Genomic DNA, 466,828 nt, shown 5'->3' with positions numbered 1-466,828 from the left:
ATTTTACTATTGTTATTTGACAAAGTTGCTGTGATAGTCTGAGTTCTTTTACAGTTACATCACATTTTTCCCTGTCCACATTTGTGGCCACATGGTTAATTACTGATGTAGTTGTTGTAGTAATCCTTGTTGGACTATTTACCAATAGGGACATAACAAAACTTTGAAGGATATTTATGAAGGCTGGCCAGTGTGGCCGAGCGGTTCTAGGCGTTTCAGTCTGGAACCACGAAATTGCTACGGTCGCAGGTTCGAATCCTGCCTCAGGCATGGATGTGTGTGATGTCCTTAGGTTAGTTAGGTTTAAGTAGTTCTAAGTTCTAGGGGTCTGATGACCTCAGATATGTAGTCCCATAGTGCCAGAGCCATTTGAAACATTTTTTCTTAATGGAGGTGCTGTTGGATTTATTTATGATATTAGTATTGATGCTAATGTACCCACACAGAGTTATGTTGACCTTTGTACTTGAGACTTTATCTAGAACTTCTGTTGACGTATTGAAAAAAGTGTCTACACTACCACTGGGAGATCTACACACACACAAAATGATAATTTCTTGGTGATATCAAGCCCTGTTAATTCAATAGCTGATATTTCAAAGTGATTGTCTTCACTTACTGTACTGAGGGCGTGTCTTGATTTGAAGTGTGTTCCTTTTCTAATGTAAATGCATGATCATCCACCCCTTGAAGTAGTTCTGCAGTAATAGTTTGCCTTTTCATACAGTGATAATACTACATGTTGGATTTCTGTGTTTCTACACCAGTGCTCAGTAACACAAACTACTGTGCAGTTCAAAGACAGTAGCTCAACTTCTAATAGTTGTATTTTATTTTTTATTGATTGCATGTTTTGATGGAGGATAATTCTGTGAAATGCCCCATGTTACTCTTTCCAATGGTTTGTTTTTCTTTGTGACATCTGGTATGTGTGATATTTGAAGTGTTAAAATCTGTCTTGTGAGTGATTGTTTCAGTATTTTTTAAAGTTCTGGAGATACTCTTTAGGCAAGGTAACCTGTTGTCTGAATTTATCCTAAAAAAGACCTACTTTTCCTAACTATGACAACAGGTATCTGATCATGTGTCGTCTGAGATCCACCCCCTATACTTTCATGAATCAGTTGTACCAATCTTCCCTTCCCAGTTCTGCTTAGGTGTAGGCCATGCCTAGTGAAACCCCATCTGTTGATAGTCCCGACGGTCACCAGAGATACGTGGACAAAGTTGGCTGTCCTCAGAGCAATCCCTAACCCCACATTGATTCACCTCACAGCTCCATCAAGGTGTGGTCGATTATGACGCCGGAACAGCTCAACCAGGTGTACATTGGTGCCATGAGTCTGGAAAGCTATCTTTTCCAAGTCACCACCTACGTCATATGCCCCATCCCTGTCAAAACTGTTTCCGACCCCACCCATTATCACTACATTTTCCTCTTTTGTAAAGTCCTTATATACAGACCCTAGGTCCTCTATCACATGACTTAGCCCTGCATTTGGCTTGAAGATACTAGTAGCCTGGTACGTTGCCCTTAAACCTCCCTGTAACTTAGGGCTTACATCTCGTTCATGGCTACTACCTAGCAGTGGCACTTTCTTTTTCCTAAGACTCTGTACATTCCTAGGCTTCTTGGCCTCGGTTGAATTGTGCTGCACATTTCCTGCTCCTCGTTCTACCTGAGGCTCTTCTCCACTTAACTCTGGCAGTGGTAGATACGTGTTTCTGGTATTGATGTTAAAACTGTCAGATCGCATTCTCTTTCTTCCTATCCTCCTACCAGCTGCCAGTTCCCAACCACCCTCCTCCCCCTGTCTCCCTTGGTCCTTATCAGTTTCTTCCTCGCTTCCTCCAACTTTGCCTGAAGGGCACAGATTTTCCTTTCCTGTTCCCCAATCAAAAAGTTCCTACTGCATACTCCGCAGTTCCAGGAAAGAGCCCTTCTGTTCTCCCAACATTCTCCCCACTCCATCCCCCCCCCCCCCCCCCAGTGAAAATATTTCCTACAAGATTGGCAACAAATCCCTCTATTCACTACCCTGTAACAGCTCCCACATTTCTCACTCATGGTCAGTTTCGAAAGAATAATTAAGTTTAAAGAATGTTTTAAATTTGTCAAGGACATGAGATTGGCTGTGTGCAAACAAATAACGACACAAAGGTCTTATAATCGGTGGTTGTTATTTTTGTACTAATTGAGAGATACAATGACAGAAGAATGAATTTGTAATTAATGTCCTTTTAGAGAATTTACGTTATAGGGCGTGATTGGTCAGGTTTTTAAACGTTTAGAACTCGGAAAATTTAGGCCTAGATCGCGTCTATCTAACTAGTAAAGAATACGAAATGTATTAGTTAAATATGATTTAGAAACGTTTCATTACACTTTTATTGCGACGATAGACACTAATGAAACTAGTAGCTGTCTTTTTTAAACGAATTTTGCACTATCAAGAAATCTCGAATAGAATTTTTTGTGTTTATGTCTTGCGCCACTACTTTCCATTAATGACGTCTACTGCAAAAAGGCGGAAACAACTTGGTAGACCTAACACAATGCCTGAGATTATCTCTACGTTTTTTTTCAGCATGAACGCTCCCCATAGACATCAGTTTTAACAAATTCTAAAAGCGCCACAAGCAATACTATATTAACATGGCAGTGAACCGCGCGTTGTTAAATAATTAGAGCTCAGAGAACTATTTTACGAAAGTATAGATTCCGATCCCCATAAGTGCTCTGTTCACACTCTTGCCGGGCATAAGCATCAGTAAAGTTAGGTGGTAAGATCTTCTTACACTCTTTTCGTCACATTCGTTGTGTACACTGTAAGTATACATGAAATGGTGTCCGGACTGGGGCGGTAGCGGCACCAATGGCGCCCAACGTGGGGCCCGACTACATAAATGTTGCTGTTCGGTATCCAACTTACAGGTCAGAAATATTGCTGTAGTGAGTACAATATTGTTGAAAAATTAATAGTACCAGATTATGTTTATGTATGTATAATAACAATTTTGTACTGTTTGTAATTCTGTAAATGTCTGGGTCCATGTACTTATAACAACTACAATCCATTACTGAGCGCGGAAAATAAATAACTCAACCTGCTGGACAGGGACAGACTACAGCTGCCATAAGATTATTGAACAAAATAGACGTTGGAACCTTGTTGTGGAGCGACGAGTAACATAGATTGCTTATCAAGGTACTGATATGACTGCATGAGCTCCCAAGTTTATTATTAGAATCATTGGGTAACTGGGGGCCATGTAGAGTGCTTACTGATTTAATAAAGTGTGATCTTCAGTACTTAGATTAGTGCAACCGGCTACATAAGTTTAAAAAAGGTGTTTGATTATAGTGCTAAAAGTTCAAGTGTAGCCGCATTTTTTCAGTTGACATAGACATTTTGTGTGATAAGCTACACAATCAGCTTTGTGGCTACAGATCGTTTAAATGTTGCATTCAAGAGTAATTTCAATTTTTCTTGCCAAGGTGCTACGACTGAGATTTGCAGTGTGAGTTGGTTAGGATATAGTGTATTATTGTGTGTATAGCGTATTTGTTTGTGTTAGACTAAGTGGTGTATTTTTGTGTTGTTGGGGGTAACAGTGTTAATACAAGTATGGTTAAGAACCGCAAAGAGAGAAAACTAGGCATGGATGACACAACAGAGATCGATGACGAATCTGTTTCAGCAGTCTATAATTTGGAAACTGAACAGAGCAATGTAGAGGAAATATTGCCTGTTGCTAGCGGTCAACAGCTGGAACAGCAGACAGGCGTAGCTCAGCTGACGACTCAAACAAAACAACATCAGTTGTAGACACAGCTGACGTGCTGCCTCAGCCAGCATTGATGAATGATTTTCTAGTCGTGTTGCTGCCAAATCTCGAGTTGAGAGAAAAGGAAAGAGAGAAACGCGAAAGAGAGGAACGTTTAGAAAGAGAGAAACGCGAAAAACGGGAGCGTCTCGAAAGAGTAAAGGTTCTAGTAGCTCAAGTGAAGGGGATATTAGAAGCAGAACGCTTAGAGATGGAGGAAAGAGAGAAAGCAGAACTTTTGGAAAGGCAAGGGAAAGAAGTGGAACGTGACGAACGTTTAGTTGGTCGACTATACCAGATTTTAGATGAGCGAGATAGAAGTCGTCATCTCAGATCTTAAGGGAGAAATAGCTGGTCTGCGGGAACTAGTTTCCTGATTGGTAGTACAAAGCAAAGGTATTGCAACGAAAGTTGAGAAACTTGACGAGAAGATGACTACACTCGAAAGAGCGCAACAAGCGCTGGGGCGTGTGGTGAAATCGCTAACTAAAAATCTAGATCAAACAGTTGACAGTGTAGAAACAAAAATAGAACAAGATGTAACGAATGCGTTGCAGAGATTAAATATAGATGTTGAGTGAGAGAGCCAGGACTCGAACATGCAATTAACACCTGAACTAAGTGAGATGCAGCAGCGCTCTTTTGCTTTAGAAAGGGAAAGTGGTTGTAGGGGACATAATAGTCCACCACACATTAGTACTCGGTACGGAAACATACCTGCGAATATGTCAAACGGTGAGCAGTTGGCTTGCAATAATGCCAAACAGTATAGCCCGTGCAGTTATGGGAGTGTTGCGACAGATGTGGGTGCAGTGCGAACTGTTCCTCAGGTAAAACATGAGGAGTCGCTCATTAACCACAGGCAGTTCCAAATATTCACTGACGAGCTAAAGTCAATCCACCCAGTTATATTTGTCAAGAGTTTTAGAAATGTTTTACCTCTTTTGTGGATGGAGAAACAGAAAATACAATTTGTGATTTCTTTTATAAGCGGAGATGCAGCTCTCTGGGCAACGAAGGCTGCAGAGAATTGTCGGGTATACTCAGACTCTCAGATGTTTTTAGCTCGCTTCTGGTCGTCCCATGTACAAGAACGACTCAGTAAGCAGGTATATAACCCTGAGCCTTTTAATCCCCGGCAAGGTAATCTTCGCAAATACTTCGAAAGGTATTTAAGCAAGACACGATACTGTGATGAACCCATGCTTCCAAGAGGTGTATTGCGTAAATTATAGGACAAGTTACCAATTTCAAATTAAGGAAAAGCTTGTTCATGTGCCCAATATGGACCTCGAACAATTTATGGCCATCATGTATTCACCAGATTTAACACAATAAGACGCCAAACAAAACGAATTTGGCAGTGGTGGGCCAGGATCGAACAGTCTCAGAAAATGTGGACAGAATAGAGAAAGTGATTACCACGCCGACCGCAGTAGCAACAAACAAAATAGTCACAGTGGTTTGGCTGGCTACCAAAACAATGAAAGTACGGTAATAACTGTTCCCTGAATAAAAACGAAAACGGAGATTTTAATAGCAAACGGAGGAACGAAAGAAGTTTTAATAGTTCTTTTGCTAATAAAAATATGCAAACTGTAAATGAGTAGTGGCACAAATCTGGCCCTGCAAATTGGCAGACACAGCATGCTTCCGATGACTGGAACGTGCCAGTAAATAACATAAATGTTATACCAATGCCGCCGCCGCCGCCTAGCAGCAGCATTGAACACCACAAACGCAATATGTGCCAAAGCAGCAACAACAGAAACAAAGTGACACAGTACACATTGTGGAAGTGGTTGAAGAGCCGCAACGCGGATGTTTGGAAGTGGTAAACTCCAACCGACCTATGTAAGCCTACCACATAGGATCAGTATAGTACAGGGCGAAGGCAGGCAAAGCGTGTTGAGATGTAATGAAGGTGGAAACCTCAGGGAGGAATTAATTGCTGAACCAAGACAGACACAGCAACAAAAGGTTGAGTTAGTATACAAGCTGCTTTTAAGGCTCAGATAAACAAAATACCCGTAACTGTCATAACTGATACAGGGGCAAGTGCTTCAGTTATGGATCATGAATTTTATAAATGCATAGACCAGGTTAAGAGGCTGACAATTTCACCAGTGCAAAACTGTAAAATTGTGGGGGCCACACGTGACCAGGTTGCAGATCATTAAAAATCAGGTACAGGCCGTCCTAGGCATATAAAAAGAAGCGATGAAATGTTCATTCTTGGTCGTTAGGAACTTGGCGGTATCCTGTTTTTGGATACGTTGCGTGAGAGGAACACAAAGACAGACCTCTCTTGTCCGACATGCACCTTGAAAAACCAGGATAGGGTTATTGAAGTAGCACCGATAAAGACTGCTGACACATATAACAATTACTGTAGGCAGGTTCAGGTGCATATCTCTGACCAAAAGGTACTGCCTCTAGAAAATGTCTGCTGCAGGGGGACTTACAATAAGATAGTCCATGATACCGAATCTGAAACAAAAGAAATAAGACAAGGTATTGAAATAAAGGTGTCGGAATCGAGTTACCTCGACCATAACCAAAAGAATGAACTGACTCACCAGCTAAACAAGTACAGTCAGGTATTCTCCGAGAAACCTGGTATAATAAAAGGATACACTTATGAAATGCAAATTAAACTGCATGATAAATTTTGCCACACCATGTACTCAGTGCCACAGGCTAAAAAGTAAGCCATAGCTAAAGAGATTCAACAATTGCTTAAATGGCAAATAATAGAACATTGATTGCCAACATACAGCAGCCCTCCGCTTGCAGTCGCGAAAGCAGATGGAAGTATGCAGTTAGTGCTAGATGCCCAAGACAATAACAAAATCATTATACCTGTAAGAACCCGACCTAAAAACCTCAAAGAACAAATTCAAAAGTTCCAAGGAGTTAAATTACTTACTAGTCTTGATCTTAAGCCGTCCTATTGGCAGGTGTTGCTAATAGAGGCCTCGCGAAAATACACAGCCTTTATATTTGCCATTCGTAGTTACCAATTTCGAGTGCTGCCCTTTGGGCTTAATGTAAGTGTGAGAGTCTTTATTGAGGCAGTTGACACTGTACTCGGACCAGACTTTCTGGAAAAGGTAACCTTGTATGTAGACGATATATTAATTGCCACGAGAATGGGAAGAGCATCTAGAGCTATTAGACCGGGTGTTAGCTAGGTTCACAAAAACAGGAATTACTGCCAACTTAAAGAAATCAAAATTTGGCCAGTCTGAGATAAAATTTTTAGGACAAATAGTGTCACCAATAGGTATAATGCACGACCCAGGCATGCTGGAAGCTATCCAACATTTGCTGTATCTCTCTATGAAGAAACAATTTAAGGCCTTTTTGGGAATGGCGTCATTCTTTAGGCATTTTGTGGCTGCGCAGCTGCTTAATAATGAGGCACTGCTACGATTGTTAGGTAAAAACAGACCGTGGGTGTTCACAGAGGAATGTAGAAAGGCTTTTGACAAAATAAGAAATGCAGTGTTGGAATCAAATCCTTCACCACCCAGATATGTCAAAGGACTTCTATCTGGCAGCAGATTCTTCCTTCTGTGGGCTCAGAGCTTGCTTATTACAACTAGGAGAAAATGAGGGACAACAAGAAGTCAGAATAATTGGTTTCGTGAGCCTTGTACTAACAGCATGTGAGTGTGCATACTCAGCTACTGAGATAGTAGCCTTGGCTGCAGCGTGGGCACTAAGGAAGTATCAGTGCTACGTTTATGGAGAGAGGGTAGTTATCTTCTGCGATCATCAGGCTCTAAGTTACCTACTTTCATGCCGATTACTTCACACACGTTTAACAAGGTGGGTGCTTGCATTACAAGACTACGATTTCCAAATTAGGCATGTCAAAGGTAGTGACAACCTAATTGGGGATGCATTATCTCTGTTAGCAAAAGGTTTGCCAGAATTCACAGAATTGGTGGAACGATCAGTAGAGTATAAGATCTTGCTGATAAAAGACACAAGCGGTAGACAGGCATTCTTATGCATGTGCAATAATATGGAAATCCAACAGCAGGCAGACCCTGTATGGAAGACAATAAAGACTTCACTTGAAGAAAACCCGACCAGGAGCTTACACAAAAATTATAAAGTATGTGATGGGCTCTTGTTTCATAGAAAACAAGAGGGATCGGAACAGTGGTGGATATGTATTCCTGCAGATGCAGTCGACAATGTAATTTTATACACGCATCGATGTTGGGGTCATTTGGGATTAGAAAATGTTCAGAGAAAATTGCAACATATTGCTACTTCCCGAACTTGAGCCAGCATGTCGGAAAACTGGTATGCTCATGTGTAATTTGTCAGAAGACAAATCCTATAAATATGAGCACTCATAACGAGTTACATTCGGTCATCCCAACAAAACCACTCCAGATAACATCAGTCGATGTCACAGGACCCTTACTGGTGGGTAGAGGTGAAGCCAGGTACATCATAGCCGCCTATGACTTATTTTCGAAATATATCAAAATGTATCTGACAAGAAACTCCACATTGTCCACCATAGTAAGAAAACTGATCAATGACTACAGTCCGCTTGTGGGAAAACCTGTGACTGTGCTCTCGGATAACGCGGCCTATTTTAAAAGTAAAAAATAGAAACAGTTTCTGCAAGAGGCAGACATCAAACACATGTTAGTGTCCTGTTTTAGACCGAGTAGCAATCCCGTGGGGCGATGTTTTCGTGAGCTTTATAACAACATCAGCGTACAAAATGGGTAGATCTTTTGTAAATGTTTATAATAACCTACCACTTGAAGCGACAGTTTATACACCAGCCGAAATCATAACATCAACCATTATGCCAGATGAATGGGTAAAACCACTCCCTAGAACACCCAAACATTTGTCGCAGGAGGAAAGATTACAACAAGTCTGGGTGATGCTGAAAAAACAAGCTGACCTAAGACAGCAGAAACACAAGAAACAGTTAAACAAGGTACACAAGTACCACGTGGGAGATTCAGTATTACTGAGGACCCATCCAAAAGCCTCAAGTATGAAAATGGTTAACAAAAAGTAGCAACTGTTATATACAGGTTCACATCGGATTTTTAACATACCACATGAGGGATGTTATGTTTTGGGAAATCCTGAGACACAAAAGGAGCATGGTCTCTACCCACAAAAAGACTTGAAACCCTTTGTGTCAAAGGAATGAATAAAATTATTCATTGTAAAATGGAGATCACAAAACAAAAGTAGTTGCAGTAGTGTAAGGTTATTGCATTAATTTTACGTTCATTCTGCTGTTTTTCTGGTGTGTGTATTGTAAATGTGTGTCTAAATGTTTATGTATAAATACATTTATGTGTCTGTGTATGAAAACAGCATGTCCGCATGAATGCATGAAAGGGCAGGTGGACAATGGCAGCAAAAAGTGAATTACTAATGAGGATGGTACACTTAGTGGGAATTTCATAAAATCATAATGTAAGTAAGGAAATGTAGGCAATTTGCATGGTCCCTAGGTGACTAATGTGCACCTGTACATCATAGACCAATATCAAAGAATTTTAGAATACCCATAATGACAGAATTGTCGAACTTAAGTATTGATATTAAAGTTCTATCATGGTGGAAGGTATAAATCCTTCACACATTAGATACTTGGGAGCAATGTGCTCGGATTCTGTTGTCAGAAAGCAAAGTAAACACTACAGGACGGCCGGCCGAAGTGGCCGTGCGGTTAAAGGCGCTGCAGTCTGGAACCGCAAGACCGCTACGGTCGCAGGTTCGAATCCTGCCTCGGGCATGGATATTTGTGATGTCCTTAGGTTAGTTAGGTTTAACTAGTTCTAAGTTCTAGGGGACTAATGACCTCAGCAGTTGAGTCCCATAGTGCTCAGAGCCATTTGAACCATTTGAACTACAGGACGAATCAGTGTTGAGAGCAACTATGATGGTTAAACATACTGAACTGAATAATCCAGGACACCAATTGGTCGGATTTTCTGCATGAGGGGACACTGGCTACATGAATACTACCGAAATATAAAGCACTTTCATTATAAAATATGTACAATGTGTGCTACATAATGAAAAAGTGAAAGTGCTTATAATGGATTCTTTACACGTACAATGTACAAACTGTGAGTGAAAAGTGCATTTTAAGTGTCGAACAACATGGACGTTAAAGTAGCGACAGTGAAAGGTCAAAAACTTTAAACAAACAAAAGACAAATTTACGAACTGTGTAGGTGGAAAAAGTGGTGAGCACAACCACAGCAGGTAATAACTGTGACACCCAGAAAAGACTGTGAATCTGTAAATAACATGTAAATTTATGCCCAAAGTCCATAGCATATGGAAATGTCTATGTATTAATATGAAGTTTCATGTACAAAATAATTATATACAGTGTACAAAACTGTTGAAATATCACATGCATAAAAGTGTTAGATGTATTGTCAAATTGCAGAATTTGCATACGGCAGTGAATAATGAGAAAACGCTGAACATCTGAATGCTTCAAGTGACAGGTGGACCAACATACAACAGAAAATCCTAACAAATCACGATGACTGTATGGACGCTCTAGGAAGAAGAAATGCAGTTTGTGTGACAAGAAGTGTTGACAAGCTATGAGCTGTGCATTTTATTAACCAGTGAGATAGTAGAAGCCTAATCCTAAATGTTGTAAAGTGCTGGGCTAGTGACATTCAAAACAAAATACATACACAAACAACAAGACAGTGACACGTTTGGCTGAAAAGTGATTGTGAATTAACCAAAACACTTTTTCAGCTTATATGTGCATACACTTTCATGATAAGAAAGCTAATGCGTGGTCAACTTGTTTCATGCTTGCTTTGGGGAGGTGCATTGACGGAGCCGGCTTGCCGTCCAACAGCTGATCAGCGAGCAGTCGGCAGGACCTGCTACTACGACAATGATGTGCAGCTGTCCAGCATTCAGCAATCGGCGGCAGGAGGCGAGTTCCCGATCGTTTGCCCAGCATTCCAGCGGCACTGAAAACAACAAAGTCAGACCAGCCGACGAAAGCATCATCGTCATTTCTTATGAAAACTATGTAAAGTTCTGTAACTCCAAATTATTGATATAATTTGGAATACTGACTGTGAGCTAAATGAATGAAAAGGTTTTTGTGCTATATGTACTTCCTAAAAACTATGCTACATATGTAAAGTCGGCGTATATTGAAACTTGATGTACTAGAAAAGTGAACAAAATTAGTAAAATTAACCATCAACTGCATATTTTCATACTGTATGCCAGATGAAATGAATCCGATATGTAAATTGTAAATATTGTGTAAAACTGCTTACTGTAAAAACGGTCGCCTGCTGATCATGGTAATCAAATAATGACATCATTCACCATCAATACTTGATAATAATGGGAGTGTGAACACTTTGAAGACTCCAGGCGGGGTTTTTTAACCTAGTCTTTTCCCGTCGCCCATAACCTAAATAGGGGAGTAAAGTTATTGTTTACCAGGATTGTTCAATCATATCAAGCTGTTCTCACTCGTCATGTGAGTGTAAGGCCGAAACATAGAGCAATGCCCACAGTCGAAATAGATGAAACCTCGTAAAAAGGGAAAATGTTCTTTGTAACAAAATGAATGTAAATTACCAACAACTGTAAAGTGATATATACCATATATATACACATATGTGTAAAAAACAAAAGAGATTTAAAGTGACATGTATCTAAAAAAAATACATGTGAGAAGTAACGTGTTATTATAAAGGTGGTACGGCTGTTGGCAAACTACATGTTTTTTTGGCCTAGTCATACTAGGGGGCCCTTGTGCCAATACGTGGCACAAAATATTAAATCGTGTGACAACAAGTCAGACACAAAACAAAGTACAATGAAAATTGTAAAACTCTGAAAATGGGCATGCAGTTAGCTGTCGTAACAATAATGTGTAATGAAATGAAATAATAATGGTACAAACAGACTCTATAAGATAACTGTATAGAATCTTTGTGTCAATTAATTGTTCTTTTACTTGATGGCCCAAGAAATCAAACAGACCAGCGTTATTACTCACTCTCCGTTCTAGTTTAGAAGATAATACGCGCTACAGCGACCATTTCGCATTGTAAGTTCTGAGATTTAAGTAATATATGGTAATTTATGCTGATTGTGCATTTTTCTTTCATATGCTTAGTGACCTTCATGCAGAAGTAAAAATATTATTTGTAAGGTTTTCAGCACACTGGATAAACAACAAGAATGGTTGAACAATCAACTGTTCTTGGCAGACACCTTACATAGGAATAATTTCATCATAATTTCATTGTGTTCTGTCATCAACGGACACTTTAAAAGACTCACACCATAATTATTAAGGAAAAGAAAGTGAATATATTAATTTATGTTGTATTAATGTAAAAACTATCAACATTCAGTTCAGTTCAGACATGGCCACTTCTCGACAAAGCAAAGATTATTGTATTTAAAAAGGAAAATACTTTCTATAATTCAAAGGTTCCTTATAATTAAATTTAGCTACAATAAAAATATCCTGCAGCAATATCTTAATGTGATAACACGAAATACAATCCCTGAGATTATGTCTACGTTTTTTGTCAGTATGAACACTCCATATAGACATCAGTTTTAACAAATTCTAAAACCTCCTCAAGTAATCCTATATTAACAAGGCGGTAAACCACACGCTGTTAAATAATTAAAGCTCAGAGAACTATTTTACGGAAGTATAGATTCCAGTTCCCTATATTACCACGCTTCTTTCTTGTGTCTGCTCTGTCAAATAAATGCTCTATTCACGCTCTTGCTGGGCGTAAATATCAGTAAAGTTACGCAGTAGATCTTCTTACACTCTTTTCGTCACATTCATTGTGTATACCATAAGTATACTTGAGATGGTATCCAGACTGGGATGGAAGCGATACACAGAGTTCGCTTCTACAGTGTTCACGGCGACCTTATCGGCCCCTTCCCTCATTTGGAGCGGTTCAAATACCCCCTGTCAGTTATAGGCAGTCTCACAGTGGGTAGAAGCAGTACCACTCAAAGACACCACAGTGAAGTCTACCATCCATGCCTTCGTAGAGATTTGGATTGCAAGATTTGCCAATCCAGATACGATTACCACAGACTAAGGCCGCTGGTTTGGATCAACAATCTTCACCTCTCTGTGCATCCTCTGTGGTATCAGGTGTAACTGCACCACAACAAGCTCATAATAATGACAGGCACTCTCAAGAGCATTACTTAATCAAATACCAAAATGTCACTGCATGAAGTGCAGAACTAAATTTGGACACAACAGGCTTCTATCTTGCCTGACATGAAAAACGCCAATAAAGATTAATAAAATCATAAATACACTGTTTAAGCTCCTCTACAGATAGCAGTTATCCTTAGCAACAGTAGTAGTTGAATTTTTTCTTAATAGGTGGAGAATATGATGGGAACCCATAAACTGGTATAGTTTCACTAGTCAAAGCTCTTTGATTATTACAATATTGAAGACAAACTCTAAAAGGTAATCACTGACTTAAATTACTTTGCAAGACAATAAAATACATCACTGGCCTCAATTAACTTAAAAAAAGGAACCTTTCATGATGAGTACCAAAACTACACCTTCTTTGAAAATATGTATAATATTACTTCTAACAGAACAACCGTAAATCTGTTCATTAAAGATTTATGTGTACTTGAACTTTAATTACCTGTGAAGCAGGTATTCTTTGCAATATTTACACAATCTTGCACTGTAATCCTACAAAACTATATGTTATAAACTAAGGATACTTCAGCAAAAGCCTATCCAACTTCACTTTTAATTGATCTTTGAATTTTTGTACTTAAACTTCCTATCTTAACAATTTTACTTGGAGTAGTTCATTAACAAAGTATCCAAATGTTACTCTTGCTTTAACTTTTGCTACTCCTTTTACTTTAGACAAAAAATCACTTTTGAACACATGAATGCAAGAATTGTTCATTTAAATAAGAATACTCGGTTTTAGTAGCACTTAGGTTCGTGATCAGGACTGAAAATATGGTTCTGGACACGAATTTAGGTTTATGTGATTATTATTTAAACAACGCACAGAGTAACTGGTCCATGCCCGTATCCATTACTTGGCTAAATGTATGAAGTTTGTGAAGCAGTGGCGAAGATTGGTGGCAGGTTCAATGGCGACTAACTCTACTCATGGTTCTTGATGTGTGAATGCTCTATAAATTCTCTTCTTGGCGCCAGATTTTCTAGATATTAGAGCCATTCTATTAGTCTGTGAATACTAAATAATAGTGAGATCCACATCTGAGGCAAATCCCTTCTAATCCAGCTTCCAATTGCCTCTCTTAGCACTGTTGAGGTGTACCACGCTAATGCTAGCCACATACTGCGTGTCGTTCACACAAAGGAGCTGCTCAGTTCGACTGCCAAACCAACCTTTTACATCGTACCATGTCACTTTCGTTGCGGAGGGACTTCCCTACAGCGTTTACATGCTACAAATACAAGTGCCCTAAGCATGGATCAGCTTTTAACAAACATACACTTTTTTATAAACATATTCATATTATAATAATTTAAAATTTCAATATATCCTTTTGCTTTTTTCATATAAACATTACGAAACTCTAATTTTTTCCCACACATCAAGGAGTTTAAACAACCCAGAATACACACTTCATAAATTGCAGATACACAGTTACCTGAAATAAACCTACTCCTAATCGAAATAAGTTTTACAAGATGACCTTTCTCACGTCCCTACACACACCCATAGACACGCCACCAGTATCCAGATACACACAACTTGGCTCTCAGAAACGGTTCAGCTGTGCCCTGGAGTGCAACCAACCACAAAGCAGCTGGTCACGAACACATATGCACGTTGGCTCACTCAAATGATGATGCAGTGCACACCTCCCACCTAGTGCTTCGCATTACAAGAGGGAGGCTCTGTAGAAATATCGATAGCAATGTGCATCACTAACAGTTGAAGGAAGATTTATCTTTGGACTAAGCAAAGACTTTAATGCTTTCTGTGTCATGACTGAAAGTGGATATGTCGTTGTGTCGGATTTTGTAAATAAATATTTCGTGAAACTAATTGTGTCGACTATATTATTCTATATCTACACTTACATCTACATGGCTACTCGGCAAATTGTGTTTCAGTGCCTGGCAGAGGTTTAATTCAACCATCTTCACACTAATTCTCTATTATATCACTCTCGAAAAGTGGGCAGAAAAACAAACATCAATATCTTTCCGTGAACCTCTGATTTCCACTTTTTTTCTATGATGATCCTTTCTTCCTATATGGTCCAGACTATATTATTCTATATCTACACTTACATCTACATGGCTACTCGGCAAATTGTGTTTCAGTGCCTGGCAGAGGTTTAATTCAACCATCTTCACACTAATTCTCTATTATATCACTCTCGAAAAGTGGGCAGAAAAACAAACATCAATATCTTTCCGTGAACCTCTGATTTCCACTTTTTTTCTATGATGATCCTTTCTTCCTATATGGTCCAGAATCGGCACAATATTTTTGCATTTGGAGGAGAGAGCTGGTGATTGAAATTTAGTGAGAAGATCCTGCTGCAATGAAAAACGCCTTTGTTTTAATGATTTCCATCCCAAATCCTGAGCATGTCTATGACACTCTCTCCACTATTTCTCGATAATACAAAAAGTGCTGACCTTCTTTGAACTTTCTCAGTGTTCTCCATTAATCCTATGTGGTAAAGTTCCTACACTGTGCAGCAGTACTCCAAAAGAGAATCATTAAAACAGCCTGATTTACAGACTCATACGTATTGCTTTTTAATTTTGTGTTGAAAATGTATCCACTTTGTGAAGTGGCTCAGACCATGTGCATGTACAAAAAAGAGTGGCAATATTGCTATGAAGAATATTTGAGTACTATAATAGTGATAATGATTTCGAAATGGGACTCATTAAAATTTGAAGAAAATTTATAGATTAGGGTAATATGTGCAGTGCTCATGCAAGTTGTAGTTCGTGGGCTGATAATTAAAGTAAGAGTGCTACTCTGTGGGTAGGTAGTGGGACAGTTGATGAAGAGAAGTCTCAAATCTGTATCTCAGACACTATTTGAGAGAAGGCTGAAACCACGTGAAAGAAAAGCAAAGCAAATCCGTGCCTCTCTGCCCGCAGGCGGGTCAATCAGGACTGACTGATCACCGTGTCATCCTCAGTCACTAGCATGATTAAAAATACAGTGTGCAGAGGCATATGGTCAGCACACCGCTCTCCCAGCCGTTGCCAGATATGCAGACTTTGGAACTGCTATTACTCATTCTAGTAAAACTTTAACATTTTAAAGAATTTCAGTGATTATGTATAAATACAGATGGCCTCCATAGCTAAGTGGTCAGCATGTCCAATTGCTACATAAGGAAAGTAGGTTCAGCCCTCAGTACTACTAGTGAGAAATGGAATGGGATATACACAGCCTTGTGGTGCCAGTTGAGGAGATACTTGAATGATAAGAAGCAGCTCCAGGATCTGGGGAACTGAAAAAGGTCAGAAGGAAGGGGTTCTGACCCTGTGATCCTCCATACAACACAAGAAAAAGGCCATTGGCAGAGGATGCCATTCCAGCCATCAGGGCTAGTCCGTAGAGTTGCCATGTGCAAATACAAGCAGCATTTCTGAACTGTATACTGCCACATACATTAGAAATATTATTATAATTGTGATGCAATAAAGATAACTAAATTTACACATAGAAAATGTAAAGGAGCTACTTCTACTTCTGGAATTACTCAGACTTTTGTTTAAAGTCGATATCGTTGACTCGTCTCCTCAAAAGTATCAGCTCTATAGCAGATCACACTTCGGTTTTGGATATTATTTTTAGTTACTGTTTATTTTTGATGGAATCTCGCACTGGAGTGTTGGGTGTATTTGCTAGTTGAAAGATGCTATTTAACCTGGAATGGGTGATAGTTCTGTTCAATATAATACATTTATTTATTCGAATAACCCTTTTAGAGGCCACAATTAATTAATTTTTGGTTGCCTCTTTCTGTTTAATTTTCGTTGTCCTCGAGACTTCCTTCATTCTTCGAGAGTGTCATTCCTTTTCTTCCTGGATCCACTCTCTTCCTTTTGCAGACCTCTTTCTTTTCTGAAATCCTGTTGCTTCTCTGGAAATTATTCTGTTATCTATTATGTCTATTCTAATTCCTCTCTTTTTCATTTGTTTGTCTATTTTGTGAAACCTATGGGTTTGAATTTGTAGCTGTTTAGTAAGTAGAAAATTTACTTCGTTAGTTTATTACCATTCATTCGATGTATGGCCCGATAAAAGTGTAGTCTTCTTTTCCTCATAAGATCAGTTCGCTTTTCCATTTTCAAATAGAGCTCTCTGTTTGTATTCAACATTACTATTACTTCTAGGTCCCAGTATTTTCCTTAGAATTCTTCTTTCAGCTTTTTCCACTGTTTCAAGATCTCCAAATCCTGTTAGGTTAAGTTTCTTTGCTGCTTACAGTGTTTCAGGCCTTACCACTTGTTGATTGTCTTAGTTTTGTATTCCAGGACAATCTTTTTTCGTGATATATGTTTTTTTGTCATTTGGAATGCCATTACCATTTTACATACTCTATTTTCTATGGCTCTGTTCTGTCTTGCTTGTCATTTATTCTACTATGTATTAAAATAGTTTTAGATATTGCGTTGTTACGAATTTGAAAATTTTGTCTCATTATTTTGTAAACTAGGCGACGTAAGACGAACTTTCACTGTAGAAGATTCTTAGTGTTTTTGTCCTAATTTCTCGAGGTTGAAAGGAAATGAACTCACGCAGTACAGAAGTAATTGATCATCGTTTATACGTAATTGTTACCATATAATTGTACATTTGATGTGTTAGCAAATTACCAAAGATACATGTAAATGTATGTGAAACCAGCCAAATTGCAGTGATTCAGTGACAGAAGCTATAATTTATGCATGAAGAAATACTTTCGAATATATATGTATTTGTAACTAAGTCCACAGAAAGCAAGAGAATATAAACATATATTCTATGCTTGTGAAGCCTATATTTCTGTTGTCTGTTTTTATTATGACAGACACTTTAATTGACACTTAAACATTTTTATGGAATGTAATGATTCGCCTATTCTTACACTTCTCTTGGTTTTCTAACACAAAAATAATTTTGTATATATAATTAAATTTGCTTCAAAAGCGAATGTGTTAAACATTAGTGCCGTTTGTGTCTCAAATGTAGCAACGGCAGTGGAACTGATCTTTCCTGTGTTGGGCACAGTTTTCTTGCTTTTGACGATTTATTATCAAGTCCGTGTCGTTTTCTCTTAAGCTACTGCTGTGGTGCCTTATTTCGTATATTAAATAATGTGCTTTACATTCTGTATAGGTTTTTCTTCTCTCCATATTCACTGATTTCGCTGAAACTCTAGCGAAAAGAACTCCACTTTGTTGGGAAGTTATGCATCTTTCTACAAACGACAGGTCTTCTTGTGTTTACTAGCAATTTTTTGTTACTAAAGGTCGGTAAATAACTGTACGTTAACAGATAATCGTATATAAACTGTCCTGTAATATACCGTTTCTTACCTCCCAGGGCTCTTAGGAAACTAAAAACTGACAAATGTGGTTTCATTTTGCAGTTATTGTTGACTTTCATTGCTCTACATAGACTCACTATTGTAAAAACTATGTTACAAATCAATATAAACGTTAGTATTCGCGCTCGTCCGAAATCGTATTCGGAAGTGTTGCTTGCTGGCTGCTTGGGGCGCTCTATCGCCGTGAGTAGCAAAAACGAGACGGAGTGTCGCGACTGTGTTTTAATAGAGTCGAATGGCTATCGAATACCACAAATCGAGTTACAGCTGTTCATCTGTGATTCCGCATCGTTTTTGTTGACATGTATGCTATGGTCTTTGTATTGTTTGGATTGAATGACTGACACAATGAAATAGTAAATACGTGTTGTTATCAGTGTTAATTTTCGTTGTTAATAATGGCAGCATTCCATCCACCAAGTAACGGTGACATTGTTCATCTAAATGTAGGAGGAACAAGGTATTATTATGTGTAACAATTTTTTGAAACTTAAATTCAAACACACGAAATATTGTCGATATTTTTCTCGTATTTCTGCTTTACAGGTTTTCAACTTCCCGGCAAACGTTAATGTGGGTGCCAGATTCTTTCTTTACAGCCCTTCTTAGCGGACGAATATCAAGCCTGCGAGATGAAACAGGCGCTATATTCATCGACAGAGATCCGAAATTGTTTGCAACAATTTTGAACTATTTGCGGACGAGAGATATTGATTTAAGTGTGGACTTACGTGCTTTCCGACATGAAGCTGAGTATTATGCCATTGCTCCCTTAGTGAAGAGGTTAATGTTGTGCGAAGATCTCACTCAGTCCTCCTGTGGAGATGTCCTGTTCTATGGCTATCTTCCTCCACCTTGTGAGTACAGTCACTGTATTTTTGGCGTTAGTCAATGTTAAGCGTTATCTTAGTTTAAAAACAAATAATGTTTCTTCATTAGTGGTTTCTTAAGTATGATAAGCCATGGTAACCATTATATTTCATTATGATCCTTAATTTGATTCAGGTCCACCAAATGCTGTCATTTTTAAATAGAATAATTCCGTGCCACGTGGCCTAGTTTTAGGCATAATCACCGCTCTACCAACTCAATTTTGCTCAGATTTGGTGTACATAGCCATTAAGTGACCAAAGGGAGATTTAGCCAACAAATTACTCTCTCTCAGATTTTAATAGTTTTTGAGTAGGGGCCTCTTAAGCGAAGGGTACGCAAATATGTCTGGGAAATTTCAGAATTTTTAGCCATGTCCAAAGTGCGCTAATTTAGCGGATAATTGTGGTAGAGCCGCAATATTTGGCAACGTAGTTGAATAATTTGCATTGTACATATTCTGTAAGTGTCATGTCATTTTGCTCACTATTTTTGTTCCAAGTGGCACTCAAAGTTATCAGTAAATTTTATCGTAATAAAATTTCCGCCAAGTTTGTATGGCTTGATCCCTTCATGTAGCGGATTTAGAAAATTCTGCGTTTCTGAGTCTTATTACCTGATACTGGGATTACAGAAGCGTCCGATTCCACCCGTTTGCTTTAACCCATGACGTCACCAATATGGTGGAAACGACCATTCTCAGTGTCTCCAATATGGCGCCTATGACGTCATTACATAAACACGATAACAAACACATCTCGCCCCAAAAATATAATCAAACTAACGAGATCAGCGCGGGAAATTGGTGGTTTTTGGATGGGAACGAACTAAATATAAACACACAAAGAAACGCAACGACCCCAAACCACACAATACGACGACAGAAAAACAACACAAAATTCCCACATTCTGCTACGCTCACAGTATTCACGGGAATGTCACTTCCCTTCACCTACATAGCTTAACCGCAATTGTTGATACCGCAAAATAAAAATCAGCACCCAAAAATACTAAAAAGACCGCAAATATTGATACCACAAAAAAAAAAAAAAAAAAAAAAAAAAAAAAAAAAAAAAATAAAAATGGAATCTGACACTATGTAGGTCAACTACAACTGACTATACCAAAACACATTGAGCTACGACACATTGGAATCGGACACTTCATTTGACTGGTATAGTTCTATTACAACTGACTATACCAAAAGACACGGAGCTAAGATGACACATTGGAATCTGACACTTCCCTTGACCTATATAGGTCAATTACAACTAACAATACCAAAATGCATACGCCTACCACACCATACATTGGCATCGGCCACTTCCCTTGACCTACAAGTAAAAAGTTTGAATCGCATACTTCCCTTAAGTTAAATGAATCTACTACAAGTGACGATACCAAAACATCAAACTCCTACGCCTGCGATAAACAACACCAAATCAGAATACATAAAAAAAAACCTCACAAAACATCACAACAATAGACCCAAAAAACGACTACTTATCACGAAAAAATTCCGGCGCTAAACACTAGGTCAGCTACACCAATCAAATACAGCCACAGCCCCCTCCCCCCCCCCCCCACACACACACACAAAGAAACACAATAAACTCAACCAAAAAAGATCTCCCAACCCAGCCACAACCCCAACCCCCTCCCCCTCCGAACCTTCACCCTCCCCCCAAAATCCCAAAAATAAAAATAAAAAGATAAATGAAACTCAGTCACAAGGAAGGAAAAGAAAAGGGTCAGTTGCAACAAAACAGATCCTCCGCAACATAATCATAAAACAACCCCCCCCCCCTCCCATCCAACCCACCTAAATCCACAATTACCAACAATGTGTCCACCCCCCCCCCTCCCCCCCGCCACATATAAAAACCCCCACAACTAACCACCCTTGGCCTATACATTTTACTAACAGCCCTAAAAAAAAAAAGCGCGCGCGCCACACACACACACACACACACACACACACACACACACACACACACACACACAATACAATACTCCCCATGGACTCACTTCAGCCAGCAATACTCATCTAAATGAGATTGCAGGTTAGAAGAGCGCCTCTTTCCCCCTCCCTATGACCGATTTAACCGTCCCCTAAATTCCCTCTATTGTATTAGTACATGCTCCGGTCTCTTGAACTCTAAACCATGATTGACAACTAAATGATCATAACCCCTCTTCCCCAACCCCGATAAGATGAAAAAATATCTGAAACTACCATACTCCCCTCCTCTATATACTCTTCAATTAACCCCACCAATTCCCTCTTTGTATGCTCCTCCAAAACCCTGAAAACACAATCTGCATACCCAACCCCCAAAATAATCCCCCCCTCCCCCCCACACCCTAAACCAACTGGAGACTTACCTCTCCTCTATTTTCTCTTCCCAAACTGCAACTCATCTATCTTGGCCACCAACCCTGGCCCACCCAACTTACCCCTATACTTAACACATTCTGAACAAACTTCTCCACAAAAAGAAAACCAATCTAAAATCGTCCTCTCACGCACATCAGTCTCATGCGCGCAAAAACTTATGGAGGATCTATAATAAAAATAATAAGTCATCAAACCTATCTCTCTCATGGCCAACCAAGACTTCTCGAACCAGGTACCATGTCTTATGGAGCGCCAAAGGTTATCCCTTCGGCACCGCCACATGTAATAATCCCTGGTCCGAGATGCCAGAACTCTGGCCAACCGCATATTCTCTCTACAGACACTGCACTTGACTATTTTGGCCAGGAGTCCAAACATCTGCAAAATTTTTATGAGGGACATTATGTTGTCCACCATCTCAGCACACAACCGCGAAACTGTTAAATTTCACTGTCATATCCATACCTAACAAAAGGAGCCACAAAATAAATTAAACATCTTAAACATGACAAACAGCCAATAACACCAATTGGCAAGGAAAAAAAAAAAAAAAAAAAATTGCTAACTCATTGAAACCAATTTCCGTGTTTCAATCACAGTCAATACAAATTAATTCACACTGTGACCAACGACACTCAGATGAACCCAATACACCACATAACACGTGGACCATACACACACCACCAGAGGACACCACCAACTGCAACAAGAAGACATTTGCAAACACAACAAACTCAAACTAAACTCTGTGCCGTAATACAACAAGACGACATCTACAGACACAACCAAACTCTGTGCCATAATACAACAAGATGACATCTACAAACACAACCAACTCATAAACTAAACTCCACGCCGTCATGACATCACACACCATGACACCCTTATGTCACGGGTCAAAGCTGACGGGTGGGATTGGATGCCTCTGTTGACCCCTGGTATCATGTTAACAAAATCTACAAATACATCACATTTGGGTTCATAGTTTTTGAGGTAAGCAGGGATGAAATTGCCGAAATCCAAATTTGCTTCTAAAGCAAGTGATTTTTGAACCCTTGTGCCTCAGAAGGGATGCCTGATCTACACTTGGTGTAGCTAGCATTTAAAAGATCTTTTTTTGGAAATACGGAAGCGTCCGATCCCGCCCGTCTGCTTTGACCCATGACGTCACAAATATGGCGGAAACAAAAACAAACACACACACTTTCCACAAGAAGCCTAATGACACTAACGGGACAAGCGCAGGAAATGGGGTGATTTGGGTGGAGGGGGGCAAACTAAATATAAACAAATTTAGACGCCTTGCGTAGCTACAACGTGTAAGTGAAGACAGCCATGCATGAATACCCACCCACCTCCCCAGGGGTCGTAACCCCTGCAACCCATAGAAGATAAAGATGCTTCAGTAGCTGATTAGTGTTTTTTGTCTTTTTTTAAAAAAAATATCACGGGATAGAACAAACAGATCAGAAAGATAAATATAATAAACTAAAACAGAAATTGGAGGAAACATAATTAAAATAAGTAATAAGCGTTTTTAAATTAAAAAAAAAATCTCACGAGATAGAACGAACAGATCAGAAAAGTAAATAAAATAAGATAAAACAGAACTGGAGACAGCCATGCTCAAACCAAACTCCGCGCCGTCATGACGTCACACACAACACCCTTACGTCACGGGTCAAAGTCGACGCGTGGGATCGGACGCTTCTGTCGACCCCTTTTTTTTCTTTGCAAAACATCAAATTTTTGTGAAAGCTTTTTTCGTTGAAGGCCTACAGTTATCCACTAAAGTTTTTCATGCAGATCAGTATTTTGGAGTATGAGAAAACATAGCCTTTTTTAAGCAGCAGCTGTATCATGTCTTAGGCTGGCCCTAATCACGTAAAGATTTGCGTTGTATTTGATCATTTTTGAACAAAATAGACAATAGTGAGATGCATAGTAGCTTTACTGTTTTTCTACCGATAACATTGGACAGTGCCTACACAACAGTGCAATAAGAACCTGCAAAATATAACGGAGCAGTTACATCACCAAGCTTACGGTTTTGTTTCACAGTTTTGGTATATTGTATTTTACTTTTAGGAAAAAAGTGTTGATTGGTCAGGTCTGAGATTTTTGTTATCTTTCTGATAAAATCGTCTACCGGCAGTTGCTTAGTTTCAAATGATGCTTGATCTGTTTGGATACACAGTTTGTACTCCACAATTTCTTCAGGATCAGTGTCCTTGTACATATCAGTAAGTTGTATTTAAAATGCATGTCCTGCAAGGCAAGTCTTGCAGGATGTAACATACAAGCTTTTGATTCAGTACTGCAAGCTGACAAACCCAATAAATATGTATAGTCTATGATGAATTTGACAACATTCTGTCTCCCACTGCACACACATGAGAGAGAGAGAGAGAGAGGCAGAGGTGGGGATAGAGTGACAACATTTCGGCCTGAGTTCATAGAATTTTGAAAAGGAAGTTTCTGGCATGATAAACAATAACATTCCTTCCAGGCTGTTTAGCAACAGTTGCTTTTATTCCTGAACTTTTGTGCCATCAATTCTGACACAGAAACATAATTTTCATGCTAGGGCAGAGCTTGCTGAATGCATCTACATAATTTGGAGCACTTGATTCTTTACTCCATCAGACAAGTCTCTGCCTGCATTTTCCTTGGTGCTACTAGCACACTCTTTTAACTTTCCTACTTCCTGGCTGTCTGAATTACTCATTCTGAGACACAAAATTCTGTAGAGATTTTTTTAAATGTACCAACTCCCTGAAGTTAATGTGAGAACCTGAATTTTGAAAGCTTGAGTAGAGTTTTGCTGCAAGTCTGACAACAGCTGCATATTATCGGAACAACTTATGCATTTCTTTGTACCTGAACATGCTAACTAATTTTGCAGTTCTTTGGGGTGGACACTTCTAGCAGATGTCGCTTGCGTACCTATTAAGCTTTGTGCCTGATTAACATTGCATTTGATGTAGCATTTTAAATCATATTTATTTAATCCTGTGGATATTAAAAGGGGAAGCCTTGAGAGAATTTAAACTGCTATGAACTGTATTACAGGCTTCCACCTGCATATAATTGTAGTGCAACACTGCAGCCTAAAAACAACTGTTGCCCATCTGAACCATGCTTATTAAAATTGTTCAGATGCTTTGACAGGGTTTCATTAAGCTGTACTAAATTTTTCCAGTTATGATGATTTTTCATTGGAAAAGCATGATTTTTGCAAAAGTTCAAAGTTTGTCAATGAAATGGCATTATAATGAAGAGAAATTGTACAATTATCACTGAAGCTCTGACCAGAATGGTTCAACAACAGTTCCTTTTCTTCAGGAGAAAATTCTATAGTATTTAACAGCTTTTTGCTGGAATTGGATGTCAGCAAATGGCAATTCGAAGCAGTATAGTTACCAAAAGAATACTTTGCAAGTCTTCACTTGCTGAAAGCATCAGTTATTCTGATCACTGGTATTATGTCACCTACAAAAATAAGGAAGATTAAATTTGTGATGCTGAATACATTTTTTTTTGGCTCAGTAGAAATTAAGTAACCAGATTTTGGAGTTGTGTGTGTTCATGGCATTGAGCACTTCGTATGAACTATAAATGTCAAGTGATATTTGTGGTGCAGAGCAGGTTTTTGAGTTGTGGTTTGGTTTTGTAGTGTTGAGAGAGTTTGAACTGTATGGGTCAAGTGAAATTTGTGAAATTGTGTGTGGATTGCCAATATCGTGGTCTTCGTTTAAACTGTACAGGTCACATGAAATTTACTTTTCCAGTCGTTTTCCGTTTTTATATTTTTTAGTTGTGTTCAATGTTTAGAATTTCATATACTTGATTTTTGGGTTAATATTTGTTTCGTAATGGTGTCCTTATTCTTATTGTCATGTATTTGGCTTGGTTCCACATGGACTTCTCATGACTGGCCCGTTAGTTTCGAGCTATTGCTTGAGTAAAATATTTCACATCTTATTTATTTTTGTTTGTCGTCTAATGAGTGATGTCGTCATTGCTGTATTGTATATGCTTGATGTCTACCATCTTCATGATGTCATGGTTTGAAGCAGATGGTGATGTCATGGGTCAAAGCAGATGGGTGGAATCACAACTTTTGGTTTTGTCCTTTTTTCTTGTTTAATATGGTTCTAAAAATTTGAAAACTTACAACTTGCAACCCTAATATATCATAAATATTCATAGTTTTCATGGTACTTGTGGGACATTACATACTAGAAAGTTGAATTTAAATTAAAAAAAAAAAATAGTTGTCCACCTGAGAGAACATTTAGTGCTTCACATATTGTTGCAATAGCTTATAGTTGATTGCTGCATCACCTTCCTCCTCAAACACAGGGGTGGTCTGGAATCATGGCTAAAGAAGTGCGAGCATTTCTACAACTTTTTGTTGAACTCTGTAGCTCATCTTCACCAAGCTACTCTGCAGGACATCTTCCAGTGTGTGGCGAAGGGTTTTTTTGTGTACTGCTGCCCCTTTCCCCTTTTTCTGTTCTATTCATGAATGCTTCACAAGAACAACAATTGCTGGTAAGCCTACATGTTAGCTTAAACCTCTCTAATTTTAACTGCATGTTTTTTTCATGAGACATATGTAGGAGGAAGCAATATATCAATTGACTCTTCTAGAAATGTACACTCCCCAAACTTTTAACAGTAAGGTACACTGCGATGGAGAATGCAGCTCTTGCAGTGTCTGCCACTGGAGTTGGCGGGACATCTCTGTGATACTTTCGTGCTTTCTAAATGAACCTGTATGAAATGTGTTGCTATTCTTTGGATCTCTTCCATTTCCTCTCTCAATCCTGTCTGGTATGGATCCCAGACTGACAAGCAATATTCAAGTACTGGTCAAATGAGGGTTTTGCAAGCAATTTCTTTTGAGGCTGGATTACATTTCCTGAGGATTCTTGCAATGAATCTCAGTCTGACATCCATGTTATGGATGATTAGTTTTATTTGGTCATTGCACTTCGTCACTTTGTAGGCATACTTTTAGATATTTTATGAATGTGACTGCTTTCAGTCATGGCACTGCAATTGTGTATCATACAGTAATGAGACTTTGTTCCTATTTATACACAATATGGTACATTCGAAGGTCAGTTGCAAATCCCAACACCAAGCTTGGATTCTCTGCATGTCTCCTTGCATTTCGCTACAATTTTCCACTGTTACATCGTCTGTGTATGCAACAGCATCATGCATGAAAAGCCTGTTGGAACGTCCATCATTATGCACTATCCAAAAAATTATTTTTCTGTGATAAATGTAGCTATAGCAAAACAATAAAATGTAAAGCTTTAGTGTCAATTTGGCATTAGAGAGGACTAAGTTTAGTAAAAGTTGATTTTTTATCTTTATTTCCACATTTCATTGGAATGACCCAATTGTCATTTACATGAGATCTTTGCTGGATAATTTCATTGCAATTTTATGTATATTAGAGAAAAAGATACTCTTTTGAAGTGATAGCTAACTTGAGTATTGGTCAGGTGACCCATCTGAGATACAAAGAATCAAAAATCACTTACTTGGGCAGCAAATTTGGTTTTGGGTAACTTCATTCCTGTCTGTCTCAAGAACTGATCCCAAAAGTGCTAACACTTGTAGGTTTTATAAACAAACTTCTGGGCAACAAAGTTTGCAAAATGCAAGGCTCCTAATCCAGCTACATAAAGAGATCAACTGACATGAACTTCGGAGAAACATTTTTGTGACCAAATTTATCAGTAACTTAACTGCGTGCCACTTCGATCAAAAACAGTAAACCAAATTGCAAATTGCTTACATCTACATCTGTTTTCTGCAAACCAATGTGAGATGCATGGCAGAAGGTACTTCACATTGTGCCACTTATTAGGGCTTCTTCCTTTTCCATTCACTTATGGAGCGTGGGAAGAATGATTGTTTGAATGTCTATGTGCATGCAGTAATTATTCTAATCTTCTCCTTGCGTTCTCTGTGTGTTAATAGACTTTCTTAGAATAGTTTACATCTGTCTTCGAGAGTCTACCATTTCAGTTTTCTCAGTATCTTTGTGATACTTTCCAACAGATTAAACAAACCTGTGACCATTCATGGTGCCCTTCTCTGTATATGATCAACATCCCCTGTTAGTACGGTACAGATCCCGCATAGTTGAGCAATATTGTAGGATGGGTCACATGAGTGATTTGTAAGCACTCTCTTTTTGTAGACTGATTGCAGTTCTCCCGTATTCTACCAATAAACCGAAGTCTGCCACCTGCTTGACCGATGACTGAACATATGTGGGCATTCCATTTCGTATCCGTACAGTGTGTTACACCCAGGTATTTGTATGAGTTGGCCGATTCTAACAGTGACTCATTGATATTATAGCCATAGGATATACATTTCTTGTTTTGTGAAGTGGAAAGTGTTACATTTCTGAACATTCAGATCAAGTTGCCAGTCTCTGCACCATATTGAAATCTTAACAAGATCTGACTGAATATTTATGCAGCTTATCTCAGATAGTACTTTGTTGTAGATAACAGCATCATCTGCAGAAAGCTTGATTTTATTATTGATGTTGTCTGCAAGGTCATTAATATACAACATGAACAGCAAGGGTCTCAGCTCACTTCCCTGGGACACACCCAAAATTACTTTTACATCTGATGATTACTCTCCATCCAAAATAACATGCTGTGTCCCCTCTACCAAAAAGTCCTCAATCCAGTCACAAATTTCACTTGATTCCCCTTATGATCATACTTTTGACAATAAGCGTAGGTGTGGTACTGAGTCAAATGCTTTTCGGAAATCAGAAAACACTGCATCTACTTGGTTGCCTTGATGTGGGAGAAGTGTGAGTTGGGTTCACATGATCGATGTTTTCAAAAACCGTGCTGATTGGCATTGAGGATGTTATTCTGTTCAGAATAACTCACTGTTTTTGAGCTCAGAATGTGTTGTAAAATTCTACAACAAATTGATGTCAAGGATAATGGATAGTAGTTTTGTGGATCACTTCTACTACCCTTTTTGTAGAGGGGTGTGACCTGTGCCATTTTCCAAGAACTGGGCATGGATTTTTGTTCAAGGCATCTGCACTAGATTATAGTGAGAAGAGGGCTAACTCGGCCACAAATTTAGTATAGAATCTGAGAGGGATGTGATCAGGGCCTGGAGCTTTGTTCAACTTTAATGGTTTTAGCTGTTTCCCAACATCAGCTGACACTAATACTTATTTCATTCATCTTTTCAGTGGTACGGGGATTAAATTGGGGCAATGTTCTTGGGTTTTCCTTTTCAAAGGAACATATGAAAATGGAGTTAAGCGTTTCAGCTTTTGCTTTAGTACCCTCAATTTCAGTTCCTGTCTCATTCGCGAGGGACTGGACACTAACTATGGTGCTTCTAACAGATTTACACATGACCAGAATTTCATTGGATTTTGTGGAATGTCATTTGACAATATTCTGTTACTTTTGTCATTGAATGCATCACACATTGCTCTCTTGATAGCCAAATGTGTTTCATTCAACATCTCTCTATCTGTAGCTGTACAGTTTGTTTTACACCTACTATGCAATATTATCTGTTTCTTTAGAAGTTTCTTTACAATGACTGTATACCAGGGGGTTCCCTCCCACTATGAACTGTTCTACTGGGTACATATCTATCCAGTGCATGGTCAACTATTCTTTTAAACTTGAGCCAGAGTTCCTCTACATGCTCCTAACCTGTGCTGAAAGTTTCAAGTTCCTCGTGGAGATATGACATTACTGATTTTTTATCTAGTTAACATATACGGAGTCCAGGAGAAAAACTATACACTCTTTATTAGGCTCTGTCGAGATATCAATATTGACGTTTGATTTGCGTTATGAGTGTGTTGTAGTATGGTCTTTGGCTCAACAGATGTTAGTACTTTCATATAAGTATTGAGAAAACTAGATGGCTGAAGCATGCTTGACATTCGAGCAACAAAAATGTATTGTGAAGTGGTTTTTCAAGTTTAATAATGCCGTTGAAGTGCAACATTAGTGAAGGTGGGAGTTTGAAACAGAACTGCCAACCCGCCTAACAGTTAAACGCATCATTGACAAGTTTGAATTTCAAGGAACGATTTTTGATATTCGCAAAGGAAGATCAGGAAGGCAGCGTACAACTACAAGTCCTGCTTCGTCGGTTATCGTGTTGGAAACATTTGTTAATTCCCCACAGAAGTCTGCTACACAATGTGCATGTGAAGTGGGGGTTAGCAGTACAAGTGTACGAAGAATTCTGAAACTGCAAAGTGTAAAGTTTACATTTCACGATTACTGCATGCGATTAATGACGACGATCCTGATCACTGAGTGCAATTTTGCGAATCGTATCAACAAATGGTAACTGATGATGAACAATTTGTGACAAGGCACAATTTAAACTTAATGGAACCATGAATCGGCCTAACAGTGTGTACTGGACACCAGAAAACCCGCATGTTTATTTGGATAAAGCAGTCAATCTACCAGGGGCTCATGTGTGGTGTGGACTATCATCTAGGGGCTTAGTGGGACCATTTTTCTTTGATGCTACTGCCACTGGAGGAATGTACCTGGAAATGTTATGCACATCAATTTTGCCGGGTATATGTGCACTTTATCGAGCTGATGAAGAGGTCCTCTACCAATAGGATGGGGCGCAACCACACTGCCACCTAGCAGTATGGGATTTCCTGGATAACAATTTTCCAGGGCATTGGATTGGATGAAGAGGACCCATTGAGTTCCCTCAATGGTCACCAGGTCTAACACCTATGAACTTTTACTTGTGGGAACTGTGAAAGATAACGTCTATTGATGTAGTCCACGCACACTGGAGGAACTTCGCCAGGAGATTACAGCAACATGTGCAGCAATCTCTACTGTAACATTGATTGACGTAGTCGCTGTGACCACTCATCGTTCTGCCATGTGTATAGCCGCCAACGGTGAACATTTTGAACATTTAAAGTAACCATGTGCTAAACTGGAGGTTGTACAACATGTGTGATCAATTATTAAATGTAAAATAAACATATAAGTAATTCTTTTCATTCCTTAAAGTGTGTATACATTTTTCTGGTGGACTCTGTATATATCTTTCTGCTTGTTTTACTTTTCCTTTGTACTGTTGTAATCATTGTTGCCACAAGCACATCATGGTCACTGATACCACTTTCAATGTGGACATCCTCTTTGAGGTCAGATCTATTTGTTGCCATTAGATCCAATGTACTTCCATCATCAGTAGGGTTTCTAACTATCTGTTCTAGGTAGTTTTCAGAGAAGGCATTTAGTAAAGTTTTGCAGGATATCTAATCATGCCCATACTAACAGAACTATAATTTTCCCAGTTAATTGTCTCCACCAGTGATAACAGTATGATTGGAGAACTTCGTACAAGTGAGCTGAGATTGTCTCTCAAGTTTTTGGTTACATCAGGAGATGAGTGTGGTAGGCAATTGAAGGATCCAATAATCAGTTTATGCCCATCCCTGATACTGAGTCTTGCCCAAAATTTCTCACATCCAGCTTCAATTCTTATCTTGGTGGATTTGAGTTTCTAATCTATTGCAATAAATGCACCATTTCCATTTCCCATTTGCCTATCCTTCTGACATACACTTAAAATTTCCCCAAAAAGTCTCACTGCTATCAATTTCAGGTTTCAACCAGATTTCTGTGCGTATTCTTATGTGAGCTTCACTGCTTTTCATGAGTGCTTCAAAGTCTGGCACTTTGTTGCAAATGCGTCGACAGTTCATCATTAGGATTTTATTACTCTCACCTGTGGGAGGCATCCTTTCAATCTTACGCTGATACTTCTGAGTTTCCTACAGTTATCGTTATCTGTATTGGATGGAGAGTCACCTAACTAAAAAACTCTTGTGTACACAGTCAGGTACCTGAGTAGCAGCCTGTTATGTGTTGCATGTCTGACCCATTTAGCAGGGCGCTACAGTTCTCAAACCTATGGCGCAAGTCCAGGAATTTGAAACGTAGCATGGCACAGAACTTTCAAAGTCTCTGGTTCAGTCCTTCCACTTGTCTCAGAACTAAAGGGCCACAATCATTTCTTTGGACAATGCTACAAATTGTGAGCTTTGTTGAAACTCCATGCGCAAAGCTGGTCTTCTCAACTTTCTCTGCCAGTCGCTGGAATGACCCAAGAATGACTTTGGAGCCCAGATGACAGGCATTTGTTCCAACTTGTGTCACAATCTGCAGTTGGTTGCATCCTGTTCCCCCAGTGGCTGGGTATAGCCTCTTCAGCATGTTGAATGAGGCCCCCAGGCATACACACTGGGTGCACCTATTGTTCTTTCCTGTCCTTTGCTGCCATTTCCCTAAGGGGTACCATCATTCCCCATACATTTGAACTTCTGACAATTAACAGACCCCTACCCTTTTGCATTTGCCTCTTCCTGATGCTGGACAAAACAGGTTTCCCCATGACAAGTGAAGTGAATCCCACTGGGTCAGTTTCAGTGAAAGACAGCAACTTGGGTGTGTTGGTTGGAGGATCGGTACAACACCCTGAGTCCTCTCTGGTCCCTGTTCATCCTGTACAGGATACATAGACCTACCATTGACACACCACTCACAGTGAAGTGGATGGGTAATCAGCACCTTGAATTTGTTGGTTAGGGTGTTGGTACAACAGTCTGAGTCCTCCCTGGTCCCCGTCCACCCTGTACAGTAAGCCTAGACCTGCCATTGACACGCCACTCACTGTCAAGTGAATGGCCAATGACAGATCCGGAACTTTCTGCAGAGAAGACAAGATCCACAGGGGAGGATAGTACTTGAGGTACCTCTGGTACAGGTATCACAGGCACACGACTCTCGGAAGCTCTTCCAACACACCGATTTGCAGCAGCTGTCAATCGTTTGACAGTAGTCTGGTCGATTTCCAGGTGCTTATGAATGTCAAACAACTCATCCCGTGTTTGAGAACAGCATTCACAGTAAAGTGCACAGTATAAACTGTTCAACAATCTTGCCAAGTTTCCAGATGTACCACAATCATTTGCTGAATTACAGGTCTTTGAATATATGGCTAATATTTTTGAAATGTCTCATTGACATTTGTGCACCTTTCAGTTAATAGCCCCCTACTGGGGAAACTAGAAATTTGTAAATATTCCTATAGTCATTTAGCAAATCTACAGACCAAAGTAGAACAAGATCAGGGATAGCTGAATGGGACCCCCTAGCGCACTTGACAGGAAATCACCCAGGTAACATTAACACAAGAAATCTTGAATGTTGCCCAGTTGCTCTTTGTTATTGCATTCTTTGTGGAAGTTTCATTGTTGCTAGCATTTGTTCTTAATTGAAGTATTATTGTTTTTAGTTGTGCCTTCATTTCATTATTTCAGTTTGCTGCTACATTGTACTGGGATTGTTTTTCTTACTAGCATTCATAGCACTAAAGAAGAAAGCATTTTCTTCCTTCATAAAACAGATTATAGATAGGGACAGAAAAAATTGGTGTTATTTTATGGCCAAAATTGGTGTTATTTTTTGCACATTTTGGTGTTATTTATCAGTGTTATTTTCTGGCAAGCTTTTTCTATTATCAGTTATTTATTTTTGTCATATTTAACCATTTTTCAGTGCGGTGTTGGAATTGGAACTATTCCTAAGACAGGGTGGGCTAAACACAAGACAAGTGTAGAGAAAAATTATTTTAACAAAAAATTTTGACACAAATAATTATTTTAAACAAATACCAAAGTTAAAAATGAAAATAACAGTATGTTGCAGATATATTATTGATGAAATGTTTCGCACTTCTTCATATCATTCTTCAGCTGTGTAGACCACAGAAGCTGGTCTCCGCGGCTCAAGAATGAGCTGAAAATGCGCTAGAAGCATGAAAGGCGTCATCAATGAAATATCTGCAACAGAGACTATTATTTCAATTCTTAACATTTGTATACTGCTGGTGCACTTGGCCAGAATGGTGTGGAGTGACACATATATTTTAAATACTGTGAAACAAATTATTTATCAATGATGTACCCAGCAGATTAAAAAATATACAGAACTCCCCTTTTTTCAGGTCTGCAATCTACTTTCGACACTTGACAATTTTTCTCACCAACTTAAATATTTATGTTAAATGGTTGAAATTTTTTACGGAATAGCAATAATTAAACTTGGAAGATAATCTTTTGATGTAAAGAAAAATCTTTTCTTTTGCAGTGCTGTTGTTAATAAATAAAATCTCTTGGCTGCATTCCCAAGAGATTTTTCTGTGTGAATATCACCAAGAAAGCTTGAAGGTTATTTAGGTATCCCTAAATAACAATATATTTATAAACATTTACAAAAGGTATTTAACTTGGGTTAAAAATAAGGCATGATTGAATTTTCTTAATTTTTTTAGTGTTCCCTCACATGTTTCTTGGAAACAAAGCTTATAATATGTTTCAGTACAAGTTTTAAATTCTATTTCCCATCAGTAACACAGTCTTTTAATACAAAATAATTTCTTTTAATGTATTCTCATTATTATTATTATTATTATTATTATTATTAGACACATGTTTACAACTGGTAGGACTCCTCATTTATGTACTGCATTTTCTGCAGTTTTTATCAAGATCTGGACAAATGGGGTAAAACCATAGAAAACAGAAATCCATCCTTAAATGAAAGAAACATAGTTCATCCTTATTTCAGAGAAGTAAAAATTAGTAAACATTTGAGAAAGTGAGAATATACAAGTTTTTTTTACGAAGAATAGGGCAATGAGTTTACAAAGATAGATCTACAGTAACACTAAAGCAAGTACATTTTCACTCTGTAGACAGTTTTTTGAATGACAGCATTGTCATTATTTCAGTGTTGTCTTCAGAGAGACTGTGCCGTCTATCTGTCAATACTTGGCTATAGTTTGAAAACAGCCTCTCGCTGTCAATATTGGAACCAAACAGCTTTCAATGCTACAGCTGCAGATTTCTGATTGTCAACTGCAGTTTCAACGAAATTTTGAAAACAATCATGTTGATATTAATTAAAATTTTCACAAGTTAATACACACAGCCTTGAATACCACAGTGCTATTGCTATTGCGCGCAATGTTGTTTATTCACAACGGTTGGCAGCGTGCATACTTAAACAGTTGTCCTCCCAATGAATGGTCTCTGTAAACTTGAGTAATGGCTTAAACACAGGCATGGACAATATTAATGTGTTTTGAATGCTATCATGGAGTACACATTTTTCTTTGTTTGGATGATTTGAGAATGGGTACTGATCCTGAAACTGGTCATCAGTTAAACAAATGTAACTGTATTTTGCAACTTTGGCTGTTTTCTACATAAAACTGGTTCTGTTATTAATCCAGCATGCTGGAAATCCAAAAAGACGAATTTTGTAGCTGCTCATTTCCGTCGCAGAAATTAATGCTGTCCTGTAATATAGCTGCCTCACCAACGTTTCAGAACTCATCACATATTCAGAAATAAACACCCAAATATTTATTTCCTTTTTTGATCTCTAATGAAATGGAAATGTTATCATCATTTATTGCAGAACGTATTACACTTTCGGATTTTTTCTTTTACTTTTACTGTAAAAAGTGGTAGAGTCTATAATTCATAGAGCTTGTATAATTCTAATATAGTCTTTTCTTCCTGGGTCATCTACTTCAGATTTAACATTTATCATCTCACATCACGCACCCATTATGCTTATGCTGTTGTCCATTAAAAGGAATTTTAAGAATGAGTAAATGCGACAGTAACCATAATGTAACATATATTCTTTTATTCGTGCTCATTCCCCACTAACCTCCCCTATTTTATTATTTTTTTTATCTAAGAAAAACCAGTTTACTGGGCTACCACAGTTGTTACTCTTTTGCTTATTTGTTTCTGTCTCATACTGTCTTTTTTCATTTGACTTTTAAAATGTTTTTCATCTCTATTCATTAAGTTCATTAATTTTTATTTGCTGCTGAGTTCATTTCCAGCCAGTTATATTTGAAGAGTGATTTATGCTCAGCTCTTACTTATCCTATTTGTTCACTACTTGTCTTGTCTTTTTCCTACTGTCATTGTCAAATTTACCTTCAGCTGTTTTTTATTGCTGTCACCTCCCACAAAATTGTTGTAGATGACTGTTTAAATGAACAGACATTTTTATATCTGTAGTTTATTATTGAAACTTGAGGATAGAATGTGAAATTTTACTTAAGTATGATTTTTGGACCTTCTTTAAATAAGGATTCAACAGATGATTTATTCAGTCTTATTGTGCAGGTAAATCACATTTGCTATATTTTTGTTTCTATATTGTTTGTGTTCATTAATAATATGTCATTTAGTTAATGTGAGTGGCACTTTAGATTGTACTAGATCTATAAAGGACTGGTTGACGTGGCAACTGTACTGACAATTATGATATTGCTGTTCTGCTTTGCACCTTTGTTTAATGACAGCTGTAGTCTCAGACTGAACTGTGGTATAGCCTGAGGTCTAAGTTAGATTGGAATGTGATAGATCGGTTGTGAGTTGGTACAGCCAACAAATGTCACAAGATAATTTTTCTCCCCATTACAGATTGTGGTGATACGACTGGTCTGTGTAGCCCAAGGCTTAGGTTAGTTTGGGAGGTAACCAGAGATGCTGGTTTTGCTAATTTCACTTAACATGTGTAACACCTTTTACAAGTATAACACACTGAATAACTTTCCTGGTATCAACATAGCGTGAGAGAGTGTCACTTCAAGCCACATACTTGCTTTGAAATGCTAAAAAGAACTCACTGATACCCACCAATCAGATCCATACATAACAAGCCATCTGCGGGATAGAACTGGTAATGTTATTTGCACTTATCCTACACAGCTAAAATGATCTTCACAATACTGATTAACTTGCCTGATTTCAAACCTTCTTCATTTCAAAAAGTTGTTTTTGTGCTGTAGAATTTCTATGGCCTCTCTGACAACTCTAGCATATTAATGATTAGATCCTGATAAAACTACAGTATTAGTGAAACGAACTTGATGGTTTTCCTGCATGTTGTAAGTGCAGACTCCCGTATGTCCCTCATCTATTTTTGTGAGATGTGATTGGTGAAAATGGGCCCAAATGTCAGCAATACCACAGTGATTTCTGTGCTTCAAATATAACTTCTGATTGTTGTTTGTGCTCCCCTTATTGAAATACAGAGATACGTAAACAGGCAGAATACCTTGCTATGGTCGGCGATGCCTGTGTAAGACAACCGACAAACAAATATGGATGCACGATTTTAATGTACATTAAAAATGATTAAACTTTTAAATGAAGTGTGATTTTGTATCTGTTACTGTATCAATGGTATTCATTCAGAAATGTTAAACTCATTTTTTTTTCAAAGATGTGGTTCACCACCTTACCGGCAATGTAAGCACATATAAAAAAAATATGTGCATGTTATTTTACTCCAAACAATAACATATTCAGAGCCAATCAAAATCAAAGTATATTTATTGAGTAGGGTATATCCCTGCTGGGTATTACTTATAAAACTTTTTCCAAGGTTCTGTATTTCAGAATTCATGAACAGCTTGATGGTGAACTAGGTGAATATCAAGGAGGCTTTCATCCAGGATGCAGCTGTCCTGTTGAAATTATTAGCCTCAGATCGATAATGAAACATCAAAGGGTCAGGAACAAGAAACTAGCGATCACCTTTGTCGATTTTAAAGAGACCCACAATAGTATCCATTGCAAGTCTCTACTGTCAATTCTTAAAGAATTTGGTTTACATCAGAAACTTTTCAACCTCATTGCAGTCATCCTTTGAAATACCAAAGCTAGAGTAAGGTTCAGAAATGAATTCTCTGAACTTTTTGAGATTCATACTGGTCTTCAACAAGGTGAAGGATTGTCTCCATTATTGTTCAATTGTGTGCTGGAGAAAATCATGTGTGGATGGAACAAGATATGCCCACCATCTGTTAAGACTGGAAGAAAGATTCCACTTAATTGCCTTGAATTTGCAGGTGATTTGGCACTGTTAGCAAACAATATTGATAAAGCAAAGGTTCAGATAGAACAACTAGAACCATTAGCGGCAAAGGTTTGATTGCAAATTTCGTTTGCGAAAACAGAAATGATGCCCATCTTCCCAGTTGACACATCCCGTATCATACTCCGTAATGATCAAAAAATTAAAGTAGTAAAAAAGTTTAAATATCTTCGTGAGATTATTACCTGGAATGCTAATGAAAGAGCATCAATAGACAGTAGAACATTAAAACTACAGTGAGCACAGAGAACCACGCGGACAACCTACAAAAAACGCTCTCTCTCAATAAATGCTAAATTTCGACATTACTCCTCCGTCATTAAACCGGAAGCAACGTATGTAAGTCAAACACTATTCAGACTAAATACTCAAGCAACAACTGACAAATTGCAGAAAGTTGATAGAAGAATACTCCGAACAATTGTCAGGAAAAAAAATCAAGTTAATGAGCATGGAGACTTTTGCCCAATTCAGTAGTGTATAAAGAAAGTGAATCCATTATCGATACAATGCGGAAAAGAGGGATTGCATTTTTCGGCCACGTATCTCGCCTACCAAATACTAGAACCCTGAAGCAACTTTTTGACTACTTCTGGAACAGTAAAACCAAAAACATTTGGTTTAAAGAAGTACAAAATGATCTGGATGAATTGAACATCATCACACACCAAATTCAACACAGAGAAGAGAAACTGCTTCTGAAGAACAAATACACATGGCTGACATTCAGACCATCAGAACAGAAGAAGTAAGCCATATCTGCAAAAGAACGAGCAGCCAGATCACAGCGAATGAAGAAATTTTGGGAAACGAAGAAATTGCTGACTGCAAAGACCTAAACTTAATCATTGTAGACTCTGCTGTATTATGTTTGATTTTAGTGCTCCAATGTAGGTGTAAACTATGTAAATAAATAAATAAATTGGGTAAGTTTACACGTAAGAGGCTTAGTCTCTTGTGATCTCTTGCGCGTCTTTCTGAAGGCATCATTCATGTTAGAAAGAACGGCAACATTTTCTCTACTATTGAAATGGTTAGTATTTGGGAAGGGCTTATCATTAAGTTTTAATACGCTGAAGGTGGAATATATTTCCCAACTTCCTGAAGTGTTATGAGTAGTTGTTCTGGGTTTTTGAGGAAATGCAGCTAACATGTAACTGACATTCCAGCTCTTCCAGAAAGTATTTAATGAATTTGAGATCGGGGATTTTTTTGAAACACTATGTAATGGCCATAGATTTAAGAACAGCAACATTATTGTACTGCTACAGAAAAAAGTGATTCCTAACTATTAACACTTTTATCTTTCCAGGAACATCTTGAATCAGTTAATCATTGAGCCAAATAAAAATTAGAATTTAATATCCTATCATTGATCCAAATCCAAACCAGGAAATAAGGCACAGACCATCTTTGAACCTCCACTGAATTTTGCCTTTGCTACAACTCATCAGTGTAAATGCCATTTGTTAGGAATTTCTTAAGATTTCCCTTGAGTGACAATAGAAATCTCTGCAACAAAATCGAGAGAGATGATTTATTTGTGCAATACACTTTAGCATTCAGTCCTCTGGAGAAACTAAGTACTTGGCAAGATTAAAAAAATGGAAAAATGATGATTGGGTTCAGTGCTTTTCTGATCAAAGACGTACATTCACTCTGCCTTTGAATCCGAGCAATTCATCTGTTTGATTCAAACTGATAAAATGTACACAAAGTTTCTACATAGTACCTGTACTTATGTACCCTCAGATGCCTGTACTTACGTACCCTCAGATCGCAACAGAAGTGGTTCTGCAGTGTGTCCAGAGAGTTATGCACGTTTAGTATGGGTAGGGCTCTAGTAAAAGTAGCAGTTTCGGAGTTTCACCTGTACAAAGGACATATAATAGTTTCGGAGTTTCACCTGTACAAAGGACAATAATGTGGTTCAAAAATACTTTCATAATATAACCAGCCTCAGTTGAGAATATAATAGTGGTAGCTATATTTAACCACCAGCTCATGCACACCATAAACTTTCCTTTTTACCATATACAGCTGCATAATATTCTGCAGTGACACATGGTGTATTTCCTGTTTCTTTTACTCATATCACAGCCTTGAAGGTGATTCTTAGACTGTGTCATGTGTATGTGTATGTCTTTTGTGCTGATTTTCCTTATGCTATGTTTACAGGTATACCTCTTCAGGAACCGAGTACAAGTACTTCGGCACCTTCTGGGCAGCCAGATATATTGGCAGCGGCACATGTTGCTCGGCCTGGTTCTATTGTTCGTGTTCCACCGGAGGCACCACCAAATGGTGCCACTGCAGCAGCTGCTTCTACTCCTCCCAGTGCACCTCCAATGGCTTCACTCTCTGCTGGAGTCACAACTGCACCTGTACCACAGGCAACATTACCTGCACCTCACACGCATTCTCAGAGGCCATCTCCTGCAGGTGGTCATTCTCGCAATTCCTCTCTGGATCTCAGAGTCTCATCGTCAAATGCTGCTTCGAGAAGTTCTGCTGACTTGCGGGCGATTGCAAGTCGCTCAGCTGTCGGTCACTCACGTGCTGCATCACTCGACCTGAGGCACACAAGGAACTCCTCTGCAGATCTCAACAAATTGTTTCGCAATGATGTGGGACTTGTGTTTGGACCTCATCAAGGTATTAATCTCCTTTCATTTGCAGAATAATCATTAATATATTTGCAAGAGACTCCTGTGATCATATTACAAATTTTTCTTACAAAATGTGTACAAGACATTTGCTTGGTTTCAAAATCCTGAATTACCAGTCAAACTTCAGTGGCATGCTTTTCATAGGAGTTGGACATTTTACTTGATACAATAATGAAATTCCTGGGTAGAAACACCAACCAAAATCTAAGCAAGGCAACCACCTTGCTGCAGACAAAAGATTGTAACAGACACCCCCCCTCCCCCTCAGCCACACACACACACACACACACACACACACACACACACACACACACACACACACACACCAGCATCTGTAGCTGTTGCAACATTGATTTTTTACAAAGAAGTGTGCAAGTAAATGGGTGTAATGGAAGAAAAGGAAAGGATAGGCTGGGGCAGTCAAAATGGGATGATATGTGGTCTGCATAGGTTTTGGGAGGCCAAATTCAGGTGACAGTGACAGCGGGAGGAGGGAGTGGTGATGTATTTTGGAAAGCAGGTTATCCACAGAGTCAGCATTAAAATGTGGATTAAAGCTGATACCAGTGACTTAAGGCCAATGGCCTTGCCACATTGATAACACCAGTTCCTGTTCAGTCACCATGTTAAGCAACTTTGGGCGTGGCTAGTACTTGGATAGGTGACCGTTCGACGAAAACTGGATGCCATTGGTTATAAGGACATGCAAGTCACTGAAATGGCATCCAATCAACAGTGTGGTGCCAGGCCTTGGTGCCACATGACATTTGTTTATTTAGTGACAGAAAGGGGGGAGTACAAAAAGCGGAGCATAATGTTGAAGCAGGATAGAAATGATGAAGAAGCTGGTAAGGGAGTGGACAGAGGATGGTGCCTAGTGGTGGTTTAGGTGGGAGGATTGCAGGGACAAAGCCTGTACTGGAGGGATATTTCCTATCTGTGCAGTTCAGAAGAAGTGGCTGTTGGGGGGGGGGGGGGGGGGAGAAAACAGTTGGTGAAGTGTTTAATATTTATGTGTGCAATGTGTTAAGACAGTTGGCAGAGCTGGTGGTAGAGTTTACGATTAATCACAGGTAATGGTAGCCATTCATCTAAGTAGACTGCTGGTTATTTCTCATACCCATATAGAATGTTGTACAGTAATGACAATTAAGCTGGTATGTGACATTGTTGCTTTAAGGAGGATTGAGAGTAGGAGTTGTATAGGAGTGAACTAGGATATTATGTTGTTTGAATCAGGTTTGGAGGTATGACAGCTACTGACAGTGAGAGGATGAGTTTTCCAAGGCATTAGAGTACTGGGTGATAAGGGAGTTGCAGTCAGTAACAAATTCTTTTCTTTATGGTAATGGCTTTATGTGTACTTTTGGAAGAAATGAGGCACATTGTCTATTTTCTGACCAGAAACTGCGTGTTTACTTATACTGGAAAAAGTGCATACCGTAGCTTCAGAACTAGTTTAGTTTTCTGATCTGTTATTCATGTTTTTGCCTCACTTGTAAATTATCTGCAGCTGAGTGGTTATATTTCCTAATTATTGTTTGTTATTTTACATGTAACATTTTTCTTGCTGTTGGTTGAATGTAGTTGGGGAAGATTTTGCACAGCACCTGAAAATGTGTACTAGCTATGGATGAGGAGGGATTTGAGATATGCTATTTGATACTAGAAATTTCATTTACTGTCTAAACATCAATTCCTGTTTTCCTGCATATTCTAAGTGCAATCTTCTGTATGTCCCTCATCTATTTTTGTGAAATGTGATTGGTGAAAATGGGCCCAAATTTCAACAGTACCACAGCCATTTCTGTGCTGCAAGTATAACTTCTGATTGTTGTTGTGCTCCCCGTATTTGAATACAGAGATATGTAAACAGGCAGAATGTGACATTGTGTTCGCCTACACCTATGTAAGACAACAAGTGTCTGGTGCAGTTAGATCGGTTACTGCTGCTACAATGGCGGGTTATCAAGGTTTAAGTGAGTCTGAACATGGTGTTATAGTTGGCGCACGGGCGATGGGACACAGCGTCTACAAGGTGGCGATGAAGTGGGGATTTCCCCATACAATCTGTTCATGAGTGTACCATGAATATCAGGAATGTGGTGAAACATCACATCTCTGACATCGCTGCAGCCTGAAAAAGATCCTGCAACAACGGGACCGACAATGACTGAACAGAATCATTCAATGTGACAGAAGTTCGACCCTTCCACAAATTGTTTCAGATTTCAGTGCTGGGCCATCAACAAGTGTCAGCATGCAAACCATTCAATGAAACATCATTGATATGAGCTTTTGGAGCCAAAGACCCACCCATGCATCCTTGGTGACTGCACAACACAAAGCTTTATGCCTCACCTGGCCCTGTCAACACCGACATTGGACTATTGATGACTGGAAACATATTGCCTGGTTGGACAAGTCTCATTTCAAATTGTATCGAGCAGATGGACGTGTACGAGTATGGAGACAACCTCATGAATCCATGGACCGTGCATGTCAGCAGGGGACTGTTCAAGCTGGTGGAGGCTGTGTAATGGTGTTGGGCGTGTGCAGTTGGAGTGATATGGGACACCTGATATGTCTAGATATGCCTCAAACAGGTGACACATACGTAAGCATCCTGTCTGATCACCTGCATCCATTCATGTCCATTGTACATTCGAACAGACTTCGGCAATTTGAGCAGGACAATGCGACATCCCGCACGTCCAGAATTGCTACAGAGTGGCTCCAGGAACACTCTTCTGAGTTTAAACACTTCCGTTGGCCACCAAACTCCCCAAACATGAACATTATTGAGCATATCTGGTATGCCTTGCAGTGTGCTGTTAAGAAGAGATCTCCACCCCCTCCTACTCTTACAGATTTATGGACAGCCCTGCAGGATTCATGGTCTCAAATCCCCCCAGCACTACTTCAGACATTAATCAAGTCCATGCCACTGCATGTTGCAGCATGTCTGTCTGCTCACGGGGGCCCTACTCGGTATTAGGCAGGTGTACCAGTTTCTTTGGCTCTTCAGTGTATATATATGAAAAGGGGAGTCAACCCCAAAGAGTGTTACATGGATGGGTAATGAAGCAAAAACATCATTAGCAATCTTCCTTCTGTATATCATTTATGTGAGGCTTAGGTATCCACTCCATGCTCAGCCTGGATAGATTGTACAGGTCCTTAGCTGTTCATGGGATCAAAGTGGTCCTCAGGCTTGAAACTAAAAACACACATAGCCAGAGGGTTGTACCATCAGTGAGTATAAACACCCAAACACAGGCTAGATAGGTAGTCTTTCTCATCGAGCTTCCTTACAGATGACATGTATTATTGTACAGAACATTTTGATACTAATAAATTGTGAAGGAAACTAAAGTACCAATATTACGAGAAGGAAAGTTGCTACTCACCATATAATGGAGATGCTGAGTCGCAGATAGACACAACAAAAAGATTTTCACACGTAAAGCTTTTGGCCAATGGCCTTTGTCAACAATAGACATACATATGCACACACACATACTCAAGCAAACACAGCTCACAGACACGACTGCAGCCTCAGGCAACTGAAAGTGAAACTGTGGTTTCAGTTGCCTGATAATGCAGTCGTGTGTGTGAGTTGCATTTGCATGAATGTGTGTGTGCGCGCTTATGTATGTCTATTGTTGACAAAGGCCATTGGCTGAAAGCTTTAAGTGTGAAGATCTTTTTGTTGTGCCTATCTGCGACTCAGCTTCTGTGCTGTATGGTGAGTAGCAAATTTCCTTCTCATAATATTTTTACATTCCATCCTGAATTTTCCAAATTAAAGTATCATCATTATATATAAGCAAAGATTTAAGGGCTTTGGCTAATGGACTTAGTATATTCCTTGATTTAGGGGTCATCAACCTTATAGTCTCTGCAGGCCACAATGTCAACAGCTGAATATTTTTTGGGTCCACAAGTTAATATTACATTAACATTTTAAAGCTGTTGAATTAATAGTAAATTAAAATTCAACATCTTTTTCATTTTGCTAGTAACATTGTTAGAAACTAGCTTAAATGAAATATGAATGGCAGTCAGTGAAAAATAAAAAAACCCACAATTAATATTTCTAACACACAGTATGGTGTAAGAAGAAAATAAATTAATAACAATATACATAGTCATATACAGGGTGTTCGGAAATTCCTCTTACAAACTTCTAGAACTTGTTGAGCAGAGTGAGTACACAATATTTTGAATAGGAACCTATGTTTGGAAATATATTGTTTCCGTTCTGTGACAATTCAGATATTGAATTAGGTGTGATGCTGTACAATTATTAGGCAACAGTCCGAAAGAAACATAATGAAACATCCATTTGTCACTTAAGCACATCTGTTTGTATTAACATTGAAACAATACGTGTTTACATTATTCCAAAACAAAAAATAACTCAGTATACTGTACATACAGAACAGTACTGATGCATTACAACAGTGGCTTGATGTGGCGACCACCAACATTATTACAGACATTGTACCTATGAAGCATGTTCTGGTACATGCTCTACATTCCACCTTGTGTCTCTTAAGTTTCTAGTGCAGTGGCTAGAAGTCATGCCATCAGATATTCCTCTGTCTCTGCAATTGTTGCTCATGCAGAATGTCCCAAATGTGATTAACACCCATTGCATGTGAAATTGTTCGTGTCTTGTTACACGTGATGCAGTACATCATCTTCAAATTCAGGCATGTGGCATTGCTGTGGAGCACCACAGTTCTGCCTCCTCATGGTGAATGTAGCTGTTTCTTGGAGCTGCTGTGTAACTTGGGCAAAAAGTTTGTGTGATAGCGTGCTATGTTGTGGAAAATATTCGTGATGCAGACAACTAGCAGCTCTTCTGTTATTTCGAACATACTGTACATGAGAAGCATGCCTGTGTATTCTGAAAACGTGCACTGAACTGTGTTTTACTGTATCGGGCACACACAGGAATTGAATAGGTCTTGCAGCAAGGCAGACGTTAAGTGACATCAGGTGAGTGACTGACGTAGTACTCATCATCCTGTCTACCCTATTGCTTACCCTGTCCCTCAGCAGACGTGGATGCGTAACACACCTGAATTGAAACCATCTTATAATGGAGACGGTACATTCCTGGACATGGGTTCCTATTCAAAATATTATCTACTCACTCTTGTCTGCATGTCCTGGAGGTTTGTAACCGAAATTTATGAACACCCTATGTATTTATGCTGGAGTGAGAATGAACATGAACAAGTCAGTATTATTGCAGTTTAAGAAATAAATGCAACTTGAAAGATTGGATTTTACATTTCCATGTCAGGACACAAAGTCTTTTACCCCAAAATTGGACTGTGTCCAATGCTTCCGTACTTCCCTGTTGTAATTCATCAAGGATACATTTAGAGAGACAGTGAGGATAGATTGGGACAAATTCCCTACGCTGATGATTGACACTCTTCCACCTGTCGTTAAATTCATTTATGAGCTCTCACTTGATCAGGTTTGCTTTCACTGGTGGTACGACTATTCCCATGCAGTTTGGGCTTCTCCAAATCTTCCATCTCAAGTTCTCACCACTGGGCATCTCCTGTAGTTGTTTGGGAGTTTAGTAAGTTCTTTATTCAACAATCCGTTGCAGGATTAAAGTCTTCCATGGAAAGTAAGTGCCAAATAAGGTGTTAAGTTCATTGAAGTTATGCTTGAGCTGCTCAGTGTGTTCATGACGGGCTCTTTGGGAGTTTGGGTCTGTAAATCAGGCCACTTTGTGTAGTTTATTGAGGGACATGGGTATCATGCAACCATTGTTAGTCATCATCTCTCATTTAAGATTAAATTGATCCTTTTGCCATGTACAGATCTGGGCAATAATGGCAAGCATATTCTGCTGTGAAAAACTCCGCTGCAGAGTGAAAATCTCATTCTGGATGTTCTGCTGTGGTTCTCAGCACCTTTGATCGAGCTCCCGTTAGCCAAATTCCTCAGTGTGTTGTTCCTTGCAGTGACATTATGATTGGTCTTCCTGCAGTGATGTTTATATGGCAGGAACTGGTCCAATACAGCACTCAGGTTTATCTGTTTGTTTCAGGGTGATGCCATTCAAAACTGTGTTCAGCTTTCAGTTCGACTGTTTTGGGTGAAGATGAAGATGTAAGGTGCTGACTTGTGTCTGAGCTGTGTGGGTTAAGGGAATTTTCCTGGTAGCATTCTGGCATAGAGCTTAGGTTGCATCTCAGGTTTTGTTCTATATGCTCAAAACTGTTTCCTTGAGCTGTGATTATCAGATCGTTGGTATAATTGAATCGGGTCATGTAATTTTGTGTTGGTTGGTCATTGTTATACAGGTTTGACAGGAGGGACAGGCAGGGCATTGTCCTGGCAGAACTCTTTTTCTTGTTTTTACCATTGGCTCAATCTGCCCTCCAGTGTAATGTAGAACATTCTGTTTTGCTGCAGTAATTTAGTAACTTTTACAAGCTACTAATCTTTAAGTGTGTCATACAGTTTTGCCAGGAGCAACCTGTGTTTCACTCTGTCATATGCAGGGCTCTGGTCAACAAAGACTGGTCATTTTATTGATTTATTTTCATATCCTTCATCTATACATTCAGTAAGGGACAAGATTTGGCTGTTGCAATATTTTCATGATCTGAAACTGGCCTGTTGGGAATGAGCCTTGGGTTATACAGTGTGTATAAGCAACATAAGAGCAGTGTTGAGTGATAGTTCTTTGGGGAATCTGGATATTTTCCAGCCTTTAATAATGCTGTTACCTTTGCTTCTCTCCACATCTTTGGGCTCTTGCTTGTCTTGAGACAGTGATTGATAAGCTCCAGTATCCATTGTTTGTTTCCAAGGCAAAAGTGTTTGCTTTATTGAACACAAAAGTTGTCCACTAGGGCTATTTTTTCATTTATCACCGAGTTTAATTGTAGTTTGAGTTCTTTCTAGGCAAACAGCTCAATGAAGTTATTTGATTATTGCTGTGGGCATCTATTGATTTTAGACGTCTGACTTCTTTTGTTGGATTTTCTGTTTAGGAGGATTTAGTGGGCAGCTCGGTTGGGTGTTACTTTGAGTGGTTTAACTACCTCAGGGTCACAGTTGAGTGTTTTCTCTAAGTTCCAGGCAATTATGCTGCTGTGGGTCATACCCATTCCTTTCATGGTTTCAGTCCACCTCTTCTGTCTTTTCTCATTCAGCATTTTCATTAGTGCAGTTCCTAATTATATAGACTCTTAAGTAAGATGGTCCTGCTTGTATAGTGTTTTGTATTTGTTGAGGATGTCCATTGATTCATCTGCGAGACGTGGGATCAGATATTACCTGCAGCCTCACGGAATATGTCTTGTAGGAGTTTTTTTGAAGAATCTGTACGAAGTTTTTTTTGTTTGCCAGTATTGGAGTGTGTTTCTTTATTTCTGTCACAAAATATTCAGCATGCTTTTATTCATTTGACCTTTCTACAAGTAAACCTTCTGAGATATTGAATTTTTGTTATTCTAACAGAGCAAGTCTGGTTTCCAACTGTCCTGTCTTGTGCATCACAAACTTCAGCATACTCTATTGGCCTGATGGAGAATGGAATTTCTGTTGTTTTAACAAAAGTGTATGTGTGGCTTCCAATTTCCCTGTCCTGTGTTGCATTTTAAGAGTGGGCTTGTGTCTGTTTTCAGGCACTGAATTTGCACGTTTGCTCTGATGAAGCAGCTGTCAGGGTTGCAATTGCACTTCCATATTTTGTCATTAAAAGAGAAAGGTAATTTTGGGTACTGTAATAATGATAATTTATATGCTTCATCCCATTGCTTTGTAGAGGTTAGGAGTGGTTGATCTCTATAGTGATCGGTAAAATTGGGTTTTCAGTGGTCAGAAAGCCAATGGTTTGCCACCTTTTGATTACATATAAATGAGCAAACCTGGCAGTGCTTTGCAAGTGCTAAATACACTATGCGATCAAAATAATCCGGACACCTAGCTGAAAATTACTTACAAGTTCAAGGCGCCCTCCATTGGTAATGCTGGAATTCAATATGATGTTGGCCCATCCTTAGCCTTGATGACAGCTTCCACTCTCGCAGGCATACATTCAGTCAGGTGCTGGAAGGTTTCTTGGGGAATGACAGCCCATTCCTAATGGAGTGCTGCACTGAGGAGAGCTATTGATGTCAGTCAATGAGGCCTGGCATGAAGTCGGTGTTCCAAAATATCCCAAAGGTGTTCTATATGATTCAGGACAGGACTCTGTGCAGGCCAGTCCATTACAGGGATGTTATTGTCATGTAATCACTCTGCCACAGGCTGTGCATTATGAAGAGGTACTCGATCGTGTTGAAAGATGCAATCGCCATCCTCGAATTGCTCTTCAACAGTGGGAAGCAAGAAGGTGCTTAAAACATCAATGTAGGCCTGTACTGTGATAGTGCCACACAAAACAACAATGGGTGCAAGCCACCTCCATGAAAAACATGACCATGCCATAACGCCACCGCCTCTGAATTTTATTGTTGGCACTGCACACGCTGGCAGATGATGTTTACTGGGCTTTCGCCATACCCACACTCTGCCGTTGGATCGCCACATTGTGTACCGTGATTCGTCACGCCACACAGCATTTTTCCACTGTACAGTCGTTCAGTGTTTACGCTCCTTACACCAAGCAATGTTTATGAGCAGTCACTCGATCATGAAATCCAAGTTTTCTCACTTCTACCTAACTGTCATAGTACTTGCAGTGGATCCTGATGCAGTTTGGAATTCTTGTGTGATGGTCTGGATAGATGTCTGCCTATTACACATTATGACCCTCTTCAGCTGTCGGCGGTCTCTGTCAGTCAACAGATGAGGTCGGCCTGTATGCTTTTGTGCTGTACAAGTCCCTTCACGTTTCCACTTAACTATCATATTGGAAACAGTGGACCAAGGGATGTGTAGGAGCGTGGAAATCTCGCATACAGATGTATGACACAAGTGACACTCAATCACCTGGCCATGTTCGAAGTCTGTGAGTTCCTCTGAGCGCCCATTTCTGCTCTCTCACAATGTCTAATGACTACTGAGGTCGCTGATATGGAGTAGCTGGCAGTTAGTGGCAGCACAATGCATGTAATATGAAAAACATATGTTTTGGGGGGTGTCCGGATACTTTTGATCACCTAGTGTATGTATGAGACTTGGATATGTGTCCTAATCTCCGTCTCCCCCCTCTCTGTCCATCATCTCCTACACACCTCCCATTGTCCATCTCCTCCTCCTCCCCCCTATCTCTGTCTATCACCTTTGCCCTTCTCCCTGTACATCTCTTCCCAAACTCTCTATATCCGTCTCCTCCTCCCTCATCTCTCTGTCCATAGCCTCCTTACCCCTTCTTTGTATCCATTTCTTCCCCTCCCCTCTCCTCCCCCCCCCAACCTTATTTATTGTTATTGCAAATGGAACCTTGATTTGGAATAGAAGTCAAAATGAATGGGTAAATTGGTTGGAATCAGTAGTACATGAAGTATGAGAGAGACCTTTCCAGCTGTTGGATCTGTGAGGATAGTATTTTGTATGGTTTTAATATACAAACAGGAATGATTATAAAGTTAGCCATAAACGCAATTTTCCTGTTTTCTGTTAAAAATGACTGAGAAAAAGAAAACAAAACCACACATTTTCACATCACAGCTTAGCAGGTTCTTTCTCGTTGCAGTTTAGCAAAAAGTTTTTATTGTATGACACGTCAGTATCTTCAGTGGTTTAGGCTGTACATTGTCTGTTAGTCAGTCAGTGAGATGTGAGCTCTAACTGGGTGAGTCGAACTTTACTGCACCCATCGTTGTCTGTCTCATTGACTCAACGATAATGCGGGTGGCCTGTGTTGAGCGTGAGTGTATACCCACTGATATTTTGCTACCTCACTGGCGCCATTTTTTGCAAAGAAATAAACCACGAGCTTAATTCAATTAATGTTTGCAACACACCAAATTATCACAAACTGATATCAGCTCAATCTTTGCAACAGCCCAAAGATATGATCATCACCAATAATACATTTAAATATCACTTTCAATTGTATTTAGTTTCATAAAATATCAATATTCAGTGAAGAATTTTTTGTTGCTATAAAAGCTTGTGACAGCAGATGTGTGAAACTGAATGTCACTTTTCTTTTTAATACAATGAAAATGTGATAGTAGAACTGTCAACTGACTGTCACATTTCTTTCATTGAGATTTTCATTCAGAAGTACCATCTAGATTTATAACTTTTCTGGTGGATCTTCCAAAAAATTTTTTATACAAGTCTTGTCCTGACAGTCATTTACACACACACACACACACACACACACACACACACACACACACACACACACACAAAATCAGTTGAGCCGTTATCAAGTGATGATCTTTCATACATGTGGAAATTGATTTTTATTTATATAGATACCCGTCAGTGGTCATATGCCACTTTACCAGTTGTATTTACATCACATGCACTTTATACAGGGTGATTTTGTTAAAGGGGCAGACTGCAGGAAGCGACCCCTAAGAGGATTTGGAGTAAAAAAATGTCATGTGAACATCTGGCAGGAAATGCATTCTAAGGGAGGTACAAGCACATGAGGGTGGAGGGAAAAGATTGTTGACACTGTAAGTTTCAGTGGCTGGAAGCACACATGAGAACACACCAGAGAAGTGAGTTCCGTGTGTAATAGTGTTTTATTGGCATGGTGGCAGTGAACCAGCAGCACCGGTTCATCCTCAGTCCTCCCACAATGACTCATAAGCCAGGCATACATGCATTTCCTGCAGATGACCCTGCCTCCCCTTTCTGGAAGATGTGCCTTTGCTGCTGCAAAGGATAATGTGGCTACTAAATGATGGTATTCCAGCGCACTTCCACCTTTCTGTATGGAGACATCTCGACAATGTCTACCCCGACCACACATTGAGTCTGAACAGGTGCTGATGGTTCACTGCCCTCATACCACTAAAATACTAATACAAACAGAACATCCCCACTTGCCTGGCGTATTCTCATGTGTGCTTCCAACCATTGAAATCTACTCTGTCAAAACTCTTTGATCTCCACTTTTAAGTGTTTTTTTTTTTATCTCTTGGCGCACATTACCAGCTATATCTCCATCTGACCTTAATTACTTCTTATCCTCTCAAGGATCATTTCCTGCAGTTTGCCCTCATTGAACCAAATCACCTCATATTAAATTGAACTAAACAAAGATAGCATATTAGAAATTAACAAGTGCAAAGAACAAATGAAATGATAATGCTGCCAACAGTGACAATTTTGTAGAATGTTTAAAATTATTATTATTATTATTATTATTATTATCATCATCATCATCATCATTATCATCATCTTCACAGGAAATCATCAATGTCCCTATATGCAAAGGCATTAACATATCTTGTACTGCCGACTACAAGATTGGGCATGAATTACCTTATAGTAACACAAGAAACCCGTTACGCTATATGTGTGTATGCAAAATTCAGTGCTTGGACTTTGACTATTTCTGCATAGACCATTTGACCTCAGTTCTATGAATCCAACTTAAAAGCAAGAAACTACAACCTTAAAAAAAAGTTGATACTAAAAGGCCACGTTCACAACAGTATCATCTCTGGTGCTGGCTTTCATCACCAGTATTTGTATCCATGCTGGTTTTTGTGGGCTGCAGGCTGTGATCCAAGGCAAATTTCTTTGCCCAACATTTAATCTCTCAGTGCTAGACACATCGCCAGAGGCTATAAAGACTCAGAAAGCAGTATCAAACTTAAGCAAACTCGGAAAGTTGAATTAAACATTCCACATGGGAAAAATGTATCTAAAAACAAAGATGCTGTAACTTACCAAACGAAAGCGTTGGTATATTGATAAGAGACAATAAAAACACACACACACACACACACACACACACACACACACACACACAAATTTCAAGCTTTCTCAACCCAAGGTTGCTTCATCAGGAAAGAGGGAAGGAGAGGGAAAGATGAAAGGATGTGGATTTTAAGGGAGAGGGTAAGGAGTCATTATAATCCCGGGAGTGGAAAGACTTACCTTAGGGCGAAAAAAGGACAGGTATATACTCGCACACACACACATATCCATCCGCACATATACAGAGACAGGCAGACATGTGTAAATGCAAAGAGGTTGGGCAGAGATGTCTGCCTGTGTCTGTATGTGTGCGGATGGATATGTGTGTGTGTGTGTGTGTGTGTGTGTGTGTGTGTGTGTGTGCGTGTATACCTGTCCTTTTTTCTCCCTAAGGTAAGTCTTTCCACTCCTGGGATTGGAATGACTCCTTACCCTCTCCCTTAAAACCCACATCCTTTCGTCTTTCCCTCTCCTTCCCTCTTTACTGATGAAGCAACCGTGGGGTGCGAAAGCTTGAATTTTGTGTGTGTGTGTGTGTGTGTGTGTGTGTGTGTGTGTTTGTGTTTGTTATTGTCTCCATCAACGTACCAACGCTTTCATTTGGTAAGTTACAGAATCTTTGTTTGTAGATATATTTTTCCCACGTGGAATGTTTCCCTATATATATAATATGCAGCGGTAATTCCATCCAAAGCCTGCTGCTTATCACAGCGGGAGTGTATAATGTCCCTTGCACATGCAGCCGAATGCACATAGGAACTGCAAAAAGAAGAATCGATGCCCGACTTAATGAAAATGAGCAGCTGTCATCTGGGAAACATGGATAAATAAGCAGTAACAGATGATCCGACATGGACCAGGGAACCAACAAATTTGTTTCTTTGGCTCTATGGTTTGCTCTGATTGTTGCCAGCATCATATTTAAAGTACCAGGGAAGCAGGTTGCTAGCCTTACTTTCCCCGAGTCCCATTGCTGGAAAACCATTCTGAAGTGTAATTATCAGTCTTCGAAAGGGAGGTAAGAAGGAAATGACAAGTATTTTGGACTGGTCAGGAAAACTGCTGGTGAATCCTGTGGAGCCTTGGGCAGATGGAGGGAATATTTTGAAGAGTTGCTCAATGTAGGTGAAAATGCGATCAGTAATGTTTCAGATTTTGAGGTAGAATAGGACAGGAATGATGATGGAAATAGGATCACATTTGAGGAAGTGGAGAAAATGGTCAATAGATTGCAGTGCAATAAAGCAGCTGGGGTGGATGAAATTAAGTCGGAACTCATCAAGTACAGTGGAATGTCAGGTCTTAAATGGCTACACAGGATAATTGAAATGGCCTGGCAGTCGGGACAGGTTCTATCAGACTGGACAAAAGCAGTAATCACACCAATCTTTAAACATGGAAACAGAAAAGATTGTAACAACTACAGAGGTATCTCTTTAGTCAGCGTTGTGGGTAAAATCTTCTCAGGTATTGTTGAAAGGAAAGTGCGAGTATTAGTTGAGGACAAATTGGATGAAAATCAGTGTGGGTTTAGGCCTCTTAGAGGTTGTCAGGACCAGATCTTTAGCTTACGACAAATAATGGAGAAGTGTTATGAGTGGAACAGGGAATTGTATCTATGCTTTACAGATCTAGAAAAGGCATATGACCGGGTTCCTAGGAGGAAGTTATTGTCTGTTCTACGAGATTATGGAATAGGAGGCAAACTTTTGCAAGCAATTAAAGGTCTTTACATGGATAGTCAGGCAGCAGTTAGAGTTGACGGTAAACTGAGTTCATGGTTCAGAGTAGTTTCAGGGGTAAGACAAGGCTGCAACCTGTCTCCACTGTTGTTCATATTATTTATGGGTCATATGTTGAAAACAATAGACTGGCTGGGTGAGATTAAGATATGTGAACACAAAATAAGCAGTCTTGCATATGCGGATGACTTAGTTGTGATGGCAGATTCGATTGAAAGTTTGCAAAGTAATATTTCAGAGCTAGATCAGAAATGTAAGGACTATGGTATGAAGATTAGCATCTCCAAAACGAAAGTAATGTCAGTGGGAAAGAAATGTAAACCGGTTGAGTGCCAAATAGGGGGAACAAAGTTAGAACAGGTGGACGGTTTCAAGTACTTAGGATGCATATTCTCACAGGATAGCAACATAGTGAAAGAACTGGAAGCGAGGTGTAGCAAAGCTAATGCAGTGAGCGCTCAGCTATGATCTACTCTCTTCTGCAAGAAGGAAGTCAGTACCAAGACTAAGTTATCTGTGCAGCGTTCAATCTTTCGACCAACTTTGTTGTATGGGAGCGAAAGCTGGGTGGATTCCGGTTACCTTATCAACGAGGTTGAGGGTACGGATATGAAAGTAGCTAGGATGATTGCAGGTACTAGTAGATGGGAACAATGGCAGGAGGGTGTCCACAATGAGGAAATCAAAGAAAAACTGGGAATGAACTCTATAGATGTAGCAGTCAGGGCGAACAGGCTTAGATGGTGGGGTCATGTTACACACATGGGAGAAGCAAGGTTACCCAAGAGACTCATGGGTTCAGCAGTAGAGGGTAGGAGGAGTCGGGGCAGACCAAGGAGAAGGTACCTGGATTCGGTTAAGAATGATTTTGAAGTAATAGGTTTAACATCAGAAGAAGCACCAATGTTAGCACTGAACGGGGGATCATGGAGGAATTTTATAAGGGGGGCTATGCTCCAGACTGAACGCTGAAAGGCATAATCAGTCTTAAATGATGATGATGATGGCTCTAGGGTTTTATAAAGATCTAGTCATTACTATCCTAGGATGGACAGAGAAACCATAGAAATTCAAAGAACAAAGGAGGACTGAAATTGGACAATTTGTAGTCATTAGTGCTAAATAAAACAAACAGCACTGACTCTTTCACCACTGTAGAATCTCCATACCATACTTCGGCACAGATCCACTTTCTTAGGCAGTGATCTGACAGCATCACAAACCAACTTTTTAGTGGATATGTATAAAAATTTCTGTTTGCTGAGACTTTTTAAGTTTGACACTGCTTTCTGACTGTACAGCATCTGATGATGTCTCTAGAGATGAAATGTTAAGCTGAAGAAGCCTTAGGCCACAGTCTAAGGCCCACAAAACAAAAATCACCAATTATCTCAGTTTTTAACAGCAGCCTAGACTATTAAATACATGCAAACGCCCGCGCGCGCGCCCATACACACACACACACACACACACACACACACACACACACACACACACACACACACACACAAAATATCTCCCCCTTTCATATTTATCTGAGTAATTGGGTAAGCATATTATGAAAAGTAAAGTTACCACATACCATATAGCGGAGATGCTGAGTTGCACATAGGCACAACAAAAAGACTGTCACAGATAAAAAAAACCAGTAAGGCCTTTGCCAAAAACAGGTGACAGACACACACACTCACGCAGATGCATCTCACACACATGACTGCAGTCTCAGGCAAATGAAACCACTCTGTGCATAATGGGAGTGGCAATTGGGTGGGGATGAGGAGGAGGCTGGGGTGGGGAGGGGGAGGCACAGTATGGTACGGGTGGCGGACAGTGTAGTGCTACAGGTTAGATGGAGGGCAGAGAGATGTGGAGATAGGGGCAGGGGGGGGGGGGTAGTGGAAAAGGAGAGAAATAAAAAGACTGGGTGTGATGGTGGAATGACGGCTGTTTAGTGCTGGAATGGGTGCAGGGAAGGGGCTGGATGGCTGAGGACATTGGCTAACGAAGGTTGAGGCCAGGAGGGTTCCAGGAACGTAGGATGTATTGCAGGGAAAGTTCCCACGTGCACAATTCAGAAAAGCTGGTGTTGGTGGGAAGGATCCATATGGCACAAGCTGTGAAGCAGTCATTGAAATGAAGGTGTCATGTTTGGCAGTGTGCTCTGCAACAGGGTGGTCCACTTGTTTCTTGACCAGAGTTTGTCAGTGGCCATTAATGCGGACAGATAACTAGTTGATTGTCATGCCCACATAGAATGCAGCACATTGGTTGCAGCTTAGCTTGCACATTACATGTAGCCCTGCCTTTGTCAGGATAGGTGATGTTTGTGACCAGACTGAAGTAGTTGGTGATGGGAGGATGTATGGGACAGGTCTTGCATCTAGGTCTATTACAGGGATATGAGGCTTGAGGTAGGGGTTGGAAGTAGGGGTTGTGTAAGGATGGACGAGTATATTGCGTGGGTTTGGTGGATGGCGGAATACCACTTGGGAGGGGTGGGAACGATAGTGGGCAGGACATTTCTCACTTCAGGGCACGATGAGAGGTAGTGGAAACCCTGGTGGAGAATGCAATACAGTTGCTCCAGGCCTGAGTGTTACTGAGTTACAGGGGGAATGCTCCTCTGTGGCCAGACGGTGGGGCTTCGGGAGGTGGTGGGAGACTGGGGAGATAAGACATGGGAGATTTGGTTTTGTACTAGGTTGGGAGGATAATTACGGTCAGTGAAGGCTTCAGTGAATCCTTCGTTATATTTCGAGAGGGACCACTCATCACTGCAAATACGATGACTACGGGTGGCTAGGCTGTATGGAAGGGACTTCTTGGTACGGAAATGGTGGCAGCTGTCAAAATGGAGGTATTGCTGGTGGTTAGTAGGTTTGATATGGACAGAGGTGCTGATGAAGCCATCTTTGAGGTGGAGGTCAACATCTAGGAGGGTGGCTTTTTGGGTTGAGTAGGACCATGTGAAGCAAATGGAGGAGAAGTTGTTGAGGTTCTGGAGGAATGTGGATAGGGTGTTTTCACCCTTGATCCAGATTACAAATTTGTCATCAATGAATCTGAACCACATGTGGGGCTTAGGATTCTGAGTGTTTAGGAAGGATTCCTTTAGATGGCTCAAGAAAAGGTTGGCACAGGATTATGCCATAGTGGTGCCCATATCCGTACCCCGGATTTGTTTGTAGGTAATGCCTTCAAAGAAGAAGTAATTGTGGGTGAGGATATAGTTGGTCATCGTGACTAGGAGGGAGGTTGTTGTTTTGGAATCCGTCAGGCATTGGGAAAGGTAGTGTTCAATAGCGGTAAGGCCTTGGGCCTTAGGGATTTTAGTGTACATGGAGATGGCATCAATAGTGATGAGCAGGGCACTGTGTGGTAAAGGTACAGCAATTGTGGAGAGCTGGTGGAGGAAATAGTTGGTATCTTTTATATAGAAGGATAGGTTCCGGGTAATAGGTTGAAGGTCTATGAGAGCAGAGATTCTCTCAGTGGGGGTGCAGTAACCAGCCACCATGGGGTGTCCTGGGTGGTTAGGTTTTTAGACTTTAGGAAGCATGTAGAAAGTAGGAGTGTGGGGAGTGGTGGGGGTGAGCAGAGAAAAGTACTCTGGGGAGGGGTCCTGGGATGGGCCTAAGGATTTGAGGAGTGACCGGAGATCCTGCTGGACTTCTGGAATGGGGAATCTAGAGGAATCCTTCCTGAACACCCAGAATCCTAAACCATCACCTGGTTCAGATTCATTGATGACATCTTTGTGATCTGGATTGAGGGTGAGGACACCCTATCCACATTTATCCAGAACCTCAACAACTTCTCCCCCATTTACTTCACCTGGTCCTACTCAACCGAAAGAGCCACCTTCTTTGTTGTTGACCTCCACCTCAAAGATGACTACATTAGTACCTCTGCCCATATCAAACCTACTAACCACGAGCAATACCTCCATTCTGACAGCTGCCACCCGTTCCATACCAAGAAGTCCCCTCTATACAGTCTAGTAACCCGAGGTCGTCGCATCTGCAGTGATGTTCGGTCCCTCTCAAAATATAACGAGGGTTTCACTGAAGCCTTCACAGACCGTAATTATCCTCCCAACCTTGTACAAAACCAAATCTCCCGTGTCTTATCTTTCCAGTCTCCCACCACCTCCCAAAGTCCCACCGTCTGGCCACAGAGGAGCATTCCCCTTGTAACTCAGTACCACTCAGGACTGGAGCAACTGTATTACCTTCTCCACCAGGGTTTTGACCACCTCTTGTTGTGCCCTGAAATAAGAAAATCCTGCCCACTATCCTTTCCACCCCTCCCACAGTGGTATTCCACCATCCACAAAATCTACGCAATACACTTGTCCATCCTTACACTAACCCTGCTCCCAACCCCTTACCTCATGGCTCATACCCCTGTAATAGACCTAGATGCAAGACCTGTCCCATACATCCTCCCACCACCACCTACTCCAGTCTGCTCACAAACATCACCTATCCCATCAAAGGCAGGGCTACCTGTGATACCAGGTCTGTCCTCATGAATGGCAACCGACAAACTCTGGCCAAGAAACAAATGGACCACCCTGTTGCTAAGCACACTGACAAGCATGACACTCTTCATTTCAGTGACTGCTTCACAGCTTGTGCCATATGGATCCTTCCCACCATCACCAGCTTTTCTGAATTGCGCATGTGGCAACTTTCCCTGCAATACATCGTATGTTCCTGGAACCCTCCTGGCCTCAAACTTCGTTAGCCACTATCCTCACCCATCCAGCTCCTTCCCTGCTTCTATTCTGGCACTACACAGCTGTAATTCTCCCCTTTTCCGCTACTCCCCTGTCCCCTCTCCACCTCTCCTCAGCCCTCTGTCTAACCTGCAGTACTACACTGTCCGCCATCCCTTGCCATACAATCTCTACAATCCCTACCCCTCCCCCTCCCCACCCCAGCCTCCTCCTTACCCCCACCCAGTTGCCACTCTCATCATGCACTGGAGCTGCTTTTCTCAGTGTGGTTTTGGTTGCCTGAGACTGCAGTCATGTGCATGAGTTGTGTTTGCGCACGCACACATGTGCGCCCTTTGTGTTTGTGTGTGTGTGTGTGTGTGTGTGTGTAATCTATTTGTGATGAAGGCATTACTGGACAAAAGCTTTATTTATTTGTGACAGTCTTTTTGTTGTGCCTAACTGTGACACAGCATCTACACTATATGGTGAGTGTCAACTATCCTTTTCGTAATATTGTTACAGTCCATCTTGGATTTTCCATTGTTTAGTTAGATAATTAGTTATTTGCTTGTTCCATGGTTGTTTCTAAATAATCAATTGTCTGGTGTGACTCATAAAACCCTCAGGATCCACCTACACACCAAAGGTTCATACTGCATGTCAATTTAAGTGCATATATATCTGGTTAGTTGTGCTTCAGTGCTGGCATGATGTTAGCTGTGCAGATCTCACATGTTTCTTAGTCATGCAACACCATAAAAAATATGTGTAAATACACCCACTAACTGGTATCTAGACCACTAACTTCAGCACAACTACTAAATACATCTCCACAGCAGCTACTTCATGACTAGGATCAACTCATCCCTCGTTGAGTATATGAACGCAAATATATATCAAAATTGAAAATTGTTCCAAAAATGCCATCACAATTAAGAAATAATTGAATTGTACACTTAACAAGCCACAGCTGTGTTGTAATCAAACTGTTCTCTCTCTCTCTCTCTCTCTCTCTCTCTCTCTCTCTCTCTCTCTCAACAAAAAATCCACACAGTAGTACAGACTAGCCCAAAATGTACGCATTTAAAATCAAAAATGATTATAAGCTTTTGACTTAAAACTCTGTGTGTGTGTGTGTGTGTGTGTGTGTGTGTTTGTGTTTGTTTGTAGAGTGACTACTGTAATTTATTGGTGTGAAAATTATAGTCCCTCAAAACACTTCATGTTTTAAAATGCATTACGTATAGAACAAAGCCAGTATTGATTATGGCTTCACAGTTTACAGATCTACCTGTGTATCATTCCTGAATGTATTGGATACATGCACCATGAGGGGAAATGGGCTAGCCACTGTAGCATTTTGAACCAGCCCTTTTCAAGCCACTGCTCTGAGGTTGACAATCTGTCACTTTACATTAGGTGGCAAATTCTCACCATGTGACGCATGTATAAAATATATTCCATACCTCAGCAATCTGCGTAGCATAATTTTGCTTGCCCACCCATAGAGTGATGTGCCTTTAACAGTCTCTGTATATTGATATCCTTTGGCATTCATGCCAAAGTTGTGTTTGAGAAATAAATCTTTTGAAAATTAAGATTTAACATCATGATTGAAGTAAATCACAATCTTGGCTTCTTAAAGAGGCCCAGAAATAGATGAATTTGAGAAAAGGAACCACTCAAAATATGATTGTACTTTGATCTTTGACTTACAAGGTTCTAGACAAGCACTGCAATTTTAACATTTTGTTTACAGACAAATCACACTAGTGTCACTCTGTTGGTTGGCACATTGATTTACCCTGATAGTCTCTTTGGGTTACATTTGTCAGATACCTTCACTGTGTGCGATCCTCAAGGCACTGAACCAGATGAAGCTTTACTGAAGTAATTGGTTTCTCATCAGCTCTGTTTTTCTTAACCCCCTCCAAATGTATCCAGCTAAGAAATGGCCTGTAGCAGAAAAAAACTGCCACAACAGCCAGAGCAGGATATTACTTTTTGTTGGGTTTCGTGGCACCTGGAAATAGGGTGAAATGGGAAAGCTATTACAACATCCTGTAGGGGAGATAAAATTGAACTTTTTATCTACATCATCATCTATAGTCCACCTTGTGTATTAGATGGTACATATGGTCCCACTATCTGTCTGTCCCCCCTCCCCATCTAGTTCCATTTATGAATGGTGCACAGGAAGAATGGTTGTCGGTAAACATCCATATTAGCTTTAATCTCTTGGGTTTTCTCATTGTGATCATTTTGTGAGATGTATATGAGAGGGAGTAGTATGTTGCCCAACTCGTCCTGGAACATATTTGCTCAGAATTTCAAAAGTAAACCACTCCATGTTGCACAATGACTCTCTTGTAGTGTCTGCCACTGGTGTTTGTTGATCATCTCCATAACACTGCATGTGAGCTAAACGATCCTGTGGTGAAACACACTTCTCTTTCCAGGATTTTGTTTCTCTCTTCTATTAATCAAACCTGGTAAGAGCCCAAAACTGATAAACAATTGGTCAAGCGATTGTTTTGTAAGCCACTTCTTGCATGGATAGATTGCATTTTTCTTAAGATTCTTCCACATCTACATCTGCATCTACATCTACACCCATACTCCACAAGCCACCCGATGGTGTGTGACGGAGGATACCTTGAGTTCCTCTATCGGTTCTCCCTTCTGTTCCAGTCTCGTATTGTTCGTGGAAAGAAAGATTGTCGGTATGCCTCTGTGTGGGCTCTAATCTCTCTGATTTTATCCTCATGGTCACTTCGCGAGATATACGTAGGAGGGAGCAATATATTGCTTGACTCCTCGGTGAAGGTTGGTGTTGTTGTTGTGGTCTTCAGTCCTGAGACTGGTTTGATGCATCTCTCCATGCTACTCTATCCTGTGCAAGCTACTTCATCTCCCAGTACGTACTGCAGCCTACATCCTTCTGAATCTGCTTAGTGTATTCATCTCTTGGTCTCCCTCTACGATTTTTACCCTCCACGCTGCTCTCCAATACTAAATTGGTGATCCCTTGATGCCTCAGAACATGTCCTACCAACCGATCCCTTCTTCTAGTCAAGTTGTGCCACAAATTCCTCTTCTCCCCAATCCTATTCAGTACCTCCTCATTAGTTATGTGATCTACCCATCTAATCTTCAGCATTCTTCTGTAGCACCACATTTCGAAAGCTTTTATTCTCTTCTTGTACAAACTATTTATCGTCCATGTTGTTTCACTTCCATACATCGCTACACTCCATACAAATACTTTCAGAAACGACTTCCTGACACTTAAATCTATACTCGATGTTAACAAATTTCTCTTCTTCAGAAACGCTTTCCTTGCCATTGCCAGTCCTCATTTTATATCCTGTCTACTTCGACCATCATCAGTTATTTTGCTCCCCAAATAGCAAAACTCCTTTACTACTTTAAGTGCCTCATTTCCTAATCTAATTCCCTCAGCATCACCCGACTTAATTCGACTACATTCCATTATCCTAGTTGACATATAAACTTGTACTACTGTGGTAGGTGTGGGCTTTGTGTCTATCTTGGCCACAACAATGTGTTCGATGTGCTGTTTGTAGTAGCTTACCCGCATTCCTATCGTTTTATTCATTATTAAACCTACTCCTGCATTACCCCTATTTGATTTTGTATTTATAACCCTGTATTCACCTGACCAAAAGTCTTGTTCCTTCCGCCACCGAACTTCACTAGTTCCCACTATATCCGACTTTAACCTATCCATTTCTCTTTTTAAATTTTCTAACCTACCTGCCTGATTAAGGGATCTGACATTCCATGCTCCGATCTGTAGAACACCAGTTTTCTTTCTCCTGATAACGACGTCCTCCTGAGTAGTCCCCACCCGGAGATCCGAATGGGGGACTATTTTACCTCCAGAATATTCTACCCAAGAGGACGTCATCATCATTTATTCATACAGTAAAGCTGCATGCCCTCGGGAAAAATTACCGCCATAGTTTCCCCTTGCTTTCAGCCGTTCGCAGTACCAGCACAGCAAGGCCGTTTTGGTTAGTGTTACAAGGCCAGATCAGTCAATCATCCAGATTGTTGCCCCTGCAACAACTGAAAAGGCTGCTGCCTCTCTTCAGGAACCATCCGTTTGTCTGGTCTCTCAACAGATACCCCTCCATTGTGGTTGCACCTACGGTATGGCTATCTGTATCGCTGAGGCACGCAAGCCTCCCCACCAACGGCAAGGTCTATGGTTCATGGGCGGGGCGTGAGGGGGGGGGGGTGAGGGGGGGGGGGGGGGTTCGGTGAAGGTATGTTCTCGAAACTTCAACAAAAGCCCGTACCGAGCTATTGAGTGTTTCTCTTGCAGAGTCTTCCACAGGAGTTTATCTATCATCTCGGTAATGCTTTCGCGATTACTAAATGATCCTATAACGAGGCGCGCTGCTCTCCGTTGGATCTTCTCTAGGTTAGATTAGATTAGATTTACTTTCATTACAATTGATCCGTAGTGAGGAGGTCCTCCAGGATGTAGAACATGTCAGAAAAACAACAATACATGACAAATATTTACAAATAAAACAAATAAACTAATGTACCATTCCACAGGTCCCAAGTGGAATGATCGTCATTTTTTAATGAACACTATATGAAAGAGTCATTTTACAAATACTAAGTCACTGAATTTAAAATAAAAAAGTTTTTTTTATTTGTTCATAAGGTAATAAACGTGCAATACAACTACTATAATACTTATTTACAATGAACACATTACTGCACTGAAATGGTGCAGAAGTTATATTGTACTTACACACACACACACACACACACACACACACACATACACACATTTACAATGAACACATTACTGCACTGAAGTTGTACAGAAGTTATATTGTACTTTTATATACACCAATCAGTTGGTTTTACTGAGAAATTCATCAATGGAGTAGAAGGAGTTGGCCACCAATAAATCCTTTAGGCTTCTCTTAAATTGAATTTCATTGGTTTGTTAAGCTTTTTATGGCTGCTGGCAAGTTATTGAAAATGTGTGTTCCTGAATAATGCACACCTTTTTGTACAAGACTAAGTGACTTTAAATCCTTGTAAAGATTATTCTTATTTCTAGTATTGATTCCATGAATTGAGCTGTTGTTTTGAAAAAGTGATATATTTTTAATAGTAAATTTAATTAAAGAATAAATATATTCGGAAGCAGTATTTAGTATCCCTTGCGGTGGCCTGGTGTAATGTTAAGTGTTTTCGTGGACTTACTTGTTGAAGAATGCTGGTTCTGCTTTCTTGCAGCGCCGATGTCTTCTGCTAGAACCGGACGCTTCTCCGAAGATTTCACTGCTAGGAAGGGGAAATTTTCACTCTCTTGTTCTCTCTCTCTCTCTCTCTTCTTATTCAAAAATACGCTACTCTTGGAATATCATTCAATGCACCAGAACATATTTATTTCCACTTTGTACAAAAAACCAACTAAACTTTATGACGTAAGCCCACACATTACCGGGCACCCAAGATCAGTTAATTACACATGTTTGAACACAATTAATACATAAGCTTTTATCTTGACTGACTATCCATGTCCAGTCCACGTACTCTCAACAGCGGTTCAACATCTACTAAACAGTCACTATCTTGAGTCACTCCATTTGTTTTTCAACAATACAAAGCTACATTACTCTTTGCAGCCGGCCACGGAGCTTCCGGGCCGTATGTGTTTGTTCTTCGCAGGTCGCGCTGAACACTTGCCAGTGCCGACAAACTATCTCCCTTCCAGTTTTGCCTGCACAAACAATAAATGGGTGCAGTATCCCATGCTCATCCTTACGCCCTGCTTTAAAATAATGCGTGTTCGAAATGCTGGAACACAAGTGTCTCCAGACTTTTGTAAAATTCTGGGGGCACTACATATCCCTCCCCTTAGCTCAAACACTTGTTATTTTGCACACAACATATATTTTAATAATTTTTTTCTTATCACTTTTGTTGTTACTTTGTACTACATAAAAACATTATGTACAAAAACTCTCTTCCATCTCCATTATTTCATTAAGCTGTTGGTAATATCTTTCATAGACATAGTAGTAAGATAAACTAATAGTACAACAAGTATCAGCTATTTCCAATAGACTTATCTACTCTTGCTTCCATGATTGAGCCAGAATAAATCCCTCCCCTTAGCCAATTTCAAAGTTCAGGTGTTATTCTGAGTCGAGTCTTTACTTTTTTTTCTGTTTTCTATCTCCTCGTGCAGGACTCGTCTTTTCTATTTAAAAAGTTTTAGAATTCAAATTTACCAGGAGAAACTTTCCACTACAATCTCAGGTCACTATATCACCCTTTCCCTTTGGGTTCCAATCTAGGTAATGGTTGATACTATGGAAACATCTTCTTCCTCACCCTTGGGTAGGTACGCCCCTTCCATTTATACTAAACTATGGTACAGGTCAATCCCCTTTTTGGTGCCCCAGCCGCCTCTGGGTCTGCATACCTGCCTCTCTTTCTCTCATTTCATCTATATCAGATGCCCCCCCCCCCCCCCCCCCCAACCTTCTCTAACAATGATTCATAGTGTTGCCTCTTTTGTACTCCTCTGCACACTGTTTTATTTAAAATTTCCTGGTAAAATTTCTATCTACCTCTCCTTTCCTCCTCCTGAGTCCTTCAGCCCACCCACTTAAATTCTTCGTTTGTTCATTGCTTATAGCTCACTTATATAGCCTTAATAACTAAATATGTTTCGTCCATGGTTGTAACTTTATTTCTTTTCATCAGGCTATTCGGTCTGCACAATCCTATTATTCATCAGAAACTTATTTGACTCGATACCTCCGGCTTAATATATGTACTACTATAGCTATGAACACAGGTGGATATACACTTCGTCCCACCTTGTTCCTTTAGCTTAAGCTTACTATACCATTTCACTTGATATGTGCAACTGTCATTACTTAGTGCATGTGCTCGAGCCCTTCCTGAGCACTACCAAACGGAGTCTCGTCCTTAATCTTAAATTTGCAAACATAATCACTAACGGTACCCGGATTCTCTGAAAATACTGAATGGTATTTAGACAAAATTCTCACTAAATCTGTTTGCTGTTCAATATTTAACACTTCAGATTCACTTACCTTTTTGTGAAATTCGTCTTGTGGACATGCAGTATTAGTTAACTCTATCCCTGGAGACAACTGAGCTGACACGGTTAATTGTAATCTTTGGTGTTCAGATGTTTGTTTATACACATCGCTGTCCGTCACAAACTTAATGCAATGTTTATTCTTGGGTTCCCCCACATATACAGTTCTCTTCGAAATTTAGTATAACATTAAAATCGGTTAACCAGTCTAAACCAAACAATACGTTTCTATTTATGTCTTCCACTAGTAGCAAAGGTTGTCGAAACGTCGTATCACTTATGCGGCAGCGTGCCAAGGTTTCGTATTTAACAACCTTACTCTTCTTTCCAGTTATACCAACTATGTATACCCCAGTTACTGGTAAAACAGGTAAATTACTTTTAGTTTTTAATGTATTAAAGTAGTCCTTAGAAATAAGTGATACTTCACTGCCAGAATCGATGAATGTGTCTACTTTGTGGTTTTTCTATCTCTCCTGTTATAATGTTACCTTGTTAGTTTTATCTCATGCTTAGAGGCTACTGTTTATTGTGACTCCTTAAATTAGTCATAATCATGTAGTCATAATTGGTCTCTTTTAATACTAATATGATAGGATAGCTTAAGGGCTATAAATAGATTACAGGATAGTCAAAAGATTTGAAGGGAGTATGGTGCAGGAAAACTAATGTAGAAGTAACACCGAACCCAACTCGGGAACCGGCAGACGTCCCTCCGCCCGTTGACACAGAATGCCAATGTCCCTGGGGGTTTTGTACGTATCGTTGTATATCCTTAACATTACACATTCCCTTTTCTTCTCCTGTCACAGGATCTACTAAATATAGGGTTTTTTGGTGTACTATTGATTGAATACGATAAGGTCCTACGTATTTCAGAAAAAATTTGTGTGTTTCTTTTTTCAGGGCTGAACTTTGAGGGTGTTGTTTTACTAATACTAAGCTAAATCGTTTTAAGAAATGGGTGGGGTGCACCTCCCCACCTGGTTTGAATTTAGGAAACTGTCTCGACAAGTGTGAATTTGATCCCCATTGCAAATCAGTTATCATGTCCTTATTTAATATAATATTTTGGGAAACTGTGCCTTTCTCTAGTTTCTCCTGCATAAGCTTGAATTCTTTCCTCAAAGTTTCTAAGTCTTTCTTGGTGTTATCTAAATCAGAAGTTACTAGAGGCGAAGAGATGTCAACACTTAGTTTCTCTTCAACCTTTCATCCTATTAATTCTTCTACTTGTTCTTCCAAGCCATTCAAATTTATAAGCTCTGCAGTCGTTAACCTTTCTTTGAAGTTCTGTTCTATGGTTTCCACCCGTGATTTGATCCCTGAAATTTGCACCTGTACTAGGGGGAGCAACTTATCTTGTTTCTGGACATTGGTTTTTAGCGTAGTTAATTCTTGTTCGACCACATCAAATGTAACATTACATACATTTTTCAAAGAATCGTATTTTTTGTTACATTGTGTTTCCAAATTACTGCATTTACAGTCTAAATCATATTCTAATTTTTGAACTATTTTGTTTCATTTCTGTGTTCTAAATCCTTAAATAAAATATTTGTCTGTTCACTCAGGGAATCGGACAATTCTTTTTTCAATTCTTTTTACCATTCTTGCATCTGATTACTTTGGATATTAATTTGAGCCTCTAGTTTTGTGTTTTGTGATTCAAACTGCACTTTGATAAACCTCATTAATTCGCCTGAATCTGGCCCCTGTTTTTCAATTCCCATAGCCCCAACAGACTCTACGGATTGATGTTCCTGTTCCATTGTGTTTTGTTTTGCCTTTAATCTACTTATCATTAAAAGTACACTTGCTTATTTCCACAACACCCCACACTTCACAAACATTCAAAGGTCAGTAGTAGCTCATCCGGCATCGGTGGAAGGCGGCGTCGGCACTGGTGTACGGCGGTGTCAGCGCCGATGGACGGCGGCGTCGGCGTAGGTGGGCGATGGTGTCGGCTTTTGTGGATGGCTGTGTTGGCGTTGGTGTGATGCGACGTCGGCGTTGGTGTACGGCAGCGTCGGCGTTGGTGTGCGGTGGCGTCAGTGTTTGTAGGCGGCGGTGGCGGCGAGTTGAGACTAACTGCAGCGTTGTGCTATTTTCTTGATTCCCTTAATCATTTCACCATTTATCAACACAATATTTCTGGATAAGCATCATGGAATCGTTCTTCAGCTTCGCTGTTATCAGTTGCTATGGCAACTCCCAACTGATTTCCCCTTCTTTCTCAGGTCCTTTCTTTATGGTCGCCACGTTCTTGTGGTGGCCTGGTGTAATGTTAAGCTTTTTCGTGGACTTACTTGTTGAAGAATGCTGGTTCTGCTTTCTTGCCGCACCGATGTCTTCTGCTAGCACCGGACGCTTCTCCGAAGATTTCCCTGCTAGGAAGAGGAAATTTTCACTCTCTTGTTCTCTCTCTCTCTTCTTATTCAAAAATACGCTACTCTTGGAGTATCATTCGATGCACCAGAACATATTTGTTTCCACTTTGTACAAAAAAACAACTAAACTTTATGACATAAGCCCACACATTACCGGGCACCCAAGATCAATTAATTACACAATTTTGAACACAATTAATACATAAGCTTTTATCGTGACTGACTATCCACGTCCAGTCCACGTACTCTCAACAGCAGTTCAACGTCTACTAAACAGTCACTATCTCGAGTCATTCTATTTGTGTTTCAACAATACAAAGCTACATTACTCTTTGCAGTCGGCCACGGAGCTTCCAGGCCGTATGTGTTTATTCTTCACAGGTCGCGCTGGACACTTGCCAGCCCCAACAAACTATCTCCCTTCCAGTTTTGCCTGCACAAACAATAAATGGGTGCAGTATCCCATGCTCATCCTTACGCCCTGCTTTAAAATAACGCGTGTTCGAAATGGCTGGAACACAAGTGTCTCCAGACTTTCGTAAAATTCTGGGGGCACTACACCCTAGTTCCCTAAACAGGCTTCTGCAGGATGTTCTTGAGTTCACACCACATATAACTCTTACTGCATGTTTTTGTGCCTGGAAAACTTTAGCTTGGCTTGATGAATTACCCCAAAAAATAATCCCATATGACATTATGGAATGAAAGTAAGCTTAGTATGCCATCTTTTTCATTTTTATATCCCCTATGTCTGACACAATTTGAATTGAAAATAGAGATTTGTTAAGACGCTTCAGCAGTTTTGTGGTGTGCTCCTCCCAGTTGAATTTATTATCAAGCTGTAATCCCAAGAATTTGACACTGTCCGCTTCTTCTATCTGCTTGTCATCGTATGTTAGGCATATACTCGTGGGACATCCCTTACAAGCTCTGAACTGCATGTAGTGTGTTTTTTCAAGGTTTAGTCACAAAGAAGTGGCTAGGAACCAGTGATTAATGTCCACAAATATTTTATTAGCTGATCTTTCTAAGACTACACTTCATTTGCTATTTATTGCAATGTTTGTATCATCGGCAATCGTAACGAACTTGGTATCTGGTAATGTTACTGATGAAAGGTCATTGATGTATATGAGAAAAGGTAAGGGCCCAAAATGGAACCTTGTGGGACCCCACATGTAATTAATTCCCAGTTGGATGATGCCTGATAGCTTGATACATGTCTCTTTCCTAATAACACCCTTTGTTTCCTGCCAGAGATGTAAGATTTAAACCATTTTGCAGCATTTCCTGTTACACTATACTATTCTAATTTATTTAAAAGGATGTTGTGGTTTACATAGTCAAATGCCTTTGACAGATCACAAAATATACCAGTTGCCTGCAATTTTTTGTCTTATGAATTAAGCACATTTTCACTGTTAAGTGAAATCAATATCAGAACCCTTTAGAAATCCAAACTGTGACTTTGACAGTATGTTATTTGAGATAAGATGATTGTAAAGCTGCTTGCACATTACTTTTTCTAAAATATTTGAGAATGCTGACAACAGTGAAATTGGATGGAAATTTGATGCTATTTCTTTATCTCCCTTCTTAAACGGTGGCTTAACTTCAGCATATTTCAACCATTCAGGAAATATTCCACTGATAAACAACTGGTTACACAGATAGCTTAATATGTTACTTAGCTCAGAATCACATTCTTTAATTAACTTTGTTGATATTTCATCATACCCACTAGATGTTTTTGATTTTAAAGATTTTATGATGGACATTATTTCTGCTGGGGTAGTGAGGGTCAAATTCATATCATGGAAGTTACTTAAAATGTCTGGCCTGAGGTATTCCATAGCAGCATCTACTGAACCTGACAATCCCATCTTTTCAGTAACAGTTATAAAGTGTTTGTTAAAAAGTTGTGCAACACTATACACATCTGTCACCAATGTATCATTTACTCTTAATGCTATTTGTTCCTCTTCATGTCTGGTTCTACCGGTCTCCTCCTTCACAATATCCCATATTGTCTTTATTTTGTTATCTGATATGACTAACTTTTCCTTGTAATATATTTGCTTTGATGTCCGTATTACAGTCTTTAATATTTTGCAGTATTTCTTGTATGTGCTATAGCATCAACATTTTAATATTTTGCAGTATTTCTTGTATGTGCTATAGCATCAACATCAGAACTGTTTTGACCGCAGGACTGCTACGGTCGCAGGTTCGAATCCTGCCTCGGGCATGGATGTGTGTGATGTCCTTAGGTTAGTTAGGTTTAAGTAGTTCTAAGTTCTAGGGGACTTATGACCTAAGATGTTGAGTCCCATAGTGCTCAGAGCCATTTTTCAGAACTGTTTTGGATTTACAGATACAGTTTTCTTTTTGTTTTACAAGATACCCCTATTCCTTGAGTAATCCATGTCTTCTTTGTAGACTTTGCTCTAACCTTGGTAAGTTTTGGGGGAAAACAGTGTTCAAATAAGGTAAGCACTTTATTAGCAAAAGTGTTATATTTTTCATTCATGCCATGAGCACTGTAAACATCAGTCCAGTGAATGTCTCTGAGAAGTGTCCTAAAATAATCAATTTTTGGCTTATTGATAACCCTCTTGAGCTCAGATTTAACAGATTTTACATCCTGTTCAGTATTAACATTTAACAGAAGGAACTGCATGTCATGGTCTGAGAGGCCATTGACTATTGGTTCTGTAATATAATCTCTCTCTTCTATCAACCCCATCTGGTACGGATCCCACACTGGTGAGCAGTATTCAAGCAGTGTACTGTAACCTATTTCCTTTGTTTTCGGACTGCATTTCCTTAGGATTCTTCCAGTGAATCTCAGTCTGGCATCTACTTTACCGACGATTAATTTTATGTGGTCATTCCATTTTAAATCCCTCCTAATGCCTACTCCCAGATAATTTATGAAATTAACTGCTTCCACTTGCTGGCCTGCTATGTTGTAGCTAAATGATAAAGGATCTTTCTTTCTATGTATTCGCAGCACATTACACTTGTCTACATTGAGATTCAATTGCCATTCCCTGCACCATGCGTCAATTCGCTGCAGATCCTTCTGCATTTCAGTACAATTTTTCATTGTTACAAACTCTCGATATACTACAGCATCATCCGCAAAAAGCCTCAGTGAACTTCCGATGTTATCCACAAGGTAATTTATATATGTTGTGAATAGCAACGGTCCTACGGCACTCCCCTGCGGCACATCTGAAATCACTCTTATTCAGAAGACTTCTCTCCATTGAGAATGACATGCTGCGTTCTATTATCTAAGAACTCTTCAATCCAATCACACAATTGGTCTGATAGTCCATATGCTCTTACTTTGTTCATCAAACGACTGTGAGTAACTGTATCAAATGCCTTGCAGAAGTCAAGAAACACGGCATCTACCTGGGAACCCGTGTCTATGGCCCTCTGGGTTTCACATGATCGTCTTTTTCGAAACCCATGCTGATTCCTACAGAGTAGGTTTCTAGTCTCCAGAAAAGTCATTATACTTGAACATAACACGTGTTCCAAAATTCTACAACTGATCGACGTTAGAGATATAGGTCTATAGTTCTGCACATCTGTTCGACATCCCTTCTTGAAAATGGGGATGATCTGTGCCCTTTTCCAATCCTTTGGAACGCTATGCTCTTCTACAGACCTACGGTACACGACTGCAAGAAGGGGGGCAAGTTCCTTCTTTGAGTGAATCTCAGCCTGTCATGTGCTTTTTTCACGATTTATTATATGGTTGTTCCATTTTATATCACTTAGCGTGGTTATTCATAGATGTTTTAAATTAGTTACAGTTTCCTGTGGTTTTTTGCCATTATAATCGTATAGTAATGGATTTATTTGCCAGTTTATGCACAGTATGTTACATTTATTTGCATTCAGGGTCAACTGCCAGTTCTGTACCAGTTATCTATCCTCTGCAGGCCTTCCTGCAGTTCGCTACAGTGTGCTGACATTGCTAACTTCTTATAGCCAACTGTATTGTTTGCGAACACCCTTACAGTGATTTTGATGTTCTTCATTAGATTATTTATGTATGTTGTAAACAGTAACAATCCGTACCGCACTTTCCTGGAATACTCCTGAAGTTAACTTTACACTGTCAGTTTTGTTCTCTAAAGAGTGACATGTTGATTTATATCTGCAAGGAAGTCCTGAATCCAGTCACAAATCTGACATTTGGTAAGTTCTTATTGTTTTCACTAAACAACACTGAGCTGATTTCTAAAGCACATTGGATCTCGTGAACAAACAGAGTGAGCTCAGTTTCGCTGGATCTCGGTTTGCGGAATCCGTGTTGATTTTTATGAGGAGATTTTTGTTCTCTAAAAATGTCACAGTGCTTGAGGATGAAACATGGTACAAAATTCTACAGTAGATTGGAATCAGCAGTGTAGGCCTATAAATATGTCCATTCGACCTTTGACCTTTCTTGAAAATTAGAATGACAATCACTTTTTTCTAGTCTCTAGGTATACTTTGTTACTCCAGTGACAAGCAATAAACTAATGTCAGAAGGGGAGCAAGTTTTTTTCTTCATAATCTCTGTAGAACCTGGCGGATGTGTCATCAGATTCAGATGTCTTTCCTCAATTAAGCAACTGTTACTTTCTGCTCCACAATCAATATGTGCCTTTTCAGTGTTAGTGCAAGGGTTGGACCAAAGAACCATATTGTGATGTTTCTTGACGAAACAGTTTCGGAAGGTGCATTCAAAAGTTTGGCCTTCTCTAGATTTTCCATTTTGGTGCCATTATGATTGCTGAGCAGCTAAATAGGTGATTTTGGTCTGCTAACTGACACTTCAGAGTGGCTTCAGTTGCCAGAGACTGCAGTTGTGTGTTGTGAGTTGCTTTTGTGGGAGGGTGTGTGTGTGTGGGGGGGCATCGCTTATTTTTGACGAAGGTCATACTGGCCGAAAGCTTATTTGTGACAGTCTTTTTGTTGTGCCTATCTGCGACTCAGCATCTCATTGCATATACCCTAGTTAACAGAAGTGCTAAAGACCCCAATGTCAAATACTCTGAATATTACCATCCCACAGACACGTGTATGGGAAACATTACATGCGGAAAACCTGTACCCATTTTACATACAGTGTGTCCAAAATCTCCACGTTGGCGACAATGTCCAACGACTTCAGTTCTGTCACTGGGTAATTGAGAATAGTCATTTGCTTCCATACATACTATTCACTGACGGAAGCCCAGTTTTCATGACATGAAATAAACAACACACACAGTAATCATCGATGGTCACGGGATAATACACATGCTTCAGTGGATAGCAATTTCCACGTTCGTTTTGCCATAAATGTTTGGTACAGCATGATCGGTAACCTTTTGATAGGTCCATATATTGTCATTCAACAATTGAAGGGAGAGAGGTAACTGCATTTTTTGGAAAATTCATTTGTGGAACTATTGGAAGACATTCAAGCGAACTGGAATGTATTTTCAAAATGACGGTGCCCCTCTACAAGTTACTTTACGTGTGAGGGACCATCTCAACTGCACCTACCCTAATCGCTGGATTGGCCGTGGCGGTGCTATTAACTGGCCTCGAAGATCACCTGACCTTACACTTTTAGATTTCTGTTTATGGTGTTGGAAGAAATCAGAGGCGCACAAAGTGAAGGTAAATACACGAGATGAACTGTTTTGTTGCATCATGGACACTGCTAAATTGATTAGGAACCAACCACAGGCAATTGAACAAGCAACACAACATGTTATCGCTAGAGCGCAAAAGTGCATTGACGTTCATGGTGGGATATTCGCACCTGTTCTGTGAACTGTACAATACCTGCACGATAAGTGTTAAAGCCGTTTGTAAAAGATGTGGTATGTCTTTTTCAACTGAATACACGTAACATGCATGTTGTAATGTATTATGTACTAAATGCAAAGTGAATAAACATTGTGTAAAAATGTGTAACGTAACTGTATGTCTCTGTAACATTGTTTTTAAAAATGTGTAACATAACTGTATGTTTCTGTAACATTGTTTCCAAGAAAATCACGTTACGGTCCAGTTGTATTGCGTATACGTTCATGTTGTGCACATCAGTTTTGCAGAATTAAAGTTCTTTTCAATACCCATACCTCCCTAATGAAGCATTTGTGGACCTATGTTCATACAACATTTTTTGTTCAGAATTACTTATACTATCACTGTGTAAAATATTGACCTTTCCTCCCCAAACACCCCATATAAGTTGAGATTGGATATAAAATTAATAAAAGCAGTTGATTTTAAAAATTATCATACAGTGTTTGTTAACAAATTTCAGGTTCAAACTGGATGGATCCTTTACGTGTTCAAATAGTGAAGGCTCATCACAACTGGATTGTTGTTGCATATGCTCACTTTGTTGCATGCTACAGGTTGGTATACTGAGCTTTGGAATCATAGTATATTAGAGTGCATGTAACTGTGTATTAAAACTTGAACAGTGGCTCATCAGTTCATATACAAAAATGCTTTATCTGATCAGATATGTTTTATCTTTAATAACAATTGTAATAATAATAAAAATAATAATAATAAATAGTAATAGTAATTGCATTTTGTAAGTGAAGACAAGATCATCTATTTTATTCATTATTCTACTTAGTGCGGTGTTAGACACTACAGTTGTATTCCTAGATGTCTCACTATGTTCTTCCAAAGTGGCACATGTAAAATTCAACCTCTTTGGTGTTACAATGTTTCATACCTTTTTATGTGAACACTTGTTATGTCTGTATGTGTGAATGAAAGATGGCATCAGAAATCAATGGATTCCATTATTAAAAAGTGGGGAAAGAGAAGAGGTCTATTAGATTTTATGTTTTCATATGAGTAGATGACTTAGAAAGTGGAGTATTATAGAATCATTAAGAATTTAACTATGGATTGCAACAAATGTGGCTTGAACATCTGTTTTACATAGAAGGCTAGAGAACATTCCAGTTGTGTTGAATTATAATGAAGGGGTGGGCCTAAGACTATCTTTATACAGGGTGTACTTAAAGTTCAGGAACACTTTAAATTATTTACAGATGTCATACATATTGCATTTTGAAGAGATACTCTGAAAGGTCTTTTTTTTTACAAGCATTCGATGTGCGAACCATGAAGGACCTGGCAGACGTCAATACGGTAATTGAATTCTTGCCACATGTGTCCCAGTATGGCCTCTTCGATTGTGGCAGTCGCTTCCCTTATTCTCTCCTGGAGCTCTGCTACATCACGTGGTAGAGGCAGTACATACACCAGATCTTTAATGTGTCCCCACAGAAAAAAGTTTCACAGAGTGAGATCTGGTGATCGGGGAGGCCAATTCATGAAACAGCTGTCCCCTTCTGTAGCACGGCCGATCCATCAATGCGGCAGCTCCATGTTCAGGTACCCACAAACTTCACAATGAAAATGGGGTGGAGCCCCATCCTGCTGAAAGATGAATGGAGAGTCTGATTGCATTTGAGGCATCAGACATTGCTGCAACATTTCTGGGTAGGAATATCGAGTGACAGTGCTCTCGGTGAAGGAGAATGGCCTGTACAGTTTTCGATGTGATAAGGCACATAAAACATTTACCTTTGGGAAATCGCTCTCAAATTCAATGCATTCTTATGGATGCTTTGTACCACAGATTCGACAATTATGCCTGTTCACTTTCCCATTGGTGTGAAAAGTGGCTTCATTGCTAAAAATTAAGCTATCAACAGTGCCATCCCCATCCTCATTTAATTGTTGCAACTGTGAACAAAACTAAAAACGCTTGTCTTTGTCATCGTCATGGTTTCATAGACAGCTTCTGTTGCAGGACTTTCCACACTGTTATTGGAGCCATTTCGAGTTCATGGGATGCACAGCACACTGATTTCTTTGGACTCCTTATGAATGTCTCTAGTACGCACTCCACATTCACTTCACTCACACTGGGACATCCACTTCTCTTTGCCGGGCATAAGCAACCTGTCATAAGGAATTTATTGTGCCAGTGGTAAATGGCATTTCTTGTTGGTGGCTTCTTACTGTACTTGGTTCTAAACATCCATTGAATAGCTGTAGCACACTTGTTTTTGTTGAACTCCAACACACAGGAAGCTCACTCTGCACGTGAACTCACCATGTTTGCAACTAGCTCTGGCTATCAGCAAATTACCAAACTACGCTGTGGCGGTATACATAAAAAACTGTCAGGGGTTCTCTTCAAAATGACATATGTATGACATCTGTACAGTGTTTGGTTCTTGTGCAACAAATAATTGAAAGTGTTCCTGGACTTTATGTACACCCTATATAATGGTAAACTTGTGCACTTTTCATGTTATTTCCATGTGTTACGAACATATTGTTGTGTTTAATAGTTTATAAAAGTACTGTGATGATAAAAATTACGGGATGGAAACAACAAAACATAAATAAAAATTGGAAACATCTCACTTGTAGTTCATTGGGAGTGACACACAGATGCATGTGTAACATCACGTCATTACTGACATCGTCATTACCGTCGTCATCATCATCACCATCATCATCATCATCATCATCATGAGTTCCTTCCATGAAGCCAGGTACAATGTATTTGAGTGATTTGCGTCCATCTATTTCTGTCCTGTAGATTTCCCCCTGCAGAACAACATCCAGTGAATCTCTTTTCCTTTCAAGGTATTCTTTAATTTAGCATAGCCATTTCCATCTGGAATGTCCAACTGGTCTTCAACCTTGCACATTTGTTTCCAAGTTCTGATGGGGAATTCAGTTAGGCTGAATCTATTTCACACGATCAAACAATTTCAGTCTCACTATATTTGGTCCTTCCTCCATGGTCACTTCCACTTGTATGTCTCTCCTTATGTACTTATTTGGAAATCCATTTCACAAGCTTTCAGTTGACTTACTTGTCTTTTGGTTATGTGACTCATTTCCATACTGTAGGACATGTTTGGCTGAAGGAAAGTTTTGAATATGGTCTCTCTTACTGTAAGAACAACATTCTTATCCCTGGAAGTCGTCATACTGGGTGGAAGAATTTGGAGTCTATGTACTCATTTGCATTGCCTCTGACTTGTTTTTGCTTGTAGTTAACCTTAACTCTTCAAACTTAGTGTTCCATAGATCCAGTTTCTGCTTCACCTCCATATAGATTTCACAGCAAATGGGAACTCATTTGCATACGCAGAAGCATTTATAGGGGAAAGGGAACTGCCCCATCTATCTTTGTTCTAAACCACTTTTTACTTTCCATCTCCCATTTGTACATTGTTCTCACAATTATCATACAGCATCTGAATTTATGTAATTAGAGCATTGGGGCCATTCTATATTTCCTATATTTTATATCTGTTGTGTGTGTTCTCCAGTTTCAGGAGTACTATTATCAGGTCTTTTCTTTTCTCTTAACATTCTTCCATCATTTGTATGACAGATTTTCATGTTTTTTATATTTATGGTGTGTGAAGTTCAGAACTCAAATATCACTCACACGAAGTAGTTTGATGGAACTCTCAAAAATTCTTGAGAAATTTGAGTTTGAAGTTTTCCGAGCATCTTTAACGCCATAGAGTGGAGACAGGATATCAGCAGGCAGTGTGGCTCTGTGGTAGAATGCCTGCCTGCCAAGTGGTTGGCCTGGATTTGATACCTCGCCAATGCTAATTTTTAAACAAAGGTGCATGTTCTGCTATCATTTCTGTGAAGAGTAAAATACTTACACATAAAAAAATAATTTGTTATGTTTCTACATAATATAGATGATCTTTGTTAACAATCTTTTATAACAGATCGGTAATTAAGAATTTATATTTGCAAAGAAACTGGATTTTCATGTGTGATGTGTAATCAGAAATAATAATATATGCACCTTTCATAAAAATAATGATTAGATATGTATTAATTAGCATCTATTTGATGAATTTTATATTTAAATGATGTAGGTATTTGAACCGAATGGAAAAAAATGGGTGCTACCAATATTTTTTACTTCTTTACGCTTCACAGATATGCTTGTAGAATGAGTACCTTTATTTAAAAATTTGCGTTGGCTGGGAATTGAATCCAGACTGCCCACTTGGTAAGCAAGCATTCAATTGCAGTCACACTGTTTGTAGAAAATTCAACATTGTTTTAAGGTATCAAAGACACTCAGAAAATTTCAAAGTCGATTTTCTTGAGAATTGTTGCGAGTTGCATCGAACTTCTTTGTGTGATTGATTTTTGAGTTCTGAACGTCACATGCCATAAAAACAAAAAATTACAAAAATCCAATTGTTGTGTGGTCTTCTTGGGAGTTCAAAAATAAGGTCAGTTATTCCCCTGTTAGTCCTAAATCTTCGCTGCTGTTCTTCAAATTGAGGTTCTTGGATACCTCTTTTCCAAAAATTTTAGACATTGTGATAATAAGGAGATCCCTCTATAGTTAGTGCACTTTTTCCTATTTTGTGTTTTTAATATCTGTATTAATTTTTTGATACTGTCACCAGGTACCGCATTTTTCACTCCATACTTCTCCCAGGATTCAGTACAACTATTGTAGCCATGCTTCACTTATACACAATGGACTTCAGTAGAAAGTATAGGACAAAACTTGCTCTATAGCTGTCCACATGGAAATGACTTGTAGTTTGCAGAATGTGGAATAGGGTTGACAGAAGGATGGACTTAGTATGACATAATTTTCATGGATAAGTGTAGGATACCCTTCAATATGATGAGGTAGTTGAAACAATGGTGACTGATGTGATTGAGTTTTTTGAACCAAGGGTGGTAATGGGTGATAAAGGGAAATTCTGATTGATTGGCAACTCAGCCCTTGTATTGTATCATCCAAAGAAATAGTGTGCGAAATTGGTTTCTGAACTAGCTTGATGGGGAAATCATCTTTCCTTGAAATCACTGGCAGAGTTACCGTCCATGTGTGTCATGTGTGTAGGGGAGGGATTTTTTGTTATTCAGTAGATGACAGTCAGACTGTAGTTACCGTTGGTGGGTGGTGCATTTGATATGATTTCAATAGAGCCTGGGCATATACAGATAAGTGTCAAAGATGGGGGTTCATTGAGTTGAAAAAGACTGGGTAAAATGTATTTGGAAGACTGGCTGAGCTTCTAAAAGGAGCAGAAAGCTTCTAAAAGAAGCAGAAGCTATGCTTGCCATGGATGCAGATCATGCAGCTGCTGTCATTGAATCTGAATTAGACAAAAGGTTGGAGGTGTTTAGTGGATAGGGTGGAGTGCTCTATATGGGGAAGAAAATTGTGCATGATCTTCACAAGAGAAATGTCCTGCTCTTTGCCTTAAGCTGTTTAGGGACAACCTACACTATGTGATCAAAAGTATCCGGACACCTGGCTGAAAATGACATACAGTTCATGGCGTCCTCCATTGATAATGCTGGAATTCAATATGGTGTTGGCCCACCCTTGGCCTTGATGACAGCTTCCACTCTCACAGGCATACACACAATCAGGTGTTGGGAGGTTTCTTGGGGAATGGCAGCTCATTCTTCACAGAGTGCTGCACTGAGGATAGGTATCAATGTCTTTAGGTGAGGCCTGGCAAAAAGTCGGCGTTCCAAAATATCCCAAAGGCGTTCTGTAGGAATCAGGTCAGGACTCTGTGCAGGCTAGTCCATTGCAGAGATGTTATTGCCGTGTAACCACTCTTCCACAAGCCGTGCATTATGAACAGGTGCTTGATCATGTTGAAAGATGCAGTCGCCATCCCTAAATTGCTCTTCAACAGTGGGAAGCAAGAAGGTGCTTAAGACATTAATGTAGGACTGTGCTGTGATAGTGCCATGCAAAACATCAGGCTGGCAGAAGACGTTCACCGGGCATTCGCCATACCCACAATCTGCCATCGGATCACCACATTGTGTACTGTGATTTGTCACTCCACACAATGTTTTTCCACTGTTCAATCGTCCATTGTTCACGCTCCTTACACCAAGTGAGGTGTCATTTGGCATTTACCAGTGTGATGTGTGGCTTATGAACAGCCACTCGACCATGAAACCCAAGTTTTCTCACCTAGCGCCTGACTGTCATAGTACTTGCAGTGGATCCTGATGCAGTTTAGAATTTCTGTGTGATGGTCTGGATAGATGTCTGCCTATTACACATTATGACCCTCTTCAACTGTTGGCGGTCTCTGTCAGTCAGTAGATGAGGTCAGCCTGTACACGTTTTTGCTGTATGTGTCCCTTCAGATTTCCACTTCACTATCACATCAGAAACAGTGGACCTAGGGATGTTCAGGGATGTGGAAATCTCGTGTACAGATGTATGACACAAGTGACATCCAATCACCTGACCACGTTCAAAGTTCGCGAGTTCCACTGAGTGCCCCATTCTGCTCTCTCATGATGTCTAATGAGTTCTGTGGTCGCTAATATGGTGTACCTGGCAGTATGTGGCAGCACAATGCACCTAACATGAAAAACATATGTTTTTGGGGGTGTCCGGATACTTTTGATCACATAGTGTAAATCCTAATTGCTGGAGAGACATTTGAATCCCACACCTAGTTTGAATGCAATGCTTTACTACTGCACCACCATGCAGAGTGAGTTGGTTTCAGGGGAAGGGTTGTGTCGTGAACAAGATGTTTTGAGAAGCTGTTGCATGCCATGGTGAGCTTATGGGATAGAGTAAGAAGGTTTGTAATTGGAAGTGTTTGAAAGCTGGCAGAGACTCACAGCCAGATAACCACTGTTGCTCATAATCACACTGATGTAGCTTTTATCAAGGGAAAGAATGAATAAATAATCATTCCTCAGTTGTTGCGATATTCTCATTGCTCATCGTGAAATGAATTGGGGAAGGAAAATGAAATTGATTTTGTGGTGAAGAATTCTAGGGAGGTATCCAGGGAGAAGATGAGTGAAAGGAACGACAATTGTGGTTGAAGCAGGATGAAATTGTTTAACTTTGGGATCATTGGGGTGGCTATCGAGGAAATGATTCATCTGAAAGGAACAAGTAAGTGGAAAACAGGTCTTTGATAAGTCCCTGGCTTTAGGGCTGAGACCTTTTGAAGGAACTAGGATTTCTGCAGGATCTGGTTTTCAGAAGATAACTTGATGACAATGTTTTAAGTTTTTGTCCGGAAGAGAGGGGGGGGGGGGGTGATGACTGTGTTAGAAATTTTGGAAGAAGGGTGTTTTTTTCCCAGAATAGTGTGTTTTATGGATGGCTAACAAAGTTTATAGGTGTGTCAGAGGCACAGTATCATGTTCGACAATGCTGGACCTACCCTTATATGGCAAGAAATGGGTGCATGTCACTTTTCTAGTGTGCACTTGGCACTAACTTCACTGTTATGGATGACATTGATGACCACAATAAATTGCACAGGTGGAGGAGCTCTTGGAATGGGAGAATATTTGGCAAGTGGACGGGCCTACCCATTCCCCCATCTTAGATCCGTCAAGCATCTGTGGGATGCATTGGGGAAATGTATTTCAGCACACCCAAATGCATAAGCAAGCATCCAGAACTGTCAACTGCACTGGTGGAGGAATGGAAAACCCTACTATGAGACCACATTACCAATCTTGTGTCGAGCATGGGAGCATGCTGCAGGGGCATACATTGCCATCTATGGTGATCACGGTGATCACATATCCTATTAAGAACATGTCCTACCTTTTATAACAAGCGAAGGACCATCATAAATCACAGTGACTTCAGTGTAATTATTATCTTTGAATAAAATTGTTATTGCATATTTTTTCCATCATCTGCTGTAATATATTGTAGCAGTTCTTTCTATGTATGATTCCAGTTTCATCAGCCTGTGTTACTCAGCATCAACACATCATGCAAAAGATACTTTTGTCCCTACATTTTGCACGCTAGTGTATTATGGTAGTCCTTGAAGCATTAAAAGGTAGTGAAACTCACTTGAATTTCTGTTCAATAGCTTTGTAAGGTGTTCCCATGTTAAATAATCATTTATCCATATTCCTGAACATTTTGTGTAAGATCTCTGTTCAGTGCTCTCAGCTTGTTATTCAAACATTGTAATGGTTCTGGATTTATTTTTATTTCTCTAAAGCTGATCATTTACAATCACACATTTGTCTCTAATTTATACTTCTGCTTCTTCTGGTGCGGACACTTTTTGCTGTAAATGAGAGTCACACATTAATGAATAAACAGGGTGCAGGACGATGCCAGAAATCAATGATAAGCATACACATAGAAAATGTGCTATAGACTCAGCATCTTCAGGATGCAGGAAGTGTCTGTTCTGGATCAATATCTTGTTCTAACTGAGATAGAATGAGCAGTCAATCTTGGTCTTCCACAGTTTTCCTGTGTTTTGGATTGTTTTGTCTTATTTTTAACTTGTTTAAATAATGGAAATAGTAAAAGGTTGAAACTAACCATGTAGTTGATATGCCAAGTCATGGACAGGCACGTCAGCAAGACTGAGAATGACAACCAAGTCCTTCTTCCGAGATACCAGAATATCTAACTCACAAATATGCCTGTATGGTTACATTGGCCTGACAGGTTATGTTGTATTGTCACTTCAGCTCATCCAGAGTGAGTTTCATCAAGTGTGCAAACAAAGGTAGGAAGCATGTAGCAGGAGGGAGGATTTGAGGTAAGGGTGGCTGACACCTAGCAGGTAGACGTAGTGAGTGCACAAAAGGACAGGAATGTGGCAGTGGTGAGCTCACTCTGTCACAAGCTGGTTAATTGCATGTGACATAAAGTTCCATGGAGAATTCACTGGCAGGGTGCTATACAACAGAGGAAAAAGGTGACGGCAAAGAGGAGGACAAGCGTTAAGAATCAGTGAATGACTGCGGAGAGGAGGGTGAGCTTTTAGATTGAGTGAATGACCTTGGGAGAGGGGAAGGATAGGTGGCATTCAGGAACTAGCGAGCATTGAGGCTTGAGGCTTGGAGGATGAAGGAATCAAAGTGTATATTGTAATGACTATTTACATGTAAATGATTCAGATTAGCTGGAATCAGGGGTGATGACCATTCGGTCGGACGGATAGTGGTTTGGTAGTCATGCCCACATAAAAGACTGTGCAAAAATTACAGCAGAGCTGTTAAATGATATGGTTGCTTTCACAAGATATACTTGTGATGGATCTGGAATAGGAAATGGTAGCTGAGTGGATCTGACAGGTCTTGGAATTGGGTCTTTCTCAGGGGGATGACCCATGTGGCAAGGGAAATGAGAAACATCTTCCTACAATCCTTTTCACTCCTCTGAAAATGGTATCCTGACACCCATCTAATCGACAAAATATCTTATTCTGTCCTTACCCTGCACATACTCCCAACCTCTTGACACATAATGGAGCATGCTACTCTGAACATAACCTTCTCAACTTCAATGGCTGCTTCATAACTTGCATCACTGGCTCCTTCCATCCTCCCTGCAGTCTCCTGCCACTATACACCTTTTGCTCTCACAATTATCTCGGCCTCAGATCTTTGCTAGTTTCTCTAACACATCGACATCCACCTCCCCCTACCTCCCCCTCCCCCCACATGATCTCTCTCTCTCTCTCTCTCTCTCTCTCTCTCTCTCTCTCTCTCCCTCCCTCCCCCTCCCCCTCCCCCTCTCCCTCTCCCTCTCCCTCTCCCTCTCCCTCTCCCTCTTTCTCCCCCTCCCTCTCCCTCTTTCTCCCCCTCCCTCTCCCTCTTTCTCCCCCTCCCTCTCCCTCTTTCTCCCCCTCCCTCTCCCTCTTTCTACCTCTCCCTCTTTCTACCTCTCCCTCTTTCTCCCCCACCCCCTCTCCCTCTCTCCCCTGCCATTTGTCAGCCAACCTTCCCTCCGACCCTCCCTCCTGCTACCCATTCCTTTCTCCCCTCACTTCGTTTCTGTCCTTGCCTCCTTTCTCCCCTTACCTACTCCACCCATTACAGTAGTTCATTTCAGTTGAGCTTCAGTGCTGGTACTGTGTAGTTGGACAGAACATTGTAGCCGTGTACGGTATTTGTGTCTACGTATTTGAGTTCCATCAGATTCTGATGAAGATACAAATGGTCTTTGAAGGGCAGAAGTAAAGGTTTATACTATTTGCTACTGTTTTCCGCTAAACTCTCTCCTGTTAAATGAAGAGGCCTTTGAATCCCAGACAGGACAAATCTTGAGATAATGAAAAATAAGATGGCTAATGAAAAATCATGATTAAGATGGTTATTAGATACACGTATGTAAATAATTCAATTCTGTTGTTCATTTTGGGGACACTGTTAATTAACTTGCTCTTATGCTTTGATGACTGAAATACAGGATGTTTCAAAAATGACCGGTATATTTGAAACGGCAATAAAAACTAAACGAGCAGCGATAGAAATACACCGTTTGTTGAAATATGCTTGGGACAACAGTACATTTTCAGGCGGACAAACTTTTGAAATTACAGTAGTTACAATTTTCAACAACAGATGGCGCTGCAAGTGATGTGAAAGATATAGAAGACAACGCAGTCTGTGGGTGCGCCATTCTGTACGTCGTCTTTCTGCTGTAAGCGTGTGCTGTTCACAACGTGCAAGTGTGCTGTAGACAACATGGTTTATTCCTTAGAACAGAGGATTTTTCTGGTGTTGGAATTCCACCGCCTAGAACACAGTGTTGTTGCAACAAGACGAAGTTTTCAACGGAGGTTTAATGTAACCAAAGGACCGAAAAGCGATACAATAAAGGATCTGTTTGAAAAATTTCAACGGACTGGGAACGTGACGGATGAACATGCTGGAAAGGTAAGGCGACCGCGTACGGCAACCACAGAGGGCAACGCGCAGCTAGTGCAGCAGGTGATCCAACAGCGGCCTCGGGTTTCCGTTCGCCGTGTTGCAGCTGCGGTCCAAATGACGCCAACGTCCACGTATCGTCTCATGCGCCAGAGTTTACACCTCTATCCATACAAAATTCAAACGCGGCAACCCCTCAGCGCCGCTACCATTGCTGCACGAGAGACATTTGCTAACGATGTAGTGCACAGGATTGATGACGGCGATATGCATGTGGGCAGCATTTGGTTTACTGACGAAGCTTATTTTTACCTTTACGGCTTCGTCAATAAACAGAACTGGCGCATATGGGGAACCGAAAAGCCCCATGTTGCAGTCCCATCGTCCCTGCATCCTCAAAAAGTACTGGTCTGGGCCGCCATTTCTTCCAAAGGAATCATTGGCCCATTTTTCAGATCCGAAACGATTACTGCATCACGCTATCTGGACATTCTTCGTGAATTTGTGGCGGTACAAACTGCCTTAGACGACACTGCGAACACCTCTTGGTTTATGCAAGATGGTGCCCGGCCACATCGCACGGCCGACGTCTTTAATTTCCTGAATGAATATTTTGATGATCGTGTGATTGCTTTGGGCTATCCGAAACATACAGGAGGCGGCGTGGATTGGCCTCCCTATTCGCCAGACATGAACCCCTGTGACTTCTTTCTGTGGGGACACTTGAAAGACCAGGTGTACCGCCAGAATCCAGAAACAATTGAACAGCTGAAGCAGTACATCTCATCTGCATGTGAAGCCATTCCGCCAGACACGTTGTCAAAGGTTTCGGGTAATTTCATTCAGAAACTACGCCATATTATTGCTACGCATGGTGGATATGTGGAAAATATCGTACTATAGAGTTTCCCAGACCGCAGCGCCATCTGTTGTTGAAAATTGTAACTACTGTAATTTCGAAAGTTTGTCTGCCTGAAAATGTACTGTTGTCCCAAGCATATTGCAACAAACGGTGTATTTCTATCGCTGCTCATTTAGTTTTTATTGCCGTTTCAAATATACCGGTCATTTTTGAAACACCCTGTATGTAACTTAATGTTGGTGCTTTGGGCATGATTTTTCCAGCCTTTCTCAAGTAATGTTTATCATCAGTTTGAGAAATGGAATCACATCAGACACAAGTATAAAAGAAAAGAATTTCTTGACTATTGCTTCGGAGGGAGAATGATAAAGGGGAAGATCTGTAAAAAAAAAAAAAAAAAAATCAAGGCATGTTTTATGTAACTCAAGAAAAATGTAATGGAATGTTATTAGAGCAGGAGGAACAGATCAAATTTGTAAGGCGGGTCAACAGTGATAGTGTGGACAACCAGATCTTATGAGCAAGGAAAGAAGGAACACATAGTGAAGGTAAAAAGAGAACCCTTTGAGTCCTTACCCCTCTCCTCAACCCATTTTATTTGCCTTGTAACTCGTACCCCGTTAGATGTCCTTTCACAGCTTATTTTGTCAAATGAGGTACTGATAGTTAGATGACTGTCAACTCTGTCAGTCGTAAAAAGCCTTAAATTAGAAGTAAAAGTAAATGAACTGGAACAGACAGTCAGTATCCTCTCCTGCATACTTTACCAGACACGTAACCAGATCTATTCTCCCTGTACTGTTAGAACTACTGAGATGGAAAATTCTGCAGCAGATTGTTAATTATGTAAAACTTACCTTCCTTGTTGTCATCTACCTCATAATTGACCCTTACATTCTATTGTTTTTGTCACCTGCCGTAGTAACCCCCTTCCAACTTTTTATATTTATTTTCCCCTGTTTCTTCCTGTCTCTATTCCTTTTTACATTTACTTTTCTTTACCTTTTTTCTCTTTCATGTTTGTTTTGCCTGTCTGTCTTACTATTTACTGTTCAGAGAGTATATGAAGGGATTTAAACAATGCAAATGTCATCCATCTAAGGAACATATTATAGCATTTAAGAGATTTCAAGTGAAGGCACGGAAAACGGGAGTGTTGGGAACAGCATGTATCAATTGTGAGGTTCCACACCCCATTGTCTCAGGTATGGATTAAACTCTGCCATATTTACCATCACCAACTGTCCACAGTGGTCCCTGACATCTACCTTAGTTGTGACATCTGTACTCTTCCCGCTGTCACTGCTGAATGTTTCGCCGCAAACTTCACTGAAGTGTTAATTTTCTGACCCATAAATGCCGGGTGGAGCAAAATATTTATGCTTCTGTGTGCAGCTCCTCAAGTTATACGGTGCTTCATGTAAAACAGAAGTTCTGGAGCACTCCAGCAGAATGACAAAACACAGCCCTAGGACTTGTAAAATCCACATTCAAATGCTGAAACACATTAGCAATGACAGCTTAAAACACTTCCTCTGGTTTTTCAATTGTATTTGGCTAGAAGGAGAATTTCCCTCCCAATGGTGGTTGGGTATTATGTATGTATGTATTTATTTATTTAAATTGTTTAGACCCATAGAGGATCACACAAAGTGAGCTACGATCTGTGGTTGCTATTTTTTTTGTCCTTCCAGAATTGTTTCATCCTCTTGCTATGTTTAGCTTGATGTTCTTCCCTCCTTTTCTCTTTAGATCTTCTTGGTTTTCCTTCTGGTGCAACTTCCCAGCAGGGGATCTTCTGTCTGAATATTTTTTGATCTGCAATGTCTGTAGATGTGATGTTGGCCTTTTTGAGATCAGTTTGAACTTGTTTGATCCAGACTGTTGTCGTTTTTAGTTTCTGTGAGTACATAGAATTTTCCTTGTTAGTCTGTTGTCATCCAGTCTCGTGATGTGTCCATAGAACTTCAGTCGCCATTTGCGGAAATCTGTTTCAGTGTTGGAGTATTTTTCTGTTGTCGTGTTTGAATGTAGCTGATCCTTCATCTGTGACCTTTAGACTCAGGATTTTGCGAATGATTTTCCTTTCAACTTTTTTGATGTTGTCAAGATCCCTTTTCTAATTGAGGTTTAGGGTCTCACTTGCATACAGTGTTTTGGGTTTGATGACTAGTTGCATAGTGTCGAATTTTTGTCTTGATGTTCCTGCACCTTTTGTTGTAGATGTTCCCAATTTTCCCATGTGCTTTTCACATTTTGACTTCACGTGCTTTTGGGCTAATCTTTCTGTTCCTGTGGGTTCGATGATGTCACCCCAAGTATTTAAAGTGATTGACTCTGTTTATTGTGCCGTGTTCTGTGATCAAATTTCCTGTTTTTACTTGTTTTGTGGATATAAATTCAGTTTTTATGAAAGAGATTTGGAGCCCAACTTTTTCGGCACATTCTTTGAGTACTTCGATCTGACAAATTGCTGTTTGTTGATCCTCCGAGAGGATCACAAGAGTGTCAACGAAGGCTAAACATGTGACATTGATGTTATTCCACTTTTTTCCTAGCAGGACGAGTCTCCAGCTGTTTTGTTTTCATTTCCTTTTCCCATTCTTTGATGACCTTGTCGAGAATGATGTTGAAGAGTAGTGGAGAGAGTCCGTCACCCTGTCGGACGCCGGTTTTGATGAGGAAAGGTTGGGAGATTTCCTCGCTGAACTTGACTTTGGAAGTTGTGTCAGTTTGGGTTTGTTGAATGAGTCGTCGTGTTTTCGGGTCAAGATTGCTTTCTTTGAGTATATTAAAGAGGGATTGTCGATCGATGGGTTCGTAGGCTTTCTTGAAATCAATGAATATGCAGATGGTTGGGAGATTTTGTGTGGCTCGAAATTTTAATGTGGATTTCAGGTTGAAAATTTGTTCAGTGCATGTTGTCTAAACCGTGTCTGGTATTCACTAATTAGCGGTTTGAGCTGTTCTTGTGCACATTGTAGGAAGGTGGACAGGGAGGAGGGAAATTCCTCTGTAGTTATTTACGTCGGTTTTGTTTCCTTTTTTGTGGAGTGGGTGGATGAGTGCACATTTCCAGTCGTCTGGCAGTTTTTCACTTTGCCATATTTCTTGGATGATCTGTGTGATTTCCTGAAGTGATCATGGCCCCAGATTTTCCAGCAATTCTGTGATGATTCCATCTTCTCCTGATGCCTTTCCATTTTTCAGTTTCTTGATGTGGTGATGGATTTCTTCTTATGTTGGTGGGTCTGCATTGGGTTTTGTTTGCTCTGCGACTGGGTGTTGGATACATTCGTGTGGTTTGGGGCAGTTGAGGAGGTCGGAAAAGTACCGTGCCAGTTCTTCACAGTTTTCTTGGTTGGTAATGCAAGTTTTCCATCTCGTTTCCTGAAAGTCAGATTTTGCGGCAAGTAACCTTTAATTTTGATCGCAAGAGTCTCGCTGTTGAAGTTCCTGAAGTTATCCTGTATTGATTTGAGTTGTTCAGTGATGTAGTTGCATTTTGTTCTCCTGATGGTTCTGTTTGTCTGCTGTGGGTGTTGAGGAAGTGCTGTTCTGTTTTTACTGCTGTGGGTGTTGAAGAAGTGCTGTTCTGTTTGTCTGCTTGTGGGTGTTGAGGAAGTGCTGTAGTTTCTGGTGATTTGTGATGAGTCGGCAGTTAATGATGGCTTGATCACAGTCAGTATTCCAATGGAGGTGTTTTACCTTCTTTAGCCGTGGGATCACTTCTTTGCCTTTTCTTATTATTTTGTTGTGAAAGTCAGTCCAATTATTCACGAGTTCTTTCTCCCATTCTTCTGCGATTTTTGTTTCTTGAATTTTTGATACATCAAACTTTTGGATGTGGCCATTTTTGAGGTGAACTCTCTTTGGGGAAAGTTTTACTTTGATTTGTGTAAGATAGAGGTGTGAATTGATGTTTGTACCCTATCGGACTTGGACATCGTGGATGGTTCTGTAGTGGGTGTGGGAGATGCCTACGTGATCGATCTGGTATTTATCAAGTTGTTGGATTGGTGATCGCCACGTTTTCTGTTTGTGTGCGGGTTTTCTGAAGTGGGTAGACATAACCTTGAGATCAAATTTTTGGCAGACGTCAACCAGCCACATGCCGTTCGTGTTTGTGTTTTGGTGTGCAGAATTCTTGCCAATAATTTTTTGATAGATATTTTCTTTGCCAAGATGAACATTCAAGTCTCCCGTCAAGATTTTCATGTCATCTTGATGAATTTTAGTCACCGTCTTTTCAAGTTGGTTCCAGGATTTTTCGATGGTTTCGGTGTTGTTCTTATTGGTGAAGTTGATGGGGACATGCACATTGATAAGGGTGTACTTTTTGTTGGTGCACGTTGTCATAAGTCGATTGTTGATGGGTAAGATTTCCATGGGTACTATTATTTCTTTCCTTTCTCAGACATCATGTCTGGTTAAAAATGGAAAGTGGCGTGGACCTTGATCAACCGTGACTTCCTTTTAACTGTGTGGTATATGCTACATTGCATTTAGGAACTTTCGGGTAATTGAACATGTATCAGTAATTACAGATTTCTGTAGTTGTATATATACGTTTGGATGTAGCTGTATTGCATTGATGTACTGTGTGGTATGACTCCTGTAGTTGATAGTATAATTGGTATAATGTTAACTTTATCCTGATGGCACATGTCCTTGACTTCCTCAGCCAGTTGGATGTGTTTTTCAATTTTTTCTCCTGTTTTCTTCTGTATATTTGTTGTATTGGGTATGGATATTTCAATTAGTTGTGTTAATTTCTTCTTTTTATTGGTGAGTAGGATGTCAGGTTTGTTATGTGTTGTTGTTTTATCTGTTAAAATGGTTCTGTTCCAGTATAATTTGTATTCATCATTCTCCAGTACATTTTGTGGTGCATACTTGTATGTGGGAACATGTTGTTTTATTAGTTTATGTTGTATGGCAAGTTGTTGATGTATTATTTTTGCTACATTGTCATGTCTTCTGATGTATTCTGTATTTGCTAGTATTGTACATCCGCTTGTGATGTGATCTACTGTTTCTATTTGTTGTTTGCAAAGTCTGCATTTATCTGTTGTGGTATTGGGATCTTTAATAATATGCTTGCTGTAATGTCTGGTGTTTATTGTTTGATCCTGTATTGCAATCATGAATCCTTCCATCTCACTGTATATATTGCCTTTTCTTAGCCATTTGTTGGATGCGTCTTGATCGATGTGTGGCTGTGTTAGATGATACGGGTGCTTGCCATGTAGTGTTTTCTTTTTCCAATTTACTTTCTTCTCATCTGTTGATGTTATGTGATCTAAAGGGTTGTAGAAGTGGTTATGAAATTGCAATGGTGTAGCCGATGTATTTATATGAGTGATTGCTTTGTGTCTTTTGCTAGTTTCTGCTCGTTCTATAAAGAATTTTCTTAAATTATCTACCTGTCCATAATGTAGGTTTTTTTTATGTCGATAAATCCCCTTCCTCCTTCCTTTCTGCTTAATGTGAATCTTTCAGTTGCTGAATGTATGTGATCTATTCTATATTTGGGGCATTGTGATCGTGTAAGTGAATTGAGTGCTAGTAGGTCAATATTGCCATCACGGAAACATTTTGATTGGTAACATCCAAGCTCCAGGAACGCCCTAACTGACACTTAGCCATGTGGGCATTAAGGGAAATTAAATTGCTGACAAATCAGTTACAGAAGCAATCATGAGACAAACTTGACTTGGAGTACCATGCACAGATTTATGATTACTACTGGGCCACCAAATTTTGAAACTGGGCTATGGAATGGCAGGATACAGCAACCCTCGATATGCTGAGGGCAATCTAGAGGACCACTAAGATGTGGCATACTTCTTTCAAAGCTTCTTGGAAAGATACCATCAGACTGTGCTGATTATGTTTCAGCCACATCAGAGTTACCCACAAGTTCCCTTTACATTTTCAGCCTTCAAGGTCCAGGCAATCGCAGAGGGTGGGCTTATTGGTAGTTGGGAGCTCCAATGTTAGGCGCGTAATGGGGCCCCTTAGGGATATGGCGGCTAAGGAGGGGAAGAAATCCAGTGTGCACTCCGTGTGCATTCCAGGTGGAGTCAGTCTTGATGTGGAAAGGGCCCTTCCAGATGCCATGAAGAGCACAGGGTGCAGCCAGCTGCAGGTGGTGGCACATGTCGGCACTAATGACGTGTGTCGCTTTGGATCTGAGGAAATTCTCTCTGGATTCCAGCGGCTATCTGATTTGGTGAAGGCTGCCGGCCTTCCTTACGAGATGAAGGCGGAGCTCACCATCTGCAGCTTCGTTGACAGAACCAACTGTGGACCTTTGGTGCAGAGCCGGGTGGAGGGTCTGAATCAGAAGCTCAGACGGTTTTGCGACCGTGTTGGCTGCAGATTCCTTGACTTGCACCATAGGGTGGTGGGGTTTCGGGTTCCGCTGAATAGGTCAGGAGTTCACTACACTCAGCTGGCGGCTACACGGGTAGCGGAGGCTGTATGGTGTGGACTGGGCGGTTTTTTAGGTTAGAAGGCCTCGGGAAAGTACGGGGTGGGCTGCAATCTCAAAGGGTGCATGGCAAATACAGGACATGCTTGGATCAAGGAACAGTAGTTGTAAATTGTTGTAGTTGTGCTGGGAAAGTCCCTGAGCTTCAAGCGCTAATAGAAAGCGCAGAAGCTGAAATCATTATAGGTACAGAAAGCTGGCTAAAGCCAGAAATAAGTTCTGCAGAAATTTTTATGAAGTCTCAGACGGTGTTCAGGAAATATAGATTAGGCAGAATTGGTGGTGGAGTGTTTGTGTCTGTCAGCAGTGGTTTATCTTGTAGTGAAGTCGAAGTAGATACTCCGTGCGAATTGGTATGGGTGGAGGTTATACTTAACAGCCGAACTAAGTTAATAATTGGCTCCTTCTACCGACCCCCAGACTCCGATGATACAGTTGCTGAACAGTTCAGAGAAAATTTGAGTCTCGTAACAAATAAATACCCCACTCATATGGTTATAGTTGTGGGGACTTCAACCTTCCCTCGATATTTTGGCAAAAATACTTGTTCAAAACCGGTGGTAGGCAGAAAACATCTTCCGAGATTGTCCTAAATGCTTTCTCCAAAAATTATTTTGAGCAGTTAGTCCACTAACCCACGCGAATTGTAAATGGTTGCGAAAACACACTTGACCTCTTAGCCACAAACAATCCAGAGCTAATAGAGAGCATCATGACTGATACAGGGATTAGTGATCACAAGGTCATTGTAGCTAGGCTCAATACCGTTTCTTCCAAATCCACCAGAAACAAACGCAAAATAATTTTATTTAAAAAAGCGGATAAAGTGTCATAGAAGCCTTCCTAAGAGACAATCTCCATTCCTTCCGAACCGACTATGCAAATGTAGACGAGATGTGGCTCAAATTCAAAGATATAGAAGCAACAGCAATTGAGAGATTCATACCTCATAAATTGGTAAGAGATGGAACTGATCCCCCATGGTACACAAAACAGACTGAATGCTGTTGCAGAGGCGACGGAAAAAGCATGCGAAGTTCAGAAGAACGTGTAATCCCGAAGATTGGCTAAAATTTACAGATGCACGAAATTTTGCATGGACTTCAATGCGAGATGCCTTTAATAGGTTCCACAACGAAACATTGTCTCGAAATTTGGCAGAAAATCCGAAGAAATTCTGGTCTTATGTAAAGTACACAAGCGGCAAGACACAGTCAATACCTTCGCTGCGCAGTGCCGATGGTACTGTTACTGACGACTGTGCCGCGAAAGTGGAGTTATTGAACGCAGTTTTCCGAAATTGCTTCACCAGGGAAGACGAATGGAATATTCCAGAATTTGAAACACGAACAGCTGCTAGCATGAGTTTCTTAGAAGTAGATACCTTAGGGGTTGCGAAGCAACTCAAATCACTTGATACGGGCAAGTCTTCAGGTCCAGATTGTATACCGATTAGGTTCCTTTTAGATTATGTTGATATAATAGCTCCCTACTTAGCAATCATATACAACCGCTCGCTCACCGATAGATCTGTACCTACAGATTGGAAAATTGCGCAGATTGCACCAGTGTTTAAGAAGGGTAGTAGGAGTAATCCATCGATCTACAGACCTATATCATTGACGTCGGTTTGCAGTAGGTTTTTGGAGCATATACTGTATTCAAACATTATGAATCACCTAGAAGGAACGATCTATTGATACGCAGTCAGCATGGTTTTAGAAAACATCGTTCTTCTGCAACGCAGCTAGCTCTTTATTCGCACGAAGTAATGGCCGCTATCGACTGGGGATCTCAAGTTGATTCCATATTTCTAGATTTCCGGAAAGCTTTTGACACCGTTCCTCACAAGCGACTTCTAATCAAGCAGCGGGCCTTTAGGGTATCGTCTCAGTTGTGCGACTGGATTCTTGATTTCCTGTCAGGAAGGTCGCAGTTCGTAGTAATAGACGGCAAATCATCGAGTAAAACTGAAGTGATATCAGGTGTTCCTCAGGGAAGCGTCCTGGGGCCTCTGCTGTTCCTGATCTATATAAATGACCTGGGTGACAATCTGAGCAGTTCTCTTAGGTTGTTCGCAGATCATGCTGTAATTTACCGTCTAGTAAGGTCATCCGAAGACCAGTATCAGTTGCAAAGCGATTTAGAAAAGATTGCTGTATGGTGTGGCAGGTGGCAGTTGACGCTAAATAACAATAAGTGTGAGGTGATCCACATGAGTTCCAAAAGAAATCCGTTAGAATTTGATTACTCAATAAATAGTACAATTCTCAAGGCTGTCAATTCAACTAAGTACCTGGGTGTTAAAATTACGAACAACTTCAGTCGGAAAGACCACATAGATAATATTGTAGGGAAGGCAAGCCAAAGGTTGCATTTCATTGGCAGGACACTTAGAAGATGCAACAAGTCCACTAAAGAGACAGCTTACACTATACTCGTTCGTCCTCTGTTAGAATATTGCTGCGCAGTGTGGGTTCCTTACCAGGTGGGATTGACGGAGGACATCGAAAGGGTGCTCGTTTTGTATTATCACGTAATAGGGGAGTGAGTGTGGCAGATATGATATGCGAGTTGGGTTGGAAATCATTAGAGCAAAGACGTTTTTCGTCGTGGCGAGAGCTATTTACGAAATTTCAGTCACCAACTTTCTCTTCCAAATGCGAAAATATTTTGTTGAGCCCAACCTACATAGGTAGGAATGATCAGAAATCAGAGCTTGAACAGAAAGGTTTAGGTGTTCGTTTTTCCCGCGCGCTGTTCGGGAGTGGAATGGTAGAGAGATAGTATGATTGTGGTTCGATGAACCCTCTGCCAACCACTTAAATGTGAATTTCAGAGTAATCATTTAGATGTAGATGTAGATGTAGATGTAGAAGAAGACTTCCCTCCCCTCCCACCCCCCACCCTACCCCCACCCCTCACTCCCCATTGCGTCTTTGGTAGTTACCTCATGACAGCCCATATCTTCACAGTGTGTGTCCTGCTGGCTGATCTGAGACAAGCCATCAACCTGTCTACCTACCTTCTCCAGATACTGGTGGATGATGGATAGCAGATAACAGATTCATATGTATCCTGAAGGAAAGCAGATTTTGTAGCAATATTTATTGCACCTTAATGTTCGTTGTCAGGGGTGGATGTTAGGAGTGTAGTTCTCACAGTGGTGTATGCTCCGAGTAGTCTTAAGCCCCTTTCTCCCTCTGTACTGGTATACATAGATTTTTTTTACATATTTTATTTATCTAACTGTTGAAGCTAATTAGCTCCATAATCTGTACAGTCATCATTTTCTCACTCCATTTTAGTCATACTGATTATGATGACCATTCTTGGTGTATCCTTCAGTGTTGTTGGAATGAGACAGGAGCGAAGTGTGCCCTTCGTACCACAGATACGTGGCATGGTGAGCACCAGCAGCAGCCAATTACTCTCCTGCATCGGTATCCGTTTCAACCAGGATGACAGGGTCACAGACTGTGGAGCTAACCACTCTCATTTCCTCATTTCATAACAATTTATTTGGATTTCCAGTGAAACAAGGTGCTTGCGACCAAGATGTTTGGTCCCTTTAAACCCATAATTTTTGTCCATTGCCCCAGAGTTGCAAATAACTTCCAAGTTGCAAATAATTTGCAAGTTGCAAATAATGTCCAAGTTGCAACCAACTTCCTGCAAAATCTGTGCTTTTCTGTCTACTCTTTTTTTCTGCCTCTTTTTCTTTTGTTGTTAGTTGGGGAAAAAACCTGATGCCAGATGCTTACGTTTCTTCTGTCATCTACATCTGACTGTCAGTTTGCATAAGGAGCATGTACTTATTTTAATCGGTCATTTCCTGCAGAAGTGAATTATAATTTATTTATCTCTGATATTTCACATTTTTTACCGTGTGTGTCTGGTAACTGTTACCCACAAAGTTGACTTATCCAATAGCAGATTTTTACCTTGAGTGACTAATTGAATGTCTTCTGTGTAAATTTGAAAAACTGTTGTTTTTATTTGCTCAAAACTGTGTCAGTTAGAGTGAATGTGTATTGATTTAAATAAATATCTCAGGTAAATTAAATGTATTTCAAATATGTTCAACATGAATCTTCTCCTACAGATTTACTCAGAATTTTTAGTTTCTCTGTTATTTTTAGCATTTAAAAGATAATAACTTTCCATTTCTTCAGGTTGAAGGACTCAAGTGGGTGGCAGCATGCTTTTACCAGCCCTCATATTGAGAGTTGTATTGAACGCATAGCCATTAATGCAAAAATGAATCAGAGTGGTAGTGGTGAATCTTCTTCAAAAATGGTAGCTATTTCCTACGGCAGCCAAGTTCGTCTTTGGGGAGTCTCAGAAGATGGAACTAGAACTAACATTGGTAAGTTGCATGTCACCCAGATACTTCTTGTTTATTAATGCAAATAAATGCTGTGCTCCATTCTAGCAGCTCTGTCGAATTAGGCACTGCCACTTCACAATTCTGACATTTATGTCTTATATAAAGGTATAGAGAAAAAATACACACACAGTAATTTAATTATGTGGCAGATAACCAGTAAACTGAATATAAATGACAGACTTTTCCATTTGATCAACTAACATTTTCATTTATGTACAGTGAAGTTCATTTTGTTACTGTAAAGGAGACCCGTATGGGATACTGGTGTAACCCATTTGTTGAGTCCTGTTCAAGTGTTTGGGATCCACACCAGGTCAAATTAAAGGAAGACATTGAAAAAATTCAGAGGCATGATGCTAGATTTACCACCAATATGTTCAACCAACATGCAAGTATTACAGAGATGCTTCGGGAGCTCAGATGGAGTCGCTGGAGGGAAGTAGACATTGTTTTCGAGGAGCACTATTGAGAAAATTTACAGAACCAGCATTTGATGCTGATTGCAGAACAATTCTACTGCTGCTAACTTACAATTTGCATAAGGATCAGGAAGATAAGGTTAGAGAGATTAGGGCTCATAGAGAGGCATATAGACATTTGTTTTTCCCTCACTCTTTTTGCAAGTGGAGCAAGAAAGGAGTTGACTAGTAGTGGAGCAAGGTACCCTCTGCCATGCACCATACAATCGCTTGTGGAGTATGTTTGTAGATGCACTTTCACAGGTGTAGTAAAATGTACACGGAGGTGACAAAAGTCATGGGATACATCCTAATATTGTGTCAGATCTCCTTTTGCCCTCAGTGCAGTGTAGCAACTTGATTTGGCATCGATTCAACAAGTCGTTGAAAGTAACCTGCAGAAATATTGGGCCACGCTACCTCTATAGCGATCCATAATTGTGGAAGTGTTGCCGGTGCAGGATTTTGTGCACGAACTGACCTCTTGACTATGTCCCATAAATGTTTGTTGGTATTCATGTCAGATGATCTGGGTGGCCAAATCATTCACTCAAACTGTCCAGAATATTCTTCAAACCAGTCATGAATAATTGTGGCCCAGTGACATGGCACATTGTCATCCATAAAAATTTTATTGTTATTTGGGAACATGATGTTCATGAATGGCTGCAAATCGTCTCCCAAGTAGCCCAACATCCAAAATTCATTCCATGTAACACAGCCCACACCATTATGAGCCACCACCAGCTTGCACATTGCCCTGTTGAGAACTTGGCTCTATGGCCTCATGCGGTCTGCACTACACTTGAATCCTACCGTGAGCTCTTACCAACTGAAATCAGGTCTCATATGACCAGACCACAGTTTTCCAGTTGTCTAGGGTTCAACCGAAGTGGTCACAAGCCCAGGAGAGGCACTGCAGTGAAGTCGTGCTGTAAACAAGGACACTTACGTCAATCATCTGGTACTGTAGCACATGAAATCCCAATTTTTCCACACCATCTTAATTGATATGCTCGCCAAACATTCCACATTGATTTCTGTGATTATTTGATGCAGTGTTGCTTGTCTGTTAGCACTGACAGCTCTACACAAATGCCGATGCTCTCTGTCATTAAGTGAAGGCTGCTGGCCACTGCGTTGTCTGTGGTGGGAGGTTATGCCTGGGATGTGATATTCTCAGTGCATTCTTGACACTGTGAATTGTGGAACATTGAATTCCCTTACAATTTCCAAAGTAGAATGTCCCATGCGTTTAGCTCCAACTATCATTTCATGTTTAAAGTCTGTTAATTCCCATCGAGTGGCCATAATATTGTCGGAAGCGTATTCACCTGAGTAGATTTGACAGCTCTGCCAATACACTGTCCTTTTGTACCTTGTGTACGCAATACTACCACCATCCGTATACGCACATATCGCTATCCCATGACTTTTATTAATTCAGTGTATGTTTTGTTTTAAAAGTCATTCTTTACATACTTACTTAGTTACTTATTTATTAGTTACCTATCCCGTGGTTACGGGCTCTGTAGAGCATGCACTGCATCTACAATCAGTCTCCAGTGTATTATTTCTGTTGCTGTTTTCGCCCAATTGACTACATTCAGAGCTTCTGCATCTTTCTTTACAATGTCTTCCCATCTGTTTTATGATCTACGCAGGGGTCTTTTGTTGTAATGTGGGCAATGAATGTTTGCATAGTTAGTTGGGTCTCTGGCATATGGGTTATGTGACCTTTTGATTGGATTTGTCTACTCTTTTGATATTGTAAAATGTTGGGCTGGTTAATAATCTTATTTATTTAGTTATTCTTGCTTGGTCCTCAAGTAACTCTGTCTCTTGCCAGGCCCCAGATTCTTCTCATCATCTCTCGTTCAAATGTTAGAAGTTTTTGGGTCTTCCTTTTAGTTAGTTTACAGCTTTCTGAACTGTACATTAGCATTGTAGATCTCGATTTTTGCAGACTTTAGTTTATCTCTTAGGACTTTTTTTATGAATAGTCGTGCTTTACATGCTTCTGTAGTGAGCTTTTTATACATCTCCCCAAGATCTTGTTGGCTCTTGCCCACTAACACCATGTCATCTGCATAAGCAAAAAATTGATACTGCCACCTTCCATTCACAGCCCATTACACCCTTCAACTTTGCTCTTTATGACTCTTTCCAGGGTGAGGTTAAATAGTACGGATGATGGTGCATCTCTTTGTCTTAATCAAGTTCTTATGGGGAAAGGTTGTGAATATGCCCCTCCAGTTCTGTCTGACCCACACATATTGTAGTCATTTTAGGGTATTGTAGAGGCTATCACGATTAATACTGTCATAAGTTCTTTGAAAATCTATGAACAATACTTGGACTTCTCTATCTCTTTCTCAATATTTCTCAAGAATTTACCTAAGAGCAAACATATTGTTAGTAGTTGAATAGTTTGTAAGGAATCCAGTCTGATATTCTCACATGATATTTTCTGCAAATGGTTTCAGATTTTCTAAAATAATTGTAGAAAGGAATTTGTGTGTCATGTTAAGTAAACTGATTCCTTGGGAGTTAGAGCAATTCACCTTCTGTCCTTTCTTCTATACTGGACAAATGACTACTCTCTTCCAAATGTCCAATAATGCCTTGGTCTTCCAAATGAGCTGAAAGACATTACACAGCTTTATCTGTAGTCCGCTTCCTCCGTACTTCAACATTTCTGCTTAGACTATATCCTCTCTTGGCACTTTATTTCTTTTCATCTTCCGTGTGGCTTTCACTATGTCCCCCACCACAATGTCAATCTCTGTCTCATTTCTTTCTTATCCATTTTCACTGAAACATAACAATGAGTTAGGGCTGTTGAATAGGTAGCTGAAATATTGTTTCCATCGCTCTAAGACTGATTCAGTATCCATAATCTTGTTTCCATTTTTGTTATTGATGCACAACTTTATGTACTGAACCCATTTCTTGTCGTATCATATGTTGAAAGACTCTCCTACTGCCCAGGTTTTAGCAATTCAGTTCCACATTTTGAAGAATTTTTGTTAGGTATTTTTTCTCTTTTCACTTCTCAGTACTCTTGATGTTTCTGTGTGCACTTCTGGGTATGTTTCCATCAGTATTTTATTATCTGCATCCTGTAGCCACAACTCTTGTGCTTTCTTCCTTAACTACATCTTCACATTTCTCTTTAAACCATCTTATTTTTCCCTGTTTTTCATTTCTTTCTACCCAGCACTTTACTCGCAGCATCTGTTATGGCTGTCTTCACAGTGTGGCACACTTTCTGTGTGTCTTCTTCGCCATCTGCATTTCAAAATTGTTATTTATTTCTATCTCAAATTCTTTACATTTTTCCTCACTTTTTACTTTTACCATGTCAAACCTGAACTGTTGTAGGTCTAGTTTCGCCTGTCCCTAGAGATGGCCAGTCCCATACTCCATTCCTCGGAGGGCTATGTCATCTATTGATCTAGTTGGTTGACTGTTTTTCCATCCAGTGAGTACTATCTTTCTAGATAAATTTTCTTATGTGGGAATGCTGTTGAGCTGATAACCAAATTCTGTGATTAGGTTTATGGACTTGAGGAAGCATGTAGAAGGTAGGTGTGTGGGGATTGGTAGGGGTGAGCAGAGATGGACTCCGGGGAGAGGTTCTGAGATGGGCCTAAGGCAGGCTCGTCCAGACTGTGCCCCTGGGGCACCAGTGCCCACGGTCACTTGCGGCCAGCGCCCCGGGCGAATTCGTGTGTTGTCGCAGTGGCTGAGCCGTGTCGCTCAGCTGGCCGTGCGGACCGCCCACCGCACCTCGCCATGCCCCTGTACATGCCAGCAGCAGTCAAAAGCGACACAAAGCCGTTAGGCAACAGATGTAAGGCTACAGTGGATCGAGATGGATGGTCAACAGCAGCAGACAAAAAGAAAGAAGAGCGGCGTGTCAGCATTATGTAAACCTGAGTGGGAAATTAATTTCCTTTGTACTGCTGTCGAAAATCATGCCAAATGTTTAGTATGACATCGGAACCTCATGTAGTTAAAAGAGTACTCGTTTGAACGACACTTTAATACCTGTCACAAATATCGGCTCAAAAATTTGTTGCAAGAAGAATGCCAGTCAAAGCTTGAAGAACTGAAAGAAAATTTCAAGCAGCTGTACAGTGAAGTAAGTGTTTCCAATCGTATGACTCTTTATAATCTATAAAGGTGATAGATAAAACTAAATTTTATAATCTGATATGTCACTTAGCAATGTGCCAGTTATCGAATATCGGATTGTCAGCAACAAGGAACATTTCTTTTCGGTTAATTTTTATATTTGGGTTGCATTAAATCGTGTCATGCAGACATAAGAAAAAGTTTCAGGTGCGTTATTTTTTGCCACTTTCTGAAAAGCCATCACAAACGCTCTCTCGGGCAGAAAAGTGTCATTAAGAGTCATTCTTTGTATTTATATATTTGTGTGTTTATGCATGGGAAAACACATGTTGTAGTTTGATCTATGTTTTAAATTAATTAAAATGCAGATATTCCAATAGATAAAAATTTATTTTGCGACCACATTTCGCCGTCCTGGATAGTGTCTAAGGCCGCTTTTCGGAGGAACTGGGGGAAAACGCTCCTAAAACCAATATTTTTTTGTTAGCGTTTTAATTTGACTTTCAATGAATGAAACAATTACAATGAAATGAACACCCATAGCTGCTTACAGGCGTTGACATACGTCAACGGGGACAGATGAAATGTGTGCCCCGACCGGAACTCGAACCCGGGATCTCCTGCTTACAAGGCAGACGCTCTATCCATCTGAGCCCCCAAGGACACAGAGGATAGTGCGACTGCAGGGATTTATCTCTGGCATGCCTCCCGCGAAACCCACATTCTCAACGTATTGTCCCGCACTACATTCGTAGTGGCCCCGCCCATTATACTCATTACTTGCAGTGCATAGCTGATTCCCGTAAGAGTTCGGGCCTTGTTTGTGCATTCTCACAGAAGAAGAAGATGGTCAAGTGGCTGGTGAGCCTTAACTCACCGGTGGGCCTTAACTTCTTTCGTCATGGTTACAACATTTTGGCGAAGAGGTAAACGGTAGTAGTTGTTAGCATGGAGGCTAAGTTGGTCTGTCTTCTGGAACAATAACAGCAGCAGCTCATGCAGCAGCAGCAGCAGCTCCAGTTAGACATCTCACAAAAGTTGATGTGGTTGCTAATGGACAAAGTCAATGCCCAGTACGCATTACCACAACAGTTTCCGAGTCCTTGGGTGTCCAATGCTTTCCCACGTCCATCGTCTTTCCTACATTTTAATGACACTTAAGAAGGCTGGGAAACATACTTACATTGGCTGGAACAACATTTCACAGGTTTTCAAGTCATGGATGACCCCTTGCAGCGGTCATTGTTTATGTCTTGGGCCTCCCCAGACACATTCTTTCTTCTCTGCAAGTTGGCACCCTTTTCCGATCTTGTGGCTCTCTTGTTCCAGGAGATAGCCTTTTGCTTACAAACTATTATTCAGAGCACTACCATGTGATCGCCTTTCAGCTGGAGTTCCACCAGTGCCATAAACAGCCTGGTGAATCATGTCATTCCTAGGTCATGGACTTGCAGGGTCTCAGCCGTCGATGTGATTTTACATGCCCCTTGGTTGTGGTGGCTGATGTGTTGGCATGCGGCATTGGGGCAGTCCTTGCACATCGGAATACCGATGGCTCAGAACAGCCCATTGCTTAAGCATCTAAGAACAGCCCATTGCTTATGCATCTAAGACGTTAACCCCAGTACAACGGAACTACTCCCAGATTGAAAAGGAGGCCCTGGCGATTGTGTTCACCGTCCAAAAATTTCACATCTATCTCTTTGGTACAAAGTTCACCCTCCTGATGAGCCATAAACCCTTGTTTATGCTTTTTGGGCCCCACTCTCGCCTTGTAGAGAGGGTGGCTCAATGTCTCCAGCACTGGATGTTATTTTTACAGTATTACACTTACACCATCTAGTACAAGCCCACTGCCCACCATGCTAATGCGGAAGCTTTGTCACATCCCCCAGCAGCTCCCGATCGTGCGTTTGACCAACAGGAGGTCCTCTGCTTTCACATTTGATTCTGCCCACTGGGAGGCGCTGGACAGTCTGCCTCTTATGACTGCTCACATTGCCATGGCTACATGCCGAGACCCTATCTTGGGGCAGGTTCTCCGCTACATGGCCCACGGTTGGCCCTCCTACATTACTTGTCGGATGCGGACCGACTTCTGCCCCTGGCGCCGCCTGTCCCAAAGGGTCCCCTTGGTCAATGATGTCCTTCTGTTGGCCCCAGAGTCGGATGCCCATTGGGTGGTTGTACCTTTGGATTTTCGACATCACATGCTCAGTTCATTACACCCTGGGCACTGGGGTATATCCCACATGAAACTTTTGGCTCACCGACATGCGTATTGGGCCAGCATTGATGGTGATATTGGCCATCTGGTCCGCGGGTGCACTGTGTGTGCGCGTCGCCAAGCAAGTACCCCTCAGTCATTCACACTGTGGCCTGTGGCTCGACGGCCCTCGGATCGCATCCATCTCGCTTCTGCGGGCCCGTTTTTGGGGTCCATGTGGTTACTTATCGTTGATGCCTACTCCAAATACCCATATGTCATCTGCATAGAATCCACCACCACAGAGGCCACATTCACGGCCCTGGCTCAGGCTCTCACCATTGAGGGCCTGCCTCACATATTGGTCTCTGAAAATGGCCCCTAATTCACGGCATCCTCCTTCCAAGACTTCTGTCAGGCCAACGGTATCAAACATATCCATAGCCGCCTTTCCACCCTTCCTCCAATGGCGCAGTGGAGAGGCTTGTCCGCACATTTAAGCAACAATTGTCAAAGGTGGTTGAAACATCTCCAACCACTTTGGCCCTCACCCTGTTCTTGAGCACATATCGCAACCCCCCCCCCCCCCCCCCCTTCCAATTGATGGACATAGTCTGGCAGAGCTCCTCCATGGGCAACAGCCGAGGACCTTCCTCCATCTGCTGATGCTGTCATCCTCCCACCCCTGTTCCCGGCCCTCTCAGCGTTACACCCCCGGGGTGGCCACGTGAGCCCGTGTGTATGGGAGCAAGGCGGGTTTGACTCCCACTATGGTCATCGCGGCCCATGGGCGGCATGTGACGTCAGTGTAGACGTTGAAAGGGTTCGAGTGCCACCATCATAACCAGCTCTGCCCATGCAACCCCAAGGGACTCCTGCCGCCGCTTCCTCCTACACTACCTTCTTCAGGTACAGACATGGTCCTCGAGTCACTACCACTGCCCTCGATTGCTGCCTCCCCGCGAGCCTGCCGCCAGCGCTCCCCACCCCTAGGTCGATCAGAGGCACCCTCCGATGCCCTGGCTTCTTGGTCAGCCATCATGGACACATTGGGCATCCATTCCTCCCCAACAACAGCAGTTGACAAGCCCGGGTCTTCTCCCATCTGCTGACCATCGCGGCACCGTCCAGTGCGTTTTTGCCCCTACGCGCAGGTTTCAGGGGGAGAGATCTGGTACAGAGTGCCGCGGCATCAGACGGCATGGAACTCAATGACCACTAGAGGTCTCTGCAGCAGTCACGCCATAAACCGTGGCTGGGCACACTCCTGGGCCAAGTCTAACGTGATGGCACCACTGTGGTGCACGTGGTCCTAGTGGCCAATAACGACATACCCTGTTGTGTATTTAGGCAGCTGCCTCTCACTCAGCAAGGCAGTCTAGTATTCGCGTTGAGTCGGTTGATATCTTGCTTACAGACATCGTGTATACGTTGCCTGTGCTTACTTCCTGTTTATGAGTGGACATTGTTTTGATTTCATTAGGTTATCTCTTGCGACCCAATTGGTTAATACTTTGTTGTTGATCTTGGTGTTATGCTCAGTTGTCTGTCATTGTGCTTGTCGTTACATTCACATTCGTCTGTCTTGTTTGTTCGCGGGCCGCTCCCGTTTGGTCCTGCCACATTTTCGTTAGCGGCAACCCCGTGACCGTTCCTGTCGCGGTTACAGCAGTTTCATCATTGGTGCCAATGTAATCTCCGCTAGCAATGGGCACTACTACACGAGTACTTCTTTCGCAGCCAATTGCTTTCCTGATGAGTTGGTGGGGAGGCTCGCGTGCCTCAGCGATACATATAGCCGTACCGTAAGTGCAACCACAATGGAGGGGTATCTGCTGAGAGGCCAGACAAATGTGTGGTTCCTGGAGAGGGGCAGCAGCCTGGATGATTGACTGATCTGGCGTTGTAACATTAACCGAAACAGCCTTGCTGTGCTAGTACTGAAAACAGTTGAAAGCAAGGGGAAACTACAGCCATAATTTTTCCCAAGGGCATGCAGCTTTACTGTATGGTTAAATGATGATTGCGTCCTCGTGGGTAAAATATTCTGGAGGTAAAATAGTCCCCCATTCGGATCTCTGGGCAGGGACTAGTCAGGAGCACATCCTTATCAGGAGAAACAAAAGTGGAATTCTACAGATCAGTTCGTGGAATGTCAGATCCGTTAATCAGACAGATAGGTTAGAAAATTTAATTAGGGAAATGGATAGTTTAAAGTTAGATTTATTGGGAATTAGTGAAGTTCGGTGGCAGGAGGAACAAGACTTCTGGTCAGGTGAATACAGAGTTATAAACAAAATTAAATAGGTGTAATGCAGGATTAGGTTTAATAAGGAATAAAAAAATAGAGGCACGAGTAAGTTACTGTGAACAGCATAGTGAATGCATTATTGTAGCCAAGATAGACACGAAGCCCACGCCTACCATAGTAGCACTAGTTTATATGCCAACTAGCTCTGCAGATGATGAAGAGATTGAAGAAATGGATGACTAGATAGACGAAATTATTCAGATAGTGAAGGGAGACGAAAATTTAATAGTCATTGGGGAATGGAATAGGAAGAGAAGGAAAAGTAGTAGGTGAATATGGAATGTGGGTAACGAATGAAAGAGGAAGCCACCTGTAGAATTTTGCGCAGGGAATAATTTAATCAAAGCTAGCACTTGGTTTAAGAAGGTGTGGCAGGGGGCGAAAGACATTCTGGAGGGCTGAACAGAAGGCCTCTCCAGTTTATCTGACGAACTGGTTTCAGGCTCTGTCTCAGGCTGATACTGATCTTCGGCCAGACATGGCTGCTTGTCCTGTTCCAGAGGTTGCCCCTCAGTCTGCAAGATCCGGGCGGTCGCAGAGGGTGGGCTTACTGGTAGTTGGGAGCTCCAACGTCAGGCACGTAATGGGACCCCTTAGGGATATGGCAGCAAGAGAGGGGAAGAAAACCAATGTGCACTCCGTGTGCATACCGGGGGGAGTCATTCCAGATGTGGAAAGGGTCCTTCCGGATGCCATGAAGGGTACAGGTGGTTGCTCATGTCAGCACCAATGATGTGTGTCGCTATGGATCGGAGGAAATCCTCTCTGGCTTCCGGCGGCTATCTGATTTGGTGAAGACTGCCAGTCTCGCTAGTGGGATGAAAGCAGAGCTCACCATCTGCAGCATCGTCGACAGGACTGACTGCGGACCTTTGGTACAGAGCCGAGTGGAGGGTCTGAATCAGAGGCTGAGATGGTTCTGCGACCGTGTGGGCTGCAGATTCCTCGACTTGTGCCATAGGGTGGTGGGGTTTCGGGTTCTGCTGGATAGGTCAGGAGTCCACTACACGCAGCAAGCGGCTACTCGGGTAGCAGGGGTTGTGTGGCGTGGTCTGGGCGGTTTTTTAGGTTAGATGGCCTCGGGCAAGTACAGAAAGGGCAACAGCCTCAAAGGGTGCGGGGCAAAGTCAGGACATGCGGGGACCAAGCAGCAATTGGTATTGTAATTGTAAACTGTCGAAGCTGTATTGGTAAAGTACCGGAACTTCAAGCGCTGATAGAAAGCACCGAAGCTGAAATCGTTATAAGTACAGAAAGCTGGCTGAAGCCAGAGATAAATTCAGCCGAAATTTTTACTAAGGCACAGATGGTGTTTAGAAAGGATAGATTGCATGCAACCGGTGGTGGTGTGTTTGTCGCTGTTAGTAGTAGTTTATCCTGTAGTGAAGTAGAAGTGGATAGTTCCTGTGAATTATTATGGGTGGAGATTACACTCAACAACTGAGCTAGGTTAATAATTGGCTCCTTTTACCGACCTCCCGACTCAGCAGCATTAGTGGCAGAACAAGTGAGAGAAAATTTGGAATACATTTCACATAAATTTTCTCAGCGTGTTATAGTCTTAGGTGGAGATTTCAATTTACCAGATATAGACTGGGACACTCAGATGTTTAGGATGGGTGGTAGAGACAGAGCATCGAGTGACATTATACTGAGTGCACTATCCGAAAATTACCTCGAGCAATTAAACAGAGAACCGACTCGTGGAGATAACATCTTGGACCTACTGATAACAAACAGACCCGAACTTTTCGACTCTGTATGTGCAGAACAGGGAATCAGTGATCATAAGGCCGTTGCAGCATCCCTGAATATGGAAGTTAATAGGAATATAAAAAAAGGGAGGAAGGTTTATCTGTTTAGCAAGAGTAATAGAAGGCAGATTTCAGTCTACGTAACAGATCAAAACGAAAATTTCTGTTCTGACACTGACATTGTTGAGTGTTTATCGAAAAAGTTTAAGGCAATCGTAAAATGCATTTTAGACAGGTACATGCCGAGTAAACCTGTGAGGGACGGGAAAAACCCACCGTGGTTCAACAACAAAGTTAGGAAACTACTGCGAAAGCAAAGAGAGCTTCACTCCAAGTTTAAATGCAGCCAAAACCTCTCAGACAAACAGAAGCTAAACGATGACAAAGTTAGCGTAAGGGGGGCTATGCGTGAAGCGTTCAGTGAATTTGAAAGTAAAATTCTATGTACCGACTTGACAGAAAATCCTAGGAAGTTCTGGTCTTATGTTAAATCAGTAAGTGGCTCGAAACAGCATATCCAGACACTCCGGGATGATGATGGCATTGAAACAGAGGATAACACGCGTAAAGCTGAAATACTAAACACCTTTTTCCAAAGCTGTTTCACAGAGGAAGACCACACTGCAGTTCCTTCTCTAAATCCTCGCACAAACGAAAAAATGGCTGATATCGAAATAAGTGTCCAAGGAGTAGAAAAGCAACTGGAATCACTCAACAGAGGAAAGTCCACTGGACCTGACGGGATACCAGTTTGATTCTATACAGAGTACGCGAAAGAACTTGCCCCCCTTCTAACAGCCGTGTACCGTAAGTCTCTAGAGGAACGGAAGGTTCCAAATGATTGTAAAAGAGCACAGGTAGTCCCAGTCCTCCAGAAGGGTCGTCGAGCAGATGCGCAAAACTATAGACCTATATCTTTGACGTTGATCTGTTGTAGAATTTTAGAACATGTTTTTTGCTCGAGTATCATGTCGTTTTTGGAAACCCAAAATCTACTCTGTAGGAATCAACATGGATTCCGGAAACAGCAATCGTGTGAGACCCAACTCGCTTCATGAGGCCCAGAAAATATTAGATACAGGCTCCAGGTAGATGCCATTTTCCTTGACTTCCGGAAGGCATTCGATACAGTTCCGCACTGTCGCCTGATAAACAAAGTAAGAGCCTACGGAATATCAGACCAGCTGTGTGGCTGGATTGAAGAGTTTTTAGCAAACAGAACACAGCATGTTGTTATTAATGGAAAGACGTCTACAGACGTTAAAGTAACCTCTGATGTGCCACAGGGGAGTGTTATGGGACCATTGCTTTTCACAATATATAAAAATGACCTAGTAGATAGTGTCGGAAGTTCCATGCGGCTTTTCACGAATGATGCTGTAGTATACAGAGAAGTTGCAACTTTAGAAAATTGTAGCGAAATGCAGGAAGATCTGCAGTGGATAGGCACTTGGTGCAGGGAGTGGCAACTGACCCTTAACATAGACAAATGTAATGTATTGCGAATACATAGAAAGAAGGATCCTTTATTGTATGATTATATGATAGCGGAACAAACACTGGTAGCAGTTACTTCTGTAAAATATCTGGGAGCATGCCTGCGGAACGATTTGAAGTGGAATGATCATATAAAATTAATTGTTGGTAAGGCGGGTACCAGGTTGAGGTTCATTGGGAGAGTCCTTAGAAAATGTAGTCCATCAACAAAGGAGGTGGCTTACAAAACACTCGTTCGACCTATACTTGAGTATTGCTCACCAGTGTGGGATCCGTACCAGATCGGGTTGACGGAGGAGATAGAGAAGATCCAAAGAAGAGCGGCACGTTTCGTCACAGGGTTATTTGGTAACCGTGATAGCGTTACAGAGATGTTTAGCAAACTCAAGTGGCAGACTCTGCAAGAGAGGCGCTCTGCATCGCGGTGTAGCTTCCTCGCCAGGTTTCGAGAGGGTGCGTTTCTGGATGAGGTATCGAATATATTGCTTCCCCCTACCTATATCTCCCGAGGAGATCACGAATGTAAAATTAGAGAGATTCGAGCGCGCACGGAGGCTTTCAGACAGTCGTTCTTCCCACGAACGGAACAGAAAAGGGTGGTAATGACAGTGGCACGTAAAGTGCCCTCCGCCACACACCGTTGGGTGGCTTATGGAGTATAAATGTAGATGTAGAATCATGAAAGAACGTTCTACATCTACATCTACATGGATACTCTGCAAATCACATGTAAGTGCCTGGCAGAGGGTTCATCGAACCACCTTCACAGTTCTCTTATTATTCCAATCTCAGATAGCGTATGGAAAGAAGGAACACCTATATCTTTTTAATACAAGCTCTGACTTCCCTTGTTTTATTGTGGCGATCATTTCTCCCTATGTTGGTTGGTGTCAACAAAATATTTTCACATTCAGAAGAGACATTTGGTAATTGGAATTTTGTGAGAAGGTTCCGTCGCAATGAAAAACGCCTTTCTTTTAATGATGTCCAGCCCAAATCCTGTATCATTTCAGTGACACACTCTCCAAAATTGCGCGATAATACAAAACATGCTGCCCTTCTTTGAACTTTTTCAGTGTACTCTGTCAGTCCTATCTGGTAAGGATCCCACACCGCACAGCAGTTTTCTAAAAGAGGATGGAGAAGTGTAGTGTAGGCAGTCTCATTAGTAGATTTGTTACATTTTCTAAGTGTCCTGCCAATAAAACACAGTCTTTGGTTAGCCTTCCCCACAACTTTTTCTGTGTGTTCCTTCCAATTTAAGTTGTTCGTAATTGTAATTCCTAGGTATTTACTTGAATTTACGTCCTTTATATTTCTATGATTTATTGTGTAACCGAAGTTTAACAGATTCCTTTTAGCACTCATGTGGATGACATCTCACTTTTCATTATTTAGGATGAACCGCCAATTTTTGCACCATTCAGATATCTTTTCTAAATCATTTTCCAATTTGTTTTGATCTTCTGATGTCTTTACTAGTTGATAAATGACAGTGTCATCTGCGAACAACCAAAGACGGCTGGTCAGGTTGTCTCCCAAATCTGCCAGGGAGTTTCATATCAGCGCACACTCCGCTGCAGAGTGAAAATCTCATTTTGTCTCCCAAATCGTTTATATAGGTAAGGAACAGCAAAGGGCCTAAAACACTACCTTGGGGAATTCCAGAAATCACTTCTGTTTTCCCCAATGACTTTCCGTCAATTACTACGAACTGTGACTTATGACAGGAAGTCACAAATCCAGTCTCATAACTGAGACAATATTCCATTAGCACGCAATTTCACTATAAGCTGCTTGTGTGGTACAGTGTCAAAAGCCTTCTGGAAATCCAGAAATTCGGAATAGATCTGAAATTCCTTATCAATAGCACTCAACACTCATGCGAATAAACAGCTAGTTGTGTTTCACAAGAACGTTCTAAACCCATTTTGACTGTGTGTCAATAGACTGTTTTCTCCGAGATAATTCATAATGTTCAAACACAATAAATGTTCCAGAATCCTGCTGCATATTGACGTTAATGATATGGGCTTGTAATTAAGTGGATTACTCCTACTACCTTTCTGTGCAACTTTCATCGAGCGAATGATTGTGTATGATTGTCAAGTATGGAGCTAATGCATCAGCGTGCTGTGAAAGCATACCTATTTGGTATACAGTTTGGACCAGACGACTTACTTTTATTAAGTGATTTAAGTTGCTTCACTACTCTGAGGATATGTACTTCTACGTTAATCATGTTGGCAGCTGTTCTTGATTAGAATTCTGGAATATTTACTTTGTCTTCTTTTGTGAAGGCATTTCAGAAGGCTGCGTTTAATAACTCTGCTTTGTTAGCACTGTCTTCGATAGTATCTCCATTGCTATCGTACAGAAAATGCATTGATTATTTCTTGCCGCTAACATACTTCACATATGACCAGAATCTCTTTGCATTTTCTGCCAAGTTTTGAGACAAAGTTTCGTTGTGGAAACTGTTATAAGTATTTTGCTTTGAAGTCCGCACTAAATTTCAAGCTTATGTAAAAATCGCCAATCTTGGGGATTTTGATTCTGTTTAAATTTGGCATGTTTGTTTCGTTGTTTGGCAACAGTGTTCTGACCCATTTTGTGTACCAAGGAGGATCAGCTCCATCGTTTGTTAATTTATTTGGTATAAATCTTTGAATTGCTGTCAATATTATTTCCCTGAATTCAAGCCACATCTGGTCTACACTTATATCATTAATTTGGAAGGAGTGGAGATTGTTTCTCAGGAAGGTATCAAGTGAATTTTTTATAGGTATATTTTTCGTTTATTTTTGGAAGATTTGTGGGTTACAATATTCAGTCTCACTGTGACAACCCTGTGTTCACTAGTCCCTGTATCTGTTTTGATGCTGGTTACTAACTCAGGATTATTTGTTGCTAAGAGGTCAAGTGTGTATTCACGAGCGTTTTCTATTCCCATGGGCTCATGAACTAACTGCCTGAAATAATTTTCAGAGAGTGCGTTTAGCACAATTTTGGATAATGTTTTATGCACACCTCCTGAATTAAACATGTAGTATTTTTGCCAACACATCGAGGATAAATTAAAGACACCACCAACTATAATTGTATGAGTCTGGTACATGTTTGAAATTAAACTCAAGTTTTCTTTGAACCTTTCGGCAACTGTATCATCTGAATTGAGAGGTCGATAAAAGGATCCAGTTATTATTTTATTCCAGTTGCCTACAATGACCTCTGCTCATACTAACTCACAGGAACTATATACTTCAATTTCGCGACAAGATAAGCTACTTCTAACAGCAACAAATATGCCACCGCCAACTGTGTTTAGCCTCCTTTCGGAACACTGTTAGGTTCTTCACAAAAATTTCAGCTGAGCTTATCTCCAGCTTTAGGCAGCTTTCAGTGCCTATAATGATTTGAGCATAAGTGCTTTCTATTAGCACTTGGAGCTCTGGTACTTTCCCAACACAGCTACGACATTTTACAACTATTACACTGATGGTTCCTGTATCTACGTTCTTCCTGTGTAGTATACTTGGAAGATGCCTGGAGACACTGGAAGCTTTCAGATAGATTATATAACGGTAAGACAGAGATTTAGGAAGCAGATTTTAAATTGTAAGATATTTCCAGGGGCAGATGTGTACTCTGACCACAATCTACCGTATTTACTCGAATCTAAGCCGCACTTCTTTTCCGGTTTTTGTAATCCAACAAACCGCCTGCAGCTTAGAATGGAGTGCAAAGTAAGCGCTAGTTCTGAAAAATGTTGGTAGGTGTCGCCACAACTAACTTCTGCCGTCAAATATATGTCGCGCTACACAGGTATGCTTTGGAGGCACAAAGATAAATACTGGCGTCAAAACCTCTGCGGCAGTAAATAAATTAAAAGGTAAAAGAATGTAAACATTATGCCATGTAGTCTTTCATGTTTGCTGCTATTTCATTTAAATCCTGTCTGCCTAATAAACTACGAAACTAGAACAGCAAACGCGGAAGAATATACATATCCTGTCATGTTTATATTCGTATTATTCTTATGCTGAATAGTGATACAGTCAGAAACTAAACACGGCAACTGACTAGATTTTTAAATCTAAGATGACCCAAATTTCTGGGCAGAATGTAACGTACTAAAGAGTCGTCTGCAAAGATTTTCAAATGGAGAAAAATTTTCGCTAAACTCTCGTTCAGAACATCATCTATCATACGCAGTCTATTATTTGGTTCTTGCTGATCATTATCAAAGAAAGCAGCAGTTTAAGCAACAACAAATAGCAGACTCTCGCCATTGTTTCGCTTATGAGACAGTTCCTCTCTTTTTTTTTTCTTTTTTTAATTGTAAGCCACGGTAGCGCGCACAAAAGCAAGTCTTGCCGTGAGCGGCGACAGGTCGTAAACACGCATTATCAGAATGTAACAAACAATGCATGACACAGTACAATAATGCATTTTCAGCTTAGAGTGACATAAACACCTATAACAAAGAGAATGGCACTTATCAGATCAAAGCAAAATAAGCAATCGATTCAAACCAGACGAATCACGCGAAAAAGGAAGGGTACCCGTATAAATACGGACGGAGCGCCTGACACATAACAATGGCTACCTGGTAAAGCTTAACTGTTAAGCTTACGACTTGAACCAAACTACTGTAGCTGTATCTTCATCTATTCGACCTCGATTGTTTTTTATGTTACAATGGACCAACTGTTTTTCGATTTGGAGGGGCGGTCTAAAACTTTTCTCTCACCTTGAATTTCGAGTCTCAAATTTCAGGAGCGGCTTAGATACGGGAAAAATTTTTTTACTTGATTTCGAGTCTCATTTTTCGGGTGCGGCTTAGATTCGAGTGCGGCTTAGATTTGAGTAAATACGGTATTGGTTATGAACTGTAGATTAAAACTGAAGAAACTGTAAAAAGGTGGGAATTTAAGGAGATGGGACCTGAATAAACTGAGAGAACCAGAGACGTTTCAGAGAGAGCATTAGGGAATGATTGACAAGGACAGGGGAAAGAAATATGGTAGAAGAAGAATGGGTAGCTCTGAGAGATGAAATAGTGAAGGCAGCAGTTGGTAGAAAGATGAGGGCTTGTAGAAATCCTTGGGCAACAGAAGAGATATTGAAATTAATTGATGAAAGGAGAAAATATAAAAATGCCGTAAATGAAGTAGGCAAAATGGAATACAAACGTCTCAAAAATGAGATCAACAGGAAGTGCAAAGTGGCTAAGCAGGGATGGCTAGAGGACAAATGTAGGGATGTAGAGGCATATATCACTAGTAGTAAGTTAGATACTGCCTACAGGAAAATTAAAGAGACCTTTGGAAAAAAGAGAACCACCTATATGAATATTAAGAGCTCAGATTGAAAACGAGTTCTAAGCAAAGAAGGGAAATCAGAAAGGTGGAAGGAGTATATAGAGGGTCTATATGAGGGCGATGTGCTTGAGGGCAATATTATGGAAATGGAAGAGCACATAGATGAAGATGAAATGGGAGATGTGATATTGCGTGAAGAGCTTGACAGAGCACTGAATGAAATAAGTCAAAACAAGGCCCCGGGAGTAGACAACATTCCATTAGAATTACTGATAGCCTTGGGATAGACAGCCATGACAAAACTCTACCATCTGGTGAACAAGATGAATGAGACAGGCAAAATACCCTCAGACTTCAAGAAGAAAGTAATAATTCAAATCCCAAAGAAAGCAGGTGCCGACAGGTGTGAAAATTACCGAAGTATCAGTTTTAATAAATCATGGCTGCAAAATACTAAAACAAATTCTTTACAGACGAATGGAAAAAGTGGTAGAAGCCGACCATGGCGGAGATCCGTTTGGATTCCATAGGAATGTTGAAACACGTGAGGCAATGCTGACCTTACAGCTTATCTTAGAAGGTAGGTTAGGAAAGACAAAACTACATTTATAGTATTTGTCGACTTAAGGAAACCTTTTGACAGTGCTGACGGGATTACTCTCTTTCAAATTCTGAAGGTGGCAGGGGTAAAATACAGCAAGCAAAAGGCTATTTACAATTTGTACAGAAACTGGATGGCCGTTATAAGAGTCGAGGGGCACGAAAGAGAAGCAGTGGTTGAGATAGGAGTAAGACAGGGTTGTAGCCTATCCCGATATTATTCAATATGTACATTGAGCAAGCAGCAAAGGAAACAAGAAAAATTTGGAGTAGGAATTAAAATCCAGGGAGAAGAAATAAAAACCTTGTCAGAGACAGCAAAGGACCTGGAAGAGCAGTTGAATGGAATGGACAGTGTCTTGAAAGGAGGATATAAGATGAACACCAACAAAAGCAAAACGAGGATAATGGAATGTAGTTGAATTAAATCGGGTGATGCTCTGGGAATTAGATTAGGAAATGGGACACTAAAAGTAGTAGATGAGTTTTGCTATTTGGGAAGCAAAATAAGTGATGATGGCAGAAATAGAGGGGGTATAAAATGTAGACTGGAAATGGCAAGGAAAGCGTTTCTGAGGAAGAGAAATTTTTTAAAATCGAGTGTAGATTTGTGTGTCAGGAAGTCTTTTCTGGAAGTATTTGAATGGAGCCTATCCATGTCTGGAAGTGAAACATGGACAATAAGGAGTTTAGACAAGAACAAATAAAAATTTTCATAATGTGGTGCTACAGAAGAATGCGGAAGATTTGATGGGTAGATCACCTAACTAATGAGGAGGTACTGAATAGAATTGGGGAGAAGGGGAATATGTGGCACAACTTGACAAGAAGAAGGGATCAGTTGGTGGGACATGTTCTCAGGCATAAATGACTTGAGTTGTGAATAAGACAATCTCCCTCTCTCTCTCTCTCTCTCTCTCTCTCTCTCTCTCTCTCTCTCTCTCTCTGTCTCTCTCTCTCTCTCTCTCTCTTTAAGTGTTCATTCCTTATTTCTTCACCACAAGAATTATTAATGTGTATTTTTTATTATGCTTCTGAAATGTTTTTACCATTTAGGTATCAAAGCAAGCTACTTGAAAATTAGTATGTGGATAACTATCAGTCATTTAAAATACAGTAAGTTTTATGTATTTCTTGCCAAATTTAGTCCTTGGAGAACAACATCCAAAGTCACTGAATCAGGTTGTATCAGAATAATTTTAGAATTTTGCCCCTCCCTGGAAAAAAATCTGTGGATGCCCATGCTGTGTGATAAGGTATTTGGAGAAAGTTTTCATTTTTTGTAGAAACTGTAATGAAAATGTGGGGCTCTGTTCAGTTGAACTTTCCAGTACAACCTGCTTCAGTCTCCATTGTCACCTCTGGTATGTAGTCAAAATCTTACTCTCACTGGTATGATCTCTTGAACAGGTCCAAAGTGCCTTGTTGATAATCCGAGTATCAGGTGTTACTAACTGAGAATGTGACAGAATTTAAAACTTAGTAAATGGATCTTTCTTTAACCATACCAGATGAGGAAAGTTGCTACTTACCATATATCAGAGATGCTGAGTCTCGATAGGCACAATAAAAAGATTCACACACTCATAGCTTAAAAAGATTCACACACTCATAGCTTAAAAAGATTCACACACTCATAGCTTTCGGCCATTAAGCCTTCATCACCAGTAGACACGCACGCACACACACACACACACACACACACACACACACACACACACACGCACACTCACACACACACACACACACACACACACACACACAACTTGCACACACGTCTGCAGTCTCATACACTGCGAGAAGCAGCACCAGGGCATGATGGGAGTGGCGACTGGCTGTGGGGGAGGGGGAGGGATAGTATGCTGGGAGTGGCGGACAGTGAAGTGTTGCAGTTTAGATGGAGAGCAGGAGAGAAGGTGTATATTTTCGTTCACTTATAATGTATAGTATTACATTTTGGCGTAACTGTTCCTATTCTGAAAGAGTATTTGTGGCTCAGAAATGGGTGGTTCCATAAAAAATTTCATTAGTTACAATATAAAATATGAGAGATGATACTAGAAACATAAATTCATCAGATTTTTTGATGCCTGTACTATCTTACTGTTCATTACACATATGCTGCGGTGCATTTGTTGCAGGTATATTCAACCTACATGTAAGAGTTGAGTATTTGTTCTTCATTGGAAGTCAGTTGGTAGCACTTTCACCAACAGGAAAAATTGGTGTGTGGCATGCAATGACACAGCACTGGCAGATTCAGGATGTAGTGCCAATATCGTCCTTTGATACTGCTGGATCATTTCTGCTGCTGGGGTGCAACAATGGTTCTATCTATTACATAGGTAAGTATCAAATGCCATCTGAAATATTAGTTGTAACATTGAATGAGACTTATTCTACTTGAATTTAATACTTACTTTGCATCTACAATACTAAGTGAGTTCTTGTGCTTTACTACAGAATCTAAAGAAGCACCTTTGCATACTTTTGACCCAGTGAAATGTTTATGTAGCCCTCCTCAGTAGCCACAACTTGACATCATTACCCATTTGTAGTAGATTCACTTTCCAAAATATCTTTGTGGGAATTAGTCATTGAGTTATATCGGCTGGTATACCAAGAATCAACATTGAGAAAAAAATATGTATTTGTGTAGAGTCAAATATAAAGGGCAAATCCAAAAATTGAAAAGTGTCTCTGCATTCGAAACTTCCTGGCAGATTAAAACTGTGTGCCCGACCGAGACTCGAACTCGGGACCTTTGCCTTTCGCGGGCAAGTGCTCTACCAACTGAGCTACCGAAGCACGACTCACGTCCGGTACCCACAGCTTTACTTCTGCCAGTATCTCGTCTCCTACCTTCCAAACTTTACAGAAGCTCTTCTGCGAACCATGCAGAACTAGCACTCCTGAAAGAAAGGATATAGCGGAGACATGGCTTAGCCACAGCCTGGGGGATGTTTCCAGAATGAGATTTTCACTCTGCAGCGGAGTGTGCGCTGATATGAAACTTCCTGGCAGATTAAAACTGTGTGCCCGACCGAGACTCGAACTCGGGACCTTTGCCTTTCGCGGGCAAGTGCTCTACCAACTGAGCTACCGAAGCACGACTCACGTCCGGTACCCACAGCTTTACTTCTGCCAGTATCTCGTCTCCTACCTTCCAAACTTTACAGAAGCTCTTCTGCGAACCATGCAGAACTAGCACTCCTGAAAGAAAGGATATAGCGGAGACATGGCTTAGCCACAGCCTGGGGGATGTTTCCAGAATGAGATTTTCACTCTGCAGCGGAGTGTGCGCTGATATGAAACTTCCTGGCAGATTAAAACTGTGTGCCCGACCGAGACTCGAACTCGGGACCTTTGCCTTTCGCGGGCAAGTGCTCTACCAACTGAGCTACCGAAGCACGACTCACGTCCGGTACCCACAGCTTTACTTCTGCCAGTATCTCGTCTCCTACCTTCCAAACTTTACAGAAGCACTTCTGCGAACCATGCAGAACTAGCACTCCTGAAAGAAAGGATATAGCGGAGACATGGCTTAGCCACAGCCTGGGGGATGTTTCCAGAATGAGATTTTCACTCTGCAGCGGAGTGTGCGCTGATATGAAACTTCCTGGCAGATTAAAACTGTGTGCCCGACCGAGACTCGAACTCGGGACCTTTGCCTTTCGCGGGCAAGTGCTCTACCAACTGAGCTACCGAAGCACGACTCACGTCCGGTACCCACAGCTTTACTTCTGCCAGTATCTCGTCTCCTACCTTCCAAACTTTACAGAAGCTCTTCTGCGAACCATGCAGAACTAGCACTCCTGAAAGAAAGGATATAGCGGAGACATGGCTTAGCCACAGCCTGGGGGATGTTTCCAGAATGAGATTTTCACTCTGCAGCGGAGTGTGCGCTGATATGAAACTTCCTGGCAGATTAAAACTGTGTGCCCGACCGAGACTCGAACTCGGGACCTTTGCCTTTCGCGGGCAAGTGCTCTACCAACTGAGCTACCGAAGCACGACTCACGTCCGGTACCCACAGCTTTACTTCTGCCAGTATCTCGTCTCCTACCTTCCAAACTTTACAGAAGCTCTTCTGCGAACCATGCAGAACTAGCACTCCTGAAAGAAAGGATATAGCGGAGACATGGCTTAGCCACAGCCTGGGGGATGTTTCCAGAATGAGATTTTCACTCTGCAGCGGAGTGTGCGCTGATATGAAACTTCCTGGCAGATTAAAACTGTGTGCCCGACCGAGACTCGAACTCGGGACCTTTGCCTTTCGCGGGCAAGTGCTCTACCAACTGAGCTACCGAAGCACGACTCACGTCCGGTACCCACAGCTTTACTTCTGCCAGTATCTCGTCTCCTACCTTCCAAACTTTACAGAAGCTCTTCTGCGAACCATGCAGAACTAGCACTCCTGAAAGAAAGGATATAGCGGAGACATGGCTTAGCCACAGCCTGGGGGATGTTTCCAGAATGAGATATTCACTCTGCAGCGGAGTGTGCGCTGATATGAAACTTCCTGGCAGATTAAAACTGTGTGCCCGACCGAGACTCGAACTCGGGACCTTTGCCTTTCGCGGGCAAGTGCTCTACCAACTGAGCTACCGAAGCACGACTCACGTCCGGTACCCACAGCTTTACTTCTGCCAGTATCTCGTCTCCTACCTTCCAAACTTTACAGAAGCTCTTCTGCGAACCATGCAGAACTAGCACTCCTGAAAGAAAGGATATAGCGGAGACATGGCTTAGCCACAGCCTGGGGGATGTTTCCAGAATGAGATTTTCACTCTGCAGCGGAGTGTGCGCTGATATGAAACTTCCTGGCAGATTAAAACTGTGTGCCCGACCGAGACTCGAACTCGGGACCTTTGCCTTTCGCGGGCAAGTGCTCTACCAACTGAGCTACCGAAGCACGACTCACGTCCGGTACCCACAGCTTTACTTCTGCCAGTATCTCGTCTCCTACCTTCCAAACTTTACAGAAGCTCTTCTGCGAACCATGCAGAACTAGCACTCCTGAAAGAAAGGATATAGCGGAGACATGGCTTAGCCACAGCCTGGGGGATGTTTCCAGAATGAGATTTTCACTCTGCAGCGGAGTGTGCGCTGATATGAAACTTCCTGGCAGATTAAAACTGTGTGCCCGACCGAGACTCGAACTCGGGACCTTTGCCTTTCGCGGGCAAGTGCTCTACCAACTGAGCTACCGAAGCACGACTCACGTCCGGTACCCACAGCTTTACTTCTGCCAGTATCTCGTCTCCTACCTTCCAAACTTTACAGAAGCTCTTCTGCGAACCATGCAGAACTAGCACTCCTGAAAGAAAGGATATAGCGGAGACATGGCTTAGCCACAGCCTGGGGGATGTTTCCAGAATGAGATTTTCACTCTGCAGCGGAGTGTGCGCTGATATGAAACTTCCTGGCAGATTAAAACTGTGTGCCCGACCGAGACTCGAACTCGGGACCTTTGCCTTTCGCGGGCAAGTGCTCTACCAACTGAGCTACCGAAGCACGACTCACGTCCGGTACCCACAGCTTTACTTCTGCCAGTATCTCGTCTCCTACCTTCCAAACTTTACAGAAGCTCTTCTGCGAACCATGCAGAACTAGCACTCCTGAAAGAAAGGATATAGCGGAGACATGGCTTAGCCACAGCCTGGGGGATGTTTCCAGAATGAGATTTTCACTCTGCAGCGGAGTGTGCGCTGATATGAAACTTCCTGGCAGATTAAAACTGTGTGCCCGACCGAGACTCGAACTCGGGACCTTTGCCTTTCGCGGGCAAGTGCTCTACCAACTGAGCTACCGAAGCACGACTCACGTCCGGTACCCACAGCTTTACTTCTGCCAGTATCTCGTCTCCTACCTTCCAAACTTTACAGAAGCTCTTCTGCGAACCATGCAGAACTAGCACTCCTGAAAGAAAGGATATAGCGGAGACATGGGTTAGCCACAGCCTGGGGGATGTTTCCAGAATGAGATTTTCACTCTGCAGCGGAGTGTGCGCTGATATGAAACTTCCTGGCAGATTAAAACTGTGTGCCCGACCGAGACTCGAACTCGGGACCTTTGCCTTTCGCGGGCAAGTGCTCTACCAACTGAGCTACCGAAGCACGACTCACGTCCGGTACCCACAGCTTTACTTCTGCCAGTATCTCGTCTCCTACCTTCCAAACTTTACAGAAGCTCTTCTGCGAACCATGCAGAACTAGCACTCCTGAAAGAAAGGATATAGCGGAGACATGGCTTAGCCACAGCCTGGGGGATGTTTCCAGAATGAGATTTTCACGCTGCAGCGGAGTGTGCGCTGATATGAAACTTCCTGGCAGATTAAAACTGTGTGCCCGACCGAGACTCGAACTCGGGACCTTTGCCTTTCGCGGGCAAGTGCTCTACCAACTGAGCTACCGAAGCACGACTCACGTCCGGTACCCACAGCTTTACTTCTGCCAGTATCTCGTCTCCTACCTTCCAAACTTTACAGAAGCACTTCTGCGAACCATGCAGAACTAGCACTCCTGAAAGAAAGGATATAGCGGAGACATGGCTTAGCCACAGCCTGGGGGATGTTTCCAGAATGAGATTTTCACTCTGCAGCGGAGTGTGCGCTGATATGAAACTTCCTGGCAGATTAAAACTGTGTGCCCGACCGAGACTCGAACTCGGGACCTTTGCCTTTCGCGGGCAAGTGCTCTACCAACTGAGCTACCGAAGCACGACTCACGTCCGGTACCCACAGCTTTACTTCTGCCAGTATCTCGTCTCCTACCTTCCAAACTTTACAGAAGCTCTTCTGCGAACCATGCAGAACTAGCACTCCTGAAAGAAAGGATATAGCGGAGACATGGCTTAGCCACAGCCTGGGGGATGTTTCCAGAATGAGATTTTCACTCTGCAGCGGAGTGTGCGCTGATATGAAACTTCCTGGCAGATTAAAACTGTGTGCCCGACCGAGACTCGAACTCGGGACCTTTGCCTTTCGCGGGCAAGTGCTCTACCAACTGAGCTACCGAAGCACGACTCACGTCCGGTACCCACAGCTTTACTTCTGCCAGTATCTCGTCTCCTACCTTCCAAACTTTACAGAAGCTCTTCTGCGAACCATGCAGAACTAGCACTCCTGAAAGAAAGGATATAGCGGAGACATGGCTTAGCCACAGCCTGGGGGATGTTTCCAGAATGAGATTTTCACGCTGCAGCGGAGTGTGCGCTGATATGAAACTTCCTGGCAGATTAAAACTGTGTGCCCGACCGAGACTCGAACTCGGGACCTTTGCCTTTCGCGGGCAAGTGCTCTACCAACTGAGCTACCGAAGCACGACTCACGTCCGGTACCCACAGCTTTACTTCTGCCAGTATCTCGTCTCCTACCTTCCAAACTTTACAGAAGCACTTCTGCGAACCATGCAGAACTAGCACTCCTGAAAGAAAGGATATAGCGGAGACATGGCTTAGCCACAGCCTGGGGGATGTTTCCAGAATGAGATTTTCACTCTGCAGCGGAGTGTGCGCTGATATGAAACTTCCTGGCAGATTAAAACTGTGTGCCCGACCGAGACTCGAACTCGGGACCTTTGCCTTTCGCGGGCAAGTGCTCTACCAACTGAGCTACCGAAGCACGACTCACGTCCGGTACCCACAGCTTTACTTCTGCCAGTATCTCGTCTCCTACCTTCCAAACTTTACAGAAGCTCTTCTGCGAACCATGCAGAACTAGCACTCCTGAAAGAAAGGATATAGCGGAGACATGGCTTAGCCACAGCCTGGGGGATGTTTCCAGAATGAGATTTTCACTCTGCAGCGGAGTGTGCGCTGATATGAAACTTCCTGGCAGATTAAAACTGTGTGCCCGACCGAGACTCGAACTCGGGACCTTTGCCTTTCGCGGGCAAGTGCTCTACCAACTGAGCTACCGAAGCACGACTCACGTCCGGTACCCACAGCTTTACTTCTGCCAGTATCTCGTCTCCTACCTTCCAAACTTTACAGAAGCTCTTCTGCGAACCATGCAGAACTAGCACTCCTGAAAGAAAGGATATAGCGGAGACATGGCTTAGCCACAGCCTGGGGGATGTTTCCAGAATGAGATTTTCACTCTGCAGGGGAGTGTGCGCTGATATGAAACTTCCTGGCAGATTAAAACTGTGTGCCCGACCGAGACTCGAACTCGGGACCTTTGCCTTTCGCGGGCAAGTGCTCTACCAACTGAGCTACCGAAGCACGACTCACGTCCGGTACCCACAGCTTTACTTCTGCCAGTATCTCGTCTCCTACCTTCCAAACTTTACAGAAGCTCTTCTGCGAACCATGCAGAACTAGCACTCCTGAAAAAAAGGATATAGCGGAGACATGGCTTAGCCACAGCCTGGGGGATGTTTCCAGAATGAGATTTTCACTCTGCAGCGGAGTGTGCGCTGATATGAAACTTCCTGGCAGATTAAAACTGTGTGCCCGACCGAGACTCGAACTCGGGACCTTTGCCTTTCGCGGGCAAGTGCTCTACCAACTGAGCTACCGAAGCACGACTCACGTCCGGTACCCACAGCTTTACTTCTGCCAGTATCTCGTCTCCTACCTTCCAAACTTTACAGAAGCTCTTCTGCGAACCATGCAGAACTAGCACTCCTGAAAGAAAGGATATAGCGGAGACATGGCTTAGCCACAGCCTGGGGGATGTTTCCAGAATGAGATTTTCACTCTGCAGCGGAGTGTGCGCTGATATGAAACTTCCTGGCAGATTAAAACTGTGTGCCCGACCGAGACTCGAACTCGGGACCTTTGCCTTTCGCGGGCAAGTGCTCTACCAACTGAGCTACCGAAGCACGACTCACGTCCGGTACCCACAGCTTTACTTCTGCCAGTATCTCGTCTCCTACCTTCCAAACTTTACAGAAGCTCTTCTGCGAACCATGCAGAACTAGCACTCCTGAAAGAAAGGATATAGCGGAGACATGGCTTAGCCACAGCCTGGGGGATGTTTCCAGAATGAGATTTTCACTCTGCAGCGGAGTGTGCGCTGATATGAAACTTCCTGGCAGATTAAAACTGTGTGCCCGACCGAGACTCGAACTCGGGACCTTTGCCTTTCGCGGGCAAGTGCTCTACCAACTGAGCTACCGAAGCACGACTCACGTCCGGTACCCACAGCTTTACTTCTGCCAGTATCTCGTCTCCTACCTTCCAAACTTTACAGAAGCTCTTCTGCGAACCATGCAGAACTAGCACTCCTGAAAGAAAGGATATAGCGGAGACATGGCTAAGCCACAGCCTGGGGGATGTTTCCAGAATGAGATTTTCACTCTGCAGCGGAGTGTGCGCTGATATGAAACTTCCTGGCAGATTAAAACTGTGTGCCCGACCGAGACTCGAACTCGGGACCTTTGCCTTTCGCGGGCAAGTGCTCTACCAACTGAGCTACCGAAGCACGACTCACGTCCGGTACCCACAGCTTTACTTCTGCCAGTATCTCGTCTCCTACCTTCCAAACTTTACAGAAGCTCTTCTGCGAACCATGCAGAACTAGCACTCCTGAAAGAAAGGATATAGCGGAGACATGGCTTAGCCACAGCCTGGGGGATGTTTCCAGAATGAGATTTTCACTCTGCAGCGGAGTGTGCGCTGATATGAAACTTCCTGGCAGATTAAAACTGTGTGCCCGACCGAGACTCGAACTCGGGACCTTTGCCTTTCGCGGGCAAGTGCTCTACCGACTGAGCTACCGAAGCACGACTCACGTCCGGTACCCACAGCTTTACTTCTGCCAGTATCTCGTCTCCTACCTTCCAAACTTTACAGAAGCTCTTCTGCGAACCATGCAGAACTAGCACTCCTGAAAGAAAGGATATAGCGGAGACATGGCTTAGCCACAGCCTGGGGGATGTTTCCAGAATGAGATTTTCACTCTGCAGCGGAGTGTGCGCTGATATGAAACTTCCTGGCAGATTAAAACTGTGTGCCCGACCGAGACTCGAACTCGGGACCTTTGCCTTTCGCGGGCAAGTGCTCTACCAACTGAGCTACCGAAGCACGACTCACGTCCGGTACCCACAGCTTTACTTCTGCCAGTATCTCGTCTCCTACCTTCCAAACTTTACAGAAGCTCTTCTGCGAACCATGCAGAACTAGCACTCCTGAAAGAAAGGATATAGCGGAGACATGGCTTAGCCACAGCCTGGGGGATGTTTCCAGAATGAGATTTTCACTCTGCAGCGGAGTGTGCGCTGATATGAAACTTCCTGGCAGATTAAAACTGTGTGCCCGACCGAGAATCGAACTCGGGACCTTTGCCTTTCGCGGGCAAGTGCTCTACCAACTGAGCTACCGAAGCACGACTCACGTCCGGTACCCACAGCTTTACTTCTGCCAGTATCTCGTCTCCTACCTTCCAAACTTTACAGAAGCTCTTCTGCGAACCATATCAGCGCACACTCCGCTGCAGAGTGAAAATCTCATTCTGGAAACATCCCCCAGGCTGTGGCTAAGCCATGTCTCCGCTATATCCTTTCTTTCAGGAGTGCTAGTTCTGCATGGTTCGCAGAAGAGCTTCTGTAAAGTTTGGAAGGTAGGAGACGAGATACTGGCAGAAGTAAAGCTGTGGGTACCGGACGTGAGTCGTGCTTCGGTAGCTCAGTTGGTAGAGCACTTGCCCGCGAAAGGCAAAGGTCCCGAGTTCGAGTCTCGGTCGGGCACACAGTTTTAATCTGCCAGGAAGTTTCATATCAGCGCACACTCCGCTGCAGAGTGTAAATCTCATTCTGGAAACATCCCCCAGGCTGTGGCTAAGCCATGTCTCCGCTATATCCTTTCTTTCAGGAGTGCTAGTTCTGCATGGTTCGCAGAAGAGCTTCTGTAAAGTTTGGAAGGTAGGAGACGAGATACTGGCAGAAGTAAAGCTGTGGGTACCGGACGTGAGTCGTGCTTCGGTAGCTCAGTTGGTAGAGCACTTGCCCGCGAAAGGCAAAGGTCCCGAGTTCGAGTCTCGGTCGGGCACACAGTTTTAATCTGCCAGGAAGTTTCATATCAGCGCACACTCCGCTGCAGAGTGAAAATCTCATTCTGGAAACATCCCCCAGGCTGTGGCTAAGCCATGTCTCCGCTATATCCTTTCTTTCAGGAGTGCTAGTTCTGCATGGTTCGCAGAAGAGCTTCTGTAAAGTTTGGAAGGTAGGAGACGAGATACTGGCAGAAGTAAAGCTGTGGGTACCGGACGTGAGTCGTGCTTCGGTAGCTCAGTTGGTAGAGCACTTGCCCGCGAAAAGCAAAGGTCCCGAGTTCGAGTCTCGGTCGGGCACACAGTTTTAATCTGCCAGGAAGTTTCATATCAGCGCACACTCCGCTGCAGAGTGAAAATCTCATTCTGGAAACATCCCCCAGGCTGTGGCTAAGCCATGTCTCCGCTATATCCTTTCTTTCAGGAGTGCTAGTTCTGCATGGTTCGCAGAAGAGCTTCTGTAAAGTTTGGAAGGTAGGAGACGAGATACTGGCAGAAGTAAAGCTGTGGGTACCGGACGTGAGTCGTGCTTCGGTAGCTCAGTTGGTAGAGCACTTGCCCGCGAAAGGCAAAGGTCCCGAGTTCGAGTCTCGGTCGGGCACACAGTTTTAATCTGCCAGGAAGTTTCATATCAGCGCACACTCCGCTGCAGAGTGAAAATCTCATTCTGGAAACATCCCCCAGGCTGTGGCTAAGCCATGTCTCCGCTATATCCTTTCTTTCAGGAGTGCTAGTTCTGCATGGTTCGCAGAAGAGCTTCTGTAAAGTTTGGAAGGTAGGAGACGAGATACTGGCAGAAGTAAAGCTGTGGGTACCGGACGTGAGTCGTGCTTCGGTAGCTCAGTTGGTAGAGCACTTGCCCGCGAAAGGCAAAGGTCCCGAGTTCGAGTCTCGGTCGGGCACACAGTTTTAATCTGCCAGGAAGTTTCATATCAGCGCACACTCCGCTGCAGAGTGAAAATCTCATTCTGGAAACATCCCCCAGGCTGTGGCTAAGCCATGTCTCCGCTATATCCTTTCTTTCAGGAGTGCTAGTTCTGCATGGTTCGCAGAAGAGCTTCTGTAAAGTTTGGAAGGTAGGAGACGAGATACTGGCAGAAGTAAAGCTGTGGGTACCGGACGTGAGTCGTGCTTCGGTAGCTCAGTTGGTAGAGCACTTGCCCGCGAAAGGCAAAGGTCCCGAGTTCGAGTCTCGGTCGGGCACACAGTTTTAATCTGCCAGGAAGTTTCATATCAGCGCACACTCCGCTGCAGAGTGAAAATCTCATTCTGGAAACATCCCCCAGGCTGTGGCTAAGCCATGTCTCCGCTATATCCTTTCTTTCAGGAGTGCTAGTTCTGCATGGTTCGCAGAAGAGCTTCTGTAAAGTTTGGAAGGTAGGAGACGAGATACTGGCAGAAGTAAAGCTGTGGGTACCGGACGTGAGTCGTGCTTCGGTAGCTCAGTTGGTAGAGCACTTGCCCGCGAAAGGCAAAGGTCCCGAGTTCGAGTCTCGGTCGGGCACACAGTTTTAATCTGCCAGGAAGTTTCATATCAGCGCACACTCCGCTGCAGAGTGAAAATCTCATTCTGGAAACATCCCCCAGGCTGTGGCTAAGCCATGTCTCCGCTATATCCTTTCTTTCAGGAGTGCTAGTTCTGCATGGTTCGCAGAAGAGCTTCTGTAAAGTTTGGAAGGTAGGAGACGAGATACTGGCAGAAGTAAAGCTGTGGGTACCGGACGTGAGTCGTGCTTCGGTAGCTCAGTTGGTAGAGCACTTGCCCGCGAAAGGCAAAGGTCCCGAGTTCGAGTCTCGGTCGGGCACACAGTTTTAATCTGCCAGGAAGTTTCATATCAGCGCACACTCCGCTGCAGAGTGAAAATCTCATTCTGGAAACATCCCCCAGGCTGTGGCTAAGCCATGTCTCCGCTATATCCTTTCTTTCAGGAGTGCTAGTTCTGCATGGTTCGCAGAAGAGCTTCTGTAAAGTTTGGAAGGTAGGAGACGAGATACTGGCAGAAGTAAAGCTGTGGGTACCGGACGTGAGTCGTGCTTCGGTAGCTCAGTTGGTAGAGCACTTGCCCGCGAAAGGCAAAGGTCCCGAGTTCGAGTCTCGGTCGGGCACACAGTTTTAATCTGCCAGGAAGTTTCATATCAGCGCACACTCCGCTGCAGAGTGAAAATCTCATTCTGGAAACATCCCCCAGGCTGTGGCTAAGCCATGTCTCCGCTATATCCTTTCTTTCAGGAGTGCTAGTTCTGCATGGTTCGCAGAAGAGCTTCTGTAAAGTTTGGAAGGTAGGAGACGAGATACTGGCAGAAGTAAAGCTGTGGGTACCGGACGTGAGTCGTGCTTCGGTAGCTCAGTTGGTAGAGCACTTGCCCGCGAAAGGCAAAGGTCCCGAGTTCGAGTCTCGGTCGGGCACACAGTTTTAATCTGCCAGGAAGTTTCATATCAGCGCACACTCCGCTGCAGAGTGAAAATCTCATTCTGGAAACATCCCCCAGGCTGTGGCTAAGCCATGTCTCCGCTATATCCTTTCTTTCAGGAGTGCTAGTTCTGCATGGTTCGCAGAAGAGCTTCTGTAAAGTTTGGAAGGTAGGAGACGAGATACTGGCAGAAGTAAAGCTGTGGGTACCGGACGTGAGTCGTGCTTCGGTAGCTCAGTTGGTAGAGCACTTGCCCGCGAAAGGCAAAGGTCCCGAGTTCGAGTCTCGGTCGGGCACACAGTTTTAATCTGCCAGGAAGTTTCATATCAGCGCACACTCCGCTGCAGAGTGAAAATCTCATTCTGGAAACATCCCCCAGGCTGTGGCTAAGCCATGTCTCCGCTATATCCTTTCTTTCAGGAGTGCTAGTTCTGCATGGTTCGCAGAAGAGCTTCTGTAAAGTTTGGAAGGTAGGAGACGAGATACTGGCAGAAGTAAAGCTGTGGGTACCGGACGTGAGTCGTGCTTCGGTAGCTCAGTTGGTAGAGCACTTGCCCGCGAAAGGCAAAGGTCCCGAGTTCGAGTCTCGGTCGGGCACACAGTTTTAATCTGCCAGGAAGTTTCATATCAGCGCACACTCCGCTGCAGAGTGAAAATCTCATTCTGGAAACATCCCCCAGGCTGTGGCTAAGCCATGTCTCCGCTATATCCTTTCTTTCAGGAGTGCTAGTTCTGCATGGTTCGCAGAAGAGCTTCTGTAAAGTTTGGAAGGTAGGAGACGAGATACTGGCAGAAGTAAAGCTGTGGGTACCGGACGTGAGTCGTGCTTCGGTAGCTCAGTTGGTAGAGCACTTGCCCGCGAAAGGCAAAGGTCCCGAGTTCGAGTCTCGGTCGGGCACACAGTTTTAATCTGCCAGGAAGTTTCATATCAGCGCACACTCCGCTGCAGAGTGAAAATCTCATTCTGGAAACATCCCCCAGGCTGTGGCTAAGCCATGTCTCCGCTATATCCTTTCTTTCAGGAGTGCTAGTTCTGCATGGTTCGCAGAAGAGCTTCTGTAAAGTTTGGAAGGTAGGAGACGAGATACTGGCAGAAGTAAAGCTGTGGGTACCGGACGTGAGTCGTGCTTCGGTAGCTCAGTTGGTAGAGCACTTGCCCGCGAAAGGCAAAGGTCCCGAGTTCGAGTCTCGGTCGGGCACACAGTTTTAATCTGCCAGGAAGTTTCATATCAGCGCACACTCCGCTGCAGAGTGAAAATCTCATTCTGGAAACATCCCCCAGGCTGTGGCTAAGCCATGTCTCCGCTATATCCTTTCTTTCAGGAGTGCTAGTTCTGCATGGTTCGCAGAAGAGCTTCTGTAAAGTTTGGAAGGTAGGAGACGAGATACTGGCAGAAGTAAAGCTGTGGGTACCGGACGTGAGTCGTGCTTCGGTAGCTCAGTTGGTAGAGCACTTGCCCGCGAAAGGCAAAGGTCCCGAGTTCGAGTCTCGGTCGGGCACACAGTTTTAATCTGCCAGGAAGTTTCATATCAGCGCACACTCCGCTGCAGAGTGAAAATCTCATTCTGGAAACATCCCCCAGGCTGTGGCTAAGCCATGTCTCCGCTATATCCTTTCTTTCAGGAGTGCTAGTTCTGCATGGTTCGCAGAAGAGCTTCTGTAAAGTTTGGAAGGTAGGAGACGAGATACTGGCAGAAGTAAAGCTGTGGGTACCGGACGTGAGTCGTGCTTCGGTAGCTCAGTTGGTAGAGCACTTGCCCGCGAAAGGCAAAGGTCCCGAGTTCGAGTCTCGGTCGGGCACACAGTTTTAATCTGCCAGGAAGTTTCATATCAGCGCACACTCCGCTGCAGAGTGAAAATCTCATTCTGGAAACATCCCCCAGGCTGTGGCTAAGCCATGTCTCCGCTATATCCTTTCTTTCAGGAGTGCTAGTTCTGCATGGTTCGCAGAAGAGCTTCTGTAAAGTTTGGAAGGTAGGAGACGAGATACTGGCAGAAGTAAAGCTGTGGGTACCGGACGTGAGTCGTGCTTCGGTAGCTCAGTTGGTAGAGCACTTGCCCGCGAAAGGCAAAGGTCCTGAGTTCGAGTCTCGGTCGGGCACACAGTTTTAATCTGCCAGGAAGTTTCATATCAGCGCACACTCCGCTGCAGAGTGAAAATCTCATTCTGGAAACATCCCCCAGGCTGTGGCTAAGCCATGTCTCCGCTATATCCTTTCTTTCAGGAGTGCTAGTTCTGCATGGTTCGCAGAAGAGCTTCTGTAAAGTTTGGAAGGTAGGAGACGAGATACTGGCAGAAGTAAAGCTGTGGGTACCGGACGTGAGTCGTGCTTCGGTAGCTCAGTTGGTAGAGCACTTGCCCGCGAAAGGCAAAGGTCCCGAGTTCGAGTCTCGGTCGGGCACACAGTTTTAATCTGCCAGGAAGTTTCATATCAGCGCACACTCCGCTGCAGAGTGAAAATCTCATTCTGGAAACATCCCCCAGGCTGTGGCTAAGCCATGTCTCCGCTATATCCTTTCTTTCAGGAGTGCTAGTTCTGCATGGTTCGCAGAAGAGCTTCTGTAAAGTTTGGAAGGTAGGAGACGAGATACTGGCAGAAGTAAAGCTGTGGGTACCGGACGTGAGTCGTGCTTCGGTGGCTCAGTTGGTAGAGCACTTGCCCGCGAAAGGCAAAGGTCCCGAGTTCGAGTCTCGGTCGGGCACACAGTTTTAATCTGCCAGGAAGTTTCATATCAGCGCACACTCCGCTGCAGAGTGAAAATCTCATTCTGTCTCTGCATTCCTTATTGGTGGTGTCATCACACTAGGCTATTCATATTTTTTAAGGCCAGTAGTGAAGCAGCTGACACAAACGTGGGTTACAATAAATAAAATGCAGCAAAGAAATGGTAGCAGGTAGAGGTAAGTATGGCTTTAGTGCAAGAATTAGTTAGTTACATTGTATCTAGTTAGATCTGATGTTAGTAGCAGTGGCAGTAGATACATTTTAAATGGTTATAGGTATGTACCACTTAATATGTTACACTTAATACAATATTTCTATATAGAAAACATTATGTACCATGTTAAAAGTGTAATACCATAAAATGCTTGAGATCATTGTGCAAGCTCCATCCCTAACAATGAGCACAGTGATTCATTGTGCTGTTTGCCCTTATAACATTTGTTATTTCAGTTTCAGTAGCAAATAAGAAAGTATCCTTGCAGGCAGCCACTGGATAAAGGTCTCCTCTTTCCTCTTGTTTGCCCCTTGCAATATAATCTTCAGCTGTACCGGTACACATCCATGTTGCTTCTTCGTGTCTTCTCATGCCATCTATGCACCTTTTATAAGGTTGCTATCTTGCTTGTTTGTTACCTCTTAATTTTCAACATAACACTTGCTTGTTCCACATACCATCCAATTGCCTGGATATGTATCGCAATCACCTCCATTTCATTACGCTCATAATTATGACTTCCATTCCAGTTAATCTAATAATAATAATAAAATCTAATGATCCTGATTTCGGGTGGGGGGTGGGGGGGGGGGGGGGGGGGGGTGGGAGACCATCACATCCATCACATGGTTTTTGGTCCAGCAGGCCATTGAAGAATAGGAGTATCATATAGGGGATATTTTCAGTTGAACAGCATTGATGTTCAGCATCAAGATGATTGCTGATGTATGAGTGTAAGCTAGGTAGGACATCATGTTGCAAAATTAATCATCATTGCCTTCCTGCACATGTGACGTGCTACTTTTGAAACATGATTAGGCTCACAATATCGGTAACAGTCCTCTTCAGAAAGATAATTATTCCATAGACTTTTAAAAATAACATTGTTTAAATTACATTGTTCCTGTGTCACATGAAAATTATCTGATAAATATGTAGTAACAAATCTCTGCTGAACTATCACAGTATGATTAATTTTTGTTTAGAAAACACAAACAACGGGACATATCAAAAGAATAAAGCATAAATATATCAGCACACAGTATATTGACTTTAAAACCATAGTTCATTGAGGAATACAAATGTACTTTGTTCTGAGTTGGCATTTGTTATTGTCCGTGACTGTGTGAGGCACATATGGTGGAAACAATGTGTTAGTGTGTTATTCCCCTTAAAGTGTACAGCTGGAACTACACATTTGCTGCTGTTAAGGCTGTGTTCTCTTGATTAGTGAAACACTTGCTTCTAGATAGCAGTAGTACTCCGAGGTGACAGAAGTCATGAGATAATTCCTAATATCATGTTGGACCTCCCTTATCCAGCTAGTGCAACAACTCAATGTAGCATGGACTCAACAATTGTCGGGAGTCCTGTGCAGAAATGTTTAGTCATGCTGCCTCTATAGCCATCTATAATTGTGAAAGTGTTGCTGGTGCAGGATTTTGTGTACGAACTGATTTCTTGACTATGTCCCATAAACATTTAATGGGTCGCCGTATAGTTCACTCAAATTATCCAGAATATTCTTCAGACAAATCACAAACAATTGTGGCTCAGTGACATAGCACATAGTCATCCATGAAAATTCCATCATTGCTCGGGAACACAAAGTGCCTGAATGGCTGCAAATGGTCTTCACATAGCTGAATACAACCATTTTCAGTCAATTATTAGGCCGGTTGGATCAGAGGACTCAGTCCATTCCATTCCATGTAAACACAGCCCACACCATTATGGAGCCACCACCGGATTGCACAGTGTCTTGGGTCCATGGCTTCGTGGGGTCTGTGCCACACTTGAACTCGACCATCAGCTCTTACCGTGTGACATTGGGACTCACTTGAGTAGGTCAGAGTTTTCCAGTCATTTAGGGTCCAGTCGATATGGTCACGAGCCTAGGAGAGGGGCTGCAGGTGATGTCATACTGTTAGCAATGGCACTAGCTTACTATCATCTGCTGCAATAGCCTGTTATTGCCATATTCCACCACTCTGTCCTAGCAGATATATTCATCATATGCCCCACGTTAATTTATGTGGTTCTTTCATGCAGTGTTGCTTGTCTGTTAGCACTGACATCTCTAAGCGAACACCATGGCTCTCGGCCATTAAGTGAAGGCTGATGGCCACTGCATTGTCAGTGGTGGAAGGTAATGCCTGAAATTTGGTATTCTCAGCACATTCTTGACACTGGAGATTTCAGAATATTTAATTCCCTAATGATTTCCAAAATGGAATATCCCCTGCATCTAGCTCTGACTACCATTCCGGTTCAAAGTGTATTAATTTATGTCATTCAGCTGTAACAGCATTGGACACCTTTTCACATGAATCACCAAAGTACAAATGACAGCTCTGCCAGTGCACTGCCATTTTATCTCATTTATGAGATACTACCACCATCTGCAATCTCATGACGTTTGTTGCCTCAGAGTATTCAGACATGATCATTTACAATTTGAAGTAAAATAACACTATTTACCCCCAAGAAGATTTACGTTTGTGTAAATGTAAATTGAAAGTTTTTTTATTTCTTTGTGCACAGTGGCACCTTTCCTGCGAAGCACGAGTGTTGTGTCATAAGTGTATCTGTCCAAAGTAGGTGACCGTAATAGGTGCACATCCAGTGTAGTGTCATGCTTGTGTTGTTGACAGGGGTGAGAGAAAGAAGAGAGTTTCAATTCTTGTGCTGGCATATAGTTTGCTTCTTTCGAATAACACCAAGGGGTCTACCAAGGTAAAAGTTCATTTCTGATGGATGGATAACCTTTAACAGTGTGTCAGCACTGCTCAGTTTCTAGGCTGGAACTAGCATGTGCCATCACGCCTCATGTGAATTCAGCACTACAGATTATGTTTCTGTTCAGTAAAACAAGAATACATAGGGTACTTAGTTTTGTTCTAGATCATCTTGCAGAAGTCAAATTTGTGTATGTAGTTTCTCCAGGCTTGCAGAAGTCAAATTTGTGTACGTAGTTTATCCAGGCTCGCAGTCTCAGCTTTACAGCAACTTGTATAATTATAGTGGATTTGATAAAAAAAAAAAAAGTTTGTCAAAATCATGACTGACTGACTTATCATGGCTCAGCCTAGACTGCTAAGAATAAAAACTTGAAATTTTGAGACACTGTAGATCTTATATTGTAGGCATCATTGAAGAAGGGATTTTTTGAAATATCAATTCTGAAGGGGTGAAACGGGATGAATGAGTGTTTTTTTTAAGTCACTATTAAGGCAATTTTGAAACTAGACCTACAAGAATTTGTACTTGGTTTCTCAATTAGAAATGAAGAAATAAGTGCCAGAATGAGGTTTTCACTATGCAGCAGAGTGTGCACTGATATGAAACTTCCTGACAGATTAAAACAGTGTGTTGCACCGAGACTCAAACTCTGGACCTTTGCCTTTCGCGGGCAAGTGCTCTACCAACTGAGCTACCCAAGCATGACTCACGACCTGTCCTCAGAGCTTCAGTTCTGCCAGTACCTCGTATCCTACCTTCCAAACTTCACAGAAGCTCTTCTGCGAACCTGGTAGAGCACTTCCTACGAAAGGCAAAGGTCCCGAGTCCGAGCCTCGATCGAGCACAGTTTTAATCTGTCAGGAAGTTTCATATCAGTGCACACTCCACTGCAGAGTGAAAACCTCATTCTGGAAATATCCCCCAGGCTGTGGCTAAGCCATGTCTTCGCAATATCCTTTATTTCAGGGGTGCTAGTTCTGCCAGATTCGCAGAACTTCTGTGAAGTTTGGAAGGTAGGAGATGAGGTACTGGCAGAATTGAAGCTTGGAGGACGGGTCTTGAGTCATGCTTGGGTAGCTCAGTTGGTAGAGCAATTGTCCGCAAAAGGCAAAGGTCCCGAGTTCAAGTCTTGGTATGGCACTCAGTTTTAATCTGTCAGGAAGTTTCAAGAAATAAGTGTTTCAACATTTTTGAAAGTCTAACCCTGAGGGTGGGGGGTAAAATAGTGTGTACAAGCTCTTTTTTTGAAAGTATATCATTATTAAAAAACTACTAAAGTATTTTTAAAGCTACGTCTATGAACATTGGTATTTAACTTCTTGGTTACAAATAAAAAAAATACATGTTTCAGTGTTTTTGGAAATTGGACACCTAAGGGGTGAAATAGGGGATGAGATTTTTTATGAAAATATTTTATCATGATACCATTTTTAAAGCTTCTCAGTTAGAAAAAAAAAATGTTTCACTGTTTTTGGAAATTCAACCCGTAAGGGGTTGAAATATGGTCAGGCTGATTCACTGACTCATCATCGCCCAGCCCAGACTATTACTGATAGAAACTTGAAGTTTGGAGAGGGTGTGAATCTTGTACTGTAGGCATTGTTTAAAAAGGGATTGTCCAAAATTCCACTCCTAATGAAGTGAAGTAGGGTATGAAAGGCTTATAGAAAGTACATCACTATCAAGGCGATTTTGAAACGAGAGCCACGAAAACTGATATTTGGTTTCGGTGTCAGAAAATAAAAAATGTGTGTTTCAGCATTCCTGGAAATTCAACCACTAAGGGGGTAAAATAGTGGGTGAAAGGTTTTTTTGAAAATAAATAATTACTAAAGAACTACTAAAGTATTTTTAAGGGTACCTCTATGACAATTGGTATTTGCTTTCTTGGTTAGAAATATATATAAAAAAAAAAAGTGTTTCAGTGTTTGTGGAAATTCAACCCCTAAAGGTGTGCAGTAGGAATGGAACGTCTTAAGAAAACATTTTGTTACATTAAAAAATTTTGAAGCTAAATTTATGAAAATTGGTATTTCACTTCTCAGTTAGTTGTAAAGAAGTATTTGTTAGGGGATGGAAGTTGCTATGGAAATATCTCCACAAGAACACAGAAGGCATGACTAACAAAAACTTTGGACTCCAGCTACCAGAATTGCTTCTTGGTCAGAAGTACATTTGGAGAAGAACTTGTTTGTATGGCCTTAATTAGTGTGAAAAGCTTAGAAGGTGTTGCAATTTGTGAACAACATAAAAAATTGCTTAAATAAAAACAGCAAAATCTCTGATGACCATACACTCTACTTGAGCAAAGCAGTGGGTGCTAAACTGGTCGTAATATAAGTAGGGTTTACACAAAATTTCTGTCTCCTAACATATCTTTCCAGTGTCTCTCCCACCTGAATTTCAGTACTAAACTTGATAACCTTGGTTCAAAGTCAGTACGGCTTTAACCTTTTAGCCTCTTAATGTGAACCACTAATACTTATCATTTAAATTTATGCTAAATATTAAACACATGTTGATAATTCTCACTTAGTATATCTGGTTCTTCATAATGATCGATAACTATAAAATTATATTTTAGCATTCCTGTTTATAACAGGTCAAGGATCTTGACCTCAGTGGTTGTGTTGATACTCGCCAAACCAAAATGATAGTTTAATGCTACCTTTTCTCATTTTTTATGTTTAATACTTGGATTTTATTCCAACACAACAGTTTTGATATAGTCTAAAATGCATTGTGTGTGTTCCATTCTCCAAGCTTTGAGGTGTAAATTATCAAAAGGTAATGACTTTTCAAAAATATGTTAATTTTGAAGCTAACCGTTTTGTTAGATTGTGTGTCAGATGGAACCTTTAGTAGTTGGAATGGCTTATTCTCTCCCTCTTTTTTTTTCTTTTTTTTAAACGCCAAACAAAGGATTTTGTCATTGTCAAAGTGAATCGGGTATTATCCACTGTTAAATAGCTTCTACAGATATCTTCATATATGTATGTGTCAGAAACATGCCCATAATTACTGTTTGTCAGGAACCTTTATTTTCTGAATTAATCTGCGATTATATAAACTGAACATTATAAAATTATATAAGTGTAAATATTTAAGATAGTGTTTAAGTGTGAAGTAGATGCACATTCAGAGACTATGCATTGATGTCAGCTGTTTGCGACACATGAAAATTTGTACTGGATTTGAAACCACATGTACTTCTTACTGTGAGCAGTTGCCTTAATGATTTCAGCTATTGGAGCACTCTTCTGGAACCAATCCAAACTTCCTTATGTCACATAGTCACAACCCTTATGCTTGCACAATTTGTTATTCCCACACTGTGAGACAACTATTATATAATTATTTTAGCTCATTGAGGCAGGGATACATCATTGATGGTTACAATGTCTGTGTTTATACAGTGTCTCTATCTTTACAGTACAATGTCACACTGTCACTGATGATTACAGCTCTGGTAAACATTATGAAATAGATTAGCACTCTGCAACTGTGAATTAACATCAGCTTTTTGTGACACACACATTGTGTGAGTATAGAATTTCGACTATGTGACATGGAAGTTTGGTCAGTCCTGGAGACATTCTTGGATTGCCAAACTGGTTAAAGGTACTGCTCGTGATTAGCGAGAACAATGGGTTCGAGCTGGTCTGACACGAATTTTCATGTGCCATAAACAGCTGACGTCAATGCATAGTCGCAGAATGCGAATCTATTTCGTAATGTTTCCCTCAGTTGTAACTGGCAGTGACAGTGACCGTTCCTTCAGACATGCATGCTTGTCTGAAGGACATTGTATTGTCAAGATACAGATACTGGGTTAACACAGACATTGTAACCATTAATGATGTTCCGAAATATATATCATTATTTGTGGGTTTTATTTGCCAATACTTGTATGTACTACAAAGTTCGATTGTAGCACCCAGTACATGACTACCAGTATTTTATTATCTGATTCACAGCCTAATTCAGTGCTTTATTATCTGACACACTGTCTAAAATGTTATAAGTGTCATATGCCCACACTCCAGGCGGCACTGCAGAAAGGTTTGGAATTCAACTCAGGACATAGGTGCAAAGCCTGGTGATTAGGTATTGTATGCCACAACTCCTCTCCCCTTGTGGGCCAGATACTGGTGGGGGAAATTTATTTCGCCATCAGGACTTGAACTGCCTACCTCTGAGTCGAGTGGCGTTGCCCAAGTGTGTGCTGTCAACCTCCACTTGGCAGTGGATACTCACATTAACTTTCCTAATCCTAATATTACCATATTTAATGTTTGAGCCATGACTGTTGATACTGGATCTGCTGCCGCCTGCACTGAATGTCAATGTTCTGCTGCCTCTAACTCCCAGCATTAATTTGATATTCACACTGTCTACATTGCTAAATGTGTAGTGCATTTTCAAAAATCTGAGGACATTCAGTAAAATATTTTAGCCAGCTATGTAAAAGTAAAAGAGCTTAAAAATTGTAATATCTTTCTGTTTTTTAGAGTTTGAGGGAGTTCTGAATGTTTACAACATATTTCTAATTATGACTGAGCTTTAGAAATAGATAATTTACTGTATTGTCGAGTACTTAATGGCTATAATTACAGTGCAGCTACATACAGAGCTCCAGTGTCGGCGGTAATTATTGTGTGACAGTGATACTTGGTCGATATTCTAATGTGTTATTGTGGAACTGATTTGCACTGGAAAAAACTAGTTCCAATCTTGGTCACCAAGTGCAAATCTGGTGATGTGGATGCTAGACATACATATAGAAATATTTCCGTATGTAATGGATTAGAAATGTGTTGTGGGCAGAAAAGGTCAAACAAGTGAGAAAGGCATAATGTTGATCTTATTATTAATTGCCTCTTGTTCAATACAAACATTGGAAACGTCAATGAGATGGTGTACAGTGCCAGATTTGCACGTGGTGGCCAAAATTGGAATTAAGTTTTTTTCAATGTAAATCAGTTCTGCAGTAACACATTAGCATATCTGTGAAGTTTCACTGCTATACTATAATTACAGCCGACGCTGGACCTCCACGAGTAGCTGCATAGTAATTATAACCTCTCAGAACATGGTAAATATGAAGATTTGAAAAACACAAGCTTTCATGTGTAGACAGAGATAGAAAAGACACAATGTCTTGCAATTGAAATTTGGCAAAATTTTAACAGGAACAAAGAATAAAAGTCATTGAAATCATTCAAATGATTGATATGCCACTCTTCAGAAATAACTAGAAAAAATGGTGATTTGTCGTACAGCTTTGCATAAGGAAACCACTAAAAGGTCTGTGTTCCTAGCTAATAGTGGTGTCACTTGATCTCCAGGATTTCAAGTGGAGACAGTGAAATGATTATCAATGTTTTTTCTGGAAAAAATATTTGTAATTGTTTCAGCTTTTCAACCACTTATGGCTGCAATCTGAGAACAGCTGAAGGCACAGTAGTTGCTCAATTCCAGTAAGAGTGTCCATCAACATATATAAAAATGGGACTTCGATGTCATATCAGATGGATCCTTTTGTCTCTGCTGCCATCATCTGCTTCAGATCCGTGCACATCATTTATTGATGCTCTCATCAGCTCAGTGAATTTGTTTTCCTGTGATACACACGTAATAGATAAGCCACATATGAGATGGAGGACTCAGTACTCCCTTCTGGATTTTTGTACATCTCACAGCTGTTTTAATGAGATCTGGTTGTGGAACATATTTCAGTAAAATATATTGCTGCTAATGGCCACTATGCAGGGTATTCCCATTTTAAAATTCAGGAGGAAAACTTGAACCATTATAAAAAAGAGAGAAGTTTCTAGAGTTATAAATTTTATTACAGAATTTTCCAAAAATGGGACATGATCAGTAGGAGCTAATGATTGAAGCTGAATGGGAATGCTATAAATGTGTTGAATGAAATAGGTTTGATGGTTGAAGAAGATTTTCATGAAATTTGCAGAAGTAGAGACATAAACATTGATATTTTGCAGGATGAGCTAATGCAGAAATAGGAAAGACCTCTTTAAAATTATAGAAACATCTAGTGAGAGATAGAGATTGAAGAACATATTAGCAAAAGTTTGTGCAGCTAAAATGAAAAGAAATGTAAGGCTCTGTTATAGTGTAGCCTGAAGGAGGACGTAAAATAAGATATGTGTTATATAGAATAGCTGAATCTGTTGTAGTATATTTTGACGCTTGTGATGTAGATGGTATTATATTGTTAAAAACACAGAGTTCAGTTTTACTATGAAGAAAGCATTACTTAAGAATAAGGTCTTTTGGCCAAAATCTCATTTTGCCTGTCTGCGACCCAACATCTCCAGTATAGTTTAGATGATGTACACAACATCTTTAACTGGAAAATTAATCAATTATTGAAGACGAACAAACCTTCAAACGTGTAGAGTGAGTCAAGGTGGGCAAGGAGAAAGGGAAGTGGTTGTTAGAAACTGAATTAATAATTAATTTTTTCAAACTGTTCTAAACTACTTGTGCTTGCTTGGTCTACATTTAACAAAGAAAAATTAGCAGTTTGTGTATAGCTCAACAGTGTCAGGATCATTTGGCTCTCAGTTCATATCTCAAGTTCAGCCACAAAGAATCTCAAGTTCTGTGTTGCCGTATTAAAAAATTAGGTCCCAAGTAATTAGATACAATCAAATGTTAGTATCAGATTCTATCACTTGAGATTCCATTTCAAATAACTGAAAGCTGATTAGACATGTAACTGATGTCACATTTCAAATAAAGTATTCATTGATGATGTAGTCTGGGGCAATAAATGGTGTGAAACATTAGTGTGTGGCATTCAGTTTCATCATTTTTTTATATATTTTTTATTTCCATATATAGTTATTAATGTGAACATGTTTTACAGATATGCAGAAATTTCCATTGCGAATGAAGGATAATGATTTACTAGTAACAGAGCTGTATCACGATCCGTCAAATGATCCGATTACAGCTATATCTGTTTACCTCACCCCAAAAACAAGTAAGTATAATATTTCTCCATTATATTGAATAAACGTGTATATAAACTTTGTTCAAGTAAAATTTGTTATGGCGGTGTCAGTTCATGCTTGTTTCCTTCCTTCCTTTCTTCGTTTCTTTCCATTCCATCACCCCAGTTTTCTCAACTCTTCCCTAAAAAGAATAAGAAAAAGAGAAATAGAAAATTTTGCGCTTGGTATACTGAGTTAGTATTCTGTTATCATTATAAGTTTTGCATTGTGTTATGTGTTCACAAACAACTTTTGCTAAACAGTGCAAAGCAACCATTAAGATGACTTCCATTCAAACTCTAAAAGTAAGAGTATTACAAATACTATACTAAGTATGATGAATAAAAAAACTCCACATTTATGGATTGCGAGAACTGTAGATATTGATATACAAGGTCTGTTCAAAAAATTCCGGAACATTGTCCACAGAATTTTTCTATGCTTACCTTTTAGTTATTGTACATGGTCTCCTTCGAAATACTCTGCTCCACAATTGATACACTGCTCCCAAGGCCCTTTCCACTTCTGGAAGGAGTCTTGATATGCTGCTTGCTGGATCATGTGAAGGGCCATCCGAGAATTTTCTTTTACCTCACCTATCGTTGCAAATATTTGTTCTTTCAACGGGGTTTTCAACTTTGGAAATAAAAAAAAAAGTTCACAGGGCCAGGTCTGGAGAGCACAGAGGATAAGACAGCACAATGATTTCATTTTTGTGCAATAGTCAGGCAACAACAGGGATGAATGTGCGGTTGCGTTATCATGATGCAAGTGCCATGAATTGTCTCTCCACATTTCAGGCCATTAACTTCTCACAGGCATCACAGTACTTCCCAATGGTACAATCGTATAACGGTTTGTCTGTGTGGCACAGATTCATGATGAACTAATCCTTCAATGTTAAAGAAAACTATCAGCATGACTTCGACATTTGACCTGACCTAATGAGCTTGTTTTGGTCTTGGGGAACATTTCCCAACCCATTGTGAAGATTGAACCTTGGTCTCAACATTGTAACTGTAGACCAACATCTCATCACCAGTTGTTGTTGTCGTCGTTATGGTCTTCAGTCCTGAGACTGGTTTGATGCAGCTCTCCATGCTACTCTCTCCTGTGCAAGCTGCTTCATCTCCCAGTACGTACTGCAGCCTACATCCTTCTGAATCTGCTTAGTGTATTCATCTCTTGGCCTCCCTCTACGATTTTTACCCTCCACGCTGCCCCCCAATACTAAATTGGTGATCCCTTGATGCCTCAGAACATGTCCTACCAACCGATCCCTTCTTCTAGTCAAGTTGTGCCACAAACTCCTCTTCTCCCCATTTCTATTCAGTACCTCCTCATTAGTTATGTGATCTACCCATCTAATCTTCAGCATTTTTCTGTAGCACTAAATTCTCTTCTTGTCTAAATTACTTATCGTCCATGTTTCACTTCCATACATGGCTACACTCCATACAAATACTTTCAGAAACGACTTCCTGACACTTAAATCTATACTCGATGTTAACAAATTTCTCTTATTCAGAAACTCTTTCCTTGCCATTGCCAGTCTACGTTTTATATCCTCTCTACTTCGACCATAATCAGTTATTTTGCTCCCCAAATAGCAAAACTCCTTTACTAGTTTAAGTGTCTCATTTCCTAATTCCTTCAGCATCACCCGAGTTAACTCGACTACATTCCATTATCCTCATTTTGCTGTCCCTTAAGGCAAATCTCATTCTCCTTCACGCTATCCAAATGCTCTGCACAGATTGTGAGGCGAAGGCCTTTCTGGTCTTGACTCATGAGCCATGGGATGAACTTGGCAGCAACATGATGCATTCCAAGATGCTGTGTCAGGATTTCATGACATGATCCAACTGAAATGTTACTCTCTTCTGCAATCTCTTGGACAGTCAGTCTTCGATTGCCATGCACAATTTTGTTGCCGTTCGTGGAATGAGCATTGTTGGTAGACGTCGAAGAACGTCCTGAATGATGGTCATCTTTAACTTCTTCCAGCCATTTTTAAACCATGTGAAATATTCGTAACACCGAGCACGGCTTAAGCACTCATTACCATAGGCTTCCTGCATCATTTGGTGTGTCTCTGTAAAGGTTTCCTTGAGTTTCACACAAAATTTCATGCAGAAGCAATGCTCCTCTAACTCTGCCATCTCAAAATCTGGAAACTGTATGACACAGTGTTCTACTACTCAGTATAGCACTGAACAGTGGTAACAGTCATACAAGGAAACTTCTGGAAGTTACACATTAAATACAGACCTGAGCAGGGACGCCAATCACATTTCACTCCATCACACCTTGTGGTGTGAAATTACGAGTGTTCCAGAATTTTTTGAACAGACCTCGTAAGCTTACAGCTGTGAAAACACTTAGGCATGCACACTTTATCAGTTTTAACTGGAATTATCTGTGACAGTTAGTTAAAATTTTGTGGACAGCAGCTGTACAAGAAAGGTGGCGGCGATACTGTCACGCCTACCTAAGACTGTACATTTCCACTTTTCTGTCGTCCGTCTCTGACACTGTATTGGTATGATTGCTCCCTTTTGTAACTGAATGTTGCTACCATCTTTTGCAAACATAAGGAACTACTTCCATTTTCATAAGGCTATATATATGTTCAATCTGTGGGAACTAAATTCGATACTCGCACTTGTGTTTTCTTGTTTGGTGAGAATGACACATTTGTAAGGTTTGAATGGTGAGGATATTAGTGAAATCCTACTAAATGAAGACTCAGCTGCAGAATCTGAATAGTGATTTTGAAGACCGCAAAGATTGTGAGGTATTACCAAGAGAAAGTGAATATTTATCAAGTAAATTTGAAAGTATTCATGAAGTGGGTCCTTCACAGGTGAAAAAAGAAGTGAAAGCTCAGAAATAGTGTGCACAGATGGCTGACAGGAGATGTGTTTGTACCTCAGAATTGTGCTTTAAGTAATGATAATTCGATAGTGAAACCACATTAGGGACTAAGTGAGGAGCCTAGTGAAAGTGAATTTTTTGAGCTTGTGACAGGAAAAAATAAAAAAAAAAAAAATCTCAATACCAAGAGGGAATTATGCAACATAACGAAAGTTGTTAGGTGTGTTTCTATGTGTGAAATATGATGTCTCTTTAGATTTTGCACCAGTCGTATAAGAGAGGCGTGAGTAGCACCACTATGAGGATGTGTATCAGGTTTGTTTCAAATACCACTGTAAAGGTCATTAGCATTGGTTGCATTTAAGATTGGATGTGGTGACCTTTGAGATGGATGTGGTGAGTTGATGTTAGTCAAGAATGCCTTTAAGGTGATAAAGATGCCATTATTAGCACCTCACTAAGTTTGAATGAGATTGTGTAATAGGACTATGAGAAACTGGAGGCTCTTTATGTGATATTTGGCTCTGGCTCATGCTACTGCATCTGCAACAGCAATTTGAGCAGCAGTTGGCATCAAAGTGACACAACAAACTGTTACAAATTGGTTACTTCCGAGCCAGACTCTCAGTAGCATGCATTCCACTGACTCCAAACCACTGCCATTTGTAACTTCAGTGGTGTTAAGCGAGATCTCATTAGAGGCCATGTTGAAGGACTGCTGTGTTTTCTGATGAAAGCTGGCTCTGCCTCAGTGCCAGTGATGGCTGTGTATTGGTTAGGAGGAGACCAGGTGAGCCCCTGCAACAAACATGTTTGCAGCCTAGACACTCAGGACCTGCATCTGGAGTTATGGTCTAGGGCGCGATTTCATGTGACTGGAAGAGCACTCTCATGGTCATCCCTCAACCCTGACTACAAATTTGTGCATCAGTCTCATTTGACCTGCAATTCATGAACAGCATTCCAGAGGGTGTTTTCCAACAGGGTAACACTCATTCACATACCACTGTTGTAACCCAACAAGCTGTACAGTGTTGCCATGTTACCTTGGCCTATTCAATTACTAGATCTGTCTCCAGTCGAGCACGTATGGGACATCATGGATGACAACTCCAGCGTCATCCACAACCAACATTAACCATCCCTGTGTTGACCGACCAAGTGCAACAGGCATGCAACTCCATCCCATAACCTAACATCCGGCACCAGTACAACACAATACATGCATGTTTGCATGCTTGCATTCAACATTGTCAAGATACACTTATTATTAATGTACCACCAGTTCACGTATGCAGTGGTTTATCTCATGCTTACATTAACCTGTGATCTTGCAATGTTAAACATTTAAATATGTTGCCTAGCCAAACGTTTTCCTGAAATTTCATTACTCTACATTAATTATTTTTTGGTGTTGCAATTTTTTTTCCATCATTATATTTGACAGGAAATTGATGGGATACATTGCCAGTGAAACTAACAGCTTTACAATGTAGTGAATGAATGATGTCACAGAGCTTTTAGGGGAATACAATGGACAGATGCAAGACAAACTGCATCAACTTTTAGCAGTCTGCATGCTGATGACTGACATAAAAGAGGCTGAAATATCTTTCTTCTTGAAAGTAATGACTAGGGACAAATTTATGACAGTTCTTTGAATATTTCATTTTAGTGATACATACGTTTTATGAGATGCTGAGAGGCCAAATAGGCTTTATAAAATGAAGTATATTGTGAATTTTTTAACTATGAAATTCAAATCAATTCTGAATCCATTCAGAGGTTTGTGCATTGTCGAGTCTCTAATGCTGTGGAAAGGCAGACTTGTTTTCAAACAGTATGTACCAAGAAAGGGCATAGATTTGGAATAAAGCTATTTATACTGTGCAGTTAAAATCTACTCATCAAGTGGCGGCAGGAGTAAATGCATACAGAAGTTAAGGAATGACATGGGTGCCAGTTTCACCACACGTGCCACCTGGATTCTTCCCCCGACACCAATTTCTCAGAACTTCGCAGGTAGGAGCTGGTGTTACATGTCCTTGGTTCTTGCCATTCACCTGGCCATAATTTGTGTTAATTTCTTCAGATTCAGAATTTCTTGTCAGTAACTATTCCTTTCTTGACTCCCTTTTAGTTTTCTGTATCTTTTATTTTCTAATCTCTCTCTTTTTCCCTGCCACCAACCTCTAGCATGTAGAATATACTTAGCTTTCCACTCTTATTAACTCTTGCTTGATATTCGATCAGTAATCTCCGTCTTATTACCCTATCTTCCACCTTTGAGCTCTTAGGTTTTCAAATCTCGTCCAGTGCTGTCCCCAGCAATCAGTCTTTCCTTCTCATCCTGTCTTTTAAGTCTCCCCTGACCTGGGATGTGGGTGACTTTTCCATAATTCTCCCAATTTCGTATATCTTGCTAGTCCTTTTCCTTCATTCTTGGTCCTTTCCCTTCAATCCTTCTGCCGAAAGAAAGAGCCACTGCCTCTGAAAGCTTGCACATTTCCTTAACTTCTGTATGTGTTTATTCTTGCCATCACTTGGTGAGTAGATTTTTTTCCATCCAATTATATTGTATTTACATCTTTGATGTTGAAACTAGATTTATATTAGATATTGTAACATACACAGGAAGAGGAACAGAAATTGAAGATACTTGTGGCCTTGTTGTTTCTGGTGCTGTTGTAACTGCTCCATTGAAACCTTAACTTAATGAAGGTCACAGTCTTTTTTTGTGATAATTGGTAATAGGCCCTAAAGTGTTTTCCTTTCCACACAAAAATGGAATTAGTGCCTGTGGGACAGTTAAGCGAAAAAGACAAGATGCCAACTGATTTGTCTTCAAAACTATAGAAAGGACAAATTACATCATGCTGTTCTGATTGTAAGTTAGCAGTAAAGTTTATGGACAAGGGAGAAGTGCACATGCTTGGAGCAGTTTGTACAGAGACAATTGTCGAAACAGAGAAAAACAACAGAGAAACAGGCAAGAAAATCAGGAAACACAGCACTGCCAGGAGATAAAACTGACATGCAGGTCAGCTCTATTGAATGTGCGGGAAAGTCAACATTCAGGAGGTACAAAAAGTTTTTCTTTCACCTCTTGGACTTGTCTGTGCTGAATGTGCATGTTCTTTACCAAATGGACACTGGTGAAAAACCACAGCTACTAGACATACACTTGGAGCTCATGAGACAATTTCTTGAAAAGTCTGCAAAGGAAGGAAGACCAACATTGCACGAGACACTGCTGCGTCTCACACAGTGACATTTTGAGTGCATCACAAGGGTCCAGGACCCAAAGAAAGTGCCAAGTATGCAGTCATATGACACAAAAAAAGAAAAGACACTATTTTTGTATGTGTAAAGCGCAATATCTATTTATGTGTAAATCCGTGTTTTTAAGAGTACCACACCTTGAAAAATTTTAAAGTAATTTTACACTTCCATGTAATACTTATCAAGTAATTATATTGTAATAGGATAGACAAAAAATCTATTCACCAAGTTGCGGCAGGACACACACAAAAAAGAAGGAGGTTATAATTAGGCAAGCTTTTGGAGCCAGTGGCTCCTTCAGGCAGAAGGGTTGAAGGGTTAGGAAGAGGGGTGAAGGAAGAGGACTGGAGAGGTCGAGGAAAAGGGTAGATTCTGGAAAAGTCACCCAGAACCTTGGGTCAGAGGAGACTTGCCGGACAGGATGAAATTCCTTCACCCCTCTTCCTTCCCCTGCAACCCTTCTGCCTGAAGAAGGGACCACTGGCTCCTAAAGCTTGCCTAATTATAATCTTCTTTTATGTGTGTGTTCTGCAGCCACTTGGTGAGTAGATTTTTTATCTATCCAATTACGTTATATTGTCAGACATTGATTGTTTTCATTGCTATCAAGTAATTAAATACAATACAATGAATTGATGAGCAAATTGCAAACCAATGGCTTGTTTTATTTCAAAAACCTGTGTAAATCAACAATCTCAAAATAACTCAGTTGAGAAGAGGAGCCAAGTGCATAAAAACTTAGTCTTCAAAAGGTTAAAGAACAGAGGAAATTATGTAGGAAACCAACAGAGTGAAAAGTAACAACTAGGATGCATATAAGAAATACAAAAAATAAAAGTGCACTGCAAAATCAAAATTGCAGTTCTCATAAAGTCCCTGAGTGCACTGGCGCTGGTTTCAAAGGGTGACAACTATGAACAAAAGTATTCTACTATCCCCACATTTTCTCCTCTGTTTTTGGGGATATTAATGATGAGAGCATAGGTAGCAAACCTCATCCACAATGATGGTGCTGCTAAAAGCAGGAACAAGATACTAGCTCTTTTTCCTTTTTGTCATCAGAAGTGTATCTCTAGATCTGGAGATCTCTTATCTTATTGGGATGCAGTTCTGCTGTGCATTTAAAATATTGTGTGCTGCCTGAAGCAGATGGGCACAGTATCCACATGAGTTATGTGATACCAATTATTGATCTAGAACTAAACAAAAAGATTTTGAAGCTACACCTGGAGTACATAACTGTGCAGAAGTGAATAAAACATGGGAAAACCAAGAGGGCTGGGGGAGAGAGAAAGAAAACACATCTATATCGTCAGATGACCAACCTGGTGCAGGGAAATCTAGTTCCAGTTGTAGGTAGCCTATGTAACCATAATCTACTCATTAAGAGGTATAACCTTATGTTAAAGGTTTCTAAAACAAATATTAGAGTTAGAAACTGTGTATATGTCTCGAGCCAGTGTAATTCACTGCGCACAAATACTGAAATTACACTCATGCTCATAAAGTAAGGATAATGCTGATACATGGTGAAACAATGCTCTGGTGGGCGATTTTTGGGTTTAAATCACCTCGGGGTATGACTATGCGGTGCATTTGACGTGCGGTCATCGCACAGTGGCACTGGCAGCAGTCCACATATGCAGAGGTGTGTTGGTGCATGTAAGAGTATGGTGCAGCGAGTAAGTGTGCAGACATTTTCAGACATGCTGATTGTGACTGTGTGTTGAAAATGGCTCAAAGAACACATATTGATGACGTTTGAGGGGTAGAATACTAGGACGACTGGAGGCTGGTCAAACACAGCAGGTCATAGCACGGGCTCTCCATGTGCCACAAAGTATTATTTCAAGATTGATTCCAGCAGACAGGAAACGAGTCTAGGTACTACAGTACGGGACGTCCACAGTGAACAGCCCCACAAGAAGACCGATGTCTCACCGTCAGTGCACGCAGATGGCCATGGAGTACTACAGGTAGCCTTGCTCGGGACCTTACCACAGCCACTCAGATGACTAAACAGACATGGTTTATTTGCCCAGAGACCTGCAAGGTGCATTCCACTGACCCCTGGTCACAGGAGAGCCCGTAAAGCCTGGTGTCAAGGACACAGTACATGTTCATTGGAACAGTGGCCCCAGGTTATGTTCACTGATGAGCCCAGGTATAGTCTGAACAGTGATTCTCACCAGGTTTTCATCTGGCATGAACCAGGAACCAGATACCAACCCCTTAATGTCCTTGAAAGGGACCTGTATGGAGGTTGTGGTTTGATGGTGTGTGGTGGGATTATGATTGGCGCACGTACACCCCTGCATGTCTTTGACAGAGGAACTGTAACAGGTCAGGTGTATCGGGACATCATTTTGCACCAGTATGTCTGACTTTTCAGGGGTGCAGTGGGTCCCACCTTCCTCCTGATGCATGATAACGCACGGCCCCACTGAGCTGCCATCGTGGAGGAGTACCTTGAAACAGAAGATATTAGGTGAATGGAGTGGCCTGCCTGTTCTCCAGATCTAAACCCCATCGAGCATGTCTGGAATGCTCTCGGTCGACATATCGCTGCACATCTTCAAACCCCTAGGACACTTCAGGAGCTCTGACGGGCACTGGTGCAAGAAAGGGAGGCTATACCCCAGCAGCTGCTCGACCACCTGATCCAGAGTATGCCAACCCATTGTGCGGCTTGTGTATGTGTGCATGGTGATCATATCCCATATTAATGTTGGGGTACATGCGCAGTAAACAGTGGCGTTTTGTAGCACATGTGTTTTGAGGTGGTTTTCTCAACTTATCACCAATACAGTGGACTTACAGATCTGTGTGTTGTGTATTCCCTATGTGCCTATGCTATTAGCGCCAGTTTTGTGTAGTGCCGTGTTGTGTGGCACCAGATTCTGCAATTATCCATAATTTATGAGAATGAGTGTATATTCATACACTACTTGAGAATGATATCAGTTAGGACTTGCAACAAACTTTGTACGTATTTTCAAACCTTTATGAAACTTTTTCTCACTGATACCACCACCTCCTCCACCACCCCACCTAACCTCAATAAGGAGGGGGAGGGGAGAAGATGACATGAGAAAAGTTTTTTGCTTACTATATTTTGCCTGTTTGATGGCCTTTTTCTCCCTGATACTCCTCCACCCCAAAAACTGTGGCATCTGGCATGATGTTTTGATTTATTACTTATTTACTACTTACTCTATTCACATTTTGCAGACATTACACAAATATACCACTGACTGTACCTTCAAAATTATATCATTGTATAACACAATTCAGAAAACATAATGTCATAAGCACTGAGATGCGTGAAAGACTTGCAATTGCCTAATTGGAGTGCAAATTTTTCAGACTGTAATCATCCAATGTTCGATAACGAGAGCACGTATTGACTCTCAACATAATGTCAAATGTTTTACACATCTGTAAAGTAACCAGGAGTTTAAGCTGTTTTATATGTTGGAGTTCGACTCTGTACAGAATTGAAGGTTTACTGTTGTAATTCTATTGGAGACCACTAAAGATTAGATTTACAAGAAAGTACAGGAGGAAGAGGCACTAGAAAGGATAGACAACGGAACAAATACATGGAGAAAACCGTTCCTGAAAGGGAGACAGGTTAGTGGAACATGTGCTAATGGGCCCAGGCGAGGGAAGGGGGAAAAAAGTTGGGGCAGATAAAATATAGAAGATTATCTGTAATGGAAACTCTTAACAGATTAAAACTGTGTGCAGGACCAGATCTTGAACCTGGAATTTCACATATTGTGGACAACGCTGTTATCAACTGAGATTTCCCTCACAGCTATATGAGTACCTATCCTGCTTTCCAAATTTCACAGAAGTTCTGCTGCACATCTTGTGGGAGCAGCACTCCTGTAAGAAAAAGTTGCGTAACAACAGAATAGAGGATTGTTTTCAGAATGAATCTTATACCCTTCAGCAGAGTGTGTACTGTTATGACTCTTCCTGGCAGATTAAAGCTGTGAGTTGAATGGAGATTTGAACCCAGAAAGAATCCCCTTGCCTGTGGCTAAGCCATTTCTCTGCTATATTCTTTTTTTCCAGGAAAGCTAGCCCCACACAATATGCAAGAAAACTTCTGTGGAGTCGGAACAGCAGGACAGCTGTACTGGCGGAAGTAAAATTTTGAAGGCAAGTCGTAAGTCATGTCTGGATAGATCAGTTGGTAAGAACACTGTCAGCAAGAGGCAAGGTTCTTTTAATGCACCAGGAAATTTCATAATGCTTTGCTCTGTAGCAAAAGATTCAATCTGGAAGATATCCGAGATGGTTGAGTATAGTAATATCATGGTGGTGATTCTTCTGGAATGCTTGGAAAACCTGGAATTCTCAGGGAATTGCATTTTACCTGGAAAAATCAGGAAATCTTAGGGGATTTCTGTAATTCTAAAATCTCAGGCAATTCTATGTTTTTAACCTAACTTTGGAATTTAATTTTATTGAGTTCTATAAATCTTAAATTTCAAAACAAATAATATTTAAAAGTGTTTTAATTATAAGAAATTACATATGCTTAAGAGAAAAGCTGTTACTGTGAGATGCTCATCTCCCCTCAACATTATCTTATCAAGTACTACTTATGACACCATAGTGCTCCCCATACATGGAATTCTCAGGGATTTTTATTTTTCCACCCTGAGTATGCGTAGATGAAAAGATTATCACTTGGTAAGAAGGTACAGAGGACAGCAGCAAACTGGTTGAAGGATATTGGCTGTTTAAATGGAGAGGGTTGTCTGTACTGTTATATTGCGTGACGACAGACTTGTACATTTTCAGTCATTAATCTTTGTTTTATATCTTGACTCAATTTACAATTTGAATCTCTCTCACTCCCTCTCTCTCTCTCTCTCTCTCTCTCTCTCTCTCTCTCTCTGTGTGTGTGTGTGTGTGTGTGTGTGTGTGTGTGTGTGTGTGTGTGTGTCTGTAAGTCACTTGGTTTTTAAAGATGAGTTCAGGTCAACATCCATAACTGTTTGAATTGTGTTTACCACACTTGTATTGTTAAGCTCCTGAATAGTCCATCAGTACAATCGTTGGCCACTGGAAATCATATAGTAATAATAATATTGGTAATAATAAACAATGATGTTCATTGCTACATAAAATACATGTGATGGACAATGGCTGGGTCACAAATAATACAAGCAAATGTATTGCATGGTTTTTGGTGACAAATACTGATAAAATTCTCTCGAGCTTCCAGCCGTGTCAAGTGGTTTAAAAACAGCTCAGGGATTTTAAACTGCTGGACATGGCTGGAAGTCCGGTAGAATTTTATAAACCAAATATATTGTTTAAAACTTCATTGTAAATTAAAAGAGAATTGAGCTGGTACTCAATAACATGAATCTTTAAATTTCATGGATAGTGCTTTATTACCTGCTCCATTTCAGTGAACTTTCTGCTGTAGAAAGTAGATGTCCATTTTCAGTGTAATTATTTTTGTACTGAACTACAACTAAGTATCTCTGCTTGCAGTGTTTGTTGAACTTTCACCTTGTTTCAGATATTTTAGAAATGATGCACTAACTTGTTACTGTTGTTTGTGGGCATTGCATTGAGTGTACAGTATTTTGAAGGCACTCTGGAAAGTTGTCTTCAGGCAGTGGAGAGCAAAAATACAATTTTAAAATAGTCATGTGGTGCAATGGGTGTCAGCTTCGTCCCCTGATAACTAAGTATCTCATTTAGATGATGACAGACATAGGCTGAACTGTAGACTGTTGAATTTTGAGGCACTATGTAATTGCCTTATTGTTCCTCTTGTAGTGTTCCTCTTGTAGTGTTCCTCTAGTCGAGTCATCAGGAGATACTTGCTGGAAAGTTTTGAGAAAATTGATTTTATTTTATCACTCTATGTTTTTTTCGTGATGCTTGCCACAAAAAACGTGATGGAACACTGAAAAACCACAAGTGAAAGTGAAAAAAAAATCACATTTTTGTCAGTTTTTGGCACCTATCTCCAAAAATAGGCACTTATTTTTGAAATCCGCCTGATATAAAGATAAAAAAGATCAAATTTCGTAAAAGTTACTTCACTATGATTTTTTTGTCAGACAAATAGTGTGGGCATTAATGTGAAGTGAAAATTTAAGTCTTTGTCAAGCACAATCACCCATAAATGCAAAACTGATGCGTGTTCATGACAGAATCCAATTTAATATTAGGAAATACGTTGAGTGTACACTGCACCTAATATGTATAGTCTACTAGGTGTCTGCTGTATGCTATTTTCAGATTTTTTAAAAAATCAGTTATAATAATATTTTATGTAAAAATGTCTGTGGGTGGGTGTTTTTTGTGGAGAGCTAATACCTTTATTAATACCAAACTTACAGCATTTACTCTTTCAAAACGTCAAATGGACAGCTCCAAAAATTCCAACACCTCATTTTGATAGTATCTGTTTTTGTTGGGAAATATAGTAATGAAGAGCCGTTACACTTCATGGAATGATACATACTATGCCACTCACTGCATGAAAAGTATTGTTTCCATCAATTGTCTGAACATTAAAATCAGCATTGTCGAACACTAATTGAGAAAATGTGGATAACCATGATTTTTAGCTCTTGTAAAAGTACTGCTTCTGTGTAAGATGAACAAAATTTTAGGTATGATAACACTTCAGTTAGTCTCCATAAGCTATGCTTTTTGTACAGAAATGCTGCTAAATCAATCTGGACTGATGAAAGAGATGATGTTGCCTCACAGCTGCTATTATATTATGTGCAAGTGCTGTAGATTTATTTTTACTTATTATCATGGTCTTCAAGTTATTTTAATGTAGTATCACTGTATCTGTGAATACACAAAGAGTTTCAGGAATGACTACCACACTTTCTTATGTGAAGTGATCATGTTGATTCATATACCCAGCAGTCCTCCCCGGTAGCTGAGTGGTCAGCGTGGCAGACTGTCAATCCTAAGGGCCCGGGTTCCATTCCCGGCTGGGTCGGAGATTTTCTCCGCTCAGGGACTGGGTGTTGTGTTGTCCTAATCATCATCATTTCATCCCCATTGACGCACAGGTCGCCGAAGTGGCGTCAAATCGAAAGACCTGCACCAGGTAGCCACACGACATTTCCATTTCCATATACCCAGCACTGTGTCTCTTCAACAATTTATAGCAGTTGCTGTCTCAATAATGCACCATGTTTCTTCTTGAGACAGCAACATCCTTATATATTAGCTATCAGGTAAAATTCATGTTACATTGAATATTACAACATGCTGTTTGTTGTTTGTAGTAACTGTTATAATTATATCACTTATAATTATATCACTTATAATTATATCGCTTCCATATTTCTTGAGAAAATGAAATTTTATTTTATTGTCAGGATGAGAATCGCCTTTGATCTGGTCCATTAACTCATCCAGCGAAAAACTCATCCATTTGGCCCATTCTTCTTCATTGTTTTCGAGAAGAGAATAAACATCTTGCTTTGCTATTTCAATCTCAACTAGTAAATTGAATGTGTGATTTTTCTCAGATTGTTTGGATGATAGTAAAGTTTTCTCATATACAAATTATGGATATTGACCATCACCGGTCATGGCCGACAAGTCGCTAACTTTAAAATATGTTCTGTTATGGCTTGTCCAAAGTTGTCACCATTCTCTTCAACGTGTTTTGGAACAATTTGTTCATCCTTTGTAACTCTAACCCAACATTTTGATCGATGTTGTTCTTTTTTTGTTCCTCTGTAAATTCAGGCAGTGTAGAATGTCCACACCAAAAGCTTTGAGTTTTGAAACGGAAAGGTACATCACAAGAATCTATTGTTGATTGTGGTCAACCTGCTCAGCCCTTTTGAGAAGGGCAACAAAAAAACATTTTAGATGAATATGTTTATTGTTCTTCCTCTTCTTGCTTGACTCTTTCTCCATTCCCACTTCCCCACTGTGTTCACTATTTTCATTCCGTTGTGCAGCACTTCACAACAAATAAAACACACATTCACAGACATAATGAAATCATTACAGATTATAAGGCCTCTTGAACAAAACCAAACTGCACCCGTTGATGGCCAAGCAGGTGGCAAGGCAGGGAGATGGGAAATCCCCAACATTTAAGAATGAATGATGCAGTGAAATGGGTGAAGTCTTCCCAAGGATGATAGAAGATAAAAGTCTTGCATTCTTTGACTGCTTGCTGTGCCTGAACTACTTGTCTGGCAAAAAAGTCATAGGTTTCTGTAAATTTAAGGCACCCTATTTTTGTACCGCGCTATTTACGTGATAACAACTTACGTTTTGAAGTATAAACCAAAAACGGACAAGAATGTTGGTTTTTCTTTTTCCTTGCCTTTTCTTTTTAATATTCTGCCACTTTTTTTTATGGAAAACCTCAAATTCCCCTTCTGTACACCAATAATGTAGAGGAATAAAATAAAAATAAATAAATACTCTCCCTAAACTTTCTGGCAGTGTTGACTTATCAGAGTACCAGACGAGTAGACTATTTGTAGTCAGTATGATTTCAACAAAGCCAATACTAGATCCCATAAGTTTGTGAGATGGTATCTGATGTTCTGATTGTTTAAATTAGCAGCTGCATGAATGATCTGAGAACTCTGTCCCAAAGAGAGATGCTTGATGAGAATCTTTCTGTTTTTGAAGTCTATTCTTTATTCAGAAAGTGATAGCAGCCAGTGGGTTTGTTGCAGAATGAATTCTCACTCTGCAGATAGCAGATTAAACTTTATGCTGGACAGTGACGCAAACCTGGGATCTTGCCATTTCATAGACAAGTGCTCTACCGAATGAGCTATCGAAGCCCATGAAACGCATAGCTCCCAAATTCAAGCCTCAGTTCGCACACAGTTTTATCTGCTAGGAGGCTTCAGATCAATGCACACAACGCTGCAGAGTGAAAATTCATTCTGGAAACAATATCTCAGTGTGGCTAGCCATTTCCCGAGAATATCCTTTCATCCAAGAGTGTTAGTCCTGGAAGGTATGTAGGAGAACTTCTCTGACGCTTGGAAGGTAGGAAATGAGGTGTTGGCAAAGGTTAAGCTGTGGAGCAGGTCATGAATCATGGTTGAATAGCTCAGTCGCTAGAGCACTTTCCTGAGAAAGGCAAAGGCCTCAGTTTCAAGTCCTGGTCTGGTACACATTTTTAATGTACCGAGAAGTTTCACCAAGAAACAGAAGGAAAGACTAAGGGTATTAGAACCTAAGAAATAAAGAAGGAAAGAAGGTAGACCTCAAAGTTTGATAGCCATCTCACCCCCCACCCCACATGTTCCACCCTGGGAGAGTCTTCACTGATGGGGTGGAGAATGAAGATCTGTGCCATTTCCATACCATGACCTCCATTGGCTTCTTCTCGTCAGGCCCCAAAAAGTGGTTCTAACTCCTGCTATTTGATACCTGCTGGAGAGGGTAGCAACATGACACAATAATCACCTTTCCATCACTAAACTCAACAGTCAAATTAAACCAGTTCCATGGACTAAGGTTTCCATAAAAACTTTTCCTGTAAATCCCAACCATGTCACTTAACACCTCTCATAAAAACTATAGATATTCCACAAATACAATTTTAGCGAGCTAAATTCCCACTCCCATTTTGGAAGAGTATACAAAACTCTACAAAACTTACAAAGCTATAATGGCTTGTTGTCCTATGTAAGTTGTTACAGGAAACATAACATCCATTGTTATGAAGCTGGTTTCCTCATCAGATACTCATCATGTGCATTAGAGCATATAGAAGTAAGTAATGCTTTCTATATATATGAGACTACTACCAAACCAGAGAAGTTACATGCCTTGAACAATAAATAACCCTTTGTTGCCAGATAGTCTATAATCAATTATTTGTTGCCTCAATCATGAAAAAAAGCATACAGAACTCAAGACACTTGCGTCTTAATTATTCCACCTTTAAATCAGTGTATGGAAAAGATGAACAAACTCAAGTATGTTCGTCTGCTTTCCTGCTTTGGAGGAACCTCAAAACTAATTATGCCTACGTCTGTAGTAACTCTCAAGATACACTTCTTTCTCCAGAAAGATTATCTGTACACATTCATTTAATTCTCCACAACAGTAGTGTCCCTATTTATGTATTGTCCTTTTTCTCTCAGTTGTAGATTATCCTTTTCCTCTATAGTTGAGTCAGCATAAGTTGATCCTCAACATTTGCAACAGTCTGGGTGCAGCAGCTTCCTGCACCTATCTCAACCAAGAACATAACATCCCCTTGTATAACTCACAATGACAATGAGTCAGTGTAGTCACAGCTCTATAGACAGCCATTGTTTTCACCTGCAGCCGTTTACGCTTTGCAGCTGAAAGCTCGCAAGAGTGCTGCAAACTGTCATGGATCTTCTTGCACCATCTCAACTACAGATTGTTTCTCTCTCTCTCTCTCTCTCTCTCTCTCTCTCTCTCTCTCTCTCTCACACACACACACACACACACACACCACACACACACACACACACACACACACACACACTCATTACGGTCCAGTATTGTGTTAATATCATCTACGTCTCTGTCTTCTCCTTCTGTAGATGTATACTGAGGTAACATTCTCCTATTGTATCCTGAATTCCTACCATGTTTCTAATCTACCTTCTGTGCTGAATTCATTGTACTCCTTTGTACATAATCACTTCAATATAACCTATATGCTACTGTAACTCTGAATGTCTTCCTATTATACATTTCAGCAATCATATTTCGATGTTAACCTGCCATATTTACACTTTATAGCCAAGGGCATATCCCCCTTAACTCCCCTGGTGCTAACAGCTAGTACCACATGAAGAAATAACTCATCTAGTTTTTGTAGCCCATTTGCTTGTCCAAAGTACGAGTGTAACCATATGTCACTCTTTATGTAGAATTCTCTAATAGTGTATATATTGTTAGGTATAATATAGTTAAAAGTAATTACAGTTTTACTAAAGTTAGGGAAAAGGGTAAGAAACTGTCACTTGTAAATATAATGCTGGAGAAAAATAGCAGGCAACTCGGTACCTACTGGGCATCAATCCACTATATTCACAAACAATGTGAATTTATCTCAGGCGTATTTCGTAGGACACCTATCTTTTGATCATATCTATGCTACACACACCTTTTTATTTACCACTCAAAGGCTCTATTAAGAAAACAGCCTTTGGTTATTGAATTTGTATAATTTTTTGTTGACTTTCATAGCAGTTGAAAACTTCCTCTTTTCTTTATTTAATTGCGAACTGGGATGAAAAGCTTTTTCTAGTACCTTGGCATTCAGTTTAAAATTTGCAGCACTTGTTTTAAAATTTTGTTCTCACACTCAACACTGTGCTTGTCGTTTTTAATTCCACTCTTCCTTTTCTTGTAAATCATTATTACTTACCTCCTTTATTTGTGGCCAAGAAAAGAACTTTGACAACTGCTCTCCACTGAATTTTTGTTCAGCACATCTACTGGGGAAAATACAGTTGACAAATGAGGCAACTCATTAAGGATAACCTGAAATTTTGGGATCATCTGTGCCCAGGTCATGCACCTCATAGAGCAATACATACAACGCAATCATCCTATCTCATTCATTATTTTTCAGATGGTTTGGACTGTGGATGGTATTTCGAAATAAGCTTGTTTCATAGTTTCCCACACTAAAAACTCTTTGAAAGTATTACCTGTAAATTTAGTTCTATTACTGGTGAGTAAGCAATTTGATTTGCTCACATCTACAAAGTAATCTCTTAGACAATTGATTACGGTAGCTGTATTTGCTAATTTTATGGGCTGTAGCTTTATATATTTTGACCAACATTCCACTTAAACTAAAATTTAAGAAACACCATCCCTGCCTTTTAGCAAAAGGCCAAAGAAGATCTGTGCTGTTCAGTCATGTAATGATTTAGGAATTACTGGCTGTAATGAATAAGTTATTTGTCTACTGTTTTTTTTAACCCTCTGACAGAGATCATAACATCTTGATATTATTTTGATTTCCCTACTTAGATGTTTAAAATAGGATAACTTTGTCATATGTGGGATGCACTTTATTCCATTTACTAACATGCCCAAGATGAACCAAATTAGATCCTCTACTACTATTTTAGGTATACATAACTTCCAATTATATGACTTTTCCTGCTGTCTTCAAAGTAATGCATCACCTTTAAAAAACCATTTCTTCTTATCCTCCTCTGCTAAAATACCTTCTGTACGAGATCTACTAAAAAAGTTCCAGAACATTTATAATTTCACGCCAGTGGTATGTTGGAGCGAAATGCACTTGGCATCCCTGCAAACACCTGTGTTCAATGTGTAACTGCTGAAGGTTTTATTGTTGTATGTCTCTTAGTTGTTGTTCAGTGCTGTATTGGGTAGAATATTGTGTCGCATAGTTTGCAAATTTCAAAATGGCAGAGCTAGAGGAGCAAAGCATTTGCATTAAATTTTGTGTGAAACTCAAGAAAACCTTTACAGTGACGCACCAGATGATGCAGGAAGACTATGGTGATGAGTGCTTAAGCCTTAGTTGGTGTTACGAATGGTTCACATGGTTGGTTTAAAAATGGCTGGACAGAAGTTAAAGATGGCCCTCATTCAGGATGCCCTTCAACATCTACCTATGATGCTCATGTCAGCAATGTCAATGAAATTGTGTGTGTCAATTGAAGACTGACTGTCAGAGAGATTGCAGAAGAGAGTAACATTTCAGGTGGATCATGTCAAGAAATCCTGACACAGCATCTTGGAATGCATCATGTTGCCACCAGGTTGGTGCCATGGCTCATGAGTAGTCAAGGCCAGAAAGACCTTTGCCTCTCAATCTGTGAAGAGCTTGTGGATCCCACATACGAGAGCAAGATGTTTTTTAAGAGAATCATAACTGGTGATGAAATGTGGGTCTGTGGTTATGATGTTGAGACCAAGATTCTATCTTCACCATGGGTTGGGAAACGTTCTCCAAGACCAAAACGAGCTCATCAGGTCAGGTCAACTGTCAAAGCCACACTGGTAGTTTTCTGTGACTTAGAAGGATTTGTTCATCATGAATTCATGCCATGGGACAAATTGTTAATCAATTTTACTGTTGGGACATGTTGCGACGCCCTTGAGAAAATGTGAGAAGGGAAGCGGCTTGAGATGTGGTGAGATTATTTATGGCTCTTGCATCACAAGAACGCACCCGCACATTCACGCCTGTTGATGCATGACTATTGCACGAAAAATGAAATCACTGGGCTGCCTCATCCTCTGTACACTCCATACCCAGTCCCTGTGGACCTTTTTTTATTTTGAAAGTTGAAAACCCTGTTGAAAGGATAAAGATTTACAATGATGGATGAGATAAAAGAAAATTCTCAAATTCTCACACGACCCTTCACGCGATTCAGCAAGAGGTGTATCAAGACCGTTTCCTGAGTTGGAAATGACCTTGGGAGTGATGAATTAGTCAATTCTTCCCAAATTTTTTACAGTTGTGGCAGTGCTACAGATGATTCCGTCTTTTCACATGCTTTATGGTCGACTAAATCAACTGTATTGCTCCTCCATGACAGAAAATGTAAGAGTCTAAAATAGCAGCCACATCCAAGCCTTTGCATTGTTCCAATGCTCTCTACCTTACTTGTATGCCTGGGATTTGTTCTTGTGCTGCATTTCAGCTGTCTATTTTCCAAACTTACTTTATTTGGCTACTGGTTTCGGCAATTTACTATGCCATCTCCAGGCCCCTGACCAACATGTAGTAAGATTCCACCTCAGTTCTGATCAAAACAGGGGCCAGCAATACTGGTATTAGTAGATTTCTGCTTGCTGTAATGATACCTTCAACCAGATCAGAACTGAGGTGGACTCTTCCTACACGTCAGTCAGGAGCCTGAAGATAGCGTAGTTAATTGCCGAAACGGATAGCCAAATAAAATAAGTCTGTAAACGAGATGGCTGAAAGGTGTTTAATTTGACATCCTGTATCAGACAGCTGAGTCCCACAACCATCTCTGAAAAGGTGGACATACAGAGTTTTAAGTTATTGTTTAAGTTTCTAAATTGCTCATTCACTTCATTATGAACTGAATCACACTATGTAATTAACTCCTCTGTTAAGGTGGAAATTGTTGTCTGCAGTCGTGATATTTTAGTTGAATTTTGTGTTTTTCTTGACATGAACTGTTGATGTGCCGCTCGAGTGTGGTATTTGTTTGTTTGAGTGTGGTATTTGTTGTTTTTATTTCACTTCTTAATTCTGAAATTTGCTCTTGGAAACTAGAGTTTAAATTGGCCTTACTTTACTTTAACTCAGTCTGTAGAGCTTTTGCACAGGGTATTGCAAAATGAATTTCCAGGTTTTAACACTTTGTTGCATTTATTACAGTCAACTTACAATTATAAATAATACATCAAATGAAAGAGGAACTCAGACAGTTTCATCTGCATATCTGTGTGCATGCACTGTTTCTTCTTTCTTCTGTTAGAAAGCGCTAGTAGCAAAGTGAACAAATGACAGAGTTTTTCATACGTAGCTCCAAGAAGCCAGTTCAGAAAACTAGTCATGAATTATCAATTCCAGTGGAGACTTAAGCAGCCGCTTAAAACTATGTCCCTATGGTTTGCAGTTTTTACAAGCTCTAAAGCATACAGAGCACAGTTTATGTGCTAACTTTGAAAATAAATGTTGCATGATGATGAAGATTTTCTGCATCGTGTCATCTTCAGTGATGAAATCACATTTAACCTAAGTTGAAATGTGAACACACACAATTTTCACAACTGGGGGGTTTGAATATCCCTATGAGGTGATACAGTATGAATGAGACTGTTCTAAATTGAATGTTTCTTGTGCACACCATGGCGGAAAGTTTATGGACTGGTGTTTATTATTTTGAGTGCCAGAATTATGGCTCTTTCCTCAACTGGAAGGAGCTGAAATACACATTATTTGGCAGCAAGATAGTGCACCGCTTCACTGGCATAACTCCTTGCTTTTTGACTCAACTGACGTATAGTATAATCAACTTGGATTTTATACGGCTCACCATGCCAATATGCTGACGGTAGTTTGATTGATGTGTTGGTCAGACTGCATTGTCAAAAGTGAGAAAATGAGTTTGGCCTTTGAAATGGCGAAGTGTAGCATAGTGGGTGTAGTGCTCCTCGCTCATCCAGTATTAGAAGCATCCCTCTTGCTGGTAGTTGATTCGAGTCAAATAGTGATTGTGGCCACTTTAGAACAGTTTTGTGAGGGTACTTGGCAACCTTTGGCCTTCTACTTCCATAAGTTGACGTCATCTCAGCAAAGTGGAGCACTAACAATTAGGAACTCCTCGCAATAAGTGAGACGATAAAAATTTTCTCCCACAACTGGAAGCAAGGGACTTCACAGTTTTTACAGACCACAGTCCATTGACATATGAATTCTGGCAGAACAATAACAACTTATCTCCTCATAAGCATAACCAACTTGTTTTCATAGCTTAATTCAGTGCATGTATCAGGTATGTATCGGGCATTGACAATTTGGTGGCCAATTGCCTGTCTTGTATCTATGGAATTTCAAACAGCTCAAGCACTATGATTTCAGCTGATTTGCCAAGGCACAAAAATGTGACCTAAAGCTTCAAAACTACCTTAACAATCCATTGGCAGAGTTGGAATTCAGGTTAGTTGATATGTGCGGTGCCAACGCCAAAATATTCTCTGACTTCTTGATTGAAAAACCAAGACAATTCTTGCTGCTAGTGTTCCATACACCCGCCCTTTGACAACCTGCACAACTTAAGTCAACCTGGTGTCAGGTCAATATTTTGCATAGTCTCCTAATGCGTTGTGTGGCCAAGAATATAAAAAGACTGCCGTGAATGGATCTGCATGTGTAACAAATTCCAATGGAGCAAAATCATCCATTATGGACGTTCACCACTTGTGAACTTCCTGATTACTAACATGTGCTTTGCACACATCCATGTCCATATTGTGGATCTACTACCTCCTTCCAGTGGTAAACTATATACCCTTAACATAATCTATTGTCTTACATGCCGGCATGAAGTGACGCTGGCATGAAGTGGATAACATATCCATGGAAACACTTGTGTCTGCCTCTACATCAAGTTGGATTTCTCGCTTTGGTTGACTGCCACACCTAATGGCAGATTGCGGCCACCAATTCAAGTCAGACCTGTCTTCCAACTGACAAAGTTCTGTGTGCCATGCAGCATAGGATCACCACTTACCAGTTGGCCAGTAATGGCATTGCTCACTCAAAGCAGCAATCATGAGCCTAGATTCAGTTTGGATGACGATATTACCAATGGTATTACTAGACCTCCAGACAACATATAAATCTTAGATGCATCACCAGCAGAACTTGTTTATGGTGAAACCCTGCACCTACATGGAGAGTTTGTTGAAGCGCAACCATTACTGTTACCTGGCCTCAATCATAGCAACTTCGTACGTCAACTGATGGAACATTTTGCCTGACTTTGCCCACACCTGACTTCAAAGCAAGGCATCCTTGCTACCTACATGCATCGAGACCTACCTACCTGCACTCATGTCATGCTCCGCACAGTACTAAGTCTCCATAAACAGAGCAAAACCAGCATACGTTTCTCATGAGGTTCGACGACCCAGTGGCCCACGACCACACCTGCCACTATCAGTACCACCACTGGCATCAACACCATCACCCCCAATCACAGAACCACTGTTGACATGCACAGTACTATCGGAACACCTCCCTTCCCAGTGTACTATTGGGATGGCGCTCCACTTCCCCTGAGGGGTCAGATGTAACAACCAAGCTTTACGCTTTGTAGTGCTATGCTGTGTCGAATTGTGTTTTGTGTGTGCCAATGTATAAGTATATGTAAAAGTGTCATTACAGTGCAGTTGTCAGGTGACTTTCTGTGTCAGATACCAGGGTCACGTGTATCGATAGGGATTTATTCCAAGTTGTCACAGAGTTTTTATGATTTTTATATGTATTCTTGTGTTGTTCTTTTTCATAGTGACAAGAAATAGTTTTAGTGTAGGTACATTTTATCTGTACTAAGGTTGTATTTCCTCAAGGCATGAGCTCGGTATTTCCTTGTAAAGAGTTTAACTCCTTAGGTGAATGCAATAAAGATATGATTGGTATACACAGCCATAAGTCATTTCACACACCTACAGGCTAGATGATGAATCAATCACCAACAAGACTAGCAGTACAACCAGAAGCTCTTAGAACTTTCTAGGACTTGTCGATCTAGAAAAAGCATTTGACAGTGTAAAATTGTACAACATGTTCCAATTCTTGAATAAAATAGATGTGAATTATAGGAAATGGTTAATATATGATATGTACAAGAACCAAGAATAAAAAAAAGGCATTGGAAACTAAGAATGAAGTGCTTACATTTAAAAGCGAGTAAAACAGGGATGCTGTCTTTTGTCCCAACTTTTCAACCTATACATGGAAGAAGCAGTGATGGAAAGAAAAGAAAGTTTCTGGAGTGGGATGAGAAATATGGAGAATTAATTTACATAATTCAAAAACATAGTACAATACACCTTAGAGGAGTATCCACAGAGCAATGTTGTGAGTGATAGGAAAGACCCAATGCAATTGAACAGCCATGTGAGAAAGTTCTACAAAAGCAGAGAGAGCTATCAGTGTAGTTGACAAACAAGAGCTGAATGAAGCCAAAATGAGAAGCATTTAGTGTATTCGAAAGTGAAATTTTGGCAACCGATCTCACTAAAAATCCTAAGTAGTTTTGGTCACATGTAAATTCAATAAGGAGATTGAAATTATTTATTCAGTCACTCAGTAACGATACCAGCACAAAAATAGAAGATGACAGTGAGAATGCTGAAATACTGAATTTGGACTTGCCCATGTGAAAATCAGATTGCAGTGGTAGCGTCATCACAGCTGCCTGTGGTGTCAGTGATAGCAGATCTAGGGGATTGCTTGACTGATGACCCAGAAAGTCTTGGGAGGCTGCCAGCATTAGGAGAGCCATTGTATGAATGTTGAAAAATTCTATTACCCATTTCTTGCTGGCAGTTTCTTTCGTGGCCTATGTCATCTGTTGCTTAAAGACGCTGAGCTTCCCTTCAGTTTCTCCATTGGCTGAAAACTTTACAGTGCTCCAGGCGTGTTAAATCATTCTGAAGGCAGAAGTCTTTAAATAAGTCTGATGAGAATTGAGGACTATTGTTGATTACTATTGAGTGGGAAAGGCCCATGAGTGCTAAGATTTTCTTTAGGGCTTATAATCTGGTCTCTGTGGTGGTGAGTTGCACATTCATCATATGTACAGATAACTGAATAAAGCACCCACCGCATATGTTTCTCAGGAAGAGCCTAGAAAAGTCAAGGTGCATTTTGTCTCATTGCCAGCAAGATTGTGGCCACAGGGCAGAATGAGTGACGTGGCACAGTGGTTAGCATACTGGACTTGCATTTGGGAGGACGACGGTTCAAACCTGTGTCCGACCATCCTGATTTAGGTTTTCCGTGAGATCCCTAAATCGCTTCAGGCAAATGCCGGAATGGTTCCTTTGAAAGGGCATGGCCGACTTCCCTCACCGTTCTACTCTAATCTGATGAGACTGAATACCTTAATTAGTGTTTGGTCCCTTCCCCCAAATCAACCGACCAACCAATCAACCGTGGGGCAGCAGTCTGAAAGGGATCATATTGATTGTCATTACATTATGTGCATGTTGGGATCTGTCTTCTTAATGTTGCTACTTATTTGTGGCCAATATGCTTGCCAGTAAATCAGTTTTCTTTTGCAGAACGTATCCCAGATACCCCAATGTATGAGTGTGTCCTTAGCAACCAGGGAATGAATATACAGAAATGAATGCGACTAGCAGAATCACCTTGTCGATAACTCGATAAGTGGAATGCTGCATTTCTGGGAGAAAAATGTCAGAATTAGGGTTTAGTGGAACCTGTAATTTAGTGAACCATCCCTAAACTTGTTGGACAGTAGGGTCCTTTTCTATAGTGATCATGAACTGTACTACTTTTAGATAAACAAATAAATCACTGAAACTTCCTGGCAGATTAAAACTGTGTACTTGGCCGAGACTCGAACTTGGGACCTTTGCCTTTTGCGGGCAAGTGCTCTACCAACTGAGCTACCCAAGCACAACTCATGCCCTGTCCTCACAGCCTTAGTTCCATTCTGGAAACATCCCTCAGGCTGTGGCTAAGCCATGTCTCCGCATATCCTTCCTTTCAGGAGTGCTAGTTCTGCAAGGTTCACAGGAGAGCTTCTGTAAAGTTTGGAAGGTAGGAGACGAGATACTGGCAGAACTAAGGCTGTGAGGACGGGGCGTGAGTCGTGCTTGGGTAGCTCAGTTGGTAGAGCACTTGCCCTCGAAAGGCAAAGGTCCCAAGTTTGAGTCTCGGTCCGGCACACAATTTTAATCTGCCAGGAAGTTTCATATCAGCGCACACTCTGCTGCAGAGTGAAAATCTCATTCTGTAAATAAATCACTAACTGTGTGAGCAAAACTGTACTTGGACGTCTGGTAAATGTGTCTGATATCACTGTGTATCTTTTGACCACTGGCCTCGTAAGGGAGTCACACTGAGTACTTGCTGTCCTCATTTACTTGTGACCAAATGCTGTGTGGAATACTGCTCATATAATTATATCTTTCATGCAAATGAAATAACAATTTGTTGATAATGTCATCTGTTAAGTTAACTTTGCATTGACAAAATGATAACACTGCATTATCTAAATAATATTAGTTTCTTATACAAAACCCATCTCAGTATTGGATATCTGAATACATAATAATTCTTTCTTTTTGTAATTCAGTACAAGTCAAATTTAAATGGCGGTCAGCTGCGTACTTTTAAACCTCATAGGATTACATTACTGTTGATTCACTTCATAAAACTTATCAATCCACAGACTAAGTGCTCACAAAGTCCTTCACCATTAAAGTAATGCTCTTCAGTTAGGCAAGTCCAGTAATTTTATTCCAAGGTTTGTACTACAATTCAAGGTTAAATATTTTCATTTAAAGAGTACAAATACTTTCTTTAAAATAAATGGTGAACACAACTACACATCATGATATAACCTTGCCACACAGACTATTGATAATCTCTTTCTTTACTATTATAGAATATTTTGTAGCGTTAGCTGTTGAAAATCTTATTTCTTTTTAATAATGCTCAAAATATTCCCTTTCTTTCTTTCAGAATTATTTCATATTTCTCTTCAGACTCTTATTTTTAAATTAGTTCTTTTCATAAATAACAATCACTTCTTAATACCTTTGTTTATTCCACAACCTTAAAAAAACTCCTGACTCTTTTGGCAAACTGCTCTGATTTCTTTACATATTTTTCTTTCTCAAAATTGTTGCTTTCTTTATGTAATATTTCCTTTCTTAAAATTCTTGCTTTCTTTATGTAATATTTCCTTTCTTAAAATTCTTGCTTTCTTTAATCATCTATTTCCTTTTCCTTGTATTGATAAGCAGTAGGTGATTTCAATTTATTAATAAGTTGGGATATACTTTTTTCCTTAAACAACAATGCTTTATTTTTCCTTCACAATACAGTTGTATGTTAAGAGGCCTGGCAACTCCCTGGTGAGTGGACTGAATATTAATAAATTAAATAAAAATAAACCACTAAGTGCCACCACCATTTAAACTCCGATATTTGACAGCTTTGGCTTGAGGTGCTTCAGGTATTGGACCAGTATGTCATGAAAATGAAAGATGTTAATTGAAACCGCTCATAACTTTCTATTTGAAGTGGGTGGGCCAGCTGTATTTGCTCAGTCACATAGTTCCATCGTTACTTATTCAATTCCAGTAAGGACAAAATTAAACCTTGAACTTTAAGTCGCAGAATCAAATCAATCACCAATTGTTATTACCATATAATGTTCCACCCACGTGTACGTAGTGTCTGTCAAAAAATGACTTAACCATGCAATGGAGCTACACTCTAACACATTGCCCACAAATCCACATTACAACAATATACACAAAAGTTGTGACTCAACCAACGTTGAGGAAGCTAAACACCTGCATTATTTTTCTTACTTTGGAACAGTTGGATCTCTAACCCAAACAAAATATGACCAAACAAGTCAATTTAACCTCGTCCAGCAAACAAAAGACCAACAGCAGTTGCAATGCATTAACTAGTACTGAATTAAATCACATAGAATTACTCTTGAGTTAAACCTTAGTGGACTCAGATCTTGACATTCAAACTTCCGATACATGTCACTAATCTCTCTCATGGAAAACCATTAGTACTGCCCTATACTGATAGGCTGAAGCTTGAAGTCTTAACCAATCAGTCAGATACGTGTCCAACATGACCTGCTGGATGACGAATGCTGATTTCAATAGTGCTGGTAGGCTGAAACTTTAACTTTTAACCGATCAGTCAGTCACGTATCCCACATGACCTACTGCATGACCAATGCTGACTTCAATAGGTCATTGGCGTACTGTCACAATTCCTGCGGCCAACTCCCAACTGCCCATTACTACTTCCGAATGATTGACTCTCAAGCCAAAACTGAAATGCACATCTCTCAATCTAAAATCATACTGAACATAAGCCCTATGTTAATTTTATTCAGAACCATTTTCCAGGCAAATGAGCAGCATTCTCTTCCACCTTTAACAATCGATTATGTGTAGATCTGCTGTTATGCTGGGTAGGTCACATGAAAAGTGATACGGCAGGTGAAGAATGACTTTATTGATCACTACTGTATGACATATTAAGCGACCTAACCAGCTTTACGACAGATCTATGGATAAGTACTAGAATGGTCGCTAGCCTCCTAAGTGACAATGTTACTTCTTTATTATTTAACATTTAAGTTGTTGTTTGTGGCTGTCCACTGACGCTTGGGTGGGCAGCTGCGCGGTTGTTTATTCATTGCTGGAATATAAGAAACATACAACACATGGACTGATCAACATTATCTCATTTCACTTATTAGACTTTATTTCACCAACAGTTGACTACCTATGCAATTGAGGTGACCAACTGGATTAAAATTGCTGTTGAAAATTTTGGAGCCTTATAATCACCTAATATCAGTTTGCCAAAAGAGTCAGAAGTTTTTAAGCTTGTGGAATAAACAAAGATATTAAGAAAGGAAAGTTTGTAATGATGCAAGATATGACACTCAGATATGTTTTTTTTTATAAGCCTCGTTGAATACCACAATCCATTTGCCCTGCACTTTTTCTCCCATAAGTATTTTAGGGGGTGAGATATAGATGCTATGTGGGGAATAAATATCCTAAAAGTAATTTATCTTTTCCACAAAAGATTGTAATTCCACATTCGTAGGCACTCAGAGTTGGTCAGTTCCTGCTCAGCATGCAAGGTCCCTCTTTGTGTGTTTTTTTCCCTTCTTCTTTTAAAAAAGAAAAAAAAAAACACAGAGCACCTTGCAGACTGTCACACAAACAATTATTCTCTAGCTCCTTGTCAGGACAACCAACTACAGAATAGTATTAGAACTAAGGTTGGGCAACATACATCATGCTCAGTGGCCATGAAAATGATGTGAGAACAACAAAACAATATTCATAGTACTAGTAGATTTACATTTCCGTTTATTTAGATAAGGCTATGTAATTATTCACTGACTCTTTTCCTTCAATGTAGCAACCAGGTTTGTATTGCTAATAACTTTTAGTAATGTTGTGAGACCCCAACACTAAGATTTTAAATTTTTGCCTTGGCTCTAGGACAGTGTGTCTTAGATGTCACAGTTGAGTTACAGAACATTTTATCTCTGTATGAACATGTTCTCATGTGCACCTTTAGCCAATAACATGAAAAGAATATTAATAAAAAGATTGTATACCTTCGTTTTTTGCCAATGAAGAGGTTTACTGCTTTTAAATCAGTGCTCAGGGATGCCACAAGTTCTGGAAATCAGGGAATATCAGTAATTTCAAACATGTAAGGGAAATCAGGAAAATGTGAAAAAAACACTGGAAAAATCTTTTTTTTTTTTTTTTTTTTTTTTTTTTTTTTTTTGTCTCAGCGGATGAAATGGTTTGTTTACTGAGATGTGTCATGCATTGTCATTGGCTGAGCGCAGCTGAGTACGTGTGCTGCTTCCCTATTCCCTCGTTCTTACTGCTTCTCCCCTTCCTACCACTCTCTTCAGCTTGCAGTCAGTGCAGGTATGAGGAATGGTTTGTTTGGATCTGATTCTCAGAGATTGTTGACACAGTGGCTGTTTGCAGATGACGCTGTCGTTTATCGACTAATAAAGTCATCAGAAGATTAAAACAAACTTCAAAACAATTTAGAAGAAATATTGGAATGGTGCGAAAAGTGGCAGTTGACCTTAAATAATGAAAAGTGTGAGGTCATCCACATGAGTACTAAAAGGAACGCGTTAAACTTCAGTTACACGATAAATCGGTCTAATCTAAAAGCCGTAAATTCAACTAAATACCTAGGTATTACAATTACAAACAATTTAAATTGGAAGAAACACATAGAAAATGTTGTGGGAAAGGCTAACCAAAGACTGCGTTTCATTGGCAGGACACTTAGAAAATGTAACAGACCTACTAAGGAGACTGCCTACACTATGCTTGTCCATCCTCTTTTAGAATTCTGTTGCATGTTGTGGGATCCTTACCAGATAGGACTGACTGAGTACATCAAAAAAGTTCAAAGAAAGGCAGCATGTTTTGTATTATCATGAAATGTGAGAGAGAGTATCACAGAAATGATACAGGATTTGGGATGGACATCATTAAAAGAAAGGTGTTTTTCATTGCGACAGAATCTTCTCACAAAATTCCAATCACCAACTTTCTCCTCCAAATGCGAAAATATTTTGTTGACACCGACTTACATAGTGAGGAACGATCACAAAGATAAAATAAGGAAAATCAGAGCTTGTGCGGAAAGATATAGGTGTTCATTCTTCCCGCACGCTATACAAGATTGGAATAATAGAGAATTGTGAAGGTGGTTCGATGAACCCTCTGCCAGGCACTTAAATGTGATTTGCAGAGTATCCATGTAGATGTAGATGTAGACATTGGTCATGTGTGCATGAGTTGTGTCTGAGTGATTGTGTGAATGTGTGTGTGCTCTCATTTTCTGATAAGGGCTATGGCCGAAAATTCAGTTGTGAGAGTGTGACTGTATTTTCTATGAGCCTGTCTGCAGCTCAGCAATCATCTTTAAGGTGAGTTGCTACCTATCCTCATTAGTATTGATTCTCAGAGGTCTTGTGCAGGTTATCTGTAGCATGGATTGATCAACACTGTCTCATTTCATCAACGTGGTATCTGTGACACATAAATAGCTGGCCACATGACTGGATTTCCATGATGGGCTGAATCTGCAGGCCATTTCTGCGGGTATCACTAACGGTTTGGGTCTGCCAATCTGAAGCCCATTGTTTCCCACTAATGTGCAAGCCCTGCCCATGGGATCTAGTCTTATCAATCTGCCCGCAGGCCAGATCTGTTTGTGTGCGGCATAATGTGGCAGAATTTTGTGGTTTATCCATGGACTCGCAACTGCTGCTCCTCGGCAGGCCAGAGGCCATGGGCGATGGATTTCAGGAGTTGCGACTGTCTCACCACAATTACATTGTACAGTGCAGTGTTTTATAGACATTTTATGTACTCTAGTAAATTTTGGCACTTTGAAAGTAGTTTATATATTAGAAAGTATGGACTATAAGAAAAAGAAAATTGTGGCAGTTTGTAGCGGTTTGTCCGGTATGAGCTCATATATTTCCTGAAAGAAAAATCACACAGTACCTGTAAAATAATAGACCTAACACAGTGCATAATAACTGACAATAAAGAACATAGTAGAACCAACATTTTATTGGTGATCACCTATTGTGTTGGTTTGCGCAACTCGTCCCTTCCTGACACACATCTTTTTCTGGTGTTATTTCTGAAATCAGTGAAGGTATTTTAAATCTTTCTTGCAGCTCAAAGGAAATATGTATTTTTGTCACCAAATGTGTCTCGTTTTAGTGAAATAAAATAACAACAGTGGTCGTAATGAAACAGATATACCATTTGGCTTGCCCAGTTCATTACAAAAGATGTTGATGTTAGTACTAAAGATTTTTGCTCACACAAGCAAGAAATACAGAACTCTTGCATTTTTTTGTCAGCTTATGTCTTTCTTTACCCTTAAGATCGATTAATTTGCCAGGGAAAAATGCTAAAAAACTTGTCTAGGGTCAGGGAAATATCAGGGACTTTCACTTAGGGAAACTTGCGGTACCTCTGATACTTTACCACCAGTGTGCATTGTGGAAAGTTCATTAATTAACATTTTTGTGTTATTTGCTACTAAAGTATTAAGCTGTCACTTACACAAGAAAGTTAGACTGATCTCTAGGCTGTTCACTGCTGTTGTGTGATACTGTCAGAATCAAATTTTTATTTTTCTGACTAGCATGTAATGGATATTATTTTTCAGTCTTGAAAGAATGATAAAAAAAGTCACAAAAATGCATCATGCTTGGAATGAAAAACAAGTCTAGCTTCACCTTTCCATGTATCATCACACTCCTGCACTGAACACCAGTAGAAAACCAGATTTTGTAAGGAAGGAGTATGTTTGATTTAAACACAACAATTCTCACTTTTATATTTCCTTTAAAACAATGACATGCACCTCAACTGTATCCATGTCATATAGTTCAAATACAAGATACAATTTAATTTTATATAATGACCAAAAATAACAGCCAGGGCCCTAATTCACTTGTCCTCACTCAAAAATAATTGCAATCTCTTTTTTTATACAATTACCACAAATAATTACATACTTACTTCCTAACATAAGACCAATGTGAGAATGAAACTTTTATATTGTTCATTCTACATTAACAACATCAAAGATTCATTTTTGCAGCCTGTGTCCACTAAATACTTTATTCTTTGAACATTAGTGTATTCTTTTAGTTGTAACATACACTTTGGTGAATTTTGCATTGTGTATTTTGCATTGAGCCAACATATGCAGCCTTCTGTCAGTCTGTGATAATACTCTGCCCAGTCTGCTTCCACTGGAAATTCCCATTTTGGCCAACACAAGGCACTGCAGCAGTGTCCCTTTCCAAAATGTGGAGCACGAATCATGAAAATAAATTACTCACATGTCAGAACCGAGTCTCATTACATTTTCTTGCACACAACCAAATAAATTAAATGTAAATGTACTATAAAATTGTTTTAAACATTTTGGGCTTGTGTGGCGGGGAGGGGGTTCAAGTATGCAAGTGTAAGGAAATGTAGAGAGAGAGAGAGAGAGAGAGAGAGAGAGAGAGAGAGAGAGAGAGAAAATACATATGTGCTAATTATACTGGTCTCTCGCAAGTGTGACAGACATGACTACTGTTAACATGACCTAATTACTCTACTTCTGCTTGTTCTTGATGGTCAGAACCCATAACAATAATGTTAAAGTCATTGACATATGGCAGTAATGAGTGCAGTGTGCTGCGATTCCAATATCCAAATGCTTGCAATGTGAGATGACAAATGGGCTACTGACCACAGCTACTTTCTGTGATCCTAAATCCAGGAATGTTTGTTAACTGGGGGTTAAGCAAGTGAAATGCTTGTGAAGGAATACAGGTAGGAGCTCACAGTGACATGGTTGAAGAAGAAGAAGAAGAAGAAGAAAAGGAGGAGGGCACTGCAACAAGTTTTGTTGCTTCTGTGTAAGGGGTTGACACTGTCAGGAATTTCTTGTCCTCTTGTAACCAATCTGAGTTGTGGATGTAAGGAGGAGGCTGGGATGGGGAAGGGGTGGAAGACGGTAAATTGCTGCTTGTGGAACCATAAAGGGAGATGTTGGAGACAGGGTAGGGCAGCTAGGTGCAGTTGGGAGGTTAGAAAGAGCATGGAGGGGGGGGGGGGGTCATGGGGGAGGGGGCAGAAAAAGAGAGAAGTAAAAAGATTGTGGGTGCATTGGTGGAATAAAAGGCTGTGTAGCACTGGAGTGGGAGCAGGGATGGGGATAGGTTGGTGAAGAACGAAGACTAAGGAAGGTTGTGGCTGGCGGCTGGGGGGGGGGGGGGGGGGGGGTTTATGGGAACATAGGATATAGTGCAGGGAGAGTTCCCATGTACACAGTTTAGAAAAGGTAGTGTGGATAGGAAGAACACAGCACAGTGGTTGCAACTTTGCTGGTACAAATGTGACAACTGACAAGCTGTCTGTCTGCATGAATGGCCACTGACAGACTGTGGCAAAGAGACAGCTAGACTATCCATTGATGAACACGCTGCCCAACAAAACGTTCTTCACTCCAGTGACTGCTTCACAACCTGCATCATCCAGATCCTTCCTACCAACACCAGCATTTGTGAACTGTGCAGGTGGGAACTCTCTGCAATATATCCTTTGTTCCCATAAATCCCCCTGGCTTCAACCTACACTAGTCCCTGTCTTTCACTTACCTGTCCCCTTCCTTGCTCCCACACCAGCACCTACACAGCCCTTCTTTTCCACCAGTGCACCCACAGTCTTTTTATTTCTGTCCTTTTCCCCTTCCTTCCCCCCTCCCCAGCCCCCACCCCCACACCCCTTCCCTGCTCCCACTCCAGCACTGTGCAGCCCTTCCATTCCACTGGTGCACACACAGTCTTTTTACTTCTGTCCTTTTCCCCTCCCTTCCCCCCTCCCCTACCCCACCCCAATCTAACTCCCTGACTGCACCTAGCTGCCCTACCCTGTCCCCACCACATCCCTGTATGCTCCCACAAGCAGCATCTCAACGATCCCCATCTCTACCCTGCCATCCTTTCCACTGCCTGCCTCAGTCTCCTCCTCACCCCCACCATCCAGATTGCTTCTCCCATTCCCATCATGCACTGTTGCTCGCAGTCTAGCCTTGGCAGCCAGAGACTGTGGTCTTGTGTGTGTGTGTGTGTGTGTGTGTGTGTGTGTGTGTGTGTGTGTGTGTGTGTGTTGTTAAGTCTTTTTGTCGTGACTGTTGTGACTGTTTTCATTATTTCATCCTGGATTTTCCATTGTTCGATTTTCCTCTTTTCATGTAGATGCATCAATTCTAACTTATGTCATACAGCTGGAACAACAACTTCTTTCACTACAATATGCTAGAGGGACAAAATAAACAAGATTTATTGATTAAAAAATTAAGGATGTGTTCTGTGAAAAGTATAAGAATATTCTGCATTTACATTCGTAGCACAGGATGTTGTTAATTTTGTAATTAAATAGCACTTTTGTCGTCTAAACATACTTGGTTTATGATTCTGGGTCTGGAAAAACAGTCATTTAAGGAATATTTAAGGAAAAAATATTTGGAGCCCCAGAGATGTGTTAGAAAGGGGTTTTACTACAATTCTGTTTAGTGAGATTTGGTGATTCCCATGTACTACTGTATTCTGCGAAGATTGTGAAGTTTCCAGGGAACACAAACACTAATAAATGCCAAGGTTAATCACTCTGGCTCTTACAGGGAGTCTGAGAAGATATGAATCAGTGGAGTGGAGCAGGGGTTCCATTGGTAATCTGTGTGTCTTCAGTTGATGTGGTCTAATACTGTTGACATCCATAGGCCCTTACAAGTGGTTGATAGCTGAGAATGTGAATGAGTTTGTTGACAAACATCAGTGTGATGGTCTTGATATTCACACTTTACGCATGTTTTTTCGTAGTGTGGGCAGATGAATTTGTGATGTAATTTAAAGGTCTTTGCAAAACAAAAATGACACAGGGCTTCGGCTTCCATGTCATTTGTTGTAGATGATCACATCATGCAAGAGGATGGTTGATGTCAATGCCATGATTTGATCTTAGCTACTTCTGTCAAGGATAGCTTGAATAGGATGTTAGCGTCACACATTTGATATACAACACATCTTACAGTTTTAAGATTCAGTGTTTCAGTATTTTCCAAGAGTCCTGGTCATCCGGTGAGAATTATATCACTGTATCGTGAATGAAAATATTGACACATGATTTCTTGAATGTTGGATTTTCACTAAAGAATTTGGATTTTTTTGCTAAAATCGTGAAGGTTAGCGACAAACATGGCATGTGGTGCATCGGATAACTTTTCATATTGATTAAAAGTGAGATGAATTGACATAAAGGCTTTTTAAATATTATAGGGCTCTAACAAATTGCACAATTCCTCAAAAGACAAGATAAAAGGACCTGTCAATGGTAACAGCTTATGCAACAAAGTGAATAGTTTGGACTTGGCCCAAGATATAAGGGAAGCTTGTTCAACCACAGAGTCCGATGTCTTGAAACGGGGAAGTGTTGATGCAGGTGACAAAGACATGCATTCCAGTTCTGTTTTGTCTCACCAAGTGTCTGTTTTTGCCTATCTGAATGTCCGGAATGACAGTGGTGATGGTTAGGCCACCAGAAAACTGCAACTGCAGTTGGATCTGCCATCGCAGTTGCCGATAAAACTTTCCGTATAGTAATTATATATGCTGTTCTGCCATCAGCTGCTGCTGAGATGTTGTTTTTATAGTTGTTATTCAAGTAATATAACTAGTGCTGAGTCTATAATGCTTGAAAATACATACTCCTACAGATATTTTATACCTCATCGCCACTTTTCTACCTGAGTTAGCTGACGTATTGATATGTGCAGAGTAGTGATACAGGTGAGGTCACACAGTACCTGCTTTCTAATACTCCACACTGCCAGTTGTCATAGGGAAATTAGGGACATTCGAAAGTGGAAACTATGAGTAACACCCTTACATTTTTTTTGCCCATCTCTGCTATTTTTTCTGCAGATCCCTCTCTGTTGTTGTTGTCCTGCTCTTATACTAGGTCTGTGTTTATATCCACTTCATCTAGGTGTGGTACTAGACAATCAACAATGCATAACATTACGACACTCAAGCCAAGCACTTCTTCTCTGAAGCTGTAAAATCTCAGATTACCTGCTACAGAAAGATGATCCCACTAACTTAAGATATGGATGACCTCCACATACACTCCACAATTAAAAGTTTTCAAAATAGTTTACTTCCCCACAAAAAAATGAAACCCCAGTGCAAATGTATTGATGAATCCAAGAAAAACAACCAACCCAGAAAACCCCGAAGTGAACCCATATGTATGTGTCCTCCTACTCAAGTCACGCAGATGTGATTGCATTAAAGTCTCATATCAAAGCACTGTTACACTGCATTCATTCTAATTACATATGCATCTACATATGTTAATTAATTTTCACAATGCAAATGAAAAGTCTAAGAAAGACAATCATTAAATATACCTGTAAATATATTTTTTGAATAAAATGTTTATTACATCTTGTTTATCCAGCTATCAAAGTTGGCGGGAAAAAATTTCAAATATGCAATGGGCACAGATGTATGCACTGAACATTCTCTTTAGTAAAAAAATTAATTAGAATTTTTAAAAAAGACAGAAATATTTATAATCTTGGCATTTTTATTTGCATAATGTGTACCAATTCACAAGAAATTCATCTAAAAATCTTATGGGTAAGTTATTGACCAAATATAACCAGGTTGTACAAAAGTCATTAAATAAAAATGTGTAAGGCAAGCAATTAAGCAAAAAGGAAACAGGTAGAAGCACATTTAAAAAAATTGCCTGTCAGCCTTTATGTCATCAACAGTCCTACGTAAAACTATATTCAAAAGTAAACAAACAATGGAAAATCCTGGATGGAGTGAAACAATATTATGAGAAGGAAAATTGCTACTCACCATATAGTGGAGATGCTGAGTCGCAGATAGGCACAGCAAAGAGATTCTCACAATTATAGCTTTCTGCTGATAAAGCCTTCGTCAACACACACACACACACACACACACACACACGCACACGCACACGCACACGCACACACGCGCGCGCGCGGGCGCATGCAAATGCAACTCATGCAAATGCAACTCACGCAACTTGGCTGGAAACTGCAGTCGTGTGTGCGAGTTGCATTTGTGTGTGTGTGTGTGTGTGTGTGTGTGTGTGTGTGTGTGTGTGTGTGTGTATTGATGACGAAGGCCTTAACAGCCAAAAGCTATAAATGTGTGAGTCTTTTTTTTGTGCCTATCTGCAACTCAGCATCTCCGCTATATGGTGAGTAGCAACTTTCCTTCTCATAATATTGTTATATTGAAAAGTAATAAGATAAAATCTTTTGAAGAGCGTGTAGCAAATATTTACAGAAGTTCATATCAGATGCGCGTAGAAATTGTTTTGTGACTGCTCAGGCAGTTGTAATGTTAAAGCTAGCAAATTTACAGTCGTATACATTTTGCTACTGAAAATTGTGGTATTGTATTGTTAGATGATGATATGCACCTGCTGTTTATAGGGTACTTTTAAAAAGACAATGTGCTAGAAAAATATTGATCATTTTCATAAAGCCCTGACTCGACAGTGATGACTGCAATCACTTTGTTCAATTTATTGTTATAAATTGCCTTCAGGAAAGATTTTTTGGATTTTGTGGTGACTGTTTTTCTGTCAGTAATGAATTTCATGAAAGTCAACTGAAACTGATTGTTGTTCCAAAAATATACTGTTTCTGTGTTTGGCGTGTATGTGGGGGGGAAGGTTGTGCGTTGTTAATCAGGGCACATTAATAAATGACTTTAATGTGATGGTGACATCTTTAGGTATGTCAAAGACTGCAGTAAATTCGCTTTTGTATGATGATTAGCTAGTGAAAGGATCTGTTCCAGGCGGATTCCCCACAATTTCACCAAAACTCGAAAACACTTTATTTTCTGTTGGTGGAAGGAAATTTTCAAAACATTTAATGGAAAAAATGCAAGATCTGTATACATTATCATAGCGAGAGATGAAACTCAGATATATTCTCACAAGCTGGAAACTAAGAAGCAATCATCTATATGATTGTTGCAAAAGGAACATTTATGAATCCCTTTCGAGAAAATAGCCCTTGTGAAAAATTGATGTGAGGTCTTTTTTTTGTGAAAGGGTTGAGGCTGTTAGGCTGGGCAACATTAGTAACTAGAGCCACTACCCCCTTTTCCTCCTCTAACTTTACCTTTACTGTAGACAGTTAGGGACGAGGAAGGTTGTGTAGAGGGAAAGGTGTGTGTGTGTGTGTGTGTGTGTGTGTGTGTGTGTGTGTGTGTGTGGTTGCATACATGTGCAGGGTGTAGATGATATGTGATGAGTGTGTAATCTTATGTTTTTATTGTACAGTTACTTGTCATAAACAGTTATTCAAAAATTGTAAATGTGGTGCAATATTTCATTACCTCTATTGAAAATACCTTTTAGTGTACAAATGAGTTTTGTGTTCCTTACCCACTGCTGCCACCACCACCACCACCACCGCCACCACTTGATCCTTGATTTTTCAGTTGTAAAGTACACATAACAGTGACTGTTCTTTATTTGATAACTGTTTCTACTTTTCCTTCTCTGTCAGTTTATCCTTAGACGTGAACCATTCTCCTATTTCCTCATAATGCTCCTGCACCCCTACCACCCTCCCTTCCTGTCATGATGTACATTTCATCCTTAATGACATCATCCCATAACTGCAGTATACAATATTTATTCTTAAGTGTATATGTTAGGTATACAAGCTTTGTTTCTTTGCCATCTAGGTTTCATTTCTAATCTATGTCAAGACTTGCATGTTTCATAGATTTGATGTAAATCTGGCTTCTGCAGACCTAATTTTTTTCCCTATTGATGCATTTTGTCTCATTCAGTTGTTTAATCAACATTCATTATAAGTACAAATATGTTGTGTAGAGAGTTCTTTTTACACTCTCTTTTTTATTGCACTTAATACAGTTTTCGAGATATTTTTGAATAAGAAATGGTACTACTTGATGAAAAACTTTCAGATTTGTGAATGTAATTAGCTCATTTAAACAGAACTGCTACATTTTTGGGTGACCGAAAATAATTCATCCAAGAACTGGGTGGCAATGTTATATGTGCACGATATTCCAATAGTTGAAACACATATACAATCACCAGACAGTTTTGATGAATAAATGATTGTTTTTTGATAGCTGAATGTCTGGAATTCACTGTATTTATGTTTTTATGCCTATAGAAATTGATAAAGATGTCCAAAAATTTTGCTGTTAATAATTATATGTATATTTAAAAAAATGATGATGTATGGTGATTGTAAATATTGTAAAAGATTTGTTGCTGTGTATGCCATAACTTGAAAAAGTACATTTAATTTTTCAAATTCTTTGTATATGTATTTGGGATGTAGAAAAAAACAAGTCATGATGTGTATTAATGGAGAAATACTTGAAATACAAAATGTAGTATCATAAGAGAGGCATTTCACAGAATTTACTTGTGTTTCATGCCAGCACCAGAGAGGGGGAGGGAAGGTATGAACTACATAATAATACTGACACAATTAAAAAATGGAAATACACAATGCTTTGAACATAATGCATACACAGCTTCAATATATTATGCACTCATACACTTGATACTATTTTTAAAAAAATCATTTTGAAAATATTTGTACAATGTGAGGCTTAAAGCACTGCATTAAAATGTATACATTTTAGTTGTATAAAATGCTTTTATGAAGGGAGGTAAAATTATAATATTGCGTAGTAAATTAGCTTTTTAATTTGATGACCTCTGTTTTCATCTGTTTGAACTTTCTCTCATTGAAGAAATATCTGCTTAGAGATTAAATGCTGTTTATGACCTTCAGTTTCCTGTTTGAGATACAAATAAGAAGAAATAAGAATACATGAAGTTGTCAGGGATATAACTCAATTATAGCTTATTGAGCTAGGTGGTACAATGTTAAGGCACTGAACTGTCATTCAATATGTGCTGCAATGTCTGTCCACTCATCTGTACTTAGATTTGTTGTGGTCCCCTAAATTGATTAAGGATAGAACCTTTGAAAAGAATGTAAGAATTTGCCAGATTTTCTTCCGTGCCCTAGTCCACTCTAGCTTGTGCCCCATATTGAATTGTATCTTTGCAATGGGAGATTGTCTGCTAATACTCCCTTAATATAGTCACCATGTGTGAATAGTTTCCATTCAAATAGTGTTTTCTTTGGTAGATAATATAATATAGAAGAGCTGAGACTGAATGATCAACACTTTTATAAAGAGGTGTATTGTCTGTGCACCTGTAAGGAAGCCTGGTATGTCTTGCATCAGGGGGGGGGAGCAAAATGGTAAAAGTCTATTAATTGTCATTAGTTTGAGCATAAGACAAATAATGGTATCCCCTCAGGAAAATAGCAGCACTCAGTTTGTGTGTTTGGAGGCATCATTCTGCATGATGAAGAGGCTGTTCCAGCAGCCTTTGAGGCTACAGGGAGCAACCATCCTAAAACCCAGAATTGACTGAATTGAGAATTTTTGGGTGGATCTAAGTATATATTGAAAGCGCAAAAATTCAAGTACACTGAGAGATAAATTGACGCTGCATTTTTTAGGAGTTTTTGGGTGAGAGTCAGTATCAAGCAGGCACAAAGTTATAATTGAGCCCTTCTATCAACAACCAGGCTCGCCCCTAGATGTGATCAAAAACCTTAGAGAAACCCTCATCTTGATAGTACATATGTTGCTGAGTCACACTGCTATCATTGTAGGATATTTCAATCATCCAACAGTCAATTGATATAATTCTGGTTATGCAAGAGATAGAAGTGACAAGACATCCTGAAACATTACTATTGGAATAACATCCTGAAACATTACTAAATGGTTTCTCTGAAAACTACATTGAAGAGAGACATTGAAGCCCATTAGAGATGAAAATACAGTAAATCTAATGACAGTAAATAGGACCAAGCAGAGGAACTGAGGCTTTAATTTAGACTGATGAAACGTGTACTGGATAGATAGGTGCCTAGTAGAACAGGTTTGTGATGAGAAGAACACTCCATGGTACACAGCTTCTATAAAGAACCTTCTAATCAAATAGCTTAGGAATATAGACAGAGTTATGCTAAATGAGACGTATGTGGTGGGCAATGCATGAGGTCTTCAGTGACTGCTGTGAAAGAATCTTTCTTATAGAAACATCTCCCAAAAAACCCTTTAAGTAAAGGATGTCAGCAGCAACAAAGTTAATATCTTTACACTCAAGGAGACACAGAACTGAAATTGTGGATAGCAAAGTGAACGCAAGCATTCTTAACTCTATTTTTTAATGTTCCTTTGTGAAGGAAAAACCAAGAGTACTGTCTTAGTTTAATTCATATCACGCATTGTACTGAGAAATAGCTGAAATCACTAAAATTAATCATGGCTCCAGGGTCTGATGGAAACCCTGGAAGTGGCTATACACAGAATTTGCTGGTGAATTAGCTCCCCTTTTAACCATAATGTACTGTAGATCATGCAAAATAAAAACTGTGAACAGTAGTTGGAATGTTGCATAGGTCACACCTGTCTACTAGAAGGGAAACAGAAGTGCTCCACAAAGCTATCATTCAGCATTACTGACACTTGTCTGTTGTAGAAGCTTAGAAGATACTTTGGAGCCAAAATCTGATGTGGTATCTTGAACAGAATGACGTACTCCATGCCAACTACTATGTATACTGGAAACATTGGTTATGTGAGATCTAGCACACACTCTTTACAGTTGGCTTCCTGGAAGCTGTGGATCAAGGTAGATGCAGTATTTATTGCCTTCCATCAAAGATTTGACTGAGTACCACACTATCACTTATAAAGAAAACATGATCATATGGAGGTACCAAACAAAAGTTTTGGCTGGATTGAGAATTTCGTGATATAGAGGACACACCATGTTATCTCAGATGGAGAGCCATCAAGAGATACAGAAGTAGCTTCAGGCACATCCAGGGAAGTCTGTATGAATCGTTGTTGTTGTTGTTGTTGTTGTTGGTGTTGGTGTGTATTAATGACCTAGCAGCCAATATTAATAGTGACCTTAGACTTTATGCACATGCTGCAGTTAGTTACAGTACGGTATTGTCTGAAAAAATCTGCACAAATATTCACCCACATCTTGATAAGTTATAGGAAGTTATAATTGAATTAATTCAGCCCAAATACCAACTTTAGCAGAAAACTTGTTTACTGCTATAGTTGATTAAAAAAGGTGGCAGGTTGCAGGCTAGTATTATCACATTATAAACTTGCCAGGTAGGGTGCACTACATCTACATCTACATACATACTACACAAGCTAATATATGGTGCATGGCAGAGTTTACCTTGTACCACTGTAGTAGTCTTTCCTTTGCAGTTTGATTCGAAAATAGAGTGAGGGAAAAACCACTGCCTGCATATGAGCCATAATTTCTCTTATATTTGTTGTCCTTACATGAGATGTATGTTGGCAATAATAGCTGCAGTCAGCTTCAATGGCAGTTCTTTGTATTTTCTGTTTAGCATGCCATAAAAAGAACATCGTCTTCCCCCAGGGACTCCCATTTGACTTCATGAAGCATCTCTGTAATACTCGCTTGTTGAGTGAACATGTTGATAACAAATGTAGCAGCCTGCCTCTGAATTGCTTCAGTATCTTTCCTTAATCTGACCTAGAGGGGACTCGAAACAATCAAGCAGTATTCAAGAATGGGTCACAATAGTGTCCTATACACAACTTCCTTAACAGATGAAGCACACTTTCCAAACTCTTCCCGATAAACCGAAGTTGACTATCCCCCTTCCCTACTATTGTCGGTACATGCTTGTTCCATTTCATGTATTTTGCATGGTTATGCTTCGGTCTTTAATCGGCATTACATGTCAGGCAGTATACTACTAATACTGTATTGGAACATTAGGGGATTTTTTTTTTTTCCTACTCACCTGCATTAACTTACATTTTTGTAAATTTAAAGCAAGCTGCCATTCACCACACCAGATTGGAAATGTGGCAATACAGTAAGAAATAACCAGTAACATTTATTAAGTGTAACTTAAATAACAAAACTTTGCTTAACTTTGGCAACAGTTTGATGTGTAGTACTTGATGTCCTGTACCAAATACAGTGAAATCAAATAACTTTGTTTTCCCTTGGTCATGTATGATATTGTCTCTGTTGCTAACAGTAATTATGCATACACTCATGATTGAGTGCCTGTGACTCTGTAACCAGTGACTGCTTTATTGGGGTGTGGTATTCAGAATGGAAGTTGTAGAACTGTACCCCGTAGTGTAATTGCGGGAACTGTACTGAGGTGACTCCAGGCACTGAACTGTACTGACTGACTGCAGGATAGGAACTGAGAGTATGTCACACATCTCAGCCTGTTCTAGACAGAAGCAAACTAGACTCCTGCTGAAAGCACCCTTTTTAGATAGTGGCTGGCAATTCAAGGGTGGGCGAATACAATGCACTCGTGGGGGTGGCACAGAAGCGAAAAGTGGTCCTGATTTGTGAGCACTAGCTGGAGGCTGTTGCGCGGGATTGTTCCTGTGTTGTGGTGGCCCCTTACGGAATATATTGTGTATCTCTTAAGCCTGGGATACAGCATGCCTCCACTGGGGGCATGGAAAGAGGGGGAAGGGAGGGGGGCAGCTGATGAAACCAGCTGGCTCCATTAATGTCCTGCTTCGTCGCTTGTTGGGGTGTGTAATTGATAGGCGCACTTCTGTTGCTCTCCCTGGTTTTCACCTGCAGCATGGTGGGGAAACCCTCTCGAAACCACAGTGAGGGGCAGCTGGTCAAGCATTTGCCATTTCAGTATCTGTAGGCATGCCCACTTCCATCAGTTCACCGCTGGCTGGATGCAGCTATGCCCACTGCTGTAGTCACTGAATGAGGCAGCTGCTGGCAGCATCAGAAGGACCCTCAGATGGCTGGCTGCATACAGGTCTTCTGATTCTGTAAAAGAAAACAGCCTAGGAGTCCTGCCTGTATGCATGTGAGCATGGTATGGCCTGAGCTGATTTTTGTGGCCTATTGCGACTCTATGTGAGCATTTAACATTACATTACATTAATCCTTGTTCCATAGATCGTGAATACGACATTTCATAATGATGTGGAATGTGTCACTTTAATGTAAGTTTTCTTTATACATAGTAATTAATTAATTTTTTTTACAGTTACTACTTCATATCTAAGAATTCATCTATTGAATAGAAGGAGTTGTCATTCAGAAATTCTTTTAATTTGCTTTTAAATGTTGGTTGGCTATCTGTCAGACTTTTAACGCTATTTGGCAAATGACCAAAGATTTTTTTGGCAGCATAATTCACCCCTTTCTATGCCAAAGTGAGATTTAATCCAGAATAGTGTATATCATCCTTTCTTCTAGTGTTGTAGCTATGCACTTTGGTGTTGACAAATTTCGTAAGCAAATATATGTATTGTGAAGGTACTGTGGATATCACGAGTTCCTAAATAAATGTCTGCAAGGTGATCTTGGATGGGCTCCAGCTAGTATCCTGATTACATGCTTTTGTGCAATGAGTACTTTCTCTCGTAATGATGAATCGCCCCAAAATATGATGTCCTATGAAAGCAGTGAATGAAAATAGATATAGTAGGCTAATTTACTGATATGTTTATCCCCAAAATTTGCAATAACCCTAATAGCAAAAGTAGCTGAACTTAACCGTTTCAGCAGATCATCGATGTGATTCTTCCAATTCAATTTCTCATCAATGCATGTGCCCAGAAATTTTGAGTATTCTGCCTTAGCAAAACATTTCTGTTCATAGTCTGTATTTATCAATGGTGTTATGCCATTTACTGTGCAGAATGGTATAAACTGTGTTTTCTAAAAATTAAGTGAGAGTCCATTTGCAGAGAACCACTTAATAATTTTCTAAAAGACATTATTTACAATTTCCTCAGCTGATTCTTGTATGTTGGGAGTGATTACTATACTTGTATCATTAGCAAATAGAACTAGCTTTGCATCTTCATGAGCATAGAGTGGCAGGTTGTTAATATATATTAAGAACAATAAGGGACCCAAGATTGAACCCCGTGGGACCCCATTCTTGATACCTCCCCAGTTAGAGGACTCTGCTGATTTTTGCAGACTATCTGTACTGTTAATTTCAACCTTCTGCATTCTTCCAGTTAAGTATGAATCAAACCATCTGTCCATCGTACCCACTCATTCCACAATATGCTTATCTAGAAGAATTTCATGGTTTACACAATCAAAAGCTTTTGAGAGATCACAAAATATCCCAATGGGTGATGTTTGGTTATTCAGTGCATTTAATATTTGATCAGTGAAAGCATGTATAGCATTTTCCGTTGAAAAGCCTTTCTGAAAACCAAATTGACATTTTGTTAATACTTCATTTTTGCAGATATGTGATGCTTCTCTTGAATGCATTACTTTTTCAAGAATTTTGGATAAAGCTGTCAGAAGTGAGATTGGGTGGTAGTTGTTAGCATCAGACCTATCCCCTTTTTTATGCAATGGTCTAACAATAGTGTATTTCAATCTGTCTGGAAAAATGCCCTGTTCCAGTGTGCTACTACTTATGTGGCTGAGAAGCCTACTTATTTGTTGGGAACAAGCTTTTAGTACTGTGGAAACGCCATCGATTCCATGTGAGCTTTTACTTTTGAGTGAATTTATTATTTTCCTAATTTCAGTAGGAGAGGTGAGTTGAATTTCAATTTTATCAAATTGCATAGGTAATGCCTCTTCCATATACTGCCTTGCATTTTCTGATTAATAGCTGGATCCTATTTTCTCTATAACACTTAAAAAATTATTATTAAAAATGTTTTCCACTTCTGACTTCTTGTTAACAAACTTTTCATAGAGTTTGATTGAAAAACAATCTTCCTGTGCTCTCCGTTGCCCTGTTTCCCTTTTAACATTATTCCAAATTATTTTAGTTTTATTATCAGACGTGCTAATCTCGTACATAATGCACATCTCTGGACTTTTTAATAACTTTTCTTAGTACAGTGCAGTAGTTTTTATAATGAAACTTCCTGGCAGATTAAAACTGTGTGCCCGACCGAGACTCGAACTCGGGACCTTTGCCTTTCGCGGGCAAGTGCTCTACCAACTGAGCTACCGAAGCACGACTCACGCCCGGTACTCGCAGCTTTACTTCTGCCAGTACCTCGTCTCCTACCTTCCAAACTTTACAGAAGCTCTCCTGCGAACCTTGCAGAACTAGCACTCCTGAAAGAAAGGATATTGCGGAGACATGGCTTAGCCACAGCCTGGGGGATGTTTCCAGAATGAGATTTTCACTCTGCAGCGGAGTGTGCGCTGATATGAAACTTCCTGGCAGATTAAAACTGTGTGCCCGACCGAGACTCGAACTCGGGACCTTTGCCTTTCGCGGGCAAGTGCTCTACCAACTGAGCTACCGAAGCACGACTCACGCCCGGTACTCGCAGCTTTACTTCTGCCAGTACCTCGTCTCCTACCTTCCAAACTTTACAGAAGCTCTCCTGCGAACCTTGCAGAACTAGCACTCCTGAAAGAAAGGATATTGCGGAGACATGGCTTAGCCACAGCCTGGGGGATGTTTCCAGAATGAGATTTTCACTCTGCAGCGGAGTGTGCGCTGATATGAAACTTCCTGGCAGATTAAAACTGTGTGCCCGACCGAGACTCGAACTCGGGACCTTTGCCTTTCGCGGGCAAGTGCTCTACCATCTGAGCTACCAAAGCACGACTCACGCCCGGCAAAGGTCCCGAGTTCGAGTCTCGGTCGGGCACACAGTTTTAATCTGCCAGGAAGTTTCATATCAGCGCACACTTCGCTGCAGAGTGAAAATCTCATTCTGGAGTTTTTATAATGTTTCACTGTTTCGAGATCATTACTCCTCCTAGCTATAAGATACTCTTCCCTTTTCTGTTTACAAGATATTTTTATCCCTCTAGTAAGCCATGGCTTTTTACATGGTTTCTTACAATTGTATTTCACTGTTTTCTTAGGGAAACTGTTTTCAAATATACTCACAAAGGTATAATTAAATAGGTTAAATTTTAAATTAGCATCATGTTCCCTGTACACCTCATTCCAGTCTTATTACAAGCTTTCCCTAAAATTTTGAACTGTTAAATTGTTAATTGAATGCACTATTTTGGAGGACTGATTGGCATTACTGTATCTATCATACACTGTAACTAGCTGTGCATCATGATCAGACAGACCATTCTTAACAGGAAAAGTTTTTATTTGATTAAATTTATCTTGGTCTATGAAAACATTATCTATCAGTGTGCTGCTATCCTGTACCACCCAAGTAGGAAAATCAATAACTGATGTCAGATTGAAAGAACCAAGTAATACTCCAAGGTCAAGCTTCTATCGAACTCATTCAGAAAATCTACATGGAAATCCCCACAAACAATAATTTGCTTTTCCTCTGTCTGACAGGTAGCTCAACAAAGAATCCAAGTTTTTCAAAAATAGTTGAAAATTTCCCGATGGGTACCTATACATGGCTACCTATACATGGCTACAATTATAAAAGTGCCATTATTTAGTTTAAGCTCACACACACATGCTTTTGTATGTTGCTCTACGCAAAAATTTTTAGTTTCCTTATTTTTCACACTATGACAGACTTTTAACATACATGGCAACTCCTCTCCATAGTGTCTCTAGTTACATGTTCTGGATGCTTATATCCACCTACATTTATCCTTTCCATACCTATGACTTTATGATATTCAGACAGGCACAGTACATCTATTCCGCCCTCAGTTTCTAAATCTTTTAAACAAACTAGAAGCTCGTCTACTTTGTTTTTTAAACCCCTGATATTCTGATGCAGTATAGTAACAATATTTTTCACTTTGCTTTTATGTGAATCTTGTGCCATACTAACATTATTTTTAACTGTACTTTTATGAGAATCTTGTGATATTTTAACATCTCTACTACCTGCCTGTCCAAACTTCTCATTAAGCTTAATTTCAAGCAATGTTGGATGATTGGACACTGATTTTAGCCTAAAAAAAGTACTCCCCTGAGTTTCAGTGCCCCCTTAAAGATTTTGCTATCCTCCCAGCCAGTTTACCCTTCCCTTTCCTATTGAGATGCAGGCCATCTCTAGTGAAGTCCCACCTACCAATACCATCAACAGGAATCAAACCTATGCCTGACAAAGTAGCTGCCTGAAGCAGCTGATCTAGCTCCATATTGACCCTCCTGACAGAGTGTTCAATTGGGGCCTATCGTACCGCATGAAAGCAGGAACCAAGCCAACATTCTTAGCTCATTGCAGATGCTATTTTTACCTGGTCACACTCAATATTGTAGACCTGATCCCTATCAATATTGTTTCCCACTCCACCCACTACCAAAACATGATATCCAGCTTTGTAAAACCCTTGCACAATGATCCTACATCTTCTATCACTTGGCTAAGACATGCACTGGGCTTGAAAATACTTGTGACCTGGCACCTTATACATTATACTGCTGAGCTGCTCTATGACTAAGTGTGGTATTCATGTCTTTTTCCAATACTTTTACACTGAAATGAGCACCAGATCATTCAGTTTAAAAAAAAAAAAAAAAAAAAAAAAACGTTTCTTTTGACTGTTGTTAAACCTTGGCTTTTGGATGCACAAGCGGCTTTAAAATTGACATCAATGTTTGAGGTGGTCTTCTGTGAGGTTTTTCAGCTGGAGTCATATGGAGTGGCTCTGTACTAAACATTGTCTTTATTGCAGTGTTAAATCAGCTTCGTCATATGTTACCTAAAAGTTTGCACAAATCTTTTAGTGAGTTCATTGGCCTCAGGTAAAATGATGCAGTTCTGAAGTGTGAAATGCCGTTGGTTTCACAAAATAGTTTTAATTCCTCAGAAGAAAATTGTGTACCGTTTTCAGTGACAATAGATTTCAGCAGTCCTTCAATAGAGAAGACCTTTGACAAATCTGAATAGTCTTTGTTGAAGATATCAATGACATCTGTATCACAAATGGAATTTTAAAAAAATGCAACAAACCTTATTAGCATTCCATATCTTTAATCTTCATGTCTACATATTTATTTCTCAGCATAGTCATATTTCTCCCAATGAGAGACCAGTTTGTTGATACCATCACTGCAGAATGTATGATTTTGTTGATGGATCAACAATCTCATCTCTGCTTGCACTGCTTTGTCACTATCAAAGTGAAGTCCTACAAGATGTTCTCTTAAGTTTTGCAAACAGGTGAAAATCGGATGGAGCCAAGTTGGGACTCTGGAGGATGATCAACGACAATGAGCCCAAGGTGACGGATTGCTGCAGATGTGACGGTGCTTGTGTGTGGCCTGACATTGTCATGCTGAAGGAGAGAGTGCTCCTTGTGAGGACGAACTCTCTGAATTTGAAACTGGATTACAGCAAGCAATTTCTCATACACAGACGTAATTACATTACACACCACCACATTACACACTGTAATTTGGAGCCCTCTTGCAGCAGAAGGCTGCAGGTGTGTAGACATGAAGAATAAATGGTGTAGGATGTTAGTAACATTTGTTTTATTTAAAAAGCTTTAAGAGTTTTCACATGGAGCTGATGGGTATTTTTGATGTAAGTGGCATTTAGCCAGCATCATTTCAATGTCTTTGTCAATATTTTTCCAGTAGGAAGGCTCCCTGGCAATGCTTTTGGTGCGAACTATGCCCCAATGTCATTGATGTAGCATCTGTAGTACCTTAGATTTAAGCAATGAAGGCATATCCGCTTGTATCTTGCCCGATTCTGGATGTACCAGAATGACACCTTTGTACACCATAAGGGCATGCCTCATATTCCAATAGGATTGAATCTGTAGTTGGTTTAGTAATGTCTTATCACTAGGCCACTCCATTTGACTAAACTGCTTGGTCTTGGACGAAACAGGATCTGTAGGCACAAGGTTGGCAGTTGGAGTTTACTGGGAAATTTTCCATAGTGTCTTGACTATTGATTGCTATTAAAAAACAATCATCAGCTTTTGAGTCATTTTGTTTGTCTTGTCCTATTGGCAGACATGAAAGCAGGTGTATGGTCACACATTGTGCTGTGGACCAGAATATAATTACAAAGTGATAATTCAACAAAACAAGTGTTCATTGGTGCAAATGTTGAGCTGTGTGTGTGTGCGGCAATAGTATTGGTTGTCAAACTATAGCCACTAAAGGTTTGTTGTTTGTGAGGAGAATAAATTCAAGGTTTGAAATGTAATCAAGAAATTTCTTGACAGCAAATATAATAGTAAACACAATGGGTCATTCGATGGGACAGAACAGTGCCTATAGCATTGCCTGAAGCATATGCAGCAATTGTGAGCATTTTCCTCTGATCATTTGCTGTAAGGCATTTGGTGTCAAGTAAACATTGTTTTAATTTAGTAAATGCACATTGGCTTCACTGTTCCAGTTCCATGTTGGGACTGTACGTAACAACTTGTGCAGTGGTTCACCAATGGAAGCTGCAAAAGCGGGAAACTTCTGATAAGAGTTTATTTGTCCAAATAAGGAATGTAATTGCTTGAATCACATCAGTATGTTGAGTCACTGGCTAGAAAATTTGTGCAGACAGTGTGTGTCCCAAGTATTGCACTTCATGTTGAAAGAAGATGCACTTGTCTTTTTTGCATTTCAAATTTGCCACCTGTAGAATTTTGAAAACATATTCGGAATTCAGTTAGAGTGCCTGAGGAGCTATGCCTTAGATAATTACATTCGTAAGATAGTTCACAGTGTTCAAAGCTTGTTGAATTAATTGTTCTAAATTCCACTGAAAAAACTTGGTGTACTGGCTATTCAGAAGGGTAACCTTTTGTAACAATATGAACTATCATATGGAGTATTTATTGTCAACAATCTCTGTGTGTCTTCATACAAAAGGGATGTGCAAATATACATTTTTAAGATCCAATTTGGCACAGTACACATCACCAGCTAATTTTAATGTTATTTCTTCAAGCTTGGGAATAGTATATGAATCAGTAATAGATTGAACATTAACTGCAGCTTTGAAATATTCAGAGATGCTTAGTGAGCCATTCAGTTTCTGTACAACTATAACTGGCATAGTGCATTAGCTACTGGTTATAGTTTCCATAACCTCATTCTGTTGAAGATAGTTGAGTTACTGCTGTATGTTATCTTTTAAAGGAAAAGGAATGTTGCATACTTTGCGAAATTTTGGCATTGCATTTGGGTGTAGCATAATACTGCTTCAGGAAAAAATGAACAGTGAAGCCCAAAGCATTGGAGAGATACAGTCCTAGTAAATTACTTGCTTTATTTGAATTTACAGTTATGAATGTAGCCTGTTTTGCAGACTGTTTGTACATAACATCTGTTGAAAATGGTCGTTTTAGTTGTATTGAAAATCGTCCTTTTACTGGTGTCTCCAGATTGCTTTAATTGAATAGTGAACTTGGAAAATCTGTTAAATTTGACAATCCTAATTTTCGATATGCCTGCAGATTAATAATTGAAATTAATAACACTGCTTCAGTTTGAAAACTGATTGCCTCTTTTTTAACTCAAAGGGTTACAGATAATGTCTCGTTGTTGACAGAAAAGATGTCGTTTGCTTTCCTTTTTTACTGTGAAAGTGCTTGAATTTGCACATTTTCAGTAGGAATGTTATTTGACTTTTAGTAACAACCATTGTAGTATGTTTGAGTGTCTAACTTTTTTTGTCATTTGTGCTTCATTTTGCATACTTCAGCTCCATGTCTGGTCTTTTTACAGTAATTGCAGTGTACATTCTGATTTTGTGGTTTATGCCACAGCATGAACAAGATTGTAATTTAGTATTTCTAAACTTGTTGATGGCTGTATGATTCATGTAGTGTGCACGCCCTGTGTTTCCTGAGTCTGGTTCTGCCAGTAGTTTGGCCATGTCACCTTCTAGATATTTAGTGAATAGAATGAGATTTTCACTCTGCAGCAGAGTGTGCACTGATAAGAAATTTCCTGGCAGATTAAAACTGTGTGCCGGACCGAGACTCGAACTCAGGACCTTTCAGCAGACATATGCATTTGGTTGTATGATGAAATCAGTGGCAACCAGTGGATTTGTTAGTCTAAGCATCTCGTCATCTAATTTATTGTCAGGGCAGTGCATGATAAGCATATCACAAATTAGTGACTCTGCATGAAGCTTATTATAGTGGTCATTTTCACAATTAAATTTACATTCCCCAGTCAGGCTCTGTAATTGAATAATCCAATCATTATAGCTTTGATATGACTTCTGGAAACATTGAAAAAATCTGTATCTGGCAGCAGCAACATGGACTTGTGAGTCGAAATGTTTCTTTCAAAAATGGTTCAAATGGCTCTGAGCACTGTGGGACTCAACTGCTGTGGTCATCAGTCCCCTAGAACTTAGAACTACTTAAACCTAACTAACCTAACGACATCACACACATCCATGCCCGAGGCAGGATTCAACCTGCGACCGTAGCAGCAGCGCGGCTCCGGACTGGAGCGCCTAGAACCGCACGGCCACCGCGGCCGGCTGAAATGTTTCTTTAATGTCATAATAGGAGAGAGTCACTGGTTCACAAGTAGGTGACAATTTCTGAAGAAACTGACTTACAGTGGGGCTGCACATATTAGTAAAAAGGGTTTTTGTTCCACATCTCATGATAGGGTTGCTCCAGATGCTGTACATAGTTGCTCCAGGTCTCAGCTTTCTGATGGAATGCTGTAAAGGCTTTCAGCAGCATCTTGAATTGCAGCACTTGTTTTTGGTCTTTGTCCCTGCTTTCTTCAAGTCTTACCAAGTGCACCATCATGAGTTTCTGGCTTGTTGAAAATTGTAGTAAATGTATTGTGGACTTCAGTGTGTTGAGTTCCAGTTGGGCCATGTTTCAAAGATGTGCTCAGGCTATTTTACAAAATACATGAAAATTTTCTTGGAGAGAAAATGGGTTGTCAGTCCTACACTCTATTATGTAAGCTAAGCAGTGTTGACATGAAGTCAAAGTAATAAATGAACTTAAAAGAAGGATTGAAAATAAAATTTCTGCTTAGTCCATTGTTTCTGTTCGCACATTACTCATGTTGATGAGAATTATACTGTCTCATTGGCACTGTTGCGAACTAACGAAAATATTGGTCGAAATTCTTCAGCAGTCTGTGAACTTTGACCTCATCACCAATGTTGAGATGTTGTAACTGAGTGCAGCTATTAATTCAGCCCAAATATCCGTGGTAGCAGAAAACTTGTTTATTGCTGTAGTTCATTAAAATAAATGGTGGGTTGCATGCTAGTACTGTCAGATTATAAACTTGGTTGACTGGTTGGCACTAGAATAGAAATGCGACAACACAGTAATAAATAACAAATAACTTTTATTGAGAGTATGTTACAAAACTTACAATATCATAAGAAGGAAAGTTGCTACTCACCATATAGCGGAAATGCTGAGTCACAGATAGACACAACAAAAAGACTCACAAATATATCTTTCGCGGCCATCAAGGCCTTTGTCAGCAATAGACACCCCCCCCCCCCCCCACACACACACACACACACAAATGCAACTCTCACATACGATTGCAGTCTCAGACAACTGAAATTCTTGAGACTGCTGTTTTGTGTGTGTGTGTGTGTGTGTGTGTGTGTGTGTGTGTGTGTGTGTGTGTGTGTGTATTGTTGACAAAGGCCTTAACGGCTGAAAGCTATAATTGTGAGAGTCTTTTTGTTGCGCCTATCTGCGACTCAGCATCTCCACTATATGGTGAGTAGCAACTTTACTTCTCGTAATATTGTTACACAACTTACTTTACTGTGGCAACAGTTTGGTAATTAGCACTTGATGTCTGATACCTAATACAGTGAAATCCAAATAATGTTTCTGTTTTCTGTTAGTCTGTGACATTGTCACTATGACTGAAAGTAATTAAGCAGATACTTATAATTGACTTCCCTATTACCCCTTAAAAAGCGACCGCTACATCAGAAGGTTGTCTTCAGAAAATAACTCTTAGAACTGTGCTCCATAGCAAAATTGTGGGAACTGTAGGCAGAGGCAAAATTGTCCCAGGTTGACCTCTCTCTTTGGCAGCTGGCAACATTTAAAAGTGCAGTGCACTGATGGGTGTGGTGCAGAAGCAGAAAGTGACCACCATATGTGAGCACCCTCTGGAGGCTGCTGCTCGGAACTGAGAGGCGCCAAGCGAATGGTTGTGCCTTTGTGGTGGTGGGCTCTTAAGCATGGTACACAGCAGTAATATTTCAAAGTGTTGTAAAGATTGCCAACTTTTCTTAAATGTTCAGAAATATGAATTTAAAAACATAGTGTCATATGACTACAATGTCAGTGGAACTAGTCAGCTCATCCTGGGTGTAATTATTAGTAGTGATATGAAACTGAATGAAACTTCCTGGCAGATTAAACCTGTGCGCTGGACTGAGACACAAACTTGGCACCTTTGCGTTTCGCGGGCAAATGCTCCACCGACTGAGCCACCCAAGCATGACTCATGACTCGTCCCCACACTTTCACTTCCACCAATACCTCATCACCTACCTTCCAAACTTCAGAAAAGTTCTCCTGCAAAGCTTTTGTTGTAGTACTCCTGGAAGAACAGATGTTAGTGAGATGTGGCTTAGCCACAGCCTGGAGGACATTTTAAGTACGAAAGTTCCTCACAGATTAAAACTGTGTGCTGGACCAAGACTCTAACTTGGGACATTTGCCTTTCACAGGCAAGTGTTCCATCGACTGAGTTTTGCAGCAGAACTTACGTGAAGTTTGGTAGGTAGGAGATAAGTTACTGGCAGAAGTAAAGCTGTGAGGAAAGGTCATTAGTCATTCTTGGGTGGCTCAGTTGGTGAGAATTTGCCTTTGAAAAGGAAAGTCTCCTGAGTTCGAGTCTTGGTCTGGCATGCAGTTTTAATCTGCCAAAAGATTCATATCGGTGCACTGTCTGCTGCAGAGTGGAAATTGCATTATGAAGTTGAATATTCTCTTTGAGTCAGGTGGCAGACTGTGATTTACTTATAGAGTACTTGGAAAACGCAGTCTGCAATGGAGAGATCGTACAAAACATTCGTCCGACCAATGCTAAAATATTGCTTAAGTATGCTAGTCATTCCTCTCGTGCTGCCTTTCAGTTCACAGTGGTATGCATATTATAGATGTAGATAGATAAAACAAATCATCACATTTGCTTTTTAGGAAACCCAAATTAGCTTTAGATGCAACAATTGGAAAGCGAGGAGAGAAAGTACTTGTAAAAGTATTGCTCTATAATTTTTTAGTCAGCTGGTGGCCTAATCAGTGCCCCTCTTTGCTGCTCTATGTTTCTGCAGTCATTCCTTCAGTGTTGGCCTGGCTTCACACTGTTATTGTTGTTGTGGTCTTCAGTCCTGAGACTGGTTTGATGCAGCTCTCCATGCTACTCTATCCTGTGCAAGCTTCTTCATCTCCCAGTACGTACTGCAGCCTACATCCTTCTGAATCTGCTTAGTGTATTCATCTCTTCGTCTCCCTCTACGATTTTTACACTCCACGATGCCCTCCAGTACTAAATTGGTGATCCCTTGATGCCTCAGAACATGTCCTACCAACCGATCCCTTCTTCTTGTCAAGTTGTGCCACAAACTCCTCTTCTGCCCAATTCTATTCAATACCTCCTCATTAGTTATGAGATCTACCCATCTAATCTTCAGCATTCTTCTGTAGCGCCACATTTCGAAAGCTTCTATTCTCTTCTTGTCTAAACTATTTATCGTCCATGTTTCACTTCCATACATGGCTACACTCCATACAAATACTTTCAGGAATGACTTCCTGAAACTTAAATCAATACTCGATGTTAACAAATTTCTCTTCTTCAGAAACGCTTTCCTTGCCATTGCCAGTCTACATTTTATATCCTCTCTACTTCAACCATCATCAGTTATTTTGCTCCCCAAATAGCAAAACTCCTTTACTACTGTAAGTGTCTCATTTCCTAATCTAATACCCTCAACATCACCCGAACTAATTTGACTACATTCCATTATCCTCATTTTGCTTTTGTTGATGTTCATCTTATACCCTCCTTTCAAGACAATGTCCATTCCATTCAACTGCTCTTGCAAGTCCTTTGCTGTCTCTGACAGAATTACAGTGTCATCGGCGAACCTCAAAGTTTTTATTTCTTCTCCATGGATTTTAATGCCTACTCCAAACTTTTCTTTTGTTTCCTTTACTGCTTGCTCAATATACAAATTGAATAGCATTGTGGAGAGGCTACATCCCTGTCTCACTCCCTTCCCAACCACTGCTTCCCTTTCATACCCTCTACTCTTATAACTGCCATCTAATTTCTGTACAAATTGTAAATAGCCTTTCGCTCTCTGTATTTTACCCCTGCCACCTTCAGAATTTGAAAGAGAGGATTCCAGTCAACATTGTCAAAAGCTTTCTCTAAGTCTGCAATTGCTAGAAACATAAGTTTGCCTTTCCTTAATCTTTCTTCTAAGATAAGTCATAGGGTCAGTATTGCCTCACGAGTTCCAACATTTCTACGGAATCCAAAGTGATCTTGCCCGAGGTCGGCTTCTACCAGTTTTTCCATTTGTCTGTAAAGAATTCGCGTTAATATTTTGCAGCTGTGACTTATTAGACTGATAGTTCGGTAATTTTCACATCTGTCAACACCTGCTTTCTTTGGGATGGGAATTATTATATTCTTCTTAAAGTCTGAGGGAATTTCGCCTGTTTCATACATCTTGCTCACCAGATGGTAGAGTTTTGTCAGGACTGGCTCTCCAAAGGCTGTCAGCAGTTCTAATGGAATGTTGTCTACTCTAGGGGCCTTGTTTCGACTTTGGTCTTTCAGTGCTCTGTCAAACTCTTCACGCAGTATCATATCTCCCATTTCATCTTCATCTACATCCTTTTCCATTTCGATAATATTGTCCTCAAGAACATCACCCCTGTATAGACCCTCTATATACTCCTTCCACCTTTCTTCTTTCCCTTCTATGCTTAGAACTGGGTTTCAATCTGAGCTCTTGATATTCATGCAAGTGGTTCTCTTTTCTCCAAAGGTCTCTTTTTGAGACTTTTGTATTCCTTTTTGCCTGCTTCATTTACTGCATTTTTGTATTTTCTCCTTTCATCAATTAAATTCAGTATCTCTTCTGTTACCCAAGGATTTCTGCTAGCCCTCATCTTTTTACCTACTGGATCCTCTGCTGCCTTCACTATTTCATCCCTCAAAGCTACCCATTCTTCTTCTACTGTATTTCTTTCCCCCATTCCTGTCAATTGTTCCCTTATGCTCTCTCTGAAACTCTCTACAACCTCTGGTTTAGTCAGTTTATCTAGGTCCCATCTCCTTAAATTCCCACCTTTTAGCAGGTTCTTCAGTTTTAGTCTACAGTTCATAACCAATAGATTGTGGTCAGAGTCCACATCTGCCTCTGGAAATGTCTTAAAATTTAAAACCTGGTTCCTAAATCTCTGTCTTACCATTATATAATCTATCTGATACCTTCTAGTATCTCCAGGGTTCTTCCATATATACAACCTTCTTTCATGATTCTTGAACCAAGTGTTAGCTATGATTAAGTTATGCTCTGTTAAAAATTCTACCAGGCAGCTTCCTCTTTCATTTCTTAGCCCTAATCCACAATTTCCTACTATGTTTCCTTCTCTTCCTTTTCCTACTGTTCAATTCTAGTCACCCTTGACTATTAAATTTTCGTCTCCCTTCACTACCTGAATAATTTCTTTTATCTCATCATACATTTCATCAATTTCTTCATCATCTGCAGAGCTGGTTGGCATATAAACTTGTACTACTGTAGTAGACGTGGGCTTTGTGTCTATCTTGGCCACAATAATGCGTTCACTATGCTGTTGGTAGTAGCTTACCCGCACTCCTATATTTTTATTCATTATTTAACCTACTCTTGCATTACCCCTATTTGATTTTGTATTTATAACCCTGTATTCACCTGACCAAAAGTCTTGTTCCTCCTTCCACCGAACTTCACTAATTCCCACTATATCTAACTTTAACCTATCCATTTCCCTTTTTAAATTTTCTAACCTACCTCCCCGATTTAGGGATCTGACATTCCACGCTCCGATCCGTAGAATGCCAGTTTTCTTTCTCCTGATAACGACGTCCTCCTGAGAGTCCCCACCTGGAGATACGAATGGGGGACTATTTTACCTCCGGAATATTTTACCCAAGAGTACGCCATCATCATTTAACCATACAGTAAAGCTGCATGCTCTCGGGAAAAATTACGGCTTTAGTTTCCCCTTACTTTCAGCCATTCGCAGTACCAGCACAGCAAGGCCGTTTTGGTGAGTGTTACAAGGCCAGATCAGTCAATCATCCAGACTGTTGCCCTTGCAACTACTGAAAAGGCTGCTGCCCCTCTTCAGGAACCACACGTTTGTCTGGCCTCTCAACAGATACCCCTCCGTTGTGGTTACACCTACGGTACGGCAATCTGTATCGTTGAGGCACCTCTCTGTTCTTTTCTCAGCTCTTTGTTCTTGACAGGTAACTTTTCCTACTTATACATATCCAAGCATACTCTGTTAATTGTAGGAACTCGTTTAATCATACCTTCATTACCAGCGTCTATATGTTATGCTGAATGTAAATGTTTGTTTGCTGGAAGTGAAACTATTTTGTCTATCCTGTATTTCTGCTGTGTAGGTAAGTATTTCTTTAAATCCTGTGCACTGTATAAGTCTTCCATTCTTCCTGAATTTGGATGGGCCAATACTACCACTTTAGAATAAAGGGCTCTTACTATTATAGAGAAAGCACACACCATCAAAATAAAAAGCAGTATTATTGTCGAAAACCTGTTAAAAATGGAAAGAATTTCTTGTTTCATTTCTGAGAATGCTACCGTTAATGCCCTTCTTGTCTTCATACCTAGCTTTATCAGTTGCTGCCTGTCAACTGTTAAAAGTTGCATTATTTGATGTGATTCTCTTAACTTTACCCTCAGTACTAATATCCATTACTCCTCCCTTAAGGTAAAGTACTATTCCTTTAGACACCAACAGGCGAAGACCCAATAAAATTATCAGATTCAAATCTACTACCGTTAACTGGTTTGCTGGAAGTACATACCATCAATGTTGAATCTAAGTAAAATTTCCTCCTCAGTCTTCCTTTTGGAACCTGTGACCCTTGTAAAATGGACATTGTTTGCTGGAAGGGAAGGACACTTTGTTTTTTTGTGATTTTCCTCCCAAAATCCTTTGGATTTAAAGTAGCTCGACTCCCAGTATCCATATCAATATCCACTCTTTTCTTTATGACTGTTCCTGTCACACATAAATTAATTACTGTGGGGGGGGGGGGTTTCTCTCTCCACCAATTACAGCAACTCGTTATCAGGAGAAAGAAAACTGGCGTTCTACGGATCGGAGCGTGGAATGTCAGATCCCTTAATCGGGCAGGTAGGTTAGAAAATTTAAAAAGGGAAATGGATAGATTGAAGTTAGATATAGTGGGAATTAGTGAAGTTCGGTGGCATGAGGAACAAGACTTCTGGTCAGGTGACTACAGGGTTATAAACACAAAATCAAATAGGGGTAATGCAGGAGTAGGTTTAATAATGAATAGGAAAATAGGAATGCGGGTAAGCTACTACAAACAGCATAGTGAACGCGTTATTGTGGCCAAGATAGACACGAAGCCCACACCTACTACAGTAGTACAAGTTTATATGCCAACTAGCTCTGCAGATGACGAAGAAATTGAAGAAATGTATGATGAAATAAAAGAAATTATTCAGATTGTGAAGGGAGACGAAAATTTAATAGTCATGGGTGACTGGAATTCGAGTGTAGGAAAAGGGAGAGAAGGAAACATAGTAGGTGAATATGGATTGGGGGACAGAAATGAAAGACGAAGCCGCCTGGTAGAATTTTGCACAGAGCACAACATAATCATAACTAACACTTGGTTTAAGAATCATGAAAGAAGGTTGTATACATGGAAGAACCCTGGAGATACTAAAAGGTATCAGATAGATTATATAATGGTAAGACAGAGATTTAGGAACCAGGTTTTAAATTGTAAGACATTTCCAGGGGCAGATGTGGACTCTGACCACAATCTATTGGTTATGACCTGTAGATTAAAACTGAAGAAGCTGAAAAAAAGTGGGAATTTAAGGAGATGGGACCTGGATAAACTAAAAGAACCAGAGGTTGTACAGAGATTCAGGGAGAGCATAAGGGAGCAATTGACAGGAATGGGGGAAATAAATACAGTAGAAGAAGAATGGGTAGCTTTGAGGGATGAAGTAGTGAAGGCAGCAGAGGATCAAGTAGGTAAAAAGACGAGGGCTAGTAGAAATCCTTGGGTAACAGAAGAGATATTGAATTTAATTGATGAAAGGAGAAAATATAAAAATGCAGTAAGTGAAACAGGCAAAAAGGAATACAAACGTCTCAAAAATGAGATCGACAGGAAGTGCAAAATGGCTAAGCAGGGATGGCTAGAGGACAAATGTAAGGATGTAGAGGCCTATCTCACTAGGGGTAAGATAGATACCGCCTACAGGAAAATTAGAGAGACCTTTGGAGATAAGAGAACGACTTGTATGAATATCAAGAGCTCAGATGGAAACCCAGTTCTAAGCAAAGAAGGGAAAGCAGAAAGGTGGAAGGAGTATATAGAGGGTCTATACAAGGGCGATGTACTTGAGGACAATATTATGGAAATGGAAGAGGATATAGATGAAGATGAAATGGGAGATACGATACTGCGTGAAGAGTTTGACAGAGCACTGAAAGACCTGAGTCGAAACAAGGCCGCCGGAGTAGACAATATTCCATTGGAACTACTGACGGCCGTGGGAGAGCCAGTCCTGACAAAACTCTACCATCTGGTGAGCAAGATGTATGAAACAGGCGAAATACCCTCAGACTTCAAGAAGAATATAATAATTCCAATCCCAAAGAAAGCAGGTGTTGACAGATGTGAAAATTACCGAACTATCAGCTTAATAAGTCACAGCTGCAAAATACTAACACGAATGCTTTACAGACGAATGGAAAAACTAGTAGAAGCCAACCTCGGGGAAGATCAGTTTGGATTCCGTAGAAACACTGGAACACGTGAGGCAATACTGACCTTACGACTTATCTTAGAAGAAAGATTAAGGAAAGGCAAACCTACGCTTCTAGCATTTGTAGACTTAGAGAAAGCTTTTGACAATGTTGACTGGAATACTCTCTTTCAAATTCTAAAGGTGGCAGGGGTAAAATACAGGGAGCGAAAGGCTATTTACAATTTGTACAGAAAGCAGATGGCAGTTATAAGAGTCGAGGGACATGAAAGGGAAGCAGTGGTTGGGAAGGGAGTAAGACAGGGTTGTAGCCTCTCCCCTATGTTGTTCAATCTGTATATTGAGCAAGCAGTAAAGGAAACAAAAGAAAAATTCGGGGTAGGTATTAAAATTCATGGAGAAGAAATAAAAACTTTGAGGTTCGCCGATGACATTGTAATTCTGTCAGAGACAGCAAAGGACTTGGAAGAGCAGTTGAATGGAATGGACAGTGTCTTGAAAGGAGGATATAAGATGAACATCAACAAAAGCAAAACAAGGATAATGGAATGTAGTCTAATTAAGTCGGGTGATGCTGAGGGAATTAGATTAGGAAATGAGGCACTTAAAGTAGTAAAAGAGTTTTGCTATTTGGGGAGCAAAATAACTGATGATGGTCGAAGTAGAGAGGATATAAAATGTAGGCTGGCAATGGCAAGGAAAGCGTTTCTGAAGAAGAGAAATCTGTTAACATCCAGTATTGATTTAAGTGTCAGGAAGTCATTTCTGAAAGTATCCGTATGGAGTGTAGCCATGTATGGAAGTGAAACATGGACGATAAATAGTTTGGACAAGAAGAGAATAGAAGCTTTCGAAATGTGGTGCTACAGAAGAATGCTGAAGATTAGATGGATAGATCACATAACTAATGAGGAGGTATTGAATAGGATTGGGGAGGAGAGAAGTTTGTGGCACAACTTGACCAGAAGAAGGGATTGGTTGGTAGGACATGTTCTGAGGCATCAAGGGATCACCAATTTAGTATTGGAGGGCAGCGTGGAGGGTAAAAATCGTAGAGGGAGACCAAGAGATGAATACACTAAGCAGATTCAGAAGGATGTAGGTTGCAGTAGGTACTGGGAGATGAAAAAGCTTGCACAGGATAGAGTAGCATGGAGAGCTGCATCAAACCAGTCTCAGGACTGAAGACCACAACATCCTTTTAACATTTTTTTTTCTGGAATCTTATTAACGCTGTTTTATGTGACTGGTTGACATTTGAAGTACTTGGCTGGCACAACTAATTTTGCTGTCATCCCTCTTCTTTAATTTATGTTATTTGTGGTGCATATTATTGTTGGTAACTATAGTTCTGCCTGTTTGTATACCTATTGTTGTTCCATTTGTTGAAATTATTATGATACCCCTTCACTCTCTTAGATAACTGACTGGTGAGTATTTTTATTAAATGGGTTTCGTTAACCAGTTCATCTAAATGCTTTGCTTCATTCAGACTGTATTCTACAAAATGGGGGTGAACATTCATTCCTTCTCTATATGGCTTCAGGCTAAACGGTTCAAAGCATAAGTGTCTTTGTACTCCTTCCTATCAATACCTATATTTGAATCTTTGTGAAAACTAAAAGCTGTTCAAATGAGGTAAAACTCTCTAAGTTTTCTTACCCTGTTGGGCATTGCCCTCCTCAAGGTGATTCACCATAAATCAGTAACTTTTCTGAATGCTCCAAGATTTCAGTATTACACTATGAAAAGAATCTTAAGAATGCAATGGGACAGAAATCACAATTTGGTTTAAATGTGGAAAATTGTATATACCTCCCGTCTTTATTTCATATTTAATCTCATGTAAAACATCAGTTTTGTCTGTACTAACTTCATTTCCCTCCAAAATGCTGTTCACCATTGGAAGATTAGCGTGAGACTGGTTTCTACCAGCTTCTTGCCTTCAACAGGATAAGGCTCTTTAAAATCCCTATGTTCTTCATAAGGAGAAGAGGATAAAAATACTGAACCACCCACTACTGGCAAGCTCATAGGTTCATCTCTCTGAGTCATACCAAACACAGTCAAGGGTATTATTTTTTGATTATAACTTATGTAAGACCACCTCTGAGTCTTGGCAATTTTGCCATCAACACAATCTTCGAATTGCTTAACATGTGTTATGACTCGTTGTTCTCTTTCATTGATGTTATCTGTCTGTTTTGCCGCTGATTTAATCCAGACAGAATTCTGATCTCTCTGATGCTCTGTCACTGCTACTTCTTTGGCAATCCTGCCTGTCTCACCTCCAACTGAAAAATTCTCTGATTCAATTCATTTAAATATTTACTGTTCCTGTGCTGTCCTCAACATCCACGCCTTATATTACCATAAAATTGCCAGTAATATCACTATTGTTTCTTATATCCTGACAGGTACATTGTCACTTTATCCAACACCATAACTTGGGGTGAATTGGAACAGAAAATGAAGTTTTTTTTTATTGAAAATTGAAGTCTAAATACTGCACTATAACTGTGAAATTTAAGTGTAGCTTCTCTATGTCTTCTTACAACAGTCTTTTGCAAGAATGGTAGTCATCTACTAGAACCCCTTTTTAATCTTTTAATTTAAATTGTGTTCCAAATCACTCCATGAAAACTGTGTTTATATTAATTCAGATGAATACAATTAGTGCCAATTACCATTTTTTGTATTATGAACAGGCTGTGTTAAACATTTTGCCCCTCAGCTTAGAAATGATGTTGCAAACAACAAACCACAACATTCATGACTTACTACCTAACATTAGTTGAGTCTTGCCGTGACCACGGGAATGTGCATTTGGGTGTCTCTGTGGTTGTGAGTGTGTGAATATGTGTACTAGCTAGAAAAAGCCCGAGTGCTTGAAAGCTAGTGTAAATGCTGTTTTCTGTTATGTGATACTGTGCTCCATGCATTGATGCACTATACTTGAGTGCTTGCATTTCCCGTATTTTGCCTGTATATAGTTTTGAACAGTTAGTGCCTTTATCAAATGACTGAACCAAAACGGAATCATTTTCGGTCAGTGTTGTTACAGCAGTCTCAGAAATTCAAGCTCCCTATTGGTAGTTTCATGTATTACAGTTTCTTGCTCCCAAACTTGAGCATCATCTCCTTCCTCACCGGTTTTCCAGTATTGTCTGGAATTTCTGTCTGTGACATGACACTTTTGCCAGGTGGAACATCAAGTTTTCTACCACAGCGTTTTTGAATTGGAAATTTACAGAACATTAACAAACTACTTTCAGGTGTTCCACAAAGTTGTGCAGCAGAGTCCTGGATGATATTCTCAGTTCGAATATAACAAATTTCCTTGAGAGGGAAAAGTTTCTGTCCACAAATCAGCACAGTTTAAGATAGCGCCTCCCATGTGATACTCAGCTTGCTCTTGTCTCACATGATATCCTGTGAACTATGAATGAAGGGCAACAGGTGATTTCCATATTGCTAGGTTTCTGTAAAGCATTTGACATGGTGCCACGCTGTTGATTGTTAACTAAGGTACAAGCATATGGAATAGGTTCCCAGACAGGTGAGTGGCTTGAAGACTTCTTAATTAATAGAATCCAGTATGTTGTCCTTGATGGTGAGTGTTTATCAGAGACAAGGGTATTGAAATCGTGCAACAATTTTGTCTTAGAATTGTCTCACAATCATTTCCAAATGTCGATTTCAACATCTTAGGTAAATTACATTTTGGAAGAACACCCCTACTGCCTTTCATCCAATCAGTCAATGCTTTCCACCAAACTATCTTCACTGAAGAAAAGAAAGCCACGTCTAGAGACTGGCATATGTTTGTTGCAATGGGAAAGGGGGGGGGGGGGGGGGGGAGGAACTAGATAAATTTAATATTTTTCTCCTCACATTGGGGAACTAGAGACATGGGAATGTGGTTTGAGAGATTGTCCCCCTGTCAGAACTTGAACTTCCTCAAGCAGTCTAAGACATGGCAAATCTACTGTCTGAAGCCAGTCTCCTAAATATAGTGTGGTCATATCGTACACTCTGGTTTCTGTTGTAGGCTCCACCATTGACTCCACTTTCTGTCCACATTTTGTGTGTGTGTGTGTGTGTGTGTGTGTGTGTGTGTGTGTGTGTTTTGCTCCAGTTCTTTAAGTGAGCTTGTGATTCTGTGTGGATGTCTACATCCCTTCCTGACCAGCACTATGTGACTAGGCAGGGCATCTATCACAGTCTCCTCTAACTTTTAAAAATAGTGTACTGTAACTTCTCTAGCCACTTGAGCTCTAGCTCTCTCCGTATTTTCGCTAAAACATATGGTAACATCCTTATTACGTGAGAGCAAATTATTCACCTACTCATATCCAGGCCAATTGTCTTGAAATCTCATTTGTGCTCTTGCACTTCAGTCCAAGTAGCACTTTGCACTATCCCTAACTTCATTTGCTGTAACTGACTGGCCACATCCTGCACTTTTAAATAAACCACTGATTAAAATCTTCTCCTCTTCTACTGTAAAGATAGTCTGTTCAATTATTTTCAAAGGATTTTTTTTTGTTTAACTTCCTTGAGAGTGTACTAGCAGAGCATTCCAGAGAGAGATTTCACTTGCCCTTACTTCATTAACAGCTCTCTAGAGGCTTGTATCACTGCATTTTTATAACCATCTGGTCCAATCATCTCAATCTTCTTTTCATCATTCATGGCATGTTCCAATTCATCCTGAAATAATGACTTTGAACATTTGTGCCTGTAACAAAAAACTGACAGAAACAAACTTTTCGTACAGCTTGACTGATAGATGTCGTTAACATACCAGTGGCAGAGAAACCTTTTTACCATTCTAGCTATGCAAAAGTTTGTTTTTCGAGTTTAAGGAAACAGGGAATTTTACACTAAAAATATTCTTTCTTTAAAGAAAAAATCGCAAACCTCTTTGACACGCACAATCGTTATATATCTGTAACGACTAATATCTCTGTTGACCATGGTAAGTGGTTTCCATTAATAACAATAAATTATCATTCTACAGTAACGATGACTTGTTGGAATGGACGAAGTGTTACCATTGACCACAATAGTTCCAAGTAACACCAAATTATGGTAGCATAGTTTTCTTTTATTTCTGACTACTTAAAAATAGCTGTGGCAACAAAAGCCAAATATGTCGCATGATCTAACAATAATTTTGGCCCTGTATGACTTTAAGCAGTGATATCCAATACCCCTGTGGGGGGGGGGGGGGTTATAATTATAGTCAGATCAGTATAATTTTATTAAAAGAATCTTCATGATTGATGTTATTGGAACACGGTACCTTGAACCACAAATACACTTGTTTCATCGAAAGACAGACATTGAACAGTATAATATTGAGTAAGAAGCATCTGATTATCAACTACTTGTTTACTAATCCAATCTAAGCTTACTCATCAAAAAATGAAAGAAAAAAGAGTTTTTCCTTTTTCCTCTTCAGGTGGTTCCACTTAACAATCATCTCCCAGTATGATACTATTCAATATTCCTCCATTCATACTCAAACACCATGTCTAAGCTGAGAATTAAAATACACCCCCTTAAATATCTTCCCGCATATTAACATAGTTGGATGCAATCTTCTACATCACCAAATGTCTGAGTCTCCAACTTCCTACACAAGGTAAAACTTAAATAGATCTGGCCACCTCTCACTGAGGCATTGTACAACATACACTCCTGGAAATTGAAATAAGAACACCGTGAATTCATTGTCCCAGGAAGGGGAAACTTTATTGACACATTCCTGGGGTCAGATACATCACATGATCACACTGACAGAACCACAGGCACATAGACACAGGCAACAGAGCATGCACAATGTTGGCACTAGTACAGTGTATATCCACCTTTCGCAGCAATGCAGGCTGCTATTCTCCCATGGAGACGATCGTAGAGATGCTGGATGTAGTCCTGTGGAACGGCTTGCCATGCCATTTCCACCTGGCGCCTCAGTTGGACCAGCGTTCGTGCTGGACGTGCAGACCGCGTGAGACGACGCTTCATCCAGTCCCAAACATGCTCAATGGGGGACAGATCCGGAGATCTTGCTGGCCAGGGTAGTTGACTTACACCTTCTAGAGCATGTTGGGTGGCACGGGATACATGCGGACGTGCATTGTCCTGTTGGAACAGCAAGTTCCCTTGCCGGTCTAGGAATGGTAGAACGATGGGTTCGATGACGGTTTGGATGTACCGTGCACTATTCAGTGTCCCCTCGACGATCACCAGTGGTGTACGGCCAGTGTAGGAGATCGCTCCCCACACCATGATGCCGGGTGTTGGCCCTGTGTGCCTCGGTCGTATGCAGTCCTGATTGTGGCGCTCACCTGCACGGCGCCAAACACGCATACGACCATCATTGGCACCAAGGCAGAAGCGACTCTCATCGCTGAAGACGACACGTCTCCATTCGTCCCTCCATTCACGCCTGTTGCGACAACACTGGAGGCGGGCTGCACGATGTTGGGGCGTGAGCGGAAGACGGCCTAACGGTGTGCGGGACCATAGCCCAGCTTCATGGAGACGGTTGCGAATGGTCCTCGCCGATACCCCAAGAGCAACAGTGTCCCTAATTTGCTGGGAAGTGGCGGTGCGGTCCCCTACGGCACTGCGTAGGATCCTACGGTCTTGGCGTGCATCCGTGCGTCGCTGCGGTCCGGTCGACGGGCACGTGCACCTTCCGCCGACCACTGGCGACAACATCGATGTACTGTGGAGGCCTCACGCCCCACGTGTTGAGCAATTCGGCGGTACGGCCACCCGGCCTCCCGCATGCCCACTATACGCCCTCGCTCAAAGTCCGTCAACTGCACATACGGTTCACGTCCACGCTGTCGTGGCATGCTACCAGTGTTAAAGACTGCGATGGAGCTCCGTATGCCACGGCAAACTGGCTGACACTGACGGTGGCGGTGCACAAATGCTGCGCAGCTAGCGCCATTCGACGGCCAACACCGCGGTTCCTGGTGTGTCCGCTGTGCCGTGCGTGTGATCATTGCTTGTACAGCCCTCTCGCAGTGTCCGGAGCAAGTATGGTGGGTCTGACACACCGGTGTCAATGTGTTCTTTTTTCCATTTCCAGGAGTGTAATTACAGCTACAATTAAGGTATGAGATGAGTTACAGGCAGTAGTAAAGTTGTGAGGGCGGGTTGTGGATTATGCTTGGTTAGCTCAGTAAGTAAAGCACTTGCCCACAAAAGGCAAAGGTCCCAAGTTTGAGTCCTCGGCCCAACACACTGCTTTAACTTGCCAGAAAATTTCATATCAGCACACAATTCACTGCAGAGAGAAAACTTCATCCCGAAAATTAACATACATTATAAGATATACACTGAAGCACCAAAGAAGCTGGTATAGGCATGCATATTCAAATACAGAGATATGTAAACAGGCAGAATATGGCGCTGCAGTCGGCAATGCCTATATGAGAACAAGTGTGTGGCACAGTTATTAGATCAGTTACTGCAGCTACAATGGCAGGTTATCAAGATTCAAGTGAGTTTGAGCTTGGTGTTACAGTCAGCACACAAGCAGTGGGACACAGCACCACCAAGGAAGTGATGAAGTGGGGTTTTTCCCATACAACCATTTCATGAGTGTACCATGAATATCAGGAATCTGGTAAAACATCAAAACTCCAAATTTGCTGCGGCCGGAAAAAGACTCTGCAAGAACGGGACCAATGACAACTTAAGAGAATCATTCAACATGACAGAAGTGCAACCCTTCTGCAAATTGATCCTGATTTCATTGCTGAACCATCATCAGCATGCAAACTATTCAATGAAACATCATCAGTATGGGCTTTCGGATCTGAATTTCCACTCATGTACCCTCGAAGACTGCACGGCACAAAGCTTTACAGTTTGCCTGAGCCCATCAACACCGAAATAGGACTGTTGATGACTGGAAACATGTTGCCTGTTCAGAAAAGTCTTGTTTCAGTTTGCATTGAGCGGATGGACATGTATGGGTATGGAGACAACCTGATAAATCCATGGACCCTGCATGTCAGAAAGGGACTGTTCAAGCTGGTGGAGGCTCTGTAATGGCGTGGGGTGTGTGATATGGGACTCTTGATACATCTAGATACGACTCTGACAGGTGACGTATATAAGCATCCTGTCTGATCACATACATCCATTCCTGTCCCTTTCACATTCTGACAGATTTGGGAAGTTCCAGCAGGGCAATGTGACACCTCACACGTCCAGAATTGCTACAGAGTGGCTCCAAGGACACTCTTCTGAGTTTAAACACTTGCACTGGCCACCAAATTCCCCAGACATGAACGTTATTGAGCAATCTGGGATGCCTTGCAACTTACTGTTCAGAAGAGATAAGCCCCTCGTACTCTTACTCTTATGGATTTATGGACAGACCTGCAGGATTCATGGTGTCAATTCCCTCCAGCACTATTTTAGACATTAGTCAAGTCCTTCTGCATAGTTGCAGGAGCCCTAAGCAATATTAGGCAGGTGTACCAGTTTCTTTGGCTCTTCAGTGTAAATTTGTCCTTTTCTTAATTCTCCACAAAATTTTAATAAGTCCCTTGGTATTCTGAGTGGTGGAAATCTTAGAAAGGAAATATTTGAATCTGGCAAAAAAAGCGGGTACTATAAAAATTGTAGTTTATCTATAAGAGAGACCACTTACAGAACACTTGGGTAACTTATTATCGATTACTGTTTGAACATTTGGGGTTCTCACCAGATTGGATTAAGGGAGGACATTGCAGCAATAGGGAGCCATGCTACGAGATTTTTTATCAGTATGTTTGGTCAAAATGCAAATGTTATGGAAATAATTCTTGGACTCGAATGGGAATCCCTGGAAAGATGATGATGTTTTGTATAATAAATGACTGTTGAGAACAGGCATTTATGACACACTGCAGGATGACTCTCATGCCAAGTTTGTGAAGACAAGATATGAAAAATCAAGGCTTGTGTAGAAGCATGTAGACATTCATTTCTCTTGCTCCATATGTAAATGGAAAAGGAAAGCAAATGGCTATCTATGATACTAGATGCCCTCTGCCATATGCTCCAAATATTCTATTTGTGTAGGTATTGTGTAGGTATAGGTGTAAGCAAACAGCTAGCAGAGTCATATTGTACTCAGCTGTATTTAAAGACACAATAGTAACTTTCACTAGTCTTATTACTGTATGTTGATCATCCTTTGGCAGGGTGTAGGGTGCAGTCGTCTGCAAGTTATGGGTCATGTTGGCACCAATGATGCATGTCACTTGGGTTCCGAAGCCATCCTCAGTTCACACAGACAGTTGACAGAGACAGTAAAGACTGCTGGCCTTGTGCAGAGTGCAAGCAGAGCTCACAGTTTGCAGCATTGTTCCCTTAGTTGATTGGGGTCCTTTGGTTTGGAGCTGAGTGTAGGGTCTCAACCAAATGCTTCGTCGGCTTTGTGACAGTCTTGGCTGTAAATTTCTGGACTTATGTTATCAGGTGGGGAATTGTAGCACTCCTCTTGACAGGTCAGGGGTGCACTACAGAGAGGAAGCAGCTACTCAGGTAGCATAGTACTTGTGGAGCGGTCATGGGTTTTCTTATGCTAAGCGGTAGGATGAGCTACTTTGATCAGGACTCATCAGACGAGTCACAGATTGTGAAATCGGATCACATTCAGAGTGAAGACACTTTGACTGTCAAAATTTTGTCAGTAAATTGTCAAAGTATTTATAACAAAGTACCCAAATTTACTGCCTTCTCGTGCTCAGGTTATTTTCGGGACAGAGAGCTGGCTGAAACCTAAAATGGGAAGCTCTGAGATTTTTAACGATTCATGAAACATGTGTCGAAAAGTCAGATTAGACACCAGTAGGATGTGTTCTTTGCAATAGACAAAAATATTGTCTCTATTGAGGTCAAATTTGAGTGTGACAGTGAAATTATCTGGTCGCGTATAACAGGTCTAGATGAAATCAAATTAACTGTTGGATATTTTTACTGGCTTCCTGATTCCATTGTGATGGTTAGAGCCATTCAGAGAATGTCTGTGAACAGTAGCATCTAAATACTTAGATTAGGCAATATTAGTTGGAGGCAACTTTAACCTACAAAGTATAAACTGGGATGTCTATGGATTCATTGTATGGGGTACAGGCAGTCTGTGTTCAGAAGTTCTCTTGAACACATTTTCCAAAAACTGTCTTGAGCAGCTAGTTTCACAGCCCTCATGCAATGGAAATATGTCAGACCTTATAGCTTCAAAAAGGCCTGACCTAATCGACATCTTCAGTATAGGGACAGGGATTAGTGACCATGATGTCATCACAGCGACTTTGGTTTCTGAAGTTAATAAATCAGTCAAGAAGGCTGGGATGGCATTTTTCCTAGAAAGACCAGACAGACAGTTGTTAACATCCCATTTAGACAATGAACTGACATTTGGTTATGGTATAATGGGTATAGAGAAATTATGGGCAAAGTTTAAACAGATCATGAATCATACTCTGGAGTAGTATGTGCTAACAATGAATTTTGAAAACTGTTGAGGATGCAAAGTCTTTGCACTCTCAGTTCAAAAGAGGTCATGCAAATGATGAAATACCATAGTTAATAGAAATTTGTGCATCTGTAAAAACATTGATGCGCAAAGCTTACAATAACTACCACTATCATACCCTAGCAAATGATCTTGCTGAGAATGCGAGAAAATTCTGTTCCCATGTAAAATCGCTAAGTGGGTCTAAGGCTTCTATCCAGTCACTTGTTGAGCAGTCTGGTGTGACAGTAGAAGATAGCAAAAGTAAAGTCAAAGTTTCAAATTTTGCATTTAACAAATTGTTCATGCAGGAGAATTGTTCAAGAGTACCATCATTTGACCAAAGTGCAGACTCTTTTATGGAGTACATAGTAATAAGCATCCCCGGTGTAAAAAACAAACTGAAAGAGTTGAAAGCAAATAAGATGCCACATTGTGCTGGAATCCCAATACAGTTTTACAAAGAGTACTCAACAACTTGCATTTATTGTGAATCTCTCACCCAGCACAAACGCCTTAGCAACTGGAAAAGAATGCAGGTGATTCCTGTATATGAGAAGGGCAAAAGAATAGACCCTTAGAATTACAGATGAATGCCCTTAACATTGGTTTGCAGCAGAATCCTTGAATATATTCTCAGCTGTTGTGGCTGAGCACTTGAAGGATAATTTGGAAAATATTTCGAGTAGATTTCCCCACCATGTTATAGTTCTGGGTGGAGATTTTAATTTGCCGGATATAGACTGGGAGACTCAAACGTTCATAACTGGTGGCAGGGACAAAGGATCCAGTGAAATTTTTTAAAGTGCTTTATCTGAAAACTACCTTGAGCAGTTAAACAGAGAACCGACTCGTGGCAATAACATATTAGACCTTCTGGTGACAAACAGACCCGAACTATTGGAACTAGTTAACGCAGAACAGGGAATCAGTGATCACAAAGCGGTTACCGCCGTAAATAGAAATATTAAAAAAGGTAGGAGGATTTTTCTGTTTAGCAAAAGTGACAAAAAGCATATTACAGAGTACCTGATGGCTCAACACAAATGTTTTGTCTCAAGCGCAGATAGTGTTGAGGATCAGTGGACAAAGTTCAAAACCATAGTACAACATGTGTTAGATGAGTATGTGCCAAGCAAGATCATAAGAGATGGAAAAGAGCCACCGTGGTACAGCAACCAAGTTAGAAAACTGCTGCGGAAGCAAAGGGAACTTCACAGTAAACATAAACATAGCCAAAGCCTTGCAGACAAACGAACATTACGCGAAGCGAAATGTAGTGGAGGAGGGCTATGCGAGTGGCGTTCAATGAATTCGAAAGTTAAGTTCTATGTACTGGCTTGGCAGAAAATCCTAAGAAATTTTGGTCTTATGTCAAAGTGGTAGGTGGATCAAAACAAAATGTCCAGACACTCTGTGACCAAAATGGTACTGTTCCTTCTCTAAATTGTCGCACAGATGACAAAATGGTAGATATCGAAATAGACAACAGAGGGATAGAGAAACAATTAAAATCGCTCAAAAGAGGAAAGGCCGCTGAACCTGATGGGATACCAGTTCGATTTTACACAGAGTACGCGAAGGAACTTGCCCCCCTTCTTGCAGCGGTGTACTGTAGGTCTCTAGAAGAGCTTAGCATTCCAAAGGATTGGAAAAGGGCACAGGTCATCCCCGTTTTCAAGAAGGGACGTCGAACAGATGTGCAGAACTATAGACCTATATCTCTAACATCGATCAGTTGTAGAATTTTGGAACACGTATTATGTTCGAGTATAATGACTTTTCTGGAGACTAGAAATCTACTCTTTAGGAATCGGCATGGGTTTCGAAAAAAACGATCGTGTGAAACCCAGTTCGCGCTATTTGTCTATGAGACTCAGAGGGCCATAGTCACGGGTTCCCAGGTAGATGCCGTGTTTCTTGACTTCCGGAAGGCGTTCGATACAGTTCCCCACACTCGTTTAATGAACAAAGTAAGAGCATATGGACTATCAGACCAATTGTGTGATTGGATTGAAGAGTTCCTAGATAACAGAACGCAGCATGTCATTCTCAATGGAGAGAAGTCTTCCGAAGTAAGAGTGATTTCAGGTGTGCCGCATGGGAGTGTCATAGGACTGTTGCTATTCACAATATACATAAATGACCTTGTGGATGACATCGGAAGTTCACTGAGGCTATTTGCAGATGATGCTGTGGTGTATCGAGAGGTTCTAACAATGGAAATTTGTACTGAAATGCAGGAGGATCTGCAGCGAATTGACGCATGGTGCAGGAAATGGCAATTGAATCTCAATGTAGACAAGTGTAATGTGCTGCGAATACATAGAAAGATAGATCCCTTATCATTTAGCCACAAAATAGCAGGTCAGCAACTGGAAGCAGGTAATTCCATAAATTATCTGGGAGTACGCATTAGGAGTGATTTAAAATGGAATGATCATATAAAGTTGATCGTTGGTAAAGCAGATGCCAGACTGAGATTCATTGGAAGAATCCTAAGGAAATGCAATCCGAAAACAAAGGAAGTAGGTTACAGTACGCTTGTTCGCCCACTGCTTGAATACTGCTCAGCAGTGTGGGATCCGTACCAGATAGGGCTGATGGAGGAGATAGAGAAGATCCAACGGAGAGCAGTGCGCTTCGTTACAGGATCATTTAGTAATCACGAAAGCATTACGGAGATGATAGATAAATTTCAGTGGAAGACTCTGCAGGAGAGACGCTCAGCAGCTCGGTACGGACTTTTGTTGAAGTTTTGAGAACATACCTTCACTGAAGAGTCAAGCAGTATATTGCTCCCTCCTACGTATATCTCGTGAAGAGACCATGAGGATAAAATCAGAGAGATTAGAGCCCATAGAGAAGCATACCGACAATCCTTCTTTCCATTAACAATACGAGACTGGAATAGAAGAGAGAACCGATAGAGGTACTCAAGGTACCCTCCGGCACACACCATCAGGTGGCTTGCGGAGTATGGATGTAGATGTAGATGTAGATAATGATAGTAAATTTCCTTGAGAGGGAAAAGCTTCTGTCCACAAATCGGCACAGTTTAAGATAGAATCTCTCAGTGAAACTCAGCCTGCCCTTTTCTCACATGATATCCTGTGAGCTATTGATGAAGGGCAACAGGTGGTTTCCATATTCCTGGATTTCCGTAAAGCATTTGACACGGTGCCACACTGTCGACTGTTAACTAAGGTACAAGCACGTGCAATAGTTTCCCAGATACGTGAGTGGCTTGAAGACTTTTTAAGTAACAGAACCGAGTATGTTGTCCTTGATGGAGAGTGTTGATCAGAGACAAGGGTATTGTCAGGAGGGCCCCAGTGAAATGTGATAGGACTGCTGTTATTTTCTATACAAATAAATGATCTGGCCGACAGTGTAAACAGCAATCCGTGGTTGTTTGCTGATGACACTGTGGTGTACAGGAAGGTGAATGACTGTACGAAGATACAAGAAGGCTTTGACAAAATTTCAATTTGGTGTGATGAATGTCAGCTCACCAAAAATGTAGAAAAATGTGAGTTAATGCAGATGAGTAGGAAAACAAACCCATAATGTTTAAATACAGCATTAGAAATGTACTGCTTGATACATTAATGCCAATTAAATATCTAGGCGTAGTGTTGTAAAGCAATAGGAAATGGAATGAGCATGTAAGGATTGTAAATGGAAGGCTAATGGTTGACTTCAATTTATTGAGGAATTTTAGGAAAGTGTGGTTCATCTGTAAAGAAGACCACCTGTAGGACACTAGAATGATCCATTTTTGAGTACTGTTCGAGTGTTTGGAATACGCATCAGGCGGATTAAAGGAAGACATTGAGGTGGACTGTTAGATATGTTACTGGTAGGTTCAGACAACGTGCAAGTGTTATGGAAATGCTTTGGGAACTCAAAAGGGAATCCCTGGAGGGAGGGAGATATTTTTCTGAGGAGCGCTATTGAGAAAATTTAGAGAATTGGCATTTGAGGGCAACAGCAGAACGATTCTACAGTTGCCAATGTACATTTCATGTAATGACCCTGAAGGTAGGATTAGAGAGATTAGGCCGGTAGGAGTCATATAGACAGTCATTTTTTGCTTGCTCGTTTTATGAGGGAAACAGGAAAGGAAATGACTGGTAGTGGTACAGCGTAACGGCTTCCATGTACCATACGGTGTCTTGCAGAATAGGTGCAGATGCAGAATCAGATATTGCTCTGTACTGAGAGGCTGTGAATGAAATTGTAATATTGTTATTTGTGGAAGATTTAGCACATTCTGAATTGTGCTACATTTTGTCATTCTTACTGTGTGGTCTGTATTATTTTTTCGGTATCTTTCATTTTGTTCTATCAGCCTTGGCGATACAGCTTATTTAAAATAATTGATACGCATTGTTGATTGTTATCATTTACACAGGTTCAAGCAGAAACTTTGCTTCTTGTGATGAGAATCATTATTTAATGTTAAGAGATACACAATGATGTCCCAAATTCAGAGCACTTCCATAGAACCTCTAAGATGAAAGGTCCAAGGGCAAAGTCCTGATATGTGATTAAAAATAGTCAGAAGATTTTTATAAATGATGTTAAATAACACTTTAAGCTACAGTTTAAAATTTTCTTTAATTTACGACTAATCCAGCACCTGTAGCACAGATGTCATGAATACAGAAAATTTTCAGGCGGAAAGGATGTTTCAAAAACTTATATTTACAACTTGGATTAATGGGAAGAGGCCCCCCCCCCCCCCTCTCTCTCTCTCTCTCTCTCTCTCTCTCTCTCTCTCTGTGTGTGTGGTGTGTGTGTGTGTGTGTGTGTGTGTGTGTGAACAAAATGTCAAAAACAATATAATATTTATAAGTGAGGCATAGCCATGCAGTTGTAGATGCAGGGAATGCCAATTATAAATAATGATTGATGGAAAACACAAAATACACTGTTAGTGTAAGACATCACAAACCTGTAAATGCCATAGATCTTATTTTAATCAATTGGCCCTCATGACTAGCAATACCTTTGTAACAAGATATCCCAAAAGCTTTCAACATTTTTGTTTTTCATATAACATGGGAAGTTCTGTCAGAATATAAATAATTCAGAAGCAAAAATAACAACTCACCAAATAGTGAAAGCAGCACAGAGGGAGACAAGAGGTGCAAGGGGTAGGAATTTGATACATGGGCATTGAAGTTGGTGTGTGTATGACGACAATGACGTGGGGATAGAAGATAGAGGAAGGGTAAACTCTTGGGAAGAGGGTGTGGGTGCAGGAGGTTAGTGCAGATTGAGGCCAGAAGGAATATGGTAGCGAAGGATGTGTTCCAAGGATAACTTCCATGTACGTAGTTCATAAAACCTGTTGCTTGGGGAAAGCATCCTGATGGCATGAATTGTGAAGTAGCCATTGAAATCGAGGATGTTATACTCAGCAGTGTATTTTGCCGCTGTATGATCAACTCTGCTCTTGGCCCCAGCTTGGCAGTGGGATTCAGTCAAGTGGACAGTTGACTGGTGGCTATGCCCACAAACAATTATGCGCAGAAATCGCTTTCACAGGTGGCCCTGTTTTGATGGGTTTAGACATGCCTGTGACAGGAATGGATTAGTACATGTTGGCTAGGTTAATCAGACAGGTCATGCACCTGCGTCTTCTACAGGCATATGATCCAATTGACAAGGGGCTGGTAATGGAAGTGACTTGGAGATGGACCAGGACATTATGTAGGTTGGGTGGGCAGCAGAATGTCACTTTAGGAAGGATGGGAAGGATTATGGGTAGGATGTCCCTCATTTCCAGGCACTATGATAATTGAGGACCTGGCTGCTCCAGCCGGAAATGGTGTTGGGTGATGAGGGTTGCTCCTTTGGAACTGGTTCTAGGGGTTGGTGGGAGGATTAGGGGCGTGTGAGGATATGATGTGGGACCTTCAGCATACTGGGCAAGGAAACTGTACATATACTGTCCATAGGTGAGTGATTTTTTGGTATGGGAGGAATGACAACTTTCTGGTACTGTTAGTTGTGGGTTTGATATGGACAAAATTAGGGATGGAGACATCAGAGAGGTGAAGGTCAGTACCCAGGAAGGTGGCATGTTCCGCTGAGGAGGGTCTGCTGAAGTGAATGGGAGAGAAGGCATTGAGACTGTGGAGGAATGAGGGTAGGATGTTTTGGCCCTGAGTTCAGATCATTAAGATTTCATCAATGAACCTGAACAAGACAAGGGGTTTGGGAGGCTAGGAAGGTTTCTTCTAGATGTCCAATGACCAGATTGCCAAATGGAGGTACCAGATGAGCACTCATGGTCGTGCCACGGATTTGTTTATATATCTTCCCCTCAAAGGAGAAGTAGTTCTGTGTGTGACTGTAAGTGGTTCGATGTATGAGGTGTACAACTTTTCTTCCGCCATTTTTTCCCCAACATTTGAGGCTATAATGAAACAACATGTATCATTCAAAGTATTTCCCATCACTGGCCACTACTTTCTCCCATCTTTCGGGCAGTGTACGAATCCCGTGTTGAAAAAATTGTTCATTTTTTTAAGCGATTCACGAATCCATCCAATTTGTGACTTCTTCGTGAGACCAAACAGATGATAGTCAGAGGGAGCAATGTCTGGAGAATGCGGGTGGGGTAGGACTTCCTATTTTAACATTTCCAAGTACGTTTTGAGCTCTTTTGCTATGTGGGGTCAAGCGTTGTCGTACTGCAAAATCAGTTTATTGTGCCTCTCACTGTATTGTGGCCGTTTGTCTTTTAATGCTCTGCTCAAATGCATTAATTGCATTCGATAATGAACACCTGTGATTGTTTCAGTTGGTTTTAACACCTCATAGTACATGACGCTGAGCTGGTCCCACCAAATGCAGAGCACGATCTTGGATTTTTAGACAACATAGTTGTAGCGAGATAAACAGCGATTAATTTGCTTATAATCAATTATTCAAAATGACACTCACAATCGCATTATCAATTTTGCCGCCAACCGGTTTCCACCACCCTGCCTGTGCATGGTGGATAGTTACCAACTGTGCACAGGCAGTGTGAGAACTCCAGCGAGCAACCAAATGGTGTAAATTGCCCTGAAGATGACCCCATCGTGGGTTGAAACCGGTTGGTGGCAAAATAAATAATTTGATTGTGACTGTCATTTTGAATAATTCATGATCTTGGAGCCGTGAATATTCGGTTTGGCCGGCGACGTGGAAGCATGACCGGGATATCTCTATGATTTTTTGCTTTTGGGGTTATCGTAATAAACCCATTTTTCATCCCCGGTTACAATGCGATGCAGAAATCCCTTCCATTTTTGCCTCGGAAGCAACTGTTCGCAAACACACAAATGCCGTTCAACATCTCTTGGTTTCAGCTCACACATGACCCAAGTTCCTTCTTTCTGAATCATGCCCATAGCCTGGAGACGTTTTGAAATGGCTTGCTGTGTCACTCCCACTAATCATGCAAATTCTTTTTGAGTTTGACACGAGTCTTCACTCAGCAATATCTTCATTTCTGCATCTTTGAAAACATTCTCTCTTCCACCACTATGTCGGTCTACGATGTTAAAATCACCATTCTTGAAGGGTTGAAACCGTTCATGACACGTTCTTTCACCAATAGCGTCCTTACCATACGTACTTGAGCGCATTCGATGAGACTCAGCCGCTGTTTTCTTCATATTGAAACAAAACTGTAACACCTCCCACAAATGACGAGAATTAGGCTCGTAAACTGACATTTTCAATCAGGAACAACTTTATGATGCAGACACAAATCGTCCAATGTTTGAATGAGGTTATGTTGATCGAGGTCCAAGCTAACTGCCTGACGTCTGTGATCTGTTTCTTTTGACCGCTACTTACCATTGTCGCCACCTATTGGCAAACCGCGGAAGCAAACTCGTACATCTTGTATAATAACTGAGGTAGAAGGTTTGGAGTGGAAGGACATTGGGAGAGCTAGTGTTCGAAAACAGAAGGGCCATGGGCACAGGGAATGTTGTTCTGTATGGAGATGGCATAAATATACTTGTCCCGAGTAGGTATTTAGGTGATAATGGGATGGGAATTGTCAAGAGTTGATGAAGGAAATGGTTTGTATCTTTAATATTAGAGGTGTGGTTATGTGCTATTGGTTGGAGGTCATGGTCTACAAGAGTGGAGATACTTTCAGTGTGAGCACAGTAATCAACTACAGTGGTGTGTGTAGGATTGTCAGATTTACGGATTTTGGGAAGCATGTAAAAGGTGTGTGTTTGTGTGTGTGTGTGTGTGGGGGGGGGGGGGGGGGTCATCATGTTAAGGAGGGAGATGGATTAAGGGAAAAGATTCTGGGACGGGCCTAAGGATTTTTGTAGGGATTGAAGGTTGTGCTGGACCTCTTGGACGGGATCACTATGGCAAAGCTTTAGATGGAGGAGTCAGCCAATTGGCAGATTCCTTCTGGCAGATAATCACTATGATACATCGTGGCATTGGTGGAGTTTTTGTCTTAAGGAAGGATGATTAATTGGCGTCTGTTTGATGCTGCGTATGACTATTCTTTTTTCCATTGAGAGGTTTTTGCTCTTGTAAATGGGCCTAGAGAATGGTGGTGAGAGCAAGTTGGAATTAAGGAATTCTTGGAAGGTGCTGGTGGGGGAAGGTCACAACTGGAAAGTGGTATGAACAGAGAGAGGCAAAGTTCAATATTGGGATTAGGGTGGCTTTGGTTAGGGAAATGGGTAGCTAAGAAATGTTTCCATAGCAGGAAGTTATAGAAAGAGAATAGCCTTTTGACGAATCCAACATGGTTGAACTTTGGTGTGGGGAGAAGGTGAGGCCTTGGGATAGAAGTGGTGTGGGGAGAAGGTGAGGCCTTGGGATGGGAGTGGCTTGAGGCTTGAGGTTTTTGATGGATACACTGACAGCAGTGTTTTGCTTTTGCTTAGATTCTAGGTTTTATGGGATGTTTGGAGGGAGTTTTGAAGGATGCTACAGGTGGAAATGATCAGCAAGATAGGGTATGATTGCTGTGAGAAGATTGATGAGGGTCTCATTGGAGGTATGATGGGTGTTAGAGGAGGTCATGTCTGGACTGCTCTTCCAGATGTTGGAAGGCAAGGGTTTCGATTTGGGAGATATGTTGTAGGTAGTTGGGATTGCACAGTAGTTACAGTTAGGGATACATTTCTAAACTGACACACATAGATGGAGTGGGGCTCCATTTACGTGGGATATTGCTTGGGTGAGGAGATGGGCTGGTGGCGGGGGTGGGGGTTGGGGGGGAGGGGAGACAATGTAAAGTAAATGGACAAATTAAAAAATTAGATGATAGTAGAAGGAACTATGGATAACAAGTCACTGTTTGGGAAATCAAAACACGGGCTAACAAGCTGTAGAAATCAAACAGGCTGAAGAGTAGATATGTGGCAGGAGGATATTCATTTGCACATTGATGGACATGAGGATATTCATTTGCACATTTGCAATCACGTATGACAAAGTTAGTGGCAGATGTAATATGATGACAGCAGTAATGTGTAGAGGATGGATGGAACTATTTGGAGGTGAAATGCAATTATTTGGAGCTTGGATAATGTTTAACTGTGATTTGTAACAATATTGTGAAAAGGAAAGTTGCCACTCACCAAATAGCATTTGCATGAATGTGTATGAGTGTGTTTGCCGTCTAATTCTGAAGAAGGCCTTACTGGCCGAAAGCTATTATTGGTGACAGTCTGTTTGTTGTGCCTAACTGCAACTCAGCATCTCCGCTGTTTGGTGAGTGGCAATTTTCCTTTTCACAACATTGTTACATTCCATCCTGGATTTTCCACTGTTTGATTTTTAACTGTGATTTTTAACTGTGATTTTGTGGAGATGTGACTGGTAGGATAGCGTACACTACAGTCGAAGTGGCCACGACTGTCACCACAAAAAAATGACTGCACAGTAACAAAGGATGAATGACACCAGGCTTAGGACAGAAGGGGGGCCTCTTGGCAATATAAAAATGATACGGAAATTTCTAGCGTAATGTAAATAAGTTAAGAGTGAGGGCAACAACTCATTGTGTAGTGGAAGTTTTGATTCTTTGACAGGCACACAAAAAGAATGAAAACTTAACTAGCTTTTATTAGGCGAATCCTGTTTAGAGCTAGATGACAGACACACACACACACACACACACACACACACACACACACACACACACACACACACATTTAAATTATTTGTCTGAATGCTGGGACTGCAGTTTGGTGGTTAGATTGGCTTGAGGGTTCATATTGGGCTGGAATGGGTGACAGGAGAAAAGAAGCAAGGAACAGGAAGGATGATTGGGGAAGGTTGGCTGGCGGCTCAGAGGGAGGCAGCAGGTGCCCAGCTTAGGACTTTGACACAGGTACCATGCCCAATCCACATTTCCATGTCATTATGATCATCGTGCACAGCACGAATTCACCAGCTCCAGGGGCCGTGTGTTGTATTCTCATCTTCTGCAGTTGCTGACTCTCCCTCCCATCAGCCTATTTCACACAACTGCCGCTTCCCCCTGAGCCATCAACCACCATTCCCCAATTGTCTTCTCTCTCACTACCTCCCTCTTTTCTTTCCACATCCACTCTATCCAGTTTAATGCCTCAAGCTAGTCTACCTGCTGAAATGCAGTGCAGGCATTGTGTGTGTGTGTGTGTGTGTGTGTGTGTGTGTGTATGTATTTTTTTTTTTTGATTTGTTCATTCAAAATAAAATTTTGTTCTTCATCATAATGTCAAAAAATTTGCAGCTGTGCAACGAGGTCCACATATATATACCTTTCTTCTTCTTATGTAAGACAGTACTAATATTTTCAGTTTTATCCACTACATGCTTTTCATCACATAAATGCATAGTGAATGTTGATGGGTTCCTTTTGTTGGTATTAAAATGCTGTTTGTGTCATGTACATACTTTTTTTACTGGTTTGTGCAACTGTCCTGTATACAGTGATTAGCCAAAACATTATGACCACTGGCCACTGCGATGCTGGATGCCACCTGGTGACATTGTAGACACGTGTTGTGGTAACAAAAGTATGTAAGCAGATCAGACGTGGATGGTGGATCACCTTAGCAAAGATATGTGGATGATATCTTGAAAAAATGTTACCATTTTTTCTGTTAGATTTGTACATGATAATGGTTGAATTACCTTTGTCGGTTTTAACTGCTACAGCATTATGGGCAGCTACTTTGTCTGTGGGACACAGTCAACAAAACATAGGAGAGTTTGTGGTGAAACCTAAAAGCATAGGAGAGTTTGTGGTGAATCCTAAAAGCAGTCCATTGCTCGTCCCAGCGCACGTTTGTACAGGAACCTACAAGATTGCAGTCACTGAGCAAGGTGCTATATTTTTTAATACACTGGGCTCACATTTGGAAGGACACTGGTTCAGATTCCCCCTCTGGTCATACAGATTTAGGATGTCCTTGGTTTCCTTAAATTGTTTAAGACAAATATCAGAATAGTCCATTTAAATGGGCATGGCAAAACACAAGAGTGCTCCTTTTCCAATTACCTTGAAGGGAGATTAATCTTCCTTCTTCTTCCTTTGAGGTGGTAACTACATACAAATGGCGCTTGGAAAACATCTCCATACATTCATTGCAGCAGCTGCATAATTCCATAATATTTCCATCACTTTGGTCAGAATCAATAGTTTTGACACCATCAAACGTTGTAACTGTTAATGTTTATGCTCTTATATGCTAATGTTGATTCTGATAAAATGTGTTGTTAAACAACTTTTTTTTTTATTCAAGAATAATCTCTGTCACTACTTCTTGCAAAATTTAGCTTAGGGCATTTCCTTTCCTTCCCTTCATTGAAGGAAGAAGAAAAGTAGGGTCTAATGTTCCACCAACAATGACATCATTAGAATTGTGGCACAAGTTCAGAGAGGACAAAGCTAGGGAAGAAAACTGGGCATGTCCATTCCAAAGCATTGTGGCATTTACTTTATTTGTTTGAGAGAAAACACAGAAACCTAAAACTGGATGTGTGGCCAGGAATTTGAAACCCTTCCCTCTGAATGCAAGTCTACTTTTGTAGCAACTTTTTAACTTTACTATTGAATCATGACAGATCTTCCTTCCTACCCCTCATTGTCTTTCCTAGAATAACACCTGTCTTACAACAGTCCTGAGTTTGTCTCACATTTCCTTCATATTTTTATCCTTAGAGGTGAATGTTTGATACTGTCCGCTCAGATAATTAGAAATAAATTTTTTGTCACACTTGCTGACCATTACATATATCTCATTAATTAGTGCTATAAAATCCTTATCTTTATTGTTTGCTGCCTTTGTGTTCACTGAAATCCAAAAGTTCAGGCCTGTTTGTTGCCAGGAAACCTAAATTGTTACTTTCAAAAGTGTGCTGCACAACTGCACAAAATAATTTGCAGAAAAGAATAAAGTGCTGCATTAATTTTTATGCCTGTCCCTGTCATTTATCAGGATCCAGCTTATGTTGGAGGCATCAGAAATGTCACAAACATCACTCCAGGTACTCAATACCCCTTCAACTGATGGCAGTAGCCTGAAGCGTGCTGCAGTTGTTATGCAGCTTCTCGCTGATTTCAGACAATGGCCAATCCCTCACTCCCCTCTCCATATTGCATTTACACACGATGAGTATAGATCCTATTAAATACAAATATGAACAAAAAATATAAAAAAATGACTAATTCTTCAGGGAGAGTAGACACAAAGCTATAATAAATTTAAGTAAAAATAACCAGTAAATTAACATGACTGAACAAAACCAGGCACATTTCATTCCTGCACGGAAAACAGTATTCGTCAGATGGAAGTGCGAATATTGTAATTGAATTATGCTTCTACATTACACTTGGCTGTACTGACTGATGTCCGTTATGTTGCAGTACTTTGTTACACAAAGTTGTATATGTTTCTTAGGTATACCAATCCTTTAACAATTTCATATACGCAAAATTAAAAATCTTAAATGAAGTAACAGATAATGTTAAAAATTTAATGAAGTAAAGTCAATTGTACTCACACTGTAATGATCTTTTTCAGTGAAATACTGTAATAATTTTTAACTGTTCATGATGAAAACTCTTCTTCAAATTCTCGAATAACTTTAGAATCATTTTTCATTATTGTGTACGTCTGTTGATACAGTCGGAATTAGTAATATTACAGAACTCCGTTGAACATACCATATAGAATAAATATGACCAAGCAGTGATATAATTGCATTTATTTCCACAATTGTAGTGGGTGCTCAACAAATTCGTGGGGTGACAAAGGAAACACAAACTAGTACATGCCAATGTCTTGCAATTTTTTTAATATCAGTAAAATACGATTTTTCCATCTGTGAAAAACTCTAAGCTCATTGTTGTAATTTGATGTAAATCTTCATACACCCTACCATTTTTTTGAGATCAGGGAACAAAAGTAATAGTTGGAGCAAAACATGTGAAAGCATTTTCAAGTGAATGTCATTTACTGTGGTTTTTCAACAGTGATATATGGTGTTAGTTATGTTTTTACCACAGATGGAATCATTTTTTATTTTCTTGGAGCCACTTTCACCTTCTGTCACCCATTGTTTCAGTAGTTGCAACATCTCTGGCACACAACAATTAATACATGTTTCAGCTACTGCATAAAATGCAGACAGTTATCGTTGGAGACAGTGATTGGAATTGTTTTTAAATATGTCCACACACTCTTTAGAAATATTAATTTAAATGTGTTATAGGTTGACATTTAATAACTGCAGCAACCATGGAGAATGAAACTTAGTGGACATGACTTATGGAATATCAGTTAGCTTGTGTAATATTAATAATCTTTCCATTAGTACAGCTTGTGAATTTTTGCCACAGATGTAGTTACATAGATTATTGGATGTCCTGTGTTCTTGTCATTGTCAATTGATGCATGGCTTTGCTTAAATTTAGCAGCTCACTTTTTAATGATAGAAAATTAAGGGGAATAAACCTTTAGTGTTGAATATAAATTCTCTGTTGAGGTTAAATGTAATAAAACAAAGTTCTGTATATCAGCTTATAACTAAGTATCACCAGCTTTTCATAACATTTCATGGTGTACATAGTGAAGCAACCAAATGTCTGTCACTTAAACTTCAAAGCACACGATCTACAGAGTTGTATTTTCCAAACATTGCAGTATTTTACAAACATTAATACTACCTCTCCTTTAGGAGAAGAATGTTACAGATGTCTCGTGTACTTTCCTGTGTTTGTAAAACTTCTAACAAATGAATGATGAAAGGTTCACGTTTATAACCATATTAACCCCTAATGTTAGCATTCAGAAAAGTAATAAAGGCAGCTAATGCGCACACACACACACACACACACACACACACACACACACACACACAAACTGTCTAGTATATTTATTTATTAATTTACCTGCCAATAGGTGATATGAATTGTATTAATGTTTACAACTAACTTACCTGAAACAGAAGGAAGGTATTTGTTACTTGTCTGCTTCTTCAACAATAAAGAGTTTGTTAAGCACAACATATTTACAATTACATGACAGGAAGTAATAGTTCTTGAGTCTCATGGAAATGCAGAAAATAAGAAACTCCTGGATGCGGACTGGGAAGCAAATGGATACGAACCACACTCTCAGTGCACCCACACACCATTTGTTTGTTCACTCAAAACACAACGTTGGGTTAACGGTGAGTGACTGCAATCCCACATTAGGCAGACAGGCATGTCCTTGTGCTAACCAAACATCAATAGTAGGTAAAAACAAAGTACAGATCACAGTCCAGGAGAAAGCTACTTAGTACAGATTCATCGTCAGTGGGCACACTGGAGTGTTTGCTGTAAAAATCAGCTGGTTGTGACAGATGAGAGTTTTGGTCCTACGCAGTGCTTAAATCTGCCATGGATGTTTTGCAACATTTCTTGGTGTTGGAAGATACATCCTTCCACATCATGATTAGTGACCTCACCAGGCAAATGCATAATTGTATCGAGTGATCAGTCACCGTGTGCAGTGGGTTTACAACAATGTTGTTTTGCATTAAGCAGTGTGACAGTCATAACTGAGCTCTGCTGTGGAACGACTACTGAGCTGAAAAATATTGAGTTTGAGGTACAGAGCTCCAAATGTTTTAAATGGTTTTCTTTTTATTCATTTTGACCTCTTGTACAATGACTACATTTCTGTCAAACTAAAACAAAATACTAACAATGTAGAAAAAGACAGATTGCTACTTACTGTAAAGAGGACATGTCAAGTTGCAGAAAGGCACAATTAAAAGACTCTCACATAAAGCTTTCAGCCACAACCTTCATCGTAAAAGACACACACACACACACACACACACACACACACACACACACACACACACACACACACACACATACACAAAAGCAAGCATACCTCAAGCACACAGAACAGCCAACTCCAGCATCTTGGACCAGAATGCAACATCCCGTGGGATGTAAGCAGCAATCTGGAGGGGGTTGGGAAGGGGGAGGTATAGTAGTGTATGGGTGGGGAGAGAGGCAAACGCTGTCTGATGGAATATGCAGGGACTAGACTGCCAACAGATGCTATGTCAGGAGGTTGCTGGACAGGGAGGTGGGGAAAAAAAGGAAAGGGGCAGGGAAAGATGGACAGATGCATTGAAAGAGGGCTACAAATAAACAGGGTGGGAAATGAGAATGGGGAGGAGATGATGGGACAGAGGGGGTGGAAACTGTTGGGTGGAGGGTGTAGTAACAGTATGTTACCACAGGTTGAGGCCTGGTAATTGTGATCCAGTTGTTCGCAGTAAATGTCCTGCATTCACAGTATATCTAAGTTAGCTCTTCAAAATGAATGACCCTGTGAATACTCTACCAGACACACAAAACTGCCTTTTTGATGTGTAAACCTGGCTGTACTGTACTTAAACAATTAGTGGCAATTCATTCAGAGTCAACCGCCACACTTTGCATTTTGCTTTATCATAGAGGATCTATTTTTCATCTGCATTGATCAAGTGATCAAAAGAAGCTTCTTTATTGTGCCACTGAAGCAGTAAGTTGGATGTGGTAGATTGGTTAGCTTTCTTTGTTTTTACTGATCTGCTGCAAATGTTATTGGATGATCGACCAAGGTTGTCCAAGAGTGTTTGACAGTTCCTTGATTGTCTGACATGGATTCACTTCCACTTTTGCCCTTAACATGTCATTGTCTAAAGCTATTGACCTTTCTGATCAGTATGAAACAGAAAGATCAAAATTACCCAATTTGAACTTGGAAAACCATCTGTGACATTTACCAATGCCTAACACACTTGGTTAAACATCACAAATGTATCTGGTAGTAACTGTTCTGCTACTATCCTTGCAGAACTCAGAAAGTGTATGATGCTGGATGTATATCTCTTCTGCTATTTGGCTGCTCATTTCACCATAAATTGCAAAAAAAAGTAAGTTTTAATTATTTATAAGTAAACAAGTCATTCTAACTTAAAATGTCTTTGGCATGACTTTGAAGTATACAGTGAGCTGATAAATGATAAACTAATATCATCATACACAGAAATGACATTTCATTTGTGAAATTGAAGTTCTGATGAATACCTTAGTAGAGGTTGGCCATTCTGTGTTGGAAATGATCACAGTGTCAGTTTTGGCAGATATGTATCCTCAAATGGGACAACAAAAGAGATGAATTAATGTCAGTTGTTACATCATGACGTGGCTTTGAGTTAAGGAATGTTGGCCATTAATGGAAGATCAACAAGATAGGGAGAATAATATAAATACAGAAAATAAGAATAGTGGAAGGAAAAAAAAAAAGGTAACTGAGAAAGAGGAATCAGTGAAGACAGCAAAATAAATTATTTGTAGAAGTGTCTGATGGGTGCTTGCAACATGCCCCCCCCCCCCCCTTTCCCCTCCCTCCCCGTGTGTATGTGAGCATGTGTGTTCTTGTAGCATTGTTGTTGTTTTTGAACACTGCCCCCCTCACTTTTTTAATTTTCATTTGATATTTTTTTTTATTTACTTTGTTCTGAATGAATAAAAGTGATCATTTATTTGCTCTGCTGTTTTTTCCTCATCTCATCCTTTATAGTTTAACTGAATACCATTTGTTTCTGTGTTTCATTTGTACCATCCAACTGATTTTTATTTGTGACATCATAAATTATTGGTATTTTGGTTTATCTCATATTTTAATTGGAGAGATCTCCTAGTTCTGTTATATGCGTTTAACACGAAAACTTTTATTTTACCCATTTCTTACACAGCTATTGGTATCTTTTTGCCTTCAGGTTTGTGTGGTAACTGGATTGAAATAGCGTATGGAACAAGTTCAGGAACAGTGCGTGTTATTGTTCAGCACCCAGAAACTGTAGGACATGGGCCCCAGCTTTTCCAGACATTCACAGTTCATCAGAGTCCTGTCACAAAGGTATGCAATTTTTCTGATTTTTTTTCTTTAGTGATCACCTAAATATTCATGTTAGATGACTTATGATAGTGGAATTATACTCCCCTCCTTTCTTTCAGGTCACACTGTCAGAGAAATTTTTAGTATCTGTGTGCAGTGAGTATAACCATGTTCGTACCTGGAGTGTAACTCGATTTAGAGGAATGCTTTCCACCCAGCCTGGCTCCACACCTGTTGCCTCATTTAAAATTGTTTCATTGGATGAAGTGGAACCAAATATCAGTTATGCAGCAGGAAATGACTGTGGTATGTGTCTCTCAGTTTTTGCTAGTGTTGGTGTTATATTTCGATTGCACATTATCAGGTAACAGACAAGCAATTCCTGTAACTGTCAACTACATTTGAAAATTTAGTTGCCCAACGTATGAATGATGTATTATATCGGATATGCATTACATACCATAGGTTTATGTGCATTTGATGTTGTAAAAACTTTAATTTGTGCCTTGCACATGCTGCAACTAGGACATATTAATGGAATTTTGCTGTCATGCTGATCCAGCAGCATCATTACCATTGAATGTTTTTCTGCTAACTAGCATTACATTATATTGTAACACATGAACCACAGTCTGCATATCTCCTCATAAATTTTTCTCAGGGTTATAGAATGAAGCAAAAGATGAATGTTTTCTGGTTGTAATTTTTCTCCAAGGAAGACAGTATGGCAGTTATTCCAAAATATGAATTATGAGCTCAGATGGAAACCCAGTTCTAAGCAAAGAAGGGAAACCAGAAAGGTGGAAGGAGTATATAGAGGGTCTATACAAGGGTGATTTACTTGAGGACAATATTATGGAAATGAAAGAGGATGTAGATGAAGATGAAATGGGAGATACGATACTGCGTGAAGAGTTGGACAGAGCACTGAAATACCTGAGTCGAAACAAGGCCCCCGGAGTAGACAACATTCCATTAGAACTACTGACAGCCTTGGGAGAGCCAGTCCTGACAAAACTCTACCATCTAGTGAGCAAGATGTATGAGACAGGCGAAATACCCTCAGACTTCAAGAAGAATATAATAATCCCAATCCCAAAGAAAGCAGGTGTTGACAGATGTGAAAATTACTGAACTATCAGTTTAATAAGTCACAGCTGCAAAATACTAACGCGAATTCCTTACAGACGAATGGAAAAACTGATAGAAGCCGACCTCGGGGAAAATCAGTTTGGATTCCGTAGAAATGTTGGAACACTTGAGGCAATACTGACCCTACGACTTATCTTAGAAGAAAGATTAAGGAAAGGCAAACCTACGTTTCTAGCATTTGTAGACTTAGAGAAAAACTTTTGACAATGTTAATTGGAATACTCTCTTTCAAATTCTGAAGGTGGCATGGGTAAAATACAGGGAGCTTAAGCCTATTTACAATTTGTACAGAAAGCAGATGGCAGTTATAATAGTCGAGGGGTATGAAAGGGAAGCAGTGGTTGGGGAGGGAGTGAGACAGGGTTGTAGCCTATCCCCGATGTTATTCAATCTGTATATTGAGCAAGCAATAAAGGAAACAAAAGAAAAGTTCGGAGTAGGAATTAAGATCCGTGGAGAAGAAATAAAAACTTTGAGGTTCGCAGTTCGCCAATGACATTGTAATTCTGTCAGAGACAGCAAAGGACTTGGAAGAGCAGTTGAGCGGAATGGACAGTGTCTTGAAAGGAGGGTATAAGATGAACATCAACAAAACCAAAACTAGGATAATGGAATGTAGTCTAATTAAGTCGGGTGATGCTGAGGGAATTAGATTAGGAAATGAGACACTTAAAGTAGTAAAAGAGTTTTGCTATTTGGGGAGCAAAATAACTGCTGATGGTCGAAGTAGAGAGGATATAAAATGTAAACTGGCAATGGCAAGGAAAGCGTTTCTGAAGAAGAGAAATTTGTTAACATTGAGTATAGATTTAATTGTCAGGAAGTCGTTTCTCAAAGTATTTGTATGGAGTGTAGCCATGTATGGAAGTGAAACATGGACGATAAATAGTTTGGACAAGAAGAGAATAGAAGCTTTCGAAATGTGGTGCTACAGAAGAATGCTGAAGATTAGATGGGTAGATCACATAACTAATGAGGAAGTATTGAATAGGATTGGGGAGAAGAGAAGTTTGTGGCACAACTTGACTAGAAGAAGGGATCGGTTGGTAGGACGTGTTCTGAGGCATCAAGGGATCACCAATTTAGTATTGGAGGGCAGCGTGGAGGGTAAAAATCGTAGAGGGAGACCAAGAGGTGAATACACTAAGCAGATTCAGAAGGATGTAGGTTGCGGTAGGTACTGAGAGATGAAGAAGCTTGCACGGGATAGAGTAGCATGGAGAACTGCATCAAACCAGTCTCAGGACTGAAGACCACAACAACAACAATAACATTTACTCAGATATCATTGGATTCCAAAACAGCAGCAAGTTAGCTGTACTTCCAACACCCTTCAGTGTTTACTGGAGATATTGCTCAGGGCCTGAAACAATGGCTGAAAGGATTTTACTGAGTCATCAGATACAACAGATGGGATGACATGATGTATTTGGCAGATACATACTTAGCCCTAAACAGTGGTTCAAGAGCAACAAAGAGAAGCTCAATAACTAGAATAGATTCCAGGCCAAACTGAAGGAAACATTTGCCAACAATCAGCAGCAAATGCACTGAGTGGAAGAAAAGGTGTCATCATCACAGGGAGATGACACATTCTTACATACAACAAGTTTTGACCCTAAGGCACATTGTGAATTCAGATGTGACAGAAGCTGACAAAATCTCATACGTGATGAAGGGAGTCACAGTGAACATGTACCAAGCTCTTCTGGTAAAGGATACCACAACAACAGAGGAATTCATTGGCTGGTGCCAGTGCTTCGAGGAAATGCAACAGAAAAGAGTTCGACAAAAGAGGTATGATCAACTCCCGAATATAGTTCCTGTGGCAGTTGGTGAAAGGCCACATCTCTCATACACCAGGTTGTAAGGGAAGAGAAACTGCAGTTTATTGGCAACCAGAATTGTTGGACCCAGTAAGCAAGAGATAGTAGCCATGAGTGCTGTCCCCATACATCAGGAGGTAAGAGACACTGTTGAAGAAAATGTGTATTGATCTTCAGTGTCAGTTTCTGTCACCAGTCAAACACACCAAGAAGAACAGAACTGGCAAACTAGGATTTATGCCACAGTCATCAGAGGACAACCCAGACACGATAAACACAGGTACAACCAACTCCTCTACTATCACGCTCTGCAGAGGAACAAAAATTTTAAGCTTGTTCATTGATAGTGCACTAGAGTGCTTGGAGGGAACAAAGTATTTCTCAGCTATGGACTTGAATCCAGGTCACTGACAAATTGAGGTTGACAAAGCTGACTGGGAAAAGACTGCCTTCACGTAACTCCTGACGGCTCCTATGTGTTCATAGTTACACCATAGGTACTATGTAACACACCAGCCATCTTCGAGGGTATGATGGAAAACCTGCTTTGACGCCTTAAATGGACAATGTATGTTTGCTGTCTGGATGATCTTTTCATTGTTTGAAAGACATTTGGAAAACATCTAAGTCACCTGACAGTCGCTTGAAGTGTGTTCAGACTGCACATACCCACTTGAATATGAAAAAGTGCCTTTCCACCACCCAAGAAAAAAAAAATCTTGGGGCACCTACTGGATGATGATGGAGTCCATCCCGATCCAGAGAATATAAGAGCAGTCACACATTTTCTCCCTTCTTAGCATATTTGTATGTGAGAAGTTTTCTTGGGATGTGCTCCTACTACCAACAATTCATAAAGGATTGCTATACTGAAACACATTCCTTGCAAGGATTGCTGCAGGGGATGCAGATTTTCATGAAATGAGGTGTAAGAAAGATCTTACCTTGTACTTAAGGAGGTGCCAACATCCTCTCCAGTCCTAGAATTGTATGATGAGAATTCTTGGACAGAACTTAACACCTAGACTAGCAGTTATGGGATAGATGCAGTTATTGTATAAATCCAGGAAGATGCTGAAAAGGTGATAGTGTATGCTTCTGGAATACCATACAAATCTGAGAGGAAATGTTTTAGAACTGAGAAAGAGTTCCTTGCAGTTATTTGGGTCAGCAACAAATTCTGTACATATTTATTTGGCAAACCATTCACTGTTTTGCTGGATCGCCATTCTCTCTGCTGGCTGACTATCCTTAAGGGTCTGTTAGATCAACTGGTGAGATGGGGACTGAGGCTTCAGGAGTATGATACCATAGAGTTACACAAAAGTGGATACTGACTGCATTTCAAGGAATCCAGTAGAACTGATGAAAGTTCAGTCGCCATTGCATTAAATGACATTGCTGCTGAACAGAGGGAAGATCCAGCATTGCTGAAAACCACAGAGGCCTTGAAGATTGAGGAACTGGCCAAAGGAGAATTCCAGTTAATAAATAGAACATTATATAACAGGAACTATGATCTGATGAGGCAGAAATCGTTAGTCATCATCCCAGCTCATCTACGGCCTGCTATCATGAAATTTTTCCACAACACTCCAACTTCTGATTGCCTGAAATTTGTGAAGACTGTAGACAGAATTAGAAGCAGGTATCACTGACCAGGTCTCTACAGATTTGTTAGACACTATGTGAGCCACTGTAAGGAATGCTAGTTATGGAAGCATGTGCCACACTTATCTCTGGGTCATCTGGTACCAATTCCGCCTGCAGCAGCACCTTTTCCACCAGAATGAAATTGACCTCTTGGGGGTGTTTCTGAAGTTGACAAATGAGAATTGATGGTTAATAGTCAGCACTGACTACATAATCAACTACACTGTCACCAAAGCTCTGACAACCACCAGAGCTCCAGAAATTGCAATCCTTGTGGAAGACTTCATTTTAGAGTACAGAGCATGCTATGTATAGTCTGATTTAACTAATTGTCTCTTGACAGGTAGCAGGCTGCATGGCTCCTGCCACTTATACACCAATGGAAGCCTGGTACTGTTGGCTCCCACTATGTTGCCACTTCTGCTGCACTGAGTTGCTCTGCCTAAAGCATTGTGCCAGCCTGTCCTCAATGAGCCTTTGTAGGGAAAGATTTGGGCGACTTTCGTCTTCGTGTGCCTTACGATGTGTGATCAAAGTAGTCGAAAGAGGGGTAGACCGAGGCCGCACTCTCCTAAGAACTTTAAAAAAGTGTCAGACATGGTGTGATTATAACAGTCAGTCACAGGAATTTGTGTTTTCCATGAGGGACTATTTTGAGAGAGAGAGAGAGAGAGAGAGAGAGAGAGAGAGAGAGAGAGAGAGAGAGAGAGGATGCAGAAGCATCTCTATTTTCTTTGGATAAAGTGCTGGAGTGAACTACAACTGCTCTACAAATTTGCAAATGATCAATGATAAGAATCTGCAAGGGGAAATTTGCGAAAGAAGAATCAGGCGCATCTTCTACGTTAGAGACACCTGGGAAGAAGAAGTGCCTCGAGAAGAGGGCCACAAATCTCAACACTTTCCAGGAAGATGTTATTTGTATTATTCGAGGAAGGAGTGTGTGGCACTCAAAAAGCTACATGCTACCCTTTTAGCGGCAGACCTATTTCAGGGTAGTAAATTGTCCTTGTTATGACTTGTGGAAAAATTGGGATTTCACTATGAATCCATTTCAGGTCAAAAGTTGTGAATGGAAAGCCAAGATATTGCAGTTTGGCAATGACACTTAGAAAATTAGTAGGCACAAATTTTAATGATATTGTTTGGCTTGATGAAACATGGATGAATGTGGGACAGTTTAAAAAAAGGCTTAACAGACAATAATTGTAGCACTTGCCAGAAATTCAAAAGGTTTTATTTCTAATTGTCTGTTGTTATTCACCTCAAACATGACCTCCAACTACAGCAAAGAGATGAAGCACAATACTTTTGTGAAATGGTTTGAAGACATTTTGCTTCAAAACTTAACAAAAAAACTCTGTAACTGTCATGGATAATGCTCCATATCATTCAGTTATACAAGACAAGCCGCCAACAATGGCAGTAAAGAAAAGTGACATTGTTTGATGACTAGAGAAATGTAAGAAATGGATTAACAGTAACTTGATAAGGGCAGAATTATTAGAACTTGTGTCACAACGCAAACCAAAGAACCCCATTTACAGTGTGGATGAAATATCAAAAAAATATGGGCATAAAGTGCTCATACTGCCTCACTACCATTGCTACTTCAACGCCATAGAACTGATGTGGGCTCATGTTAAACGTTATATTACTGCAGAAAATAAACAATTTACATTGACTGAAGTGAAACAGCTGTTGAAGGATGCAGTTGAGAAAGTGACACCAAAAGACTGGCAAAAGATAGTGAATCATGTAAAAGGAGTGATACAGGAACATGGAACAATGAAAGTGTATTGCAACAGTGCATTGAAGACTTGATAGTAGCTGTCACTACAGCAGTGACACTCAATAGCTCCACTGACTTTGCCTCTGAATTAAGCGGTATCTTTCCATTGTCTGACCAGTATATAGTTTATAGTGTACTTCAGTGAAGATCTTATGTCCATTAAATCTTGTTTTTGTGACTTTATTTTGATCAGTTCTCTTTTCTGTCATGAGACTAAGGAAGACTGTTTAGCCACCTCCCATCATTAAGTTAGACTGCATTTTAAATATATTTCATTTTGTGTAGACACCAAGATGTTTTTTACATTTACATCTATATGCTGCAGACCACCATGAGGTTCATGGTAGAGGGTATGTCCCATTGTACCACTTATTAGGATTTCTTCCTGTTCCATTCACATATGGAGTGCAGGAAGAATGATTGTTTGAATGCCTCTGTGCTCGCAATAATTATTCTAATCTCATCCACACGATCCCTATGTGAGTGATATGTAGGGGGTTGTTGTATATTTCTTGCGTAACCATTTAAAGCCGGTTGTTGAAATTTCTTTGATAGATTTTGACAAGCTGAGAAACACTAAAGAGGTCTATGTTGTCTGTGAATTTGAAATTTTGTACTTCATTTTTGTGGAAGATAGAGGCTTTAAAGTGGTTTTTTATCCCTGCAAGAGCGATATGCTGTGGCAGGTGCCTGCAGACTGTACTTGACAGGACGATGCCACAACTTTGGGGCTCAAATGTCAAGTGACTACTATTTTAAATCAGACTGTAATGATATCAGATCATGGAAAAGTTTTCCAATTGAAACTGTTGTTGTTGTTGTTGTGGTCTTCAGTCCTGAGACTGGTTTGATGCAGCTCTCCATGCTAATCTATCCTGTGCAAGCTCCTTCATCTCCCAGTACCTACTGCAACCTACATCCTTCTGAATCTGCTTAGTGTATTCATCTCTTGGTCTCCCTCTACGATTTTTACCCTCCACGCTGCCGTCCAATGCTAAATTTGTGATCCCTTGATGCCTCAGGACATGTCCTACCAACCGATCCCTTCTTGTAGTCAAGTTGTGCCATAAACTTCTCTTCTCCCCAATCCTATTCAATACCTCCTCATTAGTTACGTGATATGCCCACCTAATCTTCAACATTCTTCTGTAGCACCACATTTCGAAAGCTTCTATTCTCTTCTTGTCCAAACTATTTATTGTCCATGTTTCACTTCCATACATGGCTACACTCCATACAAATACTTTGAGAAACGACTTCCTGACACTTAAATCTATACTCGATGTTAACAAATTTCTCTTCTTCAGAAAAGCTTTTCTTGCCATTGCCAGTTTACATTTTATATCCTACCTACTTCGACCATCATCAGTTATTTTGGTCCCCAAATAGCAAAACTCCTTTACTACTTTAAGTGTCTCATTTCCTAATCTAATTCCCTCAACATCACCCGACTTAATTCGACTACATTCCATTATCCTCATTTTGCTTTTGTTGATGTTCATCTTATACCCTCCTTTCAAGACAATGTCCATTCCGTTCAACTGCTCTTGCAAGTCCTTTGCTGTCTCTGACAGCCGGCCGCGATGGCCGTGCGGTTCTGGCGCTGCAGTCGGGAACCGCAGGACTGCTACGGTCACAGGTTCGAATCCTGCCTCGGGCATGGATGTGTGTGATGTCCTTAGGTTAGTTAGGTTTAATTAGTTCTAAGTTCTAGGGGACTTTTGACCTAAGATGTTGAGTCCCATAGTGCTCAGAGCCATTTGAACCATTTTTTTGTCTCTGTCAGAATTACAGTGTCATCGGTGAACCTCAAAGTTTTTATTTCTTCTCCATGGATTTTATACCTACTCCAAATTTTTCTTTTGTTTCCTTTACTGCTTGCTCAATATACAGATTGAATAACATCGGGGAGAGGCTACAACCCTGTCTCACTCCCTTCCCAACCACTGCTTCCCTTTCATGGCCCTCGACTCTTATAACTGCCATCTGGTTTCTGTACAAATCGCAAATAGCCTTTCGCTCCCTGTGTTTTACCCCTGCCACCTTTAGAATTTGAAAGAGAGTATTCCAGTCAACATTGTCAAAAGCTTTCTCTAAGTCTACAAGTGCTAGAAACTAGGTCCAGAGATAATTTATTGTTGCGATGTCATATACAGAATGACAACTGCATACCGCCCACCAACAAATGGTCTGACAGAACCCATTAATAAAACACTGCCAGATATGCTCTCGATGAACCTTGATTTTTAACAAAGACATTGGGATACAATATTCAATGATTTGACATTAGCGTACAACATAACAAAGCAAGACAATGTAGCCTTCACACCATTCTTTCTGTTCCTTGGTAACGAGGCCGAAATGATAATATATACACTTCTAATGGTTTTGGCAACAAAAGCGGTGCAAAACTTCACACTTCTCTTATTACAGTTGACTTACTTGCAACGTTTAGCCGATGCTCTTCTCTGGACATGCGGCCGCATCAATCTCCCCAACTTCTTCTCCAAAGAAATAATGCTAGTTAGAGGAACCAAGAAAAAATACTATTTCTCTCACTTGAAATAACTCTGTACTCTCATACTTTCAGTTCAGCTCAGGTATATTTTCATTTCCACAAGTTTCATATAAGCATACAAACTCTTGCGAGTCAACTACGCCGATACCCATTAGATACAATTAAACATAATCACAATTGCCTGGTTTTAACAACCAAATAATTTATAGATGTCCCATGGATCTTGCTTCGTTCAGAGCTAAGGCATGAAGTAAGTTAAAAGTCTATAGTCAAATGTTCGTTTCTCTTTCTCTACAATAATCACTTTCACTAACACAGCAAAGAATAGCATTTAATTACTCCGTGTCCTCTCACACAGCGTCTGTAGTGCTTGCGACAAACACTTGTCGGCATCGTTCGACTGCCCCACTTATCGTCTTCTCATCACAAAATTCCAACCCACACACAGAAACGGGTGGTGCAATAGATACACTAGATACATTTCCCCTCTTCTACACTCATACTTAAAATATCGGGTGTTCGAGACAGTGGAAAGCCGAGTGTCTCTAGAATTTACACCAAAATTCTCAAGGCACTACATATCCCTCCCCTTAGCTCGAACACACAATATTTTATACCTATTCATTATGCACTTTAATTTCCCACATAACACTAATTTGCATTTTAATCAGTATACATTATATTTCTTTTAGTAATCGTTTACTTAATATCTAGCTCTTCTTTTTTCGTTTTGATGATAACTATCTGAGCATTTCACCTAATGTTGGAGTTAGGACTTTAATATCTAGGAATCGTGTGGACAACATTCTTGACTTCCAGTCACAAACTCCAGGTCTCACAGACACTTAGTTATTTCATTCTTCATTCTAATTCTCTATACTATTTTTTCTTTAGTACGTAATAGTTTCATTACCTACAGTAGCTTGTAATCTGGAGGAACTCTGGGCAAATGAAAATGTTCTTTCTGACACTCATAAACATAAAACATAATAATGCTAGTGGAAAACAGAATTCAAATTTACCAGAATAATTCCTACAAAATGTGTGACTTCTGTCACGATACTGTCCTTTTACCTTCAGGAACAGTACCTATACCTTACATACGGGTTGACCCTATGAGTGCACTTCCTCCTTCTGTTTCAGTAGGTACGCCCCTCTTAATTAATTTTTTTTTCTCCTATGGTTCAGGTCAATCCCCTTCTTGGTGCCCCTGTCCGCACAATATAGGTCAGCCTTTCTTAGGTCTGACCATCTGCCCATTATATTCAATAAATGCTGGGTGCGCCCTCCTCTTATCCTTCCTGAGTAGGACTCATGGCTCGACTGACATTCCTGAATAATTATCACAATTAGTTCCTCCCTGGCTTATGCTCATTAGTTCATCCTAGGTTTATGCTCTCCTTAATTACTCACACTTCCTTTTTATGTATCCCTGATGTAGAATTATCATAGTTTTTATATCCTTACGTACATATGCAATATAGAATTGACATTGTTCTTATACACATATTTTCCTATATGATAGTTTCTTTCACGTACCTAGGCAATGTCGAACCATCATAGTAAATGACGATGTGTGCATATGTCCCTTAAGTGTTCTTATATAACCACGTGTACAATGTAGAACCGTCACAATAAATGACAATGTGTGCATCATTTTTCGATGTACACATTCCTTTCCCCCTACAACGCTTGACAGTTCTCCCCTATTGATGTGTAAGATCATTGTTTGTGTAATCATTTGTGTGTGTGTGTGTGTGTGTGTGTGTGTGTGTGTGTGTGTGTGAAAAAGGACTGCAGCGATAAAAGTATATGAATGTGTAAAGGGTGAAAGATAGACAGGTATTCAAATGAGATGTAAGAAATGAAAAAGTAGAAATGGTTGCTAAGATCAAAGAAGGAAAGAAGATAGCCCCAAAGACAGGAAGCCCTCCCCACCCCCCTTCCCCAGGGTCCCTCCCTCGCCGGTACTTGAGTGAGAAGCCGGAGGAGGTATGGTGTTAAATTGCCTCCTACAGAATGGACATCCTCACCTTCACCCTTGAGGTCCCCGAAGAAAAATCTTAGCAACACCTATGGTACGGCAAATGGTGAAGAATCAGTCACACTTGTTGGTGAGGGTCATTTGGAAGGTGTGGTGTGTGTTCTGTGTTAGCCGTATTTGTACTTACACTACCCACCCCTCCAAAAACTAATACAAACCCTCCCATCTACATCACATTTCATAAAGGGTATAAAATATTCTGTACTAAATAGAAAATTATACACTACGATAAAATAGTTGTTTAGTCATTAAGCTTATACTATATTTTTATACACACATAAAAGAATGTGTTCAGTTCATGTCATCTAGATATCATTCTGTTTGAATAGTACCATCATATTATCTTTTCCACTAATACTATATACTATTCATTGTATTTCATGTTTAGAGATCACAGTGTATCTGTGATTCTCTTAAGTCTATTATCTTTTAGTCATATTTAGTTTCCTAGGTACTAACATTATAAGATAGTTTAAGAATTCATTAATAGATAACAAAATAGTTTAAAATTTGGAGGGAATTCGGTGCAGAAAAAATAGTACAGAAGAAACACCAAAAACAACTTGGGACCCAACGGTCGCCACTCCGCCCGTTAACCAAGAATGTTAAAGTCCCTGGAGAACAGATGTGACTCCACCCGGATCCCATGAATCCCCATGGATCTGATATTAGCTTTACTTGAGCAAGCGTAGACCAGTACTTCTCGTTAAATTTTATGTGAAAGTCTCCCCACAGCAGAACAATCACTACTTCACTCAGTAATGCAACATTAGGTAAAGCCATTCTATGTTCTACTTTGTCATGGATAAATTTGAACTCTTCCCACAAGCCATCCATAACCTTGCTGGAATTATGAAGTTTGGAAGAAGCAGTAGTCAAAATGTTTCTGGAGTTTATAGTCTCGGTAACTTCTCGATCCATAATTGTTCAAATAGTTCCGCCAAACTGACAGCTCGTTCATTAACACCTGGAATTTGTGAATGAATAATCAACATTGATTCCTTAGGCTGATTTGTGCTCTCTGTCAAAGTATTCATTTCCTGTCTTACAGAATTAAATTTAACATTACATACATTTTTACAAGATTATAATTTTTCATTAAGATTGGGTTCTTTATTATTACATTTGTCTTCAATATCAAATTCTAATTTCCGAGCCAACTTCTGAAATTTGTCATCCTGCTTTTGGTTAAGGTCAGCAAACATTTGGTTCATCTGGATAGTTAAGGAATTATTTAATTCATTTTTTAAATCGAATTTCAGACTCTCCACACTACATTTAAGGCATTGAACTTAGCATTTAAAACCTCACCCTGTGCTTCTAGTTTTTCACTTAAAGTAACACTTAGTTCTTTTGTTATGGCTGCTGAATTCGCCTTCTGTTCATCTAATCTATCATTTAACTGAGCATTTACTGAATCTAACTGAAGACTTAGTTCTTGTCTTAAAGTAGCTGAATTTGCACTCTGTGCATCTAATTTTTCACTTAAAGTTGCAATTTGAGCATTTGCAGCTGCACTTTGGTCATCCAATCTAGCATTTAGTTGAGTATTCACTGAGTCTAACTTGTGACTTAAAGTAGTAATTTGGGCATTTGACTCTGTTCTTTCGTTATCTAATTTAAGACTTAATGCTTTAATTAAATTTGCTGCCTACGTGTGGTTCCTGGAGAGGGGCAGCAGCCTTTTCAGTAGTCGCAGGGGCAACAGTCTGGATGATTGACTGATCTGGCCTTGTAACACTAACCAAAATGGCCTTGCTGTTCTGGTACTGCGAACGGCTGAAAGCAAGGGGAAACTACAGCCGTAATTTTTCCCGAGGGCATGCAGCTTTACTGTATGATTAAATGATGATGGCGTCCTCTTGGGTAAAATATTCCGGAGGTAAAATAGTCCCCCATTCGGATCTCCGGGTGGGGACTACTCAAGAGGATGTCGTTATCAGGAGAAAGAAAACTGGCGTTCTACGGATCGGAGCATGGAATGTCAGATCCCTTAATCAGGCAGGTAGGTTAGAAAATTTAAAAAGGGAAATGGATAGGTTAAAGTTAGATATAGTGGTAATTAGTGAAGTTCGGTGGCAGGACGAACAAGACTTCTGGTCAGGTGAATACAGGGTTATAAATACAAAATCAAATAGGGGTAATGCAGGAGTAGGTTTAATAATGAACAAAAAAGTAGGTGTACGGGTAAGCTACTACAAACAGCATAGTGAACGCATTTTTGTGGCCAAGATAGACACAAAGCCCACGTCTACTACAGTAGTACAAGTTTATATGCCAACCAGCTCTGCAGACGACGAAGAAATTGATGAAATGTATGATGAGATAAAAGAAATTATTCAGGTAGTGAAGGGAGACGAAAATTTAATAGTCATGGGTGACTGGAATTCGTCAGTAGGAAAAGGAAGAGAAGGAAACATAGTAGGTGAATATGGATTGGGGCTAAGAAATGAAAGAGGAAGCCGCCTGATAGAATTTTGCACAGAGCATAACTTAATCATAGCTAATACTTGGTCCAAGAATCATGAAAGTAGGTTGTATACATGGAAGAACCCTGGAGATACTAAAAGGTATCAAATAGACTATATAATGGTAAGACAGAGATTTAGGAACCAGGTTTTAAATTGTAAGACATTTCCGGGGGCAGATGTGGACTCTGACCACAATCTATTAGTTATGAACTGTAGATTAAAACTGAAGAAACTGCAAAAAGGTGGGAATTTAAGGAGATGGGACCTGGATAAACTGAAAGAACCAGAGATCGTACACAGTTTCTGGGAGAACATAAGGGAACAATTGACAGGAATGGGGGAAAGAAATACAGTAGAAGAAGAATGGGTAGCTTTGAGGGATGAAATAGTGAAGGCAGCAGAGGATCAAATAGGTAAAAAGACGAGGGCTAGTAGAAACCCTTGGGTAACAGAAGAAATATTGAATTTAATTGATGAAAGGAGAAAATATAAAAACGCAGTAAATGAAGCAGGCAAAAAGGAATACAAAAGTCTCAAAAATGATATCGACAGGAAGTGCAAAATGGCTAAGCAGGGATGGCTAGAGGACAAATGTAAGGATGTAGAGGCTTATCTCACTAGGGGTAAGATTGATACTGCCTACAGGAAAATTAAAGAGACCTTTGGAGAAAGGAGAACCACTTGCATGAATATCAAGAGCTCAGATGGAAACCCAGTTCTAAGCAAAGAAGGGAAAGCAGAAAGGTGGAAGGAGTATATAGAGGGCCTATACAAGGGCGATGTACTTGAGGACAATATTATGGAAATGGAAGAGGATGTAGATGAAGGTGAAATGGGAGATATGATATTGCGTGAAGAGTTTGACAGAGCACTGAAAGACCTGAGTCGAAACAAGGCCCCCGGAGTAGACAACATTCCATTAGAACTACTGACAACCTTGGGAGAGCCAGTCCTGACAAAACTCTACCATCTGGTGAGCAAGATGTATGAGACAGGCGAAATACCCTCAGACTTCAAGAAGGATATAATAATCCCAATCCCAAAGAAAGCAGGTGTTGACAGATGTGAAAATTACCGAACTATCAGTTTAATAAGTCACAGCTGCAAAATACTAACGCGAATTCTTTACAGACGAATGGAAGAAATGGTAGAAGCCGACCTCGGGGAAGATCAGTTTGGATTCTGTACAAATGATGGAACACGTGAGGCAATACTGACCCTACGACATACCTTACAAGCTAGATTAAGAAAAGGCAAACCTACGTTTCTTGCATTTCTAGACTTAGAGAAAGCTTTTCACAATGTTGACTGGAATACTCTCTTTCAAATTCTGAAGGTGGCAGGGGTAAAATACAGAGATCGAAAGGCTATTTACAATTTGTACAGAAAGCAGATGGCAGATAGGAGTCGAGGGGCATGAAAGGGAAGCAGTGGTTGGGAAGGGAGTGAGACAGGGTTGTAGCCTATCCCCGATGTTATTCAATCTGTATATTGAGCAAGCAATAAAGGAAACAAAAAAAAGTTCGGAGTAGGTATTAAAATCCATGGAAAAGAAATAAAAACTTTGAGGTTCGCCGATGACATTGTAATTCTGTCAGAGACAGCAAAGGACTTGGAAGAGCAATTGAATGGAATGAACAGTGTCTTGAAAGGAGGGTATAAGATGAACATCAACAAAACCAAAACTAGGATAATGGAATGTAGTCTAATTAAGTCAGGTGATGCTGAGGGAATTAGATTAGGAAATGAAACACTTAAAGTAGTAAAGGAGTTCTGCTATTTGGGGAGCAAAATAACTGATGATGGTCGAAATAGAGAGGATATAAAATGTAGACTGGCAATGGCAAGGAAAGCGTTTCTTAAGAAGTTGTTAACATCGAGTATAGATTTAAGCGTCAGGAAGTCGTTTCTCAAAGTATTTGTATGGAGTGTAGCCATGTATGGAAGTGAAACGTGGACAATAAATAGTTTGGACAAGAAGAGAATAGAAGCTTTCGAAATGTGGTGCTGCAGAAGAATGCTGAAGATTAGATGGGTTGATCACATAACTAATGAGGAGGTATTGAATAGAATTGGGGAGAGGAGGAGCTTGTGGCACAACTTGACTAGAAGAAGGGATCGGTTGGTAGGACATGTTCTGAGACATCGAGGAATCACCAATTTAGTATTGGAGGGCAGCGTGGAGGGTAAAAATCATAGAGGGAGACCAAGAGATGAATACACTAAGCAGTTTCAGAAGGATGTAGGTTGCAGTAGGTACTGGGAGATGAAGAAGCTTGCACAGGATAGAGTAGCATGGAGAGCTGCATCAAACCAGTCTCAGGACTGAAGACCACAACAACAACACCTCAGTCCAGTCTGGCATGTCGTTTCTCACTGTCATGGCTGTGGCTGGTTCTGATGTTTCCCCAGTTTTTTGAGTATTATCCATATTTTTCTTACTTTTAGATCGAGTTATCATTTAAAAAATTCACCTCTGAGTATAATAAATATACTAACAGTCTATTATTGAACAGTATCCTTAACTTCACACTTAAATAATTGTCTTTCGGTCACCCAGCATAGAGTTTTAGGCTGCATCAGTGAGTAGGTGTGGAAACAGCACCGGTGAACAGCACGGGCACTGGCAGCGTCAAAGGTTGCTTTCAGTGTTGGTGTTGGTGAACGGATTTGTTGTCAGCACTGGTGAGCAGCAGCGCCCCCACGATGTGTGTGAGGGCTGCTTACTCTCCACACTGGATCTTCGTCGTCGAATAGATCTCGTCATAACTGTGCTTAGTCTAAACTATTGAGATTTTCCTCGCATCTTCTTCTTGTATGGTATTCATTAATTTTCACTCCTTTTTACTGTTTATGCCGAATCCAACTCTGTGAACCATTTCCCTGTCTTGTCACTAATGGTTGCTATGGCAACTTACAATATCCTTTTATCTTGATTTCATTTCAAAATTCCTCTTTCTTTGAGTCCTGATCACGTTGGTCACCATGTTCTAACGGTTTCCAATGATAGAACGTGTGGAGTAAATATACAAACTTTCATGTTTTCACCAATTAATGATGTGTTGGATTATGCAGAATAACATTCTCACATTTCACGTGTAAATATTTCTGTCTTTTCGTATTTCACTTGTATTTTGAGCTTTTAACCACCAGCATTAGATACTATTAAATACAATTACAATGTGGGGGGTTTAATAACCAAATAATTTATAGGCATCCCACGTGTCTTGCTTCATTCAGAGCTGAGACATGAAGTAAGTTAAAAGTCTATAGTCAAATGTTTGTTCCTCTTTTTCTACAATAATAACTTTCGCTAGCACATCAAAGAATAGCATTTAATTACTCCGCGTCCTCTCACACAGCGTCTGTGGCACTTGTGGCAAACACTTGTCGCTGTCGTTCGACTGCCCCGCTTGTCGTCTTCTCATTACAAAATTCCATCCTGCACATAGAAACGGGTAGCACAGTAGATACGCTTCCCCTCATCCACACTCAAACTTTAAATATCGAGTGTTCGAGACAGTGGAAGGCCGAGTGTCTCTAGAATTTATACTGAAATTCTCGAGGCACTACACACTGTTCCCATTTCAGTCAGACGACACTCAGGATTACGGTCTGCATCACCTCATCACCAGGGCTGAAGAAGGAAGACAGCTGGCTTGCATACATATCCTGGATAGCTGGGATATGAGTCATATGGTAGGAATTTATTACCATCACAGATAAATGTGATGAGTAGGAGAGCAGGTGACAAACTGCTTAGACCTTTTACAGAAACAGAAACAACAAATAAACAGGTGTGAAATATATTACCACAAAGGAATTCAAGAGTCAAAACTCCCAAGACGGAACACAAGAGTCACAGCATATGATATTTGTGTCGAATAAAGAGGAGATATGTGCTCCTGGAGACCACTTTCTTACACTTCACAGTTGCAAACGGATGTTACACAGCGACACAGACACAGATTTGAACACAGCGAACACACACGTCAGTGACCCTACGGACAGTTCATAATTTTGTGGAACCAAAAATGGGGCACATGGTAGGTTTGAACATAGATCCCCCACTTTCCAATCCAACTTGGTGACAATAGCACCACTACGCAGCAGCTAGTCATATGCACTTGTTGCGTATCGTAGGCTTGTAATGTTCACTGTTCCAAGTTTGTTTCTTTTTTCACAGTTCAGTAGACCTTCTTCCTGTTTTTATGCTTGATCTGTTTTCAGTTTTGACACACTGTCCACTGAGCCATCTTACCACTAAATCTGAGGGCAGATGCAATGGGAAGTTTCCCTTGCAAGGGCCCCTCTACAACCGCTAGAAGCCTGTAACAGGAACTGTGAAACACTCCGGGTGTCCTAGATGTTGCGACAAACTTCTAGGGGAGATGGGGCACAACATAAGAACTAAGAAATGTGTAACACACCATGGTCACAAATCTCGGTGTACACGAGAATAATGGAGAGAAATGTGAGGATTTCCTGATTCGAACACTAGCCATCATACTGGGAGGATGGAACAGTATATGACTGGTGAGCTCTACAGACATGTACTTAATGTATGGAACAGCTGAGTGCACTTAATGTATGAAACAGCCATTGGACACATGAATCAAGAACACTTCCCAGACAGACATCAATGGTACCACAGTTTGATTGTGCATCTGCATTGAAAGAAGTGATGAGGATAGAAACAGCAGGACACAATCAGCGCATTCAGTTGTTAGAGAAGAAAGTGTGTTGGATACCGAGGAAGCAACCCAAGCATCAGCATACATGTAATGCCTCAGTCTTAAGAATGTCTCATAGCAGTATCCAGCGTGTTTTAAATGGCGAGTCCCTACATGTGTTTCATCTCCAAAGGATGCAGTTATTGCACCTTGATGACCATCTGCACTTGTGCATTTTGCACAATGGTTTCTGCAACAAAGTGGCTGAAATGTGCATTTCCCAGCTTATGTGTTGTTCCCTGATTAGGTGACAGTCACTAGGGATGGCGTATTCAATCACCACAATGAGCATTTGTGTTTGCGAGAAAACCCTCGCAATATGTGGTACCATGTGGCTCAGCATCGCTTCATAGTTAATGTGTGGGCAGATTTGGTTGGTGATCGCTTAGTTGGGCTGTACCTTATACCACTCCACTAGACCACCACAAATTACCAGACTTTTCTAGAACAGGTTCTTCCCAGCGTGCTTGAAGATGTTTCAGATAGTGAAAGGCGCAGCATATGATTCCAACATGATGGAGCGCTGCTCATTTCATAGTGCCTGTTCATAGGCATTTGAACAGGTCATGCCTGCATCAATGGATTGGGTGTGGTGGACTAGTTCCCTGGCTCACATGCTCGCCAAATTTATTGAGCCTTGATTTCTTCCCGAGGATAGCCATGAAATCTCTCATGTATTGTGATGCTGTAGGGTTTGAAATGGATCTTGTTGCAAGAATCATCTGCACAGCTACTAGCTACTATACTCTGTGTATCTGGCAGCCAATACTCTGTTGGTGTCAGTAATACATAGCGTCTGATGGTGCAAACTTAAAGCATCTGTATAACATTAGAGATGTAGTCAGTCATCTACCATGTGTACTCGTTATGTCAAATAAATGTTTCAGGCGAATTACTCTCTTGTTTCCTTTCCGATCTCTGACCTCTGCTGCCACTTACTCATGATGTTTGCCTCCATGCGTTGCTAAGCAGTCCTCAATCGTTATGATGTGCCTCACACTAGACGTTTGTCACAACTTTTCTGAGGGGTGTGTGTGTGTGTGTGTGTGTGTGTGTGTGTGTGTGTGTGTGTGTGTGTGTGTGTGTAGGATATTCAACATATTGAACAATCTGCTTAGTCATAAGAAAGCAGATGTTAAGGGCAATAAATAAATAGATACAAGACCAGTATTAATATGCAGTCTCCATGTTTGTAGGATAGTATAATAGATGAGTATGTTGAAATAAATATGTCAGAAAAGCTTAAGCAGGGTTTGTATCTTGCGCTAAATTTATTAATATTCCATCAGAGCAGGAAAACACAAGGTAATGAAATGGGCATAGATAAATAAATGCACGATAGGCATTAGCGATATAGGCTGTTTATAGACCAGGATGCTACACCAACAATACCATACCTTTCAGTTGAAATCCAGTCAGAAAGCACATATCAGACTACCACTTCTAGCATCTGTAGGCAATTAGTTAAGTTTTTGGAATATTGTGCACAAAAATGAAATTGTGAATTTGGTTGGAAATTCAGACACATAGCGTCAGTCAGTCATGCTGTGAAAGCCTCACAATTTATACAGTTCTTTCAGTTTTGAACTATGGAGAATGCCCTGTCTTTGATTAATATGATGTACTAATAGGATATAAAGCTCTCCCTGTTCTTCAGTTGGTATATGGATGAGATAGGTAAGCATCCTTCCTGACAGCTTGACACTTATGAGGTCCTTAATCACTTCATTATTCTGTCAAATCAGGTATTTTTCTTCTTTGCATCTTTGCAGTCTTTTTAATGGTGTTTTTTTAGAATGATTAATTCCTGTTCAGCATCTGTTGTGTTAAGTGGTGTATTGATAAATCAATCCAAAAATTTGTCTTGCAACATAGAGCAATCAGCTTCATTCTGCAGGCTGTTGATGTTGAATTTTCTGTTGGAAGGATTCGAGGAGGAGGATCGTGGTTTACAATGGACGAGGTTCCTCAGATGGCTAACCAGTAGTTTGTGATCAGTTAAGCAGTCATCAGTGTTTCGAGCTGTTTCTGTAAGCAAGACATCTTTCTTGTCATTTTGCTGATTGATGACACAGTCAGTCAGATGCCAGTGTTTGGAACACGTAGTCTTATAACAACTAGGTAAGCAGTACTGTGTGTCGGTCATGAAAAGGTCATGCTCAGCATGGGGACCAAAAAGTAGCAGCCCATTTGCATTGCAGTTTCCAACACCTTGAACATTATGCTACACAACCAGTTTGTAAAACACTACTGTTTTAAAGTTGAAGAGCATAATGCAAAATCCCAATCCTGACCCCCCCCCCCCCAATTGTGCAAATGATCACCCACCAGGTTTTGAATGTTTGCAGGATTCTAACTAAGACTTTAACTTACATCACTGTATATATGACTTCAAAAAGTTGATCCCACCGCTGGGGACATCTCCTTGTGCATGGTCTTCTTTGCAATACTCTCCTACACACGTTTATATGTTTTTCTGCACCTGACAAAGGTCTGTTTCTAATAGCTTTACAATATCCAACAGTCTTCTTTTAAGTGTTGATGTCAGTTGTTGAAATATTGTGTATAAAATGGACTCAACCACTACCTGAAATCTCACCATCAATCAATCATGCTGCATAAATCAGATAAATCTCATAATGTATTGTATTTAAAGATCATCTGTTGGGTATACAACAAATTACAAACTGTGTTTGGGTGCTTTGAAAGTGCTGACGTCAAATTGATAACAAAGCCATCTATGGTACATTGAGATTCCAGGTGTTGGGGTTAGGAACCAATAATAAAATATGATGAGAGTTGGGTAGGGTAGCACTACAATCAAAAGCACCTCACATTCCATATCACCTAGACAGTAAACAGGCCTACATCTTAAAACTTCTAGAGCACTCGCCCACACCATGGACATCTCAACTCTGGGCTTCTGTGGCTGTCATCCACAAAAAGGGCATAGAAATATTTTTGATTGCTGTGGCAGTTGACTGCACTAACTACTATTAGAGTTGTTATCACTTTGAGATGGAACTTAAAGTAGCAGAATATGTCCACTTTGCTTAGAGTTTGTATTTCAATTCAATTTCTTGCTTGCGAGAAGTAAGGACTGTTTCGAAGTACTCAAGCTATGTAATATTTAGTAACAGTCCCAATTGAGATGAGATGGTAATACAATGGCCAGAACTGCCACTGCAATTCATTTTGTTATCATCTTCAGTGTTAGGAGCAAAGCCCAATCTGTTTTCTGTTGTAGGTTTTGTGCAAAGTTTTCAGTGACTAAGGTGATTGGCATCAGAAATCTGTTAATAGACCAGTTGGACAACAGACACATCCTTTTTGTGCCTGCATTTTGGCTCAGTCAAATCTCCAAATCTAAGAAAGCCACGGCAGTAGTGTAGCTTTCTCTTGAAATTTTCATTAGGTTGATGGAAAGTGAAGATAGTGCCTGTGACAAACAATCCTGAGCAAGTCGAGTGTGCAATGACATAGTCTCCATTACTTCTTTTAAGTGTCAACCAAATGTGGTTCAAATTCAGAGAAATAATTTTGACAGCAACTGAGAGTTGGTAGTACATTAATAAGAGACAGAACAGATCACCATGATACACAAAACAGGTCCCACACCAAAACTCTTGTCTTGAAGTGTGGCTGCCAATCAGAAGGGGTTCTCTGGTCATGTGTAAAGTATACGAGCAGCAAGAAACAATTAATACCTTCACTGCGTGTCAGTAATGGTAATGTTACAAACATGAAAGGGAAGTTATTAAACAAGGTTTTGTGAAATTCTTTCACCAAAGAAGCTGCAGCATTTATTCCAGAATTTGAATCAAGAGCAGCTGTCATCATGAATAATTTGGAAGTAGATACCCTTGGTGTAGTGAAGCAACGAAATTCACATAATAAAGGAAAATCCTTTGTCCAGATAGTACACCAATTAGGTTTCTTTCATAGCATATTGATGAAATAGCTCCATTATTAGGAATCATATACAAATCTTGACAAAAGATTCACACCTAAAGACTGAAATGTTGCACAGATCACACCAACACATAGGAAAGGGAATTGAAATTACCTGTTGAATTGTATATTCCTATCATTGACATCAATCTATGGTAGGGTTTTGGAACACATTCTGTGTTCCACCATTATGAAATACATCGAAGAAAATTGTCTATTGACACACAACCAGCACAGATTCAGAAAATATCATTCTTGTGAAATGCAACTGGCTCTTTTTCACTTAAAGTAGTTATTGTTGTCGACAGGCAATCTCAAGTTGATTCCATATTTCGAGAAGGCATTTGATGCCATTCCAAAAGAACAGGCGTTAATCAAACTGTTTGCCTCTGGAGTATCGTTTCTGATATGTGACTGGATTCATGATTTCCTGTCAGAAAGTTACAGGTCATAATAGTTCCAGGAAGTCATTTATCTGAAACCAAACCTATATTTGGTGTTCCGTAAGGAAGCATTATAACTCTCTGCTATTCCTAAGCTATAAAAATGATTTTGAAAACAATGTGAGCAGCACTCTTAGATATTTTGCAGATGATGTTGTTTACCATCTAGTGAACTCATCAAAAGATCAAAACAAATTATAAAATTATTTAGACAAAGTGCAAAAAGTGGCAGTTGACCCTGAACTTTAAAAAGAGTGAGGTCCTTTACATAAGTACTAAAAAAAGTTAAGTTAAATTTCGATTTCATGATAAAGGTTGGATACCAGGGGATTGCAATTACGAATAAATTAAATTGGAACCAGTGTGTAAATGATGATGTGGAAAAGGTGAATTATAGAATCTGTTTTATTCGCAGAACATTTAGAAGCTGTCAGAAATCTACCAAAGAGACTGTCTACACTACACTTGTCCATCCTTCTAGTGTATTGCTTTCCCCCAGGGGGTTCAGTGGTCTTTGGTGGATTTGTGTTTGGCTACCACCGGCCTGTAACCTTTGCAGCATCTCTTCCCATGTCTGTTCTCTTGCTGTTCTTTCTCCCCTCCTTGGGGAACATGTCTGCGGTGTAGAATGAGATTTTCACTTTGCAGCGGAGTGTGCGCTGATATGAAACTTCCTGGCAGATTAAAACTGTGCCCGACCAAGACTCGAACTCGGGACCTTTGCCTTTCGCGGCAAGTATCTTCTCTCCTACCTTCCAAACTTTGGTAGAGTACTTGCCCGCGAAAGGCAAAGGTCCCGAGTTCAAGTCTCAGTCGGGCACACAGTTTTAATCCGCCAGGAAGTTTCACGTCTGGGGTGTTTTTGGAAATGTGTTCTGCATTTTCAGTAGCTGATATCACAACAGTCCGCCCACTGTTTTTCGTTCTTTTTTTCTCTCTTTGTTCCCCTTCTCCTATCCTTCCTCTGCTTCAGCATTTGAGGCTCCTCTTTTTCTTCTTCCTTCCTATACTCTCCTGAAGGCCAGCCCACACGTCTGACGCGTAACAGGTGACTGGATAATGCGTAATTGCCAGCCCCGGATTGAGAGACGGGGTTCGTATGTACCCCTTGGTAAAGGCCAGGCCAAGGGATGGGTGACTGCCTGGGCTGCTACCTTCTCAAATTGCTGATTGGTCCCTCTGTCATGTGTTCGGGGGGGGGGGGGGGGGGGCTTGAGGTGTGAACGGTCATCTAAGGTAAGGCAAATGCTCCCCCTTCTGAGGGCAGCCCCCAGGTGGAGCACACCATCAGAGACACTGCCAATCATGGGCAGGTTATGAAGTTATCACAGCCCGATCGTACATTCCAAACCTGATGCGCTGTTACCAGTGTTAACACTCAGCCAAATGTGTAACCTGTGGTTGGAATGCTCATAAGGGCGATTGTCTGCCTCCTTCTAACCTCTGTATCAACTGCTGCCGTGACCATGCAGCCTCATCCCGAGATCGTCCCGTGTATCTCGATGAAAAGGCTGTCTGGGAGATCCAGGTGAAGAAAAAATTGTCTTACCCAATCACTCGCAAGTCGTTGGTTTTTCAGAAACCCTGTGTCCTACCATCCAGCACTTACAGTACTGTTCTTGCTACATCTCACTATACGAAGGACTTGGCCATGCAGACATGCAACCTCAAATTCAGCACCATGGTTGTAAAATCGCCCATTGCCAAGTTAGCATCCCCGTCTCCTTGTCCAGCTGTGCAACAAGCCACCAAAATTTCACAGCATGGCGCAAAGTCACTTGCTACACAACTGGCAGACCAGAAAGGACAGAAGGAATACTCTTTGAAGACTTCCTACGTCCGTCCAGCCAACTAACATCTGAGTCTTCCTCTGCTAACCGGAAAGGCTCCAAGAAGTCAAACAAAGGCAAGCGGTTTTCTCCTTCGGTGACTCGGAGATCCTCTTCAGTGCTGTCCCCACGTGATACCCTCACCCAGCCGACCTCCATGTTGTCATTACGCCCCACAAACCTTTGTTCTGCCCTGGACTCCGCAGACCAACAGAATGATAATGCCAGTCCCGCTGTAAACCTTATGGAGTGGGATCCTACTGCCTCTGCGTCTTGTAGCAGTGAGTCTTCGACGGCTGACACCCCTTCAATTTTTCCCTCCTCTCATTTCCTTGCCATGACTCTTCTCCGATGGAAATTTGCAGCCTTCAATCCAACAAAGAGGACTTAGGGATGCTGTTAGAATCACAGTATCTCCTTCTTCTCTGCCTGCAGGAAACAAAATTGCATGCTCACAATCGCTTTGAGCTTTCCCATTTCTTCCTGGTCCGCTTAGAGAACCCCCCCACCCCAATGTTGCACGCAACATCCTTTACTACCATGCTAGTGTGATCAGCAAAGAGAAATATTTTAGAATTACCTGTAATACTAAAGGGCATGTCATTTACATAAATAAGGAACAGGAGTGGCCCCAACACTCATTCATGGGGCACTCCCCACTTGGCCGTACCCCACTGAAACCACAAATCACATCCATTCTCAACACAGTGAATAATGACCTTTTGCTGTCTGTTGCTAAAGTAAGAGGTGAGCCAATTGTGAGCTACTTCCCATATTCCATAATAGTCCAACTTCTGGAGCAATATTTTGTGACCAACACAATCAAACCCCTTAGTTAAATTAAAAAAAAATATGCCTAGCATTAGAAGCCTTTTGTTTAATCCATTCAGAACTGAAAAAAAAGAGAATATAGCATTTTCAGTTGTTGAACGACTTCTAAAGCTGAACTGTACATTTGATAGCAAATTATAGAACATAAAGTGATCAATTATCCTTACATACACAACCTTTTCAATAACTTCAGCAAACACTGATGGCATAGAAAAAGGTCTAAAATTGTCTGTGTTACCCCTTTGTCCATTTTTATAAAGTGGCTTTACTGCTGAGTACTTTAATTGTTCAGAAAACTGACCACTCTTATAGGAAAAATTATAAATATGGCTAAGTCAGGGCTAACACATGCAGCACAATACTTTAATATCCTGCTAGGCACTCCATCATATCCATGAGAGTACTTAGTCTTCAGTGATTTAAGTATTGACTCTGTCTCTCCCTTGTCAGTATCACAGAGGAGTATTTCAGACATCAATCTCGGAAAGGCATTTTCCAAGAGTGTTATATGATTCCCTGTAGAAACTAAGCTTTTATTTAATTTACCAGCAATAATCAGAAACTGATTGTTAGATACTGTACATATATCTGACTTATCAGCAACAGAAATATTTATCTGCAAACTGACTTTATATCGTCAATGTGTGCTGCTGACCAGATGCTTCCTTCAAAACTGACCATATGGTTTTAATTTTTTCCTGTGAATTGGTTATTCTATTTGCATACCACATACTCCTTGCCTTCCTAATAACATTTTAAGCACCTTACAATATTGTTTGTAATGGGCTACTGTAACTTGATTGAGACTACTTCTAACAGTTTGATATAATTCCCACTTTGTCCTATGTAATATCCTCATCCCACTAGTCAGCACTCAGGCTGAACATTTGTTTTTATATCAGTCCATTGTCCGTTCGAAATGGACCACCCTCCTCCGTTAGGACCGGTCCCTTGCCCATTCAAAGCTAGACTATTGGTGTTTCATTTATGCATCTGGATGTCAGTCCATCTTACACGTCTCAATACTATCCACCATTGTGACATCCGTTTGGCCACTGGCACCTTTTAGACTAGCCTGGTTGAGAGTCTGTATGCAGAAGCTGCCGAATTACCACTGTCGTACCGCTGTGACTTTCTCCTTAGCCGATATGCATCCCATTTGTTCACCATGCCCAGCGACCCCTCTTATGCCTCCATCTTCAATGACTACTTTGATCGCTAGTATGGGGCGCATCCCTCTTATGTGTTACCTCCTGGAGTCCGTTTTCGGCTCTTGCTCCAGCAGCTTAACTTCACTCTACCTGCCACTTTCCTGGTGGGTGTGAACCCTTCATCACCTTGGTTTCTTGTGGCAGCCCATGTTCACCTTGGCCTTCATTCACTTCCTAAGGACACTACTACAGCCTTGCACTACCGCCGTAAGTTTTGCGACATTTGTACAGAACTTCTTGATAGTACCTTTGTGTACACTGATGGGTCTCGAACTGACCGTGGTGTCAGGTGTGCCTTCGTCATTGGTCCAACAATTTTCAGTATTCGCTTATGGAACTATGCTCAGTGTTTACAGCAGAGCTCTTCTCTCTATATCAGGCCACGCAGTACATCCGATAACTCAGACTTTTCAATTGTGTCATCTGCTCTGACTCTCTCAGTGACCTTCAGACCTCTGTGTGCTGTACACCGTCCATCCCTTAGTGCAAAGGGTCCAGGAAAGCTGCACTTGCTCACTCTTGATGGAGCCACTTAATGTTTATGTGGGTTCTAGGTCATGTCGGTCTGACAGGAAATGAGGCTGCAGCCAAGGCTGGCTGGAGTCCTTGTACCTCGGCTGTCTAGTTCTTCCATTCCCACCGAAGACCTCTATGTTGCCATTTGTCAGCAGGTGGTTTCACTTTGGTGTCACCACTGGTCCTCCCTTCATGGAAACAAGCTCCAGGGAATTGAGCCTCTCCCAGTGGCTTGGCCGACCTCTTCTCAGCCCTCTCGCCATGAGGAGATTATTTTGGCTACATATCTTTTTGGGCACTGTCTTTTTAGCCATTGCCATTTGTTGAGTGGTGGTCCCTCACAACTTCGTGCTCATTGCCCTCAGCCTTTGATGATTTACCATTTACTGACACAGTGCCCTTTCTTTAACCACTTATATTCTCATTTATGTTTGCCGTCTGGTCATTTTAGTGAACAACACGTGATCTGTCGACTGCACAGTGTGGCATTCGCTGTGTTCTTCGGTGGTTTGGTATTTAACTAATTTGTAAATGGAAATGATAATCTTATTTTCTTATATTGAGTAACTACTAAATAATTTTTCTCCCGGCTAAAGATTTGATCAAGTTGCTAAAGAACTCCAAGTTAACGTCGTGTTAAAGTGTTGTTTGTAAGTTGTGTAAGTGTCACTAAATCACAGTTCATACAACAGATTCAATACAACTATTGATTAAGATGGAAGCAGTTATCTTCAGCAAAATGATCATTAAAACCACCGAATATCAGCTGCGCACAACACTGACATATGTTACTTGAAACAATATTCTTCGCAACTCGTGTGTAATTAATTTCGGCTCCATACATCAGCTAGAAAAGTTTCTTATAAGGATCGTGCTATGAGCACTGTTTTTAAAGAACCAATGTGATTCGAATCATTTTCATTAAAATGAGTTCGGGACCACCAGTGCACATTTATTTTTACACGTTGGTATTACGTTGAGCATTTATGTCTGCAGAGTTGCGTAATTAGAATTTGCCGCTGTGATAATTGTTAAGATGGCGGCAGACAATTGATAGAGACTTTCTATTGTTGTGGTTGTTGTTGTGGTCTTCAGTCCTGAGACTGGTTTGATGCAGCTCTCCATGCTACTCTATCCTGTGCAAGATTCTTCATCTCCCAGTACCTACTGCAACCTACATCCTTCTGAATCTGCTTAGTGTATTCATCTCTTGGTCTCCCCCTATGATTTTTACCCTCCACGCTGCCCTCCAATACTAAATTGGTGATCCCTTGATGCCTCAGAACATGTCCTACCAACCGATCCCTTCTTCTGGTCAAGTTGTGCCACAAACTTCTTCTCTATTGTTAGAGCAAATAAGTATTTTAAATGCTTATTGAACTTTACAGAAACTCTACTTTCATATTGTGCACTATTTAGGCTTCATCAAGCAAACATTTGATTTGTTTCTAAGGAAGACACAGGCAAACATGCGATACAAATCGCTATCATCAATGGCTGCGCTCCTTGCAGCGGAAAGAAACAATTACCACAGATAATGGTTACTGAGAGAGGAATTACACTTACAAATAATTATTCACTCTTGTTTATAATAATAATGAACTCTATTTTCAAGTAATAATTAACAAATAATTACAATTTCTTAACAGACCTCAGTTTGATATGCGTCTTGCGTGCTGAACGTACAAAAGCCAACCAACAAAAGGTAAAAACGAAGGAAGACAAACGCAGATCATAAAAGCACTTTACAATTATCATTGTCTTTGTATGATACACATCGATATGTCCAATTATATCATAGAATATCATATAAATAATTAATTCACTATAAGTTCTCATTGTTTTTTCATACGTCGAATACATAATGTTTATAACTGTTAGAGGCATAATTTCCTCTCGTCGCATTGTAGCCAAATATTTATCCCGTGGATGTTACAGTGCCCCTTGGGCTGAGAAAAAAAATTAGTTTATCTATTGTATATATTTTTTTTTTAACAGTCCACGTAATCCACGTAGATTTGCTACTCTCAAGATGCAAATGTTTAGTTTCAATGTTGTTTTAGACATGACAGAATTATAGTTGAATCGAGTACTTTAAATGACTTCAGTGACTGTATTATCTCGGAAATTGCTGCGGATACGTCCCGGATTAACATATACCCCCCCCCCCCCCTCCCCCCATTTGGGTTCACTGGACTCGGAAAACCGGGAATAAAACCGTCCGAGGGGCTTCAAGAAAATACAGACACCTACTTTTAACAGTCAGGCTTGACATGAATGTAATAAAATATGCTGGAAAATGCAAATTTATGATTCTGTTGTAAGCATCTGAGATAAAGAATGTTTTCTCATGGTGGGGTATCATAAAATTTCCAAAGTCACTCATTTATCGAATGTCATAACAATTTGCTGCTGACGTCGTAAGACTGCCCCCGTGTCAAGCCGTTGGACCGCAGACAGGTAGAAGCTGCTGCTGGACCACCCCCCGGCCGAGTCGGTGGGGAGTCGGTTGCCGTCGACTGCATCGTGGTTTGGATCTGCTGCTGGCTAGAAGTCGCGCTGCAGCAGGTCTTGTTTCCCTTTCCCACGTCCCTCAGTTTAAGACAGGTACAGGAAAAGTCAAAATATAACCATCAGTGACAAGATAATTACTATTCTCATCCTGTGGAAAAGTTTATTAGTGTCCATTTCACTCGCATTCACACGGATGGAATTAGACTGTTTTTGGAGTATGTTCTGTATTTTGACACTGTTCAACACAATGTAGTGATTCACACGTAAGTTTATCACAATATGCACATTTTGAACACTGCACCGTTAAGCATACAAGTGTCCGTAGTGTGCTTCGTTTACTTAAGCGGAATGTAAATATTTTCGCGGCGCGCTGCGTAGCCAATGTTGCATTATTGTTTTGCTGCGCGGCTGGCTGTACAGTCTGTCACATTAAATTTGGCACGCGGAGACGCTTCATATCAAACTACTAAAGGTCATCAGTTGAAATTAATTATTAATACAGTCAACAGTGCTCAACGTTCATAGCGTTGCTGCTAACTTTGACACTCCAAGAGCGTTCATAAAGTTACGTGATCACAGTTTTTATCACTGTTCATCATTATTCACAATGTAAATCACAGTTCTTCACGCGTCCACTAGTTCCTGCGAAACACGTTTCACTGTTCTGATTGCTGTCAGTAGTTTTCCACAGTACTTAACAGACAATCTATATGCCAATGACACTTTTCAAATAATGAGGTCTGGTACACTTGCACATAAGTTCATATTACCATGACTGAATAACAAAATTTAAAATTTTACACTGTCACATGAACATGAGACAATATAAAACTTTCAGAATCTGCTACATTATCTTGACCATGAGATCATTACTGAACTGTCCAGATAACAGAACATTTCCATTTTTATTACAGATACATATATTTATATATTTCTATTTTTTACTTTTTTTTTTATTGGGATTGTTATTTACCATGTTCTTGGCACAGATGTCCATGTTCGGTTTATCTAACCGGAATGTTGCTCATAAGAGCATTTTAAATGACTTTGTAATGAAACCGTGTACGTAAATCAGTACACATTCAGATTTCGCTTCACTAGTGGTGAAAGCAGTTTATTTTATTTTTTATTTATTTATTTCTTTTTCTCAGTCACACAGCTCACACACCACCAACACTCACTATGTGTGTGGGACTACATGACTCAATCTTATGAAAATATTTTTGTTATATCTGTTGTGGTTGGCAGGAGAGCCAACACCGTGTTACTAGAGGAAGCCGAAAGGCATGCGTTTTAGCTCACGCAGGCTGGCGTGAGATCTGGAACAGTACAAGGAAATTAGAATTTAGAAAAAATGGACGTAGCTGGTGGAATACTTAGCTTTAATCCATTAATGGTGAACGTCGCTCTTGACTGTACATGATTCAGTGTCAGTAGTAACTGGTAATGGCGCCTTGCTAGGTCGTAGCAAGTGACGTAGCTGAAGGCTATGCTAACTATCGTCTCGGCAAATGAGAGCGTATTTTGTCAGTGAACCATTGCTAGCAAAGTCTGTTGTACAACTGGGGCGAGTGCTAGGAAGTCTCTCTAGACCTGCCGTGTGGCGGCGCTCGGTCTGCAATCACTGATAGTGGCGATACGCGGGTCCAACATATACTAACGGACCGCGGCCGATTTAAAGGCTACCACCTAGCAAGAGTGGTGTCTGGCGGTGACACCACATTCCTCCCCCGCAAATCGGCGTATGGTTGTGGCATAAGGCTTCCGCCCGCCGTGGGGAGGACCCCATGTTGACGTATGCGATGAGGTGGGGAGCCTAACAACAGGCGAGGCTGTGCCACATGCACCCTGCCATTCGGACCGCGGGGAACTAGGAAACGCCTGAAAACCTGCTCCAGGGTGTACGCCAACATGTGGTGTATGCGCTCGCAGAGACAGGAGGGGCCGAATGGTCGACCTCCATCGAGCCGAGGCACCCAATGGGCGAAGACGACATACCGTTCGGAGCGGGCAAGAGTTCCATGTCGGAGGACAGCTGGTCACGGGAAGCGATCGGCGGCGCGTGACCCAGGGAGGCGCCCGGCGGTTGTAGCGTCGCGTCCACTGCGGGCATCGCCGGCGGGAGAACAGGCGGTGGCAGCGGCGGCACATCGCCATGGAGGAGGAGGAGGAGGATATTAGTGTTTAACGTCCCGTCGACAACGAGGTCATTAGAGACGGAGCACAAGCTCGGGTGAGGGAAGGATAGGGAAGGAAATCGGCCGTGCCCTTTCAAAGGAACCATCCCGGCATTTGCCTGAAGCGATTTAGGGAAATCACGGAAAACCTAAATCTGGATGGCCGGAGACGGGATTGAACCGTCGTCCTCCCGAATGCGAGTCCAGTGTGCTAACCACTGCGCCACCTCGCTCGGTCATCGCCATGGGGCAAAATGGAAGGCAGCGTCGGTAACACCTGGGGCTGAGGCGAGCCAGTAGATGGGTCCCCAGGGCGCTGACCGGACGGCACCGTCGCTGAAAGCAGACGGGGAGCGGCAGATCCCGTGCGATGACAGAGGCGCAGCTGATTGAGATGCCGACGCACATCACCAGAGGCCCCCAAACCCAGATACATAGCGCGGCCGAGGCAGAGAAGAATGCGCCCTTCGAGCCAATTCTGTGAACCTCGATAGTGGCGGTAGTAGACAACATCGCTTGGGGCAAAAGCAGGTGTCTGCCGCTGCACAGGAACCTGATGCGGCGGATGTAGCAAAGACATCAAGGTTCAATGAGGGCGACCGTGGAGCTACTCAGCCGGCGAGTGACCATCTTGGGGCTGAGAGCGAGACGAGGACAAAAAGAGCAATAACGCATCCTCCCGAGAATGCGACTCTTTCAACTTCAACATCTGTGACTTGAAAGTCCTGACCAATCATTCCACGGCACCGTTTGACTGTGGCGAAAACGGCGCGAACGTCAGATGTTGAATACCATTGGCCTTGCAGAATGACTGAAATTCTGTGGGCATGAATTGTGGGCCATTGTCGGAAACATTAGTCTGTGGAAGACCTTCAATGCAAAAGATAGCAGATAACGCTTGGATGGTGGCAGATGACGTTGTGGAAGACATCCGGACAACAAAAGGAAAATTACTTAATGAATCTACCACAACCAACCATCGAGCATTCCAGAACGGACCAGCAAAATCGATGTGTAGGCGTTGCCAAGGGGAAGTGGCTTTTGGCCATGCAAAGAATTTCTGCGGTGGTGCTGATTGTTGTTCGGCACACACCATGCAAGAAGAGCACATATTCGTAATCGCAGCATCGATTCCGAACCAAGTACAGTGCTGACGAGCAAGTTGTTTCGTTCTCACTATACCCCAATGTCCTTGGTGGAGAAGCTGTAAGACAGAGGACTGTAACGAACGTGGGACCACGACCCTGGACTGATCATTATCAGAACGCAACAGCAAAACACCACGTCATACAAAAAGTCTCTCCTGGTGAGCAAAAAATCGGCGAACCAATGGATCACCGATCCGTGACTTTGACAAGGGCCATTGCGTAGCAACAAAACGCAGAATGGTAGCAAGGACAGGGTCGGCAGCTGTGGCTGTAGCTACACGACGAAAATCAATCGGAAACGATTCGACCACGTCATCGGTTTCCGAATCAATGAACATGCAAGCAAGTTCGGAGGAATCGAATGCTCTATCCTCAGCAACAGGCAAACGGGACAATGCATCGGCATTTCCGTGCTTAGCAGTGGACTGATACAAGATATCGTAGCGGTACTGCGAGAGGAAAATAGACCAGCAAATGAATTTCTACGCTGTACGTGGAGGTACAGGCTTGGTCGGATGAAAAAGCGATGTCAAAGGTTTGTGGTCTGTGATGATGGTAAAGTGACGACCATACAAGAAATCATGAAACTTTGTAACACCAAATACGAGAGCCAATGCTTCTTTCTCGATCTGTGAATAATTTCTTTGCGCAGACGAGAGCAATTTGGACGCAAAGGCAATAGGGTGATTGTGCGATCCATCTTTGTGCGCAAACACAGCACCGATCCCGAAATCCGATGCATCCACCATCAACAAAAGGGGCTTCTGGGGATCAAATGGCGTAAGGCAAGTATTGGAAAGCAACGCCGATTTCAACTGGTGAAAGGCGCACTCGCATGCCGTCGTCCAGACGAACGGAACACCTTTACGGCGTAAGCGATAAAGCGGAGCTGAAATGGAAGAGGCATGTGGAACATATCTGTGATAATAGTTACTTTTTCCCAGCACACTCTGTAGCTGCTTCAAATTCTGCGGCGAAGGCAAGTCTTGTATGGCACGGAGGTGCTAGGGACTGGGATGTATGCCTTGGGCATTGAGTACATGTCCCAGGTAGGGCAAGTCACGAGCAAAAAACACACATTTGTCCTTCCTCAAGCGAAGACCATTTTGTCGCAAGACCTGAAATAATGTTCTGAGATTGGCAAAATGTTCTTCTTCCATCTTTCCGGAGATCACAATATCGTCCAGATAGTTTGCTGCAGTAGGGACCGAGGCACAAACAGTTTGCAGATATTGCTGAAACAATGCAGGGGCGGACGCACACCCGAATGGCAGTCTTTTGAATCGATACAAACCAAGATGCGTGGTAACCACCAAGACGCGCTGGGATTCGTCGTCCACTGGTATTTGCAAGTACACATCTGCTAGGTCCAACTTCGAAAAATATTTACCCGGGCACAGTTTGTCAAAAAGATCGTCCGGGTGGGGTAAAGGATAAGTTGCAATCACTAGTTGTGGATTCACCGTTGCCTTGAAGTCCACACAAAGTCTCAATTTTCCGGAAGGTTTTGGCAAAATTACTAAGGGTGACGCCCAGAGAGAAGCCTGCACACGTTCAATCACACCTTGTGATTCCAAATCGTGTAACGTTCTTGCGACCTCATCACGCAATGCGTGGGGAACATTGTGCGCTCTGAAAAATTTCGGTTGCGCGTTGACTTTCAGTTCCAAATGTGCTTCATAGTTCTTAGCGCAACCAAGGCCCGGTGCAAAAATGTCTGCAAATTCTTCACATAGACGAGAAACACTGGCTGAAGGCACAGTCTGGTTCACTGATAGGACCTGATTTACTATAGACAAGTTAAACAACTGAAATAAATCGAAACCAAACAAGTTCACTGCAGAAGAAGAATGAAGGATGTAAAATGACACAAGTTTTGTTTGTCCTTTGTATGTTGCAAGAAGGCTGCACTGTCCTAACACAGGGATATCTTGACCTGAATAACTAGTTAACTTAACATTTGCGGCACGCAACGGAGGTGTGCCCAGCTGTTTGTACATGTCTTGATTGATCAGTGAAACTGCAGCTCCGGTATCGAGCTGGAATGGTATCAGTTTGCCGTTAATGTCCAAGTCTACAAAAAGTTTATTGTCCTGGTGACGACAAGAGCGACTGTCTCGTGCAACGTGAACTGACACAGGTACAAAATCACTTGCGACTTGACGGGATTTCTGGCGATGTCGACGCACACTATTTGTGGGACGAACACAGTCACTGTTAGAGAGAGTGGCACTGAGCGGAGTGGAATGAACTACATGAATTTCCATGGGCGAAGTTTCACGAGCCTGAGTATCCTTGGTTCGAATTCGGCGCAAAGCAAAGGGCCTGGAATGGTTGTGAGTTTCCGATCTGAGCTTTTTCTGGCAAACACCCTGAACATGTCCTTTTTTATTACAGAAAAAGCAAATAGCTTGACGTGACGGGCAATTCTTGCGCGAATGTCTAGTAGCACACAGCGGGCATGATTTTAGCACTGCATTTGATTGCCTGCGCGGCACACGTGGCTGAGAGCCTGGCGGCAGCGGTGCGGCCGGGCGTGAGGGCTGCTTACTGCTCCGTGCAGCTCGCCCGGCGGGCCGGTTAACCTGACACACGGCTGGTGAAATTTCAAATGATTCCTGAGCAAAGTCAAGTGTGTCCTGCCGATCCAATATGTCCATCACTTGTTGAAGGGAGGGATTGACTAGTTTCAAAATCTGTTCCCATATATGAACATCAGAAACGTTCTGTGCAATTGCATCACGTACCATAGTATCTGAATAAGGTAGTCCACATTGACACTCAAAAGCACAATCCCTAGTAAGGCCTTGCAAGGTTGCAACCCACTCCCGATTAGTCTGACCTGCCGTACGTTTTGTACGAAAGAAGGTATACCTTTTCGCAAGTACATTGACTGATTCTTTGAAATATGCATCTAATGCAGACAAAATTTCATCGTAGGACAGAGTTGCTAAGTCGCGTCGGGGAAATAATTTGACTATCACATGGTACGTTTGTACGCCGACCGAAGACAACAAAAATGGCTGCCGCTCGTTACCTTGAATTCTGTAGGCGGCGAGATGGAATCCAAATTGGCGTGACCAATCCGTCCAGCTTTCCAGTGCAGCATCAAAAGGACGAAAAGTTGGTGCAACTGCGTGTTGTGGCTGTGTTAGCGGTGGAGCGGCGGCTGCCGCGTTGTTTTGCATTGCACGTTAACCCTGGACGAGCTGTCCAAGGGCATCCAGTAATGCCTGCGTCTGCTGATTCTGTAAGCGATAAAATTCAGACAGCACATCTGGAGATGTGCCATTACTCAAGTAAATCAGGGCAGTATAGTTAAGAACGCGGTATTGCCTCGTCGCCAATGTTGTGGTTCGCAGGAGAGCCAACACCGTGTTACTAGAGGAAGCCGAAAGGCACGCGTTTTAGCTCACGCAGTCTGGCGTGAGGTCTGGAACAGGTCAAGGAAAATGGATTTGAGAAAAAATGGACGTAGCTGGTGGAATACTTAACTTTAATCCATTAATGGTGAACGTCGCTCTTGACTGTACATGATTCAGTATCAATAGTAACTGGTAATGGCGCCTTGCTAGGTCGTAGCAAATGACGTAGCTGAAGGCTATGCTAACTGTTGTCTCGGCAAATGAGAGCGTATTTTGTCAGTGAACCATCGCTAGCAAAGTCGGTTGTACAACTGGGGCGAGTGCTAGGAAGTCTCTCTAGACCTGCCGTGTGGCGGCGCTCGGTCTGCAATCACTGATAGTGGCGACACGCGGGTCCGACATATACTAACGGACCGCGGCCGATTTAAAGGCTACCACCTAGCAAGTGTGGTGTCTGGCGGTGACACCACAATATCCATTCTTACACACGAACAAATATATTATTTAAGCATTTTAATTATTTCTATCCTACGTATAGAAAGGTAAAATTCCTCACATCTAATGCAACAACACTAAAGTGTTTATCAAGTTATTTATCCCTTTTAGAGTAAAAATACATTTATTATGGGGATTCTCTACTCCTTGTTCAAATAATTCAAAACCATTACAGTGTAATACTTGACATAAAAGCTTATAAACTAATACATGCATAATATTATCAAATTATTACTGCTAATTATTTTACCAGAAACATTATATTTACAGTTATGGGGTAGTGCACTTGCACTTCTGATTGGTCCTTTGTATCACTTTGTTTTTCTTAGTCCAGGGGACCGAGTAAGATGCTCTGCAATAGGTCTTGTGCAGATGTAGTTTCATATTATACTGGTAATCTTTTATGATTCCAGGGTGTTCAGTGAATACTTCGAGGTATCCAGATAATAATTCTGTTAATTGTCTAGCCTCTGAATCATCAATGCAAGATGCCTCCTGTACTTTCTCTTCTATTGTTGTGACGATATCACTCACATTGCTGGGTGCATCGTTATTTCGATTTTTGTGGCACATCTGTGGATGCTTATGATCCAACACTAACAACTTCTGTTTGCTGACAGAAATATTCATTTTTCTCATCAGCGGAAGGTTCGCACCGAACTCCCGATTCAGCATTAATGTTATGGGTCGCTGTTGGTACTTAAGTGCACATGTCCCACGGGCGAGATCAATTACAGCTTCTCTTTCCCGAAGGAAGTCAAGACCCAGAAGCACCGGTACTGACGAGTTATCCATTAGTAGGAACGTGCATAATAAGCGATCATTTCCCAAGGAAACTACCACCTGTGTCTGGTATTTTATACTCTGTGCCTTTTTTCCCAATGTCCCTATAAACTTACAATTTGCAACCAGCAAAATCGGCAATCTTCTTATCTCCGATACCTTCTTGAAAAACTGCATGTTCATAACTGATACATTCGCACCTGTGTCGAGCAGAATAGTGGTTGTTACACCATTTACAGCTCCGGTGACACTTGCTTGGATATTTTCCCTTTGTGGCTTATCAGAGACAGCAGGTTCCTGATACAGCTCATCTTCGATCCTGTTGCCATCCTGATATCGTATCATGTTTATTTTTTGTTCTGTTGACCTATTGCCTTCATTGTTGGCCTCGGTCACCTGGCGAAGGCCTACAGGGACCGAAATTAGTTTGTTGGCTTCTGAGTGTGTTGTTTCGTTTCCGAAGGTACCTCCACTGTTCTAACATTTTGTGAGTTTTCAGTCGGAGGAGGCCTGCTTGGATCCCACCACGGTGGATATTGATTGCTTGGTATAGGTATAGCCTGTACATAATTTATTGGCTGACCTGAATTGATAGAATTTTGCTGCAGCTGCCAATGACTTGGCCCTGGCTGTCGCCAATATTTACTGTCACCTCGCATATTTTTAGGCTTGTCTTTATATGGACTGCCTGACCTGTTGTCATTTTGTCTCTTTCAGTTGCTATTGTTATTGTTTGGGTTTTCATTGTGGTACGGCCTCTGATTACCATTCGGTTGTTGGTGTTCTTCGGCCTTTTGATAATTACTGTTATTATTATTAGTATAACCAAAATTTTGGCTGTAGGGATTCCTACTACTATTATTATTATTGTATTTTCCGTTACTATATGCTTTATTTTTCTTTTTCTTTGGACTACCTTAGCCCCTATTTCCATTATTTCCATTCCATGAATTTTTTCTATTAGGACTATTATCATTGCTGATCACGTCAGAATTTTTTCTGGTGACTTCTAGCACTAGATCCAGAGAATCAATTACAGACAGAAATTCTTTCAGATCGGTGTCTGTAACATTAAATAATTTTTCTCTAATATGTATAGGTAATCTAGCTTTTAACACTCGCAATAAGTCTCTGGTGGTTACTGGCTCATCCCAGTACCGGCTCATGTTAATATATGTTTCAAAGTACTTTCTTAAAGAACCTAACTTCAGATTGTATATTTCTGCATTGTAAACAATTTTACGGAGTCGCTCTTGAGTAGACGCTGACCAGAATTGATCAAGGAACGCCTTCTCAAAGTCATGGAAAGTCTTACAAGTTTCTGCTGCATTTAATACCCAGAGTGATGCATCACCAGAAATATGTGAAATCACAAACTGTATTTTCTGTTCTTCCGACCATGATTTTGGAAGAACACTTTTGAAGTTTCGAATGAAAACTACTGGATGTATGTTTTTCTTGCTTTCTTCGTTAAATATTTGGAACTGTCTATGCTTAATTAGGCTTTCTTCATGCATCAAAGTAGTTAAGTACATGGAATTGCTATCATTCGCAGGTGGTGTGGTTACTTTATTACAAGTACATTCTGTTCCACTATTATTGTTCCTTGGTGTCACATATTGCTCTGGTAATATCGGTTGATTACCAAAATTTGGTCTTCCTTGTGGTGCATTAATATTCGCCGTCAGATTATCTGCGATCTTTTGTCTGTCAGTACCAGTGTTATCATTACTGTATACTGTCAGATTTTAAAAATTTTGATTTTCAGAGCTCTGCACCCTGGCTACTTCTGTTCGGACTTGCTTCCGGATTTCCGAGGGAATGTCCTCCTGCATTGTTTCCACAGCGGTAGCCAAGGCTTTGAATTGGTTCTCTAGTCTATCTACTTCAGTTTGAAGACTATTTACTTGAACTGGAATGTTTGTTAACAGTTCAATAGTGGTTTTTACTGCATCGATCTCCTGCTTCAAATGGGTAGTAATAGCATTATCATGATCGACCAACACTTGATTTATCCTACGGACAATTTCTTTATCTCTTTTCAGAAAAATATTGTTTATATTTTTCATAAATTTCTTTTCCTTTTCTTGGTCCCTGAGCTCCTGTTGTTGTTTTCTATAAGCTTTTCCTGTCTACGTTTTTCCTTTTCCTGCTGACGTTGTCTTTCACGCTCCTGCTCTTTAAGTTCGCGTTGTTTTTCACGCTCCTGCTCTTTAAGCTCACATTGTTTTTCACGCTCCTCCTCTTTAATAGTAAACTTTTCAAATAATGCTGTTAGCATATCCTGTATGGACATAGCTTGAGCATTGCTAACTTCTGCCCCTTGCCCAGAAGAAATATTGCCATTAATTCCTAACTGGTTGAATCCAGGAGTGTCAGTTTGTTTTGGCAACTCCTCGGTTTTACTATCACTCATGACATCAGTTTCTAAATTATCATTCATAATTAAATTTTCTAATAATTCAACAGAAATGTGGGTAGATTGTTCTACCTGAGACTCTGATGTCATCTCTGCATCAGTATGCTCATTCGGTTTATTTTTCTTTTGTTTAACCATTCTATCACCAATATAGCACAACAAATATATAAATCACTGACAAGCACCAGTTGACACAAAATGATCTTATAACTAACACATAATAACACTCAAAAATATTATTCTCGCAGCCAGAATATTCAATTATTACTACTTATGGCTGGAGGTATTAATTACAATTTAAAATTGCACACGCAGTGAATGTTGTATGTGTGCTGCTGCTCAGTTACCGAATATGTACATCTGTTCCTACCTGAATTGACATTTGTGGACTGCACTGCTTATGTGAAGTTACTCGTGTGTCTAGCACCAGTGCAGATACAGATTCGTTCAGCAGTTTGGTAGGAAGATGTCAATGCTGATGAAACAAATAAATAAACAATGATTAATAGTTTGTTTTGGTACTCCGTACCTGTAATAGATCACAATTTCAATTATTAAAATGAATAAATGTGCATTGGTGGCCCCACGTTGGGCGCCAGTGTGGCGTTCGCTGTGTTATTCAGTGGTTTGGTATTTAACTAATTTGTAAATGGAAATGATAATCTTATTTTCTTATATTGAGTAACTACTAAATAATTTTTCTCCCGGCTAAAGATGTGATCAAGTTGCTAAAGAACTCCAAGTTAACGTCGTGTTAAAGTGTTGTCTGTAAGTTGTGTAAGTGTCACTAAATCACAGTTCACACAACAGATTCTATACAACTATTGATTAAGATGGAAGCAGTTATCTTCAGCAAAATGATCATTAAAACCATCGAATATCAGCTGCGCACAACACTGACATATGTTACCTGAAACAATATTCTTCGCAACTCGTGCGTAATTAATTTCGGCTCCATACATCAGCTAGAAAAGTTTCTTATAAGGATCATGCTATGAGCACTGTTTTTAAAGAACCAATCTGATTCGAATCATTTTCATTAAAATGAGTTCGGGACCACCGGTGCACATTTATTTTTACACATTTGTATTACGTTGAGCATTTATGTCTGCAGAGTTGCGTAATTAGAATTTGCCGCTGTGATAATTGTTAAGATGGCGGCAGACAATTGATAGAAACTTTCTATTGTTAGAGCAAATAAGTATTTTAAATGCCTATTGAACTTTACAGAAACTCTACTTTCGTATTGTGCACTATTTAGACTTCATCAAGCAAACATTTGATTTGTTTCGAAGGAAAACACAGACAAACATGCGATACAAATCGCTATCATCAATGGCTGCGCTCCTTGCAGTGGAAAGAAACAATTAACACAGATAATGCTTACTGAGAGAGGAATTACACTTACAAATAATTATTCACTCATGTTTATAATAATAATGAACTCTATTTTCAAGTAATAATTAACAAATAATTACAATTTCTTAACAGACTTCAGTTTGATATGGGTCTTGCGTGCTGAACGTACAAAAGCCAACCAACAAAAGGTAAAAACAAAGGAAGACAAACGCAGATCATAAAAGCACTTTACAATTATCATTGTCTTTGTATGATACACATCGATATGTCCAATTATATCGTAGAATATTATATAAATAATTAATTCACTATAAGTTTTCATTGTTTTTTCATACGTCGAATACATAATGTTTATAACTGTTAGAGGCATAATTTCCTCTCGTTGCACTGTAGCCAAAAATTTATTTCGTGGATGTTACAATGGAAACAAGCTCCAGGGAATTGAGCCTCTCCCAGTGGCTTGGCCGACCTCTTCTCAGCCCTCTCGCCATGAGGAGATCATTTTGGCTACATTTCTTTTTGGGCACTGTCATTTTAGCCATTGCCATTTGTTAAGTGGTGGTCCCTCACAACTTCGTACTTATTGCCCTCAGCCTTTGATGATTTACCATTTACTGACGCAGTGCCCTTTCTTTAACCACTTATAGTCTCATTTATGTTTGCCATCTGGTCATTTTAGTGAACAACATGTGGTCTGTCGACTGCATTTTGATTTTTATGCGTTGCAGCAGTGTGGTGAAGAACATTTAATCTTTAGTTCAGGACCTCCGTTTCTGTATGGCATATTTTATGGACCGTTCTCCAAGGCCCTGTTTTTAGCTGTCATTCCTTCCATTGATTGAACTTAACATGTAGTTGTTTTTACCTCCTTTTTTTTGCCTTCGTGTTCTACAGTTGTGACATGAGTGCATATTACCCTAGTTGTTTTTGCACCCTAAAACAAAACAAAACTAAAGCAGAACTGTATGGCATGGTTACTTACTGGGTAGGACTGAAATAGGAAATTGATAAAATCATAAGTTACAATCACCAACTTTCTCCTCCAAATACCAAAATTTTTGTTGGCTCACACCTATGGAGGAGAAATGATATTACGATAAAATAAAATTGAGCTTGCATAGAAAGATTTAGGTGTTTATTTTTCGTGATTACTATTTGAGAGTGGAAAGGTAGAGAAATATTGGTAGTCTGCCAAACAGTTACGTGTTAATTGCAGAGTAATAATGTAGATGTAGATTATATATGACAGGAGATTAATTAGAGGATAGTTGGTACATTTGCTAAGCTTCCCACCTTTGCAAGATTTTGTGTTAATGCCGGAGTCTTTTTCCATCCTTCTCCTTGATACGTATGCAGTGTTGGATGTCTTGGACACGTCTATTCCATGCTGTGGTCAACTGATTTATTTACTTCTCTCTGTGTGGCAATTGCATTCAATCATATTAGTTTCTGTAGTGCTCTCTGTTTGTTTAACACTATCTCTTAAGTGTTAACCAGGTTGATTCAGTTGAGATGGTGTTGATTGGTGGAAGTACAATTTTACTGCACATTACTGTTTCCTGGTTTCTTGGTCTCCACTATTTGAATTTCTCTCTTTATTGCTCATTCCTATTTATCTTGTTATGATACACATTGATGTGTTAAGCTAATTTTGCTACAAGGATTACTGCCACATTTTGGACATACAAATCAGTAATTTAATGTATTGTAAATATTTTGACAATATTATGAAAAGGATAGGTTGCTATTCACCATATGGATGAGATGTTGAGTCACAGACTGTGCAGCTCTATATAGCGAGTAGCAATCCATCCTTTCGTACTATTGTCATATTTCATCCTGGTTTTTCCTTTTTATGTTTTGAATCAGTCATGGCCTGCAGGACAAGAAAATAATTTTAATTATGTATGGGATTTAAATATCTCTTGCAAGCATCTCTTAAAGCATTTGGGAATATTGACTATTTATACAGTTCATTTATTCACATTAAAAATTGTTTGAATTAGAGAATGATTCATTAACACACTTACAGAAGAAAGGAATAATCTGCTCTACCTCTAGTGAATGTAGCTCGAATGCAGAAAGGAGTGAAAAATACAGATAAGAAAACTCTTTGACAATCTACTTACTTTAATAACGTATCTGAAGGCAGCAAAGTGCTTTCAGGTGCAAATTACAGTGAGTTTTTCATAATTGTTGTTGTAAAATGATTTTTACATTACTTGCTACCAAGAAATGTATTCCATTTTCTCTTAAGCTGCATATTTGGTTCTTTTCAAGATAGTGTGAGAGCATTTTAATTTCAGGACCATTTGGTGAACAGGATGATGAACAAGTATTTGTCCAGAAAGTTGTACCAGAGACAGATCAGTTATTTGTGAGGTTGGCATCTAATGGGAAAAGGTACTGCAGTTTTAATTAACTATTTCATAAAGTTAATTAATTAATAAATCATTAATCAATTTAATTAAATGATTGACTTCTTTGGGGCTTCAAAATAAATCAAAGACATGGATATTTTCATACATCCATCTTCAGATGGATAGGGGAACAACGGTTGATAAATATATGTGAACCATTTAAGAACACTGTCAGCTCTGTGTCTGTATTTATTGTCACAGGGAGTGGCCGCATGGTTTGAGGTGCCATGTCACGGATTGCGCGGCCCCTCCCGCCAGAGGTTCAAGTCCTCCCTCGGGCATGGGTTTGTGTGTTGTTCTTAGCATCAGTTAGTTTAAGTAGTGTGTAAGTCTAGGGACCGATGATCTCAGCAGTGTGGTCCCTTAGGAATTCACACACATTTGAACATTTGTATTTATTATTTATTTAAAAACAACTGATTTTGGTGGTCCACTCCATGTTCATCAGACCCCTGTCTGGAAACTGGTGGTCGTATAATCAATGGCAGTCAACATCATACGCCACGGTCGCAGGTTCGAATCCTGCCTCGGGCATGGATGTGTGTGATGTCCCTGGGTTAGTTAGGTTTAAGTAGTTAAGTTCTAGGGGACTGATGACCTCAGAAGTTAAGTCCCATAGTGCTCAGAGCCATTTGAACCATTTGAATCAACATTGCAAGACCGCTACGGTCGCAGGTTCGAATCCTGCCTCGGGCATGGATGTTTGTGATGTCCTTAGGTTAGTTAGGTTTAACTAGTTCTAAGTCCTAGGGGACTAATGACCTCAGCAGTTGAGTCCCATAGTGCTGAGAGCCATTTGAACCATTTTGAATCAACATCATAAAAGAATAAAAAACAACAGTGTTCACAGTGATGCATCTAGTGCAGCCTATCAACCTTTGACTGACTGATTGATGGGTTGCACTAGACGCATCACACGTGAGTATGCAATGTTTTTGAACCTTTTATGGTGTTGATTACTATTGGTTATATGACAACCAATTACCATAAAGGAGCCAAGTGAAGGTGAAGTGACTACTGAAGCCAGTCACAAGATACAGAGCTGATGGTGTTATTCAGTGGTTCACATGTATAGATGTGGACTTTTGTCCTTTGATGAACTTAGGAACTTAAAAGCAATTATGAAGTTGGCAGTTGACTGAGTTACTCGATTCTCACATTAGAGTTACCATCACTCTTATCTTAAATGCCAATAATTTTTATAAGATAGATAGTAGATACATACTGATTTTTTTTATTTGACTTAATTATAATCATGTTATTTACTTTCTGTTTGTTGCAAGTGTTATGAAATATTTATGTGTGATTTAATCGCAGATGGAATTTGCTGATCATGTTTTTATTTTATTTGCTTGCATGTCAGTGTTTGGAGTACATTTTCAGATGCTAACACTATGGTTATGGTACTTTTTGTAATATGCCATCAATCCGTCTGCTTCTCGAGGTTTCCTAAGTGTTCATGTTGATTATCAAAATGCCTGTTTCCAGAGTCCCTATCACCATCACCTTCTAATATTGGAGTTCTCAACATCTAATAAGGTTTTATCCCTGCAGTAATATTATCATTTTTAAGTTTTGTGTTTAAATCAATATTTCTTTAATTGCAAATATAGACTCACCAGCCGTGTTCACTGCTTAACCTGGTTTTCCAGCTGTTCCTTTGTTTTCTCTCCCTAGTTTCTAAATTTCCCCTGACATCTTGTTTACTCTGTGATGTGACATGGTCCTGTAATGCAAAATGATTTTCTCTGTCTTGCTCTGAAGAAGAATGTTAATCCCTACTGTGTTATGTATGTGTACTTCTGCTCATCAGTCACAATCAGGGACTGGGTGTTGTATTGTCCTAATCATCATCATTTCATCCCCATTGACGCGCAAGTCGCCAAAGTGGCATCAAATCGAAAGACTTGCACCAGGCGAATGGTGTACCCGACGGGAGGCCCTAGTCTCATGACATTATTATTATTATTATTATTATTATTATTATTATCTATTTTAATAATGTCTCCAAAAAGTAAATGCCATCAGTGACCAGCCCCAAATGATCAATTCCAAATAACAAATGTGTTCTGCTGCATACTCCTCACATTGCTTGCTGAACTGTTGTCTAAATCATTCATTTGTGAATAATTCATTGCCAGATGAGTGACACTGCAGTGATGCAGGAGACAGAAGCAGCTGAACTGGTTTACAGCCCAGTTGCCTAATTTGGTTTATGCATGGCATTCCTAAACCATTCAAGGTGATAACTGTAGTGCTTCTTAGATAAGGGCATTGCCTGCACCACACTTGCAATATTACCGGTGGATTTGGGCTGTTGAATATAAAGACACTATGATTTTAATGAAGCCTCTTTTTTTTTCCTTCTTTGATATGTGTGTCCTATGAAGGGATCAAAATCCATGTTCTCCATGCTGCTCTGCCCAAGCTTCTTCCATAATCGACTTGTAACTTTGTTAATTTCCACTATCATCCAGCATTCTTCTTCCTCTTCATCTCTTCGTTGCAGTCTTTTGTATCCAATATATAACTGAGGTAGAACATGTTCCTCATTCTTGTAATTTCCTCTCCTATTCTTAGAAGTATGTCTTCATTCCACTTTTTGTCAGTCCATTTTACCTTGAATATTTTTCTCCACTGTGACATTTCAGAGCTATCTAGATTTTTTCTCTTTATTTTGACTGCCCGTGGTTCACTGTCATGTTGTACTGCTCTCCAAACAAGCCACTTGGCAAAGCTGTTTCCTAGATGTAGCAGCATTCTTTTTCCCGTTAGCAAAACTTTCACTTCTTCAGAAGCTATTTTACACATAGATGTTCTACTTGACTCCTCCAAACAGTTTCCATTTTCTTTCACCAAATGTCTAAGTACCTGAAGGGCTTTACTTATTCCTTGCTCTCTCCATCAAACAATATTTTGAAGGAACCTCCATATTTGCTGATTGTCGTCACTTTGGCTTCCGTACATTGACCCTCATCGCCTGTAGTGCTTTCACCAGTACTGTCAACACTGCTTGATCATCTGCATACTTAATAAAATTAAGTCTCTTAAGGAGATGCATAATTAATAGGTATTATACAGCTAACTTAAATATGCCAAAAAAATTAAATTTGTGGCACCAAAACAATATTCTTATGTTGAATTCACAGACTCATTGCACCAGTGCTGAGAAATGCATCAGCATTTCTCTGTTGCCTTTTTTTACCAATTTACAGACAGCAAAAGATATCATGTTTCCGAATGTGAAAGAATCGTCCCATTAAGAAGCTTTTGCGTGAAACCATTTTGTTGGCCACTTTGGCAAATCTCTTGTCCTTGGCCACTAATTCATTTTAGAATCTTTGTATGAATTTTAAAGCACTGAATTTAGTTCATGAAGATACATCTGAGATTTCACAAATACCTCAGGTAACAATTATTCTATTCCATTGTGGCATTGTGACGCAGCAACCTTATTATGGCTAATATTAAAAACAGTTGTAGGTTGCACAGTGTTCTTTATTAACTCAAGAACAACATGTTACGCCCAGATAGGACACCACATGGTTATCTGAAAATATGAAGGGAGGATGATATTGCAGTTCATCCGACATGATCCTATCTGGACTACTACAACAGCAAAGTGAGGATGAGAAAACAAGTTAAATGAAATGGCATAGCAATACATATACTATGATAATTCACCTAAAAGTTTTTTAAAGTTACTACCATACACCAATTACACTGAGATGACAAAGTCATTCAATACCTCTTACTATCGTGCAGGACCTCCTTTTGCCCAGCGTAGTGCAGCAACTGAATGTGATATGGACTCAACGAATCGTTGGAAGTCCCCTGCAAAAATATGAGCCATGCTGCCTCTATAGCCATACATAACTGCATAAGCGTTGCTGGAGCATGATTTTGTGCAGGAATGGCTCTCTCAATTATGTCCCATAAATATTCTGTGGGAGTCATGTTGAGCAATCAGGGTGGCCAGATCATTCACTTGAATTGCTCAGAATGTTCTTCAAACCAGTCACGAACAGCTGTGCCCCAGTGACAAGGCACATTGTTATCCATAAAAATTACATCTTTTTTTTAGGAACATGAAGTCCATGAAAGGCTGCAAATGGTGTCCAAGTAGCCAAACATAATCATCTCTAGTCAATGATTGGGTCAGCTGGACCAGAGGACCCCGTCCATTCCATGTGAACACAGCCAACATTATTATGGAGCAACCACATACTGCACAGTGCCTTGTTGACAATCTGGATCCATGGCTTTGTGGCATCTATGCTGCACTTGAACCCTCCAATCAGCTCTTACCAACTGAAATCAGGACTCACCTGACCAGACAACAGTTTTCCAGTCATCTAGTGTTGAACCGATATGTTAATGAGCCCAGGAGAGGTGCTGCAAGTGATGTCATGCTGTTAGCAAAGGCACTCACATCAGCTGTCTGCTGCCATAGGCCATTAATGCCAAACTTTGTTGCACTGTGCTAACGGACACATTCATTGTACATGTCACATTAATTTCAGCAGTGATTTCACACAGTGTTGCTTGTGTATTAGCATTGACAACTCTTCGCAAATGCCACTGCTCTCAGTCATTAAATGAAGGTCGTTTAATGTGTCTTGTGGGCTTGCCAAACTTTTTGGGGGTCAGAATGTAAGAATAGTGTTTACCAGCTCTAGTAAAATCCAAGCTCAGTAATTTGCTGCCCCTGGCATATATAAACTTGCCCAGACAGGGAGGGATTTCAAAACTACTACATCTACTCACAAGGAAGTGACAGAAGCATAATTTCACCTTTGCAGAACATCTCAAATCCAGTTCCCACCAACCACACACACATGAAAACCTAATGGTTTTACACCACACTCCCAAAGGGAAGAGACTCAAACTTATTAAAGAGATAGGATTTGTTGCCTAATGACCAGTTGACCAGTAAAAATCAAGCCTACTATGGCTCCGTGTTTCCCATTTTTGAAGAACTTACAACTTTTTAGTTCTTCTTATTCCATATGACCAAGGCCAGTATTATTTATAACTGTATATCTTCATTGTTTCATTTTAGCTTTATATTTATTGTCGGGTCTTTTCTTTTATTATTGCTTTTAGAAATTTCACTTTTATTGTACAGCAATTGCATCGATGAGCTTTAATGTCTATGCCTCCATACATAGTTTCTGACCTTATATGATGCAAATTACATGCACTTGCATTTTTATTCTAATATGGTTTACATTTTAGTGTGGGTCTTGGAATATTCAATTCCCTAATGATTTCTGTTCTGGAATGTTCCATGCATCTAGCTCCAGCTACCATTTCGTGCTGTGTTCAAAGTCTATTAATTCCCATCTTGCAGCCATAATCAGGTCAGAAACCTTCTCATGTGAGTCACCCGAATACAAATGGCAGCCTTGCCAGTGCACTGCCCTTTGTCTATGTGATACTGCCGCCATCTGTACATGCGCATATCGCTATCCCATGACTTCTGTCACCTCAGTGTACAGGTACGATACCAAATGGAAGAAACTGAAAAACATGCCGTAAAAATAGACTGTAGAAAAACACCAGCAACAGGGAGCGATAGAGAACAGAAGGAGACCGCCAATGCCAACCTTTTATGGGGTATCTAGAAAATAACTTCCTATCTCCCAAAATGCCAAACCCTTAGTCTGGTTCAGCTGGACTCAGGGTCAAGACACCCTGCCTTCATTCCTTCACAATCTCAACACCTGTCCTGCTCAACTCAGCCTGCCACCTTCCTAAAGTCGACCTCCTCCAGTCTGATGGCTCCATCTACACCTATGTCCACATTAAACCCACCAACAATACTTGCATTTTGACAGCTGTCACCCCTCTCACACCAAAAGATCCCTCTCAAGCAGCTGACCACTTGGGGATGGCATACCTGCAGTGACAAGAATTCCCTTCCCCAGTATGCTGAGGGTCTCACGAAGGCCTTCAAAGACGGGCACTATTTCCCAGAATTCCCCAGAACCAGTCTGCAAAAAAGATCACTGTGCCATTTCCCCCTCACACCCCACAATCCTCCCACCATCCCCAGGAAACGGCCACAAAGGAGTGCCCCATTCATCACCCAGAAGAGCCCCCACACCCACGCAATGAAAATAACTGAACCACATCCTTCACCAGGGCTTTGGTTACAAGACCTGCCCTAACCACCCACTCACCACTTCCTATTGCAGTCCTGTCACAGGTTTCCTACGAAAACAGCTATGTCATTTACCAGCTCTGCTGAAACCATTGCACGGCTTATTGTATTGGTATGACTACCAACTTGCTGTCCATCAGGACGAATGGCCACAGCCAAACTGTGACCAAGAGCAAAGTAGACTACCCTGTGGCACAACATATAGGTGAGCACAACATGCTTCATTTCAGTGGTTGCTTCACTACCTGAGCCATCTGGATCCTTTCCTACGTCACCAGCTTATTTGAACCACACAGATGAGAGTTAATCTTACAATACATTCTCCGTTACCATAATTATCCCGGTCTCAACCTACTGTCCTCACACCCTCCACCCAACAGTTCCAATGCACTCTCTTCTATCATCTCCTTCCCATTCTCATCTCCCAGCTTCTTTGTTTGTCATCCTCTGTCAGTGCTCCCGCCCATCTTTCCCCGATCCTCTCCTTTTCGCTCCCCCCCCCCCTCCCCCCCCCCCCCCCCCCACACACACACACACACACACACACACACACACATCCCTGTCCCACAAGCTTCTGACGCCACGCCTCTTAGCATTCTAGCTCCTGCACACTCTGCCGGACAGAGTTCCTCTGTTACCACACCTCTACACTACTGTCCCTTCCCTTTCCATGCCCAGCTGCAACCCCTTGTGATAGTAACATCCTGGCCTGAGCTGCCACAGTTGGCAGTCGTGTGTGTGTGAGGTGTGTTTGCTCATGTGTTTGAATGGTTTGTGGTTCTGTGCTTCTCTTTTGCTGAAGAAGGCTGTGGCCAAAAGCTTTATGTGAGTGTTTTGTAATTGTGCCTGTCTGTAACTTAATGTGTCTTCTTTATGGTAAGTAGCAATCTATCTTTTCCTGCTGTTTAAAAACATTATAAATACTTATTTGATTAATAATCACACCTGACAATGTTTTAGTTCTAAAAAAGGGAAAGAAAAGTATTCTGTTTAACAAAATATTACTAGATATGCCAGAAAAAAAGAAGAAAAAAATAGCCATGACAAAGAATTGAACTGGACCAGCAGTTTTAGTAGTCATAACATCTCAGCAACGTGGCTGCCGACTTTGCTGTACTAGACACAAAGAATGACAGGTAGCTTTAAAACGTAACCACCCTAATAATTTGAACATTATTAACTTTTGACCCCACATAATATTAATAAAAATGTTTATTTTAGACACTCTTATGATGTATAGCATTGAAAATACGATTTTTTGTCATCAGCTTTGACCTCCATTTTTCAAAAACTAGGGCGTGTCTGGCTAAAAGCTGAAGCACTTATGACATTATTTTCAATATAGAACATCATTGCAAAACTTGATAAAAATCGGAGCCCCACATCAGACTCTCCCGTTGTAAGCGGCAGTGGATGTTGTTGTGTACATCTTAAATCATCTTGAATCTCTCAGCTTGCATGACTGGCTATCATTACACATAAATTTTTCTCTTCATACAAAAATGAAAAAATCTTTTATTGATAAATTCACTGTAAAATATAAATTAGAAATAATGCTAACATCCACAGTATGTAACTCTAATTCTTCTTCAATGTGTTTCTTTCATTTTTCTTACAGGGTGTGTGTTATAAAAGCTGTAGATGGTAGCACAATAACATCATTTTGTGTTCATGAGTGTGAAGGATCAAGTCGTATGGGCTCCAGACCACGACGATTTATATTCACTGGTCATAGCAACGGAGCAATCCAGATGTGGGATCTTACAACAGCACTTGATCTCTCTAGTCGTGGAGAACCAGGTGATTAATGTAGGGGAATTTAATGGAGTGGGTACAGAAAATGTATTTGTACATTAGCATATGTAGTATAATACAAGTCAAATGTTAAAGTTTGGATGACATGAGTTTATTTTATCTTTCATATAATTTGCAGTATGCATAGTATTAACTGTCAACCATTTGTTGTAATTAGTATGGAACCCTTGTGATTTCAGTGAATCAGATGTCAGGAGGGCCAACAGCTGAAGAACTGCTTAAGCTGCTTGATCAATGTGATCTCAGTAATAGCCATTGTTCCACACCATGCATTTCACCATGTCCGTCAGCAGCAGCAAATTCTGCAGCACGCATCAAGACTTCAAATGTTGTTTTTCTAAATCAGTCACAGGAATCTAGTGAACGTATTAGCAATGGAACGCCTTGTTGAATGTTGAACTGCGAACATGAATGATCGTGTTGTATTACAGACATTTGTATGTGTTCAGTGTTACAATTTTTATTATGAAGCATGCGTGTCTATTTTCTTACTGGATGTGATGTGTATGAATGTGTTTTGTACTATTTGCATATATATTTCATGATTCATTAACAGTGGATCTTATTAAAAATAAGAAAATGAAATTTTAGTAATCATCAGATAGTGTGAGTATAACATTACCAATCATTTCAGAATTTTAACTTTGACATTTTGAAAAGAGTGATGAGAAGAGGAGAATTCGAGTGAAGTAAAGACTTGCCCCTATTAACATTGATGTTTGACATTCAGTTCTGCTTTCCCTTTCCTTTATTTCCACCCACCTCTTACAGTTTTCTCTACCCTTTTCTACTTTTCTAGTATTTTTTGTATGGCATATTTTCATGAACTACAGACCTTGCCGAGGTGAGGTGGTTTGCATGCCATACGATATAGATGGCTGTAATGTAGGTGCTATCACAACAAAGGGATATATGTGGAGAGGCGGATAAACATGTGGTTCCTGAAGAGGGGCAGCAACTTTTTCAGTAGTTGCAGGGTCAACAGTCTGGATGATTGACTCATGTGGCCTTGTAACATTAGCCAGAATGGACTTGCTGTGCTGGTACTGCAGATGACTGAAAGCAGGGAGAAACTAATGCCATTACCTTTCCCTAGGGCATCTGGCTCTGCTGTAGGGTTAAATGAGGATGGCATCATCTTGGGTGAAATATATTGCATCATCTTGGGTAAAATATATTGCAGGTAAAATAGTCTGGCATTTGGATCTCTGGGTGGGGACTACGAAGGGGGATGTCGTCATCAGGAAAAACAAAACTGGAATTCTGTGGCTTGGAACATGGAGTGTTAGATCACTTATTGGGTAGTTAGAGAATTTAGAAAGGGGAATCGATAGGTTGAAAAGACATAGTGGCAATTAGTGAAGTGCGGTGGCAAGAACAACAGAATTTCTGGTAAGATCTGTACAGCTGTATCAATACAAAAACAGATAGGGGTAATGGAGGAGCAGGCCTGATATCATCAAATGTAAAACAAGGTCAACGGAATGAATTAAATCAGATGATGCATTTGATAGATCTTATTTTGGTTTATTCACAAAGCATATGTCATCTAATAACGTCTGGAACACTGTGTGGGCCAAAGATATAATATAAACATGCCTGCTCAAAAAAACGAGATGTATGAATGTATGAAAGGAGAAATGAACATTCTTTAAGCTGATAAATTTTTCACTCTTCAACTATCTGTCTCTTCCTGTCTGGGTTTCTGGGTGGACGTGCTGCATTTGTGAACTATGTGTAGTTGAGTAAAAGCTTTTACAATATATCTTATGGAAGATGAGGCAGTTTCTTTCATACTTAAATTATTCATCTGGAAAATGATACCTGGAAACACAGCAACCTGCAGTCTTCGAGTATAAGGGTGATCTGATTTGTGATTGTATCATACTGCATTACTGGTCACAGCACGGGACAATGTTTTTGTCTCTCCAAGAAAGAGGGGATAAATATCATCCTGTTAAAAGGAAAATTAATATATTAAATACATTAATCAGTTAGACTGTTTCAGTGGTGATCGTAGTGAGAGACTGTGGAGATGCGAACTTTTAGATGTGTGAATTGTTGCTCATGAAAGTATCTGCCAGCCCCACACCTTAAAATAATCCACATTAGTCAGACACCTCCTTATGGCCCCAGTTATTAAATGCAGCATTGTAACTGGTGACTATAAAAGGGATGGTGTCAGGTATAGATAATTGAAAGAATTAAAAAATGAGACATTGTGAAAATTTTCCATTGTATCAATCATGTTTTGTTTTCTTTGTTGAATGAAACGAATAATGTTGCCAGGAGAAAGAGAGTAAGGATCATAAAGAAGGATATGCATGGACAGAGAACAATATTTGTATGGAAACTACCAGAAAAAGAAACTGTGAAGCCCATCGAGACGGTAGGAAAATTCTAACTTATAACTTGCATTGGCTGCACTTGGGAGCACCTCACTTGTATCTAATAGCAGTAGTACGTCTCCCTCCCGTCCTAAAAAATGGAGCATTTTAAACTGTGGCAAAAGAGTGTATTTATTAAAAATATTTGTTTCTGGAAATTTTGATTGAGAGTACGTGTGGCAACAATGAGTTGCAATATATTGTCACAACACGTCGCAAGATAATTTACCAAATTTTCTTAGAGTAATTAAGAAAAGGATATTTATTTTAAAATTTTGCCATTAATAAATGACAAGGATGGAAATGGACACAGCAGATAATTAATTCAGTAATTGATGTACAAGTACAAAATGTCAGTGCAACTAACACGACGACAAATGAGTGAGTGTGAAAATGTTGGTGAATCAGACAACAGTTGCGATTATTATTTAAGCCCAGCTATGATTGAGGACAGTATTGTGATTAATGATGTGACTTTACGTAGGGTAGATGAAATAAATTCACGAATATCACTTGGAAGCATTTTTTCACGAGGCTAGTGAAAGGCACAGTAGCGCAGATTCTAGTAGAAGTGAAACATCCGCATCAGGTGAAATGGACCTGAATCTGGTCAGATATGACTCACTAGGTGATCAAAATTGTACCCCAACATTGATACAACTTATGCAAGGGATGATGAAAACTCTTAATGATTTTAGGAATGAACGAATACAAAAAATTATTAACTAACACAATAATTAAAGAACAAACATAGTAGGAGAGTACTGATCTAACATAAAAATTTAATAATTTAACACAAAAAGTCAAAGATTCTTCAAAACAACAAACACAAACATTTAATGATCTTAGGAATCATGTGTCAAAAATTTGATCACTTTCAAATGAACAAATGCAAAACTTTGATGACCTAAGTAACAAGTTACACACCGACCAGTCAATAATTTAAAATGTAAGTTGTCCAAAAAGGGAAAAGAATTAAGGTGGAGTTATTCACAGATCTTTCTCAGAAAATAGGTAAGCTAGATAAAAAGGTATCGATGTTGACAAAGCACGGAAGGAAATGGCAGGTAAGCTGTAAAACATGAGTGACACACAGATAAAAATGCAGGGGACTTGATCGGAAATTAATAAAAGTATAAAGGAGATCCAAGGTATTATTAGCGAATTGCACACTATATTTAAAGATTTGCCTGAGGAAGTACAGGAACTGTTAGTAGATCTGAATAATTTAAAATGGAGCAGTAAGTTCGTAAAGAAAACCCAAGAATGAATTGATAGGGATGTAAAGAACTTAATGGAGAGAGCCAAATCAAGATTACTAGATAAAGGTATCACACTAGCACAGAAACAAGAGCATAAGGCTTATGTGGAATGGATCGAAGAGGTAGTCAAGGAGAAGGAAAGTCAACTAATTTCCAGGATTGAATCAGCTTTAAAGGCAGTGGAAGAAAAACTGTGGAACAGTTTGACTAATGGTACTGATATCACAAAGGAGCCACTAATTGCTAGCGATCAGGTGCAATCTGGCAGAATAGAGAGCTGCAATATCTGTCTGCCGTTTAACACTATTCCTTAAGGTGGAGTGGAAGGAGAGTCAGTGCCAATGTCAATACCAACTGCAACGACAGTAGCTGACAGCACCTCCTGCCTGTCTACTCTTGTAGCTGATGAAGGGTAACTACGGCATGGGTAGTTTCTGATTTTTACCACAGAGGGTAAAAGATTGCCCCCCTGCAACTGGACTGAGGCACAGAAGATCATGTTTGTTGTGGGGTAGACCCAAGGTGTGAGAGTGCCTTCTTGGACAAATTCTGATCCATAGCACCCAAGAGAGGCTAAAGCAAGAGTTATTTAACTCTGCACCATTCAACGGTAAACATGGGGGACTGCAGAAATATTTTGAAAAATACCTAAACAAAAAAATATATATGGAGAAATCCAGTCTCTCATGGATGTACTAAAAATACTGAAGTCACCTACCAGCACATATCAAGGAAAACTTGATCACTATACCCAAGAATGATGTAGAATACTTTTTATCTATTCTGGCTTCGATTGACCTCATTTACGGAGAGAGGCAGTTGCAACCACAGAAGAATAATGTGCAAAGTGAACACCTGCAAAATAGCGGACTGCAAAGTAGTTAAGACGGAAGCAATCAACACGGTGGGCACCCAACCACCCATGTAATAATAACACACAAGAGGTAACTATGGTAACTTGGGAAACCAAGGACACAAACAAGGCTTTAAAGGAAACCACAACCTTAATTACAATGGACCAGCATATGTTGAATAGAGTGGTTTCAGACAACAGATTCAAAATGTAACCCAAGCAGGCAGTAATAACCAATATAATAATTGACGAGGGCTGACCAGTGATAGAAGGGCAGGTAGTCCTCCTCCTGGTGGCTACAACCAGTGGAATAACAATTATATACTGGGTAGAGGCCAAAGTCAAAGAGAATTTAATTTATGGGCATCACAAGACACAAACTGGTGAAGTCAAGACCACACTGTGCATATAGTGGAGGTAACCCAGAGTGGAGAGATTACTCTCCTTGACTAATCAGGAAAAGCAAAACAGGTCACTATAGGCCCCTGCTGTCAGACTGATGAAGGGATGGGGATACACAATTAATTCCTAATTATTTTCTGTGATATTACAAAGAAGTAGATGTCAAGGAAGACTTGTACTAAAATGTAGACTTTCACAGCCAGAAATATGTCCATTATAATTATCCGGGCTGTTATTCCGTGGTCGGTTGATGAATTCAGTGCCAATTTCCAACGCGGACATGGAATTTGGCGGCAGTCAGTAGCGAGCCAGTGGGTATGTTGGACCTTCCATCGAGCTACGGACCCCCTTGAAGATGTCTCCCGCAGTCAGAGACGAAACGTTGGGAATTGACACTGAATTCATCAACCGACCACGGCATAACAGCCTGGATGATTATAATGGACAAGGAAGACTTGTGTCAGGAAAATGTGTACAATTTGGAAGAGAACAGAAGAAAATCTGCACAGGCCTTAATAAATGCCAGAGCAGCTGATTCTGATATGCACATTGTACTGGATTCAGGTGCATCGACAAATGTAATCTCACAAGGTTTACTTAATGTATTCCAAAAATGAACACACATAACAACCTTCACTGTGCAGAACTGTCGAATCTTGCCTGCAGTAGGGAGCAAATCTAAAGGGGTGGCACTTCAAGCATTAGTACCCATTATTATTGAAAAAATTTCTGTAAAATGCATTTTTCTAGTAGTGGAAAAACGTGTAGTTAACTGTCTTATTGGTATGGATACCTTCCGACAGTACAATGTACAGATTGACATAGCTCAGAGAAACTGCTTCTTTACAATTAGTGAATGAAGATTATCAGTAGATTTAATCAGAACCAGTACAGTTGAAAACAAACTCCTGACAATTACATACATTTAAGTACAATTGTCTTATTCAGATGTATTGTTCTGTGTTGCACAAAAAGACGAACAGCTACATGAAGGAAACATGGATCTAGCACTAGCACAAGTTGTATGTGAGAAGACCAGAAAGAGGAGTACAGGAATTATTACTATGGTATGCACATTGTAATCTCCCTCCTCATTCCTTCTGTTTTCCACATTAAACAATGCCCAGTCCGAGTAATTAATAAGCAAAGTTTATTTTATGAGGATTTGAGAGGAGCGAAGATTACAGTAAACTTTCAAGTTTACTTAGCTTGTCATGTTGACATGGCTCCAGTTCTTCTTGTCTAGCGGGGAATTCTTGAAGCTGAAAATCTAACATCAGGTCCTCATGGTTTGTTTGAACTAAATAGAATTTTTTCACTTAAATATATGTTCCACTGATTTTCTCACATTTTAGTATGTCATACAGTATTTTGATTTGTCACGTTGAAAAAGGCGAAATTACATTGTTCACACAAAAATATGTCTGATCACATCTGAGGCAAGCTTATGACACTCTCACTCTGCAGAAATAACCATACTCCAAAGGGTTTACAGTTGTTCTTCACAAAAGAATTCCTACTAGTTTTTGTTATATTATTAATTTAGATTATTATCCCATAAATGAATCCAGAAATAAACATAGTAAACAGTACAGGATTGTGTAATTAATAATAGAAATTTTAAGTGCCCAAATAATTCATAATTTCAAATGTTTAAAAAAAAATAATTTTAACTATACATTCAGAACTAGTACTTATCGATTATAACACCGAAACTAAAATATTTTATAAAATTATTCCTTTTCATAAATTTTAGCTTGAAATATAACATATTGTGTACAAAATTATATGGAAGTTTTCAGAAAAGCTACTGAGACCTGTCCAAAATTCGAAAAATAATACTGGAATCGACAACTATTGTTGAGGAAAGGTAATGCTAGAGGAGGATGTCCCCTTACAACATCCCCCCTCACGTAATATGGAATGTGTTTACAATATTTCGTGACCTACTATAAGGTTTGTGAAACGGTGTAAAAAATGATGCCAAAACATAGAATACAGATTGTCAAAGTTAATTTCCAAAATTACAAGAAAATTTTATGTTGTGTGATCATCACTTCCCTATGAACACAAGTATACGTTAGCATACAAAAAACTGCAAAAGGTATACAAGAAAATACATAACATCTGACAAATTTCTGATTACAACAAACAGGGTTCTTCTTGCTTACAATTTGTCTATAGTTCAAATAAGTGTGAAACCTGAGTAGTGAAATGGCAAAATTAACATATAGTGACAATTTCCAAATTTATGGACAAAATTCACATGAAGTTGCTCTAACATATCTAGCTTCATACAGAATGGTCTAATGTAGTGTAATCTTTTAAGTCTCTTTCGGCATAGCAATGAATGAGGTTTAAGTGTCTGTTGTTGTTGTTGTTGTTGTTGTTGTTGTTGTGGTCTTCAGTCCTGAGACTGGTTTTATGAAGCTCTCCATGCTACTGTATCCTGTGCAAGCTTCTTCATCTCCCAGTACTTACTGCAACCTACATTCTTCTGAATCTGCTTAGTGTATTCATCTCTTGGTCTCCCTCTACGATTTTACCCTCCACGCTGCCCTCCGATGCTAAATTTATGATCCCTTGATGCCTCAGAACATGCCCTATCAACCGGTCCCTTCTTCTTGTCAAGTTGTGCCACAAACTCGTCTTCTCCCGTATTCTATTCAATACCTCCTCATTAGTTACATGATCTACCCATCTAATCTTCAGCATTTTTCTGTAGCACCACATTTCGAAAGCTTCTATTCTCTTCTTGTCTAAACTATTTATCGTCCATGTTTCACTTCCATACATGGCTACACTCCATACAAATACTTTCAGAAACGACTTCCTGACACTTAAATCTATACTCGATGTTAAATAATTCCTCTTCTTCAGAAACGCTTTCCTTGCCATTGCCAGTCTACATTTTATATCCTCTCTACTTCGACCATCATCAGTTATTTTGCTCCCCAAATAGCAAAACTCCTTTACTACTTTAAGTGTCTCATTTCCTAATCTAATTCCCTCAGCATCACCCGACTTAATTAGACTACATTCCATTATCCTTGTTTTGCTTTTGTTGATGTTCATCTTATATTCTCCTTTCAAGACACTGTCCATTCCTTTCAACTGCTCTTCCAAGTCCTTTGCTGTCTCTGACAGAATTACAATGTCATCGGCGAACCTCAAAGTTTTTGTTTCTTCTCCATGGATTTTAATACCTACTCCGAATTTTTCTTTTGTTTCCTTTACTGCTTGCTCAATATACAGATAGAATAACATCGGGGAGAGGCTACAACCCTGTCTCACTCCCTTCCCAACCACTGCTTCCCTTTCATGCCCCTCGACTCTTATTTCTACCAGCCCTCATCTTTTTACCTACTTGATCGTCTGCTGCCTTCACTACTTCATCCCTCAGAGCTACCCATTCTTCTTCTACTGTATTTCTTTCCCCCATTCCTGTCAATTGTTCTCTTATGCTCTCCCTGAAACTCTCTACAACCTCTGGTTTAGTCAGTTTATCAAGGTCCCATCTCCTTAAATTCCCACATTTTTGCAGTTTCTTCAGTTTTAATCTACAGTTCAAAACAAACAGATTGTGGTCAGAATCCACATCTGCCCCCGGAAATGTCTTACAATTTAAAACCTGGTTCCTAAATCTCTGTCTTACCATTATATAATGTATCCGATACCTTTTAGTATCTCCAGGGTTCTTCCATGTATACAACCTTCTTTCATGATTCTTGAACCAAGTGTTACCTATGATTAATTTATGCTCTGTGCAAAATTCTACCAGGCGGCTTCCTTTTTCATTTCTTACTCCCAATCCATATTCACCTACTATGTTTCCTTCTCTCTCTTTTCCTACTGTCGAATTCCAGTCACCCATGACTATTAAATTTTAGTCTCCCTTCACTACCTGAATAATTTCTTTTATCTCATCATACATTTCATCAATTTCTTTATCATCTGCAGAGCTAGTTGGCATATAAACTTGTACTACTGTGTAGTAGGCATTGGCTTCGTGTATATCTTGGCCACAATAATGCTTTCACTATGCTGTTTGTAGTAGCTTACCTGCACTCCTATTTTTTATTCATTATTAAACCTACTCCTGTATTACCCCTATTTGATTTTGTATTTATAACCCTGTATTCATCTGACAAAAAGTCTTGTTCCTCCTGCCACCGAACTTCACTAGTTCCTGCTATATCTAACTTTAACCTATCCACTTCCCTTTTTAAATGTTCTAACCTACCTGCCCGATTTAGGGATCTGACATTCCATGCTCTGATCCGTTGAATGCCAGTTTTCTTTCTCCTGATAACGACGTCCTCCTGAGTAGTCCCCGCTCGGAGATCCGAATGGGGGACTATTTTACCTCCGGAATATTTTACCCAAGGGACGCCATCATCATTTAACCATATAGTAAAGCTGCGCATGTCCTTGGGAAAAATTACGGCTGTAGTTTCTCCTTGCTTTCAGCCATTCGCAGTACCAGCACAGCAAGGCCGTTTTGGATAGTGTTACATGGTCAGATCAGTCAGTCATCCAGTCTGTTGCCCCTACAACTACTGAAAAGGCTGCTGCCCCTCTTCAGTGTCTGTTAATGTTACGTAAAAATTAATAATAAAGTATTATAGAAAAATGTTACCATAATAACCTAATGTAAATGAACATAATACAAAAGTGAATCATTGTTCCTACAAAACATAGTACATACCACAAGTGTAAGCATATTAACCATCATAAAGCAGACTTCAGATGTACAGAAGTATCTGATACATAATATATTAACTACAAGAATATTGATTACACCAGTTTTTATGCCTCAGTAACCAACATAGCATGAGGACCAAACTCAATGTGTAAAATCAGAAATATATACATCTTGTTATACAGTCTATGCACAATTTATAATCACAAACGTAAATGTCTCCCACACTATTTGCTAATTGTTCATACAGACTAACCTATGTACATAGTACCCCTAGAAGATTCATTTACAGTTGATAAAAATATTACATACTGAATGTTGAGATAAGGAAATTCATTGAGATGTATGACTACTAACCTAACAGTGCCTAATTTTATCAGGTTCTGATAATTATTTACAACATGGTTCATAGAACATATCCCTGAACTTTTTAAGTTCTCACTTTTCTGTGTTGAACATAACGAATCATCAGTCATAGAACATCAACCTTCCACAGCATTGAATCCTAGTCAAACAAGATTGAAAGTTACATAATGTGTTGGGAAGATAATCCCCCTGCTTGAAAAAATATACAATTATGTGAAATAACACTGTCCATAGCAGTGAATTCTTTTCTAAAAAAATAGGCCCTTGAAATTTATATAAATACAAGAATTTTGCATATAGGATAATTTCTTGGCTAACAGTTTGCATATTTCAGTCACAAGACTGATGTAGTTGACATGCTTGGGTACATTACCCAGCACCTATAAGCTGTTTGGACTAACAAGGGTGCAGCCATACAGGAATATGGGAGTGGATCCACCCACTGCTTTCAGTTTCCTCCCCAGATTTTTCATCACATGCTCCAACAGATAGGTAACTTTCTGTCTAGCTTTCTCATCGAATCCTGAAACATTGTTTCATGTACTTAGTATAATCCCAAACATCACTTGGCATATGTTTTGCCTATCTATATTGAAAAAAATAAGTATTCAGGGTGTAAGTAAGAATGGATTAAAAAGTGTTCTCACATATGGTACATTAATAAACAGAGCTAAATGCAATGAAAAAATGAACTAGTAAGGCAATGTACGCACATATTGTGTATTGAACTGGGGATCTAGAAACGACGGAGAGGCTTCGTGCCACCGTAGCCCTCAGTGATTCACAACCTCGCAACAGGCCACAGCAGTCCACCCACCCCACCGCTGCCCCACACCGAACCTAGGGTTATTGTGTGGTTTGGTCCCCAGTTAGGGGGTTCTTACGGATCAGATCTTAGATTTAGAATACACAAGTCTGTATGCATTAGGATGCAGATTTTCAAGAATTTCAAATGGTCCTATATAAATATTGAAGAATTTCCTTATCTCAGATGTCAACACTTTAGATTTCTCTTCGGCTTTCACCAACACAAGATCTCCTACCTCACACTTAGAAAATCTGCCTTTACCATCATGTCTCTGCCTTCTCCTGTCCCCCTGTTTTTTCATCATCTCCCTGACATACTCTTCTCTCTCTCTTGTGGTGACAAAATTTTACATTCTCAGAAATAAAGTTAGCTGTTCTGCGATGAAACATGTTTTCAAAAGGTGAAACACCTGTGAAGAACATTGTAAGCTGTTCATAATATCCTCAAAATCCCTAACATAATCTATCCAACTGGTGTGATTCTTACTACAATATGTTCTAAACAATCTTCCAATTGATCTCATATATCTTTCTGCAGGATTACTCGACAAATGGTACACAGAGGTAAGAGTATGCCTTATTTATGCATGATCAACAGTCTTTCCAAGCTTGTGATGTCAACTGTGTATATGATCCGGGACAATCGGGAGATCTGGGAAAAACCTGGGAATTTTTTAATGCGAGAGGAAACCAGGGAAAACCCAGGATTTTTTTAGAATTCCGGGAATTTTCATTGTTTTAGTTTTCAGTTAAATTTTTGTAACATTGACTGGTAAGAAATAATACTCTAACGAAGGATATTACTGTATCTTAATACTGCAGCAATAAAACATGAAAGAGAAGAAAAAAAAATTAAATTAAGTTTCCAAGGAAATGCGCCATATACAGCAACAAAACAAAGTTCACACATAAGAGTCTGCCAACAGCAAAATGTGTCAACGGCTTTAGGAAGACGATGCAATGCTTAATAACAACAAATTGCCTCCGATGAGCGTGGCGTCGCAACTGTTTACATTTGGTTCGTTTGAGCAGTTGCGAGCGAGCGCATGCGCAGTTGAGTCATGTATGAGTACCGCTTCTAGATACAGAAGTGTGGCAGTTAGCTGTATAAGCAATAGCGGCAAGCAGCCAGATAGATGCTGCCCAGAAAAAATTTTACTGGTGCACCCAAGCTGTCAGATTCACGCATGTGCAACAGGCCTGGATATAGGGGTCGGGGGGCAAACTGGGATATCTGCCACGGGCGACAATTTCTGTTGGGTGGGAGGGAGGAAAGACCTTGTTTCACAAAGCGCCTAGCATCCAGCGCACATCGGTCTGTCGATTATTCATATGATTTTGAAATGCATCCCTGTTGAATAACAGGTAAGAAAGATTACGTATTATCTTCTAGGTGTAACCACGAAAATGATATTTTGGCAGAAAATTTTTTGCCAGAACGCTACACTGGTAAGGGCCAGTTGTACAGTCCCCGGCTAGCAGCCGCTAAATTTCTATTCTAGGAGTAGCACGGAAAACATGTTGTACGAACACGTAATAACGCCTAACCGTAGAATAAACGTGGGATAGCTACACCAGTGATTGTTGCAGAGTTAGACAAGTTAACCGGAGAATAAGTTTCAACCCTGGCAGGAATAGTTACAGAATTAGTGATGACAAGATTGTTTGTTAGAACGAGGAAGGAGAAGAAACGGGGACATCACACAAATTATGGAAGAATATGACGATTACAAATTTATATAAAAATTTTGTTCTACTACTTTTCAATCTCATGCTTCAGAAGCTAGAGCGTATGACTGAAATGTGAAACTGTTTCCTAACATGAAACAGTGGCGGTGTGTGTTACAATTGCTGCAATATTAGGGAGACCTATTTCATGTTATCTAGCAGATAGTGACAAAATACACGTAATCAAATCGAGAAAGCACACCAGTCTTGGGTACTATTCTTAGGTATTAATAGCTTTTTCAGTATTAGACAATGGCATTTGGTTTGTGCTTGCAGCGAAACCTTTAACGAACTTTGATGAGCTGATGGATTCTTTCCCAAAAGGAAAGCATGCCATGTAAAACTGTAATAAGGTTAGTGAGAAAAGCAATGCTAGGACTTACAGATTGAAGAAATGTGTTCTGTCTCGCTTGTCTATTGTCTTTACTGGTTTTATGTATCCTATGTTTAATTTTATGTCACACAAAACATCAAGTTATTAACTAATAGGCTATAAAGAGTGCAAATTTTGTGAAAGAGTTCCTGTTCTCCAGGTTACAAATAATCCCATCCAGTATTAATAGTGAGTTTTTTAAAACAGGGGCAGGTTGTCAAACCGGCCGACTGGGAGCAGGAGAGGCTCCACAGGACATTTTAATTTCCACTGCCGTGAATACAGCTTGATGTCATCCATTACAAATTGTTACACATTTAAGTTCCACAGAGTGAAATACAGTGACGTGCAATAGAAGAAAGCTGTGTGAAGAGGTGTGGCACTGCACTTTGGCACATTTAAGACCAAACATTTCCTCAAACGCCTACGTTTTATGTATCAGACTCTTCAGAAAGATGTGCGCTACAAAATGGACATATTTTTTGAAAACTAGATTTTTAAAATTTTTGGCATCGTACCTCAAACGCTCGAGGGAGGAGGGGCGCCACTATCTAGTATTGCCCCGGTTCGGAAATACCGCAGATCCGGGGCTGATCCACAGAGCAGTATTAAGTTGTAATGGGGAGATGGGTAGTCTCACGTGACCCGTGTTTACATTTAGTGATTTTTCTGTTTCCTTTTCGTTTATTGCTCTCACATCAAATGAAAACAAAATGGATTTCTGTGGCCAGGAGCTATCAAGTCAATTAAAATACATTTACTTAATTCAAAAAATGGTTCAAATGGCTCTGAGCACTATGGGACTTAACATCTATGGTCATCAGTCCCCTAGAACTTAGAACTACTTAAACCTAACCAACCTAAGGACAGCACACAACACCCAGCCATCACGAGGCAGAGAAAATCCCTGACCCCGCCGGGAATCGAACCCGGGCGTGGGAAGCGAGAACGCTACCGCACGACCACGAGATGCGGGCATTTACTTAATTATGGAAGGCTAAAATATATTATTAGTTTCAGATTTTATCTTATGTCCCCTTTCTGACAGTCAAGCATTAATCGCCTCGCAGAACAATGAAGTTATTTTTGTCGATCTGCTAAAGAAATTTGGCTTTAATTAATCTTTTCCACTGAGCCAGCCAATTTATTTGAAACGGAGAGTTTAATTCCAAACTATTGGCTAGTTTCAGCTGTTTGCTGCATTTCAAGTGCACGTTTTCATCTTCTAGCACATATAGCATTATGCCATAATAAAGAACCAAACATGAGATAATACAGTACTGGTAATCCAAGAAAATTTACATACGAATGTGCACTTTCAGTCGAATTATGCATTTTAATATCATGCACGAAATTCCCATGTTCTTGGAGTATCCTCTAATGCCTTGTTTCTTTTATGGCATTATGTAAGATCTTTTAATGTTTTACACGTATGAACATACGGGCTTCCTGCGTAGTTGCGCAAGTGCGGTGATGCTCGTTATCTGGCAACTGCTGAAACCTATTTCTAACAGGTCGCGGGAAAATGTTGTAAATGGCGCTTTGAAAACTGTTACTTTCAAAATAAATTTCGTTTTACGCAAGATGAACGATGTGTGAGAATGTACGATGAATTTCTTAAATCCCAGAGCGTTTGACTCTCATATAAAAATCAACTCTTTGAGTACGATGATTTACGAGGGCGGTTCAGAAAGTAACCTCCGATAGGTCACAGTGCGGGTTGTGGGGGGAGTAGCGACGCCATCTGTGCGTTCACGCACTCAACAGGTCAGTCGGCACTCGGCATCAAGCTGTGGTCGAGTGAACGTCGTACCTGCGCTAGTTTAGTTTTTGTGGCAGTTTGAAATGTGTGCTGCAATAGAAAACCCCGCCAAATGTGAAGTGCGTGCTGTCATAAGGTTTTTTACAGCCAAAGGATATTCTGCAGCAGCTATTCATCGTGAGCTTTGTGCCGTGTACGGACCAAGAGTTATGAGTGAAGGAGTTGTCCGTGAATGGGTACGTTTATTTAAAAGTGGACGAGAAAACGTTCATGATGAAGAGAGGAGTGGTAGACCATTATTGGTGACTGACGAACTCGTTCAGACAGTTGATGCAAAAGTTCGTGAAAATCGACGTTTCTCAATGTCAGAGTTGTCTACTGGTTTTCCACAGATTTCTAAGACTCTCTTGTACGAGATAGTGACAGCAAGATTGGGTTACCGTAAGTTCTGTGCACGACGGGTGCCCAAAATTCTTACCGACCACCACAAAACTCAAAGAATGGCCTCTGCATTAGACTTTCTGTCACGTTATGAGGACGAAGGAGAACCATTGTTAAACAGAATCGTGACCGGTGACGAAACCTGGATTAAGTACGTGAACCCTGAGACAAAAGAACAATCAAAGATGTGGGCACATTCAAATTCGCTTACCAAACCAAGAAAAGCCTCGCAAGATTTTTCTGCCAGAAAACTGATGGCAACGGTGTTTTGGGATGCCAAAGGGGTGTTGTTGGTTGAATTCATGGAACGTGGTACGACCATTAATCAAGACGTGTACTGTGAAACAATAAAAAAGTTACGACGGGCTATACAGAACAAACGCTGTGGTATGCTGACTTCCGGTATCGTTTTTTTGCACGATAACGCCCGTCCTCACTCTGCTCGCAGAACAACGGCCCTTCTTGAGTCCTTCAAGTGGGACGTTATCAACCATCCACCTTACAGCCCAGACCTGGCGCCAAGTGATTATCACCTCTTCATGCATGTGAAGAAATGGCTCGGGTCACAGCGGTTTGATGACGACGAAGAGCTCAAAGATGCGGTCACAGGCTGGCTCCAGGCACAAGCGGGTGATTTTTATGCAGAAGGAATTTCAAAGCTTGTGAAGAGATACGATAAGTGCCTCAATCGCTATGGAGACTATGTAGAAAAATAGTGCAAAGATGTAGTTGTAAGATATATATATTAAAATATTTTTATTTAACTTGGTGTATTTTATTAAATCAACCGGAGGTTACTTTCTGAACGGCCCTCGTAGAATTTCGAGCCCAGAAGATCTGACATTTATGTTGTTCTTAAAAATTTTACTGGCCCATTTGTGTGATGTATCTTAAAGTGTAACACGTGCAAAAAGGGGCAACATATATGTGAAAGTTTTTCATTTCTTATGGCAACTCTACGTATATTAATTTAAACCATTAACTTTTCCTATTTGTGTGTTCGTGCTACTTAACAGTGATATGTTGCTATTGGCTGACTACATTACGTGTCCTATGTTCTGAATATCTGCTGTTATCGGCTGGCGAGATCACATGACGTGAACTATGACTGGCTTACAAAAGCGCATCGCAATCTCGATTTCAATACTTTGGGAAGTAACATGCGGTGTTTGGTGGAATTCGAATTTATACTTTCATAATACGAAAATACGGTGTACATGTTGCTGCACGTCAGAAATCTTCCCAAAACATGTTTTGTTATCAGAGTTTCTTTTGCTAAAGTGCTGGGAAATTCTATGCTGGTGTATAAAACCATAACCATTCAAAAGACTGGTAACTTTTACAGTTCCAAGGAAAAGTATACTCTCACTTAACACGGAAAAAGTGTATTTTCACCCAGGAGGAAGTGTACTTTTAACCGGGAATTCCGGGAAAAATCCGGGAATTTTTTTTCCTCGTCCACGTATACACCCTGACTGAGAACCATTGCCAGATAAAATACACTCCTGGAAATTGAAATAAGAACACCGTGAATTCAGTGTCCCAGGAAGGGGAAACTTTATTGACACATTCCTGGGGTCAGATACATCACATGATCACACTGACAGAACCACAGGCACATAGACACAGGCAACAGAGCATGCACAATGTCGGCACTAGTACAGTGTATATCCACCTTTCGCAGCAATGCAGGCTGCTATTCTCCCATGGAGACGATCGTAGAGATGCTGGATGTAGTCCTGTGGAACGGCTTGCCATGCCATCTCCACCTGGCGCCTCAGTTGGACTAGCGTTCGTGCTGGACGTGCAGACCGCGTGAGACGACGCTTCATCCAGTCCCAAACATGCTCAATGGGGGACAGATCCGGAGATCTTGCTGGCCAGGGTAGTTGACTTACACCTTCTAGAGCACGTTGGGTGGCACGGGATACATGCGGACGTGCATTGTCCTGTTGGAACAGCAAGTTCCCTTGCCGGTCTAGGAATGGTAGAACGATGGGTTCGATGACGGTTTGGATGTACCGTGCACTATTCAGTGTCCCCTCGACGATCACCAGTGGTGTACGGCCAGTGTAGGAGATCGCTCCCCACACCATGATGCCGGGTGTTGGCCCTGTGTGCCTCGGTCGTATGCAGTCCTGATTGTGGCGCTCACCTGCACGGCGCCAAACACGCATACGACCATCATTGGCACCAAGGCAGAAGCGACTCTCATCGCTGAAGACGACACGTCTCCATTCGTCCCTCCATTCACGCCTGTCGCGACACCACTGGAGGCGGGCTGCACGATGTTGGGGCGTGAGCGGAAGACGGCCTAACGGTGTGCGGGACCGTAGCCCAGCTTCATGGAGACGGTTGCGAATGGTCCTCGCCGATACCCCAGGAGCAACAGTGTCCCTAATTTGCTGGGAAGTAGCGGTGCGGTCCCCTACGGCACTGCGTAGGATCCTACGGTCTTGGCGTGCATCCGTGCGTCACTGCGGTCCGGTCCCAGGTCGACGGGCACGTGCACCTTCCGCCGACCACTGGCGACAACATCGATGTACTGTGGAGACCTCACGCCCCACGTGTTGAGCAATTTGGCGGTACGTCCACCCGGCCTCCCGCATGCCCACTATACGCCCTCGCTCAAAGTCCGTCAACTGCACATACGGTTCACATCCACACTGTCACGGCATGCTACCAGTGTTAAAGACTGTGATGGAGCTCCGTATGCCACGGCAAACTGGCTGACACTGACGGCGGCGGTGCACAAATGCTGCGCAGCTAGCGCCATTCGACGGCCAACACCGCGGTTCCTGGTGTGTCCGCTGTGCCGTGCGTGTGATCATTGCTTGTACAGCCCTCTCGCAGTGTCCGGAGCAAGTATGGTGGGTCTGACACACCGGTGTCAATGTGTTCTTTTTTCCATTTCCAGGAGTGTAGTTTTAGGAATACCCACTTGATTAAAAAATGTGTTTTCAAACTAAGAAATGATTTGCTTACTGGTAGCTTTCTTATGAGCTTCGAAAATACATCGACCATCACGAAAACTTAACAAAACCCATTTTTAGAGTTAAGCAAAGGCCCATAGACGTTCACAGACATGAGATATAGGTTACCATTAGGCAGTATGTTTTGCATTTGACCTCTACTTGTTTGGTTACTTACATTCACTTTTTGACGTCTGGCATTCTTCTTCTTGATTCTCCTTCTTATGTTATAAAAACAGATGTTTTTCTGAATCTTTTGTGTGCTTTTGGTTGATCCACAATGGCCAAAACTCTCATGCATTTAAGTAATTAAAGTATAAGTACTCTGTTCCGGCCAATGTCGTTTCCAATCATCTGAATCAGTCTTATGCCTCCTGGATAAAATACTCTTTTGTACCTTACAATATTATTCAGTCTTTTCTCCTCCTTTCTTACCCAACATGCTCTTAACCAATTTCCAATTTTGATCATGATTTTGATATCTGTGGATGTTTTTGCAAATTTTCAAGATTTCATTTTCCTCTTTCACACCTCTCAAGTACCTAATTTTAGACTCTTTCTCTCCTTCTCCAAAGTTGTTAGATGAGTCACTGCCTAAAGGTAGCCTAGACAAAGCATCAGCAACAAAATTGTCTTTGCCCTTAATGTATCTGATTTCATACTTGAATTGCTGTAAAAACAAGGCCCAGTGAGTAATTCTGTTATGGTACAGCTTATACTCCTTTGTGAGCAGTATAGGTGATGACTTTGTGACCTAGTAAATAATTTTAAACTTGTTGAATGTCCAATGCAAAAGTTCTCTCTCTGTTACAGTGTATGTCTTTTCATGCTTCTGCAATACTCTACTAACAAATGTAAGTGATCTATGTTCAATAACCCCTCAAATTCAACCTCCTGAAATAAATGAGCACCCAAACCAACATCACTACTGTCTGCCATAATACAAAATGGAAGAGAGAAATCCAGTCTGAACAATATCTGACATTGACACAACTGTCCTTTGATCTCATTGAAAGCATCTTGACATTCCTGATTCCAATCCCAAACAGTATTCTTCTTCAGAAGTTCACATAGCCGTGAAGCATTCAAAGCTTAGGTGCTACAAAAATATTCTATAGAATCCAGTTAGGCCTAATCCAAAAAATGATTTAAGCTGTTTTTTGTTGTGAGGACCAGGAAAATTAGCAATAGCATTTAGTTTTTCTTTATCAGGTGCAATTCCTTTCTCAGGTATAACATTTCCTAAAAAGTTTAGTTCTTCCACACCAAATTTAGACTTACCTATTTTCAGAGTCATACCTCCTGATTCCAATTTTGAAAACACATCTTAACAGATCCAAATGTTATTCCCAAGTCTTTTCAGTAACCAAAATGTTGTTGATATACACAATTAATTTTGAACTCACTTCACTTCCCAAGATAGAATCCAGAGCCCTAAGAAATTCAGCTACAGATACACTTAGCCCAAATGGCATCATACAGTATTGAAAACACTTACCACCATACAAAAATGCAGTATACTTTCTAGAACTAATTTCAAGTGCAATCTGGTGAAATCCAGAAGTCAAGTGCAAACTACTCATGAATTTTACAAATTGAGATTTCTGTAACATTTCATCCATGTTCTCAGGATGCTCATTCTCTATGATAAGAAATTTATTAAAATGCCTTAGAGTGCAAAACAATTCTCATTCCACTATTTCTCTTACTTGCCGCAATTAGAAGATTTTTGTAAGCACTCGTTCTTCTCTCTGTTACTCCCCACATTTACATTTTCTGAATTTCTTTCTCTACACCTTTCCTTTTTCAAAATGACAAATTATATGGCTTGAGAAAGAAAGGTTGGTGACCTCTAAGGTAAAGCAAGCACTGATAACTTTTCACTCTCCCTGGTCTGAGAACACATTTCTAAACTCCAATAACAAATTCCTAAGTTGTTCCTTTCATTAGTCATTAAGAGTTTTAGCTTCCCTCACTTCAGAATCTATTACATTTTCAAAATCTTGATCTTCAGTCTCATAAAAATTTATATCTTCATAAAACATGTGGTACAATTTTTCCCACAGTTTAAAAGACAGAAATTAGTTTTCACATAAGTATTACTTTTAGGTTCCAAAATAAACAATTCTTTAGCACTCTATCCAAAACAAGCCTCAACTTTCACTATCCAATCCATACTGAGAATTATAGTTTCTTCCATACAAGAGATCACTAAGCATCCATGTTCAAAGGTCTTATCTTCTATCCTAAAAGTTAAAAGGACCTGAGATTTTACCAATTTGCTTTGCTTACCTGTAGCTTAGCTCCTCTTATCTTTCCACCTACAATGGGCATTTCCACAAAATTCTTACTATATTTAATCTTGTCTCTAACTTGATCAGATATATCATAAACTGGGCTGCCTGTATCAATCAAACAGTTGGCTTCCCACAGATAAGTCTTAATTTTAATGAAAGGACATCCAAAATCTGAATCATCCTCTCAGTTGTCAAACACTTCATGCAAAAGATCACTTTCAGTTTCATCGAATGCTCCATCCACAGTGTCTTCACAAGGTTTTATCAACGTTACACGTACCATAACATTACTTTGATTACTCATGTTGTCAGATAAAAATTGAACACAATGAATAGATTCCATGGCCCAACCGACATCACTTGTTGCAGAAGGAACACAAAACATGTTACTATCAAAATTACACTTCCACCTTAGACCCTCTTTCACTTCATTCCACCAATTGGGATACAAATTCTGACTAACCACAGCTAACTTATTCCAGAATACACCTTTATGTAAGCTGTTATCAATCTGGTCCAAAACAAACTTGAAAAAGTTCTCATCTTTATTCTCCAGGCTCGCTGATACCTCACCTTCACTGTCTGGATCATTACTCTGCATGATATTAATGGAAAAACTGTTTTGACTTCAATGATATGCCATGACCCTCACTTACAACACCACATATATCACTTGCCTTATCTGTATTGTCAACATCATTTACAAATAACTCTGAAAATTCATTAGTCTTAAACTACACAAATACCTGATACTCATCATCATCATCATCTTCCTCCAAAATTACTTCATCAACAACGTCAGTGAGAATACAAGTCCCGTATCCATCAAAGTCACTTACCTCACCTACATTCATTTGCAATAAGCCAGGTGGACTTAACAACCTCAGTTCCTTCACAGCTCTCATTCATATCTACATCAAAAATACTACCTATTTGAGATCCAATACAGTCACCACTTGATTTACATACATTAACAACACCATTTTCCCCCAAGAGAAAACTGAGAAATCTGATATTCCTTCTGTTCAATTTCAGATACATGTGCCATATCATTAACCCTGTTATTACTGTCTAATTGCAATTGTAACTTACGGGTCCTGTACTTCTTTTGTTTTCTCACTCCAAAACTGTGGACCTGCATTGAGACAAACTGCCGTATCCTGAGTAGTTACTTCTGTGATTGTTTCTTCTATTGAAATGTCCATGGTTATTCCCATTATTACAATCCTGCTGCTGTTCAGAATTTTTCTCTCTATTGTCACTTTGATCCTGATGGAAGTTACCCATATCTTTGTTTCCATGATTACTCCCATTGTGATTTCTATCACGCCTATTATTATGGTACATACTTCTTTCTGCTGCCCTATCCAGCCTGTCAACATATTATTATAACAGTTCAAGACAATCATCAGGTCTGTATGCCAAATACCACTGCAGTCTTTCTGGTAATCTCCTTTTAAGTGTATCAATCAAGGTCCCTTTGTCCAATGGTTTGTCAAGATGTGCTAATTTTTTTAGTTGGTTCTTACAAAACTCTTTTAAAGTGCTGTTCCTATTCCTATAATTAGGACCATTCAAAAATTCACTTTTGATTCTCCCCTGATCTCCTTCTGATGAAAATTTATTTAAAAAACTTGTCTTGAAACTCTGATATCTTTCTCAATGACTTAAATTTAAATTTACACATGACAGAGCTTTGCCTTCAAGAAATCTTTTAACAAATATAATTTTTTTATTGTCATAAAAGAGGGGAACATTCCACGTAGGAAAAATATATCTAAAAACAAAGATGATGTGACTTACCAAATGAAAGTGCTGGCAGGTCGACAGACACACAAACAAACACAAACATACACACAAAATTCAAGCTTTCGCAACAAACTGTTGCCTCATCAGGAAAGAGGGAAGGAGAGGGAAAGACGAAAGGATGTGGGTTTTAAGGGAGAGGGTAAGGAGTCATTCCAATCCCGGGAGCGGAAAGACATACCTTAGGGGGAAAAAAGGACGGGTATACACTCGCGCACACACACACATATCCATCCACACATATACAGACACAAGCAGACATATTTAAAGACAAAGAGTTTGGGCAGAGATGTCAGTCGAGGCGGAAGTGCAGAGGCAAAGATGATGTTGAATGACAGGTGAGGTATGAGTGGCGGCAACTTGAAATTAGCGGAGATTGAGGCCTGGTGGGTAACGGGAAGAGAGGATATATTGAAGAGCAAGTTCCCATCTCCGGAGTTCAGATAGGTTGGTGTTGGTGGGAAGTATCCAGATAACCCGGATGGTGTAACACTGTGCCAAGATGTGCTGGCCGTGCACCAAGGGTGTTGTGATGGATGATGTGGGCTATGTAACCTTGGTCAGAACTTTACAACTTCTCCATTGCAGCATTGAACTTTTTAACCAAACACACATCAATGTGCACTTATCCTACAGAGGTATCCTCTGGACACTATAATGACATGCAGTTTGTCGTTGTCTACAAAGTTATAGACCCAAGGCCAAACTATTCTCTGTAGTTGCTCCAATGGTACCGCAACGCATGTCCACGATGAACACCGTTTAACATACGGACATGTGGCCACACAACTTATGGGTAGTGGTTATGCATCAGTAACAGAGAAGAAGTTTTGTAGTTATGATCTCTCATAAAACTGAATTTTCAAAGATTTGTAAATGTCATGGACATTAATTGTAATATAAATAAAGCTGACACATGCAGGGGATATATAAGATACAAATAAAGGGTTTTGATCCCCAGACAGGCCAAAAAGTAGTTTAAGTGGTACTTTAATGTGAAATTTTATTTTTTATGTTATGTGTGCCTATAAACTGCACCACAGTATTACACTGTCATCCAATAATCATGAACAATATCAATATACAGTAGTGGAGCAGTTGTGACAGATCTTATTTTGGTTTACCCATAAAGCATATGTCATTTAATAAGTAGAATATATCTTCAAGAAAGGGCACCAGTTTCTTTCATTTCTAAATTATTCATCCATAAAATGATACCTGGAAGCACAGCAACCTTTGAGTATAATGGCACTCTCATTTATGATTGTTTCAACTTCATTCCTTGTCATGGCAAGGGACAATGTTGTCTTCTCTCCAAGAAAGAACAGGTAAATATCATTCTGTTAAAGGGAGAATTAACATATTAAATGTATTAATCAGTTAAACTGTTTCAGTGCTAATCGTAGTGAAAGACTGTGGTGGTCTGGACTTAGATGTGAACTGTCCGAACTGTGAAAGTATCCGCCAGTCACATCCGTTGAAATAATCTACATTATTTGCACCTCCCTTAAGTCACCAGTACTTAAATGACCAGTATATGCAAAGGAAATTAGATTAGGAAATGAGACACTAAAAGAAGTGGATAGGCTTTCCTATTTGGGCAGAAAAAATTAGTGACGTCCGAAGTAGAGAGGACATAAAATGCACACTGGCAATAGCATGAAAAGCATGAGAGATTCTTTAAAATCTAGTATCAATTTAAGTGTTAGGGAGCCTTTCTGAAGATATTTGTATGGAGTAGAGCCTTGCTTGGAAGTGAAACATGGATGTTTAAGCAGTCAAGACAAGAAGAGAATAGACGGGTTTGAAATGTGATGCTATTGAAGAATGCTGAAAATTAAGACTGGTAGAGTGAATAACAAAAATATGGTACTGAATCGAATTAGGGGAAAAAGAAATTTATGGCACAACTTGACTAAAAGAGCTGATTTTATTTGACTGGAAAAATTCTGAGGTGTCAAAGAGCCGAGAGATGAAGGCGCTTACATGGAGCGCTGAATCAAATCTCTCTCTGGCCTGAAGACCACAACTCAGTATAATCTCTCCATGCACTTTTAGAATATTCTAAGTGTTGCAATGATATGTCAATGCCTCTGCATATTCAACATTGTTTAAAACTCTCATTAATCTACAGTAAAATTATCTGTGGAATTTAAAGTCTGGCTAACTGTGAAATTATTGTTCTCTACAAAATACAGAAATTATTTTTGCTAAATTTCGCTCCATTCACTCACTGGCAACTCTTTTGACAAATACATCATTGTTCTTCTAACATTATTAACAAAAATAAAAATGCCTATAAAGGTATGTTGGAAAAACTTAAATTTCTCTCTGAATCATTATTTTATTAAGTCATTGTGACAGAGTTTCGTTGTTCATTGTATTGTTGTGTTACTATTTGTATCTTATAAAAGAAGTGGAGTAATACATTGATAAAAAAAAGAACTACAAGACAAATAGCATGGAAAGCAACAATGTATGTACATCAGGAAAGAGAATCATACACAAAAATGACATTGCTGTTACCCAAATTATTTAAATCTTGAATTTCATTTCCTGAAAGGGTCATTTTTGTAGTATAATCAGCTTTGACATCCAAATTATATGCCTCTTCCTACCCGTAAACTAAACTTGTCACCACTTGGACTGTTTATAGCTATTCTTATATTAAAACACATCACTTCCCTTTCCACATCAAAATAATTTAATTTCAGACATTTTGATGTATTCCCGTCAGTGACCTTGGCCATGTAAGGAGCCATCTCATCATGCAAATCTTTAATCTCTCTCTCTTTTTATTTCTGTTTTTTTATTTTTTATGTGACTGACATGTCTTGATTGGGTACATAAATGGCCCTGACTTCTTAGCACTCTTAATTGATCTCTCAGTGGTGCTGGGAACTGCATCTCCCTTCTTCTGGATGTGACCACAAATCAAATACTTGTGTGCAATGGACCCAATATCCAGCCATTGTACAGCATACAAATACATTGCAATCACTTATCTGCAGCAGAAATAGAAAATTTCAATCAACATGATTATTCTACAGAAACAATTTGTTAAATGATTTCTGTGCATCACAAAGTGAATTTTTGATACTCATTTATTTTTCTGTTGTCCTTCACATTATAACATTCATCCCAGGAAGATTCTTAGATAACTCTTCAAGATATTGTAAGAGTCAAGTTATTATTTATTCCACACCTCCGTTTGCAGTTCCTTCATACCATAAGATGCAGATCATTTCGAACCTCAAGCACCTGCAACAAACAGCAAAAATAACTAAAACAGACTAAACGAGTACTAACAGATTTTGAAAACAATGTATGGATGGACACTTTTTTATTTTATTTTAGTCCGCCCCTGGTAGCTGAGTGTCTATTTCCACAGGGCCAAATCTCTAAGGTCATGGAACATGTCAGTACATCAAATTATAACATAAAAGTAATAACAGATAAAATAAAATGTTTATGAACCCAAAAAAGACAAGCCACAAGTTATGTAAACACAGTCAACAATACAATACAATACAGGTATCAGCTTAATTTTTCAAGGAACTGCTCGACAGAATAGAATGTGTACCCATGAGGAAGCTCTTCAGTTTCGATTTGAAAGTGCGTGGATTACTATTAAAATATTTGGACTGTTGTGGCAGCTTATTGAAAATGGATGCAGGAGTATATTGCACACTTTTCTGCGCAAGAGTCAAGGAAGTGCGATCCAAATGCAGATTGGATTTCTGCCGAGTATTAACTGAGTGAAAGCTGCTAGTTCTTGGGAATAAGCTGATATTGTTAACAAGAAATGACAGTAAAGAATATATATTGAGAGGCCAATGTCAGAATACCCAGACTAATGAACAAGTGTCGACAGGATGTTCATGTACTTACACCACTTATTGCCTGAACCATCCGTTTCTGAGCCAAAGGAATCCTTTGAGAATGGGAAGAGTTACCCCAAAATATAATACCATACGTCATAAGCGAATAAAAATAAGCAAAGTAGACTACTTTTCATGTTGAACTATCACTTACTTCGAATGCCATTCGAATAGTAAAGATGGCAGCATTAAGTCTTTGAACAAGATCCTGAATGTAGGATTGCCACAATAGTTTACTATCTATCTGAACATCTAGAAATTTAAACTGTTCAGTTTCACTAATCATACACCCAATCTGTGACATTAAAACATCGGATTTTGTTGAATCATGTGTTAGAAACTGTAAAAACTGACTCTTACTATGATTTAGTGTTACTTCATTTTCTACAAGCCATTAACTTAGGTCATGAACTGCACTATTTGAAACAGTGCCAATGTTGACACAACATCCTTTACTATCATGCTACTGTCATCAGCAGACAGAAATATTTTAGAATCACCTGTAATATTGAAAGGCATATCATTTACATAAATAAGGAACAGGTGTGGCCCCAGCACTGATCCATGGGGGACCTCCCATATGATCATGCCCCATTCAGACCCCACATCATAGCCATTCTCAACACTGTGGATAATAGCCTTTTGCTGTCTGTTGTTAAAGTAAGAAGTGAACCATCTGTGAGCTACTCCTCATATTCCATAATGGTCCAACTTCTGGAGCAATGTTTTGTGATCAACTCAATCAAATACCTCAGTTAAATCATAAAAGATGTCTCATGTTTGAAAACTTTTGTTTAGTCCATCCAGTATCTCACAGAGAAAAGAGAATATAGCATTCTCAGTTGTTAAACCACTTGTAAAACCAAACTGTACATTTGATGGCAAAGTATGTGAAGTAAAATGATCGATTATCCTTGAATACAAAAAACTTTTCATTAACTTCAGCAAACACTGATAGCTTAGAAATAGGTCTAAAATTGTCTATATTATCCATTTCTCCCTATTTATAAAGCAGCTTTACTACTGAGTACATTAATCATTCAGGAAACTGGCCATTCTTAAAGGAAAAATTACAAATACAGCTAAGTACAGGGCTAACATTTGCAACACAGTACTTTAATATTCTGTTAGGCACACCATCATACCCATGAGAGTGCTTTGTCTTCAGTGATTTAATTATTGACTCCGTCTCTCCCTTGTCAGTATCACAGAGGAGTATTTCAGACATCAATTTTGGGAAGGCATTTTCCAAGAGAGTCGTATGATTCCCTGTAGAAACTAAGTTTTTATTTAATTCACAAGCAATGCTCAGAAAGTGATTGAAATACTGTACATATATCTGACAGAAATATTTTATCTACAAACTGACTTTATATCATTGACATTTTGCTGCTCACTAGACACTTCCTTCATGACTGACCATATGGTTTTAATTTTATCCTGTGAATTAGCTATTCTATTTGCATACCACATACTCTTTGCCTACCTAATAACACTTTTAAGAACATTGCAATACTATTTGTAATGGGTTACTGTAGTTTGATTGTGACTACTTATAACATTTTAATATGATTCTCACTTTGTTCTACATATATCCTTAACCCACTAGTCAGCCACCCAGGCTGCCTTTTACTGCTAGCACCCTGCTTAGAACATTCTATTTGAAAGCAACTTTCAAAGGGCATGAGAAACTTGTTGGGGAAAGCATTATATTTGTCATCTATGTTATCGGCACTATAAATATTCTGCCACTCTTGTTCCTCAAAGAGGTTTGAAAAACACTCTACTGCCATTGGATTAGCTTTTCTACATAGTTCGTAATCACATATAACATCTGTTTGAGTACAAAAACCTTTTAGTGTTAAAATTTGTGTATCATGGTCTGAAAGGCCAATCACCATTCTACTAACAGAATGCCCATCTAGTAATGAAGAATGAATAAAAATATTGTCTATGGCTGTGCTACTGCTCCCCTGCACCCTGGTTGGAAAAAAACACAGTCTGCATCAGACCATATGAATTTACGAGATCTTCCAACATTCTTTTTCTCGCACAATTACATACAAAATTAATACTGAGTCACCATATATAACTAATTTTTGGTACTTCTTATAAAGTGAACCAAGACCCCTCGCTAACTTGAGCAGAAAAGTCAGAGTTAGGGTACCTATAAACAACAACAATTAGTAGTTTCACTGAATTCAACTGCCCCTGCAGAACATCCAAATACCTGTTCAGTGCAGTGCCGTGATATGTCTAGGGGCTCAAATGGGATACCTTTGCCTTTCGCGGGCAAGTGCTCTACCATCTGAGCTACCGAAGCACGACTCACGCCCGGTACTCACAGCTTTACTTCTGCCAGTATCTCGTCTCCTACCTTCCAAACTTTACAGAAGCTCTCCTGCTGTGAGTACCGGGCGTGAGTCATGCTTCGGTAGCTCAGATGGTAGAGCACTTGCCCGCGAAAGGCAAAGGTCCCGAGTTCGAGTCTCGGTCGGGCACACAGTTTTAATCTGCCAGGAAGTTTCATATCAGCACACACTCTGCTGCAGAGTGAAAATCTCATTCTGGAAACATCCCCCAGGCTGTGGCTAAGCCATGTCTCCGCTATATCCTTTCTTTCAGGAGTGCTAGTTCTGCAAGGTTCGCAGGAGAGCTTCTGTAAAGTTTGGAAGGTAGGAGACGAGATACTGGCAGAAGTAAAGCTGTGAGTACCGGGCGTGAGTTGTGCTTCGGTAGCTCAGATGGTAGAGCACTTGCCCGCGAAAGGCAAAGGTCCCAAGTTCGAGTCTCGGTCGGGCACACAGTTTTAATCTGCCAGGAAGTTTCATATCAGCGCACACCCCACTGCAGAGTGAAAATCTCATTCTGGAAACATCCCCCAGGCTGTGGCTAAGCCATGTCTCCGCTATATCCTTTCTTTCAGGAGTGCTAGTTCTGCAAGGTTCGCAGGAGAGCTTCTGTAAAGTTTGGAAGGTAGGAGACGAGATACTGGCAGAAGTAAAGCTGTGAGTACCGGGCGTGAGTTGTGCTTCGGTAGCTCAGATGGTAGAGCACTTGCCCGCGAAAGGCAAAGGTCCTGAGTTCGAGTCTCGGTCGGGCACACAGTTTTAATCTGCCAGGAAGTTTCATATCAGCGCACACTCCGCTGCAGAGTGAAAATCTCATTCTGGAAACATCCCCCAGGCCCCAGGCTGTGGCTAAGCCATGTCTCCGCTATATCCTTTCTTTCAGGAGTGCTAGTTCGCAGGAGAGCTTCTGTAAAGTTTGGAAGGTAGGAGACTAGATACTGGCAGAAGTAAAGCTGTGAGTACCGGGCGTGAGTCGTGCTTCGGTAGCTCAGATGGTAGAGCACTTGCCCGCGAAAGGCAAAGGTCCCGAGTTCGAGTCTCGGTCGGGCACACAGTATTAATCTGCCAGGAAGTTTCATATCAGCGCACACTCCGCTGCAGAGTGAAAATCTCATTCTGGTAATCTATATCCTGGTAAAGGAAGCCTCTGAACTGTCAAATTATTTAAGTGGTGCTTCAATATTCCAGTAATGTCAGAGTCAACATCTAGAAGCAGTCCACTAACTTTATCTCTAATACCTTTTATAGTGCAATGATGTATTCTAATTCCTTCACTATTTGGATACCTGGCCTCCTCTGAAGGTGATTCTTTTGTTAGAGGGACTTCCTTTAAGCAGGGATACCTATCGGTTGATTTCAATCTAAAAAAGGTGCATCTCTAACACCGACTACTACAGGAATTTTTCCATGAGTGATCCCACCACCACCCATTACACTGTCACCTATACGCTTTGCCAGCCTCCCCTCTCCATACCTATTGAGGTGCAGGCCATGCCTAGTGAAACCATATCTATTGACAGACTCAACTGGCACCACTACAATGTGAGCCATGCACTCCGCCATCAGTGTCTTCTCCAGCCCATGTTAACACGTCTAACAGCAGTATTAAGATGAGGACAATCATGATGCTGAAACAGTTGCACAAAGTACACATTAGTGCCACCAGTTTGAGTAGCTATCTTTGCCAGGTCACCACCTACATCATACTACCTGTCCCTATCAAGACTATTCCCAGCGTCACCCACAATCAGTACCTCATCGTGTTTTGTAAAATTCCTACATAACTCCACTATGTTAACAGTCACCAGAACCAACTCTGCACTAGGCTTCACAATGCTGGTGACCTGTTACTCACTCCCCAACATGCTGGCCCACACTTCTGCCATGTGAAATACCTGACAGCAGTACCTCCTTCCTTCTGTTAGAATTTGCAACTGCCTTAGACTTGCTAACTATTGAGGACTGCTGCATATTTTTCACACCTACAACTACAATAGGGTCCTCTTCACTCAACGCTGAGAGTTGGTCAAATTTGTTGGTTATACGCAAAGTAAAACTGTCTGATTATCTCCTCCTCCTAGCTGCCTTCTTACCAACTGCCAGTTCCCATTCCCTGTCACCCTTCACCCTCCTGAACCTATCTAGTTTCTCCTTTGTGTCTTGCAACTGCACCTAAAGGGCACAGATCTTATGCTCCTGCTCCTCTGTCAACTTATTTCTGCTACAAATTCTGCATTCCCAGGAGAGGACTCCACTAGAATGCCCTCTGGCTTCCCCACCTCATTCCTCCCAATGAAAATACTTTGAACAAATCTCAGACAGTAACCCACTACTCACAAACCTACAACAAAGCCTACACTTCTCACTCATCATAAGATTTTAACATTCACTGAAGAAATAAAGCATCTACGTTAACTTAGTCCAATTACAACAGTAGAACTATTAAAGAACTAACAATAGTGATCTCAAATTTCACTCTCTACTAAGAAAGCAACAACTTTTGTCAATACTACTAAACCACAACTAATACCAATACCACAAGAACTTCATACAATTTCTTATCCACAACCAAAAATTCAAGCAACCACTGGAACACTCAATGAAACTAAACACAGTGAACAAAAGTTTTACTTAAATATTTCACTACAAACAGTAAGAAATGTCCGCTGAAAAGTACTGAACTAAATTTAATAAATGACTTCAATGCACAAACAACTCTAAAAAACACAGAGGGCAAAAGTTTCCAAAATTTATTAAACTGTTATTTCGACAGAAACAGCACGAGGCACTATTGAAAACTACTAAATTTAATAACTGAATAACAGTGCACTAACAATTTTGTCAGGACTTAGCTTTAGAACTGCTGCAGCTGTAACTGCATGCCATGAAATGTAAACAACTGCTGAGACCTCCATGAACGATGTAAGCACACAAATGAATAACAGGCACTCAAATCACTAACACAAAAAGAAAGATTGAGATAAATGAAAATCCACTAATATGTTACTTTAACAGCACATATTAACATCAATAATCTTTAAAATAAGTATCTGAAGTCTAAAACTGTGGAACTGTGACAGTTTAGTTTTGAATTGTCTAAAAAGGCAGATATTTGTCCCACTGGCACTAGTAGGACAGCTTGTAAATTGTAAATCAGTAGTTATATCTTCTTATTTTGAGTTAACTCCCCTTCCCATGTTTTCCTCTGTGATACTAATTCTTTTTCTTCCTGTGTCTTTGTAATGCATATTGTAGCTTTACCTTCTCTTCACCTGTAGCATTTTTGTAAGCTTCACATTGATTGCACAGATCTTTTTTTGGCACAGAAACTCCAATATTAAATTCGGTATTGTATATATGTGTGCAGATCTCATAATTCACCGTTGGCATGTTAGCGGAAGATCACTCTGAAGAGTAATTTTTGTGCACTTCTGCAATGAATAAGACACCACCAGTGAATTTTCTTGTGTCACTCCTTAGATAATGACGCCCAGTATGGGGAATTAAGTTCACGTGATACCTGACTGACTTCAGGATTCCTGGATCAACTTACAATGTTTTCCATCTTGCCCTCTTTTGTCAAATAGGTGCCCTCATTTTGGCTTTGATAACAGTACAGATTCTCCATTCGGTTATTCCCTACATGTTCATTAGAAATGTTTTGAACACATGAATCTTCTGCTAATCTTTCATCAAGTAGAAAATGCTACTAGACTGTCTAGATTCTCAGACAGTAATGCAGTGATATTTGAGAATGAGCATTTCAATGCATGAATCAAGAGAATCTCATTGTCTCTGCAATGATACTGGTGCCCAGTAATTCATGAATAGCTGATGCCTGTAGTTTTATGATGGTTTCTTTGTACAAGGGAGGATACATTTTTTAGCACACACAGCACCCATTCTTCAAGTCTTATTAAATTTACCCACTCATGATATATAGCTTTTACCATTGTTTCTCAACAATTTTGCTTTTCCTCTGCCCCAACTGGTAACATTCCACATTTTTAAAAAGTTTTTTTAATAGTAGATTTTTCTTTATGGGTGAGTGTCCTTTCACTTGAAATTGTCAATTCATTGCTGCTTAATGGTTGATAAATGTCACTTAAACAGGAAAAATCTTAACATTGCACTTGCTCTTTCAACCACATACACATTTGAGACCGATATTTGTGTGACATTGAACTTACATTTTGACGTTGGTGCCTATGGCTCCACCTTGCTTACCTGTTTTTTTTATAATTTCACTGTGTGGGCTTGATGGCTGTTCCTCTATACTGTTGACTTGCATTTGTGTTTCACTTACAATGGGGTGCTTTAACTCCCTTGTTCTATTGTTATCTTTCATTAACCCTTCAAGGGCAAAGTGTGTAATCTTCTTTACTTTCTTGCTCATTTTTGTCCCTGTAAAACAGAAGTGAACCTGAATTATGAGGTCTGTTCAAAAAATTCTGGAACACTTCTAATTTCGCATCAATGGTGTGTCAGAGTGAAATGCAGTTGGTATCCCTGCACACACCTGTGTTTAATGTGTAACCACCAGAAGTTTCACCCGAAGTTTCATTGTTGTGTGTCGGTTAGTTATTGTTCAGTGCTATATTGAGTGAAAAATGGTGTCAACACAGTTTGTGAATTTCGAGATGGTGGAATTAGAGGAGCAATGCGTCTGCATTAAATTTAGGATGAAACTCAAAAAACCTTTAGAGAGACACACCAAATGATGCAGGGAACGTACGGTGATTAGTGGTTAAGCCATACTCGGTGTTACAAATGGTTCACATGGTTTAAAAATGGCCCAACAGCAGTTAAAGATATTCTTGTTCAGGATGCGCATCAACATCTACCATCAATGCTCATGTCAGGAATGTCAATGAAATTGTGCTTGCCAATCAAAGACTGACTGTCTGAGAGATTGCAGGAGAATGCAACACTTCAGTTGGATCATGTCCTGAAATCCTGACACAGCATCTTGGAATGTATCATGTTACCGCCAAGTTTGTTCCATAACTCATGTTTCAAGACCAGAAAGACCTGTGCCTCACAATCTGTGAAGAGCTTTTGCATTATACAAATGTGAAATAGATGTTAAATATGAGAATCATTACTGGTGATTTGATGGGGTGTATGGTTATGATGTTGAAACCAAGGTCCACTTTTCACAATGGGTTGGGAAAGGTTCTCCAAGACCAAAAAAAGCTCGTCAGTTCAGGGCAAATGTCAAAGCCAAGCTGATAGTCTTCTTTGACTTGGAAGGATTATTTCATTATGAATTCATGATGCCACAAGGACAAACTGTTAATCAATGGTACTATTGGGACATTAGAAAATGTAAGAAGGGAATGGCCTGAAATGTGGCATACAATTTGTGGCTCGTGCATTGTGATAACACACCCACACATTCATCCCTGTTCGTGTGTGACTATTGCACAAAAAAAGAAATCACTGTGCTGCCTTATCCCCTGTGTGCTCCACACCTGGCCCCTGCGGACTTTTTTTTATTCCCCGAGTTGAAAATCTCATTAAAGGGGTGAACATTGCAATGATAGATGAGATAAAGGAAAATTCGCAGGCGGTGATCCAGCAAGAGGCATACCCAGATTGTTTCCGGAAGTGCAAATGGCATTGGGAGCAGTCTTATCAACTGTGGAGAGTATTTTGAAGGAGACCATGCACAATAACTAAAAGGTAAGTGTAGAAAAATTTTGTGGATACAGTTCTCGAGTTTTTTAAACAGACCTTGTAAGTGTTGTATAGCTATTTTGCTCATATCAACAACAATGCTAAGAACGGTTATAACACAAAAGTTATTTACACATTGAGGAAAGAATGACACTAAGAACAATTATGATTCAAAAGTTACTCAAACATCAGGAAAACAGTGGTAATATACACTTAGGTCATTATCACAGCTACATATTCAGCAGTTGTGTCATTGTTTCACTGTACAAGCTACTTCATTAACCAAACTGGAAAACACAACTGGCAGATATGATGATACTCTTCCCAACCTAAGTCACAACAATCAATATTTCTTCAAAGAAGCAACAACCCTCTAGTGGCACTATGTATAACAACTGTTTAGATGATGTTTCACTGTATTTGCTACCTATTTATGAGATGATTTGTTGAATTCTGCAATTGTGTCATTGTTCTTCCAGAACGGCATTGTGTGACGTCTGATAAGCACGGAAGGATATGATATGGCCCAATGTAGCACTCTAAATAGTTTTCTAATAGCCTCCTTTTTGCACAGGTGTGAAAATTCAAACCGAGCCTCCCTGGCTGCACATCACTGGTCAGTGCTTGGCATTGTAGTACTATGAATCCTTTTGGGCATCTAGGTCACTATGCATTCATGCCAGCTATCTTGCTTCTTTGGTCCTGGTGATGAGATGTATATATAATCATCCTGAGTATCATCTGGTTGAAATGGGAACAGTGTATCCATTGTTGTTCGGTCTTGTGACCATGGAGTAGAGAGAATGCTATGAAGGTTGTGGTGTCTTGTTTAGATGTGTTGCTTGAATGTCACAGTGGAAAACACTGTATCCCAATACCTCTGTTCATCTTCACGTACATTAAGAGGAATCTCCCAGTGACTCATTGAAATGTTCTTTGAGGCTATTCATTTGTGGTGATTCTGCAATGTGAGATCACCTCTGATACTAGACTCAACTGGAATACTTTTTCACAATCAGAGATCATCACACAGGGTGCTCTGTGCTCCAAAATGATGTCTTCCAGAAGGAACTGCAATTTTCAGAGCTTCAGAAGTTGGTCAGCTTCAGTGTCAGCATAGCAGTTGAGGTAATTACTGCAGCCTGTTTCCATCAATTCCCATTTGTCTACTTTGGGAACCTCCCCAAGAGGTCAATTCCTGTTCTGTGGAATTGTGCTACTGCAGACAGGATTGGTACCATACCAGGTAATTGCAACATGTGCTTCCATTGTTGATTCACGTTGTGTCTAATGGCCCAGTAGAGACATGGTCAGTGACACCTACATTTGGTCTATCTAAAGTCTTTACTGATAAAAGATGTTGGAGCATCGTGGAAATATTTAAAGATGACTTGGTGCAGATGAGCTAGGATGACAAGCAACCATTTCCATCCCATCGGATCACAGTTTGCTCTTACACAATGCTTTGCTAATTAACTGGAATTCTCCTTTGGTCAGTTACTCCATCTTTTATAATTTTCAGCAGTTTCAGATCTTCACTCTGTTCAACAGAAATGTCATTTAATGCAGCAATGACTCATATTTCATCCACACTGCTGTGTTCTGCCAAAGGATTCCTTGACACGTTATCAGTGTCCTTGTGTTTATGTCTGCTATTGTATGCAACTGTGGTATTGTATTCTCAAAGCCTCAGTGCTCATCTCGCTAGTGTGACAGATCCTTTACACTAGTCAGCCACCATAGAGAATGGTGGCCCATCACAACAGAGAACAGTTTGCCAAATAAATAAGACTGGAACTTGTTGATGGCCCAAACAACTGGAAAGCACTTTTTCTTGGTTGTAGAGTAGTCATCTTGGACTTGGAGAGTACTGTGGAAGCACTTTTCCAGCACTTTCCTGAAGAACTGGTCCTGTTCCAAAACCTTTGCATAAGTGTGTCTCGGTGTTCTTGCCATGCATTGCTAGACGGTAGATGATGTTAGCGCATCATTAAGGTCAAGGGCAGATATTTTTTTCACCTTGTTCCAGCAAAATGTGGCGTCCCAGAACAGTTCTTGTAAGGGTTATGCCTTGATACAGAAATCCCATATGAATCGCCCTTAGTACAAGCATCTTCTGAGAAAACTTCTTGAATCACAACTCTGCTGATGATTCAGAAAATTGGTGACTGCTATTATTTTCTCTGGATCATGACAGAGATTCCAATACCATTCACTAGGTACCCCTAGAGTCGTCTTTCTTGGGCAGTGAAGAGAAATTTTTTTGGATTCAGGTGGAGACCTGCAGTCAGGTTGCTTAGATGGTTGTCAGGTGGTTTATATGGCCTTCAAATGTTTAAGAAAAATGAAAGGGCAGTCTTGATTATATTTATACATGTTTAGTTAAGAAATGTTGACCAAATATAGACTTTAAGGGATGTCTAAACAAGAATTGTAACTTAAATGTAAAGGTAACAACAGTAATTAATTGAAGATATATCCAAGGATGGCAAGTGGAGATGGAGCAGGAACCATATCTGTGACACATGGATATCAACTGCTGGTTAGCATAAGGGAGCTATGGGTTAAATAGTGGAGACTCTACCCAAGTCTCTTGCTTGACATCAATAATAGGCAATGAGAGTTAGTTAATTACATGTTCATTGGATCATTTGCATGATAAATTTTATGATGTGGTGGTACGAGTCATTTTACATTCACATTGCAAATTAATTTGTAAATATGGGTAAATGGTGTGTGTGTGTGTGTGTGTGTGTGTGTGTGTGTGTGTGTGTGTGCATGCGTGTGTGTGTCTATACATACACCTTTATAGTGTATGTCATTTCAAGCCAGTTTTTAGTGTTGTAAGTTGTGGTAATTATGGCAATAAATAATCACTTGCACTCCCGTCACTTACTATGAATACTTTTGTTCTTGCAGTACATAGACAATTTGTGTGGCATAGAGTGCTTACTATAGAGAACTGATCTAGCAAAGATATTGTTGTTCTTGCTGCAGTATGTCAGCAATATTATTGGGGGGGGGGATGTAGTGTCAGTGGTTTTATGTCCCCACAGTGCTTACTATGCATTATGTTTGGATATGTTCAACCATTTTAAGCTAATTCCTATCCCATTTGACTTATTCCAACATTCTGAGTTGGCAGTTTTGGGCTTCCATGGTGTTTGGCTCATCAGCACCTTTCACATCAGTGCAGTCACGTCGCAGCTCATATTGCTATTTCAGTATTTTCTGGTGACTCATCATGTATGGCTTACATCTTTTACAGATGATGGCATTCAACTGATGCACCATGGGCTGTCCATATCTTCTGTTCCATGCCAGTGAAATGCAGCACTTAGTTGTTGGCACCTCTTGGGTGTCTGCAGATAGAATGTATCAATGTTCTAAACACCACTGCCTTGGTTATTGATGGCATATCCTCATTTATCTTTGCTGGTCTTATGTCTTGCGTAATAACATCAAGTCCCCATAAAGTGCAACTACTATTTGTAGAACCTGTTTTCATTGGTTCACTGTTACAATGTTAATTATAGCATTTTAGGTAAACTACTTTATACAACAGTAAATTATATTATCATTACATACGAATTATATTGTTTATACTCGTATTTTATATAATAATCACATAGATCCAGAACTTTCATCACGCTTCTCTGTATAAAATTCTTCAAATGTATTTGAAAAATGACACAGTCCTGCAGATAGCAAAGTCATGTCATACATTTAAGTAAAGGGTGGCCAAGAATTTGGTTCATGAACCATGGCCTGCCATGGTGTCTGACCTGGTTGCGCACCACAATGCCGAGCTGTCTGAGGGAAGAGGGAGAAACTGCAAAATGTGCCGTATTTAAATGGCAATGCAGCCGGACTGCATATGACTTGATTTCATATTTCTCAACTACATAGATCACAAATGAAACAAATTTCAGTAATACTTATTTTTGGTGCACTATTTTTTATCTGGCACAAACTCTTGACACATAAACACATAAACAGACATGGACAATTTTACAGTTTTTCACACTCAAGTTGCCCTATAATTGTGACTTATTTAGTTTCAGAATCTCTACACACACACACACACACACACACACACACACACACACACACACTCACTCACTCACTCACACACACTCACATTGATTGAAATATTGTAGCACTTTTTGAACCTCATTATGTGGACATGGAAACTCTACCTGTGGAAAACAATGTAGATGTCCTGGACAGTTTTAGTGTTAGAGGATTTGTCTTTAAAATGGGAATTACATTGCAGTTCAGTCATTTCCATCTGCAAGTGGACAGGTGTGTTCTAATTGAAATCTGAAATAAGAAATGGTCTCAAAAACGGATGTGAGACTGACATTGTCTTCAAAACATTTAGAAAACTATCCTTGTAATTCTGTCAAGACCACAATGAAATCTTGAACTCTCACTTTTTCTTTAAGGCTAGTGAGTTTATGGAACTGCACCAGAGAGTTCAGGGAACTGGGCTATGGTTTTTTTTTCAGAATTTCTCTCTTAATCAATACAATCTCTCTCACCTTGCAGTTAAGTCCACTTAAAATGCAAGGTCTGCAATCCATTCCGAATGTTCTAATTTTCATCCTGCACTCCTCTTTTCTTCATAAATTCAACAATAGTGAACTTTAAATTGAAAATTCATCCCAGTCATACCTCTCGACCTAACCAACATAACTTGCAGCAATGTATGAACACTCCATACTCTTCTTTCAGATCCAACAAAAACTGTTGCAACTGACAGTGGAATAATGTATGCAGTTTCAGAAATTTTACTGTTCATACTACCAATTCCTTTACATGCTCCACGCCTGCAAATTTAACACAAAGTGCTTGTTGGTGTACAGAACAATGAATCCCGTCTATCAATCACTGTAATTCTTGCTCTTTCACTGTCAACCAAATCTTTAAAATCTTTCTGCATGGTCATGTAATGTTATTTAACAGCAAATTTGCGGAACCTTTTGATTATGCGACTGCATAATAGCTACTGAAAATTCTCATCCCTCTCTTCTGTCATTCCCATTCATTTATAAAGTCATGTGACAATAAATTGGGAGACTGCCTCTTTTTGTTCAAAAAGCCACTTGAGCTGTTATCATCTTTTATACCACGAGCAAATAGTGATGAGTAAACAGTGCTGACACATGATTCAGCCAAACAGAACGGAGTCATGCCGAATGAAAAATGCCACACTACAACAGTAAATGAAATGTTGTGCTCCTTCTGAGAAGGACCGAGCAGTGCCAAGAAAAGCTGAGCTGTGGCCACACATCGGGCTCGTGTGTGGCCTGGCACACTGTGGCCAGCCCTGATTTAAGGTGGAGAAGCAGGTTGTCCATCATACATTTGAAGATGGCTGGAGCATTACACAGTCCAAATGGCATAACTTTAAACTCATAGAGGGTGTCAGCAGTTTGAAGATAGTCTTTTTCTGATCAGCCTTGTCAATGTCATTTATCCAATAGCCTGTCTCCATGCTTATGTTGGGAAATACTTTACACCTTCCGAGCAGCTGTTCAGCTGGCTAATTGGCTGATGATTTCCAGTATTTTACCAAGGGCTGCTTGGTTTCTTTTTTCTCCTCTTCTGACTTGAAAGCATATGAAACTTGACGAGAAATTGGCTATCACCTGGCAACATTGTTCCTTAGTCAGGCAATATCCTTATTGGCAGTCTGATAGTAGCTACCACCTCTGCATCAATTGTAGAGGAAGCAGAGCTTGATTCTTTGTCACTGTCCTACATAAGTACCTTTAGGGATGAGTTGTGGCTGCTTGTGACAATTAGTGATTCAAATTTCTCTAGACTACCTACAATGCTTATGATGGGTAACAGCTTGTAGATTTTTTTTTTTTTTTTTTTTTTTTTTTTTTTTGTGAGTTTGATTAGACTTTTGCCATAACAAAAGCTTCACAGGTCTAACTGAACATATGACTGACGAATGGAATTTGTCTCCTTTGTGGAGGTGGGTTAGCAAGTTTTCAATGGCAAACACCCACCTTGAGCAATGTTTGTTATGTGTGCTTGTAAGAATAGCTTCATCAGTCTGGAATTCTGATCTTCTGGACTGCTTATGATGCCTGCAAGAAGTCCCATCTGAGAATAAATTATGACTACATGCTGTTAAAACAGAAAAATTGAAGGGCTGTAATCTATCATTGGTAGTTATTCTTGCAATACTTGTTCTTGTCGGCTGGACATATTTCCCATTTAGACCTTCAACACAATCGCTTTTGTGTCTTTTGCTGATGATGATAAGCATTTGATATTACAGAAAAGGAAGATGATGATGATGACGATGATGATTTGTGGGTGAGGGCACTAAACAGCAAGGTCATCAGCACCCTTGCATGAATGATACACAGATGAGCATGGCGAAAATTTATTAAAAATAATCATTAATTGGAAAATCAAGTTTCATTCACACGCAATTGCAAAGACAACTCTGAGAAGGCGAGCTTCAATAAGAGTAAGATGAAACACAGCAGAATAACTCCATAAAACCAAGGATAAAATACCAGTATCAATATGGTTTGAAAGGGAACAGGTGACTGCAGCTGGATGGCTGCTTAGAAATAATGGGTGACCACGCTATTCTGTGACACATTAAAATCTCCCACCCAGTACCCTGGGAAAAATACCTGACATCACACAAAGTTAACATAAATCACACTTGCCTCATTATCAGTTAAGTAGAGGGCAGGTCCTGTAGGAATCGCAGATCAAGCCTCAGGTTGTCGTATAAAACACTCTAAATTAAAATATGTCATATTTACAGCTGTGTCCCACATCTGTGTCTGTGAAGGCCTTGGTGAGACCCTCCAGCAAACTGAGCAATGGAGTTTTTGTCACTATTGACACACTGTCCCCAGGTGGCCATGCTATATGGGAGGGATTTTTTGCTGTGAAAGGGATGACAGCTGTCAAAATGTTGGTACTGTTGGTGGGTTTAATGTGGACAGAGGTGCAGATGAAGCCATCAGTGAGGAGGAGGTCAACATCTAAGAAGGTGACATGCTGGGTTGAGGAGGACCTTGTGAAGCAAATGGGAGGGGTGTTGAAACTGTGAAGGAATGGAGATAGGGTGTCTTGGCCCTGAGTCCAGATCATGAAGATATCACCAACGAACCTGAACCAGTGTTTGGTGTTTTGGGAGGCTAGGAAGGTCTCCTCTAGAAAGCCCATAAAAAAGTTGGCATAGGAGGGTGCTATGTGGGTGCCCATGGCTATGCCACAGATTTGTTTAGATACCTTCCCTTCAAAGGAGAAGTAGTTGCGGGTTAGGATAAAGTTAGTAAGGTGTATGATGAATGTGGTAGTGGGTTTGAAGTCTGAAGGACATAAGGAAACGTGGTGTTCAATAGCAGTGTGACCATGGGCATGAGGGATGTCAGTGTATAGAGAGGTGATATCAATGGTGACAAGTACAGTACAGGAATGGGGATGGTGAGGAGCTGGTGAAGGAAGTCATTGGTGTCTCTGACGTGGGAGGCTAGATTACGGGCAGTTGGTTGGAAGTGTTGGTCAATGAGGGCCGAAATTCTTTCAGTGGGGACATAAAAATTTATTGCCAAATACTAAGAAAAAACATTGAATTACTTGGCTTAAATATAACGTATGGAAGCTGAACCTTCAGTTGTGATAATATTACGCCTAAATCAATGTAAATATTCTTGTATGATTTAAAAACATGTATTGTAAATCACAATGACTTGTCCAATATCATACTGTATACCTTGTACAACAAATGATCAAAAGGACCAATAAAAATGTAATAACCAGTCACAATGGGGTGTCCAGGATTGTTGGGTCTGTGGATCTTGGGGAGCCTGCAGAAAGTTGTTGTGAGGGATATCATAGGGGTAATAAGGGAGTTATCCTTACAGCACATTCTCCACTGCTGTAATTATTCCAGCCTCAACCTATGGTACCACACTGTCCCCACACCCTCCACCAAACAGTTTCCACTGCCTCTGTCCTGTCTCCTCCACATTCTCATCTCCCACTCTGTTTATTTGCATCCCTTTGCCAATGCATCCAACTGTCTTTCCCTGCTCCTCTCCTTTTTTCCCCACCTCCCTGCTCCACTACTTCCTGACGCTGTGCCTGTTGGCAGTATAGCCTCTGCACATCCATGACAGTGTTCATCTCTCTCCCCAGCCATTCCCTACTATATTTCCCCTTCCCCACCCCCTCCAGATTACCGCTTGCATCCCACATGATGTTGCATTCTGGCCCGAGACACCAGAGTTGACGTTCATGTGTGCGTGAGGTGTGCTTGCTTCTGTGTGTGTGTGTGTGTGTGTGTGTGTGTGTGTGTGTGTGTGTGTGTGTGTGTCCTTTACTGATGAAGGCCGTGATTGAAACCTTCATGTGAGTAACTTTTAATTGTGCCTGTCTGCAAATGACGTGTCTTCCTTGCGGTAAGTAGCTATCTGTCTTTTCCTACATTGTTAAAACCAAATCCAATGGTCACAGCATACATCATGTTCCTCCTAGCTGTTTGTAAATTTTATGGAAAAATTATGAAACTTATTTTACCTACACTTCTAAAGGTTAACAAAATAATTGGCTCACATGGAGTGAATCAGGATTTTTTATTTCTTTTAATGTTAACTGTTACAAGTGGCAGTAAGTGAGTACAACAATGTCAATAATTTTTACTTATATTTTATTCCTACACAAATTTTAAATTTTATTAGAGACCATATTTGCTTTACTATGAAGATATGCATTACTTAGTTTATTTAGGGGGTGCCACACAGCCAACCGATGCATTCTCTTCTATGCCTACCTTCATTTCACAGTAGTATAATGATTGGTCAACAAGTGCAGATGTAGTAGAGAATGTATAACAACTCCCAAATACTGGTATGTAGTTTGATGTACAAACAATACAGGTTATGTCACGAGTTGTAACTTTTGTACACTATGCTCTATGTAATTTTTGTGTTTTTAACACTGATAATGACCATTTAGTGAAGATGTTGAGTCGCAGATAGGTATAACAACAAGACTGTCAAGAAAGTAAGATTTCAGCCAAAAAAGGCCTTCTTAATTATTATACAAAACACACGCACACACACGTTCATTCTGTGATCAAAAGTATTCAGACACCCCCAGAAACATACTTTTTTTTTTTTTAGGTGCACTGTGCTGCCACCTACTGCCAGGTGCTCCATATCAGTGGACCTCAATAGTCATGAAATATCATGAGAGAGCAGATTGGAGCGCTCTGCAGAACTCACGGACTTCGAACTTGGTCAAGCGGTTGGGTGTCACTTCTGTCGTATGTCTGTACACAAGATTTCCACACTCCTAAACATCCCTAGGTCCACTGTTTCCAATGTGATAATGAAGTGGAAACGTGAAGGGACAAGTACAGTAAAAAAGCATACTGGCTGACCTCGTCTGTTGACTGACAGAGACCGCTGTCAGTTGAATAGCATTTTAATGTGTAATAGGTAGACATCTATCCCGACCACCGCACGGGAATTCCAAATTGCATCAAGATCCACTGCAAGTACTATGATAGTTAGGCAGGAGATGAGAAAACTCGGATTTCATGTTCGAGCGGCTGTTCATAAGCCACACATCATGCTGGTAAATGCCAAACGATGCCTTGCTTGGTGTAAGGGGCGTGAACATTGGACAATTGAACAGTGAAAATACATTGAGTGGAGTGACAAATACCAGTACACAACATGGCGATCCAATGGCAGGGTGTATGTATGGCAAAAGCCCGGTGAACACCATCTGCCAGTGTGTGTAGTGCCAACAGTAAAATTTGGAGGCGGTGGTGTTATGAGGTGGTTGTGTTTTTCATGGAGGGGGCTTGCACCCCTTGTTGTTTTGCGTGGCACTATCACAGCACAGTCCTACATTGATGTTTTAAGCACCTTCTTGCTTCCCACTGTTGAAGAGCAATTCAGGGATGGCGATTCCATCTTTCAACACAGTCGAGCTCCTATTCATAATGCACGGCCTGAGGTAGAGTGGTTACACGACAGAAACATCCTTGTAATGGACTGGCCTGCACAGAGTCCTGACCTGAATCCTATAGAACACCTTTGGGATGTTTCTGAATGCTGACTTTGTGCCAGGACTCACCGACCGACAACTATACCTCTCCGCAGTGCAGCACTCCATGAAGAATGGGCTGCCATCCCCGAAGAAACCTCCCAGCACCTGATTGAACATATGCCTGTGAGAGTGGAAGCTGTCATCAAGGCTAAGAGTGGGCCAACACCATGCTGAATTCCAGCATTACCGATGGAGAGCACCACGAACTTGTAAGTCATTTTCAGCCAGGTGTCTGGATACTTGTGATCACATAGTGTATGTGTGGAGTTGTGTTTGCATGAGTGTGAATGGTGAGTAAATCTGATGAAGGCCTTGACAGTCTTTTTGTTGGGTTATCTGCAACTCAGCATCTCTGTTATATGATGAGTAGTAACTACCCTTTTCACAATATTATCACTATCCCATCCTGGATTTTCCATTATTAGCATTGATAAAGGCTAGTCAATAGCTGAACTCAGGAGCTGCTCTAATAAAACTAGAACAGAAATGTGACTCGTTTCTGCTCTTTGCCGTTTTGAAAGTTATATCACAGTCTGAGAGTGCATTCCACTTTCCTGATGGAAGGTAATTTGATATTTGGATTTACCATGTGGAATAGGGCCAAAGCATTTTGTATATTTGACCATGTGATTTCCCCATGACTTTAGGTGCTCTTCTTCCATTTTTATTCTATTAAGTGGACTTGGTGTTGACTGTTGCTGAATGTTTTCTTCAGTCTGGCCTGGGATTTGTTACAGCTATTGAGCTTCTCTTCATTTTTCTTGAGCCCCTGTTGGGCTTTCCCATCAAAGTAAAAGTACACATCTGACAAACACATCATGTCACACCACCTGTTGTATTTGGTGATTTAGTCAAATTCCTTCTGCCATTTTGTGTGGCTCCAAAAACACTGATGGATGCCTCAGAACACTGGTCTGTTAACGAAGTAATGCACTGAGAACTGAACTGAACTCTTGGATGGATAGTACAGTTGTTTCTACTAGCATCCAATATTCCAGAATGCTCGTATTTATACAAAGATAAAATACGCCAGAAAGTACAAATCTTGCAAATTTCAAGAATATTGCCAAAATGATAAATGCTAAATAAGAAATAATTGATAGTTGTCTGGTTTGAACTGGTGACCCCACAGCACGTCAATCAATGATGCAAACCACTATGCCATGCTGCATGCACCATAGTTTGTGGCAATAGAAATGAGTTACTGTCATCTGTTATAAGCCACTGTGTCACATAATTGAATAGAATGTCCAGACAATTAATATGATTTATTAATTGCATAATGAAATAGTGTGCCCTACTGTATGAGAATGTATTGTGGAACTCTGCTTAGTGTTGGAGAGAAAGAGGGAACGAATGAATGACAAAGTGCATTGTATGATGGCAATGGGAATGATTTTTGTATGCACATGTCTTATGCACTAACATTTTGTGAAAATCTTTGGTAAATATTTTTTTACGGTTTTTACAAGTGAAGACAGTAATCTTATCCTCAACTTACTAGACGTATCAGTTTTTATACAGAGTCAAATTTTTTCCACAGTCCATTTGGCTATCCCCCTATAGATTTGGTATGGTTTACTGTCTAAATAATCTTAGGAAACAGTAACCTGTTTACAAGAATGAGGTCAGGCAACAATTCACCTGTAGATCTACAGTTGACAAAACAAAACTGTTCATATCTTGATACGCTCGGGTGCCTTCAGTTGTTTTGCACTGAACATGTATATTTATATTTGTGAAATGCTGAGATGTTTCTGCCCCATATATACAAATAAGAACATAGCTGAATATTAAGTTGTAGCCGCATGACAGCGTTTCAGGATCTGGATTTTTCCCGGAAGTAATTATGGTTCATGTCCCCTCAACACCATTTTTTCCCCTTCATTGTTTTGTTTGTTGGTGTGTTGCAAGCATAAAATTAGAATAGCCAAGGTACGCCTAACATGATAACATACTGTGCCATAGGTGAGTGTATGACAGTCATTTACTACCACATGTCCCAGCACATGGCAGGCCACAAGAGATAATATCCTAGTACTCATTGATTATGGTAGTTTCAGTGTGCTGTCCCAATGAACTGATCCAGCTCCAGCAGGACCACTCACCACTTCACAAATCGAATTGTTCAGCAATGGTTTTTGCAACAGGCAGACATCTACCTGATCAATTGGCACGTTCGATTGCTGGACTTGAATCCCTTTGAAAATTTGTGGGCCAAAATGAACCGCCACATGAACTTACACTGGCCAACATCGGCCCCCAGACCTCGTGTTGGATACATGGGAGAATATTGCAGCTGATGAGGGATATTTCCATAGGCTGACCACCTTCATGCCTTGTCAGGTAAGGAAGTTAATTGATGCCAATGGTGCTTGGAGTACATACTTGGCTCATCCCTGACGTGATACTTTACCTTCCTCATCTTACATTACTCCATTTTATATTACAACATTTGATACAAGTGTGTGTTTGTTAATTGGAAATCCATGTGAGAATCACCGTATTTTACATTTTATTTAATTCCTGCTACTTAATGCATGTAAATTTGAAAAAAAAAAGCTCAAACAAGATAGTTTGATTAGAAATAGAAATGAGGTCCCTGTATAAAGCAGCCAGAGAAAACACTTAATATCGAGTAATATAACAATAAGTAAACCTTAAAATAAATTTTTCTTCCTTACTGCCTCTCTGCGTTTACTGTGCCAAAGAAGTGCAGCCAGGGCATATAAAAACTATTTTGCAAGTTACCATTCTATGGGCACCCAAAGAAAGCATTCTGTGCACTGTGCCCATTTCTTTATGTAAGTCTACAGAGAAATGGCCACTGCAGAATATGCATTCAGTGTCTTCTTCAGATGACACATCAGAAACATAGTCTTCCATTGAATCTGAATCAGCTTATGAATGACTGAAAGTGTCTTCTTCTTCTTCAGATGATATCAAAAACATAGTCCTCCATTAAATCTGAAACAGCCTACGAACTACTGAAAGACTGTTTCCTGTGTTGTTTTTTTTCCAAGAACAAACCTTTACTTCTGTCTCCTTTGATTCCACTACAGCTTTTCTCTCATTGAATTGTTCCAGACACTCCCTGTATGGATATGATGTTAGCTACTTAACAGATTCAGAATGTGGCTCTTGACATAGCTTGCTGATTTTGGTAGTTGGTCGGATACTAATTGGACTCATTTCCTCTGTCGTTTGCACCTTTTAAGTCCTGGTGTTCTGCAATGTCACTGTCTCTAAGTGTATTCCTATTACATGGGAAGAGCCTATTTTCTACAGGCCATTTATAGCATTTTCCATTAATATTGGTCTCAAGTGAGCCCCTCCAAATAATCTTGCCATCAAAAATGATGTTGCTACTTGACCTGAGTTGTTTGACCACAAGGTTTCTATTTTTGGGGATACTACAATTTAAATGGTCCCATGAATTCCACACAATAAGATATATTTTATGAGTGGAGTGAGGTGATAAACAGGTATGTGCACATTGTTTTCTATTGCTCTGTCTATCATACGTGATGTCCCATCAAGTATTAGCACACAGGAATATCATCATCTGGCTTTATAAAATTCACAAAACCGTCAAACCACTTATTACAAATATGAGTCTCAACCCAGCTACTAGGGTGGTAAGATGAAGTTGCCCTAATAGGAGATACTGTGTCCTAATACGCAATATTGTCACATACTGAATACCTGTGGTGTCAAATATTAGTAATAAGGCATCTTACACTAGAAACCAGCCTCATAGTTACACTGCTTAGTGTGAAGAAGAATTCATTGTATGAATGAAAGATAACTTTGTAAAGAATGTTATCATATGAATATTGTTGCAACAGCTACTCGACTTCAGTTATTAATGACCTACAAGTGCACACACTCAAAAGCTTGAATTTCAACACTTTTAAAATCAAGGGTTCTTGACAATATCCAGCTCCATAATGTCTTATTGTCTGTTGTAAGCCTTCTGCACTGTGAGAACTAAGCTGAGATACCTCCCAAAAGAGCTGAGCACTTACTTGAGCCAGTATCTTATTTTCTCACATTAATGGACTCTCCCAAAGTAGGCACCTTTCCTTTACATGCAAAATCATTTTCAGTACGGATAGTATCATTTGGGCACATTAAAAAAAAGTCAAATCAGAAAATAACTAGTCTTTTTCTCAAATTAAATTCTAATTGCAATAAGGTCTGCTTATCTGTTTCAGGTCATTACACATGTCTGAGTTTTAATAAACATTGTCTGACAGGATTTAAACACTTTACTCAGACCCACTACAATGAATAGTTGAACTTATATTTCCCAGCACATTTGTAATTTTACTTTGAGATCATAATTTATGAGCTCATCAGTAAACATTTATTCTCTTTTACTCAACTTCATCTCAATGTCGTCCCACCCTGCTCCATCTGCTTTCCTCTTCTGTCTGCTACTTCTGTGAATAGTTTTATGCATACAGACAAAATTTGCTCTTCAGCAAATTTATTTGGACCAGATTGTTTTTTAAATTGAGAATGATAGTGAATTTTAGTGTTCCCGAATAAAAGGGCAAAATTAATGCTGTTGAGTTTGGCACTTCATCTACATCTAGATTTATACTCCGCAAGCCACCCAATGGTGTGTGGCGGAGGGCATTTTATGTGCCACTGTCATTACCTCGCTTTCCTGTTCCAGTCGCGTATGGTTCGTGGGAAGAACGACTGCCGGAAAGCCTCCGTGCGTGCTCGAATCTCTCTAATTTTACATTCGTGATCTCCTTGGAAGATATAAGTAGGGGGAAGCAATATATTCGATACCTCATCCAGAAACGCACCCTCTCGAAACCTGGACAGCAAATTTGAGTGTCTAATTTGATAAAAAGTATATCATTGGTAGTTTCTTTCGTACCAAAGAATTGAATTGTTAATTGATTAATTACTCTCTGCAACATCTGAAATATGAGCTTCACAAAAGAAAAAAATTTCTAGAAGTCTGACTGATCTAAAATCACTTGATCCTGAACATAATAATTTTCTCTCACTTCTGTAAAATGAAAGACCTTAAAACAACTTGGATGGATTTTGTTTAAAATTTTGTAATTTTTTAGCTCATACTACAATAGTTCTCTTGAAGACTATAAATAATACACACCTGTGTTGTGCTCATGAAGACAAGAGAAGCTACCACAGAAAGACAATTGGCACCCACCACGCCAGGGACTTTTTAATGTTGGCCAGATGGCAGAACTGAACTCTGGTTCCACAGCACTTTGACCGTGAGCTACTGGCACAGTGACACTAGAACCTCCTTTGGACCACTTCTAGCACTGCTGATCAAATTAATACTACACATTTTGTGATCACTGTAGATATCCCAACTTCCATGTTACTTACTTACTTGCTTACTCACTGGTCATACCGGACTCGTGAGTCCATTACCGCAGCAACGTATTTTCGCCATCTGTCCCTGTCTTGGGCTATTTCCTTCCATTCTCCTTCAATACCTAGGCTCCTCAAATCGGCCTTCACATTGTCCTCCCATCTACGCCTCGGTCTCCCCACGGGACGTTTTCCCTCTAGGTGCCCTACCAGTACTCCTCGTGCTGCCCTGCCCTCATCCATTTGAGCTACGTGACCCACCCATCGCAGCCTACGTGATTTAATAATACTGATTATGTCACGGCTTGAATAGAGTTCGTGAACCTCTTCGTTATGCAGTTTTCACCACTCTCCGCCAATGTCATCCCTTTTTGCTCCGAAAATTTTGTTTTCAAATACTCTAAACAGCTTTTCATTTTGCACAGTGAGAGACCAAGTCCCACACCCATACAGCATAACTGGTAGAATAATAGTTTTGTATATTCTAATCTTTAAATTTCTAGACAATATCCATGATGAAAGTAATCTATTCAGTGAGAAGTAGCACGCATTTCCCACCCGTAATCTCTTCCTCAGTTCGGATTCAATCTCATTTCTCGAAGTGATGTCCACGCCTAGATATTTAAATGTGTTCACTTTTTCAAACTGCATGTCTCCAACTCTTAACATTTCCTGATCTACTGCTGTTGGCATTCTAGTAGTAACCAGGTATTTAGTTTTGTCTTCACTTATCCTTAGACCTATATCTTCACTAGCCTTGATTAACGCATTTGCATTTGCTGTTACAGATTCTTTCCTATCGCTAATGAGGTTTAGATCATCTGCATACCCTAATATCTTAATATTTCCATTTAACTCCACACCCTCTGAATTATCTGCTGCCATTCGTACAATATATTCTAGGACTAAATTAAAAAGTAGCGGAGACAGGGCATCTCCCTGCTTAAGTCTGTTCTTTATTACAAATTCTTCTGACTCCAATTTCCCCACGTGTACTCTACCTTTTGTGTTTTTCAAACTCACTTCTATAAGTCTAACATACTTCTTTGGTATTCCAAGTTCCAAAAGAATTCTGTACAATTTTGATTGCAATACTGAATCATATGCTTTTGTAAAATCATCTTTCATGTATAAGGTTTAATTAGTATTAATTTCCAACTTGTCCATTGTACATCTTGGTGGTATGATAATATGAGGCCACTAAACACAACATGGGCATAAACAAGCTGACTGCTATGTGGCCGCTGCTGGCCACAGCAGAATCACACACCTGACACTGTGTGCCTGTCAGGGAAACATTCAGCATGGAGTGTGCGGCGGACAAGGTGTTAATGTGGTGAAAGTGCTGTCACAAACTGTGACATGGCTGTATATGCCGAGAATGCCCAATGTGGGACTTAAGCCATTTTCTGTGCAAACAATTTTGTTTTGTCAACTGTACATGTTGGTGGTGTACTAGATAACAGAAAACCAAAGCAGCTTTGAAAGTTTTGTAACTCTTTTAGCTGCAGTGCATAAGTGGGCATGTGTGTGGTAAAAATAGTCATCAATTCATCCCATCAATAGAGCTGTTAGCCTCGATAATATCTGCTATTTCATAATCATTCACCTGCCCAAACCAACTGTTAAGTATCTGTAACAAAATATTGTAACACAGAGTTAATGTATCAAAAATATACACCATAAAAATTATGCAAAATCTTTTGTAATGAGCAATTCACTCGTACTCAAGGACTGATATAGCCACTATTGTGTGTACATAAAATTTAGAGTGGCATGTAGAATTTCCTGAGCTACTTTCCAAATTACAGCAAGGTTTCACATATATGTAGAATTTATTAGATGTTCAAAAGCACTCGGCTCTCAATATCCACGTGTTTCATACAACAAATAAATACTTAATGACTTTCTACTTACAGACCTCTGGAAATACTGTTGTAATCCACTACTACTGTTACCAATAACTTATAAACAGAGCCATCTACTGTAACTGAGGAGGCAGCAGCTTATTTCATAGTAACAGATACCTTTCTAATTTACTTGATTAAATTTGGCTGGCATAAGCACAAATAGGGTCTTACAGTATAGTGACATTTTATTGTTAATGCAGCATACATATTAAGTTTCACCCATTACCCTGTTTTTGTTAATGTATTACTTGTCTCATTCCTGATCCACAAAAAATTCTTCTTCTTGGTGGAATCTAGGGAATGAACGCATTTTCACTTCAGTAGGAAGCAGAAAATGTGGATCTTCTGCTCCCCACAATAACACCTACAAACATAACAGTACAGGGAGTGTGTGTCTGGTAGCTGTTCAGCCATGTCTTGATAAATTTTTGGTAGAAGAGAGGAAAGGGGCATGAATTTTGTTAAGAGGCATCTCTGTATTGCTAGAGTGGCAAGTACTAATGCTGTTAAGTATGAATGTGTGAGAATTTTTCTTCAACCTGTACATTGTCTTTATATGGTGGCAAGTGGTGTCAATTTTGTGCACTGCTGTTTGAACGTAATGTTTCTGTATTGAACTTTAGCTGGGCTTTAGTTCAGGCACCAGAAGATGAATTTCTAAAATTAATCAGTACTTATGCCAATGATATTCTGTGCCGCAAAACTTGGAAGGAATATCTGGAAATTTTGAACAAGCAACTGGGAACTTTTCAGGAAGATGAAGTTACAGTGAGCCACATGAAAACAAAGACTGCAAGAGAATGCTTAATTTTTTGTGCACATTGTGTCACATAAAGTTATCAAACAAAATCTTTTAATATTAGAAGTCTTGCAGAATTGTTCAATTCCCCAATGAAAGAGAAAAAAAAGGTGATTAAGGTTTAATATCCTGTTGATGACAAGGTCATTAGAGACAGAGCACAAGCTTTTACATCTACATGATGCCTCTGCAATTAATTTTTAAGTGTTCGCAGAGTTTTCATTGAACAACTTTCAGACTATTTCTCTATTGTTCTACTCTTGAATAGCACACGGGAAAAACAAACACATCTTTCTGTGCAAACTGAAATTTCTTTTATTGTATCGCAATAGTCATTTCTCCTATGTATGTAGAAGTCAACAAAATATTTTCATATTCAGAGGAAAAAGCTGACGATTGAAATTTTCTGAAAAGATCTTGCTGTAGTGAGAAACGCCTTTGTTTTAATGTCTGCCACACCAATTCACATATTGTAATCGTGCGGTTCTCATCTTTTCTCACTATAATATGAAATGAGCTGTCCTCCTTTGAACTTTTTCAGCATCTTCTGTCAATACTATCCGGTAATTGTCCTATACTGCTGTAGTATCTCAGTTTTATTTTGTGCTTCTAATGTAGTAAGATTCACAGCAATGTTTAATATTAAATAGATACCATCAGCTATGATGAAGTAGAACAAAGATACATATTACTCTGTGTGTTCTTTTGTCTTCCTATTTATGAAAATGAAAGCGACACCACAGAAGTTAGTTCATGTTCATCAGCAATAAGAAACAGACACTTTTGCAACGAGCTCTGCTGTTACATATAGTGTAATTAGCATTAAATAATGTTGGGTAAGTACTTGGAATAATGACTAAATGTGCAAAGAGTGCATTAAAAAAAAAAACAAAAAAAACCAGTCCCTTGCCCATAAAATAGGAGACACAATCAATTGTTAGACACTTTAATATGGAACTCAAGCATCAAGAGTAAATAATGTATTAAACAGTAAAACAAATTGCTGAAGAGGAGGGGTGTGTCATACTTCACAGCAATACCCCAAATGACAATGGACAAGTGTACACTAAGCAGGCTCTTTAGTAGATTTGTTGCAAATTCTGTTTTTTCCAATAAAATGCAATCTTTGGCTCATCTACCCCAAAAGATTTTCTTTGTGGTCATTCCAATTTAACTCTTTAGATGAGCTGTGAGCATGGTTTCTCATGTCCTGGAAGTGCTGCCTGTTTTCTAGGTTATTGCCTGTTCTATCTCTTGTCAGATAAACTTTAGTCTTATAACACCAAGGTGAAAGTAAAATGCCAATATCTATTTCTAAAGTAACTGCCCTGATACTCACTTGAACCAGTTTAGGAAAACAAAGAAAACAAGCTAAATCTGAAAGGCTGAAGTGGATTTGAAACCCACTCCTCAATTCTAGTCTAATGCCTTAGCCGAAGTGCCACCTTCCTCACTTTATTAATGGGATGATTTTCTTAGCCATTGAAGTCATGACTTATTTAAGTTGTTCACCATTCTGTAGTTAAAAAAAATCCCTCTAATAACTGAGTGATTTTCTTCTTGGTTTTCAGTTTGTCCACATCAAAATTACTGATATCTATTTTGCGATAGTTCTTGGTCGGGCTAAATTGTCATTTTAACATGGTGGCCTTTTTTTGTGGTCTGAACCAGGATTAGCAGTTTGCAGGATACTGCAACACATTACACTTCATCAAAAGATAGCTGGGAAGGTACAGATATCTTACAGCAACTGAGTTATGACAATGTTAAACACCTTTCAAAGCTGAAGGACTCTTTCCCTGTTGTGGATTGGTTCTCCAGTGTGCTGGATAATCTCCAATAATGTTCTCGAGTTTCCTTTCTTTTTTAAGCATGGCAATGAAATCTGTAAGTACGATCATAGTATGTTCTTTGGCTGTATTGAACAGAGTAGCTCCAAGCTACACACACAAAATTTGTATCACTTTTAGATTTGTCTTGTTGACTTTAATTAACTGGCACATACTTGTTCCTTGTGATGTACACTTTACTTCACTTTCAAAGCACAAGGAACACAGTTCAGCTTTTAGGGGAACTCATGTTAGTAACTATACCTAGAATTTTCCAGCTGAAAAATAACTGTTGTACTAAGATGAGTAGTTTTCATCACATATGTTATGAATTTACCTTTGAAATCTTGTAAGCTTATGAAATAAAGGTAATAACTACACCTAAGACCCTCTTTCTTCTTGGAGAGCTGTGATAAGGACTTGATGCTGTTGAAGTGCTCAATGCTTCACTTCATATTTTTATAAACATTTGCTGCAAAGACTTAGTGTCTACTACAGGAGAAATCTTTGGTTCCAAAAGGTCAAAAACCAACATTTTCCCCCTTCATTGTTGTTATACCTGAAGTGTGGTTTCATGGCTAAATGACAGTCACACTACAAATCCAAAGGTTCAGGGTTCAATCCTCAGTTGATCCCACACTCTTTTCAGCCACTTATTGTATCTGTCACACTGAGCAATACTTTGCATGTATGAAATATGCCAAGGCATACCATCATTCGAAGAGCTTGTTTCTTTATAACTGGCTGATCAAGTCACTCTAAAAGTAAAAGAAAGGCACATCCAACAGGATTATGCACAGTAAAGCACTGTGGTGTTGAAACTAACCTGCAGATTGGGGATAGTTGTGATTAAGTATCAAATTAGAAAGTATTTCTTTTTCTCTCAGTCTTCCTTTTTTTACACAGAAGTAACTTTTAATAAAGTTCACAGTTACTAAGGATCAAAACAGAACAAATTCAATATTAATAGCAAATGTGTAAAAATTTAATAATTTTCCCCTTATTATAACATTTTAACACAACAAGAAAGTCTTCTAAAACTATCATTTTATATCATGGAAAATATATTCTCATAACTGAACATCACAGTACACTCACACCTTCAGTGTTCAACACAGACACAATGTGCAGCTAGTATCCTTAAGTAAGACTAATGAAAATTCTACTGACAAAAAATGAATGCAGTATTAGTAACAACCATAGAACATTTAAAAAAATCATGATATTTTAATTACAACTCAATTTGTGCAAAACAGCCATATACTAAATTTAAGTAGTTTTTCCATGGGCATATGCATCATTAATCGTGAAAACCTTTTATTTTAACTTAGACAATTGTGCATCATTCTTTATTTCCACTTAAATCACTGAATAAGTGAGAACATGCATGACTTTTTTAAAACTTGTGGTTCACTTCTGTATCATCAATGCTTATTTCCCATGTTTGCATGAATATTTCTGAGAAAAATGAAGGAGCATCTTATTCACAATGAATGGACTTTACAATTTTTGTATGAAAATATATATCTGTACTAATTGTACTGCAATAGTAGCTCTTATCTGAGACATTCTTCATACAACAAGTCATAAAAGGAAGAAATGTAGAATTCTGATCCACAAACTATTCTATATCAGTCTGTGCAGGAACCAGTCTATAATCACCCCAAGTTTTTGTGCTTCCAAACTAATAATTTTTGCCTGGAAGTAGTAATTTTAACATATGTGGAAGATATTAGTATCACCATTTTACCTAAAATGTAAGGAAAGGCCAGATGCCTTTTAATTGAGCATGAATCTTTTATTCTAATGACTAGGTTTTCATCTTATAAATAATTTCTTCTTTCCTTTCATTCTTCTTTGCTGAAGCACTATTCATACACATACGCTATGTAAGTATAACAAGAAACTACCTCAAACACACAGGAATTTAACATGGTGGAGATATTTAACCTCTTCCAGTCTCACATACATTACTGTCAACTTTTTTTTTTTTGATCAAATTGCATTTTACAATAAGAGAAAGAACAATCCTCGTTTACCACAAAATTACCATTCAAGAATACTTCCTGGCAAATAAAAACTATATGGTTTCCAAAATCAAGGCCACAGGTTTGAGTTACAGTGTGAGACACTGATGTAATTTGTCAGGGTGTGTTAACAAGTACTCTCCTTGGCAATTTTTCTAATCACATTAGTGTTACCACCAGTTTCAAACATGAACGAGACAAATTGTACAATAATCACTGAAAATACAAGAAATAAATATTTTAGCTATTACATAATATCAGCATTTACCTATTCTTTTCCTGACAAAATGTGGCATCACTGATCACAATCTTGCTTGTGTAGGTTCATAACTACGATCACTAATAAAACACTGATAACAATGACCATTATTAGCACCTTTCAATAATGACTGAGAAATATATCTCTACTACTTCTTAGCAAAGCTGCTGCTATCAGTCTGACTGCAATGATCTATAGTCAATCAGATTTCTTTCCTTTCATACTTTTGTAACATCACAACCATATACACATCACTCACTGTCAATGATAATGAGCACAAACAGACTGGATAAATATTAAAAATGATTACAAGGACAGACAACCAGTCACTTTTAAAATGAAGTGCTGAGTGTCAGACAGGTACAATGAAAACTAAAATAGATATTTTTGGGCTTCCTCACAGCAAAAACAGTTAGAGACACAATTCCACTTCTTAGTAAATGTGAAAGTATATTTGTCCTTTTAATCATTACTTTCCACTATTGCCATAATATATGCAGGAATTTACTTTCTACTAAGTACACATAAAAATTTAAGGCATTTCTTTGCAACAAAAACTGCAGAATAGTGATCTGTTTAATTTACTGTAGAATCGAGCTATAATGACAGTAACACCAGATTTTCACATCCTATTCACAGAATAATGCATACAGGAGGTCTTACTGTGGAAAGGTGTAATTAAAATAATTAAATAAATAAATTATAGTGAACTGATATTCAGACAGTCACAGTCCAGTTTGTATAATCTCATTTCTGTATTGTTATGAGGCACTGTGGCATAATATGAATATGCAGCTCTGTCTACATTTCCTGTTAGCAGACCAGTAGTTATCACTATGTCTTCCAAAACAGATTGTTGCTGTACCAATGGGGATTTGTAACTGGGGTCAGCAATACACACCACAGTACAAGTCCCAGAACGAATAAAGACATAAGGACTATTCTGTTCTGATCTTTGTAAGTCATCAGTTCTGCAAAATCGGGAAATCCCATGTGGTTGCAAAATGCATGAGCTGCAAACGGTGCAATGAAGTGACCTGTTAAAACAAATGCATACATATATAAACTATGTCTCACACCTTACATCTACTGATACTACATGAACTGGAAAATATTGAAGTGGAAGTTTGCAGAGGCACTGGGAAAAAAAAAACTTTGAGCTATGATTAAATGTTCAGATCAATGAATAAAATTTTCCTTCATTTCATACTGTGAACCACCATAAGATCAAAGATGCATATGCAACACTGTCGTTATGATGATGAAAGGTTACAATAGAAATCGGGTTAGGCCACAGATCGTAATAATATCAAATGAGTGCCTGTAACAGAGAAGATTTAGGAATAAAAGTAGAAAAAAAATCAACATGAAATAACATGAAAAACTCTACGTAAACACCAAAGGAATGATTGTCGCCAAAATGATTTTGTATCTGCAATTTGGTGTCTTTTCTTACACTTCTGTCCACTTCATATATGCAGCTGAATATACAGGATGAATTTTCTGATTCACCCAATCACATAGTAGAGAGGTCACACAGGTTATCTTTAGTTAATACTAGCAAGCAAGAACAAGTTCTGAACCTCCTACTTATTTGTAAAGGTACCTCCTGTTGTACCAATGGCCTGTTAGGAAGTTGTAAACACAAAAATATAACACTGAAGACCATGAGAAACATTAATACAATATAAACATCAAAGGGTAAACCATTATTTTAAAGATTACTGAAGGAATTAGAAACCAGCAAACATGTTTGTTTTCAGAGTGGCTGACCCCCAATACATGACCTAACTACACGAAGACTATGATTTGTTCTTTAATATTGTGTGTCCTGGTGTAGATGTCAAATTGGGACAGATGATTGTATAGATGTGGCGGAGGAAGAGGTTTAGCAAAAATGTTAATTTTTAACACCAAGGCAGTAAATAAATCTCAATCATTGTACCAGAATCCTAAAATTGAGATAGAAATTAATGAAGTGGCAAAAGTATGAGAGAAAGACGTTGCAGGAAGAAGGGAATTACAAAGGGAAAAATATAGAAAATGACGATGAACTAAAACCTGAGGATTACTGTGATTTAGCATCAATTTATTTTCTACAAGACATGAACTTATATTTTTAACTGCAATATTTGATATACTGCTGATGTTGCACACAACATTATACATTCATATATGGCTGCACCTATAATATTCTTCCACAACTTTAATATTTCTGGACTATTCTTTGTTTTATATATTTTTTTATTGCGACAAATCATCAATCAATACTTTTTCTATATGGTAAGTAGCTGTCTTTCCACATAGTACAAGGCATTTAAGGGCAGTAACCTCTGAATAAAATACTGAAAATCTTCAAACTGCACCTCATTACTTCTATCTATAATCATCACTCAGATTTAAGCATTAATCATATCCCTTAATGAGTTGTCAAATTAACTCTGCATGAAATTCTGGCACTTGAGATTGCACTTGGCCTATGACAGCATCTTGAAGTTCTGTGATGAAGTCAAGGTATAGGGATCCAAGCCAGTGAGCCAAGGATGTAGGGCAGATGTTCAGAAACTTCCTATTTGAACTAACATAACAAATATTGTGTTTTCTGGGCTGAATGTAACCAAATACTGTCATGCAAAAATAAGACACTTTTAGTCAAGAAAAACACTGCTTGTTCTGTATGGCTATGGCTTCAGAATTATTGCATAAAATGCAAAAGAAAAATCCTTTTAGTATCTCAACAAAAAAATAAATAAATAAAATAAATAAATAAATACTAAGCATAAAAATTTTGGATGACAGTGTTCGTTGCACTTGTTTTTGTTTATTGGGCAAGGTGGTATGACCTGACACAGTTGACTGATGTTTTGTTTCTGCATTAGTAAAGGCAATCTGTGTCTTGTCCTCTGTTATGATTCTGTTCAGTATACCTTCTCAATCTTAACAAAAGAGGAAATTCAGAAAACAGTCCTCTGCAGAGTTTTGTGGTTCTCTATAAACAGTTTTGTAAGGCAACAAGCACAGGACATGTAGTAACCTTATTGTCTATTCATGGTCTTACGCAAAGCATTCTGAATAATCTGCAGAGAGCTCTCAGACAGTTGAGAAATTGTTAAGTGCTGGTACCAACAAATTTTTTATTTACATTTCTTACCAGTTAGCTGCTGATTACAGACAAACAGTCACCTTCCATTCTTAAACAAATAAAAGATATTATCACAGAATACCATTCATCACATTCAGTCAAAACACATGGTAAGTGTTGTGATGGGTATCAACAGCTTTTTGCCACTAAAAGCAGAACTTATCCACATACGGTGAGATATTCAATTGTGGTGCTCATTTTGAATGGCTACTCTAAGCAAACAAAAATAAATGTGGCTTTCTCATTTTCACAGCTCTAAGCACACTGACCAACCGTGCGAGTTCACTTCATAAAACCAGAGGTTTCTCTCCTGACAGCCCTTGTCTAGCAACATAGAGAATACACAGATATAAATAGTGAGGATGAACGAGTCAGACTTGTAAAGGAGACTAAGCAAAGCAGAGTGACTGAAAGTTATGGGGTAGATAAACATAACTGTAATCATACAAACTCTATACTGTTTATAAAATCTTTTTCTTGGTTTTATTTCAAAATAAAAATATCACTTGACATGTCTTAAGTGTCTGCACTAATATCCAATTAACAGGATTTCATTATTAAACTTTGATCATTTAAAAGGCATTAGCCACACTTTTAATTAAAAAATGAAATTAATTACCTGTTCTAGCAAACAAGAAGGCAGAATATGCACCAAATAATGTTGTGTATGCGAACTGGAAACCTGTAATATTTACAAATACACTTATTCCATTCTTTTTTTTACAAGTACACAAGCACATGAAATAAGCTTTTTTGCGCAAAAAATAGAGAATAGTGCAAGAATATTAATAAATACTGTAACATCCAATCTATTACATGAGTTTTTTCTCATCAATAGTGATCTACAAACCCATGAACAGTAAGTATTTACATTTCTGGAGATGAAGCTGTATCTCAGGACCATTTCAAATCCATCAGTCAAAGAAGGCCAATCTGTGGCGTCTCAGCCAGCCTGAATGAATCTTCATTTGTCTTGGCAATATGCGAACTGATTGCCCATTGTCATCTCAAATATTCATTTTTTGCAGATAATATGACAGAACACCATTAATAGAACATATGATTCACATGCAAATGTTGATATGGTCTTTGTCCCCTTTAGTTCATATTAGGTCACAAGGAGACAGGCAAACCACGTCCTGTTGTGTCCCTGCCAAAGAGAGCAATGCAGGAGTTACTCTCATGGCACAAAGAAAATACAATGAATGAGCGAGCACGTGATTGATTTACTACTCAAAACAACACAACTTTGTAAGATACCATTGCAGCATTAGAACAACAACATATTCATGAGATGGTTATTTATTTAAATTGTATGACCTTTCAAGTGAGCATGTATGCACTCTTCAGCACAGCCTTAAGTGAATAACTAATATGGCCATGAGTACCACACAAAATGTCTCAAAGTATTTGTGGTAACAGATCTTTTTTTTTTCAGTTTTAACAATGCAGACAAGAATACTGGACTAGTTGTAGGGCAGATTTTGCTCTCAGTAAATGAAATCACTCTTTCACGATTTACTTTGACAGATGGCTAGGACTGTTACTACACTGATGGAAATGAATTTTGGCTACAAAAAATATATAAACAAGATTTTCCCTTTCCAGCGGTGGTAAAAATTGAAATTAACTTTCCTGAAAAATTAAAAGGACAATGAGTAAGTTATAAAAAAGCTATGCACACAACACACAACAAAACCATTTATGCGAAGTATTAATCAGAACAATGATTGTTTTTACTGACACTCTTATATTTACACAGCAAACTTTTTAACAATTAAAGAAGTCCAAAAGCACGACCCCTTACCCATTCCAGAGCGATAAGGAATCAAACACAGCACACCTTGAGTAACTACAACATGCACTTTCTTCCAATTGTCAGTTTGTTTGATCATCTTTCTGTCTGTTATAAATTTCATCATATAATTACAGCAACATCATTAAAGTCTAATATATCCACTAGCTGCTTTTGGAAATATTTGCAGAAAACTTGGAAGATGAGAATAATGTTGGGACACAAAACTAAATTGCAAAATAGCACTGAAACATAAAGTAGACCTACTCTTTATAAACAAGCACCACTGTACTGCCTGGTTTTCAGCCAATTTTTGCTTTTCATTATACCAATAATAAAACACTGTTTTGTCCTTTTCTTAACAAAGTGAAGAGAAGAGATATGTACAAATAATGTACGATTGTGAGACATAATTGCTGGCCAGTACGTACCTTCAGGAAGCCTCGTCTTCCCATCGGGTGGATGTGTCTCATCCTGGGGTCCGAGTGTCCTACGTTCCTTTCCCCACCTTTCCCACCCCTACTTCTTCCCCCCTACCAGAAAAGAACTAATAGTTCTAAAACCTAGTAGTTTTAGTTATATCGGAGTATTTCTAGGGTAAATTGGTAAATGTGGGTGTCACTTTACCTTACAAATAATTTGCAGTCACAGTTCTTGAGAGGACCGTCTATGCAGTGCCATTAAACTGTGCCATGTGACTTCATCTCCTTTTGCAGCTGGAGGGGGTGCTGAAAGCGACTCTGAGCTTTTTACACTACTGAATTAATGTAAACAGGTTTGTGACAACTCTTTCCTATTATAACAGCAATTTTTCTGCTGTACATTTACTTTTACAATTGTGGGTGATGCAGATCGCTCTTAAATAGTAGCTGACAACAGGTCTTAACATTTATGTGTAATGCTTTGACTTTAGAGACCAAGATGATAGAATGATAGTTCTTGAGTCATCTTCATTTTTTTCAGGCATTGACATTCTTACCCGCACCTTTTTCTCTGTGACTTCCAAGGTAAAGCCAAGCTACAATGCCAAAGCATAAGCAGGGCTCCACAGCAGGTAGACACACACAGTTCCTTGTTGTGTGTTGTCTATCTCCTGAGCCAATGGCTTAATGGCTATCACACCCCACAACCACATATGCTCTCTCTCTCTCTCTCTCTCTCTCTCTCTCTCTCTCTCTCTCTCAAGAGAATAACCAATCATTAGGGCTCAATTAGAAGTGGGCCTCATCACTGAAGATTCCAGGCTGAAGATGTGTCTGGAGTCTCCTGGACAATGGGGGGATACTAACCTGATTGTCACAGACCATAATGCCTGACAATTAGGAACTATGGTCTGGGGTGCCCTATCATTTCACAGCAGGGCCACTTTGGTTGTCAACCGCGGCACACTTACAGCACAGTGGTACTTCAAAGATATTCCACACTCCATTTTGTTGCCCTTCATGGAAAGCCATTCAGGGCAGGCATTTCAGCAAGATAATGCCCTCCTGTACATGTCAAGAGTTTCTACTGCTTGTCGTTGTGTTCGCTAAACCTTACCTTGGTCAGCAAGATTGCCAGATCTCTGCCCAGTTAGGAACATTTGGAGCACTGTGGGAAGGGTTCTCCATACAGCTTGGGATTCTGATGATCTAATGTGCCAAATGGACACAATTTTTTATAATATGCTCAGGAGGACATCAAACACCTCTGTCTATTAATGCCAAGCTGAATAACTGCTTTCATATGGGCCAAAGGTGGACCAGTGTGTTGTTGACTCGATTTGCAAAGCTCTTTTTCTTGAATAAACCATCCAATTTTTCTGAAATTGCGGTCATTTGTTTGTCTGCACATGTACATCACATTTACCAAGTTCCATCCCATCTGAATAATTGCTCCATGCTTCTTCTTCTTCTCCTTCTTCTTCTTTTTCTTCTTCTTCTCCTCCTCCTCTCTTTTTTGTCTTAGAGTGTATTTTAAACCGAAGTGTGCACAGTGGGATGTTCCATAATTAAAAGCTACGTAAACACCATTTTGGGTTTCCACAAACATTTTTCCATCAGCCTAAGCAGTTAGTAGTGGAACAAGTTACTCCCTACTATAACCATGTTACATCACAGTATCTATTGACAGTATTACAAATTTCATCTCCTGATGGAAAGTAATAGCTAGCAATTCTGTCTCAGAATGTTATAGTTTTACCAAGAGAATTTTCCTTTGGATATATAGGGTGATCACATAGTCTTGCCCTGATTATAAAAATTTATAACAGAATAACCGTTTGACATAACAAGTTACATTTGATGCCATTACATAGGTTAGTGTTACTGGCTGTTGTGACCACAACACCAACGCTGGCAAAATGGTGTCAAAGCAGGAGAAAGCGCAATGTGTGCTTTGGTTTCACGAAACGAAATCGCCCATCAGTGTTCAGCATGAATTTTGAGCTGCTTATGGACGCAGCCCTCCTGACGTTAAATCAATAAAGTGATAGTATGCAAAGTTTAACGAAACAGGCAGCATTGAAAATCGTCCTCGAAGTGGCAGGCTTTGTGTGAATGATGTAACTGTTGATCGTGTTTGGCAATCATTTCAACAGAGTCCTTTTAAATCAACTCGTCAAGCATCACGTGACCTTCAAATACTGCAAGCAAGTGTGGTGAAGATTCTCCGTGAAAGGCTTAGGTTGCATGCTTACAAAGTGCAAACTGCGCAGGCCTTGCAACCGAATGATTTGCTGACATGTGCTGAATTTGCAACTGAGATTCTCAGCGGTATTGATAGCGCTAACAATTACTTAAATCGCATATGCTTTACCGATGAATCCACCTTTAATGTCAATGGAATGGTAAACAGGCGTAATGTCTATATATGGGGTTCAGAGTCTCCACACGTTACTGTACAGTTACAGCGAGACAGCAAAAAAGTGAAATTTTGGTGCGGCCTCATGTAGAACAAGGTTTATGGACCCTCTTTCTTTGTGGAAAAATCCATTACTGCTAACATTTACTTAGACGTTTCACAAAAGTTCATTGCCCCACAGTTAGAAGAGTATCAACCATGGACAACTTTCCAGCAAGATGGATCGGAAGGAACGATCCAACACCCTGGCCACCCCACTCTCCAGATTGACCTTTTTTCTGGGGCTATATCAAGGATAGAGTATTCGTCACACCAGTTGCTGATGACGACAAACTGAAGAATAGGATACAAGCTGCTGTGGGTACTGTGTCAGAACACATGTTACGAAACACCTGGCAGGAACTGGAATACCGTCTTGACATTCTCCGAGCTACCAAGGGAGCACACGTTGAGGTTTACTAACGTAAGTGGTCTTAAACAAAAAACTAGTAACACTAACCTATGTAATGGCCTCAAATATAATTATTATGTCAAATGGTTATTCTGTAATAAATTGTTATAATCAGGGCAAGACTTTGTGTTCACCCTGTATATGTTTAGTATGCATACCTCAAAAAACTGAGAAATTGATCTTCCAACTAGTAATGGAAGTTCTTAATTTGGAACAATAAAATTCAGAATAGTTCTTATGCTAGTGCTATTAGTGATACTGGCTCCGAAGCAACTGCCCACATGGCATCAGAAGAGTAAATGAGCATTTCCAGGCAATTCTCTATAGGATCTTGCAAACAACATTGTTCACTTAAAAGTTTAATTGACAGCAGAATATACCAATAACAGCGTGGTTCAACACAGATAGTCGTTAGTAAGACCTGAGTTGATTGCTACTGATCAGTTTCCATTCATTCTGTTTTTATGAGGATATCTATCCCTTTCCACAAAATGAAGCCAAAACCATTATATGCTTTGCTAAAAAATAAATGTACTGGAAATTTCTCTTAATAAACAACATTAAAACAATTAAAATGTCTCTCTTTACTTAATTGGAAGAAACTTCTATGGCAATTTGTAGCTGAGAACGGAAAAGACAAGAGTGGGATAGTGCAGTAATTAAAAAAGCCCATCCTAATGAACAGAGCATTCAAGAAAGGCGTGAAGAAACACACAACAAATTGGAAATGTTTTTAATACTCCTGAAGGTAAATTAAAAGAAACTGCAGTGGACAGAGAGAAAATCTGAGGACTTATGGAAACAGTGCATAAGAAGTTGGTACTGCAGCAGAAAGAAAGAAGATGCGAATATTGGCACAAAAAGAACAATATGAGGAGAGTGGTAGAGAAAAAGAAAAGAAGAACTATATTCCACATACAATATGATGAGAAACCATTGTTGATCACCCAATGGGTAGTTTGTTAGTAAGAAGGCACAGTGAATCACAATTCTGGAAACATTTAAAGAAATATTATGAGAACTGTGTTCAGACCTCAGGGAGATAAACCTTGACTCACATTAAATGGAAGATGAAGTTACTGTGTGTGTGTGTGTGTGTGTGTGTGTGTGTGTGTGTGTGTGAGTGTGTGTGTGTGTGTGTGTGCGCGCGCGTGCATGCGCACACAAAGACATCAATCCCCTTTTTTTTTTTTACACTGGAAAAACAACAAGCAAAAATGAATATTACTCTTACTGCATTCTCTTCATATCTTTCAAAATATGAAATTAAAACTATTTAAATTTTGTCTGTTTAAAAAATCTGAAATAATCAATTCTTTTTTTTTCCCTAACAGCAATTGGCTCTACTTGCCTCTCCACAGCATACAAAGAATCAAACATATTAGCATCACCTGCCTGATGCACTACCAATGCACTGCCTCAAAATGTTCAATAGCTTCCACAGCTTGTGTACTGCATGGCACAACTGCTTCTTGGTCATCATCCTCATCCCGAATCACCTCTCTCTTCCCTTCTTCAAAATATTTGGTAATGATACTATCAATTGTTGCATCTCTGGAGTGATGACTGAAGTGTCAACAACAACAACATACTCTTGAAACATAGACCCTATGCCAAACACAGACAAATCTGTATGCTCAGATAAATCTTCTTCCAGTGGTTCCTGTGTGTTTTCTGTGAACTTAAAATCCTGCTTTCATGAAACAGCTACAAATAGTTAAAGGAGTCATCCATCCATGCTTTGGCTACATAACACATAGTATCCAAACGTGATATAGTTAAAGATTCTGGGCCTGTACCATTATCGTGCATAAACAGTGTCTTCAAGATAAGAATTTTTCTGTATTTCCATGTAAGTGAATGGATAATTCCCAGATCTAATGGTTGAAGCTCACTTGTACAATCAGGAGGCAGGAACACTAATTTAATATTTCTGAGCTGCAGATTGTCAGGGTGTGCTGTACATCTGTCAAGTAGCAGCATTACTTTCCTATTTTTTGCCCCCATTTTAGCATCTAGTGCATGCTTAGTGGATGTGAAGATGGAACTGGGCACCCATACAGCGCTGTTGGAATCATGTACTAACAAACCAATCTCCAATGAATTTATCCAAACAATCACATGCTGATGGCTGAATGTATTTATGCTTTTTTGCCATGGAACCAGAATGTCTCACACTGGCTAAGATGTTGGGCCAATTTCTCACAGTCATGTTCAGGGGGAAAGTGGAAAGTCCTAGGTTCTTCGCTAATTGAACTTGTGATCCAACATGCAAACCTCCACATTGTAGAAATCATCATTTTTTTCTTCCACAGAAAGATGTTTCCTATCTTTTGTAATCATTTCACTCGTAGGCACTGATTCAAGATACCGAAGAACATGACTTTTACATTAGTGTCTATTTGCTTATTATTAACGGTATGTAACTATTTTTTTGGGGGTCATGGTTAGAATTACAGCTCCCTTATTGCATTCAAAGAAGCAGTCACTGTACGGATATGGTTGAATATAAATTTTACTGATTACTCTTAGCGAAGTTTAAAGTAATGGCACATGTTGTTTCAGAATTCTTCATTAAATATGCAGTAGTTATTTTTATTTTTTTGCAACAAGAAGACATCTTGCCTAGTTCTTTTTGTAAATTGCTGGCACAATTCGTAACATTTCCTCTCGACTGTCTTCTGTTTTTAAATGCAGCAACTCAAATGATCTGATGGTAATGACTTTAGTGGCAACCTTCATTCTGCTCATTGCATTGTATTACAACAGCTTTAATTTAATTCCACAGTTACTTGTACAAATAAACATCACTTCTGAAGATGGCTGTCTCTATAACGGGCTTTCATGTGAAATACGCTAATCCATACTAAGCACACTGTCTTAGGTTGGTACCACCTGATATCAGACGTAGACCTTCCTCCTCAAGATACCCCATAACAAGATGACAATTTCTGCTCTCTCACAATGACTTGTTGAGCTCAGTGATGATCTTGTCAGCAAAAAGCTGTAGATTTAATGACTATTGTTCTCTGTTTACAAAGGCTGCCAAGTTTTGTCCAATACTATATTACAAATTTTATTTATCGTAATTTTATAATGATTATCAATAATAAGTCTTACATTAGAAGATGAGTATCTTTTTAATATGGTTTCACAAAAGACTTCTGCTTCCATGTTTCATTTATGCCACTGGACATGATCAGAATGAAGAAGGAAACCCATGTTGGCATGTACTAGCACTCACCCACTGCCTTCATGAATCACAAAGGCAGTGGCCGAGTGCTAAGACACACAAACATGGGACGTGGGTTTCCTGCTTCATTCTTATCATGTACAAGGGTGTAAATAAAACACTAAAGCAAAAGTCTTTTGTGAAACAATACTTAAAAGATATCAGTGTTCTAACATGAGACTTATTACTGATAATCATTATAAAATTACCATAAATAAGCCTTTGAACACATTATTGGTTAAAACACTAATGCTGGCAGTTTTCATAAACAGAGAACAATCGGCACCAAATCTACAACTCATTGCCAACAAGATCACTCACTTCAGGTATGTCCTGGGTGTGAAAGAGGGCAGAAATTGTCATCATGTCATGGAAAATCTTGAGGAGGAATGTCTATATCTGACATCAGGTTGTACCAACATAAGACTGTGCATCTAGTACAGATTAGCGCATTTCATGTGGAAGTAACAATGATTCATGAAAGCCCATCATAGAAATGGCCCTCTTAAAAGTGGTGTTTACTTCTATAAGTCACTACGATATTAAAACTGTTGTAATACAACACAATGAGCAGAAGAAAGGTTGCTACTAGAGTCACTACCATCAGATCATGATTATTGTTAAGACAGTGACTCAGTATATCTTCCCACCCTTCCACATACTGTCAACCTGTAATACAGGCAGCCATTACCAAACATGTCGACAATTAAAATATTAAACTTCCTGGCAGATCAAAACTGTGTGCCCGACCGAGACTCGAACTCGGGACCTTTGCCTTTCGCGGGCAAGTGCTCTACCAACTGAGCTACCGAAGCACGACTCACGTCCGGTACTCACAGCTTTACTTCTGCCAGTACCTCGTCTCCTACCTTCCAAACTTTACAGAAGCTCTCCTGCGAACCTTGCAGAACTAGCACTCCTGAAAGAAAGGATATTGCGGAGACATGGCTTAGCCACAGCCTGGGGGATGTTTCCAGAATGAGATTTTCACTCTGCAGCGGAGTGTGCGCTGATATGAAACTTCCTGGCAGATCAAAACTGTGTGCCCGACCGAGACTCGAACTCGGGACCTTTGCCTTTCGCGGGCAAGTGCTCTACCAACTGAGCTACCGAAGCACGACTCACGTCCGGTACTCACAGCTTTACTTCTGCCAGTACCTCGCTAGACGAGCAATATCCGCTAGACGAGGTACTGGCAGAAGTAAAGCTGTGAGTACCGGACGTGAGTCGTGCTTCGGTAGCTCAGTTGGTAGAGCACTTGCCCGCGAAAGGCAAAGGTCCCGAGTTCGAGTCTCGGTCGGGCACACAGTTTTGATCTGCCAGGAAGTTTCATATCAGCGCACACTCCGCTGCAGAGTGAAAATCTCATTCTGGAAACATCCCCCAGGCTGTGGCTAAGCCATGTCTACGCAATATCCTTTCTTTCAGGAGTGCTAGTTCTGCAAGGTTCGCAGGAGAGCTTCTGTAAAGTTTGGAAGGTAGGAGACGAGGTACTGGCAGAAGTAAAGCTGTGAGTACCGGACGTGAGTCGTGCTTCGGTAGCTCAGTTGGTAGAGCACTTGCCCGCGAAAGGCAAAGGTCCCGAGTTCGAGTCTCGGTCGGGCACACAGTTTTGATCTGCCAGGAAGTTTCATATCAGCGCACACTCCGCTGCAGAGTGAAAATCTCATTCTCAATTAAAATATTGTTTACCACACTAACACTATATGACCAATAACTCTGCTTATAGCCTGTATTTTCTGCTATGTTCCAAGGCTGACTCTGAGCATAAACACAATGCACTTTTTGCAGAAATCTGTATGAAAATCAATGCCAAAGGTCATGATAATGTCAAAAAAAAAAAAAAAAAAAAACTTAAAAAATGGGAAATGTTGTAACAAGGAATTGTTAACGATGGGAAAGCATTATATTGAGAGAATAGGACTGACAAAAATGAACATAAAAAAAATGGGAAAACATAAAATAGCAGGAATCCAAAAATGTGGCTTTACTGTACATACATAATCCAACTGATAATGGATGTAAGTTTGCTGTTCACTCTCATATGAAAGCCCACTCAAACAGAGCAGAAGGGTCTGCTAGAGTGTGTCATGGTGAAAAGGAACTAAAAAAATGTTGTTATTTAATCTCAAAGATACAAGACGAAAATTTGTTCAACTGTCATACCAGAGGAATATTCTAAAAAACTTTTTTATCATTGAGAGATAAAGGACAATTTCGAGATTCTTTTATTACTTCTAGTATTAACTACCTTTTTGTTCTGATGTGCTGGCGTAAAGACGTACTGTATAGTTTCATGTCTATGTGTGTGTTAAATGATGAAAAATGTGTTTTATAATTTCTGTCAAGATCAAGCGTAAATCCCATACCAATGGAGTACAAATTATTCTGTTAATTCGAGAAGGCGAATTTTAGATGGAGGCGACGATCTTCACGACAGCGCTGCTCAACAATAGAGGTACGTGACTGTGCTCACTACTTTCCTTTGGTGGCCACTAAGATTAATTTCGATGTGTTTTTGCCGAGACATTCAGAACCTGCAATCTTCCTTTTCGTATAAAAATAGGAGTCCGATCAAAAAAGAAATATTCTTAAATTTAAATAATTGCAATTCTTTTTCCCAGGCCACGGGGAATAATAGAAAGTACATGCCTCTACCCTGATTGTACGTTCGCAATCTCTGAGTGTGTTATGACGTAATTATTTTACACACACACACACACACAAAAAAAAAAAAAAAAAAAAAAAAAAAGGATAGATCTTTCTCATCAGATTGCAACCACTTGTACGCAAATGTACGTACCCTCTGAATGTGTCTAGTCAGTCGTGCGCATTGTGCTAAAGCTTTTCTGTTAATATTCTGTGGATTGCATCTCCGCAATTAATTTTTGTTTATGCTGCAAATCGCACTTCACGCGAAGTATTTATTACGCAAGTTTCAGGCTCCATTTAATGTCAAAAAAATTTCGAAGTACGCTTGACTAAGCAAACCACTACAATAACTTCATATCTCTACAAATCAGTGAAAGAAAAAATCAATGAAAAGTGTAAATGAAGATCACAAAAGAATGTGGTCTCGATAAATATAAGAGACAGAATCATCAAGAAGATGACAATGGCAACGAAAAGCAGTGAAATAGCAAACTAATAAAAGTATGAGACTGTGAATAGCTCGTACCGGGTCAGAACAGCAACAGTATAGTGAATTAAAAAGAGCAACAACAAACAGGGGTGAATCCTAATGTAAACAGTACACATACTAGGTAATAGATATGGACTTAAGTTTCATGTGATTGTTTTGGAGGAAATTTCTTGTAAGAGCTTGGAAACGTTAACAAATGTCAAGTGCACAGAGGCTGCTAAATGCTATATTGGCTGAAAATGCACAAAAAGATTGGTATATGCAACACATAATTATACATTCTTGCTTCTTTCCAGGGAAAGAAATGGTTATCAGATATTCTCCTGTTGGCTACCAGTGATGTTTGTGACAAACATCATGTGCCTCCATAATAGTGGAAGATGAATAACTAATTTCACTACAGTTTACACTTCAAAAAATTTACAATGGTTTCATATACAGATTTGACACTATGATGCATTTGCTGTAGCACTGTCGTGATGTAAGATAGTCACTACTGTACTTTCAAACTCTCACATAGCTGTGTGAAAAGTTAACAGTTATCACAGAGAGCAACAAAATACTTAATATACATGTGATGCACCAGTGCAGTTACTGCTTGAGCATATTCAAGAATATCATAAAAAGAAATATTATTTAAATGGAAGTTGAGAGAAAATCTGGAATAAAATAACATAACGAAATGCAATATCTTTGATCAATAAACACTACAAACAATGAATATTACACAATTACACATTGCCATGAAACTGAAAACCAGAAACTAACAGTCAAACTGTGTTATCTAAAGATGCTTCAGAGATTTATTTAAATGTTAATTTTTAAAAATTGCTGTTAACCATACAATAATTACTGTTCATGTAAATTTATGAAGATGGTCATATTAGTCATGAAAAATTTGGACTGGTCAATCTTCAAAGAAATATGCTGAATACCTTAGATAACATTTGCACTTAACATAATTTCAAGATCGGCCACTAAAATTATTCTGGGTATGTGACCACATGTAAAATTCTCCAATCTTTCAGCCATGGTTGCAAATGGCCTTTCTCAGGTTGCTTTAACTACTGAATGAAAGAAGTTTCTTATACACTGGCAGAAGGGGCTGTAAACATAATCTGATAGGATATTGAGGATGAGGAGGAAGGATGTTAGATGTCCTTAATTGGCATTTGCATTACTCCTTTTCATTGGCAGAAATAGATGTTCTTGATTGGTGTTTGTTTTATTGCTTTCCCCTGGTGAAAACAGAGGAATTATGAACAAGTGGCAGTTATGACATAGTGCTCTCTGCTTGCTGCCTAGTGCCGGCCGTGGGTGTGCCAGTACTCTGCGTACCTGCAGCTGCTGGGGCCTACCGCACACCTGTGTGTGCTGCTCTGCATAAGCTGCTGTTCTGTAGCACTGTTACTGAAAGCAGCCGAGATGCCGAAAGTCTGTACCTGTTTACTCTATTTCAGAAGATTATTTTTAATGGGGACAGTAGGGAACTCTATAACGAATGGGGCAGTGAAATGTGCTCTCCCACTGCACGTAAATGTGGCTTCAACTACAACTACTATACATGTTAATTATAAGGCTGTCTGTCGGAAGGCATTAAACAGACAGGGCATTTCAATATTTCCACTTATCTTCCAGTCTCCAGTTGTAGAGGTTGAAAACATGCCATAATATTTTGCATATTTGAACTGACTTGTGGGCTAGTATAAGACTGATGAATAGAGGTCCATCATCTTTACACAGTTTTACAATTTTTTTTGCTACTATTCTAGGTTTTCTTCATTAAGCTCTTAATGCAACACACACAAAATATGCATTGTTTGGAGGAAAGACAAAGCTGTAACTAAATGTGACATATAAATCAGTGATCACTGTTGTGCACAAACTTACATTTTGTTGTTTACACTGTTAAATGTGTGTGTAGAAACTGAGAAGTTACTTACAAGAAATCATCAATGCGTGGCGAAAATCCAAACCAGTCTTCATTCTCTCCACCATATGGTGAAAGTGGGCTGGAAATAATTAGCAAAAACCAGTAAAGTCATCAGTCTAATCTAAATGCACCAACAGTATCTAGGGGAAAAAAAGAATAGGAACGGTACCTGCCCCCCCCCCCCCCCCCCCTCTCTCTCTCTCTCTCTCTCTCTCTCTCTCTCTCTCTCTCTCTCTCTCTCTCTCTCTCTCTCTGTTTTCGAATGTACCACATCTAAAAACATCACTGTCATTCTGCATACTTTTTTTTTTAAACTGTTTAACTACATCATGTATCCTCACTCAGTACAATAACTTATTTACACCCATGAGTGTACAATGCATTTCAATGTCTCGTCACTCTCAAAACAATAGTCCTAAAAATTTTCATTTAGCAATTTTAAATGGTAAAAATCAAATGGTTCTATATGTCTGGGTTGTACAGCTGATGCAACAAAATCTGTCACATGCAATATTTACAATTTTATCTTTGGCTTTCACAAAAATATGTCATGTAATCTTGTACTGTCACACCAAAGAATATCAAATAATTCTTGTGGTCAATAAACTTATAAATTATGTCTGTGAGTGTGAGGTGGACCAAACAAACACACACACACACACACACACACACACACACACACACACACACACACACACACACACACACACCTCTACATTTCTCATTTCTAGAGCAATTCTTCCATATACAGTCTCTTGACCTTGTGTTCAAAGATGCAACTGAAGATCCAAATTTGTTAAAATATCTTTCATTCCAATGTTTAAGAGTGCAAGAGTGCAAAATTGAATCAAAATTTTGCATATCCACTGTGCCCAAGCTTCTGAGTAACCCAGGTTTTCAGTAATTGAAATCATACCTCTTAGACATCAAAAGGCAAAGATCATTTGTTATTTCCTGGCAATGATCATAAATAGTGCCACTGATGCCCTGATTATTTTTGTGAATGAATGTATTATGAGGACAGCAATTGGAAAGACTTCAAAAATTTATGATTTTTACTGTCCAGGTTTGTAGTTACGACATGTCACAACCAGAGCTGCACAAGGGGTGGCTTAGTAAAAAAGCCAAGTAAAGAGATGCATAAGCACTGCTTCATTAGTTCGAAAGAGAAACTCTGTACGACTAAAATTCATTTATAAATATTATATTTTTGACAATGTATTCTTTTTTTATTTACATGTGAAGCTCTTGCTGTTTACAAAAATCTTTGCTGAATAATGGCTGCCGGCCGATGTGGCCGAGCAGTTCTAGGCGCTACAGTTTGGAACCGCGTGACCGCTACGGTCGCAGGTTCGAATCCTGCCTCGGGCATGGGTGTGTGTGATGTCCTTAGGTTAGTTAGGTTTAAGTAGTTCTAAGTTCTAGGGGACTGATGGCCTTAGAAGTTGAGTCCCATAGTGCTCAGAGCCATTAGAACCATTTGAATAATGGCTGAAACTAGTTGCAAATTAAAGAATAAATTAAACAGCAAATTACACTGTTACATTCAACATGTTGAAGCGGCTTTTCTAGCAGCCATTGAGAGAACAGAATGCAACCAACTGCAGATTGTGGTGCACGTTGGAACAAATGATGCCTGTCACCTGGGCTCCGAGGTCATACTTGGATTATTCTGGCAACTGGCAGAGAAGGTTGTGAAGACCAGCCTTGCACATGGAGTTTCATGGAAGCTCACAATTTGCAGCATTGTGCTCAAAACTGACTGCGGCTTCTTTGTTCTGAGTTGAGTAGAAGGACTAAACCAGAGACTTCGAAGGTTCTGTGATGAGCTAGGCCTCAACTTTCTGGAGTTGCACCATAGGGGTTGAAAACTGTATGGTGCCCTAAAATGGGTCAAGTGTGCACTACACATCAGAGGTTGCTAACCAGGTAGCTGACTGTGTGTAGGATGCACACAATGTGTTTTTTTTTTTTTTTTTTTTTTTTTACCCAGAAGTATCATAGTAAGATCAAAAGAAATGATTCCCACACATGAGAGTCTTTACAATCCTAATGGTTAACTGCCGAAGCATTTATAGCGAAGTGCCAGAGTTCGATGTGGTCTTGAAAAGCAGTTAAGTTCACCTAATACCAGGTCATCAGACCATGGTGTCCCAGTCTCTTTTTCTAATTTCCCACTGACCAACTTTCCAAGCAAATATCTTTTGTCTGAATGTTTTTCTATCTGTAATGTCTCCCTGAGTTATACTGGCTACTTTAAGATCCTTCTTAATTGTATCAATCCATTTTATTGGCTGTTTTGGCTTTACTTCTGTTTTCGTAGAATTCTACTATTTGTTTTGTCAACCTAGTGGGTGCCATTCTTTTAATGTGCCCATACAGTTTAAGTCTTCGTTTTCTCATGCCATCATGTATGTCTGCGTATTCTTCTATTTCCTTATTACTTCTCAGCCTACGAGTTTCTCCATTAGTAATATTGGAGCCTAATATTTTTCTAATCTTTCTTTCTTTCGAATTTCTTCGATATCCCTCTTTCTATTTAAAATTAAAGTTTCTGCTCCATAAAGACATTTGGATTTGATTACAGTGCTGTAATGCCTAAGCTTCTATTCGGTGTATAGTCAACAATTCTTTTAAACTTTAGTTGCTCCTGCCCCGTGCTGGAAGTTTCAAGTTCCTCATTGAGATATGACACTACTTCTGTGTGTATATACGGTAAACTAGATAAAAAATCAGTAGTGTCATATCTCAATGAGTAACTTGAAACTTCCAGCACAGGGCAGGAGCAACTCAAGTTTAAGAGAATAGTTGACCATACACTAAATAGATAAGAACCCAGCAGAACAGTCACAATGGGAGGGACCCCCTATGGTACACAGTCACTGTAAAGAAACTTCTAAAGAAAGACTACTGCAAAATAAATCATAGGACTATAGACAGAAAGATGATGAATGAAACAATTTTGGCTGTCAAGAGACCAATGCTTGAAGCATGACTACTGTACCACAGTACTGTCAAAAAAAAAAAGGGCTGTTACTGGCACCGAAGTTAGTGTCCAGTGCCTAGCAAATGTGACAGGATTTAAAACTGAGGGTAGCATAGCAAAAGCTGAAATGCTTAACTCAGTATTTGAATGTTCCTTTACAAAGGAAAACACAGGAATTGCTCGAATTTAATCTTTATGCCACTGAAAAAATGAGTGAAATAAGCATGTGTCAGTGACATTAAGAAACAGATGAAATGATTGAAATTGAACAGAGCTCCAGGGTCCAATCGAGGCCTTTCAGATTCTACACTGAATTTGCAGCTGAGTTAGTTCCTCTGTTAACTATAATCAACCGTAGATCCTTCGAACAAAAAACTATGCCCAATAATTGGAAGAAAGCACATGTCACACCCATCTACAAGAAGGGTAGTAGAAGTGATCCACGTAACTACCGTTCAATATCCTTGACATCAATTTGTTGCAGAACCTTAGAACATGTTCCAAGCTCAAACATAATGAGGTATCTTTAGCAGAATGACCTCCTCCATGCCAACTAACATGGATTGTGAAGACATCAATCATGTGAAACACAATTCACACTTTTCTCACACAACATACTGAAAGCCATGGATCAAGACAGTTAGAAAGATGCAGTATTTCTTGATTTCCAAAAAGCATGTGACTCAGTACCACAACCAAACTTATAGTCAAAAGTACTAGCATAAGGGGTATCAACTGAAATTTGTGACTAGATTGAGGACTTTTTGGTAGGGAGGATGCAGCATATTGAAGAGCCATTGTCAGAATCATCTTGTGGTATTGCAGTTCTTCTTATTATGTCCGAGCTTGTGTAGCAGACTAGCTACCAACATAAATACCCAATAGCATCATGTAAGGTATGTAAACATCCACTCTTTAGTCAATTAGGCTATAACTATAATTTTAGACATAACGTTATAACAACACACAGTGCATCAGGTTGTTAATAAATATCTCAACCGTGAACTATGAACAAATGATGTATAATATTTTACAACAATTATTCATTCACAATTTTAAATATTATGTACCAAAAGGTTCACTAAATGTTAATACATAACAACAATTTTACAGTAATAAAATAAAAACCCACTGAAGATAGCATAAAAGTGCTGAAAGTGGTCTGGGTAAAACAAAACTGGAAAGGTGTCTTGCAGAAGGCGGAATTCCTCATCCTATTGTTATATACAGGTGTAGATATAACTTTGGGTGTGCCTCAGGGAAATGTGTTGGGACCCTCGTTGTTCATGTTGTATATTAATGACCTTGCAGGCAATATTAACAGTAAACTCTAACTTCTTGCAGATGACGCAGTTCTCTATAATTAAGTGCTGTCTGAAGGAAGCTGTATAAACATTCAGCGAGATCAAATGTAAAATCGTTCCTTTAAAAAAGGTTTCTATTGACTATAAAAACCTGGGTGTAATGTTTGTAGCGATACGAAATGGAATGATCACACAGGCTCTGTCGTGGGTAAAGCAGATGTACACTTCAGTTTAGCGGTAGAATACTGGAGAAGTGCGACAGTCTGCAAAGGAAATTGCTTACAAATCACTCATGTGACCCTTGTAGAATATTGCTCAAATGAGTGGGATCCGTACCAAATAGGATTAATAGGGGATATTGAATGTATAAAGAGAAGGGTAGCATGAATGGTTACAGGTTTGTCTGACTTGGTGGAGAGTGTCACAGAAATTCTGAAGAGACTGAACTGGCAGACTCCTGAAGATACAGAAACTGTCCCAAGAAAATCTACAAAGTTTCACGAACCAGCTTTAAATAACGACTCTAGAAATACACTACAGATCCCTACATATTGCTCATATAAGGATTGTGAGGACAAGATCAGAATAATTACAGCATGCAGAGAGGCAGTCAAACAATAAACATGAATGGACCTGGAAGAAATCTTAATCAGTGGTACAGTGGGACATATCCTCTGCCATGCACTTCATGGTGGTTTGCAGAGTGTAGATGTAGATGACACACACACACACACACACACACACACACACACACACACACACACACACACACACACACTCTTCCTTCTTTCTACTCTAGGTATGAGGTGGTCAACAGTTTTAAAAAGAATACTGTTTCTCATCTCAAAGCTGTATGTTCTTTATTTTGAGTATTTATAAATACATCACATCATCTAAGAGTGTGTGTGTGCATGTGGGGCGAAGTTTATAGGCATGCAACTTTACAAATATTAAAAGAGACAGATGTGGAGAAAATTGCTAAAAATGTTATCACACAGTGGGGAGTAAAACTACAAAATGACACTCACCCACTCGCACTGACCCACACAATCACTTTATCTTACATGCCATAAGACATTGGACAAAGGGCGAAAAGTGCTACACCTGGGATTATGACATCATTCCATCTCACTTCAACGCACCTCTGACCCTATCAGATTTCTTTCAACTTTGGTGCATTCAATGACCCAGATAAGAGATGGAAAAATACCAATTTGCAGATGTGCATTACAGCTGTGAAGAAAGTTACATGTCTGGGAAGTTTGGAATTTGTGCAAAATTTACATGCCTACGTCACAATCTAAATGACTGTATTTCTGGTTCTAATTCAGTTACAGTAATGAAAATGGTACCATTGGAAAGCTAATAAAAAGACCTTTATGTTGATACTCCACATGACAGGTTTCTGAGAATTTTCATACTAAAGGTCATTGACCTTGAACTTTGACCTTGAATATCTCAAAACACCCCATCTTCAATTTTTTTGAAAAAAAGTGTATTTAATCGCTCCAGTATGTTACTATAGATATGGTAAATATCAAGATGGCACACCAAAGACTTCATGTACAAAAAATTATTTTGTCAACTTAAGTACATCATCAACATGCAGTAAGCAGCTCTGTATCCAGTTTCAACTAGTCACCATTAGTCCACTGATCTCTACATATTACGCAAATTTTGTTTCGTATGTTTTATGGCTGTGGCTCGTTTAACAAAGTGCAGTGTATATGTGTCGTAAGGTAATATTTAGTAAAAAATGGATTTCAAGGCAAAATTTTATTGTTGCGCAATCCATTTGGGGAAGAAGGTCATGCAAGAGTGCAGAAGAATTTAAGGAATGTTCAGGAGTGGATGATAAACAAATATCCTAATGTATTGTTATGTGGGAAAATTTGCAGTAAATGTAGAAAAAAAATATCACAAAACCCAACAATCACTGCAGCTGTTGCCTCAGTTGTGCCAGGTACTTCCAGAGTAGCATCTGATCTGGCACTCGATGCTTTAAATAGTAGCCTTCAGTATTTAGGTGAATCTCCTGTGAAGGAAAAGAGGCTTCAGATTGAGAAAAAGTACCCAAAGCAAAAACTGAAAGAAATAGCCTCTGTGTTGGAGCATACTTATGTGGCACAACCAGAAAAAGAAGAGAGCTGAAAGATGAGTTTCACAATTCAGACCTATGTGTGACAAAACACAAATTCTAACTATACTTTCAAAGAGTCGGAATATAAGGAAAACTATGAAAGAATTTTCTGCTTCAGATTACATGGCACGGAGAGCAAAACAGTTAGTAGCAGAACATGGTATATTAGTGACACCAAATCCAACCACTAACAAAGAGTGAAGAATACACATTACCATCATACAAGCACTGTGTAGCATTCATTAAATGTAATCCTGCACTGCCAGTATGTTTCTTAGGTTCATGTCCCTATTGTCCCGGCGTGACAAGACTAATTGATTATCTGTATGGTCTGTTTTGGTAAGAACTGCATTTACGAGATTGCATGTAATTGTTGGTTAACTACAGGCAGGAAGTTCTAGAGGCTATAACAAAGTCAACAGATGATTTCATTGAGGTGTTTGCATTGGGGTTACAACAGCCCCTACGGCACTCATTTATCTCCCAGCAGCAGTCACATTTCTGTAAAATCACTAAAGAAGGTCTCAAAGTAAACGAGTTTCTTGTTCTTTGTGACTTTGCAGAAAATTACTCTTTCACCACTCAGGATAAGGTACACGGATTCCACTGGAATAATTCACAGGCTACAGTTCACCCATTTGTAGCTTACTATAGAGACTCGAGCATTAATGAAATACGACATGTATCATATGTGGAAATATCTGACTGCCTTTCCAGACAAATTTCATCAGTTTCATAAAATGTCAGTTTCACAAGCCAAAGCACATTTATTACTTTTCAGATTGATGCGCTACCCAATACAAAATCAGAAAGAACTTTATGAATCTGTCTTACCATCAAGAAGATTTTGATGTTACAGCGGAATGGCATTTTTTTTTTGCTACAACGCATGGTAAAGGACCTCGTGATGGGGTAGCAGGGACTGTAAAGAGATTAGCAAGACTTGCCAGCCTCAAGTGACCTTACGAAAATCATATTTTGACATCATGACAGTTGTTTGAGTGGTGCAAGGAAAATATTCCTTCATGCGTCTTCCATTATACATTGGTTTCCCATCATGCTGAAGATAAGGCCAAGCTGAAACAACATTTCAAAAATACAAGGACGATTCCAGGTACCCATAAGCTTCACTGTGTAATACCTGTTTACAAAGGTTTAGTAAAGACAAAGACATATTCTGCTTCTTTAGTGAGTAGAGAAGAGCCAGTAATTGCTATGGTGAATGAAATGCTGTTAACAAATATACATGGATTTGTTGCCTGTATGTGTGACAGTCATTGGTGGGTTGCATATGTCTTACTAACATGTGAAGAAACAGATGAAGTAAAGGTCAACTTCTCGCATTCACATGGACCATCTCCGTCATTTGAGTTTCCTGTCAAACCAGACACTTGTGTCATCAGAAAATGTGACATTGTCACAAGAGTGGATCCAGTGACACCAACTGGAAGGACATACAATCTCCCTGCATCAGATCTGGTGAACATTAACAATTTAGTTGGAGAATTGTGAGAAGAGATCTAATAACTTTTCATTGCCTTTTCATTACAACTGTAATGTAAATAATGTAATGTAAATAATGTAATGTAAATAATGTAATGTAAATAATTCATAACACCACTATAATAATGTAAACCATATTTTTATACAATATTACTTGTGGATTGTATTTATCATAATTTTTGTTTCATATATGTGTGTTACCTTCATTTCGGTAGTGTATTGAAGCAGACAAAATAATTTTTTGTGCATAATGCCTTTGGTGTGCCATCTTGATATTTATCATATTTACTTTTCAAAAAAATTGAAGATGGGGTGTTTTGAGATATTCAAGGTCAAAGTCCAAGGTCAAGGACCTTCAGTATGAAAATTCTCAGAAGCTTGCCATACAGCATATCAATGTAAAGCATATCAATGTAAAGGTCTATTCATTAGCTTTCCAATGGTACCATTTTCATTACTGTAACTGATTAGAACCAGAATTACAGTCACTTATGTTGTGACAAATGCATGTAAATTGCATTTTTTTGTTAGTCAAGGTGATACACAAGTCTTCAAAATCAACTGAGCAGAAAGTGAAGAGGGAGTATATGTACAATAAAATGTGTTCAGGAATTTCTAACATGACTATTGCTGATGTTAACAGTTTGCCCTGAAGATGACTGTTATTTCATATTGAAAGTCTTCCTACAATAGGTTGCATCAGAAAGAAATAGTAAAATAAAGGACACGGTTCCCTGGAATGTTGGTACGGAAATGATTGTTACAGAATGTTTCGGAAATTGGTAATCCAACAAACAATGGAGGATTTCTAATAATCTAGTTCTTGCTCCAAAACAGATAATGTTTTGCACACAATATTAAACGAAATAGTGTTTCACAGGAAGAGAACTGGAAGTAAACAAAAAAATTCTGGTGGAAGGAACTGATTTAACTGACTTGCAGAGCAAATAGTATACAAAATAGAGAACAAGGCTGTAAGTCTCTTTAGACTGGCAAAACTAGAACTATAGTACTTGAGAAATTGATTTGTTTCCATGAGCATTGGTCCTGTTGTTAGGTTGTGTACACTGAACAGTAAATACATACAGCAGGTTGTGTAACAGGAATGATGAAAAGAATTATGAAATTTTTTCGAACTGAATGCCACTACAATTGGCCTGTAACTGGCGAAACTTACACTAAGGTGACAAAAATCATGAGATACCTCCAAATATAGTGTTGGATCTCCTTTTGCCTGGTGTAGTGCAGTGACTCGATGTGGCATGGACTCAACAAGTTGTTGGAAGCGCCTACAGAAATATTGAGTCATGCTGCCTCTATAGCTGCCCATAATTGTGAAAGTGTTGCCAGTCAGGATTTTATGTGTGAACTAACTTGTCAATTATATCAATTATATCCCATGAATGTTCAATAGCATTCATGTCAGGCAATCTGGATGGCCAAATCAAATCATCCAGAATATTCTGCAAATCAATCGTAAACAGTTGTGGATCAATGACACGCCGAATTGTCATCCATAAAAATTCTGTCATTGTTTGGGAATATGAAGTACATGAATGGCTGCAAATGGTCTTCAAGTAGCTGAATATAACAATTTCCAGTCAATGATCAGCTCAGTTGGACAAGAGGACCAAGTCCATTCCACGTAAACACAGCCCACACCTGTGCGGAGCCATCATCAGCTTGCACTTTGCCTTGATGACAACTTGGTTGCATGGCTTCTTCACATTTGTGCCAAACTCAAACCCTACAATTGGCTCTTACCAACTGAAACCGGAACTCGTCTGGCCAGGCCACAGTTTTCCAGTCATCTAGGATCCAGCCTCTGTGATTGCGAGCCCAGGAGAGGTGCTGCAGGCAATGTCGTGCTGCTAGCAAAGGTACTCGCATCAGTCATCTGTTGCTATATCTCAATAAAGTCAAATTTAACCACACTGTCCTAATGGATACATTCATCATATGTCCAATATTGATTTCTGCATTTATTTCAAACGGTGTAGCTTGTATGTTAGCACTGACAACTAGGCAAACGCTGTTGCTCTCAGTCATTAATTGACGGCTGTTGGCCACTGCATTGTCCATGGTGAAGGGTAGCGCATAAAAATATGGTATTCTTGGCACACACTTGACACTTTGGATCTTGGTATGTTGAATTCCGTAACAATTCCCGAAACGGTATGTCCCATTCATCTTGCTCCAAACACCCCTCCATATCCAAAGTCTGTTAATTCCTGCTGTGTGGCCATAATCACAATGGAAATCTGAGTACAGTTGACAGCTCCGCCAGTGCACTGCCCTTTTATACCTTGTGTATGCTATACTACTGCCATCTGCGTATGTGCATATTGCTATCCCATGACTTATGTCACCTCAGTATACGCTATTGTAGGGAGAGCCACCTGTGAAACAACACTTACTGTGTACCAGTTGTCATGTAAACAGTGATCAGCCCTCTACATTGGTATGACTACTATCAAGTTATCAGTTAGGATAAATGGACACAGACAGGGGGTGTATATAGCAACACATGGCATCTTGTTGCAGAGCATGTTCTACATCATGACAGTCATGACTTCAGTGCGTTTCACTGCTAATGCTGCCTGAATTCTTCCCTCAGACACAACATTCTCAGAACTCAGCCAAGTGCAAACTGGCAGTACAACATGTCCATGGTTCTCACAGCCCACATGGCCTTAATTTACGTTAATTATTATTTTTTTTTTTTGAAGATTAGATGGGTAGATCACATAACTAATGAGGAGGTATTGAATAGAATTGGGGAGAAAAGAAATTTGTGGCACAACTTGATTAGAAGAAGTGATCGGTTGGTAGGACATATTCTGAGGCATTAAGGGATCACCAATTTAGTATTGGAGGGTAAAAATCATAGAGGGACACCAAGAGATGAATACACTAAACAGATTCAGAAGGATGTAGGTGCTGGGAGATGAAGAAGCTTGCACAGGATAGAGTAGCATAGAGAGCTGCAACAAACCAGTCTCTGGACTGAAGACCACAACAACAATAATTTTTTTTTTAATTTCCTCAGTTTCAGCATTTCTTCTCAGAAACTATTCCTTTCTTCATTAACTTTTCATTTTCTATATCTTTTATTTTCTCAACTGTCTATTTTTCCCCACCATCCACCTCTGTCAAATATAATGTGCTCATCTTTCTGCTCTTGTTAACTCTTGCACTACATTTTGTCAATAATCTCTATCGGTTGGTAGGACATATTCTGAGGCATTAAGGGATCACCAATTTAGTATTGGAGGGTAAAAATCATAGAGGGACACCAAGAGATGAATACACTAAACAGATTCAGAAGGATGTAGGTGCTGGGAGATGAAGAAGCTTGCACAGGATAGAGTAGCATAGAGAGCTGCAACAAACCAGTCTCTGGACTGAAGACCACAACAACAATAATTTTTTTTTTAATTTCCTCAGTTTCAGCATTTCTTCTCAGAAACTATTCCTTTCTTCATTAACTTTTCATTTTCTATATCTTTTATTTTCTCAACTGTCTATTTTTCCCCACCATCCACCTCTGTCAAATATAATGTGCTCATCTTTCTGCTCTTGTTAACTCTTGCACTACATTTTGTCAATAATCTCTATCTTTCTTATTACCTTATCTCCCACATTTAAGCTCTCAGGTTTTCAAATCTTATTCGGTGCAGTCCCCCTCAGTCTTTCCTTCTAATCCCATCTGCTAAGTCTCTCCCGATTCACGATTTTGGGCATCTTTTCCAAACTCTCCCCACTTGCTGAACCTCACCAGTTCTTTTCTTTCATCCCTCTCCCTTCACCTTCAACCTTTCTGCCAGAAGAAGGCGCCACTGGTACTGAAAGCTTGCATATTTCTTTAACCTTTTTATGCATTTTCTCCTGCCACCACTATGTAAGCATTTTTTTTATCTATACGATCATATTATATTAAAATTAATTTCAATTTTGACATCTGAAATGAAGCTGTACCTTTGTGATACTTCTTCAATAGCAGATGAAATAGCTCTCTGTCAAATGAACCATTCAATACTATTTACATTCTGATGTTGTTTCTTTGAAATTTGCTTATCTTATATTCTAAAAGGGAACCTTCGGGATTATTATGCTGTTTGGTCAACTGTATACAATATTTCATTTATATTTTTATATTTCCAGTTATGTGCTTGGAATATATTTTTTCACTTTAACTTTATCTCTGACAATGTTAATTAGCCTATAAAATCAGATTTGTTCTTTTTGCTAGATACTGACAAATAATCTTACTTTTGGCAATACAAAAGTAATTAAAAATCTGCTATAGAAATTACATTTAAGATTAGATAATATTCATTCTCTAGAAAATATGTTTGCGTTTGAACATCATCTCCTAAATAAACTTATCACGATCTCATCTTTCATACTCTTCGTCCTGAGAAAAAGGAATATCTTTGTCAACTTAGAAATAACTAGTCTTAGAGATTGTATGAGGGGGTGGAGGAGACTGGACATGGTGACAAGTCTGGGTCTTGCCTCCTCGTTTAACTATGTGACATGCATTTTTAAAAGCTAAGAGACATCTAGAATACACTAGCATATTTTTATGGATCTTAATACTTTGAAGAATATTATGAAGCAGGTTTGTACTGAACATACAGCTGTATCTTGTTTGAATTTAATGTAGATTTGATCCATCAATGTACAGCTTTTCCTCCATGATAGTGGTTGCTAAAACTGAAACTGGTTGAGAATAATGGTATATTAAGTACAGCTGATGGCTCAAAATGCTATTCTTCATAAAATGAAATGTTTGAGTTGTTGCTAATAATACTGTGTTGTGGCTTTAATTGTACAACTATAACTTAAACCTTAGCTAGTGTGGATTAAGCTTGAAAGTTCATAAAAAGAAAGAAATATTCTTGGAGTTACTTGCATGATATAATTTCTGCACTTACAAGGGGACTTTCCAGTCTTGGAAATTCAGTTCGGGATGAGACTTCGCAGGCTGGTAGTATACCTCAAGGGGTGTCCACTCATAGAATTCCGAGAAAAAAGGCTCTAAAATTTTTAGCATAGCTCATATGCACCTCATATATGGTTGAAGTAGCATTCCCGCATACAGGTGAAATAGCTGTCAGTAACGTGCTAGAATGTCATAAGGCTGATCTGGAACTTTATTTTATTTTGTTTTCTTAATTGTTTTAAAAATTATAACAACTTTTAAACACATTTAACAACCTAAGGTATTATAATTAAACAATAAATAATTTTATTTTGTTTGTGAAATGGCTGTCACATGTGACTTACATGCATCAATACTTTCATTTAAAACACTGAATAATTTCAAACGCATTTTTAATGGAAGTAAAGTATTAATTACTGTCATTACAATGTTATTACAAAATTAGGTGATATTATAAGCTGTGGAAAGGTTATAAATATTCTTTTAAATTCGAGGAAACGGTGTCTTCATTGAAAAGTGGAGTATAGCTGTTGCCTACTGTATATACACACACGCAGACAGTCAGGAAGTACTGAACTAATCAAGCAACGGGCCTGATCTGCTACGATGCCAGTTCATTCCTGCCCTTCGCAGAGATTGTATAATTCTGTACTTTTAAATGTTACTGGAATTTTCACAATACTGTGAATTAAAAATGTTTGTCAATGAAGACATCACGAAAGTAACAGAAGCTGTAGATTCATTATACAGTGAAGTGTCAAAGGTTATGTTAAAAGACGCAGTTGTTCATTACGAAAGCTTGCTTGCTGCAAATAATTTGATTGCATTGGAATCTTCAATGACAATTTCTCATGAAGCATTCTTGCTGGGTGACGAAATTTACAGACGTACTATGGACATGGTGGCTGAAATAATACTGTGAAGATGAACTTTTCCAAAAGTTTGAAGACCACAGCTCACCAGATGAATATGAACCAGAAGAGAAATAGACGGTCTTTCTTTGGATTACAAATTAATGTTGTTAATATCGCAAATGCTCACCCCCATGTGGAAACTAAAAACATTACAAAAAGAATGATGCAGCCGATTAAGAAAGAAGGAATATTTATCCCAAAGGGAAGAAGAAATAAAAAAAGGAGGCAATCAATTTGATAAGTATGCAGCAATCAGTTCCTGGATGTGTGATCATTTTGTTGAAGCCTGACAGAATTATGCGCAAGTGACTTACATGCAGTTTACAACAGTGGGCTTTAGCAGCAGCACAACAGTTTACACATTTTGAATTCAAGACTTCTGACAGGTGGGTTCATAGATTGAAAATAAGCACTGAATTCATCAGTGAAAAGTGACAAAATTTGTTTCAAGAAAAGAAACAGCAATGATCGAAGAAACCTTGGCTGCTGCAGCCACTTTTCGAACCCACACATTAAAATTGATACTGAATTTCTACATCTGCGTGATTACTCTGCTATTCACAATAAAGTGCCTGGCAGAGGGTTCAAGCTGTCTCTCTTCTGTTCCACTCTCGAACGGCGTGCAGCAAAAATGAGCACTTAAATTTTTCTGCGGGATCCCTGATTTCTCTTATTTTATCATGATGATCATTTTTCACTATGTAGGTGGGTGTCAACAGAATGTTTTAGCATTCAGAGGATAAAACTGGTGATTGAAATTTCATGAGAAGATCCTGTTGCAACGAAAAATGCCTTTGTTTTAATGATTGCCATTCCAGTTCACGTATCATGTCCGTGCCACTATCTCCCCTATTTCACAATAATACAAAACAAGTTGCCTTTCTTTGAACTTTTTCGATGTCATCCGTCATTCCCACCTGATGTGGATCCCACACCACATAGCAATACTCCAGAATAGGGCAGACAAGCATGGTGTAAGCAGTCTCTTTACTAGACCTGTTGCACCTTCTAAGTGTTCTTCCAATAAATCATAGTCTTTGGTTTGCTCTACCCACAACATTACCTATGTGATTGTTCCAATTTAGGGTATTTGTAATTGTAATCCCCAAGCATTTAGTTGAATTTACAGCCTTAAGATTTGTGTGACTTATCGCGTAATTGAAATTTAGTGGCTTTCTTTTAGTACTCATGTGAATAACTTCACACTTTTCTTTATTCAGGGTCAATTGCCACTTTCCGCACCATACAGATATCACGTCTAAATCATTTTGTAATTCGTTTTGGTCATCTGATGACCTTACAATACAGTAAATGACAGCATCATCTGGAAACAAACTAAGATGGCTACTGAGATTTTCTCCTCTGTCATTAACATAGATCAGGAACAATAGAGGGCCTATAACACTTCCTTGGAGAATGTCAGATATTACTTCTGTTTTACTCAAAGATTTTCCATCTATTACTACAAACTGTGACCTTTCTGACAGAAAATCATGAATCCAGCCGCACAACTGAGGCGATATTCCATTGGCATGCAGTTTGGTTAGAAGATGCTTGTGAGGAACGGTGTCAAAAGCCTTCTGGAAATCTAAAAATATGGAATCAATTTGACTTCCCCTGTCAGTAGCACTTATTACTTCATGAGTATAAAGAGCTAGTTGTGTTTCGCAAAAATGATATTTAATGAATCTGTGTTGACTATGTGCCAATAAATCGTTTTCTTCAAGGTACTTCAGCACTTCATAATGTTCGAATACAGTATATGTTCCAAAACCCTAGTGCAAATTGACATTAGTGATATAGGCCTGTAGACTGATGACCTGAGCTGTTGAGTCCCATAGTGCTCAGAGCCATTTGAACCATTTGATATAGGCCTGTAATTCAGCAGATTACTCCTACTTCCCTTTTTGGTTATTGGTGTGACTTGAGCAATTTTCCAGTCTTTAAGTACGGATCTTTCTGTGAGTGAGCGGTTGTATATAACTGCTAAATATGGAGCTATTGTATCAGCCTACTCTGAGAGGAACCTGACTGGTATACAATCTGGACTGGAAGCCTTGCCTTTATTAAGTGATTTAAGCTGCTTCTATGTTTCTCATCTTGGCAGTTGTTCTTGACTGGAATTCAGGAATATTTACTTCATCTTCTTTGGTGAAGGAGTTTTTGAAAACCGTGTTTAATAACTCTGCTTTATTTGCACTGTCATCAGTGACTTCACCATTGTTATCGCGCAGTAAAGGTATTAATTGCATCTTGCCACTGGTGTGCTTTATGTATGACCAGAATCTCTGGGTTTTCTGCCGGATTTCGAGACAGAGTTTCATTGCGGAAATTATTGAAAACATCTCACATTGAAGTACACGGTATATTTCAAAATTCTGCAAAAATTTGCCAGTCCTAGGATTTTATGTTCTTTTGTATATGGCATGCTCTTTTCACTGCTTCTGCAACAGTGATCTGATGATCTGACCTGTTTTGTGTACCATGGGGGATAAGTACCATCACTTATTAATTTATGTGGTATGTGTGTCTCAATTGCTGTCGATACTATCGCTTTGAAATCATTCCACAACTTTTCTACGCTTACGTGATCAGATCGGAAGTAGGGCAGACTGGGTCTTAAAATGGTGTTAAGAGCATTTTTATCAGCTTTTTTAAATAGCTATACTTTGCGTTTCTTTTTTATGATTGAAGGTGTTATGGTATTCAGCCCAGCAGCTACTGCCTTGTGGTCGCTAATCCCTGTATTCGTCATGATACTATTTGTCCAGGATTATTTGTTGCTAAGAGGTCAAGTATGCTTTCGCAACCATTTACACTTCGAGTGGGCTCATGAATTAATTGTTCAAAATAACTTTCTGAGAAAGCATTCAGTACAATTTTGGATGACGTTTTAGGTCTGCTGCCAACTTTGAACATATAATTTTTCCAGCATATTGAGGGTAGATTCAAGTCACCACCAACAATAATTGTATGAGTAGGTGTACTTGGCTTATTAGCAACAGGAATTCGAAGTGCTCTCTCACTAACAGTCTAAACGACACTGAGCTTCACTAACCAAAACACACAAAAGCCTGTATCATACGAGGGTTGATATAAGGGTTGATAACAATGGTGGTACTGTACACTACACTGTTATTAAAATAAAAGCTTGTGCCTAGTAAGCACTCGAACATGGAAGAAATTACAAAAATAATCTAGTAACTACACAGGTATCTGTAAGTAAGTCACTTCTCTTGGAAGCTTGTAAAAATATTTAACAAACAAACGATGTATTCGTCTTATTAGCAGCAGGAGGTGCTCTGTCTCTGACAATCTATATGACTCTGAGCTGTACTAAAAAAAAAAAAAAAAAGGATCGTTAACAATGGTGGTACTGTAAGCTACACTGTTATTAAAATAAAAGCTTTGCCTAGTAAGCACTCGAACATAAAATATATATATATATATATATATATATATATATATATATATATATATATATATATATATATATAAAAAAAACAAAGATGAGGTGACTTACCGAACAAAAGCGCTGGCAGGTCGATAGACACACAAACAAACACAAACATACACACAAAATTCAAGCTTTCGCAACAAACTGTTGCCTCATCAGGAAAGAGGGAAGGAGAGGGGAAGACGAAAGGAAGTGGGTTTTAAGGGAGAGGGTAAGGAGTCATTCCAATCCCGGGAGCGGAAAGACTTACCTTAGGGGGAAAAAGGACAGGTATACACTCGCACATATCCATCCACACATACACTGTATGTGTGGATGGATATGTGCGTGTGTGCGAGTGTATACCTGTCCTTTTTCCCCCTAAGGTAAGTCTTTCCGCTCCCGGGATTGGAATGACTCCTTACCCTCTCCCTTAAAACCCACTTCCTTTCGTCTTCCCCTCTCCTTCCCTCTTTCCTGACGAGGCAACAGTTTGTTGCGAAAGCTTGAATTTTGTGTGTATGTTTGTGTTTGTTTGTGTGTCTATCGACCTGTCAGCGCTTTTGTTCGGTAAGTCACCTCATCTTTGTTTTTATATATAATTTTTCCCACGTGGAATGTTTCCTTCCATATTATATATATATATATATATATATATATATATATATATATATATATATATATATATATATATATAAGATTTTGTTATCAATGCTGACCAGACAGGTACTCATTGCAGGGCATTAAAAATTCATTTGCTCCCTATTTTTACGATTCTCTGACAAAATACTTTAGTTTTGGTTGTTTTTTCTTTCCAGGATGTCAGCATCAGTTGGAGTACACCAGCACTCTAGCTGTCAGAGGAAGCAAAGACACGACGTGAATAAAGTGACACATACATATACCACTCAATATGCTCTCACTCTGGAAACATCCGAACACTCAAGTGTGTGTGTGTGTGTGTGTGTGTGTGTGTGTGTGTTTGTGTACACACAAGAGGAACCCAGTGACTTTTGTCCCAGAGTTCCAAAAATATTGAAATAATACGAGAAAAATTATATAAACGTCATAACATCTACCAAATCTGGGAATGAACTGTATAACGACTATCTCAATCAGTGTTTGAAGTCTCACATGGGTGAAGTACAGTTTCTGTTAATTTTGACTCTTGGGGTGGACAAGCAAAGCCTGATTTATACGACAAAATCTTTCAAGACGACAAGGAATCACCAACATGTACAATTAAAGTGAAACGTACTCCACTTGTTCAACCATATGACACCTATTTTTATAGACAAGTAAAAAATCTGATAAAGCAAGTACAAATTGTGCTTATCTTACTGAAAATAATAGAGGAATAAATTTTTGTGAAGACTGTATAAAAATACAATCAACAGTCCATCATCAGCTGTCATTGTCAATTTTTAAGGAAATGATCCAATACGCCTGGTATGCTTCCAGGCTTTTTGATGAAAAAGAAGTTTTCAGGAAAATCAACGAAGTATGTTTTTCAACAGATCTTCTAAAAAACATTGTTCCTATGAACGATCATCCTTCACATATTGTGCAAGATGCCAAAATATTTTGTGTTTTTCATGTTTTTATCACAATCATCATTCTGGTGCTTGCACATAAAATACAAAATTGACAAACATGATATTGTACAAAAATTTATATAATTGAAACTCCATCCAGAATTTTGTGACAGTGGTAATTAATTTACCTCCATTGAAAATGAATGTGAAATTACTCAACTTTTTAAAAAGAAAATATTGATGAGTGTAATTCACATTTTAAGTAGCTGTGACAGCCATTTCAAAAAACAAAATAAAATTATTTATGATTTAATTGATAATGCTTTAGGTAATTAACTTTATTTAACAGTTGTTATAATTTTTAAAACAATTACGCTACTGACTGAGCTACTTCACTTATCTTCTGCCACACTGCTTATGACCATAGATGAGGTGCGTATGAGCTATGTTTAAAACTTTAAGTGCGAAGTCTCACCACAAAATCATTTTCTGAGACTGGAAGGTCCCCATATTAGTTAAAGAAAGGAGATAATAATGCTTTTATTTTTGTACACGAACTTAAATTTTGCTGTAACTGTGCAAAGGGCCTGTAGACTGACCTGTCACAACTGTCAGTTTTTTAAACTATATCTTATGATGACAATGGCATTATCAATAATGCTGATGGCAATGGTCGTGGTGAGTACAATGAAGATAATAGTTATGTAGAGCATGATTAATAAATATTATTATCCCCCCCCCCCCACCCCATTTTTGTGTTTCACTCACGACATTATTTTCAGCCTGTGCTCGGTTCCTTTTGGATACAACATATTACATGTTAGTGAGAGCCTAACCAAATTTGAATGACTAGTCTTTAAAACACGTACAAGCAAACAGGGTCAAAGAGAATGAATACTTTCACCACAGTTTGCCCAAGGTCGTAACTTAAGTCCATCACAATGTGTTAAAACTGCTGCTTTTAAACACATCCAGGAGAAAGATATATCCCAGTGACAGGCCACCCTCTACCCTGCTACCCAAAAAGAAAGATTTGTTTTATATAAACATATAAAAGGAAAACCTTAGGTTCTGCAGAACATACTATGGAAAAACAATTCTTCTTCTTCTTCTTTCATATCCGGATGCACCAACTATATCTTCCCTTCCCAGTAATTAGCAACATAGGTTGTTTTGTCATTGACTTTCAAAATATCATCTTTAGTGCATGTTATAGACATATCTGGGCAAATCAATAGGTAGTCCAAGTCCTGTATTGCTCCGCATTCACACCTATTGCTATCACTGTAGCCCCATTTAAATAGGTTTGATTTGCACCCAGTTATTCCAGTGCGCAGCCGGTTTAATGACCTCCAAGTTGTAAAAGGTAGTTGAAATCCTGCAAATCTCTCCTCAAGTAGTTCCATTGTGGAAAGTGGCACCATTTCTTCCGAAAGACATAGCCACCTTGCGACGGGCTTGGTAGCGAGCTCTTCAGTCGTTTCAATGAAACTCCTGCGGGATTTCAGCCGGACACGTTGTTTTCGGTGCATATGCATCGGGTGTCGATGATCATTCTTTTGTTTTGATCTTTTGATCTCGGCAGCTACTTGTCTGCAGATAGTGGGTGGTGCTATGCCTATGATGAGATAAATTTTGTCTTTGGGAGATGGTTTGAGGCATCCTGTGGCAATACGCACAGTTTCGTTTACGGCGACGTCAACTTGCTTACTGTGAGCAGAGTTCCTCCAAACTGGTGCCGCGTATTCCGCTGCTGAGATACTCAGCACCAGGCCCATGGTGCACAAACCATGTGGTTGAGCTCCCCACGATGAACCTGTTAGCTTCCGCAGTATGTTGTTCCTGGCACAGACTTTTTTTTTAGTGTTGTGACAGTGCTGCTTAAAAGTAAGCGCTCTGTCCAATGTTACTCCCAGGTATTTTGGGCTGTTTGTATGCTTCAGCTCTTCCCCTTGCCACATGACTCGGAGTTTCCGTTTGGCTTGTTTGTTCCTCAGATGGAAGGCGGATACTTGAGATTTACTAGGGTTTAGTTTGAGACTATTGCCTTCGTAATAGGTAGCAAGTTCTGTTAAGGCTCCAGTGAGATTATCCTCCACTTGTTCAAAGGTTTTATCCTGTGTGGCCACTGCTGCATCATCGGCATAAATGAACATTCGTGTCTGGTGGCTGATGGGAAGGTCATTCGTATAGATGTTAAATAATATTGGAGCCAAGACACTACCCTGTGCAAGTCCATTTTTCTGTGTCTGCCATCGGCTGTTTTTAGATTGTAAGGTTACATAGTAGCATCTGTTCTGTAGCATGCATTGCATGAACATAGAAAGGGTGTAGTCCTTAGTGACATTATACACTTTCTGGGTAAGCAACTTCTAGTTAACTGTGTCATATGCGGCAGTGAGATCCAGGAATGTGACCCCAGTTACTTCTTCTCTCTGATAGCCCTCTTCGATGTACTGTGTGAGATTTCGGATTTGGCCACAGCACAATTTTCCTGGTCAAAATCCAGCTTGTTCGTTAAATAGGGCTTCGTCCACATAATCAGCTATGAGTTTGAGGATCATTGGTGTAGTAACACGATTCACAATGTCCGTCGCACTTCACATAGTGTAGACCGGGAACTGTCCGCTAGGCATGCCCGATGTAAAAACTGACTGGGCACGGCCCGTGCTGCCTCAGTTGTTGTTGTTCCACTGGCAGAGGGCGCGGCCAAATTCTCGCGTGCCCTCTGGTGGACGGGACTTTACTTGCGGCAAGTACTGTACTGTCCGTGACGCGCCTTGCCGATGTGCGACACCCGCGATCTTTCTGGTGGCTATTGCAATTTGCTCCAGCACTTTAAATAGATGACAAAGCAGTGAGACAGGCCGGAAATTTTTAGCTTCAGCTGGGTCTTTCCCTGGTTTTAGTAATGCAACAACCCGGCCTTTCCTCCACAGTTTAGGAATTTGCATTATTATAATACAGTTATTCATTAGCTCTAGGATCCATGCTTGTACTCTCGGTCCAAAATGTTTAATTTGCTCAGATCTCAGATTGTCGAGGCCAGCGGCCTTATTGTTTTTCAAATTGCTGATGGTGTCTTGTAGCTCCTGAATGAAGAACGGGCGAGCTAGATAGCTAATCTCCTCGTTCAATTTTCTTTTGATTTTGCTATTCCTAATGGAAAAACACTGTCAACAGCTCTTCATCTCCTTAGGAAGATATAGAGAACATTTCCTGCAGGTGCACAAATCATGTTTTAAATTCTACCTTGTCATTTTGAATCCAATTTACTGTAATTTACTCTACAATGGTACGATCTGAAAGAAGGCAGTCACATTCTGTGTTTAGTATAGTGTTAATATATATGATGAAAATGAAATTCCACCCAGATGTCTTCCTGTCTGAGTACACCCACTACATCGCCACTGATTTAAAATATGTGTAATTTTAATTCTACTGTGTGTGAGAAATATGTGTGGGAAAAGTATTTAAATTTAGTACACAACTACAGCTGGATTTGTGGAAATATTACACAAATAATTTTTGCACACAATTAAGGAATAATTGAAATGTATTTTCTTGTCACATAGGATTTGATGTCTATTTATTCGGATGTTTTATTTTGATAAAAACAGCTAATCATGAGTTAAATTTAGTGTTGATAGAGAGAATTATTGATGAAAGGGTGGGGATAATGTGGTTTAGTTGGTAATGAGAGATTATTCCTTTTTGGTGTGTACTACTTTGAAGTTGACTTACAAGTTCATGGTGCCCTCCATTAGTAATGCTGGAATTCAATATGATGTTGGCCCAACCTTAGCCTTGATGACAGCTTCCACCCTCACAGGCATACATTCAATGAGGTGCTGGGAGGTTTCTTGGGGAATGGCAGCCCATTCTTCACAGAGTGCTGCACTGAGGAGTGAGGTCTGGCACGAAGTTGGCATTCCAAAACATCTCAAAGGTGTTCTACAGAATTCAGGTTAGGAATCTGTGCAGGCTAGTCTGTTACAGGGACGTTATTGTCGTGTTACCACTCCGCCACAGGCCGTGCATTATGAACAGGTGCTCGATTGTGTTGAAAGATGCAATCGCCATCCCCCACTTGCTCTTCAAAAGTGGGAAGCAAGAAGATGCTTAAAACATCAATGCAGCCAGTGCTGTGATAGTACCACACAAAACAACGAGTGCAAGCCGCCTCCATGAAAAACACAACCACACCGTAACACCACCACCTCCGAATTTCACTGTTGGCACTACACACGCTGGCAGATGGTGTTCACTGGACATTCGCCATTCATACACCCTGCCATCGGATCGCCACATTGTGTACCGTGATTCGTCACTCCACACAACATTTTTCCACTGTTCAATTGTCCAATGTTTATGCTCCTTACACCAAGCAAGACATTGTTTGGCATTTACCAGCGGGATGTGTGGCTTATGAGCAGCCGCTTGACCATGAAATTCGAGTTTTCTCATCTCCTGGCTAACTGACATAGTAATTGCAGTGCATCCTGATGCAACTTGGAATTCCCGTGTGATGGTCTGGATAGATGTCTGCCTATTACACACTGTCTGCCTATCACACATTACAACGCTCTTCAACTGACGGCGGTCTCTGTCAGTCGACAGACGAGGTCAGTCAGTATGCTTTTGTGCTGTAGGTGTCCCTTCACGTTTCCACTTCACTATCACATCAGAAACAGTGGACCTAGGGATGTTAAGGAGTGTGGAAATCTTGTGTACAGACATATGACACAAGGGACACCCAACCACCTGACCTAGTTCGAAGTCCGTGAGTTCTGCGGAGCGCCCCATTCTGCTCTCTCACGGTGTCTAATAACTACTGGGGTTGCTGATATGGAGTACCTGGTAGTAGGTGGCAGAACAATGCACCTAATATGAAAAAGTAATGTTTCAGGGGGGAGTCTGGATGCTTTTGATCACATAGCGTATATTACTGAACGACTGACTAACCCAGGCCACAGTCACCCTATCTCATTTGCAGGTCATCTATCTAACAGTTACCTAGGGCACCAAAAAAATTTATTTTCAATATTTCATATAATTAAAATGCTGTCAAGGTCTACTCATTAAGAGGTACAGAGGTTTAACACACTAAGCCAAGTATTTCAGTTAGAAACAGTGTGTGACACAGCGTAATTCAAAATGCACAGATTACCCACACTATACTTAGCCAGTATTTAAGAATAAGAACGCTTAGCGACTTACAACAAACTTTACACATAATATCAAACCTATATGAACCTCACTGACTACCCCTCCCCCTTTTCACTGTTCATGCAGTAACACTGCAGCATCAGGCATGACATTTTAATTTAGTACTTCTTTGCTGTTAACTCTATCTGCAACATGTTTGCAGACAGTATCCACATATCATTCCACACACAGTTCAGGAGACTGACGTACATCTTCAAGATGGGAGGGTGACCGGAGCAACTTCGTAAGAGGGCATACCTACTTGGATGGAAATATACAAGTTCTACAGACTAGGAAATTACTCTGAAAAAATTCAGAAACCCTAAGAAGATGTATCAATCACTCTGACTAAGGTTATTACATGGTGTAAAGAGACAAATGAAACATTCTTACTTTTTAATATTCATTCTATGTTGAGAATAGATATTGGGATGTTATGATTGACAGAAGCTACTGAGGTGGTAAGTTCAATGATGTACATGTTCAATGACGATATACGGCTCATTAATACAAATGTACTTCTGATGTTCTCTAAAGAGAGATAGAATTGTGGTATTGAGTTTCTTATCGGCATCAGCAATGCAGTTGAAGTAGTTGTCCAAAAAAGCCTTTCAATAGGGTATAGTCAAAGATATAAAAAGATAACGAATAAATGCATTAATTTCAGTACATCCATTATGCAAATGCATTAAAACATACTAAGTCCAATCTACATAGATAGTCCGCAAGTCACCGTACGGTGTGTGCCACAGGATACCCTGTACCACTACTAGTCATTTCCTTTCCTTGCAAATAGAGCAAAACTGTCTATATGCCTCCGTATGAGCCCTAATTTCTCATATCTTACCTCTGTGATCCTTATGCACAATGTATGTTGCTGGCAGGAGAATCATTCAGCAGTCACCTTCAAATGCTGGTTCTCTAAATTTTCTTAACAGCTTTCTTGAAAAGAACATCATCTTCCCTCCAGGGATTTCCATCTGAGTTCCTGAAGCGTCTTAGTAACAGGTGTTGTTCGAACCTACAGATAACAAATCTAGCAGCCTGCCTCTGAATTGCTTTGATGTCTTTCTTCAATCTGACCTGGTACAGATCCAAAACAATCGAGCAGTACTCAAGAACAGGTTGCACCAATGTCCCATGTGCAGTCTTCCTTACAGGTGAAACCACTCTTTCCTAAAATTTTCCGAATAAACCGAAGTCGACCACTGCCTTCCTTACCACAGTTCTCACAATCTCATTCCATCTCATATTGCTTTGTAATGTTACACCCAGATATTTAAACTACTTGACTGTGTCAAGCAGGACACTACTAATACTGTATCCAAACATTACAAGTTTGATCTTCCTATTCATCTGCAATCTGCATTAACTTACCTGTTTCCACATTTAGGACTAGCTGTCATTCATCACACCAACTGGAAATTTTGTCTGAGTCATCTTGTCACTCAACTTCAACACCTAATCGTGCACCAAGGCATCATCAGCAAACAACCACCAATTGCTGCCCATTCTATCCACCAAATCATTTATGTATGTAGAGAACAGCAGTCCTATCACACTTCCCTTGTGCACCCCTTACGATACCATTAACTCTGATGAATACTCCCTGTCGAGGACAACATACTGATTTCTATTATTTAAGAAGACTTCATGCCACTCACATATCTGTGAACTTATTCCACATGCTCATACCTTCATTAACAGACTGTAATGGGGCACAGTGTCAAATTCTTTCCAGAAATCTAGAAATATGGAATCCGCCTGTTGTCCTTCATCCATAGTTCGTAGTACATCACGTGAGAAAAGGGCAAGCTCTGTTTCACCCAAGTGACACTTTCTAAGACCACGCTGATTTGTGGACACAAGGTTCTCACTCTCAAGAAAATTTATTATATTTGAAATGATAATATTTTCAATGATTCTGTAGCAAGCTAGGGATATTGGTCTGTAATTTTGGGGGTCCATTCTTTTAGCTCGCTTATAGACTTGAATCACCTCTGACTCTTATAAGAACTAATGTAGGGAGACACCAAATTTTCCTGAATTGAGATGCAAGAAAAATCTTTCCTTGTCCTTCAGGAGGTGCTAATATCATCTCCAGCCTTCGCACTGTATGACGAAAATGCTGAGATAGAACTTCATACTGGTACTAGTGATTATGAAATAGGGGCAGTTCTCGTACAAACTCAGGAAGGTTCTAAATAGGTGATAGCTTATGCTTCCAGAATACACTATAACTGAGAAAGAGTGCCTTGCAGCTGCCTGGCAATCAACAAGTTCTAGCCATATTTATTAGGCAAACCACTCACCACTTTGACTGACCACCATCCTCTATGCTGGATGGCTAACCTGAAGGTTCCATCAATCCACTGGTGAGACAGGCACCAAAGCTTCAGGAATATGTCACAGTGGTATAAAACAATGGATGCAACCACCCAAAACAACAGAAGTAACTGCCTTTAGAGATATGTTGTGATGGAGAACAGCAGCGTAAACAAAATCTTGGGCAATGTTGTGTTAAATGACATTGCTGCTGAACAGAGATAAGCCCAGCATTGCTTAGAACCATCAAACCTTCTAGGAGGAACTGACTGAAGGAAAATTCCATAGTAAGTAGGACACTGAATAACTATGATCTGATGCAGACAAAATGATTGCTTATCATTCCAGTTCATCTATGGCAAACTGGTCAACTATCCTGTAGTTTTTCCATGATGCTCCTGTATCAGGCCACAGGGATTCGTGAAAATTAGAGAGGATCAGATGCAGGTAACACTGGCCATATCTCTGTCACTCCATTAGACACTAACTGAGCCACTGCAAGGAATGCCAGTGAATGGGTAATGTGCCACAATTACCTCTAAGACAGCGGGTAACGATTTTATGCCTGCAAACAGCACCATTCCACCAAACTGAAATCTACCTCTTTGGGATGTTTCCAAAGCCAACAATTGAGAACTAATGGATAATATTCTAGCCTGACAACCTCTCCTAAAGCTCCAGAAATTACACGGTTCCTTGTAGAAGATACCATTTTGAAGTGTGGAGCACCAACTGTGATAATATCTCATCATCAAGATTAGTATCACACAGGTAATTTCACATTGTGACATCAATGACAGAATGAAAGAATGATACTTGCCTACCACCCACAGACAAATGGCCGCATGGATCACTTTAATACGGCATTGGCAGATAAGCGCTCAGTGTATGTTCATGTTGAGCAGAGAGAATGGAATGCACTACTGCCTGCTGTGACATTCACATATAACATAGCGAAGCACACTACGGGCTTCACACTGTTCTTTCAGCTCCATGGTCGCGAAACCAAAATGATAATGGATACACTGTTACCTCTTTAACTGGACAATACTCTAGGAGATTATGTAAAACACCTCATCACCAAGACTGAAGAACCATGACAGCCGACTCACTTTCAGACCCTGGATTGTAAGGAAAAGGATGAGAAAGCTACAGGGTGTTTCAAAAATGACCGGTATATTTGAAACGGCAATAAAAACTAACCGAGCAGCGATAGAAATACACCGTTTGTTGCAATATGCTTGGGACAACAGTACATTTTCAGGCGGACAAACTTTCGAAATTACAGTAGTTACAATTTTCAACAACAGATGGCGCTGCGGTCTGGGAAACTCTATAGTACGATATTTTCCACATATCCACCACGCGTAGCAATAATATGGCGTAGTCTCTGAATGAAATTACCCGAAACCTTTGACAATGTGTCTGGCGGAATGGCTTCACATGCAGATGAGATGTACTGCTTCAGCTGTTCAATTGTTTCTGGATTCTGGCGGTACACCTGGTCTTTCAAGTGTCCCCACAGAAAGAAGTCACAGGGGTTCATGTCTGGCGAATAGGGAGGCCAATCCACGCCATCTCCTGTATGTTTCGGATAGCCCAAAGCAATCACACGATCATCGAAATATTCATTCAGGAAATTAAAGACGTTGGCCGTGCGATGTGGCCGGGCACCATCTTGCATAAACCACGAGGTGTTCGCAGTGTCGTCTAAGGCAGTTTGTACCGCCACAAATTCACGAAGAATGTCCAGATAGCGTGATGCAGTAATCGTTTCGGATCTGAAAAATGGGCCAATGATTCCTTTGGAAGAAATGGCGGCCCAGACCAGTACTTTTTGAGGATGCAGGGACGATGGGACTGCAACATGGGGCTTTTCGGTTCCCCATATGCGCCAGTTCTGTTTATTGACGAAGCCGTGCAGGTAAAAATAAGCTTCGTCAGTAAACCAAATGCTGCCCACATGCATATCACCGTCATCAATCCTGTGCACTATATCGTTAGCGAATGTCTCTCGTGCAGCAATGGTAGCGGTGCTGAGGGGTTGCCGCGTTTGAATTTTTTATGGATAGAGGTGTAAACTCTGGCGCATGAGACGATACGTGGACGTTGGCGTCATTTGGACGGCAGCTGCAACACGGCGAATGGAAACCCGAGGCCGCTGTTGGATCACCTGCTGCACTAGCTGCGCGTTGTCCTCTGTGGTTGCCGTACGCGGTCGCCCTACCTTTCCAGCACGTTCATCCGTCACGTTCCCAGTCCGTTGAAATTTTTCAAACAGATCCTTTATTGTATCGCTTTTCGGTCCTTTGGTTACGTTAAACCTCCGTTGAAAACTTCGTCTTGTTGCAACAACACTGTGTTCTAGGCGGTGGAATTCCAACACCAGAAAAATCCTCTGTTCTAAGGAATAAACCATGTTGTCTACAGCACACTTGCACGTTGTGAACAGCACACGCTTGCAGCAGAAAGACGACGTACAGAATGGCGCACCCACAGACTGCGTTGTCTTCTATATCTTTCACATCACTTGCAGCGCCATCTGTTGTTGAAAATTGTAACTACTGTAATTTCGAAAGTTTGTCCGCCTGAAAATGTACTGTTGTCCCAAGCATATTGCAACAAACAGTGTATTTCTATCGCTGCTCGTTTAGTTTTTATTGCCGTTTCAAATATACCGGTCATTTTTGAAACACCCTGTATAATGCCATGCACTGGTCAGCGAGATACTGCCTGTGAGACATGGTGTAGATTTTTAAGCCTGTGTAAAAACTGGACTATCTGAAAAGGTGCTAAAGCACTACTTTAACAACTAAAATAATCAATTTTTGACAATATATTGTAATTGGACACCTAAAAAATATACCCACCAAGTGGTGGCAGGAGAACATATACACACACAAAAAGGTTTCACTTATGCAAGCTTGCGGAGCCAGTGGCTCCTCCTTTCGGCAGAAGAGTTGAAGGGGAAGGAAGGTGGGTGAAGGAAAAGGACTGAAGAGATTTAGGGAAAGGGTTGCAGTTTGCAAAAGTCACCCAGAACCCCAAGTCAGGGGAAATTTACCAGGCAGGATGAGAAGGAAGGACTAATTGTTGTAGACTGCACTGCATGCGATTTGAAAAGCTGAGAGCTTAAAGGTGGCAGAAAGGGTAATATGCAAGACAGATTACTGCTAACTGTCATGCATGAGTTGATAAGAGTGAAGAGCTAACCACATTGTACATGATAAAGGTGGGAGTGGGGATGACGAAAAATAGATGGAAGCATCACTTTGCAACCCAATCCCAAAACCTTTCCAACAGCAAACCTGACATTGCACCCAGCCTTTAACAGTTCTGGAGGGCAATGTTGGATGTGAGGAATTCTTGGAAGGCTTTTCAGGGATGATTTTGAGGTAGTGGCGATGGATTAAGTTGGGGTTGTGGTCAGAACTGTTCAAGGCAGGGTACAATGTCAGGTTTGCTGGTGGAAAGGTTTCAGAATTGGGTTGCAAAGTGATATTTCCAGTTGAAATTATGTCTATATGAAAGTAGGTCCTTCACCAAAGCAGCATGATTAAATGCTGGTTTCGGGCTGAAAGTGAGACCCTTGGATAATACAAATAATTCAGGAGGGGTGAGTGATTTGCATGAGTGGTTGAGTACACTGTACTGTTGTGACTGGTTCTTGTGATTATGAGTTATTACTGGTCTGGGAGGCAGTGGTGAAGGCTGTGGGATGTTAAAGAGGTTGGTCCAAGTTAGGTTTGTAGGAGAGGAGTGGTGGTTGATGGTGTGGCTGTTTGGGGAGCTGCAGAGGCACAGGAGGGGAAACACCACTGTTAAGGTAATTTACAAGAAGGCGGGATAGCTTTCTGAGGTGAAGTCTGGCGTGTTGTTGCATTCTAAAGTTGGCTTGGTGGATGATACCATCCAAAGAAACATGAGGGGCAGATAACTGCAGGGTTTTGTAGAAGGCAAGAAGTCTGGTGAAGTGGCGTATAGGTCACAGATTAGTCGGGTAAGTGCAAGAGATTTCTATATCTAAAAGTGTAAAAGACCCTGGTGTAGTGTAGGATTACATCCACAAACAGGCACTTTCATTGTAGACCTTTGGGAGTAACTCAAAAGGACAAGCAGGTTTCAAAAAACAGAATGTGGGACCTTAGTTTTCACAATGCAAAATCATGTTTTCAATAAGAATGGATGTAATATGTGATGGGATTCATATGGCAAGAGAGGACAGTTTGGAGTGTTAGAAAGCTGGGATTGGCAAAAACGAGAGGCAGAAGGTGGAAGTAGATAGAAAAACAGAAGAAAAGCAAGGAAAAAATTCGTAAAAATCAGAAAGTAATACAAAAATTGTGAGAACAAACAATGGTTAACAAGAGACAAAGAGTGCTAGAGAATTTTTGCCAGAAGAGTGGTCTATGATTAAAAAGAGATGGAAATATCACTTTGCAAACCAAACCCAAAACATTTCCTACAGCATACCTGACACTGAACCCTGCCTTTAACAGTTCCGACCACAATCCTCACTTGATCCATCACCACTACCTCAAAATCATCCCTGCAAAGCCTTCCAAGAATTCCTCACATCCAGCACTGCTTCACAACCTTTCTTTGGGTCCCTATAGCATGACCCTAACCTCTCCGCTGCAGAACTCCAGGCTCTACATTCCCTAAAAACTGATAGCTCTATCATTATCCTCATAGCAGGAAAGGTTCTACCACTGTGGTTCTTGACCAACAGGAATATGTTAGTGAAGGTCTATGCCAGCTGTCTGACACCTCTACATACAGCATCTGCCATGTAGATCCCATCCCTGCGATTCAAACTGACCTGCAGTCCATTTAAAAACTTCAGGCCCCTCACAAGGACTTACACATTAATCCATAGAAGTTCTTACCCCACCCAAACCATGCACTCTCACCTTTTACCTTCTTCCGAAGATCCACAAACCCAATAATCCTGACCGTCCTACAGTTGCTGGCTTCAAAGCAGCCGCTGAACATATATCTGCCTTAGTCGATCAACATCTGCAACCCATAGGATAAAGACTTCCCTCCTATAGTAAAGATATCAACCATTTCATAGATTGTATGAAATCTGTGCCTGTCCCATTCCCACCACACACATTGCTTGTCACCACTGATTCCATCTCCCTCTATACCAACATCCCCCACATACATGGTATGTCTGCTGCTGAACATTTCCTCAGTCAGCACCCACCTGATTACAAACCTATGAAATCCTTCCTGGTTACCTTAATCAACTTTATACTTACTAACAATTGCTTTATCTTTGAGGGACAGACTCACAAACAGATCAAGGGTACAGCCATGGCAACCAGGATAGCTCCTTCCTCTGCCAACCTTTTAATGGGTCACTTGGAGGAGGAGTTCTGGGGTCCATAAGGGTTCAGCCTCTGGTTTGGTTTAGACACACTGATGACATCTTTGCCATGTTGACTCATGGTGAGGCTGACCTGTTAAAATTCCTGGAATCTCTTAATACCTTCTCTCAATTAAATTTCACATGGTCCTATGCCACTTTCCTTGATGCTGATCTCATCCTCACCAAAAACCAGCTGTACATTTCTGTCCACATTAAACCTACTAACAAACAACAGTACTTACATCTTGGCAGTTGCCATCCTTTCAATGTCATACAGCCTTGGTATTCAAAGCAAACATATTTGTTCGGATGCAGACTCTTTACAGCAATACACAACCATTCTCACCTCAGTCTTCACTGGACGTAATTACCCCACCAGCCTAGTTCAAAAGTACAGGGCTATTACAAATGATTGAAGAGATTTCATAAATTCACTGTAGCTCCATTCATTGACATATGGTCACGACACACTACAGATATGTAGAAAAACTCAAAGTTTTGTTCAGCTGAAGCCGCACTTCAGGTTTCTGCCGCCAGAGCGCTCGAGAGCGCAGTGAGAGAAAATGGCGACAGGAGCCGAGAAAGCGTATGTCGTGCTTGAAATGCACTCACATCAGTCAGTCATAACAGTGCAACGACACTTCAGGACGAAGTTCAACAAAGATCCACCAACTGCTAACTCCATTCGGCGATGGTATGCGCAGTTTAAAGCTTCTGGATGCCTCTGTAAGGGGAAATCAACAGGTCGGCCTGCAGTGAGCGAAGAAACGGTTGAACGCGTGCGGGCAAGTTTCACGCATAGTGATGTGAAAGATTCAGTGTTTAAACCTCCTCTACCAAGAAAAGTGCCAGAACTGCGAGCTCGCATCAACAATGCTTTCGAACTCATTGATGGGGACATGCTGCGCCGAGTGTGGGAGGAACTTTATTATCGGCTTGATGTCTGCCGAATCACTAAAGGGGCACATATCGAACATTTGTGAATGCCTAAAAAAACTTTTTGAGTTTTTGTATGTGTGTGCAAAGAATTGTGAAAATATCTCAAATAATAAAGTTATTGTAGAGCTGTGAAATCGCTTCAATCATTTGTAATAACCCTGTAGATTTCCCAGGCCATCACATCAAATCCTGGTACTGCTGATCCCTCTAGAAACCAACTTTGGAGCACAGCACTTGTCATTAAGTATTATCCTGGTTTTGAATGTATTAATCAGCTATTTCGACAAGGCCATGGCTCCCTAAAATCATGCCCTGAAATGAGATCCATTCTGTCTGAGACTATGCCCATCACACCTAGAATAGCTTTTCATTGCCCTCCCAATTTCCGCAATATCCTTGTCCGACCCTATGCTCCTTCTGCACCCATCTCCCTATCCTATGGCTCCTAACCTTGTGACTGTCTCCACTGCAAGACTTCATATGCACTCTCCTACCACTACCGATACCAGCCCTATAATTGGCTAAAAATATAGTGTCAAAGGGAGAGCCACCTGTGAAATGACAAGTCATATACCAGCTCTTATGTAAACACTGTTCGGCCTTTTACACTGGCATGACTACTACCCAGTTATCAGTTAGGATGAATGGGCACAGGCAGAGGGTGTACACTGGCAACACACAATACCCTGTTGCAGAGCATTTTACCACACGTGCCACCTGCATTCTTACCCCAGACACTAGTTCCTCAAAACTCCGCAGGTGGGAACTAGAGCTACAACATGTCCTTGCTTCTCACCACCCACCTGTCCGCCCCGGTAGCTGAGTGGTCAATCCTAAGGGCCCGGGTTCGATTCCCGGCTGGGTTGGAGATTTTCTCCGCTCAGGGACTGGGTGTTGTGTTGTCCTAATCATCATCATTTCATCCCCATCGACGCGCAGGTCGCCGAAGTGGCGTCAAATCGAAAGACCTGCACCAGGCGAACGGTCTACCCGACGGGAGGCCCTAGCCACACGACATTTCCATTTTATTACCACCCACCTGGCCTTAATTTACATTAATTCCTTCTGTCTCAGCATTTTTTCACAGTAACTACTGCTTTCTTCACTTCATTTTTGTTTTCTACATCTTTCATTTTTCTGACCTGTCAATTTTTCACCACGTCTTCTCCCACCTCTGTTACACACAATGCACTTAACTTTTCACTCTTATTAACTTGTGCACATTGTTTTAACAGTAGTCTCTGTTTTGCATATTACCCTTCTTCCACCTCTGTTTTCCACCTTGACAAAAATGCAGAGGTCATCCACGTCACCCGTATGAAGCCCTACTAGAGTGCTGAGGTGCAGACGAATGATGGGGCCTTCTTGTTGAAGGAAGTTAGCACAATGATCGCCAGGCTTTGATGGAAGGGGATTATTTTGATGCTCATCACAGTAAAGAGGATGTGACAACGAGAAGAGAATGTGAGGATGTGCCAGCACTGCAATACATGAGGCCACTGACAAGATGCTGTTTTTAGACTCCAATGATAACTTCTCAAACTGTGGGAGGTTGTTTCTCCATGAGATAGCACAATGCCACGAGCTGTTCTGCATGCAGTGTGGCACAGAAGTTAGCGTTGCTGGCTGGTGTGCCACAGGTCCCCAATTTAAACCTGACCACCAGTTACTAATTTCTGTTTAGAATTTTCATTTCTGGAAGGTTCTCATTATTTTTTTTTTTTTTTTTTTTTTTGGGTATACTGGAATATTCAATGTGTGTATAAATAGCAGCACTCTCAGTCCAGGAGTTGAGTTCAGTTCTGCCAGAATGTTAGTGCCTGTAATAAATGTTCTTTCAGTGCTGTTGTACTCGATTCACAACTCTGATTTCAGATTTGTACCTGATTGTGGTTATGATATGACAATGTGATCTGAACTAATACTAACCCAAGTTGGCCTTAAAAGACTTTTAGTACTTATTGTTCAGTCCATAATACTAGTAGTCTAGTTGAATATATTTGACTTGCTTAAAATGTGTGGTTTTTAAAATATTATATGAATATTATAAACAAATGACAAACAACGTGAGCAATCTAACTTCTTTACATATTAAAGATACATTAAAGCTGACTGCCATGCCACGACTTGAATCAAGATACAAGTATTTGTAGTTACTGACAGCAAAAGGTGTGGGTTTGATTTTTTGTTTTGATCCACTGAACAGTTTAATTTGCCACAAAGTTGTTATCAACAGATGCTCCTTTGCAGAGTGAAAGATTTATTCTACAAATGACCCTTGTTGTCATGGTCTTCAGTCCGAAGACTAGTTTGATGCAGTTCTCCATGCTACTCTGTCCTGTGCAAACATCTTCATCTCTGAATAGCTACTGCATCCTACATCCTTTTGAATCTGCTTACTGTATTCACCTCTTGGCCTCCCACTATGATCCCCCCCCCCCCCCTCCAGTCATCACTTCCCTCCAAATACTAATTCGGTGATCCCTTGACACCTCAGAATGTGTCTATCAACTGATCCTTCTTCTGGTTAAGTTGTGCCATAAATTTCTTGTCTCCACAATTCTATTCAGTACCTCCTCATTAGTTATGTGAACTACCCATCTAATCTTCAGCATTCTTCTTTAGCACCACATTTCAAAAGCTTCTATTCTCTTCTTGTCCAAACAATTTACCGTCCATGTTTCACTTCCATACATGGCTACACTCCATACAAATACTTTCAAGTAACGACTTCCTGACACTCAAATCTATACTCGATGTTAACAAATTTCTCTTCTTCAGAAACGCTTTCCCTGCCATTGCCAGTCTACATTTTATATCCTCTCTACTTCATTAGTACGATTGTCAAAAATCCCCATCTGTTTTTATTTCTGGATTCTAAATACAAAAATAACAAATTTGTAAACAAAAAATTATCACTAGTAACTGGAAACAAAAAGAGTACAGCAAGTTCATAATTATGTTGTTCTTACCTACGCCAAAAAATAAGGGACATACAAATACAGCTGTCATTGGTCGGAAACACTGCAGCAGAAGTGGTAGCATGCAAGCTCTAAATGTGAATTCTTCAGACAGCGGGGCCACAACATGGTTTCTTAGCCATATTAAGTTCTGTGCATTTGCCAACCAGTACCTCGGCTCTGAAAACAACCAAAACACAACAAAACCAAATTATAATGAATTACTGTTATACAAATGTATTTTTGTTCACAATAAGTTTTTATGTCGAAACTTTCTGGCAGATTAAAACTATGAGCCAGACCAGGACTCAAACCTGGAACCTTTGCCTTTGCGGGCAATTGTTGCAACTACTGAGCTACACGAGCACAACTCACAGCCCCCCCCCCCCCCCCAAAAAGCTCTACTTCTGCCAGTATCACATCTCCTATCTTCCAAACTTCACAGAAGTTCTCCTGTGAAACTTGCAGAACAAGCAGTCCTGGAAGAAAATATATTGTGAAGACATGCATTAACCAAAGCGGAGTGGGGAAGGGGGGGGGGGGGAGGGAGGGGGGGAGGGAGGGAAGGTAAGAGATGTACTGATGGATGTAAAGCTGTGAGGGTGGGTCATGAATCGTGCTTGGACAGCTCAAGTCAACAGAGCACTTTCTCACGAAATGCAAAGGTTCCAGGTTTGAATACCCATCCAGTGCACAGTTTTGAGCTGCCAGGAAGTTTCATATCAGCGAGCGCACACTCCACTGCAGAGTGAAGGTTCATTCTAAAGAATTATTTGTTGTTTATAAGAAATTAATCAGCAACAGAACTTCAGTGTGTAATAAAAATAAAAAGTCAGAACACATTGAACAGCTTGTCATATACTGAGCACTGAGAAGCTTCATCATCATCTTTGTATGCAATAGCTGTAACTGTTATTCACTTTCAAACAATTGGAAGTCCAGGTTGGAACATCAACAATATTGCGAAAAGGGTAGATTGTTACTCACTCTAAAGATGACATGTTGAGTTGCAGACAGGCACAATGAAAAGACTGTTACACACTGAGCTTCAGGCCAAAACCTCCTTTAGAAAAGAAAAGAAAAGAAACTGCATGAACGCACGCCCGCGAACCCATCCACCTTACCCCCCCCCCCCCCCCCCCCCCCCACACACACACAACATTTTTACACAATCAGGCACTCATCATGCACACATGACCACTGTTGAATGGAAGCAGCAATCCAGAGCGGGTCAGGGAAGGGAAAGGGTTACCAGCGTGTGGACAGGAAGAGAGAAGAACATTGTATGGTGGTGCATGCAGGGACTAGATGACAGCAGGACCAGGCTGCCAGGCTCAGCATTGTGAGGCTGTGGGTGAAGGGGGGACAGGAAATGGAAAAGGGGAGGAGCAGAGAAAGGGAAAGATCAATAGGGGGCATAAGCAGAGGCAGCATGCAATGAGCGTGAGAGGATGTGAATTGGGAGGAGACGACAGGACAGGGGATGAGGGTGTGGAAACTGACTGGATGGATGGATATGATGGTATGGACGCATGAGAGCAAGGTTTTCAGCACCCGTACGAAAACAGATTGAGATGAGTGTCAGTAAAATACACTAAACAGAAGGATAAAACAGCACAAAAAACAAAGGTGACAAAAGTTGGAAAACTGTGTGTGTACCTGCACAGAAACACGGAACGAAGTATTGCGTCAATATTAAACCATTCACTACCAGGAAGAACGTGGCATAAGGAGCTAAAACAAGACAGCAGATGGATATGGCTGGCTGACGGCAAAAATAAAAAAGGAGCCAGCCATGCTGCAACACACTAAAACCTTCAGCCTAAAAGTTTAGGCCAGAGTCCAGAAACATCACAAAACTTTAAAACTTTAGTCACACTCGTCTCGTCATCAGCTAAAATTAGAGGGCAGATTCCCGCCAATATTTTGCTGCCCTAGTATCACAGAATAGAATGCATCCTGTTAAAATATGGTGAATAGAGACGTGCACCCAAGAAGCACCACAAAACTGGGGATCCTATCGCCGTGGTAGCTATATGTGAGAGGGTAGTGCCCAATTTGATGACTTGTGAGTGTCATTTCATCCTGCCTGAGCAACTGGCAGGAGGAACACCATGGCTGGGTAGCTGAATTCACAAACCGCAGCTTACTGGGCATCACCGCTAGCCATTCCACATCCCACAATTGCATACACTTCTTGTGTAGCACAGAAACGACAGTCTCCAAAGGAATAGGACGCTGTGCAACATTCTGTCCTCTGCACACCTCCATGGCTGCCCAATTAGCTTGTTCATTTCTCCATATCCCTACATGGCCTGCCACACAGCCATATAGTTGGTTATATATCAGCTGGGACAACTTCTCAGCTGGATATAGATTCTGTAACGACTGTGAGGCACTAAGGGAACTGAAGCAGATAAGAAACTATTTGCCCCAAATACGAAGCATCTGTTCCAGTGCTTTCATGATTGCGTGGAGCTCTGCTGTGAAAATGGTATTCTCGTCAGGAAGGCGAATCCTGGTGACATTACAGAGCAGCCAACGGAATTCCCTTGTTTGGAGCCATCAGTGTAAACTACTGTTAAACTGAGATGCACATCCAAAATGTTAAAAAATAGATTGGAATGTAAGATCTGGTGTACTATCTTTTTTCGGTTTAGTCAAGTCTAAAATAAGTCTGGGTCTCTGGAGGAGCCAAGGTGGAAATCTGCTCCAACCTCAGTGTAAAACATTAAGACCAGCCACAGCCATCGCTAAAAGGCAATCCTGTGTGGGAATCCCATAGGACCTTGTAGCTTGTTGCTGGTTACGAAAAACCATGCCTGTGGAAGCGGAGCAATGGTACGGTATGCACATGTGTATGGTGTGGACAGTTGTTTCATATGTCTGGCGCACCTTAAGTAGTCGTCGCCTTATATTAAGTGGTGGTTCACCAGCCTCCATACACACTTGGTATGGGGCTTGTTTTGAATACCCCAGTGGCAACTGAATCCCTTCGTGGTGCACCACATCCAACATCTTTAATCAAGGTCTCACAGACCCATACGCCGTGCATTCATAATTGAGCCGAGATCACACAAATGCCCTGTAAAACTGGAGCAGACAACCCCTATCTGCTCCCCATGTACTGTTTTAAGATATTTTCAGATACTTACAGCCTTAAGTGACGGTTTTCCCAGGTCCTTGAGATGTGGCAACCTTATAAGTTTACAGTCAAATATGAGGCACAGAAATCTCACTGTGTGTTTAAAATTAAGAACAGTGTCCCTCATCCTCAACTCAGTAAAGTTTAAAATGGAATGAGAAGAGTTAACAAACATTGAAGATTTACTTGCAACTCATGTGTTGTCATTGTAAGGCTTGAAGATGAACAAAACCAAGAGAAGTCATCCACAAAGAAAACTGGCAGGACTTTTCACTATTGATGTAATGGTATTAATAGCTATGGCAAAGACAGTCACACTTAAAACACTACCTTGAGGGACACCAGTCTCCTGCTCAAAGCGATCAGACAGGATATCACTGACTCAGTATCGAAAATACTGTGGCGAGAGAAAGGACCGAATAAAAATGGGAAGCCAACCAAGTTAACTCCATTTGTGAAGCTGTTCGAGGATAAGATGCTTCCAAGTAGTATCGCAGGCTTTCTCGATGTCAAAAAATACACCTAGAAAGCGATGCTGGTGCAAGAAAGCCTGTTGTTTACCTGCCTCCAGGAGGGCCAGGTTATCAAAGGTGGAACGATACCTCCTGAATCTGCACTGAAAGCGACTAAGGAGTTGCCTGGATTCTAAGTTCAGCCAATGCGGCGGTTGACCATCTGATCAAGGTCTTTCCTATGCAGCTAGTGAGGGCAACACTATGGTAACTACTCAGGCATGTATGGTTTTTTTCAGGTTTTAAAAGAGGAATCAAAATGGCCTCATGCCATGAGACAGGAAAGTGATCTGACACCCAAATGGCATCAAAAAGTGCGAGTAGGATATCTTTGTTTTGCCTTGTAAGGTGCCGCAGCATACTGTCATGGGTTCTGTTGTGACCAGGAGATATTTCACGAGCCACAGACAATGCAGTATCCAGTTCCCCCTGGAAAATGGGCAGCTGTAATCTTCATCATAGGTGAACTGGAAGTCCAAACTGCTCCTGTCAGCAACCACTCTATGGTGCTGGAAACCTGGATCCTGACTGGCTGTGGCAGTAAGTGTAGCAAAATAGGCCACCATCATCCCTACAATGTCTTGCGGATTGGTTTGGAGAGAGCTGGTTCCCCCCTAGAGCAGCCATGGGGCACCTCCTTCCTCTCCCAGAAATTCTCTTGATGGTCTCCCATACAACCAAGCTCCTCATGGAGTTCAGGAACTGTTCCCATTACCTTTTCTTGCTCTCTCAAATAATCTGGCGACATTTTGCTATCGCCACCTCAAAGGCTGCAAGAGTCTCTGCAGTTGGCCAGCACTCAAACCTATACAGAGCAGCATGGCTGGTTCTGATTGCAGTGTGGCATTCATCACCCCACCAAGGGACAGGCTGCCTCTTCAGTTGTCCCATGGACAGTGGATCATGTTGGTAATACAATCCACCCATTCCTCAACATTGGCATGATGTGCAAACTGGGCTAGCTGCCTGTGAAACATCCAGTCTGTTCTACTGAGTACCCATCGTAGCAGTTTCCTTTTGAGTTCCTCTATATCTGGCAAGTGGATCCAGATTGGGAAGTGATCACTTCTGTGCAGGTCACCAACCACTTCACATTGAGCCATGGGAGCAAGGGCTGGAGAGCAACGCGGGAGATTGAGGGCAGAGAACAACCCAGTTGCAGTGCAGAAGTGCTTGCTCTGTTCTGAATTTAGCAAATATGCACACAATGACTAGAGCTTCTTTGTTCGGTGCATCATGTGGCGGCAGGTAAAGGGAAAATATTCTCAATGGATGACGCACTTGCACTGATATGGTAACTGCTTGAAAAATTGGTTGTAAGGGAGAGGCGAGGAATGGTAGTCAGTAGACGAAAACACCTACTCCTCCTCTAGCTCTCTCTCCACTCAGGTCAACCTTTTCTTGTGGAGTATGTAGCCCCGAAGCTCAGGGGTGTATGATTGATGGAAATTAGTCTCCTGGAGACACAGACACAGTGGTCCATCCTAAGATAGTAGACGAAGTTCCTCCACATGCATCCTGAACCCCTGAAAGTCCCACTGAAATATGGAAGCCATCTATCACGGAGGTAACATCTTCATCCTGTCTCTCCTTCGGGGTGGGGAGACTGCAGCAGGTGGAGGTTCAGTCGTGGGCAAGATGAATGTCCCACACATATCTCATACTCCAACACCTCCGGGGAAGAGTCAGATGAAGCATCAGGTAGAATCACATTGACATGGTCCGATGGTTTACCACTGGATTTTACTTGATGTTGCTACTTTACAGCAGCTTTTTGGGCTTTGCTGGAGCTGGAGTAGGAGTGGTAATAGCCATGGTGGGCTTCTGAACAGCCTCAGCCGTTAGTCGTGCCTGGCACTCTCCCAAGTTGGTCGCTGTGCATTTGTCTGCTGTTTGGGGAGAGTGGGGGGGGGGGGGACTACTGGCTCTGAAACACCTGCTGCTTTAGAAGTGCACTCGCCACTTCTGTTTGTGTAGAGGCATTTGCTGTTGGAGTAGGTTTCTGAACCATTGACACAAAAGATGTAGGAACTGTGGGAGGCTGCATGGACTTTTAGATCTTTTCGGCCTCACCATAGGGAATACACTTGGTTGTTTTTTATTTCGTGTACTTTGCATTCCTCTAGAAAGATTCTACAGTCCCTACTTCAAACAGGGTGATTTACAGAGCAGTTGATACATCTGGTTGGAGATGAGCAACCAACTCCTTTATGAGTGGCCTTACCGCAGTTGGCACACATCACTTCGCCTTTACTTCCTAGGGTTGTATGCCCAAAACGCTGGTATTTAAAACAGTACATTGGGTTTGGGACATAAGACCTTACATTTAGGTGAAGAAAGCCTGCCTTGACTTGCTCTGGGAGTTTGGGGGTGTTGTAGGTAAGAACGAAACTGAACATCCACAATTCCCTCTGGAGCCCACTGACTCTTCAGTTGGTAGATCAACTAGGTCCCTACATGGTATCACACCTTTACTGAAGTAAGAAGTGCTGTGGCGCTCTGTATTGTGGCATATTTGCTCAGGCACTTAGCACTCCATAGGTTAACAGCTTGTCGGGAACTTGAAGCTCCAGCCAACAGTGTCCCACTTCGCAACTGCTTTATAGATTTTAGAGTTCTGGCAATTCCTTTTAAGCCCTTCTGGATGTAGAAAGGTGAGACTTTCTTGACACTTCCTTCTTTCCTTTTTATTATTAGGAACGCTGATTACTAGCCTGTGTTCTGTTACTCTTTACTGCCGTGTACTGCCTTACTCTTGCATCTGGAGGGCTGGCTACCTAATCCCTCTAATTAGCTGGGGCGTTAGTACTTCCAGCGGCCCACCTTTCTGGCTGGGAGGAGTAAAAGAAAATTTTGGAGGACCCATTTTGGTTCCACAAGGGAAATAAGGTTCCACTCAGACAGAGCCCTGCGTGCCTGAGTACGCCTTATACAACTGAGGTGTGGCAGGTTTCCCAGAGGTTGCCCACTATATAGAGGTTTTCACAGTTCTCGTGATCTGGGTGGTCAAGCCAAGATCCCCATTCCCTGTGACATACAACGATCCACTGCCATACTGCACAGAGGTTGCTTAAGCATGCCCAGAGCTTATGGTGACAGAGGAGTGGCGGCACTGACCAACCCCCAGCTCAGGAACACTGGGGTTGCCAAGCCCCTACCCAGCAAATGAATGCTGAGCCCCTGAGCGTGGGGGAAACTGTTTGCTGAAGCGTGTGGGGACAGTAGGTTATTGTGGGCTGAGGCCAGGATAATTTCTGGAGCATCTACATCTACATACATACTCCGCAATCCACCCTACGGTGCTTGGCGGAGGGTACCTCGTACCACAAATAGCATCACTGGGCAGTGTTGTACAGATAACTCCCTTCTGCACAGTTCAGAAAATCTGGGTGTGGAGGGGAGGATCCAGATGGCCTGGATTGTGAAGCAGCCACTGATAGCAAGCATGTTATGTTCAGTTGCATCCTGTACCATAGGGTGGTCCACTTTGGCAGTGAAAAATCATCCTGGTGGATGATTGGTTGGAGTCAAACAATACAAAAAGCTGCACAATGATTGTAACAGAGCTGATATATATCATGACCGCTTTCACAAGTGGTCCGGCATCTGATGGGGTAGGATAAGCCTGTGATAAGACTGGAATAAGAAGTGCTGGGTGGGTGGATTGGGCAAGTCTTGCATTGGGTCTTCCACAAGTCCCTATCTCTGTGGCAACGGTTGGGATTGTGAGTGGCATAGGGATGGACTAGGATGTTGTGGAATCTGGATGGGTTACAGAACCCCACTTCAGGAGGGGTGGGGGAAGTATCTTGGGAAGGTTGTCTCTCAACCATGACTTAAAGATAGATAATCAAAGCCCTGATGAAGTATATGGTTCAGTACTCCAGTCCAGGATTGCATTGGATGACAAAGGTGGCACTCTTTTGTAGTGGGTTCTTGGGTGGTGTGTAGGGATATGGCACTGATCTGTTTGCGAAGTAGTTCTGGGGCATAGTGCCTGTCTTTGTAGGTCTTTGAGAGAACATCATAATCGACAAAGGAGTTCTTTTCACTAGAGCTATGATGCACTGGGTGGCCACACTGTATGGGACGAATTTTTTGATGTGGAAGGGACAGCAACTTTTGAAATGCACGTACTGTTGGTGGATGGTTGGTTTAATATGGACAGAGGTGTGGGTAGAGCCACAATAGAGGAGGTCAACATGCAGGAATGTGACATGCTGGGTTGAGGAGAACCACGTGAAGTGGACGGGACAGAAGGTGTTGAGGAGGTGCAGGAGTGAGCCCTTCAGTCCTTAGTCCGGGTCATGAAGATATGATCAATGAACCTGAACCAGGCCAGGGATTTGGGGTTTTGGGAGGTCAAGAAGGCTGTCCTGCATATTTGTTTGCATACCTTCTCTTCAAAGGAGAAGAGGTTTTGTGTTAGGATAAAGTTAGTAAGGCGTGTGAGGAAAGAGGCAGTGGTTTGGTGTCTGAAGGATGCTAGGTGTTAAACAGTGGCAAGACCATGGGAATGAGGGACGTTTGTGTATAGGGAATTGGTATCAACAGTGACAATTAAGAAACCAGGAAGTAGATTCTGCTAGTCCCTGTCCTTCACAAACCTGGTACTGAAAAAACACATCTACATGGCACAGGCATCCCAGAACCACTTCTGCTCCCTCCACAAGATCCTGCTACTGTGCATCAGATCTCTTTATCTCTACCGTCCCCACCCCTTTACCTCCTGGATCCCTAACTGTCACTGTTGACACCACCTCCCTGTACACCAACATCCCTTATGCCCATGATCTTGCCGATATTGAACACGACCTTTCCTTAAGTCCTTTGGACTCCAAACCCACTATCTCATTCCTCATACACCTTACTAAATTTATCCTAACACACAACTACTTTTCCTTTGCAGGGTAGGTATACTAACAAATCTGTAGCACAATCATAGGTACCCACATGGCACCCTCCTATGCCAACCTCTTTATGGGACATCTGGAGGAAACCTATCTGGCCTCCCAAATCCCCAAACCCCTGGTCTGATTCAGGTTCATGGACTATATCATCATGATCTGAACTCATGGCAAATACACCTATTCTCATTCCATCAAAACCTCAACATCCTCTCTCTACCACCCACTTCACCTAGTTGACCTCAACAGAGTGAGCCACCTACCTGCACACTGACCTCCTCCTCTCTGATGGTTCCATCCATACCTCTGCACATCAGACCCACCAACCACCAACAGACCTGCACTTTGACAGCTGCCATCCCTTCCGTACCAAAACATTCCTCCCATACAGGCTGGACACACGGTGATGCTGTATCTGCAGTGACAAGAACTCCATGAATGTCCCACAAAGGCCTTCAAAGACAGGCACTACCCCCAGATCTAGATCAGAAACAGATTTCCCTTGTCATATCCTACACACCACCAATCCTACCACCATCCACAATAACCAATTATAAATTAATGCCCCCTTCATCACCCAATACACCCTGGTGCTGGAACAACTGAACCACATCCTTTCATCAGGGCTTCGATTATATATCATCATGCCCCGAAATGAGGGGGCACCCTACCCAGGGGCCACTCACTGGTGAAAGCAGCCGTGTCACATCAAGCTCTGCAGCAATCACTGCACAGCTTTTTATATTGTTATGACCACCAACCAGCTGTCCAAACAGGATGAATGTCCACTGCCGAACAGTGGCCCAGAGCAACGTGGACCACCCTGTGGCACAACATGCAGCTAAACATAACATGCTTGATTTCAATGGATGCTTCACAATCCTGGCCACCTGGATTCTTCCCTCTACCACCAGCTTTTTCTGAAATGCGCAGGTGGGAGTTATCTTTATAACACATTCTTCGTTTCCAAAAAGTTCACCCCCCTTTCTGGATATTCTCCCTACCCCTACGCTGTGCCTGACAGCATTGTCCAACTGCCATCAAGTCCCTGCATGCTCTGTTCTTCTCTCCCCCTTGCCATACTCTGCTATCCCTCCCCGTCTCCCTGGTCCACTCTAGACTGCTGCTGTCATTCAATGCGAAAGCAGCAGTCTGGCAGAAGTGGCCGTGTGTAGGCGAAGTGTGCTGTGCTGTGCTATGTGTGTGTGTGTGTGTGTGTGTGTGTGTGTGTGTGTGTGTGGTGTGTGTGTGTGTGTGTGTGTGTTATACTGTGTTTTCTGAAGAAGGCTCTAGCTGAGAGCTCAATGTGTAACTTTCTTTATGGTGTGCCTCTCTGCAACACGGTGTTTCATTTTTACAGTGAGTAGCAATCTATCCTTTTCATAATATGTTGTTATTAACTTTTAATGGATTACCTTCATCTAAGTTCACTTGTCAATGAGACTTTGTATTTGGAAACAACACAGAGCATGGCACATATTTCTTCATAGTGTGTACATAATCTTCAGAAATACGTATACTGTATAATGAGAACCTTTCAGGATATGGCTGGTTGGATTTTGGCATTTTGTTAAGTGTGGTCATTACAGATAGTAAGGAAGGAGACGCAACAGCAATCAGTCGCAATCCCGTTAATTTTTATTACTGTTGCATATTTTGCTTTTGACTACAAATAAGTCATTTTCAGTGCATTAGAGTTACAATCCAGTACATGTCACCATGTAGTCTTACTGGTGTACAGGCAGTTCTTTATGGAATCAAAGTTGATTACTGATAGTGTACTTCCTGTGTTGGAGAAGGTCAAGGAAGGAAAGGCTAGCCAATTATCAAATGTGACCGCCATAAATTTTAAGGAAATCACTGGAAACCTGAGTCTGGATTACTGGATCAGAACTGAATACAAGCCTAGTGGCTTAACCCCATGCCACTTCACTCAGTAGCTTCTTTCAGAACTCTGCATATTAATTTAAGTGTGTAGCAGCTAAGTTCATAACAAATATAAATGAAAAGGATATGCTTGGCCTCCAATGGTCTGATATGTTTGGAATGTAAATTTCTCACCACAGTGCAATGGTACGAGTCATTCTCATGAAGAACTTTGTATTTGGCCATAAGCACCAGTTAATAACCATTCTTTGTTGAAAGCCAGCACTTTCATAACATAAAGGAGCAAAAATACCAAAAATGCACATATCAATAGTTTGTGAATATATAACTACATTATTAATCAACAGAATGACACCCAGCTTCTGGGCAAAAAAAAAAAACTTTACTTACAAAAAGAAGGAATATGAAAATTCCATGTCACATCAATGTCTGTCTCCCTTAACAAAATCCCCCCCCCCCCCCCCACACACACACACACAAATTTGTGACAAATTACTGATTTTAAGTTAAACATCTGTTCAACATAACTTCATCTCTTTATGAAGCCCAGTCAGAGGCCTCTCTGAGCCAATATTGCAAAGAAATGCATTTACTTGACTTCCACCCATCACTGATATTGGAAGAAGGTATCTAATAACTGGTAGCAATAATATGCACAAACCTTTACTGATATCCTTATCAGGTGGTGGAACTGAGGGCATCCAAAGAAACTAAAGGTTAGCAAATATTGTTTTGTTTTGGTTTGGTTTAGGGTACAAAAACAAGTAGGATCATACATGTCAATGTCAGAACTGTGGAACACGAAAACAAAGAGAGGAGCAAAAAATGACTACATGTTAATTCCAATTGATAGAAGAGAAGAAAGCTAAAAATAGGGATGTGGAGGAAGGTCTGTAAAATACGCAATAGAGAAACGGTGGTCCTGAACTAAAAATTAAATTCCTTCACCATACTGCTATGATGGATTAAAAGTAAAACACAGTTAACAGCCTGCGCAGTGTTCGTTACAATGGCCGATAGCTAAGAAAGCAAACACAAACGAGAATGTAAGTGGTTAAAAAAAGGGCATTCCGTCAGGAAATGGTTGACTGTCAAAAGTTGAGCTCAATGAGCACAAAGGGGGGGGGGGGGGGGGGGGGAGCACAACTTAACAAATGGCGATGGCTAAAAAGACCATGCTCGATACGCAACCCTCATGGTGAGAGGGCCGAGATGACGTCGTCCAAGCCGCTGGGAGAAGCTTATTAACCTGGAACTTGCTCCCATGAAGAAAGGACCAGTGGTGATGCCAAAATGCTATCACCTGCTGACAGATGGCAACACAGAGATCATCAGAAGGAATGGAAGAACTAGTGGGCAGAGGTAAGAGGACTGCAGCCTTGGCAGCAGCGTCAGCTGCCTCATTTCCTGTCAGATCAACATAACCAGGAATCCATAGAAACATCACAGTGGCTCCATCAAGAGTGAGCAAGTTACAGCTTTCCTAGACCTGCTGCACTAAGGAATGGATGGGGTATAGCACACAAGAGCTTTGAAGGGCACAGAGAGTTGGAGCAAACAACGCAACTGAAAAGCCTGTGTTGCCAGATATACTGCATGGCCTGATACAGGGTGAAGAGCTCTGCTGCAAATACTAAGCAGTGTTCCAGAAACCAATGCAGAAAAACTTCAGTGCCAATGACGAAGATACACCTGACACCAAGGTCAGTGGGAGAGCCATCAGTGCACACAAAGGTATTATCATGAAGTTTTGTGCGAAGGTTGTGAAACTGAAGGTGACAAGAGTGTAGAGTAGTGTCCTTAGGAAGCAAACAAAGGCCAAGGTGAACACAGGCCACCACATGAAGCTCAGGTGGTGAAGGGGTGTGCAGGTGCGTGAAGTTAAGCTGCTGGAGCAGGAGCCGAAAGCAAACTCCAGGAGGTAACAGAGAAGAGGGACATATCCCATGCTGGCGATCAAAGAAGTCATCTAAGAAGGAGGCATAGGATGGGTGGCCCCGCATGGCAGAGAAACAGCATGCATATCTGCTGAGGAGAAACTCACAGCGGTACGACAATGGTAGTTCGACAGCATCTGCATACAGACTCTCAACCGGCCTAGTGTAAAAGGCGCCCATGGCAAAACAGATGCCATGATGGTGGATAGTATTGAGATGGCGCAAGAGGGATGGACATGCATAAACAAAACGTCCATAATCTAGTTTTGACCACACAAGGGACCGGTACAAATGGAGGAGAGTGGTTCGATCTGCTCTCCAGGAAGTACCACTGAGGACATGTAGGACACTGAGGGGCCACATGGTAAGACATATTGGTGGACCAAGAAAGTTTCCTATCGAGCATGAGCCCTTGGAATTTTGCTGTTTTGATGAATGGAAGAGCAACAGGCCTAAGGCATAAAGAGGGTGGAAGAAATCAGTTGCATCGCCAGAAATTTATACAAATGGTTTTTTTCAGTGGAAAAGCAAAAGCCACTGTCAGTGCTCCATGAGTGAATATGATGAAAACATTACTGAAGATGCCACTCAATGACACAAGTCCGTGGAAAACTGCAATAGATGGCAAAATTGTCAACGAAAAGGGAGCTGGAGATGCCCGGCGGAAAACAAGCCATAACAGGATTAATGGTGATAGCAAAGAGGAAGACACTCAGGACGGAAGCCTGAGGCACACTGTTTTCCTGGATGAAGGTGTCCAAAAGGCAGAACCCACACGTACCTTGGAAACTTGGTCTTTTAATAATTCCTGAAGGAAACAGGGCATGTGGCCACAGAAGCTCCTTGTTTGTAGAGAGAATGAAGAGTCCTCTAGTAGGTGTCATAGGCTTTCTCCAAATCGAAAAACACAGTCACAGTCTGGGATTTCCGCAGAAAACCAATCATGACACGGGTGGACAAAATGACAATATGGTCTACTGCATACAGCAGAACAGTACACTCGAAACCCACCTGGGCAGTAGTTAGTAAACTGCGAGACTGAAGCCACCATACCAGCTGGGCAAGAATCATACTTTCCATCACCTTGCAAACACAGCTGGTGAGAGAAAAGGGGCAGTAGCTAGAAGGAAGGTGTTTGTCCTTACTGAGCTTAGGTATGAGTATGGCAGGGACTTCACGCAAGTGTCTAGGAAATGTGCTGTCTGCCCAGATGTGGTTGTATGTATAAAGCAGAAAGTGATTGCCTGCAAGAGAAAGGTGCTGCAACATCTGAATATGAACATCGTCTGGCCCTGGGGCGAGGATCGAGATGAAGTGAGACCATGATCTAGCTACCTCGTAGTAAAGGCAGCATTGTAGCACTCACAATTCTGAGAAGATAAGGTATTGCACGAGTCTCCTCCACTTGTTTCCGAAGGAGGAAGGCAAGATGATAATGAGAGGAACTCAAAATCTCCACAAAATGGTGGCCCAAGGTGTTTGAGATAGCAACAGGGTTCACTATGACATCGTCTGCTACTGTCAGGCCGGAAATTGGAGAATGGATCTTGGTCCCAGAGAGCTCTCAGAGATTAGCCCACATGATGGAAGAGGGAGTGGATCTGTTAAAACAACTAGTGAATGAAATCCAGCTAGCTTTTTTTTGCCATCCCACAGAACGTGACGATACTGTGCAAGCAACTTTTTATAATGAATGCAGTCTGCCATCTTAGGATGATGGTTAAAAATGTGGAGAGCACGTCTCTGTGCGTGATTGCATCATGGCACGCCTCAGTCCACCAAGGGATCAGGACACAGCATGGTAAAGAAGTGTGAGGGATGGAATGTTCTGCAGCCTTAACAGTAATGTTTGCAAGATATTCTACCTGGTCATCACAACTGGAGAAATGTTGTTCATTGATGGTCATCAGGGAGGAGTAAAGCCTCAAGCCGGCCTTAGTAAGCTACCATTTGTGTGTGCATGTAGTTGGGGTAGGAGTCAGTAAACGGACAGCACACGAGAAATGGTCGCTCGAGTATGTGTCAGAGAGAATGTACCACTTGAGATGTTGGGCAAGCTAAACAGTGGAGAAAGATCCAAATGGGAATAGGTGTGTGTGGAGTCTGAAAGGACCATGGATGCTCCTATGTTAAGACACAGGATGATAAGTTGATTTATCACCCAAGATGGCACCTCCTGGACAGGTTCTGGGAGAACCCCAAAGGGGATGGTGCACATTCAAGTCACCGAGCAGCAGAAAGGGGTGAGGTAGCTGCTCAATAAGCTGGAGGAATCTGTCCAGGTGACATCGAATGATAGAGCGATATAAATGGTACAAAGGGAAAACGTCAAGTGAGAAAGGAAAAGGCGAACTGCAATAGGTTGAGGCCAGGTAGTCAGGAAGATGGGTTGACTATGAATGTCATCCCATACGAGCAGCATCCTGAGGGAGAAGGTCAAAATGGACTGGGAAGAAATACGAGAGCTCAAAGCGGTTGTGAGGATGCAATTTCATTTCCTGGAGGCAGAGAACAAGCGGACACTGCGATTCTAAGAGCAACCATACACATTCTTTGTTTGATCGAAGGTCACGAATGTTCCATTGAAGGGCAGCCATAACATGGAAAGGAGAGGAGGGAAAAAATGAAGGGGTGTCACCTCAGTGGCTGCCGTGTGCCAGCCTTCAAAGACTCACTGCTACAGGGCACAGAGGCTAGAGGATCCTGCTCCACGAGATCTACAGAGGCATCGGCATTCTCCCTCTGTTGATCTGCAAAGTCCCGGGCAGAAAAACGGCTGGCAGTGCGCACTGGCAACACAGAGGTCGGCCGGGCTAGGGTATCACGTGGTATGACCGCCGAAGAGGATCTCAAAGCCAGCAAACAAGAAGAGCATTTGCCGTTGTTTGACTTCTTGAAGCCTTTCCGGTTGGCAGAGGAAGACTCATATGTTTGTTGGCTGCAGGGACACAGGAAGTCTTCATGGGAGTATTCCTTCTGTCCTTTCTAGCCTGCTGGTTGTGTAGTAGGTGACTTCGCCCCAGAAGGCAAACGTTTGGTGGCTTGTTGCACAGCTGGACGATGAGACAGCAATGCTAACGTGAAGCTGGGCAATTTCACAACCACATTGCTGAATTTGAGGTCGCATGTCTACGTGATATGTGACCATGTCCTCCAAGGAGCAGGATGTAGCAAGAACAGTACTGTAAGTGCCAGATGGTAGAACACAGGGCTTGTGACTAGCCAGTAACTTGCGAGTGACCGGGTAAGACACTTTTCCTTTACCTGGATTTTCTGGACAGCCCGCTCATTGAGATACACAGGATAATCTCGAGAGGAGGCAGCATGGTCACCATTGCAGTTGATAGACTGGAGAGGGGGAGGTGGATGATTGTCCTCATTCACATCCCTACCATGGGTTACACATTTGGCTGGGGGTCGACAAGACATTGGAGTGTGGTTGAAACAATGACACTGGCAGCAGCACATTGGGTTTGGAATGTACGGTCAAAATGTGGTAACTTCATAGCCTGCTTTGATATTGGATGGAAGCACCGCTCTATCAAAGGTGAGAAAAAGAGTGTGTGTGGGCACTAAGGACGTATCTACCTTTTTCATATCCTGATGGGTGGATATGACACCCTGCTCAGAGGTACGTTTGGATTTCTGTCTCAGTCAGACCTTCGCATAGCCTAGTGTAAATAACACCATGGGAAGAATTCAGAGTTCATGGGCCTCAACACGAACAGGATAGCCGTACAGAAACAAAGTGAAAAACAGTTGTTGTGCTTAAGAATCAGAGGTAGTCTCCAAAAGCAAAGTGCCATTAAGTAAACAAGAGCAGGATTTCACAGGGCTGGAAATTGCATCAACACCTTTCTGAATAAGAAAAGGATTTACCGTTGCAAAGGACTGGCCATCTTCAGTATGTGAAACCACGAGGAATCATGGTACAGCTGGGAGGGTCTTTGAATCAGGAGCTTCATCTCATTTACATTTGGTAGATGTGGACTGCAAAGATGATGATTGGCTCATTGTTAAATTTTCTAACCTACCTGCCCGATTAAGGGATCTGACATTCCACGCTCTGATCCGTAGAACGCCAGTTTTCTTTCTCCTGATAACAATGTCCTGTTGAGTAGTCCCCTAACCATTTTGGTTAGTGTTACAAGGCCAGATCAGTCAATCATCCAGACTGTTGCCCCTGCAACTACTGAAAGGGCTGCTGTCTCTCTTCAGGAACCATGCGTTTGTCTGGCCTCTCAACAGATACCCACCCATTGTGGTTGCACCTATGGTACGGCTATCTGTATCGCTGAGGCACGCAAGCCTCCCCACCAACAACAAGGTCCATGAATTTATTCATGTATTTTTATATCCTTTGCAAATTAAAATAATACTAACTAACTGAAACTAGACTATTACACAGTAATAATCAAAAAAAAGAAGACAAAATTGTTTAAAACGAAGAAATAAGGAACACCAAAGACAGGTGCTGTGCATTTTATTGTTTGCAGTATGCGTTAGCAGATATGAAGACTTTTAAAGTCTACAGATAACAATCAACTAAAAACCAATACCAACCTGCATAGAGCTTCCACAGTCCACTGAAACCTTGCATGCATATTGGTCCAAGGAAGAGAAGCATTGTTAACAAGAGTGGAATAACTGCAGCAGGAAAAAGGCCTTGCCACCTTAATCCCAGAAGTTCCCATATTGAAGCCTGGAATTTAAAGATTTGAATTTCAATGCTTATCAGTGCCTGTTTTGACAGAAAAACGTAACTCACAGTTAGAATTCCTAGCACATTTTTTGCAACAAATAAAGACTGAGCAACATTAAAACTATGCTTTGGACTGCACTTCACAAATATCAATGTTCATTTCGGCATTGTAGCAGAAATCTGTATAACACTGTGTTAAGTTTGTAATAGTAAGAATTTTCATTGGCTTTAAGTAGAGGTGAGAGCGCCAGAAAACAGTAATTTTACTATTTCTCATCAGCACATATAGTCATATTTATAATATAATAATGCCACAAGTGCCAATCAAAAGATTTCAGAAAGTTTCTAGTTGTCTTGTAGGCTGTTACATCTATCGATTATTCAATTTCTTCAATGTTGAGGTACAGCAGAAAAATATATGCCTTCAATGAGTTAGTTAACTCTTGTGCTTTAATTTTCTTTCTTTCCAGTTGCTTTTTCGAATACCTTACATTATCATTTGATACCTTTAACACCCCTCGAATATGAGTCTAATCACTGAAGTCTTTCGCCAGTTTTTATGGTTTTCATCTGGCTTTCATATATTTTTTCCTCTTATATTTTTATTTACCTTTTTTAAAATTCCTTCTCTGGAAAAGCTATATAAAAATAGCGGGGATACGAACATCATTATGAAAACGCTTAAGAATCTTTTCTTTATGGTCGATGGGTGGTCTCTGTAACAATGTAGAAAAAAAGAAATTAAAAGTTGCCTGAAATTCGATATGCTGACGATAAAATACGGGCGTAAATCCGAAATTTATGGACTCGGTGACATTTTTCAAATACATTTGGCAACAGCGTCACGTGTAATCATTGTGCAGACGACTTAATAGTTAATGATTAGCAGATAAAATATTTCACAAAAGACATCATGAAATCGAAGCACAGACCTGTTATGTGGGGAATTCCAGACATATAAACTAGCGACATAAACGACTGACAAAAGAAAACATGCCACTATAGACGATATACATGCGTATTCTTTCATTCTTCTATCCTCCATACTGCTATTCTACGCTGTCACGTGACTCCTTGAAGCTTTCCTATTCGCCATTCGTTAGTCTGCCTTAGGAATAAGAAAATGGCTGCCAGTACTGATGGAAGGGTATCCTTTGTTTAGGATTTTCTGCTGCAGAATTACAAGGATATTTTAAAATGCCGAGTGCTTCTTTCACCTCTTCTCGTTCTTACGTTCGGAGATCGAGAAGAAAAAATGCAAACCGCATTCCTCTACCGTCAAGAGCGAGCTCAGGTAAGAGAAGACTGCTGTTCTCTGCCAGAACTGAAATGCTTGGACTCGTCCCAGGCCCATGTCCGTACCTATTGACAGCTTATCAGTTTTGTGTGTGATCACTATGTGTAATCGTTTTGCAACATATTAGATGTATAGGGCCTTCAACATATAATGTGCGTTTTAGTTTCATTAAAGTAATTTTAAAGAAGACTGGAAGAAATTACCATATCTCTATGCAATGTCAAATTACATATTTTGCGAGTCTGCCGTTTATCCGTATGTAAGATGTATCGTTTTTGTGAACCGTTCCGGTGGACGTCAGGGGGAAGGAGTGAATGGCTTTGGCAAAACTGGTTGGAATTATGTGAGAGTATACTTACCAGCTCTTAATTCTACATTGAACGGTACTCATTGTCAGTTTCATTGCCGAATATGTTTCGTATATTGTAATACTCATAAACTTTCGGATCCGGATTGTGCTCTAATCGCCACTTAAGTCGTATCACAATCGTACATATATTTAATTGTCCACCGCAGAGCAAACTTATGTATTGTAGTGTTGTGATCAGCAGCAAGAAGATTGTTTTGTGTGTGAACGCGTGTTGCTCTGATGAAGGATGTTATGTTTGCATTGTAGATATGGCCAGCTGATTTGTTTCTTTCGTTGTTATATAAGAAAAAAAAACCATCCTATGGATCGTTAACGTTCATGTATTAAACATCAACTTTTTGTTAACGATTTCATTCCCATATTTATTGGGAACCATGTTTCGTCTAATAAGACCCAGCGTTCTGCAAATCGCAAAAACCTCACAACTCACCTGTATGTTCTGTGTGCAATGCCATTAGAGCAAATCTTAATATTGTTATATATCTCATTTGTAATTGTTATACACTGCCACTGGATGTTTGATTTTGTATAATAGATAATGGTAGTGGTTTTCTGGAAATGCTATGCAATTACTGTCAAAAGTGATGCCCTGTAGTTTTAAAGAGTTCATTGCGCAAGGTGTGTGCCAGCTTTTCATTGTTTTGTTTGAAAGTAACAGTGGTGAATAAATCAGATTTATGTACCATCATTTCATCTCTTGAAGAAATACAGAAACTGGCACTATATATGTGTCCATATTATGCAAACTACTGTAACACACCTGACATAGGGTACTTCCCATTGTAAAACATTGGCTTTATTCATTGTTATATGTAGTGTGGAAAGATGGTTAAATGTGTGCCTGCGTAGTATCACTTGCCTAATGTGATCTTCACTGTGTATATGAAACAGATACATGAGGAGCTGTAATGTGTTCCTAGAGTCCTCACATAACTTCAGATGTTTCAATAATTCAGTCTCTCTCGCAAATTAAAAAATAAATCATTTATGCTGCCATTATTTATATGCATTCAGTAGTATCTTGTTAGTTATTAGTTATATTTAGTATAACATCACAATCTGTTTTGTAACTGGTCTCCTGTGTTATCATTCCATTTCATAATGACCTTCCAACAAATTCTTAAACTCGAATACTTGCATTTGTTGATTGATTCCATCAGTAACTCATTGATGTGTCCACAGTTTACTAATTTTCTAAGCTGCAAAGTTTTACGTTTCTGAACATTTAATGCAAGTTGTGAGTCGTACCATTGTATTTCTGTGGATCACTTCTGCTACTCTTCTCATAGATGCAGTGACCTTTGTTTTATTCCAACTCTGTGGCACAGTTTTTTGTTCAGATAATGTGCTGTGTATTGTGTTTAAAATGGTGGGGGCACAATATCTTAACTTTGTACGTAAGATGTTTCAAGCTTCTTACCATTTTCGTTTGACTTGAAACTCTTACAGACGTGTCAGTTCATTGACTGTGGTATTCAGAATGGAATGGTCACATTGAGAAATATGGACAAATTATAGACAATTGATGTACACTACTTAATCTTCAAAATGATGAAATGCTTAGTATTGTTCATAAACTCATACATAAGTAGAAGTAACATACTACCTAGCTTTCAGAACTAAGAGTTCCTTTCTTGGGAAGGAGAGAGGTAGGTTATTCAGACCCCAGGATGAGAGGGTATAGTGAGTATTGAGCACAATTATTGTCCTCACCACAGTTTTTCTCTCTCATCCTGTTCTAGTTCAATTTTTCCTTTGGTACCGTCATGACAAATATGCAGATAGTGCTGTAAAGTCGATTAAAAGTAGGTGAAATCCCAAAACACACATCTGCATAAGTAATTTAGAAAAAAAATGGCAGCTTTCTGTATTCCTTCAAATGATTTACTACGTGACAACAGTTTTCAAGCACCAATAAAATAATGTTCAGGTTAATTTCATTTGGCTGTACTGGTAAATCTTGACACAAAGTCTGGATCACACTAGGCCAGTAATTTAGTCAATTGGCCATTGATTTAATTGCTGTACTACATGAGCAAACAAGCAGTGGAGCAGTACATCTTGGAATGAAAAAATTATATAGTGCCATCCTCTCCCCATTGCATTGGGGAGAGGATGGCACTTTGTGCATCAAAATACTCAGTGGAGACTTGTCCATTATCTAATATATTTTCTGAGTATAGGCCTACCTCTTGCAGTTCTTCTTCTGATGACGAAAAAAGCATTAAATATGACAAAGTGCATTTAATCATAGCACAAGTGTGAACATTATGTTAAGCCACTGGTCAGTTGGTTACCACAATCTCTATTTTGGCATTCAAATTTACTGGCTTCACCAACTCTCAACCGAAATGTGACCTTCCAATGTAACCTAGCCTTGGGCTACACTACAGATTGGTGTGTCACAACTGAGACTTCAAGGGGCTTGGGGGTGTCTAGCATCACACACTAGCCCAGCTTGCAGCCAAGTTTAAAATGGAAAAAGAGATGAGATATGTAAAGAATAGCGAAGAGTACAAAGATGGATCATTAACAATAAAACATTTGATATTTGTGTTGTTGCAACAAATTGTGTAAACAATGTGGGGACACACACACACACACTCACACACACACACACACACACACGGGGGGGGGGGGGGGGAGATTGATTGTTAAATTACTCTCCAGTTGTATACAGTATTATCATACTCATTGCTCTTTGTTCTTTGTTTCTTTAGCAGACCCATGTGAACTCCAGTGTCATGTGCCAAACCAGAATATACCAGGTGCTGGTGGTGCTTCGAGTGCATCCACAGTGACTGGATCAAATGCTGCCGGCAGCTCAGCCTCTGCGGCGTCTGCTGGAAACACAAGTTCATCTAGTGTAAACAATGGCACTACTAGCCATCAGTCCCCGTACGACCTACGTAGAAAATCCCCTCCTCACCATGAACCTTCAACAAGTACAAGTATGGCAGCGTCTTCCACTGTATCGACTGCTAATAGTTACACTGCTTCCATGCTGCCAGCTCGCAAAAGGCCGAGGCGGAACTGTTCAGTATCATATGATCGTAAGTATTCAACATTAATTTACAAACACTATTTTGAAAATCTTTAAAAGCATTGAAAGCATCACCTGAATGGTAATCTATGAATGAGTGTTGGTAGCAGGAATAATTCTTGCGAAAAGAGCCATTTTGGTGCAGGAAAGGACAAAGCCTATCATAAAATTCTATACTCTTTATCAAACAGTTGATGTTTCATTTTTATAATTTCATTGCCTCATCAGTGTTTGTTACAATTTATAAATAGTTTCTCGTTTAGGCCCTGAGATAGTTGTCTCAGAATTTCTATTTGTGCTATATAATAAATACTAGGGGGACCTTTTGTTATGAAGGATCATTCAATGAGTAGTAAGTTTTTATGTCCATAACACTTCCTGTTCCTTTCTTTGGTGGTAAATAAACACAGCTCTCATTCATGATCAGACTCACTGTATAGGCCTATAATGTTATTGTCAGGTCTGCCTGTTTTTTAGTTTTGTGTTAATTCTTAAATGTAAATTGTACAAATGTTGCACCCATAATCGAGGAATGACTTTAAAATAACACAGCCTAATTCAAACTATAGTGAAAAATCATAGTGTAAATGTGGCAGCATGGACCACTTCTGATGGAGATCGGTAGCTGATACATATAATACCGAAAAATGGTATAACACCTGTCTGCTTTGACATGTGGCATTATCGAGATGGTTGGCTTCCCTACTTAAAGTGTATTCAGTATGGTAGCCCTTACATCATTCATTACACCCATGAACAAACACCGATAACACATGAAATGTTCTAACTCTAGCAATAAAATGGAACTAACAGGACAACTGTGGGTGGTAGGGAGTTTTGGATGAGGGCAAACTAAATATGTGGCAGTGAGCAACATCATTCCAAAGAAGTATACACTCAAAAATAACGTACTACATGAAATCAACAGTAACCAACCCAACCAAAAATGCAAAAAACATACCATTAGTATCATACATTTTGCTTGTTTTATGTAGCTCAAATGAAGACAGCAATACCCCAACACGAAAAGCTGGTCCCTCTATTTTCACTTAACCTGTATAGCTCAGACAAAACCCATGATACCAGCAATCCACAACTAGCAGAACTAAGCATTATCAAAATCTAGTGAGACCAAAATAACAACACTCCTTGATACTCACCACTATAAACTACTAAATATGAGCTTCGACTACTAATACAGACAAAATATGCAAAATCATTAAAAAGTGCCTACTCCAACATAAATTTTGGTATCCACTTCTCAAAATTAGCAGCACAAAGAAACATATTGACTACCCTACCAAAAAACACTTGCTAAATTTTGTTGTAAGATCTGTACGTAGTACCAAACGAAAACCCAAAAAAATAACTTTCAAACTATTATCAACACACTCTGACAATTTCAAAACTGAGAACCAACCAATAGCCAAAATTCACTACATTAAAATAACTCACAGACAAGGCAACAAAACAAACTGAGAAACATTGACAGCCCTCATTAAAGTGTGTCACCGCGTTACTCCACGATATCATCTGCGAAGAATCCATTTCAAACATGCTGCACCCAGTGACTTAACACAATACAGTTACGTTAAGAACAAAAAAGCCGAAGGGTGGTATCTCAGCTTTCGGCGGACCTGAAGGCTATGACGGTGTGTGTGTGTGTGTGTGTGTGTGTGTGTGTGTGTGTGGGGGGGGGGGGGGGTGAGAAAACATTTTCAGTCTGTAATTTGGGATATTTTTATGTTTGTTGTGATGCCTGTAGCAGTATGTTTAAGCCTTGCCCTATGAAATTTTTTGTGCCCTATTTTAATTGGTCTAACAGCCATTGGGAGTTCAATAGAGCCATTGTTTGTGTATGTTAGATGTTATTTGTTTAATTTTCTAAACTGATCACACTTATTAATACATCTGTTAATGTATCAGCATAATCTATAATTGTGAACTTCTCTTATGCAGAATGCACAACCTCAGCAGCACACTATCTACAGTATGAGCTCCCAGATGAGGTACTGTTAACGATATTCAGCTACCTGCTAGAACAGGATTTGTGTCGTGTTAGCCAGGTTTGCAAGCGCTTCCAGACAATAGCAAATGACAACGAACTTTGGTATGTTTATTTTATAAATTAAAAATTCTTTCTGAACGATTATTTCTACAATATTTATTTTAATTGTATGCAGCTGCATTTTTGTTTTCAGTGCAGTGTGCAATAATTGTAGACCTAGTTTGAATAAAACGGTTATTTATGGTTATCGTGTTATGAAATGTCATGCTAGTTAATAAAACTGCAATTTTCTGTAACATTTATATTGAATCTGAGATTCTGAATTATTAATTCCTTTGACAAGGAGGAGAATATAAACCAAAGAGTATAAGTGCCTACTGGTATTAAAATTGGTAGCAGTTTCCTTATTGAATGTTTATGTTCTTTTCTATCCTCATTGTGCAGGTGCCCAATTCATATGCAAACAACTTTCTGTTCCCCTTATTTTCAGGTGAAAAAAATAATTTATATAACAATCCAGAGTGGGTTTTAACTGTCATATATTTCTGTGGGTGTACTGCATTTGTGTTCGTAGTCAGATTGTTTATAAATCTTTTTCTTGTAATTCCGGTACTCAAACTGCAAGGGGCACAATTTCGTAGAAAGTGTGGCATTTGGAACATAATAAAGTAATATGTGATCAGTAAATGAGGTATACAGTGGCACCTAGTTTAATTCCTTCAGAGAGTTTGTCTTTGGAAAGATGTTAAGAGAATACACTTCATCCCCATGTCCTGTTTGCGCTGTAGCTTGTCAAAAGTGTGTGTGTGTGTGTGTGTGTGTGTGTGTGTGTGTGTGTGTGTGTGTGTGTGTGTCATTCAGTGTAATTGTTAGACACTTTTGACAAGAGGTTAAATAATAAAATAAATTTACAGCAGTCTTTGGAAAGTAATGATACACACACACACACACACACACACACACACGGGGAGGGGGGGGGGGAGAACAGCTAACCTATCAGTCATTGTTTTGGTATAACAATCATGATCAACGTATCTGCATATGGCAGCAGTGCTGCAAGTCTTCGGCAAGCGATGTATGCGAACTCGTGTTATTTGCTCTTCTTTGTACACTTATGTTGTCGACTTGTCTCTGACAACAGTCTCATGATGTTTTTTGGTTAAATGGGTAGCGGCGAAGGCTCACCAATCGAGTACACTTGGAAACTCAACTCGAAAGCTACACTATCTTTCTGGATTCTCCAAAATAAATCTTCACATGTCCTTAATTGTCAAAACTTCATCTGTAAATGTAAGACTATCCCTATACTAACAAATTACCCAATGTAAAAGCATTGACCTCAGCATTAGTATCTTAATCTGCAAATGTATTTTCCAAAGGACGAATTTGAGAATAAACCTCATTTAATAATCAAATTAATTGGGTACTTCGAAATTAGTATCTGTTCTCTTAAGCTGTGTGAATGTGTTTTGACATTAATTATACATTGAAAAGTCTGACAGTGGTGAGCAGTATTACTGAAATAAACTGGAACATTGTACAGACTTAACAATATTTAATATTGTACCATAATGCCGTAATAATTTTTTGTAGAAATTGTTGGATGCTTAATTTTCTTGTTTATTGTGATTGTGGTTATTGTAACAGGAGGTACTCAAAAGAAACTGAACTAATTTATTGATGGGTAGAGCTCTTGTATTACCACATTTTCTGCTCAGAGTGCATAGAGCGAACATTCCAGAGACAGTAAACGAAGTGCTATTACTGAAGAAGGTAAGGCTAAGTTTGACAGAGTTCATAGTGACATATGTTGTGTGTGATTGTCATTTTTGCACTGGCTGATTTTCATGAGCAGCTTGTGACGGTGAAATTCTGCTTTTTCCTTGGAGAACAGGAACAGAAACTCTCGGAATGTTAAAAACAGCATACAAGGACAATGGTATGGGTAAAAATCAAGTGTTTGAGTGGTTTTTCCGTTTCAATAATGGTGAAATATTAGTTGATGACAAACCTCATTCTGGTCGTCCTTCCACAGCCCAAACCCATGAAAAAATTGAAAATATTTGTGCAATCAACGAAGATCGACTATGGACTATTGAAGAAATTGTGCTGTTGGGAGTGACTTGGAGTTCAGTGCAGCAGAATTGTGACAGAAGATCTGGAAACGAAAATGATGTCTGCCAAATTCGTGCCATACTGCTGACTCCTGAACGAAAACAAGGTCATGTGGAACCATGCTGCACTTTGTAAGAAGAGTCTCAAAACGATCCAAACTTTTTTCAGAAATTATCACAGATGACAAAACTTGGATCTGCACTTACGATTCTGAATCAAAGCCAGCGGAAGACTTCGAGTTCACCTCGCCCCAGGAATGCTCATCAGGTGTTTTCAGTGTGAGAGGACTCGTCCATTCAGTGTTTGTTCCGAAGCGTAAGACAGTTAACAAGTCTTTCTAGTTAGAAGTTTTGAAAAGATTGTGCACCAGTGTGTGGTGAAAGTGGCCTATTTTGTTGCATTGGGTGAGTTTTTCCATTATGACAGTGCCCCTGCTTACACAGCCCTGTGTGTATGACAGTTCTTGACCAAAAATGGTATGACCCTCCCCCCTTCCTCTTCCTCCCCCCCCCCCCCCCTTGCTGACCCAACCTTGCCCTGTGTGACCTTTTTTCCATAGAATGAAAAGACATGAAAGGAAAGAGTTTCGCTGATCTTGCTGAGTTGAAGAAAACAATGTCTGAAGTACATCACAAAAGATGAATGTAAGCCGCATTTTGAAAAATGGTTAAAAGATTGGACAACTGTATTAATTCAAGTGGAGAGTATTTTGAAGGGGATTGAAGGTTTGTGCTTGAAATGTGTGTAAATACGTTAACAAGAAGTTTGGTTTCTTTTGGGCACCCCTTCGTATTAAGTTGAGTTGGGATAAAAAGATGATGGAAACCTTAAATGAATGGAGTTGGGAAGCTCAGCTCTGCAGACTGCAATTTATAGTTGCATTTTACGTTGTTTCTAAATTACCATTGTGTTTCTGTAGTATAAAGTAAAACAGGAAAGTGTCTGCCTATATGTGAGTGACAGTTAATAAATTTATTTTTTATATATGTTGTAAATGGTTATGAATGTGCACATTCTAGGTATAATGGCAGTCTCCACATCTTATTAGATTAATATTATTGTGACAAGTTTGATGTAACTGTATTTCAGCTTGTGTTACCACAGTTGTTTCTTGTCTTTCCAGGAAAAATTTGTACCAAAGTGTGTATGAATATGATCTTCCATTGTTCAATCCTGCCCCGTGTCGATTCGAGTTTGTTTCTTCAGAGGACTCCGAACACGCAAATCCTTGGAAAGAAAGCTTTAGACAGTTGTATAGAGGAGTGCATGTTCGCCCTGGGTACCAAGACCTTTCATTTCGAGGACGCAGCATCAATTATTTTAATACAGTTCAAGGTGCACTAGACTTTGCGGATGAGCGTAGTGTCAATTCTGGTGAAGGTTGTGAAGGGTCACCTGCCATAGTATTCCTTCACACTGGTACATACCGTGGAGAGTTTTTGGTTATAGACTCTGATGTGGCTCTAATTGGAGCTGCTGCTGGTAACGTTGCAGAATCAGTGATTTTGGAAAGAGAATCTGAGTCTACTGTAATGTTTGTGGAAGGAGCAAAGCAGGCTTATGCTGGACACCTTACAATCAAATTTTCACCAGATATTACATCCACTGTTCCACATCATAAACATTATTGTTTAGAAGTTGGAGAAAATTGCAGTCCTGTTGTGGATCACTGCATCATTCGCAGTTCTTCTGTTGGTAAGTACTGGAAGATACTTTCCTCCTAAAACTTTACTTTGATACTGTAAAGAATTGGTCCAGTTGTTCTACATTTATTAATGTGTTCTATTTACTTACAGAAATGTGTCTCAAAAATTCTATATTGTTATCTTGTTGCATATTTTTTCCAGTATCTCTGTGTGCTGTATTGGGAAAACAGAGCTAAAATTATGTAGAGTTAAAGTTGCACTAAATGTACATTATTTTAAAATTGCATCTTCTATTTAACGGACATTGATATGGAAAAACAGACCAACAACATAAAATGTGAAAACCGCATCAGAAAAACTACTTAAAAGTTTAAGATACCTTTTATAAGAACTCTAAATTATGTCAACTTTTAAATAAAACCATCACACATGTTGTTGCTTTTTATACAATATCAGGTCGTCCAGCATCCTGGAAAACAGGGAACACTCTGTGAATTTTTTTTTTTTTCTGGAAAACTCAGGAGAACTTAAAATTTTTGCATTTGCCTTAAAAACCCTGGAAAAGGCATGTTCTCTGATTTGATTCTGGGCAGAAGCATTTCCTTGCCTTCAGATTGGCATGATGAAGTTCTCTCTCACTCTTTGCCCTCAACTCTGTGCTGTGAGACCACCCTCCACCTGGCTTTTGGAAGGCCCGCCCCCCTCCCCCATGCAGCCCCATCTAAGGTAAATCTGAAAAGATAGATTGTTCAGGTGTCCATGGTTGACACCAGTGTTCATAAGGCATTCGTGAAAGAGCCAAAAAGCAAGCTCAAGGTCAAGGTAATCCAGAAGGTCCCATGATTTTGGACTTCGGGACAGAGTGTAGATTTCAATAATATTACAAGCACTTCTGTTTTACTGCAGAAGTTTTGCACTTTTTGGTGTGGTGGGGGGGCAAAAGGAAATGGTGTCAGTCTGGACTCAGCAAATATTAATGGATGTTTAAAAGTGTGTAAAGAAAGTAGGAACAGAAATAGATGAAACTGAAATGTAAGGTCACTACTGGGATCCTAAGTGTCATAGCTATGAAGTAGTGTGTGAGTCTATGAAGGGCAAGATGCTGCTAGCTCGTCTCGCCTTTTTTGAGACTGGATGCTCGAGTTGAGTAGTTTCTGTCTAAATTTCAGTCAGATGCCTCCATAACTCCATTTCTCTGTATTTCCCTCTATTCTGTGGTCAGAGAATTAATGAGAGAATTTGCCAAACAAGAAGTTTGTAGAAGCAGAGTTGCAACCTCAGAAGCTGGACATCAGGTACAGAGCCAAGAAAATCCTAAGAAATTTTGTTCTTATGTCAAAGCGGTAGGTGGATCAAAACAAAATGTCCAGACACTCTGTGACCAAAATGGTATTAAAACAGTGGATGACAGACTCAAGGCCGAAATACTAAATGTCTTTTTCCAAAGCTGTTTCACAGAGGAAGACTGCACTGTAGTTCCTTCTCTAGATTGTTGCTCAGATGACAAAATGCTAGATATTGAAATAGACGACAGGGGGATAGAGAAACAATTAAAATCTCTCAAAAGAGGAAAGGCCGCTGGACCTGATGGGATACCAGTTCGATTTTACACAGAGTACGCGAAGGAACTTGCCCCCCTTCTTGCAGCAGTGTACCGTAGGTCTCTAGAAGAGCGTAGCATTCCAAAGGATTGGAAAAGGGCACAGGTCATCCCCGTTCTCAATAAGGGACGTCGAACAGATGTGCAGAACTATAGACCTATATCTCTAACTTCGATCAGTTGTAAAATTTTGGAACACGTATTATGTTAGAGTATAATGACTTTTCTGGAGACTAGAAATCTACTCTGTAGGAATCCGCATGGGTTTACAAAAAGACGATCGTGGAAACCCAGCTCGCGCTATTTGTCCACGAGACTCGGAGGGCCATAGACACGGGGTCCCATGAAGTTGCCGTGTTTCTTGACTTCCGCAAGGCGTTCGATACAGTTCCCCACAGTTGTTTAATGAACAAAGTAAGAGCATATGGACTATCAGACCAATTGTGTGATTGGATTGAAGAGTTCCTAGATAACAGAACGCAGCATGTCATTCTCACTGACCTTGTGGATAACATCGGAAGTTCACTGAGGCTTTTTGCCGATGACGCTGTGGTATATCGAGAGGTTGTAACAATGAAAAATTGTACTGAAATGCAGAAGTATCTGCAGCGAATTGACACATGGTGCAGGGAATGGCAGTTGAATCTTAGTGTGTACAAGTGTAATGTGCTGTGAATACATAGAAAGAAAGATCCCTTATCATTTAGCTACAATATAGCAGGTCAGCAACTGGAAGCAGTTAATGCAATAAATAATCTGGGAGTGGGCATTAGGAGTGATTTAAAATGGAATGATCATATAAAGGTGATCACCGGTAAAGCAGATGCCAGGCTGAGATTCATTGGAAGAATCCTAAGGAAATGCATTCCGAAAACAAATGAAGTAGGTTACAGTACACTTGTTCGCCCACTGCTTGAATATTGCTCACCAGTGTGGGATCCGTACCATATGGGGTTGATAGAAGAGATAGAGAAGATCCAACGGAGAGCAGCGCGCTTCGTTACAGGATCATTTAGTAATCGCGAAAGCATTACGGAGATGATAGATAAACTCCAGTGGAAGACTCTGCAGGAGAGACGCTCAGTAGCTCGGTACGGGCTTTTGTTGAAGTTTTGAGAAGATACCTTCACTGAGGAGTCAAGCAGTATATTGCTCCCTCCTACGTATATCTCCCGAAGAGACCATGAGGATAAAATCAGAGAGATTAGAGCCCACACAGAGGCATACCGACAATCCTTGTTTCCATGAACAATACGAGACTGGAATAGAAGGGAGAACCGATAGAGGTACTCAAGGTACCCTCCGCTTGCGGAGTATGGATGTAAATGTAGACTAAGAGAGCTCTGGGTCTATGTGACATATCAGGAAATAATCTTTGCTTTCTGGGATGGGTGTCGTATATGTATGAAGAGCATGGTATCCAAAATTCTGGATAAATTTCCCCTATCATATTTCTTTATGAAGGGCACTGCATGTTTAGACACAGAAGTGGCAATTAACACTGACAATGAGAAAAAGTGGTTAGCAATAGCATTAATACCTCTTACTATCTTAAATTGATTTGGTGGTCATGAGGCTGATGCCATTGCAAGTGATTCCAAAATCTAGTAGTTAAGTCAGTAAAGAAAATGGGGATTACAATCGCATCAATAAATTGTGGATGATGGTCATTGAGTTCAAGAGTGGACATGAAAATGTGAAGAGATTTATCAGGGTTACTTGCTGTCGCTTCTGTGGCATTGCCAGCCTTGAAAGAGATTTAACTGACAGCTCCATTGTGGTTAAAAATTTGGCTGAAGCCTTTCTTACACTGTTTGTAATGTAACAGAGCTGTTGTAACTATCACAAAGCAGTTAATACATAGCTTTTGAAATTCACATGATAGGTACAGTGAAACAGTAACAGACAAAAAGGCAAGTGAGAAGTCCTCAAAAGAAAATGAGAGAATGAAGAAAGTGAGTAGAGAAAAGCTAACTGCACTAAGTAGTACGAAAACAGAACTTGTGGAAAGTGCTGAGAAAGAAGTTTCTCAGATTGAAGTAGTACTGCATCCCTAAAAACTAACAGTTTGTGGCTTCATTTAATGTTCATGCATTTATCAGACTAGTCTATTGCCATTCATTTAATAATCATTTTGCTCAAATTGTATTTGAATTTTAGTCTTAGGTCTCTCTGTAAAAATTGTAAATTTTTAATGAAATACCTTTGCAGCTTAGTCTCTTTGCAAATTTTACTGTAATTTTTTAATTCAAATTACGTTTTACACATAATTCAGTTGTCAGGTTGTGGTATGTTTATTTCTTAATTGAAAGTAACCATGTTCATTTGAAGGTTTTCTTAGAGTGTAGCTCCCATCATGTTCCTGTATACTGACAAAATTTGTAGATTTTATCACAAAATCAAACAAACTTGGTTAAGTACAAAGCACAATATGACCCTGTAAAAATCAGAAATTGGCCTGGAAAACTCAGGGAAATTTTTCTATTAGAATTGCTGGACACCTGGCATATGGTCTGCTGCCTTCACCCTTTCTGTAATATGATTCACAACTTACAACCTGTTGTGTAGCTTTTACATTTGAATGTGTTAAAATAATTAATCATTTTATATCAAACAATGGAAACTCCAAGTAGGACTATCAACAATGTAGGAAAAGATAGATTGCTACTTACCGTAAAGAAGACACATCAAGTTGCAGACAGGCATGATTGAAAGACACTGCTACTCAGTTATAATGTAATTGGAAACACAAAAAAATCGACTCAACAAGCAATGGCAGGAGAAATCTGTCTCATTCCATCCGACAAGTGTCCCCTGACCCCAGATATGGGCGACTTTTCCAAACTCTCCCCATTTCCTAAACCTCACCAGTCCTTTGCCTTCATCCCTCTTCCTTCCCCTTCAACCCTTCTGCCAGAGAAGGAAACCACTAGCTCTGAAAGCTTGCACATTTTGTTAAGCTTTTCTCCTGTCACCACTTGGTGAATAATTTTTTATCTATCCAATTACATTATATTTTCAAAAATGTATGATTTCTGTAGATATAGTTAGTTTCATGTTCTACAGATCATTTGCATGATTAATCGTAATAATATGGAAATGAGTCCTATATTCACATCACAAATTAGTTTATAATTATGACTACAAGCTGATCATTTGCAAGTGTGTTTAAGCATACAGATTTGAGTTAGTAATTTGTAGCCACCGCTTGTCACACATTACAATAATAGAAATTCTTCTAAGAAAAAAGGAGTTGTCAAGGTGAAACTTTCTTAGTTTTTACTTTGCTATCTGTCAGACGTTTTATACCATTGGCAAGTGATAAAAATTTTGAATGCTGCATTGTGCACCCCTCCCTCCCTTTTTGTGCTAAAGACAACCTTAATGTTGTGTAAAAACTATCATTTTTTTCTTCTAGTATTCTTATTGTGTATAGCATTGTTCATGTTGAAACACAGTGGATCATTTACAACATGATCATGGTTGACCACCACATGTTCTTACTGCACTTTTTGAGCAATGGGGACTTTCTTTCTGAAAGATGAGTTACTCCATAACATTACTTTATATGACATTATTCAATGAAAATAAGCAAAATATGTCAACTTACTGAGTAGTGCCTCTGCAAGATGTGCAGTGATTCCAAGTGCAGTTGAGGCTGAACTAAGCTGTTTTAGAAATTTTAAAATGTGCTTTTTCCAAAATAAATTCTCATCAACACCAAAAAAAAAACTGAAGTTTCCATCCTACTTTTTACTTCCTCGTCATGTGTTACACATATCATTGGTGTAGTATTTCTGGATGTACAGACACGAGTATGTTGTGTCTTCTTAAAACTGACAGTGAGACTGTTCACAAAAAATCAGTCAATGGCACTTGTAAGAGCATTGTTTACCTTTCTTCTGTTTTGTGTATGCTTGGATCGATTAAAGTACTAGTGTCAACTGCAAAATGAACTACTTCTGCTTGTTGTATATAGATGGAAAACCATTGTATATAGATGGAAAACCATTCACACATTCGAACAACAATAGTGCACCTAAGATTGAGCCTTGAGAAACCCACATATGTGACACTTCCCAATTGACAATGCCTCCCATGATTACACTGTTTGAATTACTAAGTACAAGTTTCTGCATTCTTTTTGTTAGATATGACATCACGTGTTGGTTGACTATACCATCAATCCCATAAAACCTCAGTTTACTTAGAAGAATACTGTGATTAAGAGTGTCAAGATGCCTTAGATAGTTGACAGAAGATACCAACCGATCTATTTTGTTATTTAATACTTACAAAATTTGGTGAGTGAATGTGTAAATGGTATTCTGAGTAAAGCAACACTTCTGAAGTCCAAAGTATAATTTACCGAGGGTATTAGAGTTATTCAGGTGGGGTAATGCTGTAGAATACATCAGCTCAAAAATTTTGGATAGTGTCAGTCGTGAAACACATTGATAGTCTTTGACATCTTTCCTATCGCCTTTTGTAAAGAGGATTTTGGCAGTGGCATATTTCAATTTCTCTGGAAAAACGCCTCGAGTTAGTGATTGTTATGTATTTAAGATAAGGCTGTGCTCATTATATGGGAATAATACTGCAGAGGAGCTTCCCACTTAATTAACTACTGAAATGGCAACAACTGAACTCAGTGTCATAATGATCATCTAATCAAAATGTAATATGAATTCTTTATTGGGAATTATAGCACAACAAACGTTTGTGATTAACAGACCTTTTTTTGGTCCAGCCATTACAATTTTGACTTTAGTGCAATAGTATATACATTGTAGTATACCTGTGAACCTTGAGGTTGGAGCTGTTGATTCACCTTTTACTTCTTGTGGTTTAGATAACCATAGCTCTATATTTCTGTAAAATTTCTAAATTTACCACAAGAGGATTTCAGATTAATGAAGCATTTACTGAAAGTCTCTACTATTGCCACTTGACTTTAGTTTGTTCATACCCATATTGCTGACAGTCATAAGAATTATGTGAATTTTCTGTGTTCGCATGCCTATGACAATTGTTTTGTAGTAATTATTGATAATTGGGTGCTACTTCTGCCAGTGCTGTTTCTCAGGTCCTCAAAAATCAGTAAAAAGTAAATTGTTACTGAATTTGTTTAACCTCTATGGCAGTCCTCATTAGTTGTTTTTCATGCACTAGTTGTCTAAGAATACCAAAAGATTTTTTGTTGTAGATGCAGAAAAAAAAGTTATTTAAGCTTGTTGAGCATCTCCTACTTCCTGCCCTTAAGACTGTGAAACCTTTGCTACATAGTAGTAAGCTTATTGAATTACATCTGATGTATATATTTGTAAGGTGAATTGATTATTGTGTTTTGACAATTGAATCTGGTGTTCATTAAAGTCAATTAAGGACTGGCCTGTGAGAATTGGGAGACAGAATAGTGACTAATTTAAGAATAGTAACTAACTTACATTATGTCTAGTGTCTAAGGACTCTGATGTGCAGAACTGATCATAAATATCTGGGTGTACAATGCAGAGTACTTATAGAACAGGTTTTATGGTGCAAAGCAAACTAATTCTCACAAGGACATCTCCTTATGTTTTTCCAACTATTTGCAAGTATAGTAAATTACACTTAAACTCCATACTTATATTATCAACTTTACAAGCCTTACAGCTCAGTCAAATTCCCCATTCTGGTCAGTTCTGTGCTTCAGTGCAATCACAAATGACTAAATAACTAAGGGTTCCTTCAAAATATCGCAAAAATGTGAAAATAGTGTCCTTGTCCATTATTCTATTCATCATTTGTATTGAAAAGTAAGTCTATTCTTATTACAGTAGTTTCTTCATGAATGTGAATGTTGCCTGAAATTATGACGCCTTGTTTTTGTGAAATTTCTTTATGCTGTTTTTAACTGTTACTCTGGTTGGATTTATGAAGAAATTGTCAGGGTAGTTTGAAAATATACTACAAACAAAAATAATGCCACTTCGTAGACAGATTTGTCTTGGTTACATACTTTCTACTCCCTGTGAGAAGTAACCTCTCCCAAACCTATAATGTGTAATTACAGTGCAGTTGGAGTTTTTATTTCCACACATTTCAAAATTAACACGATTTGTATTTTTTTCCTCCAATAATCGGTAAAAAATGGTTCAGAAGCCTTATTGCTTAATTGGATCTGTTAACGAAATCTTCTTGTGGTGAATTTAGAAGCTTTGCAAAAATGTAGAGCTATGGTGTTGTAGAAATAAAGTTACAGTTCCTTCATAAAGGAACAAATTCCTCATTTTATTTTCCCTCGTTTTCAGGTAGCCCAGCATAAAGTTTAGTATTTGCTTCGAACTGCTGTTCATAGGTGGCAGAGCTCTTGTAGGGATTTCCGCCCGCCCCCCCCCCCCCCCCCCCCCCTCCTCCTCCTTGGAAATTTGTATATTCTGCTGTGGTCTTAGGACAGACACCATTGTCATACCAATTCTCCATACACACAGACAGATACCACTGAGCAGTTGCCAGCTGAAGAACAATATAATATCCCTCCCACCCCCAACGCCACTGGTGTTCTATGATTATGAACAATGGTTAGGAGCATTGCAAATTCTACATATATCTCATTCGTGAAATTAGACAAGAAATAATAAATGTGCATAATAAAAACACTTCAGTATCAAGAGAGTACAGTATTTGATATCATTAAATTTGAAATTTATGCACTCAAGAAAGAATTTCAAAATGCTGCATGCAGTTTTCTGTTAAGGACTGCAGCTGTGCCATCTAACTTCTTGTACAAATTCCTGTGAAGTTACGTAATTTTGTTTTAAGTTTGTCAAAATGTGTAGTCCTATCAGCCACACCAGTGTGGTTCACATTGGATTTATGAAGAAATTGTCAGGGTGGTTAGAAAATAAACTACAAACAAAAGTTATGACACTTTGTAGACAGATTTGTCTTAGTTACATGTTGGACTACGTTTTTCAAGCACCATGACTTACATTTGCACTTTCTCTTAATTTTAGGTAATTTTATTTGTCAACTCATGTAGTGGTAATTGTGTATGCCTTCTTGCAGTTGGTGCAGCTGTTTGTGTTAGTGGGGTTGGAGCAAATCCAATAATCAAACATTGTGATATCAGCGATTGTGAAAATGTTGGCCTGTATGTGACTGATTATGCCCAAGGAACATATGAAGACAACGAAATTAGTAGAAATGCTTTAGCTGGAATTTGGGTGAAGAATTTTGCAAATCCCATAATGCGAAGGAACCATATACATCATGGCAGAGATGTTGGCATCTTCACCTTTGAGAATGGACTTGTAAGTATGCTTCACAGATGATCTCTCAAACCTGCAGGAGGTAACTCCTGAAGTTTGATGTTATGGTGTGCTGTTCTGTTGCTGTGGAAACATTGTGCAGATAAGTATTAGTTGCTTCATATCCTATGTAGTTTTTGGAAGAATTTAAATTGCAGATTTAATCATGGGAATGAAGCTTCATTGTAACTGAAAACACCTTCCCTCAATCATAGACCTCATTCTCATGTGTTATGCTGAGATAAATTGGTTGGTCCATGACCAATTGGCATGTGATGCAGTGGTAGGAGAAAAAGATGGTTTCAGTAAATTAGAATAGAGCATTCAAAATTGCTTTATTGACTTAATTTCCCATTTAAAAATTAAATGACAAGTATTGAAAAAGAGAGATACTCAGTTACAGAAATACCTAATATCAAAGTCATTAATAAATAGTGCAGCAACAAGAATGCGGATAAAATGCCTGGTGTGCTAGGCTGTGGTGCAGAAGAATTTAAAGTTTACGTACATCATTTTGGAAAATATCATTAGATATCAGTTGTGCTTGTTTCTATGATTGGAGGAGCTACTGAGCATATAGGGTGTAAACGATAATTGTTTACAACATACTGCAGTGGTTGTAAGGTGCCACTCTTCATCTTATTTGTTGATTTGTACTTGATTATATCTGACTGCAGCCTGGTTGGTCGAAAAAGTAGCCAGTTTTGGAAGGCGAACTGAGTCCTAAGATACATGTTGCGATTACTGAAGTTCTGACCATGTGCCTACAACGCTTGTGCTATCTTTTCTCTTGCACTATTGTATAAACCAGTCCCTTCCAAAATATTCTAATAATAATGGAGAGGTTGCAACATGAGAATATTTTGTATGACAGTTTATTTGTTTCACTTTAATTTCAAGTGTCATGTCGCTACTTGTTCTCATTTAGCTTGAGCTTGTATGAGTTTATAATTGCCGATTCCTTACCTTATGGTGGTCCTTTAATTGTGTAACAACTCTTATGATATGAAATTAGTCATTTACTTCAGAATTATTGTTTTAACTATCACCACTTTTCTCACATATGTAAGTGTCCTACTTGCGTTATGGTTATGGCGTGGCTGACTAACTCCTTTGCACCAAATGATTTTTAGGTGCCCACCTGTCCATTCTAAACTACAAGGCATCCCTGTCAGCAATGCCACTGCGCTGTAGCGAAGAAGCTCGAGGGTAGATTGTCTGTCAAGTACAGGTTCTCAATATATGTGCTTTTGCGTCCCTCAACTAATCATTTCCAAAATCTGCATGAAACAACACTTTTGGAGAAGAAAAACATTAACTACTAAAAAGAAAATCCTCTGATAACTGAAAGTGGCAGTGGTGCCCTCATAGCTCAAAAACATATATGTATATATATATATTTTTCCTTTCCTTCCAGAATTTATACTTCATACATACAATGTCATTCCTATTGTTTATTTAAAAACAAAGATGATGTGACTTACCATACGAAAGCGTTGGCAGGTCGATAGAAACACAAACAGACACATACATACACACAAAATTCTAGCTTTCGCAACCAACGGTTGCCTCGTCCTGAAAGAGGGAAGGAGAGAGAAAGACGGAAGGATTTGGGTTTTAAGGGAGAGGGTAAGAAGTCATTCCGATCCCAGGAGCGGAAAGACTTACCTTAGGGGGAAAAAAGGACGGGTATACACTCACGCGCACACACACACATATCCATCCACACATATACAGACACAAGCAGCTTTAAATATGTCTGCTTGTGTCTGTATATGTGTGGATGGATATGTGTGTGTGTGTGTGCGTGAGTGTATACCCGTCCTTTTTTCCCCCTAAGGTAAGTCTTTCCGCTCCCGGGATCGGAATGACTCCTTACCCTCTCCCTTAAAACCCAAATCCTTCCGTCTTTCCCTCTCCTTCTCTCTTTCCTGACGAGGCAACCGTTGGTTGCAAAAGCTAGAATTTTGTGTGTATGTATGTGTCTGTTTGTGTTTCTATCGACCTGCCAGCACTTTCGTATGGTAAGTCACATCATCTTTGTTTTTAAATATATTTTTCCCGCGTGGAATGTTTCCCTCTATTATATTGATATCATTCCTATTGTTTTTCACTTTTACAAAGATATGTTCAGTTTCACTTTGTATTTTGTATAGTATTATTCAGACACGAATAACTCAAATTGAAGATTGCAGTGACGTTTCGTTTCAGTCCATTTCAAAATTCCTGAAATATAAAAGTCCATGCTGAAAGAAAAATACATAGAAACACATTTCTAAAAATTCTTCACACCACATTTTGTTATTCACTTGAACCAAATACTCCACATCAGGTTAGTATATAATAAAATAGGTATTTGTCTGACAACAAATCTCAAAATCAGTAAACTTTACCAAATTATTCAATGTCATAAACATGTCCCCCCCCCCCCCCCCCTCCCAAAGTGCCCCTTCCTATGCCCTAAAGCTACCATTGCTTATCTTAATGCTTTTGGAATCTGATAAACATGAATGACACAATTAACAAGACATAAATTGTAAATGTCAACTTGCTGAGAAAGAATACCACAAAGAAGAAGAAAAATTAAATCATGGAACACTGCTGTACTTTACACTCTGCAGGTGAATGTACAGGGAGACACTGATGCAGCACCTTGCACTGTTGGGTTGCAACATGTAACAGCACATCAAGCTGCGTGAGCCCCAGCTTCTAGCAATTTTTCTGAGGCCACTCGCATCTGCCGTGGCACCCAATGAGGGTCGCAAGTGCTGGGCTTGCTCTTTCTATCTTTAAATCCATGTGATTTAACGCAACATTGTAAATAAGTGGCTGCATATCTGAATATGTTCCAAGTGACCTGTTTTAGCGTAAGCTGCTAAACTACATAAACTGTTAATTTCTAAACATTGTCTATTACGAGAGTCACAATAAACGCCCATAAAGTTACATAGTCAAATACAAGGGTTGTCCACAAATTAAGTTCCGTTTTGTTATAAAAAACAAATGTGTACAGATACAGAAAAAATATTGTACAAAAATCTACACTTCCCGTGATAGAAATCCCATTTATTTTGTTGATGATTTCTTCCCATGTAAGCTCAATTTGCTCCTTCCTCACTGTTTGATAATGTACCACTTTGGTTATTATGTGCTGAAGTTTCTTCCTCTACTCTATCTTCACAAGCCACTAATTGGTATATTCAGAAAAATCTTGTATTACTGTCATTTTGTCATTATGTTTTATTATTTTTTCTCCTTTTATCCATCATAAAACCTCACTTCATTCCTCCCACAATCTTTCTCTGCATTTTGCTCCGTCGATCAATCGGAGCCTATAATGACTTCCTCATGCAAAATAGGACCATCTACAGTGTCCATTGAATATGATTCTCCTTCTGTTTCAACTTGCAACATTACCTGTCGGTTAACTGTTTGCCCCATTCTCCTATAGCTCCTTTTATTTTGAACCCACTGATGTGTAAACTCGGTATTTCATCTTCCCATTTCAATAATTCGTTATACATGTTTGCTATTGCATACAGCTGGCTTCCCAAGTTGACTAATTATGTAGTCACATGCTCATATATTTTAACCTTGATTATAGGAATGATTATGGCCTTGTCTTCCAATGTAACATCTTCTTCTAAAAGTCCCTCTTGTTTGTCACTTAATTTTTCTGCTTTTATTGCGTAAATGTTTTTCTCCCCTTTGCTAGTTGTTTGAGACCCCTTCATATACATTTACCCTTGGACAATTCTGAAAAGGCTGTATGTTTCCCATTTCCTCATTCTTGGCAAGTTCTATGCCAATTCTTGGCCTCCATCCTTTGTATCTACCTTTGCACTCTTCTTCCTCTCGTCCACTTGGCACTCTCTCTTCGTGCTACATGAAAGCATACCCACTGCGTCCTTGGCCCCCTTATGTTCATTTGTTTTTTTCTCCACTCTTGTTCATTGCGGATTCCATGCTGCAATGTTGCATTAGTGAAGTTCCGGCTACCTACCTTCGTGTTCTAATTGTGCAAATATAATCCTGGCTTGTTCCACAGAGTCAATTGTTCCTATTAAGTGGCGATGTACTTTGCATAGTAATCTTTGTACCGCTTATCACACCACATTTCTCTCATTATAGGGTGTGTCAAGAAATTGATTTCTCTCCAATTCCTTTTCTAAGAACTTACTGTAAGTGAAAACCATTCTTCTACTATATGGATGATTACATATAGAAATTAGAGTACCTCCTGATTGCTCAGTGACCATTATTTCTTTAGGAACTTTTTTTCTTTCGGATTCTGCATACTTGAAACTTTCTTATTACCATGTGTCCCAGTTACGTGCTTTGTCATCCATTTGATTTGACATGAGAAATTTTTGCTTCCTGTGAGATGGAATTTACTGAATTTGTAACTGGTTGTAAATTCCATTCTTGGCCTCTATTGCCTTTTGGCCACTTGCTGACTTCGCTTCACTCTAAAATTTGCTATTGACTACCTGTTCAATCTGTTGTTCAGTGGTTTACTGTACTTCATGTACTCCTGCTAACACTTGTTTAGCGGCTTCTACATTCTGTTCGATCTCCTTATGCTTTTACTAGTTTCTTCTTGCCTTCTTTTTTTTATGATCTCATGCTGCTGTCTCTGATCTTCCTTTAATTTCTTAATTGCTGTTTCTTGTTCCCTAGTTGTGTTTTTTATTTCTTCATTTAATTTCTTTTGCTCTTTGTTCCTTTCTTTATTCTCTCATCCATGCTTTCCTTCCACATTTTAAAAATTCTTTGACATTCTGTCTCTAATTTTTATGAATTTTTTGTATTGTTGATGACTCAATTACTTCGACATATTGTCTACTATCTTCCTTTTGTTTCCTCTGCGTCTTTTCCGACACTTACATTAATCGTTTAAAATCGATGCCAGTTCCTGCTCTTATTTTTATCATTCCTGCGAACGCCTCATACCCACTAGCTTTTTGTTATTGATATGCAAAAACTGATTGCATTTACAATTCAATCTAAACTTAATACTTATAAGCACAGAAGTTTCGCAGCATGGCCAGACAAGCCACCTCCATCACACTTTAAGAATGTACGTAGTCACTATGGGTTGCTATTGGAGTGTATGTTGTTCTAACCATCTTGAAAAATCCAGTTACATTGGCCAAAGACAGGTTTTGATCATGGATCTTCTGCCATCACAGAGTATATACGACCCGGGAAATCCAGGAAAAACCCGGGAATTTTTTCATCCGGGAGAAAACCGGGAAAAACCCGGGAATTTTTCGGAATTCCGGGAATTTTTGATTGTTTTAGCTTTCAGGTAAATTTTTGTAGTTTTGACTGCAGAAATGATTCTCTAGCGAAGAATGTTATTGTATCCTGCTACTGGAGAATGATACTGCTGCAATAAAATATAAACAAGAGGGAAAAAAATAAAACTTAGTGGCAAAGGAAATGTGCAATTTACGACAACAAAACACCATGCACGCACAAGCGTCTGCAGATAGCAAAAATATGTCAAAGGCTGTAGGGTGCAGACTGCAATTCTTCATCACAATAAACTGCTTGCTATGAGCATGATGTCACAACTGTTCACATTAGGTTCGTTTGACCAGTTGCCAGCGGTCTGTTGCGCGTGCACATTTGACTCGCGTATAAGCAGTACCTTCTCCCGCTTCCCGCTACTTGAAGTTTGGGTGTTAGCTGCATAGAACACCAATATAGGCTAGCTGTATCGGTAGTAGCAGCTAGCAGCCAGATACCAACGAGAAAAATTTTTCTCACACGCCCTAGGTGCCAGATTCGCACTTGCACAGAGTTGTCTGAGTTGTAGTGGGGACGGGGTTAGTCTCCACGTGACCTGTGTTTTTGTTAAGTGATTTCGCTGCTTCTCTTCGTGTACAGCTCCCACGTCAAATGAAAACAAAACAGATTTCTATGACCGGGAGCTATCAAGTGAATTAAAATACATTCACATAATTACGGAGGGCAAAAATATATTATTAATTTCAGTTTTCTGAATTTATTTTCTTTCCAAGTTAGTGGCAGTCAAGCATTAATCGCCTTGCAGAAGAATGACGTTATTTTTGCAGGTTTGCTAAAGAAATTCTGCTGAGGCAATCATTTTATTTGAAATGAAGTGTTTCATTCTACAGTATTGGCTAGTTCCAACTGTTCGCTGAATTTCAAGTGCAATTTCAAGTGCACGTTATCATCTTCTGCCATGTATGGCATTGTGCCATAATAAAAAAACCAAACGTGAGATCGTAGAGTACTGGTACTCCAAGAAAATTTACTCCCAAAAACCACACTGAAAAGCTTAATATCAGATGGGACCTACTTCATTGTGAATCTGGAAAAAGCCAATTTGCACTTCAAGCCGAATTATGCATTTTAGTATGGTTTACGAAATTTAGATGCTCTTTGGAGTATCCTGTGATGCCCTGTTTCTTTTATGGTGTAGTGTAAGCTCTCTTAGTGCTTTATACACACGAACATGCGAGCTTCCTACACCACTGCAGTTGCACACGCACAATAATGTGTTTTCTGGCACTCTCTGGCAACTGGTAAATCGAACCTATTTCTAACAGTATTGGTTAGAAAAGCGTTACTTTCAAAGTAAATTCCTTTTTACGCAAGATGAATTATGTTACGTGTGAGAAAGTGGGATGGATATCTAAATCACAGAGCGTTCGAAACTGAACAGTTTGAGGACCAGCCACTTACAAGAATTTCGAGCCGAGGCATTTATGTCATAATTTTAAATTTACTGGCACATTTGTGTGATGTATCTTAAAGTATAACACACACAAAAAAGATCAATATTACATGTGAAAGCTTAGCTTCTATTGAAGCGTGCTAATCTTAGAGACCAATATTATATGTGAAAGCTCAGCTTTTCTTGTATATATACGGTTCTGTGTACATTAATGTAAACCGTTAACCTTTCCTCTTGTGTGTTCGCGCTATGTAACCAGTAATCTTGCTATTGGCTGACTATAACACGTGTCCTATGCTCAAAATAGCTGCTGTCATCGGCTGGCGAGATCTCATGGCTTGAGATATTACTCGCTTACAAAAGGACATCGCAACCTTGGTTGCAACGCTCCGGAAACTAATGCGCTGTGTTTGGTGCAATTCGAAGTTATACTTTCGTAATACGAAAATATGCAGCTTATATGTTGCTGCAAATCAAAGGTCTTTCCAAAACTTCTCTCCTTTTTTTTCTTATTAAAAGTCTCTCCAAAACTTCTCTGCTCCGTCCTTTTTTTTTTTTTTTTCGGGAAGTTCTACGCTATTATATACAACATTAATCATTCAAAGGATTGATAAGTTTTACAGTTCCAAGGGAAAATCTACGGAAAACCTACTGTCACTTAGCACAGAAAAAGTGTATTTTCGCCCAGGAAAAAGCATATTTTTTAAACGGGATATCCGGGAGAAATCTGGGAATAATCCAGGAATTTTTTTCCTTGTCCCCGTATCCACCCTGCATCATTATGACAGGGCTTTCAAGGCAATCTGAACAAAAAGCATTTCATGAGTATTACAGATTCCGGATATTCGAGCATCCATTTAGCAGCCCGTGTTTGAATTTGAATAAGATTTTGCTCTCCACAAAATTAGAAGCAGCTATTCAGGTCTCCCCCCCCCCCCCCCCAAACAAACTTGATCATATCAAAAAGTATCCATTGTAGTAGGTTTTTCAAAGTTTGCTCAGAATATGGCTGTAGCGAATTCTGCACAGTTACCAATTGCTTGCCATAGTCAGTATGGTCTCCAATATTCTTCCACTCATACATTTCAGACATCTATGCTGACTTTGAGTATCATACAAAAGAGACTGCACTGAGGTGAAGACTGCACTTTCTGAAAACCTTCAAAATACACTCCTGGAAATTGAAATAAGAACACCGTGAATTCATTGTCCCAGGAAGGGGAAACTTTATTGACACATTCCTGGGGTCAGATACATCACATGATCACACTGACAGAACCACAGGCACATAGACACAGGCAACAGAGCATGCACAATGTTGGCACTAGTACAGTGTATATCCACCTTTCGCAGCAATGCAGGCTGCTATTCTCCCATGGAGACGATCGTAGATATGCTGGATGTAGTCCTGTGGAACGGCTTGCCATGCCATTTCCACCTGGCGCCTCAGTTGGACCAGCGTTCGTGCTGGACGTGCAGACCGCGTGAGACGACGCTTCATCCAGTCCCAAACATGCTCAATGGGGGACAGATCCGGAGATCTTGCTGGCCAGGGTAGTTGACTTACACCTTCTAGAGCACGTTGGGTGGCACGGGATACATGCGGATGTGCATTGTCCTGTTGGAACAGCAAGTTCCCTTGCCGGTCTAGGAATGGTAGAACGATGGGTTCGATGACGGTTTGGATGTACCGTGCACTATTCAGTGTCCCCTCGACGATCACCAGTGGTGTACGGCCAGTGTAGGAGATCGCTCCCCACACCATGATGCCGGGTGTTGGCCCTGTGTGCCTCGGTCGTATGCAGTCCTGATTGTGGCGCTCACCTGCACGGCGCCAAACACGCATACGACCATCATTGGCACCAAGGCAAGAGCGACTCTCATCGCTGAAGACGACACGTCTCCATTCGTCCCTCCATTCACGCCTGTCGCGACACCACTGGAGGCGGGCTGCACGATGTTGGGGCGTGAGCGGAAGACGGCCTAACGGTGTGCGGGACCGTAGCCCAGCTTCATGGAGACGGTTGCGAATGGTCCTCGCCGATACCCCAGGAGCAACAGTGTCCCTAATTTGCTGGGAAGTGGCGGTGCAGTCCCCTACGGCACTGCGTAGGATCCTACGGTCTTGGCGTGCATCCGTGCGTCGCTGCGGTCCGGTCCCAGGTCGACGGGCACGTGCACCTTCCGCCGACCACTGGCGACAACATCGATGTACTGTGGAGACCTCACGCCCCACGTGTTGAGCAATTCGGCGGTACGTCCACCCGGCCTCCCGCATGCTTACTATACGCCCTCGCTCAAAGTCCGCCAACTGCACATACGGTTCACGTCCACACTGTCGCGACATGCTACCAGTGTTAAAGACTGCGATGGAGCTCCGTATGCCACGGCAAACTGGCTGACACTGACGGCGGCGGTGCACAAATGCTGCGCAGCTAGCGCCATTCGACGGCCAACACCGCGGTTCCTGGTGTGTCCGCTGTGCCGTGCGTGTGATCATTGCTTGTACAGCCCTCTCGCAGTGTCCGGAGCAAGTATGGTGGGTCTGACACACCGGTGTCAATGTGTTCTTTTTTCCATTTCCAGGAGTGTATGTACAAGTGCTTCATAAAATTGGCTCTGCAACCTATTCTAAAGAGAGAAATAACTACAATACTTTCCACATCCGCAAGAAGAAGACAAACTACCAGCTTGTTGATCTGATCTCCATACTGTTCTACTCTGTGGAAGTCACTTTATCACTGAATAATTGCAGCAGACACACACACACACACACACACACACACACACACACACACACTCTCTCTCTCTCTCTCTCTCTCTCTCTCTCTCTCTCCCTCTCTCTTCGTGTCCAAACTGTTTATTGTTCATATTCCAGTTCCGTACAAGGCTACATTCAAGACCTCCAGATAAAAAATTCAAATTTACCTTTGATAACAAATTTCCTTTTCATGGAAATATTTGCCTTGCTATTGCCAATCTGCATTTTATATTCTCTAGGTCCATCAGCAACAGTTATTTTACTGCCTAAACTGCAAAACTCATCTACCACTATTGTTGCCTCACTTCTTGACATTATTCACAAAGTGCTGCCTGATTTAATTCAACTTCACTCCATTACCCTTGTTTCAATTGGGTTGATGATCATTGTATAACTTCTTTTCGAGATGGTATGTATATTCCATGTTAGAAGCCAAATACAGGGAAGAGCAGTTTGAAATGCAGAGAAATATGAGAACATGCAAGACTATATGACCCTATATCTTGTTTCAGAAGATAGACCAAAGAAAGGCAAATTAAAAGTTACAGCATTTATAGATTTTGGAGGAAGCTTTTGACAATGTTGAATGGAATACACTCTTTGAAATCCAGAACGTAGCAGGACAAAACACAGTTTAATGAGTCTCTGGGAACCCAAATATTTTTACCTTAAATAGGCGTTATCCTTAAATGAGTGTTTTGCCAGAATACACGGATGGAGTGACTCATACTCATAATTCAAGCATGTTTAGGTGATATAAGTGCCATTTAATTGCAGAATTACCAACATCCTGTACTACAAATATAAATGCAGTAAATGTACAATTATCACACATTTCACAGAACACATTCTTTTTTCCTAATCAGTTAGTCTTGTTTCTTCTGTGTTTCAGCATATTTTAGTGAAAGAAGTAGGCGATACAATTTGTTGACATAAGTTAAATTGGTTCAACTACTCCAGAAGAGGAAAAAGAAATTCCTGACAGTAGGAATTCTTTGCAAAATAACAATGAAACTTGATGTAACGCCCTGCTTTTTTTTCTTCTTATTCATTATTGGCATCACCAGCTCATACTTACTCCTTTATAAGCATTTCACTTGCATAAATCTCGAGTATAGCAGTCGAGATGTCATCCTTATCAACAAACACTCCGAAGGGATGTCGCATTTTCAGAAATACTAGTTTCGCTGCTCCAATTTTCTTCTGGGTCAATGTTGTCTTCAGTAGCACCTGATACACTGCAGCTCATCTCTGTTGATGAATTTAAAACACTGTGTTGTTACAGAATTCCAGGCAGCATTAAACATTTGCATAGCCTTTAGAACACAGTCTGATCACTTCCTTCCCTGATCACTTCCTTCCTTCCTCTCAGAGAATGAGATAAACTTCTACACAACTGCTGCTCTGTATTTGGCTTTAACAAAGCATATTATGCCCAGGTCCAGAGACTGCAGACAACTTGTGCTGATAGGGAGAAGGAAAACAACATTTACATTCCTCAGAAATGGTGTTGCCTTGGGATGTATAAGGTATAGGTAAATAATAAGTACAATTTTCGTTCCTGCTGCACTCCTCCTGGCATCTAAATGCCTGAAAGTTGTAAAGATTACTGACATCTCCAGGGACTGCTTTTGTTCTCAGAAGTACCAAATATAATATAACCCTTTTTTTATGTTTCTGCAATTAATTTTCCCGACGTTTACTACATTTTTTATCGCTCCTGTCTAATGTCCTATGTCCACAATGTTAATTCGCATCCGATTTTCCGTCAACATATCTATAGTTTCCCACAATTTACGCTTTAGGGAAAAAAAATCACGAAGAAAAAACTGACGTAAAATGACACTGGCCGTCAAGTAGTGTTTACAAACATTAGGTGGTTTAAGTTTCTTGACAGCAGGGTGCTCTGTTCGGGGATTTGAATTGGTAAACATGTAAAAGTTGGAACTATTAGCACGGATCTCCTGCCACTGCCAATGTGCATGCGCAGTTTCGTGATTGTTGTGATCGTCAGGATACCTGTGTTCAACCATATTCACTGTGTTTTGTCATTACACCACTTGCAGTGCTAGTTGACACCTTCACTAATTTTGCATTGCTCAAATGTTTTTGGCTTAAACAAAGTGCCAATTATGTATTTTTTGATGCTGAGCAAAACGTGTTTTGAGAATGCAGTCTCATTGTCAGGTGCAGTATTTATGTATGTAATTGTTTGTGATGTTACACAAACAATGTGAGTGACAGCGTGTGTGTGTGTGTGTGTGTGTGTGTGTGTGTGTGTGTGTGTGTGTGTGTGTGTGTGTGTGGAGGGGGGGGGGGGATGATGTGTGGTTTTCTGGTTTTCTACATAACTGAGGAGGCACAGTACTTAATAACCTCAGAAGGATGACCACAGTGCAAGAGACGCAGAACAACACATATGCGAACACGGCACAAAATACTTGTGTAAATATTTGAACTTGACAGTGAGATAAAATTCTTGAAACGCTTCTTGCTAAGCATAAAAAGATATATAATTGCAGTGTTTCATTATTTAAGTAATGAATGATAGCTGCAGGCTTTCCAAAAGAATTATGACATATGAAATTGAGTCGCAACATTTCTACTTACCTGACAGTTATTGGTTGCAGTTACATCAGTGGTTTTTATTAATTAATAAACCTTCACTAGATAATAAACAAGTCCCTGACAAGTACTGTGATGCCTATTATAGACATATATCTTACATAAAGTGTGAAAATGTAAGGGGATAACTTACACATAACTGTTACAGCTTAAAACATTATTTCCCACATTTTACATTTTCCTGCATTTTGCAACATTTTTTTGAAGTCCCTTGAAAAGTTTAAAAGCGGGGTTTCACTGTAACATTTTTTTGTCTTGAAGACACCTGAGTATTAATAGTGGCATTAAGTTTTCACTTCAGTCAGTATTTAATCTGCACAAAATAGTATCGTAATCTGGTCTTTACCTTTTCTACATTTAGATCGACATGGATACTCCACAAATCACATTTAAATGCCTGGCACCCTCACAATAATTTTCTATTATTTCAATCTCGTACAGTGTGTGGAAAAAACGAACACCTATATCTTTCTGTGCTAGCTCTGATTTCCCTTTTTTTGTTATGATGATCGTTTCTCCCAATGTTGGTTAGTGTCAACAAAATATTTTCGCATTCGGAAGAGAAAGTTGGTGATTGAAGTTTCATGAGAAGATTCCCCTGCAGGGAAAAATGCTTTTGTTTCAATGATTTCAACCTCAAATACTGTATATTTCTGTGACACACTCTCCCCTGTTTCATGATAATACTAAATGTGCTGCCCTTCTTTGAACTTTCTCGATGTACTCAGTCAATCCTATCTGGTAAGGATCCCACGCCGCGCAGCAGTATTCTAAAAAAGGACAGGCAAGCGTATTGTAGGCAGTCTCTTTAGTAGATATGTTACATTTTTTAAGTGCCCTGCCAATAAAATGCAGTCTGTGGTTAGCCTTCCCCACAGCATTTTGTATGTGTTCCTTCCAATTTAAGTTGTTGGTAATTGTAATTTCTAGGTATTTAGTTGAATTTATGGCCTTTATATTTGACTCTGATCTATCATGTGATTTAAATTTAACGAATTCCTTTGTGAATGATCTCACACTTCTCGTTATTTAGGGTCAATTGCCAATTTTTTTGCGCCATACAGATATTTTTTCTAAATTGTTCTTGCGCTTAGTTTTGATGTTCTGATGACTTTACTAGTCGATGAATGACAGCATGTCTGCAGACGACCTAAGACGGCTCCTCAGATTGTCTCCTAAATTGTTTATATAGATAAGGAACAGCAGAGGGCCTCTAACATAACATTGAAGAATGCCAGAAATTACTCCTGTTTTACTACTTGATGACTTTCTGTTAATTACTACGAACTGTGAACCCTCAGACAGAAAATCGCAGCTAGTCACATGACTGAGACGATATTCCATAAGCACGCAATTTCAGTGCAAGCTGATTGTGTGGTACAGTATCAAAAGCCTTCTGGAAATCTAGAAATACGGACTCAATCTGAAATTCCTTGTCAATAGCACTCAAGACTTTGTATGAGTAAAGAGCTAGTTGTGTCTCACAAGAACGATGTTTTCTAAATCTGTGTTGACTGTGTGTCAATAGATCGTTTTCTTTGAGGTAATTCATAGTGTTTGAACACAATACATGTCCCAAAATGCTGCTGCATATTGATGTTAATGGTATGGGCCTGTAATTTAGTGGACTACTACTACTACTACTACTACTACTACTACCTTTCTTGAATTTTAGTGTGAACTGTGCAATTAAATCTTTGGGTACAGCTTTTTCGTCGGGCGAATGGTTGTATATGATTGTTAAGAGTGGAGCTATTGTAACAGCATATTCTGAAAGGAACCTAACTGGTATACAGTCTGGACTGGAAGACGTGCTTTTATTAAGTGATTTAAGTTGCTTCACTACTCTAAGAATGTCTACTTCTACGTTACTCATGTTGGCAGCTGTTGTTGATTAGAATTCTGGAATATTTACTTAGTCTTCTTTTCTGAGAAAGATAAGTTTGTTCACACCCAATTTATATTTAAATGTTAGGAAGCCTTTTTTGGAATGTATTTGTGAGGAGTGTAGCCTTCAGCAATGATGAGAATAGAATGGAAACATTTGAAAAGTTGCTGAAGGGCAGGTTTGGTCAAATAATTAATGAAAGGTGTTAAATTGAAATGAGGTAAAAGAAAATATGGCACAGCTTGACTAAACGAAGGGATTGGTTGACAGGACACATCCTCACGCATCAGGGAATTGTTGCTTTGATAGTGGAGGTGAGTGTGGGGCAGTAAAAATTGTTGAGAGAGAACAAGGGTTGACTACAGTAAGCAGGTTCAAACGGATGAAGGTTGCTGTAATTAGCCATTGGTGGCTGAAGAGAATTACACAGAAGAGACTAACATGATGAACTGCATCAAACCAATCTTCAGACTGAAGAAGAAGAAGAAGAAGAAATCCATTCCATCCACCTGCCCTTCCAAGACTTGCCATCCCTGGAAGCATTGAGACTTTGTCATTGGCTGATCTCAAAAGTTGTCTTTCCTTTCCAGATTTCTCCTTGGTTTTCTTCACAGCTTCTCAGTGTTCGGATTAACGTGCCAGACAAACTACAATGCTATTTCACTTCTGAATTACTGCTTTCTTTGCGCGCCCCTCTATTCTTATAGTTGCTGTCTGGTTTCTGTATAAGTTTGGAATAACTGTTCACTCCCTGTATTTTATCACTGCTTCTTGAATTTTAGAGAGTAAAGTCCAGTCAGTATGGTCAAAAATCTTCTCTAAATTTTTAAGTGCTGTAAATAGGTTCGCCTTTATTTGACCAGTCTTTTAATATAAGATATAGTGCCAGTATTGCCTTGTGGACACAATAATTTGTGTCAGTATATAGCTACCCTTACTTTTTAAACTGATGGTGTGTCAACATATGTCTTCTATGGAAATTGAATAACTACAGTTGTCTCAAAGACTGCGGGCTATTTCGCCTGTCTTGTATCTCTTGCACGCCAGGCGGAATATTTTTTCATGGCTGACTCTGCCAGGGATCTCAATAATTTTTGGGAAGGCCATTCACTCCAGGGACCTTGATTCCACCAGTGCTTTGCCAAATTCTTCTCATGGTATGATATCTCCTGTCACAACTTCATTTGCTTCCTTTTCTCTTTGAATAATATTTCCCCCAAATTTGTATCCCTTATGTGGATCCTCTCTTGAAACCTTTCAGATTTACCTTCTTTGCTTAGTACTGGCTTGCCATCTGAACACTTAATATTCCCCTAGCTGCTTCTCTTTTCTCCGAAAGTCTTTAAAATTCCTGTGGTTGACGTATATATAAAAACAAAGATGATGTGACTTAACATACGAAAGCGCTGGCAGGTCGATAGAAACACAAACAAACACATACATACGCACAAAATTCTAGCTTTCGCAACCAATGGTTGCTTCGTCAGGAAAGGGAGAGGGTAAGGAGTCATTCCAATCCCGGGAGCGGAAAGACTTACCTTAGGGGGAAAAAAGGACAGGTATACACTCGCGCGCACACACACACACATATCCATCCGCACATACACAGACACAAGCAGACATTTGGCCTTTACAAATGTCTGCTTGTGTCTGTGTATGTGCGGATGGATATGTGTGTGTGTGTGCGCGAGTGTATACCTGCCCTTTTTTCCCCTAAGGTAAGTCTTTCCGCTCCCGGGATTGGAATGACTCCTTACCCTCTCCCTTAAAACCCACATCCTTTCGTCTTTCCCTCTCCTTCCCTCTTTCCTGACGAAGCAACCATTGGTTGCGAAAGCTAGAATTTTGTGTGTATGTATGTGTTTCTATCGACCTGCCAGCGCTTTCGTGTGGTAAGTCACATCATCTTTGTTTTTGAATATATTTTTCCCGCATGGAATGTTTCCATCTATTTTTTTATATATATATCCCCCTGTCATACAAGCTTCTACAGCCTCACATTTATTCTTGAACCATACCTGGTTAGCCATTTTGACTTAGTTTTATTCCATTTCACCTGCTTCATTTGGTGCATTTTATATTTTCTTATTTTTGTCAATTAAATTCAGAATTTTTTTTTTTTTTTTTATCCAAGGATTTGTACTAGGTCTTGTCCTTTTACCTATCTGATCCTCTGCTGCCTTCACTATTTCACCTTGGAAAGCTACCCATTCGGCTTCGATTGTATTTCCTGTTTTAATCCATCATTGCCTAATGCTCATTTTGAAATTGTCAGCCACCTCTGGAATTTTCAGTTTATACATGCCCTATGTTTCTGCAATTTCTTCTGTTTTAGTCTCTTCCTTACCTGAGAAATAATTATTCAAAACATCTACTTAGTGGTCTTACTTGACACTAAGAAGAACGTATGATTAACCATGCCGAATAGAATGTGCACTTGATGTAAGAAATTTTGCGACTTAAGCTACTATTCTCAAATTTTTGAAGAGTGCTTCAAGATCTGTCATCATTTAAAACTTAGCTTTTAGCGCCATTTGTGTGCAAATGCTGACATTGATAATGGAAAGTTATCATTCAGTATAAATAATTTATGAGAGAAGGTAACAACTCTCTAAATAATAGAGGCATTGGGTTGTTGACAGGCACGTAAACAGGACTAAAAACTTCACTAGCTTTTATCTGAAAGCCTTCTCTTGTTTATGTGTCTGTCAGTGACTCAGCATTACTACTGTTTGGTGAGTTGTTAACTTAGTTCTTAAAGTATTACAATGCGTACATTTTATGATCAAAACTTGTCCTATTTCTATGCACTTTTAAGTTACTTTATTCCCAGTGTGAAAATGAAAATTGTTTCACAATAGCCAGCCAATTTTTTGTGACTGATAAGCATAGGCTGTACATTGCATGTGTTTGCTGAAAGTGTTTTTATGTCTGGTTTAATGTAGAAACTCATTTTGTACAAATTAATTCTTTATTGGCAGTCATTATGTTATCTTATTGGTACCATTATATTGAGAAACCGGCAGCTCTATTTAAATTCCATAACAACTTAATGTGAACATAACAGGGAGCAAATGTGAGGATACTATAAGTAGGTGCCCGAAAATTTTGCATTTTGCGATAAATGTGAAAAAGTTGTGAATTCTGCCTCAAAATGCGAAAACACAATATTGCATAATAGACACAATTTTTTAGCAAATTGTGTCCAGATGAACTATTTCATCAGGGATAGTTTGAAACAGCTTTATTTTCTGCATATAAATATTGAAAATGCAACCAATTTTCAGCTAGGGGTATCATAAATCATCTGGCAAAACCCGTTTTGGAAAGATAATGTGCATGAGAACCTGTTTGCAAAATAAAAGGTGCACAAATGCAATGACATACCAATGTGCTTGATCTGGTGCCATGGCAGTTGTTGGTGGTTGAATGCCGTGTTTAGGACACGTCACATAATGCAACATAGTACTTAGCTGTGGGGCCTAGCATTTTATAAGAAGAAACTTGTACATTTTTTTGTTAGCGTAAGTTCAAAAGTTGTTATAATGCGGACACTTTGATTCCGCAAATTAGGTGGCCGATGTCTGGCCCAGTGATTGCATTTAATACCCCTAGAGATCGGACCTGAACTAAATCATTAACAGTATCTGCCAACATCAACAAGCAATTGCTCGATAACTTTTCCTGAATGCATTGTGTTGTGCATCACTCTTTTTCTTTTAATTTTTTTTTGTTTTTATTTTTTTATTTTGAAATGAATTAAGCAACTAACACTGCTCCATCACAGATTCATAGTACAACCGTTATGACACCAGAAGAGATCAGTGATCCCTGTGTCAGTGCGACTTTTGTAGAATACGGGCATAGCCTGCTGCCCTGTGAGAGGGAGGTGGGGCTTGTTTCCTCACATGACTCCCCTCCCCTCTGGCAGTCAAAATTGTTGTTTGTTTACAAATGGTTCAAATGGCTCTGAGCACTATGGGACTCAACTGCTGAGGTCATTAGTCCCCTAGAACTTGGAACTAGTTAAACCTAACTAACCTAAGGACATCACAAACATCCATGCCCGAGGCAGGGTTCGAACCTGCGACCGTAGCGGTCTTGCGGTTCCAGACTGTAGCGCCTTTAACCGCACGGCCACTTCGGCCGGCTGTTTGTTTACACTTCTGGTCATCTGTCCCTATGCAAGTATAGTGTCATCCCTCTGCATCTCAGGAATTGGAAAACAAAATTTCTCACATTTTTTTGAGTGTGCCCAAATTCTGTCTCCGACATCAAAATAGTTACTTTTGGTACTATGTCTACACTAAGTGCTTTGTCAGTTCTATCTGTAGCATTGTCAAGCAAGAATAGTGTGTGTGTGTGTGTGTGTGTGTGTGTGTGTGTGTGTGTGTGTTGGGAGGGGGGGTCACTATCTATTAATGAGACAACAGCTTCTTCTAAGTGTTATCTATAGCCGTATTGCGTTCTTTTGAAAGTTGTTCAATTCTTTGCTTTCAGCAGCGTGCACTCTGTTTTGTTTCTCTGGATTTGAAAGAGCGGCAGTTGTTTCCTGTAGATCTCCAGTATACGTTTCCCTTCTTATTTTTGTCACAGGTCATTATATTTTCGAAGCCACAGATAATCATTTGATGACTTTTGACAAAGGCATAAGAGTCCTGCAGTTATCCCTTTCTTCCTCAAAATAGCATTGCACATCATATACAAGCTGACAGGATCGGCTCTTTAAGGTGATGCACCAACCTACGTTCCTGTGGCTTAAAGAAGAATCCATACTTCCACATAAGTATGAAATTAATACTACCACACTTCACACCATACTGTTAACATCAAACTGAATCAAATGAGGAGTATGCGATAAATGCCTTGCGGCCGCCAGTGTGTAAGGGTGGTAACATAGCACCATCACCATAACTCTTATGTTTACTTATTCCATAGCTTCGATTGGTGCTAGTGTCCTCTCTACACAATGTGCTCCATGTGCACGAAATCTCAGGGAAGTTCTTTCTGTGTCCTTATTGCACATACGGTTTTATCATTGATTATGTTGAAATGAACTAAACTGCTCTGGCTTCTTCACTTCATGATTTTATTTGTTGAATTAAGCACAGCTATTTACAGAAAAAAGGGAAATGTGATTATATATATGTGACATTTGTCTATATTTTTAATGAAAACATCATAATCAGTTTATTTTGTTTTACTTGTTTGTTTTCTTATCATTATTAAAAACTAATTTATTTGGTATTTCATTGGTAGGGATATTTTGAAGCAAATGATATTCACAACAACAGAATTGCTGGCTTTGAAGTCAAAGCAGGTGCTAACCCAACAGTGGTACATTGTGAAATTCATCACGGCCAGACGGGTGGTATATATGTCCATGAAAATGGGCTGGGACAGTTCATTGACAACAAAATACATTCAAACAATTTTGCTGGTGTTTGGATTACATCAAACAGTAACCCAACAATACGCAGAAATGAAATCTACAATGGCCATCAAGGTGGAGTTTACATATTTGGAGAAGGTAGAGGTCTCATTGAACATAATAATATATATGGTAAGTTGAATTGGCATTGTTGTTAGTAAAAACAATTTTCTTCACATAAAAAATTTCCATAAAAGTTTATACTTTTTAACTATCTTTTCTGTTTTGTCAGGCAATGCACTTGCAGGGATACAGATTCGCACAAATAGTGATCCTATTGTAAGACATAACAAAATTCATCATGGGCAACATGGTGGTATTTACGTTCATGAAAAAGGGCAAGGGTTAATAGAAGAAAATGAAGTGTATGCCAACACACTTGCTGGTGTATGGATTACTACGGGCAGTACACCTGTTCTTCGAAGAAACAGAATCCATTCAGGCAAACAGGTTGGAGTGTACTTCTACGACAATGGCCATGGGAAATTGGAAGATAATGATATTTTCAACCACCTCTATTCTGGTGTCCAGATAAGGTAATAGCAAAAGAAACTGTTAGCTAAGTAATTTATGTCAGTGTAAACTCGGTCGTTAAAAGTAATGTACAACCTCAAGTCAGAATCACTCTTTTTCTTCACCTCCCCCCCCCCCCAGTTCCTCCCTCCCTCTCCCTCCCTCCCTCCCTCCCTCCCTCCCTCTCCCTCCCTCCCTCCCTCCCTCCCCATTGTGGGTGAGCTGCAGAATCCACATTATGGTAATGAGTACCAAACCATCAGCTGTTATAATGATAGAACTTTTGTGTTAATCTATTTTACAAAAATTGCAGTGAATTTGTGACAGTCTTCTAACAGCAAACGCAGTCACATGCTCACTAATTTTCTATATGTTGTCAAGTATTGAATCGTACTCAAACGCCCACTCTCAACTGAGACACAGTATGTGTGAAAAATTACTAACTGAAAAATTATTAGCTGTAGGCCTCTGTACATACTGTAAGTAATATTGTCTTTTCCATTTATACATGCACAGCTCCTTATGTTTCGGCTACAATAATCTTAAATTCCTCAGTGAAAATGTTTCTGTTCTTCACAGGAATAATTAGTCTGCCAACAATCTTCAGTTTGAATTGTTTAGCAGTCATAATATTCTAGCTCAACCCATTATGCTTACTTGTTATTTGTATGCAGGTACTACCTTTCATTAATTCAGTCTTAACTTGATAATGCTGCATTCTGATCTTATAGGGGAGATGCTGAGTTGCAGATAGGCACAACAAAAAGACTGTCACACAGCAAGCTTTTGGCCATAAAGGCCTTGTCAAAAGTACACGCACGCACACACACAAATGCAACTCTCACACGCTACCCCAGTCTGGCAGCTGGAGCCAGACTACAAACAGCAGTGCATGATGGAACAGGCAACCTAGTGGGGGTAAGGAAGATACTGGCATGGGGAGGGGGAGGGATACCAGTGTAAGGGTGGGGGATGGCAAAGTACTGCTGTGGGAGCATGCAGGGATGAGGTGGAGAGAGGGCTGGGCAGAGAGTGGGTTGTGGAAAAGGAGAGTTGTAAAAAGATTGGGTGCATTGGTGGAATAGAGGCCTGTGTAATGCTGGAATGGGAACAGGGAAGGGGCTAGGTAGGTAAGGACAATGTCTAACGGAGGTTGAGGTCACGAGCGTTACAGGAACATACAGTATATTGCAGGGAGAGTTCCCACCTGCGCAGTTCTGAAAACCTAATGTTGGTGGGAAGTATCCATATGGCACAGGCTGTGAAGCAGTCACTGAAATGAAGGATGTCATGTTTGGCAGCATGCTCAGCAACAGGGTTGTCCACTTTGTTCTTGCCACAAGTTTGTCGGTGGCCATTCGTGTGGACAAACAGCTTGTTGGTTGCTATGCCCACATAGAAAGCAGCACAGTGGTTGCAGCTTAGCTTGTAGATCACATGACTGGTTTCACAGGTAGCCCTGCCTTTGATGGGATAGGTGATGTTTGTGACTGGACTGGAGTAGATGGTGGTGGGAGTATGTATAGGACAGGTCTTGCATCAAGGTCTATTATAGGGGTATGAGCCATGATGTAAGGGGTTGAGAGCAGGGGTTGTGTAGGGATGGACAAGTATATTGTGTAGGTTCAGTGGATGGCAGAATACCAATGTGGGAGGACTGGGAAGAATAGTGGGCAGGACATTCCTCATTTCAGGGCCCAACGAGAGTTAGTCGAAACCCTGGGGGAGAATGTAATTCAGTTGTGCAATTCAGAATGACTGTGGTCACCTGTATGTGAGTTGTGTGTGTGTGTGTGTGTGTGTGTGTGTGTGTGTGTGTGTGGTCTATTTTTGACGAAGGCCTTGTTAGTCAAAAGCTTATTGTGTGACAGCCTTTTGGTTTCACCTATCTGCGACTCAGCATCTCCGCTACATGGCGAGTAACAACTACCCTTTTCGTAATATTGTTACATTCCAGTCTGGATTTTCCATTGTTTGCATTCTGATCTGTTATGTGTAGCCATATTCTATGCTGTTATGTGTAATTGGGATAGTATGTCTAACCACAATACTCTGAAACCATTTTACAGATAGTATCTTCATTGTGGTGTGTGTTGAACTTTCTGTAGTGAAAATTTCAATCTTAATATTGTCTTTGTTGAAACTCCATTTAAAAATAATTCCCTCCTTAGACAGAAGAGTGATTGACTCAAAATGATTCTCAGAAATTGGGCAACTTACATTAATCCATAATTTTAGAGATATTGTGTAAAGAATGTTATGGGAGTGTTCTCCCCTGTGTACTGCAGTCTCTTCCCAGTGAATGTTGTGAGAACTTCTTGCTTATGTAAATGTAATGATGATTTACTTGCAGATGTGGCGTGTAAAGTGAATTTAGCCTGAAAATAGAGTTATTAAGGTGGTTGATACATAGGAGTAAACTAACTGATAGGCTGTTATTTCAGTGGCTGTTATTTCAGTGTTTCCCCTGCCATTTTTCTTTGCTTTTTAGATACTGTACATTGTTTATATACTTACTGAATGTGCCATTGGTGAGTAGTGGACTTTTGGTAGGTGATATTTGCGTAACTTGCCCCTCACACACACACACACACACACACACACACACACACACACACACACACACACACAACCTGCCTTTGGAGGTGTACACTGTAGTGGACTTCTGAACTCTTTTTGTGTGCTAGGGATTGTGAAGCAGGTGATATTTGCATAACTTGCCCGTCACACATACCTGCCTTTGGAGGTGTACACTGTAGATGAAAATTTTTGAATTTTATTTTATAAATAACAGTTTTCTGTGAGTATAATTAATATGCTTTAGAGGTGAAAATTTTTGTAGTATTAGTGCTGGGCATTCCCAGTTCAAACTCTAAAAGTATGTACAATAATTTTTCAGGACGGGTAGCAATCCAGTGATACGGGGTAACAAAATTTGGGGAGGACAGAACGGTGGCGTTCTGGTTTATAATGGTGGACTTGGGTTACTTGAACAGAATGAAATCTTTGATAATGCAATGGCTGGAGTGTGGATTAAGACTGATTCCAATCCTACATTAAAACGCAACAAGATATTCGATGGAAGAGATGGTGGCATTTGTATTTTTAATGGAGGAAAAGGTATATTTTGTACTTTGTCTTTTCCCTTTTTTGCTTGCAAGAATTTGCAAATTAAGTGTGCTTAAATTTTACTGTCAGTGGCAATTTTTAATAAATTTCTCCAATTTTAGGTGTCTTGGAGGAGAATGATATTTTTCGTAATGCACAAGCTGGTGTTCTGATTTCCACACAAAGTCATCCAATTCTGAGGCGGAATCGCATATTTGATGGACTTGCAGCCGGAGTGGAAATTACGAATAATGCAACGGCGACTCTGGAATATAATCAGATATTTAACAATCGCTTTGGTGGACTTTGTCTCGCAAGTGGTGTGCAGCCAATAGCCAGAGGTAGCACTTTACTAACCAATGTCCTCTTACAGTTGGCTGTAATCTATGCAGCCTGTAGTCAGATGCCTTGTCTGTTTACTGCAGCCACCAGTTTCTTTTTAACATGTTGTATCTGAGTGTCTGTAGTGTGTCAAGCCCCGTCACTGATGTTTTGTTTGCAAAGAGTATTGTCCTCAACTTGGGATCTGATGTGATTGAATAGTACAGTTCGATTTTTAAAAGTAGTGTGATGTGATTTTGAATATCACTCTCAAATCATTGACATGTTGTGCACATTTACAGTATAATTAGTGACTTGAGATCATTGCCAGGTAGTTGGAGTAAGAGAAGAGAAAAGGTAGACTCGGAGATTACAACATGGTAGTTGTATTGGAAGTATTATTGCTACACAAACAAAACAAAAATTGTTTAATGGATATTTACACAACAGTTCAAAGTCAACGTTTTGGTAGAAAAGCACACAAGGGATTTTTGAGAGTGAATAAGAAATGGCCAGTGGTATGTCTGCATTCATTTGCGATGCATCTGTGGACCGTAATATCTACTCCCAAATATAATTAATTCCTGTATCCCCATGCACGTTTTAAAATGAACTGATGGAAAAAAGAGGTAACCTTATCCATTTTCAGTTTTTTGCAATCTGTGATGGAGTTAAAGCTATATCACTCTGTCACCTTCACCAGCTTAAATAAATTTCCAAAATCTTCCACAACAGTGTACATGTTGTTTATTCTCATGCTTTCAGTGTTTATTAGTTCAATAGTTTTTTGCTCCAAATAAATCCCTCTTTGGTCTTATTGTAACAAGTCGGTGTGTTCATTATGGTACACAGTTCTTCTGTCTTGTTCATTGTCAGAGTTGTGTGTATACTTTCAATATTTTGTGATAGTTGATACCCATATTGTCAGTAGGTACCTCATAATCACTTACTGCTTTTATTATTGGTGAGTAATTAATAATATAAAATTTTTGTCATATGTGTCAATGTTGTAGTCAGATGGCCTTAATTAGTTATTTTATACATACCGTGTCAAATAGGATTTGTGTGGATGGAGTAAATATGCAATGGCACAATCAGTCTGCTGCCTTTTGGTAGGCTATGGTGCATGGAAGTGAACATTTTGATGTTAAAAATCAGAGCTTGAGATCAATGTATAATTTCTAGACATGCACAATGAAGACTTTTAACTTGAGATAGTTCCATCATGTTCAGCAGCACAGTAGAATTCTGGATGCATGGTGTTTTCAATATACTTGGATGGAAAGAGAGAGAAATGGTAGCTCAGTTGATATAGAACGTGGCATGCAGGATGTGTGTGCACAAATAAAATTGCAAATGTGGATGACAGGAGGAAGATAATTTTGACAATTTAGATGAACCCATTTTGGATTTTGAAGCATTAATATTACTCCACCTGTGTAGACTTGTCTAAGTTAACAATACAAGGAAGAGGGCTTTAGATGAAGTTAGAGAGGAAATCAGAGAGCCAGTGTGATGAATTAGAAGCTCCTGTAGAATCAGGTTTAGTGGTGCTGGACTCCTTAAAGTCAGTGAAGCAGTTCAATTTATATGTACCCTTGTATTTATCAAAGGATCACATTATTGAACATAAGGAAATAAAGCTTCTGTAATATTTCCTTTGCAAACAGTATTTGCTAGAAGATAATTGTGTACATACTAGCCACTTAAAATTGTCTATTTACCAGCTATTGAAATGCTAGCAACTGGAGTGCTGTTGATGGACACAAATGTGACAGTACTGTTAAAACTTAGGTAATTTATATGTATTGCATAATCAGGATAAGGAGAAATGAAAGAGTACATTCACAGCATTGTAAAAGGAAGGAAATGTCACCAAACACTGTATTAGGATGAGCATAGATTACGGAGAATAAATTTCAACCAACAATGGACTGTTCAAACTCGTCCAAACTCCAGGATACCAATAACTTACTGCAGATGATAAAATCTTAGGCTACTTTGATTTATTTATTGCTTTCACGATTTCCTTTACAGGCCATTTGTACATAGCTTCTTGAGAGGTTTGATAAAATTTGCATTTAAATACTGCAAAGTGATTATTCACAAATTGTCTATTTTTAAAAATGTGTTTGGATAGACAAGAAAGACTGACTGTTGGGAACTGCCAGTCCCCAACAGTATGTGTCTCCTTCTCATCCTGTCTGGTAAGTCTCCCCCAACACAGGATTCACAGCTATTTTTGTGTTGCTTTCCCCATTCTCTAAACTTTGCTAGTCATTTTCCTTCATCCTTCTTCCTTTCACTTCAACCCTTCTGCCAGGAAGAGGACCCCACTGGCTCTGAAAGCTTACACATTTTCTTAACTTCTGTATACTTTTTCCCTGCAGCATAGATTTTTTATCTATCTAATTACAGTAAAGTAGTTATTTGGTTTTCTCTTAATTAATGGGATGAAGAAAATAGTCAACTAAAACCAGCCAGCTTCTTTGTGTTTTTGGTATGTGTAATTTTGGGTAGGTTGCGTGTGCTGTGTGAACATTTTGTCAAAAATTGATTAGAAAGCTAGTGAATGCATGTAATATATCCATGCAAACATTGTTGACTTTATTTCTGGGATGATTGTTCTAAATTTGTGATGAAAATACTTTACTTTACAGTCATACCAAAGAATTGCCTTTTTAGGTCTGATTGTTTTTCATTTCAAAAATTGTGATTTTGTTTCAACAGGTAACAGAATATTTAGCAACCAGGACGCTGTAGAAAAGGCTGTTGCTAATGGCCAGTGCTTATACAAAATATCAAGTTACACTTCATTTCCTATGCATGATTTCTATCGCTGCCAGACTTGCAACACCACGGATCGCAATGCAATTTGCGTGAACTGTATTAAAACTTGCCATGCAGGTCATGATGTGGAATTCATAAGGCATGACAGGTAAGCAAACATTTGTCTGCATGTGTAAGCTATTTCCATCATACACAATTTGCTTAGGACCATTGTTAAACATACATAGGAGGTGATGAAGTGGAATTCTTCCATTATGGTATTTGAAATTTATTGTTAGAATATATATTTCGTTGATGACTTAGTACAATGATGGAATGAGTCACATTGCAAAGATCTATACAGTACGACAAACATTATATAATTATGTGTTAGTACAAATGTCATCTGACCTATATACATGCACTGACACTGCACTACTCACACTATCAGTGCTCACTTCAGCAGTGTGATAATGTGTTACTGATTGTACTAAAACAATTAAAATAGAAAAATAGTAGCAGCGACACTACACGTAAGCAGATGGATTGGGAACTTCTTTAAATTTATTAAAAAAAAATATTGTGGGAATAGCATTGTTAATGTAACAGTTGTGTAATAAGTTGCAGCGTCCAGTTGTTTGTTGGCAGCTGTCATTAAGTTTTTCATGTACCATAGGCTTTTGAAAGAGGGGGGGGGGGGGGGGGGGGAGGAAGGTAGCGGTGTAAAGTCCCATGAACAATGATATTATTAGACTGTTAATTTTATTTTTGAAAGGCTATGTTCCAGATAGAAGTTAAGTTGTAGGAAATTATTGGATGCTCATTTCTCATGGTATAGATGATTTTAAACATAAATAAGGTAGTAGTAAAAATAAAGCAACTACTCACCTAATAGTAAAGTTTTTTTTACAGTCACATGGGCAAGATTGGAAATTTTGTTAGCTTTCAGAAGGATCCTTTATTGAGCTAGCCATTTCGAAGGAATGGTGGCTAGGCTTGTCATGTCAGAACTTGAAAAGTTGCCATGAATGCCCCCCCCCCCCCCTCTCCCCCGCCACCCCCTGCCACTTGTAGTTAGCGTCAGTGAAAAGCCATGTGCTGAATTTCAGGTGGCGACATGAACTGGAGATTACAATATAAAATGTGTCATTATTGCACATCTTGAAACTGAAACTGCCTGGTATACAGCCCTCAGTTGTTGCACAGTGTGTCACTCGTTGGTCACAGTTTCCATTAGCTTGCAAGGCAAGCACTGGATCATCAGTTGAAAGTGATCATAAGACGAATTAAATATTCGTAGAGAAATACACCTTATAATTTATACATAACATTCCTTCCAAATTGGTAAGGAGTATGTGGAAATAAATACAAGGTTTCCGACTCATCATCAGTTTACATTCCTTGTAACTATTGCAAAAATGTGAAATGCTGGTGCAGTGTTCTACATATTTCTTTGTGTACCATGAACATAAAATTAAGGTTGACATTTGACAGTTGCAGACACACTTACACATTTTTGGACAAAACTATCTGGAGTTAGGAGGGGATTGGTTCGTATATCTGTATATTTTGAGGAGTGTTAAGCATATTAAATAAGGTTATGAAACCAAGTAGAGGAAAACTGGTAGTGTACTACTGAGTGCAACTTCAGAACATTTTCATGTGCGTAGACTGGAAATTGTTGTGATATTTCGATAATTATTGTCTCTGTTACTGTTCTGTAAAATTCTCTGATAACTAATGCACATTTGTATTACTAGGTGAAAACTGAAGTATATCTACCTTTTTTGTCAGGGTGAGCTCAAAACATGGTTGCTAATGATTCAGGATGCTTGTGACCATTCCAAGAATCTAGGAGACAAATTTTGTTCCCACAAAATGGAGAAAAAGCCTGAAAGTGTGATAATTGCATCATTTTCATTGTCTGTATGTTTTTCTCCCTTGAATGAAGGCATCCTATTAGCACATATATCTTCTTAAAATTTGGACTGATCTGTGTTGTATACAAAGAGTTAATTAAATCCTACACTCTTATACTTTGTTTGTAATCCAAGCTTTCAGTTTTCAAACCTGTTATTTTTCTTACACGGTTGTATGCGATTTTTTTTAAGTGACCAATCCAACAGTGAGGAACTATGAATTCTTCTGCACCTGTGTCATTACCAATATCTAAAGGCTATTCATGCAAGATGGTATTGCTTGTACTAAATGAATTTTGTCTGGGCTGAGAAAAAAATCAAAAGATCGGCATTTCTTGTTGTAGTATCTGATCAGCCCTTACATTGTTCTGCAGTTCCATTTTTGTTATTATAAAATTTGCATTCAGAATGGGAAAAGTGAAATTTCTTTCAGGCAGTACATGCACGTAGGTATTTATTACCACTTCTATTGAACCAGTACACAGCTTTTCCTTTGTTCTTTTCTGTTAGTGGATTGGCAGTCTACAATATCAAACCTTTTGTCATTCCCAAGTCTGTCTGCACTTTTTAAATGTTAACCCAGAAGTTTAAGTACTATTTCACATATCATAACCCTGCTTTTACACTTTTTTCAGAGGACTTGAAAAAAGTGGCTAAACTGCGGGAAATGACTTTGTTTTACTGGTTGTGTATGGGGCCCCCTTTCCATTTTTGTAGTTTTGTATTATATCTGTAGATAATAGGCAAAATAATACTCATCAGGGAATGTTTATTTTTATTAAAGGTTATCTGAATTTATTGCGATGTTTAGCAGGTGACGTGACATTCACCGACACTTTAGCACAACAAATTGCATTAAAAATAACACAAATCATGCAGCTGCCATGTTTATTTATGTGTTTGCAAAGCTAAAGTGATGCAGTTGGCAGTTTTAGTATTTATATTTGATGCCTATGAAAAGTGCATGTCAAGTGTATACTGCATTAAAGCTCTCTCTCTAAACTGCATCATTTTTAGTGTAACTTTCCTGTGAAAGCAAAATCAGCAGATGTATGCAGTAACAGCCATTTATCTTGCTGTTTTTGATTTTGTATATAAAGGTGTGTGAAATATAAACTAAGTTAAATATGGCACTACACTACAGATCAATCTGTCACTGCAGCCTTTATTTCACACTCACTGACTTAGTCAGCTCTCAGCTAAACTGACACTTTCAAATCAACGTAGACATAGGGGTTATGATAGAGATCAGTCTGTATCCACAGCCAAAATAACAGGGAAGGAAACCATACTACACTTAAGCATTTTATGAACACATTTACAAAACATTAAAATGACCTTTAATTTGGCTGGTCTATAAACACAGCATTAACAAATGAGTACAGTTGTTACTATTTTCTGGCAAAAAAAATTGTGGGTTGTTTTAATTTTGTCTGATGAACTTTTTCAGTGTAATTTTAGAGTTCATAAACACAATGAAAAAATTTGTCATTGACATCTGCAGCTGAAATATATTTTTCAATGGTTTCCACTGCTACATTAACAACTGCAAATGAGGGAACCTCATTGTCCTCATCACTATCACTGTCACTTTCTGCATTTTCTTGTATGTGAAAGTCGATAACGTCAACAGAAACACTTTCCATAGTGACGACATTGATGTCAATGAGTAAGAAATCATGAACCAGATACTGAAGCTGCAGCTTTTCCTATGATGAAGCAAGCAGTTTCTCACCGTTGTCACTAACACTCAAGTCTGGTGCATCAGATCCATTTCCGTTGTCGGCTTCGATGAATTCTGCTTTTCAGAAGCAATTGAAGATGGTGGCCGCCGTAACTTCTGTCCATGCCTTCTCATTATAATGCAAAGCGTATAAAATTGACACTTCAAAGGAGGCTGGGTCATTCCCAACTTCCATCTAAGTTAATGCCTTCTGCACAATCGTCTTCCTATAGTATTTTGAAGGCATAGCTGACATCCAAATCCGAAGGCTGTAATTTGCTTGTGCAGTTTTGTGGCAGAAACTCTAATTGCACATTACGTAGGCTTATATTTCTGGGATGCGCAGAGCAACAATCCACAAAAAGCAGAATTTTTCTGTTGTCAGTACCCATTCTTGAATCAAGACAATGCAGTTGTTGATTGCCGACTCCATGGATTGTTGTGTGCACCAAGACCAAATAGTGGATAGAATTGGAAGGAACGTCAGCATTGGCGATATTTCGTTGCTTTGTTGTCAGCAAAATTGATTTTCAGTCACTTAGTGACCATCCTCACTGCTATAATATACAATTAAAATTGGTAGGCACTGGTATCAAGCTATAACCACAAACTCAGTTTATGTGATCACTCTAAGCTTGTGGTTATAGCTTGATACCAGTACCTACCAATTTTAATTGTATATTATAGCAGTGAGGATGGTCACTAAGTGGCTGAAAATCGATTTTGCTGACAAAGCAACAAAATACGGCCAATGCTGATGTTCCTTCCAGTGTTGTTGTTTCTCAAATAATTCAGACATCATCCACACTTTTTTGTTGGCACTGTAGTTCGTTGGTAGTGTCGTAGTATTTTTATGTTTTTAAAATAAGATGATTTTTTTTTTTTTTTAGGTTTGCCAGTCACAAATGGTTTACTTTTTCGGAACCATCTGTGTTTGTGCCTAACATTACTGTCAGGCGAACTTTGTTGTGTTTACCGCCATGGCAGTTTTCGCCTTTAAAGTCTGTAAAAGAGACCTGTTTTGTCAATATTGAAGATATCCTTTGGTTTATACTGTTTCAGAAGGTCTTGTAACCTGCCACTCTGCCATTCCGTAACAGATTTTATGTCTACACTGTTTTCTTTGCCACATACTGTTTTGTACACTACATTGTACCGCTCCTTGAATTTACGTATCCACCCGCTTGATGCTGTGATGTCCTCGATCCCAAGTACATTGGCGACTTTCAGCACCTTTTCACGCAACATCACACGCACATGCTGCCTGAAACCAGCTCTTCGTGATTTCTTCCAGTTCTGTGCATTTCGAATAGCTAGCATATTTCATTTTTTTGGAATTTGGCCCACTTTTACTTACACTTTCCAAAATGGTATCTATTTTTCATGATAGTGTTGAATGTAGATACCGGTATTCCTAAACTCTGTGCTAATGCAACAAGTGTTCCACGTTCAGCATCAATTCTTTCCAGAATTTTGACTCTTTCTTCCATAGAAAGGGTTTTCCTGTCTCTTTTGGCAATATGCCGTTTTCCATCCTAAAGTGCAACAGAAAACAACAATTTGAAAGAAACAACTAACAACAGACTTTGATCACTTCACACAAGGCTACGAATACGCTATGTGGTACACACAAACAAAGTAACAAATAAAAACTCTTCTCACGGCAGTTGTAGAGAGTAGCTGTGTCGACTGAAATCAACTCACTTCGGTTGTAGGAACAGGCTTGTTGCGTTACGAACCATAAAGGAAACTACCGTATTTAGCAAGTTACAAATAGTGGAAAGTGGACACCCTCTGTATGTGATCATTATCATAGGGTGAAGTTAACGCCGAAACAATGCGGATACAAAAGGGTACTACTTATTGTAGCACACTGTACTGACAGATGAAGTTGTTATCAACTCGAAACAAATGAATGTACCTCAGTAGTTGTGCGTTCTTCCGTCTTCTATTGAAACATTTACTCCCATCAGCCACCACACCAAGCTGTGGTTGGCAGTGGCAGGATACAAATCACGTTTTTTTCCGACTTCAGATTTGCTGAGTGGAGCACCCTGGTGTCACGAAAGTTAAACGTATAACATAGGTAAACACTACTTGAAGGCGAATGCTGTGCCTGCGTCATTTTATGTCAGTCACACCAGTATTTTTTCCCACGAACATTGTTTCATAATATGTAAATTGCAGGAAGATTACTGATATGTTAACGTAAAAACAGGTGTGAATTAACATTGTGAACATAGGAAATTTGAAGGGAGCAATAAAAAATGTCATAAACGGTGGGAAAACGTTAATTCCGGGAATGTAAAAGCGGGGTTATACTCTACTCTAAATGATCATTTTCTGCTGATGGCAGCAAAACATTTACAGGGTTCCATATCACCTGCGAGATGAAATTGAATGTACAGAATATTTTTAAAAACTCAAACTAGGGCCAGAAAGATCCAACTACTTCCAGGAATTAAGAGGAGGGGGGGGGGGGGGGGAGAGACAAACAGTTCCTCTTATAACATCCCTTTAAAGTGGTATTTCTCTACAAAGGCCTCTTCAGTGACAAGACAGCAAGACAGATGCATACTCCAGCTCATGCACAGACTCTCTGTAACAGCAGCGTGTTAGGACTAGGGGTATCCATGTCTTGGTTGCAATCCCCCAGGCTGTGGCTAAGCCATGTCTCCGCAATATCCTTTCTTTCAGGAGTGCTAGTTCTGCAAGGTTCGCGGGAGAGCTTCTGTAAAGTTTGGAAGGTAGGAGACGAGGTACTGGCAGAAGTAAAGCTGTGAGAACGGGGCGAGTCGTGCTTGGGTAGCTCAGTTGGTAGAACACTTGCCCGCGAAAGGCAAAGGTCCCCTACTTTTTAATAGTGTGTTCTCTCACAAGAGGCCAAATATTTGAAAATAAAAAATTATTTGTATTTTACATACAGTACATTGTGAATAACTAAAAAACAGAATACCTAATTATTTCCCAATCAAAATTGTTTCGACATTCTAAAAGTCCACTCCTTTGAAGAAGAAAAATAAGTTTACATGTTGTTTGGCATTTAGAATGAAAATCAGACATGAAGGATAAAATATAAATGCATTATGTACTGCCTTATAAATATTGTTTATGTTTGTGTAGATCTTCTCAAGCAAAAAAATGTGGTTTTAAAATTTTGGATGACTTTTTCCCATTCATTCAGTTCTTAAAAATGTGGAGAATTTACCATATGATCTTTTAAAAACATCTTCTATGCATTTGACTTAGGTTATTAATAACTCGTTAATATATTAGTGTATCCTAATTCTAACTTTTTGTCAATTCTCATCCATAATTCCACAAAAAAAAAGGCACTCACAGTTTTGGCACCAGTACATAAATAACCACTTGTGACAGGCTAGTCTTATTACAGGAGTAATATAGCAGGAGCACAGCAGTAATACATGAGTAATACACCAGAAGCAATTACTCAGAGTCATGTTTTCGGATGTGGTTAGTGTTGTCTCGTGTCACACAACTTGTTGTGTCTTAATTATTTTGTGTGTTAAATGAGCCTGCTAATACAGAAGCTATTAACATCGCAAATGCTATTGTGTATAATGTTTTTTGTGCTGGGAATAAAAGAAGTTCATTAACATAACTGAAGTTGTAAAATATGATTCATATTCAGAGGTAATATCTGGAAGGGCATGTTCATAAGAGCACAGCTATTCTCAACTTGGTAGTGACATTTCCCTTAACCAAAGGTACGATTTAAGAATGTGCTTTATCTCCCTTTTGTAAGCAGATAACTTCTTAGCATTTTCTTTCATATTAAACTGGATTTTGTAGAAAAAACTAAGCACCTGAGTGTAATTTACTCTCTGTGATGCCTATATATCCACAGTTGTAGGATTTTCATTGTTTATTATGCAGACTTTATTGTGTAATAATGTATTCTTTGTTTGTCTACTTGTCTCCTTTGTGTAAAAGGAAAATCTTAAAAGTTATATATTTTTTGTAATGTTTTAATTTGTCATTCATTGTGATTTCAGGTTTTTCTGTGACTGTGGTGCAGGAACATTAACTAATCAGTGTCAGTTGCAAGGGGAACCAACGCAAGATACCGACACATTGTATGATTCTGCAGCGCCAATGGAGTCCCACACACTTATGGTTAACTGAAATACTTAATTTGTCTGTGGTGTATGTAATACAGGCCACTGGCTCCTCATTACCAGTTTAATGATCAGAGATGGTTACTTTACACTTCAGTGCAGCACCTGAGATAATAAAGACAAAACTTTCATAAAATGAGTTATGTCATCTCAAGTGTGCCACTGTGCTCGGTAAGATGTCTGTTGTTTTGCAAAGGCCTATGTATATAACGTGCCAGATCCCAGTGATGTGACAAGACAAATTTAAAATTTGTGTAAGAATCTCATTTTATACTTAACGTTATGTTATCTATGTGCATGTGCAGCTACAAACTGGGTGCGTTTGTTTATTCTTTTGTCCAAGAGGATTTGTTGAAAATGTGTTCCATTTGTTGTATGAATGTGTTGTTTGAATGTGTACTTGTATGTATGTATGATGTTTGAAATGAAATGTATGGAAGTGTGTAAATATATACATATGTGTGTTGAGATAATTGATATGTAACTTTTGTTAGGGACTTTGTAAGATTTGTGCTTGATAGTATTGAATGGAATCAAATAAAACAACAGTAACTACATATTTTTGAATACTATTATGGCCATTTTTTTATAATGTTTTCTTTTTTCACTTGATTAATGTCACATTTCTGTTCACTTTATTTCACTGTTATGATAGTTGGACATAAATAATTCCTATAATTCAATTCTCTCTACCATATTTACATAGTCCAGTGACTCGGATAGCACATTGAGGATATGTACAGCATCAATTTTTAAATGTCTTAGTGCTGAAACCCATTAAGAATTCGTTATTGATGTAGCATACTGATGCAGGAGGCTTTAGATCCTTTAGGGATATAGACTAATAAACTTTTTTTAATATCTGCCAATGTGACTTTGCTTACTTGATGTGCTATAAGACTTGTAAATAGACTGTGTATGTGTTATTGTGCTTTTTGAATGAAACATGTTCTGTGTAACTTGTAATAGTTCTTTTTTGGTGTGTTTTTTGATGTTCCATCTATTGATTTTTTTTTTCTTTTTTTTAATCTGTGAGAGTAATATTCGAACTGGTAGTGGACTACATATGTTCTGTCAAGGTGTATAGCTATGCACACGAAAGTGCTAGACTCGTATGAACTACTATTCGTGCAAAAAGAGGATAAAAGTTGTAAGTTAGAAACCAGTCATAACGTGCAAATTTATTCTTTCCACGAGTCCACTTTATAACTGCAGAAGTTTTTAATTTATCTGTTTCTAGTGCCATAAAGTGTTGTACGTATAGAATGGTGTATGGTGGTGAAGGCCTGCAGATTGTGTGTACAGTTCTTGGGCACAGGTCATTTCATTGGATTCTCTCATCCGAAAAGAATTACACAAACTTTTGGATTAAAAATTTTGTAATCTAAAGGTTTGGATGCTATATTACAATTTAACTGTGTATTTTCCTTATTCTTGATTTTGATATTTATAGGAAGGCTTATTTTTGAATTTTTTGTTTTAAGACCAGTCACTGCCTAAGTCCCATAAATTTCTCGAAGAAAAGCATTTGCATATTCAGAGTATTATTGTTCCTCAGTTCTGTAATGCTGCACATTCGATACACTATGAAAGTTTTTCTTGTATATGTCACTTCAGTAGTTACAGATTCCAGCATGGTCAACGAAGATTATATTTGATTGGCTTTGATCTGTTGTGTGTTATTTTGAATGATAAATTTATCAGTTTAGTTCTTGTATTTTTGTGGCAACACTGTGAAATATATATGTTCTGAAGTCTGCACTTACAAACGTATATGGACAGTGACTAACCCATAAAATTAAGTAATAATAATAATAATAACTGACTGTATAAGTATTCTAGGTCTAATCTGAATTGATGCTTGCTGTAATGAAAATAATCACATTATTAATTGTCAATGAATACAAATTCCTCCCAACCTTCGTCTCTCTCTCTCTCTTTCTCTCTTTCTCTCTTTCTTTAAGATCTTAGTTTGAAGAGACTAGTCCCCCCCACATCCACTTTCACATAACTGTTTCCATAGTATGTATATTTCCAGTGGTTGCCTATTTATCATTTGTTAGACAGTATTAAAGTTGAAACACGTGAGTAGTATAATGATATTGTCTCATAACCTGATCATTTATTTCATAAGAAAACATTCCTTTCACTTACGAATATTGCTTGACAAAAGCCAGTGGAAATTCCTCGAGAGCTTTGGTAAACAGATAATTTGAAGATTGCTGCAATTATCATACAATATATCTGTTAATAATGTAGGGCTATACAGTGGTTATAGTTAACCTCCTTTGCTGTTATTGGTCTGTATTTTATTTCAGAGTCTTAAAAATGCTTTTCCACTTGCTGCTGTCTGACAGTTCACTTACCATTGTTATGATTTTCATACTGCACTCCAAGCACATACTTGCAGACACAGGGGGAGATACTCAAGAAGATTAAAACTTGGGAGTTCATGTGCAGTTTTCATCTAATTACTTCTGTTGCCATGCATGTTACCTTTTTACAGAAGAATTGTAACATTCCTTCTCATTCCCCCTCCTCTTCTTGCATTCCTTATTTTTCAAATAAACAGATGTACAATTCTTTCCAGTGACACTTGCACATGCTAAGTACAACTTATTAAGAAGTACTCCTTTTGTCTTCAAAATTACACGGTCTATAACCATGGCACCAAATAATTGATAGTTCTCTATGCACTACAGGTGTGTACTTTGTAATTAACACCACGATTGTTCACAGGAAGACTAGGAATGTGATAGTTTTATTGCTCAGACTAATGTGGATATAAGCAGCTTTCATGCTACATTTATGTTCACAACATGAAAATTATATCAAAGTATCAGTACCAGGCTTTCATCTATGTCAATTTACTGCCCGTTTTCTGGCTTTGCTCAACTTTTTGAAATCCTGATATATTGTCAATTTACTACTACTTCTTCTTCAATCACAATAATTACTAAATGTTACCATAGTGAAGTTTGTTTATTTTAACTGCTGTTACTAAGCTTGTAAAAATTACAGAACAAAGCAAAAGCTTGATTTTAGTTTATTGTAAAAAGAAAAGAAAGTTGTAATTCAAAAGTAATTGCCAGTTTCTAAATATTATCTGACATAACTACAGAATTTGAAAGCTGTGTTTGGGAATGCCATTTATTTCATTCCATAGCCTTCTTCCAGTTGATATCCACTCATAACTGATCCACATCTGTGAATTTTTTCAGTTCGCTTTTACACTTCACCAGAATCTGTGAACATTGTTTTGGGAATAAAGATGTACAGAAATCGGTGTTTGTTTATGGTGCTATGTGTGTGTAGCTGCTGTAGAAACAATTTTATTGAGACTAATATTTGCTGTTAAACTGACTCAACCAATGTGTGTGTGTGTGTGTGTGTGTGTGTGTGTGTGTGTGTGTGTGTGTGTGTGTGTGTAAGTAATTCCACTATGTTGCGTGTTTTGAAAGTCACTCACAAAGCATATGGTTTTTCATAATTGGTCTTTGAATAAGACTTTGTATTAGGTTATTGCTGTTTTTCTTTATAAGATCTTTATGCACTCAGTGTGATGCAATTATCAGTTTCAGAAATGTATAGAGAGGGTTTTCATTCAAATATTCCCATTAAAATGTCCTCCTGTAATGGCTGTCCATTAGTTTTGTTGCTAGAATTTGTAGATTTTCATGGTACTGAGCAGTGAAGTGGAACAGGGATGTTGCCAAGAATGTTTGTACAACAGTATTTTGACAGAACTCAAAATTGCTTTTCAGTTCCTGTCCATTTAAAACTATTTTATCGTCTTCTAATTAATTTGTTACTGTGATACATTTGGAATTTCTCCTTTCCTACTGTTTAGAAATTTTCTAAACATATTGCTAAGATTTTGATGGTGAAAGAGTTTGGCCCACACAGTCTTTCCAGTACATAACTTAAAAATCACCGGTTTGAATTTCAGATTCTGCAAATTTTTAATGACAAAGTATTTGCGTTAATATTCTTACGTCTTGATTACAAAGTAAATAATAACAGTGTACATTGAACATGTTAGTGTTTACAGTTATTAATAAAATAAACAATGTAAATATTTTGAATGGAGCCACCAGTGAACATTGGTTTTTTTAAACCAGATCACCAAGTTTCTCAGTGGTTGGTATGAAATGGATTGCACGCTAATATCCTAACATGTTGAGAAATTTGGTGGAAGTTGTTCATAATGATACATTGCTCAGTGTGATGTCGTATACTGTACTACATTTGTAGCTCTGCATTCCATTGTGGTTTAATCTCTGCAGAAATGAATTTGAGAGTTTACTGCAGTATTTATGCAAACATAAATATATTGTGATGCAAGTAGTGAGTGTAAATGAACATCATATGACCTCCAAAGAGCAACATTCAATGACAGTTAGGATTTTCAAGTAATTACAGATAGTGGCCTCATCTTTGGTGAAGTAGGCAAATACCATGACAGTAGCTCTGTAAACGGATTAGTGGGATAGAACAAATGAAGAGGGATACAGATGAAATGTGACAGCTTTACAGAGCATCATAGGTGCCTTCTCTTATCAGAGAGTTTTGAATCCAGTGGCACAAATTATAAAAGGTGTGACATGCTTTCCACAACTTGTATAATTATTCTTAAGTTCTCTTCCATGCAAAAGTGCAACTAAGATACAATGACAATGTGAAATTATTTGTCACTGAAGCATGCCATATTGTGGAATTAACCAAAGTCTCCATTCAGTTTGCATGTCAAGACACAGCAGGAAATGTAGGCCATGTGAAAGAAGAGAGATCACTGTCATAATTCAGTACAAATAATGTTAACCATTGTTGTGCACTTTTTAGCACTTGTCACCATGCAGTCACTGTTTGCAAACCCATTAGTCATAACTAAAACATGTAAAAATCTGAAGTATGTTAAGATATTCTGAAAACACTTTTGAGAGATTCCAATTGAAATGGTCTTATGCAGTACACAAGTTGTACAAACTTTTACGAACTGCAGTGCCACTCATTTCTTGTTAATCAGAAACTGTGCTCGTCTCTAATACATGCAAATTGTCTTTAAGGAACCTGAAAATACAGTGTTAAAGCTGGAAATACAATGTTAAGGACTGAAAAAGGTGTAATATCGTGAGAGCAGAACAGTTTAATAGCTTTCACTCCTGTTTTATCTGATGGAACTAGCAGGACTTTTCAGTTATGTATATAATACACTAGTACAAATTAGTTCCATTGGATAATAACTTATTGGCCTGTGAGTTTTATAATCTGAATTGCAGCTGTAATGTAATAAAAACAGAATAAGTAAGAATAAGGAAAGCTCCAGAGATGGAAATCGGATGTTTTCACTGTCAGTACTGGCAGCCATGCATGGTGTCTGACACAAAAATATATATATATATATACCCTTTTCAGATATTTTTACTATTAAATAGAATTTTTGAAACTTTTGTTGGTGCAGACACTTGATTACTGTTTTACAGAAATTATTTGTACAGTGTGCATAATCAAGAAGTTGATGGAACTTTCATGTAAACCATATGAATGATATGTCTTAGAAATGATTGGCCACTGTATGTTATTTCATTAAAATATATTACTCAGTGTCCATGTGGTTTCTTGAACACAGCATGAATCCCAAAGCTGATATGTTAAGGTCATAATATGCTTTCCAGGTATGATGTATATAGTGCTCTTCCGCCTCATACAGCTGCATGATATGTAGTATATCTTGTAAAAAAAAAATCCGAAATTTGGACATAAATGTAACAATAAAAGTATTGGGAAAACACTGTTTACCATTTGAAGCAAGGTATATTGTTTTGTCGTATTTGATATATTTTGTCAGTTCTATGCGGATTCCCAACATTACGAACAGAGAAGTAACTGCATCATCAGATATTTTTAGCACATTTAACAAAAATGAAATATGGCATTAATTCTTCCTTTCCTGGATGCTATTTCTGTATTTTTGTGACAAAACAATTGAATAATGTAGAGTACAAATGTGG

At 40.0% G+C, this 466,828-nt stretch overlaps 3 protein-coding genes across 4 annotated transcripts; 2 read left to right on the top strand and 1 right to left on the bottom strand.

The window, feature by feature from the left end:
• Positions 1-18,761: 18,761 nt before the first annotated feature.
• LOC124613142 (BTB/POZ domain-containing protein KCTD3) lies at positions 18,762-282,572 on the top strand. The gene is made up of 12 exons (XM_047141760.1): positions 18,762-18,925; positions 19,012-19,322; positions 39,970-40,446; positions 74,656-74,749; positions 96,616-96,809; positions 117,262-117,465; positions 141,110-141,226; positions 230,223-230,362; positions 230,461-230,647; positions 273,878-273,974; positions 281,776-281,957; positions 282,152-282,572. Exons 1-12 carry the CDS (start codon positions 18,864-18,866, stop codon positions 282,361-282,363), a joined length of 2,277 nt encoding a protein of 758 aa, XP_046997716.1. The 5' UTR covers positions 18,762-18,863; the 3' UTR covers positions 282,364-282,572.
• Positions 282,573-306,677: 24,105 nt separating this feature from the next.
• LOC124612402 (CAAX prenyl protease 2) lies at positions 306,678-408,820 on the bottom strand. 2 transcript variants are annotated; one of them, XM_047140586.1, is made up of 8 exons: positions 408,473-408,820; positions 408,151-408,256; positions 407,402-407,540; positions 390,463-390,630; positions 354,886-354,954; positions 342,101-342,163; positions 314,590-314,766; positions 306,678-307,391 (listed from the first exon to the last, which is right to left on the bottom strand). In XM_047140586.1, the coding sequence occupies exons 1-8, from the start codon at positions 408,583-408,585 to the stop codon at positions 307,384-307,386; spliced, it is 843 nt and encodes a 280-aa protein (XP_046996542.1). In that variant the 5' UTR covers positions 408,586-408,820; the 3' UTR covers positions 306,678-307,383. The 2 variants fall into 2 exon arrangements, with proteins under 2 accessions (XP_046996542.1, XP_046996541.1); XM_047140585.1 differs by lacking the exons at positions 306,678-307,391; positions 314,590-314,766 and adding an exon at positions 337,017-339,376 and having other exon boundaries at positions 408,473-408,799.
• Positions 408,660-466,423, top strand: LOC124612401 (F-box only protein 11). Its single transcript, XM_047140584.1, has 11 exons — positions 408,660-408,834; positions 411,928-412,260; positions 414,210-414,360; positions 417,497-418,068; positions 426,670-426,914; positions 446,154-446,457; positions 446,558-446,861; positions 449,738-449,958; positions 450,069-450,287; positions 452,998-453,205; positions 460,695-466,423. Exons 1-11 carry the CDS (start codon positions 408,738-408,740, stop codon positions 460,822-460,824), a joined length of 2,784 nt encoding a protein of 927 aa, XP_046996540.1. The 5' UTR covers positions 408,660-408,737; the 3' UTR covers positions 460,825-466,423.
• The last annotated feature ends 405 nt before the right edge of the window (positions 466,424-466,828 follow it).

This window comes from Schistocerca americana, chromosome 4 (genome assembly GCF_021461395.2).
Source record: "Schistocerca americana isolate TAMUIC-IGC-003095 chromosome 4, iqSchAmer2.1, whole genome shotgun sequence".
NCBI lineage: Eukaryota > Metazoa > Arthropoda > Insecta > Orthoptera > Acrididae > Schistocerca > Schistocerca americana.
The sequence above is the reverse complement of the archived record's forward strand: the minus strand, read 5'-3'. Positions and strand labels throughout refer to the sequence as shown.

Bases quoted from the DNA above. Each gene is read 5' to 3' on its own strand.
- LOC124613142 (XM_047141760.1), top strand. From the start codon at position 18,864: ATGGCAGCATTCCATCCACCAAGTAACGGTGACATTGTTCATCTAAAT. The intron at 40,447-74,655 runs GTATTAATCTCC...AACAAATTTCAG, and splicing joins TGTGTTTGGACCTCATCAAG to GTTCAAACTGGATGGATCCT. The intron at 74,750-96,615 runs GTTGGTATACTG...CCATTTCTTCAG, and splicing joins CACTTTGTTGCATGCTACAG to GTTGAAGGACTCAAGTGGGT.
- LOC124612402 (XM_047140585.1), bottom strand. From the start codon at position 408,585: ATGGAGGATAGAAGAATGAAAGAATACGCATGTATATCGTCTATAGTG. The intron at 390,631-407,401 runs GTTGGTATTGGT...GGTTGTTTTCAG, and splicing joins ACTGTGGAAGCTCTATGCAG to AGCCGAGGTACTGGTTGGCA. The intron at 354,955-390,462 runs GTAAGAACAACA...AATTATTTCCAG, and splicing joins TCCCTTATTTTTTGGCGTAG to CCCACTTTCACCATATGGTG.
- LOC124612401 (XM_047140584.1), top strand. From the start codon at position 408,738: ATGCCGAGTGCTTCTTTCACCTCTTCTCGTTCTTACGTTCGGAGATCG. The intron at 446,862-449,737 runs GTAATAGCAAAA...ATAATTTTTCAG, and splicing joins TATTCTGGTGTCCAGATAAG to GACGGGTAGCAATCCAGTGA. The intron at 449,959-450,068 runs GTATATTTTGTA...CTCCAATTTTAG, and splicing joins TATTTTTAATGGAGGAAAAG to GTGTCTTGGAGGAGAATGAT.